Below are 527348 nucleotides of genomic sequence, written 5' to 3'. Positions count from 1 at the left end.
CCTACCACGACTGCCTACTGTCCCCACATTCATACCAAACAGGTCCTGGTCACCCTCCCCCACCCACAATCTCCAGCCCAGGTCCCAGAAATGATGCAAGTCTACATGGAACAGTGCATCTTCCTGATTGGCTTTCCCCAACGTTGACCAATGATGAGGACGATCCGGATTGGTTGAACCTGAGGGACCAGTGAGTTATACGTACCAACCCTTCCCCACCCAGCCCCAGGAGAGTTTGTGCTTCTGGGACTGTAACCAGGGTGGGTGGGAAGGGATGAAGTTCAAATAGATTTTGGTTTGGAGCGGGGGAAGATTTTGGTACTTAATGATTGTTTAATCAACTGTTGGCATTATTTATTATTAAAATTGCAGATATTAAAGGTGAGGATTGTGTCCTCATGTGACAGGTAACCTGGAGAAATGGGAACACTCACTGATGCCTCTTTATTCAGTTTATCATTTTAACACCTGGTCTCCTTTCTTGCAGCGAACATTAGGACGAAAGAAAGGACCCAGGAATCGGAGCTCCTTTAAGGATGGTAAGAACAGAGGGATTGTGAGGATGGCGAGCGTGTGGAAGTGGCCAATCTCGCTCAGAGAGTGGTTTGAACAGATCGGGTTGGTTTCAGGCACACCGCTGTGATTTGAGGGCTATATGGGAGGTATTTGGTTTTGGCGAAGTCATGGTTTCCAAGCAAGTACATCATCCATTCTTCCCCCAGAAGCATCCCACACTCAGCATTGAGACAAGCAGCAGTTAGTCTGATTTTGGTGGTTGAGGGAATCTGTTGCCAAGGACACCGGGGAGAACTCCCTGCTAATCTTCCTGATAACCAAACCATTAGAACCTTGTCTTAATGTCTCAATTTTGTGTAAGGGGGTTGGGGTAGTGGGAAGAAATATATTCCCCCTTTTGGGAGTGTATAGAAAGGGAGATAAGTTCACGTGGTTTTATTTTCGATTGAAAGCTACATGGCTATCCTCTAATTTGAAACGTGTGGAATTGGATGGATCAATGTGTGACATGTGAGGATTGGTTTCAAATCCAAGTGAAATCTTGCTTTACCTTCTGACATCAATCATCCCGAATCTCAGTCTGGCTCCTGGAGTTTGTGAGGCCTGCAGCGTGATACTGTCCCTTAATTGGACTTTAATTGGCAATTGAAGAGGCCACAGAATTGGCTGGTGTGGGAGTTGAAGAAAATCTCAGGTAGTTCCTGTAGGGGGAGCTCCTCCTCAGTTGTCAAAGAGTCAAGGGGACCTTGCTATGTAACTATGTTATTGTCCATCTGACACATACCCCCTGGCATTAGTATCCTTAACCTTGATGAGTACGGAAAAGGTCATTGAAAATAAGTGGTTAGGGTGGCTGTGTTTGGTTCATCCTTTGCTCTGGTAACCTGGTTATTTATGGCTGCTTAGGATCCAGCAGTACCCTTGCTTCCATTTGCTTCTGCTGGTCAATGCGTTGGCTCTCTGGACCGGGGTGGGATGGAGGGTGGATTCTGGCTGTGTCTCTAGGGGAAGAGACTACACTTTCAAAACAAGAAAACACAAAATGACGGTGGAGTTTCATGCATTTCAGACATTTGGTTTGACCAAGAAATAAGACATGTGAGGGTAGAGGAGGGGTAGGAGAGAGTGCTGTGTCAACAATGAGGGTCAGCACCTTCAGGAGAACAGAGAATTGGAACCATGATTGAGAGCTGGTGCCTTCAGGAGAGATAGTTATTTGAATGACTGTAGGGAACGTCAACAGGTTAAACTAGAATGTTTCAGGGACAAATGTCTGGAGTGATGAGCTCACTGGAAGCCCTGGGATTTGTTTATGATTTGCCTCTTGTCCAATGCATTGAGAGGGTTTAATGAGGTAATTTGTAAGACAGAATACTTCAGCCAGTTCCTCGAGCAAACCTGTCACATTCCCCATCAGCACGCCAGCTCTTCACAGAGACCCAAGAACAGGACAGAACCAGAGCGAGGAATTGAGGCCTCTAGTACAGGAGTAAAGTTAGTGGCTTTATTTGAAACAGTTGATCGGATATCTTACCGGTAAGTGATGGATCCCGACCAGCCGACAGAGAATCCAATCCTGGGGGCTTTCCGGCGCCTCTCCCTCTGGCAGGGGGAGGGTTTGTCAATTGGCTTGTTTGAGGACTCGGAAGAGGCCCGCGATAACCAGGATGGTGGAGGGGGGATGAGTAACCTGTGCGAAACCTTCACCTCCTTTCTGAGTAAACTCCTGTCTTCAGATCCGAGGCTATACCAGGAGGTACGGGAGAGAGGCCTGACCAGTATTCACGAATCGGACGATGACCTGCTGGATGACACGAGGCACTTGGAATCCACAGAACCCGATGAGAAGATTGTGGTTCAGACTTACAGACCGGCACAGATGACATGGAGTCAGTTACCGCAGGTGAGTGAGAGTTTGAGAGATTGTTTTATCTTGGTTATTGCAACATGAAGTGTCTGTTAAATTCATAATCGCTACACCATTAAAGTTGAGCATTTCCATGGGGAGCTGTAACCCAGCACACAATCCATGCCAACACTTTCCAACGCAGTGCTGAGGGAGTGGTGCATTGTCTGAAGTGCCATCTTTCTGATCAGGTGTTAAACTGAGGTCTATGTACCCATTTTAAAGATTTTAAAAAGTAATTAATTGGCTGTAAAGTGCTTTGAAATGTCCTGATGCCAAGAAAGACGCTAAGTAAAATACGTGTTTCTTCTTTAGTTCTTTAACCCATTGAGGTACCTACTTATTGACACCTGCTCCTGCTTCCTGTTTTCAGGTAGTAGAACAAGGGATTCTGCAGAAACTGTCTGGCGAGGAGCGCAAGCGGCAAGAGGTACAGACCCGTGTTACACTGCGACATGTGGGACATCAGGGGCTTTCCAACCCAGGAGGACATTGTGGGAAATAGGCTGGAGGGGAAAGGCAAAGTGAAGGGCCCATGGCCCCACTGCTCGGCAGATCCAAACAGAAAGGCCAGGACCCCCAGTGCAGGGCGTATCCAGGGGTGAAGGGTCAGGACCCCAGTGTAGTGCGTATCCAGGGTTGAAGGGCCAGGACCCCCATGTAAGGCGTATCCAGGTGTGAAGGTGTCAGTACCACCCAGTGTAGGGCGTATCCAGGGGCAAAGGACCAGGGACACCCAGTGTAGGTCGTATCCAGGGGTGAAGGGTCGGGACCCCCATGTAGGGCGTATCCAGGGGTGAAGGGTCAGGACTCCCAGTGTAGGGCGTATCCAGGGGTGAAGGGCCAGGACCCCCAGTGTAGGGCGTATCCAGGGGTGAAGGGCCAGGACTCCCAATGTAGGGTGTATCCAGGGGTGAAGGGCCAGGACCCCCAGTGTAGGGCGTATCCAGTGGCAAAGGGCCAGGACCCCCAGTGTAGGGCGTATCCAGGGGTGAAGGGCCAGGACACCCAGTGTAGGGCGTATCCAGGGGTGAATGGTCAGGACCCCCAGTGTAGGGCTTATCCAGGGGTGAGGGGCCAGGACCCCCAGTGTAGGGCGTATCCAGGGGTGAAGGGGCCAGGAACCCCCAGTGTAGGGCATATCCAGGGGTGAAGAGTCAGGACCCCCAGTGTAGGGCGTAACCAGGGGTGAAGGGTCAGGACCCCCAGTGTAGGGCATATCCACGGGTGAAGGGCCAGGACCCCCGGTGTAGGGCATATCCAGGGGTGAAGGGCCAGGACCACCAGTGTAGGGCGTAACCAGGGGTGAAGGATCAGGACCCCCAGTGTAGGGCATATCCAGGGGTGAAGGGTCAGGACCCCCAGTGTAGGGCATATCCAGGGGTGAAGGGTCAGGACCCCCAGTGTAGAGCATATCCAGGGGTGAAGGGTCAGGACCCCCAATGTAAGGCGTATCCAGGGGTGAAGGGTCAGGACTCCCAATGTAGGGCGTATCCAGGGGTGAAGGGTGAGGACTCCCCGTGTAGGGCGTATCCAGGGGTGAAGGGTCAGGACCCCCAGTGTAGAGCATATCCAGGGGTGAAGGGCCAGAAACCCCTTTGCAGGGCGTATCCAGGGGTGAAGGGTCAGGACCCCCAGTGTAGGGCGTATCCAGGGGTGATGGCCCAGAACTCCCAGTGTAGCATATGGTTAACACTGGGAAAAGAAGCAGACGAGCCGGATAATTTGAGAAGCAGTTTGTGATGGCGAATTATTTCGATTTTAAAGGCCTGTCACTTTTGTGAGCAGAAGAGCCGGCCCCCTTAATCCAATCTCATCAGCATATCCTCCTATGCCTTTCTCTGTCATGGTGCTAATCTTGTTTTGCCTTAAATCCTATTCACCGCAAATATTCCTTGCGGCCGTGACTACATTCTGAACATTTTCTGGGTAAAGAAGGTTCCTCTGAATCCCAGAGAAGAGAATTCCAGCTGGCTCAGACGTTCCTTACAGATGTAACTTTAAATGTTTCTGTCACCTTTGTAAATCTGTTCTTCCCCATTTTCACCATTGCTTCTACCTCCATTTTTATTGTAATATGGAGATGGAGACCAGTATGGTGGACAGTGTAGTAAGTGTTTGATACAATTCTCACATAACTTCTCTACTTTTCAATTCAATCCCTCCAGAAATATTTGGAGTTAAAGGGGATTGTTGGAACGTAGCTGAGGGAACAAATCTCTGCATTTCTATTGAGCGTCTGTTGCTTTCAGTAAATCCCTGAAACCAAGTCCCAGAGATTAAAATATCAGAAGAGAGTCGCAGAGATTAAATGATCTGCCAGGCTTCCCACTTCCGGTCATTGCCCAGTAACTCTTACTGGGAATGTGTGGTTTTTTGGTGAAAGGTCTCAAATGTGAGGTTTAATAATAATAATCGCTTATTGTCACAAGTAGGCTTCAAATTAAGTCACCGTGAAAAGCCCCTAGTCGCCACATTCCACCGCCTGTTCGGGAGGCTGGTACGGGAATTGAACCCGCGCTCTAGCCTTAGTCTGCATTACAAGCCAGCTGTTTAGCCCACTGTGCTAACCCAGCCCAAGGTTTCAAGGGTTGAGCATCCACCAGGTACTCTCGGTCTGGACTTGCAAAGGAAAACAAGCCAGTTTGGAAGTAACCAGAGCCGTTAGGGCAGCACGGTAGCATGAAATGAAAATGAAAATCGCTTATTGTCACGAGTAGGCTTCAATGAAGATACTGTGAAAAGCCCCTAGTCGCCACATTCCGGCGCCTGTCCGGGGAGGCTGATACGGGAATCGAACCGTGCTGCTGGCCTGCTTGGTCTGCTTTAAAAGCCAGCGATTTAGCCAAGTGAGCTAAACCAGCCCCTGAGTGAGCTAACCAGCCCCATGGTGGTTAGCATAAATGCTTCACAGCTCCAGGGTCCCAGGTTCAGTTCCTGGCTGGGTCACTGTCTGTGCGGAGTCTGCACGTCCTCCCCGTGTGTGCGTGGGTTTCCTCCGGGTGCTCCGGTTTCCTCCCACAGTCAAAAGATGTGTGGGTTAGGTGGATTGGCCATGCTAAATTGCCCGTAGTGTCCTTAAAAGTAAGGTTGGGGGGTTGTTGGGTTACGGGTATAGGGTGGATACGTGGGTTTGAGTAGGGTGATCATTGCTCGGCACAACATCGAGGGCCGAAGGGCCTGTTCTGTGCTGTACTGTTCTATGTTCTATGTAACCCTAAAGGACTGAGCTGATTGTTGGATGGAAATAGTACACCCTCTTTATTCTTTTCCTTCCTACAGGCCATCTTTGAAATCATTGTATCTGAATACTCTTATCAGCACAGTCTGAATGTCCTCATCGATAAGTTCAAGAACTCGAAGGAACTACAGATGACCATGACCACCACTGAACACCATCATCTCTTCTCCAACATCTGTGACATTCAAGAGGCCAGTAAGAGGTAGGAGAGAGTGTTTGGGGGGGGGGGGGGGGGGGGGGGGGGGGGGGGGTGTTGGTGGGAAGAAGGCTTAGGGGTAGGGAAGGGTAGGATGGAGGGATTAATGGAGGTAATGGGGAGGTGGAGGGAAGTTTGGCAGTGGAGTGAATGGGCCGAGGGTGAGGAAGGCTGGAGTGGAGAGGGTGGAATACCTGTGCTGTTCTGATGATTCTTGTATGGAATGCACAATCTCTCTACAAACTCCAAACACGCAGCGTTTCAAAAAAAACCCAGACCATGGGCGCTTGCTGAGAGTCTGCCAGATCATTAACCCGGGTGTAAACTTGGTCAATCCGAAAGAGCACTCTAACTAGGCCCACTTCCCCGCCTATCCCCACAACGCGTCACCTCACCCAACGGATCTTTGGACACTAAGGAGCAATTTAGCATGGTCAATCCACCAAACTTGCACATCTTTGGACTGTGGGAGGGAAACCGGAGCACCCGGAGGAAATCCACGCAGACACGAGGAGAACGTGCACACTCCTCACAGTCACCTGAGGTTGGAATCAAACCCGGGTTCCTGGCGCTGTGAGGCAGCAGCGCTAACCATTGTGCCACTGTCAAAGTGCAACAATTTGCAGAAAGTAAGTTACTTCTGAAAAAAAAAAAATTGGTTTTAAGTATTAGTGACGTCACATTCAGAGGTAGAATGGGGATGAATGGGTCAGTCATGCCTGGAAGACACACTAAGTGACTGGAATTGAGCTTCTGCACATTGTTTATATATAACTATTCTTCATGCATTGCATTTTACTCGAGAAATAACACGCCTCTGTCGGGAGATTTTGCTGCCTTTTCAGTCATGTGTTCAGACATTCATTGTGAATATTCACCCCAGGAAGTATCATGGACTCCCGGAAATGGCACTGATTGGACGGCTGTTTCTGTCAGTCCTGGTGTCGGCCTTTGACTTGACTATTCCAACATTCCTCACCAGCTTCCCACCTTTTATCCGCCGCCCCCCTCTCCAAACCCGACCACCGTGAACATGAGTTCATCCTAAACTCTGGCTTCCCATCTCCCAACGCTCTCCAAATCCCATTCAGTTATGATTCCCAAGCACGCTGGCTTTTTATCCAGCAATGCCTCCATTTTAAAATGTGCATCCTTGTTATCAATCCATCCATGTTGTTGTCACACCCATTTTTCTTTTACTCTTTGGGGAATATTAGGGGAAGTGGTGGAAGGATTTCCGAGCTGATTGTCAGCTGTTGAACTCGGCTCCTTCTGTGGCCAACAAGTCCTGACGTTGGACTTGAACCCGTAGCTTCTGGTCCAGTGGTAGTGCTGCCACTGCGCCACAAGACATCCTAATCCGCCCATGACCTCTCACCTTCGTATCTCTAATCTCCTCCAACTCCACAGTCCTCCGGGATCTCTCCATTCCTCAAATCCTGGTCTCTTGTGCATCCCCGATTTTAATCACTTCACCACCGGCGGACTGCTTGTGCTCGGAAATTCCCTCACGAAAAAAACTCTCAATCTCATTCTCCTCCTTTATGCCTCCTCATTATCTCTTTCACCAAGTTTTTAGTCATCTCCAATATCATCCTATTTGGCTCAGTGTCAACGTTCGTTTGATTATTGTCCTGTGCGGCAGCTTGGTACATTTTACTACATTATAGGCCAGGGGTGGGCAAACTACGGCCCGCGGGCCGCATGCGGCCCGCCAAAGGTCTTTATGCGGCCCACCAAGATCAAGTCATTAAAAAAAAATAAAAACATTTAAAAATTTTTTTTTTTAAGGTTAATGGGGGGGCTGCTGGGTTACTGGTATAGAGTGGATACGTTGACTTGAGTAGGGTGATCATTGCTCGGCACAACATGTGTTTCATGTGAAGTTTCTACTTTAAAATATTAATTAATAAAAATTAATTGCTTTTTTTTCCTTTAAAAACCTTTTATTTTGGCTATTTTAAATATTAATTATTTAACTTAATATACTATGCGGCCCTTTAAAATTGTGAATTTCTGAATGTGGCCCTTGCACGGAAAAGTTTGCCCACCCCTGTTATAGGCGTTATATAAATGCAGGTCGTTGTTGTTGGTCTGGGCTGTACGACACAGTGTGTGGGAGTTGGTGAAAGGTGAATGATTTTATGCTTTCCGCTAGTAGCTGAAGCGGGCGTGTTGGAACAGTAACACCACCCAAGCTGCTTCACATGTACCAACTCCGTTGATAGCTGGAGCCACGCCAGGACCTAGACGTTCTCAGGTTGCTTGTGTGAAAACGATATTCATTCTCGCTCTCGCTGCTTGGGAGAGGCAAATCAGGAGGTTCACTGAAGCAATGAGCAAGGAAGTTGATTCTGGTGGGGGCCAAGTGTGGCAACTAGCCCTTGCGACGGTCATGTGTGCTCAGGCCCATTACCAGAGCTGCAGGAGGCTGCTTCACTCAGCGGCACATTTACCAGGATCCGATTACAGTGTTGGCCTGGAGCAATAGCGGAGTTCTGGAAAGCTGACAAACTAGGTTTGGCGGGGTTTCACTTGGCATTAGTGTTGTCTGTGAATGTGCTGAGCTGTGTTCTCTCGTTTCCTGGAGGCACCGACTCTTGCCTCATCGGCGTGGAGTGTATTCAGTGACAGCTGCTCTTTCACATATCAGCCCTTCTTTGTGTGAGAGTTTAGACAGTGAGATTGGAAGAATTACACCGAATCTGCAGGCCCAACTGGTCTATACTGGTGTTTATGTTCCGTACGTTCATCTTCCCATTATCACCCATCCAAATCCCTCCATTCCCTTCTCCCTCATTTACATTTCAAACTTCCCCTTAAATGTGTCAATGCTCTCTACATCAGCCATCTCTGTGGCACTTCCACATTTTAAAATTATTTCATGAGTTATGTGTGTCACTGGCTAGGCCAGCATTTATTGCCCATCCCTAATTTTCTCTTGAGAAGGTGGTGCTGAGCCACGGTAGTCCATGTGGTGTAGGTACACCCACAGTGCTGTTAGGGAGGGAGTTCCAGGGTCTTGACCCAGTGATGTGAGGGAACGGTGATGTAGTTCCAAGTCAGGATGATGTATGGCTTGGAGGGGAACTTGCAGGTGGTGGAGTGCCCATGTATCTGCTGCCTTGACCTCCTAGATGGCAGTGGTCTCTGGTTTTGAAGGTGCTGCCTAAGGAACCTTGGTAAGCTGCTGCAATGCACCTTGTAGATGGTGCACACAATTGCTAATGTGCATCAGTGTAGTGGAGGGAGTGAATGATTGTGGAAGGGTGTCAATCAAGTGGGCTGATTTGTCCTGGGTGGTTAGGAACTTCTTGAGTGTTGTTGGAGCTGCACTCATCCAGGCAAGTGGAGAGTGTTCCATCACATTCTGGCTTGTTACCTGGACATTCTGGACAGACTTAGGGGAGCCAGGAGGCGAGTTACTCACCACAGGCCTCCTAGCCTCTGACCTGTTCTTGTAGCCACAGTGTTTATATGGATTATCCAATTCAGTTTGTGGTAGATGGTAACCCCCAGAATGTTGGTAGAGGGGTATTCATTGATGTCTACCACTGAATGTCAAGGGGCGATATTTAGATTTTCTCTTGTTGGAAATGCCTGGCACTTGTGAGGTGCAAAATCTGTCCACGTCTTGCATGTGGGCACTCACTACATTGGTATCTGAGGAATTGTCAATAGTGCTAATCATCAGCAAATGCGACCTTTGACCTTATGATGGAGGGAACGTCATTGTCACTTTCCTCTCTGTTGAAGGAATTCTTCCTTGACCAAAATTTATCTGTTAGTAATCATCTTCTAGTCATGTCCTCTTGTTCTGATTTCACCCACAAGTGGAAACAATCTCTCTACATCCACCCGAGAGAATCTCTTCACGATTTAAAATACCTTGATCAGGTTTCCTTTTCCTAAAGAAATTCCCAGGCTGATCCATCTCTCCTGGTAGTTGAATCCTTTACCTTTCAATAGTGACTATTCTTCCAAGAAAGAGAGTACTGCATTGGAAGGAAAATGCCTATTGGATATCTCACGAATGTGAAAGGCGCTATATAAATGCAACTTTTCTTCCCACTTCCTCGCGATCATTTCTGTACTTGTTCCGTTTTGTACTGTGTAGTACAACTGTCTCCCTCAATACCACACTGCAGCTCTCCCTCAGTATCACACTGCAGCTCTCCCTCAGTATCACACTGCAGCCCTCCCTCAGTACCACACTGCAGCTCCCTCAGTATCACACTGCAGCCCTCCCTCAGTACCACACTGCAGCTCTCCCTCAGTACCACACTGCAGCTCTCCCTCAGTACCACACTGCAGCCCTCCATCAGTACCACACTGCAGCTCTCCCTCAGTACCACACTGCAGCTCTCCCTCAGTACCACACTGCAGCTCTCCCTCAGTACCACACTGCAGCCCTCCCTCAGTACCACACTGCAGCTCCCTCAGTATCACACTGCAGCTCTCCCTCAGTATCACACTGCAGCTCTCCCTCAGTACCACACTGCAGCTCCCTCAGTACCACACTGCAGCTCCCTCAGTACCACACTGCAGCTCCCTCAGTACCACACTGCAGCTCCCTCAGTACACACTGCAGCTCCCTCAGTACCACACTGCAGCTCCCTCAGTATCACACTGCAGCTCTCCCTCAATACCACACTGCAGCTCTCCCTCAGTACCACACTGCAGCTCCCTCAGTATCACACTGCAGCTCCCTCAGTACCACACTGCAGCTCCCTCAGTATCACACTGCAGCTCCCTCAGTACCACACTGCAGCTCCCTCAGTACCACACTGCAGCTCCCTCAGTACCACACTGCAGCTCCCTCAGTACCACACTGCAGCTCCCTCAGTACCACACTGCAGCCCTCCCTCAGTACCACACTGCAGCTCCCTCAGTACCACACTGCAGCTCCCTCAGTACCACACTGCAGGCCTCCCTCAGTACCACACTGCAGCTCCCTCAGTACCACACTGCAGCTCCCTCAGTACACACTGCAGCTCCCCTCAGTACCACACTGCAGCTCTCCCTCAGTACCACACTGCAGCTCTCCCTCAGTACCACACTGCAGCCCCCTCATACCACACTGCAGCTCTCCCTCAGTACCACACTGCAGCCCCCTCAGTACCACACTGCAGCTCCCTCAGACCACACTGCAGCTCCCTCAGTACCACACTGCAGCTCCCTCAGTACACACTGCAGCCCTCCCTCAGTACCACACTGCAGCTCCCTCAGTACCAACTGCAGCTCCCTCAGTACCACACTGCAGCTCCCTCAGTACCACACTGCAGCCCCCTCAGTACCACACTGCAGCCCTCCCTCAGTACCACACTGCAGCCTCCCTCAGTACCACACTGCAGCCCTCCCTCAGTACCCCACTGCAGCTCCCTCAGTACCCCACTGCAGCTCCCCCTCAGTACCACACTGCAGCTCTCCCTCAGTACCACACTGCAGCCCTCCCTCAGTACCACACTGCAGCTCCCTCAGTACCACACTGCAGCTCCCTCAGTACCACACTGCAGCTCCCTCAGTACCACACTGCAGCTCTCCCTCAGTACCACACTGCAGCTCCCTCAGTACCACACTGCAGCTCCTCCCTCGTACCACACTGCAGCTCCCTCAGTACACACTGCAGCTCCCTCAGTACCACACTGCAGCTCCCTCAGTACCCCACTGCAGCTCCCTCAGTATCACACTGCAGCTCCCTCAGTACCACACTGCAGCTCCTCAGTACCACTGCAGCTCCCTCACCACACTGCAGCTCTCCCTCAGTACCACACTGCAGCTCCCTCAGTACCACACTGCAGCTCCCTCAGTACCACACTGCAGCTCTCCCTCAGTACCACACTGCAGCCCTCCCTCAGTACCACACTGCAGCTCCCTCAGTACCACACTGCAGGCCTCCCTCAGTACCACACTGCAGCTCCCTCAGTACCACACTGCAGCTCCCTCAGTACCACACTGCAGCTCTCCTCAGTACCACGCTGCAGCTCCCTCAGTACCACACTGCAGCTCCCTCAGTACCACACTGCAGCTCCCTCAGTACCACACTGCAGCTCCCTCAGTACCACACTGCAGCTCCCTCAGTACCCACTGCAGCTCCCTCAGTACCACACTGCAGCTCCCTCAGTACCACACTGCAGCTCCCTCAGTACCACACTGCAGCTCCCTCAGTACCACACTGCAGCTCTCCCTCAGTACCACACTGCAGCTCCCTCAGTACCACACTGCAGCTCCCTCAGTACCACACTGCAGCTCCCTCAGTACCACACTGCAGCTCTCCCTCAGTACCACACTGCAGCTCTCCCTCAGTACCACACTGCAGCCCTCCCTCAGTACCACACTGCAGCTCCCTCAGTACCACACTGCAGCTCCCTCAGTACCAACACTGCAGCTCCCTCAGTACCACACTGCAGCTCCACTCAGTACCACACTGCAGCCTCCCTCAGTACCACACTGCAGCTCCCTCAGTACCACACTGCAGCTCTCCCTCAGTAACCACACTGCAGCCTCCCTCAGTACACACTTTGCAGCTTCCCTCAGTACCACACTGCAGATCCCCTCAGTACCACATGCAGGCCTACCCCTCAGTACCACACTGCAGCTCCTCCTCAGTATCCACACTGCATGCGCTCCCTCAGTACAACACTGCAGCTCCCTCAGTACCCACTTGGCCAGCTCTCCCTCAGATATCCACACTGCAGCCCTCCTCAGTACCACACTGCAGCTTCCCTCAGTACCACACTGCAGCTCTCCCTCCGTACCACACTGCAGCTACCTCCAGTACCACACTGCCAGCATCTCCACTCAGTACCACACTGCAGCTCCCTCAGTACCACACTGCAGCTCTCCCTCAGTACCACACTGCAGCTCCCTCAGTACCCCACTGCAGCTCCCCTCAGTACCACACTGCAGCTCCCTCAGTACCCCACTGCAGCCCTCCCTCAGTACCACACTGCAGCTCCCTCAGTACCACACTGCAGCTCCCCTCAGTACCACACTGCAGCTCTCCCTCAGTACCACACTGCAGCTCTCCCTCAGTACCACACTGCAGCTCTCCCTCAGTACCACACTGCAGCTCCCTCAGTACCACACTGCAGCTCCCTCAGTACCACACTGCAGCTCTCCCTCAGTACCACACTGCAGCTCCCTCAGTACCACACTGCAGCTCTCCCTCAGTACCACACTGCAGCTCCCCTCAGTATCCACACTGCAGCTCCCTCAGTACCACACTGCAGCTCCCTCAGTACCACACTGCAGCTCCCCTCAGTACCACACTGCAGCTCCCTCAGTACCACACTGCAGCTCTCCCTCAGTACCACACTGCAGCTCCCCCTCAGTACCACACTGCAGCTCCCTCTCAGTACCACACTGCAGCTCCCTCAGTACCACACTGCAGCTCCCTCTCAGTACCGCACTAAAAGTGTCAGCCCAATCCCCTGACCTGGGGCATTGACCAATAACTTCCTCACTTCAAGGCAACTGTGCTGCCCACTGAGCCGCATTTGCAATTTGGTGCTTTATATTGCTGTCAGTCGGTATATGTGACTGTGAGAGACATTAAACGCTGTGTTTTGTGTCTTTCGCTATCTCAAAGGGAACTTTTTGGGAGTGTGCGGTGCGGGGGCCTGACCATCAGGGCAAATTGCTGCAAGTGGGGTAAATATTAGCTATTGGGTCCATAAGGGCAGATAACAGAATCTAATTCAGAGTAGCGTTGCACTCCTCCGTTATTGTGAAGAATAGTGGTTCCTTCGTGCCCTTGGTTAGAGTTACATGACACACAGAAAATGGTCATCTATTTAATCTGAGCAAACTAACTGTTTTCTGAGATTTGAACAGGGTGTCATCAGGATGGCATTTGACCTCGGCCACTGCTTAAAGGGGTGGTGTGCTGATTAAAATTGCTACATTTCTAATTAAAGGGGCAGTCAGTCAGCTGGTGACATCGCCCGATTCCTGTTTAAAGGGGCAGTAAGGTGCTGACAAAATTGGCAGATTTCTAATTAAAGGGGCATGAGCTGGTAAACTGGCCAATATCTAATTAAAGCAGGGGGTGGGCCGGCTGCAGGTGTTGATGTGATGGCTGTTGGGCTTATTTTATTAGCCTGTGAATCAAAAAGCCAATGGATGGATAATATTTAACTGTAACAGGCCCAGCATCAGCTGCTTTCAAGCAATTGAGTGAATGGGGCTCTTGCCTGTCCTAGCTGTTACTGGCAGGTTCTCTGAGACAGAGGGTAATCCCATGAATTTGTTTGTTTTAATCTCTTGGTTGCATGCCGCCTGCTTACTATGCGCTTGCAGGAACCCCCCGTGATGTTGCTCACAAGTCAGAAGATATTCAGTGGTCTTCAAAGTCTCAGATTTAAATTTCTCATCCTTGTGTTCAAATACCACCCCCCCCCCCCCCCCCCCCCCCCCCCCCCAAACCCACCACCAGCCCCTGGGCCTCTCCGTTCCCTGTATATGTTACCTCTTTCAACCCGGCAATCCTCGGAGAATTCAACTCCTCCACCCCCAACGTCGTGTGTATCCCCCACAGTGGCAGCCGTGCCTTCAGCTGCCAAGGCCCTCGGCTGTGAAGTTCCCTCCCTAAACCTCTTCACTGCTCCACCTCCTGTCCTTGAAGATGCTCCTTTGCTCAAGCGCACAGCTGTGATGCACCTTGGGATGATTTGCTATGTTTAAAGGTGCTACATAAATACAAGGTGTTGGTTTAAAAAAAAGCTTGGTGACGACGGCAGCTGGCCTTTGGTTTGATTTGATCCAGTTTAGCTCTTGGAATGTCCTGAAGTCAATGATTGACGTATTGCTGTTGGTGGGAGATGTTTGCACAGACACACAGGCAAACAACACAGAGGGAAAAAGGTGGTTGAGCGGTAAAGAAAGTATAAAATTGAGGGATAAGGATCTTTGATTCAGATGGATGTCTTCCAGTTAGTTTCTTTCTTAAGCTAAGGCCTTCAGTTGGGTACTTTCTTTTCCTTCAGCTTGTGATGATCTTCACTTCAGACTCACAGTGACAGCAGGCAAACCGCAACAGAGAGTGGGAGGATCACAGCTCCTCTTCCTTTGAGGATCTAGAGGATTTATATGGTTCTCTGTGGCAAGGTTGTCTACGTTTTCTACAGATTCCGGATCCTTTCAAGCTTACAGCAAAGATATGCCAGGCATTCACTGGTTTTAGAACAATAAAGTAGTTTCTTCAGCAAGAGAAAGAGAGAGAGAATGCTTTTCTTCTCCTTCCAAGGTCTAATCACTTCTGCTCAGTTCTCTCAGAAAGCATCACGCAAGAACCAATAACTGATGGTTGTCAGGCAGAACACTGTCCCTGGCCAACCCACGAGTTGCCAGCCAACCAATCGAACCAACTTCCTCCAAAACCGGTTCCCTAAGATTCACTCAGTGCCGATGAGTCTGGTTTCTCCTCTCCAAAATAAAACCCGAGGAGCACACTGTCCTGGCAAGCACTCTTCTGCTGAAAGGCAAATTCTGATTATGGGTCACCAGACCAAAATAACAAAACAAAAGAAATGGGAACAAAGAAAATAAACGGGAAGGACTCTTAGACCAGCAAGAAATGACGTCTGTTTCTTATTAAAATTACTCTTTGCTTCTCTTTAGATTTTTTGATGACCTTGAAATGCGACACAAGCAAAACCCAGTTATCCGCGATATCAGTGACATTGTGGAACATCATACATCAAACCGTTTTGATGCTTATGTCATCTACTGCTCAAATGAAATTTACCAGCAAAGAACACTACAGAAGTTACTGTAAGTCCAGAGTGGTCTTTGAAACTCTTAGCATTGTCAACAATGTGTTGGGACTGACAGCGAAGCCCGGGCCTACCTGGTTAGGCTGTGTCGGTGGGTCACTGATCCCGGAGTGTCGGTTAACATTCTTCTCTTGCCTCTTGCAGCAACTCCAACACGCAGTTCAAAGAAACCCTGCAGCAGATTCAGAGTGTACCGGAATGTGGAGGCCTGCCCATCATCTCCTTCCTGATTCTGCCCATGCAGAGGGTGACCCGACTGCCACTCCTCATGGATGTAGGTTGCCAGGCATCTCTCTCAGCCGGTTTGTGTGGGATCACCGGCTGGCGGGTTATTGACGACTAAAATTTATGGCAATTTAAGGCTGACATCTCTACACATAGCTCTCGACGGAGCATAGTTGGGGGTGGGGGGAGTGGGACAATATCTGTGATTCTGTAAATGCTGGCAAGTGGGGTTGGGTAGGCAGGTCAGGGCCTTTCCTGCGTCGGTGCAGACTCGATGGGCCGAAGGGCCTCTTCTGCACTGCGATTCTGAGTCTGTCTGACCTCCGAACCTCTGAGACCGGTAAAAGTTCAGGCCACCTGACAAATGTGAGAGGTTTGAGTGTGTGATGGAGCAGATTGCTCATGAACTGAGAAAGGAGCTTGATGGGCTGAATGATCCCAATCTCATTTCAAGCGCATGTTCAGTGCTCAACACGTTACAAATATACATTATACATGCAGCACAGAAATGGACAATTTGGTTCAACAAGTCCCTGTCCATGTTTATGTGCCACGTCAAGCTCCTCCCACTCCATCAACATATTCATAAAACTAAAAAAAAGGTGCAAACTGGTTGCCTGGATGTGGAATGGTCTCTGAAATGTGAAGGGGTTGTTTTATCGGTTAGCAGAGGGTCGTTTGTGTGGTTGTGTTGAGATTTGCAACATAGGAGACCAGTGGGTTTCGCTGCATCATTGTGAGGCTATGGTGGAACAGTCCATTGTATTCCTCAACAGGACCTGTTCCTTCACTAAAGGTGCCAGAACATGTCCTGGTAAAGTGAAGGGAGCTTCCCGAGAGACTCCCAGACATTTCCTCCCTCAACCAACAGCATAGAAAACACATGATCTCTTTCCTCTCAGTGCTGCTGATGGGATCTTGCTCTGCAATGGCTGCCACGTTTGCCTCCATTTGGCACTTAAATGTAATGCAGAGGATGTCAGGCACTTTGGGATGTTTCCGAGAGATGTCTGGGAGGTGCAGGCTTCAGGATCGTCTCTCTATCTGTTCCTCCCTCGTTGCCATTCGCCTGGGCTAAAACATTGCTCGAAATGGGCAGCATGGTAGCACAGTGGTTAGCACTGTTGCTTCACAGCTCCAGGGTCCCAGGTTTGATTCCCGGCTTGGGTCACTGTCTGTGTGGGTTTCCTCCGGGTGCTCCGGTTTCCTCCCACAGTCCAAATAAGGGGCTGGTTTAGCTCAGAAGGCTAAATCGCTGGCTTATAAAGCAGACCAAGCAGGCCAGCAGCACGGTTCGATTCCCGTACCAGCCTCCCCGGACAGGCGCCGGAATGTGGCGACTAGGGGCTTTTCACAGTAACTTCATTGAAGCCTACTCGTGACAATAAGCAATTTTCATTTCATTTCATTTCAATACGTGTAGGTTGAGTGGATTGGCCATGATAAATTGCCCTTTAGCATCCAGAAAAAAGGTTTTGTGGGGTTACTGGGTCATGGGGATAGGGTGGAGATGTGGGCTTGGGTGGGGTGCTCTTTCCAGGGGCGGGTGCAGACTCGATGGGCCGAATGGCCTCCTTCTGCACTGTAAATTGTATGATTCTATGAAATGGAAGTGAAGTATCGTTCGCCATTGCAGCAATACTTTCCAGAAAAGTCTTTCAGCAAAATTGGAATGTGAATGAACTTGTTTTGTTAACTGTGTGTGTGTATGAGTGTGTTTTGTTCACAATATTGGTTTAAGCATTCGATGATAATTAATGCCATGGTGATGTTTACCTTATAAAGCAACCAATTCATTGCTTTGTTTCGGAACAGCTTTGCAGACTGGGTAATGAACTGGAATCTCCAGCCCCTGAGTTTGACACTCGCACTAGGCCAGCCCCACCATCATTGTCATTACATCGAAACATACGTGGGAAATAGAAGCAGAAGGAGGCCATTCGGCCCTTCAAGCCTGCTCCACCATTCATTGTGATCATGGCTGATCATCAAGTTCAATATTGATCCAGCCCCCACCCCCACCCCTATATCCCTTGAACCCTTTCACCCCAATCGCTGTATCTAATTCCTTCTTGCAGGAGTTGATTCTCGCTGCGCAATGTATTCAAATAGTGTCAGATCAGCCCGGATGAGACTGCTGGCTCTGTCGTGACCACCCACCCAGCCCCTCCCTGGATCTAACCCTTGCCCTGCAGAGGGACTTGCAAACAGTTCTTTTTGACTGCGAGTGTAAGTTAGCTGTGTGATCTGGGTTCTCGTGTCCCAAATCCTGACTAATTGGGAAGGGATCAAGCTGAAACTTTACCCTTTCAAAAGAGAAAGCTGGGACCTATGTTTTTCCCAAAAATATACTTTATTCATAAAATTTAAAGAAGTACATTACAGAACCTTTTGACTTGAAAATTGCATGGAGCACAATGAAATTCAACTTGTCTCCATTCGGCATGGTCCGTTCTGAGGTACCTCAACCCAATTGTATTAATTGTGAGGTCACGGAATGGCCTGACTCTCGATGTCTGGTTGTTGGCTGTACAATGTGACTCCCGTATCTTTCCCTTTGTATTGCTGCGTTTCCACACTAATCTTCTCTCATTTGTCTTTCAGACTATTTGTCAGAAAACAAACCGTTTTCAACTGGAGTACGACGCAGCAACCAGGGCATTGAAAGCCATCAGTAAGGTACAGGACAATATTGTCTAACCGCCCCCTCGTTCCTCTGGACAGGTCAGTATCCATCTTCAGTAGAGGCAGCAGCGAGTGAGGAAGAAGCAACAGTTCATCAGTCCTCCTGTCACATTCTTCCAGCCGCTGCTTTTACCCTAAGCAGCTCTCTCCTCTATCGATTCAGTTTTGAATCTTGCTCGAATCAGGAAGACTCTTCTGATATCTTTAATCTTGCTCATATTCCTGCACCAGATGCAGGTTGTTAGACCAGCAACATCATCCATGTTCCCGTTTATATTTCTCTGCACCTGTGTTCCTCTTCAAGTAGTACTGAGGGAATGCAGCTGTGTCAGAGGGTCAGTACTGAGGGAGTGCTGCTGTGTCAGAGGGTCATTACTGAGGGAGTGCTGCTGTGTCAGAGGGTCAATACTGAGGGAGTGCTGCTGTGTCAGAGGGTCAATACTGAGGGAGTGCCGCACTGTCAGAGGGTCAATACTGAGGGAGTGCCGCACTGTCGGAGGGTCAGTACTGAGGGAGTGCTGCTGTGTCAGAGGGTCAGTACTGAGGGAGTGCTGCTGTGTCAGAGGGTCATTACTGAGAGAGCACCGCACTGTCAGAGGGTCAATACTGAGGGAGTACTGCACTGTCAGAGGGTCAGTACTGAGGGAGTGCCGCACTGTCAGAGGGTCAGTACTGAGGGAGTGCTGCTGTGTCAGAGGGTCAGTGCTGAGGGAGTGCCGCACTGTCAGAGGGTCAGTACTGAGGGAGTGCTGCTGTGTCAGAGGGTCATTACTGAGAGAGCACCGCACTGTCAGAGGGTCAGTACTGAGGGAGTGCCGCACTGTCAGAGGGTCAGTACTGAGGGAGTGCTGCTGTGTCAGAGGGTCAGTGCTGAGGGAGTGCCGCACTGTCAGAGGGTCAGTACTGAGGGAGTGCTGCTGTGTCAGAGGGTCAGTGCTGAGGGAGTGCTGCACTGTCAGAGGGTCAGCACTGAGGGAGTGCTGCACTGTCAGAGGGTCAGTACTGAGGGAATGCAGCTGTGTCAGAGGGTCAGTACTGAGGGAGTGCTGCACTGTCAGAGGGTCAGCACTGAGGGAGTGCTGCACTGTCAGAGGGTCAGTACCGAGGGAGCGCTGCACTGTCAGAGGGTCAGTACTGAGGGAGTGCTGCAGTCAGAGGGTCAGTACTGAGGGAGTGCTGCACTGTCAGAGGGTCAATACTGAGGGAGTGCTGCACTGTCAGAGGGTCAGTACTGAGGGAGTGCTGCACTGTCAGAGGGTCAGTACTGAGGGAGTGCTGCACTGTCAGAGGGTCAATACTGAGGGAGTGCTGCACTGTCAGAGGGTCAGTACAGAGGGAATGCTGCACTCTCAGAGGGTCAATACTGAGGGAATGCAGCTGTGTCAGAGGCTCAGTACTGAGGGAGTGCTACACAGTCAGAGGGTCAGTACTGAGAGGGTGCTGCACTGTCAGAGGGTCAATACTGAGGGAGTGCTGCACTGTCAGAGGGTCAGTACTGAGGGAGCGCTGCACTGTCAGAGGGTCAGTACTGAGGGAGTGCTGCACTGTCAGAGGGTCAGTACTGAGGGAGTGCTGCACTGTCAGAGGGACAGTCCTGAGGGAATGCAGCTGTGTCAGAGGGTCAATACTGAGGGAGTGCTGCCCTGTCAGAGGGTCAGTACTGGGGGAGTGCTGCTGTGTCACGGCAGCACGGTAGCATTGTGTCCAAAATTGCCGTCAGTGTTGGGTGGGGTTACTGGGTTATGGGCATAGGGTGGAGGTGTTGACCTTGGGTAGGGTGCTCTTTCCAAGAGCCGGTGCAGACTCGATGGGCCAAATGGCCTCCTTCTACACTGTAAATTGAGTGTGTCTGTGTGTGTCAGTGGGTCAGTACTGAGGGAGTGCTGCACTGTCAGAGTCAGTACTGAGGGAGTGCTGCTGTGTCAGAGGGTCAGTACTGAGGGAGTACAGCTGTGTCAGAGGGTCAGTACTGAGGGAGTGCTGCACTGTCAGAGGGTCAGTACTGAGGGAGTGCTGCACTGTCAGATGGTCAGTACTGAGGGAGTGCTGCACTGTCAGAGGGTCAGTACTGAGGGAGTGCTGCACTGTCAGATGGTCAGTACTGAGGGAGTGCTTCACTGTCTGAGGGTCAGTACTGAGGGAGTGCTGCACTGTCAGAGGGTCAGTACTGAGGGAGTGCTGCTGTGTCAGAGGGTCAATACTGAGGGGGTGCTGCTGTGTCAGAGGGTCAGTACTGAGGGAGTGCTGCACTGTCTGAGGGTCAATACTGAGGGAGTGCTGCTGTGTCAGAGGGTCAGTACTGAGGGAGTGCTGCACTGTCAGAGGGTCAGTACTGAGGGAGTGCTGCTGTGTCAGAGGGTCAGTACTGTGGGAAGGCTGCACTGTCAGAGGGTCAGTACTGAGGGAGTGCTGCACTGTCAGAGGATCAGTACTGAGGGAGTGCTGCTGTGTCAGAGGGTCAGTACTGAGGGAGTGCTGCACTGTCTGAGGGTCAATACTGAGGGAGTGCTGCTGTGTCAGAGGGTCAGTACTGAGGGAGTGCTGCACTGTCAGAGGGTCAGTACTGAGGGAGTGCTGCACTGTCAGAGGGTCAGTACTGAGGGAATGCAGCTGTGTCACAGGGTCAGTACTGAGGGAGTGCTGCACTGTCAGAGGGTCAATACTGAGGGAGTGCTGCACTGTCAGAGGGTCAGTACTGAGGGAGTGCCGCACTGTCAGAGGGTCAGTACTGAGGGAGTGCCGCACTGTCAGTGGGTCAGTACTGAGGGAGTGCTGCACTGTCAGAGGGTCAGTACTGAGGGAGTGCTGCACTGTCAGAGGGTCAGTACTGAGGGAGTGCTGCACTGTCAGTGGGTCAGTACAGAGGGAGTGCTGCACTGTCAGAGGGTCAGTACTGAGGGAGTGCCGCACTGTCAGTGGGTCAGTACAGAGGGAGTGCTGCACTGTCAGAGGGTCAGTACTGAGGGAGTGCTGCACTGTCAGAGGGTCAGTACTGAGGGAGTGCTGCACTGTCAGAGGGTCAGTACTGAGGGAGTGCTGCACTGTCAGAGAATCAGTACTGAGGGAAGGCTGCACTGTCAGAGTCAGTACTGACGGAAGGCTGCATTGTAGAGCTGCCGGCTTTCGGCAGAGATGTTATACTGCGATCCCATCCTCCCTCGTGTTATAAAGAAATGCAGGAAATTGCCCCAACATTTAGCACTTGACCAATATTATCTGGTAACTATCGCCTTGGATCCCTGCTGTGCATAAATTGATTGTTTTACTGTCGTGTCAAAAGTAGCTGCACTTCATAAAGTATTCAGTTTGCTGTGAAGCTCTCTGATGCACTGAGATGATGAACGTTGGTATATAAATGCAGGTCTTTCTTTGTTTACTCCCCTGGGATCTCATATCTACACTGACTCTGCCTTGCATTTTCTTTAGGAGTGATGTGTGTGGTGTCTGGTGTGGGGAGGGAGGAGCGCTCTGGGGGCAATGCCTTTGAGGGTGAAGCTTGCCTAAATAGGAGCGGGAGAGAGCAGTTTAAAATCGCTTCTCCTCATCACCGTATACAGTCCTGGCCCAGTTTTCCTGGGCTTGCCGCTTGGTATCCATGCATGGTTTGCCCTCTGGTGGAGTTCCTGCTGTGTTACTGGAAGAAGAATCCAGGGAACATGAGTTCAAATCCTCCCGGGCAATCGGAGAATTTGAATTCAATTTTGAAAAAACCCATGGATATTACCATGGGTTTGAATAAAGATGACGGAATCAGTTTGTTTGCGTTAAGACCCAACTGGCTCACTAATGTCCTTTACGGAATAAAACCTGCCATCCTTACCCAATCTGGGACGATATACAATCCATACAACTCCACACAGACTGTCACCCATGGCCGGAATTGAACCTGGGTCCCTGGCGCCGTGAGGCAGCTGTGCTAACCACCGTGACTCCAGTCTATACACATGAATATGATTGTTTCTTAACTGTCTTCTGAAGTGGTCTTGCACATGACTTTACAAGAAGTGTTACAAAGAAGGAGGCAGCTCACTTTCTCACGGGCAATTGGGGATGGACAATAAATGCTGTTTAAGGCAACGCCCACATTCCCAGAATCCTGGTCAACCATGAGAACACTGCTGCACAGTTAACAGAACCAATGAGGGACTTGAAGTGGCACAGGCAAGGCCTCTCACCTAAGGCCTTGACCACCATCAAGGCTTCCGGCAAATAGAACACACACGAAAAGACTCAAAATCAGCTTCTAGAACACGCATAAGCAGACTCAAAATCAGCTTCTAGAACATGCATAAGCAGACTCAAAACAGCTTCTAGAACACGCATGAACAGGCCCAAAACAGCTTCTGGAACACGTACATACAGACTAAAAACAGCTTCTAGAACACTCACGAACAGACTCAAAAAACAGCTTCTCTAACACGCACGAGCAGACTAAAAAAGTTTCTAGAACACACACAGACTCAAAAACAGCTTCTAGAACACGCACGAACAGACTCAAAAAACAGCTTCTCTAACACGCACGAGCAGACTTTTTAAAAAAAAGTTTCTAGAACACACAGACTCAGAAACGGCGTCTAGAACACGCATGAGCAGACTAAAAAACAGCTTCTAGAACACGCACAAACAGACTCAAAAACAGCTTCTAGAACATGCACGAACAGACTCAAAAACAGCTTCCAGAACACACACGAGCAGACTCAAAAAACAGCTTTTAGAACATGCACGAACAGACTCAAAAACAGCTTCCAGAACATGCATGAACAGACTCGAAAACAGCTTCTAGAACACGCACGAACAGATTCAAAAACAGCTTCTTCGCCACTTTTACCAGACTCCTAAACAACCCTCTTATGGACTGGCCTCATTAACATTACACCCCTGTATGCTTCATCCGATGCCGGTGCTTACGTAGTTACATTGTGTACCTTGTGTTGCCCTATTATGTATTTTCTTTTATTCCCTTTTCTTTTCATGTACTTAATGATCTGTTGAGCTGCTCGCAGAAAAGTACTTTGCATTGCACCTCGGTACACGTGACAATAAACAAATCCAATCCAATATTTTCCTGGGGCTTTTTGGAAGGAAAGGAATTCACAATAAGAGTATGTTTCTCCCTTCAGTTAGCAGCCATATGAAGCAGTGGAAGTGGGCCGGAGGGCTGGGAATCAGAGCTCCTCTTGGCGAGCGAGCTAGGAACACCCAAGATGGGGGTGTGCGATAGCTTCGGCCTTAACACCCAAATTCCCCAGAATTCTCCCCTTGCCTGGCATTTATGTCACTGGCTATTGGACCTACCGAACATAATAGTTTATCTCATGTTCAGACTCATTTTTAAAAATTGAAGCCTGATGCTCTCACAAATAGTAAAAACCATAATACTCAGTTTTGTGCCTGGTGTGGTCCTTCAGTCTGCCTTAATTAGTCTGGTGGTATGAACTTATCCAAGGTGTTTTCAACACAGGGGAGTGCAGCTTTAAAACATTTTTATCCTTTCTTCTCCAGGCTTGTCGGCATTTGGCAGGCTCCTGTCACGGTTAAAGAGCCCTTTTAAACTTCAGCCTTTCTGCAGAAAATATTTTGAACAAATTGTTTGAGCTAGCGAGTTGTTTCCCTGAGCTTAGAATCGAATTGATGCTGTTTTTGTTTTTGCCCTGGCTTCTTTTTAAAAACATGTTTTTTCTTTGCGTGCAGTCGCTATGTGCTGGGGTTCTGGATACTGGGTGTGGTCTGTGTCATTCTTCAAGCCACAGTCATTAGAACAATCACACTGCCAGAACTGCCTGATTATTGTGACACATTTAAGAGCCTATTTCAGCCTTTTTGGAGTTTGTTCATTCTTTGGCGATCTGGGTCTCGGTCCTTTGACTCTGCTTTAGATCGGGGCTCGCTGCGTCCCTCCTCTTGCTCTGGTAGAGTCCTTTCATACCAAGCTCATCACCTCCCGTGAGACTGTCTATACTATAATGTGGACGGAACTGTTTACCCAGACCCACATTAATCTTTACAGTCCCAATCACCCTTATACTACACTTTCTTTGCCTTTCTAGCTGGTTAAGACATGCAATGAAGGAGCTCGGAAGATGGAGCGAACAGAACAGATGTTCACGATCCAGACACAACTTGACTTTGGGAAAATCAAGGTAATGTACTCTCGTCAGATTGTGCCTATATTTTGTGTGAATGTTCCCCCTCTCATGCTCACTCACTCATTATTATACTGTCATCCATTCACTTGAACTTTGATTCCTTTCAGTTCCACAATTGCTCACTCCCTGACGGTATTTATTTGGTCATTTTTGTCGTCTCTTGTTTCCGTTTTGTCTCTCCTCTAGTATGTCTCTGTTGCTCCCTCCATTTGGCGATTTGTGATAATTGTTCCTTTAAGGGCAACACAGCAGAGTATGGGTCACCTGACTTGGAGTAGCAATGGGAGCTCAGAATGGGTAATCACCCCAGGGGATGGAGTCCTCCCTTAAGCAGGAGGTATGTAGGGAGCTGGGTTACAGCTAGAAGGCTGCTGCTTTCTTATTAATACATCCTTTTTGTGTTCACAATTGATGTCTGTGAAAGTGCATTGTTACATTTGGCGAAGGTAAAATTATCATTCCACTGCCTCTGGCCCAACTCCTGTTTTAATAGAAGTCTTAAAAGTACTCACCAGAATGCCTCACTTTGGGCGAATTGACTCATTTGTGATGTCAAGATATAGCCAGGCCCAGAGTAATGTGGAATCAGAAATGATGGACAGGTTCAAGGTGCTCAGTGCATTAAAGAAACTGAAAGATGGACTGAATAAAAAAACCCTGTAAAATTAGCGGCAAAGTCAAAATTAAAAAAAAGAAACATACAAAGTAAAACAAAAACAAGACAAGGTGGCCATGCGGAGCTGGCAGCGAGAAGGGCTGTGGCTTCAAATTAAGAAAGACAGAATCTGGATGAAAGGCAAAGAGTTGCTACAGTTAAAAAAAGTTCAAAACTTAAACCAAACGGCTGGCACAAGAAAGCAGTGCTGCAGCTTTAAGAGTTAAAAAAGGAACAGCTCAGAACACTCTGTACCTGCATTGATGCGTCTGTTGCAAAATGTACCAGCAAAGGGAAACCTACTGCTCCAAACAACTCCAGCCTATGTGTGCGGCAAGCAGGATGACTAGGAAGAGGCAATGGAAGACTTCAAGGAAAAGTTAACGGAAGACCGTGGAGGGAGGGCACTGAAAGACTCCCCAATGAGAACAACACTTTGTCGGAGACTGACCTGACCAACAGTGAAGCGAAAAGGGTTTGGCTGAAGTTGAGACAAATTGAAATGAACCTTCTATTTGTGTAACATATCTGTCCAATAAGAACATGATGGATTCTGTTTGGAAGAAACGCAGAAATTAAAGACTTCAAACGAAATTCGGAACTTGACAGCAAACTTGGAAAAGAAATGAAATGAAGTTTAAAAAGGAAAAATTAATGGGACGATGTAAGTAAGCTAAACTCCATGGAAAAACAGCCAGAAAATAAATCCAGTGAAGAGTTGAATCGGGAGAATAAGGGCCAGAAGAAGGGAGGCTTGGCAATGAGAAATTTACTGAAGAGGTAAAAGCATTGAAATTGACAGTGTGAATCAGCAATTCAGATAGAGAAAGAAACTGAGATTGCGGACCAGAACAAGATTGCTGAAATGATCACACTCGTAGAAAAGCACAAGAACCAATATGATAAAATGGTCGATGCAAAAGATGCTGAATTGAAATGCTGGAACGAGAAGAAACTTTATCACACGATCTAAGTGCAGAAACAGACATTCCTTCCTTCAAGTGTGACAGACCAAGCTGGTGAAAGAACTGTCAAGACATCAGACTTTGTTGTATTGTGATGATATGTGTCTGCATGCTTTATCATGTAAGGTACTTGCCAGTATAAGGGTCAATGTACGTAGTCACATGGTGAGAGAACAGTCTAGAACTGAAGTCGGTAAACTGCAAGCCTGCATCGAGCAGCTCCATGCAGGACCATATTTGGAACTGTAGGTAAGTCTAACAGTAAAAGTGTTCACATTTAAACATAAGCCTCTATGCCTTATCAATGTGCCATCAACACTGCAACATAAAAATGCCCATATTAAGTACATAATATGGCATGGTGTCATAATATTAAACTTGGGTAGTGGATCACATTAGATCCCTGGAATTATTGTCTCTGAGACCGGACTCCTGTCGTACCAAGTAGACATGAAGGCATGGATAGTTTGTAAACATAGATCGCTTGAGGAGTAGACCGACACATCAGCCGTCAGTGCTACCATCAAGAAATATTACAGAAGTATTACAGGAAACAGAAAAAACCTCAGAAAAACTCTACCCAGAATTGTCCAACTCATCCATAAAATGTTCATTAAGAATTTAGGACTCAATAACTTAGTTATTGAAGATTGTACAAGGCAGTTAAAGGAGGAGGGATTTGGTGATTTCTGGTGTTTGTTCCTTAAAGGGCAACACAGCAGAGTATGGGTCACCTGGCTTGGGGAAGCAACGGAGACTCAGAGTGGGGAATCGCCCCAGGGGATGGATTCCTCTCTTAGGCAGGAGGCATGTAGGGAGCTAGATGCAGCCATGAGGCAAATGAAGTCTGTGAAAGTGTATCATTACCCTCCTCTTCCCTCTCGCTCACTCCTCTTCTTTCTCACTCACTCCTCTTCCCACTTGCTCCCTCTCTGTCTTTCACCCCAAGTCTTTTTTCCCATTGCCCCATCCCCATCCTATGGAGAGTTTTCGTGAATCTCTCTTGTATTCCAGGGCTTTCCTCTCATCTCCGCTTCAAGGTGGCTGCTGAAAAGTGGCGAGTTGACTGTGTTTGTGGAAGAATCCGGCATCTTTCGCAAAGTGTTTGGGAAGCAAAGTTGCTTCCTCTTCCTCTTCAATGACGTGTTGATTGTCACCCGGAAACGAAGGTATGTTGTCCTTGCTGGTCGTCCCAGAAACGCAGTACTTGTGTGGGAACCAAGAACGATTGTTGGTTATGAGGAGAGGTCAATTGTGTGTGTGCGGGGGGGGGGGGGGGGGGGGGGGGGGTTTGTTAGGGTGGGGGTTGGAGGAGGAGGGGGTTTGTTAGGGTGGGGGAGGGTTGGAAGAGGAGGGGGTTTGTTAGGGTGGGGGGGGGGTGTGGCGGTGATCGCAGCCAAACTCGATGTCGTCGCCATGCACTGTCCCACCTCACCCCCGGAAATCGCGAGATAATAATCCAGAATTGGTCTCGGCTGATGCTTCCCTCTGTAGCCCCCCAGGACTCACTGCAGGGCCTCTCCTGCCGAACAGCTGGACACCTGAAGTATTTGTGATTCCCTTGTGCCTCAGTACTGTATCAGCAGACACATTCGCCAGAAATGGCCTGGGGGGCTGGAGGCTTGGGGGCGGTGGGGGGGGGGGGGGGGGGGGGGGGGGCGGTGGTGGGGTGGGGGGGGGGGGGGCGGTGGGGGGGGGGGGGGGTGGTGGGGTGGGGGGGGGGGGCGGGGGTGGGGGGGGGGGGGACTGAGACCACTGATATCAAAATCCTGGTTAGGATATCAGAGAATGTGCATGTGGCCATCCCTTTTCCCACCAACACATCTGGCAGAGGGTGGGTGGGTCATGTGACACTATGCGCTGGGAGAGGGGTGTCAGGTGACTTTTCCCATAACCCACTGTGGGAAGATTCCATGTGTTGTCATCCCTTGTTCTGTCTGTACGGGTTCCTAGGGTTTGGCAGGGTTGAGAGTCAGATGTTGTGTGTGGTTCAGAGATGTTACCTGGGCCTGTCCTGGAGCTGATGGTTTTGTTCTTTGCTCACAGTGAGGAGAGTTACACGGTGCAGGACTACGCCAAGCTCGACCAGGTGGAGGTGGAAGCAATGGAGAATACCGAGTCACCGCACTCTCCCCCGGGGAAGGCAGTAGGTAGTGGACCCTTCCCTCGGACTGGCTCCAACACGCACCTCTTCAAAATCACCATGAAAAAGAACAGTGCCGGAGAACATGAGCAAATTGTGTTCGCCACAGACTCCGAGTGAGTGGAACCAACCATTTGCCTGGATATGAGTATTCGCATTCGTCCGGCTGACCGCACTGGCATTTCCCTAACGAGTCCCCCCCCCCCCCCAACCACCACCACGCCCACCCTCCTATCCTACAATTTCCACTTTGTTGGCCATCACCCTTAATAGAATACAGTGCCATGGGATATCCCACTCGACCACGATGGAATGAAATGTCGACAGGCTATTCAACCAGGCTGGGCATCAGAGTCAAGTTCAATGCAAATCCTTGCCACCTTCACTGTCTGCAGGTTGACCAACAAAGTTGGGCAGCACGGTAGCACAGTGGTTAGCACGGTTGCTTCACAGCTCCAGGGTCCCTGGTTCAATTCCCGGCTTGGGTCACTGTCTGTGCAGACTCTGTACATTCTCTCTGTGTCTGCGTGGGTTTCCTCCGGATGCTCCGGTTTCCTCCCACAGTCCAAAGATGTGCAGGTTAGGTGGATTGGCTGTGAAAAATTGCCCTAAGTGTCCAATAAAGCTTAGGTGGGGTTACTGGGTTACAGGGATGGGATAGGCTTAAATGGGGTGCTCTTTCCAAGGGCTGATGCAGACTCGATGGGCCAAAGGGCCTCCTTCTACACTGTATTCCTGTGAAAGTACTCTCGGCCAGGAATCCTGTGTATTTCCCTCCTCATATTCCAGGCTATTGTCATTCAGGAGAATGCTGTGCCCGGAACACCTCTGCTGAGATCCTTGGCCTGAGCTCTGGACTTCAAATTGGCCGGTTTGTGCAGCTCAGGGGGGTGCGACCGGCAGTTCCATCTCCCCAAAGATGGGGAGAGGCCGGATTCCTCTTCACCTGACCTCGCAGCACCGCCTCAGAGTGGGCAATGGTGCAGTTGCCCCCGGACAGGCGCCGGAATGTGGCGACTAGGGGCTTTTCACAGTAACTTCATTGAAGCCTACTCCTGACAATAAGCGATTTTCATTTTTCATTTCAGTTGGTAAAGGGAGGTGAATGGCGGCGGTCCCTCGGAGGCACCAACACCAGATTCTTCCTCCAATCTAACCGCGCAGTAGTGCCACCTGGACGGCGGGCAAAGGGAATGTGTCTGTGTGTTCATTAACTTGGGGGCAACGCTCCTTTGTTATTTCTTTGATTCAGCCCCCAAAAATGTATTCTACCACCTTCCCCTGCAATTCATTCCAAACATTGATCAACCTCTTGCTAAAGTTCCGTGTGGTTTTCCCAATTTATTACTGATTTATTTGCTCTTCAATGCACCTTTTCCTGAGGTCATTGGGTCAACCACATATTGTGAACAAGGCAGTCCAGGTTAACTCTGGGAATAACTGTTGTTTTTTGCTGAGATATTCTGTTTCTGACAATCTGCCCATTTTTATTTGGTCCTTTGGAGCTTCCCCACATCAGTTTTTTTTTCATTCAAATTTGCAACCTGTGCCAGTGAGATTTGAGTTCACAACCTTCATTGATTAGGCTGTTACCTGGCTACCGCTCATGCCTATCAGTTTAGTGGAGCTTGGAGTCCAAATGGCCAGAATCTGGTCATTTGGACCACGGAACATGCTTAGAGACATAGAATTTTACAGCACAGAATAAGGCCCTGTGTCGGCCAAAAGCACCTATTCCCCTTTTCCGGCACCTGGTTTTGGGCGCTTGAGCACGTCACGTGCTCGTCTAAATGCTTCTTAACTTGTGAGGGTTGCTGCCTCTACCATCCTTTCAGACAGCGAGTTCCAGATTTTCACCACCCTCAGTGTGAAAAGGTCTGAGTATATTTGGAGCCCCCCGCGTGAGGGGATACTGCAGGGTAATGTTCAGGGAGTGGGTTTAATGTTCCTGTTCTCATCCTACCTCAATCTCTTCAATGCTCTGTTTTGTAACCCTGATCGTTCAGAACTCGTTTCCTCTTTATTGGAGGAGAGACAAATGTTTGTGGAATTAACGGTCACTCAGTACATTTAAAGTTTAGATGTGACCATTCTTCAAACAAATAAATACATGTCCTCCCATTACAATTGGAAAGGGATTAAACCAAATTTTTTGCTTGTGGGAGGTTTAGAGATGGTGGAGATGTTAGTCAGACACCGCCACCTGCTGGATGTCAGAGGTGTTGCAGAAAGTGCCAGTTCTTGGTTGAGTAACCATCACTGGTGAGGTGCCAGGGGCTTTGGGCACGCCACAGTGGTGTTTATGTGTGTGTGGGGTTGGGGTGGTGGTTTGCTAACAATGCCGGGGGTTGCAAAGCAGAGGCGATTGGGGGAGATTGGGCGGAAGTGCATTGCACCCTCCCTGGTGCCATCAGGTTATGGGGTAATGTGAGTACTGATGATATTTTTCTTCACGGCAGGAGTGATCAAGCACGATGGATCAATGCCCTCCAGAAGGACCATGACGATTTAGTCAACAAGGAAGGTATGGACACCAGTGCTTCTACGCGGCAGAAACTTGAAGCTACCGCTTCACGCGCGCAGCCAGACTCCACCTGGGGCCTCGTCAGGCAGAAAAAACACAATCCCGCTCCCCAAACTCTCTAATTCCCTTTTGCATGCTGCCTTGTTCCATCGCTAGTTTCCTTGAGATGCTATGCAGGAAAAATGGAGGTTATTCTGCTTGGAGGGGGATTCAGTACAAAGCAAATGAATCGTTGGCAGATTGTTGCTGTTAATTGAGAGATGAAAGTTCGGTGGAACACCAAGAGGACTCCATGCCTCTCTTTGAATAAGGGTCATTAGATCCACCATTAAGACTTTGATTTAATGTCTCAGTTGAAGTTACAACTCTCGGAGAGCGATGCTCACCCAGTATCAGTGTGGTTAGGACATGGAGTAGGGCTTTGTACCGCCTACATGGGGTCAAGGGTCGCAACCTGACTTGAAATTGTCAAGTGGGTGCCCCCTGTCAGCTAATAACCGAACAGCAGCTATACATGTTGCAGCCCCAGATGTTGCTAACGATATGTGTGAAGTTCTTTCAGGATGGTAGTTTGTGGAAATTGGGGGAATTGTTGGGGGTCGAGGTTTCAGCTGGAATTCACACCACCTGCAGGGCGCAAATGATGGGCCAATGTAATTCTGCAGCATCCATTGTCCCTGTGCTGCCCGTTGGGCCTCAGGCCTGGAGATATGTTTTGTGGGCCGGAAAAGCTGTGGGGTTGGCCGGCTCCCTGAGTAGGGACAGAGAAAGCAGATCGATAGCTGGGTCCATTCCACTCTCCCAGCTGGTGGAGTGGCAGCACCAAGGGATTTGAATGCTTGCACACCTTGAAGAAGAGCAACTTAATACGGGCGTGAAGCTATAATGCAGGTTTGGAATGATCCCCGACGGATTGGCTTCCAGGTTCTTGCTAAACTTAGAGGCTCCTGTTCTGCAAACAACTTAAAAAAGAAACTCATCCTCTTGTCCCACTGTCAATATTTACATCGATAACCGCTCCTGTGAAGGAGGTTTTACTGTATTAAAGGTATTTTAATTCATGCCAGTTTTTGACGTAGGGAATGACTGTGATTCTTTCCTTTCCCCTAGGTCTCCCACAGCTGGAGATTATCAAAGCATATCTGTCCAAGCAGCCAGATGAGTTGTCACTCCAGCAGACAGATGTTGTAGTCGTCCTCCAGAAGGTTGATGGTAGGTCTGAGGCGGCAAAGTCAGCCCCAGAGTAAATTGTCTCTGGCGCGAGTCTCCAGTTTAGGTCCCCAGAGCTATGCGAAGTTGGATGAGCCGAGCAAGGAAGACACCGAGAGGGTCTTGCACTGCAGACAGTGATCTATGTGACTCTGTTGGGAAGCGTATGCTTGCAGCCATTGTTAAAGGATAGGGTTGGGCCAGCTGTGATTCCTCTTTGAACTTTCATTGGCGATGGCTGCTGATACATGTGGAGCCCCAACCCCTCCCTGTTGTAGCTTTCAGAGAGGGTGGGCCAGTATGAATAGAATTAAGAGAATCATACAGCACAGGGGAAGGCCATTAAACTGTCTTCCAGCTCCACGAAAACACTATCAAATTAATTCCATTTCTCTGGTCTTTAAGATGTTGTCATTTTCAAATATTTCCCCAGTTCCCTTCTAAAATCTCTAAAAGAGGATTCTACTTCCAGTGGAACAGCTAACACCCTGTGTGTGCGTTATTTTGAAGAAATTGTTCCTTGCTTTTTGCTATTTTGAGTTTATTCCCTCTGAGTCCAGCTTGTAGAGTAAATGATGTTTAATAAACAGAGTGGTTATTGACACCACTCAGTGAGCTGGAGGTAGGGCCTGAGGCTTTTCATTTACAGGCATCTCTGAACCTGTGACTGAAACTAAAGCAAAGTCGCCCAATTTTAAATCTTGTTTATATCTCCAGCAAATCACAGTGAGTGCAGGATAATTACATATAAATGATGATCTTAAAATCAATCCCAATCACATCTGGCAGTGCGGTCTCCCAGCGAGATTGGGTAATTACCCTGTCAATCACCTCCATTCTGACTTATGGGCTAATTCTGCGCGATCAATATATTTTTCATCCAAGTATTTTTTCTATTAACTTTCTCTCTGTAGAGCGTTCACCAGTCCCAGGTGGGGGGGCAGCTCCACTGATGCCATCTGTCCACTGGTACCTTGGCCAATGGTCCTACCTTCATGCGCAGTGTCGTTTCAGCATTGTGACTGCGGTGGTTAACACAACCCATTCCCGCCCACAGATCTCCGGTGACCATGCACTGTGGGCTTTGCTGAAGTGATTCAATTGGTTTGATCACTCCAGGGGCTAAGATTGGGAGGAGGCTAGAAAGTGGGCATGAGCAAGTGTCGGGCGAGAGCTGGACTGCTCTGTTTCTATGATGCCTCTGTGGCCAAATAGCCTGTGTGAGGTTGAGGTTACTCAGACAGAGTATTGAAGTTTCTGACGCCCGCACTGATATGAATAAATTAGCTGGTTGGCACTTGGGGACAAAATTCTATCCCCTCGTTACCAGCCTCCTGCACCGCCCACCATACCAATGGTCCCATCTGTAGGAGTTTTCACTGCCTGCCTTTGACAACATATCTCCTTCATCCCGATAGGTTGGTACAGGGGAGAGCGGATCCGTGATTGGGAGAGAGGCTGGTTTCCAGAGTCGTGTGCCAGGGAGATAACCAATCGCATTGCGGTACAAAGAAATGTCCAGCGAATGGAGAGGCTACGGATCGAAACTGATGTCTAGTTTTTGCATCAGGACCAACGTTCCATCTGCCAATCCCAGGGCCCTGGCATGATGGAATCTGGATTTTAACAAACTACTGGTTACTGACTTGGCATCCAGCTTTGGCCACTAGAGGATGCAATTGTAGCTGAATGACTCATTGAAATGATCAATGTGCATTTTCGAGAATGTTAGTAAGGGATATTTTTAAAAATGGAAAATGACTGCGATCACAATTGATTAGTATCACTGTCATTAGTCTCTTTGCTGGTGATCGCCCTCTGTGTGTGTGTGTGTGTGTGTGTGTGTGTGTGTGTGTGTGCGGGATGTTTTATATTTTTAAACTCCATATCCATGCAACGGGGGATGAAGGTACAGGGGAAATGCACTGTTACTGACCTTCCCGTGTATGAATTTAACTCTCTATTTGGAGTGAGATTCCAGCCTTGTGCAAGTAGATTCAGTAGCAGCATCCAGCATGGGCGGTTTGAAAACCTTTTTGTACAGTTTGCTGTAGATTGCTGCCCAAGTTGGAATGATTGTGGAGATCCAGTTCCAGCAAACCAAAACATTGATTGTTCACCCCAGTTAAGCAGAGGTCCTGATCTACGTTGAACGTTGAAGGGTAAAATTTGAGCTGTGATTGTTCCCTGTGCACGTTTTCTGTAATGAGAGGAAGTGTGAGCAGGTGTGGCTGTGTGTGTGAGAGAGGGAGATTGTGCAACAGCGAGATTACCACTTTAGCTCAACTCGCGAAGGAATGATTGACCGATTGTATGGACACTCACAAAGATTCTTGATCAAATCTCTCTCTTCACAATAGCGCACAACATCCCATCTTCAGAGTGCTCGGCTTCCATCATAGGTGGTTGGATTTGGGAGGGAAGGTGAGAATTGTAACCTCCAAAACCGCACAGGGAAGCCCCAAACCCTCATGTTCGCTATTCACACCAGCCTGGTGCTCATTATCAGTGAGTGCTCACTCAGCACCAAGGAGGCAGTGCACTGAGTGGAGCTTTGAGACCGAGTGAATCAGTAAATGATGGAGCACAGGCCAATATTGTCAAGTCTGGAGGGCTCGGGCAGCACGGTGGCCTAGTGGTTAGCACAACCGCCTCACGGCGCTGAGGTCCCAGGTTCGATCCCGGCTCTGGATCACTGTCCGTGTGGAGTTTGCACATTCCCCCCGTGTCTGCGTGGGTTTCGCCCCCACAACCCAAAAATGTGCAGAGTAGGTGGATTGGCCACGCTAAATTGCCCCTTAATTGGAAAAAATAATTGGGTAATCTAAATTTTAAAAAAAAGTCTGGAGGGCTCACACTAGGAGATGGGATAGGCACTCCCCCACACTCTCACAATCAGGAAATCAATGGACTCTTCCTTACCAATTGGATCATTCTTGACTGTTGGGCAAAAAGCACTCCCCCCTCCTAACTCTTCCCCAATTGAGATCCAATAATTTTGTGACCAATAAATATTGCTTTCTTTACCTGGGTTTTGCTTATCGCAGTGTCCTTGAGATTAGTCTTTAACTCTTGGAAATAGTGTCCTGTGTGGCTTGACTTGGTATTTCACTGTATCCAGTGCCCTGTGTGACTTGACCCGCTGTTGCACTGTATCCAGTGCCCTGTGTGGCGTGTCCTGCTGTTGCACTGTATCCAGTGCCCTGTGTGGCTTGACCTGCTGTTCAATTGTATCCAGTGCCCTGTGTGGCTTGACCTGGTGTTGCACTGTATCCAGTGCCCTGTGTGGTGTGCCCTGGTGTTGCACTGTATCCAGTGCCCTGTGTTGCTCGCCCTGCTGTTGCACTGTATCTAGTGCCCTGTGTTGCTCGCCCTGCTGTTGTACTGTATCCAGTGCCCTGTGTTGCTCGCCCTGCTGTTGCACTGTATCCAGTGCCCTGTGTTGCTTGCCCTGCTGTTGCACTGTATCCAGTGCCCTGTGTGGTGTGCCCTGGTGTTGCACTGTATCCAGTGCCCTGTGTTGCTTGCCCTGCTGTTGCACTGTATCCAGTGCCCTGTGTTGCTCGCCCTGCTGTTGCACTGTATCCAGTGCCCTGTGTTGCTCACCCTGGTGTTGCACTGTATCCAGTCCCCTGTGTTGCTCTCCCTGGTGTTGCACTGTATCCAGTGTCCTGTGTTGCTCGCCCTGCTGTTGCACTGTATCCAGTGCCCTGTGTGGCATGCCCTGGTGTTGCACTGTATCCAGTGTCCTGTGTTGCTCGCCCTGGTGTCGCACTGTATCCAGGCCCCTGTGTTGCTCGCCCTGGTGTTGCATTGTATCCAGTGCCCTGTGGCTTGACCTGCTGTTGCACTGTATCCAGTTCCCTGTGTTGCTCGCCCTGGTGTTGCACTGTATCCAGTGCCCTGTGTGGCTTGACCTGGTGTTGCACTGTATCCAGTGCCCTGTGTGGCGTGCCCTGGTGTTGCACTGTATCCAGTGCCCTGGTTCTGCACTGTATCCAGTGCCCTGTGTGGTGTGCCCTGGTGTTGCACTGTATCCAGTGCCGTGTGGTGTGCCCTGGTGTTGCACTTTATCCAGTGCCCTGGTTTTGCACTGTATCCAGTGCCCTGTGTGGTGTTCCCTGGTGTTGCACTGTATCCAGTGCCCTGTGTGGCATGCCCTGGTGTTGCACTGTATCCAGTGCCCTGTGTGGCGTGCCCTGGTGTTGCACTGTATCCAGTGCCCTGTGTGGTGTGCCCTGGTAGTGCACTGTATCCAATGCCCTGTGTTGCTCGCCCTGGTGTTGCACTGTATCCAGTGCCCTGTGTTGCTCGCCCTAGTGAGTGTAGGGGCCCCTCCTGCCCAGGCCAAACATGTACGGCTTGAGGAATCACCTGGTTGTGTGCCAGGGTTTCTCTGGATCTTCCGAAATGATGGGGTCAGACAGGAAAATCTCCTCCAACCCCTGTATGTCCGTTCCCCCCAACCCCACCCCCGATCCCCAGAATGTGCTCCTGAGCCGGGTAGAGTAAGAAATTCCTAGGTTTGATTCCCACCCCGTGCTGACATGTTATTGATTTAGGGGGGCAGTTGAGTAGAGACTGCATCAACCTTCCTTGGCATGGGAGGCAGGAGAGCATCAGGTAGGGTCTCGCCGTTGCCCATCGGAATGCCAGCTGTGAATGTGTATGTCGTTATTGGTTAACTTGTGAAAGGCAGAAATTTAAAAGTGGGCTCAGGGCTGAGAAGTGTCGGCTGCTTGTCTATTGATCTGTTCCACTATTGAACTCCCCCTCCCCCCTTGTTGAGATTACCTGCTCGTAACTCACCTCCTGCCATCTGGTGGCCAATGCTGGAATTTGCCAAATGTTTATTAATTAAATGTCACATATTCCTGAGATTAAAAGTTTTAAAATAATGTACAAATAAATCTTTCTTGCGATTTGTTTTGGGTTTTTTCTGGACTTATGCCTGCGGGGTTTCTTCGGCTCTGTGTTAGGGACAGGAGGGCCCATGTGAAATAAAAGCGAGAAAGAATGCATTGCCGTTTACCATCTTGACTCCAGCCAATTTTCAGAAAGTTGAATCACGTTTGCAATTCTGGAAGTGCAGCAGCCAGTGCGGGTAAGGTGCCGTGAACAGCAATGTGCCAATGACCAGAGAATCTGTCCTAAGGGAGGTTTGTTTTAAGGATAAATATTAGGCTGGGACACCAGTGATAACTGCCCAGCTCTCTTTGTAGGTGTCATGGGAATGTTTACATCCACCTCCGAGAGCAGATTTAATGCCTTGTGTGGAAGGTGACGCCCACAGCAGTGCAGGACTCCCTCAGCATTGCGCTGGGATTGTTAGTCAATGTTGGGTGCAGTTGTTCTTGAACCTGCTACCTATTCATTCAGAAGGAATTGTAACATGGAGGGTGGGATAATACTATTGACCGCTGGTAAAGGGCCTTTTGGGTCTTTATCTGGTCTTAATGATAATTGTGTAGATTTGGGCCTCAGTTTTCTTGAAACAGGACTTCCTGGTGGCTGCCAGGGTGTCTGCCCCTGTGTACTTTATATTCCATTAACCTCAGCTCACCTAAAACTCAAATAAAAGCAAAATACTAAGATGCTGGAAATCTGAAATATAAACAGAAAATGCAGGATAAATTCAGCAGGTCTGGCATCATCTGTGGAGAGAAACAGACTTAACGTTTCAGGTCTAAATTACCCTTCTACAGGGCGGTAGGAGGGTCATTTAAACCCGAAACATTAACTATGTTCCTCTCCACAGATACTCCCCGGCCTGCTGAGTTTATCCTGCATTTTCTGCTTTTATCTCCTTCAAAACATCACTGCCTGTGTCCTGACTCTCACTAACTCCTGTTCACCTATCACCCCCCGTGCTCTTTGACCTATATTGGCTCCCGGTCCTGTAACGTCTCGGTTTAAAAGTTCCCATCCTTGTTTTCAAACCCCACCTGACCTCTGTAACCTCCACCCGACCTCTGAAACCTCCAGTCCTAATGCACTTCAATCTCCAGTTCTGACCTCTAGCGCATATCCAATTCTAAGCTTCACCATTGGTGGCTGTGTCTTCAGGCTGCATCTCACCTGAACGCTGGAATTCTCTCCCTCCGCTCCAGGCCATTCTAACACTGCTTGAAACCTACCTCTTCAGCTAAGCTTTTGATCACCTGACCGAATTATCTCCTTATAATAATAATAATAATCTTTATTATTGTCACAATTAGGCTTACATTAACACTGCAATGAAGTTACTGTGAAAATCCCCTGGTCGCCACACTCCGGCGCCTGTTCGGGTACACGGAGGGAGAATTCAGAATGTCCAATTCACCTAACAAGCACGTCTTTCAGGACTTGTGGGAGGAAACTGGATCACCCGGAGAAAACTCATGCAGACACAGGGAGAGCGTGCAGACCGTCCGCACAGACTATGACTTAGTGTCAGGCTTTGCTGGATAATGCTCCTGTGCGGGATGTTGGGATATTTTACTATGTTAAAGGTGTTTGCTTTGATCGGGTGAGGAGGGGTCTTTTCCCTCTGCTTATTTGAACCAAGGATTTTATTTTATGAATGGATAGTCCTGCCAGTGCCATGGATGTTTAAGTATCGTGGCCATAAAATATATCACTGGCGTCCCAGCCTAATATTTATCCTTAAAGCAATCAAAACTGTTTTCTTGCATTTTTAACAAGAGGTTTTTATTGTTCTTAACCTGGTCTATGTAAAATAACAAGAAAAAAACTCTGATTTACACACACACTCTCAAAGTTCCCATACACATAAATAGATTATTGTGAGGGGGGGGGGATTGAGTTGTTCAGAGTCCTGTAAACTTAAAGGAGTATATGAGATTATAGAAAATGTACAGGTAACAAAGGGTTTATGCAATGATGTAGATAACCACTAGATGGAACTAGCTACTGAAGTATATAAAGCAGTGACTCACAGATCTCTGGGAGAGAGCTGGAGAGGAGAGCTAGAGAGTTCAGTACAGTATTAGATAGAGTGTTGAGACTAATGTAGTTGAGTGTAGATTGTAGATTAAATCCTTGTTTACTTTAGGAGTAAGTGGTCGAGCTTAATTTAAGTAGTCTAAATAAATGTTAGCTTTGTTTATGAACATAGCGTTTGTGGTCTTTGTGAACACTACAATATCCATCCTGAGAAGAAGAACCACACAGAACACCACAGGGTACACAGCTCTTACAGGTGACTTGGCAGGTTTCAAGCTAAACTCTGTGGCCCTGCTGTTTTCACTCTGTCGCCCTATTCTTTTTGATATTGAAGCAGTTTAAAAATGTAAATGGATGATTTATCTCTTCGTCTGAAGACAGCAGCACAGGGTTGAGTTCTTTTAAAATCCCCGTCTGTGGCATCGGAATCGTCAAAATCAGCACTCTGCGATCAACTTGCGAATTGGATGGCGAGAGATGGGAAGGAACCCACCCAGAGTCCTGTTCCTGAATCGCTTATGTTGTTCTGCGGAGAAAACAGATGTTTGAAAGACACAAAGGGTGTCATGTGACCTTTTCTATCCAATTGCCCAGTGAGCCAAATATGGTCATGGCTAGAGTATTCCAGTTACCTTGACTACAACATGGCTGGGAATTCCTGAGTATCTTGGTCTTGATGCTTTTCTGAAAGGATAGGAAATGGACCCCCATTAACCTCTTCCAAGGCAATTGTTCCTAGTGTGACTTTCCAGACAGGTTGGCTCCATTTCAGAAGTTTGGAATACAGAAGGCACAGTGAGGAAAATGTGCAGCCATCTTTGAATGTGATCCCAAGTCAACTGGAATGTGGCTTTCGCCTTAACAAAAAAAAAATCAGTGAGGGGTTTCCAGCCAGTAAATTCAAGAACTTTTTTTTATATCAAGCATGGTTTCACAACAGTTCTATGCAAATAGAAGTATTGTTCAAATCTGCTGGTTAAAATAGCATCAATAGAAATGTAAGACAAACACAATAACCACGATTAACAATTGGGGCCATGGGGAAATCCAAGTCCCCTGTATCACTAAGCTGTTAAAAGTTCACCAGGGATTCCCCATTGCTGGATTCAAACAGAAACAAGCCTTGTGAGTTCAGAATCCTTTTATTATAGTGTAGCCTTGTGCACAGGAGTATAAACAGTTTGGCTAGAAAACCACCTGTATACAGCACATCAATATGAATAAAACACAAATGCCCTGATAATTTATTCATATAGTCATAATAGCACCTTTTACATTATTGTTAACATCAATTGTTGCTACTTGTGAGATGGTTAGTTTCATTCTGTGAGAATGCTGCCAATTTTCCTGTCCACTTATGTCAATAAGCAGCAGATTCCCCCGATCCATTGAATCAGAACCCTGATGAACTTGTCCCACCAGCAACTTAGGAAAAAATTTATATGTATCTGTTCACTTCTGTTGCTGGGTGCTACTGGAAAAAGAAGCAAATGTCATTGATTGTAAAGCCACCAACATGTAAACAAATTAATAGCTGCAAGCTGGAGTTATCTCCATGTGGAACACAGGGTTGGCACCTTTGAACTGCTCCAGGGCTGAGCCAATTCTTAAGTTCAAAGTGTGTGTTCCACTCCTAGTGAAAATGTACAAAAGGAGGGGGTAAAACCTCCCCTTTTGTAAACCAGACCTGTGGGCTAGTGGTGTCATGTGGGAGGGACTGCTGTTCAGTGCTCTGACCCCACCCTGAGTCATTTCCCTGGAGAATCCTGTACCTGGGAGGGAGTCCACCATTGCAGCATCTCGATAACAGCAGTTGAGGGGCACGAGTACCCGACTGAAGAATCTCAGATACAGTTTAGAAGCTTTCCTGGCAGAAATTGAGGTAGAGTAGGTCTTTGGGTGAGGAACCTCTTTTTATCTCACTGGGGCCTTTAGCACTGAGCCCGAGGCCAACTACTTGCCAGGCAGTCCCGGGAGACAATTACAGTCAGAGCAGAGGGGTGAGAAATGGGTCAAAGGGCAGGTCTATCACCACCCTGGCCAGAATTTGCATGGGGTGACCAGGGAAAGGGTTGCAGCAGGAGTGGGATGGGTGGAAACACAAATAGCGGGTGCGTTACTGCAGTAGGCCGCAGTTTGCCAGCCACAATCCTGGGTGAAGTGGAACATCCAACTTTTGGTGTACAGACTTTTCACTCCAGAAATTCAGATATGTTTGAAACTTAGCTTGCGTTTAAAGCCAGGCCCAATACCCTTTGCATGGTGGATCTTCCTCACAGGCCTGTCCCAGCTCACAGGCCTGTCCCAGCTCACAGGCCTGTCCCAGCTCACAGGCCTGCCCCAGCTCACAGGCCTGCCCCAGCTCACAGGCCTGCCCCAGCTCACAGGCCTGTCCCAGCTCACCGTCCAACTTTCTCCAGGAGTTTGCCCTGTACGCCAGTGGTGAGCTCTTTGGAGTTCATTTACATAAACCAGAGCCTGAACGTGTGGGATAATTGACGTGGAAGGTGCAAGATTACAAACGTTATCCCGTGCTGACTGGGAGCCATCTTGGAATACTGAGGTGGTAGGTACGTGGAATTATATGGCATTTAGATTTTTAAAATCTTACTATTGCAGTTAAACAGAATAAATATTTTTAAAAACGTAATGTAATACTGCCGTTGTCATGGAATCTAGTCAGGTTAATACGTGATGGTTGATTGCTTTAAAGCTGTTTAAATACTGAACTGACCGTAACACATTATATTACACACTTAATTACTGAGTCAAGTGATATGAAAGCAGGTTGTCATGGAGACAGCCAGCTTCGGTTGTTTCCCAGTGCTGCACCATCCCTGATTCGCTCTCCATTTTATTTTTATTGTTCTTGTGCAGGAGAAAAAAAAAATATCAGTTAGTTTATTTGCAACCACTGGTCTACTGGCTTATATCGACTTAGCTGTCCTCGGAGATTATTTTTAGATTTGACCCTGCCTTCCATTGTGGTCTCCTAATGCCTCCTGAAAGTCAAGTGGTGACTACTCTTAAAGGGCAGGGTCACCAACTCTGGGGGAAGAAAATATAGCACGCTCACCATGGGGGACTGTAAGAGGGGAGAGAGGGGGTGAGGTTAGGGGGCCGAGGGAGCAGGGGAGTAGCTTCAACTGCCGGCAGGAACTCCAACCCTGCCCCCCCCCCCCCCCCCCCCACACCTTCGCCCCCGCCCAAAGAGTGCTCCCTCATGGCTGTATGGACTCCGGATTGCACGTTCTGTCACAGAACCACGCAACGTTGGCAGACACCCAAATAAATCTGGGATAAATGGCATCCTGGGAGGCTCAGAGCCTGGACATGGGATGGAAAGCCAAATTCCTGGCCAGCCCCAGAAAATCCAGGACCATTGGTCACTTGGGCCGATTGTCCGAACAAGGAGTTTTGCAAACATGAATCAAAAGAGCCCAAACTGCAAGGCTTCCAATATGTGCCATGTCCGTGGGAGGAATGACTCCATTGGACAACTGACCAAAAGATGTTACAGATGTTTAAAATTGTTCTTGTGCATTTTTAAGTCAAGGGGCTAATAACAGGGTGTGGTAGGTTGGAGGCCGTAAGAACCATAATTAAGAGAGAGAGTCAAGCTTGAACTCAGCAGAAATGGAACAGTTGAAGCAAGATGTGACAGCAATCTGGGGCTTTAAAAGTCTGTATTGTCTGGGAGTTAAGGCCCTCAGTGTTGAGGTTCCTGGTAAAGAAGGTGCTGGAGGAGACCATCTTTGTTTCAGCATGGACAATTAAGAAGATGGAGGTTGGCACAGGGATGCTGAGATATGGTCAAAGGCAAAGCATAAAGAGAGAGAGAGATGAAGGGAAAAAACAAATGAGGAGACTTTAAGGATATAAGAGCAGTATTGGCCATTTGGCCCCTCGAGCCTGCTCTTTGATCTCAACACATTTCAGCCCAGTCCCCATTTCCTTAGTGTCCACAATCTACCCAAATGTAGCCTTGAATATTCTCAACTGCACATCCTCCGAGGTAGAGAATTCCAAAGATCACAACCCCTGAGTAAATAAATACCTCCTCTCGATCTTAAATAGCTGATACTATGCCCCCTTGTTCCAGACTTTCCAGTCATGAGAAACAGCCTCTCAGAATCTACACCGTCAAGCCCTAGCAGAGTCCTACGTTTAAATAAGATCACCTCTCATTCTTTTAACCATCAGAGAGTTAGAGGTAAATTCGACTCAACCTCCATATAGGCCAGACTTCTCATACCAGGAGTCATCCCAGTGATTTTTCTACTGTAACACCTCCAAGTCAGGACCATCTTCTCTATGATACAGAAGCCAAATCTGTACACACTACTCCAGGTGTGGTCTCAACACAATCCTGTATAATTGTAACAAGACTTGTATACTCCAGCCCCCCCCCCCCCCCCCCCCACTGGCAATAAGGACCAACATTTGCCTACCCAATTACTGGCTGTATTTGGACGTTAACTTTGTTATAGTTCTGATGAAAGGTCACAGACCTGAATTTTTAACGCTATTTCTCGCGCCAGACCTGTTGAATATTTCCAGCATTTTTGTTTTTATTTCAGATTGCCAGCATCTGTGTTTTTTTTTTTGGATTTGCATCAACTTGTGTTTCTTGTGCAAGGACACCCAAATCCCTCGAGACACCAACATTTATGTTTTTCGCAATTTAAAAAAAAATCATATTTTCTGTTCTTCTTATCAGTGAATAACCTCACATTTTCCCACATTATACTCCACCTGCCATCTTCTTGACTATTCAGTTAGCTTGTCTATATCTCTTTGTGTCCTCCTCACAGCTTACTGTCCCACTAACTTGGTATTATCAGCAAACTTAGATGAAGGGACCAAGAGTAATGTATCCAAGTTTAGATAGATTGTAAATAACTGAAGCCCCTTTCCTGATCCTTACAGCAGCCAGAGCAGTAATAGCCTTCCAACTTGAAAATGCCATGTTCACCTCTGCTTTCTAGCTGTTAACCAATTCTCCATCCATGCTAATCATTACCTTCAAATGTCACAAACCCCTTAGTTGGTGTAACAATCTATTATTGGACACCTTATAGAATGCTTTTTAAATATCCATGCCAGGGTGCCATACAACAGAAAGTTTTATTCTTAACTACTTGGTAACCTATCAAACTTTTTTTTTTCTGACAGTTTTATTCAATCACTCGGTTATGGTTCTGTCCAAGCCATGTAATCTCCAACATGATATGCAGGTTAGAGATCAATTACCAGGTCCCAGTCTGCCAGAATCTGGTTAAGTGAAGCAAGAATGTGTGTCATCTACAATTGGTCAGTGATGGGAGGGCAAGGTAGACTGACACTGAAGAGGGATTCAGTCTTGAGCAGATATATGAAGCCGGCTGTAATGGGAATCCCATGTCAAGGGCACATTCCTTCAATGCTATCCCCAGCTTGCCAACCTTCACCCTGAGCATCTGTGCAAACGCGAACACTCATAATCTTCTGTGGTGAGGAGTACGTTGAACTCCTCAATCCTCAGAATCTGCTCCTGAGCTCCTGTTATGGTTACATTGTAGTGAATGAGAACCATTGGTGTCAGATTGCAAATGCCCACCTTATTTTGAAAGGACATGCACTAGTCAATGCACCAGGCCAGCTACCATGTGGTGGGTGGGTTCATGTCTAACTTCCTTGGTCAAATATTTTCTTGCTTAGATACCAGGCTTAATATTCACTGTCTCGCCAAACGAGAACTCGGTCGCAATCTCTAATAATTTTGCCTTCCTGGAATTTGGTTTATAAAAATAAAATATATGTGTATATATAAAAAGGTGAAGTCTTGAAGGTATCAAAAAATGTTTTCAACACCCAGAGTTTGAGCTTGTTCACTGTTCAGGAATTCAGACCTTCGCTGTCTAACGAGGGTCAAAAGCTATGGGTGGGTTTGAATATCTTATAGCAACGCCTGGATCTTGAGCCCAATAGGAGGCTGGATCCTAAAGTCCATCAGCATTTCCACTTTTTACCAAAATAGCGCTGTTCAGAATAATGACGGGGGCTCACGGCCGTTCCTCCGAATCTCCGATTGTAGTTTCACCACTTCATCGTTTTGCTTCCAGCAGTGTCTCTGAAAGGTTGCTTTGACAGGCAGGGAGTAGAACGTGCAGAAGCAGTCTCGTTGGCACTGGTCAGACTGAGGGCCGGCTTCACGCTCGCTTAAGTGACAATAACCCTGATGCTGTGTCCGTTGCCACATTTCCTTGACGTGCAGGTCACAGGTGGTGCGGTGGTTTGGGAGGCCCTCCTGAAACCAGAGAGCACAAGGTGAGGTACGAACATCAGCCCAATTTACATCTGCAGACCAACCCATCTAATGCCTCAATGGAACTTTTCTAATCACTGTGTATTGTACCAAACTAAAGCAACCAGATAGTTAACAGGCATAATCTCTAGCCTCAATTTACAATTTTTTAAGTAGGAACTTGCAATTCAATAGCAACTTACATAATCTCAGGACATCCATAAATCTAATGAAGTACTTTTAAAAGTTTAGTCGTTGTTGTAGCACAGGAAACACGAGCCAATGCGTGCATGGGGCAAGCTCCCACATAGAGCAAGAAATGAGGCCAATAGCCGATAGTCTGTTCTCGTGATGCTGATTGAGGGATAAGTATTGTCCAGGACACCAGGGAGACTTCTCCCACTCTTTAAATGGTGCCGTAGGTTCTTTTACATCCACTTGAGAGGACAGTCGGGGCCTCTTTTGATTTCTCATCTAAAAGATGACACCACTGACAGTGCAGAACTTCCGTGGATTCTAGATTCAGGTCCCTGGAGTGGGACGTGAACCTACAATGCTTGTATTCAGAGGCAAGGTACTAAACCACACCTAACACCTAGTCAGCTTATTGTAGCAGGAGCAGAATTGATCAGTCCTGCGAAGCAGGAAAAATGGCCCTTTAATCACCAATCTTCATTGACCTGATTCTGGAAGGAGCAGCTGACAGATCAATTGTTTTATCACCCAAATAAAGGGTGGGTGTCAGGGTTCAGTGCGACACTGAGTTCAAATCCAGGCACACACAAGAATGATAGTCTTGGAGCTCGGGCTGTTCGGAGAAGATGTCGGAAACCACTTCTTCACAAAAAGGGCAGAGTCAATTTGGAACTCTTCCCACAGAAACCTGTTGTTGAGAGGAGGTGATTCAAATGAAAATTTCAAAGCTGACGTTGATTGTTTTTTTGCTCGGCAAGGGTATTGAAGGTTATGGAAAGTGGGTTGATGGAGTTAAGATCAGCCACAATCTGATTAAATCGAGGGGCTGAATGGAGCTCTCCTATTCCAAGGATGAAGAGTTGGTGAGATGGGTTACCACACCAGGCAGGGTTAAGCTCAGCCCAACATGAAGATTCCTCCCCACGTGCTGTTAAGGATGCCGACAAGTCCCAGATTAATTTCTACCTCTGTCTCAACCAGCAGGCAATTGGTGATGGGAAGAACTTTGATGTAGAATGAAAGGCACCTTTACCTTCCTCGCAGGTAGGCCCAGACCAATCATACAGGCAGGTACAGTGTCCATTCCGAGAGTCACAGCGAGCATTATTGGAACATCTGCAGCTCAAGGAGCAATTGGGGCCATAGCGATTGGCTCGGCAATCTGAGGAGGACAAGTAATCAATTACTTACTAACTGCAGTTTCTGCTGGAATCTCAACTTCTTCAAACCTTTAACACACAGGTGGCCATGTATATGCCGTCCTGTGGGAAGGTCTCTCTTTTTCAGGGTCTTGGCGGCCCCACATCTGCACCCCACTTTCAACCAGTGCACAGGCAATCTTTATATGTTGTTGAGGAGAGATTTGAGATGCCGGGACTATTTCTTCTGAAGAAGTGAAGGCTACTTTAAGAGAAAGTCAATAACTAAGGAAAAGGTGGGCCTATCAGAAGGGATATGATAGCATTGGAAAGGGTGCAGGAGAAATTTACCAGGATGTTGACTAGGCTGGAGCGTTTTAACTATGAAGAGAGATTGGGTTTCTTTCCTTGGAGTAGAGGAGACGAGGGGGGACATGATTGAGATGTATTAAATTATGAGGGGACAGGAAGATGAAAGAAGCATTTTCCTTTGGTGGGTGGAAGGATCAATGACCAGGGGGCATAGATTTAAGGAGCAGGAGGTTTGGAGGGGATGTGAGGAAAATCTTTTTCTCCCAGAGGATGGTGGGAGTTTGGAACTCACTGCCTTAAAGGGTGGTGGAGGCAGAGACCCTCATAACATTTTAAGAAGTATTTAGATGTGCACTTGCGATGCCGAGACAGACAAGGCTCTGGGCCAAATGCTGGAAGATGGCATTAGAATAAGGCGGTTGTTTGTGACCAGTGCAGACGTGATGGGCCAAAGGGCCTTTTCTGTGCTGTCGACCTCTGTGACTCTATGACTTGTTTCCTCTAGCTGAGGAGTCAATTAGCAGGGGGCATAGATTTAATACGATTAGTATAAGGATTAAAGGGGACATGAGGAGAAGCTTTTTCACCCACAGGGTGGTGAGTGCCTGGAATTTACTGCCTAAGATGGGGGTTGAGACTGAAAGGCTCAGCTCATTAACAAAGGGACCTGGAACGGTACCTGGAGTGCTGGAACCTGTAAGGCTATGGACCAGGTGCTGGAAAGTGGGATCAAAATGAACAATTAGTTTATTTTTAAATTTTTGTATAGCGCTGACACAATGGTCTGAATGGCAATTTAAAATGACCACGAGGAGTAAAGAGAGATCAGGACAATTTATTTTATACAGAGCACGGAGTCTGAAATGCTATGACATAGAGAAATGCGTAATACTCACCAATATCACACCTACTGCCAGTTTTCCCTGGGGGACAGAGGCACTGTCCTGTCTCGTGTTCACAGGGTGCACCTCCCTCACAGTCACACTGCTGCTGGCATTGCTCCCCGTATTGTCCCTCCTCGCATCCTACAGCACCCCCAGGAAAACAAAACAAGTCAGATGGCTCAGTCCCTCAATGGCAGGGTGGCTGGCTGCACAGGCTAATTAACTGCAAGGCAGGTCACATGCTCTTCATGTAACCTCAGAATCGCAAACAGTCCTTTAGGGAAGGTAGCACGATTCTCTAGCCCATGTGGAAAGGCAGTTAGCTCCAGTTACCTTGAAGCGAGGCAACATCATCCCATTTTTTGTGAGATATGAATCATAGAGTTTCACAGGGCGCCTCCACAGTTAACATTTGCTTTCCAAGTATCTGAGGTTTCTGTTGGTTATCTTACCAATTTGCCGACGGCATTAAGAACAGCCCTTTCCAAAACTCCAGGTCCACAATAGAGTTTCGGAGAAAGTTGCCTCGTTTCTAAGGCTTGGGCGAAAATGTCTGATCCTACCCACGGCAGGAATCGTCGCGAGTGGGATGGACAACCTTTTTGTTTTTTGGAAATATTTTTATTAAAACTTTTTAACAATTTTAGTACAAAACCTACAAAAACACATTAATAATTAAACAGTAAGCGTAACCCTCCCCTCCCCCTCTTCCCTTACAAAGTAAAACTTAGTTGCTAAGTTATAATAATAATCTTTTTAGTGTCACAGTAGGCTTACATTAGCGCTGCGATGAAATTACTGTGAAAATCCCCTCGCCACCACACTCCAGCGCCAGTTCGGGTACACTGAGGGAGAATTCAGAATGTCCAATTCACCTAACAAGCACGTCTTTCGGGACTTGTAGGAGGAAACTGGAGCACCCGGAGGAAACCCACGCAGAGACGGGGAGAACATGGAGACTCCGCACAGATAGTGACCCAAGCGGGAATCACCCTGGGAGCCTGGAGCTATGAAGCAGCAGTGCTAACCACTATGCTACCGTGCTGCCCCACCCACCCTGTTCCCCTCCCCCCAACAGCCTACAGTGACCAGCTCTTTAAAGTACATTATAAACGGCAACCATCTGCAGTAAAACCCTTCCACCGACACTCTCACGGTAAACTTAACCTTTTTGAGATGTAAAAAGTCCATCAGGTCACCCAGCCATGCCGAGACGGTTGGCGGTGTAATCGACCTCCAGCCCATGGGGATCCACCTCCTTGCCACCAGTGAGGCAAAGGCTAGGACGTCTGCCCCCGCACTCGGCCAGAGCTCCAGCACATCCATAACCCCCAAAATCGCCACCAATGGGCAAGGTTCCAACCCAATATTCAGGATTGCCAGCATAGTACCTCCAGAAGTCCTTCAGCTCTGAGCACGATCAGAACATGTGCGCATGATGTGCTGGGTCCCCCAGACACCGATCGCATCTGTCATCCACACCTTTGACAAAATCAACTCATTCTAGTCTTCATACGATGTGCTCGGAACACCACTTTCAGCTGGATAAGACCAGGCCTCGCACAGGACAGGGTCGAGTTCATCCCCCTCAACACCTCACTCCAAACCTCCTCCTCCAAGAGCAGACCCAGCTCCTCCATCCACTTTACCTTCACACCCTCAACAGAGCCCACCTCCTCCCCCATCATCCGCTGGTGTATACCCGCCATGCTGGCCATCTCCGAACCAGAGCTGGATAAGATCCACTCGAGCAAGATAGGAGGCTGCTTCATTGGAAAGGCTGAAAAGTACTAATTTGCGCAGATAGGGGTCAGCCTAGAGGAGGGAGTCGCCTCCACATTATTAACGTGGATACTACTACCAAGTTAGACGAATATTTCTTTGGTGCCACTGGTAACGGAGCTGATAGCAGCGCTGTTCGGCTTGCTCCCCTCACAGACTCTACTTCCACCCGAACCCAAAGCTCATCCGAATCTCCGGACCACTCTTGCACCTTTTCAGCATTAGCTGCCCAATGATAGTTGTGGTGATATGAGTGGGAGCACTGTCATTGGTGCAGAGCATTGGTTTCCCATTGGCTCTGGCTGGTCATGTGCCTCTCGTCTGATTGGCTGGGACCAGTCATGTGACTGCTCACCAATTGGTCGAGAGGCAAGTAGACCCCGCCTCTGATACCCGCGGGGTATAAGTACCCAGGTTTCCCGGCGGTCGGCCTTTCTCTGTAGTCGACCACCGGGCTAACAACTAGCTGATTAAAGCCACAGTTTGGATCTTCATCGTGTGTCGCGTCCAATTGATGGTATATCAATAGTATTGAAAGTTTGGCAAGGCCAAGCCCCCTAATTGTCTCTCCCTCTGGAATAACGTCCTCCTGATCCTTGGGCTCTTAGCTGCCCAAATAAACCCAGTCACCAGACAGTCAATCTCTCTGAAACAAACCTTGGGTAAGAATATCGGAAGGCACTGGAATAAGAATAAAAATCTTGGTAAGGTGTTCATTTTAACCGATTTCACTCAGCCCGCCAGGGCAGGAATCTCCAGTCTCGGGGTGGGCATGGCCAGAAAAATCCACCCTTGGTTGCTAAGGCTCTGTGGCTGCATGTGGCCCAAAGGTGGACAGTAGCCCGAAGGCCAGGTCATGTGGTCCATTCAACTTTGTTTGGAGGGCAAAGGGGAGGGGCAGCTAACAACGTAATAACATTTTACCGTGGCCATAACCAAAGAATGCTTTGCTAGAACTATTACCTTTTTCACAGTGGTCTCCATGGTAACCAGTTGAACACACGCACTGTCCAGTCACAGGGTCACATTCTCCATTTTTGCAGTCACACAAACGCTGACAGTTTGGTCCGTGAAATCCAGGTGGGCAGACTGGAAACAGATACACGGCAACACTCAGATTAGCCGAGAAAAGACAAAACTAGACATCTCGAGTGCTACAAATGTCGTGCCAGACTGGGTCTCTGCCACCCTCCATCCCTCAGAGTGCCAATCTTGACTTGCTTCAGAAGGTGATTCACTCAGTACATTTTTGGCTGCCAAAGTCACCAAAATAGTGCCATGGCTCAATGGGCTCGGCACTTACTCTGTTATCATCATTGTGGGAGTTGCTGAGGCTGTCCTGGGTTAGGATCAATACAGATTGCTGAAGGCAAAGCTGTTGGTAAACATTACTTTTATTAAACATTCTTCTAACTATATACAGGACAGGGATTAGCACGAGGCTTCACATCGAACTATCCCTCAGTAAATTCTGCTGTCATGTGATCTTACATCACTGATCATGTGGACTGCCTCTTTACATATTTAACAGTGACCCTTCACACACTACATTAAATTTGCTTTTGAGTCAGAATGGCCTGGGTTCAAGCCCCATTCTAGAGACTTGGACACAAATTGTTAATGCAATTTGTGCAGTACTGAAGGAGTGCTACATTGCCGTTTGGAAGAGACATTAAACCAAACCCCATTTGCTCTCTCATGTGGCTGTAAAAGATCCCATGGCACCAATAGAGGGAAAGAACAAGGCAATCTTGCTGGTATCCTGTTCTGTTTTTGCATTGGCAAATGTGTGCCATTCCTTACCAATAAAGCTGGATTCCCAGCCTCAGTATGGGACATGGGACACACGACTCACTCCTCAAACAGAAAGGAGTGTAACTCCTGCCACTGCACTGGAATAGGAAGTCAATGCTGCTGACCTCGAACCCCCCTCACCGCCCTGGTTGCCCTAACCTCTAACTCCCAACCATTCGATACATTACAAGTTGCACTTCTTGACCTCTCTCGTCTCTCCCCGTCAAGGTGACGAGGGCTCAAGTATTGGTACGCAGGGCAGAGAGAGGGTCAACAAGAGGGGCAGCGAGTGGGACGTGAGTGGGGTGGCGAGTGAGGTAGTGATTAGCAGGCATGTAAAACATTGTTCTTCGATAGAGGCAGCTACCCGAGATGTTGTTGCCAGTGACATCGCTAGCACTGTGACTGTATGTGCAGTGAGCTACATTTGCTGCGGCAGCAAACACAGCCTTGTTAAAAATCCTTTCGTTCAATTCCTGGACATTTTGGTTTATAAAGTGAATGCCGAATGTTATTTGTGAGCTGCCAGCGTTGCAAATAAATGAGTAAATCTCCAGTGGATGCAAAACAAAGCAGCAGATGGCGATATTGTACAATTAATGTAACTTTGTGCCCTTGTATAATGAAGGTTATGGTGTAGCAAAGGGTGAAGCCACTAACCCCTCAGTTAACATTGGCCAAGGCTGTGTCCAGAGTCCAGGCTGACTCTTCTTCGACTGCTTCTACTGCACAACTTGCAACCCCCTGCAGAATATAGAATCATTCCAAATCCCCTTGAACTTGGTGTTCCATTTCACAAGTTCTTATACTATCGGATGATACAATGTCCATACCAACTAATCCATTATATCTGTGCCAGCTCATGATGTGTTTGAATAAGTTGAGCTAATTGACAGACATCAGGTCTGCCATACATCCCTTCATTTCCTTCTCACCTATCCACCGCTGACATCTATCCAGCCATTTCCACTGGTATTTTAATTTGCTTAAATTCTGAACCCACCTTCCTTTTGTGAGACCCATTCTTCATCCCCTAAAAGGGGATTCCTCCGGCCAACTTTCACTCCAATTGCACGTTAAAAAAATATTAGCGCAGGTCTTTCCATAGAATATCCTTTCAGTCCCAGCTTCGCTAACCATAGTGTTAATTTAGCACTCTACTCCCAGGCCCCCTTCAGACCAAAACCAACATAGGCCTTGCTCTCCTCAGCTCTTAATTGGTGTTCCTTAGCTCTGTCTCCCACTTTACGTGCCCTCTCAGGATTTCTTCAATTAGGTATTTCTTGCAACAGTCCCCTCCCTCCCAACCCAATTCCACCCTCATCTGGAAGTGTTTGCAATATTCCCGGTTACAAGTACAGTAGTGTGGTGGCTGTGTGATTGGGCAGTAATCTCACTGAGGAAGTTTGGGAATTTGAACTGGTTCACTCAACTCCTTTTACAAAAGGAAACCATCACGCAGTCTGCCCGATGTGTGACGACAGTCGTACAATGGCATGGTTGGCTCTCAACTGCCCTCTGAAGCATAGAATCATAGAATTTACAGTGCGAAGGAGGCCATTTGGCCCATCAAGTCTGCACCGGCCCTTGGAAAGAGCACCTTACTTAAACCCATGTCTCCACCCTATTCCCATAACCCAGTAACCTCACCTAACCTTCTGGTCACTCAGGGGCAATTTATCATGGCCAATCCACTTAACCTGCACATCTTTGGACTGCGGGAGGAAACCGGAGCACCCGGAGGAAACCCACGCAGACACGGCGAGAAAGTACAAACTCCACACAGTCACCTGAAGCCGGAATTGAACCCAGGACCCTGGAGCTGTGAGGCAACAGTGCTAACCACTGTGCTACCATGCCGCCCGCAGTTGTGCAAAGCTACTCAGTTGAAGCAAAGACTTTGCGGTGTTTAAGAAGGAGGAGGCCCACCACTGCCTTCTTCTGAAGAGCAACTGGGAGATGAAAATTAAATGCTTGTCTTGCCAGTGACACCCCACTTGCTCAAGAATGAATAATAAAAAGTCATTTCTGCCCTCGGGATCGCTATCACCCACGGTGCCCAGTGTCCTTTCAGATGTTCCCGTCAACTTACCGTGCTCACAGTTGTGCCCATAGTACCCTCGCGCACACTGGCAGTACCCGGTCACACGGCTGCAGGTCCCATTATTATGGCAGGCACAGTCCAGCTGGCAGTTTGCACCGAATTTCCCAAAGGGGCACTCTGGAAAAGATAAAAGCAAAAAATGGGGAATGCCGAGTCTGTGAATTCTATCTTAATCCAAATCACCAGCAAGAAATATGTTCGACAGAAAGCAAAATACTGCAGATGCTGGAAATATGAAACTAACAGAAAATACTCAGCAGATTAGGCAACATCTTCGGAGAGAGCAACAGTTTAAGTTTCAGATCGGTGGCCTTTAGTCAGAGCTGGAAGATGTTAGGAATGTAACAGTTTATAAGCAAGTACAGAGACAGGGGCTCTAAATTGAAGAGAATGTTGACAAGAAATGCCACAGAAGAACTATTAAAAATAAAATTGGCAACACAATTTACGTGTGTTTGTCTTGCGACCACGGTCTTCATCCAATTTTCTCTCTGTTTCTCATTGTCTCTGCTTCTATCACTGACTCAGTTACTGCCTCTCCTCTCTCTCTCTCTGTCTCTGGCTCTGTCTCTATCTTTTCCTTGCCTTTTTTTCCATCTGTGTCTCACTCTCTGCTTTGTTTTGTGATGAAGCTCACACGTCAGCCGTGGATCAGCTTTCTCACCCGAGTCAGAATTTCATGTGTTCAAGCCCCACTCCAGAAACCTAAGCTCACGCTTTGGGTTGGCGCTCCAGTGCAGTACCAGGAGGGGTGGGGGGTGCTGCAGTGTAGGGGATCCTCCACCAGAGGTGCTGTCCTCGCAGGTTAGCCTTTAGGTGCTGAGTATTCTACTTTTGCACCTCTGATCTCATGCTTAAATTGCTCTTTCTGATGGTTATGTCTGTTCTCTGAATTTTCTTCTCCTCCTACTCACAGTGTTCATTTTTTTTTAGGTAAATCAATTTATTTTTAAAGGAAGAGTTTGGTGCACGATCAATTGCACAAAGACTTGAGTTGGGTACAACTGAGGCTTTATTGCTCTAAGATGTGTGGCCACCCACAGCAGCTGGTGAAATGGCTGCAGCATAGGGTACACACATATTTATACTCCGCCTACTGGGCGGAGCAAGCAGGCAGGGACTACCAACGTACCTGTAGCACAGGTCCTACCATACACCACCTAATAGAGGTGCAACAGTGGTTTACCACAGTGGTTTTATGCATTGGAAACCAAATTTAAATGCCTGTTTGCAGCCAGTGAAAAGCACGGACCTGGAAAATTAACCGCCGACAGAAGAAAAAATCCAAACCAGGTTGCCAAGCCTGGTCGTATTCCTGAAGGTTTCAACATATGACCTCCAACACCCCACCCAATTAAACAACCTATATTCACAATCTTTTTTAATTAACAACTAGTAATTGTTCAAAGAAAATTTAAGAAGTACACAATTCCTTTCACGTCACCGATGATTTTGCTGTTGGGGTGCTCACAGGAGCTCAATTTATAATTACTGGAGTCTCCAGGATAATCCTGGAGGGTTGGCAACCTGAATTAGTGACAAGGAAATCTGCCCTTGAGGTTCTGTACACTGAATGTTATAGTGTTTATTTTCAATTTATAGTTGATTTCAGATCAAGTTTAACCACAAATTTAAAATTCAGTTTTTTGCATACTTCAAGAATCGTCCTCAAATTTACACAGAGCTCTTCCTTTGAGTTCTTTTAGGCTCTTGTTGAATGCATAACGTACTCACCTTGTTCACACCGGGGCCCCGTCCAGCCCAGCCCACAGGAACAGGAGCCGTTGACCCTGTTGCATGATCCTCCATTCCTGCACGTGCAGCTATAACGGCATCCTTCACCAAACCTGCCTTTAGGGCACACTGGACAGACAAGATAGTGGTACCGTTACTAAACAAATTCCAACATCACAGGGTAACAAAGAGCCTGAGACTCGAGCTGCAAACTCATTCAGGTTTCAATTCACTGTCTCAGACCAGGTGCGGCCAGATTGAGTGTTGATGTCACTTTGTGATCAGTTCCATGGATTATCTGGACATTCAAAAGGCTGGTGATTATCTGCTACAATTCCACTTGTGGGAGATGTTTGGACACCACTGTTGTAAGATCACTGTTGACCTTCCCCATTGAACAATAGCCTTGTATACATTTTGCTCCCTCCAAAAGCCGTCCGCATGGAGGCTCACACATGAATAAAACAAGGGAGAGACCAGTTTGCACAATCTGATTCCATGGGTGGCGCTGAATGACACATGTGAGATCCTATGGGTGGACCTGAATGCACACGTATGAACTCATGGTACAGCTGCTGGCACACATATGTAAAACTTTAGATGCAATCTTTAATTCCAAAAATGGCCCAACATCAGTCTGATGTCTAACTGGATATTTGGTCACCCAATCGGGCATGCATTGGAATTACTTGCTCTCCAGTCTGTCAGATATGAAGGGGCGAATGGCAATGGTGCATCATGCAGCCTCTGGATCACAATTTCCTTACCATGCTGACATTGAAAACCAGTCCTGCCCGGTGGGCAAATGCATCTTCCAGTCACGTGGTCACACTTCGCACCTTCCCCACAGGAACAGGTCACGGCACAGTCCATACCATAGTAACCAGCGGGACAGGCTGTAGGCAGAAACCAGATCTAGCTTTAACCTGATGCAACCCAGCTTTTCTCTATGAACCAGAATAGATAGAATCAAGCAGATTGACGGCACAGATAGAGACCATTCAGCCCATCGTGTTCACATCACTCTCTGTAAGAGATATCTACTTCGTCCCATTCACCTCCTCCACATTTTGCTTTTTCAAATATTGATCTACCTCTTATTCAGAACCTGACGTGGATTCTGTTTCCATCGGTGGGCACACAGGATGGATAGAGAGTGGTTTTGTCTTATTGATAATCTTATCAGTTCAGCTGAGGGTTGGACACAGTACAAAGTGATGAATCAGCCCCCTCCCTCCAGTGTAGATCCGTGCCCTGCGATAACGGAGTCCCTGTCATTTTGCTGTTCACTTACTCTGATTGCAGTCGGCTCCGACATACCCAGGTGGACAGACACATGTCCCAGTCACTGTCTCACACTGGCCTCTGTTCAAACAGCGGCATGGTTGGGCGCAGTTGGATCCATACCTCCCATCTGGACAGCCTGGAGAGTTAGAGGAGAAACAGGGCATCACAGGACACTCTAGACATCTGTCCATCCCTGCCAGGAATTCACACTACACTTTGCACACATGACCCCATCACCCCTATTCATTCCAGGCTTCACCCCCGAGAGTTCAATGCTTCTTCGTCATTGTTTCTTCTGGGAATTCAAGACAGAAGTAAAATACCTTTTGCTCAAAGTACTCTGATAAGGAATTCCTTCCCCCAGACCCAAGGCAGCCTGTGTCTCAGGTTAGCCCCGGGGGAAGGGATTTGAAAGAGCCATTTTAAGAGGCCTGCGGCCACCTGCAATGGACAGCCTTAAGCTGCCCAAGGGGAGAACTGGCTAATCCTGAAACATAAGATGGATTTTAAACTGTATTTCACATTATCTGCCCCCAAAGAATCATCGAATTATGCCCCACAGGGGGCCATTCTGCCCATGGTGGCTGTACTAGTTCTTAGAGGGAGTTGTCCAGAGCCATGTAATATAGACATAGACATAGAATTTACAGTGCAGAAGGAGGCCATTTGGCCCATCGAGTCCACACCGGAAAGACCAACCCACCTGATGGAACCATCAATTCACTAGACATGTGCTTTAAGATATGAACAGTGGTTTTAATCTACTTACAACAGAGCCAGCCTGTTCCGCGTTGAACTCTCGATGAACTGAACGACTGGCTCTGAGCATTGGTATTTATACAGCAGTCCAGAGGGAGGAGTCGTGGCGGAGCCAAGGGTGGAGCCCTGTACAAACTCCTAAGCATTCCCAGCGCTACTCCCCCTAGTGGTCGGGCAACGCAACTGCGCTTACAAATGCATGGTCTCATGTATATACAATACAGTGTGAATTACGGAGTTACATTCACCACACCACCCAAAGCCCACACTTCCATCCTATCTCCACAACCCAGTAACCCCACCTAACCTTTTTGAACACTATGGGCAATTTAGTATGGCCAATCCACCTAACCTGCACATCTTTGGACTGTGGGAGGAAACCGGAGCACCCGGAGGAAACCCACGCAGACAGGGGGAGAATGTGCAGACTCTGTACAGACAGTGACCCAAGCCGGGAATCGAACCTGGGACCCTGGAGCTGTGAAGCCATTGTGCTAACCACTATGCTACCATGCTCAAATATGTATCCAATTCCTTTTTGAAAGTTATTATTCGGTCTGCTTCCATCACTCTTCCATGCTTTTCTGGCACCTTGCTCCATGCCAATTGGCTGCCACCATGCCTACATTAGAACACGTCAAAAAAAAAACATGCTTGATTGGCTGCAGCTTAGGGACATCCTGAGGATGTGTAAGATGCTACAAAAATGCAATTTCTTTCCTTTCCTTTATCACTGCTGTTAAGATCAACAGACAGGGGATTGAACTCAGTTCCACACATTTTAATACCGCACCAGATAGTGTATTTACCGACTGACCTACTCAAGAGTTTCTGCTGTTGTCTCTCTCTCTCTCTCTTTATAGTGTATTTTGACTGACACTGAGGATACAATGACCCTGTCCGAATCAAGTAATCAAGTTCAGCAAAACTCACTCAGTTTACAGCTGTCTCCGTGGTAACCAGGCGCGCAGACACATTTCCCGCTGACTGGGTGACATTGCTCGTTCTGAGCAGAACACTGGCATACCTGGTTACAGTTCTGTCCATAAGTACCAGGCAGACAGACTAAGGAAGGAGACAAGGAACAAAAAGTGTGCAAAGTTAACTGGAGCGACGAGCCATCGGATTCCAAAACAGAACTAAAAGCGATAATTGCTGGAAAACTGCAGTAAAGACAGAAGATGCTGGAAAGGCACAGCTCGTTCCATCCAGCAACTGAGAGGGAAAAGACAGGGCGATGATTTTGGCTGGACTTTCAGTCAGAAACCTCAACCATCTAGCTGTTCCTGCAGCCCAATATTCATAATGTAACTGCTGCCAAATGTAACTTTAACTCGGAGTCATCCTTGACCAAGCTTGTGGTCACTTGTCCTTATGTAACCAGGTGTATAACTTTGTCTGATTACGCTTCCGTGAAGACCCTTAGGACATTTACAATAGTAAAGGCAGCAGTGTATAAAAACAAGTTGCACTTGTGCAGAAGATTGTGCGGTGGGTTCAAGTCCTGCTCCATGACCCAATGGTGCATCAGTGCAGCAACGCTGTCTTTCAGGTGAGTCTCTCTGTGTTCCATATTTGAAGATGGGCAGAGAGTTCTCACAGCCTGCGAATCAGCATTGTTTCATTAATGAACGTCACCAAAAACCGATTAACTGGTCATTCATTTCACTGATATTTGTGGGATGTGGTTCATCTTCTTACATAACAGTCACAGCACCTCTAAGCCGTCTAAGGTGAACTGATTTAGGGTATTTCTGAGAGCTGTGATCAATGTCAGCCTCTTTTTTACATTGGTAATGGAACCAGCTGTATTGGGATGTAGGGTCACATCCAGAAGGTTAACCAGTGTTTCTCTTCCAGACGGCTTTATTTCAGTTTTCCCAGCAATTTTTGTAATGGCTCTTTTCCCTATTACGTTCAAGATGAGGGCAAAGGTCACGGAGTACTCACTTTGCTCGCATCCATTGCCCATAAAGCCTGGAGGGCAGCCACATTCACCTGTCACATGGTTGCAGGGAGTGTTGGGGGAACAGTTACACCGCTGCACACAATTGTCGCCATAGAAACCAGGCCAGCATGCTGGAGGAAAAAATAAAATGAGGATTAGAATCAGCGGCAATCCCAATGTTTATTCGTAGACTTTGAGTACATGATAAATGGAGACACCCGATTGTGTGGGGGAAAGTGTACATCAAGATCAGGTGGGCAAAAGATTTTGTCCCATGAAATTTCACATTTATTATACAGTCCAAATACCACAGCGTACCCCAGTCTGAAACAATACCAGTTTCTGAGCAGATTACAATAATAACAAATTACGCACCTAATGTAATGTGTTTGTAAACACTGTCACTCAAACCAGTAAGATAAGATTGAGGGAGCTGGAGAAAAAATTACTTCTGCCTTTCACGTACGTGATTTCAGACAGTTACAGGAACTGAATAAAAGTAAAAGCTCACCCTAGCGGTGTCTCTGGGGGTAGCTTGGAATGATAACCCTTTGTTCGGTGGTCATACTGTAGTTTTGCTTCATCTGACTATCAACTGGAGAACTCCACATGGTATAATGGTGTTTGGTTGTCATGTGTTTATGATGGCAAGGCAGATTTGGGAGATTATTGGACAGGTGTGAACGCAAACACACGAGGCTTGTTTCCTGAATCATTAATAAATGGTTTGTTGTCAAGTGTGTTTACTATGGATCATCTTTAGAAGGTTTGCATTTGTCTTTAACCCTTATAATTCCAGGCCAAAATCTCAATATCTCTATCAACTGTGACAGGGGCCAAATGGGGGCAAGGTGATAAAGTGTCTCCATGCGAGTTACCACTGGAAACCATATTTTCAAGAGTTTGCAAAGACGAGACTGTAAGAAGCATTGATGGGGAAACCTCATGTATACTGATTCTGTTTCAGTTGTTTAAGCTTGATGTTACTTTCATATCTCGCTGGGTCCTTTAGCTTCTGTGTCTTATTTCTGCTATAAATACATTTTACCCAGTAGGTTTAACCTTTTGGCACCAATCAGGCAGGAAGTTGATTTATATAGAATTTACAGTGCAGAAGGAGGCCATTCGGCCCATCGAGTCTGCACCGGCTCGTGGAAGGAGCACCCTGCCCAAGGTCAACACCTCCACCCAATCCCCATAACCCAGTAACCCCACCCAACACTAAGGACAATTTTGGACACTAAGGGCAATTTATCATGGCCAATCCACCTAACCTGCACATCTTTGGACTGTGGGAGGAAACCGGAGCACCCGGAGGAAACCCACGCACACACGGGGAGGATGTGCAGACTCTGCACAGACAGTGACTCAAGCTGGAATCAAACCTGGGACACTGGAGCTGTGAAGCAATTGTGTTATCCACAATGCTACCGTGCTGCCCACGTTTATACTTTTCCACCATTTGTATTTTTCTTTGTTCTTTCAAGGGCACAAGATTTTGGTTTTAGTTGGCACAGGTTTGGAGGGCTGAAGGGCCTGTTCCTGTGCAGTACTTTTCTTTGTTTTCAATATGGTACTCTCCAATTAGTGTTTTACTGCAATTGGCAGTGAATTGCTATCTGGGGCATCCTAACTTGTGCAATACGGAGAACAATGACATTGGTTTTGAGTTATAGGGGCTTCAGTTTGATATTGGAATTTGCCACCTAAATGGGAACATCACCAGTCTAAAGAGTTGGGCAGTGGGGTGGGTGGTGGTGGTGGAAGCTGAACTGCAACAGTAAGAAGTTCAATAGGTACAAGGTCCTGGGAAAGAACTATTGAAGGAAGAGGGGGTAAGGAAGATGTAACAATGGCACATTCCTGATTGTATTGAACATGAGAAATTGTCAGAACAGCAAACAGACATGAAGACAAATGAACCAATCCACCTTTTCCTCAAAACCATTGTCAACCGTGACCCCATATCACTAATATACTGGCCAGGCTTTTACCACAAGGTCATCTGGTAGGCCAGCCTAACCTAAATTATATTGTGAAACGAAGGAAGGGAGGAGTTTTAAAATCAAGGTTGTGAGGCTGAATTTATGAAATTCTGGGACATGGTTCTCACATCAACCATTTCACTGACCTTTCTCACACTGTCTCCCTCTCCATCCCTTAGTGCATTGGCAGCTTCCCGTCACATGATCACACAAGGATCTATGCTCACAGTTGCAATGTTCCTCACAATGCTCTCCGTAGGCACCCTTGGGGCAAGCTGTCACACAGGGAAACAGATAGGGGTTAGAGTCACACCAATAAACAGACAGGCGGAGGTTATATTGGAACACAAAAGTATGGGCCTTAAAATAACACAGTCACTAAATAATTCAGTAAAGAATCCAGGAAAATCTTCTTTAACCACGTGGAAGATTCTACCACATGGAACAGTTGAGGCAAATTGCATATCTGGGAAAGTTAGAAAAGTGCATTAAGGAGAAAGGATTAGGAGAATAGTCTGAAAGGTGAGGAAATGTAGAGTGGGAGGAGGCTTCTGCTGAACAAAAGTATTGGCATGAAACATTCGGACAGTCATTTTTATGTAACTTGGTGTAATGTACAATTTAATGATCTATACTGTGATTGCTGGGCAACCACATAACCAGTAAAATCTGACTGCTATCTGCCTGAGCTATTGGGCATGATCTCTTCCGGGATCTACTCGTCTCGCCATGTTTCGTGAGATCTAATGTGATCTTGCAAGACATCACGATCTGAATCCCACCTATTGTGGGCAGGATCACTGTTTAGCAAATCTACATATTAGAGAGAGACAGCTAGGCTCACCCTAATGTACAGTAACCCAATCTACCCCAGGCGTTGGGATCTAACCCCTTCGTCTTGGAGACCTCGGACTGAAAACCGTTCAGTGCTGGTGTCCACGAATGGGGACCAGACGGAATGGCACTCGTGGGGCTCCCCGAGGAGATTAGAGGTCCCAAGGTGCTACCCAGGCACCCTGGCATTGCTGGTGCCAGCGAGGCACCCTTGCAATGTCAGTGTAGCACCCTGGCAGTGCCATCTGGGAGCTAGCCTGGCACTGCCCAGGTAGCACTGCCAGCTGGGGCACTGCCAGCTGGGACACTGCCAGGGTGACAGCCTGGCACTGCCAAGGTGCCTGGGTAGCACTGCCAGCTGGAAGGGACACTGCCAGGGTGCCAGGCTGGCATTGTCAAGGTGCCCCAGTGGCACTACCACTTATAAGGGATATTGCCATGCTGCCAGGCTGGCAATGCCAAGGTGCCAAGCTGGCATTTTCCTTGTGCCAGGGATCGGGCTGGGTTGCCCTGCGCATGAGTGGTGAGGTGTGGGGGGGTTCCGAGGACCCTGTTATAAGTGAGTGGGGGGTTTGGGGGTAACATTGGGAGATCAAGAGATCGGGATGCCATTTTTAAATGGTATCCTATCCTCCTCCTACACTGAGGAGTTCTGGCGAGTGTAGCTCCTCAGTGTAGGAAACAGGACTAAGTACGGCCTTGGTGGGGAGTTCCTGCTGAGGCACCAAATTGAATCACAGTCCCGACATTTAGCCTGGTGTTCCTCAGCACTGCGGGAACCAGGAAACACCCGGCATAACATGCTCGTCAGGGGGCTCTGCTCCAATTGGGTTAGGTCACGCCCCTTGTTTCTAGAAAATAAAAGACCATGCGGAAATATGATTGAGGTTTTTTAACTTATGAAGTGATTCATTAGGAGGAACGTGAAGAAATCGTTCCATTGTGGGTAAGCCCAGAACAAGGGGCTTAAAAAGAAGATTGTGTCAGACCAAATGGAGAATTGAGGAGGATTTTTTTTCTTATACAGAGAATGGTGAGAATCTGGAATTTATGGCTGTATGAAATGATTGAGGCCGATTGCATTGATGCATCTAAGGGGATACTTGGGAAAAGGGAACAGAGGGATACAGTGTCAGGTAGGAAGAGGTCATCATATTCGAAGAAGGGGAAGACGTCATCATATTCGAAGAAGGTGAAGAATAAGCGTCGGCAAGCACCAAATGGGCTGAATGGCCTGTTTCTGTGCTGCAAATTCTATGTCAGTTAAGTCGAGGTGAGGGGTCGTACCCAGCGTAGGTTTTAAAAGCCCTCAGAAGAAGCAAAGACTACGTGAAGTGAGAGCCCACATAGCTTGGAGGTACTGAAAAAGGTTGAGCAAAGAGTCGGAGAGGGTGCAATAATCTTGATTTCAACACAACGAGATAAAGGCAAGAGGGAGTACAGGAGTGACAAGAGAGGGCAGTCTGGGAACATCTACAGCCACAGCATAAAGAAAGGCAAGGTTTCTACAATTCATGGCGTTATTTATTATGTACTTTCGAGAATTGGATCACATCGTACATTGGGATGGGGGGGGGGAGAGGTTGGGAGGATTGGGGGGAGGGGGACTGTATGTGTGAATAGTGACTATGGGTGATTCCTGATTCCTTTTTGTCATTTGTTTATATTAACATGCGGGCTGATGTTTGGGGTTTGGTGGGAGGATGGGATCGTTATTGATATGGGGATCGACATTACATTTGTTACTGATTATTGTTTATTGTTGGGTGTAAATTTGGGAGAAAATGTGAAAAAGGAGAATAAAATATTTCTTAAAATAAGAAAGGCAAGATTTGTAATTCAATTAATTAATTCTGAAAATAACACCAAGTCCTTCATGAATTCAGAAGATCTGTTTACAAAATGGAAATGTAGTTGTTGAAATTATTGGACTGGGCTACCAACCCAGGGAATGTGAGTTCTAATCTCACGACAGGCGTTTGAGAACTTGAATTCAGTAAAAATGGCCATGTTATAAAAATCCAACTAGTTCACTGTCTCCCTTAGGAAAGGAAACCTTGCATTCGGACCTCGTCCGACTTGCATGTGACTCCAGATCCACATACCGAATCACAGAATTGTTATGGCGCAGAAGAGGGCCATTCAGCCCATCGTGTCTGTAACAATGTGGTTGGCTCTTAACCGCTCTCTGAAGTGGGCTTACAGGTAATCCAAAGTTGTACCAAACTTCTTATGAGGGAAGTGGGGACGGCCAATAAATGCCAGTCTTGCGACCAGTGTTCACAGCCTCAGAATGAATGAAGCAATGATTGGTTGGTGGGACTTTGTATTCAGTTTCGGGCTGTGGGCATCACTGGTTAGGCCAGCATTTATTGCTCACCCCTAACTGTCCTTGAGAAGGTGATGGTGAGCTGCCTTCTTGAACCACGTCAGCCCATGTGAGGTAAGGTATATCCACAGTGTTGTTAGGGAGGCACTGACAAGTCCCCTCGTTGGTTGAAGGAAATATATTTTACTCACAAATTTCACATTTGTCACCTATCCATCCTGGCCGGCAGGTACAGTGACCACTCTGCCGATCGCACAGCCCCCCGTTTAGGCAGTCACACAGTTGTTGGCAGGCGAGCCCATACTTTCCTGGGGCACACTCTGTTGAAATCAAGAGCAGGTTACCATCTATCGATAAGCTAGTCAGCCACTGAAAGCTATAAACACAAATCAGCCCAATACTTAAACCTAGTAAGCAATCATGACATTTACACCCGTCAAGACAAATCAAAGCTTATACGGGGAGAGCAAAAGATCCCTTGGCGCCATTCAAAGATGTGAATATTCTCAGCACCCTGACCAAACAATATCACCATAATCAGATTATCCGGCCATAACTCATTGCAAATTACTGCTACATTATAATTGTAACTACAGTTCATATGAGGAGGTTTTGTGGCGCAGTGATAGTGTCCCCTGACTCTGTGCCAGAGGCTCTGGGTTCAGGTCCCACCCCAGCATTTGATGGCCAAGGAAGATGTGTTCAGAACGCAGCTGAATCTCAACTGCAAATCCTTCCAACACGCCAATGGCAGGAGAGATTCCTAGTCAGCCACGCTTGATGTGGAGAGGAGCCCCTCAAGCTATAAGCCTCTGGCAACGGATTAGTGACCTGTTCCAGGAATTATTAGCGAAAGTCTGCCTCAGCGCACCACTAGGTGCAGGAAATGAATTGGAATTGGAACACTTCATATGCCTGACACTGGCTGTGAATTTCCTTCAGGACTATAAAACTGTAAATCTGTCTTTCCTCTGATATACACACAGAGTATTCAATGATCTTATAAAACTTTTTGAACAGGCAAACAAAAATCAGCAATGCTTGTTAGTTTTCAGTACTTACCCAGCTCGCATGCCACTCCCGCCCACCCTTCTGGGCATGTGCAGTGACCAGTCACGTGATCACATGTTCCACCATTTCGACAGATGCATCTTTGCAAGCACCCGGTGCCATAGAAACCAGCCGAACATGCTGAGAAATGCAAGCAGTGGCAATTAGATCTGGACGTTGTGATTGTTTCCAAGGTTCTGCACACCCAACTAAACACTGGTGAACTCTCAAGACATTCTAAGAACACCACTGGGTCCAGACACAACATTCGAGGAAATGGGTTACTGGAGTATACAGTTAGGCCCCAATACAGGTCGTACTTCATGTACATGTAAATTATGAAATTCTCCCATCGCGGGCAGGGGAGGTCTTTGAGAATTACGTTCGCATCCAGTAGGTTACAGGTGACCAGTGGGGTTTGAGTGTAGCATTGTCAATTCTGCTGGATACTTTCCTGAAGGTTCATCCCACACACACTAGCAGCAAAGAATGGTGAAGGGGAGGAGGAGGCAGGAGCAGGTGAGGATTGAGGAGGAAGAGGCAGGGAAGGCAATGATGGGGAAGCAGGGGAGAGGAAAGTGAGAGGGGAAGAGAAGGGAAGGGGTAAGGAGGAGAGGGAGGGGTAGGGAGACAAAGGGAAGGGGAGAGGAGGAGGGGAGATGTAGGTTCTCAGAGAGGGGTGTCTCTCTGAGAAGCTGTGGAACTTTATAGCTGTTCAGTTGTGGGTGGATCCTGGTCACAGAGCACCTTTCATTGAACCATGAAATCTACAAAAGCTGACACACACGCAGACCAACTTGACACAGACTCCATAACATACAGCCTACAGGAGGCCACTGAGAAAGTCACAGAAAACACACGTTCCCTTTCCTGCACCGTGCCTGTGTTTATTATGACCCATTTCACAAGGTGGTGGCTGGATGGATTTGGTATAAGGCAGGACGTACCTCTCTGGCATGTGGCTCCCATCCAGCCAGGAGCGCAGCTGCACTGCCCGGTCACATGATCACAGCGGGCACCATTTTTGCAATGACAAGACTGGCTGCAGTTCTCCCCGAATGATTGCCCCTGGCACGCTGCACAAACCGGGAAACAACATGAAAGGATAAAAATCTACTCTGAGCGCACAAAATCTTAGCTTAGCTTAACAACAACTCAACCTGCTTTTACACAGCACCTTTAACATAATAACAGATATCACAAAGGCATTTCCCAGGATTGACTACCAAACAAAATTTGACACCAAATCAGAAAGGAGATATTCGGGCAAATGACCAAAGGTTTACTCAGAAGGTAGATTTTAAAAAGAGGCAGAGTTTTAGGAAGAGAACTCCATCACTTAGGGCCTCAGCAACGGAAAGCATAATGGCCAATGGTGGGTGATTCAAACCGGATATATGTCGGTCGAGTTACATGAGGTGGAGCAAAGGTCATGTTACTGGGCTATCAGTAATCCAGAGAATGTCAGTTTGAATGCCACAATGACAGTTTGGCAATTTGAATTCCGTTCTTAAAACCCGGAAATAATAAGGTGGTGTCAGTAAAAGTGAGCATGAATTTGTTGTGAAAACCCAAGTGGTTCACTGATCTCATTTGAAGAAGGAAATCGGACATCCTGATCATCCGATCTGGGCCCGCTAGTGAGTCGCTCCCACATTTGCCGATTCTTAACTGCTCTCTGAAGTGTCCTCCTATTTCTCCAACCTTCCAGGGCAACTGGATCTCCTTCCAATTCCAATATGAGTTTGGAAATAGTTCAGGGATGGGCTGTGGGCGAGGTCAGGGTTCAGCTTGTCAATGATGCCATCGCACTGAAATAACCTGCTGACAATTCACTGCTTCGGCACTTATCTGTAGAATGACAGATTGGAAGGGATATCAGAGTACCTCCAGCACCCTTAGAACTGGATATCAATCAGAATCAGTCCTGAGTGGAGAAAGCTGGAAAAAGACATTGATTTAGGACCAGTCAAATGGTCTAATTAATGACCAGTTCCTGTGTGCCAACCAATCCAATACCACTAGACTCTGATATTATTGGTGCTGAGGATTTGCTTTGTTGGATCGGGAACAACAGCACAACAACCAAGTTGTCAAGAGCGTTGAAATATATTGGGCTGGTTTAGCTCACTTGGCTAAATTACTGGCTTTTAAAGCAGACCAAGCAGGCCAGCAGCACGGTTCGATTCCTGTACCAGCCTCCCCGGACAGGTGCCGGAATGCGGCGACTAGGGGCTTTTCACAGTAACTTCATTGAAGCATACTCGTGACTATAACGATTTTCATTTCATTTCATATTGTGACAGCCAGCATGGCACAATTAAACAGAAAATGTTGACAGAGCAATTATAATGGGAAATGTTGTCGGAAAAGTGTATGTGACAAGAGATCATAGCAACAGAAAGCAAGGTTCATGGATAGCAAGCGCCTTGACCTCAGTAAGATTCTGAATAATATAAAAATGTGAAAACTGTAATTTGGTGAACTCACACTGATTGCAGCTCAGTCCAATCCAGCCTGGAAGGCATGCGCAGGATCCCGTCACATGATTACAGTGTCCACCGTTGTAGCAATCACACATCTGACGACATTCCATGCCATAAAACCCATCTGGGCAAGCTGGGAAATAAGCATTGGTAGATCAGCAAGCTCACTAGCCCATTTGTACCAGTGTCCACAGAAACGTAAGGAACATTTTAACCTAATCCATTAGGTTGAGACATAGAACATAGAACATAGAACAGTACAGCACAGAACAGGCCCTTCGGCCCTCGATGTTGTGCCGAGCAATGATCACCCTACTCAAACCCACGTATCCACCCTATACCCATAACCCAAGAACCCCCCCCCCCCTTAACCTTACTTTTTCGGACACTACGTGCAATTTAGCATGGCCAATCCACCTAACCTGCACATCTTTGGACTGTGGGAGGAAACCGGAGCACCCGGAGGAAACCCACGCACACGTCCTGTGCAGACTCCACACAGACAGTGACTCAGCCGGGAATCAAACCTGGGACCCTGGAGCTGTGAAGCATTTATGCTAACCTTCATGCTACCGTTGTATTTCTAATGGTCCATTCACAAAAGGCATGGTGCGTGCAATAACTTTTCCCTTTTAATTACTTCACCCCTGCAAAGTCTGCATATTTTAATTTGCAATCACTATACCAGAAAAAAAACTATCACAAATGCAACGTACCTCGTTCACAGAACGTTCCAAGCCAGCCTGAGGTACAATTACACGCTCCACTCACGTGGTCACAAGCAGCTCCATTCTCACACTGACACCTGTAGCGGCAGCCTGCTCCGTAATTACCTTCAGGGCACTCTGAGCAAAGGGAGAAAATGAAGGCCTGAGGATTCTGTAACTGGGTTAGGCCTGAGGCACTGGAACTAGGTTTGGAGAGGCCTGAGCAAGGCACTCTAACCATGTTAGATTTAAGCCTGAAGCACTGTAATCAGGTTAAGCTTAGGCCTAGACTCTGTAATTGGGTTAGAACATGCGACTGAGATAATCTAACTGGAGATGCTCTGGGACAGAGGCACCTGTCAAGATATTAGCAGAATTGGTGCACGTTTGTGGGGCCTGACTCCGATTGAGTTTCTGTCCTGAGGCTCATTATAATTCTGCGGGATATGTACCCTGGAGAGGGTGTGGAAGGATGACTGCAAAAGCGTTGGAAAGCATGCCACAGGGCTTGTCACTATCGGAAAAAGTTTTTAAGAGTATGAGTATGCAAAACACTTAAGCTCACTGAGTTAATTGTTCTGTGTTCACTCTTCCAGTGTTCCTACGGGTGACATTAAAGAATTAGTGTTGGATGACATATTTCTTAAAATTTAAATTTTAATGTATCCAACCAGGTATCATTGGAATGTAGATGAGAGATCCCAGCCCCAACGGTTAAAGAGAGATTGGATCTAACATTGTTACCTCGCTTCTCCATCAAGATTCGGTCTTGGCCAGGTTGCGTAACACCTCATGCTGTTTCGAGCCCCACTCCAGAGACCTGAGTACATGTGCAACCTGGCACTGCAGTCCTGGGGGAGCCTTCTGTTGTGGAAGGCGCTGTTTTTATGGATGCAGCGCATTTGTTGTGAAGGGATTAACATGGCACTATGAAAACCAGAGCCGAGAGTTGGGAACATAGGACCAGGAGTGGGCCATTCAGCCCTTTGAGCCTGTCCCGCTATTCAATGAGATCATGGCTGATCTGTGATCTAACTCCATACACCTGCCTTTTATCCCTACCCCTTAACATATTTGCTTATCAAAAATCTATCTCAGATTTAAAATTAACACTGACCTAGCTACAACTGCTATTTGTGGGAGACAGTTCCAAACCTCTACCACCTTTTGAGTGACACAGTAAGAAGTCTTACAACACCAGGTTAAAGTCCAACAGGTTTGTTTCAAATTACTAGCTTTCAGAGCGCAGCTCCTTCCTCAGGTGAATGAAGAGGTATGTTGCAGAAACATATATATAGACAAAGTCAAAGATGCTGGACAATGCTTTGAATGCGAGCATTTGCAGGTAATTAAGCCTTTACAGATCCAGAGATAGGGGTAACCCCAGGTTAAAGAGGTGTGAATTGACTCAAGCCAGGACAGTTGATAGGATTTCTGAATGGTCTCGCCAATGTACCACGCTTCGGGACATCCTTTCCTGCAGCGTATGAGGTAGGCAACGTTGACTGAGCCGCACGAGTATGTACCGCGTACCTGGTGGGTGGTGTTCTCATGTGTAATGGTGGTGTCCATGTCGATGAGTTGGCACGTCTTGCAGAGATTGCCATGGCAGGGTTGTGTGGTGTCGTGATCGCTGTTCTGAAGGCTGGGTAGTTTGTTGCAAACAATGGTTTGTTTGAGGTTCTGTGGTTGTTTGAAGGCATGTAATGGGGGTGTGGGGATGACCTTGGCAAGATGTCACCATGCAGACGCTGCGACAACGGATGAACGGACATCGTGTGACAATCGCCAGGCAGGAATGTTCCCTTCCAGTCGGGGAACACTTCAGCAGTCAAGGGCGTTCAGCCTCTGATCTCCGGGTAAGCGTTCTACAAGGCGGCCTTCAGGATGGGTGACAACGCTAAATCGCTGAGCAGAAACATATAGCCAAGTTCTGCACACATGAGTACGGCCTCAACCAGGACCTTGGATTCATGTTGCATTACATTCATCCCCCACCATCTGGCCTGGGCTTTCAAAATCCTACCAACTGTCCTGGCCTGAGACAATTCACACCTCTTTAACCTGGGGTTATCCCTCTCTCTGGATCTGTAAAGACTTAATTACCTGCAAATGCTCACATTCAAAGCATTGTCTTGCATCTTTGACTTTGTCTATACACATGTTTCTGGAACATACCTCTTCATTCACCTGAGGAAGGAGCAATTCTCCGAAAGCTAGTGTTTGAAACAAACTTGTTGGACTTTAACCTGGTGTTGTAAGACGTCTTACTGTGCTCACCCCAGTCCAACGTCGGCATCTCCACATCATGGCTACCTTTTGAGTGAAGTAGTGCTTCCTAACATCTCCCCTAAACGGTCTCGCCCTAATATTTAGATTATGCCCCCTAGTTTAAGGATCTCCAACCAGTGGAACTGGCTTATCTTTATCTACACTGTGCACAAACAGGCTTTCATATTTGTCTCCAAAACATTAAATGCATTTCCTAAAGCACTTCATTGACTGAGAGTATTTCATTGAGGTGTCCTGAGTCCATGACAGGAGCTATAAAGATTCAAGTTCCTTCCTTCAAACTTGGCATTGTTCTGTACAATGGACCTCAGTTTTCACCCAGATTTCTTTGTGCTCCAGCTCTAGTATCCTGCATGATGAAAACGGGCAATGCTGGAGCCACTCAACAGGTCTCACTGCATTTTCTGTTTTTATTTCAGATTTCCAGCATCCTAATATTTTACTCTCGTGTTAGCATCCTACGTGTTGCTTGACTATCAGAAGCTCCTCTCCCTTCTCTTTGTAAACTGGCAAGACCCCCTGAGTTTGGATCTGACTGGGTCATCTACTGCTAAACCATTAAACCATTTCTAAATAGATGTGTTTCATCAATTGAATTGTAAGTTGCACAGGAGTCTACAACTGCATCTCAATTCCCCATTACATCCCCAAGGTCATCACTTAGAACTAAAAATAAAAACAATCATGCTATGTAGGCAACCTTATTCCACTTGGAGACTGACCTCAGGGCCCCTTCCCTGCACACACAAGGTCCCGATATACCAATATTAATTATTATTTATAGCAGTCATCATTGGAATCCAGTTTTGCAGATGTTTGGAGATATTTATCAGCACTTTGAAAGCTCTAGAGGGTTTTTTAAGAGGACTGTTTAAAGTGCTACAGTTGCAAAGATTTTCATTCGTCTTCCTCTCTCACCACTTGACTTGCTCTTTGTTGAATTTGGCATCAAAAGATGTACCTTTAAGTGCCACAGTGCTGGGCCAAACAAGCTCACTGGGACCGATTGCACATTAAATCTCTGCCAGATGTGAACTATTTTATATCCAAACTATGATTTTGATAAGGAAAACAACCCAACGTCACAGATTGAGTGAGATTAACCGGATCAGGGCAGAACAACATAAACATGACAGCAATTCCAAATTCAGCACAATCACCTAAACTGAAGCAATGCTCAACCGGCTGGAGGTCTTTTCTGTATAAAAAAAAGATGGTAGCCATGATGTGGAGATGCCGGCGTTGGACTGGGGTGAGCACAGTAAGAAGTCGTACAACACCAGGTTAAAGTCCAACAGGTTTGTTTCAAACACTAGCTTTCGGAGCACTGCTCCTTCACCTGAGGAAGGAGCAGTGCTCCGAAAGCTAGTGTTTCAAACAAACCTGTTGGACTTTAACCTGGTGTTGTAGAACGTCTTATTAAAAAAAGGAAAACTAGGAAGGGTCCTGATACGGATCATTAAGTTTGTGTTAGGTTAAGCACACAAAAGAAGGTTTCCACTGGTGGCAAATCCAAAATTAGGGAATTATAAGCATAAGGTGGCTCATGAGATTTCCAGGAAGGAATTCAGGAGAAACCTTGACTCACGGAGAATGGTGAAAATATGGACCTTGCTACCACATGACGTGGTTGAAATGAATAGCAAAGAAGCATATTAAAGGGAAGCTAGATAAGTTCATGACGAGAAAAAAACAGCAGGATACATTGGCCCGCAGTGAGATGAGGTAAGATGCAAAGTAGCTTGTTAAGAGCTCAAACACTGGGACAAATGGCCTGCTTCCGTGCTGTAAAATTAATATAATTCTGCAATGCAATTTCTGGTAAATCTTGGTATGTATTCAGTTTGCTGTATGTAAGGTATTGTTACAGTAACATTTAGACTTATATCTTAAGCTTCTGGGTCCCCTATTTTGGTTCGTTATCAGGGATTTGGGGCATTCAGCTGGAGCCGTGCCAATTGGTAGCCACCTTTGGAGTGTCTGAATTGCCAGGGCTGCAGACAGTGACAAAGTCACTAATAGCCTGGAGGCGAGTTCTGTTTGGGCGATTCGAAGGAATTTCTACACCTGGAGAAGTATAAGTATTTTTTTATTCGTTCATGGGACGTGGGCATCGCAGGCTGTGCCAGCATTTATTGCCCATCCCTAATTGCCCTTGATGGGACAGTTAAGAGTCAACCGTATGTAGGCCAGACCAGGTAAGGATGGCAGATTTCCTTCCCCAAAAGGAAATTTGTAAACCAGATGGGTTTTTATGACAATCGACAATGGTTTCATGGTCATCATTAAACTTTTAATTCCAGATATTTATGAATTCAAATTTCACCATCTGCTGTGGCAGGATTCAAACCTGGATCCTCGGAGCGTTACTCTGGGTTTGTGGTTTACTAGTCCAGCCACAATGCCACAGTGCCCCCGCCTTCCCATATATACCTTGAGGGGGTCGGTGGAAAGGTGGCAGCCTTTCATCTCCTTTTGTGGGGGGTTGGTTACTGTCAGCTGTTAGGAGGAGGGGAGGGGGTTTGTCTTCTTAGTTGGGTGAAGGGTGCGCTAAGGTTTTGTTTTTTTATGAGGGGGAAGGGATTCAGGGGGTTGGGCTGGGTGTAATTTAGGGATAGGATGGAGTTGGGGTTGTATTATTGGGGGGTTTGTTTGTTGTAATGAACAAATAAATGGCTTGAATAAAAATATTTTAAACATTTTTTTAACCACCTCATCACAACATTGAAAGTACCTCAAACAAATAATTACTTTTGGGGTGCAGTGACTATTGTTATTTAGGAAAAATATTTAAATATTCAATGCTATAAGAAAGAAGGAGCTTGCATCTGTTATAACCTCAGGACACCCTGAAGTGATTTACAGCCAAAGAGTTACTGTTGTAATGTAGGGTAATCCAATTTGAAGACAGCAAGGTCCTGGGAAGATTAAGGAGATAAATGATATTGTTGGTGAGGCTGCTTTTATGATGTTGTTGGTTGAGGGATAAACTGTTACTGATAAGTTTCTGCACATTGATTTGCAGGCACACTAACAAGGTCACTGCATGCTCCTTCTGGAGCATGCTCCCAATCAGAGACATCAAAAATCATGGGGGTCTGGATTCCTGGTACTTGCTCTAGTAATGAGATGCTCACTTCTGGGAGGGCAAGTTCACTAAGTGACCACCGGCCTCGCACTTCTAAAAAATACTTACTCTCATCACAGCGCTGAGCAGTAAAACCTGCCTCACAGATGCACTGTCCTGTGATACTATTGCAGCTCCCATCACTGTTCCTGCAATCACAGATGTTCACACAGTCTGGACCCCAGCGGCCGGCATCACAGGCTTGAAAGAAACAATACAAGGATTAATTCCCTGGCCAATACACTGAGGGGATTTGTGGCAGACCCTAATGGTTATTTACTAACCATTTCAAGTACCTTAACATCAGCACTTTGGTGGTTACTATTGACCAGAACCTCAACTGGACTAACCACAGCAATACTGTGGCACAAAAGCAGGGCAAAGGCTGAATATTCTGCTTTCTCTTGGACCCCTTCAAGTCAGGTGTATGATGGAACACTTACCATTCATCTGGATGTGAGAAGCTATATCAATGCTCAAGGTTCTCAATGCCATCCACGAGCAGATTGACTGACTGACGTCCTGCTTCTGGAATCAATATCCACCCTTTTCGCACACAATCTACAGGAACACACTCGAGCTACTTCCATAGCACCTCCCAATCCCATGGTGCCATGGAAACACCATCAACTCTGAGTTCCTCTCACCAAATACTAGCCTGAGACATATAACTTTAGCACAGGGCTAATTCGCTGGCTTTGAAAGCAGACCAAGCAGGCCAGCAGCATGGTTCGATTCCCGTAACAGCCTTCCTGAACAGGTGCTGGAATGTGGCGAATAGGGGCTTTTCACAGTAACTTCATTTGAAGCCTACTCGTGACAATAAGCGATTTTCATTTCATTTTTCATAACACTATTCCTTCCTTATCATTGGGTAAAAATCCTTGAAGTCTCTACCTAACACCTTTGTAGGAGCACCATCATCGCAGAGATTAGAGCAGTTCAAGGAGATGGGTAATTAGGGATGGGCAATAAATAGAGTACCAAAATGGCCTATGGTATATTTTGTAGCTTTGCTGACAGAGCCAACACATTGGTGAGAGGTTGAAATTATCTCCCTTTCCAACCTGTAGTCTCGGCGTAATTTCTAGTGATATGTCTTGGTAAAAATGCACACATTCAAAGACATTTCTCCTTGTTTTCTCTTTTCTATCTTGATGTCCTCCTTCACAATGGACCTTGATCTTTCTCCTTGGTTTCTAAGTAATACTTGAACGTGATGCTTGGGAGCCGATGTTTGGTAAGGGACTGGGAATCTTGGTGAAGTTCAAGTACATTTGATCTATCAATTAAACAGGTTGACCTGGAGCCAAACCTTAAATACTTGTCAATTAGTCCCACCCTTCTTCAATATTGAAGCACAGGGAAGAATTTTCCACTCTGTAGACTAGTGGGGTGGCTGGTGGGAATGTTGTCGTCATTCCTAATGGTTATCAGGTCGGATTAATCCACACGATCTTCCACTTTTCTGCTCATTAATTATATATCATTGAGGATATCACTGAGCTCACCATCTCATGGAGGTTCTTCCAGAAACAACATCGTAATCCTTTACTGGAGTGGGATCAGCAAACATAACAGGCATGCATCCTTCCAAACTGCTCTTTCATTCATTGTGTTCATTGTCAATCTATTTATCTTTATGGAGGGCAAGGTCACCAACAGCAGAAGGGAGAGAGCCAAGCCTGGAAGGGAGACTCCAGTTGGGGACACTCTCCACCCACGATGAGCAGACAGCAGAGTTTGCTGGAAGGGACAGACACCGTTCCTGCCCGGAAGACAAGATTAGCGCCCTCCTTATTAGCCAGTGATGATCCAGTCAGTATACATCGGCCATATGCAGACAGTGACTGTGAGAGACCTAAGATGTTGGGTCCAATGGCGGGGGGAGGGGGGAAGGCATGAATTTGTCTACCCTGCCATTACCTCATGGGGTCAAAGGTCCTGGAACCATATTTAAACAGCATCTGCACAGACATTCACTCAATGCAGTGCAGGTATGTTGTTTCATTCTGGTTCTCAAAGAAGAATTAAACCCTCTGCTCCATGGTTCAGCGAGGCCTCCCTGGGGATTCTCCTCCAAGCCATAAAGGAAAGGTGGGAGTCCTCTTTTCCCCAGATGGGTGCAGGAGGTCCATTAACCTGACCATACCTGCCTGATGGGAGGTGGTCAGGGAGGTCAGTGCCCGTGGCCACCAAAAAAGAACCTGCAGTGCAGGAAAGGGATGAATGATCTGATGCGCTCTGGCAGGGTAAGCGAAACACCTACTCACTCCAAACTCACACACTCATAAGAGCATCAGGGTTAAAGTCCACAGGGATGTCACACACTACGAGGGAAGCAAAGGCCGGAATGTCTGCCTCTTTCTCCTGGATTCCCGGGTCTTCCGACACCCTGAAAATCGTCACCTCTGGACTCAGTGCCACCCTTGTTTTTAACACCGTGGGCATGACATCTGCAAACCCCTGCCAAAATCCCCTAAGCTTCGGACATGCCCAGAACATGTGGACATGGTTCACTGCTCCTCCCGCACATTTTGCACACCTGTCTTCCACCCCAAAGAATCTGCTCATCCGGGCCACTGTCATGTGAGCCCAATGAGCGACCTTGAATTGTATCAGGCTGAGCCTGGCACATGTTGTAGATGCGTTGACTCTACTCAACGTGTCCGCCCATAGACCATCCTCTATCTCTCCTCCCAGCTCCTCCTCCCACTTGCGCTTCAGCTCCTCAGTCTGTGTCTCCTCTGACCCCATAAGTTCCTTGTAAATGTCTGAGACGCTACCTTCTCCTATCCACCCTCTGGAAACTACCCTGTCCTGAATCCCCCTTAGCGGTAGGAGCGGGAAGGTTGACACCTGTTTACATAGGAAGTCCCGTACCTGCAGATACCTGAATTTGTTTCCCCTCGCCAACCCAAACTTCTCCTCCAGCGCCCTCATACTTGGAAAGCTCCCCTCTATAAACATATCCCCCATCCTCTCAATCCCTGCTCTCCGCCATATCCGGAACCCCCCATCCATACTTCCCGGGGCAAACCGGTGATTATTACAGATTGGATTACAGATTACTACACTTTTCTCCCAAGTGTACCTTACAATGGTGTTTATTTAAGACAGTGAGTTTTTGGGAACAGCAGAAGTCACTGCCAGGCACCGTAACCTTTCATGCCTCCCTGCAGTTTGTTTTCATCTCTGCGCTTAAAACTGAACATTACTCTTTTCTCAGTTTGCACTCGCTCCATGCATGACTGTTATATTCTTTGTTATAGCCGCAAAGAGAAAGAATGAGAGGTGGCACACGTCGAGTTTGTATAACATAGTGCAAGGGGTTTGTTTACAGGATGCTGCTCAAACAGGTATAAATGTCAACTCCCCGAAAGTCCACAAAATGCCCCAATGACGCCATTGTGTAACACGCAACATTACACCAGCCAATGGTGTTATTCTGATTCATAACACCCCTCCCTCTTTATTCCTTTAGTGTCTCCAGCATTTTTACTTAATCATTTGAATACAGATCCAACACATTATGCCATAACTAACATGGTTATGTTCCGGATACATATGTCTATTAGTAAGACAATCTCTTGGGTGGACATCTGTCTTGTTTTGGCAGGACATGACGTTCAAGAACTTGGCTCTTGGAGGTATTAGGAGTGTCTTCCTGTACACTGGTCAGTGTTACATCTGGCGACACCAACTGAGGAACTGTCTCTGGTTGTGTGGATGATTCTGTCGCAACTATTCTGCAATTTTGGCAGTTGTCATCCTCAAGTTGGGCAGGTCACTGTCCATACTCTCTGTGGTGAAAACATCTGGTACAGATTCTGTACTCTCACTACGTGCCGATAATAATTGGTCAGTGTGCAAACGCCAAATGCGTTCATAATCAGACCTGTTTTGGCGAATACAATTGCTGGAGTCCATTTTATGTTTGAGGTGTAATTTCTCACAACACGTTCCCCACGGTCAAAAACTGCTTTTGGAATCTTGTTCCCTTCTCGCCACTTACTCTGATGTTGTTGCTTGACTATTTCTGAAGTTGAAGGGGGAGTCATAAGGATGAATTGTGTGCGTAGTTTCCCTTTGAACATCAGTATAGCTGGTGAGCTTTGTGTTTTTGTTGAATGTGCAGTGTTTCTGTATGTCATTAGACATGTTTAAGTAGAGAGCCTTTATCACATGAAACCTTCACTGCATTGCTTGAGCGATTGTATGAAACGTTCAGCTAAGCTGTTGGTAGCTGGATGGTAGGAGGCAGATTTGATATGGCAGGTGCCACACCCCTTCAGGTAGTCCTCAAACCCAGCTGATGTGAACTGAGCACTGTTATCGCTCACGAGTTGTTCAGGTCACCCGAATCTTGGGAATACCTCATGAAGCCTTTCTATGGTCTATTCTGTAGTTGTTGATTTCATGCTGGCAACCTCCAACCACTTCAGATGCGTGTGAACCATGACCAGAAACTTGTAACCTTCGACTAGTCCTGCATGATAGAATTTACATTGCAGAAGGAGGCCATTTGGCCCATCGAGTCTGCATCGGCTCTTGGAAAGAGCACCCAACCCAAGCCCACACCCCCACCCTATCCCCATCCCCATAACCCAGTAACCCCACCCAACACTAAGGGCAATTTTGGGCACTAAGGGCAATTTAGCATGGCCAATCCACCTAACTTGCACATCTTTGGACTGTGGGAGGAAACCGGAGCAGCCAGAGGAAACCCACGCACAGACGGGGAGAACGTGCAGACTCCGCACAGACAGTGACCCAAGCCGGAATCGAACCTGGGACCCTGGAGTTGTGAAGCCATTGTGCTATCTACAATGCTACCGTGATGGTTTTATTGGAAGTGATGCTTTGTCACATCTTCTGAGTGCTCTGCAGGATCTGTGAAGGTAAGACGCTGTCATTGACTGCTGTGTCAATATTGACTGGGATACATCTCTCCCAAATGCCAAAGCAATGCAGCATGCACACTTGGCGCGCTTCCGACGAATGCAGGATCACAATATTTGTAAATAGTCAATGTTCCTACTGAGCCACTGTCTGTGAGGACAATGAGAACATGACGTGTAGTTTTGGTTGCATTCTGTCGAGTAACCCATCACTGCGTCCTGATGTCCAAAAGCAGATTGGGGCTCTGCATTATTCATCCATGAGAGCTGTTGATTGGAGAGATGGTGCTGTCCGAATGTCGCTCCCTCTTGAAGTCATTAAGTGCTAGCCATTGGCACACATTTTTCCTGTTCGCGCCGCCTTACTAAGCGGCTGTCATATTGGCCTGAGTGCATCCATGTGGCATACCAGCTGCTTGAGGGCGACCATGCCCACTGACGTATTGACACCACGGTTGAAAGGACTGCACAATGTGTAGTTACTTAAGGAGATGTGCGAGTGGAGTGTGAATCACATTCCACAGGGGGCAATTTGAAGCTTTCAAGACTGATGTAGATTTATTTTTGTTCGGTAAGGATATCAGGGGATATGGAACAGAGGCAGAAAAATGGACTTGTAATAGAGTTCAGAGTTCAGCTATGATCTAACTGAATGGACTGTTGCTGTTCCTAACAGGTATACCCACCACTTACATATCGCTACGTATTACATTATCTTGGTGGATTCTGTAAACAGCTGCCTATTTGTATCATAGTAGCAACAAACTGCATTTAAATAGAACCTTTAATATTGTGAAATATCCTAAGACACTCATAGGACTGTAATTAGACAAAAAATTGACTGTGATCCAACAAAATGATATATAAGGACAGACGGCCAAATAAATTGGTCAGGAGGTGGGCTTCAAGGAACATATTAAAGGAAGTGAGAGGAGTGGAGAAATTTGGGAAAGGGAATTCCAGAGTTTAGGGGTTAGGTGGCTGAATATATATGGTTCTTACCTCTCCTGCAGTTATGGCCAGTCCATCCTGGAGAACACGTGCAACGCCCTGTCACTGGATGGCAATGACCTTCATTCTCACAAGCACATCGCATCTGACAACCTGGGCCATACTGACCCGTGGAGCACACTGCAGAGAAAAATAAACTCACATTCGATTTCCAGTTCTGCGTTCTCAAAAAAAGTCACAATGAAAATATTACGCTCTTTCCAGAGATTATTTTTGTTACATTTTTGTATCAAACCCAATTGTCATCCAGCACCTGTATTTCTTTGTGTTAAGTTTCCTGGTTTTGGGGTTTTCCTCTAAGTCTTGGCCGGCACTCGCATTTTGATTTGAAGAACTTGAGTTGAGTTTTGGAGGGAAAGAGAAAAACGTCGAGGGAAGGGATCTTGCAGATGGATAAAAGATAAAGAGGAAAACAAACCACCAAATGTCAAAGATCGAAATAAACTCAGATCATGCTGGCAAAACAACAGGTTATTGTACCTCTGCACCAGAAACAAAAACAGAAAATACTGGACAATTTCAGCAGGTCTGACAGCCTCTGTGGAGAGAAAAGGGAGCTGACATTTCAAGTCTGGATGACTCTTTTCATAGAATCATAGAATTTACAGTGCAGAAGGAGGCCATTCGGCCCATCGAGTCTGCACCGGCTCTTGGAAAGAGCACCCCATCCAAACCCACACCTCCACCCTATCCCTACAACCCAGCAACCCCACCCAACACTAAGGGCAATTTTGGACACCAAGGACAATTTAGCATGGCCAACCCACCTAACCTGCACATCGTTTGACTGTGGGAGGAAACCGGAGCACCCGGAGAAAATCCACGCACATACGGGGCGAATGTGCAGACTCTGCACAGACAGTGGCCCAAGCCGGGAATCGAACCTGGGACCCTGGCGCTGTGAAGCAATTGTGCTAACCACTATGCTACCGTGCTGCTTTTCTGTTTTTGTTTCAGATGCCATCATCCGCATTAATTTGCTTTTATCTGCAACAGAAAGATAGTTTGACACTTCATAAGTGACGTGAAGGAACTTTTGGAGTTCATTCTCTTCCCATGCTCCCCATAGTCTTGCTGAGGTGCACCTTCCCTGCCCCCGCCGCCCCCCCCCCCCCCCCCCCCCCCCCCCCCAAAACACCCCGATACCTGAAGGTGAGCAGGCTTGCTGAGATTCCATGGTTACCTCACCTGAATGGTCAATATTCCCCAGTGAGCTAAGGCGGTGAGTCCATTGGTTAATCAGCTGTGGAGCTGAGAAACTCCAATTCATTCCCAGAGATTCTAAGATTTTTTGCGCTGAGATGTTGGATTTACCAACCAAAGGAGGCAACAAGACTAAAGAACAAACCTTTCAAGCATTCCAGGAAATTCATGGACAAAGGATAGGCCCTAAGTGTGGCAATAGGAAATCTGAAACTCCCTCAATGGTTGTCTAGGCTGGAAGCCAATTTAAAGTTTCAAACTGAGATTGCTAGACTTTTGTTGGTCAAAGGGTGACGGAACCAAAGCAATGGAATTAAGCAAAACAGTCAGAAATATAAGTACAAATGGGAATAAACTGCCTTACATTGGAAGCCACGCTGTTGAGGTGTATGGTCCCTATTTGTATGAGGAGTATTAGGGGAGGGCTTAAATCAGAGCTTCTGATGAAGTGAGCTAGATGGTCAGGTGGACATGTTTGACATTAACCAAGCTACATATGGCAGAGTACCTACTGTTCTGACATAATGTCCCCATGAATCCTGATGGACAGGTACATTGTCCAGTCTTCTTATTACAGGTCCCATTATTTTCACAGATGGGGCAAGTCCCCTTGCAGGCGAGGCCCCAGTGACCCTCTTGGCACTCTGTGTGGAGAAATCAGAGGGACACAACAGGTCACAAGATGATGGGAAATTTAATGTCGCTTAAATAACAAACAAATGCAAAAAAAAAATTTCATTCATATTTTTGGAATAGGAATTTCCAACCCTATTGATTGATTGATTTGATTTGACTGGTTGATTGATTTGATTTATTGTCAAATGTACCGAAGTACAGTGAAAAGTATTTTTCTGCGACCGAGCAAACATACACAGTACGTACATAGTAGACAAAAAAAAAATCAACAGAGAAAATTGACAATACTAAAGTTTGATGATTCTGCCTTTTCAATTGAACTTTTCCCTGTTCTCTGGAAGGGATTGATTCAGGCTGTGGGCTCTGGGTCCATGAGTAACCAGGCACCCTCTGGTACCTCAGTACAGTGACCTGGACAGTGAGTACGAGCTGGGCGGGAGATCTTTCCTTGCCAACCTCGGGCTGGTCAGTGTGGATTATGAACTTGAGTCTTGGTGAGGGGCTCTCTCAAGTGACCCAAACACCCGTGCAAAACCGAAAGCCAAATACAGTCCCCAGAACGTATAGCGGCCCCACTGGCATTAACTTCAGTGGGCGATCAAACTAAAAAGGCTAAGTTAACCAGCATATTTTTTAAAGAAACAAAAATTCTCCACTTAACCTCTCCTAATTGTTAGCTGATGTTGAGATAATTGCACTTATACCAGGTGCAAGCAGCTGATTGGAACCACTTGAAGACAAGACCAGCTGAAATCAGCAGAGTCCTTTAAATGGATAAGTACTTATAAAACAGCCAAAACAGCCAGCATGATTATTACGGAATAAGTGGGCCTCCGCCATTGACCCCTATGGTGATGACACATGGTTAGCGACATTTGCTCAACATAGCTGACTGCCCGTTGTACGTGTGGACAGTGCAGGCGGTGGGGACTGTATACATGACACTTACTGGAACAACTGTCGGGAAGAATTTTTATATGGCAGTGCCATTCAGGGATATGTTAGCACAAGTTGCAACATTTATATTGTTTGCAACCGTTTACGATAATTCTGTTCAGGCTAGATTAATGGAGAGGAACACATAAAACAAAATGCTGCTCGTGACCTTTGCCCTCTCACCTTTCTTGCAGCCAGGGCCCATTTTACCCAGAGGGCAGCTGCATCCTCCTGTCACTTTGTCACATGGAGCTCCTCCGCAGTTACACGTCTGCAGACAGTTCACGCCAAACCTGCTGCTGGCACATTCTGTAATCAGGAGGGGGGTGGAGTCAGTTCTCTGGTACAATGTGCCCAAGCGAATGATTTCTGTCTGATGTATTAATCAGTTGAGCTGTTTTATAGGGAAGGATCTAGAATCTGTCCTATTACATTAAAACGCTGTTAGCAGCCATAGCCAGATTTGGCTAATTGGGAATGCAGATGTGGCTAAATTACATTATTGATTAGTAAATAAGGTCCAGTATTGGACACAGTTGTTGGTCATGTGGTATTAGCACGCATATTCATGCGTGTAAATTTAATCTTTTTGTGCATTTGCTGCTAAAATGTTCAGAGGAAAAAGCAGAGCATGTGCGTGCTTTTAATCACGTGTGCTTTACTTTGTGCTTATTATCTACATAGAACATAGAACAGTACAGCACAGAACAGGCCCTTCGGCCCTCGATGTTGTGCCGAGCTTTGTCCGAAACCAAGATCAAGCTATCCCACTCCCTGTCATTCTGGTGTGCTCCATGTGCCTATCCAATAACTGCTTGAAAGTTCCTAAAGTGTCCGACTCCACTATCACAGCAGGCAGTCCATTCCACACCCTAACCACTCTCTGAGTAAAGAACCTACCTCGGACATCCCTCCTATATCTCCCGCCCTGAACCTTATAGTTATGCACCCTTGTAACAGTTACATCCACCCGAGGAAATAGTCACTGAACGTCCACTCTGTCTATCCCCCTCATCATCTTATAAACATCTATTAAGTCGACTCTCATCCTCCGCCGCTCCAAAGAGAAAAGCCCTAGCTCCCTCAATCTTCCCTCATAAGACCTACTTTCCAAACCAGGCAGCATCCTGGTAAATCTCCTTTGCACCCTTTCCAATGCTTCCACATCCTTCCTGTAGTGAGGTGACCAGAACTGCACACAATATTCCAAGTGTGGTCTCACCAGGGTCATGTACAGTTGCAGCATTACCCCACGGCTCTTAAACTCAAGCCCCCTGTTAATAAACGCTAACACACTATAGGCCTTCTTCACGGCTCTATCCACTTGAGTGGCAAGTGTTCGCAGTGTTTATGACGGAGATGAAAAGGCAGGACACCAACAACGACACCCAGTCAATCCGTCTGAACCAGCAGAAAATGGGACATCCACCCAACTACAAGCAGCTCCAATAGCACAAAGAGTGAAAAGCATCCAAGTGAATTCTAGATAGAGAACAGGAGCTGGTCTGGATGTGTGGGAGGGGGATTGGTTCTGGAGGCAGAGCAGGAGTGGGGGTGGGTTTGGCTAGAGAGCAGGACTGGGGGTGGGTCTTTATTTTATTCGTCCTTTTGAAATGACCCTCAAATTTGGTTCCAAGAGGGCTTGATCCCATAGCACCAAACTGTCCAAAGTTTGTCAGCCTCGGAAGGCCTGGGGACGGGAATTCTTCAGGATGGTATGGATGTGAAAAGGAGGAGAGACTTTACACTGATCAGACTGTAGCTCGGGAATGTTTGATACTAATACTGGCCGTCTGAATGGAAAGTGTTCCATTCCCCAGCTTGATATGTGGACATCATAGTGGACAGAAAGATGGAGTGGAAAAAAAAACAGGTGAACCGCTGGGCTTCCATAGTCTTGCCCAAACCTCAAAGAAACTTCAAAGGTAACTTCACAGCAGTGAGGTAAATGAATTCACAGGTGCTAGTGGTTTTAATGAATGCTTCAGTAGATTTCATGTAAAAATGCACTTTAATAAGTTTGAAATTACCAGTCCAAAAAAGGCCTGCTGGGAGGCTCATTGCAACCATAAGGAGACAAAGGAAAGCACAAAGAGGAGCCGACAGATGCATTTCTAGACCTGGCAGGGGATGGCCTTTGGTCTGTGTGACTCCTGCCTGGATCTTCGGCTTTTATCATCTCTTATTAAAAAATAAAAGGCTTACACTTGTGTAGCGCCTTTCACAACCTCAGAATATCCTAAGACGCTTCATAATCAAGTACTGCAGTCACTGTTGTAATATAGGGAAGGGTGGGAACACCGGAGCAGGAAGTTCAGCAGTAAACCTCACATAGTTTGCAACTGTACTACCGTGAGCAGCACGTAGCACGGTAGCACAGTAGGTAGCACTGTGGCTTCACAGCGGCAGGGTCCCAGGTTTGATTCCCGGCTTGGGTCACTGTCTGTGCGGAGTCTGCACATTCTCGCCCTGTCTGCGTGGGTTTCCTCCGGATATTCCGGGTTCCTCCCACAAGTCCCAAAAGATGTGTTGTTAGGTGAATTAGACATTCTAAATTCTCCCTCAGTGCACCTGAACAGGCGTCGGAGTGTGGCGACTAGGGGCTTTCCAAGGTAACTTCATTGCAGTGTTAATGTAAGCCTACTTATGACACTAATAAAGATTATTATTATGTTTGTACTCACGGTAGCATGGTGGTTAGCATCAATGCTTCACAGCTCCAGGGTCCCAGGTTCGATTCCCGGCTGGGTCACTGTCTGTGTGGAGTCTGCACGTCCTCCCCGTGTGTGCGTGGGTTTCCTCCGGGTGCTCCGGTTTCCTCCCACAGTCCAAAGATGTGCGGGTTAGGTGGATTGGCCATGCTAAATTGCCCGTAGTGTAAGGTTAATGGGGGGGATTGTTGGGTTACGGGTATACGGGTTACGTGGGTTTAAGTAGGGTGATCATTGCTCGGCACAACATCGAGGGCCGAAGGGCCTGTTCTGTGCTGTACTGTTCTATGTTCTAACATAGATAGACATAGAACAGTACAGCACAGAACAGGCCCTTCGGCCCTCGATATTGTGCCGAGCAATGATCACCCTACTCAAGTTAACGTATCCACCCTATACCAGTAACCCAACAACCCCCCCATTAACCTTATTTTTTAGGACACTAAGGGCAATTTAGCATGGCCAATCCACCTAACCCGCACATCTTTGGACTGTGGGAGGAAACCGGAGCACCCGGAGGAAACCCACGCACACACGGGGAGGACGTGCAGACTCCGCACAGACAGTGACCCAGCTGGGAATCGAACCTGGGACCCTGGAGCTGTGAAGCATTTATGCTAACCACCATGCTACCGTGCTACCCTCTCCAACCCTCATCTCTGGCAATGATTTGGCAGCTTCATTAAAGTGAATTTTGGCTATCTGTCATTTCACTTTGATTTTGTCACTCACTCCTGGAACTACTTCTGGCTTCAGTAGTTTCTTAGCTATTGGAGGAGTATTATAGGTGTGGCATGATATTAGTCGTCGAACTGGATTACTTTTCATGCCTTCAGTAGGTGCTTCTCTTCACTCTGAGATTACCTTTTACACACGTGTGCTGGATTCCCTCAATCTGTTGATGATCCGTTTGGCAATTTTCACTGCTGCCTCAGTCATTCCACTTGACTGGAGATAGGTGGAGATAGGTGGAGATGATGTGTAGTGCTGAATATCCCAATCATTCATGAAGCACCTGAATTCTTCAGCCGTAACCTGAAGGCCTTTGTTTTTCATCACAATATCAAGCGTGCCATAGCAACTGAAGTGTGCTTTCAGCCATTCTACAATCTCACTGGTGGTCATTGACATCAGCTTGTTTCACTCCCAGTAGTCTGAATAGTAGTCGAAGGGGATGAGATAAGTCAGTTCCACAGAAAGTGAAGAGGTCTACTCCAAGCTTCATCCACGGCCTGCCTGGGATGCTTCAGTCATCTTTAGTTGCAACTTCTTATTCATCTTCAAGTTCATCTGACTTGAGGGTGATAACCTGTTCTTGGGTGAAGATTGATTTGTCAGGTTCATTGTCTGACATCTTGCCAGCAACCATCTTCATAGGTTGGCTTTTTTTCCTTTCAGCAATCCATTTGCAGACAAGGTAATTCAGCTTCTTACATTTAGAGCACTGCTTTCCCCCACACTGGACATCCTTCCTTTTCTTTGGTAATATTTAAACCCAGTACTCCTGCCTTGACCTCTCTGCTGACCCTGCTGCAAATAGTTCTTCCCTATCATCATTGTCTTGTGTTTGGAAAGCCTGAACTGCCTCTCAGGTGCAAAACCTAATCAGTTTTCCCATCAATACTCAGCAGTTGACCATTGACCACTTCAGAGTTCATGCGCATATCGACAGCCTTCCTGAGAGTATGTTTCTCTTCTCTCAGAAGATGTGCGCTCATGATGGGATCTCTTGTTTCTAAGGCAATCCTATCTCTGATCTGTCCATTCCTCAGTTTCTCAAGCTCACAGGATTCAGCTGGATATCTCAGTCCAGCCACATACTGATTAATGTTCTCCCCCTTATCCTGAGCTCTGGTGTTGAACATGGAACATTCATTATCATTAAAATGGGTCATTACGGCTTCCAAATTGTCAAAAGACTGGCTTTTCTGCTCCTCGGTGAAGCCTCGGATGCAATGAAGACTGTCGTACTCTTCCCCAGCACTGATAACATAGTTGCTACTCTTGTTTGTCTGTGTTTTTTGTTTAACTTTGTGGCAATTTCATAGTTTTGACATTGAGACTGGAAGAATTCCCAATTTATTTCCAAATCTCCCTCTATCTCCATAGGAGCAGGTACGGGAATACTCAAAGCCATACTGACTTACCCAGTGACCAATGTCCTGTACAAAGTGTCAGACTGACGTTTTTTATTCTTTGCTGTTTCTTATAGCTGCTGGCTCTCTTACAGCTATCGAAATCCACTCCATTTCAGCTGCACATTCCTGACACCATGTTTAAAGTGGTGGATGAAATGGCCTCTGCTCTAGCTCACGTGTTTATACACCAAGGGTGACCTCGCCGGTTACATGACTATACAAGCTTTTGGCAATGAGTCTTCACTGCCCAGAGGCAGTGACCAAAGACCAATCCTGAACATTTTCAGGAGCAAAACATGCCCAATTTCACCAATTGATTTTGGAGGAGGGCAGTAAAGCCTAAATTTGCATCAAATTCCAATGGATTTACCCTTCAAGATGTGATGAATGTAAGAAATTGTTCTATTTTCTATTTTTTGCAGTTCCTAGTGGTTATATCCTAAGATACCACTCGGTAGGCTCTCAAAGTAACTGCTCTACTTGGAACATGGTCACAGCAGACGACCCCCTGTCCTTAAAGCATCCCTAAGAAAGCAAATATCCCTGTCAACTCATGGGAGTCCCTGGCCCAGACTGACCAAAATGGGGAAGACACCAAACACATCAAAAACCTTTGTCAGGAACATGCAGTAGCAATGTTAAGGCATCAGAGATTTGGGCACAAACCTCCAAACTATTCATCTACTTAATCCTTCGAAAACCTCCTGGATTGTGCATTGGATGTACCTGCCATCTCAGAATTCATCAAACTGGACAGGAAGCAAGTCATCCTGGATCCCAAGGTACTACCTAAGAAGGGGAAGAAGTATGTGTCCCCACTCCAAACACATCAGACCCTATTTTGTTAGTATCTGGGTAGGAGGTTGCCGGTCTTCATGTTTCTTACCAGTGTGGTATTGGATATTAGAGGACTGCAACTGGTCAATCCTCTCTATTTCACTCATCTAACTTCTCAGCTGTTATGGTGGGCCTACATCCTCCACGTTTTCGGGTTATGAAAGAAGTCCAGACAGACTGTTTGCTTGAATATCTGAGAATGAACTTTCTAATTGTATTTTAATGTCTCACTTGGATCGGGGACCAGCATTACAACTTTAGGGATTGCTATCTTCTGACAAAATGACCAGCCATTACTGGCTAAAGTTACCACTATGGGGCAGCACGGTGGCACAGTGGTTAGCATTGCTGCCTACAGCGCTGAGGACCTGGGTTCGAATCCCGGCCCTGGGTCACTGTCTGTGAGGAGTTTGCACATTCTCCCCGTGTCTGCGTAGGTTTCGCCCCCACAACCCAAAAATGTGCAGGTTAGGTGGATTGGCCACGTTAAATTGCCCCTTAATTGGAAAAAATAATTGGGTACTCTAAATATAAAAAAAAAGTTACCACTATAACAGAAAGTCAAGAAGTTTAAACGCAAAACCTTAGCGCAGAACTGAGCTAAAATTCAATGATAACTTTTATTGAAGGAACATCTCCAGCAGGTCCACAAATTATTCTGCCTGTTACAATGAGGCTATGAAGATACATATCTTTATCTCCTCCAGCATCACTGAACAACACAACTTGTGTACCAGTCAGTAAAGTAACATATGGCGACTGATTCAAATTAGGGTTTATTGCTGGCACAGTCTTACTTTAATGAGGGCAAACTCAGCAGTCCATGGCTTGAAAAGAACTTGGTCAGAAAATTAGGTCATGCAGTTTTTGTATGATTTATCTAATGATGTTATGTCTCACAGCCTAGCACCATCTGGGTGTGTGGACAAGCAAAAATATAATGATGGAGTTCATTTCTTCAGACAGATATTCACGTTAAAAACATCTGGGGTCGGAACATAAAAACTGCAAAAGCCAAGTCAGGTGTTTAGGTTTTGCCAAGAATAGTGTTCAACAGTCTCTATTTTCCAAGGCTTTTTTTTAATAAGAGTATTGAGATTCTTGAAGCATTGATGAAAAGTGTTTCCAATGTCAACATTGAGGAAATCTGATGTGTGCGATTTTCAGTCATGCGCCTTATACTAAGGAACTGCCTGACGCCAAAACATAAACAGAGTTAAAGGTTAAAATGTTGACTTCAAATGGGGAAATTTCTCTTTACTCATCATCTTTTTCCTTGGCCTTTCTTCGTTTCACCTTTGTTCTTCTAACTCTGCACTGCGAATGGAAAAAGTGCTGTCACAGCACCCACAGCCATAGTGAAAGTGTTGTATTAAAACAACAGATCCAATAGCTTTACATAATAACAATAACCTTTTATTGTCACAAGTATGAAGTTACTGTGAAAAGCCCCTAGTCGCCACATTCTAGCACCTGTTCGGGTAAGCTGGTACGGGAATTGGACCCGTGCTGCTGGCCTTGTTCTGCATTACAAACCAGCTGTCTAGCCCACTGAGCTAAACCAGCCCATAGGAAGTGTCATTACTGCAATAGTTTCATGCTTTTATCAAAATAAGATTATCTGGGTATTATCACATTGTTGTTTGTGGGAACTTGCTTTGTGCAAATTGGTTGCCATGTTTCCTGTGTTAGAACAACAATTGCACTTCATTAAGTACTTAACTGGCCGCTAAGAATTTTGGGATGTCCTGAGGTTGATGAAAAAAAGCTTTGAATTTGTTTATATCGTTATATAAATGTGCATATTGATGTACCATCGATTGTACGTGAGGCGAGTGATTTACCAAAGTCTGGCTTTAATTGACTAGAACACAACTCTGCGATCGTCTACAGTGGAAAGGGACGATCGTCAGGCAACTGAGCATTTATACCTCGTTAATAGAGGCGTGGTTCACTCAGCCTCTCGGCCAATCGGTCGACCAGGGCCAATGGTAAGCCGACGTTCTGGCCCAATGGCAGACGAGTATGCAGATCATATCACCACACATTATTTTTACTTCTCAACAGCCTCACCAGTAGAACGATCAAATAAATCACTTTCACAAATTCTCTACAACAGTATCTACATGTGTACAGGAGGGGACAGGACAAACAAATAGAATCTCATATGTGAATCTCATGTCTAATGTGGCAGATCTGTGAATATATGTACATAACCTATTCAAAATGTATCACCTGATGAAGGAGCTGCGCTCCGAAAGCTAATGATTCCAAACAAACCTGTTGGACTTTAACATGGTGTTGGAAGACTTCTTACTGTATTCAAAATGTTTGGCAGGATGGTAAAAATTTAGTTTGAGGTTTGAATAAATCAATCCGTCAGGTCCATTCTGGGTTCCATTAGTCGATTGTTGATGTTTAATCATATCTCAGAGACTTTGGCCTTAACTGGCCAGGTCTGTGCAAACATTTGTATCCATGTATTGCTTCCAAGATCGAGCTTTTGTGGCATTGCTCATGGTAGCATGGACCACAACTGTGATAGTTCTTATTCTGACCTATCCCTTTAAGGCAGTTTTGTATGCCGAGCAGTGGTCTGATTGGACAAATCCAGATAATTGTAGCCAATTGTAAGTTCAGGAGATCAATCAGAAATGACTGGAAATATTGGTTTTGGATCAATGTTGCTGGATCAATATTGCTGAGTTTGGGAGTGAGGAGAGGGGCTGTACATTACTACTTGAAGGATTTGGAATGAACATCATAGGAGATCAGCTCTGAGATAGTTCAGTATGTGTTCCTTGATTGGTTTCTGGAAATAAATAGTATTGTCCTTATTCACTGAGACCACATAAATAAATATGTTTATTGTCTTTGTATTAAAGTGACATAATTAAATTAATTCCTGATTATTTCACAGGGGAGATGAACCACTTTTACTTCAAAGCTTTTTTCACCAACATCGCAAAGACCATTGACGCCCAGCTAAGCAGCATTGTCCACTTCCATCCCTACCTCAGTCTTGCAAGTAATTTATCAGGAATTGTTCTGAACTGCTTCTGTACATAGATGGGAAAGCTTTGGAAATCTTGGAGAAATGGCACAACCGGCCAATGGTGCATCTCACCAGGGACTCTGCTGATCTTCTGTCAAAGTTAAGGTAGGAAATCAGGGAACACCTGTGGACATTCTAAACTCACCCTGCAACCCGCCTCCCCCCCGCCCCCCACCAACACCAGCATCTGCCACTGAAACCCTCAACTATCTCTTTGTCGCCTCCCTGCTCAACCATTTCAATCCCCTCCTAACCAGTGTCCCATTCTCCTTTCTTGTTTAAAATTCTGCTGCCCCTATGCTTTCCGACTCTAAATCCCACTTGTCCATTACACTGACCTCCAGTGGCTTCTGCTCACTGAAACACCTAGGGCGGGATTCTGTGATCCTGAGGCGAAGTGTTGATGCCGTCGGAAATACGGCCTCAGGGTCAGCAATTCTGGCACCTACAGGGGGCCAGCACGGCACTGGAGCGGACCATACCGCCCCGACGCAACATGGCGCAGGGCTACAGGGGCCGGCACGGAAGAATGGAGGCCTCCAGCCCGAGAGGTTGGCCCGCCGATCGGTGGGGCCACATCGGAGGCCCCCCCAGGGTCGCCCCCCCCCCCCCCCCCCCCCCCCCCCCCCCCCCCCCCCCGGGGACCCTTCAACGCCAAGGTCCCGTCGGCTGAGAGCAGGTGTGAACAGCGCCGGCGGGACTTGGGTTTTTTGTGATGGCCGCTCGGCCCATCCCGGGCTGGGAATCGGTGGGGGGACCGAGTAGAGTGGCCCCCAACCGGCGCTGCGCCAACCACGCCACGCCAATGGCGCCGCTTCTCCGCTGTGCCGGATCGCGGGGATTCTCCGGTCCGGCCCTGAACTGAGAGAATCCTGCCCCAAAAATTTGAAATCTTCTGTTTAAATCCCTTCATGTCAGATCTCTTCCTATCTTTATCACGTCTTGCAACTCTACAAGCACCACCAGCCGAGAGAATTCTCCATTCACACCGTGTATCACTCCTCCTTCACATCACCATTGCAGCTCCTGCTTTAACTGCTGAGGCCATATATACTGGGAATTCCTCACTAAAACTCTCCCCCTCGCCTTGTGGCAATGCTCACATCAGTCCTAACATCACCTTTGGTAAGATATTGATCTTTTTCCCCCCATGTGTCTCTGTCCTGCGGTCCAGAACGTTTGCCTACAATATAGGTGCAATATAAATACAAGTTGTTGTTATAGTGGTAGGATATTACCCAGCACAAAGTGCCAGATGTTTCAGTTGTGGGTTTATTACAGATAAGTGAAAGAAATATAGGCTCTGAAATTCTGATTGGAGCAAGGACTGAATCCCAATCGAGCTCCATGGGCACAACTAAATGAGTTAGTGAGACTAACTATCTCACTCTAATATGCAGATTTGTCAAAAGCTGATCCTGCCCACAATGGGCAGAATTTATATCACAACGTCTCGCGAGATCGCTTTGGCAAATCCCGGGAGCGGGGTCGCCAGTCTGCGCTGCGGCGAGCTGCTTTTCGGGCGCTGTGAGGCCGTTGGATCGTGCCCACAGTCATTTTTGTTGGAGCTTGGAGAAATTCTCACTGGAAAATCCCACACTTCGGGCGGGATTCTCCGTCCAGTGATGCCGGAATCGAGAATTGCGATCGGGTGGGGAATCGTGTATGAGCCGGCACCGGACGCCCAACAGAAAGCCGTGCACCGCCGCCTCAATGGCGGCATGAAAGTGGTACACGCCCCGTGTTGGCGTGGGCATGCAAATCTGCAGTTAGAATATCATCTAGTAGTCTCCGGCCTCCCGCAGTGCTCCATCTCTGCCAGGCAGAAGTAACGCCAGTGCGGTTCACTTGAGCTCGCTGCTGGGCATCACTAACTCACGGCCGGGTGTAACACGGTGGGAAAATCACACCCCATTTCTTGATGTTTCATATGCAATTAACCTATGTCCCTAATCTTGTTTCTTTTTCCAGTTCACATATTCCTAATGCTGTTTCCATATTGTGAAGCTTAATCTTATATTAAAAATGATTCTAATATGGGCTTTATATTTGTTAAGTTCTGATATTCTTTGCATATATAAATGCATATCACGTAGTTAGTTATAGATCCTCACGCTGATCCTATTCCAACGTTCGTTATATTTGCATCATATCTGTTGTGTTCCAAAATACTTTACTGTTCCATGATTTTAGATTCTTTAGGGACGATTCTCCAGCTGTGTTGCACAAATTGTGCTCTGTCAGGAGAATTGCGGAGAGCTCCAAAACAGGTTTTGCGCCAGGAACAAATCAGTTTCCGATTCTCCTGGCCCGCTCCAGCTCGGGTGATCAGGATCTCGCCCAGAAAGGGTCAGAAACTGATCACAGCTAATTTGCAATAATTTAAATCTTATTAGTGGGATTAACGTTGAATGCAGCGGCCTCCTGCTTTTCTCCCACCACCTCCACAACCCCCCCCCCCCCCCCAAGAGCCTTTAGTGGGAATTCACCTGGGCACGAATTCCTATTAGTCCTTAAAAGCTGGGACCGACGTCATGGACTCAGGGGTGGGGGGGGGGGCAAGGAGGTGATTACCACTCTCCACTTACCTCCAGGGAGCAGAGGGGCACAGCAGCTGCTGGCCAGATACCGTGGGGTGGGGGGTCCTGCAAGGGAGCTGGGGGTTGGGGGACTCGGGCTGGGATAGAGGGAGCCAGGTCGGGGGTTTCTCTTGGGATGAGAATGGCTTTGAATATGTGAAACCTTTGAAGCCTGCGTTCTTTCACGTTAAAAACCTCCATAACAGGGCAGAGCACAGCTGCAGCCTGCCTGTCCTAAAATCCTCTCACAGGACAGAGCCATTCTGCAGCCTGCCTGTCCTAAAATTCTCTCACAGGACAGAGCCATTCTGCAGCCTGTCTGTCCTAAAATCCTCTCACAGGACAGAGCCATTCTGCAGCCTGACTGTCCTAAAATCCTCTCACAGGACAGAGCCATTCTGCAGCCTGACTGTCCTAAAATCCTCTCACAGGACAGAGCCATTCTGCAGCCTGACTGTCCTAAAATCCTCTCACAGGACAGAGGCATTCTGCAGCCTGCGTGTCCTAAAATCCTCTCACAGCACAGAGCCATTCTGCAGCCTGACTGTCCTAAAATCCTCTCACAGGACAGAGCCATTCTGCAGCCTGACTGTCCTAAAATCCTCTCACAGGACAGAGCCATTCTGCAGCCTGACTGTCCTAAAATCCTCTCACAGGACAGAGGCATTCTGCAGCCTGCGTGTCCTAAAATCCTCTCACAGCACAGAGCCATTCTGCAGCCTGACTGTCCTAAAATCCTCTCACGGGACAGAGCCATTCTGCAGCCTGACTGTCCTAAAATCCTCTCACAGGACAGAGCCATTCTGCAGCCTGACTGTCCTAAAATCCTCTCACAGGACAGAGCCATTCTGCAGCTTGTTTCTTGGAGAAATATTTCACTCCTCTTGAAGTTTTCCCTTTGTATTTGGTTGTTTACATTTCATTTCTCTTCCCTTGAAGTTTCAATAGGCTCTGTGGTTTCAATGTTGCAGTTTTCCCTCTTTTATCCCTTTGTACTTGGTTGTTTGCACTCAATTTCACACCCGAGTCACTCTTACAAGTCTCTTGATTGATAGCTGAAGGCTATCTCAAAGGAGGGTTTACCTTTGTTTTTACAGCACTTCACAGTCCATTAACACTGAAGTGCTTCCTCTTTTGACCAAGTATCCTATCTGACCACATTTTTTATATGGTGTTTTTTTCTACTATGAAGTGCTTCCTAGAAAGAGCATGCATACAGCCTGGGAGCATTTTTTTTAGACTGGATCTTTTTCCACCTCTGATGCCTGAACAATATGCCTGAACTGGATGACCTTCATATAGCCACTGTTGAATTCACTGGATAGACGCGTTGACCATGCTGGGGAGGGGGATGATGGGGGAACGTTGGAGGCTTTTTAGCCGCCAGGTCATCAGGGACATAGCTGTGCCAACTTGCCAGTGTCAAGTTGGGTCTGCCAGGGACAGTACCAGGGTTGGCATTGTCATGGGGTAGGGCCTAAAGTGGGAGAGGGGGCGGCGTGTAAGGGAGAACCCTTAAGGTGAACCTTGAAGGAGGAGGCCTTTTGTGACCCCATAGCGGGGTGTCACTCACTTGTGAGGGGGGCATGATGACAGCGGTTGTAGGGGAGAGGAGTGGGTGTTTGTCGGCAAGAAGTGGGGGGGGGGGGGGTGTATTTGCCGACAAAAGGGGTGGGGGGTTTGTAGGATTATTCTGAGTTCGGGGCACCCTTATCTCTGAGGATCCGGCTGTACCAGTATCCTCAGGTCCTTCGGCGTGATTGAAAATAATTTCTAAGTGTGAGTGGGTCCTGACCTGGATCGTGCTGATCCACCTGATGGGAATTACACTTTATCTCCCATTGGAGACCATGGGTGAAATATTTGAGAATTCTCCGCAGCCCCGAGCCGAAATCCCGTTTGATGCGGGGGCGGTTAATTGACATTCACAACCGAATCGCGCATGGCGCAGCTCCGGCGATCCTCCGGGCCCTGGAGAATCGCTCATCCGTGAATCACGCCGCACGGCTGGGGGGGCCATCGCCAGAGGCCCTCCCAGCGATACTCAGCTCCCGGCCGAGTTCCCGACGGCGTGATTCTAACCTCGTATGGCCGGTCGGGGCTCTTGCGCGGCGGCAGCTGCGGACTAGTGGGGGGCGGGGGGGATCCAGCACGGGTTGGGGGTTGGGGGGGGGGGGGGGGGGGGGGGTGTGCCTTATGGTCGGCCAGTGCAGCAATCGGGTCGGCCCGAAGCTGAGGCGTGGGGCTGATCGGGGGGGCACCTTGTTTCTTCGTGATGGTCCGCGGTCCGAGTCCGCCATGGCGCTCGGCGCGGCTGCTGGAGGCCGCCGCCGTGCGCATGCACGAACTCGGAACCAGAAGTGCGGGGGCCTGTATCCTAAGCCAAAGCTGCGCATAGCTCCCCAGGTCCCTGCTAGCCCCCAAAAGGTAAGTGAATCGCTCTTTATTTTTTGCAGGAAACTGGGCAGTGAAACGCCAGCGTTTTTACAGCGGCGTGGGGGCATAGCTCCATTTTTGGAAAATCCAGCCCCATACTTACAAATGTTTTGGGAGAATTGCGCCCTTTATGTTACTTCCATATCTCTGAGCTTAATCACTTTTGCTGCTTCTGTTGCCTAGCACCATACTCTTTCTGTTGCCCCTGCCTCCAATGCCTTTGCCCCACACTTTTCACACAGGACAGTCGTGTTTCCCGGCTCAGTTTGAGGTCACTCTATCTTCCAGCACAGTTAAATAGCTTCTTTCCTGTGCTCACCTCCTCTCTAATTGATGGCAGATGTCTATCTTTGCTTGTTTAGCAAGGCTTTAAGCATTTCCAGACCCTCTCAGTGGCCCACAAACCAAATGTTTCGACAAACTATTTCTGTTATTTCCTGGTCCTCAGCCGGAACAAAGAGATTGGAGCGAGTTGGAAAAAATTCTCCAATTGAACATGTCCAATTTTGTTGATGGAAAGTTTATTATTAACACCAACACAATCCAAGGGCCTGGAAATCTACAATTGCCATGCCTGACCACCACTTGTTTCTCTTGATCCCTTAGATACCATTTGCTTACACATGGGTTGCAAATTTATTTTCTTTGCATATGTGTTGAAGTTAGGGATGACAGCTCAGGGGAGATGATTTCCAATTTGAACCTAATGTCATAATAAAGCTTATTGTAATTGGACTTCGATTGAGTGGAAAATAAAGGCTCCTCTAGATTGTCCATTCTCAGTCTCACGGATCGGAACAAATGTTTGAATAGTGCATTCTCCAGGTTGTCCCATTAAGAAGCCACTCAATGCATTTATTCACAAGACCTCAAAACTTTACCACCTTCCACCCAATTTCACCTTTTTCTTATAACCTACTAACTTTGAAAACCCAAGTTATCACCTAAATACCACTAATCTAGGTTTCTCAATGCAAAATGCCTGGGTGGCGGTAGTACAGTGGTTAACACAGTTGCTTCACAGCACCAGGGTCCCAGGTTCGACTCCCGGCTTGGGCCACTGTCTGTGCGGAGTCTGCACGTTCGCCCCGTGTCTACGTGGGCTTCCTCCAGGTGCTCTGGGTTTCCTCCCAGAAGTCCCGAAAGACGTGGTGTTAGGTGAATTGGACATTCTGAATTCTCCCTCCGTGTACCTGAACAGGTGCCGGAATGTGGCGACTCAGGGCTTTTCACAGTAACTTCATTGCAGTGTTAATGTAAACCTACTTGTGACAATAAAGATTATTATTAGTTAAATGGGATCAGCTCCCATTTCACTGGCCCCCTGAGCGTTTCTTGGCTATTTACATCATGGAATCATAACCAGGCAAGCCGCTCAAGTATAGTATATGTGATACAAGAGATAAAGCTCTCTTTACATCCCTCCATTAAACACATGGATGTCGATACCATAAGGATTAAATAGAGGCTAATAGGCTCTCTACATTGTTATATTCGCCAATAATTTTCCCTCAGACAACATCACTAAAACAGATTATCTGGTAATTATCACACTGCTGTCTGTGGGAACATGTGTAAAGTAGCTGCCACATTTCCAATGTTACAATTGTGACCACACTTCAAAAGTGTGTCATTGGCTACAAAGCATTTAGGATGCCCTGGCATCATGATAGGTGCTATATAAATGCAAGTTCTTTCTTTACTCAAGATTTGCAACATAAACTATTTCCTCTTTCCTGGCCAACCAAGTAATTCTAGGTTCGGGATTTACGCTAAACTGAAAAATCATCTGGCAATAATTAATTGGTGAGGATTTCAATGGAGATTAATTGAATGGATTTAAATGGGAACATGGCTTGTAAATTCCATTCATTTAAATACAGCAGATACTTAGGCAAACAAAAGAGTCTTGTGCTTATTCAATTAAAGACATCCATTGGGGAATGAAGCACAACTATTGGCATCCAGGGTCAGGTAAAGAAATAACAAAACCTGCATTTTAAGGAACACCTTTCACAACCTCGGGACACCCTGAAAGACTTTGAAGCCAATGAATTACTTTTGAAACAGAATCATTGTAGTTGGACAAACTGTGCACAGCAAGTCCCAGCAAAGGTTTTCAATAATCAGTTACCCTGCTTACTGCTGATGTAGGAGAGGACAATGCTGGGCCTGGACACAAGGAAAACCTCCAAATCCACCTGATTAAGCAGATCAAGCTGTGGTTTAATGCCTTATTTAAAAGACCCAGGGTACGATTCAGCAGACAAAAGTTTAAATCTCCCTTTGAGGGTGTTTGGAAGGGTGCTTCTCAGTGGCTGCAGTGTCAAAAATCAGCCCGCTAGCATTGCTGCCTCACGGCGCCGAGGTCCCAGGTTCGATCCCGGCTCTGGGTCACTGTCCATGTGGGGTTTCACATTCTCCCCATATTTGCATGGGTTTCGCCCCCACAAACCCAGGGTGTGTGGATTCGACATGTTAAATTGCCCCTTAATTGGAAAAAAATAATTGTGGGTACACTAAATTTATTTTAAAAAACAACCTGCTATTCAACGGCAATTTTCCGTTTTTATTTGGCCTCGAGGAGTATCTTCTTGCCGAGGCCGCTCTTCGTGAGAATTCCTGCTGGCAAGCTGATCTCGCCGGCAGGAACGACTGTTTGCAAATCGGTGCACCTTTTGATCGGCAGCACCGGTCTTACCCCACCCTTCAGGCCCACCCCTACTTTCTGGACACCCTCGGATCCTCCTGTTATGGGCCAGGGTTTAGAGAACCCCAGAGTGTATCATGGAGTTCACCTGACCTACAACTTTTCATAGATTGTGGTTATGGGGAGCACACGGCCCACTCTACAGGTGTGGTAGAGCAGAAATGGAAAAGTATTTTTTTAAAGCAAAACGATCTTTATTCTATGAACTCAAGTTAACCTTTTTAAACATACAGTGACCATCTTAGCAACCATCAATTCAAATACAACGCCCAAAGAATACAACACTAAGTAATCATTTAAGCTTTCCTTTTAACATCCATAAGACTTAAAACACCTTTTACCAGAAGCACATCAGGTTAAAGTTGCTACAGTTATTAGTTTTAAATCACCCAGGATCGATTTAGTCTTTAGATTACAGAGAGAGATTCATACACCTTCTGGCTGTGACTGCAGCTATCCAGCTCTGAAAACGAAACTAAAACACACCCTTCAGCAAACAGCCTAAAACGAAAGTAAAAAGCTGACAGACAGTGCAGCACAACCACTCTCTGACATCACTGCAGTAATAAACACCCATTTCTTAAAAGTACTCTCATTACAGATACTTATATCTATAAACACCCATTTCTGAAAGGTACTCTCACATGACACTCCAACCATGTTGATGCCCCTGGAAGCACCCCCTCATCAACCGTTCAATTGTCAATGACCGGGACTGGCCCCAACCCCCGGCACTGCCAGCCTGGCATCCTAGCAGTGTACCTGGCTCCCTGGCAGTGGCACCCTCACTCTGGTAGTGCCAGGGGTGGCAGTGCCAAGATGCCCAGGTGCCAGGGGAAGTGCCAGGGCGCTACCCTGCCCTGTCCCCAACCACCCAGGGCTCTCTAATGCCACGTGAGATCCCCAAGATACCATTACGCCTGGTCCTCGTTTGTGTGGGCCAGTACTAAATGGCTCCCTGGTGAGGTCTCGCAGGCCTGGCCATTGATTCTTGGGTGACGGGTGTATCTGGGGGTGGGGTCCATTGATGTATGGTGGAGGGTGAGGGTGGGGAGGGGGGGGGGGGGGGAGGACAGACTTTGAGGTAAGGGGGTTTCTGGTGAGGATTGTCAGGGGGTCTTCCCAGCGGTGAATGCCACAGGGTGGGGGAAGGCATATATGCCGGCGATGAATGTTGGGGTTGGAATGGGGTCAGGTAGCCGCCGATGAATGTGTGTTGGGGAGAGCACCAAGACCTCCGTAATGTGGGCTGGAGCTGTTAAATTGTAGCACTGGTGGGGCACGCTTTGAAAATGACACCCCGATCACTTAGGTGCCAGTTTCCGGCTCTATGAAGACCACCACTCCCCACCAGAGTGATGGCATAAACCGTACTCATTTTCTTTTGGCAAAGAGGTTCAGGATACTGTGAGGAAACTGGAGAGTTACACGCCCGTTTTTGTCTGAGCCTGACACTTTGCCAAATTCATAGAATCATCATAGAATCCTTACAGTGCAGAAGGAGGCCATTTGGCCCATCGAGTCTGCACCAACCCTCTGAAAGAGCACCCCTACCTAGGCCCAACCCCCACCCTATCCTTGTAACCTAGGGACAGTTTAACTTGGTCAATCCACCTAACCTGCACATCTTTGGACTGTGGGAGGAAACCAGAGCACCCGGAGGAAGCCCATGTAGACACGGAAAGAATGTACAAATTGCACAGAATCGCCCGAGGCCGGAATTGAACCCAGGTCCCTGGCACTGTGAGGTAGCAGTGCTAACCACTGAGTTGCCCTACCGCCCCTTGGGAAGATTCTGGGAAGATTCCGCCCATCAGCTCTGCTTCTCTCTCCACTGGTGCTGTCTGACCTGGTGAGTGTTTCCAGAATTTTCTGTTTTTTGTTTGATCACAGTGGAGCATGGGACTGGTAAGGCTCAAGTACAGAAAAATTGGCCTCTCTGCCTGCTCCAGTTCACAGGAACCTTTGCAATGCCACATATCACAATCAAAGATTGACTCAGGCAATTCCATGTTAAAATGAGGATCTGAAGGATTGATACTAATGTACAGGATGATGAAATGAGATCAAGTATAACTTAGTAGGTTCCTACTCTTGTCATGAGTCATTGACAATGGTTTACATTAACACCAGAGTTTCTGGATCATTTCTGAAAGGAAAAACAATATGATTTATCATATTTTGCACCACAATATTTTTATATTTTTCCGATGGCAAAGAGCAAAGCAACAGCTCGGTCAAATACATAGGTGGCAACGCATAGACTTGGCAAGCCTATCTGTGGTTTAAATGCAAAGGCTTTGCTCTGGTTTATTTTTAGAAGGAAAGCTGACATCCCATGGCATTGCTTGCACGAAGTCTGGGTTTCATCAGTGACGTGTAACCTTTAGCTGCTGAAATGGAGATTTGCCAAACCTGGCCTGGCTCTCCAATCCCAATGCATTGGCAGGGATGCTCTGAAATTCAATTAATGGGTTAATTATCGGTGCGTCATCCTGTAGATTGGAAACTCTGGTTCCTGGTAGGTGCAGGTTATCATGCACAGAAATAATGGGGGCAATTTGCAGCCCACAATCGCCATCCGAGAGAAGGAAAACACAGGCTTAAGGGCCGGAGAAACTCAGGAAATGTGATTCTCTTCCGGAGAGGTCACGGTTCCTGGTCTTCCCCGGCCCTCACCTGCGGCAACACAAGATTTATACCCACAAAGGGCCGGAACCTCATTTAACTGGATTTTAATGAATTTCAATATTATTAAAGGCCTATTGTCACATGATTCTCCCCTCACTAAATACTCATGGCGCACCAACTTGGCAGGTTTGGCAAAATGGGAAACAGTCGGGTTGTGCAAAGGTAAGTATAGCCCGGTTGGGCGGGGGGAGACGCTGCCTTTATACAGATATATATATTTCAATTAAGCAAACCAACATCTCTTAAACACCACTCATGGATAAATTCAACAACAAATGTTTCCACTTGATCATATTGGTACAAAGCCTTTTACAGAGGGAGCCCTTGAAGAGCAAACTGAACCCTGTCCGTCCACTTTGTTCAAGGAACAACTAACCTGGCCCTCCTGTTAACTACGCCACTTGCAATCCAAAAGCCCACCATATTCTTGAGACTCATTACAACAGGTTACATTTCTTTTCAAAAATCAATGATTCTCTCCCTTTGTAATCACAGCAAAAATACTAAATAAATACTTTAATATGTGAAACTCTCTCACACCCGTCACACTGGACTGTGCCCTGCCACAGATATGCACTGACCGGTTGGCACAGTGCCAACCTGGCAGTACCAACATGTGTCAGGGGCAGTTCCAGGGGTGGGCCTGAGAGGGAGCCTCATAGCGGGGGGTTCCATTTACGTGCGGTGGGGAGGGAGAGGGGGCATAGGGGCAGAATGCCAGCGATGATTGTTGGGGGGGGTTAATATTAGTTCTGATCAGTAAACCCTACCCACTCATGATTTGCAGTCAGAGAGGCTCAATATCTGAGGAGCCAATAGTTCTGTGTAGCTGGAGAGCTTCGAACCTGTTTTCAGTCTGAGCCTGACGCAATAAAAAAATGTGGTAATATTCCACCCAAAAAAGTGAAAAAACTGATTGGCTTTCAGGAGGAGGAGGCTGGCACTGAACGAACATAGATTTATTTACACCATTTACAAAGGTCTGTAAAAAGCAGCATATCAGTTCCAGTACAATCCTAGCTGGGAGGACTAACCACACCAGGCCCTGTTATAGGCTGCCGGAGAATTAATGTGTGGGGTTGAGGGTCGGGCGCGCGGCCGATCAGGGGGGCTCTTTCTTGGGTCCTGGTCCGCCATGGAGCACAGTGCGGCCACTGGAGGCCGCCGCCATGCGCAAGCGCGGCCTCCAACGAGATTCACTCCGGGTCCCTGCTAGCCCCCTGCAGGGCTATGAATTCATTTCACTTTTTTGCAGGAATTTCAGGAGTCAAACTCCACCGTTTTGACGCCGATGTGGGGGACATAGGGCGGGATTCTCTCAGCCCAGGGCCGGGCCGGAGAATCGCTGTGACTGGCGCGAATCGCGCCACACTGCCCCGACGCGATTTTCCACAGAGTGGACAATCGGCGCCGTTGGGGCGGCACCGGCCGGGGGCCATCTACAGGACCCCCCCCCCGGCAATTCTGCGCCCGGGATGGCCGTACCACAAAACCCGAGTCCCGGCGGCGTCGTTCTAACCTGCTCATAACCGGCGGGACCTTGGCATGGAAGGGTCCGGGGGCGGCCTGTGGGGGGGGGGGGGGGGTCCAACCCCGGGAGGGGCCTCCGCTGTGCCCTGGCCCACGATCGGGGCCCACTGATCGGCGGGCCGACCTCTCGGACTGGGGGCCTCCTTTCTACCGCGCCGGCCTCTGTAGCCCTACGCCATGTCGCGTCGGGGCCAACGCGGAGAAGGGAGCCACTGCGCATGCCCGGACCCCGCAGCGCCCAGTTGACACCGGGATCAGTAGCTGGAGCGCCATGGGTCGCTCCATCCAGTGCCGTGCTGGCCCCCTTTAGGGGCTAGAATGGCTGATCCTGAGGCCATGTTGACGCCATTGGGAAACGCAACGTCGTTTACGATGGCGTCAACACTTAGTGTCAGGATCAGAGAATCCCGCCCATAGTTAAAATAATGGATGGCGGACCAGAGAACAGAGAGGAGAGGTGAGCGAGACCCACCTTTGCAGACGGAGGCCCTGAGACAAGAGGGCCTCAGAGAATTGGACGCGTGGATCAACTGAGTTCATCGGCGCGGGAGTATTAAGAATCTTGGGACGATTATAGTTGGGATAATTTAAAGGGGGTAACTGCTTTTACTGTGCTCGATAATAAATTTGTTTGAATTGTAAACTTGTGTCTGTACCTTGTTCATCTCGCAAATAAGGGCAGCTGGGTAAAGCGTTTGAATAATAAACTGACCGAAATGTCTGAAGTTTTACAGGTAACAGCGCAGCACCCGATAACCGGCACCCGATATAAGTGAAGTTATGAGCGGTACCCAAGAAGGTGAAAGTAGAGTCTACTGACCTCAAAGGGCTCGTCAGGTGCACACAACTATTTATAGTCAGGAAATCGACCACTCTCATTTCCTGCTAGTGGGGAAAACTTAATTCTGGTGAGGTGTTTTTACCTTTTAATGAGCAGACATGACATGCTAATGCAGGGGAAGAGGCTTCCCGATATCGTTCATCAGGAAGCTCGACCTGCCTTTAATTAGCCTTTAAGATCCTGAGAACCTAATGTCAGAGTTCATCCTGACATTGGGAAAATTATTTTTGGCCTCAAGCCAAGTTCCCCCGCCCAGAATGTTTCCCACTGCTGGCGAGACGGGAATATCCTGCCCTTGGAATCGTACCATTTTGATTTAGCCATGCTTGTTTCTTCAGGCCAAAGGATGTTATTTCCTGTGAATCTGCCATTGTGTCACGGTGTTGAAAACACTGATCCTTCATGGGCCTCTCCACTGATCTCTGTAAGGGAGTAACTGTGAGGAAGGTAACGTCTGTTTGAATTATTCTGATAATTTGATCTTGAGATATTGCCTCTCTGTACTGTCAGTATTCTGATTTGCCTAATGGTAAATCATTCCAGTCTGTACACAGTGCAGCCCAGGGGAAACTAACAACAAGTCTCAAGTTCACATTCACTCTTACTATTATTATTTCAGTCTTATTACAACTGCACTGCGTGAGGGTTAATAAAACTCCAAGCCCTTAAAGCCGCTTGGGAAATCAACACCCACTGTCAGCATTAATCACTGTCAGCAAAGCCAGGCAGAGCCTTGTCTTAATGCAGAGTGAAGCTTCCCCATAATGTAGTAGGAATTCCTCTGGGGTGAATCGGTGATTCCCAATTTCTCACTGGGAGTGCAGGTCAGAGGTAAGGCTACAGCACTGAAGCTCTGATTCTCTGGCTTGTTGATCAAGTGAACAGGCTTTTCTGCTGGGAGCAATGCCAGCCATTCGAGTCCCACTCCAGAAACTTGAGCACTTGATTATTTTGTGCAGTGCCGAGAGAGTGCTGCATTGTCAGAGGTGCCTCTTTCAGATGAGACGCTAAACCAAAGCCCCTTTATGCCCTTTCTGGTAGATTAAGATGTCCCAGAGCAGGGGAATTCCCCCAGTATCCTGGGCTAACATTGATCTTTTAACCGTCACCTAAAACAGATTATTTGGTCATCACCTCATTACTGTTAGTTCATGGGAGCTCGCTGACTACAACGTGGCTGCCAACATTGCAACAGTGACTACCCTTTGAAAGTATTTAATTGGCTGTCATGTACTTTGGGACTTCCAGAGGTTCTAAATAGCAATGTACATTAATGCAAGTTCTTTCTGTCTTTTTGGCACAACTTCACCCCACCGTGTAGCGATACGTAACTATATTTTGTTAGATTTTCACCGTTTGGTATTTGGAATGAAAGCATGAAGATGTTCAGACCAAGTGGACGGTGTCATAACAACATCCTTCCCCCATCCTTTCAGAAGGACTTTCCGGATTTTAACATTCCTGTTCCTCCATCAGCCTCTCTGTAGGAGAGATCAGATTTAGCTGTTTTATTGAGTGACCTCATTCCTGCTAAGAAGCAGGATGAGAGTTTTCAAACAGATTTCATGGCAAATACCTTCCTTGCTTATTTCGATTCCATTCCAACAATAATCACAGCTCCTTTAAATACTCCTTTGTTCATCCTAAGCTGCAAATCCCTCTGCCCTTTTTTCTCTTTTATCTTCATTCTCTGAATCAAGATTTATCATTGCATCTCCTCCTCCAATCTATTTTTTCCCAATCTCTCAGGAACGCCGGCTTTCAAAGCCCAAGAATGATGTCACCCAGCCATGTCACTACCTCCTGTATCCCTTACTCTTTTCCACTGGCAAGGAAATAGAGAGGAGATGAGAAGCAATTTATTTACGCAATAAGTTGTTAAAATCCGGAAAGTCCTGTCTGAAAGGATGGGGGAAGGATAATCAGAAATAACTTTTACAAAGGGAATTGGAATAAAGACTTGAAAAGGAAACTCGCACATAGCTCAGGGGAGAGGACAGGGGAGTGGAATTGTTGGAACGTGTCAACATGGGCACATTCGATCGATTGGCCGTCGTCTGTGCTCTTTGAAGAGCATTTCAAACTTGGTGTTGTTACAAGCTTTGACTCACATTTCTCAATTTCTTATTTTCAAAAAGTGAAAAATTAAACATACCTTGACTACAGTTCCTTCCGTGATATCCCTCAGGACATAAAATGGCACACGCTCCAGTCACATGGTCACATGACACACCAACTGAGCAGCTACACTTGGCGTTGCATCCAACTCCATAAAAACCGTGATCACAAGCTTTGGACAAAAGGAAAGGAAAAAAGAAGGAGTGAAACTTAAATCAATTCAAGATGTTATGCACGGATTTCGGAGGGGGCTGGATGGCATTTACTACATTATCTAGGCAGTCCTCCAACCCTTTCTCAAAAAAATCCCAAAAACACGAGATTTAATGTTGCAGCTGGATAGCTAACACTATTTCATGCTGTAATACAAAGTTCTGGGGCGGGATTCTGTGTTTCTGAGCCTAAGTGTTGACGCCGACGCAGAATTCGTGGACTTCCACGGCAGCAAAACTGGTGCCGAACCTGGACCGATTCAGCGACTGTGGAGGGATTAGCACATGCACCACGTGGAGCACAATCAATGCCAATGTAAAACGGTGCAGAATTTGCCGGGTCCATGATTGACACTCGAGAGGCTAACAAGCTGCAACCGCACATACACATTACACTCCCCACACACACTCATCCCAGCCAACAAGATGGCACTGGTTGTGCTGGAGGGCACCTAGTGGGGTGGTGTGGGGGGACACCTATATGGCCCATGGCGCTATGTTCACAGTGGGCTGTCAGTGGCATGTGCAGCTGAATAGCTGACTTGCCAGCTGCGGCAATGGTGTTCCGTGCCCGTCCACCCCGACCCCACAGCCCTCCTCTTTGCCACCCCCGCTACTCCCCCCTGGCCCTGGAAGAAAATCCCCAGCCAGTGGCACAACTATCAACAAACTATGGCCATGTTGGACACTTTTCATGCCACCTCTCGCACCCTCAGCAGCCATGACTCCGGTTTCCCAATTTTTAAAAGCACGAGTGAACCACGCTATCAGTAACTCGTCCCATCGGAGGCGGAGCATCTCGGAGCCCCGGAGAATACCAGGTTGGGCCTGCCAATGACATGCAAAAGGCATTTACTGTGCATGTGTTCCGTGTGGTGATATGCATGTGCACATCAAGAAATATAGTTATCAGTCCAACTCCGACCAGCAGATGACGATAGAGATCCACCATGTGACGAAAGATTTAGCAGTTAGTGGTAAGTCGTACTAGGGGACAGTCACACAAGAAGTAGGTTCAGGAGAATTCACTGAATTCAATCACTAATCATCATCTGCATTATAGTTTGTTAGTTATTTTTCCACGTGTTTGTTAATAAATCATTTAACTGGTTAAAGAACTAGATGTTCTGTGTTGATCTTTACCATGGCCATAACACAGCACATAACATGGTACCAAGAGTGTTGAACAATTAAAGATAATAATGGAGAAGACAGGCCGAAACTGGCTGAAGAAAGAAAAATAAAATTCTTCCGCCTAACTGGTAAACTACAGCCAACTGCAACTCAACAAATGGAAGACTGTGAAGTTAGAGATGGACAGTTTGAAGGCACCCCACCAGCTTCAGGTCACCGGTAATGTCAATGGAAATTGGTGTGTTTTCAAGCAGCAATTCGGACTCTATGTTGCAGCCCTTGGCCTATTGGCAGGGCTTGACAAGAGGTGTATTGCATTGCTGCTCATGGTAGCAGGTCCTCAAGCAATTGACATTTATAATACCTTTGCGTTCGACAGCGAAGTGGAAAGCAAGAGCTTTGATGAAGTTATAAAGTATTTTGATCGCTCCTGCTCCCCAAAGAAAAATAAAACATTCGAGCATTAACTCTTTCGCACGCACATTCAGACGGTGGGAGAATGGTTCGATAGTTTCCTAACCAGCTTGCGGTTAAAGGCGCAGTCGTGCAATTTTAGTACTTTAAAATTGCCTCTGATCTGTGATCAGATGGTGTTTGGCATATTAAATGACAAAATGTGAGAGACTATTAGGGAAGATGAGCTTAATCTGGAAAACTCCGTCAATATCTGTCATGCCTGCGAGCTAGCTACACAGCAATTTGCGAGCTCAATCTGAAACAATATGGCAGCATACACCAGCACCATAAGCACTGTGACGCAGTCAAAAATGAAACGTGCACACCTGGCCCGCCATTTTGTGCCAGCAATGAGGCAATCAACATTTGCCACGGAAATGTCTTGCAAGGTGTGTTACTAGTGTGGCAGAACAAATCACTTTGCTCGGCGATGTCTCTCACGTCCAACAGTTGAACAAACAGGACCGGTCAACTTAGTCAATGAAATTTGCATCGACAACCTGGCTGCTGTGGACATGATTTCAACTGAGGACATGAGTAGCCCGTACAGCCAAATTGGCATATTTTTCCTTCCCATTTACAGCCATCGTGATGCGGATGCGAATACCATAGAAGATAAATGGACGATTCCAATGATGGCTAATGGCATGCTAATCAAATGCAAGTTCGACATGGGAGCAAGGGCCAATCTTATCACTTTGTCAGCGTTAAAAGCACAAAAGATTAAACCGAAAATGGTTCATCAGTCAGTACTACTGAAGGACTTTAATGGTCATCAGATCATGACGTGGGCAGCACGATAGCACAGTGGTTAGCACAGTTGCTTCACAGCTCCAGGGTCACTGTCTGTGTGGATTCTGCACGTTCTCTCCGTGTCTGCGGGGGTTGCCTCCGGGTGCTCCGGTTTCCTCCCACAGTTCAAAGATGTGCAGGTCAGGTGGATTGGCCATGCTAAATTGCCCTTACTAGCCAAAAACGTTAGGTGGGGTTACTGGGATAGGTTAGAAGTGTGGGCTTAAGTGGGGCTCTCTTTCCAAGGGCTGGTGCAGACTAGATGGCCCGAATGGCCTCCTTCTGCACTGTAAATTCTATGGTTCAATGTTTCTATGTGTATGATTACATAATCGTTATGGCTTTATAATAATCTTTACTGTCACAAGTAGGCTTACATTAACACTGCAATGAAGTTACTGTGAAAAGCCCCTAGTCGCCACATTCCGGCGCCTGTTCGGGTACACAGAGGAACAATTCAGAATGTGCAATTCACCTAACAGCGCGTCTTTCGGGATTTGTGGGAGGAAACCGGAGCACCCGGAGGACACCCATGAAGACATGGAGAGGACGTGCAGACTCCGCGCAGACAGTGATCCAAGCCGGGAATCGAACCTGGGACCCTGGAGCTGTGAAGCAACTGTGCTAAACACTATGCTACCCGGTGGTGTCAGAGCATGAATTGCTTATAGGAGTGGAAGTGTTTGAAGTGCCTGGACTCGTTAAGCGGGTGCACACTACAGAAAGCATGGCACCCTGCCAGCCTGCCTCCGTTGCATCTATCAGAAAGGTCTTTCGGGAGATACCTCAAGGCTTTGGCACTGTGCCATTCACATAACGCATACAGTTTAAAAAATATATATGTTTTATTCTCTTCCTTTTTCACATTTTCTCCCAAATTTACACCCAATAATAAACAATAATCAGTAATGAATGTAATGTCGATCCCCATATCAATAACAACGATCCCATCCTCCCACCAAACCCCCAGACATTAGCCCGCATGTTAACATAAACAAATGACAAAAAGGAATCAGGAATCGCTCATAATCACCATTAACACATACAGCCCCCCTCCCCCCAACCCTCCCAGCCCCCCCATTAATGTTCGATGGGATCCAATTCTCGAAAGTGCATAATGAATAATGCCCATGAATTGTAGAACCCCTCCATTCTTCCCCTCAGTTCAAATTTAACCTTTTCAAGCATTAAGAATTCCAGCAGGTCCCCCCGCCACGCCAGGGCACAGGGTGGAGAGGTTGATCTCCACCCTAATAGGATCCGTCTTTGGGCGATCAACGAGGCGAAGGCTACAACATCTGCCTCCGTGCCCGTTTCCAACCCCGGCTGGTCCGATACCCCGACTATGGCCTTCCGAGGGCCATGGTACAGTTTCACGTGCACCACTTTAGAGATTACCCTAAACACCTCCTTCCAGTAATCCTCCAGCTTTGGACAGGACCAAAATATATGAACATGGTTTGCGCCCCCGCCCCCCGCAACGTTCACACACATCTTCTACCCCCTCAAAGAGCTGACTCATCCTCGCCCTGGTAAGGTGTGCTCGAGACATCACCTTCAGCTGTATCAGCCCCAACCTCGCACTCGAGGGGGAGGCGTTCACCCTCCGGAGCACCTCACACTAGAAACCCTCCTCCATATCCTCTCCCAACTCTTCCTCCCACTTTGCCTTGATCCCTTCTACATACCGCATAGTTGAAGGAGAATGCGAAGGCAGTGTACACGCACCGAGACGTGTACCTGCACCACTGAAGGACAAACTGAAGGCTGAGTTGGACAGGATAACCACTCGAAGAATTATCTGACGCATAGAAGAACCCACTGACTGGTTAAGTCTATGGTGTGCGTCACAAAGTAGAATAATGACCTACGGATATGCATGGACCCCGAACATCTGAAACTTAACACCAAGAGAGATTCCGAAGAGAGAGGAAATAGCTTGGAAGATGGCTGGAGTGACAGGTTTCAACAAGTTGGACCCGTCACAAGGCTTCCAGCAGCTCAAGCTGGACAAAGCGAGTACAAAGCTGTGTACGTTTAACACACCCTTTGGGCGCTATTGTTTCCCGAGGATGCAATTCGGCATAATCTCTGCGTCAGAGATTTTCCATCATGCCATGGAGCACATAGTTGAAAGGTTACCAGCTGTCCGAGTCTATGTGGATGACATAATAATCTGGGATCCACACACGATGAGCATGACAGAAGGCTTCTCCGGGTCCTACAAAGGTTAAAGAAAAATGGCCTGAAGCTTAATGAAGCAAAATGTCAAATTGGAGTTGACGGCATCTACTCTTTGGAGACAGGCTCTCTTCACAAGGTGTGCAGCCGGAGAATGAGACGGTAAAGGCTATTTTGACTTGCCACGTCCACAGATAAAAAAGGCACCCTACGGATACTGGGGATGATCAACTTTGTTGGTGTGGTGATAACCACTGTAGATATGCATACTTGCAGTAGAGGGATGTATGGCTGTACCAGTAATACAGGTTCCTCCAGTAAGCCCCTGCCGGCTAGCTCCGCCCACAGGGAGCTTGTGTATAAATATGTGTGAGTCACTCAGACCCTAGTCTACAGTTGCAGCCGGAGGAATAGCATCACACAGCAATAAAGCCTCGATTGAACTTGTCTCTCGTCTTTGAGTGCAATTGTTAGCGCCACAGTTGGCAAGTTTATTCCCAACCTGGCAATCAAAACCTCTCAGCACCGAGATATGATAAAAAAGGACATAGTGTTTCAATGGTCTCCCAGTCATGAGCAGGAGTGGCAATCATTGTGCATCTTGTTGACTACAGTGCCAGTGCTAGCATTTCTTGAACCTGCAAAAAAGACCAGAATTTCAGCTCATGTGTCCAAGGATGGCCTGGGAGCGGTGTTACTGCCAAATGGCCTCTTCTGTTTCTAGCTACTCTGCCCCAGCTATTTTGGAATGGGTACTGATTGTTTTAACAGTAGTCACTGCTGCAATGATCTCAGATTTTAAAATGTGTATTTTTGAAACAGTAAATTTTCACTGGGCAGCACATAAATGATATGCAATGTGTTATCAACAGTCTTCAATTTTCATCCCGATGCATATTACTCCACATTTTATGCTGGTGATTAGAACTGTGGCAATTATAGTACCAATGGAGGCCGTTCAGTCCATTGTATCAGCTGCAGCTCCTTTCTGGCCCAATCAAACATTAATTCCACTGCCCTGTTATCCCCACGTGCCGGACAAATGGCAGAATATCGCTCCACATTCCCCCATTACACAAAGAACATTTCTTGTTCCTACTAAAGGAAGGAACATGGATGTGCCGTGGAGTGTTGCTGACCTTCAAACTCTTAAATAACTTTCTGTACGATTGGGCGCTCACCTTTCTGGCAAGTGTCACCGTGGTAACCGGGTTTGCAAGTGCAGCTTCCATCTTTGCGGTCACATTGCAGCGTGTTGCGCTGTTCACAACGACATTCCTTCGAACAGCCAGGCCCATGTGTCCACTTTGGACACGCTGATAGAACGCGGGAAGAGAACAAAGCAATGGTTAGCTGTGTCTCGTGGTTAAAACAAATACTTTGTTCTTCATGAAGCCCTCATGCGAGTAAAAACATTGCAAGCAAATTCAATTACAGCAGGTTTAAATCAAAATCAACACAACAAGAAGAGAAGTGCTGCCAACGTGAAATGCGGCACGGTGGCACAGTCGTTAGCACGGCTGCCTCGCAGCAGCAGCGACCCGGGTTCAATTCCGACCTTGGGTGACTGCCTGTGAGGAGTTTGCATGTTCTCCTCGTGTCTGCATGGGTTTCCTCTGTGGGCTCCTCCCAAAGTCCAAAGATGAGCAAGTTACGGCCATGCTAAATTGCCCCTTTATATCCAAAGGGTAGGTGGGGAGATGGGGATAGAGTAGGGGTGTGGGCCTAGGTAAGGTGGTCTTTCTGAGGGTCGGTTCAGACGCGATGGGCTGATTGGCCTTCTTCTGCCCTGTAGGGATTCTATGGAGCGATACCATTGTGTCCAGCAATGAACTTAATTTCAATACATTTGGGAGCTTGTGTGTACAGTAGCTGTCAGGTTTCCTACTTTACAACAATGTGAAGGTTTCAAAAGTACCTAATTCATTGTAAAGCGCTTTGGGGTGTCCTACGGTCGTGAAAAGATCCACAGAAAAACAATATTGTCCTTTGTTTCTAGCAGCCTTGATGCTACAATAAACCTCAGCATTTTATTCTGATACTATTCCTCTGTTGGCTTTTACAGTGGGCACCACTGCCTAACGTAATTGCTTGATCATGTCTTGTACAAGGGGCCCCTTGTTGGTGTGGGATGCTCTGTATCATTGCCAAACCAGCTGGCAACCACATTCACCTCAGTAAAACAGCCCTCAGCAAACTCCAATAAACATGACATTCTTCGATCTCAAGGCCCAGCCAACAGAAAGCCAGTTTTGACGTCTCAATAGACCTGCCAACCCAAACCACACTTTACAAGAATGGAAACTTGCCAGGTGCCAAAGAAGCTAGACACAACCAAAACTGACTGGCAATGTAGGCCCCGGGAGATTTCAGCTGTTGCTGAGTAAGTAACGGATTTGTTTGATGCTAAATGAAGTAATGAGGTGTAAGAAGTCAAAGTGATTGCTCAGAAACAAGGCTGAATTGGGAGTTCTGCTTTCGGATCGGAATCCAGGCTACAGCCGTGTATGAACATTGTTTCAGTCCACATCATTCTGTTACTATTGTGTGTCTTAGATGGGGTTGTTCATGATCTAGACTGCTTGAGGCAAGACTGTTAGTAAACGCCACCTTTTGTTGAACATTATACTAACAATGTGTAATACAGACTCAACGCAATGCTTTACATAGAACTATCTCTCTCTATGTTCTGTTATCATGATGTGGAGATGCCGGCGTTGGACTGGGGTGAGCACAGCAGGAAGACTTACAACACCAGGTTAAAGTCCAACAGGTTTGTTTCAAATCACTAGCTTTCGGAGCACTGCTCCTTCCTCAGGTGAATGAAGAGGTATGTTCCAGAAACATATATATAGACAAAGTCAAAGATACTGGACAATGCTTGGAATGCAAGCATTTACAGGTAATTAAGTCTTTACAGACCCAGAGATAGGGGTAACCCCAGGTTAAAGAGGTATGAATTATCTCAAGCCAGGACAGTTGGTAGGATTTCGCAAGCCCAAGCCTGATGGTAGGGGAAGAATCTAATGCGACATGAATCCAAGGTCCCGGTTGAGGCCGTACTCATGTGTGCGGAACTTGGCTATAAGTTTCTGCTCGGCAATTTTGCGTTGTTGCGTGTCCTGAAGGCCGCCTTGGAGAACGCTTACCCGGAGATCAGAGGCTAAATGCCCTTGATTGCCGAAGTGTTCTCCGACTGGAAGGGAACATTCCTGCCTGGTGATTGTCACGGGATGTCCGTTCATTCGTTGTGGCATCGTCTGCATGGTCTCGTCAATGTACCACGCTTCGGGACATCCTTTCCTGCAGCGTATGAGGTAGACAATGTTGGCCGAGTCGCACGAGTATGTACCGCGTACCTGGTGGGTGGTGTTCTCACGTGTAATGGTGGTACCCATGACGATGATTTGACACGTCTTGCAGAGATTGCCATGGTGTGGTTGTGTGGTGTCATGATCGCTGTTCTGAAGGCTGGGTAATTTGCTGCAAACAGTGGTTTGTTTGCGGTTGCGCGGTTGTTTGAAGCCAAGTAGTGGTGGTGTGGGGATGACCGTGGCAAGATGTTCATCTTCATTGATGACGTGTTGAAGGCTGCGAAGAAGATGTCGTAGTTTCTCCACTCAGGGCAAGTGCTGGATGACGAAAGGTACCCTGTCAGTTGTGTCCCGTGACGGGACCATGACACCACACAACCATGCCATGGCAATCTCTGCAAGACATGCCAGATCATCGACATGGGTACCAACATTACACGTCAGAACACAACCCACTAGGTATGCGGTACATACTCGTGCGACTAGGCCAACATTGTCTACCTCATACGCTGCAGGAAAGGATGTTTCGAAACGTGGTACATTGACGAGATCATGCAGACGCTGCGACAACGGATGAACGGACATCCCGCGACAATTACCAGGCAGGAATGTTCCCTTCCAGTCGGGGAACATTTCAGCAGTCAAGGGCATTCAGCTTCTGATCTCCGTGTAAGCGTTCTACAAGGCGGCCTTCAGGATGTGCGACAACGCAGAATCGCAGAGCAGGAACTTATAGCTAAGTTCCGCACGCGTGAGTACGGCCTCAACCGAGACCTGGGATTTATGTCGCATTACATTCTTCCCCTACCAACAGGCCTGGGCTTGCGAAATTCTACCAACTGTCCTGTCTTGAGACAATTCACATCTCTTTAACCTGGGGTTACCCCTATCTCTGGGTCTGTAAAGACTTAATTACCTGAAAATGCTCGCATTCTAAGCATTGTCTGGCATCTTTGACTTTGTCTATATATATGTTTCTGGAACATACCTCTTCATTCACCTGAGGAAGGAGCAGTGGTCCGAAAGCTAGTGATCTGAAATAACCCTGTTGGACTTTAACCTGGTGTTGTAAGACTTCTTACTGTTCTGTTATCATGTGATCTTATGTCACTGATGATGTAGACCATATATTTACATATTTAACTTTAACCCTTTATACTACATTTCTCCCCAAGTCTCTGACTCCAATATATACATTATCTTATATCTCCCCCCATGTCTCTGCCTTGTCCTCTGGGCCATAGAGATGCATATTATGGTGGTTTCACCAATCTCCCTCGTCCTGTTCTCATCTCTCTCGGAGATTGTATATCAGGTTCTCCACGTTCTCTATTTAACTCTGCAGAGTAGCATCTGAATTCTCAGGGGTGATTGGTTCTCCATTCAACTTGCCTTCTTGATCATATGGTGTCACACGACATGAGTGTATGCAGAAGAACATAGAACATAGAACGATACAGCGCAGTACAGGCCCTTCGGCCCTCGATGTTGCACCGACATGGAAAAAAACTAAAGGCCATCTAACCTACACTATGCCCTTATCATCCTCTACACCAGGCTCGATACTGATGGAGGTGATCTGTTTCACAATTTCAGATGGACTGTGTAAATCAATCAGACGCTTGTGGATCCTCATTTGGAAGCGATCCCATGTTTTGGAACCTTCACCACAAGGAGTCTTTCTTGTTGTGATACGCAGAGTCTTGGTGGGCATGCGAACAGGTCCCTTGACCTTCAGATTCTTCTCTTTGGCACCACGAATTAGATCAGCACAAACCTTCTCAAGTGATTTTACATTCCGGCTGGTCAAGGTAATTCTAATTTGGTGAATTGCGACCTCCTGTTCGACCGGTGCTTTGCCAGGATCTTTAAATGCCATGGTAACTTCCTGACATTGAACCGGACATTGAGTCCGTATACTTCTTCCCGTCAGAAGTTCTGATGGAGTCAAAACATTTTGAAGTGGTGTGGAACGGTAGCTCCAACAGTGCTAAGTTGATGTCATCATTCTTTTTCATCAAAGCTTTTATCATTCTTATTCCTTTTTCGGCCTCTCCATGGACTTCAAGGAGCTGAGTGAACAAGTGTGGACAGTCTTCAGTAAATTTCTTGAACCTGTCATTCACAGACTGTGGGCCATTCTCTGAAATGACGTGATCTGGAATGCCAGTTCGGCAAGATTTGAAGTTTGTTTTAGGCCCATTGACCATAATATCTGTGCTCCAATATTCCCATTTGATCCAGTGTAATCTCGCCCAAGAATGCCATGTGATTACCTTTTCTTCTTTAGTTTCTTGGATGGAAAATGACCTTAGTTGTTTTTTCCTTTGATTTTGGTGTCGGGGCTTTTTGCTGCAGCATACCAATTCAAAATGGCCTCCCTGCTTTCAGTCTGCATTTTTGGCGGGGAGTTTTTGCATCAGTGCAGTCTTTTCCCGCCACAACGATAACACTGAATGATGGTGGCTACCACACCCTTTTCACTCTTTCACTGTTGACTTTGGTGCACTGTTACTTCTACGTGCCACAATCTGCACTGTATCAGCTGTTTTTCTCCACACTATTTCTTTTTTGTTTCACATAAAAATGCCTTGCTTTCTGACTTCTTTGTGCCTTCTTAACTGGCGTGAGTTCTCCTACCCCATTGTGCCAGTTATGACTTTTAGAGTAGGCATGAATACTCGTAAAAGATAGATAAGGTCTGTGCAACTGTCAAGTTATTTAAATGCAATGCCCTTTAAATTTGGAAAAATATCAGCCTGCTGTGACTCTGAGTTGATAAAAAAAAATGTTTGTAATTTCAATAACGTTTGGCATGAGCCTGAGGGCTAGCATTATAGTATTATTACTGCTGGAACGCTTATGCAACCTATCATTTTTATAGGGAGCTGTAACTTCACAGTTTGATTGACAGCTCCAAGAGTTTAAGGGATTACCTGCCTTTGGTGTGGGGCTGAGTACAAATATTTATTTTTCTAAAGGATTAAGTACTTATGGGGATATGAATGTTTTAAATGGGCTTTTATCAATTAGAGGGGTTTTTAGATTGTGCAGTTTGTAATAGATGCTTAGAACTTTACTTTATCTCATCTCAACATGGCTTTTAAGGTCTGCCCACAGTGGATACTGGGTGATTGGCATGGAGAATGTAAGGGTAAAGAGTGGTGGTGGGTCATGGGTTGGCTTAGAGGATAGAAGGGATGAATGAGGGTTGGCATGGAAGGTATTAGGAACCATTGGGGGTGGTGGAATATCATGGGTTGGAATAAAGGGTATGAGAGGACATTGGAGGTGGGTAGGGGCATGGGTTGGCACAAGATAGAATGATGGCCATCAGGAGTGAGTGGGGATCTGTAAGGTTTAGAGGGTCTAATTTTCAAACACACAACTGGGATGAAATTCCAGAGCTCCAAGGTGGGCCTTTTCACTTGGCGCTGGTTGCCTCCGAACTCTTTCCAGGGACAGCGTGCCCAACTCTAGCATACAATCCGCCCCTAGGACAAAGTTCCCGTTACTCAAGGCACTTACAGAAATTTCCCAACTGCGCACTTGCCACGGGAGCAAAAATTTAGCCCAACATATCTGCCTGCGGATTGAGTTTGGATTCAACTGGGTAAAAGTCTGCATAACCAGGCAGGCTATTAATTTGCAACAAATTGATCTTTGCCTGAAGTGGCTACTTGAATACCTGGTGTGGAAAGTAAACAACGGGATGCTAGTAAAGGCTTACAAATCAGAAAGTTCAAATATGATAGAGCGTTATTTTCCAAATCACATTTCTCTTCCATTTAAACATGGGGAACTTTGTGCAGGTTACCTGCTCCTGGGATGTGGGGCCTCCCCCACAGCTGGTCCACAAATCACCACCAGAAGGGAACCTAGTAATGAGGTACCCAATACCTGCTCAACACCTTTCACCAACAGCCCCGCCATTTATTTAGTGTGTTGACAGTCTATTCTGGCTATCACTGAGCATTGGCACTGCCAGTCTGCAAAGGGCACAGTCCTCTGGTTAGTTCAGTTAGTGGGCACAATTCATTGATGTGGAACATGATTTGTATCTGTCATCGCCAGGAAAGGTCCGTGGGTCAGAATCTAAGGTTTTGCTTCTGTTTGCTTGAGAAAAATCCAGTTGCAATCTGGCCAGTTGATACGTGCAATAGGGACTGTGATATACCGTAGTGAGTTATGCTGTTGTCCATTTGTGCCTGTTTGTTTGTGTGTATGTGTTTGCGAGTGTCTGTCTGCGTGCACATGTGTGCATACAAGTGTGTGACTATGTGCGCTTGCGAGTGTGCGTGTGTGTGTGTGTCAGTGAGTTGGCAAAGGAAAGGTCAATCATAATGGGTGCTCAATCACTCAGGGGATGGCAGGCACCTGTGCAACATCCACCCCCCACTTTCCAACAAACAAACAGCAGGTTCAAAACTTCCCAACTTACACAGATGGCAGAAGCGCCCGTAGAGACCTGGATCACAGAGACAGGCACCATAGGTGCGATGGCAGCGCCCATTGTTGGCACAATTGCATTTCTTGGTGCAGGTCTTCCCGTACAACCCCTTGGGGCAGCCTAAAAGAGAAGGCAGTCAGTCCTGACCATCAACCAGCTTTACTTCAAAGCAAATTCGGGGCATTTTAACATGAATAAGATCAACCGCACATGGAAGATTTGAGAAACGGGGGGTGGGATACAGACTGTCTGGGCACAGGGTGAGTGTGGGGATGGGGTGTGTAGCCAGTTAGTATGGACTCACAAACATGTGAATACACACACACACACACACACATTCACAAATACCACACCAGGGCAGACAGACATACAAGGCTGCACACACAAAGAAACAGTATTCTTGTAGGGTTTCTAAGCCGCGGAATTGTCCATGGTGTCTCCGGGAATTGAAGGTTATAGAACATAGAACATAGAACAGTACAGCACAGAACAGGCCCTTCGGCCCTCAATGTTGTGCCGAGCCATGATCACCCTACTCAAACCCACGTATCCACCCTATACCCGTAACCCAACAACCCCCCCCTTAACCTTACTTTTATTAGGACACTACGGGCAATTTAGCATGGCCAATCCACCTAACCCGCACATCTTTGGACTGTGGGAGGAAACCGGAGCACCCGGAGGAAACCCACGCACACAGGGGGAGGACATGCAGACTCCACACAGACAGTGACCCAGCCGGGAATCGAACCTGGGACCCTGGAGCTGTGAAGCATTTATGCTAACCACCATGCTACCCTGCTGCCCAGGGTATCTCTCCTGAATGGCCCAGGAGAAAAATCATAGGGGCTTTAAGTAAAAATGTTTTATTCTTTTCGATTCTTTGAACACTTTGGTTTATTACTGCAGTTGTAAAAATATTGCAAATGGAGAAAGCGGCATTTTGACTGACAGTTAAGATTAATCGAATTGGGTAAGAGAGAGATTGTACACTGTCCAATTGGGTGTGAGAAAGGAGCTCGCCCGGAGAGTGAGCCATGTGAGGAATGACGGGGGTTGGGCTGCTTTGAGACAGGAGGCCCTGTGCTGAAACCTCCAGGAATGCACCCAACCAAAGTTGGCAAAGCTTGGGGGTTTCTGTTGCGGCCCCGGGGAGATTAAACACCAGACAAAGTCAGTGTGGCACTTCACCACTGGCCTCACCATGGCTTTTTGTGCAACAATGGAGGTCCATTTCATCACAATATAATGTTCCATCATCTACAAGCCAGCTTACCGTCCTCGCACATCTCACCACTGACTCCCGAAGGGCAGCGACATTTCCCAGTCAGCGGGTCACACTTTGCACCGTTCTTACACTTGCACAGGAAGCTGCAGTTTTTGCCAAATGTTCCCTCCGGGCAAGCTGGAGAAAAGGAAAGAAAAAAGAAAAAGCGAGTAAATTATTTACTGTGAACAATTTGCACCATCGGAGAGAAACATAAAAGCAAAGGCCTGTATGGAGCCAATTTCTTTACAGTCACGGGATGTAGGCGTCGCTGGTAATACCAGCATTTTACTGCCCATGATTAACAATAATAAATGTGCCAACACCAGGTTACAATAGGTCTGTTATATCTGGTTGGCACTTTATAATATAGACTCAGCACGGCCCAGTTGCGGGCACTCTGGTTTCTGAGTCAGAGGTCGTGGGTTGAAGCTTCACTTCAGGACTTGACTGCACAGTCTAGACTTAGTGGAGGACTCTGATAGGCATTAAAGAGACAACAGAAAAATAAATAAAGATCTGCATTTATGTGGTGGGAAGGCAGACAGGTGTATATACTCTTTGTTATTTTGCTGTTGAAATATCAAGCTGGTGACCTTGCCTATAATCGTGTTATCTCACCTGAAAACGCTGCACTAGGAGCTTGAATTTGCTCGAGAGTCTGGAGTGAGACAACTTTCTGACTCAGGTGAGAATGCTTCCAACTGAGGTACAGTGACGTTTGGAAAGCAGCAGTGAGTTCTCCAGGATTCCTGGCCAACATTACTCTCTGAATCATTATAACCAAAACCAGATTACCTGTCCACCTTGTTGCTGAACGTAAAATGACTGCCATGTTTGCTGCTTAATGACAGTCAGGCTCTTCAAAATAACTCCTGAGGTTTCTAATCAGTTCTTCTTCGACCCAATCCAAACACGGAGATTTTTGTACCCTCTAAGTGGCTGCAGAATTGTGACCAATTACTGTCCTTTAATTCTTAGGTTAGGTCGTGCTGCCCCTGATATGAAACTTGAGTGACAAAACTCTTTCTTTCATTCATGGACATGGCGTCAAAACCTGCTCAGATCGATCGGATGAAGGCCGTACTCTCCAGCAGCATTTTGTGTTCTGGAGAGCAAGGTTCTGGCTAAGTGAAAGTTCTCCCTTTCTCGCATTCTCACTCTCTTTCCTTCTCACTCTTTACATTTCACATTCCCCTTCACTCTCCATCATTCTCTCTCTCATTTCAAGGAACATTGGAAAGTCGAGGTTCGTGACTGGATCTGCGACATTCTTTTGGCAGCTTGGTGCAAAGGCAGAAAATAACGTCAAGTTATTCGGATAAGTCATTACAGTTTTATAAGAAGGGTTGGCATTTTGCTGCACTTACAAAAAAAGCATTTCAACCCCTTTCAACCCAGCCCCCAAACCCCATACACCCTGGACTCATAAACCTGAAAATGATGGGGAGGCACAATCACAGCAGGACCTACCCCAGTCCCCGGGTAATGAAATAATATAGAGCAGCAGATAACCTGAGCAGGCGAGTTTCAATATTCACAAAGACCCAATACCAGTCTGTGTCCAGTCATGACAACCTCATGGTGCTGAGGATAAGGTTTAGTCAAAGACACAAAAGCACAGTTTTGAACCAATGAGTTATAGGAAAACTAATAGTTAGAGGTAAGATGTTCAGGCCTCACACCTATTATTACCAGTTGCATAAATGATCAATGAATTCTTGTATTACTGCTGGTTATGAGGGGAATCTGAGTGTTACCATTATTATTAGTCACAACAGTGCAAGTTCAATGGGTTAACATTAGTTATTGGTGGAATCAAAGTTCCAACCACCTCTGTTTTCCCCCTTTTAAAATTCATTTTGTACAGGACGTGAGCATCGCTGACTGGGCCAGCATTTATTTCCCAACTCTAACTGCCCTCCATCACAGAGGGCATTTGAGAGTAAGCCACATTGCTGTGGATCTGGAGTCACATGTAGGCCAGACCAGATAGAAATGGCAGATTTCCTTCCCTAAAAGACCAGATGGATTATTACAACAATCGGAAATGGTTGCATGGACTTTTAATTCCAGTTTCTTTTGAATGCAAATTTCACCACCTGCCATGGTGGGATTCGAACCTAGGTCCCAGAGCATTACCCTGGGTCTCTGGATCATTAGTCCAGTGACAATACCACTACTCCACTGCCTTTTCTCAGCTAGTTTTCATCACCTGCTCATGGGTGGCATCAGGTCCTTGGAACTTCACCCACAATAGCTGGTGATGTGAAACGCTGAGTAAATGCACTCAGCTTCAGGGAACCTTTGTTATAAATGTACATACATTGTATTATACGTATTTAGTGCAGTAAGGGTTAAAAGCCTGGGTTAGTGTGTTTATGACTGCAGTAGTGTATTAAAACATCCTGGTTTTTATGACAGCCAGGCGTTTTGGAGCCAGAGGTGCAATCAAAGCATTGTAGAAGTTTGGGCTGATGGATTTTTACTTAGATTAAGAGGCTTCCCCGTGGAGTAGTTAATTCGAGGCACTGTGTTCAGTTTAGTGAGATGATGTAGTTAATGGGACGAACCAGGGGTTCAGCAGTCAGGTGGAGGTTTTCAAAGTTTTGGTGTTTGACTGGAAGGTGAGGAGAGAAGGTTTCTGAAGAAATGCTGATAAAGGTTCTGCATTATTCTGACAGAGTGTCAGGACTTTTTCTTTCAAGCAGACTCAAAAGTTCTCTCTTTCTTAAAATGGACTTTTCAAAGCATCTCTATTAAGCACGTATTCCTGAGTGCTAACTGTATTTAAAAGTGAATTGGGATCTGAGATGGTTTTGTTGTTTGAATGGGAATAAAGATAGCAGTTAAGGGTTATTGTGTCACTCTATTGATTAGCATTGTTTAAGGGGTAATTATAAGCTATTTTTGTGTGGTGTTAAAGATTTTTAAATACTGTGCTAATAATAATGTTTGTTCTAATACACCATGTCCCTATTTTGTGTGAAATCACTCTTGGAGCGAGGTATGCTTTACTTACAGCCTTACAAATTAAAACAAAATATTAGGGTTTCTGTCCAATACCCTAGCCACTACTTGGGTCTGGTCTGGGATTTTAATACTTTTCCAGATAAGTATGTCAAGGAACCAACTAGAAAAGTCTATTTTAGATTTATTATTGTGCAATGAGAAAGGCTTCATGAATGACCTTGAAGTAAATGAGTCTCTAGAGAATAGTGATCATAATATTATAGAATTTATATTGTGTTTAAAAGTGATTTATTTAAGTCCAAGACTAATGTTTTAAATCAGAACGAAGCAAACTACACAGATCTAGGGTGTAAGTTGGTTAAAATAAATAGGAAAACTAGATTAAAGGATAGAATGATAAAAAAGCAATGAGAAATATTTAAAGGGTTAATTCAGAATTTGCAACAAACGTACATCCCAAAAGAATAAAATCTCCATGTGAAAAGTGATCCTACCATGGCTAATAAAAGAAATTAAGGATAGTGGGTGGGATTTTCTATCAACGGGGTTTCCTGTTGTTCACATCCTCCGCCATTGGGAAGCCCACAGCAGAGGGACGCCGCCAGCAGTATCCTGCTGGTGGGGCCGGCCGGTAAATCCCACCCTCTATTAGAAAAGGCATCTAATATTTTGAAGAAGCCTGTGGATTGAGAGGATGTTAGAATTCAGCAAACAATGATCAAGAAATTGATAAAGACTGGGGGGAAAACAAATGCGAGAATAAACTGGAGAGTCATAAGAACAGATGTAAAAGCGGCTACAGGTGTGTAACTAGGAAGAGATTAGCAAAAGTAAATGAGGGTCCTTTAGAGGCAGAGACAGGATGCACAAGAACACAAGAAATAGGATCAGGAGTAGACCATATTGCCAATCAAGCCTAGGATCAGGAGTAGACCATATTGCCAATCAAGCCTAGGATCAGGAATAGACCATATTACCAATCATGCCTAGGATCAGGAGTAGACCATATTGGCAATCAAGCCTAGGATCAGGAATAGACCATATTACCAATCATGCCTAGGATCAGGAATAGACCATATTGCCAATCAAGCCTAGGATCAGGAGTAGACCATATTGCCAATCAAGCCTAGGATTAGGAGTAGACCATATTGCCAATCAAGCCTAGGATCAGGAGTAGACCATATTGCCAATCAAGCCTAGGATCAGGAGTAGACCATATTGCCAATCAAGCCTAGGATCAGGAGTCGAACATATTGCCAATCAAGCCTAGGATCAGGAGTAGACCATATTGTAAATCAAGCCTAGGATCAGGAGATACCATATTGCCAATCAAGCCTAGGATCAGGAATCGACCAAATTACCAATCAAGCCTAGGATCAGGAGTAGACCATATTACCAATCAAGCCTACGATCAAGAATAGACAACATTGCTGATCAAGCCTAGGATCAGGATGAGACCATATTACCAATCAAGCCTAGGATCAGGAGTAGACCATATTGTCAATCAAGCCTAGGATCAGGAGTAGACCATATCGCCTATCAAGCCTAGGATCAAGAGTAGACCATAATGCCAATCAAGCCTACAATCAAGAGTAGATCATATTGCCAATCATGCCAAGGAATAGGAGTAGACCATATTGCCAATCAAGCCTAGGATCAGGAGTAGACCATATTGCCAATCAAGTCTAGGATTAGGAGTAGACCATATTGCCAATCAAGCCTAGGATTAGGAGTAGACCATATCGCCAATCAAGCCCAGGACCAGGAGTAGAACATATTGCCAATCAAGCCTCGGATCAGGAAAAGACAATATTGCCAATCAAGCCTGCTCCACTACTCAATATGATCATGGTTGATCTTGGACTTTAACTTCATTCTATTGCCTGATACCCACATTCCTGAATTCGAGAGACCAAAAGTCTGTCTATCCCAGCCTTAAATCCTCTGCAGGATGGAGTATCCACAACCCCCTGGGGTAGGGAATTCAAAAGATTCCACATTTTTTGAGTGAAGTAATTTCTCCTCATCTCAGTTCTAAATGATCTGCCCCTTATCTTGCGATTGTGTCCCAGTGGTTAGATTCCCTGGCCAGTGGAAACAATTTCTCAGCGTCCGCCCTATCAACCCCCTTCTGAATTTTGTAGATTTCACTCAGATCCGGAGATCTTTACTCAGCCTATCATAGGAAAATCTTCTCATCCCAGGGACAACTGCGTGAACCTTCGCTCTACCACCTCCAATGAAAATATATCCTTTCTTAAATGTGGAGACCGAAATTGCACACAGCACTCTAGATAAAAGCAAATTACCGGTACTGCGGATGCTGGAATCTGAAACAAAAGAGAAAATGCTGGGAAATCTCAGCAGGTCTGGCAGCATTTGTAGGGAGAGAAAAGGGAGCTAACGTTTCGAGTCCGATGACTCTTTGTCAAAGCTAGCAGAGAAAGTGGGAAATATTTATACTGTGGAGTGAGAATGAAAGATGAGTCATAGCCACAGAAACCCAGGGAAACCGGGTGCCAATGGCCACAGATACCAAGGGGAAAGAGTGTCAATGGCAGTCCCCAGAGAGAACAAAAGATGTGAAAGGTCAAACAGCAGGGAAACTAAGATAGAGGATGAACTGTAGGTGTGGTGGAGGGGGGAGGGGGGAGGGGGGGAGGGGGAGGGGGGAGGGGGAGGGGGGAGGGGGAGGGGGGGGAGGGGGGAGGGGGAGGGGGGAGGGGGAGGGGGGAGGGGGAGGGGGGAGGGGGGGGAGGGGGGAGGGGGAGGGGGGGGGGAGGGGGGGAGGGGGGAGGGGGAGGGGGGAGGGGGGAGGAGGGGGGAGGGGGAGGGGGAGGGGGAGGGGGAGGGGGAGGGGGAGGGGAGGGGGGAGGGGGAGGGGGGAGGGGGGAGGGGGGAGGGGGGAGGGGGGAGGGGGGAGGGGGAGGGGGAGGGGGAGGGGGAGGGGGAGGGGGAGGGGGAGAGGGGTGGAGGGGAGGGGGAGGGGGAGAGGGGTGGAGGGGAGGGGGAGGGGGAGAGGGGTGGAGGGGAGGGGGAGGGGGAGAGGGGTGGAGGGGAGGGGGAGAGGGCTGGAGGGGAGGGGGAGAGGGGTGGAGGGGAGGGGGAGAGGGGAGGGGGAGAGGGGTGGAGGGGGGGGGGGGAAGCAAAGGGGAGAAAGGTGCAGGAAAGGTGGATAAGATCCGGGGGGGGAGTCAATGTATATTAGGAAAGAAAGAAATGGTAAAAGACAATTAAAATGAAATGAAAACAAATGGGTCGAGGTGGGGCTGATCATCTGAAGTTGTTGAATTTGATGTTCAGGCTGGAAGGCCTGAACAGCACTTTAGGCCTCACAGCACTCTCAATGTGTTCTCACTAAAACCCTGTACAACTATAGCAAGCCGTCTTTATTCCTGTACTCCAAAACCGTTGCAATAAAGGCCAAAATGCCATTTAGCATTCTAATTGCTTTCTGCACCTGCATGCTAAGTTTCAGTATTCCGTGTACGAGCACACAAGTCACTTTGAATATCGACACTTAAAACTTTCACACATTTTAGAAAATATTGAGCTCCTCTATCCTTATGAAGTCAGTAAATAATTTTACATTTCCCTACATTATATTCTATCTGCCATCCTGTTGCCCACCTGCTTAACCTATCTATATCTCTTTGAGGTCTTTCTGTATCCCCCGCACAACTCACCTTTCCACCTCGCTTGGTATCATCAGCAAACGTAGATACATTATTCTCTGTCTCTTCATTTAAGGCATTAATATAGATTGTAAATAGTTGAGGCCCCAGATCTGATCCTTGCAGCACTCTACTATTCACTGGCTGCCAACTTGAAAAAGCCCTGTTTATGTCCACTCTCCATTTTCTATCCATTAACCAATGCTAAAATATTACCGTAGCTCATTTATTGTCCATGAACCTTTAGTCTAATTCCACAATTAATCTTACTCAATTCCGTAATTACCTTTGTTTAAGTTTAATTTTCCTGTTTGTGATTCGAGTACGTCACTTTCAAACGACATTACTAACTAACCCTAGTTCATGACATAGTTCTAGACCTAAGATAGCTTTATTGCTGGTCAGTTCCACCACATATTGCTCCAAGAAACCGTCACACAAGCATTTTACAAACTCATCTTCCAGTTAAAGTGGGGCGGTAGTTAAAGAGGGGAAATTAATCTGGATCATTCTGGAGAATTGGCGGGGCCGCCACATCCACCAGTCCAACTCTAACCTGACTGGTCCAGCCCAATGTCTGTAATTTGGTGATACAGAGGGAACCTGAGAATCGGGAACTGGGACTTGGGTCCTGATAGCCGCTTCTCTAAGTGAGTGGGGGCTGAGTTGGGAGATGAGAACACATGAGTGCGCGCAATAGTAATTAAAATGTGTCTGTACAGGTTGTCAAAGTCCTTACAGCTCCCAAATGTCTGAAAATAATCATATGCAGCTCTAAGGTTCAGAAAGTTTGGCAATCCCTGGCTATTTAATAGAAATCGTTTGCTCAATTAATTGACAACTCCATCATCATCAGACCATGGACTAGCAGGATGGTAGAAGGTGAACTAGATGTACCTCGGTCTTTTAAAAAAATATTTTTATTGACATTTTTTCATTATAATTCATTCAAAATAATATAAAATAATTAATTCAAGTTACAACGCATGAAGAACCAAAATTAATTTAAATCCTCCAACATTAAACTAAACCCCTTCACAACTGACTAATTCTTTAAAACAGGAAAGGGATGGCTGCCATTTTAGGTAGAACCCAATTGTGGGCCACCCGGATACCAAGATAACAAAAGCTGCATCTGTCCAGGCAAAAAGGTAACATCCCTGATGCACGATCAATTGCACGAAAGACTCAGATTGGTACAACAGAGGCTTTATTACAGTCAGATGCGTGGCCTCCTACTGCAGCTGGCGAAATGGCTGATCAGGAGGAGGTCACGCATATTTATACGGCTCCTTGTGGGCGGAGCTAGCCGGCAGGGGCTACCGGCGAACCTGTAGTGCAGGTCCTACCGTACATCATCTAATACAAGTGCACAGTGGTTCACCACAATCCCCAGATGGGCTCTCCTCCCAGGGGGTTAACCGGGAAGTATTCGCTCTTATCCAGATTCAACTCATACCCAGAGAAGGAGGACCTCGGTCTTCTATGTGTAGCAATTCCTACATTCCTCTGAAGAGTAACAGGCTGGTATTTCCAGTGTCCGCAAGTGACTCACATATCCCAATGGCTGCGGATGATATGTTTATTCTCTCACAAAAATAGTATCTACTGTACAGTAAATTAGTTGTGGAATTCTAGCTGCAGGGAGTGTGTCTGTGGTGAGTCTGTGGTGGAATGAATTATCCCTCATTTCCAACATCTTCGCTCCAAAGTGATTGCTTGCTGAGTCTCTTGTAAACAGCATTCCTCCCCTTGACTACTTAAACAGCCTGCTGCTCAATTTAACTTCTTTAAAGTAATGCAGGCATTTCATTTTTTAAAAATATAATAAAAGAATGAAGTCCCCTGATGGTCCTGTGAGAGTTATGAGCCTCGCCGATCTGGATGGTCCAATGTCCAATCTTAGTATTTGGAAAGAGTTAACTAAGCTCATTCAGGGCGGCATTACGGATACGCGAATTGGTGTGAGGGCCTTGAAAGTGGTGGGGGGGGGGGGGGGGGGGGGGGGAGAGCGGAAATCAGTCAGGAATTCCACACCTATTGCAATCCAGTGATATTTGCTGGAAACTGCACTTGTGGATGTCACGTAAAGACAGGTTTGGCATTTATTTCCATTTTATTCTATGGTTCAACCTTGCCTTTTCCAGGTCTCTGTCGCTACTTCCAAACTGACCACCTAAAGATTCAAGATTCCGATGGCTGCGATTGGCTTAACCTTAGGTTCTCCCTATGGAAAAGCACCTTTCCTCCACAATGTGAGAAATTCCAATCGTGACCTCACATACCTTGGGCAGCACGGTAGCACAGTGGTTAGCACTGTTGCTTCACAGCGCCAGGGTCCCAGGTTCAATTCCTGGCTTGGCTCACTGTCTGTGTGGAGTCTGCACGTTCCCCCCGTGTCTGCGTGGATTTCCTCCGGGCGCTCCGGTTTTCTCCCACAAGTCCCGAAAGATATGGGGCGCGATTCTCCCAAAACGGGAGAAATCGTAAAGCTGGCGTAAAACCCGGGCGGGTTTTACGGCAGCGCGCCCCTTCCCGACCGGGGACCGATTCTGGTCCCCGGTCGGGGCTAGCAGCCCGACGCCGTAGGCTCCGGCAAGACGGGCTTAACGAAAATCGTTAAGCCCGCTTGCCAGAGTTAGCGCCGGCTGACGCGTCATATGACGTCAGCCGCGCATGCGCAGTTTGGAAGACTCCAACCCGCGCATGCGCGGGTGACGTCATCGCGTTTTTGCGCGAAACCCGCGCATGCGCGGGCCGGGTTGCCCCTCAGCCGCCCCGCGAATGGATACTGCGGGGTGGCGGAAGGACAAGTAGTGCGCGGGCATCGGGCCCGCTGCCCGCGATCGGTGCCCACCGATCGCGGGCCCATGGCACCCTTGGCACGGCCGTGGTATGGCCGTACCAATCGGTGCCATGGTTATTAATAGCGAGTTAGTCACGCCGTTTTTACGAACGGCAAGACCAGGTGTGTTTGCCGTTCGTAAAAACGGCAGAAAGGGCTGGGACTTCGGCCCATCTAACAGCTGAGAATCGCTGCCGGCCGTAAAAAAACGGCGGCAGCGATTCGGGACGGGACTTCGGCGGGGGGGGGGGGGGGGGGGGGAGAATAGCGGGAGGGCGGCAAAAATGTCGGGAAGGCCCTCCCGCTATTCTCCCACCCGTCGTGGGGGGCGGAGAATTTCGCCCATGCTGTTCGGTGAATTGGACATTCTGAATTCTCCCTCTGTGTACTTGAATAGGCACCGGAATGTGGCGACTAGCGGTTTTTCACAGTAACTTCACTGCAGTGTTAATGTAAGCCTACTTGTGACGAATAATTCTTATTGCATATGACAGTCATGCATCATTGCACGCTCCGACTCCCAAGCCCTGCTGAGAAGGCTTTGACCTGAATCTTTCCCAAGGATCTTTTTCTGATAGTGCCACACAAAAGGTTCATTTGTAGCTCCCATGTTTATGAACTGACAAGGTCCACGCATGGTTCAAAAACATACTTTAATACAAATGTTCCGAGTTTAAAATTTACTTACTCTGGTTACACAAGATCCCAGTCCAGCCTTCTGGGCAAATACATCCATCTCGAGCCTCATTGCAAAGGCCACCATTCTTACAGTCCTCACAGATCAAGCTGCAGTCATGTCCAAAGGTACCATCCCAGCACACTGCAAACAATATCCATATAGTTATACAAACAGATCCAATACAGAATTTCAGTGGGATATTATATCATTGCAGTATCCTCCAGGCCCAATACAGAATTCCACCAGAATACTATGGTAACCTGCTATATCCAAAGTATTGTTCTCTCCAAAATGACTCCATGTTACCCCTCCTAAATCATGAGTGGAGCCGGGGGAGGGCGGGCTGGCGCTGCCGAACTTCAGTAATTACTATTGGACAGTGAACATATCCATGATCAGGAAATGAGTGGTGGGGGGAGGGTCGGTATGGGAGCGTGTGGAGGCGGCTTCATGCAAGGGCACCAGTTTGGGGGTGTTGGTAACTGCGCCTCTGCCGTTCCCGCCGGCATGTTACTCCACCAGCCCCATGGTGGTGGCGGCTCTGAGGGTCTGGGGGCAATGGAGGAGGCATGTGGGAGCAGAGGGAGCATCGGTGTGGTATCCAATCTGTAATAATCACCGGTTTGCCCCGGGAAGGATGGATGGAGGGTTTCGGAGATGGCAGAGAGCAGGGACTGAGAGGTTGGAGGTTATGTTTATAGAGGTCAGCTTTCATAGCCTGAGGGAGCTGGAGAAGAAATTTGGATCGGCGAGGGGAAACAAATTTATGTACCTGCAGATATGGGACCTCTTACACAGGTAGGTTTCAACCTCCCCGCTCCTACCATCAAGGGGGATACAGGACAGGGTAGTTTCTAGAGTGTGGGTGGGAGAAGGGAGGGTCTCTGACATTTACAAGGAACTCATGGGGTCAGAGGAGATGCAGACTGAGGAGCCGAAGCGCAAGTGGGAAGAGGAGTTGGGAGGAGAGATAGAGGATGGTCTCTGGGCGGATGCGTTGAGTAGAGTCAACGCGTCCACAACATGTGCCAGGCTCAGCCTGATACAAATCAAGGTCCATCACTGGGCTCACATGACAGTGGCCTAGATGAGCACGTTCTTTGGGGTAGAAGATAGGTGCGCAAGGTGTGCGGGAGGGCCTGCCCAAACATGCCCAAAGTTGAGGGGATTCTGGCAGGGGTTTACGGATGTCATGCCCATGGTGTTAAAAACAAGGGTGGCACTGAGTCTAGAGGTGGCGATTTTCAGAGTGTTGATAGATCCAGGAATCCAAGAGGACAAAGAGGCAGATGTTCTGGCCTTTGCTTCCCTGGTCGCCCGGAGACGGATTCTATTAGCTTGGAGGGACTCAAAGCCCCCGAAGTCGGAGACCTGGCTATCGGACATGGCTAGCTTTCTCTGAATGGAGAAAATCAAGTTCACCTTGAGAGGGTCACTGTTAGGGTTCGCCCGGAGGTGGCAGCCGTTCGTCGACTTATTTGCAGAAAATTAACCGTCAGCAGAGGGGGGGGGGGGGGGGGGGGGGGGGGGGGAACTGGGGGTTAGCTTAGTTTAGAGTAGGGGGTTAGTAAAGGTGGGACCTGTAAGGGAGGATGACGGCTTTTGCACTATGTTTATAAATCCATGTACATTGTTTATTTTGTTGTTGTTCTAAAACCATAAATACCTCAATAAAATGTTTATTAAAAAGATAATCAAACACCTCAAACCCATATCCCCATGTGCATCTGCGTTTAACTTTTCCACATTGTGAAATATGAATCGCCAAATTTCTATTGTTGTTCAGTAAAACACACACCATACCACATTTGCCAGATTTTAGCCCATTCACTTCATCTATCTGTATCCCTTGTAGTCTCCTTATGTCCTCTTTACAACTTACTTTCCTAACTATCTTTGTATGATCAGCAAATTTAGCAACTATTCCTTCAGTCCCTTCATCCCAGTCATTCATATAAATTGTAAAAGGTGGAGGTCCCAGCACTGGTCCCTGCGGCAGACCACTTGTTGCAACTTGCCCACTAGAAATGAGCTATTTATGCCTGCTCTCTGTTCCCTGTTAGCTAGCCAATTTTCTGTCCATGCCAATATGTTACCTACCACACCAGGAGCTTTTATTTTCTGCTATAACTTTAATGTGGTACCTTGCCTTCTGAAAATCTAAGTATAGTACATCCACTATTTCCCCATTATCCACAGCACATGCTACTTCTTCAAAGAACTCCAATAAATTGGTTCAACATGATTTCACTCTCAGAAAATCATGTTGATTTTGTCTAATTACTGTGCCCTGTTATAACATCTTTCATAATAACTTTTAACATTTTCCTCATGACAGATGTTAAGCTAAGTTTCCTGCTTACTGTCTCCCTTGCTTTTTGAATAAAGAGGTGCATTCACTATTTTCCCATCTAATGGAAACTTCCCCAAATCTCGGGAATTTGGGGGAAATTAAAACCAATGCATCAACGATATCATTCGCCACTTCTTTTAAGACCTTAAGATGATGTCCATCAGGACTCAGGGACTTGTCAACCCACAGTTCTTAATGGTCTTGAAGTGGTTCATTCACAAATTACCATCACGGTAAAAAACATTGGAACCTCCAAGCCATGTAGAACTGAGAAGGTTACAAAGAATTAATTGCACTGACGAGTCTCACCAAAACTTTGCGACAGGGTAAATTCCCCTCGTGCTTCCTCTTCCCCGCCTTCTTCATTCTCGTCATCAAACAATTGGGTTAGTTCCTCGCCATGGTAGAATGTCACCTCGGGATAGTGCCTTCCAAAACCAGGCCGGCCATTCAGCGCCTCTACTGGGTCGTCCAGAGCTGAAAAGGGAGAAAGAATCAAGCCACGCAGAATCAAGAGGTTCATTTCAGAGTTATCCTGTCAATCACCATCCCAGCCATCTCCAGGTGGCACAAAACCTAACCTTTCACCTGGCTTGGATTTCACTTTGACTCAACCCTGATCATTTCAACTTAGTGTTGCCAAAGAAAACAAAGAGTGTTCCAGGATTCTCAGCTCGATCTCTCCCGCAAAGAACTTTTAATAAAAAACCAAAGACTCTCGAGGGTAAAATATAGAAATAACGTTGGACGATTTATGCAAAAATAATTAATATTTTACAAATGGCATGGACTATTGCAGTCAACTTCACTCCCAAAGTTCAGAAAATCCTACATGTTATTTTCACAACTCTGAATCACTTTCTATGTCAAACATGAAAACAGTTCTGTCTTGAATGTGTCACCACTATTCTCCAGCCCAATCCCTCTTGCAAATATTCATTACCCGCTATATAAAGCAGTTAAAGCTGTTCACTTTGCTTCTACTGAGTTTGAATGCAAGACACTTTGTAATGTCTGTGCTTATGTTAATGTGGAGCATTTTACTGAAGTTCCATTCATCAAGACCCCTGGTCACTGCAGTTAGATTACCCATTTGAAAGTATTTTAGAATAGCGATTTCCCCCTTTATGACAGAGTTCTGGTGACGCCCAACTTCTCCTTGCACCAGCTAAGATCCCTTATTTTGTGTTGGGGCTCAGAACGTCGACATGGTCAAGAGGGAATTTACCAGTGAAAGGTGGAGAACGTGGGTGGCGAGAAGACCCATGGAAGAACCATAAAGGAGCAACGCCCTCTAAAATTATAAGAGAAGTCTTTGGCCGAGACAAGGGCTTTCAGCAGTGAAGTGTCAGGGAGCAACAAGGAGAAGGGACGTGCATATCACTGCCAACAATTACTTGACGGACTGTGATGAAGGATGACTGTGTCATTCATTAAAAATGGCACCTGGGTTAGATTAAAGGCATTTTCTACACCGACGGCAGGTGCTGAGATTGTAGGCAGGTGTGTCAGGAAAATAGAGGGGAGCATTCTGGTATGGCACCCCGATGTATCCCCACTACTGGGAAACATTCCCAAGGTCAGGCTGGTAACAGGATCGGCTGACCACTCCATCGAGGTGGGCTGCCAATTAGGAAGGTGAAGGCTTCAATTAGGGATGATTTTGCATCATCACCAGAACTTTTCCACGTGTGGAGCCCCCCCCCCAGGCATGCAGAGACTGCCATCTTATTGGAGGCAGCTTCCTTGTGGCAGGCCTGGATTATCGGAGTTGGAGGTCCCATGGCCCAATGACAGGACTGTGTGGGTGATTGGCTGAGTCCAGTCCTCCAAAGAAGCTTTTCCTCTTTTCTGATGTCTCTACCAGCTTCTGGAGTCTTTAGTGTAGCTCTTATGTGTTGGCCGGCAAGAGTGTTTCCAAGTTAAAACATTGTCTTGGCCTCTTGCACCTTCCGTCAGCAGCACTCATCTCTCCTGGTGTGCTGTCGAGGCTCCAAAGCCTCCAGCCCTCTGCTTGGGCAGCACCAGGCATGCCTGCTGTCCTTAATAGGACTCTGACTGCAGAGGCGACAATTAGGAGGTCACCTCCTAGAAGCTTGCGTCGCCAATGTCTCTGCAAAGCATGGAGGAAAATCCCATCCCAAGTGTCAATAAACGTGAATGTATCCAATCTTTAGCACCACTGATTCAGAAATGGTCCAAAACCATATGTCATTCCTTTCTTACATTGCAAGCAAATTAATCTAGTCACGGCCGATTTTAACTGGGATCTCACTCCATATGGAAATGTTTCCAGTATTGTTTTTTAAATTCTGCTTCTGTCCCATGAGAGTTTTGGCTATCTCCCAGTGTAAATCCCTAGCAAATAAAAGTTGATGTGAAGCATGCGAATGGTGGTTAAGGTTGGTCAATTTAATGTGTTGGAGTCCACAATGTATAACCACAGAGAGGCTCTTCAGAATGACAAACATATCTTCAAATAATTCAAATAATAAAGAAAACATGTTCTTGTTATCCATATCCTGGTTAAACATTTATTCTCTTTCCATTGTCCTTAAAAGCATGCCTAAAATATTTGTGTCATAATAGACTTCCGTTCTTGGAATTTGACAAAATGTCTAATTGCGACAAACTGCTGAGGGACTGACAAGAGAAGCAGCTGGACCGAGTTTTATTTCTGTGCGTACTGCTTATTCGGCAGCTTTACTTTGGCAGAGTTTTGCCTGAAGTTGAGAGGGCCATTTCAGTCAAACAAATAAGCGCAATATCATTAATATTCGGCAGGGTCTGAAATGACAGATCGAGTAAAAAGAGGAACATGCGAAGCTGTGCTGGCGACAGTCTTGTACTCTGCAGTGAAAAGCTCCAGCCAAAAACAACTGGAGTCAAGAGAGACGTAAAAAAAATACCCAACACAGCAGAGGTACAGGGCTGAAAACCGATGAGGACAGCGAGGTTAATAGAACTACGGGTAATAGGGAAAATAAACCTTCCACAGGGATTACATATGGAAATAATATGTTGTTCTCTTGTTTAATAAAAGTTACATTGAGGTAGAGATTGCTTAGCAAACAGATTTGAGTGAAATGTGAGCTCTGCTCAGCAATGTTGCCACTGAAGCCGGGCAAGGTGTGAGAGCGCTTGAGCTGGGTTTGGAGGTAAAGGTAAGGAAGAGAATTGGTATTTATGTAGCATTTTCACATCTCCAGGTTGTCCCAAATCACAAATAGACTACTTTTTAAAATAAAGTCAATGTTTGTGGTAACCCTCATGAGGACCAGGGGGGATGGCTGATTGATCTCCCCATGGGATTCATAGCTTACGCATTGCCCAATGAGAGGGTGGAGATCTGCCCAGCTGGAGCTTGTAAGCAGGAACTTTAAATGTAGCTCCAGGACCCGGGCCAACAGTTCCCGATAGTCCTGGGCTGCGACTTCTGTTTTGTGTGCCGTGGTAGGGGCTTTATCTTCAGTTGAAAAAGTCCGTTTGGACTTTCACTCTGCCGCTTCTGGAATTATTACATTGGCGACGAGGATCATGAACGGGATTCTGAACAGCCGTTTCGAAACTCCCTAACGACAACTCTGGTAAGAAACAAAGCATCAACTCTTTCTTCAAGAGTTGGGGGTTGCTGGGGGGGGGGGGGGGGGGGGGGGGTGTTTGCTGGGGGGGGGGGGGGTTGTGTTGTGAATATAAAATGGGGCATATAGGTTGGTCTGGTGGGCTTGGTATTTATAAGTAGAATTGTATAATGTTCAATGAGTTTTGTGTTTTGCTTATAAAATGGAAAATGTCCTGAATAAAATATTTTAAAAAATAAACAAAAACGAAAAGAAAAACCCGGAAATGCACTTGTTTGGGAAGCTTAAGCCTTATAATGCAAATGTGGAGGACTGGCCCCAGAAAGCCGGATGTATGCCGGAGCGTGGTGACTAGGGGATCTTCACAATAACTTCATTGCAGTGTTAATATAAGTCTACTTGTGATAATAATACAAATTATTATTATAAAGTAATCCTTTTGACAGCATGCAGGGCCCTGACATTCAGCATTATTAAGAGTTTAACTAATCCTACAGCTCTGACACTATGAGCTTGTGGATGTAGTGAAGAACCATTATAATCCAAAGCTGTTTGTAATCCTCCAACATTTAACATGGCTGAGAGGACCCCTGGAGAACCCGTGACAGAATTCCTGGCTAGATTAAGAAAGCTGGCCATATACTGCGGGTTTGGTGCATTTCTGACCAAGATGCTACACGGCCGACTCATGTGTGGGATCAATAATGTCGCGATAAGAAAAATTTGTTGGCAGAGCCCACCGTCGACCTCAAAAGGGCAATAGAATTAGCACTATACTTGCAGAAAGCTGAGAAAAATACACAAGAACTCCAAGCGTTCCAGGTTGGGGAGTTGAGGGGGGGGGACCTCTTACAGAAAAGCCAACATTCCCAGCAAAGGCTCCAATGTGCCTCACTCACCCCCAACTCAACATGCAACAAGAACATACTGGCATCTCAAAAGATGGCCAAATAACTCTATAAGTACCAGGGAAGCCTCCCCCGAGAACTACAAGAATCAGCCGCAGGACTACTGTAAGTGTAGCCAAAGGACACAACCCAGGCTGCCAGGATTAGCAGTATACGTGCCATGCAGGCCAGAATCCAAAGCCACAGGAGTAACAGCTGTCTCCAAGCCCTGCCTGCCTACTGCCTTGCTGCTGCCCTCCATCCTGCCCCAGACTGGTTGCCACAGCCTGTGTGCCACACACAGGACCCACAGCACACTAGAGCTATGGTCCCAACAGGTGCCCACCCCCTCATCACTCAGCCCCATTCATGGGCCCTGCCCGCATGCCGCCAAGCATGTGGCCCGCAGTTTATTATTGCAAGCCTACACTGTTCGAAATAAAAGGCATTTATGGATGTAGCCATTCGACCTCACAGAACCAAGATCATCCTGGTTTTGTTGACCCTGCTCTCTTAGATTTCTTCAGAGAAACTTTGGGCGCGATTCTCCCAGAGAAGGAGAAATCGTAAGGCTGGCGTCAAATCCGGGCGGGTTTGACGCCAGCTCCCCCCCTCCCCGACCGGGAACCGATTCGAATTTCGTTAAGCCCGCTTGCCAGAGTTTGCGCCGGCTAACGCGTCACATGACGTCAGCCGCGCATGCGCGGATTGGAAGACTCCAACCCGCGCATGCGCGGATGACGTCATCGCGCATTTGCGCGCAACCCGCGCATGCGCGGGCCGGGATGCCCCTCAGCCGCCCCGCGAAGTGATACAGCGGAGCGGCGGAAGGACAAAGAGTGCGCGGGTATCGGACCCGCTGCCCGCGATTGGTGCCCACCAATCGCGGGCCCATGGCACCCTTGGCACGGCTGTGGTACTGCCGTGCCAATCGGTGCCATGGTTTTCAAAATCGGCACTTTACGGCCGTTTTTACGAACGGCCAGACGAGGTGTGTTTGCCGTTCGTAAAAACAGCCGTAAAGGGCTGGGAACTCGGCCCATCGGCCAGCTGAGAATCGCTGCTGGCCGTAAAAAAACGGCGGCAGTGATTCGTATCGGGAGTCGGGCGGGGGGGGGAGAGAATAGCGGGAGGGTGTCAGACTAGCGTGGCCGTAAAGTTTTACGAACCCCGCTATTCTCCGCACCGTCGTGAGTGCGGAGAATTGCGCCCTTTGACTTCAAAGAATCTACCCAGTTTGCCGCCTCATCTAAAGTCCATCGATGCACATCCTGTTGGATCAACGAAGCCTGATTTGCTTAGCTATTCAATATATAACATTCAGCAATCGGGGAACCCAACAGCATAGACATCCTGAGTGAGGAAGGGATTCTCATGAGCACCCACTATAATTTCAGCAAAAACCCTCGAGGAGAAGCTGCCATTAGTGTTTATGCTTTTTTTCCTGGCTTTTCCCTCATCTCCCGCTAAAACTATGGTGGGAATTTGTGACAAGCCCCACTAGTGACCAAGCTTTCTGCTGCATGGTGGGACACAGAGTGTGGTTAGATGCAGGGGAAAGCTCCCCTTACCTCAGTACACCACAGAATAGCTCCCTCTACAGTAGCAATGTGGCAGTTTTCCCATACCAGCTTTCCTCTGGTATTTTTGAGTGACTTTGCCATTTTAAACCAACTTAGTATTGTGCTGCAGGTCCATACAATCCTCAGTGCAGAATGAGGCCACTTGACCCATCAAATCTGCACCCACCCTCCAAAGGAGCACCCTACCACGGCCAATTCCCTGCCCTATCCCCGGAATCACATTTAACCTGCACATCTTTGCATATTAAAGGGTAATTTAGCATGGCCAATCCACCTAATTTTGGACTGTGGGAGGAAACCAGAGCACCCGGCGGAAACTCACGCAGAAACGGAGAGAACGTACAGGATCCACACAGGCAGTCACCCACAGCTGGAATCGAACCCGGGTCCCCGGTGCTGTGAGGCAGCAGTGCTAACCACTGCGCCAGGGTGCTGCCCCAAGAACACAAGGACCAGGCTTGAGATTCAGCACCCTGATTCAGATCTCGATGTATCCAGCCTTGACCATTTGCTCATCCCCGATTTTAATCACTTCATCATTGGCAGCTGTGCCTTCAACGTTCTAAACTCTGAAATTCCCACCTTAATCCTCTTTACCTTACTCCTTCTTTCAGGCACTTTGTCACCTTTCTTGGAGGGTCTGGAATTTCCCATCGGCTACGTGTCCCTGATTCAGAACCAAAGGGGATCCTGGGCCCAGGTTTGCCGGTAGCTCAGCTGAAGGTGTAATCTTGAAGGAGGCCTTCTCATTGGCTGCCGCTGTACGTGCCATCAATGGGCTCCCAATGCTACAGAGCAAATTAGAGGGTGGCAGTTCTGAGTTTCCTCACTGGGAGAGGTGGATGCTGTGGAGCCAGGTTCAACACTACAAGGGCACTTTCAGAGGCATAAATTTGAATGAAAAATTCTGAAGGTCAATGCTAGTTGGCCCCTTGGAGCAGAGGGCCAACCTCTCTCTCTCGAGAAATTGTTTGGGCCATGGGTATGGCCTTTCCTGTCCATGTCCTATCGTTAGGGGACGGAGTCTCTGGCCCTGAAACACTCCCTCTCTGCTGCAGGTAGTCCCCCTGCATTCAGCTGGTGACCTCTTGGGTCAAAATGCTGGTGTGGCTGCACAATTGCTCCTAAATAGAATCCTAACTATCATAATTGGCAGTCCATCTCCATGTGCATCTGATTCATTTTTTATTTCACCCCTAGGAAGTGGGAATGCATCAGTGAGAAGTCCCAATGCGGCCCGGCACTATTTTACCATTCCCCTTCCTCCCATCCCCAAGCCGGATGTCACCGGGCCAGGAAACGTTAGCCCGCTATCCTTTTATGTAACTCGGTGTCACACGTTGTCTGTAAAGCACTTTGAAAAGTTTCCCTATGTTAAAGATGCATTATAAATTGTTGTTGTTGGAAATCTTGTAGCAATAGTTTAACATCCATTTTGGATCTTCACATGGCCAGACTGAGCTTGGACAGAAGTCACTATCTCATTGAATAGTCAGCATCTATCCCACGGCCACTGTCCCACTATTCACCTGCCTTTGGCAAGCTTCCTAACTCATTTCAAGGTGAGCATAGTAAGAAGTCTTACAACACCAGGTTAAAGTCCAACAGGTTTGTTTCAAACACTAGCTTTCAGAGCACTGCTCCTTCCTCAGGTGACCTCAGGATTCACCTGAGGAAGGAGCAGTGCTCCGAAAGCTGGTGTTTGAAACAAACCTGTTGGATTTTAACCTGGTGTTGTAAGACTTCTTACTGTGCTCACCCTAGTCCAACGCCGGCACCTCCACAACATTTCAAGGTGACCTGGGCTTTGCAAAATGAAACATTGGTAGTTCGGCCGATATGAAATCCTATCTGAGAAACTGTCCATGCCAGACTGAAACATACGTGCACAGCTCTTCCGATCTTCCTCCAGCTTGTGTCCGATATTGCAGAAACACTGGAAGGATCCAGCTGTGTTGTGGCAGGTGTGCTCGCAGATGTCATTTTCTGCGATGCATTCATCAACATCTGAAAAGAAAATGCAAAGAGACGTCAGCGTGGATATCAGAAAAGCTTCCACTCATCACTCGACTAATTTCAAAGCTCTCATTGGAGTAAGAAAGAATCAGCTGCAATGGAAGTGAATATTGATGCACTTCATCAAGACTAAAGTAAACTGCCTGAATTATATCAAATGGTCAGCTTGGTATATCAGTGATTCATCTTGCTAAAAATCTTCAGGCGTTTTTTTAATCACTAATCGTCACTTTTTGATTTATCTTGTCTGCAGTATGGGCCAAGACTCAAGGTTCTTCATCTCGAAAGAACACATTGTAATGGAGTGCACTCAGGGTGGCTTCCTTTCTTGTGAAATAATTCCTCCATTATTGGTGTGACATTCTATGCTCATCCACAAACTGGGATAAAGAATCCCACTTGAACTAAATTAGCTGTTTTTCTCCCATTGCAAAACTGATGGGTAATATCGCAGGATAAAAGCAAATTACTGCGGATGCTGGAATCTGAAACCAAAGAGAAAATGCGAGAAAATCTCAGCAGGTCTGGCAGCATCTGTAGAGAGAGAAAAGAACTAGCGTTTCGAGTCCAGATGACCCTTTGTCAAAGCTCCGTCGGAGACGAAGACAGTCACTAAGGAAGGAAATATGGCTGTGGAAGCGAGTCTTGGTAAATACCTTGTCCAACAGTAAGAGAGAAATGGAAAGCAGTGAAGGTGGATAGTGGGGGAGGGCCATACAGAAATCCTGTCGGAGAGAAGAGCAGTACTTCTTCAGGATAGGCATTCCTGGAAAGCTAATGTTGGACAAAGGGTCATCTGGACTCGAAATATTAGCTCATTTCTCTCCCTACAGATGCTGCCAGACCTGCTGAGATTTTTCAGCATTTTCTCTTTGGTAATATTGAAGGATGGTTCAGATTCATTATGAATCTTACGAGATTTTATTACCAACAGAATGTGCTGGAAATACTTAGTAGATCAGGCAGCAGCTGTAGAGAGAGAAACAGAGTTTCAGGATGAAGAACTTAACAGAACTGTTTTGATGATAAATCACTGACCTGAAACATAGCTCAGAACAGGATGCTGCCGTCAAGCCAAAAAGGCATTCTGCCTATCACATGAATGAGTAATGTGGTATATGAATTTCAGTGCCAGTGTGATGTAGGCCATACACCCAAACAATTGGTGGATTGTATCATACATCTTGTCATTTCCACTGTTTGCAGCGGGCAAGATACAGACCATACCCAACCAGCCCAGGCCTTCACAGTAACTTCATTGCAGTGTTAATGTGAGCCTACTTGTGACACTTATAAAGATTATAATTAAAACTCAAAACACAGTGCCCAACATTAAATGTGATTCCACGATTGGACAACATTTGCTAAATAATGCTCAGTGTGCTAAGAATTATTCTGACAACCAATTTAAGATTGTCAGTTGGGGTCACGGTGTGGCATATCTACCTGTACCGGAAGTTATATATATATATATAAAAGAGGACCCTGCTCTTTGCAGACAAAATAACATATAGACACATTGCACCTTTTCCAGCTGAGCAAAATAAATGACAGCCATTTGCTGATTCACTCCCGAGGGAAATGGCTTGATCGATCAGATCGATCAGATTCAAGTAGCCTGGTTTAAATTTCAAACACTGCTTGGCAGTTAACTGTCAGTCACCATCAACTAGTACATTCTCCATGCCAACGCGACTACAAATCAGGGTATACTTTCCAACCAATCAGCACTCTCTCCACATACGGTATAAATTTGTTGTTTCTCCTCACACTGGTATTCTTGCAAATGGTCCGGATGTGAATGAAACAAAAGAGCTGTGACAAAGGATTTCAGCAATATTCAAGTTCTGTATTACCAAATATCTATTTTTGGGCGTTCTATTGTATTTCAGATCTCTAACATACTTAGTATTTTGCTTTTGTATTCATTGAATTTCAGACAGGTACAGATCCATGATCAAACCTCAGCCTCAGTGCGTTTTAATATGTTCAGGGCGTTCCTGGGAATTAGTCAATATTTGCTCGGGTTCCCGTGAACATGGCAATAGTTAGAGGGAGGTTCTGGGAAGGTGCCAGTATTTGGAGGAAGTTGAGCGAAGATGTCAATATTATCAGGAGGTTCCTTGGAATGTGCCAACCGTGTCTATATTTGTGAGGGGATGCGGTGTGTCCACTAGGGTTGCCAACTGTGATTAAATGTATTGCAGGAGGTTTCATCACATGACTTGCCCTCATGCTCCATCAGCCACTACATCCATTCTTGTGATTCCTTCTTACACCAATAGGAAAGCAAAAAGACTCATTACCAGTATAATTGAATAAAGCTCAACTGGCAGTCAAACAGCCATTTCTCCCCCCCATAACCCCATTTTCAATATTTTTATACCTGGTGAAGTGAAATGTTCCAAGAGAATTTAAAGAAACAATCTTTTTAAATGTCCCAATAATTTTTCTCCAGGTTTGCATGCAGCATTATCCTGGAGAATGACCTTCAATCCCTGGACACTCCAGGCCAATCCTGGAGGATTGGCAACCTTAAGGACCACACAAAAGATTTGACAACCCGCGTTCTCATAAAATGTTAATAACTCGATCCATTTCATCCAGGAACACCAGTGGCTCATTGGCTAATAAGGCCGGGAAACATTGGAAATATTCACTCTCCTCACAGCACTACCTCGGCTGTTGCCTAGTTTAGTTAAAGAAGGAAGAATATGTGATGGAGACTACTCAAAGGAAAGGCAACAAATTCTAAAAATGATTACCAAAACCTTCAAAGGGTTAAAAAGGAAATCATTTCTTATGAAATAAATCTGAGTTTGTCTCAAATCTGACTGAAATTAAAGTGCACAAAGCTTTCACATTACCATGGGACTTGGGAAAGTACATGCATCATTTCAAAGTAAATTTGGGGCAGGATTTTCAATTACCAAATCCAGGGACAAGGAAATAAATCCCTTACCTCCAGTTGGAACTGATTTTGGTGCAGGAACAGCAGCTGGAACCTGCTGTCCCATTAACATTCACATCAACAATTTCTCAAATGCTCGCACAGCTGATTGTTACAAGTTTTCAAAATTGAAATGTTCTATTTTTGTTTTGCTTTGTTGCTTCACAACCACTGACTCCTGTCCAACATCAACAGTCCGATAATCACAGGAGATGGGTCTCAGCAGTGAGCACCGTCCTAGTTTGCCAACTCAGTTAGGTTTAGTAGCAAATTGGGCTGAATACATTCTGCTCTGGAAGAAATGTAATCCTAGATGCATGAAAAATGTAATGGGTGAATTTCCTCTCTTTGGTGAAAATGTCCAGGCAGCTCCAATGTACAGGAAAAGCTATTGCACCGGCAGACCTAAAGTACAGATGCATCTAAACTATAAAACACAGGCAAGCCTATATTACAGCTAAACCTAAAACACAGGGATGTATGAAATACAGATAAAACTAAAGTGAAAGCAACCCTAAATTACGGGCTAACCTAAAGTACAGGCTCACCTAAAGCACAGGCAAACCATAAAACAGGGAAATATAAAGTACAAGCTAACCTATAGGGCAGCACGGTAGCATTGTGGATAGCACAATCCCTTCACAGCTCCAGGGTCCCAGGTTCGATTCCGGCTTGGGTCACCGTCTGTGCGGAGTCTGCACATCCTCCCCGTGTGTGCGTGGGTTTCCTCCGGGTACTCCGGTTTCCTCCCACAGTCCAAAGATGTGCAGGTTAGGTGGAGTGGCCATGCTAAATTTCCCTTAGTGTCCAAAATTGCCCTTCGTGTTGGGTGGGGCTACTGGGTTATGGGGATAGGGTGGAGGTATTGACCTTGGGTAGGATGCTCTTTCCAAGAGCCGGTGCAGACTCGATGGGCCAAATGGCCTCCTTCCGCACTGTAAATTCTATGTATGTAAACACAGGCAAATCTAAATAACAGACACATTGGGCGGGATTCTCCATTGGCTGACGGCAAAATCGCGAAACTCGTTTGGGCGGAGAATAGGTTTCTGCACTAAAATCGTGGCAGGCACCGATTTGACACAATTCTCTATCACCTTGGCTTCCGGTGTGCACCATGGAGTAAGTGGTCACACACAAGGCAGCTCCTGCCCAAGGTTACAGAAAAGAGCTCTTTTTTAAGCAATACGGGGTGGAATTTTGATGTTGGAGGAATACTTTCCCCCAGGAATGGTATGTTTCTTGGTTACCAGACCCGCAGAAACAGTGAAAGATTTGGATGAAGCTACAGCAGAGACAAAAGCCTCTTCCAGCATGCAGGCGGGGGAAGGGCGAGCTTAAAGGCCTCAAGCTGATTTGAGGGCCTTTATGAAAGCTGAATTCTAGCAGCACAGGGAACAACTGTGAAAAGATCTCACAACAGGGCTGGTTTAGCTCACTCGGCTAAATCGCTGGCTTTTACAGCAGACCAAGCAGGCCAGCAGCACGGTTCGATTCCCGTACCAGCCTCCCCGGACAGGCGCCGGAATGTGGCGACTAGGGGCTTTTCACAGTAACTTCATTGAAGCGGACTCGTGACAATAAGCAATTTTCATTTCATCTCATTTTCATTTCATTTCAAAGGCCATTGGAGAAGGGGTGACGGCTGACTTCCGGTGACGGCGGGCGGGAGGCAGCCGCGTGTTGGAGGGCTCCCGTTCGGGAATGGCATTGTCGGGGATTAACGCCCGGTCCTAGGGGCAGCGAAGACGGTGAAGGCCAGGAGAAAGTACAGGGAAGGGATATGTCGAGGTCCAGTAAGAAAACAGCTGTGAAAACAGCTGAAAGTTCGTTGGGGAGTAGAAAGGTCACCGCAGGGTCACCAAGGAAAATGGAGGCTGGAGCACCGGGGCATTGCTTACGGCTGAAGAAATAACTACGGTAATGGCTGCGGAATTCGAAAGGCAGTTTATAAAATACATGGAGACAATGAGGAAGGAGATGAGGGAGGTTTTGAGTTTGCTGGTGGAGGAGGCGATTTCCCCGGTGGCGGTGGCGAGTGCAGTGGCGGAGGTGCGGGAGCAAGGGAGATGCTGAAGGAAGTGGAGGAGACATTATTGCAGCATGGTGATCAACCTACCTCGATGGGGAAGGAGATGCGGAAGGTGCTGGAGGTGAACAAGGCTCTGCGAGGAAAAATGGAAGACCTGGAAAACAGATCCGGGCGACAGAATTTGAGGATTGTGGGGCTGCCCGAAGGAGTTGAAGGGCCGAGACCGACTGAGTATTTTGCTGCGATGCTGGGGGAGGGGGAGGATCCCTCCCGATATGAACTGAATTGGGCTCATCAGTCATGGAGGTCTGTACCAAAGGCGAGTGAGCCGCCAAGGGTAGTGACTCTGTGCTTCCGTAGGTACAGTGTGAAGGAGAAGGTCCTGTGCTGGGCCAAGCAGAAGCGGGTGGTGCAGTGGGCTGGAGCTGGTATATGTGTATACCAGGACTTTACGGTGGAGATGGCAAGGAGGCGGGCTGCTTTCAACCGGGTGAAGAGGGCACTGTACATTAGCAAGGTGCAGTGTGGCATTGTATATCCAGCGAAGCTGAGGGTGACTTACAAGCTCAAGGACTTTTATTTTGGAACGGCGGAAGCAGCGGAGGAGTTTGCGAAGGCAGAAGGACTGTGGCAGAGCTGAGAAATTGAGAAATGGCCACGTGCCGATGTAACCTCATGACTGTATTTTCTTTTTTTTTGTTTGTTTGTTTCACTGCGTGCGGGTGTATGGGCTAAAGGAGCCAGTGTTGTATATATTTGGACAAGGGAAGTGATGGGCCTTTCACTCGAAGTGAGGGCTCTTTGGGGTGTAGGTGGATATGCGGGGTTTGTGCGCTAAAAGGTTTTTTTTTTGGGCTTTCCTAGGGTAGGACAAGGGGGAAAGGGACCTGGGCGGGGGCCTCCACGCTGGCCAGTCTAAGCCGGCCAGTGAACGGGAGTGAGGTGTGGGGAGGGGCTGCGGCCATATATTGACAGGTGGGCCGTTGTTTGGGGTGCTGGGAGAATAGGATCGTTGTTATTGTTAAGGGGATTGATTTTGTATTTGTTACCGTTTACTGTTTGTGGGTGGGGTATAAATTTTGGAGGAAAATGTGAAAATGGAGAATAAAAACATTTATTTTTTTAAAAATTCTCCATCACCTCGACAGCGGCGTCAATGCAGTCCGAAACGCACGTACACTAAGCACCGTTTGCATATCATTATCGGGCCCAACCCAGTATTTTCCACGATGCTCTGCATCCGATGGGCTGAGTTCCCAACAGCGCAGTTCACCCGTGCTTTTCAAAATCGTGAAATTGGCGTGGCAGCTGCTGCGGGAGAGGGGGTACAGAAAGTGTCCAACATCGCCATAGTTTGCTGGCAGCTGTGCTGCTGGCTGGGGGTCTTCTGCCAGGAACGGGGGAGTAACGAGGTGGGCCGTGGGGTCGGAGTGGACTGGCACGGAACATCATTGCCGCAGCCGGAAAGGCAGCCATGCAGTTGCGCACGCGCTAATAGCCCACTGTGAACTTAGAGCCACGAGTCGTGTGGGTGACCCCCCAGGACACCCCACTGGGTGCCCTCTGGCCCCAGCTGACCCATCAGCTGTATGGGCGTGCTCCAGCACAACCAGTGCCATCTTGTTGGCTGGGATGAGTGTGTGTGGGGAGTGTAATGTGTAAATGGGGCTGCTGCTTGTCAGCCTCCCGAGCGTCAATCACGGACCCGGTAAATCACGCACCATTTTTCATCGGAATCGATTGTGTTCCACGTGGCAATGGTGCTAGCCCCTCCACAGTTACTGAATCGATCCATGTTCGGCGCCAGTTTTGCAGTTGTGAAGGTCCATGAATTCTGCAACAGCGGCAACACTTAGTCTCAGAAACGGAGAATCCCGCCCATTAATTTTATCCTTAAGATTAGCAACAAAGTTTTCAACCAGTTGGGAGTTCAACTTGTACTGAGAATAGACTTACAATTATAAAGCATCTTATGATCACAAAACAGGTTCTAATTGATAGATCACTAGTCAGATCTGTTACTGCTCACAATTATTACTCAGGCAGTCTTTGCAAAGAGCTTGCGCACAGTAAAGTCCCACAACCAACAAGAAAATAAATGATCAGATTATCTATTATTGATGGTGCTGGTTGAAAGGAATATTGGTCAGAGAGCACCCTGTTCTTCAAGAGTGCTGTGGAAGTTTTTGCACACACCTGAGCAGACAGGTGAGGCTTAAGTTTAACATCCCATCTGAACAAATGCCATATCCAATAATAATGCACTCCTTCCCTACTGCACTGACAAACCTAGATTGTGTGGAGATTGAACCCCCTGCTACCTGACCCCTAAAATGAGAATCAGCTGAGCCAAGCTAATCTTGGGGCCTTACCAGCGGCTAATTAGACAATATCTGACAGTTCTTGCAAATTGATTTAACCTTAAAATGAGAAAGAGCTCGAGTCAATGGGGAACAGTGAAAGGATAAGTTAGAGGTGGAAATGGTGAAATAAATCTTGGTCTCCACAAAGCGAAGATGCAAGGAGAAGATAGAGTGTGTAAGATGGAAGACTTAGAGGTTACAGAGAGTGTACAGATTAGAACAGATCTGGATGGGTTCCTGCAATTAGAAGACATTTCAAGTTATAGAGAATATTCGGTTTACGGAATAGTGATACTGGCCATCATGGTCATCTGAAGTTTCATCGTTCGCGTTTTAGGAAATATCCTAGAGTTTATTCCTAAACTTCTCTCATGATCATTCCTCTGTTGTATTTACCTCTCTTCCAAGGGTTGTGGGTAGAGGGGAGTTGATGACAGGCATCTGCTGAACCACCTAAAGATGGGTCAGGCTTCATAACCCAAAAGAGTATTTCATTTCCTTTCTCTTACGCTCAACAGAAAGAGGAAGGAAATTACAAGATTGATGATACTGGTATCAATAGGAAAGAAAGTTTGAGAGGGGGCGACTGGAGAGTAAAGTTATCAAAAGACAGTCTTTATCTTGTTGCGTTTGGCTAGAAATACTGCACCTTTACTAGTAGGTATTGAGTTTGAATCCAGCCACATTAGATATATAACTGAACTTTCAATTCTTACCATCACATGTGCAACCATCCAGACTGAGCCGATAGCCTGCATGACAACCACACTCATATCCACCAGGAGTGTTGAAACAGTCCTGTAGACAGCAGCCAGCACCGGCGTCACACTCATCCACATCTGTATGAGAGCAAAATAAACATCAATCTGCTCCTCCGTGAAAATGAGATCTCTCCACACTTGGCATTGTTAGTTCACCAAACCCCTTCCTTCCCATATCTCTCTTTGTCCCTCCAAACATATTCAGCAGCCAGCTCTGAGCAAATTCCGAGACTTGAGACTGTTGATCCGCTAGATAGATCCGCTCATGGTTTGGGGACATCTTGTTCTCAATCAAAACATGCTTTTAAATTCTGATTCGGGTTCAAATAATGGCGTATAATTTAAACAACTTAAAGAAAGAACGTGCATTTATATAGCACCTTTCATGACCTCAGAACATTTTGAAACACTCTACAGCCAATCAGGTGCTTATTTTGGAGATTGGTCTCTGTTGTGATGTATTTAAAAGCTGTACATTGCTTTTATTGGCTGACCCATTGGTAACTTTAATACCAGCCAGGCGAGATAGCTCAATATAAACTGACAGCTAAGTGCTACGTCGGAGAAAAAGGCTGGAATTCTCTGACAGTTGGGAATCTCTGTTCCTGTCGACAGCGCACACCCGCCCGTGGCTTTCCCGGCGGTGGGGTGGCTTCAATGTGAAAGTCCATTGACAGCAGGGGGGAGTAGAGAATCCCCCCCCCCCCCCGCCAGCGAATGGGGCGCCTGGGGAATCGGAGAATCGAACCCAATATATATCCAAGCCAGGAACTTCCTCAGAGTTGCTCCTGTTCTGTGTTGATCTGTGAGGAGTGTAGCAATACATGGTTTACATGAAATAATGCTGGCCGGGTGGGGACATGTTAAGAAACTTCCTGCCTAGGGCAGCACGGTGGCCTAGTGGTTAGCACAACCGCCTCACGGCGCTGAGGTCCCAGGTTCGATCCCGGCTCTGGGTCACTGTCCGTGTGGAGTTTGCACATTCTACCCGTGTCTGCGTGGGTTTCACCCCCACAACCCAAAAATGTGCAGAGTAGGTGGATTGGCCACGCTAAATTGCCCCTTAATTGGAAAAAATAATTGGGTAATCTAAATTTATATTAAAAAAACTTCCTGCCATGCTGTTCTGGCCGAGAATGGAGTTAGTCGCCACTAAGCTTCTAATCCCCACTGATTTTCAGCTCATTGATACTCTGTACATTTCACACCCTGAACATTTACCTGGACTTGGAACCTCTGCAAATCTCGAAACCAAAAGGGGAATTACATAATTCCCCCACACATTTCGCTTGGCATACTAGAAAACTGCCAGGGAAGCATGTAAGGGGATTACAAAGCTGTGTATCGATGGGGTTTATGATTTAGGTGTCACTTGGCATCATTCACATTTGATATTGGTATTGATACATTATTGGTATCTGCATCTGGACAAGTAGGGCACCAGTATTGATACATGAAGGAATTGTTAAAAGATCCCAGCCATTAGGCTTATTAAATATGTCTGTGTCCAATTCTCCTGAGGCCTGGGAACTAACAGCGATGGCCGACGGGGAGATGACCCCCCCCCCTCCCCCCCCCCCCCCCCGCCCCGCACATGTGCTGGGATGATGTCAGCAGCCGCTGACGCTCCCGCGCATGCGTGGACTTTTGCCGGCTGCCGGAGTCCCTTCGGCCCCGGTTGGCGTGGCGCCAAAGGCCTTTCCCGCTGGCCGGCGGAGCGCCAACCACTCCAGCGCGGGCCTAGCCCCTCAATGTGAGGGCTTGGCCCCTAAAGGTGCAGAGGATTCCGCACCTTTGGGGCGGCCCGATGCTGGAGTGGTCCACGCCACTCCATCCCGCCGGGACCCCCTGCCCCGCCGGGTAGGGGAGAATCCAGCTCCGGGGTGCCATTTTCAAAGGCTGCCCAGATCTCAAAGTGGGTTTGAGGGTCCCCCATGCATCCCCACCCACGGACATCATGACCCCCTGCAGACATGTGCAACATTACCTACCCTCGACCCCAGAAGGACTACCTGCCCCCCGTGTGTCCGTGTGAGCCCCTTCACCACCCTGGCATGATGGTGTCCCTGACCCGCACCTGTCCATCCTCGTGTGCATCAGTGCATTTCCACCCCCCCCCCCCCCACCCACCACCATGTGGGCATACTCCACTATGGGGTTGCGGAGGGCATCAATGTGGCCCGTCCCTCTCAATCCCCCTTTTCAGGCCCCCCTTCACCTCTCCATCTCTCATAACCCCTCTTCATACCCCCCCATTTTGTGGGCATGGTCCCCTCAGACCCTGTCCCTTGGCACCCTGGCAGTGCAAACCTGGCATCTGGGCACTATGCCTGGTGCCCCTGCAGTGTCAACCTGGCATCCCCCTCCAATTGCCTCCAACTACCCCCCTCCACCCTCCTCCGGAATGGCCATCATGCCTGGTCTTCATTTGTGGAGTCCAGTACTAATCCACACCAGAGTGAGGCCTTGCCGGCACAGTTGGTTATTGCCTGGAACTACTGGGAGAATGCGGCCTCAAAAAGGCTGTGCCTATTTACATTAGCGTCATGGCTCATTTAAATATAATTATCTAGATCACGGCCAGCAAGGGTTGAGTGTATCGCCATCGGCTCAGTACGTGGCGCAAAACCCGTTTTGCTCCTCTCCCAATATGCACCCGGTTCAATGGGATCAGTGCCGGGGGCTACGGGGTGGAAAAATCATGCCCATTGCGTGCTATTCAATATTTAATTGAGTTGTTGTAAGTTATCGAAATGGTCAGTGCTGATGCCCATGAACATGAACCACCAACAACTAAAGAAATATCACCTTTGTCGAGCCTTACCTATACACGTCTTCTGATCAGCATCCAGGTGAAAGCCTTGATTGCAGCTACATAGCGGACCACTGGATGTGTGGCGACAGTGATGGGAGCAGCCCCCGTTGTTTGATTCACAACTGTTGACGATTTCCATCTCAATTCCTGTAAATGAAGCCGTTGGATACTTTCAGTACTCTCTCTCGCACTTCTTGCATGCTATTTCTATTCTGGGGCCATCCATAGCGACACCAAAGGTAAACTGGCTGATTTGTCCAGGTTGCCTGAACAGGCACAGTATGAACATAAGAACTAGGAGCAGGAGTCGGCCATCTGGCCCCTCGAAACTGCTCCGCCATTCAATGAGATCATGGCTGATCTTTTGTGGACTCAGCTCCACTTTCCGGCTCGAACACCATAACCCTTAATCCCTTTATTCTTCAAAAAACTATCTATCTCTATCTTTAAAACATTTAATGAAGGAGCCTCAACTGCTTCACTGGGCAAGGAATTACATAGATTCACAACCCTTTGGGTGAAGAAGTTCCTCCTAAACTCAAAAACTAAACTGAAAGCAGTACAATACTTATAAAAGAGCAGAGCTTCTCCCGAATTCCTGGCCAATATTTATCCCTCAATCAACATCATCTGAACTGATTATCGAGCCATTATGTCATTAGTATTTGAAGGCCCTAGCTGTGCACAAATTGTCTGCCATGTTTTCCTCCATGATAATAGTAATTGTGGACAAGCTTTCCCTCAGGGGGGTGGGAAACAGAGGTTGGGACTGTGTCTGGGTGCTGAACCCACTCCTGGGGAAAAACAGTCACTTATTGTGACTTACAAAGCAAGGGAATGGTTGCCATTATTCTGGAGACTTCCAGCTTGAATGGAGCCGCAGGTTTTAATGGAAGTCAAGTGAGGGAAGGATCGCTTGAGATGCCATCCCTCCAACATTTTAAAACCTTAAATTAAAAGATGGCCTTTGCAGCTGGGGAGTGCCCCTCTTCAGCGTGCCTGATGGCTGCCCCTGCATTCCTTCCTGGAGTGTTCATCCCCTGGCCTGCCGCTAGGAAACTGCGTCCAGACACCTAAACAGGGCCTCACTGCTCGCAGGAACCTGGAGGTCAAGTGGGAAATCTGTTGGCCTCCCTTAAATGGCATTAATAGGCCTCTAGGGAGCCATAATGGCTACCTCCTGGATGTAGGAGGGTAATCCTGCTGGTCCCTGATCCCACCTCAGCAAAAATGGCCCAAAGTAGGGTTGGAACCGGGAAGTAGCCCGCCAGACAGTGGGGTGATTTTTAGCCCCTGCCTGTCACCATACAAGGCCCTGGCAGGGGCTGAAAAATCAGCCCTATATTACAAATGAATGTGAAGCACCCTGGGCTATCCTGAGGTGCTGAAAGGTGCTACATGAATACAGGTCTGACCTGCTTTCTTTCATTAAACATCCTAAATGGCAGCAGTGTGTCACCATACCTCCCGCACAATGCACTGCTGAAAACTGACCAAACACTGAACTAAATGCCACCCTTTCAGCATATGGGCAAGACAAGTGATAAAAAAATTGGAATCATTTCAGAAACAACTCCAAGAGACAGAAGCACAACATCCCAAAGTGTTTTATGGTCAATAAACTAAGTGTAATCCCCGGTTCCAACCCTACTTTGGGCCATTTTTGCTGAGGTGGGATCAGGGACCAGAAGGACTACCCTCCTGCATCCAGGAGGTAGCTACCATGGCTCCTTAGAGGCCTGTTGAAATGTAGAAAACACGACAGTCAGTTTTCACACTGCAAGGTCCCAACAACAGCGAATGAGATAAAATACAAGATCAAGCTGCCAAATATATGGAACTGTCCTGCAGCTATTGTGCCAATGCATATTTGATCATTTTAAAGCTCCCTCTGTACTTTGCCGCCAGGGCAGGTGGAGTACACATTAGGTACCAGGTAAAGCTCTCTCCACATTGCCCCATCAAACACTCCCAGGTCAGGCACAGTATGGGTTAAATTCAAGGTAAAGTTTCCTTTATGCTGTCTCAGACTTATTTTACACAGGCCCATTAGAGCCAAGAAGTAAAGAGATGTTAAACGCCTTGGCCTGAGCTGGATTCAACCCAGCCACACCAGATAAAAAACACAAGCTGGACTAACTAGTTCTCAATAAAATATATTTACTTGTGCCTTTAGAAGTTGTGATCGCTGCTTTTACTGTGCACCACATCATCCCTTAGTGACTCCTAAATACAGAAATGAGGTTCTACCTTCCATTTATAGAATAGCATTTACAATGTTTCCCTGTGTATACATGGAGGTTGTTACTGTTAACACTTCACCATTTCTGTCCTTCTGTACAGACTCCTTCTGTGAGATCACAGAGGTTTTACACAATAGTATTTATTCCCTTACAGTGAATTCTACTCAGGAGTCCAGAGTTAATGTTAGGAGTATATTAGTGGGATTGGTCTGATAATCCTTCATCCTGACATTTTCCTCACCGCTGCCCCGCCCAGTACCAGTATGAAGGACTCAACAGGTTAACTTACGGTAGCACTGCTTCCCATTGGCACCCAGCTCATAGCCTGCGTTACAGACACAGGAAAATGATCCACGAGCATTGAGGCATCCATGTGAACAATCGGCTAATCCAATCACGCACTCATCAATATCTGGGGAGAGAGAGAGAAATTACTGACCCAGTAATGTACAGTAATAGCAATAGTTCACCATCAGCCCTGTGCTCACTAATCTACACTGACTCCCATTCCAGCAATGCCCCAGTTTTAAAATTCTCATCCTCCTGCTCAAATACATCATGGCCTCCCTATGAATGTAACCCTAAGTTCCAGAACTATTTACTGAAGCCTCTCCAATTCTCTACCACATTGTTCTCCTTTAAGACACTGCTTCAAACCTGCCTTTTTGACGAGGCATTTGGCCACTGACCATTTGAGGTCATTTGGGGGAGATGGTGGTTTGCGGTAAGGTGATACTGGTAATCCAGAGCCCCAGGCTATGCTCTTGGGAACATAAGTTCAAATCGCTCACAGAATTCAATTAATAAACCAGGAGTTGAAAGCTAGTCTCAAAAATAGTGGCCATAAAACTATCATTGACTGTTGTAAAAACCCCATCTGTGTTGTAGTGATCCTCGCCTGAGTGTGTACAGAAGGGGCTGATGGGAAATGGAAGTACCACCAGGGGGCAGCACGGGGACATATAAGAGTGATGCCGAAGGCCCGCCCTCGCTCACTTTGGCCGGAGAGACAGGGGAGCAGGACAGGACGGAAGTTGAGCTCAGGGCTGCAAGTGGTTAGGCCTAGTTGCAGAGCATAGAAAAGCAGTATCTTTACAAGTGCATTCTGGAAGTAAAAGCTAACAAAGTAATTTATTGTGGAGCACAATAAACCATCCTTCAACTGCTAAACGACTTCTAGCATTCTGTTAAGAAACATACATGGTACTAGGCGTGGCTTCTTTGAACAGAAAGAACCAACGCAACCAGCAAAAGCAACAGGCCAGCCGCCCGACTGTGGAAGACTTTGCAGCCTCTCGACTACATAACATGTGTCACCGAATGCCCTTTAGGGAAGGAAATCTGCATGTGACTCCAGACTCATAGCAATGTGATTGACTTCACTGCCTTAGCAAGCCACACTGTTCAAGGGCAATTAGGGATGGGCAACAAATATTGCATTGCCAGTGACACTCAAATCCCATGGAAGAATAACTTGCCCTTATTTGGCTAGGTGTCATATTTACTTTTTGTACCACTCTTGTGAACTCCCTTGGGGTATATTTAAAAGCTCTATATGAATGTAAATAGTTGTAATATGGGTCAGTGTAACACTGGAAGAACATTGAGTGAATGCAACACGGGGCAACTGGACGGGTCGATGACCTGAATGCTCTCCACACATGTCTGAAAATCATGAGCATGTTGCTCCGGAATGCCCCTGATTTCCCCGGAGGTGGACAAGGCTCCCAGCTGGTGACGGACCTTCGGGTCCCACAGGTCTAAGTTATGGGAAACCTATTGGACGTTTTCAAGGAGATTGATCCAGGCTAGTGATTTATGTTGGGAAGTGTTCAACAAATTTGGGGACACCAACAAATTCACACTCTGGGAAAATGCACCCTTTAAACTGTGTAGTTTCCCAAATTTTGTCCCAAGGTGAGTGTGTGTTGCCCATTCTAGTTGCCTTTGTGAATGTGTTGGTGAGCCACTTTCTTCAACTACCGCTGGCTGTATGTGCACTCTCACACTGCTGTCACATAAGGAATTCCAGGATTTGGATCCAGTGATGATGAATATGGGGATATATGTCCAAATCAGGTTGGTGTGAAGGGAGCCTGAAGGTGATTGTGTTCCCATGCATCCGCTGCCCTTGCCATTCTGGATGGTGGGAGCTTGCAGGTATGGGAGGTACTGCTTAACTCACTGGGAAGGAAATGTGTTGCCACTCAGACCTTTCATTTCCAACATGACCTTCTGTGCGAAATTATAAAATGCTGGCCACAAATTGTGTCGCGTCCAATAAAGTGTAAACGTTTCCAGGATGCGTGGCACTTGTTTGCAAATCAGTTGCATCTGTGCATCGGGTTTGTTGGGACATGGTATGTGCCTAGGTTGCACTGTAAAAGAGGGGCCTAGTGCAGATTGTTACCTCCCTCTCATGTTCTGGTGTGACCTTGATGTTTACCTGTGGTGTGGGTTGTAAGAACAAGAAAAAGAACACAAGAAGTAGAAGCAGTGACTCCACCACATGGCCCACTGAGCTTGTTCCACATCTGAATACACTCATAGCTGACCCATTTTCCAACCAGTCCCCATATGCCTCAATTCCCTTGAAAATCAAAAATCAGTCCATGCCAGGGAAAGCCCAATAGAGCATGCTGCAGATGTAAGTAAAAGTGAAAACAAGACTTTTACCTTCGCATCCTTTGACATCATTTGCCAATCTGTATCCTGGGTGACACTCACACTTGGCAACTCCATGGTAGTTGTGGCACTTGTGCATGCAGCCGCCATTCTTATCTGTACATGGATCCTTCACTGTAGAGACAAGTCAGAGCGCAGTTGAAGTAGATTCAATGGTTTATATTACGCATAGTGCTCCTTTTGCACCTCCAGGATGAACGGTGCTTATTTTTGTTAAGTCACAACTTTATTGTCACCATGGACCCTTCCCTCAATGGCCAGTCTTCATGTGTGACCCTGAGCTGGGATTGTCTGAAGGACAAAATGCAGCCTAACGTCACCCAGCAACCAGCCACACCCAAACCCTTCCAGCAGGTGTCCCTAAAGAGCTGTCAAGGCTGAGAACATCTTCTTGCTCATACAGAGGAATCCCCATTAATGTGCTGGTCTGATCAGACCCAAGTCTTAATTTGAGAATGAATAGCAAGTTTGAATTACCAGGCTCCTTGTTGACATATTATTCCCTTACTGGTAGTGAATGTCGTTCACAGAATCAGAGAGGTAGATTTTCTTCAGGGCTCAGGCTTAATGCTATGTGGTCAGCCTTTATCTGAACCATGCGGTCCATAGATCCATGCAAATTATTCCTCAGGCTTCATCAACTCCATGGGCAGTATACCTGAGCCAAGGCCTCAGTATGGGCTGCCTGATTCACCGGCAGTGGTCTTCAGGTAAGTCATGGGAGGGAAGGGGTTTGGGCATTGAAGCAGGTTGTGGGTGGGAGTGGGGGAGGGGAGGGGGCTAAGGTTCCAGGTAAATTTCTCGAAATCAATTGCTCGAAAGCTAATTGCTCGAAGTTCATTGCTCGTAAAATCATTTCTCGAACTATCAATTGATCGAAAGACAGATTGCTCGAAAGCCGACATTCATTCTTTAAACGATCACTAATAAATATTTAAACGTTAATTACCAATTCTTTCAAAGCAATTCACTCTTTAAACGATAACTAATAAATAATTAACCGTTAAACACCACTGCTAAATACTATTAATTCTGAAAACCTCGAACCCTCAAGATGGATATAAGTTTCATAGTGAGCGAAAAAGGGAAGCAGAAATTGTGTTTGGATGGTCACCTATATATTAAGGACAAAGCGGTGAACAATAAGATATATTGGAAATGTGAAATGTCCAAAACAAGAAAATGTTGTGCGCGTGTTATCACAATTGATGATAGTATCACGAAACAAAGTGGGAATCACAACCATGCAGGAGACGCTGCTGGAATTGAAGCTACTAAAGCAATGGAGAAAGTGAAAGAACATGCGATGAATAGTCGAGATACACCGCAATATATTGTATCATGTGCCTCAATAGAGGTAAGTGGTGCTGCAGCTGTGAAGCTCCCTTCAGTAGAAAATATGAAAAGAACCATACGCAATACACGCGCAAGAAAGAATGTTGGACATGCTTTGCCTACTAGTTACCTCGATCTTGATATCCCTGAAGAGTTTACAAAAACCAGCAAAGGAGATTTATTCCTTATTTATGACTCTGGTCCCACAAATGGTCGTATATTAATTTTTGCAACCCAAAAGAATCTCGATATCTTAGTACGTTCGGAGCACTGGTATGCTGATGGAACATTTAAAACTGTGCCCTCGATTTTTGCTCAATTGTATACAATACATGGTGTGAAATCAGGTAATGTTATACCCCTTGTATATGCACTGCTACCTAACAAGACTGAAGAAACGTATAGGAAGTTCCTGATGGCTTTAAAATAAAAAATCCCTATATTCCAGCCATTGACAATAATGATTGATTTTGAAATGGCCATGGTTAAGGCCATAGAACAAGAATTTCCAATGTCTAAATGTCGTGGGTGTTTTTTTCATTTTTGTCAAACCCTTTACAGAAAAATTCAAGGAAGTGGCCTAAAGCTTATATACGACACCAATGCCAAATTTGCTTTTAAAGCTCGTCTCTTATCTGCATTGGCATTTATACCGATACCCAATGTTGTGGCAACATTTGAATCTTTAACTGAAAATGAGATTTTTCCAGATGAACTTCAAGGAGTAGTGGATTACTTTGAAGATACGTGGATTGGTCGGCCGTATAGACGCAACCGTAGACGTACTCCTATATTTAAACATGAAATGTGGAACTGTTTCGATTACGTCAAAGAAGGATTGCCAAAAACGAACAATTCTATTGAGGGATGGCACAACAGTTTCCAACATCAACTAAGTGCTTGTCATCCGTCGATTTGGAAGTTTATAGATGGCTAAAGCGAGAGCAAAGTTTACACGAGTTGCAAATCGAACAATTTGTGGGAGGTGTGAGTACAGCTGTGAGCAGAAAAAAATACCGTGACTGCGCACAACGATTACAGGATATTGTATCAAAATATAACGAAACGGGAAATGTAGAAGAATATTTAAGAAGTGTTGCACACAATATTGCATACTAATGGAGTAGCCAACATATATTGGCAATCCTGAATTTTAACTTTATTTTTTTCTTACTAAAATCTTTTAAACTTTTTATAAATTGTAAAGACTAATAAAATTATGAATTGTAATTGTTGGTTTTTATTAGTTGCTTTTTTATGTAATGAACCTTGTTAATCTTGGGTATACCTTTTTTGAAGTACTGCTTTTCGAGCAATCTATCATTCGATCAATTGATAGTTCGAGAAATAATTTTCGATCAACTGACTTCGAGCAATTAGCTTTCGAGCAATTGATTTCGAGAAATTTACCGGATACCGGGGGCTAATGGGTTCCTCCTGTCTCCACAGGGTGGGATTTTTCTTAAGGAAACAAAAACAATGAGCCCACAGTACACTTTGCTGACAGAGACTAAAAAAAACCAGCTGAAATATTCTGAGAGGAATAGGGCTGGGATTCCTAAAATAGGATCCCTATGGATATAGCAGTGGAACCAATGTCTGTGCAAATTGGGTGCAGGCCATCAAACTGCTACATGTTATGCTTTGCAGCCAGGAAAAGGGTTGAATGCATGTCAAGTTCTCCCTGATAGACACAGGAGACCAGTCATCCCACTGTGCCTGTACTGATTCTCTGAAAGAACTTTCCACTTAGTCCCACACCCCTGTCCTTTCTCTTATTCTTTCACATATGCAAATATTTCTCAACTTTTAAATTCTGCTTCCCCTGATGGTTCTGGCTGAGTATTTTGTGTCCTGACCCCCTGCGTAAAAATATTACTAACCCTCACTAGCAATTGAGCTAGAGCTAAGTGTATGCTACGGGAAACTAGCCAATCCTGACACTGCAGGCCAAACCTGTCCCATCTCTGTTCAAATCCCCTTTTTATTCTCATTTGTAAAAGTAATTTTATTTACTGCAGTTCCATTTTTTCTTGTTCAGGATTTGAATGACTTTGCCCAGTCAGTCCTTAAAAACACTAGACCTTTCCTGCCCCTCTCACAGACGGTTATTAATTTAAGAAGAATATGAAGAATAGTTTATTTGTTCTGTAATTGTATCAGTAATACAATGTTGGAACTTTTACAGCAGAGAAAGATGCCATCTTTTTTCTCGAAAATTTGAATGTAATCCTGCGGCCCATCTCACTCAGCATTTCCCTGTATCTTCTTCTGCCTCAGAAGTTTATCCACTTTAATCTCATTACCAGCTCACTGACTTACTAAAACTCAGGTCCAATGAAACTCCCAAATCCTTTTTGTGGGGCAGCACGGTGGCACAGTGGTCAGCATTGCTGCCTACGGCGCTGAGGACCCGGGTTCGAATCCCGGCCCTGGGTCACTGTCTGTAGAGTTTGCACATTCTCCCCGTGTCTGCGTGGGTTTCGCCCCCACAACCCAAAAGATGTGCAGGATAGGTGGATTGGACACGCTAAATTACCCCTTAATTGGAAAAAATAATTGGGTACTCTAAATTTAAAAAAAAAATTATTTTTGTGTTTTCATATATTTCCCTCTCTGTAACACCGGGCCAAGCACCAGAAGTGAGTTACGAAGAGCTTCTTTGAAACCAGGGCTTAGGAATAGAAATCCTCAGGTTCTGGGGCATTTGGATTGCAGCCTATAATGCCAGATTGCTGGGCATGTCATGCCCTCCTGCACTGTAGTTCTGTGGACAGCCACGTACACGCATCTGAAGCGTCGCCCAAAAAAATATATCCAGTTAAAAGCCACAAATTTGATTCATGGACTTTTATTTGGTGAGGGTATTACATGGAAAATACAACACAGAAGCAGCTCATTCAACTCAACTAATCTGTGCTGGTGTTTATATTCCATACAAATCTCCTCCAATTCCATCTTCCCTATCTCAGCCTTTCAGCATATCTTTCTATCCCTTTTTTCTCTCATGTATTTGTCTATTTTTCTTCCGAAAACATCTAAGCTATTTGTCTCAACCATTTCTTGTAGTAGCAAGTTCCACGTTATACCACTCTCTGACTAAAGGCAGCACAGTGGCACAGTGGTTAGCACTGTTGCCTCACACCACCAGGGACCCGGGTACAATTCCGTGTTCTCTCCGTGCCTGCATGGGTTTCCTCCGGGTGCTCAGGTTTCCTCCCACAGTCCAAAGGTAGATTGGCCATGTTAAGTTGCCCCTCAGCGTCCAAAAGGTTAGGTGGGGTTACAGGGAGAGGGCGAGTACATGGGCCTAGGTAGGGTGCTCTTTCAGGGGGTCGATGCTGATTCAATGGGGCAAATGGCTTCCTTCTGCACTGTAGGGATTCTATAATTTCCCTTATTTCCCTATGGTCTTGTGAATAATTATTTTGGTTTAACAACCTTATTAAGGATTACAGAGCCAAGGGTGCGCATGGAGTTAAAACACAGATCAGCCATGATCTCACTGAATGGTGGAACAGGTTTGAGGGGCTGAATGGCCTGCTTGTGTTTTCATGTCCTACCAGTCAGCTGATAAAGTGACACACGGTATATTCTCCTCTTTTTAATTCTTCCTTGTATTTTCACATCCACTTGTCTGTGAAATTTGCAAGTGTTATCTCTCTATCGCTGACTGGCAAGTGAATGCAAAGAATGTTATGGGGGTTATTTCATAGAATCATAGGGCGGAATTCTCCCACAACTGGCCAGATGGCCCGGCGCCAAGAGCGGCGCAAACCACTCTGGCGTCGGGCCTACCAGAAGGTGCAGAATCCTCCACACTTCCGGGGGCTAGGTCAGCGGCGGAGTGGTTGGCGCTGCGCCAACCGGCAGCGAAGGGCCGGCGCGACTTGGTGCATGCGCAGAACCGCCGGTGTGGTTCCGCGCCTGCGCAGATCAGCCAGTGTGTTTCTGCGCATGCGCAGGGGGGTTCTTCTCCGCGCAAGCCATGGCAGAGCCCTATAGAGGCCGGCGCGGAGGGAAAGAGTGCCTCCATGGCACAGGGCCGCCCACAGATTGGTGGGCATCGATCGCGGGCCAGGCCACCGTGGGGGCTCCCCCCGGGGCCGGATCCCCTCACGTCCCCCCGAGGACTCACCAGCCGGCCTACAAGCCAGGTCCCGCTCGACCGCTCGGCCCATTGGGGCCCAGAGAATTGCCGGGAGGGGGGGGCGCTGACAACGGCCCCCGACCGGCGCGACATTATCCCCGCACCTGCCCGAAAACCAGCAGCGGAGAATTCGGCAGCCGCCATCGGAGCGGCGGGGCGAGATTCACGCCCCCCCCCCCCCCCCCCCCCAGGGATTCTCCGATCCGGCGGTGGGGGGTGTCGGAGAATCCCACTTATAGAATTTACTGTGCAGAAGGAGGCCATTCGGCCCATCAAGTCTGCATTGGCCCTTGGAAAAGCACTCTGCTTAAGACCACGTCTCCACTCTATCCACGTAACCCAACCAAACCTTTTAGGGGCAATTTAGCATGGCTAATCCACCGAATCTGCACATCTTTGGACTGTGGATGGAAACTGGATCACCTGGAGGAAACCCACACAGACACAGGGAGAACGGGCAGACTCCACACAGACAGTCACCCAAAGCCAGAATCGAACTTGGGATCCTGGGGCTGTGATGCAGCAGTGCTAACCACAGTGCCACCGTGCGCCCTATCCCAGCATCCATAGTGATATAGAAAACCTTCTACTGAAACTATGAGATATATTTAATGCCTTCCCATGTGGTGAGTTTGGTGGTGAGATGTCATCTAACCAGGCTGGAGGGTGTTGGGTAGTGACCCCACCACCTTCCCACCTCCACTCCCATGAAGTAGACTTAAGAGCCTCTAACTAGCCAGCAACTCTCGACAGGTTGGACTCTGTCGTCCACCTCTTCCCCGGGGTCCTTGATCCCAAAAGAATGCCTGCCACTTACCTGTCAAGTGCCTGAATGGCACTTAATTCGAACAGCGCTCCCCAAAAGAAGTAGTGTAAAGCCGCTGCTGGCTCTCCAGCGCACGGCCGAGGACCCCGTCACCTCCATTAAATCCAACCCATAAGAACAGAATTTAACATTGACATATTTGCAACTACTTCATTCAAACAATGTTTTGAATGGATTAATGGCATTGTTAGCTTGTGACAAGACTAATTTGAATTGCCCTTTATTTTTTTTGCCACTCTTGAGGTTTGGAATCAGTACAACCTGCAGCGGGGGCAAGAGAGGGCTGGGATCAGGGCTTAAACTTTGCTGTTTGCTTGGCCACTGATGAAAATTGACTAAAACCCCTCGTAATAATATTACTGATAATTAATTAATAAGAAATACCTCCATATCGCAAAATAGAAGCAATTAAAGGGAAACCAAGCATCCATAAACTGGGATATCTGGTTGGCCAAGAAGCAGGTGCAGATCCTAGTGAGGCCTCCTCACATCACATGAGGTTCTGGTGCAAGCCCAGGTACAGAGGCTGGTCCCCTCACTCTCATCACACCCTTCCTATGTGTACTCACATTCACAGTGCTTTGCATCTTCCTTCAGCTGATAGTTGTGTCGACACCTACATTGGTAGTGTGCTATCGACAGTTGAACACAATCATGCTCACAGCCTCCATTACCAATTGAGCATGAGTGGACACCTAGGAAATGAAAGACGCACGGTCAGATACACCTATCTCAAGAAATACAGGGAACATCAAGTTAATCTTGTACATGATACACCAGCGACTATAATCCCCAGCTATTCGTCTTCATTATCCAACAGTTGCCCTGTCTCTTGTCTGATACTTTTTGTTTTTCCTTTTTTTCATTTACCTCTTCTCTTTCCCGTGTCTACTTGTCTGTCTTCATGTCTTGATTCCTTTCAGGAAGCAGTTGCTTGAATACAATTCTGCCGCTGCAGATGACCCACAGTACCTCGTGGATGCCCAGTTTTAACATTCCAGATCTGTTCGAAATCTATCCCATTTAACACAGTGATAGTGTCACACAACGTGATGGGTGTGCGGGGACCATCCCTACCAATAATGTCATGGGCAGATCCATGTGCGGGCTTCTCGGGCATCTCCAATGTTACTTTGTTAAAAAGCTCGAACAGATTAGTTTCAGGCACTTTCCCTTTCACAAAGCCATGTTGGCCCTGCCTGATCAAATCATAATTATCTACATATCCTGCTTGAACCTGCTCATGGGAAATGAGCAATAGCAGCTCCCCCAATTGAACTCTGATTAAAGATCAGTGTTAAGCTCTCAATGGTGTCCTGGTGGATTTGGAACATCAGACAAGAATATCGATTATAAATAACTCGTTTCTCTAACCTAAACTTTCCCATTAATGTTCATGAAGCTTTGATGCCAGTAGAATAAAGAACCCCTGTTGCATAATCGTCTTGCAGTCTGTGTGCTTAAATCACATGTTATACAAACTGCAGAGACTGCAACATACAATTCATGGTCAACATTGCAGTGCAGTGGAGGTCGGAGGTGGGCTTCGAGACATGGTGGGGGTTGTTCAAGACAATGGTTGAGGAACTGTCCGTCGCAGGGGATGGGGAGGGGGGCGAGGGTACGGTAAAAGGGGGAAAATTGTACAAACTGGATTGTGAGGTTGTGGAGTGTTGTTTTACTGTTTTTGGAATAAAAACATTTTTAAAAAAAAACATTGCAATGCAGTATTGAGAGAGTACTGCTCAGTCAGCGGTGCCACCTTTCAGATGAGACATTAAACCACGTTTGAATCGGAGCAATATGTATCTCTCAGCCAACATCAATATAAACGGACTATTTAGTCATTATAACGTTATTGTCTGTGGAAGTATGTTCATAGAATCATAGAATTTACAGTGCAGAACGAGGCCATTCGGCCCATCGAGTGTGCACTGGCCCTTGCAAAGAGCACCTTACATACGCCCACACGTCCACCCTATCCATGTAACCCAGCAACCCCACCTAACCTTTTTGGAAACTATGGGGAATTTAGCATGGCCAATCCATCTAGCCTGCACATCTTTGGATTGTGGGAGGAAACCGGAGCACCCAGAGGAAACCCACACAGACACGGAGAGAACGTGCAGACTCCGCACAGACAGTGATCTAAGCCAGGAATAGAACCTGGGACCCTGGAGCTGTGAAGCAACAGTGATAAGCACTGTGTTACCGTGCCGCTGTCTTTCCTACCTTACAGCAATGGCTACATTTCTAAAGTACTTTATTGACTGTAAAATAATTGGGCACATTTAAATATGATGTAAAGTGCTGAATAAATGCAAGTTCATTGACTTCTGTACTTTCCTGCCCTTTATCTTGAAGTAATAACAGCCAATCTTGATTTCCAAGTGTCTAATATCACATCCCTGTGTAATTTGGGATTTTCCACACAGCATGGAAAATTGCTTTCCCTACACTCTCACTTGGTCGTGGTCTCGAAATGCCGGATGTCTGAATGAATGTTGTTGCCACAGATTCAGCATTCATCTCATTGCTCAGCTTCCACGCCACACACAGAGGCAGGGGGATTTCCACAACTTCCTTCTTCAGACACCGTGCTTTCTCCTTCCCTGGAAACAAAATACCCCACTAAAGTAAACACATTTCCAAGTGGAATCTCATTTGATAAAAGAGCCCCCACTCCTCACGGTGTCTCTCAGTTCATTCTTCGCACCTCTGAGTAATGTCCAAAATGTACAGTGCTGCAATGACTAGGCCTAAACCAGCATTTGCATCTGTGCAACATAATATTGAAATGAGGTATGAGGGGCAGGATTCTTCCCTACCCGGCGGGGCGGGGGGTCCCGGCGCCGAGGAGTGGCTTGAACCACTCCGGCGTCAGGCCGCCCCAAAGGTGCAGAATCCTCCGCACCTCCAGGGGCTAGGCCCGCCCTGGAGTGGTTTGCGCCCCGCCGGCCGGCGGGGAAGGGGCTTGGCGCCACGGTAACGGGCGCCGAAGGGCCTCCGCCGGCCGGCGCGAATTGGCGCATGTGCGGGTGTGCCAGCGTGTGCTGGCGTCATCCCCGCGCTTGTGCAGAGGGCTTCGTTTCCTCACCGGCAATTGCGGACAGCTACTGCCGCCGGTGCGGAAGAATTGAGTGCCCCCACGGCACAGGCCAAGAACCCCAGAGGCCGCCCGCGCTGCCAGGTCCTGCCGATAAGGACCTACTCCAATTTACGCCGGCGGGACAGGCAACAAATGGGCGGCCACTCGGCCCATCGCGGGCCGGAGAATCGCCGGGGGGGGGCTCTGCCAACGGTCCCTGACCGGCGTGGCGCGATTCCCACCCCCGCCAAATCCCCGGCGCCGGAGGATTCGGCAGCCGGCGGGGGCGGGATTCACCCCCCTCCCCCCCCCCCCCCCCCCCCCCCGGCGATTCTGAAGTATTTCACACTCAGGAAGTCTATTTTTGCACAATGGTCTAAAATTGTGACAGTGAATCAACAGCCCATTTTACATCTTTCCCAACTTCAGTGGATATAAAAATCTGGAGAGAAATTAAACTGGCTGCCGATTCGACTGAGATCTGTTTTATCTTATTGTATAAAACAAACATTTCATGCAGAGCAGATTTTTGCTGCTGTTGTTTGACCAGGACACCATGAGGAACTCCCTATGTTCCCTTTTGAATAATGCCGTGCAACTGCTTCTATCTAATTTGGCAGTCAGGTGAAACCTCAGTTTATTGTCTCACAGCTCATTTGAGAGGTGACAGCTGGCTCAGATCTGCATTGATGTGTAAAACCGGGTGCTCCAGTTTCCTCCCACAGTCCAAAGATGTGCAGGTTAGGTGGAGGTGTGGGCTTGAGTAGGGTGCTCTTTCCAAGGGCCGGTGCAGACTCAATGGGCTGAATGGCATTGTAAATTCTACGTTTCTATGATTCTATGAATGGAGCCTAATCTTCTGTAGCCAGTCTCTTCCCAACTGGCTGGGTCTATGTTCTTCCACGACAACCAAAAACAGATTGGCCTCCTGCCCTCTGTAGGCCATTGAAGTATTGGCTGTTCCAAGGATCTTGAAATATTGTCCGGTGTATGTTGAAAGATTGGCTTTAGTACCCTTCAAGCTTAAAGACTGCGTTCCTGCATGAAGGCATTGGAAAGTCTGCACTCACTGCAGTCGCCAAAGTCCCAGTGACAGTCCACCTTCGACTCGGGTCGACGCTCTGACATCTTCCCACTCCTTGGGTTTCAGTCCAGTCCCGAAGACCATGCCTGGTTCTGAGCTGTTGATCCCGCTGCGGATCTCATGGCCATACAACTCCATGCTTGGATAACCTCCCCTTCAGCCACACTTTGGAGTTCGGTGGCACTTTTGTCTGTGCACTCCATCACCTGAGCTATCTCGATCGCTTTTTCCAATGTAATCGGGGTCTCCGCCAGAATCTTCTGGATATTAAGGTTATGAATCCAACAATGTGGCCGAACACACAATACGTCACGAAGCATAGACCCAAACTCACAGTACACAGCAAGCTGGTGAAGTCTGGCTATGACGGCTGAGACAGACTCTGAATTGTCCCTCACTGAAAGTTCAACTTTTAATGTTGGAGTATAATCAAGAGCCTTGGGTTGAAATGTTCTTTAACCAATTCAACTATCTGGTGAAAGGTCTTTGAGTCGAGTGCTTCTGGGGACGTGAGATCCTTATCAAATTATACGTTTGGGGCCTGCAAACTGTCAGAAGTATTACCTTCTGCTTGTCCTCACCTGTGATCTCGTTCGTAGTGAAAAGAAACAGAGCCATTTGATGTGCTGACTCAAATCAGTTCTGTTCCCAGGTCCCCTCGCAAACTCCCTATTGGTTGGGGTTTGCAGGCTCCCATGTAATTGGTCCTGAGCCGGTCACATGGTCCATGGAGCCCACACCCTTAAAGGGGCCACGCTACGCAATCTGTAAATTCTCCTCCAAGCCACACACCATCCTGACATGGAAATCGACCAGAGCCATTTCAAAATAATAGAGGGGCCTAAACAGGCTGAGCAATAGCAAAATTTACCTGGTACTGCAATGCCTCAGGTCTTGTAGGCTTTATTTTTTTGTTCATGGGACGTGACATTGCTGGGTAAGCCAGTATTTATTACCAATCCCTAATTGCCCTCGTTCAGAGGGCATTTAAAAGTCACATGTTGGAAAGCAGACTTCATTCCCTCAAGGAATTAGTGAACCAGATGGGTTTTTAGAACAATCAGCAATGGTTTCATGGTCAGTATTAGATTTTTTATAAATTTCTATTGAATCCAAATGTTACCATCTGCCATGGCGGTGTTCGACATGGATCCCTAAAGCAATATACAGGGTCTCTGGAATACTAGTCCAGTGATAATATCACTGCACCACCACCTCCCCTTAGTAAAGAGATCAAAGATCAAGTTAGCACTTTGTTGGTAGCATAGGAGATGACATTCTGGCCAGACAGGGAGCGAGCAAACACCCCACTGTAAGGATGTCACTGGAGCTAACTAAGTGGGCATAATTGGTTCCTCCCTCAGTGCTAGGCTCTGCGAATAGGCACCCTGGTAACTCAAGCAGCAGCTATCAGGGAGGTCATTGCTGTCATCCCTCCATAATAAATATCACTGGATAGTAAATCCTCAGCCATGCCTGGGAAACCTCGCCAGTGCAACATTTAATACTAGTCCGCACAAACGTGGAGCAGGCGTAATGGCACCTAGGGGGGTCTGCCAGGCCATTGGAGACCCGCAGCTGGTCATGGATAGGGCAGGGTGCCACCCTGGCACTCCTCCTGGCACCCAGGGACTGCCAGAGTGCCAGGCTGGCAGTGCACGGGTGCCCAGGTACCAGGCTGGCACTGCCAAGGGTCCGGCACAGGGCAAGCGCACCAATAAAGGGGGGGGGGGGGGCAGTTACCGGGGGCTTCCCCAAGGTTGGGACGTTGAAGGGGGGGATCAAAAAAACAAGGGGTGGCCTGAAAGTGGGGGAGAGGGGGATGAAGATCGGGGCTCCTGGACAAAATGATGCCCCGATCTGTGAGGAGGGAGTTCCTTCTGGCAAACGTCAGCTGCAGCCGACAAACTCCCCAATAAACTTGCCATTCAGTGGACTTTAACTTCAGCCCGCTGAACCATGCCCTTCATCTCTGTAAATAGTCAGTATTAAATAAATAGTTTAGAACAAAACACCTCCTCTTGCCTCCAGCAAGACCTCATGGCGAGTAAGAAGCCAACAAATCTCGAGATAAACCCACAATAACATAATTATAACGCCGAAACTAGCGTTATGTATTGTACAATGATCCTGTTCTAGGATTTCCCTTTGTGATCACTGGCTGCAGTTAATTCCAGTAGAACACAGCAGCTCAGCAGCATTACTATCTCGGCACTGCGGAGCCACAATGGGAATAAGTGGAGGCAAAACCAGGAACCGTGGATGAGATTCAAGAGAGAAACTGTAATGCATTAAACAATTATTAACCAGCTCAGCTGCCACAGTTTCGATTGGATGTTAACCAGACATGTTTCAAATCTCTCCAAGCATCTGCCACTTGTATTAGAAATCCGTGTCAGTGACAAACAATGCTGCCTCCCATTGAATAAAGACAGATGGGAATTATTTTTTCTTTTCAATCTGTTCCCAGTTTTCTCTCCTCTCCTGAACACACGGATTCTTGGAGGGGCGCAGGAATTAAAAATCGACAAACTACCGGGGATCTGTGGTCTTGCCAAAAGACCTTAAACAGCTTAAGTGTGTCACATGGCAACTGTGGAAAGATCATATAGTAAACTCTCTGATTCGAGGCTGCAGGTGGGGAATTGTAATCCAATGGAGCCCAGATCAGAGTTGGAATTACAACACCGGGCTGGATTCTCTGACCCGCCGTGCCAGATTTCCGTTTCCCCCGGCTGGCGGGAGGCTCCGTTTCGCCGGCTGGTCAATGACGTTTCCCGTTGTGGGGCAACCCCACGCCGTCAGGACACCCCAGGGCCGCCAGCAAAATGGTGAATCCCGACGCCGGAGAATCCAGCCCACAGTCTGTTTCTCATCTCCACTCACTTGGCTACCTACTAAAGACACATGGGGGCTAGATTCTCTGTTTGGTCCCCAAGCCAGCGTGAAAACTGTGGCGTTTTACGCCAGGAAAACTGGTGCAAAATGGCCACCAATTCCCAGCTCCCGGGGGGTTATCAGCCAGGCAGCGTAGAGCTCCCAGTTCCAGATATGACCTGGAGCATTGCCGGGTCCGTGGCCGCGCATGGGCATGGCAGCAGCTCGCAGCGCCTGTGCTGTGCTTCATGGCGGCCCGCATAATTTATGCGGCCCTGCCCGCATAAATAGCCAACCCTTCGGTCGGCTCGCACGTCCAGGACCACCCCCCCCCTCCCCAGTGCCCCCAGCCCTGAATAATGCCCCCCCCCCCCCCCCCGCCCGCGGATCAGCCCTCCCCTGACTGTGGCGGTGCTGGACTGAGTCCGCAGCCACTACGCTGAGTTCCCGACGGGTGGGACCCACGTCGTTGGGAACTCGGCCGGTCGGGGACGGAGTATCACGGGGCCGGGCCTCAGCCAACATCAGGAGGGCATGGATACGATGCGCGCCGTACTCCTAGAGTACGCCACTTTTCAGGGGGCAGAGCATCGCAAAAGCGGTGCTGCCCCCAATTTCGTTGTCATCGGGAATTCTCCGCCCCTTCACCGAACGCAATTTCGGCATCGGGGATCGGAGAATCCAGCCCATGGCATCGGAAGGTTGACCAGAATCTGCCTGGAATATCTGTTTGGGGCTACAATTCACAATCAGCAAGATAGGGTAGAGGCTACTCTCAATAATGTTATTGTATGTGTGTTGTTCCTCGTGTCTTAATAAAGCTCGTAGTCTCAAAGTTGGAGAAGATGCTTTATTGTGAATTCGTTCTCTCTTCAGAGCTTAACTTACGGCTACCTCAAATGCTGCCTGCTTGTGTCTGTGTCCTGCTTTCAGTTCTGCCTTCCGTGAAGTGTGTCATCACTTCCTGTCCCTGTGTATATATAGCTCTCCCGTGCTCCCTCTAGTGCTTGCTCAGTTGTATTGCATCTAGTCAGATCTACAGTCACCACAGTATGAATATTATATTTCTTATGTTCAAATCCCCTGTCCCTCGCTCATTTTAAATACATCAATTCCTCTCCTAAAAGCGAAAAGAGAGTTTGTTAATAGCAAGTTCAAACATTGGTGGCAGTAATTTCTACCCGTGTTGTGGCGGAAGCCGTCACTTATTTTCTTTATTTCTCCCTTCCTTCTGTCTGCAGGTTGTCTCTCACCATCCATTTCCTATCTCCTTTCTGGGAAGGGTGAGGGCAGAGGTGGCAATTCAACTGGTAATTTAATTCTCTGCCCATGTCCATTTGACCTGCCCTTTCTCCAAGTAGAAAGCAATTATTCTCAGCTCTGTGGCCAAGGTTGAGAACTCACTATGAATATTTTGGAGTTTTTACTCAGGTACTTGAAGGAAATTGGGTTTCTACTTGAAGAGGGAAAATAAATTGCAGTGCTACCAGGGTGTAAATGTACATAAGTCATTGAAGGTGACAGGACAGGTTGAGAGAGGGGTTCATAAAGCTTACAACACTCTAGGCTTCATTAATAGGGCATAGAATACAAGAGTAAGAAAGGTATGTTGAACTTGTGCAATACTCTAATTGGACTTCAAATGGAGTGCTGTATCCGGTTCTGGGCACCAGACTTTCGAAAGGCATTGGAGAGTGTGGTGAATGTATAGTACTAGTAATTCACCAGTGTATTAGTATCATGTTCTGCCATTGTGTTACAGCTATGTTATGTTGTTGACCTTGTGGGCTCCACCTATGGGCCATTATGTGGCTTCACCCACAGGGGGATATGTTGGGGCATGTACGGGCTCCGCCCATGGCTCCTTCCCTTGAAAGGAAGTATAAAGAGCAGTTGACCTGTAGGCGGTCCACAGTATTGTACTAGTCGCAGGCTGGCTCTATTCTAAGCTGATTAAAACCTCGGTTTGCTTCTACTCGTGTCTTTGAGTGAATTGATGGTCGCATCAGAGAGATTACAGTGAAGATTCACACAAATGGTTCCTGGGGTAAGGAACTTCTGTTATGAAGGCAGATTGGAAACATTGGGACTGTTTTCCTTGGGGAGGACGGAGCCGAGATTTGATAAAGGTATTCAAAATCGTGAGGGGTCTGGACAGGCTTGATAGGGAGAAACTGGTCCCATTCAGGAAAGAATCGAGAATGAAAGGACACAGATTTAAAATAATTGGCAAAAAATGCGAAAAGTGACATGAGGAAAAACCTTTTCACGCAGCGAATGGTTTAAGTCTGGAATGCACTGCCTCAGAGTGTGGTGAAGACAAATTCAATCAAAGCATTCAAAAGGGAATTAGTCTATAATCTGGAAAGGAAGAATGTGCAGAGTTATGAGGTAAATACAGGGCAATGACACCAGGTGAATTGATCATTCGGAAAGCTGGTACCGATACAATGGGCTGAATGGCTTCCTTCAGTACCATAACAATTCTGTTATTCTATTGGCAAAGACCAAAGGGAGGGGTGGACACTCTTCAAGAAGTTTGTGTAGGCACCATGGGCCGAATAGTGACCTTCTGTGCTGTAAGATTCTATCACACAGGATCATTGCCAAAGTCCACACCCTTAAAAAAGATTTGGCTCCCTTTGGGCCTGTATACAATGTCTCAGATGAAATCCAAGATGGTATGCAAGGGGACCTAAGTCCCTAATAGAAATTCCCCGGGAGGTCTTCCTGCGAGTACTAACAGGGCACATTAAATTTCCTTTTTTAAAGTTTGAAGCACGGCATACACTTCATCTGAAGCCATGGAATTCATGTTCATTTTCTCCGAATCACACAGATGAGTCTTTATCCAATCTTCACCAAAATATGTACTTAACTGTGCCACAACATCTGGCAAGGCTATGGGTATCATTTTGTGATTCATCCTCACAACACCTTCAAATTCCTATTTATCTTAAAATTATAAAATGATACAGTACAGAAGGAGGCCATTCGGTCCATTGTACCTATGGTAGTGTATCTGTATCCATTGTATCTGTGGTAGTGTCTTTCCAATTAATCCTTTTCCCATAGCCCTTAGATTATTTTCCCTTCTTGTTCAAAAGCTGCAATTTTATACCCTGCTCACCATGGGAATCATCGTGGGCAGAACGAGAATTTGACGGACTGTTGAAATGTGGGAATATCAAGTCTTGGGGATATCCCGCCCATGATCTTTCAGTCTTTTGGGACCCCTCTCCCAAAACCACTTTCTTTCACATCTCATTCACTTCCTTCAAAAGTCAATTAAAATCCTACCAAGGATCTCTGTATTTTCCATTCTCCTTCCCTCAAGCTTCCCTGTACCGCTGCTCATTCTTGGTCCATGATATAAACCTACTTTGCTGAGGGAGAGTGTCTGAGATGTTACAGCAAGCATGTAGTAATGGGGTTGTGCCTCATGTTTCCGGCAGAGTGGACAATTTTCTGGCCCCTCCCACAGGAAGTGCAGATATAATCATGAGGCCATTAAATCCATTTAACAAGCCTGTATTTATAGGGTTCTTCCACTTATCAAGTGGAAGTTGGGTCAATAGAGGTCATTGGGATCCTTATTCACCGGAGAGTAAGGAGAGGAGAGGAAAGAGCCCATATTGCCATTCAATCAACATCTCACAGCCAAGCAGGTAATAAATACTGGTCTAGAGACAAGTCTACACAGCAAGTTTGCAAGCATAGTAGACTGAAGACTCTTACACATTGGGGGCAGTTCCTGTATGTATAATCACCAATTGAGCAAAGTACAAGTCTTCAGAGGGCAGGAGGTGGAGTGGGCCAAGGGTGGTGCCTGGGTTGTATGTACTAAAGGAGGGATATAAGTTGCCAAAAGCCAATTGGTGATTCACAAGATAGAGGAACTCAGAGCGGTTAGTGCACAATTAGCATAGACATAGACATAGAACATACAGTGCAGAAGGAGGCCATTCGGCCCATCGAGTCTGCACCGACCCACGTAAACCTTTACTTCCACCCTATCCCCATAACCATATAACCCCTCCTAACTTTTTTGGTCACTAAGGGCAATTTACCATGGCCAATTCCAACTAACCAGCACGTCTTTGGCCTGTGGGAGGAAACCGGAGCACCCGGAGGAAACCCTTGCAGACACGGGGAGAAAGTGCAAACTCCGCACAGTGACCCAGCGGAGAATCAAATCGAACACACAGAGGGATCTGGGAGCGCAGTCCACAGTTCTCTAAAAGTGGTAACACAGGTGGCCAAGGTGATTAAGAAGGCATATGGCAGGCTTACCTTCATCAGCCGGGGCATTGAGTGCAGGAGTTGGGAAATCATGTTGCAGCTGTATAAAACATTGGATTAGACTGCATTTGGAGTATTGCGTGCAGTTCTGGTCACCACTTTATCAATGAGCTTCTGCTCAACTTCTCAACCATGAATGCTGCAAAGCCTACGTTTAATATCCTGAATCCTATGCTTGTATTCAATAGGAATATCAAACTTAATTTGAATACAATCTGGTTTTATCTTCCGAACACAATGAAGACAAATTTTTTTTTTTTTAAATTTAGATTACCCAATTATTTTTTCCAATTAAGGGGCAATTTAGCGTGGCCAATCCACCTACTCTGCACATTTTTGGGTTGTGGGGGTGAAACCCACGCAGACACGGGGAGAATGTGCAAACTCCACACGGACAGTGACCCAGAGCCGGGATCGAACCTGGGACCTCAGCGCCGTGAGGCGGTTGTGCTAACCATTAGGCCACCGTGCTGCCCTACAATGAAGACAAATAAGTCAACTGAAGAAAGTGAGATACAGATCAGAATGCATCAACCATGGCCAGCAATCGAATGGCATCATTGTTATTACTCTCATAATGATGGAGTGCTGTGTATAGTTCTGGCCCCGCGCCTTAGCAAAGATATCCTGCCAGTGGAAGGAGGGCAACACAGATTCAGAATGTTACCAGGGCTTCAAGACAGAGAATAAGAGAGATTCCATCATGTAGACTTTTGTTTCCTGCAATGTAGGTTATGGATGATTTGTTTTAGGATTTTGAAAGAAACTGTTAGAACAGATGGAAAGAAACCTCTTCAACTGGTGGAGGAATCTAGGACAAATAACCATCAACATAAAATAAGATTCAGGCCATTCAGGAAGTAGTTAGGAAACACTTCTTCGCATAAAGGGTGGCAGAAGTGTGGGACTTTCTCCCGCAAAAAGAATAGATGCTCGCACAATTGATCATTTTAAATCTGTAAGTGATAGATTTTATTAGTTGTGGACGTAAAAAGGTGTGGAACCAAGGTGGACAGATCAGGCTCGAGGGATTGAATGATCTACCCGTATTCCCACGTTCATCATTCCCGGGACTTTTGCTGGAGGGGAAATCAAGCTAGCTAGTCAGTAACGCAAGAGCTGTTCAGTAAATTTCCTTAAGACTCAAACCACTGAGATTTCTTTATTGTAATCTTTGCTTAACTCCTGGGCTAAATGATCAAACAAAGTGACAGCTTTTTGTATAATAAAGCTTTTGCTCTAATCTATCACCCATTAGGCATTTTGAATATAGAGCACACTTCCTCCATTATTATATTTAAATCGTGTCGCACCCTCCCCGTCACACATATAAGACTTGCATTGTTGCAGGACAGAGTGACCAGCTCAACATGAGCATCACTGTCATGCCTGCAGAATTGTGTTACACTCTGGGGGTAAAAAACTAGTAACAAAGTATTTGATTCATTTTCCACCATCTGCAGTATTTTGCTTTTTATATTTTTTTATTTAAAAAAAAAATCGAATTAGTCTTGCAGTGGAATCATTGTGCAATCTCTGCTAAAACCTGCATTCAAACCAGACCAGGTCTGGAGGGGTGAAGAGTATAGAGCAATTGGCACAATCCATCCATTCAAATTAACACCAGCTGAATAAATTTGTATACTACATCAAAGACCAACAAAACGGTTCATCCAGAGAAAGCAAATGATCCGCTCTTTTAGATGGTAGAATGACTTAGCTCACTGTCCTGTCACCATTTGGATCTGGGTTCAAACCCCGTGCAAACAGAAAGCAAAACATTGCGGACACTGGAAATCTGAAGTAAAATCAGAAAATTCTGGAAATACTGAGCAGGTCAGGCAGCATCTATGGAGAGACAAACAGAAGGCGTGGTTTCATGGATAAGAAACAGAGTCCCATTTTGGGGGTGTTTCCCAGTGCTTGCAGTGCTGAGAATGACGGCATTATTAAATGGGACTCTGCTTCTTTCCAGGAGCTCGATGAGAAACGCCGGCTGAGGCCCCGCTTAGACCCATTTCCTGCACTAATGAGCTCAGCTCAAATCTCCACTGCCGCCTCCGGACCCCACCAACACCCCAACTTACCAATTGGGGGTCCGCGAGTCCCCCTACACCCCACCTCATAACGGCAGGGCACCCTTGGGCCCCATCCCCGGCATGGGCAAGATACCACCTGGACTGCAAACCTGGAAGCCCCACTACCAGCGCCATCTGTGCACCCAGTCATTGCCAGGGTGGCACTCAGGTGGCATCAGGGGTACCAGGGTACCACCCTGCCCAGAGCCCGACCACGCAGCAGGCCCCAATCGCCTGGGAGACCCTCCAAAGCGACATTATGCCTGGTCCATGAATGTGGAGGCCAGTGCTAAACAGTGCCCGATCGAGGTAACTCCGCTGTAGGCACATTCAAGTGAACCTAACTACTCACCTGAATACTCACCCCAGTGAGGGCGAGTTCCAGATCATGAGATTTATCCGTCCCGGGTTGGGCACGACGAGGTGGTCAGATCGCGGCCAGAGATAATGGGTTTGTGGTCTTTCATCAGAAATGAAAAAACGTTAGGGGCGGGGGGGGGGGGGGGGGGGGGGTGAACACAACCGAAGGGGAGGTCTGTGACTGGGTGGAAGACAAGGGGGGGTAAATGACAGAGGAGTTGGTGACACAGGCCCAAAGAGAGAGGGACAAAAATAGAATGGGACAAATAAAGAAACAAGAAGATGTGCCTACAGGAGGTGTGAATGGCACAATGATAGACAGCTTCAACGCAAAAATAAATACACTAAAACTAAAACCCACAAAGAAAAAGGAAACAAAATGGGCAAAGATTAAGGTCTGAAATAGCTGAAATTGTTAAATTGAGAAGGCTGTAAGGTGCCTAATCATAACATGAATTGCTGTTCCTCGAGCTTTCATCGGGCTTCATTGGAAAATGGCAGTGAGTTGGGGACAGAGAGTCAGCAGAAGACCAAGGTGGAAAATTAAAATGACAGGTGACCAGATTCTCAGGATCAGGTCCACAAGCCTGGCTTGCTTGTCTGACGCCCTGTACTGGATGAGCAGAAATTTCCGTCAACTAAATATTGGGAAGACTGAAGCCATCGGACAGAATCTTGGTGAGGCATCAGGGGTCTTGCCGCTGACTCTTTTCATGAACGTGCACCAAATCACAGGCAGTGGCAAGGCCACTTGTGAATATTCCCCTGGAATAAAGACCCCAGGAGGTAGAAGTCTCACCTATCTAGAGCTGCTGGCCAATTGATTGAGGGACCTCGCACCCGTGCCCTGAGGTGAAAAGCTGGCCACACAGTTTTAGCTGCCTTGCACACCGCATGGCATTGAGACCCTGCCACTGATGGGCTGACGCTCCCCCTCCCCTTAACTGATCATTAAGGGGACAGAAGGGCCTCAATGGCGATGGTAAGAGGCAAGCTTCATTCTAGTGAGGGCACAAAAGCAGCGGGATTCCATCATACCACCGTCCTGTTAAATTAAATGCCGTTCCTACCTCCTAAACTCACAACCAGCATAAGATTCCCCCAATGTCTTCAATCCTCACCTCTTTTGCCATCAATAGGCTGGTTTAGCACACTGGGCTAAATCACTGGCTTTTAAAGAAGACCGAGGCAGGCCAGCAGCACATTTCAATTCCCGTACCAGCCTCCCCAAACAGGTGCCGGAATGTGGCGACTAGGGGCTTTTCACAGTAACTTCATTGAAGCCTACTCATGACAATAAACGATTTTCATTTTCATCAACTTCACCCTTCGTCCTGGGAATTGCCTGAGGCTGAGCTCGACTGTTCATGTCTGAGTCCGCACAATTACCAAAATTATCTATTTCCACCTTTGTAACGTCACCTGACTCAGCCTCTTTTCAGTCTAACTGCTGCCGAAACCTTCATCCATATTTGGTACCTCTAGACTTGACTATTTCAGCACACCCTTAGCTGGCCTCCCACATTCTATCTTCTGTAAACTTCAGGTCATCCAAAGCTTTGCAACCCATGACCTAATATGGACCAAGCTCCATTCATTCATCACCTCTGCAGTCACCAAACTACACTGACTCCCAGTTAGGCACCACGTTGATTTTAAAGTAATCGTCCTTATGTTCAAATCTTACATGGTCTCTCCCCTCCCTTTTTCAGTAATTTCAACCACATAACCGTCCAAGGTATCTGCACACCTCCCAGTCCAGCCACATGAGCAGCCTTGATTTTAATCCCTTCACAGTTGGTGGCCGCACCTTCAGCTGTCAAGGTCCTAAACTCTGAAATTTTCTCCCTAAACCTCTCCACCATTCTTTATTTCTTTGGGACACTCCATAACCTATCTTTTCGACTGGTCTAGTATCTCCTTATTTCTCAAATTTTGTTTGATCACGCTCCCAGAGAAGCATCGTGTGATGTCTACGACATTAAAGGCGTTAAGTAAATATAAGTTATTGTTGTTGTTTAAAGTATGCGGTAAAAAGGAAAGCAGCACCACACTTGTTGAGCTGAAACAAAAGAAAACCGGAATGTGGCTGGCAAAGGAGCAGAACAAGTCAATCTTCAAGAATAGAATGAAAATCCCTTCCAGGAAATAGTTGGATCCTCCCCTGGAAATTGGACATGTCTACGACTGTGAGGGAATAGACTGTCCATTCATGTTGCTGTGACTTTGGATTACAATTGCATACCATAGAGTTTATTAAGATCCCACCTTGGCAGTCAGATGAAATTCCAGTACCTTGCACAAAGAACAAGCATCTGGAGACCCTGGGGAACCTCCAAAGACGCCAGACTGGTGTAGGAAACGTTGCCTGCTCATTCCCAGCTTAGCCCATGGATTGTAGACATCCCAGTCACTCATTGTTGGCATGAGTCACTGACCACTAGGCTACAAATCCCAGATGTACATCATTAGTGTGTCTTTAAAAACAAAACAAGGGCTTGAAATGAGCTGATGTGACAAGGGAGCCTTCCTGATCAAGTTTCAGCCACGCCAAACTATTCAACATGTCGACCTCCTTTTCAATCTTGACTCATATCGTTGAAGCTTCTTTTTTTTAATGAGACATAGTTGTGGGAGAGGTTTCTCATCAGTCTGCTGGAAGTGAGAAATCTCCCACATTTAACTCAGGAGCGGGAAGGGTCCCAGATGGAAAATGTTCCGTTTGCGATGAGTTACCAATTAAACTCATTAATGAGCCAATTGGCATCAATTATCTGAGCCCACTGAAATTTAATTGTGGGTCAGGGGTTAAATGGGAGTAGTGCAAATTTCCCTTGTTTCCTGACAGCTGCCCAGCAAATCCCGTCAGTTTTTGCAGCAACCTATTGGGGTGTCCCTCACTGGAGGCACTCAATGATGGACCGAGTGACCTGCCTTTGGGACGGAGAGTGTGCTGAAAGCCACCCCCTTGCCCTTGTCTCCGTCACCCTGCCTCTGCTCCCATGATCCCCTTCTCCATGACGCCCTTCCCACCCTTGCTCACCTTAACCAAAACTCCCTGGGAAAGGGTCATTGACAGTGCAATCAAGTGACGCTTGCACAGCATTGGGCAGCACGGTAGCATAGTGATTAGCACAATTGCTTTACAGCTCCAAGGTCCTATGTTCGATTCCCGGCTTGGGTCACTGTCTGTGCAGAGTCTGCAGGTTCTCCCTATGTGTGTGTGGGTTTCCTCCGGGTGCTCCGGTTTCCTCCCACAGTCCAAAGATGTGCAGGTTAGGTGGATTGGCCATGCTAAATTGCCCTGAGTGTCCAAAATTGTCCTTTGTGTTAGGTGGGGTTACTGGGTTATGGTGGAGGTGTGGTCTTGGGTGGGGTGAACTTTTCAAGAGCCGGCGCAAAACCGATGGGCTGAATGGCCTCCATCTGCACTGTAAATTCTATGAAATTAACCTGCTCACTGACGCTCAGTTTGGCTTCTGCCAGGTTTACTCAGCTGTGGCCTCATTAGAGTCTTGGTTAAACAAGGACAAACAAGCTGAACCCCAGAGGTGAGGCGAGAATTACATAGAGGCAGCAATCCCATCAACGAGGTATCAAAAAAGAATCAAGGTCAGTGGGGCATGAGGCCACAACTTTAAGTCATGGCCAGAAGGAATTTAACTGCAGCCTCCTGTTGTCGTCAGTAGGGAAATCGGCCAGAGTCTCAGGTTAGGGTCATTGAGGAAATCAGCTGGGATCTTTGGTTGGGGTCAGTGGGGATATCAGCCAGTGTCTCAGGCTGGGGTTAGTGAGGAAACCGGCTAGTGTCTCCAGCTGGGGTTAGTGAGGAGATTTACTGGGGTCTCTGTCTGGGGTCAGTAGGGAAATCGGCAAGAGTCTCAGGTTAGGGTCATTGGGGAAATCAGCTGGGATCTTTGGTTGGGGTCAGTGGGGATATCAGCCGGGGTCTCCGGCTGGGGTTAGTGAGGAGATTTTCTGGTGTCTCTGTCTGGGGTCAGTGGGGAGATCAGACGGGGTCTCCGGCTGGGGTCAGTGGGGAGATCAGACGGGGTCTCCGGCTGGGGTCAGTGGGGAGATCAGACGGGGTCTCCGGCTGGGTCAGTGTGGAAATCAGCCGGGGTCTCTGCTGGGGTCAGTGGGGAAATCAGCCGGGGTCTCTGCTGGCGTCAGTGGGGAAATCAGCTGGCATCTCTGCCAGGGTCAGTGGGGAGATCAGCCGGGGTCTCCGGCTGGGGTCAGTGGGGAGATCAGCTGGGGTCTCCGGCTGGGGTCAGTGGGGAGATCAGCTAGGGTCTCTGCTGGGGTCAGTGGGGAAATCAGCTGGTATCTCTGCCGGGGTCAGTGGGGAGATCAGCCGGGGTCTCCGGCTGGGGTCAGTGGGGAGATCAGCTGGGGTCAATGATAAACTAGGTGAGTGGATTCCCTGCACAAATCTCAGCTGCTTATTTACACAAACGTTAATAACAAGAATAACTGACCATACCTTGCAGACTGGGTTATTTTGTTCCCCATTGTGCTGTGCTCTCATTAAGTGACCTCATGCCTGTGGAAACATAATCACTATCTGAACTCATTCCTGTGGTTTCCGGGATTATTTGGTCCAATTTCAGCACAGCCGCAGGAATTTATTTGTCCTGGAAACAGCATTCTGGATGCTGCCAAATCCGAAAGACGATCGGAAATCTGCGGCCCTGTCAAATGCTGAATTTACCTGAATTTATCATTTATCAGCTGTTATGGGCCAGGGTTTAGAGAACCCCAAAGTGTATCATGGAGTTCACCTGACCCACAACTTTTAATAGATTGTGGTATGGGGAGCACACGGCCCACTCTACAGGTGTGGTACAGCAGAAATGGAAAAGTATTTTTTAAAAGAAAAACAATGTTTGTTCTATGAACTCAAGTTAACCTTTTCAAAACATACAGTGAACATCTCAGCAACCATCAATTCAAATACAACCCCAAAGAATACAACACTAAGCAATCCTTAATAACTTCCCAAACAACATCCAGAAGACAAAAGAAACCCCTTTTAACAGAAGCACATTAGGTTTACATTCACTACTGAGAACATTTATAATTCTGAATTCACCAAGTGATCAAGAGATAGTCTTTTCATGGCAGAGATATCAACAGTACACCTTTTCTGTCTGGCTTCAGCTCCAACACTGGAAACAAAACTAAAACACACCCTGCAGCAAACAGCCTAAAACGAAAATAAAAAGCTGACAGACAGCCCAGCTCCACCCACTGTCTGACATCACTGCAGTAATAAAAAACCATTTCTTAAAGGTACTCTCACTACAGATATTTATATACACACCCATTTATAAACACCCATTTCTTAAAGGTACTCTCACATGACAGAGCCAAACTCTCATTAATTAAACTTTACCTCATAAAGTGGCTGATACTCTCCAACATTAGGTTGGCAAAATATAGCTGATGCAAAGTGGATCATCGATATTCAAGGTTATTTTGTTTTTAAGAAATTAAACAACAAACATGACAGGAAGATTTCCTCTTTGCTTGGTGAGGAGCTAAGGATGGAAACAAAGGCAACGGCCGACAAAGTTCTGCTACCCAGAGTTCTTTATCTTAATGTTACTGCATTATAAAAGGGACAAAGTTGAGTTTCCATTGTGTAGAAACTCGGTCAGATACCAACTGGAACACTTTGTGCCGTTCTGGGTCCCGCGCCTCAGGATCCACATATTGGCCTTGGAGGACGTGTCGCACAGATTCAACAGAATGATACGTGGGATAAAAGGATTAAATTAAGAGAACAGGTGCATAAACCTGGAGGTATATTTTCCAGTGCCGTCGGCCGTGGGGATAATTGCAGGCAGGATGGACAATGTGATGGACCACTGAACGGTCCTTTCACCTGAAGCGGGAATGTATGGTCGCAGGGAAATCCAGACCAGAAAATCCCACCCTCTGTGGGATTTCCTTGAGTACACATGATAGCGGAATGACCCGATCAAGAAGCCTAAAATGTTAACACCACTCAACAAGGTGGATCAAGAGAAACCACTGGGGGAACATAAACTTTCAATTAGAAATAGGTCATTCAGGACGTCCGGTAGCGTTATGGGGAAGACTTGCACGAGGCGGCTCCGGCTGAAGTACTGCACTTTTAACCCTTTTCTTTTAGTTCCAGCAGGATTCTCTTTTGAAAACCCACATACCTAATGGGAGAAGGATCCTATATAGGGGAAATACCCAGAAAGGTCAGGGGAATAAAGACAGAAAGTAGAAGGTCGACGACAGAGTCGGCGATCTCTTGGAGCTGGTCGGCAGAAAAGATGGCGGAGGGGCTCCAGCCACTCCATCAATGGCTGAGATTCTTACGAACACCTGGCGACAGAATTTGACAAACACTGGCGGGTTGTACTGGGGGATCTCCACAAATCAATGGAAAAGGCCTTGTTTCCCATCCGAATGGCTTTGGAGAGAATGAAAGAAATGGTGACGGCCCAAGAAGCCTCGATAAAAGATGGAGGTGGCATTTTCAAGGCACAGTGACTAGATTGCCTCACTGGAAGCGGAGATATCTCTGCTGAAGCAACTAATTGCTGAAGGCCAAGGTGAATGATTTGGTGAATTGTTCCAGCAGGCAAAACATCTGGATTGTAGGGTTTCCAGAGGGGATGGAGGGCCCAATTCCCACGGTGTATTTTGCAGACATGTTCGGGACGTTGATGGGGGAGGGTGGATTCACATCCCCTCCAGAGTTGGATCGTGTCCACCCCACACTCTGGCAGAAAAGTCTTGCCCTGGGGAACAACCGTGTGCAATAATCGCAAAGTCTCATAGCTTCCATGATAAGGAGCAGATCCTGAGATGGGCGAGGGCGCATTGCAACTATAAATGGGAAGGCCACACCATCCGGTTCTTCCGGGATGTGGGAGTTGATCTGGCAAAGAAGAAGGTTGCTTCAACAAAGCCAAGGCTGCCCTGTACAAAAGTGGAGTTTGGTTTGGGGCAGTGTATCCAGTGCAGCTATTTGGAGGGAAAGGACTATTATTTTGATGCGCCGGGAGGGATGGACTCATTTGTAAAGAAACATGGGTCAGGTGTGGTATGATTAAGCTTTTTGGGTTTGGGGATGGGCGTGCTGAATTGTTGACATGTTGGCGTTCCATGTTCATGTTTGCATTTTCCTGTTCTTATTGAAGTTGAATTTGTAACATTTGCGCTTAGCTTTGAGGTTCAGTTTTATTTGGGGTTCTGTTCTAATTGTGATGGAAATATATAGTGCACGATTTTAACTAAAAAAATCAGAGTCCATTCTGGGTGGGAATTGAGGGGTTGTTCCCGGCGCGTGGTATTCGTTTTCTTTCCGGCCCTCGGTGCATATCCTGCACTAAGGAGTTCCGAAGAGCGGAGCTCCTCAGTACTGGAAGAGATGGGGGCGCCATCTCTCAACACTTGACACAATCACCAGACCCTCCCAATGCCCCAACCCACCTGTTGGGGAGTCCTGGAGCCCCCCCCCCCCCCTGCACCCCACCACATACCAGCAGGGCACTCCTGTGCCCAATCCCCAGGGCAGGCAAAATGTCAGCTTGACACCCATCATGGCACTGCCATGACAGCGCCAAGGTGCCCAGATGCACCTGCAGTGCCAGGGTACCAGCCTGGCTAGAGGACGGCCACCTGGAGGGGCCTCTGATCACCTGGGAGATCCCTTAAGAACCGCTTCACCTGATCCCCATTTGTGGGGACTAATCGGCACTTAGCTGGGGACTCCTTGGTGAGACCGATAGATGCCAGATGGTTGTCTGATCTGGCGCCAGCATGGCTAGGTGGGTTTTTAAAATTGCGACGTCTGGCGAGATCTGTTTGAACACACCAGGTGTAACAGCCGCTGGGAATCCCAGGGGAGGCCTCTTGCGGGATCTACCGGCCATGTCCCTCTCTAATTCTCACAGGACATGGCTGGTAAATTGTGCCCATAGTTCCCTGTTGGTGAACAATGTTTCAAAGGGTTTTTATACTTTGTTTTTTTGTGATCCTTTTTCTTGACTCTAGGTGGGAACCGCCCTGCTAACCGAAGAGGTAGCTAGCAGGAGCGGTATCATAGGGTTGACTGCAGATCATTATCTGCAGTCAAGAAGGCAAATGGAATTTTATCCTTCATTGCTAGAGGGATGGAGTTTAAGACTAGGGAGGTTATGTTGCAATTGTATAAGGTGTTAGTGCGGCCACACCTGGAGTATTGTGTTCAGTTTTGGTCTCCTTACTTGAGAAAGGACGTACTGGCACTGGAGGGTGTACAGAGGAGATTCACTAGGTTAATCCCAGAGCTGAAGGGGTTGGATTATGAGGAGAGGTTGAGTAGACTGGGACTGTACTCGTTGGAATTTAGAAGGATGAGGGGGGATCTTATAGAAACATTTAAAATTATGAAGGGAATAGATAGGATAGATGCGGGCAGGTTGTTTCCACTGGCGGGTGACAGCAGAACTAGGGGGCATAGCCTCAAAATAAGGGGAAGTAGATTTAGGACTGAGTTTAGGAGGAACTTCTTCACCCAAAGGGTTGTGAATCTATGGAATTCCTTGCCCAGTGAAACAGTTGAGGCTCCTTCATTACATGTTTTTAAGGTAAAGATAGATAGTTTTTTGAAGAATAACGGGATTAAGGGTTATGGTGTTCGGGCCGGAAAGTGGAGCTGAGTCCACAAAAGATCAGCCATGATCTAATTGAATGGCGGAGCAGGCTCGAGGGGCCAGATGGCCTACTCCTGCTCCTAGTTCTTATGTTCTTATGTTCTTATTATAATGAGCTTAATGTTCTTGTTTTGTTTAGAAGTAGGTTTTAGTTGTTTATGTTTGCCTTGTTGTTATTTGTGTGCAAATTTGAGTATTGTAGTGTCTGAGGGTGAGGACAAGGTGGGGGCAGAGGTGGGGGTTGGGGGTAGTTCGCTGACGGTGACTGCAGGTTTTCCTTTGTTTAGTCTTGTGAGTGGGTCTGGCAGCCATCTTGGTCGGGCTTGGTTGCTGCATCTGTTGGATAATCCCTTTTTGTGTAAATGCTTGACTCCGGATTGAGGGGGGAGCGGCGGAAGGCCCCCAAATTTTTTGGTCACCTGGACTGTCATGTGATTGAATGGCCCAATGAAAAGGTTGAGGGTTTTCTGCAAGAGACTCACTTGCAGGCCAGAGACCACACAAGATGCGAACGATGTGGGCGGGACACGATTTTCATTCGGGCCTTGATGGTAGGGCCCTTGGAGCGGCAATATTAATCAATCAAAGGGTTCAGTTTTCTGCCGCTAAGATCTTGGCTGAACCCAATTGTACACATGTTATCATCTGTCACACTTTGGCGGGCATCTCGGTGGTTCTGGTTAATATCTATTCTCCAAACTGGGACGATATGGATTTTATTAATAAGCTGCCGGCCTCCATTCCTGATTTGGATTCGCATCAGCTTATTTTGGGTGATGACTTAAATAGTGTTTTGGATCTGTCTGTATCATTCCAAGCCCAAATCTCAGACTCCATCAGAAATGGCCAGAGCGTTGTTGTATTTCATGCAGCAGGTGGGGAGAGCATATCCGTGGTGTTCTTTGCACCGAGGTGATAAAGATTTTTCGTTTTTCTCCCATGAGCTCCAGGTATACTTGTGTATCGACGTTTTTGTGGTGGAAGGTCTCGCCTCCCCTTGGTGGTGGAGGCTGGTTACTCAGTGATTGTGATATCAGACAATGCCCCACACTTTGCTAATTTGACATTAGAATCGGGTTCCTCTCAGCGTCAGCCATGGAGATTGGATACGGCATTATTAATGGACAAGAGATTATGTGAATGCATGTCCGCCGCCATTGGGGAATATATTAAATTTAATAAAAGAGAGTCAATCTCACCTTTTACACAGTGGGAAGCCCTGAATGTGGTTATCGGGGCAGGAGATAATTTTGTACAAAGTGCACATGGTAAAGATAGCGAGGGAGGACTGGCAGGAGCTGGTGGACTCCATTTTTTTTTTTTTAAATTTAGATTACCCAATTATTTTTTCCAATTAAGGGGCAATTTAGCGTGGCCAATCCGCCTATCCTGCACATCTTTGGGTTGTGGGGGTGAAACCCACGCAGACACGGGGAGAATGTGCAAACTCCACACGTGACCCAGGGCTTGGATACGAATTAATGAAAATTTTTAACAAACAAATCTTTTTAAAAGCAACTAGGTCGCTCAGGAGCAAAATCAGGAAACATTTTTGCGTACAAAAAAGTAGTGGAAATTTAAAATGATCTCCTGCAAAACATTGTGAATGCTGGAAAATTATTGGACCTTTCAAGCGACAGATTAAGGTGAAGAGTGTCAAGGAGTATGGAGCAAAGGCGGGTAAATAGAATGGGATACAGATCAGCCATGTTCTCATTAACTGGCAGAGCAGGCTCCTGTTTCTATGTTTCTAAATGACATTAAATGCAATGTCAGTAATAAATGTGTTAAAACACTTGTTTGAAACTGAAATTGTAAAGTTTCTTCTCAGGATATGGGGCGAGACTCCGAGGACCACATTTATTGCCTATCCAGCCCGTCTTCACAAGCTGTCGTTAATCCTTCTGGCCATTATCTTCAGAGGGCATTTAACGAGACACATGGAGTTCAGACAGATCAGCGATGACAGTCTTCCTTCTCAAAACGACTCATTTGTTTTTCAAACATTCAAGAACCTTTCTTGGGAAGTTTATCTGTTCCCAGTTCACAAATGACCAGATTGTAATTCAAATTCAACTCGTAATGCGTCTGTAATGGGGAGATTTGACCACACGACCTCTATGTTGCAGACCTAGAACCATAACAAACATACCACTGCACTTCTAAGCAATATTCTTTTTATAGATTTAGAGTACCCGATTCATTTTTTTTTCCAATTAAGGGGCAATTTAGCGTGGCCAATCCACCTAACCTGCACATCTTTGGGCTGTGGGGGCGAAACCCACGCAGACACAGGGAGAATGTGCAAACTCCATACAGGCAGTGACCCAGAGCCGGGATCGAACCTGGGACCTCAGCGCCATGAAGCAGCAGTGCTAACCACTGCGCCACCATGCTGCCCCAACTAAGCAATATTTTAATGGAAGGGTTAAAACAAAAGATTGACACCTTCAATAAACTAACAGGTGGAGGAATGTTATACAAACTGCCAATTTGTTGGCTGATAATACTGCACAGCAGAATTTCACTCCAGGAATCCTCAGCAGTGGAATTGCATCCTCCTTCGGTGTCTGGGCCATGTCTAAACTGAGATCCATCAATACAAAGATACAGTGTTCAAAGACATTGGGCATGATTCGCCGGCCTCATCACACCCAACTTGGTGTCAAGACGAGGCCATTAAATCTCACGAGGAGTGTTTTGCAAGATTTGCAATGTGCAAACTGTCTCACACGGAATCTTGGAAGTCATCGTGATCTGGATCTTGCTCTCCTTGGGCCAGATCCAGATCTGCATATTTAAATGATCCATTCAACTAATTTAAATATGCATTCGCTAAATTCCCCTGAGGCCCAGGAATCACCGGCCGTGCCTGGGAGACTGCACAGGGGCACTAAAACGTGGACCAGTCGTAACGGCACCTGGGGGCCTCTCCAGGCCATTGGAGATCCCGGGGTGTTTGGGCATTGGGCAGGGTGCCACCCTGGCACTCCCTCTGGAACCTGGGCACCTTAGTACTGCTACCCAGTCATCCTGGCAGTACTGCCATGGCTGGCAGGGGCACTGTCTGGGTGCCAGGCTGCCAGTGTCAATGTGCCTGGGTACCAGGATGGCATTGCTAAGGCATGGGGCCTGAGGAGGGTAAGAAGAATGGGGAGGGCTGAAGCGAGGTATGAAGGGACATTTTAAAGGTTGGGGATGATGAGTGGGGGGGTCCTGAAAGGGGGACAAAAAAGGGGGGCCTGGAAAGGGGGCCTTCAGTTACCCCATGGCGGAGAGTACTCACTTAGGGAGGGGGCAGTAATGCCCCTGGATGCAGTGGGTGGCATTTCCCATGACGGGGACCCTCAAGCGTACTTAAGAGATCGGGGCACCCTTTCAAAATGGCTCCCCAATCTCAGAGCAGATGAGATAACCCTAATGTGTTCAACTCCCCACAGCTGAAAATATTTCTAAGTGTGGGCTCCTCTGGGGAGAAACTCCGCAAGGCCCAAAAAAATGACTCACGGTGCGATTTGACCAAAACAAATCAGAGACCATTCTGGGTGGATTAGCAGGATAATTCCCAGTGCTAGCCCTGCTATTTCACAACAGTCTGTTGGTATTTTAGGCCCTGGCGGGAAACGTCCCCCCCCCCCCCCCCCCCCCCCCCCCCCGGAGGCTGCAGGGGGTTGGAGGTTATGTTGGGGGCCGAGGAGATTGAGACTCCATTTTTAAATGGCGTCCAGATCTCTTGCTACACTGAGGAGTTCTGGTGAGAAGAGCTCCTCAACGGGACCATGTGCGACCTCTGCTGCGCATTACCCACTGAGCCCCTTTATTTAACGTGAGTGACGTTTTATGACCATGTGTTTCTCGGCGCTGTGACGGGAAACACGCGGCCAATTTCGCTCGCTATGGGACTTTGTTCCCATTTGGTTAAATCGCACCGTTGAAATTGTTTGGTTGAATAGTGCCCATGATCCCCTGTAGAATGAGATCAACATAAATTATGTGGGGGGCGATTCTCCGAGCCCCGCGCAGGGCTCACCGCAACTGCGTCACAACACCCCGACGCCGGCGCGCGAGTCTCCGAGGTAGAGAGAGTCAGCGCCATTTGCGCCGGCACGTTTGACGCGGCGCCGGCGCTGGAATCGGCAGGGCCGCTGATTGTCCAGCCCAGATGGGCTGAGCGGCTGCGCGGATACAACAGAGTATCACCGGCGCTGTTCACACCGAGTCGCTGCCAGCGGGAACTCTGAGCGAAGGGTTGGTGGGCGGCCTGTGGTGGGCGGGGGGGGGGGGGGGAAGCAATCCTTCACCGGGGGGGGGGGGGGGGGGGGCTCAGATGGGGTCTGGCCCGCGATCGGGGCCCACCAATCGGTGGGCCAGCCTCTCCCCCCGGCTCTACTTTCTGGCGTGGCCGGCCCCTGAACATCAACCTAAGTGCGAATGCGCGGGTTGCCGCGGCACCCATTTGGCACCGGGAAAGGAGGCTGGAGTGCGTGAACTGCTCCAGCACCATACTGGCCCCCTGTGGGGGCCAGAACCGGTCATCCCCGTGCCCGGTTTGCGCCGTCGTGAAACGCTCGGCGTTCACGATGGCGCGAACACTTGGGCTCCATTTGGGAGAATCGCCCCCGTGATGTCTCAGGTTAAAAAAAAGTTGGGTGAGGGGTATTTGGGCAATTCCTGGATTTGGAGGGATGGGTAATGGGCAGAAGAGGGGACATAATCCAAGCTAAAAAGGTTTGAGAAAGTTGAGAAAGGACACATAATGAAATAAAATGTATATAACCCCTTTCACAATTGCAGGACATTCCAAAATGCTTGACATAAAGGAAAGCATTTTTGAAATATACTGACTGGTGTAATGTAGGAAATGAGAGCCAATAAGAGCACAATATGATGCCACAAACAGCAATGTGATACTGACCAGACAACCTGCTTTATAGTCATGTTGGGTTGAGGGTTAAATATTGGCCAGGACACCTGAACACTCCCTGTTCTTATCATACAATCACAAAGCAGAATCCAATCTTCTTCCAATAATGTCACCCTTTTATATCCACCTGAGAGGACCTCAGTTTAATGCCTCACCTGAAGGACGGCACTTCCGACAGCGCAACTCTCCCTCAGTTCTACGCTGAGTGTCTCAACCTAGGTTATATATTCAAGTACCTCGAGAGGGTCGTGCTAATTTTGGCAAATGGAGTGTCGAATAAATCATCGCCTCAGTCACTCAGGGTTCAAACCCAGAGGGAAAAGGCTGGTCAGGATGAATTCCCATCAGCCCCCCTGTGCATTAAACCATGGTAACTTTGGCAGTGGCACAGAATGGCAGATCTGCAGTCGAGTCCCCATTATTACCAGCCCTTTCAGATATTCCCGACTGGCATTTTGACATGAGCAACCCCACACTTCCACCCCTCTAACCCCCCCCCCCCCCCCCCCGCCCCCCCCCCCCCCCCCCCGCCCCCCACCCTCCCCGCGGGAACGATGACCTCTCCGAGGAGTGTCACTGGGAGACACAAACTCAGAATATTCAGACAACATGAGCTCCAATAACCGCAGGACATTCCGATCCGGTACAATTAGTATTCATGGGAACTCAGCCAGAAATCACTCGTAAAATATGTAAGTCAATCATTGCAGTGTGTCTGGGATCGAGCACAATGGTAATGTAACTCAGTTCATTCAGCAGCACAACATCTTCAACCAATGAGGCAAAGAAATCAGTCTTAAACCTGAAAATTATTTTCTGAAATTGTTTTTGCCTATGTCAGACTGAGAATATAAGGTTCGCCTAAAGACTGATCTTAAAGATAAAATATGGCATCTCAACTGACATATGGGAGAACAATGTTTGCCACAGGAGAAGGCGGCAAAAAATGATTCACAACGGTAGCAAAAAGCTTGAAGCAAGTTGTCTCGATCAAGCTGAACAAAGAGAACCTGAAGGATATCAATGAAATATCAGCCCTTGGACCAACCTGATGTCCAATGCCCTACATATGGAAAAACGTTCCTTGTGGAAATCAAGCTTTACAATTATTACAGCTACAATTCTGCATTATTGGAAATGAATTCCAAGCAGTCATCATCAATGATGAACAAACCATAATCATTATCATCACGGAGAACAGGAGGGTGTTGCTTAGTCATTCAAATCAGAAAGGTCGCAGGTTTAATTGCTGACGAATGCTGACTTGGTGGATGGCAGTCAAGATGGACAAAGGAAGGTGAACCTGCTGCTGGTCACTGTTGAGTAAGCCTTCATGAAAGTGCACACACACTGTATGGACACAGATTGTGGTTTGATAATGACGGTCTCCCTGGTCAAATAGCAAACACATAGTGTAAAAACTGAAGAGTGGCTATGGGGAGTCAGGTGAGTGGAAGCATATGGAAGTGAGGGTGGTGGTGGCTGAATTCACACTGTATGAATCAAAAGTACCTGTAGTCACACCACCAGCCATGGCACACTGGAGCTGTTGGTTGACTGAAGGATGAGCAGGGCGTGAGGGAAGAAAAGGAAATAGCGAAAGTCAAAAATAGCTCTCTGGGGATTGAGATGCACCAAGTAAGGCATCAAGTGACTGGAGACGAGAAGCATTTTTTATACACTGCCAGAGATTAGTGCTGGGAGTTAGACCATTCCATTCTGTCTATAACATGGATGTGACAATGAGAACAGGACTTGGGAAAATTTAAGTAATCATTAATCATCAGCCTTTGGCCGTGTCACCCACCTCAGAGTTTCCATAATCAGGGCACTGAACACCGGATATATGAAGGCACACAGCAATTTTCCAAAATGGAGACCATACTTGGTTAATCTCTGGTTGTAACAACGGTTAAATGGGTCTCTCTAACACTTAGGAAGCTGTACAGCACGGTGATGGTGGATCATGCTTCTCACCACCAGTGTCTAGGTGCGGCTGAAAGGTACAATTGGTGCAGCTATTGGGGGAGGGCTTTCACAAGTTGCCTCCTCTCCTTACACACTGACTACCATTGTGCGTCCTTCCCAAACCTGAGAGAGTGCAATAATCTGTACCACCAATATTTAAATTCCACTGCCCTACAGACAAGAGCCTGAACCCTGAGGAATATAATTTAATACTTTAGGCTGTGACAGGAGTTCGCTCCGCTGTTCTTGCCCAGGGCATGCCACATGGCACGCTGTGAGAGATCAGAAAATCACCGCCACACTGCAGCAACTTGATCCTCCGGAGAATTTGCACCCTCTGTATCCCGTTCTCCGCAGCCTGATGTCAGTCTGCACGCTGGATAACAGTGAAACAGAAAATTACAGTGACAGAAGGGGAAAAACACGGTACGTTTTCTGAGCTAATGATTTTGCCCAATTCTCCCCCAATGGCCGAGTAGGCGCGATTCAACCAAACACGCGTCAATTTGGGTGAGTTTGGTGGGGTGTTTCCCGTCTGATTTTTGGGTGAAATCCAGACTGGTATTCACCCACACTTTGCCATTTTCTTTGGGCCTTGGAGAGGTCCAGTCCACATTTAGAAATGTTTTTAGCAGTGGGGATCTGAATTCACCGGCAAGACCGGCTCCTCAGAGATCAGGGCACCATTTTGAAAGGGTGGCCTGATCATTAAGCGAGCTTGAGTGCCCCCCTACACCCCCACCTATGGGCAATGCCACACCCCCTACACACATGGGCATTAGCCCCCCCACACCCCTCAAGTGAGTGCACCTGCCATAGGGTCACTATGGACTCCCCTTTTCAGGCCCCTCTCACCCTCTCTTTTGTGCCTTCCAAGCTTTTAGGACCCCCCATCACCTCCCCCAGCTTTATGAGGCCCCTTCATATACCAGCCTCCTTCATACCCCCATCCTTCATACCTCCCTCACTACCCCCTCTAATGGACACGGCCCCCTCAGACTCCGATCCGGGGCAATGTTAAGCTGGCACCTGGGCAGTGTCCCTGGGACTGGCAACTGGGTGGTCGGGGACAGGGAAGAGTAGTAACCGGCACTGCCTCTGGCACCCTAATAGTGTCAACCCAGCACCCTGGCAGTGCCAGCTTTGACATCAGGTTGACCGGGTGACGCACTATCAATTCCTGCAAAGCCGAGAGTAGTGAATAATCGAGGCTTTATTGAGCAAAGTTGTGTGGCCTCCTGTAGCACACACATTTATACACCGCCTACTGGGCGGAGCCAGCAGGCAGGGATTTACCCATGTACCTCTAGTACAGGAGCCTTACCGTACTCCATCTAATATATATCTAATACAGTTAGTGGTGCCTACCACATTCATCCCCTGTTTAAAAAGGAGTCCGGCGGGGGTGGTGGAAGAATTTCCAAGTTCAGTCTGTCGGGGGCCTTGATCCTCCGCTGTGATCGCCTCGGTCCTGGTGGTGATGTGGGCGCCGACTTGGTCAGCTGTGACTCCTGGAGCGTGTTGTTTTCGTCTTCATCGCCTCCGAGTGGAACCAGTGGGAGGACGGATCCTCCTGGGGCAGGGGCTGTGGTGAGGTGCGCTGGGGGGGAGGGTGAGTGGCGCAGGGGCAACCGGAGTGGGGGGTGTCAGATGGTGGGCCGTGGGTGGGGATCCAGCGGGTGCCAGGTCCCGGAGGGAGACTGTTTCCTGGTGCCCGTCGGGGTGCGCCACGTAGGCGTACTGCGGGTTCGCATGCAGTAGTTGGACTCTTTCGACCAACGGGTCCGACTTATGGGTCCGCACGTGTTTGCGAAGGAGGACAGGTCCAGGAACTGCCAGCCATATTGGGAGTGAGACCCCGGAGGTGGACTTCCTGGGGAACGCAAAGAGGCGTTCATGGGGGGTTTCGTTAGTTGCAATGCAGAGGAGCGATCAGATGGAGTGGAGCGGGAGACCGGGAGATTCTTAGACCATAGGGCCAACAGGACAGCCTACCAGACCATCCTTCTCCCTCTCCACCTGCCCGTTCCCCCGGGGGTTGTAGTTGGTCGTCCTGCTCAAGGCAATGCCCTTGCTGAACAGGAACTGACGCAGCTCATCGCTCATAAAGGAGGATTCCCGGTCGCTGTGGACATAAGCGGGGAAACCGAACACAGGGCGAAGATGCTGTGGAGTGCTTTAAAGACCATGGCAGAAGGCATATCGGGGCATGGGATGGCAAAGGGAAACCGGGAGTACTCTTCGACCACGTTCAGGAAGTACGTGTTTCGGTCGGTGGAGGGGAGGGGCCGTTTGAAGTCCATGCTGAGGCGCTCAAAGGGTTGGGAGGCCTTTACCAGGTGCGCTCGATCTGGCCGGTAGAAGTGCGGTTTGCACTCCGCACAGACCGGGCAGTCTCTGGTGACAGTCCTGACCTCAATGGAGTAGGGCAGGTTGCGGGCCTTTATGAAGTGGAAGAACCACTGAAGTGGGCAGCAGGGTAGCATGGTGGTTAGCATAAATGCTTCACAGCTCCAGGGTCCCAGGTTCGATTCCCGGCTGGGTCACTGTCTGTGTGGAGTCTGCACGTCCTCCCCCTGTGTGCGTGGGTTTCCTCCGGGTGCTCCGGTTTCCTCCCACAGTCCAAAGATGTGCGGGTTAGGTGGATTGGCCATGCTAAATTGCCCATAGTGTCCTAAAAAAAGTAAGGTTAAGAGGGGGGTTGTTGGGTTGCGGGTGTAGGGTGGATACGTGGGTTTGAGTAGGGTGATCATGGCTCGGCACAACATTGAGGGCCGAAGGGCCTGTTCTGTGCTGTACTGTTCTATGTTCTATAACCGGGTGACCCCCGGGTGACAGAGACCATCGTGTAGAGCCCAGAGTCGGTCCACTTGTGCGCTGGCACATGTACCTTGGGATAGGGCATCGGGGGGCACGTTGAGCTTCCCGGGGCAATACAAAATCTCCTAATTATAGGTGGAGAGCTCGATCCTCCACCTCAAGATCTTATCGTTTTTGATCTAGCCCAGCTGTGCAGTTTTGAACATGAAGGCAACCGACCGTTGGTCAGTGAGGAGAGTGAATCTCCTGCCAGGTAATGCCTCCAATGCCGCACAGCTTCAACAGAGGAGTGCCGAATTTCGGAGGCATGGAGGGTGCGGGAAAAGAATGCCACAGGCTTGCCTGCCTGGTTGAGGGTGGCGGCCAGAGCTACGTCTGATGCATCGCTCTCGACCTGAAAAGGGAGGGACTCATCGACCGCGTGCATCATGACCTTGGCGATGTCTGCCTTGATGCGGTTAAAGGCCTGGCGGGCCTCAGCTATAGGGATCTGCATACTGAATGAGTGGGCGGGCCTTGTCCGCATAGTTAGGGACCCACTGGGCATAAGAGGAGAAGAACCCCAGGCATTGTTTCAGGGCCTTGGGGCAGTGGGGGAGGGTGAGTTCTATGAGGGGGCGCATGCGGTTGGGGTCGGGCCCTAGAACTCCATTTTCCACACATAGCCAATTTAAGCTTTGGAGGTGGCATTGGAAGTCCAGACCGAGTAACAGGTTAGCGCAGATGTTGAGGAGGACGTAGACCCGGAAGTTGGTGAACTCTACGCCCTGGACGGTAAGGGTCGCGATGCAGTACCACCAGATTTCCACGGAATGGGATCTGGAGGCCCGGGAGATTTTCTGGGTAACGGGGTGTACTACGAGGGAGTAGCGCCTTACCGTAGTGGGGTGGATGAAGCTTTCCGTGCTCCCGGAGTCAAACAGGCAGACGTCTTGTGCCCATCGATTTTAACTGTTCTCATTGCGGTTGCGAGGTTGTGGGGCCGGGGACTGGTCGAGGGTGATCGAGGCGAGCTGCGGCTGATGCTGGGAGGCCCCGGGCTGGTCAGCGGTGGTGGCAGGCGATGAGCGGCCAGACGAGCTTCCCGATGAGCAGGGGTTCTGACGCGCCGTCCAAAATGGCGCGAAGATGGCAGCGCCCACGGGGCGCAGATGGCGGGCGGCATTAAAGATGGCGCGACCCACGGACCGCACGTGGCCTGAGCAGAAGAAGATGGCGGTGCCCATGGACCGCACGTGGCCTGAGCAGAAGAAGACGGCGGCGCCCACAGGCCGCACGTGGTGGGTGGTGGGTGCAGGAACGCTGGGCCTAGAAACAGCGGCGACCGACCGGACCTGGCACACAGCAGCAAAATGTCCCTTCGTTCTGCAGCCGTTGCAGGTTGCGCTCTGCGCCAGGCAGTGCTGCTGGGGGTGTTTGTTCTGCCCGCAGAAGTAGCATTTGGGTCCACCGGGGTTGGCTGCCGCGCGGCGCAGGCTTGCGGTGAGCTGGGGTCAGTAGCTGGTGATGCCCATGAGGGTGCCGTGCAGTCAGGGACTTCCGACTGGACGTTACGGGAGGCCACTGTTAACGAGTTTGCAAGCTGCCTGGTTCCCGCAAGATCAAGCACACCCCCCTCCAATAGGCGCTGGCGGATGTACGCTGACCCCATGCCCGTAACAAAAGCGTCTCTGATTAAACGTTCTGTATGCTCGACTGCCGAAACTGCCCGGCAGTCACAGTTCCTCCCCAGGATGTGCAGGGCATGCCAGAAATCGTCTAGGGACTCACTGGGGAGCTGCTGTCTCGTGGACAGGAGGTGCCTGGCGTATAGATTGTTGACTGGCCGGACGTAATATCCTTCAGGAGCTCCATTGCTTCAGAGTAAGTGGTCGCATCCTGGATGAGAGGAAAAATGTCAGGGCTCACCCATGAGTAAAGGACCTGGAGCTTCTGTGCGTCCGAGGGTTCTTCAGCGGATGTTTGGAGACAGCTATCGAAGCTGGCTAGCCAGTGGTCAAAAGCGGACATAGCATTGGCTGCTTGGGGCTCAGCTGTAGGTGATCAGGCTTGATGCGAAGTTCCATCGTTTTAAAATCTTTGCTCAATAAATTGATGCTCTATCAATTACTACAAAGCCGAGAGTAGTGAATAATCGAGGCTTTATTGAGCAAAGATGTGTGGCCTCCTGTAGCTGCTACCAGAATGGGAGCAGCTCCGGCGAGCACACACATTTATACGCCGCCTACTGGGCGGAGCCAGCAGGCAAGTATTTACCCATGTATCTCTAGTACAGGAGTCTTACCGTACTACATCTAATATACATCTAATACAGTTAGTGGTGCCTACCACACCAGGCATGGTGAAATGAGCCTATTGCTCCAGACGCCGCAGGTCAGGTGACTCACCTGAGGCTTCACGCCCGATGTGAAGCCTGACATGGGCCTCACCCGCGATTCACCCAGCACGCACCGAACAGTGCCAGGCACAACATGGTGGTAGAATCACGCCTGCCACCCACTCTGGTATTAATCACAATGCGAGGATTGAGATCCCGGCCTGTGCTAAATTAGTTTACCTCACAGACAGCACTAATTTGGAATGTAACAATGACCATGGGTTCAGGAGCGGAAAACAATATAAAGATCCTATTCTGGACTGTTATCCTGTGATGGGCGGCACGGTAGGACAGTGGTTAACACTGCTGCCTCACAGTTCCAGGGTCTCAGGTTTAAGTCCGGCCTCGGGTGACTGTGTGGCATTTGCACATTCTCCCCATGTCTGCCTGGGTTTCCTCCGGGTTCTCCGGTTTCCTCCCACAGTCCAAAGATGTGCAGGTTAGGTGGATTGGCCATGCTAAATTGTCCCTTAGTAGCCAACAGGTTAGGTCAGATTACTGGAGTATGGGGATAGGCTGGAAGCGTGGGCTTGGGGAGGGTGCTCTTTCCAAGGGCTGGTGCAGACCCGATGGGCCGAGTGGTCTCCTTCTGCACAGTAAATTCTATGATTCCTTAGGGGCTGGTTTAGCACAGTGGGCTAAACAGCTGGCTTGTAAAGCAGAACAAGGCCAGCAGCGCGGGTTCAATTCCCGTACCAGCCTCCCCGAACAGGCGCCGGAATGTGGCGACTGGGGGCTTTTCACAGTAACTTCATTTGGACCCTACTTGTGACAATAAGCGATTTTCATTTCATTCCTGTTGGAAACGGTGAACTCCTGGATCTCAGGTGGCCCTGGCGTGATGGCCTTCGTGGCCAAACAGCTATCCTGCACTCGCACTCTGTATATCCATATGAGACATGCACACTGTAATTCAGGTGGAATGACTCCTGTGCCAGAAAACCCAACGACACGCTTGATGCAACAGACCTTTGTACAAAGCATTAAAATTGACCACCATCACCCACCCCATAGTCCGGGATCAGTCAACATCACTAGAAGAGGGAAAGTATGATGAGTTTCCTTAACTGCAGACCCCTGATGTTTCTGCAAATTTCCTGATGCTCTTGCACTCTTGCAGGCAGCCTGCCAGCAACTATTCAGCTCCCATTCCAAGTGCAGGGCCTATGGACCATGAATCTCTTTACAATCGGAAGGTCCCGAGGGTTTGAGTGCGAGAATGTGCTGATCTGCTGTGGGCTGTGGTCTGGTGCCCACCTGTCACGTTGAAGGTGTCTTTTCATCAGTCAAGCACGTCCAGAATGTTCATCACCTGAAGCACTTCAATTACAGGGATCAGCCAATTTCATGCTTCATATCTTCCCAGTCCAAATATTTACAGAGACCAGAGGCCGGGGGGGAGGTGGGGGGACGGTGGAGGGGATGGAGCAAGTGATTTTGTCCAACAATTATTCCTCTTGCACAGAAAACAGAAAGTAAGCGAGCATATTTAAAAGTCAGAAGCAGTAAGAAAGCCACTCAGTCATAGAATCAGGATCCTGCAGTGCAGATGGCCATTCAGCCCATCAAGTCTGCACCAACCCTTCAAAGGACTACCCTACCTAGGCCCAACCCCCTCGCCCTATTCCTGCAACCCCACCATAAGGAGCAATTTGGTATGACCAAACCACCTAACCTACACATCTTTGGACTGTGGGAGGGAACTGGAGCACCGGGAGAAACCCCACCCAGATACGCGGAGTGTGTGTGTGTGCGCAAACTCCACTCAGGCAACTGAGGTCGGGATTGAACCCAGGTCCCTGGTGCTGTGAGGCAGCAGTGCTAACTGCGTCACCGTGACACTCGGGTCATCAGGTTGATCAGAAGATTTCATGAGACTTTGCCCCTCTGACACCATCCGCAAGTGGTCAATTATCCACTCAGCGCTCTTCAGGCGAGGGGCAAACATCATTACGGCATTCCCTCAAACCCACCCACCCCCAACAAAAAGCATAATCAGTGTGGAGCTGACTTCCCCGCAGCCAAAAAACGTACAGATTGGCCGCCAGTACCTGCAGTCCCAGCAGCACCAAAAGAATATTGCTGGGCACTGCCGGGACTCCAAGCAAGCCAAAGAAGGCCCATGGATTCCAGAACCAGGTGGGTCTTGGGAGGGCATAGTTTGGCCAGTTTAGGGAGGTGCAGTGGTGATGAGGGTGGTGTATTTTAGAGAGCACGCACGTTTGAAGAGAGGTTGAGGGTACTATCTGGGAAGCGGGGGGGGGGGGGGGGGGTGCCTCCTGATGCACAAAGGGCCTGCCCACTCTTTCCCCAATGCCCCTGCGATCTGTGTTATGGCACGGGCCACAGATTAATTTGTAAACAAGCTCATTTGACTGATTACTTATTTAAATATGGCGGGCGGGCTGATGATTTTGGCGGCAGCCAAACTCCGCCACCCACCCTTCTCCATATTATGGTGGAGAACCTCCGAAAGAATGATAGTGGGAATGCGCATGAGGCTGGAATTGGAGGAACATAGAGCTGTAGGGCTGAAAATGTTCACAAGGTGAAGGAGTGAAGCTTGCAGTGGGCAACATGACAAAATCAAAGGTTATGAGGACAAGACACGGAGAATGGGCTATACCGTTAAACCTACGCAATGGCAGAAAGACTATTGCTGTGTTGCTGAGCCACGTCAGCAATTACATTTGAAAGCTCATCGGAATCACAGTGGTCCTTCCTTGAAAAGATAATTAGTCTTGAGCAAGTTTATTATTTTAGCGCCTAAACCCTTCAGCCTCTATTTCTGCTTAAATAAGCATCTCCAAATGAGGTCTTTAAGTTTCATTATTCCGTGATTATTTTTCTTCCTTGAGAAATATCATTAGATGCAGACAGACTCCCCCCACGCACCAGTCCCCATTGGTGAGATTACATCGCATCCAAGTGGACTATTAAGAGTAACTGAAGCTGATCACAGCACAACTCTCAGCCAACTTGGCAGACAGCATGCCTGGTTCAGTAACTAATTTCCTCAATACAACAACACGGATACTTTTCCAGCCAGACTCACTCTGTAAAGGGCTGACCAGAGCAATCACACACACCAACTTCAGACCAGGATCAATACACAGACCCAGCTTCAAACCCGGATCAATATACACACACCCAGCTTCAAACCCGGATCAATATACACACACCCAGCTTCACACCCGGATCAATATACACACACCCAGCTTCATACCCGGATCAATATACACATACCCAGCTTCAAACCCGGATCAATATACACACACCCAGCTTCACACCCGGATCAATATACACATACCCAGCTTCAAACCCGGATCAATATACACACCCAGCTTCACACACGGATCAATACACACACCCAGCTTCACACCTGGATCAATATACACGCACCCAGCTTCACACCCGGATCAATATACACACACCCAGCTTCATACCATGATCAATATACACACCCAGCTTCAAACCCGGATCAATATACACAGATCCAGCTTCATACCCGGATCAATATACACACACCCATCTTCACACACGGATCAATACACAGACCCAGCTTCACACCCGGATCAATATACACATACCCAGCTTCAAACCCGGATCAATATACACACACCCAGCTTCAAACCCGGATCAATATACACACACCCAGCTTCAAACCCGGATCAATATACACATACCCAGCTTCACACCCGGATCAATACACACACCCAGCTTCAAACCCGGATCAATATACACACACCCAGCTTCACACCCGGATCAATATACACACACCCATCTTCACACCCGGATAAATATACACATACCCAGCTTCACACCTGGATCAATATACACATACCCAGCTTCACGTCCAGATCAATATACACACACCCATCTTCACACCCGGATCAATATACACACACCCAGCTTCACACACGGATCAATATACACACACCCAGCTTCATACCCGGATAAATATACACATACCCAGCTTCACACCCGGATCAATATACACACACCCATCTTCACACCCGGATAAATATACACATACCCAGCTTCACACCCGGATCAATATACACACACCCATCTTCACACACGGATAAATATACACACACCCAGCTCACACCCGGATCAATATACACACACCCAGCTTCACACCCGGATCAATATACAAACACCCAGCTTCATACCATGATCAATATACACACACCCAGCTTCACACCCGGATCAATATACACACACCCAGCTTCATACCATGATCAATATACACACACCCAGCTTCACACCTGGATCAATATACACACACCCAGCTTCACACCTGGATCAATATACACACCCAGCTTCACACCCGGATCAATATACACAGGCCCAGCTTCACACCCGGATCAATATACACACACCCAGCTTCACACCCGGATCAATATACACACCCAGCTTCACACCCGGATCAATATACACAGACCCAGCTTCACACCCGGATCAATATACACACCCAGCTTCACACCCGGATAAATATACACATACCCAGCTTCATACCATGATCAATATACACACACCCAGCTTCACACACGGATCAATATACACACCCAGCTTCAAACCCGGATCAATATACACACACCCAGCTTCACACCCGGATAAATATACACATACCCAGCTTCAAACCCGGATCAATATACACGTGCCCAGCTTCACACCCAGATCAATACACACACACCCAGCTTCACACCCGGATCAATACACACACACCCAGCTTCAAACCCGGATCAATATACACACCCAGCTTCATACCCGGGTCAATACAAACACCCAGCTACACACCCGGATCAATATACACACACCCAGCTTCACACCCGGATCAATATACACACACCCAGCTTCATACCATGATCATTATACACACACCCAGCTTCACACCCAGATCAATATACACACACCCAGCTTCACACCCGGATCAATATACAAACCCAGCTTCACACCCGGATCAATATACACACACCCAGCTTCACACACGGATCAATACACACACTCAGCTTCACACCCGGATCAATACACACATCCAGCTTCACACCCGGATCAATATACACATACCCAGCTTAACACCCGGATAAATAAACACACCCAGCTTCACACCCGGATCAATATACACACACTCAGCTTCATACCATGATCAATATACACACCCAGCTTCACACCCAGATCAATATACACACCCAGCTTCACACGCGGATCAATATACACACCCAGCTTCATACCATGATCAATATACACACCCAGCTTCACACCCGGATCAATATACACGTGCCCAGCTTCACACCCGGATCAATATACACACACCCAGCTTCACACCCGGATAAATATACATACCCAGCTTCACACCCGGATCAATACGTACACCCAGCTTCACACCCGGATCAATATACACACACCCAGCTTCACACCCGGATCAATATACACACCCAGCTTCACACCCGGATCAATACACACACCCAGCTTCACACCCGGATCAATACACACACCCAGCTTCACACCCGGATCAATACACACACCCAGCTTCACACCCGTATCAATACACACACCCAGCTTCACACCCGGATCAATATACACACACAGCTTCACACCCGGGTCAATATACACACACCCAGCTTCACACCCGGATCAATATACACACCCAGCTTCATACCCGGATCAATATACACACCCAGCTTCACACCCGGATCAATATACACACACCCAGCTTCACACCCGGATCAATATACACACCCAGCTTCACACCCGGATCAATATACACACACCCAGCTTCACACCATGATCAATATACACACACTCAGCTTCACACCCAGATAAATACACACACCCAGCTTCACACCCGGATCAATATACACACACCCAGCTTCACACCCGGGTCAATACACACACCCAGCTTCACATCCGGATCAATATACACACACCCAGCTTCACATCCGGATCAATACACACACCCAGCTTCACACCCAGATCAATATACACACCCAGCTTCACACCCGGATCAATACACACACCCAGCTTCAAACCCGGGTCAATACACACACCCAGCTTCAAACCCGGGTCAATACACACACCCAGCTTCACACCCGGATCAATATACACACACCCAGCTTCAGACCCGGATCAATATACACACCCAGCTTCACACCCGGATCAATATACACACTCAGCTTCACACCCGGATCAATATACACACCCAGCTTCACACCCGGATCAATATACACACTTAGCTTCACACCCGGATCAATATACATACCCAGCTTCACATCATGATCAATACACACATGCCCAGCTTCACACCCGGATTAAGATACACACCCAGCTTCACACCCGGATCAATATACACACATCCAGCTTCACACCCGGATCAATATACACACCCAGCTTCACACCCGGATCAATATACACATACCGAGTGTCCGACCCGGATCAATATACATACACTCAGCTTCACACCTGGATCAATACACACACACCCAGCTTCACACCCGGATCAATATACACACATCCAGCTTCACACCCGGATCAATATACACACCCAGCTTCACACCCGGATCAATATACACATACCGAGTGTCCGACCCGGATCAATATACATACACTCAGCTTCACACCTGGATCAATACACACACACCCAGCTTCACACATGGATCAACATACACACACCTAGCTTCACACCCGGATCAACATACACATCCAGCTTCAGACCTGGATCAATATGCACACACCCAACTTCACATCCGGATCAATATACACACCCGGATCAATACACACACATACCCAGCTTCACACCCAGATCAGTATACACATGCCCAGCTTCACACCCGGATCAATATACACACCCAGCTTCACACCCGGATCAATACACACACCCAGCTTCACACCCGGATCAATATACACACACCCAGCTTCACACCCGGATCAATATACACACCCAACTTCACACCCGGATCAATATACACACACCCAGCTTCACACCCGGATCAATATACACACCCAACTTCACACCCGGATCAATATACACACATCCAGCTTCATACACAGATCAATATACACACACCCAGCTTCACATCCAGATTAATAGACACACACCCAGCTTCAAACCCGGATCAATATACACACACCCAGCTTCACACCCGGATCAATATACACACCCAGCTCACACCCGGATCAATATACACACACCCAGCTTCACACCCGGATCAATATGCACACACCTAGCTTCACACCCGGATCAATATACACACCCAGCTACACACCCGGATCAATATACACACCCAGCTTCACACCCGGATCAATATACACACCCAGCTACACACCCGGATCAATACACACACCCAGCTCATACCCGGATCAATACACACACCCAGCTCACACCCAGCTACACACCCGGATCAATATACACACCCAGCTTCACACCCGGATCAATATACACACCCAGCTTCACATCATGATCAATACACACACACCCAGCTTCACACCCGGATCAATATACACTTACCCAGCTTTAAACCAGGATCAATATACACACACCCAGCTTCAAACCCGGATCAATATACACACCCAGCTTCACACCCGGATCAATATACACACCCAGCTTCACACCCGGGTCAATACACACACCCAGCTTCACACCCGGATCAATATACACATCCAGCTTCACACCCGGATCAATATACACATACCGAGTGTCCGATCCGGATCAATATACATACACTCAGCTTCACACCTGGATCAATACACACACACCCAGCTTCACACATGGATCAATATACACACACCTAGCTTCACATCCGGATCAATATACACACCCAGCTTCAGACCTGGATCAATATACACACACTCAACCTCACATCCGGATCAATATACACACCCGGATCAATACACACACATACCCAGCTTCACACCAGATCAGTATACACATGCCCAGCTTCACACCCGGATCAATATACACACCCAGCTTCACACCCGGATCAATACACACACCCAGCTTCACACCCGGATCAATATACACACACCCAGCTTCACACCCGGATCAATATACACACACCCAGCATCACACCCGGATCAACATACACACACCCAGCTTCACACCCGGATCAATATACACACCCAGCTACACACCCGGATCAATACACACACCCAGCTCACACCCAGATCAATACACACACCCATCTCACACCCGGATCAATACACACACCCAGCTTACACCCGGATCAATATACACACCCAGCTTCGCACCCGGATCAATATACACTTACCCAGCTTTACACCAGGATCAATATACACACACACCCAGCTTCACACGCGGATCAATACACACACCCAGTTTCACACCCGGGTCAATACACACACATCCAGCATCACACCCGGATCAATATACACACCCAGCTTCACGCCCGGATCAATATACATACACCCAGCTTCACACACAGATCAATGAACACACCCAGCTTCACACCCAGATCAATACACATAACGAGCTTCACATCCATATCAATATACATACACCCAGTATCACACCCGGATCAATATACACACCCAGCTTCGCACCCGGATCAATATACACTTACCCAGCTTTACACCAGGATCAATATACACACACACCCAGCTTCACACGCGGATCAATACACACACCCAGTTTCACACCCGGGTCAATACACACACATCCAGCATCACACCCGGATCAATATACACACCCAGCTTCACGCCCGGATCAATATACATACACCCAGCTTCACACACAGATCAATGAACACACCCAGCTTCACACCCAGATCAATACACATAACGAGCTTCACATCCATATCAATATACATACACCCAGTATCACACCCGGATCAATATACACACCCAGCTTCACATCCGGGTCATTACACACACCCAGCTTCACACCCGGATCAATACACACACCCAGCTCACACCCGGATCAATATACACACACCCAGCTTCACACCCGGATCAATACACACACCCAGCTCACACCCGGATCAATATACACACCCAGCTTCACATCATGATCAATACACACATGCCCAGCTTCACACCCGGATTAAGATACACACCCAGCTTCACACCCGGATCAATATACACACATCCAGCTTCACACCCGGATCAATATACACACCCAGCTTCACACCCGGATCAATATACACATACCGAGTGTCCGACCCGGATCAATATACATACACTCAGCTTCACACCTGGATCAATACACACACACCCAGCTTCACACATGGATCAACATACACACACCTAGCTTCACACCCGGATCAACATACACATCCAGCTTCAGACCTGGATCAATATGCACACACCCAACTTCACATCCGGATCAATATACACACCCGGATCAATACACACACATACCCAGCTTCACACCCAGATCAGTATACACATGCCCAGCTTCACACCCGGATCAATATACACACCCAGCTTCACACCCGGATCAATACACACACCCAGCTTCACACCCGGATCAATATACACACACCCAGCTTCACACCCGGATCAATATACACACCCAACTTCACACCCGGATCAATATACACACACCCAGCTTCACACCCGGATCAATATACACACCCAACTTCACACCCGGATCAATATACACACATCCAGCTTCATACACAGATCAATATACACACACCCAGCTTCACATCCAGATTAATAGACACACACCCAGCTTCAAACCCGGATCAATATACACACACCCAGCTTCACACCCGGATCAATATACACACCCAGCTCACACCCGGATCAATATACACACACCCAGCTTCACACCCGGATCAATATGCACACACCTAGCTTCACACCCGGATCAATATACACACCCAGCTACACACCCGGATCAATATACACACCCAGCTTCACACCCGGATCAATATACACACCCAGCTACACACCCGGATCAATACACACACCCAGCTCATACCCGGATCAATACACACACCCAGCTCACACCCAGCTACACACCCGGATCAATATACACACCCAGCTTCACACCCGGATCAATATACACACCCAGCTTCACATCATGATCAATACACACACACCCAGCTTCACACCCGGATCAATATACACTTACCCAGCTTTAAACCAGGATCAATATACACACACCCAGCTTCAAACCCGGATCAATATACACACCCAGCTTCACACCCGGATCAATATACACACCCAGCTTCACACCCGGGTCAATACACACACCCAGCTTCACACCCGGATCAATATACACATCCAGCTTCACACCCGGATCAATATACACATACCGAGTGTCCGATCCGGATCAATATACATACACTCAGCTTCACACCTGGATCAATACACACACACCCAGCTTCACACATGGATCAATATACACACACCTAGCTTCACATCCGGATCAATATACACACCCAGCTTCAGACCTGGATCAATATACACACACTCAACCTCACATCCGGATCAATATACACACCCGGATCAATACACACACATACCCAGCTTCACACCAGATCAGTATACACATGCCCAGCTTCACACCCGGATCAATATACACACCCAGCTTCACACCCGGATCAATACACACACCCAGCTTCACACCCGGATCAATATACACACACCCAGCTTCACACCCGGATCAATATACACACACCCAGCATCACACCCGGATCAACATACACACACCCAGCTTCACACCCGGATCAATATACACACCCAGCTACACACCCGGATCAATACACACACCCAGCTCACACCCAGATCAATACACACACCCATCTCACACCCGGATCAATACACACACCCAGCTTACACCCGGATCAATATACACACCCAGCTTCGCACCCGGATCAATATACACTTACCCAGCTTTACACCAGGATCAATATACACACACACCCAGCTTCACACGCGGATCAATACACACACCCAGTTTCACACCCGGGTCAATACACACACATCCAGCATCACACCCGGATCAATATACACACCCAGCTTCACGCCCGGATCAATATACATACACCCAGCTTCACACACAGATCAATGAACACACCCAGCTTCACACCCAGATCAATACACATAACGAGCTTCACATCCATATCAATATACATACACCCAGTATCACACCCGGATCAATATACACACCCAGCTTCGCACCCGGATCAATATACACTTACCCAGCTTTACACCAGGATCAATATACACACACACCCAGCTTCACACGCGGATCAATACACACACCCAGTTTCACACCCGGGTCAATACACACACATCCAGCATCACACCCGGATCAATATACACACCCAGCTTCACGCCCGGATCAATATACATACACCCAGCTTCACACACAGATCAATGAACACACCCAGCTTCACACCCAGATCAATACACATAACGAGGTTCACATCCATATCAATATACATACACCCAGTATCACACCCGGATCAATATACACACCCAGCTTCACATCCGGGTCATTACACACACCCAGCTTCACACCCGGATCAATACACACACCCAGCTCACACCCGGATCAATATACACACACCCAGCTTCACACCCGGATCAATACACACACCCAGCTCACACCCGGATCAATATACACACCCAGCTTCACATCATGATCAATACACACATGCCCAGCTTCACACCCGGATTAAGATACACACCCAGCTTCACACCCGGATCAATATACACACATCCAGCTTCACACCCGGATCAATATACACACCCAGCTTCACACCCGGATCAATATACACATACCGAGTGTCCGACCCGGATCAATATACATACACTCAGCTTCACACCTGGATCAATACACACACACCCAGCTTCACACATGGATCAACATACACACACCTAGCTTCACACCCGGATCAACATACACATCCAGCTTCAGACCTGGATCAATATGCACACACCCAACTTCACATCCGGATCAATATACACACCCGGATCAATACACACACATACCCAGCTTCACACCCAGATCAGTATACACATGCCCAGCTTCACACCCGGATCAATATACACACCCAGCTTCACACCCGGATCAATACACACACCCAGCTTCACACCCGGATCAATATACACACACCCAGCTTCACACCCGGATCAATATACACACCCAACTTCACACCCGGATCAATATACACACACCCAGCTTCACACCCGGATCAATATACACACCCAACTTCACACCCGGATCAATATACACACATCCAGCTTCATACACAGATCAATATACACACACCCAGCTTCACATCCAGATTAATAGACACACACCCAGCTTCAAACCCGGATCAATATACACACACCCAGCTTCACACCCGGATCAATATACACACCCAGCTCACACCCGGATCAATATACACACACCCAGCTTCACACCCGGATCAATATGCACACACCTAGCTTCACACCCGGATCAATATACACACCCAGCTACACACCCGGATCAATATACACACCCAGCTTCACACCCGGATCAATATACACACCCAGCTACACACCCGGATCAATACACACACCCAGCTCATACCCGGATCAATACACACACCCAGCTCACACCCAGCTACACACCCGGATCAATATACACACCCAGCTTCACACCCGGATCAATATACACACCCAGCTTCACATCATGATCAATACACACACACCCAGCTTCACACCCGGATCAATATACACTTACCCAGCTTTAAACCAGGATCAATATACACACACCCAGCTTCAAACCCGGATCAATATACACACCCAGCTTCACACCCGGATCAATATACACACCCAGCTTCACACCCGGGTCAATACACACACCCAGCTTCACACCCGGATCAATATACACATCCAGCTTCACACCCGGATCAATATACACATACCGAGTGTCCGATCCGGATCAATATACATACACTCAGCTTCACACCTGGATCAATACACACACACCCAGCTTCACACATGGATCAATATACACACACCTAGCTTCACATCCGGATCAATATACACACCCAGCTTCAGACCTGGATCAATATACACACACTCAACCTCACATCCGGATCAATATACACACCCGGATCAATACACACACATACCCAGCTTCACACCAGATCAGTATACACATGCCCAGCTTCACACCCGGATCAATATACACACCCAGCTTCACACCCGGATCAATACACACACCCAGCTTCACACCCGGATCAATATACACACACCCAGCTTCACACCCGGATCAATACACACACCCAGCTTCACACCCGGATCAATATACACACACCCAGCTTCACACCCGGATCAATATACACACCCAACTTCACACCCGGATCAATATACACACACCCAGCTTCACACCCGGATCAATATACACACCCAACTTCACACCCGGATCAATATACACACATCCAGCTTCATACACAGATCAATATACACACACCCAGCTTCACATCCAGATTAATAGACACACACCCAGCTTCAAACCCGGATCAATATACACACACCCAGCTTCACACCCGGATCAATATACACACCCAGCTCACACCCGGATCAATATACACACACCCAGCTTCACACCCGGATCAATATGCACACACCTAGCTTCACACCCGGATCAATATACACACCCAGCTACACACCCGGATCAATATACACACCCAGCTTCACACCCGGATCAATATACACACCCAGCTACACACCCGGATCAATACACACACCCAGCTCATACCCGGATCAATACACACACCCAGCTCACACCCAGCTACACACCCGGATCAATATACACACCCAGCTTCACACCCGGATCAATATACACACCCAGCTTCACATCATGATCAATACACACACACCCAGCTTCACACCCGGATCAATATACACTTACCCAGCTTTAAACCAGGATCAATATACACACACCCAGCTTCAAACCCGGATCAATATACACACCCAGCTTCACACCCGGATCAATATACACACCCAGCTTCACACCCGGGTCAATACACACACCCAGCTTCACACCCGGATCAATATACACATCCAGCTTCACACCCGGATCAATATACACATACCGAGTGTCCGATCCGGATCAATATACATACACTCAGCTTCACACCTGGATCAATACACACACACCCAGCTTCACACATGGATCAATATACACACACCTAGCTTCACATCCGGATCAATATACACACCCAGCTTCAGACCTGGATCAATATACACACACTCAACCTCACATCCGGATCAATATACACACCCGGATCAATACACACACATACCCAGCTTCACACCAGATCAGTATACACATGCCCAGCTTCACACCCGGATCAATATACACACCCAGCTTCACACCCGGATCAATACACACACCCAGCTTCACACCCGGATCAATATACACACACCCAGCTTCACACCCGGATCAATATACACACACCCAGCATCACACCCGGATCAACATACACACACCCAGCTTCACACCCGGATCAATATACACACCCAGCTACACACCCGGATCAATACACACACCCAGCTCACACCCAGATCAATACACACACCCATCTCACACCCGGATCAATACACACACCCAGCTTACACCCGGATCAATATACACACCCAGCTTCGCACCCGGATCAATATACACTTACCCAGCTTTACACCAGGATCAATATACACACACACCCAGCTTCACACGCGGATCAATACACACACCCAGTTTCAGACCCGGGTCAATACACACACATCCAGCATCACACCCGGATCAATATACACACCCAGCTTCACGCCCGGATCAATATACATACACCCAGCTTCACACACAGATCAATGAACACACCCAGCTTCACACCCAGATCAATACACATAACGAGCTTCACATCCATATCAATATACATACACCCAGTATCACACCCGGATCAATATACACACCCAGCTTCACATCCGGGTCATTACACACACCCAGCTTCACACCCGGATCAATACACACACCCAGCTCACACCCGGATCAATATACACACACCCAGCTTCACACCCGGATCAATACACACACCCAGCTCACACCCGGATCAATATACACACACCCAGCTACACACCCGGATCAATATACACACACCCAGCTCACACCCGGATCAATATAATCGATGTAGCCTGTAATTGTGTCAGCATCATTGAATGTTGACACATGTTTGAAAGATAATCATCAACTCTGGGGATATGGGAGGGGAAAGAAGAAATTTTGTTGCCAGTGCTTTTAACATTGATGGCCAAAGAGCGCCAAAGAACACTCCCACCATGGGGCATTGGCATTCTGTTTCTGTAAAGTGCTGCCAGGGGCATGGTTGGCAATTCTGAAGGTAACAGAGACTCAATCCATGTACTCCAGAGGTATCTCAGAACATCACAGTATCATTCTGCTACCCCGCACACAGCCCTCTGCATTTCATCACGCCCCAGCCCCGGCTCTCTCCACTCCATTATCCACCCCCCCCCCCCCACCCCGCCGCTCCATCCTATCGGTCTGCCAAGCGGCCCAGCAGTCAAGGGTGCGATCTTATGAGTGAGGTGCCAAACCAAGACCCCCTCAGGTGGATGTAAAGGAGCCAATGGCACTGTGCCACACTGGGGCTAATTTCAATCTAAGCTGCCCAGCTGGGAGCTGTTTTATGCAATAAAAACAGAAAATGTTGGAAAAACTCAGCAGGTCTGGCAGCATCTACGGGGAGAGAAACACAGTTACTGAGTGGGATTCTCTGTCGGGCGATGCCAGAATCGGGAAACATGATTGGACGGAGGATTTGGACTCAGACGAAAATCAAGGATGGCGGCGGGTACCAAACGGAATGCCACGCTCTGGTCGCTCGGCAGCGGCGTGAATACGCTCTACGCCGCAGGCATGCAAATTGTACAGTAAAGGCCATTGGCATATCATTAAGGGGACTGACCCGGCATTTTCTGGGCCTTCCGTGGTGTTCTGCCTCCGCCAGGAGCCGTTACCGACGGCGTGGTTCACTCGTGGTATTTCAAATCGGGACGCAGGCATCGCAGCTGTTGAGGGTGCGGGAGGGGGTACAAACGGCATCCAACATCGCTGTCGTCTGCTGACAGTTGTGCCGCTGGCCGGGGTGACTCTGCCAGGGCTGAGGATAGTAGGCAGTGGCGTCTCTGAAGTAGGCCATGGGGTCGGGGGGGCCGGGCACAGACTGCCATTGCCTAATAAAGCAGCCATGCGGCTGTGCACAACACTGACTGCCCACTGGGAACTTAGCACCACAGGTGGTATGGGTGCCTCCCCAGACCACCCCCCTAGGTATCCTCTGGCCCCAGCCTTCTTATCAACAGGATGGCTGTCCTCCAGCGCATCCAGTGCTATCATGTGGTCTGGGATGAGGGTCGGCATGCATTGGAATTCCCCGTGGTCCCGCTGCTAGCCCATTAACGGCTCTGGGTCGGGCACCGCTTTTGGCCATGTAGAACACTCACGATTCAATCCCAGCATCAGCACTATTCTCTCAAATGGAGAATTGGCCCCAATGTTTTGAGTGCACAAGACTTCTTCAGAGCTAAGGAGGAGGAATGAGATGGATTTTGTACTGTTTAATCCTATTTTATGCCCTGCCTGATTTTACTTTCTGTTGACTTCAATGAAAATCAGATGGGGTGCAAAAGGGGCAGCCAATCTGATCCTGTCAGTTTCCCACAGGGGGATGACAGGTTAATATTACCCCCTTGAGGAAATAAAACAAGGAATGCAGTGCCATTGATCTCAGTTAAAATTTGTAAAATGCACAATAAACAGATCAGAATCATCTATTTGTATCATTCATATTAGAAATCTGGTACATTGAGCAAGTGTCACACTGAACATCCTGCATTATTTTTCAAAGGAATTAGAGAAACACTCCAGAAACATAAAAGGTACCAGATTGCGAGCAGCGATTAGACTTTCTGGCCGCAAAGGGACACACAGTCAAGCAGAAAAATAGCACAATCCCCATCCTGGGATGTAATATTCCTAAACCTATTATCAATCACACCACACCAGGGGCTGGTTTAGCACAGGGATAAAGCGCTGGCTTTGCAAACAGACCAAGGCAGGCCAGCAACACGGTTCAATTCCCGTACCAGCCTCCCCGAACAGGCGCAGGAATGTGGCGACTAGGGGCTTTTCACAGTAACTTCATTGAAGCCTACTCATGACAATAAGCGATTTTCATTTTCATTTTTTCATTCGTCAGGAGGTATATTTTTATCCTCAGTACCTGGGCTGAAGGAATGGAATGCCCACTCTCGACAGGAGTGTTTTGTTTGAATTTTAAATGGGTCGGGATGTTCCTTTATGTGTAGCAATCTGCTGTCCCAGATTCACCCAGGGGTAAAGCCATATTAAAATGTCTCAAAAACCCTTCATTCAATGAGGTCAACATTAATTTGGTGCGATTATGTGGCAGCCAGTCAGCAGCCTCTTTTACAACGCTTTTGATTACTTTCATCGAGTTCAATCAATTTCGAAGGAAAAACTTGCATTTCTATAGCCTCTTACTTGACCTTAGAATGTTCCAGAACATTACGCAACCAACAAAGTATTATGTGCAATGTGGCTCCGGCCCTAACGTAAGAAACACGGTACAGTTTTCACACATCAAAATCCTACAGACTGCAATGTGACAATGACCAGATAATCTCTCAGACTAATGTTGGGATAAATTTGACCAGGATGCTGGTGAGAATTCCCATAATCTTCTTTGAGAAAGTATAATGGGATTGTTTAGCAGTGAGGACAATCCTCAGATAAGTGTCCCAAGCCAAAGCCAGTGCCTCTGGAAATGCACCATTGAGTACTGTCTCGACTTCGTAATCTGTGGATTGGGGCTTGAACCCAAAGTCTAACCCTGAGAATGTGCGTTCTCCAGTTGCTAAGTCAGAGCTGACACATCAGTCAAAATGTTTTCCAGTAATCACAGGGCAATGCAAAGGGACTCCGTGTTCTACAAGCCTTTGTTTCTCATTAAAACAGCAGCTTTTTTGTTTCCATTTGTGATATCAACTAGGAGTGAAGATCAAACTCAAGGTTAGGCCAAGGAGACTTGACAAAGACGCGACTGAGACAAGTCATCCTAATGGGTTTGGTCCGGATTTCTCCATTTTCAAAAAACCTGGCAACCAGGTTCAATAATGGCCAATGGAGCTGAGATCAACAGTAACGTCTGGCTCAACCTTGCGAGCCAAAGGTTTAAATCTTGGTAGAATTTGAGGTGGGGCTGACCCGCATTGTAGCTGTACATTCACTAATAGATTTTAGCTCAGTATTTTGGAAAGTAAGTAATCGTAAGAATCTAAGTCGAGTGTAATTCAGTCATCACTAATGACAGCATCGTCTGAAACTGGGCAGAAGCATGATTAAGATCCAAAGTTAGCTTTGGCCTGCATTCAAAGCTCCCTGGGCTTACTCCAGTTATATTGTTGCTATATTAAAACCTTGTGTATTTATTCAGCCTCCATTGTATCTTCCAAACATTCCTCCTCAATCACAGCCATTTCTATCACTTGAATAATTGCACTCGATACCAGAGGCAAGAGGTCAATATCGTGTCTGCCAACCCACCAGGATTTGGCCCTCTAAGTGACAGCAGAATGGGATCGGGTTTGGGAAAATATTTCCTTCTCGTGGGTACAATTGAACATGGCACAGCTCCTCTCACTGTGTGCATTATTAAATAGGGGTAACTCTCGATTACTCTTGCCAAGAGTATGTAAGGATTGTGTTTATTCTGCAATAATTCAAACTACATTTAGAAATCAATGTCACAATTTAACTACTGAACTACAAAAACAAAATAATTTAAACTTGTCATCTCAAACGTGGGCACGCGCTAAGAAATACACAGAGGCCGAGATTTTCCTCTCCCCTCTCTCTCCCAAGGCAGCTGATTTTCCCACGGCGGACGAGGCAAGCCACTAGTCGCCAGCAGAGGTCTGGTCCCTCCAATCTGTATGGGCTTTTGCATAGTTCGCCCACCCCCTCACCGGGGAGCCTGCCACGGGGGGTTGACTTCGGCAGTTCCGGAATTTCCCGTCGCTGGGAATCAAGGGCTGGAAAATCCCGCCCGTAGGACTTTACAGCACAGGAACAGACCATCCAGAATAACAGGTTTATGTCAGCTTTTATGTTCCATAAGAGCATTTATACTTGATATCATTTCACCATATCAGCAGACCCTTCTATCTACTCCTTGAGCTAATTCCACAATCCCATTTCCCCAAATGGGAGCCGCACTCGGGCTTTGTGAGTTGGGAAAGTCAGGGCTACACCTTACCTACCAACCTATGACTCCCACTACCTGATTGGGGTGTGGATAAAACCCAATAAATATTCATTAAACATTGATACAGATCACTGAAATTCAGAGGGCATTGGCCAATGTACTAAAGCCTACAATAGAAGGCCAGTGGGAGGCCTACAACACAAGAACACTGAGGTCTACAGGAGGATGAAACAGTGAGGCATTATGGGAATAGTGAGGCCTACAATACAGGAACAGAGTGAGGCTGTAGGATGAGGGAACCGGACAATCACAGTTCATTTACAATCAGAGTTTATATCCAGTTCTGATGAAGGTTTCCGCCATGATTATAGTGATGGAATAGAGAGGCATTGGGAAGCATTCCTGAGGTTGGGGGAATGTTGACACTGCTTTTGGACAGGAGTGGGCAGTACTGCCCCTGGCAGAATGCCAGAGAATCACTGCTAGGTTAATTCAGTCTGTAGATACTCACCAATACAGGTTCGCCCATCAGTGTGAAGTCGGAAGCCTGATTTACACTCGCAGTAATGTGATTCCTGGGTATTTATGCACTTGTGCTGACAACCTCCATTATGGACTTGGCACTCATCCACATCTGCAGAGATTAGAGGAAGGAGATAATTAATCAGAAGTCATTAGAACAGGACTCGTTATTGTGTGTAATATAGAATGCCTTTAATACTGGACAGAGCCAAATTGATAAGCCAATGCCAAATTTGTTCCAGCCGTAGGTCTGTACTAGTCACAAACGAGCACCAGTGGCAGTAGCAAACTTGCAACAGTACCAGTTCTGTACCAGTAGAAAAACTGCACCAGTCCCTGAGCAGTAATAGTGACAAACCTGTACCGGTGACAAACCTGTACCAGTGACAAACCTGTACCGGGGGCAAACCTGTACCAGTGACAAACCTGTACCAGTGAGAAACCTGTACCAGTGACAAACCTGTACCAGTAACAAACCTGTACCAGTAACAAACCTGTCCCAGTGACAAACCTGTACCAGTAACAAACCTGTACCAGTAACAAACCTGTACCAGTGACAAAGCTGTACCAGTGACAAACCTGTACCAGTAACAAACCTGTACCAGTAACAAACCTGTACCAGTGACAAACCTGTACCGGGGCAAACCTGTACCAGTGACAAACCTGTACCAGTGACAAACCTGTACCAGTAACAAACCTGTACCAGTGAGAAACCTGTACCAGTGACAAACCTGTACCAGTAACAAACCTGTACCAGTAACAAACCTGTACCAGTGACAAACCTGTACCAGTGACAAACCTGTACCGGTGACAAACCTGTACCAGTGACAAACCTGTACCAGTGACAAACCTGTACCGGTGACAAACCTGTACCAGTGACAAACCTGTACCAGTGAGAAACCTGTACCAGTGACAAACCTGTACCAGTAACAAACCTGTACCGGGGGCAAACCTGTACCAGAAACAAACCTGTACCAGTGACAAACCTGTACCGGTAACAAACCTGTACCAGTAACAAACCTGTACCAGTAACAAACCTGCACCAGTGACAAACCTGTAACGGTGACAAACCTGTACCGGGCAAACCTGTACCAGTGACAAACCTGTACCAGTAACAAAACTGTACCAGGGACAAACCTGTACCAGAAACAAACCTGTACCGGGGGCAAACCTGTACCAGTGAGAAACCTGTACCAGTGACAAACCTGTACCAGTGACAAACCTGTACCGGTGACAAACCTGTACCAGTGACAAACCTGTACCAGTGAGAAACCTGTACCAGTAACAAACCTGTACCAGTGACAAACCTGTACCGGTGACAAACCTGTACCAGTGACAAACCTGTACCAGTAACAAACCTGTACCAGAAACAAACCTGTACCAGTGAGAAACCTGTACCAGTGACAAACCTGTACCAGTGACAAACCTGTACCAGAAACAAACCTGTACCAGTGAGAAACCTGTACCAGTGACAAACCTGTACCAGTAACAAACCTGTACCAGTGACAAACCTGTACCAGAAACAAACCTGTACCGGGGGCAAACCTGTACCAGTGACAAACCTGTACCAGTGACAAACCTGTACCAGTGAGAAACCTGTGCCAGTGACAAACCTGTACCAGTAACAAACCTGTACCAGTGACAAACCTGTACCAGTGACAAACCTGTACCGGTGACAAACCTGTACCAGTGACAAACCTGTACCAGTGACAAACCTGTACCGGTGACAAACCTGTACCAGTGACAAACCTGTACCAGTGACAAACCTGTACCGGGGGCAAACCTGTACCACTGACAAACCTGTACCAGTAACAAACCTGTACCAGTGACAAACCTGTACCGGTGACAAACCTGTACCAGTAACAAACCTGTACCAGTAACAAACCTGTACCAGTGAGAAACCTGTGCCAGTGACAAACCTGTACCGGTGACAAACCTGTACCAGTGACAAACCTGTACCAGTGACAAACCTGTACCAGTAACAAAACTGTACCGGTGACAAACCTGTACCAGTGACAAACCTGTACCAGTGAGAAACCTGTACCAGTAACAAACCTGTACCAGTGACAAACCTGTACCAGTGACAAACCTGTACCGGTGACAAACCTGTACCGGTGACAAACCTGTACCGGTGACAAACCTGTACCAGTGAGAAACCTGTACCAGTAACAAACCTGTACCAGTAACAAACCTGTACCAGTGAGAAACCTGTGCCAGTGACAAACCTGTACCGGTGACAAACCTGTACCAGTGACAAACCTGTACCAGTAACAAACCTGTACCAGTGAGAAACCTGTACCGGTGACAAACCTGTACCAGTGACAAACCTGTACCGGTGACAAACCTGTACCAGTGACAAACCTGTACCAGTGACAAACCTGTACCGGGGGCAAACCTGTACCACTGACAAACCTGTACCAGTAACAAACCTGTACCAGTGACAAACCTGTACCGGTGACAAACCTGTACCAGTAACAAACCTGTACCAGTAACAAACCTGTACCAGTGAGAAACCTGTGCCAGTGACAAACCTGTACCGGTGACAAACCTGTACCAGTGACAAACCTGTACCAGTGACAAACCTGTACCAGTAACAAAACTGTACCGGTGACAAACCTGTACCAGTGACAAACCTGTACCAGTGAGAAACCTGTACCAGTAACAAACCTGTACCAGTGACAAACCTGTACCAGTGACAAACCTGTACCGGTGACAAACCTGTACCGGTGACAAACCTGTACCGGTGACAAACCTGTACCAGTGAGAAACCTGTACCAGTAACAAACCTGTACCAGTAACAAACCTGTACCAGTGAGAAACCTGTGCCAGTGACAAACCTGTACCGGTGACAAACCTGTACCAGTGACAAACCTGTACCAGTAACAAACCTGTACCAGTGAGAAACCTGTACCGGTGACAAACCTGTACCAGTGACAAACCTGTACCAGTGACAAACCTGTACCAGTGTGAAACCTGTACCAGTGACAAACCTGTACCAGTGACAAACCTGTACCAGTGACAAACCTGTACCAGTAACAAAACTGTACCGGGCAAACCTGTACCAGTGACAAACCTGTACCAGTAACAAAACTGTACCAGTGACAAACCTGTACCGGGGGCAAACCTGTACCAGTAACAAACCTGTACCAGTGACAAACCTGTACCAGTAACAAACCTGTACCAGTGACAAACCTGTACCAGTGACAAAGCTGTACCAGTGACAAACCTGTACCAGTAACAAACCTGTACCAGTGACAAACCTGTACCAGTAACAAACCTGTACCGGTGACAAACCTGTACCGGTGACAAACCTGTACCAGTAACAAAACTGTACCAGTGAGAAACCTGTACCAGTAACAAACCTGTACCGGTGACAAACCTGTACCGGTGACAAACCTGTACCAGTAACAAAACTGTACCAGTGAGAAACCTGTACCAGTAACAAAACTGTACCAGTGAGAAACCTGTACCAGTGCGAAACCTGTACCAGTGACAAACCTGTACCAGTAACAAACCTGTACCAGTGAGAAACCTGTACCAGTGACAAACCTGTACCAGTGACAAACCTGTACCAGTGACAAACCTGTACCGGTGACAAACCTGTACCGGGGGCAAACCTGTACCGGGGGCAAACCTGTACCGGGGGCAAACCTGTACCAGTGACAAACCTGTACCAGTAACAAACCTGTACCAGTAACAAACCTGTACCAGTGAGAAATCTGTACCAGTGAGAAATCTGTACCAGTGACAAACCTGTACCGGTGACAAACCTGTACCGGGGGGAAACCTGTACCAGTAACAAACCTGTACCAGTAACAAACCTGTACCAGTGAGAAATCTGTACCAGTGAGAAATCTGTACCGGTGATAATCTGTACCAGTCACAAACCGGTACCAGTGATAAACCTGTACCGGTGACAAATTGTACCAGTAACAAACCTGCACAAATGAGAAACCTGTACAGGGCGCGCGGCCGATCGAGGGTACTATTTCGGAGGTCCAGCATCGTGGTCTGAGTCTGCCATGAAGCACGGCGCGGCTGCTGGAGGGCGCAGCCTTGCGCATGCGCGGCCTCTGACCCGGAAGTGCGGGGAGGGCCGTATCTGCAGCAGAATCTGCGAGCTTCCCGACGGGTCCCTGCTAGCCTCCTGCAGGGTTAGGAATATGTGTCCTTTTCACGCCGGTGTTTCTGGCGTGAAAGGCCACAGTTTTTACGATGGCGTGGGGGGCTTAGCCCCTGAAACAGAGAATCCAGCCCAGGATGTATGGACAACCTGGCACATTTCTGCGTTAGTTCAAAACTTTAATCAGATTGTTTATCTTCATCAGGAGCACAAAACCTATTTTGAATTTCAATGGGTGTTCGACCAGTGTAAATTAGATCCTCCCATTTTCTTATTTCAGAACAAAGGCAATTAACTGGTAAGGATCTTAGCGAAAGCTTAAAATGAACCCCAGGTGGGAGAAAGGCTGTTGGAATGGCCAATACCGAATATAGAAGCATGATTGGTCAGTTTGAGAGCAGCCATCATTGGGTTTCATACTGTATCAAATGCTTGGAAGCTGCTTAAGTGAAAGTCATCTTGGTCATCATGAGACAGACACCTTGAAGCAAAAACCAATTTTTCAACAGGGAGAAACTGAGGAAGCTTTCTAAAACAACTGGCCAACTGAAAACCCGGCTACCAAGGGTCACCACCTGCAGTACTGTAAAAGTGAAAACAGGAGCCGTCATTCAGTCCCAGGTTCTGCTTGTTAAGTCCACCTGCAAAGGCAAATACCAATCCTTCAACTACAAAAGCCACCACAGCTGTTAACTAAACCTCAAGTTTGGTTAACAGCAGTACGGTAGCACAGTGGTTAGCACAGTTGCGTCACAGCTCCAGGGTTCCAGGTTCGATTCCCAGCTTGGGTCACTGTGCTGAGTCTGCACGGTCTCCCCGTGTCTGCGTGGGTTTCCTCTCGGTGCTCCGGTTTCCTCCCACAGTCTAAAGATGTGCAGATTAGGTGGATTGGCCATAATAATTTGTCCTTAGTGTCCAAACGTTAGGTGGGTTTACAGGGTTACGGGAATGGGGTGGAGGTGTGGGCTTAAGTGAGGAGTTCTTTCCAAGGGCCGGTGCAGACTCGATGGGCCGAATGGCCTCCTTCAGCATTGTAAATTCTATGATTCTATGATTCAACTCCTATACTTTGGAAAGAATTCAAGCAAACGGCTCACAAAAATTTCTAACTGCAGCTGATTTGAAATCTCATCTTCAAACATCTCCCTTTCTTTACCTGCATTTTAAATCTTTGTATCTGTATTTTAGTTGATAACTTTAGCGCTTTTACCTAAATAACTTATAAGTAGTTCAGTAACAAGACTTTCTGCAAGTAATGACCTAAAAGATTCACTGTCAATTCAGTAATCAGTAACAATCAACAGTGACAAATTAAATATTATAAAATGATAGAATGATTCAGCACAACAGGCCATGCAGTCCATTCACTCTGCCTGTGATGGCATTTTAATCTAATTCATCCCACTGCCCTGCTCTTTCCCAATAGCCCCGCAAATTCTTCTCCTTCAAATATTTACTCAACGCTCTTTTGAAAATTAGATCGCACCCCATCACTGATCTGATAATCCTCGACTCCACTATCTCACTTTATCACCAGAACCGTTGATTGCCTTACTGCTTAAAATCTGTCTATCTCAATCAACTCTTGTAAGGCTTTGGTGGACAGTGCATAAGAATTTTTTTATTTAGGGGTAGAATGGTACAGTATTGGGGCTTAAAGGGTTAAATTATAATGCTGCATAAACTTGGCTTGTATTCTGTTGCATATGGAAGAGTGAGGAGCCATCTAATCGAGTTTAAAATATCGAAAGGATTTAACTGGATAGATTCAGAGAACCACCTTCTCCAAGTGAAGGGATAGCAAGAGGCCATTCAGCTCTTCCAGTCAGCTCCGTTACTCAATTTAACCTGTACTTCAACTTCACTTGTCTGCTTTTGAACCATATCCTTTGAAGCCTTCGCCTAACCAAAGTCAAATGATCTCAGTCATTAAAGTTTTAATTGAACCCCAGCTTTCACATTTTGGGGGAGAAATGTACAGAACAGTCTTTGTGTGAAAAACTGCTTTCTGATTTCATCCCTGAGTGACCCAGCACGGATGGTTACTCTCTGCTTCCCCTTTATCCTATCGAACCTTTTGTGCCCTCACTTTCAAATGGCTCACTCCCTGTTTAATATTCTTGCAGTGATGTGCCAGCTGTCTCCAGAGGCTTCATCTTACTTGCCTTGGGCAGATGCAGTCTAAGGTATCGGATTGTAAACTGCAAATTCAGCAGCAATTAGCTCAAAGTGTTCCAATGTGTTCATTCCAAAATAAATGCTCCAGAGGGGAAAGAATTAATGTGACAGCCCCTCCTTCTAGGATTCTTGAAGTACAAGACATGCCAACAGGCACATGGGGCGCAATTCTCCGCACTCACGACGGTGCGGAGAATAACGTGGCTCGTAAAATTTTACGGCCACGCTGTTCCGACGCCCTCCCGCTATTCTCCCCCCCCCCCCACGCCCGACTCCCGATACGAATCGCTGCCGCCGTTTTTTTACGGCCAGCAGCGATTCTCAGCTGATCGATGGGCCGAGTTCCCAGCCCTTTACGGCTGTTTTTACGAACGGCAAACACACCTGGTCTGGCCGTTCGTAAAAACGGCCGTAAACTCTCGATTTTTAAAACCATGGCACCGATTGGCACGGCAGTACCACGGCCGTGCCAAGGGTGCCATGGGCCCGCGATCGGTGCCCACCGATCGCGGGCAGCGGGCCCGATGCCCGCGCACTCTTTGTCCCTCCGCCGCCCCGCTGTATCACTTCGCGGGGCGGCTGAGGGGCATCCCGGCCCGCCCATGCGCGGGTTTCGCGCAAATGCGCGATGACGTCATCCGCGCATGCGCGGGTTGGAGTCTTCCAATCCGCGCATGCGCGGCTGACGTCATATGACGCGTCAGCCGGCGCTAACTCTGGCCAGCGGGCTTAACGAAATTCGTTAAGCCCGCGATGCCGGAGTTTACGGCGTCGGCATGCTAGCCCCGACCGGGGACCAGAATCGGTTCCCGGTCGGGAAGGGGGGGGGCTGGCGTCAAACCCGCCCGGATTTGACGGCAGCCTTACAATTTCTCCCCCTCTGGGAGAATCGCGCCCATGGTGACTAGGTTATTTATCTGGTAGGTGATATGCTTTATATTTGCCAGGAGGGCACTTGCACTATCAGGAAACGTAGTGAGTTTGTCCAAAGAGTTGCTCTTCTCCATTATTTGTCTCCAAGGTCCTGTCAAAGCAAATGCTTTCAAACAGGCAAATAGACTGAATGCTAGAATGGGATAGGTTTTCGTTACTGATATCCACTCCTCCCACTCAGCGGTGGTTTGCAGAGATACTGAATGGAAGCTCAGAGGGTTATTGAAAACAGAGAGCGTATCATCCTCCATCTGCTCTTGTGAATTTCTAACACACAACTTGAGCTCGCAATCTGGCAGCGAACAACCTGATCCTCTCCTCCCTATCTCAACATCTGCCACCAAGTAGACCAAGAGCAACAATGATGTGGAGATGTGCCGTTGGACTGGGGTGGGCACAGTTAGAAGACTTACAACACCAGGTTAAAGTCCAACAGGTTTTTTTGGAATCACGAGCTTTTGGAGCTTGGCTCCTTCATCAGATGAGTGAAGAGGTAGGTTACAAAACACAGCATATATAGACAACACCAATGATGCACGTTGATACTTTGAATGCGAGTCTTGCAGGCAACTAAGTATTTACAGGTCCAGATGGGGCAACTGGAGAGAGGGATAATCACAGGTTAAAGAGGTGTGAATTGTCTCAAGCCAGGACAGTTGGTAGGATTTTGCAAGCCCAGGCCAGATGATGGGGGGTTAAATGGAGTGAGACATGAATCCAAGATACTGGTTCAGGCCGTACAATTGCTTGCGGAACTTGGCTATCAGTTTCTACTCGGTGATTCTGCATTGTCGTGCATCCTGAAGGACGCCTGAGAGAACACTTACCCGATGATGCACGATCAATTGCACAAAGACGAGAGTTGAATACAACTGAGGCTTTATTACACTAAGATGTGTGGCCTCCTACTGGCGAAATGGCTGCTGTACGGGGAGCACACATATTTATACTCCGCCTACTGGGTGGAGCCAGAAGGCAGGGACTACCCCCGTACCTGTAGTACAGGGTCTTACCACACATTTCCTAATATACACATCAGTGGTGACTACCACACCCAAAATCAGAGGCTGAATGCCCTTGACTGCTACAGTGCTCCCCGACTGGAAGGGAACATTCTTGCATGGTGATTGCTGCACAATGTCCATTCATCTGATGTTGCAGAGTCTGCATGGTCTCGCCAATGTACCACTCCTCGTGACATCCTTTTCTGCAATGCATGAGGTAGACAACATTGGCCGAGTCGCACGAGTATGTACCGCGTACCTGGTGGGTGGTGTTCTCACGTGTAATGGTGGTATCCATGTCGATAATCTGGCACGTCTTGCAGAGATTGCCATGGCAGGGTTGTGTGGTGTCGTTGTTCTGAAGGCTGGGTAGTTTGCTGTAAACAATGATCTGTTTGAGGTTGCGCGGTTGTTTGAAGACAAGTAGTGGGGTGTGGGGATGGCCTTGGCAAGATGTTCATCTTCATAAAAGACAAGTTGAAGGCTCCAAAGACGTTGTCGTAGTTTCTCCGCTCCGGGGAAGTCTAGACGACGAAGGGTACTCTGGCCCGGGTTTGTCTTCAGAGCAACAATGTTATAGGAACCAAGTTACTCACCAATCAATTTACTATTCTGGCTTGGATTTACTCTGTACTTGCTATCAAAGTGTTTGATGGGTCTGTGTAGAGGGAGCCCTCGTCTGTACCTAACCTGTGCTGTGCCTGACCTGGGAATGGTCAATGGGACAGTGAAAAGGGAGTTTTACTTTGTGTCTACCCTGTGCCATATCTTCCTGGGAATAGTTCATGGAACAAGTACAGAGGGAACTTTGCGATAAAGCTTGTGCTATTCTTTTACTGAGAGAGTTGAACCCTAACAAAAACTCAAAAATGGAATAATCCAATTTACTGAATTTATGAGGAATACATCCCAGTTTATTTTTTCAAACTCTGACATGGGGCGAAATTCTCTGACCCCCCACAGGGTCGGAGAATCGCCCGGGACCGGCGAAATTCCCGCCCCCGCCGTGGCCGGAATTCTCCGCCACGTGGGAATTGGTGGGGGAGGGAACAGCGCCGCGCCGATCGGCGAGCCCCCTGCAGCAATTCTCCGGCCGGCGATGGGCCGAAGTCCCGCCGCTGAGAGGCCTCTCCCGCCACCGTGGTTTCAACCATCTCTGGTGGCAGCGGGATTGGCGGTGCGAGTGGGCCCCCGGGGTCCTGGGGGGGGGGGAGCGGGGCGATCGGACCCCGGGGGTGCCCCCACGGAGGCCAGCCCCGCGATCGGGGCCCACCAATCGGTGGGCGAGCCAGTGCCGTGGGGGCACTCTTTTTCTTCCGCTGCCACCACGGCCTCCACCATGGCGGAGGCGGAAGAGAACCCCCCTACCGTGCATGCGCCGGTGGTGACGTCAGTGGCCGCTGACGCACCGGCGCATGCGTGAACTGGCGAAGGCCTTTCGGCCAGCCCCGACGCCGGGCGTCAAAGGCTGTTGGCACCGGTTTTGGCGCCAGTCGGCGTGGCGCCAACCACTCCGGCGCGGGCCTAGCCCCCAAAGGTGCGGAGAATACCGCCGGGTAGGGGAGAATCCCGGCCCTGGTTTCATCAACTGTCAGAACATATTTTGTCTGTTTCGAAGATGATAGCCTGTGCTATAAAATGGTTCCACTCACTCTGATTGCATTTCCCAGGTGCTGCTGTATTGAATATAAAAACAACTTGAACGCACCTGAAAGTTGCCACAAGTTAAATCAACGTTTGCCAATCCTCAGTCTGGCCCACACTGGCTCCGAGATTTCCAGCCCAGCTCTGCAATGGATTCATAGCCAGTTTTCCTGATGCTCCCAAATGGGCTGTCTGCAATGTAGCACTGGCTTTCACTCATTCCTTCCTATTAATCCTGAAGTGTTAGCTGCTGCCAATGTGTGAGGGAGGTGAGGTAGGCGTGTGTGGAATTTTGTAAGTCAGCATTTTGAATCGGTTTGTGTTCAGCTGTAGCCTTTAAACAAATTAACAATTCTCAGAGCTATTGAATTGTAAATCATTTTTTAAACCTTTAAAAACAGTATCAGCATTTAAAAGGGGCGCAATATATTTTGATTTCTCCTTCCAACCCCAAAGTATACCAGTGTCTATCAAACTGGCCTTGTGCATGACAAGCATGAGCTCCATGTTCAGAGGTCAGTGCATCTTTTGGCTTTGATTTGAGAGACCGTGGGTCAATGCAGATAGCGGGTAGGTTTAATAGCCTTTCAGAATATTGTATGTGATTGTGACAGACTTAATAAGCCAGTGCTATATTCTACGGTATCACAGTGCAGATGTATTCAACCATGCAATGTAAACATGCACGGCTATTACACTTTTCAGCCTCTACCTCTTGAGAATATTTTGTTTCTCTTGTTCCTTCTTATTGTATTTAAGTTGATCATGCGGTGGCTGCCGAAATATTTTTTGTGACTTAGCTCTCCCCTGTTTGGTAAAGCTGGCCAGTGTTCGTTGGGTAATTAAGACGTAGCTAGGATTTGAGAAACTGAGCTTTGGATGAGCTTAAGTTTACAGAAGATGGAAAGTGAAAGGAAAAACCAGTAAAACCTGGAAACGAAGAGTCGCAGTCAGGGCCCAGGAGAAGCGGGTGGAGACGGTGTCAAACACTGGGGTCTGGGGCTCTGGCTCAGTGTTTTAAATGGTGCCAGTCAGCCTGCCAGTTTAAGCAGATCTTTCAGGTCAGTTTCATTGACAGTAGCTGGGAATAGGAGCTGCTACTGACCTTCCGGCAGATTTGTGGTTCGGAATGTTTTTGAAAAGCCTGCCAAAGTATCCACAAATCTACCTGAAGGTCAGCAACAATTCCTATTCGCAGCTACTGTCAGGTGAGTACTCTCTGTTGTACACCTGGTTGAAAAATGTAATCATTTTAGAGCTAGTTAAATGCTGTCTAGGTGGGGATGCTTGGGGTTGTGTGCTGCGGTGGGGGTTTAGAGCTGTGAGAGTTGGTGGGTGTGGGGGGGTGGGGGGCGAGATGGGTTGGTGAGGGATGGGTGGTGAGTGGGGGAAGTTAGGGGTAGCTGGGTAAATGGGGATAAGGGCTGAGTGGGTAATGTGGGGGCTGGGGTGTGTGGATATAAAGCTGGGCTGGGGGTGGTGGGCTGGGGTGCGGGTCCTAGAGTGAGGTGGGGGGGGGGGTTGGGAAGGTCATTTGGGAAGGTAGCTTTACTGCCACAAAATTAAATACTGCACACTTCCCAAAATTATCTTTTGAATTTAAACCAGCATATAAATAGCAATCTGAATTTTTCTTTGAAATGAAATGAAATGAAAATCACTTATTGTCACGAGTAGGCTTCAATGAAGTTACTGTGAAAAGCCCCTAGTGGCCACATTCCAGCGCCTGTTCGGGGAGGCTGTTACGGGAATCGAACCGTGCTGCTGGCCTGCCTTGGTCTGCTTTCAAAGCCAGCGATGTATCCCTGTGTGCTTTTTCCTTAAAGTAGATGTAATTCTGCTGATGTACTGTGTTGATGTATCAGAGGCTTGAGAATCTTGGGCCTCATCAAAATAAATGTAAGAAAATATAAACCCGGAGTGAGGTAAAACAAGGCGTTGACCCTCTTTTGCCCAATTTATTATTCTTGCAAAGTCAGGGAATTAAATTCTTACTTGTCACATAGAGGTTGCTGAGAGAAATGTTTTACAAATCTCTGCTCCATCTGTGGTTTACCCAAGACAGTCAGTAAATTCAAAGTGTAAAACGCAATGGGCGGGATCCTCCATCGGCGAGATCCTCCGCTTCGCCGGCAGCGCACTCACGCCCACCGATTTCCAGACGGCGTGGTGGGTGGCCACATTGTGAAATCCCATTGGCCAGCTACCGGGATGGAGGATCCCGCTGTCGGCGGGGCCGGTGCAGCGGGGCGGAGAATCAAGCCCAATTTGTTTGACTATTTCTGGTGGAATGGGAAACAATCCAATTCTTGAGTTAAGACCACACTGATTTTGTGCACCATGTATCACTCTTCTCTGAAAAATTCAGAACAATAATTGAATCTGCATTTTTCCTGAGCTGCTGATTGGGGTTAGTGTCATTAGTGTAAAAAGAGTAGATGCCATTTATGTTAAATTGTGCGTTGGTGTCAGATATGTCTGAACAGTAAGGCTGTATTAGCTACAGAATTGAGCTGTTTGAAATGTAGTGATTTATTTGTAACCATTTTCCAAACATCAGTTGATTGCGCTGTGATTAATTATCATTTGCAAGGATGTGAATCATCTGGTTCAGCTTGAGACAGTAATCAGGGGGAGGGATGGAGTCATTAGCAAGTAAATGAAGCTTGTGCCAGGGACCAAAGACAATGGCCATGATTCTTCAGAAAGATTTCTAAGTGTGGTAGCGAGCGGCAACTGGCGTGAGCTTCCGGCGCTCGGCCAAGCAAGGCCGGGAACGCTATTCAACTTTAATTGGTTCACTTAACGAGGCCCCACGGTCTTCACGCCACAAATGAATGCCCGCCAGCCGATTCGCCGGGAGCGCACTTCCCGGATCCCTGCTAACAAGGTCGGACAGCACTTAAACAGCACTTACACAGCCAACCCCACTCAGCTCGCAGCCATGGCGTCGAGAAGGCTGACCCCAAGATTTGGAGACATGGACCTGGGGAGGCTCCTAGATGCGATGGAAGCCAGGAGGGATGTTCTGTTCCCTCAAGGGTCCAGGAGAGTGGGCCACAGGGTAGCCAGTGCTGCCTGGGACAAAGTGGCAGCAGCCGTCAGCTCATGAAGCATGACCAGGGGAACAGGCCTCCAGTGTTGCAAGAAGGTCGATGACCCGCACCGGGCAGCACAGGTGAATTGACACCAGAAAAAACCCAGAGTGCCATTAGATAGCTGTAGTGATCTGTATATCTGCTGGTACGTAAAGGGTTAACAACTGCATCATAGTGCATGACAACCACTAGATGGCAGCACTAGATTCAGGTATATAAATTGAACTCAGAGGATCTTGGATCTCTTCGAACCAGGAGTGACTAGACAGCAGAGTGTTAGATATAGCATAGTTAGCACATGTAGTTAAATATAATTAATACTTCTTCTGATTTACTTTATCATCTGTTATAGTTCTGCAGGAGTGAACAAACTCATTAGTATTTAATTTGTTATTCATTAAATCTATTTTGCTTTAAATTGAAGATTGGTAGTTTCATTGAAATCTAACCATCAGACCATTCTGGGAGTAAAGCAAAGAGTAACATATTACGATGACGTAATATAGCATCGTACCAGGATTTGGCTTCAGTAAACTAGCTAGAGTGATTTCGTTAGATCAGAAAAAGAAGAAAACCGTAGCAGCTATTCGACCGGTGAAACGTCGCAGAAAACAAATCCTTTGAAGAAAACGCCTCAATGGACCACGCACAAGCTCCACGTCGCCTAAGGATAACCGATAATTTGAATGCAAATTGGAAACTGTTTAAACAGCAATTTCAAATATATCTGGATGCTACAGATTTAACTAGCACAAGTGATGCTCGCAAAATTGCATAGCTCTTAACAATGGCAGGACAGCATGCAATCTAATATACAATTCTTTTCAATATTCTGCTGGTCAGAATAAAGCTAAATATGATGTTATTTTAAGTAAATTCGACAACCTCTGTAAGATCAAAACAAATGAGACATTTGAATGCTTCATTTTCCGTAAGAAATTGCAAAAAAACAAGGGAATCGTTTACTAGCTTTGTGACAGAATTAAAACTTTTAGCTCTATTCTATCGTGTAACTTTTCAGCACTGCATGATTCTTTATTTTGTGACCAAATTGTTTTTGGAATAAATTATGAGCACCTCAGAGAAAGACTTTTGAGACAAAAGGTTTTAACACTAGAAAAAGCGATGGAAAATTGCCTCGCACATCAGCAAATTAAGAATCAGTACCAAGAGTATTATATCGTTGAAAAAGGCGTGAACATCCACCACGAGGTTGAGTGTGTAAAAGCGGTGTCGCAATCAAAGAAGATGCAGGTTTCAGATGGCAGCCACCTTGCACGCACGTACTCAAGCCCTGCACATGCGCATTTTGTGAAAAAATGCCAGACGAACAAAAGCCAATCTGCGCATGCGCGATGATGTGTCACAGCGTCAACGTCATGATGTGTTCTAGATGTGGAACTGCCCACTTAAAGAAGAAATGCCCAGCACATGGAAAACAATGCTCTTAATGTGGCAAATTAAATCATTTTGCTGCACAGTCCAGATTTTCACTCACATTTAAACCTACTAAACAAAACTACAGGCAGATTAATGTTTGTAGTGTTCAATCAAAAGAAAAAGAAGAGAATTTTTCATCTGATACTGATAACTACTCACTGGAAAACAGGGGCAGGATTTTCTCAGCCCGGGGCCGGGCCGGAGAATCCCCGTGACCGGTGCGAATCGCGCCATGCCGCCCCGGTACTGGCGTTGTTGGCGCGGTGCCGGTCGGGGGCAGCTCTACGCGGCCAGCCCGCCGAGTCCCGTCGTGCCGTCCACACCAGCTCTCAGCCGGCAGGGAAGTCGGTATGGAAGGGTCGGGGGGCGGCCGGTGAGGGGGAAGGTGGGGTCCTCTGATGTGGCCTGGCCCGCGATAGGGGCCCACCAATCAGCGGGCTGGCCTCTCTGGCTGGCGGCCTCCTTTCTTCCGCGCCGGCCCTAGTCCTGCGTCGTGTTGCGTCGGGGTCGGCGTGATGAAGGAAGCCACTGCGCATGTACGCGTTGGCGCCATTGCCACTGCGCATGTGCGGATCCCGCACCGCCCAGTTCACGCTGGGATCAGCAGCTGGAGCAGCGTGAACTGCTCCAGTGCTGTGACTTACTGATCCTGAGGCTGTGTTGACGCCGTCGCGTTTCTCGACGGCGTTTCCGATGGCGTCAACACTTAGCCTCAGGATCACAGTAATATAGCATTGTACCAGGATTTGGCTTCAGTAAACTAGCTAGAGTGATTTCGTTAGATCAGAAAAAGAAGAAAACCGTAGCAGCTATTCGACTGGGGAATTGCCCACAACTGTGCAGAGATTACAGTCAAGAGACATTGGGGCCGGGATTCTCCGAGCCTGCGCCGGGTCGGAGAATCGCCGGTGACGCCAGAAATTCCCACCACGCCACTCCGACGCCGGGACGCGATTCTCCAGCGACCGGAGAATCGGCGACCGTCGCGCGCACGCAGTCGCCGCGGCATGGGTCGGGGGTCGTGGAAAACAGCCCCTATGGCGATTCACCGCGGTCGACCGGCCGAGTTCCCACCGAGTTTCGCCGGCATGATTCCAACCGGGAGCTCGGACCTGCGGCCGCGGTGGCCATCCTGGTGGGGGTGGCGGGGATCAAACTCCAGGGGGGGGCCTGCACAACAGCCAATCCCGCAATCGGGGGCTACCGATCGGCGGGCGCGCGCGATCTGGAGGGGGCCTACCTCCTTCCACATGGGCCCGCTGTGTCGCTACACCATGGTGTGCGGCGCTGGTGCGGAAACTGGGAAATTTCAGCCCTGTAGGCCTGACCCAACCACCCACTCCATACCCAACCCGACCACGTCCATACGCGTACGCGATCCAATCCAACAACACCCCCATAACCAACTCTCCCCATGCCTAACCCTTCCCCACATCCACACCCCCCCCCGCTGAAGTCTGACTCACTGCACCCCTCACCCCCCGCCCCGCCCCCCGAGGTCCAAGCCACCGCTTGAGTTCTGATATCCTCCCGGCCTGACCGCTAATCGCCGGCCATACATGCAATCTATCCTCCAATCCCTGTCCACTAATCCTAGACTCTTGCCTTCTCCCTGGCCTGTCAAAGGCCTTTATATTCCATGGGCCCTTTACCTGGTTTATAGACATAGACACAGAACATTACAGCACAGAACAGGCCCTTCGGCCCTCGATGTTGTGCCGAACAATGATCACCCTACTCAAACCCACGTATCCACCCTATACCCATAACCCAACAACCCCCCCCCCCCCCCCCCCCCCCCCCCCCCCAACCTTTACTTTTTTTTTTAGGACACTACGGGCAATTTAGCATGGCCAATCCACCTAACCCGCACATCTTTGGACTCTGGGAGGAAACCGGAGCACCCGGAGGAAACCCACGCACACACGGGGAGGACGTGCAGATTCCGCACAGACAGTGACCCAGCCGGGAATCGAACCTGGGACCCTGGAGCTGTGAAGCATTTATGCTAACCACCATGCTACTGTGCTGCCCAAAAGTGAAAATCGTTTATTGTCACAAGTAGGCTTCAAATGAAGTAACTGTGAAAAGCCCCTTGTCGCCACATTCCAGCACCTGTTCAGGGAGGCTGGTACGGGATTCGAACTGTGCTGCTGGCCTGCCTTGGTCTGCTTTCAAAGCCAGCGATTTAGCTAAACCAGCCCCTATAGGGCGGGATTCTCGTCGGCCGGCGGGGCGCAAACCACTCCGGCGCCGGCCTAGCCCCTGAAGGTGCAGAGGATTCCGCATCTTTGGGGCAGGCCGACGCGGAGTGGTTCACGCCACTCCGTCCCGCCGAGAACCCCTGCCCCGCCGGGTACGGGAGAATCCCGCCCCATAAATCATAAACTGTCGAAGTGCTCCATCTTTATTTGTATCCAGTCTGTGTGTGTGCACATGTGTAGGTTTGTATGTGTGAGCATGTGAGACCAAGAGTGCTTTCATTTTGTGGCAAGTGTTTCAGAATAAATACTTCTTTATTTTAAACTCATGAAAGCTTGCTGCCACATTATTTAATTGGAATGCACACTCCAAGGGTAAGAAATATCACGTCCTTTTTCTTGAAAAGGCACTGATAACAGGGAGCAAGAGAGCACATAAATTATGTCTATGACAAGCTGAAGAGAACAGAAATTGAATACCCCAGCCACAGTTACGTGGAATTACATAGAGACTACAGTAAAGGAACAGGCCATTGAGCCCAACAATCAATGCCAGCCATTATGCTCCTAGTTTCCTCCTATTTCACTTAATCTAACCAGTGTCTCAAAGGAACAAAGAACATGTGAGCAAACATAAAAGGCTCTGAATATTTGGGAACATGGCCTCAGGCCTGTACAGTTCTTTCTGTGCAACTGAAGTCAGCTGCCCAAATTGTAATAGAGTATGCCTGGTTAACTAACAGCCCTATTGTCTTTGCCTTCAGCAATGTCGAACCAAAATGTTGGATAGCTCAGAGGAAGGGATATGTACCGCGAGAAACAATAATCCTTGAGAAATGTGTCAATCAACAGGCCCCGATTCAACTTAATAAATATCAGACAGGCGACAGCAGGTGAAGTACATTGATCTCAATCCAAGGACATTGGCTTTTCTAGGAAGGACAGAGTAGCATCACGGTGAATCACACGGTACCTGAAACACACTGCCATTACCAATAGGGAAAGACCTTTATTCAAAACGTCTCATCACCACAAGCTTAATTCGCCCCCAAAACCAGTGAATTGTCTGTCAGAGACCTGTAGGGTAAACCTCAGGAAGCAGTCCTGGGAACAAACCCTTTATCAGCTCCTGTCCTCCGGTTTCTAGTAGCAAATGTGCAGTGCATGTTATAGAAGGACTAATTTTAACTTGCTGAAATTGTGGTTGACAGTGCGATAACATACAATTACATCGAATATACAGCAGAAACAGGCCATTTGGCTGCCAGAGTTTATGCTCACACAAAAAGCCCTCTCACCCTATTAACATATCCTTTAACTATGTTGCTCGGGTGTTAATCCAACGCTATTGCCTCAACCACTCATTGTGGTAACGACATCCGCATTTTCACCGCTTTATTGGAATTGATTAGCAACCACCTTGGGCTGGATTCTCCGTTCCCCCAGCCGCACATTTCTCAGAGGCGCGCCATCCGCAGGTGGCGGGATTCTCCTCAGCTAGTCAATGGGATTTCCCATTTAATCTACTCCACACTGCCGGGAAACTAATGGGCGGGGGTGCACTGCCGGCGGGAAAAGAGAATCGGAGAATTCCAGCTCTTTTACTTATGGATTATAATTCTGATCTCCCCCACGAGTGAAAATATCTTCTCTACATCTACCCAAGGAACCGCTTCAAAATTTTAAAGGCCCCCTTTAGGTCACCCCTTAACCTTCTCTTTGCTCCAGAATGGGCTGAATGTTCCTCTCAGTGAAGAATGGTCAGTCAGATAAAGTATTCTGGGGACACAACGCCTATGAAACTGACTCAGGAGCGACGAGGGAAGCAATTGGATGGAGCAAGTAAGCAGCTCAGTGCCTGAACAGTTAATGTACCTACCCTACAATATCACAAGAATTTGCTTTGCTCAACAATAATAATTCACAAGAAAACAAAGAATGAAGACCAGCTGCGTCTGAATTAAAGAAAAGGGGAGAGGGAAAGCTGTTCCTTATTTACTCTGTAATCACTTTAATAGTTTTAGGGCAAATTGGCTCCTGGGGTAATCAAATTCTGTGTAATACAGTCTGAACAATGTAAGTACAAGGTTTTGTGTAAGAGCTGGGTTTCTAGGATCCCCCCCCCCCCCCCTCCCTCTATCACAGAGGATAATGAATAGACATTTCAGTAACTCTACCCAGGTAAACCACAGGCTAGTTTCACCGAGGAAATCTACGACCAACTCGCTCAGTTATCAATTGTGCCGACATTAATCGGCCCACTATCTGGCCAACAGGCTAATCTCTATTGGGAAAAGTATGAGGCCATCAGCGGGAGCCCATACGTGTGTCATACGCCAGTTGTAAATGCAAGGAAGGAGTTTGTTTCATTGCGATCAGGTCGAGGAAAGCACAAATTTAGGATTAGTTTGTTGGGTAGGGACACGATTGGATTCCAACTAGTGGCAATGCTTTGATTGCCACATCTCTCACCCTAACTGATGCTGTGAGTCTTCACTGACCTTAGATAACCTTACTGAGTTAACTGACATATAATTACAAATTGGAGAAAACAGTACTTCTCAACTCTGAGCCTCGTCCTTTTACTTTTAAAAACATATATTTCCAATTAAGGGGCAAATTAGCGTGGCCAACTCACCTACCCCACGCACCTTCGGGTTGTGGGGGTGAGACTCATGCAGACATGGGGAGAACTGCACACGGACAGTGACCCGGGGCCGAGACCAAATCCGGGTTCTCGGCGCTGTGAGGCAGCAGTGCTAACCACTGCGCCACTGTGCTGCCCTTCCTCTTCATTTTACTGTGTGGGGATGACAGATTGTTCATTTTTCTCAAACCTCCTCACTCATCTTCCCCATCCTGGGGAAGAGCTCAAGGACCTCTTGCCAATGCTACTTCAGAGCCACCAGATGATTAAGAGCAGCAACTCTCCCCTGCAACTCAATGGACAGCTCTCTCATCTCTGGAGCAGAAGTCATGCATTCCCCCCCCCCCCCCCCCCCCCCCCTCCAGAGACTTTAACACAATCTAGACCAGTGTTTTTCAAACTTTTTTTCCAGGGACCCATTTTTACCAACCAGCCAACCTTCGGGACCCAACCCAGCTGATCTTCGCAACCCACGCCGGCCAACCTTCGGGACCCAAGCCAGCCGACCTTCGCAACCCACGCCGGCCGACCTTCGGGACCCAAGCCGGCCGACCTTGGCAACCCACGCCGGCCGACCATCGCAACCCACGCCGGCCGACCTTCGCGACCCACGCCAGCCGACCTGCGCGACCCACCATTTCCTCTTACCTTGTTTGTTGCTGACAAAAATGGAGGAAATGGTTTTGGGTCCCTTTGGCCCCAATGGTCCCTTTGTCCCTTTGGCCCCCCCCGAACTTGGAAAAAAAGAGGCTGCGACCATATTAAAAAAATGCGACCGCACTGCACATGCGTGCCCAATCATCGGCGCGCATGTTCATTGTTTTGCACATGCGCACCGATGATCGGGCACGCATGCACAGTGCAACCAAATTTTAAAAATCTGTTCCTGCCCATTTTGAAGGCCGCTCACAGCCGGCTCCACGACCCTCCCGACACCCACCTGCGACCCACCCGCGGGTCACACCCCCAAGTTTGACAATGCCTGATCCAGACTGACATCCCTAAGTACTGTACTGTTGAAGTTGCTGTTGTTCAGATGTGCCATTAAGCCGAGGTTCTGCCTGCTGTTTCAAGTGTGCATTAAAGATTTACTAAGACACTATTCCAAAGAAGTGCAGGTGATTTTCCTGTTACTGAGTACTGTGTCCCATTCTGGGCATCACACTTTAAGAGGAACTTTGTAGAGGGTGCAGAAGATATTTATTAGAACGCACCAGGGAGAGGGACCACAGTTATGAGATTAAACTGGAGAAACTGGGATTGTTTCTCCATAGAACAGCGCAGAGGGGGTTGGATAGGAGTGTATAAATCATCAATGGTTTAGATGGAGTTAATAGAGATAAACTGTTTCCATGGTTGACAAGTCAATAACCAGAGGACACAGATATAGGCACTTGACAAAAGAACCAGAAGTGACATAAGGAGTGGTTAAGATTCAAAGTGCACAGCCTGTTGGGGTGGTGCGAATAGCTGGGAATAGCTTCAAAAGTAGCTTTCGCAAGAGAACTGGAAAAATACTTGAAGAATAAGGGGAACGGGAGCGGTAGTGCAATTGCCAAATTGTTCTTTGAAAGAGCCCCCACCGACAGGCCTGGGGATCAATCCAGGAAAGCTTGCTGGTTACAAAAGATGTACAGACTGTGGCTGATCTGAGCAACCATCAGCTAAACTTGCTGAAAAAACTCACCGGGCCTTTAGTAATTTGCTGCTGGTCATTGGCACTGCAGTGATTAGAGTTGATTATTTGTGCTGTCAGTCAGAATGTCACTGATTACTGCTCATTAGACTCACAAACTAAGACAATACCTCAAACTTAATCACTTTTCCCTGAAGTATTTGGTTCGTAATCACAAATTCTATGGACCGGGCTGAAAGAATAATTCAGGCGCTGAGCTGTGTAGAGTTAGGGCCAGAGGTTAATATTAGTCAAGGACATGGCAGTAAAAGAAAGGGAATTACGAAGCACCAATTCTATGGGGTAGGCACATTGAAGGCATGATTGGGGCCTCTGAAAGATCGGGCTGTTGAAAACCATGTTGGAAGGAAAATACAGTCACAACCCATCAAACAAAATTTGGCAAACGTTTATTCAAGGTCCCTTTGAAGGCAAACTGAGCACAAGATTGTGGAACGCCATTATGGTTAAAAGAACATTTTAACGGACTTCCGGTGGCAGCTATGAGGGAGTAGGTCGCACATTTGGTGGCTCCCGTATCGGTCGGACTTTTGGACCCTTTCCCCTGACTTTTTTGCGCTTTTGAGCGCGGAACTGGAAAGCAATAATACTCAGGCACAGGACCCATACAGAATTGTATGGACCTGAGAAGCCGGAGGGACCGTAAACAGCAGAAGAAGTGGTCGAGTAAGGGCACAGTGGAGGCTGTGAGAGAGACCAGTATGGCTGGAGTTCACAGCAAGGAGCCGACAGCCCAGCCCACAATGGAGCAGTTGCTGCAGACTATGCAGGAGGGCTTTTTGGCTTTAAAGCGTGACAACTTGGGGCCGCTTCAGAAGTCGATTGATCAGATGGGAAAAAGCTGGATGATCAGGCTGAGAAGCTCCAGCAGTTGGAGAAGTCAGTGGAGGAGCAGGCTGACTTTCAAACGGTGGTGGATGTGGAGATTCGGAGGCTGAGGGACCAGCAGAAAGTGCTTCTGGAAAGGCTGGAGGACCTGGACAACAGATCTCACCGGCAGAACGTGAAAATCATGGGCCTCCCGGAGGGGGCAGACGGGCTAGACGCTGCCACATATGTGGAGGGTATGTTTCAGACGTTGCTGGGGAACGAGGTGTTCCCGCGCCTGCCGGTGGTGGACAGGGCACAGTGCAGATGAGGCAGACGCGACAAGGGGGTCCCCCACGAGCGATGGTGGTACGCTTTCACAGGTACCTGGACAAGGAACGGGTGCTGCAATGGGCAAAGAGCACACAAAGCTGTATTTGGGACAATACCACCCTGCGTGTGTACCAAGATTTGAGCACGGAGGTGGGGTGGCTACAGGCAGGTGAAGGAGATACTGTATAAAAACAAGGTGAAATTCGGGCTGCTTTTTCCGGCGCGACTGTGGGTTACGTATAAGGGTCAGCAGCATTATTTCGAGGAACCCGAAGAGGCGATGGACTTCGTTAAGAAGCAAGGGCTGGCCTTCAGCTGAGGATGTTTGGACTCATGTTAGAGCTTTTAAGTATATGTGGTGACTCCTGGTTTGTGTGCTTTTTGCATGGTTTTCCTGAATGTTTCTTGTTTGGGCTCTTTGCTTAGTTGGAGTTTGGCTGGGGGGGGGGGGGAATAAATAAAGAAAACAGTTAAAAGGGTTGGGTTAAAATGGATGCTTCAAGGGAACTTTGTGCAATCTTTTTTTTTCTCTGTCTGTATGGGTAGGACTGAAGAGTGCCTGTTATTTCTTATCTCTTTTTTTTCTTGTTTAACTTGAATTGTGCTATAGTGGGGGTTGTTTATGACTTGTATCGAGTGTTTTCTTAAGTAGGGCTGATCTGGGGAAGTGGTGTGGAGGGATCGGGGGGGGAGGGGTGACTGGGAACAATGGGTGGGAGACGGGCTGGTGCCGAGGCTGGGAGCCCCAAGCTAGCTGAGTGCAGCTAGTCAACGGGAGCCAAGGTGAGGGGTGTCCATATAGTTAGATTAGAGCAGGGGTTAGGTGATGGGATGGTGTTGCTGGGGGGGGGGGGGGGGGGGGGTGGGGGCGCGGAGTTGTTCTGCTGACAGGGATGGAAACTGGGCATGGCAACAGTGAGGAGGTCATGGGTGGAGCCAGCCAGGAGGCGGGCCAGAGGAAGCGCGACACATGGCTGGGGGCTGGCCAAGGAAAGGGCTGCTGACGTCATCCCGGCGCATGCGCAGGGGAGGGGGTCTCTTCCACCTCCGCCATGGTGAGGACCATGGCGAAGGTGGAAGAAAAAGAGTGCCCCCACAGCACAGGCCCACCCGCCGATCGGTGGGCCCCGATCGTGGGCCAGGCCACTGTGGGGGCACCCCCCGGGGTCAGATCCCCCGCGCACCACCCCAGGACCCCGGCGCCCGCCCACGCCGCCAATCCCAGCCGGTACCAGAGGTGGTTTAATTCACGCCTGCGGGAGAGGCTTGTCAGCGGCGGGACTTCGGCCCATTGCGGGCTGGAGAATCGCCGCAGGGGGCCCGCCGACCGGCGTGGCGCGATTCCCGCCCCCGCCGAATCTCGGGTGGCGGAGAATTTGGGACACGGTGGGGGCGGGATTGACGCCGGCCCCGGGCGATTCTCCGACCCGGCGGGTGGTCAGAGAATCCCGCCCCAGGTTAGGTTAAGGAAGGGCTGGGTCAGTCACGTCTTTCCATCGGGCTTGATTCTCAGACGAGGGGGGTTGCGATCCTGATTAAGAAAAGTGTATAATTTGAGGTGGAGGGCACAGTCGTGGATGGGGGTGGCAGGTTCGTTATGGTGAGTGGTCAGCTCGAAGGGGTGAGAGTAGTCCTGGTCAGTGTGTATGCCCCTAATTGGGACGATTTTATTAGGAGGATGCTAGGGAAGATCCCCGATTTGGACTCGCGTAAGCTGATTATGGGCGGGGTTTTTAATACAGTCCTGGACCCGAGCCTGGACCGGTCATGCTCAAGAACGGGCAGGTTGCCAGCGATGGCAAAGGAACTGAGAGGGTTCATGGAGCAAATGGGGAGAGCAGATCCGTGGAGATTTAGGCGGCCGACGGAGGGGGAGTTCTCATGTTACTCCCACGTCCACAAGGTGTATTCCCAAATTGACTACTTTGTTGTGAGTAGGGACCTGTTGGTTGGAATGGTGGGGGCAAAATATTCGGCAATTACCATATCGGACCATGCCCCACACTGGGTAGACCTGCAGTTTTGTAAGGACAGCTTTCAGCATCCACCATGGAGGCTGGAAGTTGGACTACCCGCGGACGAAGAGGTGTGTGAGAGGCTGAGGAAATGCAGGCAGAATTACCTGCAGGTGAACGATACTGGAGAAGTCTCGGCAGCGGTGCTCTGGGAGGCACTGAAGGCAGTGGTGAGAGGGGCGCTGATTTCAATCCGGGTGTACAGGGACAGGACAGATAGGGCAGAGACGGACCGACTGATTAAGGAAATTCTACGGACGGACAGGAGTTACGCGGAATCCCCGAGGCCAGAGTTACTCAGGAAACGACAGAGGCTGCAGGCCGAATTTGGGGTGCTGACTACAGGCAAGGCTGTAGATCAGTTTAGAAAGGTAAAAGGCACGATTTATGAGCATGGGAAGAAGGCCAGTAGAATGCTTGTGCAGCAACTGAGGAAGAGGGAAGCGGCTAGGGAAATAGGGAGGGTAGTGGATGGGGAAAGTAATCTAGTGGGTGATCCAGCAGGGTTGAACAAGGTCTTTAGGGACTTTTTAGGAAGCTGTACACTTCGGAACCACCTGGGGGACTGGGGTGGGGATGTGGCGATTCTTGGACGGACTGACCTTCCTAAGAGTGGGGAGGGGGGTTGGTGGACGGACTGGGGGCCCTGGTCAGGATCGAAGAGGTATTGGGGGGCCTGAACGTCATGCAGTCGAGTAAAGCCCCGGGGCCGGGCGGGTATCCGGTGGAGTTATACAAAACATTTGCCGGGATAGTGGGGCCGGTGCTGGTCAGGGTCTTTAACGAGGCAAGAGACAGAGGAAGTTTACTCCCGACGATGTCGCAGGCCACCATCTCGCTCATTCTGAAACAGGATAAGGACCCGGAGGCCTGTGGGTCATACAGGCCGATCTCCTTGATCAGCGTGGACGCCAAGTTACTGGCCAAGATTTTGGCGACCAGAATTGAGGACTGTTCCGGATGTAATTCTGGAGGACCAAACCGGGTTTGTAAAGGGGAGGCAGCTGGTGGACAACATAAGAAGGCTGCTAAACGTGATTATGATGCCCCCGGAGAGTAGGGAGGTAGAGATAGTGGTCGCCATGGATGCTGAAAAAGCTTTTGACCGGGTCGAGTGGCATTACCTGTGGGAGGTACTAGGACGGTTCGGGTTCGGGGCGGGGTTCTTCGACTGGGTTAGGCTATTGTATCAGGCCCGGAGGCGAGTGTAAGGATGAACAGGACAACATCGGACTACTTTAGACTGCACCGTGGGACAAGACAGGGCTGCCCTCTCTCCCCAATGCTGTTTGCGCTGGTCATAGAGCCGCTGGCAATTGTACTGAGAGCTTCTAGGGGCTGGAACGGGCTGGTCCGGGGCGGGGGGGGGGGGGGGGGGGGGGGGGGGGGGGCATAGAGTCTCATTATATGCGGACGATCTGCTGTTATATGTATCGGACCCAATGGTGGGGATGGACGGTATTATGGCAACCCTTAGGGAATTTAAACTTCTGAGTTGGGGGGAAGGGAAAGTGAAAGCGACAGGGAGCAGGGAGTTAAATGGCAAGATACGCAGGAGGATAACGTGTAGGCAGGTGGATTTAAGCTTGAGGCAGACTAGGAATGCAACAAAAAGGAAGGATAACTTTGGACATCTTAGGACTTCCAATATCTGTACTGATAAGAAAGTTAACATTAAGGCACTTTACCTGAATGCTCGTAGCATTTGTAACAAAGTAGATGAACTAATGGCACAGATCATCGTGAATGATTATGATGTGGTAGGCATCACAGAGACATGGCTGCAGGGGGTTCAGGACTGGCAGTTAAACATCCAAGGATATACAACCTATCGAAAAGACAGGGAGGTGGGCCGAGGGGGTGGGGTTGCCTTGTTAGTTAAGAACAAAATTAAATCTATGGCACTAAACGACATAGGGTCGGATGATGTGGAGTCTGTGTGGGTAGAATTGAGGAACCACAAAGGCAAAAAAACCATAATGGGAGTTATGTACAGACCGCCTAACAGTGGTCAGGACCAGGGGCGCAACATGTACCGGGAAATAGAAAAGGCATGTCAGAAAGGCAAGGTCACAGTGATCATGGGGGACTTCAATATGCAGGTGGATTGGGTAAATAATGTAGCCAGTGGATCCAAAGAAAAGGAATTCATGGAATGCTTACAAGATGGCTTTTTGGAACAGCTTGTCATGGAGCCCACAAGGGAGCAGGCTATTCTGGACCTAGTGCTATGTAATGAACCAGACTTTATTAAAGATCTTAAAGTAAGGGAACACTTAGGAAGCAGCGATCATAATATGGTTGAGTTCAGTCTGCAGTTTGAAAGAGAGAAGGCAAAATCGGATGTAATGGTGTTACAGTTAAATAAAGGTAATTACGAGGGCATGAGAGAGGAACTGGTGAAAATCAACTGGAAGCAGACCCTAGCAGGGAAGACAGTAGAGCAAAAATGGCAGGAGTTTGTATGCATAATTGAGGACACTGTACAGAGGTTCATCCCCAAGAAAAGAAAGATTATCCAGGGAGGGATTAGACAGCCATGGCTGACAAAGGAGGTCAGGAAATGTATCAAAGAAAAGAGAGATCCTATAAAGTGGCCAAAAGCACCGGGAAATCAGAAGATTGGGAAGGCTACAAAAACAAACAGAGGTTAACAAAAAGACAAATAAGGAAGGAGAGGATCAAATATGAAGGCAGGCTAGCCAGTAATATAAGAAATGATAGTAAAAGTTTCTTTCAATACATAAGAAACAAACGTCAGGCCAAAGTAGACATTGGGCCAATTCAAACTGATTCTGGAAGGCTAGTGATGGGAGATGAGGAAATGGCTGGAGAACTTAATAAGTACTTTGCGTCTGTCTTCACAGTGGAAGACGTTAGTAATATCCCAAAAATTATAAAGGGTCAGGGGGCTGAGTTGAGTATGGTTGCCATTACAAAGAGATGGTGCTAAAAAAGCTAAAAGGTCTTAAAATTGACAAATCTCCTGGCCCCGATGGGCTACATCCTAGAGTTCTGAGGGAGGTGGCTGAAGAAATAGCGGAAGCGTTGGTTGAGATCTTTCAAAAATCACTGGAGTCAGGGAAAGTCCCGGACGATTGGAAGATCGCTGTTGTAACCCCCTTGTTCAAGAAAGGATCAAGACAAAAGATGGAAAATTATAGGCCAATTAGCCTAACCTCGGTTGTTGGTAAAATTCTAGAATCGATCGTTAAGGATGAGATTTCTAATTTCTTGGAAGAGCAGGGTCGGATTAGAACAAGTCAACATGGATTTAGTAAGGGGAGGTCGTGCCTGACGAACCTGTTAGAATTCTTTGAGGAGGTGACAAGTAGGTTAGACCAGGGAAACCCAGTGGATGTGGTCTATCTGGATTTCCAAAAGGCCTTTGATAAGGTGCCACACAGGAGGCTGCTGAGTAAGGTGAGGGCCCATGGTGTTCGAGGTGAGCTACTGGCATGGGTTGAGGATTGGCTGTCTGACAGAAGGCAGAGAGTTGGGATAAAAGGTTCTTTTTCGGAATGGCAGCCGGTGACCAGCGGTGTCCCACAGGGTTCAGTGTTGGGGCCGCAGCTGTTCACCATATATATTAATGATCTGGATGAAGGGACTGGGGGCATTCTAGCGAAGTTTGCTGATGATACGAAGTTAGGTGGTCAGGCAGGTAGTGCTGAGGAAGTGGGGAGGCTGCAGAAGGATCTAGACAGTTTGGGAGAGTGGTGCAGGAAATGGCTGATGCATTTCAACGTGAGAAAATGTGAGGTCTTGCACTTTGGAAAAAAGAATCCAAGCATAGACTACTTTCTAAACGGTGAGAAAATTCATAATGCCAAAGTACAAAGGGATCTGGGAGTGCTAGTCGAGGATTCCCTAAAGGTAAACATGCAGGTTGAATCCGTGATTAAGAAAGCGAATGCTATGTTGTCATTTATCTCAAGAGGGTTGGAATATAAAAGCAGCGATGTGCTACTGAGCCTTTATAAGGCTCTGGTTAGGCCCCATTTGGAGTACTGTGTCCAGTTTTGGGCCCCACATCTCAGGAAGGACATACTGGCACTGGAGAGTGTCCAGCGGAGATTCACACGGATGATCCCTGGAATGGCGGGTCTAGCATATGAGGAACGGCTGGCGTTCCTGGGATTGTATTCATTGGAGTTCAGAAGGTTAAGGGGAGATCTAATAGAAACTTACAAGATAATACATGGCTTAGAAAGGATGGACGCAAAGAAACTGTTTCCGTTAGGCGAGGAGCCGAGGACCCGTGGGCACAGCCTTAGAATTAGAGGGGGTAAATTCAAAACAGAAATGCGGAGACATTTCTTCAGCCAGAGAGTGGTGGGCCTGTGGAATTCATTGCCGCAGAGTGCAGTGGAGGCCGGGACGCTAAATGGCTTCAAGGCAGAGATAGATAAATTCTTGATGTCGCGAGGAATTAAGGGCTATGGGGAGAATGCTGGGAGGTGGAGTTGAAATGCCCATCAGCCATGATTGAATGGCGGAGTGGACTCGATGGGCCGAATGGCCTTACTTCCACTCCTATGTCTTATGGTCTTATGGTCTTAATTTGGCCAGTTCTCAAACTGAACATGGCTAAGAGCGAGTTGTTTGTAATTCAGGCGAGGGGGCAGGAGAGTAGGCTGAAGGGGTTGCCGTTCAGGCTAGTGGGGGAGAGTTTCCAATATCCGGGGATTCAGGTGGCACAGGACTGGGACAGATTGCATAAGCTCAACCTGTCACGACTGGTGGAACGAGTGAGGGAGGAGGTCCGGAGGTGCGATGCGCTCCCGCTGTCATTGGTGGGGAGGGTGCAGACTGTTAAGATGACGATTCTCCCGCGGTTCTTGTTTGTTTTTCAGTATCTCCCCATCTTTATCCCGCGGTCATTCTTTAAAAGGCTGAATAAATTATTCTGGGATTTGTGTGGGCAGGGAAGTCCCGGCGGGTGAAGAGGGTGATGCTTGAAAGGAGCAGAGGAGAAGGGGGGCTGGCGTTGCCGAATTTCTGCAACTATTACTGGGCGGCCAACATAGGAAATGGATGGTGGGTACGGGGTCGGTTTGGGAGCGGATGGAGGCTGTTTCATGCAGGGGCACTAGCAGCCCTGGTCACGGCGCCTCTGCCACTTTCGTCGGCGCGGTACTCCACCAGCCTGATAGTGGTGGCGGCTCTTCGGATCTGGGGCCAGTGGAGGAGGCATGTAGGGGAGGTAAGAGCATCGGTGTGGACCCCAATCTGTGGCAACCACCAATTTGCCCCAAGGAACATGAACAGGGGGTGGCAACTGTGGAGGAGGGCGGGGATTGTGAGGATGGAGGATCTGTTCCTGGAAGGGAGCTTTCCGAGCATGAGGGCGCTGGAGGAGAAGTTAAGCTGGCGAGAGGGAACGACTTTAGATACTTGTAGGTGAGGGATTTTGTACGCAGACTGGTTCCGTCCTTCCCACGTCTCCCGCCGAAGGGGAGGCAGGACAGGGTAGTTTCTAGGGGAGAGGTGGGAGAGGGTAGAGTTTCAGACATCTACAAGGAACTAATGGGAGCTGAGGATACGCAGACCGAAGACCTGAAGCTTAAGTGGGAGGAGGAGGAGCTCGGGGGGGTGGGGGGGGGGGGGGGGGGGGGGGTGCTGGAGGACGGTATTTGGGCAGAAGCCCTGAGCAGAGTAAACACAACTGCAACATGCGCCAGGCTCAGCCTGATCCAGTTTAAGGTCCTGCACTGGGCCCACATGAGGGTGGCCCGGATGAGCAGATTCTTCGGGCTGGAGGACAAGTGTGCTAGATGTGCCGGAGGGCCGGCTAACTATGTACACCTGTTCTGGTCGTGCCTTAAACTCAGGGGGTATTGGCAGGGAGGGATTCGCAGATGTCATGTCCTGGGTATTGAAAACTGGGGTGGTAATGAGCCCGGAGGTGGCAATCGTTGGGGTTTCGGAGGACCCGGGAGTCCAGGAAGAGAGAGAGGCCGACGTTCTGGCTTTGCTTCCCTGGTAGTCTGGCGACGAATACTGTTAGCATGGAGGGACGCAAAGCCCCCGAGGGCTGAGGTGTGGCTATCGGACATGGTGAGCTTTCTTGGCCTAGAGAAAGTCAAGTTCGCCTTGAGAGGTTCGCTACTAGGGTTCGCCCGAAGGTGGCAGCCATTTATTGACTTCTTCACAGAGGAGTAAGCATCGGGGAGGGGGGGGGGGGGGGGGGGGGGGGGAGTAGAGTAGGGGGATATTGAGGCAGGTCCGTGTGTGAACAGAGCTGTGGTTTGCACTTTGTTTAATTTGTAATTTGTGTCTTGACTTCTTTTTTTTTGCACTGTACAATATCACTTTTTCTATATGCCTAAAATACCTCAGTAAAATTGCTTGTTAAAAAAAAAGAACATTTTATCCCTTTGCTTTCTGACAAAGGGAATAGAAAAAGAAATGTTTAGCAATAAGGTTGTGTCCTTTAATCACCGGTTTAAGGAGCAAAAATGACTTGTCGGCCCTACCTGTGGGTCCTGTTCATCTGCTGCCGAGGGCCATAAGCAAAGTGAAAGCTCACCAAAGGTTAGCAGATTCATCATTAGTTAAACACCTGGAATAGCAACACAAGTTACCGACAGGCTGAGCTGCTGACTGTAGCCAAAGTAAGGTGTGCACAGAAGAGCGAACGATAGAAAACAAACTTGTATTTTGTGCTCCTCAAAGCTGTTCTGGTAAAGCCATTGCCAACACCAAAGTTCCTGGAGGTGAGCTGCATGGAGTTACGGTTAACGGTTAATAAAAGTTATGTTACGGTTATGCAAAACTCAGGTTAGAAACCAGCTCATGTACGGCATCCAGTTCTGGCCACTGGATCCCAGGGAGAATAGATTGATGTTGGAGTTGGTCTAACGAAGAGCGGCACAGTAGCACAGTGCTTAGCACTGTTTCTTCTTGGCGCCAGGGACCCAAGTTCGATTCCTGACTTGGGTCACTGTCTGTGTGGAGTTTGCACATTCTCCCCATGTCTGAGTGGGTTTCCTCCGGGTGCTCCAGTTTCGTCCCACAGTCCAAAGATGTGCAGGTTAGATGAATTGGCCATGCTAAATTGTCCCTCAGTGTCCAAAAAGATTAGATGGGGTTACAGGGTTACGGGGATAGGATGGAGTTGTGGGTTTAAGTAGGGTGCTGTTTCCAAGGGTCGGTGCAGACTCGATGGGCCGAATGCCCTCCTTCTGCACTATAAATTCTATGATTCTATGAACATGCTTCCACAGATAAAAACCTGATAACAAATAGTCCGTTTATATTGATGTTGGCTGAGAGATAAATATTGCTCTTATTCAAACAAAGCTTAATATCTACAAGATGGCACCTCTGACTGAGCAGTACTCTCTCAATAGTGCATTGCAATGTTTTTTTAAAAATGCATTTTATTACAAACATGTGTTAGAACCGTAACACATTCAACAACACTCCACAACCTCGCAATCCAGGTTGTACAATTTTCCCCTGTTTACCCTACCCTCCCCACTCCCCATCCCCTGTGATGAAAAGTTCCTCAAACATTGTCATGAACAACCCCCCATCTTGTCTTGAAGCCCTCCTCCGACCCCCACTGTACTGCACTGTGACGATGAATTGTATGTTGCAGCCTCTGCAGTTTGTGTAACATGTGATTTAAGCACACCGACTGCTTGAAGATTATGCAACAGGGGTTCTTTATTCCATTGGCATCAAAGCTGTGTATGTGCAGCCCGCTGCACCTTGTTGGTCCCAAGTACATGCAACCCCAACTAAAGCTAGAGGCACTGAGGAGAATGCGAGAATTCAATTGGTACAATTATCCTTTGCATACCGTGAAATCTCTTCAAAGGTCGTTAGGATTGGGATTCATTTCCTCAAAATCCTATTTTATGAACATGAGTAATTAGGGAAGGCTTTCAGATATGACAGTAAATTAAACACAATAGCACAGCTAAAGACATTTACTCACACAGAGAGCATTCTGGAAGATTCATTTGTCAACATTGTGCCCACTTCTGTAGATGGGAATAAGTGATTAGAAAAAGACACAAGGATTAAGCGAGTGGGCAAAACTATGGCAGATGGAGTTCAATGGAGGAAATGTGAGATAATTTGTTTTGGATTCAAGAAAGATAAATAAGAACCTTTCCTGAAGAGCGACGGATTAGAAATTGCGGGTGAGCCAAGGAATTTGGGTGTCTATGTATGCAAATCACTAAAAACCAGTGCAAAGCCAAGAAAGGTCATCAAAACAATGTTAGCATTCAACTCAAGGGTACTAGAGTGCAAAGGATAGGGAGTTCTGTTTCAGTTGTAGAGACCCTTGGTCAGACCTTAGTTAGTGTATCGCGTTTAGTTTTGAGCACGGCCCCTCAAGAAGGGTATACTGGTCAGGAAACGAGTGTAGTGCACAATCACCAGAACAATACTGGGGCTAAAAGGGTTATTTAAGGACAGACTGCATAAACGTGGCTTATACCCTTGAATGTAGGAGATTGAAGGGAGATCTGGCTGAAATGTGTAAAATTCTATTGTGCAGACATTTCCTCTGGTAGAGGAATCCAGGATAAGGGGGAAGAATATTAAAGGGTAAATATGGATTTGAGGTATAGATCAGCCATGATCACACTGAATAGTCGAATAGTACCTGGGCTTAATTGCTTTTCTAATCAAAGTTTCTGATGAGGACCAAGTTCAGATCAAGTTTTTTTTTACTGGGCTAGGCACCAACGAAATTAAAGACCACCCTTATCACAATTGCGACAGAGCTCTATCCTAATTTATATCAGGATTTGGGGGGAATGGTATCAAACATATCCGTGACTCAGTGACCTGCCTGTATACTCACAACATTCAGTATCTCAAAACCTCAAGGTGCTGATTGTATTGGAGTCATTTACAACCAGTGCAGGTCCTCCCAGTAATTCTCTGTCACCCACAGGATACATATGGGGATTCAAGATGATAACAAATAACAGTTAAAATGTTGGCAGTTTTCCAATGTGTTCATATTGACCCATCAGGAGATGGAGTGAGCTAACCTTTAACAGTCAACTAGGGCAGCACGGTGGCGCAGTGGGTTAGCCCTGTGCCTCACGGCGCCGAGGTCCCAGGTTCGATCCCGGCTCTGGGTCACTGTCCGTGTGGAGTTTGTACATTCTCCCCGTGTTTGCGTGGGTTTCGCCCCCCACAACCCAAAGATGTGCAGGGTAGGTGGATTGGCCACACTAAATTGCCCCTTAATTGGAAAAATGAATTGGGTACTCTAAATTAAAAAAAAAAAAAAAAAAACAGTCAACTAATGGGTCAATAATGATCGAGGTAAAGGGCAGGGAATAAAATATTGGTCACACTATGTTAAAGGAATATTTGGAATCTCCTCCTCTTGCTAACCTGGTGATGGACTTCATTAGACCACTCAGGGAAGAACTGCTTAAAATTCTCCCGTTTTCTAAACCAACTTTTCCTAGCAGAGCTGTGAGAGCTGCCTTCTCGCTCATTACCAATCTCCAACTGCAATCAAATTATCTAAACTAAAACTTAAAACGTCTCCACCTTATAAGATCCAGTTGCTAAGCGACACCAACATGCTTATGCCCTTTTATTTATTCTTCATGCTGTAGCCCTCTCTAAGCACAATAGAAACACAGTTGGAGCTTAACCAACCCCCACACATACAAACATCTTTGTCCAGCATGAATCTAACTATAGGTTTCACTCTTCCAGGCACAGAAAACTGAAATTAAAGACGCTTAAAACTATGCCTTATTTCAAATGTTTACCAATGCAAATATAAATCCCTTAAAACTACCTTTGTTTTCCTAACTGTTAGCCTGGCATTGAGTGGTAGCTGATTAACTGATTGTTAAAGTGAGAGCAAATGAAAATTGAACCCTGTCTTACCCTCACCTTCCGCTGCTAGACCCCCAATAATGTTTATCTTTCCAACTCAATTTGGTAAGAAAAGGTTTTGTGTCACATCTGGGGTGGGATAAATCGGTCTTCTTCACAGTTCTGGCTGGTTCTTTTAGTGTTTTGCATTACTCGTCTTACCCTTCCCGCCGAGGTGGTCTCTCTATCCCTCTCTCGTTCCCTCTGTCTTCCCTCTCTGCTTTTCTCATTTACTGACTTTCTCTCTCACCCTTTTTATCCTTCGTATTCTCCCTCTCTCTCCTTTCTCGCCCTAAATATCAGAGCTTAAAAGCAACTCCATCAAATCTGTCACACGACAACTGTCAAATTGTGGTGCTAACAATTATACTCAAAGACGAGAGACAAGTACAATAGAGGCTTTATTGCTGTGTGATGCTATTCCTCCAGCTGCAACTAAAGACTAGAGTCTGAGTGATTCACACGCATATTTATACACAAGCTCCCTGTGGGCGGAGCTAGCCGGCAGGGGCTTACCGGAAGAACCTGTATTACAGGTACAGCCTTATATCCCCCTACTACAAGTATGCATATCTACAATGGTTATCACCACACAAATCAACCGGCTTGAAGATAGGTTTTCTTTGTGAGAAATGAAGAAGTCAAGAATTTTAAAAAGATTAACCTCATTTGCACCCTAAGCTATCAATATCACACCTATATTCAGGACTCTCCATCCAGACCTTCCCCCTTCACACTCCTCATTCAAACAGTAAAAGAAATTCCAAGATTTCCCTCTTGTGGATTCGCCTTTTCTCTGCTGTTGCACTTGTTCGTCTCTTTCAGAAACACAGAAATTAATGTTTAAAGAAAAAGTGTCCAACTGCCAACAACCATTTCGAACACAGAAGAAAACAAATAAATGCAATCCAAGATTTCAAATGTTTCCCTCCGCTTGCCAAACCTGCTCTGGAGTCAGGAGATTTGCATGTCAAGAGGAACACGTAATAACACTGCGGATAGCGTGTGTTTTTGTTACAATTCCCCTCCAACAACCCCCACCTGAATTGAACTTCACTGTGTATGTGCTGCCATTCTTTTTTTTAAATAAATTTAGAGTACCCAATTAAGTTTTTCCAATTAAGGGGCAATTTAGCCCGGCCAATCCACCTACCCTGCACATCTTTGGGTTGTGTGGGCGAAACCCACGCAAACACGGGGAGAATGTGCAAACTCCACACGGACAGTGACCCAGGGCCGGGATCGAACCTGGGACCTCGGCGCCGTGAGGCAGCAGGGCTAACCCACTGTGCCACCGCGCTGCCCTGTACTTTACATTCTTTACACGTATTGAACAGAGACAAGATACAACCACAAACAGGATGAGACCGTGTAAAACTCAGCTCAGTTTGAATTCATGCTGACAGGTGTCGCTGCAACATCCAGAAAGGTTAAGGTTCAGAGGTCAGACATGGGTGAGCCAACTCTCCTTAAGTTTCCTGAATGGATGATTCCTGTAGTCAATCAAACAGCCTATATTTTGCCATCTCTGATATTTTTATTACCAATAAGTGGAGGTGTCGAAAGAAATTGCACAAATTATTTTAATGTGCCAGTGATGTCTCACGTGGGCTGCTTCAAGCAGTTTAACCTTTAGTTTTGTGCAGCCTCCAGGACGGAGGGTTGGTGACCCCTGGGAAGGAGGGAAATCTGGATTACCCGGAGAGGTTATAACAAAAGTGACTATGGCCAGGTTGAGGATCAGAGGGGTTTACTACTGGCACATATGGCATGTGATTTTAGGAACACAGCTGATGATAACTGCACTGGCATTGGTGGGCACTATAAACACTACACACACTATAGAAGGACAACATACAATTCCCAGGCCCACATGGATCCTTCGGTGTTTCACCATAAGTGGGAAGCACACAATCACAGAATAGAAAATACCCAAACCAAAGCCACAATGTATGGCAGAGCAGGGGACCTGATAAAGAGTTGAGGGGATTGGGAACCACATTGACACCAATAAAGTTGGGAGTAAAAAAATAAAGAGCGAAACAAATTACTCCAAAACAATCTCATGATAGCCTAAAACAATGGGTTGGCTATCATGGGTACAGGGTTTGAATTTCCGAAAGAGCATTATCTTTCCTCTGACCGTTTTGTTTTGCCCCTTAACTGAATTTCTACCTCGAACGTGCACAGCAACACCAGACATCCATTATAAATGGGACTGATTAGAAAATGGGATTAGAAAGTTAAAAGAGCAGGAATCATGGGCTGGATTCTCCATTGCCTGCTGTCGGTAGCAGGTTTCCTGAACCGACGGAGAATCGGGCGTCAGCTGAAAAACGGGATCGGCACCCGTGCTGCTCCGGTCCCCCACCGGCAGCGCGAGCAAGCTACCTGCCCCACGCCAGCGTGAGCAAGCTACCTGCCCCACCGGCAGCGCGAGCAAACTACCTGCCCCACGCCAGCGTGAGCAAGCTACCTGCCCCACCGGCAGCGCGAGCAAGCTACCTGCCCCACCGGCAGCGTGAGCAAGCTACCTGCCCCACGCCAGCGTGAGCAAGCCACCTGCCCCACCGGCAGCGTGAGCAAGCTACTTGCCCCACGCCAGCGTGACCAAGCTACCTGCCCCACCGGCAGCGTGAGCAAGCTACCTGCCCCACGCCAGCGTGACCAAGCTACCTGCCCCACCGGCAGCGCGAGCAAGCTACCTGCCCCACCGGCAGCGCGAGCAAATTGCCTGCCCCACCGGCAGCGCGAGCAAGCTACCTGCCCCACGCCAGCGTGAGCAAGCTACCTGCCCCACGCCAGCGCGAGCAAGCTACCTGCCCCACGCCAGCGCGAGCAAGCTGCCTGCCCCACGCCAGCGTGAGCAAGCTGCCTGCCCCACGCCAGCGCGAGCAAGCTACCTGCCCCACCGACAGCGTGAGCAAGCTACCTGCCCCATGCCAGCGTGAGCAAGCTACCTGCCCCACCGACAGCGCAAGCAAGCTACCTGCCCCACCGGCAGCGCGAGCAAGCTGCCTGCCCCACGCCAGCGTGAGCAAGCTACCTGCCCCACGCCAGCGTGAGCAAGCTACCTGCCCCACGCCAGCGCGAGCAAGCTACCTGCCCCACGCCAGCGCGAGCAAGCTGCCTGCCCCACGCCAGCGTGAGCAAGCTACCTGCCCCACCGGCAGCGTGAGCAAGCTACCTGCCCCACGCCAGCATGAGCAAGCTGCCTGCCCCACGCCAGCGTGAGCAAGCTACCTGCCCCACCGGCAGCGCGAGCAAGCTACCTGCCCCACCGACAGCGCGAGCAAGCTACCTGCCCCATGCCAGCGTGAGCAAGCTACCTGCCCCACCGACAGCGCAAGCAAGCTGCCTGCCCCACGCCAGCGTGACCAAGCTACCTGCCCCACCGGCAGCGCGAGCAAGCTGCCTGCCCCACGCCAGCGTGAGCAAGCTACCTACCCCACGCCAGCCGGAGCAAGCTACCTGCCCCACCGGCAGCGTGAGCAAGCTACCTGCCCCACGCCAGCGTGACCAAGCTACCTGCCCCACCGGCAGCGCGAGCAAGCTACCTGCCCCACCGGCAGCGCGAGCAAATTGCCTGCCCCACCGGCAGCGCGAGCAAGCTACCTGCCCCACGCCAGCGTGAGCAAGCTACCTGCCCCACGCCAGCGCGAGCAAGCTACCTGCCCCACGCCAGCGCGAGCAAGCTGCCTGCCCCACGCCAGCGTGAGCAAGCTGCCTGCCCCACGCCAGCGCGAGCAAGCTACCTGCCCCACCGACAGCGTGAGCAAGCTACCTGCCCCATGCCAGCGTGAGCAAGCTACCTGCCCCACCGACAGCGCAAGCAAGCTACCTGCCCCACCGGCAGCGCGAGCAAGCTGCCTGCCCCACGCCAGCGTGAGCAAGCTACCTGCCCCACGCCAGCGTGAGCAAGCTACCTGCCCCACGCCAGCGCGAGCAAGCTACCTGCCCCACGCCAGCGCGAGCAAGCTGCCTGCCCCACGCCAGCGTGAGCAAGCTACCTGCCCCACCGGCAGCGTGAGCAAGCTACCTGCCCCACGCCAGCATGAGCAAGCTGCCTGCCCCACGCCAGCGTGAGCAAGCTACCTGCCCCACCGGCAGCGCGAGCAAGCTACCTGCCCCACCGACAGCGCGAGCAAGCTACCTGCCCCATGCCAGCGTGAGCAAGCTACCTGCCCCACCGACAGCGCAAGCAAGCTGCCTGCCCCACGCCAGCGTGACCAAGCTACCTGCCCCACCGGCAGCGCGAGCAAGCTGCCTGCCCCACGCCAGCGTGAGCAAGCTACCTACCCCACGCCAGCCGGAGCAAGCTACCTGCCCCACCGGCAGCGCGAGCAAGCTGCCTGCCCCACGCCAGCGCGAGCAAGCTGCCTGCCCCACGCCAGCATGAGCAAGCTACCTGCCCCACCGGCAGCGCGAGCAAGCTACCTGCCCCACGCCAGCGTGAGCAAGCTACCTGCCCCACGCCAGCGTGAGCAAGCTACCTGCCCCACCAGCAGCGTGAGCAAGCTACCTGCCCCACGCCAGCGTGAGCAAGCTACCTGCCCCACCGGCAGCGCGAGCAAGCTACCTGCCCCACGCCAGCGTGAGCAAGCTACCAGCCCCACGCCAGCGTGAGCAAGCTACCTGCCCCACCGGCAGCGCGAGCAAGCTACCTGCCCCACGCCAGCGTGAGCAAGCTACCTGCCCCACGCCAGCGTGACCAAGCTACCTGCCCCGCGCCAGCGTGAGCAAGCTACCTGCCCCGCGCCAGCGTGAGCAAGCTACCTGCCCCGCGCCAGCGTGAGCAAGCTACCTGCCCCACGCCAGCGACACAGTGAAAATGGATCATTTGCGTCCAGTTGTGCCCAACTAACGAGCTGAAAGTCTGATTCTCCAGCTCCCGTGTTCCAGCAATCTCAGCCAGGATTCACACGGGTGTGAATTGGTGCAGGTATTTTCAAACGTGGCCCTGACGGTGGACCATGCGGTGGGTCAAGCGGTCAGTATATGATGGACATGCCCACCAAAGTCGATCAGATGACCCACTTCCTCCCACAAAACATATCCTGCCCCCCCGCCATGCCCCTCCCCCCCCCCCCCTCCCCCCACCACCAGACCCCAACAGAGACCTGGGGCGAAATTCTCCAACCCCCCGAAGGGTCGGAGAATCACCCGGGGCCGGAGTAAATCCCGCCCCCGCAGTGGCCAGAATTCTCCGCCACCCGGGAATTGGTGGGGGTGGGAATCGCCGCCGCACCGATCGGTGTGCCCTCCGCGGTGATTCTCCAGACCGCAATGGGCCTAAGTCCCGCCACTGAGAGGCCAATCCCGCCGACGTGGTTTCAACCACCTCTGGTGACGGCGGGATTGGCGGCGCGAGCGGGCCCCCGGGGTCCTGGAGGGGGGGGGGGGGGGGCGGAAGAGACCCCCCCTACTGCGCATGCACCGATGGTGACATCAGCGGCCGCTGACACACCGGCGCATGCGCGAACCGGCGAAGGCCTTTCGGCCAGCCTGGGCGCCGGGCATCAAAGGCCGTTGGCGCCGGGTTTTGGCGCCAGTCGGCGTGGCACCAACCACTCCGGCACGGGCCTAGCCCCTAAAGGTGCCGAGAATTCCGCACCTTTGGGGAGGCCCGACGCCGGAGTGGTTGGCGCCACTCCGCTATGCCGGGACCCCCCCCCCCCCCCCCCGCCCCCCCGCCAGGTAGGGGAGAATCCCGGCCCTGAAAACTGAACAACAGTCCAGGCAGTAGGGTGAAAAATCATTGCATTTTCACTCACCCTTTCCTAACATCTCTGCGTCAGACAAAATATTTCATAGAATTTACAGTGCAGAAGGAAGCCATTTGGCCCATCGAGTCTGCACCGGCTCTTGGAAAGAGCACCCTACCCAAGATTAACACCCTATCCCCCATAACCCAGTAACCCCACCCAACACTAAGGGAAATTTTGGACACTAAGGGCAATTTATCATGGCCAATCGAACCTAACTAGCACATCTTTGGACTGTGGGAGGAAACCAGAGCACCCGGAGGAAACCCACGCACACACGGGGAGGATGTGCAGACTCCGCACAGACAGTGACCCAAGCTGGAATCGAACCTGGGACCCTGGAGCTGTGAAGCAATTGTGCTATCCACAATGCTACCGTGCTGCCCACAAATGCAAATCTTCCATTCAATTTTACAGAGCAATACATTGTATTAGCCCAGAGACAAGTGCTTGGTGGATTATTTATCTATCTTTCTCTTCATACTTGAATGCATCTCAGTACCTAACCACAATGTTTATAAACACTCTTGCTATGATTGACAGCTCATCACAGCAAAAGGAGCTAAGTTCTTTCTGCTGTGAAAAAGAGGAAGGACGCAATCCATCGGCCACGCTGCACCTGAAAAGCAGCTCGCCATGGCGCAGCGCGTCTGATAAAAGCCGGAAGACCCCACTCCCGGGATGTACCTGACTCACAGTGCCTCGCAAGATCCAACACGATTGCACAAAACGTTGCGATTGTGGGCGGGATCACTTTTTAGCAAATCTGCATATTAGAGCGAGACTAATAGTCTCACTGCAGATTCCTGAGTTACCCAAGGAATTGGGATCTATCCCCTTCACCTCGGTGACTTTGGGCGAACAATGTTCAGCACTGGTCCCCACAAACAGAATGGCCTCCTATCCCTTGGAGGGATAGGAGGCCCCCAGGTACATGCCCTTTGGGAAAGGTGGTAACCGGGCACTGCTGGTGCCACCCAGGCATTCTAGTCCTGCCAGCCTGGCACTGTGGCAGTGCCACCTGGGTGTGAGCCTGGCACTGTCAAGGTAGCCAGGTGGCACTGCCAACTGACAGGGGCACTGCCCTTGCATCGGGGGCCTCAGAGATTGGGATGCCATTTAAAAATGGCGACTCAATCTCTCACTACACTGAGAAGCTGAGAGAGCGGATCTCCTCGGTGTGGGAAATGGGGCTATGTGCAGCCTCGGCCGTATGTTCCCCGCTAAGGCCCCTTATTTAACATGAGTGGCGATGTGTTTGTAGGCGCTGTGAGCACCGGAAACACGTGGCTAAACGCGCTCGCTATGGAACTTTGTTCCCATTTAGTTGAATCTCACCCATAGTCTTTGATGGAGGTCTCTGATGGGGATCTGTGTTTGGGGTCTGATGGGGGTGCTGGGGTGGGTCTGGTGGAGGGTGTCTGATGGGGATCTGTGTTTGGGGTCTGATGGGGGTGATGGGGTGGGTCTGATGGAGGGTGTCTGATGGGGGTCTCTGATGGGGATCTGTGTTTGGGGTCTGATGGGGGTGATGGGGTGGGTCTGATGGAGGGTGTCTGATGGGGATCTGTGTTTGGGGTCTGATGGGGGTGATGGGGTGGACCTGATGGGGGTCTCTGATGGAGGGTGTCTGATGGGGATCTCTGTCTGGGGTCTGATGGGGGTGATGGGTTGGGTCTGATGGAGGGTGTCTGATGGGGATCTCTGATGGGGATCTCTGTCTGGGGTCTGATGGGGGTGATGGGTTGGGTCTGATGGAGGTGTCTGATGGGGGTCTCTGATGGGGATCTCTGTTTGGGGTCTGATGGGGGTGATGGGGTGGGTCTGATGGAGGGTGTCTGATGGGGATCTCTGTTTGGGGTCTGATGGGGGTGATGGGGTGGGTCTGATGGCGGGTGTCTGATTGGGGTGGCTGATTGGGGGGGGGGGGGGGGGGGGGGGGCAGTGCCGAGCCACCCTCATGCATGCGTGCTGTGGGGAGGTGATCTGTTATTCTCGTCGTGGTGGGGAGGAGGATGCTCCCATTTGTGAGCGAAGGAGATGGCAGGATTTGCATGAGGGGGGGAGGCGGCCACCCGCCAGACCTCTGTAGCCACCCACTGAAAATGATGGCCCGATACCAGGATTCCGACAGAATCCCTCGAGCGCTCCTCCATGAATAAATTTGCATGGAAAAGGAGAAGGAATCGAACCGGCGCCGCTCCAAACATCAGCAGAGACCAGGATTGAATCTCCGCTGATGGAGCATATAAGCCTGGATTCTCCGCCGCCGAGATTCTCAGTTTTGCCTGCGCCTGGGGGTTTTCCAACGGCATGGGCTGCCCCACAATGGGCAACCCCATTGACCGGCCGGCAGAACGGAGAATCCCGCCGGCGGGTCGGGGCAGAAATGTGGCGCGGCAGGGCAGAGAATCCAGCTCATAGTCTCCAGAACAGAGAACCCAGCCCATAATAACATCACTCTGGCATCATTACTATGTAGTTCCCACATATTAAAGACCAAAGTCTTCAATTTATACAGCCACAGAGGCCCTAAAGCATTTTATGCCCAATGATGTGCCTTTTAGAGTGTGGTCACTGTTGTAATGTAGAAAACATGCAGCTAATTTGAACACAGCAAGATTCCACAAACCGCAAAGTCCCTCTTCCCCACCCAGATTCAGCTTGTGAGCCACTCAAATGAACCCAACTCTCCTTCAGCATCTTTAACAATCTCAGCGTGCAATTACAAGGAGTCTCTTTTTTATTGTATTTTTGTTCTTGTGATGTGGGCAACACTGACACGGCCATATTTATTGTCCATCTTTTGCTACTTTGAGGGTTTTAATAGTTGACCACATGGTATGGGACTAGAGTCATATGTAGGCCAGACATGGAGGGTTGGCAGGTCCCTGAAAGACATTTTGTGAACCATTTGGGTTTTTAACAGAATGCAACTATTTTATCTGGAGCCAGTCTACAAATCCGCCTAATTAATTAATTCAATTTCCCAACATGTCACAATGGGATTTGAACTCACGACTTTAGGAATGCTAGTTTAATACCAGAATTGCTGTGTTCTGTGTTTCCCAGTGATAGTATTTTGGGGCGTCAGGTGTACCAGTTGATGAGCCTAGTCTTACACCAGGAAAGATCGCACTGGCTGACAGCATCATAGCTGATTCTTGCTGAATGGATTTTGATGAGCCTGGATACTTGGATAGCTGGGTGTCAGGGAAATTTACATTACCCTATCCCCGTTTTTCTCCCCCAGTTGCCCCTCCCATGAAGAGGTGGCATGGTAGCCCAGTGGTTAGCACTGTTGCTTCACAGCACCAGTGGGCTGGGTTCAATTCCTGGCTTGGGTCACTGTCTGCACGTTCTCCCCATGTCTGCGTGGGTTTCCTCTGGATGCTCTGGTTTCCTCACACAGTCCAAAGATGTGCGGGTTAGGTAGATTGGTCATGCTAAATTGCCCGTAGTGTCCAAAAGTTAGGTGGTGTTACAGGGATCGGGTGGAGGTGTGGGATTAGGTAGGGTTCTCTTTCAGGGGCTGGTGTAGACTCGATGGGCCAAATGGCCTCCTTCTGCACTGTAAGTTCTATCATATCTATCGAAGTAACTATTCTGGAGTAATGTCTCAGAGGCATTGGATACCTTTACATTCTTTATGCATGAGTCTGGGCCATTTGATTGCAAGAGGTATCTCAGCGATGTCTGATCCTGCTCCCCAATGTGTTACAGGGAAAGAATGGAGGAAAGGGAGTAGGAGGTGATTTGGAGCAATGGCATGATCAGCCAATAGCCCCTTGTATACAGTAACCACTTTGATCTCTGCACAAACATGTTTCCCACCAAGAATTATTGGATGGTGGAGTGGGCAAGTCTCTCCTTAGCTCAGTGGGCACTGAGGCCAATTCAAGTGCCCTGTAGTCAAACTCAGCTAACATAGCAGAGACCAGGATTGAACCCAAGACCCTCCTATTCTTGTGTCAAACAGCAGCATGCCAGCGGGGCATTTATACACTAAATTATTGAGCTGCTTTGACTCGAGAGAATAAGATTCAATTGTAAATAATACAACCTTTTTTGCAAATGTTTTAAATTCTTAACCAGGTGGGAGTAATGACATTGAAAACACATACTCCTAATAATTGCCTTCTCGTTGACGGGAATTACTCCAACAAAGAACACAGAACAAAGAACAAAAAACAAAGAAAAATACAGCACAGGAACAGGCCCTTTGGCCCTCCAAGCCTGTGCCGACCATGCTCCCCGTCTAAACTAAAATCTTTTGCACTTCCTGGGTCCGTATCCCTCCATTGCCATCCTATTCCTGTATTTGTCAAGATGCCCCTTAAACGTCACTATCGTCCCTGCTTCCACCACCTCCTCCGGCAGCGAGTTCCAGGCACCCACTACCCTCTGTGTAAAAAGCTTGCCTCGTAAATCTCCTCTAAACCTTGCCCCTCGCACCTTAAACCTATGCCCCCGAGTAATTGACCCCTCTACCGTGGGAAAAAGCCTTTGACTATCCATTCTGTATATGCACCTCATAATTTTGTAGACCTCTATCAGGTCGCCCCTCAACCTCCGTCGTTCCAGTGAGAACAAACCGAGTTTATTCAACCTCTCCTCGTAGCTAATGCCCTCCATACCAGGCAACATCCTGGTAAATCTCTTCTGCACCCTCTCTAAAGCCTGCACATCCTTCTGGTAGTGTGGCAACCAGAATTGAACACTATATTCCAGGTGTGGCCTAACTAAGGTTCTATACAGCTGCAACATGACTTGCCAATTTTTATACTCAATGCCCCGGCCAATGACGGCAAGCTTGCCGTATACCTTCTTGACTACCTTCTCCACCTGTGTTGCCCCTTTCAGTGGGACAGTAATAGACATTTAAGCAATGGGGGTTCTGTTGCCCCTGCACCATCCAAAGAGTTTCTCTGTACACTGGTATGAGCATGGCGAAGTGGCCATCAAGCCAGCCTCACACACCACATTAGTTGCAGAATCATGACAGGACACTTCTGACCGTCACCTTCATAGCCTCGGAGAGATAAAAAAAGAAAAGAAAAAAGCCAGGGAAAATAATACACTGGAAATTTCTCTCTGCTCCCCTCACACTCAAAACTAGTTCAGGACATCAACACTGAATTGGTCAGCATTGCATGGACTAATTAGATGTCGACTGTGGTTTAGTGGGTAAAACCCTCACCTCTGAGTCGGAAGGTTGCGAACACAAGTGTCACTCCAGAGACATGAGTACTAAATCTAGGACGACATTCACATTGCAATACTGAAGGGGCACTGCACTGTCAGAGCTACCATCCTTCCAATGAAATGTTAAAGCAGGGTTCTGTAAAGGCAAAAGGTAAAGTTGCCATAGTCCCAGATGACCATAGGCTTTGATGGGGTGGGGGGGAGGGAGCTGACTGGTGGTGGTTTAACCTGAGGATCATAGATCATAGAATTTACAGTGCAGAAGGAGGCCATTCGGCCCATCGAGTCTGCACCGGCTCCTGGAAAGAGCACCCTACCCAAGGTTAACACTTCCACCGTATCCCCATAACCCAGTAACCCCACCTAACACTAAGGGCAATTTTGGACACTAAGGGCAATTTATCATGTCCAATCCACCTAACTTGCACATCTTTGGACTGTGGGAGGAAACCGGAGTACCCGGAGGAAACCCCGCATACACGGGGAGGATGTGCAGACTCTGCACAGACAGTGACCCAAACCGGAATCGAACCTGGGACCCTGGAGCTGTGAAGCGATTGTGCTATCCACAATGCTACAATGCTGCCCACACGGATCACCACACCTCAGGCGAGGGCAAGGTTGAGAAGGTTCAGAATAACCTCAGATGGTATGGGAATTGGACCTGCGCTGCATCACAATCCAACTGTCTAGTCAAGCGAGCTAAAGGTCCTGTCGCACTAAATCAAAAAGCAGAAGCATTTTTCACCAGTGTCCTGGGGCCAATATTTATCCCTCAACCAACATCACTAAAAAACAGGAATCGCACGCTTATTGTGAGATCTTGCTGTGCACAAATTGGCTCAATTTACCTTCATTACAAGAGTGTACAAAAGTACTTTGTAGGCTGCACGGCATTTTGGGATGTCCCAAGGTGGTGAAAGGCGCCACATAAATGCAAGTCGTTTCTTTATATGAAGGAACGGGAAGGAGATTTTGTTGCCTACTTACCCGGAGCCTGCTCCACACGGTGGCTGCTGTAGGATACGAAGCACGAGTAGCAGTTCTTCCTGTGGTAACGGTAGCGGATGGCAGATCCCGACCCGGACACTCGGGCCAAGGTGCAAAGCAGCAAGCACAGCGTGACCCACGGCCCCTGGGCAAGCCTCATGTCCACCTTGGCGACGGAGAGAGCTGAAACAAGTGGAGGGTTTGCCCAGCACTGGGCAGCTTGATGCACTCTTCTCCCGCTAAACCCCCCACCCCTCCCTACTTTCCGCAGAGAGACAGAGAGCTGTCAAGAGGGGAACAGCTGGTTAGGAGCAGCACCAGGAGCAGTGGCTGCCTGTAGTACTGAAGCCGACGAAAAGACTTTCTAACTTTTGCTGCTACTGTCCTCAGTAGAACCTAAGTGAACTGTTGGAAGATCCTCCTCCTGCTTTAACAGTGTCTCAGCTTTGGGCAGGCCTCCCCAGGTAAGGATCCGCCCCCCTGTTTCTGTCAGCAGTCGACAGCTGAACAGAAATAAAACCAGTCACAAAAAAACAAATCGCATTCCTTAAAAATTAAAACAATAAAGGAAAATTCCTGTCTGATGCCTCTCAAGCCACAGGCCATTTGCTCGAAACTGCTTTGAAGCTGAACTGGGATCTCTGCCTGGACTGTTAAGCAAAAAAAAAGAATCTAAAATCTAACTCCGCAACCCAGAGAGGATTCCCACTCGAGCCTGCTCCAAGGGTTTTTCAAAATGTATAATTACTTTTTTTCTGCTGCTTGATGCAATGTTGGCGTGTTCCACAATAACCCACAGCGATGGTTGTCGCTGGCTTTCGTGTTAAAAGGACCCAGCGATTTTTTTTTTTTAACATTCAAAACTGTTAAATAGAAAACAGATGCTCAGTTATTTTTTTGTCTTGATTACCAAATCCAAGAGTCATTCAAACAAGCCAGGATGGTCTCTGGATAGAGAGAACGAGAGAGGGTTAAGGCGGAGAGTGAGAAACAGCGAGAGAGTGTGAGAGAGACAAACAGACACACAGAGAGAGAAAGACCGTGGTAGAGAGACGGAGATGGAGAGACAGAGTCCAGTGGACCAAAGAAAGGGAGGGAGAGACAGAGAGAGCGAGGGAGAGTGGGAGAGAGAGAGAGAAAAATAAACATCGAGACAGAAAAAAACAGAACCAGAAAGAAAGACAGAGGCAGAGAGAGGGAGACAGAGACAAAGGTACAAAGGAGAGAAGAAAGGAGGAAGGGACAATGGCAGAGAGAGAGAGAGAGACAGAGACGGGCAGACAAACAGAAAGAGAAGCAGAGACGGAGAGAGAGAGACTGAGGGAGAGAGAGAGAGAGACAGGCCAGGCAATCGGAGTACATTCAATTCACTGTCGCCATTCATGCCACTGGCCTCATCAAACATCCTCAGAGAACTTTGGTGACTGGCAATGGGCCAAAAGGCTTTGGTTCACTCAGCTAACTCTGTGCCAGCATGCTGTGTTTACTGAGATCTCAGGGCAGTATTCAACACTGACTGTCGGGGTCGTGAGGTCAGAATCGACGATAACTCACTTACGCAACCGTGTTTTGTTTCTATATAAATGGCACATTGTTTACATTTTTTGGAAATCTGTTAAAGTTACAGGCATGTTCCATAAAGAGGCAAAGAAAATTAATTAGTTTGGAAAGCTGTGTAAAAGGGGATTTCACTTTAGAGATTGACGCAGAGCCCTCACACAAAGACCACGGTGGATAACACAAGGAGCAACCAGGAGCAGGAATCACCCACTGCATCTTCATTTCCTTCAGGAGTCACAGAACCAGAGGAGGTGTGAGATTCTCAGGCAGAAATTTGCATGGGATGTTTAGCAAAGGAGTAAGTATGTATACCTCCAATGACTTAGTCAGCTGCTGTATAAAGCCTCACACACCATGGGGGGGGGGGATACAGCAGTCAGAGTTTCCGCTCCTGATCACAATCCAGTGATTTCCAGTGAGTTGAAAAGCAGACAGGTGAGAATAGGATCGCATGCATGTGTCGCCTACCGCAGTTGAATAGCCAACGGCCACTCTGTCTTGCAAAAGGAGGCTAGCATTGGCAACCATGTAATGATACCCCAAGTAATTGGCACCTTCAGGAGGCAAATGAAGAAAATCCAAAGACTTTTAAAACATTGGAACCAAATGGGCACCACACAATTGGACTGATATTAACTTCTAAAACGTCAGTACCGAGGAATGGAACACCCGCACCACATTTCACACATTTGGAAAATATGTATAGTGAGACCAATCACTTACCGAGATTCCACTATGCCAGCCTCTCAATTAGGCCATTGCCAACTACCCCTTCCCCAAGATAAATGGCTGGGAAGGGCCAGAGATGGAAGTAAATTCCCCTCCTAATCTCCAATTTCTTTTTCTATTTATTCATGGGATGTGGGCATCGCTGCCCCCCACCCCTCCCCTCCCCAGCGCAAGTCCCAAATCTCCCCCTCCCCCCAGCCCAAACTCACTTATAAGGGGGTCCTCAGGCACCCCTCTGCACCCACGCAGGGTACCCCTAGACCAGAGTCCCATCATGGGAAAAATACCAGCCTGGCACCTTGGCACTGCCAGGGTGTTGTTCCATCTGGTCCCCGTTTGTAGAGACCAGCACTAAATGGCACTCACCCGAGGTCTCCAAGGCCAGGGGTTTAGACCCCATGTCTTGGGTAGATTTTGGGAGTGCATATTAGAGTGAGACTAGCTGTATCACTATGCTGATTTGCTGAAAAGTGATCTCGCCCACAATGGGCCGGATTCACATCGCGGCATCTCGCGCGATCATGTTAGATACTGCGAGGCGTGGCAAGTCAAATAGATCCGGGAAGAGGGATCACCCGGCATCTATCAGCCGCACCACGCTGCCTTTCGGGCATAACGTGGGCAGTAGATTTCACCCTAAGTCTCTACGTATTACTCAGTCTCCCTCTGGAAATCATGCAACCTGTAAATAACCAGAAAATGTCGCTGTCAGTATTTACTTGTTGCTCTCCATACACCTTGAGGTCGATTGCTCTCAGGCTGTCCCTCATTGATGGTAGGGAGGTGAATTCGGTGATCATGTTGTCACAACAGAGAGAAGCTGTGCTTGAGATCAGGCTCCAACCGCTGGCTGTACTCCTTGTAAGATGGGGGATTTGCCTCATTTGAGGGAACTCCGTACTTAATTCCTGCTCCTTGTAATGTATATAAGACCTCCAGCATAAAATCTGCCAAATATTATTTCCCCAACATGCATCAGAGTCAAAATAAAAGTCTGAAAATAAAATCACTGGTTGACTATTTTGCTAAACTGCAAAGGAATCTAATCTGTTGTACCTCATTAACTCACAGGCTGTGAACCCCATGTATCAAAGATTCCTGGTTTGGTGATACCTGCTTTTATTTGTATGGAGATCATACAGCTTGTTAATGACAATGCCTTGCTGTCAGTGCTGCTCTCTGTATCTTATGCTCTCTTGTTCTCACACTGTCCCTCTCTTTCTTTTTCTCTCCCTCACTTTCTTTTGCTTTCTCTCTCCCTCCACCCCCCCCCCCCCCCCCCCCCCCGGCCCATCTCTGTCACCCCTCTCTCTCTGGGTTGCCTTGTTCAACCAATTTACAACTTGCTTTTGTCTCACTTTCCTTGCTTCGCATCTTACAGTTTCTCTCGGTCTTTATTTGTTTTCCTCTCTAAGGCTTCTCCCCCCCCCCCCCCCCCCCCCGGCCCATCTCTGTCACCCCTCTCTCTCTGGGTTGCCTTGTTCAACCAATTTACAACTTGCTTTTGTCTCACTTTCCTTGCTTCGCATCTTACAGTTTCTCTCGGTCTTTATTTGTTTTCCTCTCTAAGGCTTCTCCCCCCCCCCCCCCCCCCCCCCCCCACCACAATTGTTTCCCGGAGTCTCAGTTTCTCCATGACTCTGGTGGCTCTCAGTCCCCCTCCATCTCCCTCACTCTCCTTCGCTTGCTGTCTCTCTCAATCTCTCTCAGGTTACCTCGAGCAGTGTTTTCTCTGCCTCTGTAATTCTCTGTCAATGTTCCCTCGAAGGCACACGGCTGCGCTGGAACCTGGTAACAGGCCCAAGCACAAGACAGCTCCTTTAGGTCACAGGCAATCCAGGATGTACAAAACAACTGTTTCTTGAAAACTGTGCCGTAAGTCATATCACAGTACTTCGGAATGGATTTTCCTATTGGAACAATGGGATCAATGAGGAGATGGATTCTGATCTAAGGCCCAAAATCAGCCACGGGCACCCACCGGTGTTAAAGGCTCTCAACTCGCACCATGTCAAGTCGTTGAGGCTACTGATGATGCCTGCATGCTTTAGCTCACGTTCCTTGGTTAGTGTGATATAATGAAGCCCTCGATCACCGTCAGTCGCTTGCTTAACCTTGCCAGTGTGAGTGCATATTAGGCGGTGCATTGAGCACTGTCATGACAGGAGTGCTGAAAAAAATCAGGGACGGGATTCACCCTTCTGAGGACTATGTCCCCACGTCCGCCGGTAAACGGGCAAGAATCACTCCGGACATTTTCCTCAAAGGTCCGGGGTGATTCTCCGTTTTCCAGGGGGCTAGCAGGGCCCCGGTGTGCGTCCCGCAGCTCTCGCTACCGTCGGGACCCTGCTAGCCAGACCGCGCGGCCGTGCATGCGCGTGGCAGCCCACCTCGGAGCGGGCGCCGCCGACATGGCGGAGCCACACAGCGGGCCCGCACGGAGGAAGGTAGGTTCTTCCCAGATCGCGATGGCCCACCGCACGGTGGCCCCTGATCACAGGCCACCACTGAGGCCTCCTACGGAGTCAGATACCCCCCGTCCCCCACCAGGTCCGCCACCGGGGACGTGGGTCCCAGCTCTCGCTGGGCAGTACCACATGTAAACCACACTGACAGGAGTTCCGCCGGTGGACCGCAGAGAATCGCCGCGGGGGCCTGTTCCAACAGCCCCCGACTGGCACCGCATCAACCGCGCAAGTGGGACTGGCGGGTCCGCAGAGAATCGCGGAAGCGTCATCGTGCCGGATTTCCGGCATGAACGGCTATTCTCCACCCCCTCACTGGGCGCGATTCTGGCGCGGAAGGTCAGAGAATCCTGCCCCCGACATTGGCTTACAGGTGGATTAACAGAATAAAATAAAAATAAAATACTGTGGCTGCTGGAAATCTGTAATAAAAACAGAAAGTGCTGGATAAACCCAGCAGGTCTGGCAGCATCTCTGGAGGGAAACAGAGCTAACCTTTGTATATCCAGCATGTGGCTTAGAGGGAACATTGATAGAGACTGATAGAGGCAGAGGAAATACTGCTCGAGACCACCTGGGAAAGGCAGCAAGAGAGAGAGAGTGAGGGGGATGGAGGTAGACTGAGAGCTACCAGAGTCATGGAGAGCAGAACAAAACACTGGTTTCCAACCTGGTAAAGGTGGTTTGACAGTTCAGTGGGTGGTCTGACACTGTCCAGTTTTACAGGTGAGTTTCGCACAACATCGATACGTACATATGTACTTGTTGGCGTAGTGTTGTAAAGTCGAAATGGTGCCAATTTAGAAATGACCTAATTGCCGTTCGTCACAAGTTGAATATCATAAAGTGAAGGACTGCCTGTACTGTGCATGCACAGCTGTCTGTGCAAAATAATTCAAAGAGCCCTCGGACTCAAATGAATAGGCAGTGTACGACAAAAAAAATTAGAGGGAACATCACTATCTATGTTTCCTTATCTCCATCTCCCTGGTAAACTCTTGCAGTATCTGTGTCTCTTACACCTTCATTCAGTCTCTCCCTTTCCCTTTAGCTTTTAGTCAGACTTTCAAATATCTGGACATAAATCATTTTTTGCTGCAGATATATTAATTTGACATGAATTAATACCATAACTGTCTGTGATAAAATCCAAATGTAAACTCTGCATTGCCATCACACATTCCATCACACTCAGGAACCATAACCACAAAAGCAAGAATTAGCCTTAAAGGGACGTCTCAATTTTTGAATATTTTACTGCCTTAAAGAGACTTGTTAAACCCCAAAATATTGCAGCTTTACAAGGGCATTCTTAAAACTGAGTATTTAATTTGTCTGTGTTTTACTCAATTAATCCCCCTCCCCTGGATAAAGTGCTGACCCTTGTCCACAGAGGCAGACTGCAGGAACGAGCAACACATTCTGCCATTTAGCAATTAAATCAGCGCGGGTGGGCTCAATGCTACACCAGCTCAGAGCTGCTGTGCGGGTCTCAAAAGTCACCTGTCACATGGATGTCTATGGAGAGGAGAGTTTCATTCACGCAGAAGTCTGATCCAGACAAGGAAAGTGCATTCCACACCTGCAGTCAGCTCTGATTTCCCTCCTGCTAAGTATTAATGGGTAAATATTGAGCTAAATTACACCCAGGTGTTAGCACCGTTGAGCCAGCTCAGAAAGAAGATAAGTATTCATTTAATTTGATCAATGTGAAAATATTGCCTAATGGTGCTCTTTCGTTGGTTTGGAGGTGCAGTTTTGACTGAATCAAATGAATTTGATTTATTCATTGTAAAATGGTTGTGTTCTGACTTTTCAATGGGGAGGAAAACCGGTCTAACCTTGGACCTCCTGTGCTGCACGACTCAGGAACACCCTGGAAGGTGCACTTCCCAATTGGAAGAGATTCTCTCTCTTCATAACAATCATTTTTGGGTGGAACGTTGGGGTGGGTGGGGGGGGGGGGGGGGGGGGGGGTTGTCAGGTAGGTGCCTGGCATAAGTGGAATCCCTTTACTGCGACTATCTTCCAACCAAACTACTGAGACACCCACACTGGGCCAGAGCTTGTGAATCCTACATAGAGCACGCACTCTTCCCTGATAGAATTACTGCACTTACCTAAGGACAGAAAGCTGAGGCACAGGTCAGCTAAGCTAAGGAACTGGATCCTACTAAATACATATGGGCTTTTATTGGAGTTTAATCAACTGGTATATGTTCCACTGCTTGTTGAGCCAGGGCGGTTTGTTAATCAATTTGGCATTTTTCCTGCAGCTAAGACACAAATTTACACTTTTTTATGAGTTCAGTTGCAAAAATTGTCAAGATAGGATTTGAACTCTTACCTGTACCATATCACTAGGCCCACCATACACACCATGGCCGGCATCTCCAGCGCAGCACAAAGTGAATGATCCATCTCGGCCTCCTCCTGACGTCTCCAGCATCACAGATGTCAGTTTCCAGCCAATGTGATTCACTCCGCTTGATATCAAGAAATGATTGAAGGCACTGGATAGTGCCAAGGCTATGGGCCCTGCCAGTATTCTGGCAACAGGGCTGAAGACTTGTGTTCCAGAACTTACCATGCCCCCAGGCAAGCTGTTCCAGTGCAGCTACAACACCGGCGTCTACCCAACAGGGGAAAATTGCCCAAGTATGTCCTGCACACAAAAAAGGGCAAATCCAACATGGCCAATTACCGCTCCATCAGTCTACTCTCCATCATCAGTAAAGTGATGGAAGGCATCTTCCCTATGCTATCAAGACAAGAACCTGCTCACTGGCGCTCAAGTTTCGGTTCTGCCAGGGCTATTCAGTCCCTGACCTCATTACAGCCTTGGTTCAAAACATGGACAAAAAAGCTGAACTCCAGAGGTGAGGGTAAGTGTGACTGTCCTTGGCATCAAGGCAGCATTTGACCGAGTGTGGCATCAAGGAGCCAAAGCAAAACTGGAGTCAATGGGAATCAGGGGGAAAGCTCTCCATTGGTTGGACTCATACCTGGTACGAAGGAAGATGGTTGTGATTGTGGGACTTCCGGGAAATTACTGCAGGAGTTCCTCAGGGCAGTGTCCTTGGCCCAAACATCTTCAGCCGCTTCATCAATGACCTTCCATCCATCATAAGGTCAGAAGAGGAAATATTTGCTGATGATTGCACAATGTTCAGCTCCATTCCCGACTCCTGGTGGATCTCGCACCCTAACAGCACTATGACTGTACTTACACAACAGGGACTGCAGCAGTTCAAGAAGGCAGCTCACCACCACCTTCTCATGGGCAGTTACAGATGGGCATCGATGGTCTTGCCAGCGATGCCCACACCTCATGAATTGATTTTTTAAAAGGTTGTTGAGCATTGCACTGAATTGTCAGTCTAGATTATTGCTTCAATGTATGAAGATTATACAACTTTCTAACTGAGAGGTGAGACAGGTACCCATCCAGCCAAACCGATGTTTACAGCCTTACTCATTCACGGGTTAACAAGATTCAAGCTACCCATCGGTCATTGGCTCTGCCCATGAACACTGCCACTTGCCTAAAGCTCAAGTACAGGGTTACTGATACCATTGATGGTTCACGTGGTTCTATGTCACCCAAAAGATTCTCCCACACCTTCTCCTCTCTCCTCCCACTCATCCGAGGTGGGAGGGCACTGGTGGGTCATTGTTGTTTTGTTAAAGCCGGAATGGAATGACCAGGTGGGGTAACAGGTTTGTTGCATCACACAGACCTCACCAGGGAAACAATTATTGGCATCAAAGTGTTGAACAGACAGGGATTAAGGACCAGGTTGACTCTAAGTCATTTGTAGGACGAGGCCGTTTGATGTGGTCGCTTTGACTTTTGAAAGGTAATTGTTGTCAAATTACAGAGGAGATGTCCGGCTGCAGCCAGTTTTCCTGCACTATTGCCTTCAATTCTCCCTTTGTACACAGGCACCTTACTGCTGGCAAAGGTAGAAATTCCAACTCACACTTCACCTATATGATAACATCGCTGAAATGTCACAGATCAAGAAAGTCGTGTCTTTGATTGCTGGCTTATACTGAGTTAGCTTCACTCAGCCTGGGTGCCACTCAAGGCGTCGCTCAGTATACCACCTGGGGTGCCACAGTAGGGATGGATCTTCCATTCCCTTGTTCAGTGGCTAAGGCAGATTCAGCAATGCTGCTACAGCTTGAACACAGCACAGGCTCACGGGTTAAACTTGGGGCCCCCCCCCAGAGTACATAACTCAGTACCACACTGCCTGGAGTTATAGAGTGAGCCTTTGAGGCAGCAGCGTTCCTCTCGGCCGCTACGGACACACTGGGAATCTGAGAAACTGGGAGCAGTTCACACTGTTTCTATCACATTGCATTGCTTCACAGCATGGCTTTCTGATTCACAAGTAAGGCATTAAAATAAAGCATGCGATCATTGGAACAGAGCAGGCCAGTCAATGTTCCAGATTTGATTCGATTTGATTTGATTTATTATTGTCACATGTATTAGTATACAGTGAAAGGTATTGTTTCTTGCATGCTGTACATATTTCCATTACTCCCAGGTGAAAAAATGCTTCCTGATTTCACTCCTGGACAGCCTAACTCTAATTTAAATATTCAGCGCCTCAGCATGACCATTTGCATTTATAGAGCACCTATAACATAGTTCAATGCCCCCAGCTTGAGCTCTCCACCTCTCTCAGCCATTCCACTGTCTGATTTGACACACAGCCTGTCCAACATCCACGACCGGATGAGCAAAGGTTTATCCAACTGCTTTTGATCTCTGTCACAAACTTTGTTCCCTCGTTGCCGACTCTCTCCTCCTGGCAACTTTCCGAGGCTGGACCGGACCATTCGCAGCCTAGGCATTATATCTGGCTCTCTCTAAACTTCTCCGCTTTTATACCTCTCTCGCCTCTGTCATGTTCTTGTGCTAGGCCAGTAGGAAGGATGCACAGAAGAACTTCTAGTTCTTGACTAGTTAAAGTATTTTATTATAAAATAAATGCATGGTAAAGAGAAATACAATAAATATATTACAAACTGATACATTATCCTAGAGCTACTACAACTGTGATGATCCACTAACACCACTATCTCCTAACTCCTCGAGGTACAAAGTCGCATGGTAGATTTGCACTGCCACCTCTTGGTCGGAGGTTGTCTACATCATCATAAACATGATAGTTTATGCATATCATTACAGTCTCCTTGAAATCATTAATTAAAATCCACCTCTTTGACCAATGATTTGGTCACCTGACCTAATGTCTCCTTGTGTGGCTCAATGTTACACTTTAACATTTCTGGGAGACACCTTGAGAGGTCTTACTATGTTAAAGATGTTGGCCGTGATTCTCCGAGCCCACGTCAGGTCAGAGAATCGCCGGTGACGTGGGAAACTCCCGCCACGCCGCTCCGACGCTGGGAAGCAATTCTCCGGCGACCGAAGATCGCCAATCGCCGATTCTCGGGGTCGCCTGTACCGCAGGAATGAGACTTAACTGGCTTTGAGCCAAGTGACAAAAGGAAGTTGCATAATGGCTGTGAACTCCAACCCAACCCTGTCAACAGGTTAGCTTCAAGAACACAATCTTCTGAAGCTGTGTGCTGCCATCTGCACTATTCTCAGGCTGGGCACAGGAGGAATAGGCTGATCTAAAATTTCATTCAAATAACCCTCCCATGATTGAACAAGAAGCTCGATAACTCTGGCCACACAGCCCATTGTTGGATATTTTATGGATTAGCTTGGTAAACCAGGGATGTCATAGCATTAGCAGGGTTAAGCTAACCTTACTTTCCATTTAGCACCTGACCATGTACAGAGAGCAGCAGGTGTGAAAATAAAAGCATTGCATAAAGTGGATCTTAAAGACTATAATTAGATGTCTGTGCTCAGTTTCTGGGGCCAAACTTTAGGAAAGATGGCATTGCCACTGAGGGTGCAGAGAGATTCACTAAAATTGTTCCAGGGACAAGATGCGTTGGTTAAACGGAGGGACAAAGGCTATTTTCATTCGAACAAATGAGGCTACGTGTGGGAGAATCGCGGGAGGGCCGGGCGACTCACGACACATCCCCCTGGCGCCCCCCCCGCGATTCTCCCACCCCCCGCTCGGAAGAATCGGCGCTCACCGTTATTGACGGCGAGCGGCGATTCTCCGGCCCGGATGGGCCAAGCGGCCTGCCATTACCGACGGGTTCACGACGGCGGCAACCACACCTGGTCGCTGCCGTCGTGAACATGGGCGCCAAATGCTGGTTTGAGGCTTGTGGGGGGCGGAGAGGGGAGTGAGTACCACGGCCGTGCTCGGGAGGGGACTGGCCCGTGATCGGTACCCACTGATCGTCGGGCCGGCGTCTCAAAGTGACACACTCTTTCCCCTCCGCTGCCCCGCAAGATCAAGCCGCCATGTCTTGCGGGGCAGCGGAGGGGAAGACATCAACCGCGCATGCGTGGGTTTGAGCCGTCAGCCGTTGTGACGTCGGCCGCGCATGCGCGGGTTGGAGCCGCCCAACCTGCACATGCGCGGCTGACGTCACTTAGGCGCGGCCATCGCGTCATTCTCGGCGCGCCGCCTTGCCGCAAGCATCAAGGCCCGGCAGCCGAGAGTTACGGAGCGCCGCTCCTAGCCCCCGGGTGGGGGTGAATAAGGTGAGAGGAGCGGCCTCCGAGGCCGTCGTGAAACTCGGCCGAGTTCACGACGGCCTTCCCGATTAATCGCGGGAGCGGAGAATTCCGCCCCAGATGGAGGAGTTGAAAATAACAATGGATTTTGATCTGATAAATCATGAAAAACTATTTCCATTGGTGCCAAAATAGATATTGAGAGAATTATTTTTTTACAAAGAAAGAAGCTTTGATCTGATTCTCCGTTCCTGAGATTATGGGCTGGATTCTCCGATTGCTGAAATCGCATTCGCCGATTGGCCGGAGAATCCGTTTTGACGGCAAAATCAGGGGCGGCGCCTGTTTCTGGATGCTCTGTCCCCTCCAAAATGGCATCAATGGCGAGTACCCAGCACGCCATTGGGACGGCCTCAGGACGTCACCTGAAGACCCTCCCCCGATGCTCCATCACCGATGGGACAACTTCCCAATGGCATGAATCACTTGTGGTCTGAGGTTTGTCAACTTCGTGTGGCGGCTCCACCACAGTCCGGGGGGGGGGGGGAGCCGTTCCAGTGGCCGGGGAGGGCGTTGGTGGGGGCTGGAGAGACTGGAGGGGGGTGGTCCAGGGGTGGCAAGGGAATGTTACAGGGGGGCACTATCTGGCAGGCCGGGTCCGCATGCGGCCGGCGCCATGTTGTACAGCGCGGCCGCCGCAGGTCGCCGCCGTGTGCATGCCCGGCCACGGACCCAGATATTCTCTGTCTGTATCTGCAGGGAAAGCTGGGGGATTTACATGGCATGGCTGCTAGCCCCCCACCGGGTGAGGATTGGTGTGGGAGTGCCGCCGACTTTTTGGTCGTAATGCTAGACACATGCTCCGGACATAGCCTCAAATTCGGAGAATCCAGCCCTATGTGTTGACGCCGGCGCAGAATTTGTGGTGTTCCACGACATCAAAACATGCCGCCGCACCTGGACCGATTCAGCAGCTGTTAAGGGGATAGCATTGGCGCCATGTGGGACGCAATCGATTCCAATGGGAAACAGCGCCGGAATTCGGTGGGTCCGAGATTTACACTCAGGAGACTGACAAGCAGCAGCCGCATATACACATTTCATTCTCCACACATGGAGGGGAGAGTGCTGGGGGGAGAGTGCTGGGGGGAGAGTGCTGGGGGGAGAGGGCTGAGGAGAGTGCTGGGGGGAGTGCTGAGGGGAGAATGCTGGGGCCTGGGGGAGAGGGCTGAGGAGAGAGTGCTGAGGGGAGAGTGCTGAGGGGAGAGTGCTGAGGGGAAAGGGCTGGGGGGAGAGTGCTGGGGGGGAGAGGGCTGGGGCCTGGGGGAGAGGGCTGAGGGGAGAGTGTGAGGGGGAGAATGCTGGGGGGAGAGTGCTGAGGGGAGAGTGCTGGGGCCTGGGGGAGAGTGCTGAGGGGAGAGTGCTGAGGGGAGAGTGTGAGGGGGAGAATGCTGGGGGGAGAGTGCTGAGGGGAGAGTGCTGGGGCCTGGGGGAGAGTGCTGAGGGGAGAGTGCTGGGGCCTGGGGGAGAGTGCTGAGGGGAGAGTGCTGAGGGGAGAGTGCTGGGGGAGAGTGCTGAGGGGAGAGTGCTGAGGGGAGAGTGCTGAGGGGAGAGTGCTGAGGGGAGAGTGCTGAGGGGAGAGTGCTGAGGGGAGAGTGCTGAGGGGGAGTGCTGAGGGGAGAGGGCTGAGGGGAGAGGGCTGAGGGGAGAGGGCTGAGGGGAGAGTGCTGGGGCCTGGGGGAGAGGGCTGAGGGGAGAGTGTTGAGGGGGGAGGGCTGAGGGGGGAGTTCTGAGGGGAGAGTGCTGAGGGGAGAGTGCTGGGGGAGAGTGCTGAGGGGAGAGTGCTGAGGGGAGAGTGCTGAGGGGAGAGTGCTGAGGGGGGAGTGCTGAGTGGAAAGGGCTGAGGGGAGAGTGCTGGGGGAGAGTGCTGAGGGGGGAGTGCTGAGTGGAAAGGGCTGAGGGGAGAGTGCTGGGGGAGAGTGCTGAGGGGGGAGTGCTGAGGGGAGAGGGCTGAGGGGAAAGGGCTGAGGGGAAAGGGCTGAGGGGAGAGTGCTGAGGGGAGAGTGCTGAGGGGAGAGTGCTGAGGGGAGAGTGCTGAGGGGAGAGTACTGAGGGGAGAGTGCTGAGGGGGGAGAGTGCTGAGGGGGGAGTGCTGAGGGGAAAGAGGCCAGATTGGGGGGGGATCTCACTTGGTGGCGCCCCCCCGATCTCGGCATGGGCAATCGCCCGGTCCTCGGGTGCACCAGCTATGTCCAGTGCCCTCTGCTCGTGCACAGTGAGGGGCCGCAGGTCAGGTTCACCCCCTCCGGTTCGGGCACGCTCTTGTTGGTTATGGGCAGTCTTCTCCTGAGGTGGCTGGGGAAATGACAGCATTGTTAGGCGGTCCGATGCATGCGGTTGGATCTATGTTGGCATGTGTGCAGAGGGCACACGGCCAACACGGCTTACATGGGTGGCTGCTATCCCCCTGGGAGGGGGTGAGTGTCACACATGTGCGGGGGTAGGGGGGTTGGTGCCATGGCACACTGCTGGGTACTCACCCTGTCTGCCCTCAGTAGGTCGTTGAGCTTTTTGCGACACTTCGCCAGTCCTGGGTGTCAACGCGATGGCACTGACGGTCGCGCCCACCTCCCTCCACAACCGCCGGGCCACATTGGGTGGGACCCTCTGGCCGGGTCCAGGGTACAGACGCCCCCTCCTCTCCTCAAGGGCGTCTAGGAGCGTCTCCAGGCCGTGGTTGGTGAATCCAGCAACTTGTGTTTGGCAAATGGGGAATGTGATAGAAGCCCCAATGGAGACTTCCACAGGAGCCCACCCCGAGTGAATAGGTTCTGGAGGAGAATTGTGGGTCAGTTCCTCTAAAGCACAAGTAATTATTAAGCAACGGCATTTGCAACTCATAAACATGACTGTGGCCAAATGGTAGGAGAAACTGGGATAGAAACCACAAACCAGAACGGCTTCCCTGAACAGGCAGAATGGGAAACTATGATGGTAATAATAAGTTTGTTACAGCAAGGAGTGTTCTGACCTGGTGTATCTACAAATAATTCACTGATTTGGCCGGACGGATCTTGGCAACTGACAATTGACTATCGAGAATTATATAAGGCAACTCCATTGACTGCACCTACGGTTCCGACTAGCCTCGAGGCCATGATACAACAGACCCTGCAAGGTCGATATTTCACGGTATTAGATATCAGTAATGATTTTTGGTCAATTTCCTTAAAGAGTGAATGCCAGTATAAATTTCCCTTTACCTTTCAGGGCCAACAATACATGTAGAGCCACGTGCCCCAAGAGTTCCAAAATTCACCTTCTATTTTTCACCAAAGACTAACCCAAGGACTCGAACGGGGGATGGTTTAGCACAGTGGGCTAAACAGCTGGCTTGTAATGCAGAACAAGGCCAGCAGCGCGGGTTCAATTCCCGTACCGGCCTCCCCGAACAGGAGCCGGAATGTGCCGACTAGGGGTTTTTCACAGTAACGTCATTGAAGCCTACTTGTGCCAATAAGCGATTATATATACATTTTCCCCGTTCAGTATGTGGATGACCTCCTCCTGCAAACAGATGTGAGGGAGGACCAGCTACAGCTTTGAGCCGAGTTATTAATGCTACTCATCTCCCTGGATCTAAAAGTGAACCCAAAGAAAGTTTAAATCATTAAGCCCCAAGTCACGCATAACTTATGGAATATGGGAAATAGAGGGCAAACATGTCGAAACAATATTGAGATTCCTATTCCGAGAGATGGAATGACCTTTCTAGGATTAGTCGGCTACGGCCGTAACCACATGGATGTCTTTGCCACAAAAGTCGCTCCATTGTTGGGACTCCTCAAGAAGGCCACCTTGTGGCAATGGACGGAACAGCATGCTCAGCCATTGTGCACCTGAAAAAGGTTTTAGCCACAGTCCTAGTTTTAGAGACCTCAGATCCATCACTTCCCTTCGCCCTAGAAGGATTGGCCACTGAGTTAACCATTTTGGCTGTTCTGCTCCAGGAACGACATGACAGGCTCGGTCCAGTCCCATATGTATCCCGACTCCTGCCCCACACGGGACAGGGGTTTTCTGTATGTGAACAGGTATAGCATTTTTCATACATTATCGGATCAAACCCTTTAACTATTCTCACAGAACATAGCCAATTCAACTGTTACAGAATGGATGCATTAAAGATGGGACGGTAAGTCAGAACCATATAGTCTGATGGGCATTAATGCTCCAAGGCCGTAACCTTACAGTTAATAGAACCAGAATCCCTACGTCCCTCACACTCTCACAATGGGGAACAGTATGAACGTCAGGTCTTGACAGCCAATGATCCCATTCGTGCCAAATAAAAGGGCGAAGCCCAAGGCACTGAGGCCCAGACCTTCCCACCCTTAAAAATCCTTGTTGAAAGCTCCTCCGTGGTAGAGGATGCCATTCAGAAGACGGGTTGTGGTATCTATATGGAAGATCTCCCAGGCAAACCGTTAGTAGAACTGGCATTAAAACTAGCAGACAAAATGAGTACCCAGACTGCCGAATTAGCAACAGTAGGTTATGTGGATAGTCATCCAGATGAATTTCCCCCACCAGTGGACATGCACTCAGATAGTACGTCCGTGTGCCGTAGTTTAACAGAATCTCTTCCCCTGTGGGAAGGAAAAGGCTTTGTATCAGCAGAGGGAGAAGCCTTCGCCATCTGCACCACTTTTGAAGTACATTATTCAGTCAACACAGGATTATCCAGGTGAAAGCACATTATATGTCATCACCCGTAGGGAACATTACAGCAGATGAATTGGAAAAACAGGGCGTCCGCGAAGGGGAGCCATGGAAACACCCAATCGGCAAACAAATTGACGCCATCACAGTTAATCAGACAAAGAGGGAGGACTTGGTGAGGACACGCGAGCCAGGTGAGGATTTGAAACAAATCAGAGATGGAGCGTTTCTGACATCTTATCAGAAATGGAAAGCTAAAATAGAGCTAAAGGTCTCATCCTTAAGAATGGAAGATATGTGGTACCGACCCAGGATCAGAACCAGATAATCTATCGATGTTCAGGGACATCAGGGTGTAAATACAACTACAGAAATAATTAGAAGTTTATGTTGGTGGCCCAAATTAGATGGGGATGTAAAGCATGACGTGAAAAATTGTCTGGTTTGTGCCCAAAATAATCCAGACCACTGTGCTGAGAAAGGAGAGCTTAGACACGCCAAGTCGGTAAATGGGACATGGACAAATTTACAAATAGACTATGTGGGCCCCTTGCCACCATGTAAGGGGGGGTTTGAGTGAAGCTTTCCCGACCAGGACAAACACTGCAAAAGTAACAGCCAATGTGCTGGACAGCAGGTGTTCACCAGATGGGGAATTCCCCCGTAGCATTGCCTCAGATCAAGGAACTCATTTCATCACTCAGGTGATGCAGAATGCAATGACCCTATTAGGAATAAACAGAAATTTCACATAGCCCATAGGTTCCACAGAACCTTGAAAAGCATGATTCGGGAAACTTGATTCGGGAAACTGTCCAACAAAATACGCCTACTTGGACTGTGGTTCTGGCTGCTTGTCCTAATAATAGTACAAAATACCGTATCCAGCTCAGCAGGTTTTACTCCCCATGTCGTGAGGAGCAGAGCCCTTAGAGTCATAGATGTTTACAACATGGAAACAGGCCCTTCGGCCCAGCTTGTCCATGACGTCCAGTTTCTATCACTAAGCTAGTCCCACTTGCCCGCATTTGGCCCATATCCCTCTATACCCACCCTGCCTATGTAACTGTCCAACTGTTTTTTAAAGGACAATATTGTACCCGCCTCTACCACTGCCTCTGGCAGCCCGTTCCAGATGCTCACCACCCTCTGTGTGAAGAAATGTCCCCTCTGGTCTCTTTTGTATCTCTCCCCTCTGACCTTAAACCTATGCCCTCTAGTTCTAGACTCCTCTACCTTTGGGAAAAGATGTCGCCTATCTACCTTATCTATGCTCCTCATTATTTTACAGACCTCTATAAGATCACCCCTACGCTTCCTTGTTGGGATTGGATGTGCCAGAGCCAGAATTGGAAGCTGTCGGCCATGAAAAGACTGCGTAACAATTGATGGACAATATTCAAGCTGCCCGTGTGGCCACTACAGTTAAAATGGGACAGAAAAGGGAAGGGCAGCGAAGCATAGTTTGACGGAAAGGTCAAGCTTGTGGAGTATGAGATTGGGAGAAAAAAAGTTATGCTCCAAATTCACCAGGATGTCGTGTTTGGGTGTGGGACTTCCGATTTTCAGTCTTCACCATTTTTGCAATGACGGAGATTCTGCCCCACCGGGGTCAGCGTTTCCAGCATTTTCTGGAGGTTTTTTCTCCAACATCTGCTTATGGGGCTCGGTGTCAGATTTTGTTTAATAATGCTTTTATCAAGCGCTTCTGGACATTGTACTGTGATAGCGGCACAATATAAATGTAAGTTGTTATGTGCTCAACGTGAGGCTGAGTCACAGGCGTCAGGTATCCGATAGGAAATGTGAAAGAGATGTGTGCAGTGTGTTTGCAATAATAATACAATAAGAACATTTAAAGGCGTTTCCTGGTTTAAATGTTGACATTTCATAACCAGTTTCAGCATGTAATTTAGAGTCATTCTCCAAACAATCCGTGTCTGACAATGTATCAATTAGACAATCAGTTAGAGTCAGCTGCATTAGCCAGGAGTCTGCTAGCTAGATGGAATTTGTAAGGAACGTTTCAACTCCTTTGTACAAAATGCTTTCAAATAGCAACAGTCATTTTCTATTCAATTTAATGTTGGACGTCAATGAATTTCTAAAGCAGGTTCAGAAGAAGAAAGTTTAAGGGGCTTAGGCGGTTAATTTATGAGGAGAGGTTACACAAATCATATTTCCTTGAATGTAGAAGACTGAGGGGCGATCCGATCAAGCTGTTTAAAATGTTAGAAGGAGCCAAGAGAGATGGAGAAACTACTTCCTCTGATTAAGGAATCGAGAACGAGCACCATTACTTTAAAAAGTGTTAGGCCATTCGGATACAGAATCAGGAAGCCGTTGGCTGTCCATTAATTTGGGAAACTCCAGGAAGGTGGGTTTCTGCCTCGGCTTTTCATGCGGCAGAACTGACTGATTATTGACCTGCTCGCTGATCTTTGGGCACACACAGGAGGACAGAGCACTCGGTTGTGGGATTCGGAGCGCAGGAAGCACTTTCTCAGAGTGGTGTAATTCTGGAATTCACCCTCTCGAAAGGCTGGGAAACAAATGGAACTTGCAAGACTTAGGCCGATAAGAGTTTTGTTCGGGTAAGGAGATTGAGGGATATGGAACAAAGGTGGATAAATATTTTTTCTCCCAGGTTTTGCTCATAATGGTGCCCCAGGGATTCATCTTTAATTCCTGATTAATGCACAGAGCACGGTGAGGGCCCACAGCCCAGGCAGCTGGCAGTCACCAGCTACACCATGTAGATAACTCAGCTATGCAGCTTCAATATGTTGATAAAAGCAAATTACTGCGGATGCTGGAATCTGAATCAAAAACAGAAAATACTGGACAATCTCATCGAGTCTGACAGCCTCTGTGGAGAGAGACGGGAGCTAGCGTTTCCGAGTCTGGATGACAAACAGCTTTGACAAAGTTGCCCAGACTCGAAACGTTAGCTCCCGTCTCTCTCCATAGATGCAGTCAGACCTGCTGAGATTGTCCAGTATTTTCTGGTTTTGTTTACCATTGAAATGTTTATTTGTTTACCCATCCTCCCATGAAGAGTCCTGGTCTCGGCGGGTAACTTTCCAGCACGGAACATCAAATGGAACAAATCAGGTCCCCCCATTCTCCTCAACCCTCTTAAGGAGCACGTTTCCACGTCATGTCTTTTATAATAACTCAACTATTGCGTCCCCATCCCACTGTCCCCATTCAACCCAAACACTATTCTTTATTTCTAATCATTTGTGAATAAAGCCTGTCAGCAAGATAATGAATTATACCCATTGAAGACCGATGGATTTGGACCTCAGCTGAGGCTTCAGTCAGACGGGCTGATGGTTGGAGTGAAATGTTGGGCACATGCCTGTGTGGGACACAATGATGTGGCCAATCGTGCCCCAGTGTCACATTGACCCCATTTCTTTTCTCAACCAAGTTATCAGTAATAGATCAGCAATGAACCTGTGATGTTTCCCCGAGTGCTGGTGATCTGTCCTTCAATCCCACCATGAGAGTGTAGTTGAACTGATCTTCAAACTAAATGCGGCTGAAGACTTCTCCTTCCACTGACTTATCCTTCTTGAGGCATTGCAGGAATAAGGTCGAGGTTTTCCATATGCGGAGTTGATATTTTCCAGGAATTGAGTGAAGAATTCTTCCAGCACAGAAGGAGGCTATTTGGCCTAATTGTGCCTGCACTGACTCTTCAAAACAAGCATTGTGACTTAGTGCCCTGCTTTTTCCCCGTACCCTTGCATATTGTTTGTATTCAAGTAATCACTTAACGCCCTCTTGAATGCCTCAGTTGAACCTGCCTCCACCACACTTCCAGGCAGTGCACTCCATTGTAAGCTATTGAATGGCGAGCAGGCTCGAGGGGTCAGATGGCCTACTCCTGCTCCTAGTTCTTATGTTCTTATGTAACAGAGAAATCATTCACTGAAGCTTTGTAGAATCCCTATCATGCAGAAGGAGGTCATTTGGCCCATTGAGTCTTTCAAAGAGCACCCTACCTGGGTCCACACCCCCACCCTATCCCCATAACCCCACCTAACCTACACACTTTTGGACACGAAGAGGCAATTGAACATGGGGCAAATCCACCAAACATGCACATCGTTGGGCTGTGGGAGGAAACCAGAGCACCCGGAGGAAACCCACGCAGACACGGGGAGAATGTGCAGACTCCACAGACAGTCACCCAAGGTGGGAATCAGTACCAGCACTGACAGAAAAGTGTGTTCCAAATTGGGACAGAGGAAGTAAAGCCACGTGGGTAGGTGTTTTGTGCCTTGCAGAACTATTTTGAAAGAAATGGTATTCTAGTTATATTTATATTATAGCGAGGGCCTGACGTTGGGGCACAAATCCATTCCCCACTACCAACTCCCTCCTGAGGTCCCAAGTCCTATTCTGGCCTGTCCAGTAAAGGAAACTTTCCAATTCCACCTCAAGTCTGATTTGTATCCATTGCCTCGCCATGACTGTTTACCTGATTCTTGCCTGTCTATAATTACCTGGCTGTACACCTGATTAATGACCTTTCCAAAAAAAGACTTGTTTACAGGGTTCAGCTAATGAAATGAAATGAAAATGAAAATCGCTTATTGTCACGAGTAGGCTTCAAATGAAGTTACTTTGAAAAGCCCCTAGTCGCCACATTCCGGCGCCTGTTCAGGGAGGCTGTTACAGGAATGGTGAGGCTGATTCATTTAAATCCAGTGCCCTCTTGGCCTGTGACAGCAAGAATGTTCATAACTTGAATCAACACAACCAGAAGGATCCACAGATTGTGAGTATCTCAGTATCCATTTCCTTCCTCAGACATGCACAGATTACATTGACACAGTTCCTACACACTCTCGTGCAATCCTGTTCCCACTCTCGCTGAGTCTCTGAATCTCAGTGTTCTGCACTGTCACTAATGTGGCTGCACCACAACTGTGTTTCAGAGAACATCGCTCACCATTTAGTCATCAGCTGTAGACGCCACCCTTTCACCCACGAGCCTACTTTGAAATCCAGACGGATGGATCAATGGTTTCCTCTTTCTTAAGGTTGGAAGAATCCTCCATGTGTGAGATGAGAGCAATATATCTCAATACAGCTCCTGTCCCTGTATTTACTGGGGTTTCCTGGGCATTTATTAATATTTACAGGTGGTCTCTGCGGAGGTGTGTCAGTATACAAAGGGAGTGTCAGCACTTAGAGGGGGTCTCCAGGAGAAACAGTATTTCCCAAGGGTCCGAGGAGTGTCAGTATTTGCAATGAGTTCTGGGAGTTTTAGATTTTACAGGAGGTCCTCAGGAGTATTACTGTTGACAGCTGGCTGCCAGGAGGATGCCAATATTTATTTGTGGCCCCTGGATGTGAGTCATTATTTACAGGTGGCCCCCAGGAGTGTCAGAACTTTTAGCGCTGATGACAGGCTCCAATAGTGTTAGACATACTTTTATTATTTTCACATTAAAATGTAAAACACACATTTCTTGCTAAAATCAGTCAGCTAACCACCCAAGCACACACAGCCTTCCTTAGCAGCACATTCCATGCAGATGAGTAAGGGATCAGCAGTGGATGTGTCATTTAAAACAAAAATCAGAATGAGAAGCTTGACTTTGGGCAACAACATGTGACGAGGATAAGCAGAGATTGCCCTGAAGCGACCCAGGTCTGGTCCAGGGTGCTTTGTCCAATATCTCACCTCTCTCTCTATGGGAAGGGGACTGGGCCCAAAACTAGGCAGTGTACACCTCACACACAAGTTATAGGCAACTTTTCTCTGCCTTGTTTTTGTTACGTTTTCAGGAGATCGGCCTCTGTGCAGTGGTCACTTTTATTTATATAGTTGCCTTGTTATGTTCCATGTGTTGACTTGGTAAACAGGCCTGTATCCTGGTGACTGGGTCAGGTCTTTTGATGATGTGCCTGGCTCCATTTCACAGCTTGTTCAAAACTCTGACCGAGTCATTGCACAAGAACACCGATACCAGTGCAAACTCTATTTAAAAAAAAATTATCAATAATTAATTATACGGTCAACATTCGCTGGCAGGGTCAGCATTTATTGCCCCTCTGTAGTTACCCTCAGAGAATGGTCATGGACCTTCTTAGCCTACTGTTGAACACAACTGAGTAGCTGACTGAACCACTTCAGAGAAAAGCTTGCCAATCTGTTGTAACCCGACCAGAGGCACATCAACATCAGTGTCCCCATGGCCTCACCTGAATGTGACCATTCGGGGAGTAGGAGTTGTATCTAGTAGGTTAAATAAATAAAGAGTTTTTCTAACAGTCATGGCTTCCGCGTGGTCGCTCGCCTGGAGCTTTACACATCCCTCGAGGATTGTCCTGAAATCTCAAGAATTAACGATTAATCCTATGGATGCTGGTTAGAAGAAAACTTGGGAGAAAATCTGAGGGATGTGTAATTTTGAGGGTGTTTCTCTTTTTCTGAACACTTTGAGTTATAAAATATTGAAGATGGGAAAAAAAACTGCTTGACTGGGAAAGGTGATTAAGTGCTGAAAACATCATGAATATGTCGAACACCTATTCAGAGGGCAATTGAGAGTTAAGCATGTCAATGGGGTGTAAGAAATCACCTTATAAATAGCCTTACAAAATCCACAGGGATGTATTGAATATTGTAGGATTAGCTCCCTATCCCTGTTATAAAGAGAGCTGCTACAGCGGCCTGCTGGCCTGACAAACACAGGACATTGTAGGCCTGTTATTGCTACCAAGGACATGTCTCCCGCACAGGCTCTGAAACAAGACATTCCTAAAGCTTGACAAGACGTGGGTCTCATGACCCATATGTAAACTAACTGTCTGAGTAAAGATTATACAGGATGTCTGGCAAGCGACAAGCCCCGCAGGATGACTTTGGCGCCAGAGTGGTAGGCAGCGGAGGGGTTTGCCTTGAGCATCTGTCCTTTGGTGATTGGATAGATGGGGCCAAATAAGTGATTGACATGGTATTTCCCCCAACTTGGAGAAATATATGAACAGATTCTCGGGGGTGGAGGGGGTAGGGGAGTTTGCAGCCTTCTTCAGAGGAGAACTGCTTAACACTTAGAATACTGAGAGCAGAGGAGATCAGCTAAGAAGATTAGCACTCACACCGTGTCATCCATCCATTCATCGTCTAGGGCTGGTAAGACACTCCCACTTGTCATGGCTTGTATATCTTTTCTGTCTATTTAGCCGATGCACCATATTTAAACTGTTGCTTCTTAGTAAGTTGCTTTAAAATCACTTAGGAGTTTGACCCCCTTTATTAGGTAATCTTACAGTGGGCCCAGAGTCACATATAGGTCAGGCTGGGTAAGGACCTTCCTTAAAAGCACATTTGTGAGTTGGCTGGGAATTTATAACAGTCCGATAGCGTCACAGTCACTTTTACTGATCCCAGCTTCTTATTTCCTGATTGTTTTTTTAAACTGATTTCAGAATTGCCAAAGTGCCCTGGTGGGATTTGAATTTACATTCTCTAGATTATTTGTCTGGCCTCTGGATTACTCATATCATATAAAAACAGAAAATGCTCGAAACCCTCGGCAGGCCAGGCAGCATCTGTGTTTTATTAGTTCAGTAACAATGGCACTGCACTACCGTACCTGCAACATTTATCTGACTGAAGCAGGAGGTAGTTGCTCCACAGACAAATTGGGGAGGACCGCAAGGAAGAGAAGGGTCACCCTTTCCCCGAGTTGAAGGAAGATTGGGCCCTCTATTCTGGAAGGAGGCGATGAGAGGGAGAATCTCACCGTTTGTTGGATGATTGAGCTATCACAGTTCAAAAGTTACATTTACCATCAGGCCATAAGGGTCGACAATTTCCTGGAATTATTCAGCCCAAGGAAGTAACCAAAGTTATGGGGCAGGATTCCCGCTCCTGAGAATAAGGGCGGCATTCTCTGCTTTCTGACGCCAAGTTTGTAATCGGCGATCGGGTGGAGAATCCCTTTTTACGACTGAAGTGGGGGCGGTGCCTGGTTTCAGATGCTCCCCTCACCCCCTCCAAAATGGCATCATCGGGGAGTACTCCGCACGCCGTTGGGACAGCCTCAGGGCGCCAGCTGAAGGCCCTCCCCCGATTCTCCGCCCCCAATGGGCCGAGTTCATGCAACGCGGTTCACTTTTGCTTTCAGTTTTCGTGAACCCCGCGTAGCGGCTGCTAGCCCCTCACTGGTCCCGGAATCGGTGAGCGTTCAGCGCCGATTTTGGTGTCGTAAAACGCGACAGGTCCCACGCCGGCGTCGGCACCTAGACGCAGAATCGGAGAATTCCGCCCTGTGTTGTTGTTGGGGCATAATTAATGGACGACAGCAAAACTGCCGCCGAACGTGGATCGATTCAGCAAATGTGAAGGTGCGAGCACCGGCGGCACATGGAACACAATCGATTCCAATGATAAATGGTGCAGGATTCGCCGAGTCCGTGATTGACACACGGGAGGCTTAGAAGCTGCAGCCCCATTTACACATTACACTCCCCACACACACTCATCCCAGCCAACAAGATGGCACTGGTTGTGCTGGAGCGAGTCCATACAGCTGATGAGTCGGCTGGAGCCAGCAGACCCGAGGGAGGTGCCCCGGGGGGACATCTATACGGCCTGGGGCCCTAAGTTCACCGTGGGCTGTTAACGACGTGCGCAGCTGCATGGCTGCCTTTCCGGCTGCGGCAATGGTGTACCATGTCCGTCCACCCCAACCTCACAGCCCACCTCTTGATCACCCCCCCCCGCCCCCCGGCTTCTCCCTCCGGCCCTGGCAGAAGACCCCGGCCAGTGTTACGGCTGTCGGTAAACTATGGCGATGTTGGACACCTTCCGTATCCCCTCTCTCTCTCTCTCTCTCTCTCTCTCTCAGCAGCCACAACAGCAGTTTCACAATTTTTAAAAGCCCAAGTGAACCGCGTCATCGGGAACCAGGAGGCGGAAAATTGTGAAGGCCCTGGTTCGCTAATGATATGCAAACGGTTTTTACGGTATATGCGTTCCGGGCCGCATTGACGCTGTTGAGGTGACAGAGAATTGTGATTTGGCGTCAAATCGGCGCCCGCTGTGATTTTGGGGGCGGAACCTATTCTCCACCCAATCATGTTTTGTGATTTTGGCGTCAGTCAACAGAGAGTCCCGCCCATGGGGTTGGTTTAGGGATGTTCCCTTGAGAATCAGTATCTGACACGTAATGATGAAAAAGAAGGTCAATTCTGGGAGGTTTAACTGGGGCCACAGCGACAATGCTGGAAATAGGCAGTAGGTAGTTCAGTACCTGTGAAAGTACAAGTGTAAACGTGGAATATTAACCTGGTTTGTCAGTCTAAATTAAACTGGCCTGAGGAACATTCCTGCTTTAAGTCGCTCGCCACGATGGCCATGCCTTCAGTTGCCTGGGTCCTAGGCTCTGAAGATGCTTACCGACACATCTCCACATCCCTACCTCCATTTCCTCATTTAAGACACTCTTTAAAAGCTACCTCTTTAGCCTTGCCTTTAGTCATCTGTCAGAATATCTCCTTCTGTGACTCATTGTCAAGTTTTGTTTTATAACTCCCCTTTCAAGCGCCTTGGCGCATTTTATTATGTCAAAAAAAGTTTGTATATGCACATGTTGTTGCTGTTCAGAATCACTGTTAAGAACTGCTGTAGAGTGTTCATTCATAAATCATTTTTATTCAAACCTTCGATGACAAAGAACCTTAAGATCATCATCACAGCTGAGAAAACGAAAACAAGGTGAGGAGATGAGGCTCGTAGAGCTGAACACCGCCAGTGCCTACAAGAATGGGATAGAAGACGAGGTAGGTTGAGGGATAGCGGATAATAACATCAAGCCTAGTTATTAAAAAGCCACTGGAGGAAAGCCAGACTGAAGGAGGTGAGGATTTTCAAGATTTGAGGATCTGGGAGAAAATGGATTAAAGTGGGAGATGCGATAATGGGGTCATTTTCAACTTGTCCATTTGGACAGAAATTCGACGGTTTGGGTTCTTCATCCGTTATCGCGTCCACCCAATTTTTGTTCCATTGACTGTCTAGCTGAGCTTCAATGTGTGGTACTCTCACGTCTCAATCAGCTGGTGTGAGTTCACATCCCAATCCAGAAAATTGAGTGCACAAATCTCGGCTGGCGCACCACTGTCAGGATAGAGGGTGTGATGCAGTTTTGGAGGCGTTACCTTTTTGATCAGATGTTGAACCAATGACCAATCGATCTCTCAGGAAGGACATGAAAGATTGCCTGGTACTATTTCAAAGAAGAACAGGAGAGTTCTGATCGGGGGTGTTGGTTGAGGAAGGAATGTTGGCCAGGATATTAGAACAACGCCCTCTTCTTTGAATAATGTCACAGGATCTTGTATGTCTAACTGAACAAGGGCAGACAGGGTTTTGATCTAGTATTTCATCTAGAAGATGATACCTCTGGCAATGTACCACTCCCTTGGTGTTAGTCTGAATAATCAGCCCACGCTGCGCTGCCATTCTGAAGTGCAGCGCTCCAGTTCAATCAAAGTGAACTTGTTTATTGAACTCTCAACGCCTTGTTTTTGGGTTTAACTATCTGTTTAGGATGTGCGGTGTCGCAGATTCTTTGTTCTCATCTTTCATGCCTGTTATAAATAGCAACTGGGGATGCATTCCCCAGTGGGATTGCAAATTCAGACTTGGGGTGAGGCAGCAATGGCCGTCGTGGAGCTTGGACTGAGTGCTAACAGCTGCCAGATCCATTTAAATCCGCTCCCTTGACTTTATTGTTGGGCGTGCCCTATTGGACTGATCATTGAGGCCTGATTGTTGCAGCAAAAGAATCACGTGAAAGGGTAGGTGTTCATTTTGTTTAAGACCCCCTGTAGTTCAAACAAATCATAAAATCACTACAGTGCAGAAGGAGGCCATTCAGCCCATCGAGTCTGTACTGACCCTCTGAAAGAACGACCTACCTCGGCCAATGCCCCATAACCCCACCTAACCTTTGGACACTCAGGAGCAATTTCTCATGGCCAATCCACCGAACCTGCACATCTTTGCACTGTTGGAGGAAACCGGAGCACCCGGAGGAAATCCACGCACACACGGGAAGAATGTTCAAACTCCACACAGTTACCCAAGGCCGGAATTGAACCCCGGTCCCTGCTGTGAGGCAGCAGTGCTAACCACTCTGCCACCATGCCATCTGGTGCTGATCACATGCCAACCTTCTTTCACCACCACCCCCAGACCCCAACCCTGTTTATTATCACATCACTATGGACTGGATTTTATGTGCCCCCTGCTGGGCATGTTTTTGGTGGAGGAGCATATAAAATAGGGTGCGTGCCAACTGCACCATCTTTCCGCCCATCCCCAAGCTCACACCATAATATGGGGAGTGGTCAGGGCATCAAAATTGGCCTGCATATTTAAATAAATCATCTAGGGTCAAGTGAGCTTCTGAACAAGCCAATTGATCCTGATAACATGCTGTCCACACCATAATAGGTTATATTTGGCAAGAGCAGGAAGGAAGGGGTATACTATCTTTTGGGGGTATCCTTTGTGCATTGGGAGGCAGCTCCCCTAAGAGAGTTGCCCACCTTTCTTCCTACCCGTTTGCTCTGTAAAACACACCACCTCCATCCCACTCACACTGCCCCCTTCCCTAAACTGTCCAAACCCTCCCCACCCAATAGCTCGGACTGACTTTACTCCAGAATCCATGGGCCCTCTTATTGGGATTCTTGCAGTCCCAGCAGTATCCACTAATGTGCCCTTCACGCTGCCAGATTGGCTGGCAGCACCTTAGGACGGGACCTCTTTCCAAATGAGGGTTCCATACTGTACCACTTTAGCCCACCGGTACGATGTTATGGCTGTGGGACTGGCTGCCATGGAGCTACTGGCTCTGCGCCGATCTTACTTCAAGGAGAGTGAGTTGTAATATGCCCCACCGCCCTAATACGCTGCCCTCTATGTGGGGTGGAGGTCTTGTGGCACAGTGATAGTGCCCCTGTCGCCGAGCCAGAAGATCTAGGTTCCTCTCACTCCAGGACTTGATGGCCAAGGAAGGTGCAATCACAACGCAACCAAACAGATATCACCTTGTAAATCCTTCCAACTCACACCAATGGCCGGTGGTAAGAGGGGGAGGGGTTCCTGATCAGCCATGCGAAGGAGCCTCGACCATCACTATTCATAACTCCAGGCTGCAACATGCATGACAAAGTGGATGCTGCCACGGCAATTCCGATTCCATGGGAGGCCGGTTGGCTCAGTTAGTCCAGTGTGGATCAGACTGGTGCCAACAGCACAGGGTTCGATCCCCATTCAGGCTGGGGTGGATTTGGGACTTGTCGCCTTGCTCTACCTGTGGTGGAGTTCATGGCGCTGTGGCTCCAAAACGGCCTTTGGGCAGAGAATTCAAGTGGAAGATATGTGGGGACTTCCTGTGCACAATGGTAACTACATTTTACATTTAAAATACTTAATTGGTTGTATAGCTCTTTGGATGTGGTCAAGAAAAGTGCGATACAAATGGTGTTTGTTCTTTCTTCTTCATCAACAGACACATCCCTCCAGCAGGTTGAAAGTGATCCATGTGAGGCTTAATTACAACACAATGGGGGGATTTTCTAACCGAGTTGTGCCCGATGCACATCCCACTCTGCAGGGAGAGCCCTAAATGGGGTTTGTACTAGGCGCAGAATGGAGTACGATGCTCTTGGCCAGCGGCACCCGATGGAATCTGTAATCTCATTTAAATATGCTCCGCCCATTCAAAGCCGGAATGTCCCGGGATTCTCCGACCCCACCCCATTGGCACAGCCCATGGCTGGTAGGCAACGCTATTGATCTTCACAGATGGAGAGCATTGGAGTCCCCGGGTGGTCAGGGACAGGGCACTGGCAATGTCAGCTGGCATCCTGGCAGTGCAAGGTTGGCACTGCCTGGGTGGCAAGGGGCACTGACAGGGGATATGGGGGCAATGCCAAGTTGCTGGGCCGGAGACACAGCATGGCCATGAAAGGGGGGTTACGGAGCGGGGCGCGAAGAGAGGTCATGAAGAGGGGTCCTTTAGCGAACCCATAGTGGGGTGTCAGTCACTTTGAGGGGGGGAGAGTTATCAACGGCGGGGGACAGGGCCAGATAGCTGCAAGTGAGGGGGTGTCTGCCGGTGAGCAGGAGAGGCCCGTCAGTATGAGGGGGCTTGTCAATAGGAGGGGCCGGTCAGTAGGAGGGGACGGTCGGCATGAGGGGCTGGTCAGTATGAGGGGCCGTTGAGGAGGAGTGGCCAGTCAGTATGAGGGGCCATTGAGGAGGAGGGGCCGGTCAGTATGAGGGGCCGGTCAGTATGAGGGGCCGGTCAGTACGAGGTGCCGGTCAGTATGAGGGGCCGGTCAGTTTGAGGGGCCGGTGAGGAGGAGGGGCTGGTCAGTATGAGGGGCTGGTCAGTATGAGGGGCCGGTCAGTAGGAGGGGCCGGTCAGTATGATGGGCCGGTCAGTATGAGGGGCCAGTCGGTATGAGGGGCCGGTCGGTATGAGGGGCCGGTCAGTGTGAGGGTCCGGTCAGTATGAAGGGCCGGTCAGTCATAGGGCCGGTCAGTCGGAGGCCGGTTAGTGTGAGGAGCCGGTCAGTATGAGGGGCCGGTCAGTAGGAGGGGCCGGTCAGTAGGAGGGGCCAGTCAGTATGTGAGGCCGTTCAGTATGTGGGGCCGGTCAGTAGGAGGGGCCGGTCGGTATGAGGGGCCATCGGTACGAGGGGCCGGTCAGTGTGAGGGTCCGGTCAGTATGAAGGGCCGGTCAGTCATAGGGCCGGTCAGTCGGAGGCCGGTTAGTGTGAGGGGCCGGTCAGTAAGAGGGGCCGGTCTGTAGGAGGGGCCGGTCTGTAGGAGGGGCCGGTCGGTAGGAGGGGCCGGTCAGTAGGAGGGGCCGGTCAGTATGTGGGGCCGGTCAGTATGAGGGGCCGGTCAGTATGAGGGGCCGGTCAGTATGAGGGGCCGGTCAGTAGGAGGGGCCGGTCAGTATGTGGGGCCGGTCAGTATGAGGGGCCGGTCGGTAGGAGGGGCCGGTCAGTATGAGGGGCCGGTCAGTATGAGGGGCCGGTCAGTATGTGGGGTCGGTTAGTATGAGGGGCCGGTCAGTATGAGGGGCTGGTCAGGATGAGGGGCCAGTCGGTATGAGGGGCCGGTCAGTATGAGGGGCCGGTCAGTATGAGGGGCCGGTCAGTATGAGGGGCTGGTCAGGATGAGGGGCCAGTCGGTATGAGGGGCCGGTCAGTATGAGGGGCCGGTCAGTATGAGGGGCCGGTCAGTATGTGGGGCCGGTCAGTATGAGGGGCCGGTCAGTATGAGGGGCCGGTCGGTAGGAGGGGCCGGTCAGTATGAGGGGCCGGTCGGTAGGAGGGGCCGGTCAGTATGAGTGGCCGGTCAGTATGAGGGGCCGGTCAGTAGGAGGGGCCGGTCAGTCATAGGGCCGGTCAGTCGGAGGCCGGTTAGTGTGAGGAGCCGGTCAGTATGAGGGGCCGGTCAGTAGGAGGGGCCAGTCAGTATGTGAGGCCGTTCAGTATGTGGGGCCGGTCAGTAGGAGGGGCCGGTCGGTATGAGGGGCCATCGGTACGAGGGGCCGGTCAGTGTGAGGGTCCGGTCAGTATGAAGGGCCGGTCAGTCATAGGGCCGGTCAGTCGGAGGCCGGTTAGTGTGAGGGGCCGGTCAGTAAGAGGGGCCGGTCTGTAGGAGGGGCCGGTCTGTAGGAGGGGCCGGTCGGTAGGAGGGGCCGGTCAGTAGGAGGGGCCGGTCAGTATGTGGGGCCGGTCAGTATGAGGGGCCGGTCAGTATGTGGGGCCGGTCAGTATGAGGGGCCGGTCAGTATGAGGGGTCGGTCAGTATGAGGGGCCGGTCAGTATGAGGGGCCGGTCAGTAGGAGGGGCCGGTCAGTATGAGTGGCCGGTCAGTAGGAGGGGCCGGTCAGTATGAGGGGTCGGTCAGTATGAGGGGCCGGTCAGTATGAGGGGCCGGTCAGTAGGAGGGGCCGGTCGGTATGAGGGGCCGGTCAGTATGTGGGGCCGGTCTGTAGGAGGGGCCGGTCGGTAGGAGGGGCCGGTCAGTATGAGTGGCCGGTCAGTAGGAGGGGCCGGTCAGTATGAAGGGCCGGTCAGTATGAGGGGCCGGTCGGTAGGAGGGGCCGGTCAGTAGGAGGGGCCGGTCAGTAGGAGGGGTCGGTCAGTATGAGGGGCCGGTCGGTAGGAGGGGCCGGTCAGTATGAGTGGCCGGTCGGTAGGAGGGGCCGGTCAGTATGAGGGGCCGGTCAGTATAAGGGGCCGGTCAGTATGAGGGGCCGGTCAGTATGAGGGGCCGGTCAGTAGGAGGGGTCGGTCAGTATGAGGGGCCGGTCAGTATGAGGGGCCGGTCAGTATGAGGGGCCGGTCAGTATAAGGGGCCGGTCAGTAGGAGGGGCCGGTCAGTATGAGGGGCCGGTCAGTAGGAGGGGCCGGTCAGTATGAGGGGCCGGTCAGTATGAGGGGCCGGTCAGTATGAGGGGCCGGTCAGTATGAGGGGCCGGTCAGTATGAGGGGCCGGTCAGTATGAGGGGCCGGTCAGTATGAGGGGTCGGTCAGTATGAGGGGCCGGTCAGTATGAGGGGGCGGTCAGTATGAAGGGCCGGTCTGTAGGAGGGGCCGGTCAGTATGAGTGGCCAGTCAGTATGAGGGGCCAGTCAGTAGGAGGGGCCGGTCAGTATGAGGGGCCGGTCAGTATGAGGGGGCGGTCAGTATGAAGGGCCGGTCTGTAGGAGGGGCCGGTCAGTATGAGTGGCCAGTCAGTATGAGGGGCCGGTCAGTATGAGGGGCCGGTCAGTATGAGGGGCCAGTCAGTATGAGGGGCCAGTCAGTAGGAGGGGCCGGTCAGTATGAGGGGCCGGTCAGTATGAGGGGGCGGTCAGTATGAAGGGCCGGTCTGTAGGAGGGGCCGGTCAGTATGAGTGGCCAGTCAGTATGAGGGGCCAGTCAGTAGGAGGGGCCGGTCAGTATGAGGGGGCGGTCAGTATGAAGGGCCGGTCTGTAGGAGGGGCCGGTCAGTATGAGTGGCCGGTCAGTATGAGGGGGCGGTCAGTAGGATGGGCCGGTCAGTATGAGGGGCCGGTCAGTAGGAGGGGCCGGTCAGTAGGAGGGGCCGGTCAGTAGGAGGGGCCGGTCTGTAGGAAGGGCCGGTCAGTATGATGGGCCGGTCAGTATGAAGGGCCAGTCAGTATGAGGGGCCGGTCAGTATGAGGGGTCGGTCAGTAGAAGGCGCTGTAGAGTTGTCTGGAGATGGGGGCACCCTTTTCTGGTCATATCACCGTCTTTAGGTCGCCACAAAATCAATTCTAAGGGGGACCGAAACCAGCAGATTAAAAGGTTTAGGTCTCCAGGTCGGGTGACTTTGTATTCTCCCTTCACGACTCCGGAATTTAAAGAAAAAATATTCATTTACAGGATCTGGGCATTGCTGGTTCGGCCAGCATTTATTGTCCATCCCTAGTTGCCCTTCAGAAGGTGGTGGTGAGCTGCCTTCTTGAACCGCTGCAGTCCCTGAGTTGTGGGTACACCCACTGTGCTGTTAGGGAGGGAGTTCCAAGATTTTGCCCCAGCGACAGTGTAGGAACGGCAACATATTTCCTTGTCAGGATGGTGTGTGACTTGAAGGGATAACTTCCAGGTGGTGGGGTTCCCAGCTATCTGCTGTTCTTGTCCTTCCAGATGGTTGTGGTCGTGGGTTTGGAAGGTGCTGTCTAAGGAACCTTGGTGAGTTACTGTAGTGAACCTTGTAGATGGTACACACGGCTGCCATTGTTCGTCAGTGGTGGAGGTTTGAATATTTGTGGAAAGGGAGCAATCAAGCGGGCTGCTTTGTCCTCGATGGAGTTGAGCTTGATTGTTGTTGGAGCTGCACTCATCCAGACGAGTGGAGGGTATTCCTTTTTTTAAATAAGTTTTGAGTACATAATTCTTTTTCCTTTCCAATTAAGGGGTAATTTAGCGTGGCCAATTCACCTACTCTGCAAATCCTTTTGAGTTGTGGAGGTGAGCCCCATACAGACACGGGGAGAATGTGCAAACTCCACACGGACAGTGACCCCGGGCCGGGATCGAACCTGGGTCGTCGGGCACCATGAGGCAACAGTTCTAACCACAGAGCCACCGTGCCACCCTGATGGGGAGTAGTGGGGGTAGCCAGGAGGTGGGCCGTGGAGTCGGGGTGGACGGGCACAGAACACCATTGCTGCAGTCGGCAGCCATGCAGCTGCACACACCACGAACAGTCCACTGTTAACTTAGGGCCACACAGGTCGTATGGGTGCTGATGTGTTATCTGAGTTGGTCTAACATCGACAGCAACTGGATGCAGGGAGACTCGAATCAGGCTTCCGACACAGGATGTGGTCCAACACTGTTTTATTGAACTTGCTGATTGCTGTACATAATCTGCTGTGGGTTGGCACTCTATTAATCTAAACTGATAACCTCAGACTGGCTTGACCAGACTAGCTCTCTGTCACATGGAGAAGGTGCTCATGGCCTTGTGCACTCTAACTATCTCTGTAGCTGTATCCAGTGAGTAGAGGCAGAGTCTTAATGACTCGTGTGTTTTATAGTGGTAGTGTCCTGTCTGGTGATTGGTTGTTCTGTGTCGTGTGTGTTCATTGGTTATTCTGTGTGTCAATCACTGCCTGTCTGCATCTCATTATATCCATGAGTGGATATGAGAACAGGTGCCCCCCCCCCCCCCCCCCCCCCCCAGGGCACCCCCCCCTTGGTCCCCTGTGGCCCCAGCCAACCCATCAGCGGGATGGGTGCACTCCAGCACAACCAGTGCCATCTTGTTGGCTGGCATGAGTGTGTGTGGGAAGTGAAGTGTGTATATGCAGCTGCAGCTTGTCAGCCTCCCGAGTGTCAATCACGGAACCGGCAAATCCTGCACCATTTCTCATTGGAATGGATTGTGTTTCATGTGGCGCCGGTGCTAGACTCCCCACGGTCGCTGAACTGGTCCAGGTGTGGCACCGGTTTTGCTGTCGCGGAAGTCTGCGAATCCTGCCTTCGGCGTGAACACTTATGGTCTCAGGAAGAGAGAATCCCACCCACTGTGTTTATTGACTTTTTGTACCTTCTGGAAGTCTTCAAGCACCTCACTGCCAACAGTTGCTTCAGAAGAGCAGTCACTGTTGCTGGAGAGTAGCCAGTTTATGCACAGCAAGATCCCACATGCAGCTAAGTGAATGAATAAACAGTAATCTTCTTTTGGGTGATGGTTGAGGCAAGAACCTTGGCAAAGACACTGGAGCAACACACTCTTCTTCAAATAATGCCACAGGATCTCCTGCGTCGGAATGAAAAGAGGCAGGCAGAGTCTTGATCTAATGTTTCACCTAGATGATGATACCTCTGGCAGGGTACCCCTCACTTGGTGTTGCACTGAATGATTGGCCCAGACTGTGTGCTCACATCCTCGAGTGGAACTTGAACCTGAAATCTCTGACTCAATCAAAGTACATGACAATCTAGTTTATTAGACTTTCAGCATTGTTTGTTTCAGCTTTAACTACTTGTTTAGAAATGTGCGGTGTAACAAACTATTAGTTCTCACTTTAATGCCCGGTATAAATAGGAAGCCTGGAGGATGCTGAATTACTGGGAGAATAAACCAATGGAGTGGTTCATTAATGAACTTTCTGTATCTCAATCAGAAAAAAAACATGTGTGGAACCAATAGAACATCAGAAATAGAAGCAGGAATCTGTTATTTGGCCCTTTAAGCCCGTGCCGTCATTCAATAAGGTGATGGGTGACTATATACCTCAACTCCGTAGGTGGCATGGTGGCGCAGTGGTTAGCACTGCTGCCTCACGGCGCCGAGGTCCTAGGTTCGATCCCGGTCCTGGGTCACTGTCTGTGTGGAGTTGGCACATTCTCCCCATGTCTGCACAGGTCCCACCCCCACAGCCCAACGATGTGCAGGTTAGTGGAATTGGCCACGCTAAATTGCCCCTTAATTGGAAAAAAGTGAATTGGGTACTCTGAATTTACTTTACAAAAATGTACCCCAACTCCTGCACTATCCAATATCTCCTAATTCCCTCAATACACAAAAAATGATCACTCTCTCTCTGTAATGCATCCACAACTCTCTGAGGTAGTGAATTCCAATGGTTCCCAACATTTTGGGAGAAGAAATTTCACTCATCTTGGTCCTAAATAGCAGCTCTTTATTCAGAGGCTATGTCCACTCGTTTCAAACTCCCCAGCCAGGAGAAACATCCTCCTGGCATTTATCCTGTCAAACCCGCTTAGAATTTTATGGGCAGAATTCTCCACTCCCCACGTGGCGTGGGGGAATCGTGGGAGGGCCTCCGACATTTTTCACGCCCTCCTGACGCCCCCAGCGATCCCCCCCCCCCGGTTTTTACGGCGAATGGCGCTTCTCCGAGCCCGATGGGCTGAGCAGCCGGCTCTTCACGCCCGTTTCAACACGCCAGCAACCACACCTGGTCGCTGCATTTGTGAAACGGGCGCCAGTTGCCTGTTTGGGGCATCTAGGGGCCCGGTTGGCACAGGAGCACCACGACTGTGCTCGGGAGGGGACAGGCCCGCGATCGGTGCCCACCGATCGTCGGGCCAGCGTCCAAAACGGACGCACTCTTTCCCTCTGCCGCCCGGCAAGATCTAACCGCCACGTCTTGCCGGGCGGCTGAGGAGACAGACGGCCACCGCGCATGCGCGGTTCGCACGACTGCGCGATGAAGTCATCCGCGCATGCACGGGTTGGAACCGGCAACCTGCGCATGCGCGGATGACCTCACAAATGCATCATTCTGCGCGTCAATTCCAGCGCGACGAGGTCGCGGCCGGGAACGACGGGGGCCCGCTCCTAGCCCCCCGGGTGGGGGTGAATTAGGTGCGGGGAGCGGGCCCCAAGGCCGTCGTGAACCTCAGCCGATTTCACGACGGCCATCCCGATTTTTATCGGGAGCGGGGAATACCGCCCTATATGTTTCAATTAGATCACCTCTCATTATTCTAAACACCTAGAAACCCAACCACCTTTTGAATCAGACTACCCCCGTCACTGTAGGTAAAGAGCAGGGTTTTTTTCCAGGTGTACTGAGCAATATTTATCCCTTAAGCAACGTCACTGAAACAAATCACTGGGTAACCACTAAACTGTTTGTGGGAACTTGCGCTGTGCAAATTTGCTACTGCGTTTCCTACACCACAACTGTGACTGCTCCTCAAAAAGTAGTTCCTTGATCGTGAAGCACTGACGTCAAAATGCGCTGCAGAAACATGTATTTTCTGTCTTCATTTTCAATCCCTACATTAAACTATCATGTAGAGTTTCAATGATGTTCCAGGAGTTGGATATCCTAACGAGGGGCTGGCATTCTTCCAGATTCATGTCAACCAAGATTCCTTCAACCACAAATATCGCTACTGACACCAGGAATCTGCAAAGAGCCTTCAACTGCTTCCAATTCATTATTCTATTCCTTACGGCTAATTATTTTCAGTTGCATGCATTTAACAAAGTAGGTCCTCTGATAAGCTATGGAAGAGATGAGAGACAGCCGAAGTGACATTTTATTTAGTTGTAAAGAAATTCCACAACTGTGGGAGATTATTTTCCATTTGATCCCTAACCACACTGCCCACATTTGATGGTACTTCTGGCTATACGCCCATTTTCTGAGGCAGACTAGCGGTTTCGTTTCATTTACTGTAGTTGCCTAGTGGTTATTGCCCATTTCCAAAGTGTTCCAGTGGTTACTGACCATTTTCTGAGTTGGCCTTGTGGTTACAGCCTGTTTCCATGGTTACCTAGAGCAGTGATTGAAGAACTCCTTTCAAATGGATGAGTATTCACGGACACCGACCAATCTAAATGATATAACTCATCACACCTTGCATTTTGGCGCCCTTTTTTGAGTTTGAGTACATAAGTACTTTTTAAAACTCCCCTCTCTCGATCAAGGCTGAACTCATCTGGTTCTTAGAATCATAGAATTTACAGTGCAGAAGGAGGCCATTCGGCCCATCATGTCTGCATCAGCCCTTGGAAAGAGCACCCTACTTAAGCCCACACCTCCACCCTATCCCAGTAACCCCACCTAACCTTTTTGGGCACTAAGGGCAATTTATCATGGCCAATCCACCTAACCTGCACATCTTTGGACTGTGGGAAGAAACCGGACCACCCGGAGGAAACCCACGCACACACGGGGAGAAAGTGCAGACTCTGCACAGGCAGTGACCCAAGCCGGGAATCGAACCTGGGGCCCTGGCGCTGTGGAGCAACAGTGTTAACCGCTGTGCCACCATGCCGCCCACTTACAACAAGCCTTGGTAACTGTGGGCATGCTTGGTGGTCTTCCTGTCCCTCTCAGTGCTCCTCTATGTTTTATTCCCTCCAAATTCTGACAGCTGGCTCACTCTGCACCATACGTCTGCTGGCCACAGTTTGATGCCAGTTTGAGAAACACTGGCCTATTAGTTACAGTCCGTTTTTGATGGTTGCTTAGTATTATTTTGTGAACTAAAAATTGTTGGTCATATTCTGACACAGTCTTTAACTATGTGACTTTGATTTATTCGAATCTTCTCATGAACCATAGAATCCCTACAGTGCCGAAGGACACTGTGCGGCCCGTCAAGTCTGCTCCGATCCCCCCCAAAGAGCACCCTAGCATGCCAGGGAGGGGGAGTGCTGGGGTGGGAGGTGCCGGGGGGCAAGGGGGAGTGCCAGGGTTGGGGTGCCGGGGAGGGGGAGTGCCAGGGTGGGGGTGCCGGGGACGGTGGGGGGGTGGGTGACTGGCTGGGTGCCGCTGGCAACAGTGGTGACTTTGCAGCCCATGGCACCTGGCTGCAGAGGGGGCTTTGGGCAATGGTGACATGTCATCTGTCCCCACCCCCTGCAGACCGTTATGTTTCGGCATCATCCAGCGATATTGGCCACTGTGGCGGGAGCTGCTCTTCTGCATATTTCCCTGTGGGAGCTGGAGCAGGAGCGTGCCAGGGAGGCGGCGGAGGCTGCCGCAGAGGAGCGTGCCGCAGAGAGGCAGGTGGCAGCCGCCTAGGCTGGACAGCCGCCCGCCCGACAGGACGAGGAGGAGGAGGAGGAAGAGGAGGTGGTGGTGCCACGGTGACAGAGGCGCCCGATGAGGCCCCATTTGTACTGGCACCGCTCGTCGTACCAGAACCTCATGTACTAGGCATGCAGGAGGAGACTCAGGATGAGCCGGGAACCGTCGCCCAAATCTGCCACCTGATGGCACATCTCGCACCGTGTGGGACACCCTCTCCCGGTAGCCATCAAGGTTACGGTGTCCCTGAACTTCTATGACATGGGGTCGTTCCAGTCACCGAGTGGGGACCTGTCCGGCATCTCCCAGGCATCGGTGCACAGGTGCATCCGTGCAGTGACCTACGCCCTGTATGCCATCGTGGAACGCTATATCCAGTTCCCTGTGGACCAGGCCCGCCAGGATGCCAGGCAGCGGGCTTTGCTGCCGTGGCCAGGATGCCTATTGTACAGGGGGCGATCGATGGGATGCATGTTGCCGTGCGTCCACCGGCGGATAACAGCGCCGTGATCACGAACAGGAAGGGGACCTACTCCATGAACATTCAGGTGGTCTTTGACCACCGCATGAGGATCCTGCATGTCTGCGCCCTGTACCCGGGCAGTGTGCATGACTCATTCGTATTGGCCCAATCGTTCACCCCGCCGTGTTCAAGGGACCCCACCCCCCCCCTCCTCCCCCCCTCCCCCCCCCTCCTCCCCCCCCCCCCCCCCCCCCCCCCCCCCCCCCCCGCCACTCCCCGGCTGAGGGGCTGGTTGCGGGGCGACAAGGGCTACCCGTTTCCGGTCGTGGCTGATGACGCCTGTACGGAGGCCACAGACTGACGTGGAGCACAGCTACAATGATGCCCATGCAGCGACCGGGGGTGTGATCGAGAGGTGCTTTGGGCTGCTGAAGATGCGCTTCAGGTGCTTGGACCACTCTGGAGGGGCCCTCCAGAACCCGTCGGAGAGGGCCGGCCACATTGTTGTGGTTTGCTGCGTCCTGCACAACATCGCCCAGCAGAGGGGTGACGTGCTGGAGGAAGAGGAGGAGTAGGAGCAACACGACGAAGGGCAGGCCTCGCCAGATGAGGAGGATGGGGGCAATGTGCAGGACAGACGGGCTAGACATGGATGGGAGGCTGCCCACCGTTACAGACTGGGCCAGCGGGCATGGGACGGGTTGATAGCCGCATGGTTCACAGACTAGGGGTGTGTGGGAATCGCCGAGTATGGGCACGGACAGCACAGTACGGCTCCAGCCCACCACCCTCACCCCACCTCCCACCAACCGCCCTCACCCCGCCCACCGCCAACCACCCTCACTCCGCCCACCACCAACCGCCCTCACCCCACCCGCATGCACACCACCCCTCCATTGCACATCCACCTGCGGCACAACGGGCCGGGCTCACACGGTCGCCGGTGGAAGTGTGTCTATTGCATGGCGTGGAGGATGATGGCAACTCGCTCTGCGATTAGCTCCTGGCTCTACATCGTTAGACAATATCTGACTCATGGCCACAGTAACACTCTCCACCTGGACCATCCCTGCATGCGACTGTGACACTGCAGCGCACGGTCCCGTACTCTGCCCAGGGGGATGGCGAGGGCGACCGGGGAGGGGGGGGGGGCACACACTCACCTGAGCTCGACGTCCTATCACCCCTCACACACACAAACCTCACCTCACGCCCCACCCCCGAGCATCGGACAGAGCACAAAGGCAGCTTCTGTAGGTGTGGAAGTGATTTTAATGACAAACAGTTCATACATGTGCCCAAGCCCCTATAACTAGTCTGTGCCCTGCACCCGTGCAAACTTACTCAGTGTCTAATTTTTTGGCCTTGCAGGCCCTATGACTATGTCTAGGTGGTTCCCCAGATGGTACAGCAGAACTGGAGGTGGACTCCTGAGATTCCTGCCCTGTGACTAGGGTCCGCTTTGGCAGCCATTTCCTGGGGCAACCCGGCCTAGATGGGCCAGGCTGCAGCTCGGGCGACTGGGATGGCAAGCTGCCTGCTTGTCCTACCCGCTGCCCACCAGATGCACCTGGGACGGAAGGGGGGGGGGGGGGGGGGCGTCCGAGGTGCCGCGGTGTTCCGGGACCTCCCTACAGGGGGACCCAGAACGGGTCCCAGCACCTCCTCCTCCCTCGGGGTGCCCGATGGCCCCCGGGCCTCTCCATGGGTCGGGAATGCGAACGGATCCAGCACCCGACGCACCCTCGGCACCTGGCGCTGCCAGTCCTGGAGGCCTGTGCTGGTATCGACAAGGGTCTGTAGGTTTGCAGCCATGGAGCTCAGGGAGTTGGCCATCCCCGTCTGTGTCTGGGCAACGCCGGCCAGCACCTGGGCAATGGCGCCGATGCCCTCAGCGATGGCCTGCAGAGACTGGGCCATGGCCTGCTGAGACTGGGCCACGGCCTGCAGAGACTGGGCCACGGCCTGCAGAGATTGGGCTATTGCCTGCTGAGACTGGGCCACGGCCTGCTGAGACTGGGCCACGGCCTGCAGAGACTGAGCCATGGCCTGCAGAGACTGGGCCACGGCCTGCTGAGATTGGGCCATGGCCTGCAGAGACTGGGCCATTGCCTGCAGAGACTGAGCCATGGCCTGCTGAGACTGAACCATTGCCTGCTGAGATTGGGCCACGGCCTGCAGAGACTGGGCCACGGCCTGCAGAGACTGGGCCATGGCCTGCAGAGACTGGGCCATGGCCTGCTGAGACTGGGCCACGGCCTGCAGAGACTGGGCCACGGCCTGCAGAGACTGGGCCACGGCCTGCAGAGACTGGGCCATGGCCTGCTGAGACTGGGCCACGGCCTGCAGAGACTGAACCATAGTCTGCAGAGACTGGGCCATTGCCTGCTGAGACTGGGCCATTGCCTGCTGAGACTGGGCCATGGCGTTGAGAGCCTGTGCGATCTGCAGCTGGCTCTGCCCCATGGCTGTCAGTGAGAGGGCAGCCATGTCCTGGACCACGAACACCGCCTGCACGGACAGCCCCAGGCCTTGCATACTGCTCCCCATGTCTGACACCGTCGCACCCATTGCCTCCGTCACAGACGCCTCCCTTGCGGTTTCGGCCCGGATGGCACGCATGACCGGCACCACTCCCAGCTCCTGGACGTGTGTGGAGTCCTCCACCTGCATCTGCAGCTGCCGCAAGCCAGCCGTCATCCCCCTCGATCATCCTTGGGTCCGTGACTGCATCGGGCCTATGGTGGGTGTGGTAACTCCAGGAACCCGGGACCCGTCTGGGCGGCAGATGGTTGCTGGGGCCGGGCGGCCCTCCGACCGTCCGGCCCCTCGGCTGCCCTACCTCCACCTGCTGTACCGAGATGGCTGTGTTGTGCGCACCAGTTAGTGTACCAGACGCCTCTTCGCTAAAGTGCCCAACCGAGGTGAGAGTCTCTGCGATGGTGGAGGGTGTAGGAAATAGCAGTGGCGTAATGCCATGCTCTTCATCCAAGCCGAAGTCCGGGGTCCCCTGGAGTGGTGTGTCCTGTTCATCCGTCCCCTGTGTGTGGGGTTCTGAGGGGTTGTGTCCTGTGTGTCAGTGTCCTGTGTGTCAGTGTCCTGTGTGTCAGTGTCCTGTGTGTCATTGTCCTGTGTGTCAGTGTCCTGTGTGTCAGTGTCCTGTGTGTCAGTGTCCTGTGTGTCAGTGTCCTGTGTGTCAGTGTCCTGGCTGGATGTGCCCTGAGTAGGTGTGTCCTGGCTGGGTGTGTCCTGGGTGGGTGTGTTCCGTATGTGGATCTCCTGGGTGGTTGTGTCCTGTGTGTGGGTGTCCTGTGTGTCAGTGTCCTGTGTGTCAGTGTCCTGGCTGGGTGTGTCCTGGGTGGGTGTGTTCCGTATGTGGATCTCCTGGGTGGTTGTGTCCTGTGTGTGGGTGTCCTGTGTGTCAGTGTCCTGGATGTCAGTGTCCTGGGTCGACTGGGACAGGGTCCTGTTGCTGTGGCTGCCCTTCCCGTCGCTGGGTGTGGCCCTCCGGTGTCGCCGCACTGGCACTAGATGGGGACGGCGTACGCCTGACTCTCCGGGTCTACTCCTGGCTCGTGGGCGCCCTGGTACTGGGTGGGGCGTCGTATGCCTGACGGTCCGGGTCTAACCCTGTCCTGTGGGCGCCCTGGCACGTCCTGGGGGCGGTCGGCATCTGCAGGGATGGGTGGGTCGATGTTTGGTCCTGCAATAAACAATACAGCATGCATGGTTGGACACGCAGACGGGGATGGAGGAAGGGGGATGGGGGAAGGGGAGGAAGGGGGAGAAGGGCGGATGGGGGAGAAGGGCGGATGGGGGAGAAGGGCGGATGGGGGGGGAAGGGCGGATGGGGAAAGGAGGGATGGGGTGGGGGAGGGGGGAAGGGGATGGGGAAAAGGGGGGAATAGGGGGAGGGCGGGAAAGGGGGCAGGCAGTGGGGGGTCTCACTTGGTACTGCGCCCCCGACCTCTGCATCCGCAACCTCCTGGTCCTCGGGTCCGCCTGCAAGGCCCAGGGCCCTCTCTTCATGAATGGTTAGGGGGCGCAATTCAGGTGGACCCGCTCCGGCCCTCTCATGCTCCCGGCTGTTATGAGCGTGCTTCTCCTGGGGAGGGGGGTGGGAGAGGGTGACAGAGATAAAGGGCAACAGTGTTATGCGGACATATAAATGCGGACCAGCGGTTGTGTGTATGTTAGCAGAGGTTCACACCCCATCCTGACACTGCAGCCTGCATGGGTGGGTGCAGCCATGTTGGTTTCAGCTAGGACTGTGCCGCCCATCCTGAGGGGGGGGGGTTACTCCCCCTGGCTGCCTTGACTAGGTCATTGACCTTCTTGTGGCACGGGATGTGTGTCCTGGCTGTTACGGCCATGGCGCTGACAGCCTCTGCCACCTCCCTCCACAGGCGCCGGCTGAGGTGTGGCGTGACTGTGTCCGGGGGGACAGGGCCTCCCTCCTCTGTTCCACTGCGTCCAGGAGCGCCTCGGTGTCCCACTCCCGGAACCTCGGCGCTGCGCGGCAGGTGGCCATTTTGCCGGGTCTCCGGCGGTGGCGTCTTCTGTGCTGCAATACCGCGCGGCATCAATGACGGCGCGCGCGTCTATAACGGGTGACGCCATCGCGATAGGCATCACGCCGCTGCTAGCCACTTGCGGGTCGGAGGTTTCCTGACGTTCCGGGTGGCCCGTTGCCGGGGTGGTTCGCGCCGTTCTTGGCGCCGGCGTTGGGCCATCCCGCCAATTGCGGGAGAATCCCGGCCCCCGACTCTGCCAGAACTATTTATTTTTTGAAGGCAGTCCATTGTTCAGCTGCGGTTTCTCCTGCCAACCTTTCATTCCAGTCTACCCAGACCAGCTCCGTTCTTACCCCATTGAAGTCGGCTCTCCCCCAGTTAATTATTCTTACTCTGGAATGCTCATTGTCCTTTTCTATCATCATCCTAATAATCACTGCCTCCTAAATATTCCCCCACTCATACGAGACACTGAATTTCACTGAAAGTTTTCGGCATATCCTTCGGCATTTCTTCCTTATTTGTTTATTTAACTTCCGCTTAATTATAATCGGCCTCAATCACTCCATGAGGGAGCAAGTCCCACATTTTAACCATTTTTTGGGTGAAGACGTTTCTCCGAAATTATCGGATTTACTGTGATCCTTAGCTTTGTTCTCCCCACAAATAGAACCATCTTCTCTTCATCTAACCTATCCATCTCTTCATTATGTTTAAAGACATCTTTAGCTCATCCCTCTTCCTTACTTGTGTGTGTGTTTATGAGTACATACGTGTGTGTCATTTTGACCAAAACCCCCCAATGAAGTAGCTCAGCACCTTATGGTGCTGTACTGCGCAAAACAGCCCAGAATGTATTTTGTTTTATAAATTTAGAGTACCCAATTATTTTTTTTTCCAATTAAGGGGCGATTTAGCGTGGCCAATCCACCTACCCTGCACATCTTTTGGGTCGTGGGGGTGAAACCCACGCTGACACGGGGAGAATGTGCAAACTCCACACGGACAGTGACCCAGGGCCGGGATTCGAATCCTGGTCCTCAGCGCCGTAGATCCAGTGTGAACCACTGTGTCACCGTGCTGCCCTAGCCCAGAATGTATTGAGTGTGCCTTGTGACTCCTGGGTTTCAGGTGAAGAATGGAGCTGCTCAGCAGCATTAAGATCAAACACTCAGTCTAGACAGGAGTTGTCTAGATACAAACATGGATAATGGCCACTTGGAGGGTAGCCAATGTCCTGTCGAATGCTTTCCAAATGTGGGATGCAGGTTGCAAATAATTGAAATTAATTTGGACATTAAGGTGATGTTATCTGAAGCGTGAACATGGTCAGGCGGTGAAGGATAGGATGGGGGGAGCTGTAGGTAAGGATGGTACACTGCATTCAGGGTTCCCTATCCCTCATGACAGTAGCCGGTAACACAGTGTTGCATAATGACAAGGCGCTGTGTAGAGGGAAATGGGAAAGGTGCAGAGAGAAAAAAGCAACCAGTTAGAAATGTGTGAGTGAGGCAACAGCAGAACTCACACTTAGTCTGGCTCCAGCCCATTCTCTCGGTTTACAGGCTGCTTTGATGTGGCTAAGGCCTGTTGCAATGCTTTTAGTCGACTGCCTGAGGGCAACACTGCCTTGTAATTATCTTGCTGATGCATTGGGAAGACTTTTCTGTAGTAAGTGCCTAATTCATGGTTTGTTCCACATTTTTGTTCACAGCCTGCTCATCAACTCTAATGGCATTCCATGCATTTAGCTCAATGGGGTTAACGATTATTAAGTGTACCCCTAACCCAGCAATCCTCCCATGCTTTAGGATTTGAGTTGAATCACAGAAGTGTTACGGCGCAGAAGGAGGAAGTTCAGTCCATCCATCCTGTCTGCATTGGCTCACCAAATGAGCTTGATCAGTTGGTACCATTCTCCTGCCCTTTCCCTGTACCCTTGCACGCTGTTTCTATTCAAATAATCTTTCACTGCTCTCGTGAATGCCTTGATTGAATCTGCCTCCACCACATTTAAAGGCAGTGCATTCAAGATCCTGATAACCCAGTTGACAATCCTGAGCATTAATGAGGTTACGTTTGTCTGTGTAGGTGAATATTAAAGATCATGAGGTCCTATTCAATAAGGAGCAGGGAGTTTATTCGTGTCCTGGGCAACATTCCTCCTTCAACCAACATAATTAAAAACTGATAAGTCACTCGGAAATAATGGCTGCCTTATTAGTTGGCAGAGTGACAGTCAGTGCATTTTTCATAATTTATTACATGCGAACTGTTATGATGATGGATTATAAAACCCTGGAATTAAATATAGAAATATTTGACTTTAAAAAAGCCCTGAGTTTTATATTTTAAAAATGTACACAGACCATGAAGATGGCTGAAAATGTACAGCTATCCACTGTTAAGAATGGCTGCAAGGGGTTTCTCTAAGGAACATGGAACCCCTCCATGTGCTTCCAGACCGAGGGTACGATTCTCCAAAATGGAGACTAAGTGTTCGCAGCGTCGTGAACGCCGTCGCGTTTCACGGTGGCGCGAAATGGGCACAGGGACAACCGATTCTGGCCGCTCCTGCCTCACTTCCCAGCGCCAAATGGGTGCCGCGCCAACCCGTGCATGTGCACTTGGGCGTGCTGGGGACTTCTTCAGCGCGCCTGCCCCTACGCAACGTGGTGCGAGGGTTCAGGGGCCGGCCGCGCAACAAAGTAGGCCCGAGGGGGGAGAGGCCAGCCCGCTGATCGGTGGGCCCCGATTACGGGCCAGGCCCCATCGGAGGCCCCCCTGGGGATGAAGCCCCCCCCCCCCCCCCCCAGGCCACCCCCTGACCCTTCGCGCGGAGTTCCCGCCGGCAGCGACCAGGGGTGAACGGCGCCGGCGGGACTCTGGCGTTTCCGCACGGCCGCTCGGCCCATCCGGGCTGGAGAATCGGCAGCCTGGCCCCGGACCACGACCGGCGCCGCGCCCAACGCGCCGACGCAAATGGCACCAATTCTCCGCACCTCGGAGCATCGCACGCCAGTGTCGGGGCGGCGTGGCGCGGTTGCGGCAATTCTCCGGCCCGGCGCGGGGCTCAGAGAATCGCGTCCAAGGTACTTGTTAAATTATCCAAAGATTATCATCTCCAGTAAAGACAAAGGAATATAACGACTATCTCATCTCAAAAACCTTGGGTATAATTGCCCAGTCGATAGTGTACATCCGAGGGCTCCAGCTGGAGTATACATAGGAGGAGGTCAAAAGCCTGCTTGCTACCAGCCTGGTCTGTCTGTCTGTTGGTCTGTGCGTGTGTGTTGTAAGAAAAGTGGCTGGATGTTTGCCACACTGGCCCGCTCACAATAGCAGCCCGATAGCGGGATTCAGTTATCCCTTGTATTCCTCGCCCTGCATAAATTTGCATGGCAAGGGCTACAGAATTGCCTCCTGATTTGCGCTCCCAGGGGGATTGTAAATCGGTTGCAATTCCCCTCCGGTGGGAGAACAGTCTCCCAAATGGAGAATCCTGTCCTATATTTCCCGTCGAAATACAGGAATGACTGATGTTTTCAGTCATTGTGAAGGAACATCATCAATGTGCTGGGAAGGTTGAACAAAGTCAATGGAGAAAGCCCAGGACTGAGAACCTTGCCTTTATCATGTTCAAGTATCAATGTTCATTTCAGGCCGACAGGAACACAGCTCATCATAACAAGGAGTCGTAGAACAGATTAAATTAGTGGGTGTTTATTTGCAGAAGTGAACATTCTGGAGAAGTGATTAATACCCATGACCATGCTGTGTAACTACAATTTTTTCAGATGGGCAGGACATTCCCCAAATCACCTGAGTGGGTGGCCCAGGCTGTGCACTGACTGATCTTCCTCCTTGTGGGTATCCAAGGGCACCCGGCTGCCTCCTTGACAGGGAGGGGTAGCTGGAGTGAGCTCGAGAAGCCCCGCTCCCTCTCCAGCATTGACACTGATGGATGCCAACAAGTGCCTCGGCCATGGAGTGCAGCTCCTGCAGCAGTGCAGGACAGAAGTCTTGAACCAAGGTCTCTATGAAGGCCACCACTCTACCACTATTCACTTCAGTGTATTGGCCTGTTGGCACAATCACCTCAGTCCGAAGGTGGATGGATTCCTCCATGAACCTTGCAAACTGAGGAGTGCAGCAGACATCCCTTCCTGACTTTCCCTAATTGCCTTTGGAGCTTCAGCAACTGAGGCATGAACGAGTCCAGAGGCTCATCGTCTTACTGGACTCGGCAGATTTCTGGCCTCCTGCAATCAACTGAGTGCCGACACCCTTGCATGCCCCTGCCTCCACCTGCTGTGGATCAGACAGTGTGAGTGCCGACACCCTTGCATGCCCCTGCCTCCACCTGCTGTGGATCAGACAGTGTGAGTGCCGACACCCTTGCATGCCCCTGCCTCCACCTGCTGTGGATCAGACAGTGTGAGTGCCGACACCCTTGCATGCCCCTGCCTCCACCTGCTGTGGATCAGACAGTGTGAGTGCCGACACCCTTGCATGCCCCTGCCTCCACCTGCTGTGGATCAGACAGTGTGAGTGCCGACACCCTTGCATGCCCCTGCCTCCACCTGCTGTGGATCAGACAGTGTGATGTTCTCTTCAGACTGTGACCCCCGAGGCTACTCGAGAACTAAGTCCCATTGAGGTGAGTGTCTCTACGCTGGCGGAGGGTGTGGGTGAGCGCTGTGATGATTCTTCTATTTCGGGTTCTGTGGATTCAAAGCCCATGCTGCTATTGGGGCTGAAGTCGAGGAGCTGGCTCGTGGACCCCCTCGGCTGCTTACCAGATGTGTCCGTGAAAGAAAATAGGTCATTAATGCATGGCGGGCGTCTGAGAAGCAGGAGACAATACTCACAGACAGATGGAGAGAGTGTAAGTAGGAGGCATGCAAGAGCAGATGGAAAGGATGCCTGGCAAGTGTGGATGGTGAGTAGAACCAGGGAGGTGATGAGGGCACCACTCATAAGTGAAATGAAGTTGTGTGTGGGAGAGTTAGCGATGGTGTTCCTTAAGCTGACATTAAATTGTACAACGATCCCTGTAGGTATGTGATGGGTCTATAAGTTTGTGAGTTGTGAGTGATGTAAAGAGTGACTTACCCTGGCAGAACAGAGCTGATCATTCATAGAATCATAGAATTTACAGTGCAGAAGGAGGCCATTCAGCCCATTGAGTCTGCACCGGCCCTTGGAAAAAGCACCCTACTTAAGCCCACACTTCCACCCTATCCCCGCAACCCAGTAACCCCACCTAACCTTTTTGGACACTAAGGGCAATTTAGCGTGGCCAATCCACCTAACCTGCACATCTTTGGACTGTGGGAGGAAAACGGAGCACCCGGAGGAAACTCACGCAGACATGGGGAGAATGTGCAGACACCGCACAGACAGTGACCCAAGCCGGGAATTGAACCTGGGACCCGGGAGCTGTGAAGCAACTGTGCTAACCACTGTGCTACCGTGCCACCCTCTTGCAACACTGGATGACTGTCCTCTTCTGCAGGGCTTTGGCACTGATCTCCGCCTCCAATGCTGGATTTGGCAGTAGGTGGTAATGACTAAGGGCTTTCCTTGCCCATGATTAACCTGACTTGAGGCCATTAGACATCATTGGGTCCAGAAGCAATGTTAAGGACTCCCAGAATAATTTCCTCCAGAATGCATAAAACTGTGCAGCCACCTTTACCGGTGGTACAGGACAGACCCAGGGATGGTGATGGCAGTGTCTGGGACATTTTGGCACAAGTCCCCAGATGTTAGTAAGGAAGACTTGGCAGCATTGGCAGGGAGTGGTGTACCATTTCTGTTTCCAGCGCCTAATTCAATGTCAGTTTGTCTGTCCGTTTAATTCCTTAAGGGGCTGTTTAGCACAGGGCTAAATCGCTGGCTTTTAAAGCAGACCATGCAGGCCAGCAGCACAGTTCGATTCCCGTCACAGCCTCCCCGAACAGGCGCCGGAATGTGGCGACTAAAGGCTTTTCACAGTAACTTAATTTGAAGCCCACTCGTGACAATAAGCGATTTTCATTCATCTCATTTCTAATTTTTTATAACAGTTTGACTTGCTCGGCAATTTTCACATTTAGCTCAAACTAGGTAATGGCTGTATATTTTTTTTATGACTATCGCAGTACGGCACAATCTATTATTGGAATTTGAATTGTACAATGAAAATAGAATTTAAATATTTCAAATAGTATTCAATATGATAGGATTTGAACCCGTGTCCCATGGGCCTTGGCTTGGGCCTCTGGGTTACTAGTCCAGTGACATACCCACTGCGCCACTGTCTTCTATACCCATTGCATAAAGACCAACACCACAGAGAAACAGAGAACAGGAGACAGATTAAGCAATCAGACACAGAGAAAGGAAAAGGTTCAACCAAGGGAAAGAAACAGAAAGCACGCAGCCAAAAAGAACAAATAACTGAGGCAGAGAGTGAGATGGAAAGAAACGGACAGTGGTTAAGGATGGAGGGGGATTGGAGCATATGCCTTCATTACGTTGAATCTACTGAGAGTGAAGTATTAAAACAGTACTTTTATTGTGTCACACGCGGGTTATATCATGCATTATACAATCTGGGGGCCATGAATGAGTCTTAATTTGAAAAACAGTCTGCTGGGAATAAAAGCCTGACCTGTGTGGTACAAACAGGGCACAGACGCAACAGTCAACACGTGCACAAAGTTACTTTGACAAGAGTGCGGACTGACATTTCTTCAGGGTGATCTCTTCACTGGGCCAGTTAGCGAGCCACTCGTACAATGGGAACGTTGTGTGTTTAATCTTTGGTCCAGTGAAGCAAAATTATTAGATAACACTCGACTGACACTCGCTAAATTCATAAAAGGCAATTGCAGTGTGAGGAGGAAAAGGCCCACACATTTCATTGTCTTACATTTCCTGGCTCCTTGCCAGCGACTTATTTTACCTTGTTAATCAAACCATCATGAAATTAATCTGAGTCTCCTGGCTCCCATACATCAGCGCAGATTACCCACTAAATCCCACAGCAACTCTTGATCTCTGTACAGGGACTACTTTCTTCAGGCTCTGTGTTTATTCAGGGCCCAGTGCAGACATTTGTGTTTTGTTCCCTTACATATTTCAGAGGAATTCAAGAGATGAAAATCTCTTTACATTTCCCTCTTTTGTACACTTTGCTACAAAATCATTAATGTTTCACAACGAGCTATATTTCATTGAAGCATTGCACTGCAAGGGGCAGAGGAAGCATTGAAGCATTGCAATGCAAGGGGCAGTGAAGCATTGAAGCATTGCACTGCAAGGGGCAGTGAAGCATTGAAGCATTGCACTGCAAGAGGCAGAGGAAGCATTGAAGCATTGCACTGCAAGGGGCAGTGAAGCATTGCACTGCAAGGGGCAGTGAAGCATTGAAGCATTGCACTGCAAGAGGCAGAGGAAGCATTGAAGCATTGCACTGCAAGGGGCAGAGGAAGCATTGAAGCATTGCACTGCAAGGGGCAGAGGAAGCATTGAAGCATTGCACTGCAAGGGGCAGTGAAGCATTGAAGCATTGCACTGCAAGGGGCAGTGAAGCATTGAAGCATTACACTGCAAGGGGCAGAGGAAGCATTGAAGCATTGCGCTGCAAGGGGCAGAGGAAGCATTGAAGCATTGCACTGCAAGAGGCAGAGGAAGCATTGAAGCATTGCACTGCAAGGGGTAGTGAAGCATTGAAGCATTGCACTGCAAGAGGCAGAGGAAGCATTGAAGCATTGCACTGCAAGGGGCAGTGAAGCATTGAAGCATTGCACTGCAAGGGGCAGTGAAGCATTGAAGCATTGCACTGCAAGGGGCAGAGGAAGCATTGAAGCATTGCGCTGCAAGGGGCAGAGGAAGCATTGAAGCATTGCACTGCAAGGGGCAGAGGAAGCATTGAAGCATTGCACTGCAAGAGGCAGAGGAAGCATTGAAGCATTGCACTGCAAGGGGCAGTGAAGCATTGCACTGCAAGGGGCAGAGGAAGCATTGCACTGCAAGGGGCAGTGAAGCATTGCGCTGCAAGGGGCAGAGGAAGCATTGAAGCATTGCACTGCAAGGGGCAGAGGAAGCATTGAAGCATTGCACTGCAAGGGGCAGAGGAAGCATTGAAGCATTGCACTGCAAGAGGCAGAGGAAGCATTGAAGCATTGCACTGCAAGGGGCAGAGGAAGCATTGAAGCATTGCACTGCAAGGGGCAGAGGAAGCATTGAAGCATTGCACTGCAAGGGGCAGTGAAGCATTGAAGCATTGCACTGCAAGGGGCAGAGGAAGCATTGAAGCATTGCACTGCAAGGGGCAGAGGAAGCATTGAAGCATTGCACTGCAAGAGGCAGAGGAAGCATTGAAGCATTGCACTGCAAGAGGCAGAGGAAGCATTGAAGCATTGCACTGCAAGGGGCAGAGGAAGCATTGAAGCATTGCACTGCAAGGGGCAGAGGAAGCATTGAAGCATTGCACTGCAAGGGGCAGTGAAGCATTGAAGCATTGCACTGCAAGGGGCAGAGGAAGCATTGAAGCATTGCACTGCAAGGGGCAGAGGAAGCATTGAAGCATTGCACTGCAAGAGGCAGAGGAAGCATTGCACTGCAAGGGGCAGAGGAAGCATTGAAGCATTGCACTGCAAGGGGCAGAGGAAGCATCGAAGCATTGCACTGCAAGGGGCAGTGAAGCATTGCACTGCAAGGGGCAGAGGAAGCATTGAAGAATTGCACTGCAAGGGGCAGTGAAGCATTGAAGCATTGCACTGCAAGAGGCAGAGGAAGCCCGCCCTGCGAGTAAATTACTTTGTTCAGGACTTGTCGGATTTTCAGCATATCTAAAGATGCCCTCATTCCAAGTCATTGAATGCAGTGGCGTCAAATCCCCTAGGATTTCAACAGGGACAGCAGGAGGCCATCGAGTTCCTTCAACTTGCTCTGCCATTCGATTAGAATATGGAAATCTGCCTTTTCCATTTGCCAGTCTTTGCTCCTTATCCCCTGATATTCTTACCTAAGAAGGTTCTACCTTGGCGTTGAACAATTGTGTTCCAATATCCACAGATTTCTGGGAAGAGAATCCCAAATGTCTACTCCCATTCATGTGAAAAAGTGCTTCCTAATTTCCCTCCTAAATATCCTGGATCCAATTTTAGGCTCATGCCCCCCCCCCCCCCCCCCCTCATCCCTGACTCCACCATTAGCTTTTCTCTTCTTACCCTATCAAATCCTATTAGCATTTTAAACAATAAATTAGATCATCCCTTCAGATCCTGAACTCAAGGAAATACAGCCAGGTTTATGCAATTTGCTCTCATAAAGTAATGCTCTAAATCCTGGGTATTAAGCCCCTCGCACCTGTGTGCCACTTGATTAGTGCTTCAATCTATTTATTCGTCTTGGCTTCATATCGTTTGATACCTTAGCTAACAAAAACCTTCGAACTGGAGAGAGTGTAAGTCACAGATACTGGGCTGGATTCTCCAACCGGAGCTCCTCACTGTACAAAATGGGCTCTGTGTGGCCTCGATCGGGCGTTCCCTGTTCCGGCCCCTTATTTAACATGAATTGCATTGAATGGCCATGTGTTTCTCAAACACAGGGCTAAACGTGCTCGCTCGGGGACTTCGTTCCCTTTCGCAATCACGCCTGTTTATGTTTTAATTGATTTTTGTTGAGGGATAAATATTGGTCAGGACACCTGGAAGAACTCCCCTGCTTTTCTTTTTAAATAGTGCCATTAAATCTTTCACATCCTGAAAGGGTTAGAAATTATACAAGCTAAAAATCACACAAGCTGCTCGCTGCTAAATTCTCAAAGGCAGAAAACCAATGATGAGAAACTTGTTGCCGTTCTCCCCGTGTCTGCGTCAGTTTGACCCCCACAACATAAAGACGTGCAGGATAGGTGGATTGGCCACGCTAAATTGCCCCTTCATTGGAAAATTAAAAAAAGAAACCAGTTGCTTTAGCTCAGACTGTGTACAGATACTATTCAAGGACCATTGCTATATTAATCATACGGAGGCTGTAGTTACACAGCTCACACACAAAAAATGCAATTGAACATTAAACAGCTACAACTCATGTGTGTCCACTCAACAAGGAACAGTGGGAAGGGAGTTTGATCTATCTTACTCATGCTTGGAAGTTATTAGATAAATAGAGAAAAATATGTGCTTGGTGATATTATAATTAAGTAGACGTACCCAAATTATGCTTGGTTAATTATACTCGTATGTAATCCTAATTATTAGTTGTAAATGGGCATAGATAATTTTTAAACAAATGTACTCTTTTGTTTACTTGTAGTTACTTGTAAGATAAGCTAAAGGTATGATTGCCACTGTATTGCTTTGTTCCATGAGCTGGCAGATCACATGGTGGATGACTAGCTCCCACGCTATTGCTTGAAATAAATGTCTTCTTTTAAAACTCCAAGAATCTCCCTCTGGTCACTCATGAGTGATAGAGTTGTGGTGAATGTAACTCTGTAATTCACACTGTGATATATATATGAGACCGTACGATTGTAAGCGCAGTTGTGTTGCCCGACCACTAGGGGGAGTAGCTCTGGGAATGCTTCGGAGATTGTACAGGGCTCCACCCTTGGCTCCGCCCACGGCTCCTCCCCCTGGACTGCTGTATAAATATCGATGCCCAGAGCCAGCCAACCAGTTCATCGAGAGTTCAACGTGTAACAGGCTGGCTCTGTAGTAAGTAGATTAAAACCACTGTTCATATCTCAAAGCACGTGTCTAGTGAATTGATGGTCTCATCAATTTAATCTACTTAAGAAACAGTCAGGATCGTCCTTCATGAGCGACGAGTTGCATCAGTACCTGCTCGACAAGGGCATTGCCTCGAGCAGGACCACCAGCTACAACCCCAGGGGGAATGGGCAGGTGGAGAGGGAGAATGCGACGGTCTGGAAGACCGTCCTACTGACCCTCCGGTCCAGGAATCTCCCAGTCTCTCATTGGCAGGATGTCCTCCTAGACACGCTCCACGCTATTAGGTCACTCTTATGCACCGCGACCAACCAGACCCCTCACGAGAGGCTCTTTATCTTTTCCAGGGGCACTACCACGGGGGTCTCACTCCCGGCATGGCTGAAGACATCGGGCCCTGCACTCCTGAGGAAGCACGTCAGGACGCACAAAACTGACCCCCTGGTAGAGATGGTGCGCCCGCTTCACTCAAACCCCCAGTACGCCTTCGTAGAGTTCCCTGACGGCCGTCAGGACACCGTATCCCTCCGGGACTTAGCACTCGCTGGATCCAGAATCCCCACTATTACTGCAGAGGTACCCCCCACTCTACACCCCACCCAGCCGTCCCCTCGCGCTCCTGAGCCCACTAGCTTGCTACATTTGTTTCGCGCACCCGTACCAGCTAACCCCCCACGCCCCCAGTCGAACCAGACGGGTATGGAGCTCGGACGGAATCACCCTGGAGTCCGCCATCGTACCCCAACCCACAACACCCATCCAGCCACCACAAGAGGCTGCAACCCCGGTGCTCCGCAGATCGCAGCGGACGACTCGACCACCGGACAGACTCAATTTATGAACCACCACCCCCGCCGGACTTGATTTTTTTGTAGGGGGTGAATGTGGTGAATGTAACTCTGTAATTCACACTGTGATATATATATACACGAGACCGTACGATTGTAAGCGCAGTTGTGTTGCCCGACCACTAGGGGGAGTAGCTCTGGGAATGCTTCGGAGTTTGTACAGGGCTCCACCCTTGGCTCCGCCCACGGCTCCTCCCCCGGACTGCTGTATAAATATCGATGCCCAGAGCCAGCTGACCAGTTCATCGAGAGTTCAACGTGTAACAGGCTGGCTCTGTAGTAAGGAGATTAAAACCACTGTTCATATCTCAAAGCACGTGTCTAGTGAATTGATGGTCTCATCAAGAGTGACGAACACTATGGCCAAATACCTGTATTCTCTCCCAAAACACACCCACAAATGAGGGCAGACAGGAACAAAGGAGGGCAGAAAGATCACACTTCTGACAGTGCAGCACTCTAGCAGTACTGCACTGAGAGCAACAGCCTAAATGTTGTGCTCAATTAACCTGTATATACCTTGAATTGTTGACACTACAGATCCTAGCATTCTAATTCAGGATTTCAATGTCAAAGAAACACTAAAAAACTCCACACCCACAGAATTCAAAATGGACAACACAACAAAACTGCTTGGATCAGAGAGCAGGAATACCAGAGTTCAAGGCCGACATTCAGCCTTAGGACCGCAGTTTGCATGCTTCTGGAATTGGTTACCATGGGAACACAGCCACCATTTTAAATACCCTGACAGATTATGGCAGTTATACTGCACAGAGACACACACACAACACAAAACACACACACAGGCGCTGCTTTCAATCTTTAAATAAGAGCCTCCATATTAGAATAAATACCAGAAACTGCAAGTAATTACCTACGAGATAACTGCCAACTTAATTACATTTTATTTCTAACCTTTTATATCATTACAGTATGCTACAACTAGGTGGATTTTTATTTGTCTTTTAATAATGATTGCCACAGCAATAAACAATCATTACTTTAAGAAGCAAGTTTACCCAATTACATGTCATTCTTGTTGAATGATCTTCTAAATCTAGCTTCATCTATTAACATTCTTGGCCTTGCTACATTCTCTGTTTTCAACTGGAACTCCCACATCTTTCCAGAGCTCAATCTGCCTCCAATAAATTCAGTTTCATCTTTTGTGCCAAATATTTCTGTTTGCTTAAATTTTGAGAATCCATGTCCGTGCAAGACCTTAATTCAGACCCACATATCTAGTGAACATTTTTTAACCCCTCTCTGGTTTATGCATTGCACTCAAGAATGCATCTGTGGTGGTATGGATATGAGCACTGCCATTGGTGCAGAGCACTGGCTTCCCATTGGCTCTGGCTGGTCATGTGCCTCTCGTCCGATTGGTTGGGACTAGTCATGTGACTGCTCTCCAATTGGTCGAGAGGCAAGTAGGCCCCGCCTCCGAGGTGGGGTATAAGTACCCAGAGTTCCTGGCGGTCGGTCATTCTCTGTAGTCGACCACCGGGCTAACAACTAGCTGATTAAAGCCACAGTTCGGATCCTAAATGTGTCTTGTGTCGAATTGGTGGTACATCAACATCGTAGTGGATGGGGTCTTTCATACTGCTCCTGCTCTCTCCACTGTAGCCTCTCTGCTTTATTAATACTAAGAGTCAGAACAAGAATAGAGCTCCTGTGCCTCCAGTTTCACAAGCAATGCTATAAAAAACGCATCCCCATTTGCTCCCATTTCAAATTGCCAGCTTCCCAAGCCCCGGAAAACCTGGCCGGTCAGTGTTAAATTTAAATCAGGCTTCTGACTGTACTGTGGGAGCCTGGTTTAAACATGATGATAGAGTTTGCTGCTTATGAAGAGCGAGACACATTTACAATGTACGAATGGCAGAACATGGCAGCCTGGGGTGGTGTTTCACAATGTTTAATTTTTAACGCCTACTCTTGCTATCATGAGGTAGTTAATATTGATGATGCTTTAATACCTCCAAGCAACAAACAGCACACTTGTATTTGCTATCTTATTATGACTTCAGGATATCAACAACCTCCATCTTATAGTGCCTTTAATATAGAAAAACATCTCTAAATGCTTTATGGCCAACGGAATGCTTTTGAAGGACAATCTTCTTCCTTCTTCTGTGATAGTCCCTCAAAATGAAGATGACCTGCTTCCACTCCAAATTGATTGGTTCTGAGATAGCTGATAATTCCAATGAATGACCTGTAGATGGCCACATGGGGGATAGGTGGTTCTTGGAGGGTAGTAATTGAGTTGTTTGCAGGTTTGTGAACGCTTTCCATCACCTCGGCCTTTCCTCTGCATGTTCTTGATGAAGTTTCTCAATGTGTTCAATGCCTTCCCAAATAAACCCTCTCTATTTCGATCAGTCTCAGGCCAGTGACACCCATGGTTTGGCATGTTTGTTTGATCTCCCTTCACGGTTGTTTTGAGGACTTGTTTCCTCCATCCTGCTGTAGGTTGAGTTCCAAGGCGAGCAGTTGCCTCAGGAGCCTGGGCCGGGATTCTCCCCTACCCGGCAGGGCGGGGGGTCCAGGCGTAGCGGAGTGGCGCCAACCACTCCAGCATCGGGCCTCCCAAAGGTGCGGAATTCTCCGCACCTTTAGGGGCTAGGCCCGTGCCAGAGTGGTTTCCGCCACGCCGACTGGCGCCAAAACCGGCGCCAATGGCCTTTGGCACCCGCTGCCCAGCATCGGGGCTGGCCAAAAGGCCTTCGCCGGTCCGCGCATGTGCCGGTGCGTCAGCGGCCACTGACGTCACCACCGGCACATGCGCGGTAAGGGGGGTCTCTTCCGCCTCCGCCATGGTGGAGGCCGTGGCGGAGGCGGAAGAAAAAGAGTTCCCCCGCGGCACTGGCCCGCCCGCCGATCGGTGGGCCCTGATCGCGGGCCAGGCCACCGTGGGGGCACCCCCCGGGGTCCGATCGCCCCGCGCCCCCCACCCCCCTCCAGGACCCCGGGGCCCGCTCATGCCGCCAATCCCGCCGGCACCAGAGATGGTTTAAGCCACGTCGGTGGGATTAGGCTGTCAGCGGCGGGACTTCGGCCCATCGCGGGCCGGAGAATCGCTGTGGGGGGGGGGCACGCCGATCGGCGGGGTGTGGTTCCCGCTCCCGCCAATTCCCGGGTGGCGGAGAATTCCGGCCACGGTGGGGGCGGGATTTACGCTGGCCCCGGGCGATTCCCCGACCCTGCGGGGGGTCGGAGAATTCCGCCCCTGGTGTCAGGTATAAGAGTGACATGTTCCACCGGTTTTGAGTGATTAGCCCCTCTGTGCTGGGCATGTTGGCTTGGGAGAGGATGCTCCTGTTGGACCACCTTTCACACCACCCAAACCTGGAGGGTATTGCAAAGACACTGTTGGAGTGCTGCTTCTCCAGGGCTTTGAGGTGACTGCTGTAGGTTGTCCAAATTTCCAAGACATAAAGGAGCATAGGGATGACTGCTGCTTGGAAAACCATGCTGTGAAGGAAATGTACACACAGCAAGGTCCCACACACAGCAAGGTCCCACACACAGCAAGGTCCCACACACAGCAAGGTCCCACACACAGCAAGGTCCCACACACAGCAAGGTCCCACACACAGCAAGGTCCCACACACAGCAAGGTCCCACACACAGCAAGGTCCCACATACAGCAAGGTCCCACACACAGCAAGGTCCCACACACAGCAAGGTCCCACACACAGCAAGGTCCCACACACAGCAAGGTCCCACACACAGCAAGGTCCCACACACAGCAAGGTCCCACACACAGCAAGGTCCCACACACAGCAAGGTCCCACATACAGCAAGGTCCCACACACAGCAAGGTCCCACACACAGCAAGGTCCCACACACAGCAAGGTCCCACACACAGCAAGGTCCCACACACAGCAAGGTCCCACACACAGCAAGGTCCCACACACAGCAAGGTCCCACACACAGCAAGGTCCCACACACAGCAAGGTCCCACACACAGCAAGGTCCCACACACAGCAAGGTCCCACACACAGCAAGGTCCCACACACAGCAAGGTCCCACATACAGCAAGGTCCCACACACAGCAAGGTCCCACACACAGCAAGGTCCCACACACAGCAAGGTCCCACACACAGCAAGGTCCCACACACAGCAAGGTCCCACACATGGCCAGGCAATCCATTTTTACTGAAGTTGTGTGAGCAAGGAGTATGGGTTAAAATAAATCCTGTTCTTCTTCAAATAGTGTCAAGGGATCTTTTATACCTACCTGAATAACAAATAGGTTTAACATCTTATCTAAAAGACAGAGCAGCACTCTCTCCACATCGGAATTCCGGATCGGGCGGAGGATGGTGGTTCGCCAGAAAAGCGGGATCAGCAGCAGGCGCCAAACTCGCTGCGATGCTCTGATGCCCCATTGGTAGCCTCAGCGTGCTACCTACCCTGCACCAGCAGGAGGATGCAAACGGGTGATTTGCAACCAATTTGATACAATTAACGGGCTGGAAGCACGATTCGCCAATCGTCCATTATGCACTAACCCTCACAGCGGAAAATCCACTAAGCGTTGCCCTGACGCAATGGGACCCGAGGTGGGTTGAAGGGGTCAGTGCCTAACTGAGGTGCCCCCCCATTGGAAGGCCCCTGCCCGCACAACACAAATCCTGCCCCCCTCCCTAATGAGAAGTAGAAGTATCCTCCCCCCACCATGGGTAGAACGGGTCACCCCCTCCCCACACGACATGCATGCACAAAGGTGACCTGACCCCCTCCCTCACTGGCCCCCTCCTCCACCCCCATTAGACCCCCCAATCAGATCCACCCATCAGACCCCCCAGAAGAGACTCGCATCAGTCACCCCTGCCTGAAACCGGAAGAACAGTCCAGGCAGTACAGTGAACGATCACTGCATTTTCACTTAACCGTCCCTAACATCTGCTGCCTTGAACAAACATGTTTAAAGAAGCAGCTGTTAGAAGTGTCAGAGGCTTCCTTGAAAGCCAAGTACACTTGAAAGTGCTCCAAGTCCCTTCACAGCCGTTGAAATGCAAAACACCCATTCAATTTCACACAGCAACACATTTCAGGAGCCAGTGATGGACAGTTGTATTAGTCAGGAGACAGGTGCTTGGTGGATTGTTTATCTATCTTTCCCTTCAAGCTTGAATGCATCTCAAGTACCCTGCTTGATGCGAACCACAATGTTCATAAACACCCTAGCTGTGATTGACAGGTCCTCTCAACATCTGAAGCAGTCAAGTGGCCCGCCTCCGGACATCGGTATCGGGCCGTCCATGCACAAATTAGCATGGTGAAGGGGAGGGACCCGCATACCGGGTCCTACTCCTAGCACCAGCGGAGACTAATAGTGATTCTCCCCTGGCAGGACCACTGAAGCTCCAGAAAAGAAAATTCCGGTCAAGAATGGAATTCTAACTAATCCATATCAGTAATGCAAGAGTTTTTCATACAGACTCCCATATCTTTATTGACAACCCTCTGTGTGATCTTCACTTTTATCAACCTTTCGTTTTCTCCCCTCCTCTCCTGAACGAACTGATTCATTTTGGGTTTATCACTCCACAATCATTGGCCACCCTACCCTAACTCATTAAACTGGCCTCCATTCATGTGCATCGGTGTTTGAAAGTGTGTTTCAAATGTTTATTCTGAATGTAACCTTTACTTTCTGTCAGTTATGGTTGAGGTGAGGAACCACCCGGTTGCAATATAAACCTGCCGTGTTTCTGATAATAATTGCTATTGTAAAAACAAACTCCCACCAACGGCAGTATAAACAGCATTAAACACTTGTTATTGCAATATCTCTCACCATTGGAACAATCGGGACTCTCATCTTCAAAAGGGATGAAAGGTACTTGGACCCACGGAGCAGCGAAGGACATCAATAGAAACTAGACAGTCAAGAGCTAAAAGACAAGCCAGAATCCTCTTATCAACAGAAGGATAAAGGAGGACTAAAAAGACGAAACAGAGGAAACTTTGCAATGTTTTGGATTGGATACGGGCCCTGAAAATCCATTAAAAACACGATAACAATCACAAGACTGAACTATCAAGACTGACATATATTTGTGAATACAATGCGTGTTACAAGTAATGGACAGAAGAATAGAATTTTTTTAATCTATTCCTTCAGAAAAATGTTGGCACGAACTCCTGACCAAACCTGTGTGGAAATGTATTGACCGCATATAGAGATAAATAACTGCAGAGGAAAATAGCGTACAACACTGCCAATATTTAAAGAGTATGTATAAATGGCTGAAGCAAACAGTTATGGAGCATGCGATCAGAGGCTGCCATTGAAATGTCATGAAGTGTTATTAATTAATTCCATAAACATTAATAACTTGGTCCAGACTTTTTGGAATCTTCCATTGGCATTCCCTAGATCAAGAACAAAGAACAATGCAGCACAGAAACGGGCTCTTCGGCCCTCCAAGCCTCTGCTGACCATGGTACCTGCCAAAACCAGAACCGTATGCACTTACGAAGCCTGCATCCTTCCATTCCCACCCTATTCAGATCCATGACATACTTTGTCCTGAGAGGAAGCCATGAACAGTTGCAAATTATGTAAGGGGTGTCAAACTGCACACTAAAGTTAAACATTACACACTGGAAGACAGTCAAATATTACATACCAATGCTACAGTGAAATATTTACACCAAATATTACAATCAATCAAACATTGAACAACAATACTACAGTCAATCATTACACACTCGTACTGCAGTCAAATATCTGTCATGATGAAGGAGAAAACCCGACTTATATACATACTGAACTTCAATTCAACCTGTGTTTTTTTTAATGGATACACAAGCCAAAGATGGTTAAGGATGTAAATTCTGAATTCCTGATGGGTGATACGAAGAGAGAGACAGTGAAATCACACCCTGTCTCCAAACAAAGACACATTAAAGCGCAAAACTAACTGCCATATCCTATGGAGATAATGGGAGCTGATTATCATCTCAGTGGGAATGATATCCTGTGGGCAATGTCCCAGACCGGTTTGTGGATTTTCCCCTTACAGGAGTATACAAAGCTGGGATAAAAGCCAGCTGCAAAACTTGGTCAATGTCGACTAGTGCTGAGTATGTGACACAGGAGGAAAGACAGCAGCAAGCAGCAGACTCCTGCAAAGGCGTTTTGCAGGTAACTCTCTTTCTGATTGCTGAAGCAAGCCAAGAGCTGAGAAATAAACAGGGCAACTTCTCAGCTACACCATAGAACACTAGAATCTCAAAACCGGCTGCCAACCTGCTGACAGCAACACTACTAGATTCACGAACCGCAATGGATGCAATGTCCCATCATCTATTCCTCACGGACAAGTCAAAGACTGATTTGCATATTTTTTAAAACTTACTTTTAGTCTCAATTCTCATTTCTACTCTGTGTGATGTATGTGCACGTGTTTATTCATTTTTCACATTTTGTAGCTAATAAACACACTCTTTTAACTCATGAAAACTTGGTTAATTTGGATCCTTTTGAAACATAAATATATTGAGCTGGGCAAAGTTATCCGGAAGGGAAATGATCCTTTTAAAATTGATCTTGTTGCGACCAACCGAGGAGGTTGAATAAAGAAAGGAAGCCAGTTCTTCCCTCTGTGCCAGGGGAATAACAATTTGTGATACTGCATCCAGGAGTTGGGGATCTTCACCTGGGGAACCGGTCATAACACATCACATACCAATATTATAGTCAAACACTACACACTGGTACTACAGTCAAACATCACACACCAATATTATAGTCAAACATTACACACTGGTACTACAGTCAAACATCACACACCAATATTATAGTCAAACACTACACACTGGTACTACAGTCAAACATCACACACCAATATTATAGTCAAACACTACACACTGGTACTACAGTCAAACATCACACGCCAATATTATAGTCACACACTACACACTGGTACTACAGTCAAACATCACACACCAATATTATAGTCAAACACTACACACTGGTACTACAGTACCAAACATCACACACCAATATTATAGTCAAACACTACACACTGGTACTACAGTCACACATCACACACCAATATTATAGTCAAACACTACACACTGGTACTACAGTCAAACATCACACACCAATATTATAGTCAAACATTACACACTGGTACTACAGTCAAACATCACACCAATATTATAGTCAAACACTACACACTGGTACTACAGTCACACATCACACACCAATATTATAGTCAAACACTACACACTGGTACTACAGTCAAACATCACACACCAATATTATAGTCAAACATTACACATTGGGACAACAGTACCAAACATCACACACCAATATTATAGTCAAACACTACACACTGGTACTACAGTCAAACATCACACACCAATATTATAGTCAAACACTACACACTGGTACTACAGTCAAACATCACACACCAATATTATAGTCAAACATTACACATTGGGACTACAGTCAAACATTACACATTGGGACTACAGTCAAACATCACACACCAATATTACAGTCAAACATTGTGCATCGGTACTACAGTCAAACATCACACACCAATATTACAGTCAAACATTATACATTGGTACTACAGTCAAACATCACGTACCAATATTACAGTCAAACATTACACACTATTACTACAGTCAAACCTCACACACCAATATTATAGTCAAACGTTACACACCGGTACTACAGTCAACCATCACACACCAATATTACAGTCAATCATTACACACTGGTACTACAGTTAAACATCACACACCAATATTATAGTCAAACACTACACATTGGGACTACAGTCAAACATCACACACCAATATTATAGTCAAACATTACACACCAGTACTAGTCAAACATCACATACAAATATCACAGTCAAACATTACATACCATTACTACAGTCAAACATCACACACCAATATTACAGTCAAACATTGTGCGTCGGTACTACAGTCAAACATCACACACCAATATTACAGTCAAACATTATACATTGGTACTACAGTCAAACATCACGTACCAATATTACAGTCAAACATTACAAACCGGTACTACAGTCAAACATTACATACCAATATTACAGTCAAACATTACACGCCGGTACTACAGTCAAACATCACATACCAATATTACAGTCAAACATTACATACAAATATTACAGTCAAACATTACACACCAGTACTACAGTCAAACATCACACACCGATATTACAGTTAAACGTTGTGCGTCGGTTCTACAGTCAAACATCACACACCAATATTGCAGTCAAATATTATACACCGGTACTACGGTCAAATATTATATACCAATAATACAGTCAAACATTACACACCAGTGCTAGAGTCAAACATTACGCCAATATTACAGTCAAACATTTCAGGCCAATACTACAGTCAAACCTTAAATGCCAATATTACTGTCAAACATTACACACCAATACTAGTCGCACCAATATTATAGTCAAACTGGTGTGTAATGTTTGACTGATACTACAATTAAACATCACATTGATACTACATTCAATAATTACACACCATCCGAACAGTCAAACATCACACACCAGTACTATTGTCAAAAATCATACATCAGTACTACAGTCAAATCTTACGCACCAATATTACAGTCAAACAATATATACCGGTACTACAGTTAATCATTACACACCAATATTACAGTCAAACTATACCGGTACTACAGTTAATCATTACACACCAATATTACAGTCAAACATGACACACCAGTATTGCAGTCAAACATTACACACCAACACTAGTCAAACATTGCACACTGATATCACAGTGAATTATTAAACACTGGTACTATCGTCAAACATTACACATCAGTACTACAATCAAATATTACACACCAATATTACAGTCAAACATTACATACCGGTGCTATCTTCAATCTTTGCACACCAATACTAGTCATACATTACACACCAATACTCCAGTCAAATATTACGCACTTGTACTACAGTTAAACATCACATGCCAGTATTACAATAAAATATTACACACCAATACTACAGTCAAAAAGATTGGCATGGAACGCAAATTCAAGACTTATAGTTTAATAAGCCCAACACCCACGACACTCACCCTTTTTAATCCCCAACATCCATCTCTGCCCCTCAAATTCTAATCTCTAGCACCCCGTCTCTCCCCCTCAAATTTTAATCTCGAGCACCCATGTCTCCCCCTGACATTCTATTCTCTAGCACGCCTCTCTCCCCCTGACATTGTAATCTCTAGTACCCCTCTCTCCCCATCACATTCTAATATCCAAATATCTCTCCCCTGACATTCTGATCTCCAAAACCCATCTTTCCCCATGTTTTAATCTCCAGCTCCCATCTCCCACTCTGCTTCTCTCTCTCTCTCATGTAACAACTAATGCTTGTGTAGTTTAGGTGCATTGACCTCCATTGCCAATTTCAGTCATCACAACCCCCCACCCTGGGAGCAGGTGCTTGCAAACTCTGTCCCGTAACACTGACCAATGACATTTGCCGTGGAAATTCTGATCAGCCTGAAACAGTCCCAGTCGTGAAATCGGATCAGCAAAGGGAAGGATGTGACTCTGCTATCCAATAAATCTATTTCAGACACAATAGTAAATCCCAGGTTTGGTCTCAGAATAAGTTTCAGACGGTTCCCATCACATTACTCAAACGTTTCAATGCCCGCTGTGCCATAACCCCTACCTTCGCAGGTTTTCCCATCAGCCTTCAGCTTCAAGCCCTCATGACACTTGCAGTAGAAGTTGCCGATGGTGTTACAGCATTGACCTTCACATCCACCATTGTCGTTTCCACATTCATTCACATCTGTGAAACAAAGATGTAATCAATAACATTTAGAGAAAGGCATGTGTCTGCTGCGCATCCCACCCAGTGACCTGGGTCCCCATGTGGGGTGGGGGGGGGGGGGGGGGGGGGGGGGAGTCTGAGGACCCCCCTTATAGGTGAGTTGGGGCTTTGGGGGCGGGTTGAGTGATCGGGACGCCATTTTTCTCCTCCTGCACTGAGGAGTTCTGTTTCCGTGCAGGAAACAGGACAAAGTGTGTCGTTGGCAGGGCATTCCCCGCTGTGGCCCCGGATTGCTGCAAAGTCCCATTAGATAGCACGGTGTTTCTCAGCGCTACGAGCATCGGGAAACACTTGGCCGAACACGCTCGACTCTGTTGCAATTTGGTTAAATCGGGCCTCATATACAACACACGCGGCAGAGATTAGTGCCGAAAATTGTCACTGGCTTCATTCCTCAAGCAGTTATGTAGCCATCTAAGATGGCCACCTGCAAAGGACCATGGGAATTATGGCCAACCCAGGACTCAGACAGACACACAGCCTATGTGTTTCTGAAACACAGGTAACCAGTCCTGACTGAAACCCCCGCCCGTTTACATTTCAATGGCCCATTTTCCCAGGACAATAGAACTCCAATCAAGCAACTGGTACAGCCACAGACTGATCGGCGCCACTCCCTTTACTCAGAAAGCACAACTGCCAAGGTCCATGACCACTAAGGACCCACCCAGCTACCAAGGCACCCGCCCCTTTATTGGCCGAAATCGAAGAGAGTGATCAGAGCCCTGTCGAACTATTGGGTCCAAGGTTAAGGACCGCCCCAAAGAGCGCAAAATCCCAGGGTGATAAAAGAGAGCACAGCCATGTGTTCTGTCCCTCTTGGATCCGGCCTGTGCCTACCCAATTGCAGCAGGAACAGCCAGCCAAGTTCATGACCAACGATCGCTACCTGATGGTTGAGCCCAGCAGAGACAGAGCCACTTTCTTCAAACCAGTCAAGTGAAATCCAGATAAAGGCCTTATCCATTTGCACAGTGCCGGTCACCCAGAAGTTAAGTATAGGTTATTGTAGCTGATAGGTGTAGTTTAACTCGTAGTAGATATTGTGTTTGCATGTTGAGATAACACTTGTGTATGTAAATAAACCATCTTTTGAACTAACTAACTGGTTGTGTGGTCATTTGATCGATATAAGGGAAAGGCTTGTGGTTCACCAAAATAAATAAATAGAGCAACAGTTAGTCGCAGAGCTTTTCAATGTTATAAATGGTTCATATATGTTGTTATAGATTAAATAAATATACAGCACTGCTTGAACAGGCTCCACACGGAAATGGCAGAAAGTAGTATTGATTCATTCAAATTCAAATTAGACAAATTTAAGTTACAATATGTGGATAATGTGAGGCATGGCAGTGGCATGATTGGGACAAATAGGTGACTTTAAACCTATGGATTCCCATCGCTCTCCACCACTGAAGTTTTACTGACCTCATGCCTGGGCCTGCTGTAGGCTTACTGATAAAGAGGTTGATTGGTGCAATCAGTCAACAACTTTTATTATTGTTGCGCTCAGCGACTAACAGGATGGCAGTGGACAAAGGAACTTGGTCCATTGTCATCTGACAGTTGCTATGTATTATGTAGGTGGTTAATGTGTGCGGTGTTTCACAGGCAGTAAGACCTGCACAGATGCCCCAAACAGGTGAGAGGAGACAATGTTCAGTGTGTAGCTGGACCTGGGCCTTCCTCCGTGCTAAGATTGCAGGTGCCAACTGAAGTAAAAATCAGGATTCTACAATTGTCAATGGACGTTATTTGCAGTTGGCACAGGAGAAAGTTAGCAAAAGCACGTGGGACTGGAGGCAACCCTATTGACATCAAGCAGGCATTGGTTAAGAGATAGAAGGCAAAGAGCAGGGTTAATGAATGCATATTCTAATGTCAGGGTGTGAAGAGTGGTGTTCACCTGGGATTTGTACAGGGGCCTCAGCAGTGCATTATATCTATCAATGATGGGCAGCACTGTGGCACAGTGGTCAGTATTGCTGCCTCACTGCGTTGAGGTCACTGTCTGTGTGGAGTTTGCACATTCTCCATGTCTGCATAGGTCTCACCCCCACAACCTAAAGATGTGCAGAGTCAGTGGACTGGCCACAATAAATTGCCCCTTCATTGGAAAAGAAAAGAACTGGATATTATAAATTTATTTTTTCAAATCTGTCAATGACTTGGATGGAAGAATAGAGAACCATATATCCGGGGTACTGCGATGCCTTGCTTTACATCTATTCCAGTGAGGTTCCTCCTCCTGCCCTCTTCCAGGCCCTGGCTTCATTCATCCATTGCCGACAGCATTTTGACGCGCTCAGTTGCCCCACCATAATTGGATCCCCTGCGACTATCATCCATCTTATGCCAAATTCTGTGTGTGGGGAGGTCCGCCCCCCCCCCCCCCTTCCCATCCCCCCCCCCCCCCCCCCCCCCTCCCTCCCCCGTATCAGCACCAACCCTCCCCATTGACCACAGGGTCTCTATTCTCCAACAAGGGGAGATCCCCAAGGAGGAACAGCCTGGCAATGTTGACTAGCCAAGGCTCATTGACGGGGTCCTGGGGGAGGGTGGGTGGGTGTTGTTGCAGGGAACTGCGCCCAACAACGTCAGGAAACGGGGAGATAATTCCAGGAAGGAAAGGGGGAGGAATTTCAAACATCTGTCAGTGCTACATGGCAGCAACACGTTTCCCAAGCGGGGAAATGCTTTTCATATGGCAAGGACCTCGATGGCGCCAGAAATGATCAAACCAAACAGAATAGTCTGCAGACCGACTCCAGTGGCTCACACAAGAATCATTTATATTCCATTTCTCCAGCTGAAACAAAAGGGTTAGTGTCTCCTCAGCTCAATAATCACACAAGGAGACAATATCCAGGAGAATAGAAACCCTGTGGTCAATGGGGAGGGTTGGAGCTGATACTCGGGAGGGACCTCCCCACACACAGAACTTGGCATAAGATGGATGATAGCCGCAGGGGATCCAATTATGGTGGGGCAACTGAGCGCGTCAAAATGCTGTCTGCATTGGATGAATGAAGCCAGGGCCTGGAAGAGGGCAGGAGGAGGAACCTCACTGGAATAGATGTAAAGCAAGGCAGCACAGCTGTCAGTTATTAAGGCAGCCTGTCTGTTTCCTGCTTGTCACTGAAACAGCTCTGTTATAGATCACTGTGCAAGGGGTTGGAATGTGTAACATGGCCCATAATTACCATGTGAAAAACTATATTAATAAACTGATAGCTGGCAGGCTGTATCAAAGACCTGTTTGCGGAATATTGGGAGCGATGGATAATTTGAAGCTGCATCTTGCCAAGCGACCTCAGACAGCCTGACAGCCCTGGATCGGTGCGGAACGCTCTTGCTTCTGAGTCAGAAGGCAGTGACGTCAAGATCCGCACCAACTGATCCCAGTGCAGTACTGAGGGAGTGCTGCAACCTGTCAGAGGGTCAGTCCTGAGGCAGCGCTGCACTGTCAGAGGGTCAGTACTGAGGGAGTGCTGCACTGTCAGAGGGTCAGTACTGAGGGAGTGCTGCACTGTCAGAGGGTCAGTACTGAGGGAGTGCTGCCCTGTCAGAGGGTCAGTACTGAGTGAGTGCTGCACTGTCAGAGGGTCAGTACTGAGTGAGTGCTGCACTGTCAGAGGGTCAGTACTGAGGGAGTGCTGCACTGTCAGAGGGTCAGTACTGAGGGAGTGATGCACTGTCAGAGGGTCAGTACTGAGGGAGTGATGCACTGTCAGAGGGTCAGTCCTGAGGCAGCGCTGCACTGTCAGAGGGTCAGTACTGAGTGAGTGCTGCACTGTCAGAGGGTCAGTACTGGGGGAGTGCTGCACTGTCAGAGGGTCAGTACTGAGGGAGTGATGCACTGTCAGAGGGTCAGTACTGAGGCAGGGCTACTCTGTCAGAGGGTTAGTACTGAGGGAGTGCTGGACTGTCAGAGGTTCAGTACTGAAGGAGTGCTGCACTGTCAGAGGGCCAGTACTGAAGGAGTGCTGCACTGTCAGAGGGTCAGTACTGAAGGAGTGCTGCACTGTAAGAGGGTCAGTACTGAGGGAGTACTGCTCTGTCAGAGGATCAGTACTGAGGGAGTGCTGCACTGTCAGAGGGTCAGTACTGAGGGAGTGCTGGACTGTCAGAGGTTCAGTACTGAAGGAGTGCTGCACTGTCAGAGGGCCAGTACTGAAGGAGTGCTGCACTGTCAGAGGGTCAGTACTGAAGGAGTGCTGCACTGTCAGAGGGTCAGTACTGAGGGAGTGCTGCTCTGTCAGAGGATCAGTACTGAGGGAGTGCTGCACTGTCAGAGGGTCAGTACTGAGCGGAGTGCTGCTCTGTCAGAGGGTCAGTACTGAGGGAATGCTGCACTGTCCAAGGTAACACCTTTTGGAAGAGATATTGAATAGAGGTCTGCTTCCAATATGGCACATATTGGTGTAACGGCGATGTCACAGGATTAATAATCCAGTTGCCTCGGTCAATCTTTTGAGCACATGGGTTCAAATCCTACCACGGCAGCTGGCGGAATTTAAAAAAATTAAATTGGAATATTAGCTAGTCTCAGTAATGGTGAGTGTGAAACGATCATTGATTGTTCTGAAACCCATCTGGTTTATTGATGTCCTTCAGTGAAGGAAACCTATCCTCATTACCTGGGCCGGCCTACATGTGACTCCAGATCTCCATTAATGTGGTTGACTCGTAGCTACCCCCTGAAATAACCTAGCAAGTCATTCAGTTCAAGGGCAATTAGTGACGAGCAATAAATACTGGCTTTGCCAACAATGTCCACATTCCACAAAATAATAAATAAAAAAGAAGACAATTCCATAATTCTTCATTGAAGTAGAGTAGGGAAGTTCTTCCAGACTTCCCACCCACCGTTTGTCCCTCAACCATCTCCAAAAAGAATCTGTTAAGTTATCTCACAGCTACCTATGTGATCTTGCTGTGCGCAAATTGGCTGCCACATTTCCTACAATTGTGACATAGAACATAGAACATTACAGCGCAGTACAGGCCCTTCGGCCCTCGATGTTGCGCCAACCTGTGAAACCGCTCTAAAGCCCATCTACGCTATTCCCTTATCGTCCATATGTCTATCCAATGACCATTTGAATGCCCTTAATGTTGGCGCGTCCACTACTGTTGCAGGCAGGGCATTCCACGCCCATACTACTCTCTGAGTAAAGAACCTACCTCTGACATCTGTCCTATATCTATCTCCCCTCAATTTAAAGCTATGTCCCCTCGTGCTAGACATCTCCATCTGAGGAAAAAGGCTCTCACCGTCCACCCTATCTAATCCTCTGATCATCTTGTATGCCTCAATTAAGTCACCTCTTACCCTTCTCTCTGACGAAAACAGCCTCAAGTCCCTGAGCCTTCCCTCATAAGATCTTCCCATCCATACCAGGCAACATCCTGGTAAATCTCCTCTGCACCCGTTCCAAAGCTTCCACATCCTTCCTATAATGCGGCGATCAGAATTGCACGCAATACTTCAAATGCAGCCGCACCAGAGTTTTGTACAGCTGCAACATGACCTCATGGCTCCGAAACTCAATCCCTCTACCAATAAAAGCTAACACACCGTACGCCTTCTTAACAACCCTCTCAACCTGGGTGGCAACTTTCAGGGATCTATGTACATGGACACCAAAATCTCTCTGCTCATCCACACTACCAAGAATCTTACCATTAGCCCAGTACTCTGTATTCCTATTATTCCTTCCAAAATGAATCACCTCACACTTTTCTGCATTAAACTCCATTTGCCACCTCTCAGCCCAGCTCTGCAGCTTATCAATGTCCCTCTGTAACTTGTAACATCCTTCCGCACTGTCCACAACTCCACCGACTTTAGTGTCATCTGCAAATTTACTCACCTATCCTTCTACGCCCTCCTCCAGGTCATTTATAAAAATGACAAACAGCAACGGCCCCAAAACAGATCCTTGTGGTACACCACTAGTAACTGGACTCCAGGCTGAACATTTCACATCAACCACCACCCTTTGTCTTCTTCCAGCTAGCCAATTTCTGATCCAAACTGCTAAATCACCCTGAATCCCATGCCTCCGTATTTTCTGCAATAGCTTACCTTGCGGAACGTTATCAAACGCTTTACTGAAATCCATATACACCACATCAACTGCTTTACTAGGGGAAGCACGGTGGCGCAGTGAGTAGCACTGCTGCCTCATGGCGCTAAGGTCCCAGGTTCGATCCCGGCTCTGGGTCACTGTCCGTGTGGAGTTTGCACATTCTCCCCGTGTCTGCGTGGGTTTCACCCCCCACAACCCAAAGATGTGCAGGGTAGGTGGATTCGCCATGCTAAATTGCCCCTTAATTGGAAAAAATGAATTAGGTATTGACGATAAGGGAATAGTGTAGAGGGACTTTAGAAGGGTTTCACAGGACAGTGCAACATCGTGGGCCGAAGGGCCTGTACTGCGCTGTAATGTTCTATGTTCTATGTACCCTCGTCCACCTGTTTAGTCACCTTTTCAAAGAACTCAATAAGGTTTGTGAGGCACGACCTACCCTTCACAAAACCGTGTTGACTATCTCTAATCAAATTATTCCTTTCCAGATGATTATACATCCTATCTCTTATAAACCTTTCCAAGACTTTGCCCACAACAGAAGTAAGGCTCACTGGTCTATAGTTACCGGGGTTGTCTCTACTCCCCTTCTTGAACAAGGGGACAACATTTGCTATCCTCCAGTCTTCTGGCACTATTCCTGTAGACAATGATGACATAAAGATCAAAGCCAAAGGCTCAGCAATCTCCTCCCTAGCTTCCCAGAGAATCCTAGGATAAATCCCATCCGGCCCAGGGGACTTATCTATTTTCACACTTTCCAGAATTGCTAACACCTCCGCCTTATGAACCTCAAGCCCTTCTAGTCCAGTATCCTGTATCTCAGTATTCTCCTCGACAACATTGTCTTTTTCCTGTGTGAATACTGACGAAAAATATTCATTTAGCATCTCTCGTATCTCCTCGGACTCCACGCACAACCTCCCACTACTGTCCTTGACTGGCCCTACTTTTACCCTAGTCATTCTTTTATTCCTGACATATCTATAGAAAGCTTTAGGGTTATCCTTGATCCTACTTGCCAAAGACTTCTCATGTCCCCTCCTGGCTCTTCTTAACTCTCTCTTTAGGTCCTTCCATGCTAACTTGTAACTCTCGAGCGCCCTAAACTGAACCTTCACGTCTCATCTTTACATAAGCCTCCTTCTTCCTCTTGACAAGTGATTCAACTACTTTAGTAAACCACGGTTCCCTCGCTCGACCACTTCCTCCCTGCCTGACAGGTACATACTTATCAAGGACACACAGTAGCTGTTCCTTGAACAAGCTCCACATTTCAATTGTGCCCATCCTCTGCAGTTTCCCTCCCCATCCGATGCATCCTAAGTCTTGCCTCATCGCATCATAATTGCCTTTCCCCCAGCAATAACTCTTGCCCTACGGTATATACCTAACCCTTTCCATCGCTAAAGTAAACGTAATTGAATTGTGGTCACTATCACCAAAGTGCTCACCTACCTCCAAATCTAACACCTGTCCTGGTTCATTACCCAGTACCAAGTCCAATATGGCCTCGCCTCTCGTTGGCCTATTTACATACTGTGTCAGGAAACCCTCCTGTACACATTGGACAAAAACTGACCCATCTAAAGTACTCGAACTATAGCGTTTCCAATCAATATTTGGAAAGTTAAAGTCCCCAATAACGACTACCCTGTTACTTTCGCTCCTATCCAGAATCATCTTTGCAATCCCTTCCTCTACATCTCTGGAACTTTTCGGAGGCCGATAGAAAACTCCTAACAGGGTGACCTCTCCTTTCCTGTTTCTAACCTCAGCCCATACTACCTCAGTAGACGAGTCCTCATCAAACGTCCTTTCTGCCACCGTAATACTGTCCTTGACTAACAATGCCACTCCTCCCCCTCTTTTACCACCTTCCCTGAGCTTACTGAAATATCCATACCCCGGCATCTGCAATAACCATTCCTGTCCCTGCTCTATCCATGTCTCCGAAATGGCCACAACATCGAAGTCCCAGGTACCAACCCATGCCGCAAGTTCACCCACCTTATTCCGGATGCTCCTGGCATTGAAGTAGACACACTTTAAACCACCTTCCTGCCTGCTGGTACACTCCTGCAACCTTGAAACCTCACTCATGACCTCACTACACTCAAGCTCCTGTATACTGGAGCTACAATTCAGGTTCCCAACCCCCTGCTGAACTAGTTTAAACCCTCCTGAAGAGCATGAGCAAATTTCCCCTCCCAGGATATTGGTACCCCTCTGGTCCAGGTATAGACCATCCTGTTTGTAGGGGTCCCACCTACCCCAGAATGAGCCCCAATTATCCAGGTATCTGAAACCCTCCCTCCTGCACCATCCCTGTAGCCACGTGTTCAACTGCTCTCTCTCCCTATTCCTCGTCTCACTAGCACGTGGCATGGCTAACAACCCAGAGATAATAACTCTGTTTGTTCTAGATCTAAGTTTCCACCCTAGCTCCCTGAATTCCTGCCTTACATCCCTATCCCTTTTCCTACCTATGTCATTGGTGCCTATGTGGACCACGACTTGGGGCTGCTCCCCCTCCCGCTTAAGAATCCCGAAAACACGATCCGAGACATCGCGATCGATTTTATTAACACAATTCAATGTATTTTATTGGTTATGAAGCACTTTGGGAGATCTGGAGCTGGTGCAAGGTGATATATAAATGCAAGTCTTCTTTCATTCCTCCGATCCACCTTGAAGGTGATTCCGGGGAAAGGATGCAGTCCAGCTTCTAATAGCATTGGCTCTGAACTCAGACACCAGGCTATTCAAGCATGGGAGGCATCACAGCTTTGGCTGACATTGTCCTCACCCAATCTGTGGGCAGTGCACTGTCCTGGTTATGTTACTGAACTAATTCATCCATCGGTTCAAATCCTGCCTTGAAAAATTCTGATCAAGTTATCCGGGAAAAAAAAAAATTGGTCTCAGTAAAAGTGGCCATGAATTTGTTTTACTGTCATAAAAATCCAGCTAATTCACTGACACTTCTTTCAAGAAGGAAATCTGCTGTGCTTACTCACTCTGGCCTATATGTGATTCCAGTCAACATGGTGAACTATGAACTGCTCTCTGAAGTGGCCAAGGAAGCCACTTAGTTGCCCCGGCAATAAATGTCGGCCTTTTCCCAGTGACACCCACATCCTGAGAATGAATAGCAGCAATGACTGGATAGGTTTCCGCGGACGATTGATTTTCTTATCGCCACCACCCTTCGTCCACACTGGGTGGCCAACTGTAATCCCAGGCCTGCAAAGGCCAATTAACTGGGTGATAGACCAGGAATTGAGTCTGGGTTTTTCCTGGGATGTGAGAGCCGGCACAGCACCGGGAGATCTTATCAGCAGATCTGTGGGGCAGCAGGGTAGCATGGTGGTTAGCATAAATGCTTCACAGCTCCAGGGTCCCAGGGTCGATTCCCGGCTGGGTCACTGTCTGTGTGGAGTCTGCACGTCCTCCCCATGTGTGCGTGGGTTTCCTCCGGGTGCTCCGGTTTCCTCCCACAGTCCAAAGATGTGCGGGTTAGGTGGATTGGCCATGCTAAATTGCCCGTAGTGTCCTACAAAAAGTAAGGTTAAGGGGGGGTTGTTGGGTTACGGGTATAGGGTGGATACGTGGGTTTGAGTAGGGTGATCATGGCTCGGCACAACATTGAGGGCCGAAGGGCCTGTCCTGTGCTGTACTGTTCTATGTTCTATCAGAACGAGAAATGGCTCATGTTTCTTTTTAATGCCCCGACTGAACAAAATGACATTTTATTCTTGCAAATGCTCTTGAAAGGGCTGATAATGAAAGGATTAATAGCTAACTGGAGTCACTATAAACCCAGACCTCTCAGTCGACCCTACGCTGAAAGGCTGCCGTACAGGCCTATGTCCAGGGCAAAACGTCATGGTTTCTGGATGCCAGCTAAACCCTGCCGTTTTCCTCATCTCTTCTGTTTCATTATCAGATGTCCCGGTTACAATGTTCAGGTAAGGGATAGAACCAGAGTAGGTCTGACTCCAGTGCTCTATTTCCCAGTTGGAAATTGGAGCTGGACGCCCTCTGGTAAATTTCCTGGGTCAGCCCAGGCCTCTCGGCTGCATTTCATTGTGGTGGGCTGAGGTCCCAGCCCCTGTGACGCTGTGAAGGGCGAGTTGGGAAAGAGAGAGCGGGAGCTGAAAGGTGGAGAAAGAGAGGGAGGAAGGAGAAAATGAGGGAAAGAAAGGGAAGAGTGCAAAGAGGAAAGATGAGAGAGGAACAAGATAGAGGAGGAAGGGAAGCGAGAGAAGGAAAGAGGAGGAATGAGGGAAGGAGAAAGAGGGGAAGGAAAAAAATAAAATTCAGAAGGGCAAGGAGAAAGAGCATGAAGTTGAAAGAGAGGGAAGAAGGGATCAAAAGCGAAAGAGGAAGGAGAGCGAGGGGGTGGGGGAGGAAGGGGTTACATATTGAATTTTCATATCACTGTATTTGGATCAATAGAGAGTCCAACAATGAACTGGTTGATTGTATTTCAAGAGAAAACCGTCCCACAAAGTATTTTTGTGCAGATGGGAGAATCAGAGCGAGCATGCGGTTAAACAGTTCAACCTTGGGAGTTACGCCACTACCTTGAGTATTTCCACTTATTTTTGAAAGCAATGTTCTGTTAAAACATGCCCAGGCGCCCACTTCCTCTGTTTGCAAGTGAACCGACGAGCAGTGAGAGTGGCTCCAGTTGAGCTAAGCGATTTACTATAAGTTATACAAAGTCCATTTCCTAACCCACCGACCAGCAGTGACGCAACTCCAAATTCAGAACCAGGATCAGGGATGAAGTGCAGGATTAGGCCAGGATTTTTTTAAAGAAGGGAATCACAAAGAGGCAGAAGGGAAAAATAGAATTAAGGAGGACAGAAGGCACAGGCACAGGGAAAAAGCAACAAAAAGAGAAATGAAAGTGTGAGCACGAGTGAGAGTGGTTTTGCTGCGAGAGAAACAAGAGAGAAATAAAAATTATTGGGAGCAGGGGAGAGCGGTACAGAAATATAGGGAAGGAGGAAAAGAGAGTGAGGAAAGAAAGTGTATGGAGAAAAAAAAGACGATAAGAGATTGAGCAGAAGACAGGTGGGGAGACAGAATACAACATAAAATCACCAGGAAAAGAAGAAGACAGAGATAAAGACACAAAGAAGGAGACAGAGAGAGGCAGAGGAGCAAAGACAGAAACAAAAAGACAATCCTCTGCCCAGATATAGCTGAGAACATCAAAGGCAGACAGGGTTGTTCAAACAGAACAATGCAGTGTTGGCACATCACATCTCGAGGATATGGTGACCTGTGGTTTTGCAGGCTGGTGTTTGGTTGCAAAGATGCAAGCACTGAAGAATGCGGGGCAAAAGAACAGCCACTAAACCCAACATTTCCTGCATGGGTCCAGTTCACATTGTTTTCAGTGAGTATAACCCTGCCATAAAATTTGCAAGGCTTGCTGTCCCCTAGTGGGAGATGTCAGCCATTACAGTTCAAACACACCAAAATCTTTCAACTATCACTCGGACAGAAATGCACAAAAGCTTTTAACATTGATATAAAACTCTGTTCTTTGCTATTTAAGGGATACATAAACCTGTTTAAAACAGATGGATTAACACACTTTATTAAATTAGTAAAGGGAAGGTTGCAAGTGGGCTTGCAGCAAACAAAAGCTGAATTGTTGAACGGTACGATAACCAGACTACTATGGGCATGGAGAGGTAGTGGAAGATTTTGCTCAGTTATAAGGTGAGAATGTTTGACAAAGAGCAGGACCTAAGCCTTACCAGATCTAACATGCACCTACAATTTCACAAGTATTAAAAACAGTCTGCAAATAAACACAGTAACTTGTATTTATATAGTGGCCTGAATTCTCTACTTCCCGTCACCGGCGACGAGTGTGCGATCGATCGGAGAATAGTGCGGAAAAAATACCATATGCGCCCGGCGCCGATTCCATAGCCATGGTGCCGGATTCTCCGAGCCTCCACGCCGATATCGCGATCGGTGCAGGGGCGGAGATTGGGTGTTTACGCTGAAATCTGGTCCGACGCCACTCCCACAATTCTCCGGAGAATCGCTCCCGATTCGTGAGCTCGCGAAGTACGGGGCGCGGGTAGGGGGCCATTGACAGAGACACCCCCCGCGATTCTCCGAGGAAAACGGGCCGAGTTCCCGACGGCGTGGTTCTAAACACATATCGGCTGTCAGATGGGGAATGATCGATCACCGGGGGGGGGGGGGGGGGGGGGGGGGGGGGGGCCTCATGGCCAGCCCAGTGGGGGCTATCGGGCGTCACGGACCCGCAGGCGCGCATGATCTCGGGGGCCTACATTTCTGGGGCCGCTCCGCTGGCTGAGTCCACCATGACCACAGGGCGGCCGCTGCAGGCCGCTGTCTTGAGCATGCGCGGACACCCGACCGGACATGCGGGGCATCGTATCCGCAGCCAGAGCTGCGAGAAGCACTCCGGGGCCCTGTCAACCCCCTGCATGTAGGGGAATCTCCGCTCGCCGGAACTCCTCAGTGTAGCGAGAGATCGGGCTGCCATTTTAAAATGGCGTCCCGATCCCAGAGGCCCCCATAGCAACCACCAACACCCCCCCTCTCCCGTAAAGCCTCAACACACTATGGGAGGGCACCCCCACCCCCCAAAACATGCATTGGGCAGGGTACCCCCGGCCCAATCACAACCGCACAAAAAATGGCAACATGGCAGTATTTATCTGGCACCCTGGCAGTGCCCCTACCATCTGGCAGTCCAACATGGCACCTGGGCTGACACTGCTAGGGTGCCAGGCTGGCAATGCCAGGGTGACACTCTGCCCAAAGGGCATGCACCTGGGAGCCTCCGATCCCCTGGGAAACCCCCACAAGTGCCATTCCATCTGGTCGCCGTTTGTGGAGACCGATACTGAACAGCACTTACCCAAGGTCTCCAAGGCAAGGGAGATTCATCCCACGCCTTGGGTGACTCAGGAATCAGCACATTAAAATGAGACAAGCTGTCTCGCTTTCATATGCAGATTTGCTAAAAGGTGGTCCTGTCCACAATGGGTATTCACATCGCAGCATCTCGCGAGACCGCATTAGATCACACGAGGCATTGCAAATCCGATAGCTACTAGGAGCGAGGTCAAGGTGCCTGATTGGCATTTTATGTACAACGGTGATCAGGCGGTGGGGGTGCCGTGTGGAAGGGGTGGGGTGAGGGTGTGGGGGGGAGGCCATTACAGTGAGTTGGGGATTTGGGAGGGGTTCAGGGTTTGCGCGATGCCTCAAGATATCAGGATGTCATTTAAAAATGTCATCCTGATGGCTCCCTGCACTGAGGAGTTTTGGTGAGTGGAGCTCCTTCGTGCAGGAAACAGAACTCAGTGTGGCCTCGGCCCTATGTTCTCCGCTGAGGCAACGTATTTAACTGGAGTCACGTTAGATAGCATTGTGTTTCTTGGTGCTGTGAACGCCGGGAAACACGCGACTAAACGTGCTCGCTATGGGACATAGTCGCACCCATGGGGAATGGAAGGCCAGCCATGAACACATTGGAATACATCTGCTATATTCAGCAAACATGTGATGTGGGCATGTAAGTGACCTGTACCACATTATATACATGTACCATTAGACTTGTGTTGTACAGAATGCTTTCCAATTTCTAATTGTTGACCATTGCCTTCGCTCAGAAAATTTTACTGAGATTCAATCAGACAACATTATTTTGGATAGTGTCTCAGGGACCTTTATGGGTCTGCTTTCTGAGTGTGCATCTGGCAGATCCATCAGCTCTTCCAGAGCAGCCTACTGCTGGGCAGCAGAGTTCGACTTTTAATGTGTTCTGGGAGAATGAACAAAATTGCACCCTCAGGATACAGGGGAGGCAAAACCCAAAATCCTTACCATCCCTCCCCACTCATAAATCTACGAGAAAGGTACCACAGGGAGACATACAACATAACAGCAAGTAATTTTAAACATATCACTGCTCTTTTCACTCACCTCCCAGATCGCCCCCCAGACCTAGCATATAACTCAAATACAATTCCTGAAAATCAGTTAAAGTGACAGATTAACACACGGGTAGCCTTTTGGCATTTTTTGATAAAAAACCTTACGGCTCATCAAATCATTTCAGGAGTATTTCAGCTTCAATGCTTTGTCATTTATGGTTGCACATTAAAATTTATTATTGTGTGAAGTCAACCGATACTTTGAAGTGGTGAATCCACACTTTTCACCAATAATTAGCCAGACAAAAACGGAGGGTCACGAGGGTGTCCATCACTGGCCCAGTGATTCCGCATCCCAGGTACACTCATCACCTGAGGGTCTGTGACCATGAACACTTCTCACCCAGAGTTGGCAAGGGGGGGGGGGGGAACACCCAGGTACACCTATCATCCAGTGGTCCTGTCATATTATAACAATCTTTATTCGAGGGTCCTGAGACAATCAATCATCGCTCAGGAGTACTGTGACATCACTTCATGCATCCTGAGTTGATCTGAGAGTTATTCTGATGAGTGCTCATTTGAACGGCAGCACAAGTGGCTAGCACTGTGGCTTCACAGCGCCAGGGTCCCAGGTTCGATTCCCCGCTGGGTGACTCTCTGTGCGGAGTCTGCACATTCTCTCTGTGTCTACGTAGGTTTCCTCCGGGTGCTCCTGCTTCCTCCCACAGTCCGAAGACGTGGATTGGTCATGGTAAATTGCCCTTAGTGACCAAAAAGGTTAGGAGGGGTTATTGAGTTACGGGGATAGGGTGGAAGTGTAGGCTTAAATGGGTCGGTGCAGACTCGATGGGCCGAATGGCCTCCTTCTGCACTGTATGTTCTATGAAGAGAACCAAAACTGACCGCCGCTAATTTATTGAAACCTGTTTCCCCAAATGTTCCGATGAACATGTTCACTGCCATGAAGCAAGCACAACAAAGCCAGCAGTTTGAGGTGGTTGGCCAGACTGATAGCAAGCTAATACTGTCCATTACTACAATACTACAACTTCCCAAACCCTGTTATCTTGATTGCAATAGTAAACCACGTGAGAAATGATCTTTTCAGTGCAGATTCTAACACTTGCATCCAGTGGTCACAAGAGGTCAGCACAGGCTTGAAATTGGAACAGAAAGAGGAGTAACATTTATTTTGACCAACTGTACAGTAACCTGGGCCGGGCAACAAAGATATTGTTTCGGGAACCATTCTGCTGATGCTGATTCTGCAATTTCCCTCTGAATGTAATACTGGGCACAAGATTCATCCACCCAAAATAGCACTGATAACGGGAATAAAGTCAGAAAAGGCGTTCTTTGGTCATTTCCACCTTGAAATCTGAGGCTGTTAAACCACCACGCGGAATTTACAAATGAGCAGGACGGCATTACTGTGAGTTGTGCCAGACAACACAGTGACTGAAAAAAAAATTAACTTAAAATCGTATTTAAACTTCAGGCAGCTCTTCAGGACCAGTTCGCACCCATTCTGCCCCACCATCCATGGGTGTCCGAAACAGTGCCGGAAACACATTCCAAATCCTAGTTTCTGGATTGGGGAAAAGTTATGCTGCCGTGCAGCCAAAGGGAATATCGGACTCGAATGTGGGCTGGATATATTCAGCAGTATCTGCATAGAATGACATAGTAGTTACAGCACTGCAACAGACCATTTGGCCCACAGTTCCATGCTGGTATATATGCTCAATCTGAGCCTCCTCCCATCTCCCTTAACCTCACCCTATCACTGTTTCAAAAGACATTGTTGGACATCATGGATATGAGATTGTTTAAGGAGACTCAGTGAACTAAAGGTAACCCTCTTTCCTCTCTCTTTTTCAATGCTGATAGACCTGCATTAGATGTAATTCTACGTTTGTGCAGCATTTTTAAACAATCCTGAGTGTGCTCAGAATTAAACCGACAACCAATTTAAGATTATCAGTCGAGCTCGTAGGATGATTCACTTATGCGTGCTAGAAGCTACACAGGACCCTATACTTTGCAGACAGAAGAACATGTAGTCACAGTGAGCCTTTTTCAATGCAACAAAATAGGCGGCTGCATTCTCTGGTACTTTTCGCAGGGTAATCCCTTGACCAATCATCTGTCTGATTTGAATTTAAACAAAGCTTGGCAGTTAACTGTCAGTCATCAGTTAACTGGTACATTCTCAGTGGCAACCAATCGGAATCCACTTGCCAAACAATCAGCACTCTTTTCTCATGCAGTATAAATGGTTCTTAATTTATATTTGATAGCCTTGTGAATTGTTCTGATGAGTGCAAGACAAAAAGCTTTGACAACATGGGCAGGATTCTCCGTAGCCAGGCTCCGAAATTGGGAACGGCGATGGGGCAGAGAATAGCTCCTGATGCCAGAATCGGGGCAGGTGCCGGCTTGATGCCGGGTCGCGGTTCTCCGCCCCCTCCAAATCGGCATCATTGGGACACGCACCGCGCGCAGTTGCAACCCCGTTGGTGTATGCTGAGCCGACCCACCCGCGATGCTCTGCCTCTAATGGGCTCAGTTCCCGACGGCGCGAGCCACATGTGGTCCCAACGGTTGGGAGCCTGGCGTGCCGGCAGCGGGGAGAGAGAGAGGCGTGCAGACGGTGACCTGCACCATCACACTCGGCCAAGATTTGTGCCGCTAGCTGGGGTGCTTCTGCCATGGCTGGGGGAGTGGCGGGGGTGTGGCCAGGAGATGGGCCGTAGGGGTGGGTGGGTATGTGGTTCAGCATAGCCGGCGCCATCTTTTCCAGCGCAACCGGTGCATGGGTATAGGAGTACGCGTGGCTGCAGCTTCTTAGCCCTGCGCATTCTCCAAGCATTTTCCACGGATGTTTCACACGGCGCTGGTAGTAGCCCCTTACGGGTACTTGAATCCGTGAGGGCTTTGCGCCGATCTTCCCGTCGTGAAACATCACGGATCCTCCGTTGGCATCGGCACTTAGCCTCAGGAACGGAGGAGAATCCAACCCCATGTCTTTTTTCAGTAATACTCAACTTCTGTACTGCCAAATGACTCTTTGTACTTTTGAAATAGTGTACGTGGGTAAGGAGGGGTTTGAGATGTGGAAGGGTGTTGGGTAAGGAGGGTGAAAAAGCCCTCATGTTAGAGAAGGGTGTGGGCAGGTAGAATTGAGTAATAGGGAGGGTTGCATATTAAGGTCTGGGATCTGTGTAGGGAGGGAGGGAAATGGGTCGGGAGTGGTGCATCTAGACAGTGGTGCTGGTAGGAACTGATGTGAATAGAGAGTGGCGCTGCTAGAAAGTGGTGCAGATAGGGAGGTGCATGAGTAGCACATGGTGCTGAGAGGTAAGGGCAGCGGTCCATAAATTCTAATGCCGAAGTATTGAAAGCAGAGATGTGTGAAAGTTGAAGACAGAATGAGCTGAAACAGAATGAGCTCAAATTGCCCTCAAACATCCCAGCAACTGCATAGCAACCACAATACCCCACCCCACCCCACCTCCTCTGAATTCTGATGTGTCACAAGCCAAGGGTGCCGGTATTAATGAGGTACAAAATCTCAATGTAACAAGGATGCCAAGGATCTGGCCAGTGAGTGATTAAATATTAAAGTTTAGCTCTGCAGGTCTGAAGGGTTAGTTTTGAGGTCAAAGCATTAAATTGAATCTCCTTTCTTCTGAGATTAAAGGTCTGTTTACTGTATCTGGAAACAATGTGAAGCATCTCAAGCTTTGATCTCAGAATGAGAAATATAAATGAAATGGAATAATGTAAACAGTGTCACTTTATTAAGATACTAAAGGAAATGCAAATGAAAGGAGTAATAATCATTGGGACACCTTTCCCCACTCATGCTGTCCAAAACATGGACGATAGCAACAATTACTGTGCCATTAATGTAAAGAAATATCTCATTGTAGTTTCCAGATAGGCACAAGGAAAGCAAGTGTGGCACGGGAGCACAGTGGTTAGCATTGTTGTTTCACAGCACCAGGGTCCCAAGTTCGATTCCCGCTTGGGTCACTGTCTGTGCGGAGTCTGCACCTTCTCCCCATGTTAGATGGGGTTATTGGATTACGGGGATGGGGTGGAAGTGAGGGCTTAAGTGGGTCGGTGCAGACTCGATGGGCCGAATGGCCTCCTTCTGCACTGTATGTTCTATGTCTGCGTGGGTTTCCTTGGTTGCTCCGGTTTCCTCCCAAAAGACGTGCTTGTTTTTTTTTAAAACGCGTTTTATTCAAACTTGTATCAAAATAGTTTACAGCAAATAATAACCCCGAGAAACATTCTTCCCAACAATCAACTATACAGTTCGTACAGATTTTTCTCCTTTTTCACCTCCCCCCTCCCCCCCATCACCCACCCCCCTGCGATGAACAGCTCCTCAAACACGGTCACAAACATCCCTCACCTTTTCTCAAACACCCCTGCTGAGCCTCATGACTCATACTTAATCTTCTCTAACCGCAGAAAGTCATACAGGTCACCCAACCATGCTGCTAACCCCGGTGGCGATGCCGACCGCTACTCCAGCAAAATTCGTTACCATGCAATCAGAGAGGCGGAGGCCAAGACATCGGCCTTCCTCCTCTCCATGAGCTCCGGCTTCTCTGAAACCCTAAATATCGCCACCAAAGGGTCCACCTCCTCCTCCACTATCCTGGCTAAGACCACGAACACTCTCACCCAGCATCTTCCCAATTTTTCACAACCCCAAAAAATGTGCGCATGATTTGCTAGCCCCCCGCCCACACCTCTCACACTCATCTGCTACCCCCTGAAAGAACCCACTCATTCTCGCCCAAGTCATATGCACCCGTGCATCACCTTAAACTGTATCAGGCTCATACCCTTCACAGTGCCTCACTCCATACTCCCCAATTGATCTCCATTCCCAACTCCGCTTCCCATTTCTCCTTGATCGTCACCACCCGCTCGCCTCCCTGCTCCCCCACCACTTATATATATCCCCAATTCTTCCCTCCCCTTCCACATCCAGAAGCAGCAGTCACTCCAGCAGGGTGTATCCCGGCAATCTAGGGAACCCTTTCCAGACCTTTTGTGCAAAGTCCCTAACCTGTAGATACCTGAACTCACTACCCCTCGGCAGCTCTACCCTCTCCCTTTGCTCCTCCAGACTGGCGAACCCTTCCTCCAAATACAAATCCCTCACCTTAACCAGCCCCACTTCCCTCCACCTCCTGTGCACACTATCCATCCCCCCCCCGGCTCAAACCCATAAGTCTTGCACAGCGGCGTTAGCACCAACATCCCTTCCACCCTAAAATGCCTCCTCAGCTGATTCCATATCTTCACCGTGGGCTGCACCACTGGGTTCCCTGAATATCTACTCAGAGCCATTGGCAATGCTGCCGTCACCATAGCCCTCAAACTAGACTCCTTACAAGATTCCTCCTCCATCCTAACCCACAAACAGTCCCATAAAACAGGTGGGGGGATGGGAACATCCATCCCCACATAAACTTTTCACCCCTATAACTCCTTACAATCTCAACATTGAACAGAACCCCCCCCCCCGACAAAAAAGGGCGGAAATCCCCCAATCCCTACACCCACTTCAAACATGCTCCCGACCATTACCTAGTGCCAGCACCCCGGTTCCCAAGCATTGTCCACTCAGTTCTCCCCCAGTTGATGCTCCTTATTGAAGCCTTCGGCCGCTTCTGGGGTCTCGAAATAGTACTCCCGGCCTCCGAACGTCACCCATAATTTCGCCGGGTAGAGCACCCCAAACCTGATCTGCCGCCGGTACAGCACCGCCTTGGCCTTGTTGAAACCTGCCCGCCATTTTGCCAACACGGCTCTAATGTCCTGATAAATCCGAATGTTATTTCCCTCCCAATCGCAGCTACGCTTCTCCCTGGCCCACCGTAGAATTTTCTCTTTCTCCACAAATTTATGGAGTCTCACGATCACCACCCGTGGCGACTCCCCAGCTCTAGGCTTTTGTCTCAGAGACCTATGCGCTCGGTCCACTTCAGGTGCCTTATCTAGCACCCCTTCTGCCACCAGTCCCGCCAGCATCCTCGAGACGCACCTCGTGGCACTCACACCTTCCACTCCTTCAGGCAGGCCCACTATTCGCAGGTTCTGGCTTCGAGGCATTCTCCTGCTCCTCAACATAGAACATAGAACAGTACAGCACAGAACAGGCCCTTCGGCCCTCGATGTTGTGCCGAGCAATGATCACCCAACTTAAACCCACGTAACCCGTATACCCGTAACCCAACAATCCCCCCATTAACCTTACACTACGGGCAATTTAGCATGGCCAATCCACCTAACCCGCACATCTTTGGACTGTGGGAGGAAACCGGAGCACCCGGAGGAAACCCACGCACACACGGGGAGGACGTGCAGACTCCACACAGACAGTGACCCAGCCGGGAATCGAACCTGGGACCCTGGAGCTGTGAAGCATTGATGCTAACCACCATGCTACCGTGAGGCCCCAAACCTTTGCCCTCAGCGTTTTACAAAGGTCTCCTAGGAGCCCCACCTCTGCCTCCAGAGCCACCACACAATCGCTGTGGTCTGAGATCACTCCTTCAATCTCCGGAATCTGTGGCCCCTGCACCTCCAAACATCTCTCCATCCGCTCCAATGTACTCTTCAGGGGTGCCACAGCTTCTGCAATGGCCTTTGCATGATCCTCATGCATTTCTTTCCTCTGTTTATGGAATTCCTCCTTGATAAAAGTCATCAGTTCCCGTATCTGGGGCCTTACAGCTTGCCCCTTCCCCGCCTGCATGCTGGAAGAGACTTTTTGTGAAGCACAAGACTGTTTCAACTTTCCAGCCAAACCTCTCACTGTTTTCTGCTGGGTCCGGTGATCAGCAGACATACCATTCCAGGGGTAAACTACTCCTCTAACATTCACCAACGCCTTTTCATCAAAATTCCACCTGGATCAGGGTAAAAAGAGCCCTTTTCTGTGACTTTGAATAAGAACAGCCCTTTATGTGACCAATCACTCCATGATCACAAGCGGAAGTAAAGACGTGCATGTTAGGCGAATTGGACATTCTGAATTCTCCCTCCATGGACCCGAACAGGTGCCGGATTGTGGCGACTCGGGGCTTCTCACAGCAACTTCATTGCAGTGTTAATGTAAGCCTACTTGTGACAATAAAGATTATTATTAATTGGCGAGCCAGGAAGGAGCAATTAAGAGGGATGAGTGATAGATTGACTGAAGTGGTGAGTTCTAGGAAGGTTTTTAGAGGGTGTGGGTTCCTGAGCGGGAACCTCCATCCCGCCACAGGGCCGGAAGCGTGGTTATCCGTATCGGCAGCCGGCCAATGGGGTTTCCCATTGTGGGCACCTTCATGGCGTCGGGAAAGTGAGAGTGTGAGTGTGCTGCCGGTGAAACGGAGGATCCCGCTGACAGAGAAGCCAGCTCTGTAGACACCTCCAAAGTCTGGCTGGTAGTCGCTGTCTGTACTCGCAAACAACAGCCCGCTCAGGTCCAAATGAGGAACGTTTGGCAAACGACTCAATGAAAGCATAAAAGTACATGTATATAGAAAAAGCCTGAAACTGGCCTGCAATCAACGTCCCCAAGTCTCTTCTGGATCAACATCAATTTATAGGACATGCATTGAGTAGAACAAAGGCAACACCCAGTGTAGTGAGACACTGTTTCCAATTAGAAAGAAATTGAGTGTTACTGTATGGACATGTTGGCTGAGCTCCAACAAGACCAACATATTTATTCTTTAATTCAAACTGAATCCACTTTTCATGTCCGTCTGGTAGAGTTTCTGCTGGGACTAGTTGCGAAAGAAATAACAAGCTACCTTTTAGTTTCTGTTTAATGGCAGTAAGCAAATGGAAAACAGCAATATCTAGTGAGCCCTTCGAACATTTCAACATGCCAGAGGTAGGCCAGTTATTTCATGCCACGGTCAGCCATAGCTTAATTGTTTTTGCTGAGGGAAATTTACAGACTGAGCCAGAGTTAGGTAGGGTGCTCCTTCGGAGGGTCGTACAGACTTGATGGGCTGAATGGCCTCCTTCTGCGCTGCAGGGATTCTAAGATTAAACGCAGCTCCACCTCAGCAGCAGAATAATACATCGGGGGGACCTCTCACAAAAGTAATTAAGTGTGATCTCTGGCGGGAAACAAGGTGCAATTTCCACCAGATGGATCGTCGTGATCCAGATTGCAATCCGCCCACACTTAGAATATTTTTTGGAGCCAGGGAAGATTCCCCTGGCTCACCAAAGCCCCCCCATGCAGCCCCCCCCCCCCCCCCCCCCCACAACCCTCACCCCTTCAGCTCCCCTCAGCTGACGTCTCAGCCCCCTGGCATTGCCAGGCCGGCAGAGGGCAGGGCCAGGTTGGTACTACCAGGGTGCCAGGGGCAGCACTCAAACAGGGCACCTGCTCTTTCCAGGAAGCACATCAAAGGAAACAACCGTTTTTTAAAAAAAACGCCGGTTGGACTTCCAGTGGCAGCCATGAAGTGAGAGGTCGCACATAAAGTGTCTCCTTCCTGGGTATGTGTTTTTTGGCCCTTTTTGCCAATTTAATGGAGGTGCTCAGGCAGAAAGTGGTGCCGTCGGAGAGTTTAGAATCCTCCTCTGGCGTGCGTTGTGTGGAGGCGACAATATGAGGAATAAGCCGAGTAAGGGGTCTGCGTCTGACACAGAAGGCCCTCGTGTCGCAAGAGTAGAGAAAATGGCAGCGATCTCTGTGTCATCGTTATCCTCTCAGTGGACAATTGAGAGGCTGGTGGAATTTCTGGCGGAGGAGTTTAGGAAGCAGAGGCAGGCAGTCACGGACGATCTGACAAAGGTGACTGAGTCAATTCGGGAAGCTCTGCGCAGAGCGGAACAACGGTTGGAGGTACAGGGCGTGACAATTTGGAAGGTGGAGGAGACAATCTCAGATCACGATGATCGGATCTCTTCCTTGGAGGCAGAGGTGGCATTGTTGGCGGATGGGGCAAAAGACATTGAAGGCCAAGGTTAACAACCTGGAGAATCGCTCCAGTCACCAAAATGTGATAATCGTTGGGCTACCGGAGGGCATTAAAGGTACGAATGCCATGGACTATGTGCCAAAGATGTTCGGGAAGCTGGTGGGGGAAGGGGTTTTTTGCAAACCCTCGCGAAGTGGAACGGGCCCACCTGACGTTGCGACAGACGCCCAGGTCCGTGGACCTGCCACGGGAAACCATAGTCTGACTCCACAGCTACTTGGATAAGGAAAAGATCCCCAGTTGGGTTAAGGAAATGCGAGAATGCTTATGGGAAGGCCACACCATCAGAATTTACCAGGACTTTGGGGCAGAACTGGGGCTCAATAAAGCTAAGATGGGACTATATTGGAGGAGAAGAAGGTGCCGCTAGAACGGATCACGGCAAAGTGGGAGGAAGAACTGCAAGAGGGTATGGAGAAGGGGTTCTGGTGTGAGGTGCTCCGAAGGGTGAACGCCTCCACCTCATGTGCGAGGTTGGGGCCGATACAGCTGAAGGTGATGTATAGAGCGCACCTCATAAGGGCGAGGATGAGTCAGCTCTTTGAGGGGGTAGAAGATGTGTGTGAGCGTTGCCGGGGAGGCCCCGCAAACCACGTTCATATGTTTTGGTCCTGTCCAAAGCTGGAGGATTACTGGAAGGAGGTGTTCAGGGTAATCTCTAAAGTGGTGCACATGAAACTGGACCCGGGCCCTCAGAACACCATATTCGGGGTGTCAGACCAGCCGCAGTTGAAACGGGCACGGAGGCAGATGTGTAGCCTTCATCTCGTTGATCACCCGAAGGCAAATCCTGTTAGCGTGGTGATCAACCTCTCCACCCTATGCCCTGGCGTGGCGGGGGGACCTGCTGGAATTCTTAACACTTGAAAAGATCAAATTTGAACTGAGGGGAAGGTTGGAGGGCTTCTACAATTTTTTCTTGTTGTATGTAATCTACATTTTTTTGTTATGTCTTTAATCTTGTATCCGAGTAATGGTTTTTTTGGGGGGGTTTTCATAACATTATTGGAAATGATTGGAAATTTTGCAGGGTGAGGGAGTGGGTGTGGGGGTGGGTTTGTATAAAGTTCAATATTAAACTTGGGTTCGGATAGGTGCGTGTTTGTGGATTTATTGAATGTATAAATTGCATTTTTCCCCATGGGAGGTCACTCTGCGAGCAGAGATGCTACTTAATGGGAGCAAAGTGGGGGAGGGAACCGCTGCTGGTTACCTGGGTGGTGGGCCTTTCGACTGGCCAGGACTAATTTTAGGTACCCGAGGGAACGAGTTGGTCATGATTGGGCCTTGTTGCACAGGTTCAACCTGGCCAGTCTGGTAGAGGGAGTGAAGGCAAATTTGAAGAGATGGTATGCCCCCTGTTATCATTGGTGGGAAGGGTCCAGAATGTTAAAGTGAACGTTCTTCCAAGGTTATGGTTTGTGGAAGAAGATCCTGCCACTTGCCAACGTCTGGCCGCCTCCCGGCCTAGGGAAACACACCAGGGGGAGGCCAAAGAATCTCGCCCCGTGATTCAGAATTTGCCTTCTCACCTATTCCCTTGGCAGAGTCCAGCACATTCAGTGTTTTGCCCTTCTACCTCTGTTCCTTGATTTAAAGCATCATCGTAGGAAAGGGGAAGCAAAGTTACTTCTCACTCAAGAAGGATAATCGCCGGTTTTCTCTTCAACAACTTTCTCCAATCTTCCCTGGCTTCCATTGAAAAGGCTGAGATCTCATTGGTCCACATTTTAACTGATTACTGGAGAAGACAGGTATGGTCTGCCCAGGAACACAACAAGCTTCACCCAGCCTTGTTTTTAGGGATCCAAACGTGGGATCCAATAGCAATGACAATCTCAGCCAGTGCTGAGGACCAGATCTTCATTGAACTGACTCCACCGCCCTCATGTAAAACAATTCACTCTCATAAACTACCTCATTATTGATGAGAATGAAAGAACGTTTCCTCCAGTGAGAGAATCCAGAACTGGGTAGCACTGTTTAAAAATAAGGGCTCGTCCATTTAAAACAGAGATGAGGCGGAATGTTTTCACTCAGAGGGTTGTGAGTCTTTGGAACTCTCTTACTGAAAAGGCGGTGGAAGCAGAATACTTGAATATTTTTTTACGGCAGAGGTGGATACATTCTTGATAAGCAAGGGACTGATAGCTTATTGGGGGTAGAGGGGGCTTACTATCAGGTCAGCCATAACCTTGTTAAATGGCAGAGCACACTCAAAAAGCTGTTTGGCCTCCTCCTGCTTCTTGTTTGTGTATTTGTATGTGAGAACTTGCCTTTATATGGCACCTCAGACCATTCTGAAACCCTGCACAACCGATGAAAGACTTCAGAAGTTTAGTTACTGTTGTTATACTGTTGTTATGTTGTTATGCTGTTGTTATAAGGGTCTCATTTAGCACAGTGGGCTAAATAACTGGCTTGTAATGCAGAACAAGGCCAGCAGCGCGGGTTCAAATCCTGTACCGGCCTCCCCGAACAGGCGCCGGAATGTGGTGACTAGGGGCTTTTCACAGTGACTTCATTGAAGCCTACTTGTGACAATAAATGATTATTATTATTATGCAGGATCTATGGTTGCTATTTTGCACAAAGCCCCACAATGAGGTAATGACCACATAATTCTTTTTAATTATATTGGTTGAGGGATAAAAATTGGTGGCAATTCAGGGGAGACTCCCCAACTCTTCTTCAAATCAGAGGGATTTGTTGCATGTGTTGGAGAGGGCAGAAGGAGCCTCAGTTTGATAGCTCATCTGAAAAAGCGTGCAGGATCTTCCAAGCTCCCCGCGGCACGTTTTGTGACAGCAGAGGTGGCCCAGCATAGGCTGGCGGCGGGTCCTTCTGATCCTGTAGCTGCCCACGGGGTTTCCTGTTCAATGCAACCCCCTGCGACCAGGAAACTGGCTGCAGGGGTCTGCCATCGGTGGGACCGGGAGATCCCTCTGGCGACAACTGCCGGAAAATTCCGGCAGGTGTTGCTGACAGGGACCACGCCATCAGTATCTACTGCAATGATGCCATGAGGACTCTGAAGGTGCAAAACAAATTCAATCTTCCAACGCTGACATCTCTTCATTTGGTGCGTTTACAATTTCCGCTCTGTCCCCTTTGACAAACCAGGTAAAACATGTGGTGTTTGTTGCTTAAATAATGGATCAGGGGCTTTGAGAAAGGTTAGTTCTCAAGGTGCAGTATCCTTTGCAGACTGACATTCTGGAGATTTTACAACGTGACATTCAACTACTGTCTGAAGTCACTCTTTAAATGGGCTTTTCATGTTTTCAATGAGCCATTTGGTGGAGGAAAGCAACTCAACTTAGATTAAAATTTTGTAGAACTGGTTTGTGGAGGTTGGGCAGGGGGGGTTGCGGGGGGAGCAGGGAGCGTGGGCTTTGTGGGGAGGCCAAGAATCGCAGTCTGCTTTGTTCTATGATCTCACTTCTGGACCTTGGCATTCATAAATGTTAGTATGAAACATTTTTAAGACCTTTCCTTGTCTGCTTCAATAAACTAAATACTTGATCTTGAGCTTCAGCCTTCAAGCTCTACTGCACAACACCCACCAGCAAACCCCTTGACTTGGAATGTCGAAGCTATATCGCCCGAGCTTCACTAATGAGCAACATAACCCCAAAGTGCACGGTGAGCCATGTTCGTTTCGTTATCCCACTGGATGGGATATGGAAAGACATTTCTTATCCTCCCGATACCTCTAGTCTCCAGCTATCCCTCTACCAACCATAGGGATAGGAGTACACCATTCAACCCCTTACAGGCAGCACGGTAGCATCATGGTCAGCATAGTTGCTTCACAGCTCCAGGGTCCCAGGTTCAATTCCCCGCTGGGTCACTGTCTGTGCGGAGTCTGCACGTTCTCCCCATATCTGTGTGGGCTTCCTCCGGGTGCTCCGGTTTCCTCCCACAGTCCAAAGATGTGTAGGGTAGGTGGATTGGCCACGCTAAATTGCCCCTTCGTGTCCAAAAAAGGATGGGTGGGGTTACGTGGATAGGGTAGAGGTGTGGGGATAGGTTGGGGATATGGGCTTAGGTAGGTTGCTCTTTTCAGGGGCCGGTGCAGACTCGATGGGCCGAATGGCCTCCTTCTACACTGTAAATTCCATGATTCTATGAAGATTCTTTGGGAGACTCACAATGGGTTTGACACCCGGCATGAATCCCTACAAATAACACCTTTGAAAGATTATTACTATTACTGCATTTATATAGCTCCTTTAACAATGGTTAGATATCCCAAGGCCCTTATTCTGAGCCTGACGGTTTTTTAAAAGTTTACTTTTCCAACAAATGCATCATACTGAATCCCAACCAAAATGTTGTGTTCTCGGAGCGGTTCGCACGTGACTTCAGGAAGAGAATATCTTCAAGTATGTCAGAAATGTACCAATTCATTGCGGGTAAAACCAGCTGCTTATTGGCAGTAACAAAGTCACGATTTCCTCCCGTCCAACAAAACATCTGGGTTGACTTAGCTGATGTAAATCCCCGGCAGAAATTGAAATATGTGAAAAGAGAAAGCTTTGTGGCTACGCACTATCTATGATCAAGTTAAACTCTAAACCCAGCAATACTTTTACACTTCCAGATATTTGACGATGTGACACAGTGTCATTTATATTTTTTAATCACTTGCTATTTGATAAGAAGGTTATGACTGTACATATAACATAGAACATTACAGCGCAGTACAGGCCCTTCGACCCTCGATGTTGCGCCGACCTATGAAACCACTCTAAAGCCCATCTACACTATTCCCTTATCATCCATATGCACCGAGCCCCACACAGGCCCCAGCCCTAGTATTTGTGGAGTTAGTCGATCCAGGAAAGCAGCAAGTGAGCCTTTGGTCCAGTATTCCTGCCTCTCCAACAGAAGGTGCAGTTTTTTCAATACCCTTCTCCTGACAGCCCCAGTGAGATTGCCAACTCTCCAGGAATTGAAGGTTAATCTCAAGGACACGGCAATAAACAACTCAGCTGGACAAAAATCACAGAGGGCACTGGAATAAATTTCTTCTTTCATTTTCTTTGTTCACTTTTGTTTATTCGTTCAAAAAATAAAAGGGGGTGGGGTGGGGGGAAGGCCCCTGATAGTGAAGGATAATCGGATAATCTAGTGTCTACTTGTGCTCTGATTACCCAAAGGAAGACGCGGCTCCACAACAATGGACTGGCTGGCAACCCACAGCGCAGAATAGAGGCAGAGGGGGACTAAAACCTCCAGGAATACGTCCAACCTTAACTCCCAGCCAGTGGGGACCTGGAGTTCTAGCTCTGAATTCTGGGCTGACATCCATTGTTCTCTGCTCCCTCATCTGTCGGGGGAGGGGAGTGCGTTGGGGGTGCTGGCAGCATGAGAGTGGGGAGGGCTGTTGTGCCCATGGTCCCCGCCTGCACAACTTGCACCCTGGGTTAAAATCAGTGGCTGTAACTCAGAGAAAGCCAATGCTGTCCAGGTGAGGACAAGGAAACTAGGGAATGTCTCCCACTGACGGCACACTGCAGAGTCCTCCCATCTGTGGAAACAGGTGCAGGATATTCAAAGAACTGGTCTGAATTCCAAAGTATCTCTCCATTGTTTGGAGAAATTCCTAATTTGGATACCTGCTCTGACTGACTGTCTGGCTCTTAAACTGTGTAAGGTTGTCAGGGTCCTACCAGAGCCAGAGATTCTGTGTGTGATACAATAGATGCTCCTTGTTTTGACAGTCGGGCAAGGCCTAGAAACAAACTGAGGCCCATGAAAACAATGCTGATACATCAGTGGAATTCCAGCAAGCCCGATTCCTGTCTCTTTTGTCAAGTTCCAGACCTTTGGGCCGGGATTCTCCTTTCCAGAGACAAAGTCCTCACGCCGGTGTGAAAACCAGCGCCAACGACTCCGGTGTCAATGGGCCCCCAAGGTGAGGAATTCTCACCTGTCTCGGGGGCTAGTTGGACGCCGGAGGGGTTGGCGCCCTTCCAGCCGGCGGCGAAGGGACTGCGTGAATTCGCGCATGCGCCAAAGAGCCGGCGTGATCTTGCGCATTCGCGGATCCGCCGACGTGTTTTGCCTCATGCACGGTGGGTTCTTTTCTCCGTGCCAGCCATGCAGGAGCCCTACAGTGGCTGGCCCGGAAGGAAGGAGTGCCCCCACGGCACAGGCCCGCCCACAGATCGGTGGGCCCCGATCGCGGGCAAGGCCACCGTGGAGGCCCCTCCCCCAGGTCGGATCCCCCCGTGGCCCCCCGAGGACCGCCCCAGCCAACTTAACTGCCAGGTCCCGCCATGTGGGACCATACGTAACCTACGCCAGCGGGACTGGCCAAAAACAGACAGCCGCACGGCCCATCATGGGCCCGGAGCATCGCCGGGGGGGGGGGCACTGCCAACGACCCCCAGGTCGGATCCCCCCGTGGCCCCCCGAGGACCGCCCCAGCCAACTTAACTGCCAGGTCCCGCCATGTGGGACCATACGTAACCCACGCCAGCGGGACTGGCCAAAAACAGACAGCCGCACGGCCCATCATGGGCCCGGAGCATCGCCGGGGGGGGGCACTGCCAACGACCCCCAACCGGCGTTGCATGAACCCCGCCCCCTCCCGCAAAACCGCGCCGGAGAATGCGGCAGCCAGCTTCGGGGCAGCCCCCCCCGGGATTCTCCGATCCGGCGGGGTGTTGGAGAATCCTGCCCATGGTGATGTCTGACTCAATTCACTCAGGAACACAGCTCGTTATTGAACAGAGTGGGCACGATTTTAATAAAAGGGAACAAAGTCCCATAGCAAGTGCGCTTAGTGTCACTCGCGTCAAATAAGGGGCTTCAGCGGGAAACACTCACTGGAACTCCTCCATATAGCGAGAGGTCCCCCCCATCCAAACTAGCCACAGGGCACCCTAGCCCGATTGCCAGCACACACAAAAAAATGCCAGATTGGCACCGTAGCAATGCCCAACCTGTTACCCTGGCAGTGCCCATTCCAGCTGCAAGTGCCACCTTGGCAGTGCCAAGCTGGCACCCAGGTGTCACTGCCAGGGTGCCATTCTACCACTGCTACGGTGCCTGGGGCTGGAGACTATGAGGGCATCCCTGGTCCTCCTGTCATATCAGACCCTTAAGTGATTTCTGCAGAGAAAAAGAGGAAGTGAGAGCACTTAACTGGCTTTGTTGAAGTGCAAGAGCTGCCAATCATAGCTAGATGTTTATAAACATTACAGTTAGTTTCACAGCAGACTGCTTGAGACCCACCCAAGCGTGAATGGAAATTAGATTAAATACTCCAGATAGCTGGGTGTGTGTAAGCTGTCAATCACAGCCTGGTGAAATCAATCTCACATTGATGTGAATGAAAGCCTTGCAGACCAAAGATTTGACGGGGTTTAATTCCAGCTGATGTGGTTTTTCCTTTCTAGGAATTTGCAGGTGCTGCTTCTTCCACCTGAGCCAGCAGGTGTAACGCACAGGTGAGTTTTAATGCTCTTCTCGGGGGGGGGGGGGGGGTTACAGGCAGGGGTCTCTCTTATGGAGAGGGGGGGCTTCCAAGCAGAGGTCTCTCTTATGGAGGGCTTCCTGACAGAGGTATCACTAATGAGGGGCTTCCAGGCAGGGGCCTCACTAATGAGGGGCTTCCAGGCAGGGGTTTCACTAACGAGGGGCTTCCAGGCATGAGTCTCTCTTATGAATGAAATGAAATGAAATGAAAATCGCTTATTGTCACGAGTAGGCTTCAATGAAGTTACTGTGAAAAGCCCCTAGTCGCCACATTCCGGCGCCTGTCCGGGGAGGCTGGTACGGGAATCGAACCGTGCTGCTGGCCTGCTTTAAAAGCCAGCGATTTAGCTGAGCGAGCTAAACCAGCCCCTGGGGAGGGGTCTTGGGTGAGGGGTCTTATGGGGGAGGGGGGTTCTGATGGGGGTAGGGTCATCCTCATACTGTGGGAGGGTTTGACCCAGAAAATCTCAGGGGGGGGGGGCCTAAATTGCATTACGTGGGAAGGGGCCCAACCGCCAGAACTTGCCACTGAGCCGCCCACTCAAAATGGTGGCCCGATAGCGGGATTCACGATGGAATCCCTCACAATCCCCACCATGCAGAAACTTGCACAGTGAATAGGGATAGTGAATCACCTGTGGATTCCCACTCCCAGCCAGCCCCAACACAAATCAGAGGCAATTCAATTTCAGCAGAAAAACAGTGCACCCCAAATGGTGGATTCCAGCCCATGTTTAACTAATTTAATGATGTTCTTTGAAGCAGTCACTTGTGCTGTGGATGAAGCAAATCTGGTGGATGTACTGTCCTTAGATTGTAGAAGGCATTTGATAAGGTGCCCATAGATAAAGTTGCCATAATCCCAGATGATCATAGGCTGTTTTCCCCTTTAAGGGGGGAGAGCTGACTGGTGGTGGTTTCACCTGAGCATCACCACACCTCAGGCGAGGGGCAAGGTTGAGAAGGCAAGGCCTTCATGAATAACCTCAGTCGGTACAGGAACCCGTGGTACTGGCCTCGCTCTTCATCACAAACCAGCTGTCTAGCCAACTGAGCTAAACCAGCCCCCCCCCCCCCCCCCCAAGGTGCCACAAGGTTATTGCAGAAAATAAAAGTGCATGGTGTAGGGGGGTAACTATTGGCATGGACAGAGATTGGCTAGCTCACAGAAACCTGAGAGTCAGCATAAATGGATTATTTTCTGCTTAGTGGGATGTGACAAGTGGTGTGTCACAGGGATCAGTGCTGGGGCCTCAACTCTTTAGAATTTATATCAATTATTTGGATGAAGGAACAATGGTATGGTTGCTAATTTTTTTGACGACATAAAGGTAGGGAAGTAAGTTCTGAAGAGGATATAATAATAATAATAATCTTTATTAGTGTCACAAGTAGACTTACATTGACACTGCACTGAAGTAACAAGTTACTATGAAAAGTTCCTAGTCTATTCAGGTACACAGAGGCAGAATTCAGAATGTCTAAATTACCTAACAGCATATCTTTCGGGACTTATGGGAGGAAACCGGAGCGCCCGGAGGAAACCCACGCAGACACACGGAGAACATGCAAACTCTGCACAGGCAGTGACCCAAGCCGGGAATCGAACCTGGGACCCTGGCGCTGTGAAGCAACAGTGCTAACCACTGTGCTACCGGGCCGCCCTACAAAAGGTTGCAAATGGATTAAGTAAGGAATGTGGGAAAATGTGTCCATTTTGGCAGGAGGAGTTAAAAAGCAGCACAGTGGTCAGCATTGCTGCCTCACGGCGCTGAGGTCCCAGGTTCGATCCCGGCTCTGGGTCACTGTCCGTGTGGAGTTTGCACATTCTCCCCGTGTCTGCGTGGGTTTCGCCCCCACAGCCCAAAGATGTGCAGGGTAGGTGGATTGGCCACGCCAAATTGCCCCTTAATTGGGAAAAAATGAATTGGGTACTCTAAATTTTTTTTTTAAAAAGCATCTTATCTAAATGGTGAGAGATTACAGAGCTCTGAGATGCCACGGGATATTGGTACTCTAGTTCATTAATCACAAAAGGCTGTTGTTGAGTTCACAGAAGCAGCCACAAGGGAAGCATTAGGAATGAAAGAATTATTTGCAGAAGTATGAAAAGACTGTGTACATGGGCCCCGACAGGGACTAACATGCCCAGCTCAGACTCGGGCAGTGTTTAAATACTCTGATTTCCTCTCCCGCTGATAAGGGGGCCCTGCCCCTCAGCGGGGAAGCTTGACTCACGGGGAGCCTAATCAATCCGGCCCAATGGGTCCCTTGGGGTTCCAACAGTTAGTATGCAGCTGCAGCAAATAATTAGCAAAGCTAATAGAATATTATCGTTAATTGCAAGGGGAATTGAATACAAGAGTAGGGAGGTTATGCTTCAGTTATATAGGCCAATGGTGAGACCACATCTGGAGTATTGTGTCCAGTATTGGCCTCCTTATTTAAGGAAAAATGTAAATGCGTTGGAAACAGTTCAGAGGTTTACTAGGTTAACAACTGGAATGGGCGGGTTGTCCTCTGAGAAAAGGCGAGACAGGCTCGGCTTGGCTGAAGTTTCGAAGAGTAAGTGGTGACTGATTGAAACATAAGGTCCTGAGGGGACTTGATAGAGTGGATGTGGAAAGGATGTTTCCTCTTGTGAGAGATTCTAGAACTAGGGGTCACTCTTTAAAAGTAAGGGGTCACCCATTGAAGGCAGGATGAGGGGGAAATAATTTCTCTCCGAGGGTTGTGAGACTTTCGAATTCTCTTCCTCAAAAGGTGATTGAGGCAGAGGGATGAATTCTGCTCCTCCCCAGCCGCGTGTTTCTCGGCGGCGTGTCGTCGCTGGCAACGGGATTCTCCGTTCCCATCGCTGGCCAATGGGATTTCCCATTGCAGCCAGCCTGCCACCGGGGAACCTGGGGGGGGGGGGTTTGCTCCCGGCGGTGAAGAGAGTCCCAACGGCAGAGACTTCAGCCCTGAGTCTTCAAATATCTTTAAGGCAGAGGTAGGTATTCCTAGATAAGCAAAGGGGTGAAGGGTAGGCAAAAATATGATGTTGTGGTTAAAATTAGACCAGCTATGATTTTATTGAACGGTGGAGCAAGTGGTCTACACCTGTGCCGAATTTGTACGTTTGTGTGTAACCCCAGCCAGCTAAACGGCATACCTGGGCAATAACGTGATCTAATAAAGATCATTAAAATTATAAATTGGCTTGATAGGGCAGATGTTGCCACATGTAGGGGAGACCACAAATAAGGGTCATAAAATAATCACCTAGAAATTAATTAAGTAATTCTGGAGAAATGTGAAATCCACTATAAGACAAATAATTGAGGATAATAACATAGTATTTAAAGGGATGTTAGATGAGTATACCTGGCCTGCGGTGTGTTGGCTGATGTAGCAATAGCGGTGTTACATATGGTTGCAGTACCCCTGGACTAGAAAAGGGAAGATATAAGCCAGAGATCCCACTCTATTTTGTCATATCTTCTGAGAAATGCACCTGTAGAAGAGTCTGATGAAGGCAGGGTTGGATTCGACTTTCACCTCAAAACTATTTTCTGGGATCACGGATGAAGAATGGCCATGAGGGTTAGATACTGGAGGTTACCCACCAGTTGTGTGGCCAGTAACCAGGTCTGGTCAGTGCCCTTTGACCACAGGAAGGAAAAACTGGAGGGAGGGTATGAGTTAAAAAAAATACAGGCAAACATTTGTAAATTCAGCTACATTTTCCAAAATGTTTTGTTTTTACTGAAGGGTCAAGGGGCACAATATTCACTTTCCATATAGCAACTGTCACAACCAATGATCTGCCAGACTTTTTGATGTTGCTCAACAACAACACTCTGCAATCGCTGCCCCTACAGAACATCCCAACCCACATGCTTGACCCGTTTGTCTCTCCCCTAGGACCAATCAATTCGACATGATCGGTAAGTGTTAAATTCCGGGAATCCCTCTAATGTAAACCTATGCCTAGTGGGAGCTCAGTACAGATTTTCTGGAAGGCCCTCAGGCACCTTCACAAAAAGGAGAAAACACGACGGTCTCTGTCCTTCTTCGCCATAGAATAGATCAGAACACAGACATTTGTATCAGGTTAAATTCCAGCTCCTTATAGTTCTGAAAGCTGTCAGAAGGTTCAAGCAAAAGAAATACAAAATCCCTTGTTTGATTCATGGTCAGCAATCAAGCACTTAGCTGGAATACGTAAAGTATCTTTGTTTTGCAAGAGAATTAAAATACTTTTTAGGAAAAAGAAGTACCAAATTTTCTCACTTCATATTCTCAGTTGAGAAGTTCAGGGCAACCTTCCAAAATGGTACCCTAATCTGTGAGGAGCCTTTTTGGCTGGCGATCTTCAGCTCTGCATTGGGGCATCGCTTCTGAAGAGTGCCAGTACCTGGTGGGCTACTGATTGAGCCTGGCCGCGCCCATTCCTTTGATGATACTGCTGGGGTATGTGAGTTTCCAGAGCGGTGGCCCAGATGGGATCCCACATCACCAGAGGCTCTCTGAACATTCACAGGACAGAGTGAGCAGGCAGCAGAGTGAGCAGGCAGCAGGGAGAGCAGGCAGCAGGGTGAGCAGGCAGCAGGGTGAGCAGGCAGCAGGGTGAGCAGGCAGCAGGGAGAGCAGGCAGCAGAGTGAGCAGGCAGCAGGGAGAGCAGGCAGCAGGGTGAGCAGGCAGCAGGGAGAGCAGGCAGCAGGGAGAGCAGGCAGCAGAGTGAGCAGGCAGCAGGGTGAGCAGACAGCAGGGAGAGCAGGCAGCAGGGTGAGCAGGCAGCAGGGAGAGCAGGCAGCAGAGTGAGCAGGCAGCAGGGAGAGCAGGCAGCAGGGTGAGCAGGCAGCAGGGTGAGCAGGCAGCAGAGTGAGCAGGCAGCAGGGTGAGCAGGCAGCAGGGAGAGCAGGCAGCAGGGAGAGCAGGCAGCAGAGTGAGCAGGCAGCAGAATGAGCAGGCAGCAGGGAGAGCAGGCAGCAGGGTGAGCAGGCAGCAGGGTGAGCAGGCAGCAGGGTGAGCAGGCAGCAGGGTGAGCAGGCAGCAGGGTGAGCAGGCAGCAGGGTGAGCAGGCAGCAGGGAGAGCAGGCAGCAGGGAGAGCAGGCAGCAGGGAGAGCAGGCAGCAGGGAGAGCAGGCAGCAGAGTGAGCAGGCAGCAGGGTGAGCAGGCAGCAGGGTGAGCAGGCAGCAGGGTGAGCAGGCAGCAGGGTGAGCAGGCAGCAGGGTGAGCAGGCAGCAGGGTGAGCAGGCAGCAGAGTGAGCAGGCAGCAGAGTGAGCAGGCAGCAGAGTGAGCAGGCAGCAGAGTGAGCAGGCAGCAGGGAGAGCAGGCAGCAGGGAGAGCAGGCAGCAGAGTGTGCAGGCAGCAGGGTGAGCAGGCAGCAGGGTGAGCAGGCAGCAGGGAGAGCAGGCAGCAGGGTGAGCAGGCAGCAGGGAGAGCAGGCAGCAGAGTGAGCAGGCAGCAGAGTGAGCAGGCAGCAGAGTGAGCAGGCAGCAGGGAGAGCAGGCAGCAGAGTGAGCAGGCAGCAGAGTGAGCAGGCAGCAGAGTGAGCAGGCAGCAGAGTGAGCAGGCAGCAGGGAGAGCAGGCAGCAGGGTGAGCAGGCAGCAGGGTGAGCAGGCAGCAGGGTGAGCAGGCAGCAGGGTGAGCAGGCAGCAGGGTGAGCAGGCAGCAAGGTGAGCAGGCAGCAGAGTGAGCAGGCAGCAGAGTGAGCAGGCAGCAGGGAGGGCAGGCAGCAGGGTGAGCAGGCAGCAGAGTGTGCAGAAGGCAGAGTGAGCAGGCAGCAGAGTGAGCAGGCAGCAGAGTGAGCAGGCAGCGGGGAGAGCAGGCAGCAGAGTGAGCAGGCAGCAGAGTGAGCAGGCAGCAGGGAGAGCAGGCAGCAGAGTGAGCAGGCAGCAGAGTGAGCAGGCAGCAGAGTGTGCAGAAGGCAGAGTGAGCAGGCAGCAGATGTACCATCAATTCGACTCAAGACACATTTAGGATCCGAACTGTGGCTTTAATCAGCTAGTTGTTAGCATGGTGGTCGACTACAGAGAATGGCCGACCGCCGGGAATGCTGGGTACTTATACCCCGGCTCAGAGGCAGGGCCTAGTTGCCTCTCGACCAATTGGAGAGAAGTCACATGACTAGTCCCAACCAATCGGACGAGAGGCACATGACCAGTGCTCTGCACCAATGGCAGTGCTCATAGCCATACCACCACATTCACCCCTTGTGGAGAAAGAAGGGGGGGGGGTTGTAAGTGGGAGAGAGGGGGGGGTCTGAGGACTGGTGGTATGAGCAGCGAAAATCGATAGGGGTGAGCTGCCCACTGGCTCGTGGCAAAACAATACTACTACTACTAATAACAACAGAATAACACAAAAATGTCCAAAAAAAAAGTCCCATGGCCGCATAAGATGGAGACGATCAGCCTGTCGGGTGCCCGTGGTGTTCTGGAGGACCGTTGCAGTGGAGCCGGTGATGTCGGGCCGATGGTTGTCCTTGCCACCGGGAGCATTGGTCGTAGATGTGGCTCCGTACCCCGGGCCGGTGGTGGAGAGGCTGTAATGTGGGGAAGAGGGGGCATATGCGCTGGGTCGCGGGGGCGTGGGGGGTGCTGGGGGGAATTGGGATTGGGGGGGGAGGTGTTTGTGTAGGGGGAGAAGGCCGCACACCGGCGGGTGCGAGGTCCCGGAGCGAGACCGTATCCTGCCGACCGTCGGGATACTCCACGTACGCATGTTGCGAGTTTGCGTGGTGTAACTGGACTCGCTCAACCAATGGGTCGGACTTGTGCACCCGCCCATGCTTCCGGAGCAGGATGGGCCCGGGGGTGGCCAGCCAGGTCGGGAGAGGGGATCCTGAGGACGACTTCCTAGGGAAAACAAGAAGACATTCATGAGGTGTTTGATTAGTGGTAGTACAGAGGAGAGACCGGATTAAATGCAGGCCGTCGGGAATGACTTCTTGCCAACAGGGAATAGGGAGATATCTGGATCGTAGGGCCAGCAGGACGGTTTTCCAAATGGTGACATTCTCCCGCTCGACCTGACTGTTACCCCGGGGGTTATAACTGGTCGTCCTGCTAGAGGCTATGCCCCTGCTGAGCAGGAACTGACGCAGTTCGTCACTCATAAAGGAGGACCCGCGGTCGCTGTGGATGTATGCGGGGTAACCGAACAGGGAGAAGATGGATTGGAGGGCCTTTATGACAGTTGTTGTGGTCATGTCGGTACAGGGAATGGCAAAAGGGAATCGAGAGTATTCGTCGATAACACTCAAGAAATAAGTGTTACGGTTGTTGGAGGGGAGGGGACCCTTGAAGTCTATACTGAGACGTTCAAAGGGGCGGGATGCCTTGATCAGATGCGCTCGTTCAGGGCGGTAGAAGTGCGGTTTGCACTCGGCGCAGACGTGGCAGTCCCTAGTGACGGTCCTGACTTCCTCGACGGAGTAGGGCAGGTTGCAGGTCTTAATAAAATGGTAGAAACGGGTGACCCCTGGATGGCAGAGGTCCGTGTGGAGGGAGCGGAGGCGGTCAATCTGCTTGCTGGCGCAGGTACCGCGGGATAGGGTATCGGAAGGCTCGTTGAGCTTCCCAGGACGATACAAGATATCGTAGTTGTACGTGGACAACTCAATCCGCCACCGCAAGATCTTGTCGTTCTTGATCTTGCCCCTCTGTGCATTGTCGAACATGAAAGCTACTGACCATTGGTCTGTGAGGAGGGTAAACCTCCTGCCGGCCAGATAGTGCCTCCAGTATCGCACAGCTTCGACTATGGTCTGTGCCCCCTTTTCCACCGAGGAATGGCGGATTTTGGAAGCGTGGAAGGTTCGTGAAAAGGCCACGGGTCTGCCCGCTTGGTTCAGGGTGGCCGCCAGAGCTACGTCAGACGCGTCATCTCGACCTGGAATGGGAGGGACTCATCGATAGCATGCATCGTGGCCTTTGCGATATCCGCTTTGATGCGGCTAAAGGCCTGGCGGGCCTCCATCGACAGGGGAAAGGAGGTGGACTGGATGAGGGGGCGGGCTTTGTCGGCGTAGTTGGGGACCCACTGGGCGTAGTATGAGAAGAAGCCCAGACAGCGTTTGAGTGATTTGAGGGAGTTGGGGAGGGGAAGTTCCATCAGGGGGCACATGCGTTCGGGATCGGGGCCTATCACTCCGATACGCACTACGTAGCCAAGGATGGCTAGACGGTTGGTGCTAAACACGCACTTATCCTTATTGTAAGTTAAATTAAGGAGTTTTGCGGTATGGAGGAATTTTTGGAGGTTGATGTCGTGGTCCTGCTGGCCGTGGCCGCAGATGGTGACGTTATCGAGATACGGGAAGGTGGCCCGTAAACCGTGCTTGTCGACCATTCGGTCCATCTCCCGTTGGAAGACCGAGACTCCATTTGTGACACCGAATGGACCCCTGAGGAAGTGGTAGAGGCGCCATCTGCCTCAAACGCGGTGTACTCTCGGTCACTCGCGCGGATGGGGAGCTGGTGGTAGGCGGATTTAAGGTCCACCATGGAGAAGACTTTGTACTTCGCGATCCTGTTAACCAGGTCAGAAATACGAGGGAGAGGGTACGCGTCCAGCTGCGTAAACCTGTTGATGGTCTGACTGTAGTCAATGACCATTCGGTTTTTCTCCCCAGTCCGAACTACCAGCACTTGGGCTCGCCAGGGACTGTTGCTGGCCTCAATAATTCCTTCCTTAAGGAGCCTCTGGACCTCAGACCCGATGAAGGTCCGGTCCTGGGCACTGTATCGTCTGCTCCGAGTGGCGACAGGTTTACAATCTGAAGTGAGATTAGCAAACAAAGGGGGGTCCACTTTGAGGGACGCGAGGCTGCAAACAGTAAGAGGGGGAATAGGGCCGCCAAATTGAAAGGTCAAGCTCTGCAGGTTGCACTGGAAGTCCAGGCCCAAGAGTGCCGGAGCGCATAGGCGGGGAAGAATGAGGAGTTTGAAATTTTTTAAAACCCTCCCCTGGACTGTGAGGTCCGCTATGCAGCACCCGGTGATTTCAACGGAATGCGAACCTGAGGCCAATTCAATTTTATGTTTAACTGGGTGGATGGGGAGCGTGCAGCGTCTTACCGTGTCGGGGTAGACGAAACTTTCCGTGCTCCCGGAGTCCAGCAGGCACCTTGTTTTGTGCTGGTCGAGCTTGATGGAAGCCAGTCGTGGTGAGAGTTCCAGATCCTCGTCAGTGGCAAAGTAGTCGCTTGCAGGGCCTTCCGAGTTGGCCCAAGATGGCGGCGCCCAGGACCCGCATGTGGAGTCGGGGTCCCAAGGTGGCGGTGCCCATGGCCCGCACATGGCGTCCGGGGCCCAATACGGCGGCGCGCTTGGGAGCCTCGTGGCGGCTGGGGGCAGTGTCAGCGGCGTCTGCGGGCTGGAGAGGTTGGTGCGCGGCATGGGGCCCTGGGGGGCCCGGGGGGGGAGCGATCCGCGGTCGCTGCGCGCGACAGCAGCGACCAACTTGGTCTGGCAGACTACCGCGTAGTGGCCCTTCTTCCCGCAGCTCTTACACAAAGCAGAGCGGGCCGGGCAGCGCGGGTGCTTTGAGAGGCCACAGAAATAGCAACGGGGCCCCGCTAGTTTGTCGGAGCGACCCGCGGCGCAGGCTTGGGGGGGGGGTCGGGGTCCACGGAGGATGGGGGTGGCGCGTGCCATGAAGTCCAGGGGGTTGCTACGCGGCCGGGGGCGTATGCGCGGGTGTTCAGGTCAGCAACCTCCAGGGAGGTTGCAAGAGTCCGAGCCTCAGCTAGGCTGAGGGTGTTCTTCTCTAGCAATTGATGGCGGATAGAAGGAGACTGCATGCCAGCAACGTAAGCGTCTCTGATTAGGAGTTCCATGTGCTCCGTCGCCGAAACTTGTAGCGTTGGTAATCGGAGAATCCCGCTCCGTGATTTTTCCATTGCGGGATATTCTCTGCCCAATCATAATTCTCACTGCCGGTGTGGCAAAGCAGAGAATTCAGCCCACTACGTAACTCCAAGATCTTTTTTTCTCGACAGCTCCCCAGCCAAGCAAGTGACTGAAGTTTGCCTTTTGTTTGTCTCGGGCATCGCCAAGACATGCGCACGTTCTCCCTAGAGCTGCGAGGGCCTGGTAAAACTCGTCGAGAGACTCACCAGGGAACTGTTGTCTGGTCGTCAGGAGATGCCATGCGTATACTTCGTTGACCGGCCGGAGAAAGTGCCGGGAACGCTGGGTACTTATACCCTGCCTTAGAGGCGGGGCCTACTTGCCTCTCGACCAATTGGAGAGCAGTTACATGACTAGTCCCAACCAATCGGACGAGAGGCACATGACCAGCCAGAGCCAATGGGAAGCCAGTGCTCTGCACCAATGGCAGTGCTCATATCCATACCACCACACAGAGTAAGCAGGCAGCAGAGTGAGCAGGCAGCAGAGTAAGCAGGCAGCAGAGTGAGCAGGCAGCAGAGTAAGCAGGCAGCAGGGAGAGCAGGCAGCAGAGTGAGCAGGCAGCAGAGTAAGCAGGCAGCAGAGTGAGCAGGCAGCAGAGTAAGCAGGCAGCAGAGTGAGCAGGCAGCACATTGAGCAGCCAGGAACCTGTAAGTAGCCTGTAACGGATGTGTTTCAGTAACATACTGCACCAATGGTGGTCTGAGGGAGGCCACGCCGATCCCAAAGGGGACACCCAGAGTCCACGGACTTGGCACCAAGTCATTCCCTGCTACTCCCCCCAGACAGAGAAACCACACCCCAGGAAACCCCACATGTTCTGATAGTCTTTTTACCCTCCCGTAACCAGCGCCGGCCCTAGGGATGCTGGCGCCCCGGGCAAGCTGAACTTCGGCGCCCTTCGGGGGGGGGGGGTCGGGTCGGGTCGGGTCGGGTTGGGGGGGGGGGGGGTCGGGTTGGGGGGGGGGGGGGGTCGGGTCGGGTCGGGGGGGGGGTCGGGTCGGGTCGGGTCAGGTCGGGGGGTGGGTCGGGGGGCGGTCGGGGGGGGGTCGGGTCGGGGGGTCGGGGGGGGTCGGGTCGGGGGGGGGGTCGGGTCGGGGGGGGGTCGGGTCGGGTCGGGGGGGGTCGGGTCGGGTCGGGGGGGGTCGGGTCGGGTCGGGGGGGGGTCGGGACGGGTCGGGGGGGGTTGTGTCGGGCCGGGGGGGGGTCGGGTCGGGTCGGGGGGAGGTCGGGTCGGGTCGGGTCGGGGGGGTCGGGTTGGGTCGGGGGGTCGGGTCAGGGTCGGGGGGGTCAGGTCGGGAGCTGGGGGGGTCGGGTCGGGGGGGTCGGGTCGGGTTGGGTCGGGGGGGGTCGGGTCGGGTCGGGGGGGTCGGGTCGGGGTCGGGGGCGGGGGGGTCGGGTCGGGGGCGGGGGGGTCAGGTCGGGGGCGGGGGGTTGTCGGGTCGGGGGAGGGGGTGGGGGTGGTCGGGTCGGGGGGGTCGGGTCGGGTCGGGGGGGTTTGGGTCGGGGTCGGGGGGGGGTCAGGTCGGGGGCGGGGGGCGGTCGGGTCGGGTCGGGGGCGGGGGGTGGGGGTGGTCTGGTCGGGGGCGGGGGGGGGTCGGGTCGGGGGCGGGGGGGGCCGGAATGACCTGGTATATGATCGGGACTCACCGATCGGCGGGCCGGTCTCTCTGTCGGCAGGTCTCTGACGCCGGTCACGCACTCGTTGATGGCGCCCCCAGCACATGGCGCCCCGGGCGACTGCCCGCGTTGCTGGTACCTTGAGCCGGCCCTGCCCGTAACAACGTAAATATTTGAACCAATTTGTGTCTGCGTGACCTCTGACTAACAGGGGCAGAGCATTGTGGAGGGGTGGAGCATGAAGTGTCCAACCCCCTGATCATATTTAAATCTATGCAAATGACCGTTTTGTATGGACCCACTGGCGCAGGACGCAAACTTTAATAACGCCGCGTGCGAGAGACCGGAGCATGGCGACACAATTGGTGCTGGTCACAAATCATGGGCTGGATTCTCCGATTCTGCGGCTATGTCCTGAGGGTGTGTCTGGTCTTACGGCCAAAACGTCGGCGCTGCCCCTGCACCGATGGTCCATCCGGTGGGAGGCTGGTAGCCACGCCACATAAAGCCTGGCTTTACCTGCCGATAAGGACGCAGAATGGCTGGGTCCATGGCTAAGCCTGCGCACGCCGGAATCCTACAGCGGCCACGCCGTACAACATGGCACCGGCCGAGTGCGGACCCAGCCTGCTAAACACTACCTCCCTGCAACCTCCCTCGCCACCCCCCATCAATTCCCCCCGCCCCCACCGTAGCCTCCCCTGCCAGCGGAACGGCTCCCCCCTCGACTGTGGCGGCGCTGGACACAGTCCGCAGCCACTATGCCAGGTTTACGAAAAGTGAGAGGATACGCGACCGACAGCGCTGGGAAGTCGGCACATCGAGGGCGGAGCATCGAGGGAGGGCCTCAGGAGACGTCCTCGAGTACGCCATTTTTGAGGGGGGCAGAGCATCGGAAAAACGGTGCCACACCCCCAATTTCAGCGTAAAACTAGATTCTCCAGCCAATCGCCGAACGCGATTGCAGTGTTGGTAATCAGAGAATCCCGCTCCGTGACTTTGAGGGATGCGAGGCTGCAAACAGTAAGAGGGGGAATAGGGCCGCCAAATTGAAAGGTCAAGCTCTGCAGGTTGCACTGGAAGTCCAGGCCCAAGAGTGCCGGAGCGCATAGGCGGGGAAGAATGAGGAGTTTGAAATTTTTTAAAACCCTCCCCTGGACTGTGAGGTCCGCTATGCAGCACCCGGTGATTTGAACGGAATGCGAACCTGAGGCCAATTCAATTTTATGTTTAACTGGGTGGATGGGGAGCGTGCAGCGTCTTACCGTGTCGGGGTAGACGAAACTTTCCGTGCTCCCGGAGTCCAGCAGGCACCTTGTTTTGTGCTGGTCGAGCTTGATGGAAGCCAGTCGTGGTGAGAGTTCCAGATCCTCGTCAGTGGCAAAGTAGTCGCTTGCAGGGCCTTCCGAGTTGGCCCAAGATGGCGGCGCCCAGGACCCGCATGTGGAGTCGGGGTCCCAAGGTGGCGGTGCCCATGGCCCGCACATGGCGTCCGGGGCCCAATACGGCGGCGCGCTTGGGAGCCTCGTGGCGGCTGGGGGCAGTGTCAGCGGCGTCTGCGGGCTGGAGAGGTTGGTGCGCGGCGTGGAGCCCTGGGGGGGAGCGATCCGCGGTCGCTGCGCGGGACAGCAGCGACCGACTTGGTCTGGCAGACTACCGCGTAGTGGCCCTTCTTCCCGCAGCTCTTACACAAAGCAGAGCGGGCCGGGCAGCGCGGGTGCTTTGAGAGGCCACAGAAATAGCAACGGGGCCCCGCTAGTTTGTCGTAGCGATACACGGCGCAGGCTTGGGGGGGGGTCGGGGTCCACGGAGGATGGGGGTGGCGCGTGCCATGAAGTCCAGGGGGTTGCTACGCGGCCGGGGGCGTATGCGCGGGTGTTCAGGTCAGCAACCTCCAGGGAGGTTGCAAGAGTCCGAGCCTCAGCTAGGCTGAGGGTGTTCTTCTCTAGCAATCGATGGCGGATAGAAGGAGACTGCATGCCAGCAACGTAAGCGTCTCTGATTAGGAGTTCCATGTGCTCCGTCGCCGAAACTTGTAGCGTTGGTAATCGGAGAATCCCGCTCCGTGATTTTTCCATTGCGGGATATTCTCTGCCCAATCATAATTCTCACTGCCGGTGTGGCAAAGCAGAGAATTCAGCCCACTACGTAACTCCAAGATCTTTTTTTCTCGACAGCTCCCCAGCCAAGCAAGTGACTGAAGTTTGCCTTTTGTTTGTCTCGGGCATCGCCCCACCACCCAACACCACACTTGGCCAAATCTTTTCTCATATTGCTGAATATTGTCCACCTTCAGTGTAAATATATAGAGGTCGGGGAGGGAGGCCGATATCCTGGCCTTCTTCTCCCTGGTGGCTCGGAGACGGATCTTGCTGAGAGGGAGGGACTCAAAACCCCCGAAGCCAGGAGTGTGGGTCAGCGATATAGCCGGGTTTCTCAGTCTGGAGAAAATCAAGCTCGCTCTGAGAGGATCAATACAGGGATTCGCCCGGAGTTGGCAGCCGGTCATCGATTTCTTTAACAAAAATTGAACAGCACACTCCGCCGTGGCGAGCTGCTTTTCCGGCGCAGCGTGATCATTGGACTGCGCCCGAGATAATGATCAACAATCTGTGATGTTGATTGTGTGAAACATATTTGGACAAGTTATTGGGGAGAATGCCCCTTCTCTTCTTCAAAATAGTGGCATGGAATCTTTAACGAGAACGACAGTGGGTGGGATTTAACTAAATGGAAACAAAGTCCCACAGCAACGCTATGGAACGGCACTCAGTTTAGATTGGGAGCCTCAGCAGGAAACATACGAGCGAGGCTACACACAGACTGCAGTGAGGAGCTCCGCTCATCGGCAATATAGACCATCTCCACTACTCCATCCAGGAGTCCATTTCACTGTGTCCCTCATTTTACTGTTTTGAATTTGGTTCGATGCTCTCTCCTTCTCTCACAACTTAATTCAAATTAATATTTGGAATTTAGCGATGTTATATCCGAGCAGGGAGTGCTCATTGACTCAAATGGTAAATTGTTCCATTCTTTACATGTGCAGACATAAATATCCATAGAATAAAGAGGACGTTACAATGTTTATTGTCCCTTACAGTGTTACGTTATAGATAATGTTATAGGGACTACAAGAGGTGTATTGGAAAGAACATGGTCAAAGAACCAAGTTAATTCTAATTAGGCCCATCGATCTCCATGAAATCACAACCAAAATCCAATTCAAATTTTACAGCAACATCCCACAACCTTCTTTCAAGTTTTCAATTTTACAAACAAAGGGTTCCCGGTAGTTTCAAGGCCCAGGTGAGAAACAGCTGTGTTCAAAAGACAATTCTCTGTAAGTGAACCTCGTGAACAACGACAAGGCCTGGGTCAGGGTTCAACTTCAGATCGTTCAAGTTGAAGGGCAATAATTTGGTGAACCACTGCCAGTGCAAATATCCATGGGCCCGACAATTCTGATTGCTAATTGGCTCTCTGGGAATACTAAAAACATACTCAGAACAGCAGAAGTCTGGTTAAAATGGATGAAATCTTCCCTCCTTCCCCCTCTTCCCAAACTCCTGTGCCTTGTGATATGGTGGTGTTAATTATTAAGTAAGACAGTTATTAGTTAAGTCTATTACTAATTAAATCCATTACTAATTAAGTTATTTATGAAGGTTGTTCAAAGGAACTTTTATTGGCACCAATTGAGAGTGACCATCTCAGTCTCTGTCCTTCTCCCTGTCTGGATTTGGGGTTTGACAATAGGAACTGGTCGAAGAAGAAAAGAAAAACAATTACCACCTCGCTGAACTCGATGTTAATCCAGGAATGTAAAGCAATCATCCTTGACAAATTGGTATTTTGTAAACAGGCACCTTGGCCCCTTCAAACAGCATTAAAGCTCGGAGCGCCTGCTTAGAACAGAGAACATAGAATATACAGTGCAGAAGGAGGCCATTCGGCCCATCGAGTCTGCACCGACCCACTTAAGCCCTCACTTCCACCGTAACCCAATAACCCTTCCTAACCTTTTTTGGTCACTAAGGGCAATTTACACAGCTCCAGGTTCCCAGGTTCGATCTGGCTTGGGTCACTGTCTGTGCGGAGTCTGCACATCCTCCCCGTGTGTGCGTGGGTTTCCTCCGGGTGTTCCGGTTTCCTCCCACAGTCCAAAGATGTGCAGGTTAGGTGGATTGGCCATGATAAATTGCCCTTAGTGTCCAAAATTGCCCTTAGTGTTGGGTGGGGTTACTGGGTTATGGGGATAGGGTGGAGGTGTTGAACTTGGGTAGGGTGCTCTTTCCAAGAGCCGGTGCAGACTCAATGGGCCGAATGGCCTCCTTCTGCACTGTAAATTCTATGAAAATTATGGCCAATCCACCTAACCTGCACGTCTTTGGACTGTGGGAGGAAACCGGAGCACCCGGAGGAAACACACGCAGACACAGAGAGAACAGAGACTCCACACAGGCAGTGACCCAGTGGGGAATCGGACCTGGGATCCTGGCACTGTGAAGCCACAGTGCTATCCACTTGTGCTACTGTGCTGCCCATTGCTACCGTGGTTACTGGTTACTATCTTCACACAGAGGGTGGTGAGCATCTGGAACGGGCTGCCAGAGGCAGTGGTAGAGGCGGGCACAATATTGTCCTTTAAAAAGCAGTTAGACAGTTACATGGGCAGGGTGGGTATCAAGGGATATAGTGGATATAGAACCAAATGCGGGCACGTGGGACGAGCTTAGTGATAGAAACTGGGCGGCATGGATAATCTGGGCCGAAGGGCCTGTTTCCGTGCTGTAAACATCTATGACTCTGCTGCTTGATGCATATGTCCAGAGGCCTGATCACTTTATCCTGTGAAAGTTAAACTTGGTGTCTTAATACATTTATCTTATCTTGTGTCTTAAAACATTTATTAATACAAGCTGAACTTGGTGTCTTAATACATTTATCTTTTTATATAAACAAACTATTGTCCTTAGTGACCTAACTCTGGTTTCCCATCTTGCAATGCCATAAGGTTTTATAGTCTTAAACTCCTCTCCTAATCCCTCTATGCCTCCACTTCACTCCATCTCCACCATCTTCTCCAGCACCCATTCCTCTGACTCCACTTCCTAAAGATTACACATGCAAACACCCTAATAGCCTATATTTTACCCAACTGAAGCTTTGTAGGGAAGGCAATTATTTTGCGGTACTTTCGCGACAATCAAAACCAGCCGATGACACACAGAAATGTTGAATCATTCACAGCTCACCTCCACTCCAACCTTTGAAGTCACACCATTAACATGATTTCTATGCACAAGCGATGTGGCATTCTCTCTCAGGCCACACTCCCATGCTCAAGACCAGTGTCAAACACTTCTAACAGGAGTGAGGATTCAGAATTTCTCTCACACTTACAGAACAATCTGCTTCTGATAAAATGTAGTTGAATTCTGACTTTAAAAAGTGTTTATAATAAAAATACTTGCTGAAAGATCACTGCTGATTGGACAGATGCTGAATGTATAATTGTTCTCACAAAAAGGGCTGAATATTTGTGGGTGAAGCAATTAACTCTTTATGGACTGTATTCAGCCAGTGATATTAATTCTCAAGGAGGCAGCCTTCCGTTGGTGGCAATGTGCTTGGCAGTTGCACAAACGATGGCTCCCAACAGGGCACTTCGTTTTTGTCCTTTTTTGCCCAGTTCCTGGCCGATTTTTACGGGGACATTTGTTTAATGTGATGGGATAGGGTTCCCTCATGAAAGTAATGTCCATCAAATACAATACAAGGCAGAAGTCAGGCAAGGGATTGGCGTCAGGCTCAGAAGTTCCTTGAATCTCAGTGATGAGGAACATGGCGGAGGTTTCTCCTGCATCGTTGGCCTCTCCACGTCTGGCTTCTTGATGGACAAAATTAAGAAGCAGCAGCAGGCGGTTGCTGAGGAACTGGAGAAGGCAATGGAAGGGACATTGGCTCTTATTCAGGCAGCCTTGGAGAAGATGAATGGGTGTATAAAATACAAGGTGTGGCGATACAGAAGGGGGAGGTGCACTCGCCATCCACAGTGATCAGATTGTGTCCTTGGAGGGAGAGATGGCATTCTGGCTGAAGAGCGTAAAGCATTGAGGCTGAGGTTGACTATCTGGAGAACTGCTCAAGACGGAAAAAATTAAGAATCATGGGGCTAGCGAAGGGTCTGAAGAACTCAACCTCTACCGGTATATATCTACGGTGTTTGGAAAGTTGGTGGGGGAGAAGGTTTTGCCGTCCTCTCCTGAATTGTACCGGGTCCATTGTTCGCAGGAGCCTAAATCTCGGGAGCCGCCATGGACGATCATCGTCAGGTTTCATAGAGACCTGGACATGAAAGGGCCCTGAGGTGGGCAAAAGACCATCGAGACTTTAGATGGGAGGGCCACATCATCAGAATATACCAGGACGTTGGGGCGAAGCTGGCAAGAAGGTGTGCAGTGTTGAATAAGACATTGTACAGTTCAATGCTGTCCTGCAATGTCCTCCTGCAAGTGTTTCAGTCATGTGGTGGTCTGCTGCACACTCCACAACATAGTCCTCAAGAGAGCCATGGGCCTTCCACATAGTGACGTGGAAGGAACGGTGAGGACACAGCATAAAGGAGTGCAAGTAGAACAGTGGAGACTGAGGATAAAAGAGCGCGAAGAGTGTGGCAGAGACACAGGATAAAAAAGCGCGAGGAGAGTGGCAGAGTCACAGGATAAAAGAGCGTGAGGAGAATGGGAAACAAATGTTTACCGTAAATTGCTGGCTTATTGTTAGGGACGTAATGTGGTTTATCTGTTCTCCAGTTCTCCAAGAAATGTGCGATTAACATTTATCCTGTGCTTGTTAAATCATTATCCATTACAAGGTAAAGTGGATCTCAACATTTATAAGCAAACGGTAGATACTCATTTCGAGTAAGGACTGCAGAGAATTAATTATAGATGTGTGCAAACACAGTGGGCTTGAAGTGAAATATGCTATCCATCACTAAAAGTAAAATGGTGATTTTACTCAAGTTCCACTTTGTGATGAACGAAAACGTAATTAATAAGTAAAATCCATTGCGATTGTCGGAGAGGCTTGTCATTATAAAATATAATATAGCATTATTTCTGGAGAAGGTAAGATGTTCACTCAATTGTTGTGTTAGGAGACGAAAGAACTTATTTTCAGCTCTGTTTCCCCATCTACCATTACTGTCAAGTCCTATTCATCTGGTCCTGTGATGGGAAACTGCAATGGGCAGCAATAGGGGAAGACAGCAAACTCTAAAGTAAAATTCTTTCACTATCTCTCCCTCACCCCTCCAGAAATTCTCGGCTCGGTTTAGTTTACGCTGATGTGCCAGCAACCCCCAGCCTATTGACCTTCAGTTGACCAGCGAGCCTGCAGACTACAGTGGCCAAGCTCAACACCCCATCACTGCCGCAGTTTCAGGTACAGTAGCATTGTCACTATGGCATTTTATGAGTAACCCAAATTTCATGAGTTCAACTCATCACTGGTGGATGAGTGACGGTGAGTGAAGGTATTTAAGGATGTGTGGGTGACTGAGGGTGAGGGTTTGAGGGGGCTGTGTGTGAGAGGGAAGGTTGAGTTTGTGAGGGCTGTGTGTGTGAGTATGTGCGTGGGGGGGGTGAGAGGACAGGGAAAGCGGTGGGTGAGTGAGTGAGGGAGCTGGACACGTACACACCCTCACCCTTTCACACACTAATGGTCACCTTTATCACATTTTTATTATCAATCGATAGTTTTGATATATTTTTGCTCAGCCAGTTGTTTCCTTTCATAAATGAGTTTATTTTTGTGAAATTCATGTTTAATGTTGTGTCACATATTCTCTTTCTGAAATCAGCCCCTAGAGTGAGAAAAAAGCTAAAATATGGCCCCTCATGTGAAAAGGTTGGACAATCCTGATTTAGGACTTCATAGGGAACTGGAGAACAGATAAAACACCCGTAATCATTGCTGGGCCTGAACTGGAGCTCGACAGAGATGTCATCATAAGCTCTCACTTGGGCTCAAAATCACACTTTCTGAAATATCAAAGAAAGTCAGCTGAAAGCCAGGGCAATCTGCTGCAGAGATCTCGTACACATGAAGATCACAGCACAAAGCAAACAAAGCCAACATTAAACTTAGGAAATGATTAGTCCTGCAGCTACAGCCTTCAATGAACATGGCGGAGACCTCTCACCAAATAAACCTTAATTGGAAAACACTGTGTGATCCTCAACAACATGGAGCATAAGGGTCCCAGGTTTGATCCCGCTCGGGGTCTCAGCTCGGGCAGGAGATGGGACACCATTGAGCTTCCTTGAGAAATTCAGCCAATTAGCAGAAGCCCTCCAGCTCTGATGTCCTCTTCAGGTCTCTCACCAATGATGGGATGGATGGCTCACTACACCAGGTATCTCAGGAACGATGCCTTTTCCTGCCATCCCTCAATCCAGACCCACAGTTAGCACTGGTTGTAACACCATTACCTATGAAAGAACTGTTATTCCGTGTAGGGCAGGCACATGGACCTCTTCCTCCTTTTGACAAACCGCTCAGTTTGTGTGGTAAACCACTGTGTTGCATTGTGTTGTGTTGTACATGCCTGGGCTTGTCCCGGATGGCTCCACCTGTGGTTCCTCCCCTTGGGCTCATGTATAAAGGTGGCTAGTCTCCGCCTCCACCCCAGTTCAGGACCAGAGGCCAGGAGGCTAGCTGTTTCGTGTATTAAAGCCTCAGTTACATTCATCACTCATTGTGTGCTTATTGATGGTATATCAGTTTGTAAACTGAATTCTCTTGGCTGCCCAACCAGCCTGTGATGATACAATGTCGCTAATTTAGTGAAAACCCCAAAAACCTTTCTCCATTCATTTCCTTTTTTTCAAACCCCTTCTGTATCCAAAACCTCAATCAAATTCTATGCACTTGCTTCCAGCCAGGCTCAGTTTATGAAGTTATTCATTTTTTTCCTTTCATTCAGCTTTTCTGACTTATCTTCTCACATTTCTTACTTTATTTCATGTTGTTGCACCCCTGTGCCTTGCGGTTTCCATTCATTAGATATTCATTTCTTAACTTCTTTCAATTTTTAACTCTTTCATGCTTGTGTCGATCTCGTGACTTCAGAATTTGCCTTTAATCTTTTGCTCATTCACTTTTTTACTTTACTATTATTGAATTCCTTCTTACCCAATTCAATCCCTTCAATTATTTCCCCGCCACCATTTGCTCCTCTGCCCTGTTGCCCTTCGGCTTCTTTCAAATCCAATTGTCTCTCTACCCTGTACCCATCTTCCTCCTGCCCCTATCCCTCCTCTATCCTATTGCCCTTCTGTCCCATCCCAAAACAATACTCCCTCTGCCCCTACCCTGCCTCATCAGCTGACATCAAATGCCCTTCCATTACAATCCCCTTCTGCCTACATCTTTCCCTTGTCCCTATCACCTCAATCCCATCCCCATCCAGCTCCCATTGTACCCATGGCTCTATCTTGACCCTGTTTCCCCTCCTGCTCCTGCCCCCAGTTCTAACTCATCCCCCCCCCCCCCCCCCCCCCCCCCCCCCCCCCCCCCGCCATGAGGTGATGAATTTTCCACATGCAGGGAGAATAGATTACTGGGTATTGCGTTGAGCTAATTGCAAGGAGCTGATGAGTAATTGTCGGAGTATTTGTCTTCTCTGCCTTTTACTTTTATACTGCTTTGATTTAGAGTTCTCAGCTGAAGTTAAAGGAGTTGCTTTTAAAAAACAACAGTCACTCGTATTGAGAGCAATAAAAGAAAACTCCTTATCTGGACAGTCAAACGATCAATGGGGACATTATCTTGCCAAAAGATTAAAACCACGATGAAACAACTACATATCTCTCTAGACTGTTTCCCACCATTGCTGCAACGCAACGTGGGCTAGAAAAACACGTTCTAACTCTAACCTCATAAACATTACCCTCTTCCTTCAGCTATCTATGGCCCTAAGCTCATGCAATTCTCTCTCTGAACCTCTCAACCTCCTTTAAATCTACCTCTTTGACCAAACTTAGCATTATCTAGCTTAATATTTCCTTCTTTGGATTGGTATTAATTTTTGGCTGATGAAATGCCTGTTTAGTGCCATTTTCCTACATTATTGGTACTGTGTGAATTATTCCTGGGTGCAGGCCAACTAGGCTTCCGAGAGGCAAAATACTGCAGCCGATATTGAATTTTCTTTCAATGAAAGTTGGACCCATCAGAAAGAATTCTCCGCCCATTGGTGGGTTTGTAGTGGAACGGTCCTGAGGACCACTAATGTGAAATTGCCATGAAAGGTAAATTCCTCCCGGAACTTTCTTTAGATATGCATCGCGATCGGCAAGCTGGAAAATCGCCTTTCATTGTTGTACCTCCATTGGGACGGAGCGAAATGTCATTCTGGTGCAGAAATTAAAATGCAACAGTCAATTAAAGAGCAACATCTCTCCTCAGCAAAGTGTAAAAGAAGCATGGCATGGTCAAGGGTGTCAGGAGTAGGAAGGCCACCCCCGCCCCCCATATTTAGTTTCAACATGCAGCTGTTGCTGATGGAACTGAGGGCCCAGAAGGACCATATGATGGGTACTGAGGGCAGAAGGACCAGGCTGTGTGGAGGTAAGTGGCAACGGCAATCAGTGCATCCCCCTCCAATCCAAATACAGTAATGGTATATGGAATTTTTTTTTCTTTTGTGGAATATGGGCGTCGCTGGCATTTGTTCAATTACCTCACAAGAATGACCAAGCTAAGTCAACAGTGTACTACTCGTACACTTTCACTCATTCTCTTGGCCATCCCAGTTTTTCTCTCACAGCGTCTAGGCATCAAAAATTCACTTCTGCAAAGGACAATCTCTATAAACACTCAAGCAACTTCTTCACTGTAACCACCCTCTTGATTCACATTGCTTGTTCGAAGGGCTTTCGTTAGTCTTTGGGGACATTTCCTTTAAAGGGACTTTCTCCGATCATCAGAATGACGGCCTTATCTTCCATGCAGGAAGTAGTCATCAGAAAGTTCAGTCAAACTGGAAAAGGCATTTTTCAAACAGCTCAGAGAGACAAAGAGAAAGAGATGCAGTTCAAATATGTTCACTGGTTTCACAAAGAGGTAGCTAATGGGTTTAATAATTTGGAGTTTAATAGGAACTATATGTTGTGCAAAGAGCAACAGGTCTTTGCATCAAACAGACAAACAGACAGCTGGACAGGAAGGCAATGAGATGGAAAGAAGGGACACAGGGCACCAAAGGGGCAGAAATAAGGGGATGGAGAAATGGAGCAACAGGGGAACAGGGCCTGGAGATATCTACAAAGGGAGTTGGAGGCAGGAAGGTAAGTAAGTGGACAGGTAGGGAGAAAGACAGACGGATAAATAATAAATAATGTGCAATCCTGAGCAAAATTAGTTTTTGTATTATTCGCACCTTTTATGGAAGTTTTGCATTGCAACGTCTGCCCAGACAACTGAGGATTGCAAATGTTTGATTGTCGTCATACAGGAAAAAGAAGTGAAAGGTGAACGGGATTCACATGGACTTTAAACTTGGCTGAGTGTCAGAATTTCAAGCACAAAATCTCAGGAAATGTCAGGAAGACAGGATGAAAGAGCTTGCTGCTTAACCTTTCCCCAATCGGAAAGGGCACAGATTCCATGACACCGTCCCCTCGGTGCCATAAAGATTTTCCACTATCAGATTTTTGTCTCGTTTTATAACCACTTACCTTGCACTGGACTTCTACTTTGCCTCATTCCATAACTCCCCATTATTACAGAAATGAGACATTGAGCAGGGAGGTTATATTGATCAGAGGTGGGGGAGATGAAAATCTCCCCTTTCCTCGGCTCAAATCAAGTTCATAGTGAGTCAAAGGGTCTGGACTGGGTCCAAAGCCCAAGCTCAAGTAGTGGTAAATAATGACAACTAGTGGAATGCACACAGAATGGGAATCTCCTCAGTTTGTATCACATGAGCAGAGTTGGCCTGAGGCAGCAAATGAGAAGCTAAAGAAAGAAGTTCCATTTATATAGCATCTTCCACGACCTCAGCAAAGCACTTCACAACAATTAAGTGAGGTAAAATGTAAAGTTGCCATGGTTCCTTTAAGGGGGAGAACTGACTGTGATGATTTAACCCGAGGATCACCACACCTCAGTCAAGGGACAAGGTTGAGAAGGCAGACCTTCATGAATAACCTCTTTAATAACTTGTTAACAATTAAGTATGTTTGAAACATCGACGCGCCATGGGTGCACGGTCATGCAGAAGCCTACAAGGAACTGCGTAGGCCTTGTTCGGGGATGGGTGATGTGTGTGCATGGCCACCCAAAAATGTTTGAAGAGGCCACACATCAAAAATGGACTGCACAGCAACTAAATTTGAAAGGGAACATTGGTCATTGTTGTAATGTAGAAAATCTCCCCAGTACCACCCTGTGTGTCATTTTTTTCCCACTGCTTGGGCGGGATTCTCTCAGCCCAGGGCTGGGCCGGAGAATCCCTGCAACCGGCGCGAATCGCGCCACGCCGCCCCGACACCGGAACGCGATTCGGAGATTCGGCGCCAGTGGTTGCCGCGCCGCTGGTCGCAGGCCGCTCTGCACGGCCGGGATGGGCCGAGCGGCCATCGTGAAAACGCAGAGTCACGCCGGCGCCGTCCACACCTGCTCTTAGCCGGTGGGAACTCGGCATGGAAGGGTCGGGGGGTGGCCTGTTTGGGGGGGGGGGGGGGTGGTCCGACCCCAGAGGGGGCCTTCGATGTGGCCTGGTCCGCGATCGGGGCCCACCTCTCTGGCTGGGGGGCCTCGTTCTTCCGCGCCAGCCCCTGTAGCCCTGTGGCATGTTGGGTCGGGGCTGGTGCGTTGAAGGAAGGCACTGCGCATGCGCGTGTTGGTGTGGTGCCACTGCGCATGCACTGATCCCGCGGTGGCAAGTTCGCGCCGGGATCAGCAACTGAAGCGGCGTGAACCGCTCCAGTGCCATGCTGTCCCCCTGTAGTGGCCAGAATTAGTCATGGGGTCGGCCTGTTCACACCGTTATGTTTGTTTATTGGCCAAGATACGAGGGAGAAATCCGTTTCTCTGATCTGAAACAGTTCAATGGGATAGTTTACACCCACCTGAAAGGGCAGATTCAGGTTTAATATCTTATATGAAAGTCAGCCCCCTTTGACAGTGCAGCACTCACTCAGTACTGCTCTGGGAGTATCAGCCTGGATTATGTGCTCAAATATCTTGTGTGGAACATTCTTTCCACTTCTGCAATATGCCATATGTGGCCGGTGGCATTGGACTGGACAGGGTTTGGCTGCAATGAACTGCAAGAGTCAAAAATCCCACGGATGTTCACTATCTCCTCACCCACATCAAGAATAGCCATTTGGGTGAGTTGCCAGGGGGCAGATGGTACCTGTGAAGTTGTTTGCTGGCAAAGGGCACCAACTGGAGGAGAGGGGAGAGGAGAAAGCTGGAGAACCCACTGTGGCAGATGACAAAAATAGTTAGTTTGTTTTAATTTTTAAAACAGAACTGGATTGACTTTGTGAAAGTTGGACTCAAAGGATAGAAAGGGGCAATGTTCCTTGCCAACTCTTTGAAGGCAGTGTGCGCTCTTCCAGCATTATTCTGCACTAATTAAATTCTAAATAGATGTTACAAAAAGAAGCACGGGCTTTTTAAACTATTCCTTATGGCACTGTTTTGTTGCTTCAGGCACCTGAAGTGGGTAATCTTGGATCCATATCAAACAATCGCAGATTTCCAGTCACAATATAGACTCGCACACAGAACCAGAGCAAGAAGGAACTTGATCCAAGACTTACTGAAAGGGCCCATCAACGAGGGATTTTATTCAATTTATTGTTGATGTACGGCATATGAAGTATCACAAGCATAATGAAAGTGTAACAAGATTATGGAGTTTTACATTACTTGAAAAACATAATGTGAATTAGGAAATATTTCCTGCACTGTAATATTCCCCCAAATCCCTCTTTTGTTATTAGAAATGCATGTTAAGGATGGTTTCTCTCCTGATTTCAATTGCATACATATTTCATTGGATGTAAAGCGCCTTGGGACATCCTGTGGCTGTGAAAAATGTTATATAGATGGAAAATCACCCTTTCTAAGGGGGCCAGAGAGAAAGTTTTCCCGATTTTTAACCCTAATCGGCCGGTGTTTTCATATGGTTTTCTCCTCCCAGATCAGTTGGTTTTCGGGGGAGTCGGGAATGTGTACGATGTGAGGAATGAACCACTGCAGTTGTGTAGGACAAGGCTGGATACATCGGTGTGTCCATCATTATTCGTATGTGTGCATTTACATTTATAAAGTGCTTTATTACATTGCTCATTTGGCATCTCAAAGCTTCACATATACAATGAGCCACTCTGAGGAGCAATGGGTGTTGTCAAGCAGGTAAATGCAATAACTATTTCCCTCACGCCAAAGATGAAAGACCCCTTCACCTGCTTTTGGCTGAGGGAGAAATATTGAACAAGGTGCCTACTTTTCTACATCATCTACAAGCCAGGGAAAGGCACTTTTGGGAATGCAGCACTCCTTAGTACTGTACCAGACAATCAAATCCATTTACCATTGGTGAAACAATTCACAGACACACAAAGAGCTGAGGCTCACACACAAGTATAACACAAGCCATATAAATACATAACAATAAACCCCACAATAAACCCCACTATATTCCTTTGACCGTGAAGGCGCACATGTTGCTCACCATCTGCACAGACCCCACCAGGTTCACATTACAGAGTATAAGCTGTGTGCAAACTTCAATGTTCAGACTTAAACCATTTCACCTGAATGCTACCCGCCACCCACCCATCTCCTGGAAAAAGTCTGACATTCCTTAATTTTATGCTGTTATCTTTATTGTAATCTCAATGGCCTCCAAATATGTAATTTATTCTCACAAAAAATTCTCCTATTTTATCCCAGCTCTTCCCTTCATGGACTTGCAATGCATTCATCTGGTACATTAGCTCAGTCACTGTCTCTACGGACGCGGAGAAGGCTTTTGACTAGGTAGAGTGGCGGTACCTGGTCGAGGTTTTGGGAATGTTTGGGTTTGGACCAAAGTTTGTGGTGTGGGGGTGTCTGCTGTCGCCGCTGTTGTTCGCGCTGGCGATAGAGCCCTTGGCGATGGCCCTTAGGGGGTCAGTAGAATGGCAGGGGATTGTGAGGGGGAGTCGGGAACACCGGGTGTCTCTGTATGCAGACGACCTGTTGCTGTTCGTATTGGACTCATTGGAGAGTATGGGGAGAATTATGGTCATACTCGAGAGGTTCAGGGCCTTTTTGGGCTATAAGCTGAATGTCAGAAAGAGTGAGGTGTTTCTGGTGAATGCGGTAGGTTGGGGAGCCAAGCTTGGGGTGTTACCATTCAGGGTTTCCAGGGACAGGTTTAAGTATTGGGGATTCAGGTGTTGGAGGAGTGGGCGATGATGAATAAATGAAACCTGACAAAGTTGGTGGAGGAGGTTAGGGAGGACTTTAGGAGATGGGATATGTTACGACTTTGATGGGGAGGGTCCAGGTGGTAAAAATGAACATTCTGCCAAGGTTCCTGTTCGTATTACAGACCCTCCAAATCTTCATTCCGAAGGCCTTTTTCTGGAAACTGGATGTAGCGATTTCAGATTTTATGTGGGCGGGAAAGGTACCTAAGGTGAAGCGGGCCCTGCTACAGAGGCAGAGGCAGGAAGGGGGCTTGGTGTTACCGAATCTGCTGCGCCATTATTGGGCGGCGAATGTGGAGAAGGTGAGGCGGTGGTGGGAAGGAGAGGAGTTGGAGTGGGTTAGGATAGAGGAGGAGTCCTGTAGGGGGTCTAGCCTGGGAGCCATGGTTACGGTGATGCTATCACTGGCACCGAGGAGGTACACGGAGTGCCCAGCGGTACAGTCCACGATTAGGGTGTGGAACCAGTTGGGGACCAGTTGGGGAGACACTTCAGGTTCAAGGGGATGTCGGTGCTGACACTGCTGTGTGGGAACCACAGGTTTAAGCCCGGGAGATGAATGATATGTATAGCTGGTGGAGAGAGATGGGGCTGGTGAGGGTGAGGGATCTGTAAGTCTGGAAGAGCTGTGGGAGAGGGTGGAACTGCCGAAGGGAAGTGAGTTCAGATATATGCAAGTGAGGGACTTTGTGCGGAAGTAACAGAGAGGGTTTCCCAAGCTGCCGGAGTATACCCTGCTGGAACGGTTGCTGCTCCCGGATGTGCAAGGGGAGAGCACGATTGGGGATATACACGGGTGGCTGGGGAAGTGCGGCGGGGGGGGGGGGGGGGGGGGGGGGGGGGTAGCATGGTGGTGAGAATTATGGAGAAATGGGAGGAGGAACTGGGGGGGGGGAGATAGGATAGGGTGTGTGGAGTGAGGTGCTGCATAGAGTGAATTCAACCTCCACGTGTGCGAGGATGAGTTTGATTCAGTTTAAGGTGGTGCATAGGGTTCATATGACTCAGGCGAGGACGAGTGGGTTCTTCCAGGGGGTGGCAGACGAGTGTGAGAAGTGTGAGCGAAGGACCAGCGAATCACACACATGTTCTGGGGCTGTGACAAGTTGGAGAGATATTGGGAGGGGGTATTTGGGACACTATCAAAGAATGTGGGGTAGAGGCCGGGCCCCTATGGTGGAGATTTTTAGGCTGTCGGAAATGCCGGAGTTGATGGAAGGGAGGAAGACTGGCGTTGTGACCTTTGCCTCTCAAGTTGCCCGGCAAAGGATTCTGCTGGAATGATGTTCGACAACGCCACCGGGGATGGCGGCCTGGCTGGGGGGCCTGTTCGTCTTTCTCCGGCTGGAGAAAATGAAGTTTGAATTGAGGGGATCAGCAGAAGGCTTTGAGACACGGTGGGGACTGTTCATGTCAATTTTAGAGGAATTGTTCATCGCGGGGGGGCGGGGTGAAAAGGAGGGGGAAACTTGCACAAACTATGAACTGTGAGATGTGGAGAAAGTTCTTCGATTTATTTATGCTTTTGTACTTTTGAATATGTTTGGAATAAAATACAGTTTTAAAACAAAGCTCAGTCACTCACGCTGTTGCCATTCAGTAGGTAATGGAGTCAAGCTCATGCCAAACACTTGGGCATAATCTAGACCGAGATCCCAGTGCTTTATTGAGGGAGTGCAGCACTGTCATGGGTGCTGACTTTTACGTGATACATTAAACCAAGGCCCCATCTGCCCTCTGAAGTGGACTTAAGAGATCCCATGCCACTATATTTGAAGAAAAGGATGTTCTCCCCTATGTCCTGCCCAATATACCTATCCCTCAAACAACATCATTGAAACATTGAACTCTGTTGTTTGTGGGAGCTACAGCAGTGGCTTCACTTCATAAATTAAAGGCTTTTAAGATCTTCTGAACACCTTGAGGTTCTGAATGATGCTGTCATTCTTTCATACTTTATATGGTTCATTACATATTTATGTTTGAACAATTAATGGCCATAGATCTGATTCGAGGCTGCCATTAACTGGCTCCCGTTCACTAAACAGGCCGACTGGCACAGCCTCTGGAGTTTTGTCGACAGATTTATCAGCAAAAGAAAGGTTTGGTTGAATTCTACAATCAGGCCACGTGGCATTTGCTCCTACCGCGGTATCGAACACGCCATTCAAAGAATATTTTTGGCTTGCAAAGATATTTTTACAGATGCAGCAGGGACAATACTGTTTTGTTCATCGCTGGTGTTTCAGAATCCAAAAACTCTTTCTTTTAAAAAAATATATTCTGGAAAGATTTTTTTCAATCAAAGCTTTCAAAAAAGACGATGGGTTCCTGTTTCATCTTAAAATGGAATGTTACTCAGAGATCGTAATAAAATATTCCCTTTATCCTCATATGATAAATATCATTGCATTTGAAAGTTTAGTATAACTCCCTTGCCAAGAGGAACATTTTAATCCATGTGATGAATGTGGGAATTTCAGATGTATTGTATTATAGGTATTTGGCGCAGTAAGGATTAAACGCCTGGGTTAGTGTGTGTGTGGCTGCTGCAGTCATGTTTTAAAAGAATACTCGTTTTAAAGGCAACAAAGCCTTTGGGAGCCAGGGTGCAATTAAAGCATTGTAAAAGGCTTGGGCAAATGCAGTTTTGTTAGGATTAAGGGGATTCCCTGTGGAGTTAATTAGATTTCAATTTGGTAAGATGATATTGTAACTGGGTGGAACTAAGCTATCAGGTATTTTTCAGAAAGCTGGTCAGTGGAGTTCCAGATGAAGCTGTGAACATAAGTTTACTCTATGCAGTTCAGCTGAAGGTATGTCTGGAGACATATTAGCAGTCTTTCAAAGCATTTCAGACTTGTCTGATTAGAATGTGAGCAGAAGAAGCTTCTGAAGATATATAGCCAGAGTTTCTGCATGGTTCTGACAGGATTCAGAGCTTTTCTTTAAAGCAGTGCCACGAGAACACTCTTTCACAAATAGCATCTCTGTAAAGCAGGTATCCCTGGGACGCTAATGGCATTGTAACAGCAGTTTAAGAGCTGAGATGTTTTTTCTTGTTGTTTGAGTGGGAATAAAGCTAGCAGTTGAGTATTGACTGTGTTGATTAGCTTCAAAGGTGTAATTCTAAGTTATTTTCTTGTGTGATGTTAGATATATTTTAATACTGTTAGTAATAAAGTTTCTTTTAATATACCATATCCCTATTTCACTCTGAAATCACTCCTGGAGTGAGGTATCCTTTCCTCACAGCCCTATAAAATTTAAATAAAATATTGTGGGTTCTGTCCAGTATCCTCGCCACAGTTGGGGTCTGGTCTGGGTTTGTAATACCCACCAGATAATCAAATTGTAAATAGATTACCATGGAAGAACACTGACACAGATAATCATAGAATCCCTACAGTGCAGAAGGAGGCCATTCGGCCCATCGAGTCTGCACCGACGAATTGAAAGGGCACTTTACCTATGTCCACTCCGCCCTATCCCCATAACTTAACCTGCATATCCCTGGACACTAAGGGTCAATTTATCATGGCCAAACCACCTAACCCACACATCTTTGGACTGTGGGAGGTAACCGGAACACCCAGAGGAAACTCAGCCAGACACAGGGAGAACGTACAAATTCCAAACGGACAGTGACCCGTGCGGACAGTGACCCGTGTCCCTGGTGCTGTGCTAACCACTGTGCCACCTTAGTGTAATTAGAACATAATAGCATAAGGAACAGGTGTAGACCACAATAGACCATTGAGCCTACTCTGTCATTCAGTCTTACCAAACGCATACAAAACTCAAGCAAGATTTATTTATTCTTGTACCCCAATCCCTTTACAATAAAGGCCAATATGCCAATTGTCTTCCTAATTGCTGGCTGCACCTGCATGCTAGCTTTATGTGTGCTTGTATCAGCACACCCAAGTCTCTTTGAACTTCAACACTTACAAATTTCTCACCTTTTAAAAGATATTCATTTTTTAAAAATCTTATAACCTCCATCTTGTTGCCCACTCACCTAACCCTTGTCCATATTACTTTGCAGCCTCTCTGTGTCCCTCCCCACAGCTCATCTTTCCACCTAGTTTGGTATCATCTGTTATGTATCTGGGAATACATTCTTGCTGGTTCTTAGTCACGTGATGTGTTGTGACATCATAAGAGTGCGCAGGCTTTGAGCAGAGCAAGGGAGCAATTCAGCGGACTCAAGTTAAATTCCACTGAACAGCAAATTCTTAACGGTGTTTCTTGGTGACTGCCGCGCCGAGGAACGTACCGTTATTCTATGACACTTGGCCATTTTTTTGGCCATGGGAAGATTCTCTCCGCTGAGGCTGCATTTGAGGGATCTGCTCGTTGTAGATTGGCTGCCTTGATCTTCACCCCCCCACCTCCCCCATCCCCATTTTTGTGACCCCTCCTCACCACCCTAACCTTAGGGAGTCCCCCGAGAATCCCCTCCCCTCACCCTCTACCTGACAAGGCCCACCCCCCCAGAGCCCGACCACTGGGAGTGCCATCCTGGCACTGTCAAGGTGCCCAGGTGCCAGCAGAGTGCCAGGGTCCATCCTGCCCTGTCCCCGATATTTGTGTGGACCAATACTAAACGATGCCCTGGTGAGTGAATCCCAGGCACTGGGTCAATTCAGCGACCAGGTATGTAAATGAGCCATACGGCTGATTTAAATATGCAGATCTGGATCTCGCCCAGCCATCTTGATTGTATGAGCCATCCCCTTAATAAACCTCTCATTGTGTTTAATGAAGAATGCAGAGTGTGGGCATCTCCACAACCTTTCTCTTTGCTGCAACAAAGAAATATAACAGTTCACCTCTGTTCATTACCTCCAAAACCTTTCGTCCATTTACTCAATTAACCTTAGCCAGTTCTCCCTACATACCTATGTATTGTGCTATGCTTAAGTTGAAGATTTTTGTTTGTGATTGGACTATGTCACTTTCAAACTTATCGTGGAATTGAATGGTATTGTCATTATTTTCCAGTGGATCTTTTACACCGACATTTCTAATTAGTCCTGCTTCATTACACAATAGTAGATCTAAGGCAGCTTTAGCCCTCAGACAATATATTGCTCCAAGAAACTGTCACAAAAACATTCCACAAACTCATCTTCCAGACAATTCTTGCCAAGTTGACTGTCCCAGTCTGACTGAAGATTAAAGTCATCCACAATTATTACATTTCCTTTCTTCCAGTGTCCAATAATGTCTTGTTTAATGCTCTGCCCAACAGTAAAACTACTTTAGGGGGCCAACAAAATACTCACACCAGTGTTTTCTGACTCTTGCTATTCTTAATTTCCACTCAATCTGATTCTACTTCATAATCTTCAGAAGCCAGATCCTTTCTCACTAACGTCCTTATGTAATCCTTTACTATCAGGGCTACCCCACTTTTTTTGCCAATCTCTCCATCTTTCCGAAATATTGTGTACCCTGGCATATTTATTTCACATCCTTGATCACCTTGTAACCATGTAATGTAATGGAAATTAAATCATAATTATTTACCTCTATTTGTGCCATTAATTCACTTACCTTATTGCAGATGTTTGTGCATTCAGATAATTTCATTTTTGACTTGTATTCCCTGCGATGACCTTATTTGCCAATGTACAATTTTTGTTAAACTCTCTGTCCCTTCCTGTCCCACTCTACTTGTCTTTACTGACATCACTATACTGTTCTGATACCTTAAAGTTTCTTTTTGGATTTCTAAGCCCCTCGGGGGCAGCAGGGTAGCATGGTGGTTAGCATAAATGCTTCACAGCTCCAGGGTCCCAGATTCGATTCCCGGCTGGGTCACTGTCTGTGTGGAGTCTGCACGTCCTCCCCCTGTGTGCGTGGGTTTCCTCCGGGTGCTCCGGTTTCCTCCCACAGTCCAAAGATGTGCGGGTTAGGTGGATTGGCCATGCTAAATTGCCCGTAGTGTCCTAATAAAAGTAAGGTTAAGGGGGGGGTTGTTGGGTTACGGGTATAGGGTGGATACGTGGGTTGAGTAGGGTGATCATGGCTCGGCACAACATTGAGGGCCGAAGGGCCTGTTCTGTGCTGTACTGTTCTATGTTCTATGTTCATCTGAACTCTCAACTTCTCCTTTAAGTTAAGGTCATGTCCATAGCCCTAGTTATGCGATTGGCAAGGACACTGGCCCATGCCAATGGAATAGCTCACTCTTCCGAGTACTGATGCTAGTGTTCCATGAATCAAAACCTCTTTTTCTCACACCATTCTCTGAATTGCCCGTTTAATTCTCGAATCTGTTTAACCTTAAACCTGTGTGATTCAGGTCGCAATCCAGAGATGATTAACTTTGATGCTGTGCAATGTAACAGTTCTGAGATTCTGTGAACTCTAAAATTCTCCCTACCCTAAGCAGTGTGACTGGCTCCTGGATTAAAGTGTACAGGTATCTTTCCCCCTCTCTGATTGCAGTGTCACAGCTCTGCCTCCAGTTCAATGGCTTTGAACTGAAGCTCTCCATCCCACAGACAATTACCGCAGACATTTTTGCCTTGGATCACACTGAAGTCCAGGAGCTCCAAAATTCTACAGTCTTAACACGCCTGCCCTGCCAATTTTATCGTGTTGATTAATTACTTTTCCTTAATTCGTCTATAATTAATAAACCAAACAACTCCTAATTATCTTTAAAACTGCTAGAAGACCATAATGCTACCAATAAAACCTTACAAATATTAAGAAATTACACATTTTTGTGGTTTTAAGAGATTTGAATGCAGTTCTGCAGGGTTACCAGTGGATTTCTGGGATATGTTGGGCAGAGAGGTGGCTGGATTATAGAGATCCGTTAATAAGGTGTATTCCTGATTTCCATCATCCCATCTCTGGTGGCTGTGCCTTCAGTTGTCTTGGACCTAAACTCTGGAATTCTCTCCCTAAACCTTCCCATAAATTCTTTGATGACAGGTAAACCCAACCAGGAGGGAACAAATCTGCAGAAATAATTCCAGTAAACATAGCTTTTGTTCAGAGCACCGGACAGCCTGAATTTCACTGACCTTCAAACGCCTTCTGCTAAATGCCACTAAGTTGGCCGCTGGTCTACATCAGCAGTTTCTATTTTGGAAACCACTGCATTTCTGATAATTTCCCTTTAATGTTGGCAATTTTGGAGATTCTTAACAGCGAAATGGCAGAGCAATTTGATCATTTCCCTCGGGTACAATGTTTTCAGCATGAAGATTACAATCCAATGCTTGTTTAAAAGGTGGCACAATTCTTTAAGAAGGTGGGGAGCTGTAATGGAATTCCAGGGTTTTTGCGAGAAACATCAAACTGCAGCTGGATGTAACAAATTCTTCCGTTGCTTCGCAAACCACAATAAACAGTTCCTGAGTGTTGATGGCTCCATTAGGAAGATTGGATCTGTTTCGTTCCAGCCTACACACACCCTCAATTTCAAAGCTTTGCCCAGCGTGAAGCAACAGCATTCCGAACCACTTGTCTCAACCTTTAAAAATATTTATCCCCTCATTTATTTCTCCGTACGTGCTCCAGTGGGTATCGTTTTTCCACTCCATCGATTCTCACCTACTGTCATTGTCCGGGGAAGGAGGCATTGAGTGAAACAGCTTCCCCTTCTCAGGTCCTTCCTTAATTGGACATGAACTGCTCAGTGATCAATGGGCCTAATGCTGAACAAGTGGCCCCTGAATCTAAAGCTACCTCTATTACCAGCTCTCGTATGGATATAATGTGGTAGTCTGTGTAGAGGTATTACGGTACCTAGTAATGCTGGAACACCATTGGTAGATAATGTATGCTTTCCATTGGTCGAGCCTGTATGGTAGCTCCACCCTGCGAGGCGGGGTATAAGAGCCCGTGCCGCCCCAGCAGCTTCCTTTCTGTACCTGAGCTGCTGGGGGAAACATCTAGCTTATTAAAGCCTTCACTTAGACTACTACCTCGTTTTAGTAGTCATTGATCGTGCATCATATAGCAACAGGGGAAGGCCATCTAGTCTCTCAAGCATGCTCTGACGTTCAATTGGAACATGGCTGATCTGTACCTCAAATCTATTTCCCTGCCTTAGCACCACTTCATTATCCCTGATAACTGATCCAACAAAAGAACTATCAATCTCAGCTTTGAAACTCAATGGCTTTTTGGGAAAGGGAAAATTGAGTATCCCTAATTCGCCAGTGCAGAGAGGGGCTGGTTTAGCACAGTGAGCAGACAGAGTGGCACAGTGGGCTCGGCAGCTGGCTTGTAATGCAGAACAATGCCAGCAGCGCGGGTTCAATTCCTGTACCAGCCTCCCCGAACAGGCGCCGGAATGTGACGACTAGGGGCTTTTCACAGTAACTTCATTTGAAGCCTACTTGTGACAATAAGTGATTTTCATTTCATTTCAGAGATGTTACATTTTTGTGTTGTCATGTACATGCAGCTCTCCCATCTTGAACTGGTTTTCTTTTCTTCTTGAAGTGACTCCCCTTTCAGAGAATGCAAAGTCGTCTTGATTCATCAAGGTTTTCTGAGATTCGCTTCCTTCTCCAATGCTGGAAATACTGGAAGGCATGCTGAATGAGTTTAATCATTTGGTGCAAGGTGACAGGCATCTGGAAGGGGGAAAGGCACTAGATGTCAAGTGTGGTTCAGTGTGTAACACTCGTACCTCTGATTCAGAAGGTTGTGGTTTCAAACCTCATTCTGGGACTTGAGTGTTAAATCTTGCCTGGCATGACGAGTGCAATACGGAGGGAGTGCTGAACTGTTGGGGGTGCTGTCTTTCAGGACTAGATTCTGAAGTTACTGGGCTGGATTCTCCTTTTTTGGAACTACGTCCCAACGCCGGCGTCAAAACGGTGGCGTTTTACCTCTGAAAATCCTGGATTAAAGGGACATGAATTCACAGCCCTGCAGGGGTCTAGCAGGGACCCAGTGTAAATCCCGCTGCGTTTACTGCAGCTACGGGCCCCCGCACTTCCGGGTCAGAGGCCGCACATGCGCACGGCGGCAGCCTCCAGCGGTCGCGCCGTGCTCCATGGCGGATTCGGAACGCGGAGGTAGCTCCATAAAGAAGACCCCTGATCGGCCGCGCGCCCGACCCTCAAACCCCGCACAGTCATTCCCCGGCCGCCTATAAGGCCCCCCCCCCCCCCCCCCCACTCCCCGCCATGGTGGCCGTGGACTGAGTCCGCAGCCGCCACATGAGTATCCCAACCGGCTGGAGCACGTTTGTTCCACGCCGTCGGGACTACGGCAGGTCGGGAGTGGAGAATGTCAGAGCAGGCCTCTGGTAATGGCCCCCCGACGCGCGGTGTACTCCCCGGTGACGGCGCGGTGTACTCCCCGGTGACGGTGTACTCCCCGGTGATGGCGCTTTTCAATGCCCGGAGAATCGGCGAACTGGCGCCGGTCCTGATTTGCGCGTCAAACTGGATTCTCCGCCCCGGCGCTGGCCGCAATTTCAGCATCGGCATGTGGAGAATTCCCAGTCAAAATGGTTGGGAATTCAGGTGCCTTGGTCATCCTGCTTGAAATGTGGCACACACACATTTTTTCCCATTCTGTACCAAGTCCTGAAACACGCTCTCATTCACCTGAATTTAAGGTGCTGTCTTCTAGATGAAACATTAAACGAAGATCCCATCTTCCCTCTCTGGTAGAGGTAAAAGTCACCTTGTCACTATTTGAAGAAGAGTAAGGGAGTTCTTCCCAGTCTCCCAGCCAATATTTAATAACCATCAGCTATAATGCCTGAGCTTGCCAATTATTTAATTGTTGTCTGTGAGCCCTTGCAGCGTTCAAATCAGCTGCTGTATTTCCTATATTACTACAGTGGCTACACTCGAGAAGTATTTTAGTGGCTGTAAAGCATTTTGGGACATCCTGGGTGGGATTCTCCCGTACCCAGCGGGCCGGGGGGGTCCCGGCAGGACGGAGTGGTGTGAGCCACTCCGGCGTCGGCCCGCCCCAAAGATGCGGAATCCTCCGCACCTTCAGGGGCTAGAGCGGCGTCGGAGTGGTTTGCGCACCGCCGGCTGACGTGGAAGGCCTTTGGCGCCACGCCAGCCAGGGCCGAAGGGACTCCACCGGCCGCCAAGAGTCCGCGCATGCGCGGGAGAGTCAGCGGCTGCTGACGTCATCCCCGCGCATGTGTGCGGGGTTCACCTACGCGTCGGCCATCGCGGAGGCTGACACGGCCAACGCGTAGGAAAAGAGTGCCCCCACAGCACAGGCCCGCCAGCGGATCGGTGGGCCCCGATCACGGGCCAAGCCACTGTGGGGCCAGATTGCCCCATGCCCCCCTCCCCAGGACCCCGGAGCCCGCCCACACCGCCAGGTCCCGCCGGTAAGGGACCTAGACTGATCCACGCCGCCGGGACTGGCAAAAAACCAGCGGGATTCAGCCCATCGCGGGCTGGAGAATTCGGGCAACCCTGGGGCCCATTGAGTCGCGTCGGTCCCCGCCATTCTCCAAGGCGGGCGGCGTGATTCACGCCTCGCCGGCTTTTGGAGGGCCGGAGAATTCGGAGGACGGCGGGGGGCGGAATTCACGCCGACCACCGGCGATTCTCCGACCCGGCGGGGGGGGGGTCGGAGAATCCCGCCCCCTCAGTGTGGTGAGATGCCTATGGGAGATATCATAGTTGGATGGTGTGTGACCTCCAACCAGCAGGTGGCAGTACAGAGACACCATGCGGGCTCTAGACCAAGGTCCTGTGCCCTGTGACTCTGATATAAAGGGAGACACATCCAGACATATTGAGAAGAAGATTGAGAGGGTAATAAGACATACATGTGAATGGTCTATGCTAGCTGCAAATTCCAGAGGAGTAGTTAGCAGACACCATGATAACATGCTCTGTATCAGATTGCTATCTTACCACACAAGACTCAATTATAGATTCTGGTTTGGACAAGTCGTAGTGTTTGGTGGATTCCTTCGTAAAGTACAAAGGACAAATACAACACTGATGAAATTAAAGATGCTATATAAATTCAAGACCACTCTTTTCTGAAACTCTTTAGTCACCCATCAGCTATTCATATGTTCTGTTTGCTCAGCTAGCCTTGCTGCCCTTTGCCAGTCACAATAACATTTCCTTTAAGTGTTTCTTTGCCCTGATAATAATTCCTCTTTCAGTGGAAGCTTCTAACCAGCACTAGAAAGAACACTGAGGTTTAAACCGAGTGAGACAGCCCAACATGAAAGGCAGCGGACACATGCCGAGTCACCTGCTTCCCAATAAATAACCCTGCACCTCAAACTCGAATCATGGGGCAGAGGCTTTTGTGAACATTTTAGTGAGTTCTGCTCATTAGTGGCCCCACCCCTCTGCTAACATCAAAGCCTTTAATCCCATCAACACAGCCAGGGTATTTTAGAGCTGCCTTTCACATGGGAAGTTTTGCCTCACGTTTGCAGGAAACACCTTTCACTTAGAAGCACTCTCTCTCTTTCTGTAAATCAGTCAAACCCCAGGAGTAAGTCAATGTGGAAACGAGTGTAAAACTGAAAACGTTATGAGCTGATGATGGATGGAAAATCACACAATTTCCTGATGCGCAATCCCAACAGGCAAAGTTCCCCGATGAGAACTTGCATTCAAAAAATCGGCTTGGCTGCTCAAACAAGTACATTTTGAAGAAATGCATTGTACGTTGTACATGCTTAGAGAGCCTGCCGAGAAATGCAATAAGGCTCCAATTTAAAGAGCCAACAGCCGCAAAACCAAATCGGGAGAATTTAAGGGAGACTCCCATTGCAGGAAGCACTGCATTGGCAGAGCCATCGCTTCAAATTAGGCGTGAAAATCAATGCAACCCAAATAATAGCACTTACAATCGACATTTTTCACGAGATTAAAAATTGCACAGGCTTCAAACCGGACAGGCCGTCTCCTTTCGCCCACATTCCCAAGACATGTTTCTGCCGTACAAACCTCTTCATGGGTACACTCATTTGTGTAATTGAACCAAACTAAATGCAGGCCCTTCTTTCTTATCCCAGCAATTATTTTAGGGGCTGAATAATTATTTTCCCTGAATTACATAAACCCTTTCACCGTTGTATAAGATCATATGCTTACTACGAAGATTCAGAAGGTGGATCTTTTCTCCTGTTCGTAGTATTTGCAAAAGTAGTTAAATGTACTGTAGAGTGGAGATTGGGACAGTCCCAGATTCAATCCGTGATCTGTGCTGTACCAGCTGATTGCAGCATTGATGTTCTGATTGGCGTCCCCAGACGTTGGAGGGTTCCTGCTCCTGATTCCTGTCCGTTGGCTCCTCTGCTGGATCATATACTTGTGTTGGCATGAGGCGATGACAAGATTGGGTTCAAATGTCTCCTGAACTCTCACACTTGTGTAACCTACTGACCCTCTTGTGTGGGCTCACAAATAGCACAGTGGTTAGCACTGTTGCTTCACAGCTCCAGGGTCCAAAGTTCGATTCCCGGCTTAGGTGGGTCACTGTCTGTGCAGAATCTGCCCGTTCTCTCCCTGTCTGCGTGGGTTTCCTCCGGGCGCTCCGGTTTCCTCTCACAAGCCCCGAAAGGCGTGCTTGTTAGGTGAATTGGACATCCTGAATTCTCCCTCTGTGTACCCGAACAGGCGCCGGAGTGCGGCAACTAGGGGCTTTTCACAGTAACATCATTGCAGTGTTAATGGAAGCCTACTTGTGACAATGACAAAGATTATTATTATTAAATGTACAATAGTCCTATGAAAGCTACTGGTGAATCCATCATGTAAATTGGATCGGGGGGGGGGGGGGGGGGGGGGGTGTACTGATGGGCCTTTTGGTCTTCTCTTATCATCTCTAATATTCCCAAATAGGGGCCTTAAGAGGAAGGGTGAAAAGGTGAGGAAAATTCAGGGAGTGAGGAAAATTCAGGGAATTCGAAAGAATTGTATGGAATGGAAGAGCCCTGAATCTGGCCTGAATATTGGGATTGGCTTCCAGTCAATCTGGATGATGCAGAGCCAAATTCCACTCTCAATTTGGGTTTTCCTGATTGTTTCTGGTGTCCAAAGCTGATCTTTGGATCAAAAGTAACACAAAACATTTGGACTCCCTCACGTCAACCGAGTCGGATGCCAAAGATGAGAGCTTTAAATCTTTTCATTCAATGGGGCCTTTCCATGTAATGTGCTCAGTTAATCTATTCAGATTCGTCACAGTTCTTTTTTCATTAAATCTTTTTCCTAACTCTCATATTTTTCTGTTAACCTCTACTTTCTCTCATGAGCATCTAATTCCTCCAATAACTATTCCCTCGTGCCGCTAAGGTTTGCGTGAATAGCTGTAATGTGTAATGAAAGAACACAACTACACACAAGGTAAATCTGTCTGGTCACTAACCCGATAGTGTAACTAAGGCCTTCACACCAACACAATAAGCGATACAGTAATTGGGTTTTTGAACAACAACTTGCATTCATATACTGTCTTTGGGCTTAGTGAAATGGCCTAAGGCAAGTCCATTATTTATTAGGGGATCAAGTCCCTCTCCAAGGCTTGAGTGCAAATATCAAAGCTGACACTCCAGTGCAGTACCAAAGGAGGATGGCACTATCAGAGGTTCCATCTTCTGGACAAGACGTCAAACGACATAAAAGATCCCATGGCACTATTTTGAAGAGCATGGGAGATATCCCTGGTGTCCTGGCCAATATGTATCGCTCAATCAACATCAGGGGCGCCATGGTGGCACAGTGGTTAGCACTGCTGCCTCACAGTGCCAGGGACCCGGGTTCAATTCCGGCCTTGGATGACTGTATGGCGTTTGCACTTTCTCCCCATGTCTGCGTGGGTTTCCTCCGGGTGCTCCGGTTTACTCCCACAGTACAAAGATGTGCGGGTTAGGTGGGTTGGCCATGCTAAATTACTCCTTAGTGTACAAAGATGTGCATGTTAAGTGGGATTGCTGACTCGATGGGCCAAATGGCCCCCCTCTGCACTGTAGGAATTCTACCACACAAAAAAACAGATTATCTTATCACGATTGTTTTCGTTGGAAAGATGGAGGTTGAGGGGGGACCTGATTGAGGTCTACAAAATTATGAGGGGTATGGACAGGGTGGACAGCAACAAGCTTTTCCCAAGAGTGGGGGTGTCAGTTACAAGGGGTCATGATTTCAAGGTGAGAGGGGGAAAGTTTAAGGGAGATGTGCGTGGAAAGTTTTTTTACGCAGAGGGTAGTGGGTGCCTGGAACGCTTTACGAGCGGAGGTGGTAGAGGCGGGCACGATAGCATCATTTAAGAAGCATCTAGACAGGTATATGAATGGGCGGGAACAGAGGGAAGTAGACCTTGGAAAATAGGAGGCAGGTTTAGATAAAGGATCTGGATCGGCGCAGTCTGGGAGGGCTGAAGGGCCTGTTCCTGTGCTGTAATTTTCTTTGTTCTTTGTTCTATTATCACATTTCTGTTTGTAGGAATATGCTGTGTGGATTTCAGACGCTGTATTTCTTATATTGCAACAGTGAACACACTTTAAACAGTATTTCACCAGCTATGAAGGACTTTAAGACGTCTGGTGATGGTGAAAAGCACTCGACAAATTCAGGGGCGGAATTCTCAAAAAAATGACTAAGGGTGCGATTTTCCCAAAAGGGAACAAAGTCCCCTAGCGAGCTTGTTTAGCCACGTGTATCCTGGCACTTGCAGTTGAATAAGGGGCCTGAATAGGGGGCCAAGGCCGCACATAGCCCCGTTTTGTACAGAGGGGCCAAACTTGGCAGTGCCTCCTGGGAGTGCCAGGCTGGCACCCATGTGGCACTGCCAAGGTGCCAGGCTGGCACTGCCAGGGTACACAGATGGCACTAGCAGTGCCAGGGTCACCCCCTGACCAAGGAGCATGCCGCTGGAGGTAACTGATCCCCTGGAAGATCCCCACCAGTACCTTTCCATCTGGTCCCCGTTTGTGGGGACCAGTGTTGAACGGCGCTCGCCTGAGGTCTCTGAGACGAAGGGGATGAATCCCAAAGCCTCAGGTACGTCAACAATCTGACATTAGAGTGATGCTTACTGCCTCGCTCTAATATGCAGATTTGCCAAAAAGTGATCCTGCTCATTGTGGGCGGGATTTACATCGCAACGTCTTGCGAGATTGCGTTGAATCTATGAGCCGTTGCAAACCGGGTAGTTCCTGGGTGTGGGGTCCCCCGGCTTCCAACGGCCACACTGAGCCACGGACAGCTGCTTTTCCGGATTAGCGTGGCCATTGGATTGCATCTATTTGTCATTTCAGGGGGGAAAACGGGTGAGAATTCAGCCAGCTGTCCCGGCACAATTCCCATCGCAATCCACCCACACTTAGTCTTTTTTTTCCAAGCTTGGGGAGATTCCTGCCAGGAAAGAGATGTGCAGGACTTAAAGGCGCGGGCCAGGCTGGCCCCTCGGCGATCGGGGCGCCCTTTTTAAAGGACGCCCCGATCTCCAGAAAACCCAACAGCCAGGTTGGCACTGCCAGGGTGCCGGGGGCAGTGCCTAGACCCTGACCACCCCAGGGGCTCCAATGTCCTCCTAGCCCCTCCCGTCTCTGTTGATGGAGACCAGCAGTGATTCCCGCCAGCCTCATGTTGTGCCGGCCGGGATAGTGAATCCCGGGAGACTCCGACTAAAATCTGAAAATGCATATTTCAGAGCTTGTGCCTCAGCAACTGAAGGCAGTTATGAAAATTGAGCATATCTCCTTATGTTGTTCAGTGTTAAATTTAATTTGATAATGCTCCTGTGAAGTGCCTTGGTATGCAGTGTTTACTATTTTTAAGGCGCAACTTAAATGTTGTTATTATGTGCACTCAACTCCAATTAGTGTTGCCCAACCCCACAAAATCATGCCAAGACTTCACTTAATGTTTTTATTCTGTCTGGGCTGTGCTGCCGCGTTTTCTGTTCTGAACATGTTCCGCTCATTTTCTCAACGATAGGATAGAACCTAAATTAAAAATAAACTAAACATGAACAGTGGTTCCAGTCAATGCAGCAAACTCTGAAGATCAAGTTAGTTCATCAATTCGGCTGGAAATTCCACAGGACAAGATAGAGTGAGAAGCAAAGGGCCTGAAATTTGTTTCTGTGAGGGAAATTTTGGGCTCACACAGGCGGAAAATCCGGACAGAGCGGGAAACCCGATTCTCTCCAGAGAGATCCCATTTTCCCATTTTCTACGCCCCTCGCCTGTGATGTCACAAGGTTCACGCCCACAAATGTCGAGTACCGGATTTTAACGGTTTTTCATGCATTTTGATATAATTAGCCCCCCCCCCCCCCCCCGGATCCCCCAAATTGAATTCAAACCATGCCACATGATGTCATGTTGGCCAGATTTACAACAGGTTTTCAAAAGGCAGATTCAGTCGAGAGGATAGCCCCCCTCCCCCGGGGGCATTAAGATAAGTTTATGCCCGAGACTGCGGGGGTGGTGGAGGGGGATGCTGTCGCCCCAATGACTGTGAAGGGCGGGTGCCCCGATGTTGGCATGGGGGAGGGTGCATTCGCTTCTGCTGTGGTGGGAGGGGAGGGGGGGGGGGTGAGGTCCTGTCGTTTATGTGGGAGGGGTTGACAGCCATTCAGTTTGTGCACTGAACAGGGCATTCTTTAAAGATGGCGCCCCAATCTCTGTGGAGCCGGCCAGGCCGGCTCTATCAGGCCCCGTCCTGTCAGAGAGATGGTGTAAGCCACGCCCACTATTTCTAGTCAGAGGTTCGAGACCTGGAGTATAATCTGCTCTGTCCAGCTGGAGAACCGCACACCAGTTTTCAGTCTGAGCCTGACACGTTGAGAAATTATGGTAAGATTCCACCATAATTTCAAGTTTGCGCTGCAACTAAACATTGTTCTAGCCCCCTGGCTAACATTTGATCAGTCCTCTCACACGATATATTTGTTTTGTCTGTCTATAAAAGTAATATATTTGCATTGTATGGTGCTTAGTTGCTTTTGTGGTGTTGACCTCGGGCTGGAACCTGCAGAGAGTGACACAGGACATGCAGTTCCTGTTGTTCTCACAGGTTGACTGAACTCTACAATTTGTCTCTCCCACCCCTTGTACTTGGAACTCTCACCTCCGGCATCAAACACTGAGGGGGTGATTTTCAGCACACGTTTAAGGTCCAGGGTCACCAACACAGGCGGATAAACCGGAGAGAACTGGAAAACACGATTCTCTCCGGAGAGATCGTGTTTCCCGATTTTATAAGCCCTTCGGCAGTGACGTCACAAGGTTTATGCCCACAAAGAGAAAAAGCCTAATTTTAATGGTTTTGCATGCAATTTAATATATTTATCCAGCCACATCCCCCCCCCCCCCCCCCCCCCCCCCCCCCCCCCCCCCCCAACCACCCCCGGCCACCCACCACATGTTCCCCCGTCACTGAATAGTCAAAGCTCACCAAGGTGGTTTACAACATGTAGTGAAAAATGGGATTCAGTCGAGAGGATTTCCCCATAGGCGCAAAGGTAAGTGCCAACTGGCAATGCCATCCTGTGCCAGGTGATAGTACCAAGGATGGGCCCTCTGGGCAATCCCATGGTTCAGTTTCCCCTATGTGTGTAGAGGAGGGCTGATTCCTGTGAGGAGAGACAGTGCCCCCGAGACTGCGGTGGTTGGGGGAGTTGGCAGTTACCCTGATACCTCCAAGGGAGTTTGGTTGGCCCAATATTGGCGTTGTGGGGGCAGGGGGTCAGCCCCGTCGCTCCTGCTGTCATGGGGGCAGGGGATAGCCCCCGATTCCTGTGAGGGCACTGTAATGTTTACGTGGGGGGAGGCGGGAGAGCTGGGGGCCGTTCAGTTTGTGCGTTGAACAGTGTGCCCTTTGAAGATGGCGGCCGATCTCTGTGGAGCCAGCTTTGTTGGCTGTAGCAGGCCCCACTCCATCAGAGTGGCTGTGCAAACCGCGCCCATTCTTTTTTCCTCAGAGGGGATGAAGATGTGGAGTGAAAACTGGGCTGTCCTGCTGGAGAGCCACACACCAGGTTCTACAGAGCCCAACACTTCGAAAAAACATGGGAAATTACACCGGCTGTTGAAAGAGTCACTTGCTAGCTGGCTAATATATAAACATAAACAACAAAATTAAAGCCCTGAAGGCTCTAAGCAAGGTTTATATTCAAAACATTAATTTGGCTGTTCTCTCCGCTGATGGTGGCCACCTGCAGAGTGTTTCCAACATCTTAGAATCATGGAGTGCAGGAGACCATTCTGTGCCTCCAGCCTCCGCTGACTCTTTGAAAAGTGCTATCCAATCAGTCCCACTCCCATCCTCTTCCCCTTTGCCCTGTAAATGTTTTCCTTTTCACGTTTATATACAACCCCCTTTTGAACGTTACTACTGAATCTGCTCCCGCCACCCTCTCAGACAGTCCACTCCATTTCATTATAACTCACCGTGTAAAAACAAAATCCATCTTGGCTCTGGTTCTTTCCGGTAATATAAAATCCTCTAGTTATTGACCCTTCTCTCAGTGGAAACAGTTTCTCCAAATTTACTCCATCAAAACCAGTAGAAATGTGAATGCGTCTATCAGACCTCCCCTTAATGCTCTCTGCTTAATAGAGAACAACTTACTCTTCCTTATCTCTTTGAAAAGTTCTTGAGCCTTTCTGTTTCTCAACTGGGTGGCAGTGGATGCCAGTCACCAACAGGTTGAGTTGGTCTCATTGGGCTGCCCCTCAATGTGCTTGGCAGACTTCGCACCCGTATTACACTGTACGGTTTCCATGGAAACAATGATAAACCTGCTTTGCTTCAGTGTGGACGTTATGGTGTAACTGGTGATATCAACACCATATTTTAAGATGAAGCTCTCCAATCCATTCCCACTCACATCCTCTGCTATTACATTACTTTATTTTTATACATTTAGAGTACCCAATTCATTGTTTCCAATTAAGGGGCAATTTAGCATGGCCAATCCACCTACCCTGCACATCTTTGAGCTGTGGGGGCAAAACCCACACAAACTCCACACAGACAGTGACCCAGAGCCGGGATCAAACCTGGGACCTTGGCGCCGTGAGGCAGAGTGCTAACCACTGCGTCACCGTGCTATTACATTACCAATAGTTCTTTCAGTCGCTCTTGTGTCCAACATCTGGTACAGATCCACCATTTCACTACCTTAAAGAACCCTTTGACCGCCCCCCCCGCCCCCCCCACCCCGCTCTTCAATAACACTTTCAGCCTTTCCCAATTCAAATTGTCACTTTCCACCCATTTGGATTCCACTAGCTTGTCCCTTCCTCAAATTGTGACACCTTTCTGTACATGAAGAACAACGTCCAATTTTTTAAAAAACATTGATTCTTGGGATGTGACGGCTGTTGGCAAGATCAGAATTCTTGCCCATCCCTTATTGCCTTTGAGCCACGACAAGTGCGTGGTCAACTGGCCCATTTCAGGAGATGGCTAAGAGTCATCCGCTTTGTCTGGAGCCACATGTAATTCAAACCCAGTAGGAATGGCAGAGTTCCCACACTGAAGGGCATTATGAACAAGATGAGTTTTTAACAACAATTCAATAATGAGACTAGCATTTAACTTCAGATATATCAATTGATTGAGGGCGGCATGGTGGCACAGTGGTTAGCACTGCTACCTCATGGCGCTGAGGATCCGTGTTTGATCCCAGTACGGGTCACTGTCCGTGTGGAGTTTGCACATTTTCCCCGTGTTTGCTTGAGTCTCACCCCCACAACCCAAAGATGTGCAGGTTAGGTGGATTGGCCAAGCTAAATTGCCCCTTAATTGGAAAAAAAAAAATAATTGGGTACTCTAAATTTAAAAATTATATATATTAATTAATTGAATTTAAATTCCTCCAGCTGCCATGGAGCAGTTTGAACTCACATTTCTGAAGTATTGGTCCAGGGCTCTGGATTACCAATCCCCTGACATCACTGTTGTAGGCTGCAAATCGGCTGCTATTTACTTCCTTCTTGACTATTCCTACTGGACACAGCTGTGACAGTTGTTGACGTGCTTAGGTCTTAGTTCAGCATTAGCCTCAATCTCTAAGGGTTGTTTTCGCTCTGTGGCATTTATTTTGACAACGTTCAGAAGTCCTACAGTGATCCAATCTCTCTGAAATTTCTAGCATGTATCAGACTCTGCTGGAATCCATCAATCGCATCAAACCGACATTCCATGAGGAAGAACGTCAGCCCTAACTTCATCCTGTGAATTTTATTGTTGGAATCTGGATAGCTTTATGAGTCAGAAGGAAAGTGGGAGTTCAAAAATGTTGCTGCACCTCATGCTGTAATACTCAACTTTGATTGGTGTTCAAATGTTCTGTTAGGTGTAGATATAACTAACAACAATCGGGGTTAGTAAGTCTAACTGTTGAAGCCTCCCAACGATATGTGATGCTGAAACCATCCTCACTACGAAGCCAAAACTCTGTCTTTATCTCTGTAATCTTCTCCAGCCTTACAACCTCCGAGGCCTCAGCAATCTTCTCACTTTAGCCTGTTTAGCATTTCCTAACGACCCTTGCCTAACCGTTACTGGCCATGCCTTCAGTTATCTAGATCCTGGGCGGGATTCTCTGGCCCCCGCGCCGGAATCACGCCCGGCGCGGGGGCGGAGAATAGCCGTTCACGCCGGAAATCCAGCGCGACGACGCTTTCGCAATTCTCCCTGGACCCGACGGCGGTCGGGGGCCGTTGGAAGAGGCCCCCACGGCAATTCTCTGCAGTTGACTGGCCGAGGTGCTGCCGGCGTGGTTCACATCTGGTACCACCCGGCGGGAGCTCGGACCCGCGGCCGCAGTCCTGGTGGGGGGTGGGGGGGAATCTGACTCGGGGGGGGCCTCAGCGGTGGCCAGGCCTATGATCGGGGACCACCGATCGGCGGGCCATCGCGATCGGGGGGGACCAAACGTCCTCCACGCTGGCCCACTGTGTGGGTCCGCCATGTCGGCGGCACCTGCGCCGTGCGCATGCGCGGTCGTACGGTCTGGACAGGAGGGCCACCCCGGCAGCCGGAGCTGCAGGACACACGCCGGGGCTCTGCTAGCCCCGGGAAAACGGGAATCACCCCGGACTTTCGAGGAAAAAGTCCAGAGTGATTCTCGCCCGTTTTCTGACGGACTTAGTCCCCAAAAGGGAGAATCCCGCCCCCTAGTTCTAGAATTACATCCCAAACCCTCCCCCACCTCTCTCTTCGCCTTTAAGGTGTTAATTTAAACTTACCTCTCTGCTATGTCTCCTTCTGTAGCTCAGTCGCTTTTTACTGCACTGAAAGCACTATATAAAGGCAAGTACGTATTGTTGAATTTACAAGCCTCAGTTCAGAAAGTTCTTAATTGGGGTGCATGAAAAGTGTGTCGTAGAATGTTAAAAGACCTAACGGCGATCTGCGTCCCCACTGAGTGAGGCCCACAAAAGGACAAAGGATTGCCTTAAAATTGGTTTGCTGAATATTAGCTCAATGAATGATACACTGATATTTGCATCACCCAATTTCAAGGCAGATGACCTTGCGAAATAAAATCTTACAGCACAAAAGGAGGTAATTTGTTCTATCATCTCTGTGCCAGCTCTTTGAAAGAGTTATCCAATTAGATAACACATCGGACAATGTTTATACATCTTCAGTATTCTTTTTCCTGTCTATTTTCATTGTGAGCTGCATAGATGAATTTATAAGATATAAGGGCCTGCAGCTGAAGGTCCTCGGCTCAGATTTCAGAGTCTGTTCTTACAAAGCAGCATTACATTGGAACAGGCTGACAAGCATCATTCTCCTGCATTTTCTTTACTTACTTTCCCATTTTGCTGGGACTTAAAAAAGAAAACCCAACCAGTTTGACAGAAGATACCTGTCAACTTTCCTCTCACGTAATCAAAAAAAAGGGAATTTCTCCTTTTCTCCCCGAGGAATTGAAAGAGTTTGGAAACTGCAACACTTAGGTGAAAGCCTAATACCCTCACAGTACATTACATACATCACTGTTCTGGAGCACAGTCACACCTTCTGACTGAATTCATGTCAATCACATGGCAGATTCACAATGGACAGGAGCTACCTTGTGAGAGGGTAACCACAAGCGTTCGGAGTGAGGATTTAGTTGAACCCAGTTGCAGTCAACAAAACAGCAACCCCGGGCCAGCGAGAGCTGACCCACCCACCTCAATGACTGAGGAAAAGCATTGGAGGAGGATGGTGTGGGCGGCCATGACAAAGACTGAGGACAGATCTAGAAGGATGAGGAGGGATGCCCACTCTCTTCAACCTGATTCAATTGTTCACTTCAGCCCAAGTGCCCAGCTCCACCTGACTCCCTATTTAAAAACTTAGACCAATTCCGATTCATTCATTATTTGTAGTTGACTTGCTTTCATCTCTCCTCTGTTGCTCCACGTGGGGAAATTCTGACAGCCTCTCCTGTGATGATAGAGTAAGAGTGGCTGAATGATGTTCGAATGTTGTGAGGCTTTAGAATAGAAAGATGTGCAATTTCTATAGCAACTTTCACAACCTCAATACGGTAGCATAGTGGTTCGCACAATAGCTTCACAGCGCCAGGGTCCCATGTTCAATTTCAGGCTTGGGTCATTGTCTGTGCGGAGTCTGCACATTCTCCCCGTGTCTGCGTTTGTTTCCTCCGGGTGCACCGGTTTCCTCCCACAGTCCAAAGATGTGCAGGGGTAGGTGGATTGGCTATGCTAAATTGCCCCTTAGTGTCCAAAAAAGGTACGGTAAGGTGGGGTTACGGGGATAGCGTGGGGATAGGGTAGAGGTATGAGCTTAGGTAGGGTGCTCTTTCCAAGGGCCGGTGCAGACTCAATGGGCCGAATGGCCTCTTTCAGCACTGTAAATTGCGTGAACATCCCAAAGTGATGCAAGTTGAACTTTTGAAACGTAGTCACTGTTGGGAAAATCTGCAGCCAATTTATGCACGGCAAGATCCCACAGACCGCAATGATAAATGAATAGTCAGTTTTTATTGATGTTGATTAAAGGATAAATATCAGCCAGATACCAAGGAGAACTCATCTCCAATCATGTGCTGTGGGATATTTGACGTCCACTGTGGAAACAGACAGGACTTTGCTTTAATGTCTCAGACAGATCAACAGATGACACCTTTGACAGTGCATTGCCCCATGACCTTTTGACTCAGAGGCGAGGGGCATGGTTTAACGGAAATGAAACAGCGTCCGTGTTGAGTGTGTTTCGCCGGGTGTTTCCCGGCACTCGCAGCGCCAAGTCCCCGCTATCTAATCGGACACTGTTTCATTTTGGGACCTCAGCAGGGACCCTGCCAAGAGCCCAGTCACCCAGGGGTCCCTGATCCCCTGGAAGACCCCCCCCCCCCCAGTGTAGGTACATCTGGTTCCATTTGTGATGTCGAGTGCTAACTGGTGCTCACTCAGGGTCTCCGAGGCATGGGGTTAGATCCTGGTTCTTGGGTAACTCCAGCGAGTGCTGTAGTAGCCAGATCTGGATCCCGCCCACAATGAGATCACGATGTCTTGTGAGATCCCGTTAGATCTCGTGAGGCGTGGCGAGCCAGGTAAAGCCTACGAGAGGCCCCTCATGATTTACCAGCCGCATCACGCCTCAGTTCGTCCAAGAGTGCTGAGCCATCATATCAGTCGAGGTTGCAATTTGAACTTGCATGGTGTCACCCTCCAGCCAACTGGACTTGACCAAATTATCTTCCAGCAGCTTTGGTTGAGGCAATGCCACTAGCACTCTCAGGCCCCACAAGCTCCTATCCAATTCTATGATGCCATTCTGTAAACGATAGAAGGGAGAAAGTGTGGTGATATGATTTGGATAGCTGTCTGCCATTGGGGCAGAACACCGGCTTACCATTGACCCTGGTCGGTCATGTGCCTCTCGACCGATTGGTCGAGAGGCTGAGTTAACCACGCCTCCTTGCCGAGGTATAAATAGTCAAACGCCCGGCGGTCGTCCATTTTATTGTAGACAACCGCAGTGCTAAGTTCTAGTTTATTAAAGCCTAACTTTTGTAAAGCAACTCGTCTCTCGTGCAATTGATGGCTCATCAGGAAGCCCTTCCTTTCCGCTCTGCAGCATGAAGTCCTCCTACCCTCGGCTTAGATGAAACAAAAAGGTTATTCTCCTGAGTTCAGTACATCATCAAAAAGGGGAACAAAATTACCTCAATGATAAAAAACAGGCTTATTTAGTTCACATTAACCAAGTGTTTGAAAAACTTATTAAACTGAGTGAAAGTTTTTAGTGTTTGTTTATCGTTGCCTGGTAAAGCCCCAGGATATTTCTACTTCCCCTTGGGGGTGGTATCTTCACTGAGCACAGAAAACATAGGTGGTGTTTACAATACTTTGATCTACAATTGTGTGTATGTTGACACTCGTTTTGAAATTACCACTGGTGATATTATCCTCTCCAACATCCCACAGGTCGGTAAAGGATTTCCATGTCAACCAGTTTAATGAGCAGACCCCTTTAGTTTAAACGTCGTCGTCAAGAGTCAGATCATTTTTTTAAACATTTGTTCTGGGACATGGACATCGCTACCAAGGCCATTAGCCATTGCCTATTTACCCTGGTGAGGTGATGATGAGTCAGAGCTTCAAGACCCAGGACGGTTGTGGTTCTACAAAGTCGTCAGAACTCTGCACATCAGCAACAGTGGCTTCTCGGCCATTGTTTTGAAGCGGTGAATCGGCAACTCCTCCATTAGAGGGTTGGAGGCCAAGGTCCATCATGACTGTGGGACCACACTCCTCAGGGATGCTTAGGCTTGCCAACTCTGACTGCGTGTGTTTCATCACATAGTCTCTCTCTCCAGCTGCCCCACCTCCACACTCACACTACTGGTCACTCGGCATATCTTCAAAACATATTGCCCACCCAGCCACTAGAAAGGGAACAGATCCTTTGTTGTCTGATTTAATGATTCTTTCTTAAAACTATCAAATAAACCATTGAGTATATGTTTTTCTTTAAATGCCCTTGCGCATTTTCTCCAAGGTTTTTACACACACCACTGTCCTGGAGATTAAGCTTAAATTGCAGAAGAGTCCAGGGCAATTCTGGAGAGTTGGCAACCCAAGGCAGTTTTACACATCGCTACGCTGTTGTTAAATCTCATCTGGTTATGATGTGGAGATGCCGGCGTTGGGCTGGGGTGAGCACAGTAAGAAGTCTTACAACACCAGGTTAAAGTCCAACATGTTTGTTTCAAACACTAACTTTCGGAGCACTGCTCATTCACCTGAGGAAGGAGCAGTGCTCCGAAAGCTAGTGTTTGAAACAAGCATGTTGGACTTTAACCTGGTATTGTAAGACTTCTTTCTTTGCTCATCTGGTTAGGTTTATGTCAGTACCAGCACAGTCTCGCTTCTCGTGCTTGCTTTTTGTTTTTAGCCAGCTGACCTGATCAACTCAACCTTTCCAGGGCTCTGCTGATTTTAGTTATTAGATTTGACAGACAGGCCACTGAAAGGGCTCCACATTGACATCAATCCTCTCTCGGCCTTTTTCATTCTCATTTTATTAGATTGCCCCCGCCCTCTCCCCATGGGGGTCAGGGGTCAAAGGCCAGACCCTTTAACCTTCCAAGGAGTTGAATGAGGTGATTAGATAGCAAAGATGCTGTGAAATGTGTTGTAAAAATTGTTTGATGTGATAGATTTTGAAGTGGCTTGCTTCTAAACTATTTCAATATTCAGTGTGAACAAAATGAATGGCATTTACCTCAAAATAGAGAGTGTGAAATAAATGGCACTGGGGTCAGTCTTCAGTAATGCCTGGAAAGGAGTTTGCATTGTACACATAACAGGAATCTGTGCAAAGTTGAGAAATAGTGTGCGATCTAAATTCAGGTGAAGGTTTGGATATATTTCTTTGAAAACAGGACAGGATTTACAGCACTGAACCTGGCCATTCGACCTGGCTGGCATTTAACATTTAAAATGATTCCTGAGCCAAGTAAATAGATTTTAGAAGAGTGGCCAAAGGTTTGGCAAAAGAATTGGGTTTGAGTGAGTGTTGTAATGGAGGAAAGAGAATTGGAGAGGTGGCTGGTTTTAGTGAGGAAATCACAGTCAAGTAAATCCTATTCCAACATCCAAACAACTGGCGAGAGAATAGAAATGCTCATTATACCCTCCTGGCTGACATCCATTAACACAGTTACCAGGTTGGGAATCAACCTTGGGACCTGCTAGGCCTGAGTGGTCCAGTTAGATACCAAATGTTTGCATCATTCAGTGGACCACTGAACGGAGCTCTGCTAGTTTCCTGTTAGTAATTGCATCTATTGAGACTCTTTGGTCCCTAATATCTTCAGCTTTGCTCTGCTTGGCCCTGCGCAGCCATCAATGGTCCCAGTGAAATAGGGTTCTCAACTCTTGGCCATATTCCTGTACTTTTCATTATCTGATCTCCTATCATCCTCAAGATTCCAGCCATTGATCGCATGTCGCATCTACCCTTGCGATGCCCCGTTCCCGCCCCAATGGGAAAGGCAGCAGACCCCCTGATGATTTTTTTACTTTCAGTCAAACAGCCTTCAACCCATTTCCATTTTTTAGTAACTAATTAGCAAAGTTGTTAAAATAAAATGAAGGAAAATGTGTAATTTCTTTCAATTCCTCCATGATTTTTCTTCCATGTTTGCCCACTGCAGTGAAGAGGTGGCAACCTGCGTAGATTCTGGACATTTGGAATTCTCCCTCGGTCTACCCAAACAGGTGCCAGAGTGTGGCGGCTAGGGGATTTTCACAGTAACTTCATTGCAGTGTTAATGCAAGCCTACTTGTGGCAATAATAAAGATTATTATTAATGTGGGTAGTGTAAAATTCATGCCCATGTCAGAGATGGGTAGGAATGAAGAAGGCCTTCCAGCCCATTTGGTCCTATCATTCCACAATACCTCCCTGACCATCTCCCATTACAAAATCTCACTGCTTCTTAAATGATTGTACCTGCCCATCCTGGGAGCAGGTATCAGCTGCATGTGATCCCAAGCTGACAGTCTAATAAATCTAGTGACAAGATTTATTGGTTTGCTCTTTTTACATTAAACATCATTTTGTGGTGTTTCATTTGCAAAATCATCTATATCGGTCCATTTTATAACACCCTGACTTGGGTGTGTTCGCCCCAATGTGTATACATATCACTCGCAGAAGCTCATCTTGACAATGTCAGGTTCACGACAGTGACTTTACTCAAACCACTAATGAACATCACTGTGTAAAATAAATACTTCCCATCTTCATTCTTTGCACCCCTGATCCTGTCCGCTCATAGTTTTCGACTATGGCACAGCTGAAATGATTGTTCCTGGTTTACTTTGAAGGGTTAAGTTTAGGAGTTTGGTTCTCACACTCAAGAATGAAAATAAGGGCTCTGAGGCAGTGGGAAACAGTGAGAACACTTTACGTTCCACACATTCTTGCTTCAGTCAATTCAACATTTCAATTCCTATACAACAGCTGTGTCCCTTCAGATTACAGGAATTACATTTTCTGTCAACCCATCCTCCTCCAACCTAGAGACAAATAACCCCACAAAAATATTTCCCTTCCGCAATTACTAATGCATTCCTGTCATCAGTAGGAGTCTAATATTAATCGCCTTAGGTTCTTGGAGTCGTTGCTGTCATCGTCTCTGATGGAATGTTAACTTTCAGGCGGGTCTGTCCTCTCTATTTAGTGGTTGCCTGCAACTTCTGGATAGAAAATGTTGTGTAACTGTCATGTAAAGGCTAAATGTTTCCTTAGCTAAAGATGGAAAATCATCTAAAGGAGGTGGAGAAGTAAAGGATCTTGTTGCCCCATCTCTCAAATGTTGTGTAGGCAACCATGGCCCGGAAACTGGCTACATGTAGACCATCCTCACTGGAAAAGCCTGAGCTGCAGCCATCTGCAATTCAGTGTCTCCCCAAGGCCAATGACATCAATCCAACATTCAATGGTGGAAAGATGAGGACGTCGAGAAAGATTTATCCATCTTGTCTTGAAACGGAGCCTGCCCATTCATGCTTTTTATTCTGATCACGGCAGGTCCGCAATCATTGAATCACTACAGTGCAGAAGGAGGCCATTCAGTCCATCGAGTCTGCACCGACCCTCTGAAAGAGCTCCCCCACGCCTCCATCCTATCCCCATAACCCTGTAGCCTCACCTAACCTTTTGGACACTGAGGGGCAATTTAGCATGGCCAATCATTTTCTTAAAAGTAAGAGATGGCCAGAGACACAAATAGGAAGTGCACCTACTGTGCAGGATCTCACAACTGAATCTGCCGGAGAGAGCTGCACAGAAGAGTGTAGGGCAGGACAGATCAGAGCTAGTGTCAGCACTGTACAGCGATCTAAGGCCTCTGGTTAACAGCCTACAAAGAGGAAACTTAACTCGGGAACAAAGCAGCATGAAGTTGATTTCTTGGGGTATGGATTTGTCAATTGTGCTAACGCAAATAAGGATGCAAAGTCTATGTGTTATATGCACAGATGTACTGGCAAATGAGGGGAGAAGTTTCAAATTTTGAAAGGGACGTGATTGGTGAAAAATTACTTTTGAGGTTGAGACTCAAGGGTTAGTTATTAACTTACAGCTGACTCCGAAAGAAAAGACTACGCTGCTGTACCTTGCCTGTGACAGCATGTTAAAACATGCCAAAAGCCCATGAGGCTGTCAACACTCTGGAGTAGCATCTCCCAGGTGTATCCTGTGCTGAATAAAACAGCATTGATTTGCTATTTCCCTTCACTACAACTCACATGGGCGAGGTTGGATTTTCCGTCACATAAAGATGAAGACGGCACAAAGGAACAGGCTGAACTCTGTACTGGATATGCGCATTGAGCTCTCCTCCTGTGAACCTGATTGGAGTGAAATCATGAGGACCAAGCAAGCTCTCCTATGCATTAAGGTAAGCGAACATGGCGTGTGTCGCGAAGGTCGCCCAATGTGGGTCGTGAAGTTCGACCGGTGCAAGTCCCAAAGGTCAGCCAGTTGCCAGAAGTAGGTCCCGGGAAAAAGTTTGAAAAACACTGCTCTTAAGTAACAAATAAGTCGTCTTCAAAGATAAAGCTTCCACTATGCGTGGAATGCATATACATGAATGCATGCAAGTTTGTAAGCGATTACATACTTGCATGGATCAGTCAGTATTTACAAAAAAAATAAACTTGTTCAGCTGTGTCAATCTGCCAGTAAGTACTTGTTAGTTTGTCTAGGGTATGTACGATCATCATTTGTTTGTTCACATTACTATGTCCCTATCTCACTGTCTGCATGTTAATGTCTAAGTTAGTCTTTGTATTACTGCTCCTCGCTTTTGGTGCCTGCCTGACTGTACACAACTATGCTAGTTCTTGTCTGTAAATTTCTTTTAAAAACCCATCACGGGGATGACTAGCTAAATGGTCTCCTCCTGTGCCACGTGATTCTGTATTTGTGGATAAATGTATAAACATCCATCTGTATGTATTCTGGTGGAAAGTCATGCACCTGAGACGACAGCTCTGATTATCTCTCTATAAATGCTGCCTGACACCTAATGAGTGTTTCCAGCCTTTTCTTCTTTTATCCCACCTGTGTAGGTGTTTGTTTCTGCATATGTTATGGTGTCTGTGCTGCCTGTATTTGTGTATATTGGTGTTTGCGTCAGTGTGCAGGGCTGAATTTAATTTTCTCCCCTGAGGCAGGTTTGATGGCAGGGGAAGAGAGAATGGACCCTGCCACCTTCCTGACTCTGCCCTGATGAAGCCCATGGCGGTAAGGCCCATGGGCAGCCTTCCCACCTCACTGCTATTTGAGGCCTTTATGTGGGAAATTAATGTCCATTTAAGGGTCTCATCCCACCACCATTATCAAATCCATGGCAGGCGGGTGGATTGCCATCTATAAATCCAAAAATACAACCCCTTTTGGCATTTCTTGCAGCCTTGAGCAGCATGGTGGCGCAGTGGGTTAGCCCTGCTGTCTCACAGCACCGAGGTCCCAGGTTCGATCCCGGCTCTGGGTCACTGTCCATGTGGAGTTTGCACAATCACCCCGTGTCTGCGTGGGTTTCGCCCCCACAACCCAAAGATGTGCAGGCTAGGTGGATTGGCCACGCTAAATTACCCCTTAATTGGAAAAATGAATTGGGTACTCTAAATTTATTTATTTTTTAAATTTCTTGCAACCTTATGTGTGTGTGTGTGTGTGTGTGGGGGGGGGGGGGGGGGAGTTGCTCATTCAAAGGCATTCAGTGCCTCATCGCGGGATCCAGGATCTGAAAGGGGCGGGGGAGATTCCACTGAGAGGTACCCCCTGTGCCCCTGGTGCTGACCCTCCACACTACCCCTGTGGTCGGCGGTTGGCTAGATGGCCAGTGTGGTTCAGATAGGTGCCAACAGCACAGGGTTCGATCCCTGTTCCTGTTGGGGTGGATTTGGGACCTGCCTCCTTGCCCTTCCCAAGGTGGAGATACTGGTGCTGCGGGTCAGGCCTGCCTTTGTCGAGATAACAGAAGAAGAAAAATGTATGTGTGCGTTTTGGACTCTGCCATTGTCTTTATGTCTAAACATGTGAGTATTTATTTGTGTCTATCTGTACGTTTGTCAGCTAGTCTTTCTATGTGTGTTAGTGCATATTGGGCTCTGTCTATGTCTCTAAGTGTTCCGGTGTGTGTATTGGTATCAGTTTACGTGTGTATTGGCATTTGTATGTATTTGGGGGGGGGGGGGGGGGGGGGGGGGGGGGGGTTGTGTCAACAGCGTGTCATTCCCAATGGCATAACTGGAAGTGTGCGCCACCTCTGCTCTCTTGTTTCTCCCCACTTCCCACGCGACTACGCGGATAATCGAAAGTGCAGGTGGCGTGCACAGGACACGCATGCAATTCTGTGGCAGGCAAAGATTTTCGGTGACAAAATCCATCATCGGCTGACAATGCTGCAGCTATGAGTGGGCTATAAAGGAGCCTCCTGGTCAAATAGGGAGGCTCTCCATCACAGCCGAAACATTACTGCCTAATTCCATTGCTTTTAATATAAGACATGAGAGCACAGAGGTGGCATTGTGTAAAGGGTTAACATCAGGAGCACTTGATACTGGTGTAATTACTAATGTAACTATGATACAATGTTATATGATTAAGTAACTGAAATCTGGAGGAAAGCAGATGTAGCGTTACTGAGATGTACATAGGTCTGTAAATAAATAAGAATGTTTTTTTATAAGTAACAATTTCCAGTAGCATCCTTAGGGTAACAGGCAAACTCTAAAGGAACCCCATCTACACCCCAAATTCAATATGGAACACAGTGGCAGTGGGCAGGGCACAAAGACCCAGAAAGACTCCAAGCAAAAACGGCAGACTTGAAGCACCTACAAATCTTTGGAAAGACTCACCTGAGAACGGAACATCATGGGTGCAGCAGCCGTAAGCTGACACAGTCCCAAAGTCCAGACAGCAGAGAGTACAGATCACAACCTGTAAGCCCACCTACTGAAGCAGCAACAGGTCCAGCTTTAGCATCAGCATAGAATCTACATTGCCACCCCCTGAACATTTCAAAAGTGCTGAAGGCTTGGAACAGACCCAATACTTGGACCTTCGGAGGAAGAGATTTTCCAGATGCAGAACAACTTCAGGTGTGCATGTGAAGGAACAAAAGGGTCATGTCAGCACTTTACTCTTTGCAGTAGGGGCTATTGCAGACAACATAATACTGTAGCGAGACAGAGAGCCAATGGGGCTTCAAGCTTGTACGATGGAGTCCTCCAGGAATTTAATGTATACTTCAGTTTTTAAAAAACATAATCATTGAACAAGCAAACTTTAATAAGAGTTCACAAGAGTTATTTTGTCAGGTTAGTGTCTGGTCTTCTACTCGCCAATCTGTGTGGGGCATGGCTACATTTCCAGACTCAGCTAGCCCTCTCTTCTATGCATTGTAACGGACATTGTCCAAATCACTCTCAGCAGGGATAATTAAAATGTTGTAGGTGAAATCAAAACCTTGTAAGGACTCTGCCAGCCAACACCCTGAGATTGACACACATTTGGACAGTAGTTTAGGCTCCTCATTTCCTTACCTTCTCTGACCATTTTTGTGGTGATCTCTACCACTGTATACATGTGTGTGCTTGCATTAGGGGATGTATGACAGTACCTGTATTACAGGTTTGCTAGTAAGCCCCTGTCGGCTAGCTCCGCCCTCAGGGAGCTGTATGAATATTCATAAGTTTTCCTGAGATGCCATTCTACAGCTGCAGCCAGAGGAATAGCATCTCACTGTAATAAAGCCTCTCTTGTACCTTATCGAGTCTTTTGTGTGCAATTGTTAGCGCCACAATTTATTACAGTGAGATTTTCCAACACCATGGACATCAGAATCAAGTCTGATCGCCTGCAGCTGGATCCGCAGTCGCCACACGCCAGGAAAGACTTTAACCACTGGCTGGCTGTTTTCGAGGCCTACATCACCTCAGCGGACCCTGCACCGTCGGAGGCTCAGAAGGTACAACTCCTTTACTCAAGGCTGAGCTCCAGCGTGTTCCCGCTGATTCAGGATGCACCTACTTACGCCCGGGCCATGGAACTGCTCAAAGAGAATTACGCTCAATTGACGAACACTCTGTTTGCGAGACATGTACTCTCCACTCGCGTTCAACAACCGGGTGAGTCGATTGAGGACTTCTGGCGGGCCCTTATCCCTCTAGTACAGGACTGCGACTGCCAGGCCGTCACGGCCGCGGAACATTCGAATCTACTCACGTGGGATGCATTTGTGACGGGTATTGCATTGGGCCCCATCCGGCAACGACTGCTGGAAGGGCCCGCTCTCGATCATGCGGCAACAAAGACCTTAGCGCTCTCAATGACGGCCGCTTCCCGTAATGTGCAATCCTACCCCGCCAGCCACGCGGCCCACCCATCCTACCCCTCGTGGACCCCTCAACCGACCCCCCGGACTGGGGCCGTTCCCGCGCAATATGCCTGCGCTGCTCGCCGCACCACGCACCCTGGGGGTCCCCGCTGCTACTTCTGCAGTCAGCAGAAGCACCCCCGCCAGCGCTGCCCGGCCCACACCGCGACCTGCAAGTCTTGTGGCAAGAAAGGCCACTATGCAGCGGCGTGTCAGTCCCGCGCAGTTGCCGCTATCGTGCCCGAACTCCCCTCCTCGCCGCAGCCGATCATGCAGTAGGCCCTGCCGTCCGCCGACCCTGGGGCCACGTGCGATCAGTGGGCACCGCCATCTTCCTTCCCCGACTCCACGTGCGATCAGTGGGTGCCGCCATCTTACGCCGCCCCCGCCATGTGCGCACCATGGGCGCCGCCATCTTCATCCTCCGACTCCATGTGCATTCCATGGTCGCCGCCATGTTGCCCTGCCCGGGAATCGTGCGCTCCATGGTCGCTGCCATCTTGCCCCGCTCCCACAACGTGCGCTGCATGGGCGCCGCCATCTTCTTCCCCGCAGGTACTCCAGACGCCGCCATTTTGTCCTCCCCTCGGAACTGCCGCTACTCATTGGACTCGTCGGACTCTTCGGTCGATCGCCCGCTACACGCCTCCATGACGCTCGACCAATCCCATCCTTGCAACCTGGCCACCGCTTCTACGACGGTGCTTGTCAACGGCCATGCGACCTCCTGCCTCATCGACTCCAGGAGCACGGACAGCTTCATCCATCCGGACACGGTAAGGCGCTGCTCCCTCGCGGTCCATCCCACCAACCAGCGGATCTCCCTGGCCTCCGGATCCCACTCTGTCCCGATCCGGGGCTTCTGTCTGGTTAAACTCACCGTACAGGGCGTTGAATTCAACCGTTTCCGCCTGTACGTTCTCCCCAACCGCTGTGCGACACTTTTACTGGGCCTAGACTTCCAATATAACCTCCAGAGCCTCACCCTCAAATTCGGCAGACCCCTACCTCCCCTCACCGTTTGCGGCCTCACGACCCTCAAGGTTGACCCTCCCTCCCTCTTTGCCAATCTGACTGCAGATTGCAAGCCCGTCGTCACCAGGAGCAGACGGTACAGCACCCAGGACAAGACCTTCATCAGGTCCGAGGTCCAGCAGCTGCTTTGGGAGGGTATTATCGAGGCCAGCAACAGTCCCTGGAGAGCCCAAGTGGTGGTGGTTAAAACTGGGGAGAAACACAGGATGGTCATGGACTACAGGCAGACCATCAATCAGTACACGCAGCTCGACGGGTACCCCCTCCCTCGCATATCTGACATGGTCAATCAGATTGCACAGTACCGGGTCTTCTCGACAATTGACCTGAAGTCCGCCTACCACCAGCTCCCCATCCATAAATCGGACCGTCCCTACACTGCCTTCGAGGCGGACGGTCGACAGTATCAATTTCTTAGGGTTCCCTTCAGCGTCACTAACGGGGTCTCGGTATTTCAGCGAGAAATGGACCGAATGGTTGACCGGTACGGACTGCGGGCCACGTTTCCGTACTTAGACAATGTCACCATCTGCGGCCATGACCAGCAGGACCACAACGCCAACCTTGCTAAATTTCTCCACACCGCATCTCTCCTCAACCTCACTTATAACAAGGGGAAGTGCGTGTTCCGCACAGACCGCTTAGCCATCTTCGGCTACGTAGTCCAAAACGGACTCCTGGGGCCCGATCCTGACCGCATGCGCCCCCTCATGGAGCTTCCCCTCCCCCACTGTCCCAAGGCTCTCAAACGCTGCCTGGGGTTCTTTTCTTACTACGCCCAGTGGGTCCCACAATACGCAGACAAGGCCCGCCCACTGATCCAGTCCACAGAATTTCCCCTCACGGCCGAGGCACAACAGGCCTTCGCTCGTATTCGCTCGGACATAGCCACGGCCGGGATGCACGCAGTAGACGAGACACTGCCCTTCCAAGTAGAGAGCGACGCTTCAGATGTCGCCCTTGCCGCCCCTCTAAACCAGGCAGGCAGACCCGTGGCATTCTTTTCCCGCACCCTCCATGCCTCCGAAATCCGACACTCCTCTGTTGAAAAGGAGGCCCAGGCAATCGTTGAAGCGATGCGGCACTGGAGGCATTACCTGGCCGGCAGGAGATTCACTCTCCTCACTGACCAACGGTCGGTAGCCTTCATTTTTAACAACACGCTGCGGGGCAAGATCAAAAACGACAAAATCTTGCGGTGGAGAATCGAGTTCTCCACCTATAATTACGAGATCTTGTATCACCCCGGCAAGCTCAACGAGCCCCCAGACGCCCTATCCCGAGGTACATGTGCCAGCGCACACGTGAACCAGCTCCGTGCCTTGCACGAGAGCCTTTGCCATCCGGGGGTCACTCGGTTGTACCATCTGGTCAAAGCCCACAATCTGCCCTACTCCGTCGAGGAAGTACGGACAGTCACCAGAGACTGCCAGGTCTGTGCGGAGTGCAAGCCGCCTGGTGAAAGTGCCCCACCCCTTTGAACGCCTCAGCGTGGATTTCAAAGGGCCCCTCCCCTCCACCGACCGCAACGGTCCGACTCAACCTGTGACGGGCACAGGGTTGCCAGATGGACTCTTGGTTCCTTTCCCCCCCCCCCCTGTAATGATATCACTTCAATGTATTATAGTTTCACGTCACCCCCGCCGGACTCATTTTTTACAGGGGGTAAATGTGGTGATCTCTACCACTGTATATATGTGTGTGCTTGCATTAGGGGATGTATGACAGTACCTGTATTACAGGTTTGCTAGTAAGCCCCTGTCGGCTAGCTCCGCCCTCAGGGAGCTGTATGAATATTCATAAGTTTTCCTGAGATGCCATTCTACAGCTGCAGCCAGAGGAATAGCATCTCACTGTAATAAAGCCTCTCTTGTACCTTATCGAGTCTTTTGTGTGCAATTGTTAGCGCCACAATTTTGACCCCACCTCATCCACCCCCCACCCACTCACCACCACACCCAGATCATCAGGCTATTCCCACTTCACTCCTCCATATCTCTGACCCCGTCCCCTGTGCTCCCCTGGACCCCTCTTCCACTGTTCCATGTCCCCGACCCCACTCCAGATGACCCTCACCACTGATTCACTCTTGCCGATCCTGAGCCTCTCTGCAATCTGCCATTCTCCTGTTTCCCTTCCTTGTGCCACAGAGTTAATCAAAGAAAACTGCTGACCTTACGCACAACTGCACAAAGCGGAATGGTGCATACCAACCTTTAAACAAACTGTGAACTGTGAACTTGCACACCCTTGACTTTATCTTGAAGGTAGAAAACAGCCCTTGAGTGGTCAATAATTAGCCACTTGAGAGCCTCAATTGAGGCAAGAGTGGGAGGTCTAGAATAAGCCTTGCCCATCTAAACATAGAATTCTGGAGAGGTTGGCACAGGTGTGTGTGTGTGTGTACTGGTGCCTGTGTCTATCTGTATGTGGCTGTATTGATGTCGGTCTGTGTTTGTATGTATGTCTGTGTCTACATGTCTGTACAATATTCGGTGTCTAACCAGTATGCCAAGTCTGTTCTATTTCTTGTGATAAGTGAAAGAGTGCTGTACAATTAACTAAACCACAGGAAATAAAACAAAATATTTCCGAAAATATATATTTGTTTTAACTGGGAAATGTGACTTGTGGGAAATTATACTTCAGAGTATAATGATAAAGTTACACAGGATGTTCAGTTATTCAATAAGGGCTAGTTCGTTCATGTAAATGACATCAGGAAGTTACAATGGAATAGGGATTAGCTGTCTTGTACCTTCTCTTGTAGCAACCTCAGCACCACTGAGCTCAGAAGGTGGTAAAATCAGCCAGATACCCAACTCCTGATTATTCTGCAGGAATTCCTGATAGTCCCAGAATACTAGATAACAGATATGTTAAACTAGGAACTAAATTTATACGGGGCTGCTTTTGGCAAGTGTTTAACATGACAAGAACACACGTGACGTGGGTCAGCCTGACTGAGATATGGCTCGTGCACGTTCTTGCCCATAAATTAGACGGTCATAGAATCCTAACTCGAAACACTGTTCACTGGTCACACTTGCTGACCTACCTTGGCTCCCGATTAACCAATGGCCAGATTTTAAAATTGTTTTAAAATCTCTCAATGGTCTTGCTAATTCTGTAACCTCCTCCAGGCCCACAACCATCTGCACTCCTCCAATTCTGTCCTTTAGCACATCCCCGATTTTCAATGCCCACCAATGGCAGCAGTATCTAAGTTCTGGAATTCAACCTCTTTGCCTCTTTATGGCTTTTTCTTCCTTTCAGATGTTTCTTAAAACCTATCTCTTTGACTAAGCTTTAGTTTATCTGCTCTAATGTCTTCATATTATGCTCCATGTCAAATTCTATTTGATAATGATACAGTGAACTGCTTTGGAAGGTTTCTACTTTAAAGACGCTTTTTAAAAAAATATTTTTATTCTCCATTTTCACATTTCCTTCAGAATTTACACCCCACCTACAAGCAGTAAACGGTAACAAATACAAAGTCAATCTCCTTATCAACAACAACGATCCCATCCACCCACCACCCCCAAACAACGGCCCACCTGACAATATCTGCATCAAATAAAACAAACCCTCCCACGGTGGGAAAAGCAAAGGAAAAAAAAAGAAAAAGGAATCAGGAATCGCCTATGGTCACCAGTGGCCTATAGACCCCCCCCCCAACATTCAATTCCATCCAATCCCCGAAAGAAGTACCGTAAATGACACCCATGAACTGTAAACCACCCCCCCCCCCCTCTTCCACTCCTTCGGGTAGACCCACAATCCTCAGATTCTCTCACCTGGATCTGTTTTACAAGTCGTCCATTTTGGCTCACAGACCCTTGTTGATCTCTATCACCTTCCGCATCTCCTTCCCCATTGAGGTAAGTTGATCCCTGTGCTGCGATAATGACTCTTCCACTTCCTTCAGCCCCTCACCTTGCTCCCGCACCTCCGCCACTGTGCTCAATACCGCCGCCTTCACAAGGGCAAATGCCTCCTCCACCAGCACTTTCAATACCGCCCACATCTCCTTCCTCATCGCCTCCATATGTTTTGTGAAACTGCCTTTCGAGTTCCACGGCCATCACCTTAGTCATTTCTTCAGCCGTGGGTAATGCGGCCTCCCCTGGTGCACCAGCCTACACTTTTCTTGCCGTCCGTGCGGTGACCTTTCCACTCCCCGACGGACTTTCAGCTGCTTTATTCACGGCTATTTTTTTACTTATTTATGACATTTCCCTTCACTGTGCCTTCTCCCTGCTTTTGCCGCCTTTGTTGCCCCTAGGACCGGGCGTTAAATCCCGAAAATGCCGTTCCCGAACGGGAGCCCTCCAATGTGCTTCTGCCTCCCGCCCGCCGTCGCCGGAAGTCCCCCTTTAAAGGCACTATTGATGGGGTTTTACAACCCTGTCCGCCGATGGGATCTTTTGGTCCAGGCAAAGGCAGGCCCCTGCGGCAGGATGGGCAAGCCACACAGAACGCCATAGACATTGGTGGGACCAGAAGGTCCCGCCAACAGTCCTATATAAATGCAAGTTGTTGTTACTGTTGAAGGTAATGCAGGAGATAGCAACAGTTCAGAGCTAGTACAAATATGATGGGTGCAGGCAGTGTGCCCTCATGTGTTCTCTCTCATGTATCAGTTGGCAGCATCAATCTTGCCTTTCTAAAACCAGTAGGGTGTAGAAGCAAAAAGGAAGAATGACACAAAGTGAAGAGCTCCAAAGCTTTGAGTCTTCAGAAAAGAACATGTCGGAGTGGGGGAGACTTGATTTTAACCCTGCGCCGGCCAGAGGGCTGGCAACAGGAGGAGATTTAAGATATTTGACAAAAGAACCTGGAAGAGGTGAGGAGGTTTTTTGTTTTTACACAGCGAGTTGGTAGGATCGGGATTGCGCTCACTGAAAGGGTAATGGAAGCAGATTAAATAATGGCTTTCAAAAGGGTATTGAGTGTATACTTGAAAAGGAAAGAATTGCAGGGGTTTGGAGGAAAGGGGGGGGGAGGGAGAGTAGGACTAATTGGAAAACTCTTTCAAAGAACCGGCACAGACACAAGGGCCGAATGGTCGCCTTCTGTGCTGCTTCATTCTTGAACAGATGCCTCATGAGAAATGGCCTTAAGGAATGGCAGAACCCTTGGCTTTGAGTTTGAGTCAGTGAATCTACACAATGGAGGGTGCTGGGGCTCTCTGCCGTCTGTTCGGTGGAGATAATGAAAGACAGCTGGATATACCAGAGTTCAGGACATAGCTGTTGAGGCCTGCCTGTAAGTTAATTATATAGCCACAGGGAGCAGGGGGCTTCAAGCAGAGCTGTAAGAAAGGGGACTCCAAAGCACGAGTCTGAGCTTTCTTGATATAATGCCCGGGTCACATCGGCAATAAGAAAACAGAGCGGTTCAAATTTCTCACACATTCCAGATGTAGGTGAAGATACAAAAAACCATGGCTGGAGACAGTGAACTGGATGTGCACAAACGCTTGGTGTTCCTGAATTCTGAGAACTCAATTCAGATTTTTGTTCCCCTTCTGTTTACTTGTTGACGGGCTGCAATGATGTCACTGCACAGAGGTCAATGCTGCAGTCTCACTAATCCGTGCACGTGAGCGCACGTGACTGAGATCATGGTTTGAGGCTAACTAAAGGTTCCATAAATATAGTGTGAATTGGTTATTGTTGGTTTGCACACCACTCAGATTGCCCATCACAGAAAGATATAATAATCCCCCCCCCCCCCCCCCCCCCCCCCCCCCCCCCCCAACTCCCACCCCCTGAGGTTTTGAACACAATCATAGAATCATAGGATGAGAGTTTTGGATGAGTCATGGTTACACAGGGTGGAAGGTGGAAGCCAGTTAGACTAACGGTGGAAAAGTGCTTGTTTAGAAGGCCTGGGTAGCAGGCATAGATCATCAGCTCTCCAATCTGAGAAACGTGAGCAATAGAGGAAGGAAGAAGGGAACTAAGAATAAACTTCTCTACTGTGTTGAACTGAATTCAAATTCTCAAACTACCCTGGTGAGATTTGATCTCCGCTGTTTTGATTATTATTTCCATTAACATGACCCCTACACTGCTGTAGGGTACTCCGGCAAAATTGAACTTCAGGCCCAGGATACGCCATTTCTTTATTTCTAATTCAGACATCATTCCCCAGCTGAGTGGTCAAGCATTTACTCCAGTCAGAGGCATCTCACAAGAAAATAAGGAGTGAGACTTCCTTCTCCTAAACATACAAATTAGCCTTTGAACTTGGGAGCATTTACACTGGAGAAATCAAAGTGGTTTAATCACATCACACTGGGCTGTGGGGAATTCCTCTTATGAAGGACATAGTGTCAAGGCTTACAAGTCCATAGTCAAGCCCTTTCATTTGGAACTATTGAAGCAAATTTTTACTTAGCCCCTTGAGCACTAACCTGTTAATTTGCAGCATGATTACCCCCACCCACCCAAACGTGTGCTTTACCATGCACAACTGCTTGAAGCAAATGGCAACAAGTTCAAAGAGGAGGACTGTGGTATTTTCAGATGGGTCTATAATCTTGATATTTAGGGCTACATTCACTATGTATTGGAAATAAAGATATGGCATACCCTGAGTATGAATTTCAGGTTCACAAATTTGCTGGGGTACTCATACAGCAGTGTGGGGGTCATGTTAATGAAAATAATAATCAAGGCAGCAGAGTTAAAAACTCACCAGGGTAGTTTGAGAATTTGAATTCAGTTCAATACAGTAGAGAAGTTATATTAAACTTGCATCAAATCTCAGGTCGGCCACACTTGGGAATGGCTGTGTACAATTCTGGCTGCCATATTCTCAAAAGAATACGGAAGTACTGGAGAGGAAGGGCAAGAAAGATTTACATGACAATCCCAGGATTGTGAGGTAGTATCTATCAGGAGAGGATGAAAAGAGAAAAGAGAAGACAGAAGAGTGGCCGAATTAAGTTCTTTAAAATTCTGAAAGCTTTTAATAATGTACACACAAGAACATTTTTTTTGCACTGTGGGGCAAGCAGTTGAGACAACAGCAATATAAAATAGCCACTGTCCAATATCATTATTAAAACTAGCTTTATTAAGAACAGAACATGAACACACAATTACAAGCCCTCTGTAGCCTTATTACAATATACATTTACATGTGCCATCTGACCTGCGACCCCCAGGTCAGGTGATATCATGAAGTCCAGCATGTACCATAATATATGTAATACTGGAGTCCACTACCACAATCACCTTAATATCATGACAGTCACCCAGAAATCAAACGGAAAGCAAAATAAACTTCTTCACGGTGGTGAGAATGGGGAACTGGCTACCACAGGGTGTGGTTGAGACAAATAGTGGATATACCATAAGACCATAAGACCATAAGACATAGGAGTGGAAGTAAGGCCATTCGGCCCATCGAGTCCACTCCGCCATTCAATATACGTTTAAACTAAGGCTAGACAAGCATTTAAGGGAGAAGGGAATAGAGAGAGGAAACTTGAATAGAGCATAAACATCAACATGGACTGGTTGGGTGGTATATACCCTGTTACTTTGCTGTATATTTTCATTCTATATAAGTTTGCAAAAAAATCTGGAAATAAAAATCAATAAAAAAGACCATGAGTGACCATGAAGCTATCAGATAAAAACCCTTCAGGGCTTAAAGGAGCCTCCAACTTTTCCTGTTTCTCATCCCCCAGCACCAGAAACGCCAGAAATGTTGACATGTCCAACTCCCCCCCCACTAAGGGTCCTGACCTAAAACGATTATTATACAAAGCCTCAAATACAGCGTTAACTTTATCTGGGGTGGAAACCAAGCTACCACTCGCGTCCCTACCCTGAAAAATCCCCTGTGAGGATGCCTGCTGCCTCAGCTGATGAGTTAAGAGATGCCCCCCCCCCCCCCCCACCTCAAACACCCCAACTGTCTCACTGCCTTTCCTATAGACAACTGATCAAACTGTGCCTGCAGCGTCTTCCTGATGCCAGAATCTCCGGGTTGCGTCACACGAGTACCTGCAGTCTACCTCCAAGGTATCATCCACCAAACTCTGCCGTTCCACCCTTACCTCCCTCTCCATATGCACCTTATAAGATATCATTTGTGACACCCGGACACTGAATCAGTCCATGTCCAAATGCAGCAAAGGCTAGACAATATCCAGGCTTGGGCAAACATGTGGCAAGTAACATTCACACCACACAAGTGCCAGGCAATGACGATCTTCAACAAGAAAGGATCTAACCATCACCCCTTGAAATTCAATGGCATTACCATTGCTGACTCCCCTACTATTAACTGAAACTGGCCAGAAACTGAATTGGACTACTATACAAATACTGTGACTACCAGAACAGGTTAAAGGCTAGGAATCCTGCAGCAAGTAACTCACCTGCTGATTCCCCAAAACCTATCCACGATCTACAAGGCACAAGTCAGGAGTGTAATGGAATAATCTCCACTTGCCTGGATGAGTGCTGCTTTGACAACATTCAGGAAGTTTGGCACCATCCAGGACAAAGCAGCCCACTTGATTAACACTCCTTCCACAAACATTCAAGCCCTCCACGACCAATGAACAGTGGCAGCCGCGTGTACCATCTACAAAATGCACTGCAAGAACTCACCAAGGTTCCTTCGGCAGCATCTTCCAAATCCATGACCACTACCATCTAGAAGGGCAAGAGCAGCAGATACCTGGGTACACCACCATCAGGAGGTTCCCCTCCAAATCATTCACCATCCTGACTTGGAAATACATCACCATTTCTTCACTGTCGCTGGGTCAAAATCCTGGAACTCCCTCCCTAACAGACACCTCAGGGACTGCAGCGGTTCAAGAAGACAGTTCACCACCACCTTCTCAAGGGCAACTAGGATGGGCAACAAATACTGGTCTCTCCAGTGACGCCCACATCCCTTAAATGAATGAAAAACTAGTGGCCATGCAAGCCACTCAGTTGTAATTGGTTTCACCACTTCATCTGGGCAATGAGAGATGGGCAATAAGTGCCAGCCTTCCAGCAATGGTCACATTCCAAAAGGAATAAAAAACAATAAAACCTCTCATTTTCATAGAAATGGGGACAATCACATCCCTCATGCTGCTCATATTTAGCTGATGGATTTTCCGCAGCCCAGCGCCGATATCGCGTTCTAACCACGTATTGGCCGTCGGGAACCTCGGGTGGCGGCTGCGGACTCAGTCCGTGACCGCCCTGGTGAAGAGCGGGGGGGATCAAGTACCGGGGGGGGGGGGGGGGGGGGGGGGGCCTTATGGGCGGCCAGGCCAGCGATTGGGCGGGTAACATGGAACAGCACGGGTCCGATCATTGGGACCTTCTTTCCTCATCCAGGTCCGCCGGCTGAGTCCGCCATCACGTTCGCCGCAGCCACTTGAGGCCGCCACCGTGCATATGTACGGATTCGAAACCGGACGTACGGAGGGCCCGTATCTGCAGTTGAAGCTGCGAGAAGCACTCCGGGACCTTTCCAGCCCCTTCAGGGTAGGAGAATAGCTGCTAATATTTTTAAGGAATCTCCAGAGTAAAACCCCAGCATTTTTACACTGGCGTGGGGACATAGCCCCATTTTTGGAGAATCCAGCCCCCTATGGGGGACTTACATTGACTGTTAATGCAATAACCTTGACAAAGGCTCCACAAGCAGCAGTCAGCACGCTAAACCATTACAGAATTAGTCAAGGAGATACTGCTCAATGCCAGTTGACAGCTTACAACAAATAACGGATTTCAATCAGGTTACCAGGCTGCAAATTGCAGAATAAGTCACAAGGAAAAAGATCTTTTAGGGAAAGGGAGATAATGCTATTGATTTGATAGTGGGTCAGTCACGGTGGCAGGTTGGATGTGGTGTCAAGTGGGTCACTGACAGCACACTCCAAATATGTAAGATTTAATGTGCCCTACATTAATGATTGGTTTAGTTATAGCCTACTTTATGTTCGTGGCCAATCTTGCCTTATGTTAGTTTAGTTACAGTTCGTCTAACGTTACCGGTTGATTTAGTGTTCCTTGTACTGACATTAGCTTTACTGTTGCACCAAATCCTATTGTTACTTCTCCAGGAAAGACTGTTCTGCTGACCACTACTGAGTTCTTTTTGAATTCTGCTGCACGGTTGGGGTTTAATTCTCAGGAAATGGCTGCAGTCCTTGGGGGGTGGGGAGGGGGTAGTGTTAATCACTCCTCTTTTGTTTCACTGACTAAAGGAAATTGTTTCTGCTTAGGGGGCAATGGTGTTAATGTTATACTGGGGCTACTTCATTCCCAGGGCAAGCAGTGCCATGGCAACAGTGGGTGGCTCACTATAGGCTGAACAGACCTTCTCGTGGCCTGGACTCGCCCGGCTCAGATAATACTGGACTGGGCAAGGGTACAGGTAAAGTTTTTAACAGATGGAGGGACTGAATATAGGCCAGTTATATAGGCTGTTTGAAATGACTAGGGGTGATAGGATAGTTGTTCTGACTATAATGTCTTTGGCAAAGAATCAGCAGGTTATTCCTGTGTTTCTGTAGATAGAATCATAGAATTTACAGAATTTATATTCGGTCTATCGAGTCTGCACCGGCTCTTTGAAAGAGCACCCTACCCAAGCCCACACCCCCACCCTATCCCCACAACCCAGTTGCAATGTCAAACGGCTAGACCCCTTAACAAGCTCTTTTAAGGAGCTTAAGAGGCCTTTAATCGGCAGCAACTGTGTTTCCTGTTCCATTCCCCTTCCAGCTTTTTTAAATTTCAGAACTGTCCCAGGGGTGTTGAGCTCTGAAGATGACCTCTGGGACCACAATTCCTGCCAGCACTGGGTCCCAATCCCATGGCCCCTTGAACAAACTGTTGAGGCTGGGGGGGTCAACTGAAATTTTCAAAAAGTAGCTGAATTTGAAAGATTTTTGCTCAGGGTTAGAAAATCAAGGCAGGCAAATGGAGTTAAGACACAAGTCGGCCACAATCTAAATGAATGATGGAACAGGCTAGACGGTCTAAATGGCTGAGTTCTGTTCCTATTTTTATATTCCAATGACTAACAGCTCAGGGATGAAGATCACTGAGTTGATTGAAACAATCAAGTAACTGCATGGAATACTATCCATCTCTTACGATGGATGGGGAGTGGTTCAAAGTTTTCACCTTAGTTTAAAATTCTGAGTTGCAGTGTTCAGCAAATCCTCCCTCTTCCCCATACTCCCTAAGCCTTGGCAACATAAAACTGTTACAACAAAGGTACAAATCCCACACGTGAAATGGAACAGGCATGTTAAATGGCTACTCACCGTACTGACAACGAGGTCCTTGGAATCCCTCTGGGCAGTGACACAGCTGTGACGTCCCCTCAATGCACTTGCCACCATTAAAGCACACTCCATAACTACAAATAGCTGTAAGACACAGAGAGACCTCCAATTAGGCATAAAACAGCAAATGTGAACAACAGCCATTTCGCATGGAGTTGACCAAAGCAGCTTGGTTTCTGTCAATTACCTGGACATTTCCGTTACAATTTCCACACTTTGGTCACAAATTCAAGATCAGTTTCACTCCGCAATGCTTTATCACACTCTGTTGTCACTCTGCTTCATCTCCACTTTAACCCCTCCCCAGCTGCATTCTTAATTGACCCTGGTGTCTGAGCGTGCTGTCTTCCCACCTGACAGAACTCTCTCATCGCCTCTTCACCTCAGCCTTGACTTCTGTTAGTTTCCTTTCTTGTCCCCCTCCATTTACCATGCAGACTAGTTTCCCCCTCATCCAACCCTAGACCAGATATGCAGTTAACCACCATTTGGCAGTAAATATCTATTGCTGCACATCGCTCCTTGTACCTGCAACACCAGACGAATTGCAGCTTTTAGCTTTTTTCAACAGACTTTCACTCACTGAGTAACTTGGGCGAAGGAGCAATATGCACAATATTCCTCAAATGTAATGGGCCATAATCCAATGCGACCCAAGTGGTCAAGCCCCACAATGCACCACCAGGGCTAATCACTAAAACCCATAATCCAACACCATTGTTCAGGACATAATCAAGGTTGGAAAGAATAGAAAAGATAAACTAAATGACATATCAGGGGTGAAATTCTCCGTCCCCCAGCAGGGTCGGAGAATCGCCTGGGGCCGCCGCAAATCCCGCCCCCGCCGTGGCAGAGATTCTCCGCCACCCGGGAAGTGGTGGGGGCGGGAATCACGCCACTCCGATCGGCGAGGCCCCGGCGGCGATTCTCCGGCCCGGATGGGCCGAAGTCCTGCCGCTGTGAGGCCTCTCCCGCTGCCGAGGTTTGAACCACCTCTGGTGACGGCAGGATCGGCGCCGCGACCGGGCCCCCGGGGTCCTGGGGGGGGCGCGGGGCGATCGGACCCCGGGGGGTGCCCCCGCGGTGGCCAGGCCCGCTATCGGGGCCCCCCGCTCAGACTCCGGGCCAGTGCCCTGGGTGCACTCTTTCTCTTCCGCGGCTGCCACGGCCTCCGCCATGGCGGAAGCGGAAGAGAAACCCACATCGCGCATGCGCCGACCGGCGAAAGCCTTTCGGCCAGACCCGCTGCCGGGTGGCGGGCCGGAAAGGCCGCTGGCGACGGTTTTTTGCGCCAGTCTTCTGGTGCCAACCGCTCCGGCGCAGGGCTAGCCCCCAAAGGTGCGGAGAATTCCCCACCTTTGGGTAGGCCCGACCCCGGAGTGGTTGGCGCCACTCCCCTACGCCGGGACCCCCCGTCACGCCGGGTAGGGGAGAATCCCGCCCCAGGTTTTTATGGTACGTTGAGAAGTTTCTGATGAAAGAAGGAATTAGAAGTGTTTATCAATTATTTATATTTGCCCAGTGATTCAGTGAGGTTAACCATGTACCTTTTGGAATCTGCTCAATTGATTTAGTGAATTGGGGAAACATTTCCTCAGGTTTTTCCTGAAATTGGTCACATGGTTTTCTTCAATCTCTTTTTTATGTCTCCACCCCCAGAAGTTTGCATTTCTAGCAGATGGGGAAGGCTGTGCAGGAGGCAGTCATAACATCTTGTAAGGAAATGGTTCATCTCTGGGTTAATGTTTAATTTTTGGGGCAGCATGGTGGCGCAATGGCTAGCATTGCTGCCTCACTGCGCCGAGGTCCCAGGTTCAATCCCAGCTCTGGGTCACTGTCCGTGTGGAGTTTGCACATTCTCCCCGTGTTTGCGCAGGTGTTGCCCCCACAACCCAAAGCTGTGCAGGCTAGGTGGAATGGCCATGCTAAATTGCCCCTGAATTGGAAAAAATGAATTGGGTACTCTAAATTTTTTTTTTAACTTTCAGTTTTACAAAACAACACACCTCATATTCATATAGCACCTTGACTATAATAAAACATCTTAAGGTGCTTCACAGGAGTGTTATAAAGAAAACGTTAGACTGTTAGCAAAACTTAGCTAGTAAAAGAGATTCCAGTCAGGCAGTCTTTTATATGATAATTGTAGGCCACCAAACTGTCTGTGTTGGCTCAGCCTTGAAAAAGCAAAATTTATGGGAGTTATTCTTGTTAAAAATGAAGTCCAGCTAATTGAATGAGGTAATACCGCCTGCTCCCGCTGTTAAGGTAGGTGGTTTGTTCCACGCCGGCGGGAGAGGGTTGACAGCGGCGGGACTTCAGCCCATCGCGGGCCGGAGAATCGCCGGGGGCGGCCCGCCCACCGGTGCAGCGCGATTCCCGCCCCTGCTGAATCTCTGGTGGCGGAGAATTCGGGACACGGTGGGGGCGGGATTGACGCCGGTCCCCGGCGATTCTCCGACCCGGTGGGGGGGGTCGGAGAATCCCGCCCATGGTGGGTTCTTACATTGCCAGAGTGAGAGAAAAGGTAGAACGGGCGTTGTGTTATAATTGGTTCTTCAGAATATGACAAGCCTTGGGCCAGCTGACCCCATTGAGCTTGAAATGCTGTAAGTTCTGAAGAAACAGCATCAATTCTCTAACAGTCTTAGAGACAGTGCAAACATGGAGGGAGGTGGCAATGCCCTCCATACATCCGTTCTCATGTACAAGTTGGCTGCACCAAGCTTGGCTTTCATAAGCTCACAGACTGTAGATGCTAAAAGGAAGAATGACACAGATGAGGAGCTCAAAAATCATGAAACCCTGGGAAAGTATACACTTGCGTGGGAGTGAGTCTTGATTTTAACACAGCAATAATGTAGTGAGGAAGAAAAACAGTTTCCACTGGCGGAAGTGTCAATAACCAGAGGACACAAGGTGGCACAGTGGCACGATGGTTTCAGAGTGCCAGGGATCTAGGTTTGATTCTGGACCTGAGTGACTGTGTGGAGTTTGCATGTTCTCCCCGTGTCTGCGTGGGTTTCCTCCGGTTGGTAGGCTATGGAATGCACTGCCTGAAGGAATAGTAGAAGGAGACTGGCTAGTAACTTTCAAATGGTAACTGGGATATAACTAGAAAAGGAAAATTATCACTGGGCTACGAGGCAAGAACAGTGGAATGGGACTAATTTGAGAGCTCTTTTAAAGTGCTGCCACTGGAACAATGGGCTAAATAGCCTTCGCTGTGCTGTATGTATCTATGTGGAGAACACGTGGAAGTACAACTAGAAAGAACAAAGGGAAAAGTTAGTCAGGCTGGCTACCATAGTGTTGGAGGCTTAAAGTGAAAGAGAGGCGTCACCTATTGGACGATAATCTTAGTCTTACATTTGCCCAGTACAAGAGTAACTTTGGAAAATCTTCCTCAAGGTCAGCACCTTCCTACCTGCCATTTTAGTGGGAAAAAAAGTCTATATAAACAGTATGTTTCCAATTATAGACCAATCTGCGTTGGCCAAAACATCTTCAATCATATCAAAGACTGCTCGTATTTTTCTCACTTCAGAACTCTTGTGCCCTCACTGCATTCATCTGATTGAATCACCGTCAGTAAATCATTTGGTGGAACTTTGGCTGTTCTTAGCTGCTGCCCCTCTCTGTCTCCATACTATAATGTCAATCACTTGGCTGTTCTTAGCTGCTGCCCCTCTCTGTCTCCATACTATAATGTCAATCACTTGGCTGTTCTTAGCTGCTGCCCCTCTCTCTGTCTCCATACTATAATGTCAATCACTTGGCTGTTCTTAGCTGCTGCCCCTCTCTGTCTCCATACTATAATGTCAATCACTTGGCTGTTCTTAGCTGCTGCCCCTCTCTGTCTCCATACTATAATGTCAATCACTTGGCTGTTCTTAGCTGCTGCCCCTCTCTGTCTCCATACTATAATGTCAATCACTTGGCTGTTCTTAGCTGCTGCCCCTCTCTGTCTCCATACTATAATGTCAATCACTTGGCTGTTCTTAGCTGCTGCCCCTCTCTGTCTCCATACTATAATGTCAATCACTTGGCTGTTCTTAGCTGCTGCCCCTCTCTGTCTCCATACTATAATGTCAATCACTTGGCTGTGTTTGGCACAGTTTCTGGCCTAGTCTTACTTTCCAATAAAACATACAATTTCAATTGAAATAGCAGCACATGGTAAGGCAAAGTAAAATGATATACTGTCAATGGCTACTCCAAACCTCTGGCTTAGAAAACATTAAGGCCAAGACATTATTTCTACAAAGAGAACAGAAGTTGAATTCCACTTTGACACGACGGTTGGTTTTAATTTGATGGTAATAACTTTCTTTTTGTAAATTTAGAGTAGCCAATTATTTTTTTCCCCAATTAAGGGGCAATTTAGTGTAGACAATCCACCTAACCTGTACATCATTGGGTTGTGGGGGTGAAACCCACGCAGACACGGGGAGAATGTTACTTGAGGGTAATAACTGCACCTCTGAGCCAAAGGAGTATAATCATCCCATCAATCACTCCCAGGACAATTATAGCACAGGTTAGATACAGGATAATGCTTCAACCACAATGTACCATCAAGCTCTCTCGCCGCAAGTACAGCACAGGTTGGATACAAACTTAAGTTTGCTCTACATTGTTCTATCAAACACTTTGTGCAGAGATATAGCATGGGTTGGACAGCATGATGCTCCCTCTACACTGTCCCATGAAATCCTCCCAGGACTGATGTTAGGGGAGCGATTCTCCGAAATGGAGAAGAAGTGTTTGCGCCGTTGTGAGCGCCGTCGCGTTTCACCACGGCGCGAAACGGGCACGGGGATGACCGATTCTGTCCCCCACAGGGGGCCAGAACGGCGCTGTAGCGGTTCACACTGCGCCAACCTGTGCATGCGCAGGGGACTTCTTCAGCGCGCCGGCCCCGACTCAACATGGCTTCGGTGTTCAGGGGCCGGTCGCGCAGGAAAGTAGGCCCGGGGGGGGGGGGGGGGGGGGGGGGCCACCCGCCGATCAGTGGTCCCCATCAGAGGCCCCCACCCCCCCCCCCCCCCCCCCCCCGGTGAAGGATCGCTTTTCCCCGCCCCACAGGCCGCCCCCCGACCAGTCACGCAGAGTTCCCGCCGGCAGCAACCAGGGGTGAACAGCTGCAGCAGGACTTTTCCCTATCCGCGTAGCCACTCGGCCCATCCGGACCGGAGAATCGGCGGCCCCACATATTCCAGCGGCGCTTTAAACTCACCAGCGCAAATGGCGACAATTCTCCGCACCTCGGAGAATCGCGCGCCGCCGTCGGGGAGTCGTGGCGCGGTGATTCTCCGGCCCGACGCGGGGCTCGGAGAATCGCCCCCGTAGAGTCAGTATGAGTCAGATACAGAGTAAAACTCCCTTTGCATTATCCCATTCTGGTTCCAACGGTAATATCCCTACATCTGCCTGAACTGACATCATCCAACTCAGTCCAGGGATCAAAGCCAAGGTCTCCTCGATCTGCATTGCTACTACATTAATAAGGTTTCTAAACTTCACAGCAACCTGTTGCATTTTCATTGGTATTTTCAGCCTGCTCTCTAATAAAGGCAAGGGATAATTTTATAACCTTGAGCTCCAGGCAGGTTAGGCCCCTTCTGGCAGCATAGAGTCGGAAAGTTCTCCCAAATCGTGTTCCAATGATGGCATAACTAGGAGGCTGCTCAATTTTCTCATCAAGACAGGTAGCATGCAGCTCATTATCAATCATTGTCCGGCTGTAAAGAATTGGCCCAAATTTCAAAGGCATGTCAATGTACAAGACACATTCCTGAATGAGATGGCAGTCATGCTGTTATCTGAAGCAGATGGTAATCAGTCAGTTGCCATCTTCATGTGGCAACCAAGCCTCCAAGTAGAAATAAATCAATTTTTATACCGCGCATTAAGGTCGCTCATTTGCCCTACATATTTCAACTGGACAGGTATATTGCATAGGCTCACCATATGCCTTGTACAATGGTGGGATATAAGCACACACATAAATAGACATGCAAACACACACACAAATGCGTATGCATGCGCACGTGCACACAAGCACAAATTTAGGCCAAGATTTACCGGACTCCCCCCCCGGTTTTCCAGTGGTGGAGGTGGCCCATCATTGGCTAGCAACAAGACAAGGCAATAGTATTTTCAGTGACTCGCCAGCCATGCCAATGGTGGGCTACCTCCACCGCCAGATAATCCGCCATGGGGAGGGGGGGCTAAATCCCAGCCATAGTCCTGCTCAGACATGTACACACGTAGACAAAAGAGCACAGCCTAACAATGCTTAAACCGTTTTAAATTTAAAAGTAAATTGCATAGGTTTGACATGTATTCTTTTGAGTATAGAAGGTAGAAAGGTGTAAAATGTCATAAGAATTCCATTGGGGAAGTAGGGAAAACTATTTATTTTCAGAAAAGATTCAAGATATAGGGAATGTAATCTTAAAATCAGAGCTATGCCATTCAGGAACAAAATCAGGAAGCACTTTGTTCACACAAAGGGCAGCTAAAAGGGTGTGGGCGACACTAGGTTCGATTCCCACTTGGGTCACTGTCTGTGCAGAGTCTGCACGTTCTCCCCGTATCTGCGTGAGTTTCCTCTGGGTGCTCAGGTTTCCTCCCACAAGTGCCGAAAGACGTGATGTTAGGTAAATTGGGCATTCTGAATTCTCCCTCCGTGTACCCGAGCAGGCGCCGGAATGTGGCAACAAGGGGTTTTTCACAGTAACTTCATTGCATTGTTGATGTTAGCCTACTTGTGACAATAATAAAGATTATTATTATGGATTTGGGAAAATTGATGTTATCAAGACTGGGATAAGATTTTATTGGCTGACGCATCCAGGGATTCGGAGGAAATAAAAGTGTAAATGGAGTTGTGGGGCAGAACAAACTCCACAATTTCCCTGAATGGTGGTCCAGGCTTGAGAGGCTGAATAGGCTCCTCCAGTTACTAATCTCGCTATGCTTATTGTAGCTGTGAATCCCACAGTCCCAGAGGGCCCCTTGCATAAGAGGGCCCCAGCAGAGCTCAAGCTGACTGGGCCACTTGATTAAAACATATTGGAAAATTAAACTGGGCTTCATCATAGGCACAAGCACAGGGGAAGGAATGTGTCTCACCAAATATATTTTGACATGGGTTAATATTCCTCATCCCTGCTCTTCAAGAAGCAAAACACTGCAGCTGCCAGAAACCTGAAACAAAACCCAGAAAATGCTCAACTGGTCAGATAGTTTATATGGAGAAAACAGACAAGTTAGCGCTTCATCCAAAGCTCTTCAAAACATCTGACAGCACCAGCAGGGATCTGCTACCCATACAGCTGTTCAAACCCAATGTTACTGCTTGTACTACTCGACACAACTGTAATTTAGAATAGAAAGCTTGCAGATCAGTATCTGCTATAAACAACTGAACACGTCTCTTGTGCTATATCCGGATATATAGAATCATGGTGGAAACTTTCGTCTGCTATCCTTAGCCCTGCCTGCCCCTTTCCCTGCCCTACCCCTGCCACAGAGGACCTGCTCCCACCCAGCTAATGAAAATGAAAGACATGTCAGTAAAATCCAAACAGAAACACTTCATGCACCAAACGTGAAAGAATGAAACCTTATTTAATGTACAAATCTCAACGTCCTCTTTCTGGTATTTGCTGATCTGACATTCCGCAAACAGGAGAACTCTCATCAATCACGCAACAAACAAATATCCATTCGGCGTCCACAACTCTGGAGCCAACTATTGTCTGTATCAAACACTGGCTGTGGGTTAAAAGTCACTGCAACGTGGCTTAGAAAACAACAGATTTAACATCCGAGGTCTGTGCGTACATTCACTGTTGAAGTCCTTAAGGATAATAACTAAAAACTTCAACAACAAAGGGACACAGTAAACCCTCCTGGTTCCAGCTCAATGGGCAGCATTCTCGCCTCTGAGTCAGAAGGTTGTGGGTGAAAGTCACATTCAACAGATTTGAGCACATTATCTGATCCGGTACTGAGGGAGTGCTGCATTGTTAGAGGTGCCATCAATCAGGTGAGATCTTCATCTGAGGTTTTGTCTGCCCTCACAGACCCAATAAACCATCTGCAGCATTACTCAAAGTAGAGCAGGGGTCCTCTTCAATGTCCTGGCCAATGTTTTATTTCTAAATCAACATAACTATAAACAGATCATGCAGCTATCATCTCATTGCTGATTCTGGGAGCTACTGTGTACAAAATGATTCTTACTTTTCTTACCCTCTGACAGGGACTATGCTTCAAAGGTCCAAATGACCAAATAATGAGATGTTGGCTGAGGGATAAATAATTGCCAGGACACGGAGGAGGAATCCCCTTCCCTTCTTCAAAATGGTACGATTGAATCTTTTACATCTACCTGAGAGGGCAGATTTAACATTTCATCCAAAATGTAATTCCTCGAAAGGTGCAGCACTCTTTCGGTACAGCACTGAGTGAGCTGGATCATGTACTTAAGACTTTGGAGCAGTTTGTGAACCCTCGATCTTCTGACTCAGAAATGTGATCGTGCTATTGACAAGAGCCACAGCTGACAGAGGCAATGTCTGTGAAGGTCAGTGTGTTCCTTAAGCAAACTCCAGGTTGATTTGGCAATGTTGAGAATTTTCCTCATACTGGTTTGATTTTATATGTTATGCAACAGTGGTGTTATCACGGGCAGCACATGTCCCAAATGGCAGAGCTAGACTTACCTGGGGAGACAGGACAAAGACAAGCTAGTGAGGCCTTGATATCCAGAGAAAAGTGATAACTGATAGAGGGAGGGCAAGGCCTTGGCTAGAGACTGCGATCTAAGGGATTTCCCCTGATATATGATTAGGATTAATCTGCCATTTAAAATGTATTTTCCCACTTGCTTGGCTACAGAACTGAATGTCAGAAGTGTTTGCCCAGAGTGCAAAATTTTCAGGAACAGAGGTACCTTTGTTGTCAGAGGATGTCACTCAGCAGGGCCGTGGGGCATTTGCGTGCTCTGGTATGTGACTGTAATCAATTGGATTTATGGCTAGTTTAATGAATTGTACCCTTGGGTTCAATACAGCTGGACAGATTTACTGCAGTGGGCTTAATATAATGGGCATCGAGTGCAGCTTGGGCTCGAAGCAGTAAGGAGATCGGGACTATACCAGCATTAGACTGTTGAAGAGAGAGATTTGTTGAGAATTTGTTTAATTTGTTTCCTTTCCACACTCTCTATTCTGTTGTTCTGCATCCCACCCTACCCTCTCCCCGAGGCGCTGGCTAGTGCAGCAGCACAATCCAGGAACCCCCCCCCCCCCCCCCCCCCCGGCACCTCAACCTCAAGCACTCAGTCCTCCTAATGGTCTGCAACTCACCAATTCCATAATTTACCATGATGGGTACTTAAACCCATTCTATTATACTCATGTGGTCCCACAACCGCTAGGCTCCTGTTGCTATGGTGAGTGCAACAAACCTGCCTGCCCGCACTTGTCATCCATGCACTTTCCAGCAGCGGTCGTGACATGGCACAGGACGTCTGTATGGTTTATGTGGTTACTCTCGCCCAAGGGCACCGTAAAAGCCAATTCTGTCTTGGCCTCAGATAGATTGGCACAGGCTGAGGTCTGGGATGATCTTGGGGTTTGTGTGGTTCACTAGTTCATACATACACTGAGTTACAGAAGGTCTTGAGGTTGAAGGGGGGCGGGGGGGGGGGACCCAGCAATTTGCTCTTGGCCTCCACCAAGGTGATAACACACTGTGTACATTTCCCCAGCCCAGCAAGAGGCAGTGGTTAGATTCACCCATCCCTCTCAGGGTTACAGTTTGGGAGGGATGAAAGGAGTTTGCTCTTGCTCCATCGTGGATTCACTTTTTCTTTTGGCATTTGAGCCCCACATTAACTTTTCAGCACCAAATAAAACATTAAAATATATATTTTTAAAGGTTCATGCAACGGCAGCTGCAAATTAAGGAATTTACTTTGGTTTCTCTGCGTTGGTTTGAATCCACTCTGCAATTTTAATGATAGAAATGTTTGGGAAATCAGTTTCCCAGATGTAGATTGACAGGAAACATATGTGTTTGCAAATCTTCTAAGGACACTGAAATACACAAAAGGAGAACCAGGGATGCTTAAAATTCCACACCTCCACAATCTGTGTTCTGAGACATCTCTGACGTATGTTCCTATAAACCCTTTATGCTACAGCTTTAATGAATTACAGAGTGGCTACAGGTTGCTTTGCTCACTAATAAAGTGACATTTTCCATTGTTATTGCTGCACTGTTGTGATGAGGCCTGGTGCTGTAGTGAATGCTAATCGGTAAGGCGCAAAGTCTGGAATGTGAGGGGGCCTTGTGTCCCGCAGTGGTATTTCTTCTCTGTTTTTAAAGTGGTTTCTGGATGAACACTATGTTCTCCGAGGTGGCATGTGTCAGTGCTGGGAAATAGAACACTTTGCTATTTGCTATTAATGGTCAGTTTCAACATCAAAGGTTGCTGGGGCGGTGATGGAATGGGGTTAGAACTGGAGACTATATAGCTCTGCTGGGTCAGCAATGGCATGGGTTAGAACCGGAATACAGCACTGCTCGGTTAGGGATGGAATGGACTAAACTCACAGTTATGGGTTGGCTCCCCAAACCAGCTAACGATCTAAAACAACCTTCTCTTCATCACCGAAACCTTGATGGTTATCCTCACTGCACTTTCTTTAACCCTTGCTGTACGCCAATCAACTGTGAAACACGAGTGCCAAACATTCCCCACAAATAATCCAAATGTGGGCAGCACAATAGCACAGTGGTTAGCACCGTTGCTTTACAGCTCCAGCTCCAGATTCGATTCCCGGCTTGGCTCCCTGTCTGTGCGGAGTCTGCATGTTCTCCCTGTGTTTGCGTGGGTTTCCTCCGGGTGCTCCGGTTTCCTCCCACAAGTCCCGAAAGACATGCTTTGTTAGGTGAATTGGACATTCTGAATTCTCCCTCCGTGTACCCAAGCAGGCGCCGGAATGTGGCGACTAGGGGATTTTCACAGTAACTTCATTGCAGTGTTAATGTAAGCCTACTTGTGACAACAAAGATTATTATTAACTGGCAGCAAAACCTCACAGCAGCACAAGAAAGCTCTCATTTCAGAGCTGCAGAATCAGCAAGTCAGAGTAAGCAAATTCCAAAGAAATTTGAGAAAATGACATCGGAGTAAATGCACAGGTGGAGGGAGCCACATCACAACGAGGGATGGCAGGGGTATATGACGGGTAAATATTTAATTTAACTAAACTGGAACTTGACCAGAACAAGTAAACAAGTCTGAAATGTATTTCTGGTAAGTTTATTTGGTAGTCCAGAATGCATGACAGGGGCAGCACGGTGGCGCAGTGGTTATTATTGCTGCCTCACGGCACCAAGGTCCCTGGTTCGATCCTGGCTCTGGGTCACTGTCTGTGTGGAGTTTGCACATTCTCCCCATGTCTGCGTGGGTTTCGCCCCCACAACCCAAAGATATGCAGAGTAGGTGGATTGGCCACACTAAATTGCCGCTTAATTGGAAAAAATTAATTGGGTACTCTAAATTTATTTTAAAAATAGAATGCATGACAGGGCACCTCTATCCCATCGAATGCACATTCATACATAGAAACATGAAATGAAAATCGCTTATTGTCAATGTGAGGGGGCACATTGGAAGTTACTTTGAAAAGCCAAATTCCGGCGCCTGTTCGGGGAGGCTGATACGGGAATCAAACCGTGCTGTTGGCCTGCCTTGGTCTGCTTTCAAAGCCAGCGATTTAGCCCCGTGCTAAACCAGGCCCTGCATAGATAGAAATAGAAGCAGGAGGAGGCCATTTGGCCTTTCGAACCTGCTCCGCCATTCATTATGGTCATGGCTGATCATCACGTTCAATACCCTGATCCCACCTTCCCCCCATATCCTTTGGTCCCAAGAGCTATATCTAACTCCTTCTTGGAATTACACAAGGTTTTTGCCTCAATCACTTTTTGTAGTAGTTAATTCCAGAGTCACCACTCTCTGGGTGAAGAACTTTTTCCTCATCTCAGTCCTAAAAGAACAAAGAACAAAGAAAATTACAGCACAGGAACAGGCCCTTCGGCCCTCCCAGCCTTCGCTGATCCAAATCCTTTATCTAAACCTGTTGCCTATTTTCCAAGGTCTACTTCTCTCTGTTCCCCACCCGTTCATATATCTGTCCAGATGCATCTTAAATGATGCTATCGTGCCCGCCTCTACCACCTCCGCTGGCAAAGCATTCCAGGCACCCACCACCCTCTGCGTAAAAAAACTTTCCACACACATCTCCCTTAAACTTTCCCCCTCTCACCTTGAAATCGTGACCCCTTGTAATTGACACCCCCACTCTTGGAAAAAGCTTGTTGCTATCCACCCTGTCCATACCTCTCATAATTTTGTAGACCTCAATCAGGTCTCCCCTCAACCTCCGTCTTTCCAACGAAAACAATCCTAATCTACTCGACCTTTCTTCATAGCTAGCACCCTCCATACCAGGCAACATCCTGGTGAACCTCCTCTGCACCCTCTCTAAAGCATCCTTTACCTCTTATCCTCAAACTATGATCCCTAGTTCTGGTCTTCCCCACCAATGGGAACATTCTTTCTGAATCTACCCTGTCTAATCCTGTTAGAATTTCATAAGTTTCTATGAGATCCTCCCTCACTCTTCTAAACTCCAATGAACATAATCCTAACCGAATTAGTCTCTCCTCATATGACAGTCCTGCCATCCCAGGCATCAGTCTGGTAAACCTTCGCGGCACTCCCTCCTTAGCAAGATCATCCTTCCTCAGATAAGGACACCAACACTGCACACAATGCTTCAGGCATGGCCTCAGCAATGCTCGATACAATTGTAGTAAAACATGCCTATTCCCATGTTAAAATCCTCTCGCTATGAAGGCCAACATACCATTTGCTGCCTTTACTGCCTGCTGTACCTGTGCGCTTACTTTCAGCAACTGATGCATGAGGACACCAAGGTCTCGCTGAATATCCACCTCTCTCCATTTACTCCCATTCAAATAATAATCTGCCTTCCTATTTTTGCTACTGAAGCAGATAATCAAACATTTATCCATGTTATACTGCATCTGCCATGCATATGCCCACTCACTCAGCCTGTCCAAATCCCGCTGAAGAATCTCTGCATCCTCCTCACAGTTCGGTGTCATGTGGAAACTCCGGGATCCTTCCCGTGTCCTGGGCTGTGACAGGTGCAGCTCATCATCAGCTGGAGGAGCTCAAGCCCCAGATTTTGGAGCGTGAACAGCATTTAGCATCACTGTTGTGCATACTGGAAGACTCCCCTTCCAGTGAGAGATTCCTGACCCACAGTGAGAGGTGCCTGACCCACAGTGAGAGATTCCTGACCCACAGTGAGAGGTACCTGACCCACAATGAGAGATACCTGACCTAGAGAGGTACCTGACGCACAGTGAGAGATACCTGACCCACAGTGAGAGATCCCTGGCCCACAGTGAGAGATACCTGAACCACAGAGAGAGGTACCTGACCCACAGTGAGAGATACCTGACCCACAGTGAGAGATCCCTGACCCACAGTGAGAGGTACCTGACCCACAGTGAGAGATACCTGACCCACGGTGAGAGATCCCTGGCCCACAGTGAGAGATACCTGAACCACAGTGAGTGATACCTGACCCACAGAGAGAGGTACCTGACCCACAGTGAGAGATACCTGACCCACAGTGAGAGATACCTGACCCACAGTGAGAGATCCCTGGCCCACAGTGAGAGATATCTGACCCACAGAGAGGTACCTGACCCACAGTGAGAGGTACCTGACGCACAGTGAGAGATACCTGACCCACAATGAGAGATCCCTGACCTACAGTGAGAGGTACCTGACGCACAGTGAGAGATACCTGACCCACAATGAGAGATCCCTGACCCACAGTGAGAGATTCCTGACCCACAGTGAGAGGTATCTGACCCACAGTGAGAGATCCCTGGCCCACAGTGAGAGATACCTGACCTAGAGAGGTACCTGACCCACAGTGAGAGATCCCTGACCCACAGTGAGAGATCCCTGACCCACAGTGAGAGATACCTGACCCACAGAGAGAGTTACCTGACCCACAGTGAGAGGTACCTGACGCACAGCGGAGGTAGTTTTTGCAGTTCTACGGTCTTATTTGACATGAAACATTAACTCTTTTTTTCTTTCCATAAATGCTGCTAAATCTGCTGAGTATATTCAGCACTTTCTGTTTTTATTACCAATGACAGTTACCTGGCGCACAGTGAGAACTGCCTGCACCATTAAAACAGACCACTGAGTGATACACCTAGGTGGAGTTCCTGGGTTACGGGGATAGGCAGGAGACGTGTGTTTAAGTAGGGTGCACTTTCCAAGGGCCGGTGCAGGCTCGATGGGCCAAATGGCCTCCTTCTGCACTGTAAATTCTATGATTCTTTGATTAGAGGCCTACAGCCTGCTGGATGTGTAGATTGACATATCACAGTCATGTGATTTATAATTTTCTAACCTGTGCCTCCAACAGGCTAAGTACTCTGCCACAGGCAAGATGGCATCAACAGTCTGAAAGGATTAAAACTCACCATGCAAATATCAATACAGACATGGTGTTAAAATGCTTCATGTGAAATTCTTTTCTTTGATATTTTAAGAAGGGATGTAACTCATCGTACCAGCTCATAACGTAGTTTAGTCAGCACCAGGGTCTTATTCTAAGATCAGAGGAATTTCCCACTCTTTCATTCTTTAAATGATCACGTCAATTTGTGAGAAGGTAAATTTGACAGCACGCAGGATAGGAAGGGCAACGTAAAGCATGAATGTAACTTTTTCAGTTCTAGTTTTTACATCCTGTAACCTCAGTGCCATGTGTGGCTTGCATGCTTGGTGTGATGTGATAGGACAAACTCACAGCTGTTTGGAGCTCAGGGTACTATGACAGATGCTGGCCATGATCTTTGTTGTGGGAAACTGCTAGTTGAATATATTCAAGGACTGAGCATTCACCGCTCTCTGTGGGTAGAGAATTCCAAAGGTTCACAATCCTTTGTGTGGAGAAATTTCTCCTCATTGCAGCCCTAAATGGCTGACTCCTGATTCGGAGACTCTGATCCCATGTTCCATTTTCCCCAACCAAGGGAAATATTTCCTCTGCATGTATTATATAATGTATATAATGTAACATACATTGATCCTACTACAATACACATCACACATATACATGGCTTGTGTTATTGTCTACAGAACCTCTTACAGACCTGCGTAAAACAGCAGGGACAGGATTTTGGTACAGATTCTTCAAGCTTTAAAACCCAAACAAAATTAAATGGAAATATATCTCCATTTTGCTATTCTCGTTGTAACAAACATTATTTCTTCTCTATCTGCAACAAACACGGGTAAAATGTATTCATTTTAGCAAAAGATCTGTTGAGGACCAATCAATGTTTATTTTATTCATGAGCTGATTTTCCCGCTACCATTGAGGCAAATTGTTTGCACATTGCGTTCTCCTGTTTTTCTCCACAATTACTGTTGCTAATGTGGGAAAGAGAAACAAGGGAGCATGTTTGTTCAGCCCTTTTCACATGGTCTAAGGTACTTTACTTGGCACTCAGTTACTTTTCTTTGTTTTTGTTAAGGTAAAGATATCAGCCAATCTGCGCACAGTAAGATCCTTCAAGCAGCAATGAGACAGCTAACCAGATAATCCAGTTTTGGTGCAGGGATATGGTCGTGTCGTCAGCAAACTTGGAGATGGGGTTGGAACCAAATTTTGCCACGCAGTCGTGTGTGTATAGGGAATATAATAGGACTATCGTGGAGAAGGTGTTGTTTATTCTTACTGATTGTGGTTTATGGGTCAGAAAGTCGAGGATCCAGTTGCAGAGTGAGGATCCATAGAGGGTCGGACCTCGAACAACGATGAGTCAGAATACAGGAGGGAGATAGAGTACAGGAGGGAGTCGAGTGGAGCACTAATGTCCACCAATGTCTCAGTAAATTTGGATTTTGTGCTCTTCCCAGGTGCTCGCTTTAATCTGTCTTGCCCACTGCAGGATTCTCTCATGATACTGATATCGGTGCAGCTTCGCAATGAACTCCCTCGGCTGCTCCCCAGCCTTGGGTTTCGGCCTAAGCGGCCTGTGCGCACTGTCGAGCTCTGAGGTGTTGGGGAAGCTGTCTCTCCCGATTGGGTTGCCGAGCATTTGGGCGACATAGCCCGTCAGGTGTCTGCCCTCGATGCCTTCTGGCAGGCCCACAATCTGTCATCGGGACCTGTTCTTGTCCTCGACCTTCCCCTTTAAGTTCTCTTGGGCAGCCACCAACCTTTTAACTTCTGCTTCCAGGGCGATGATCCTGTCGCTATTGTCCAATGAGGCCTTCTCCAGGTCGTGGGTTGTCCTCTCCTGTGCCTCCGCTTTCTTCCCAGCTCCTCGATTGTCTTTTGCACGGTGACCATTGCCCCTGTCACCTCCACCTTGACCGCCTCCTGGACTTAGATCCTGATTGCCCCTTTCATGAGGAAGGTCTTCCATCCGTCTCCAGCTGGTTGGGGGGGGGGGGGGGGGGGGGGTGTGTGCCTGATGCTCGGGTCGATGGTCTCCCTCTCTCTCAGGTGTCCACGGCCACTTTGCCTCGTGGGTCCGCCTGCTGCTCATGGCCTTTTCCACCACTTCTGGCGTCCCTTCGACTCCTCAAGCTCCTGTTTGCTGGCATTTTTATGCGGTTGCTTCCTTCTCGCCGTCGAGGTAAATTTTCCTTTGAATTTTCAGGCAATGTTCGCCTAAAAGTGCGCATTTGGTTCTGGTCTGGAGGAGAGCCACCTGATGTACATCCGCTCAGAACATCACCCTCAACGGACGTCTACTGCTTTTGAAAGTTAAACAACCCGCTGCCCTACCTGCACTCTGTTAATTCTTCCAAATACATCGACATGAACGCCTGCTGGAGAGTTAAATGGAAGGATTAGCTTATTATGTTGAAGCATAAGGAAACCGGGCCCTCCCATCCTGAAAGTATAGTCCATCACCGTCCATAACTCAGATCCACTGAAACTTCACCAGGTGGGGCCTCAGTGAGAAAGGAATGTTTTGGAAATGATTACATCCTTCGTCTCTGCCTAAAACGGCATTAGGTCACTTGCACATGTTAATAAGGGGGCTTGACACATATTTTAGGGCTCCTCTGTCAAATTGGGTTGCTCTCAGCAGAGCGAGCACAGGACCTGCACCATTGAGGTTTTCCTGTCTTGGATGCAAAGCAAACAGTGGCTGCCACCATTAACAGCACATTAGTGCAATTCTTTCTTCATGTCTTCAGCCTCGGTAAATGCTTAATTTTTAAAAAATGCTCCATTCCTTGTCAGATTTCCATCAGAAGCATCCAATTTAGAAATGTCACAAAGTGAAACAGGTGGTTCTCGGAAGATGACAGATGTTGAACTCATCTCTCGTGAGTTTTGTTAACATATGAATTGAATATACTCAGGAGCTGTGGTTATGGGGTTACTGATGTTGGCTTCTCCGTCAGGATAATGACACCCCAGTGGCTGGCTGTACATTTCTGCATTGATATCTATGTGGAGTAATAATAATCAGATTGAACAACGTGATAACTGGCCCTGAATGAGTTTGCATTTATTTTTTTCCTTAAAATAAATGAATTTTCATGTTGAGTGTGGAGTACGGTAGAGACTGCGATCAGTGAACGCTGCCAGGAGCAGCACTGTGCAGATTTAGGTGCAGGTTAAAAGCTCTGCATTCTTTCTCAAGCTTGACCCCTTTCAATCTGAGAGGAGCGCCCCACCCCATTTTATTGCATCAATGCAACAATTCCCATTTCCCACACCTGGCATTCCTGAGGGCTTGCCAAATTTGGGAGGAAAGATATGCTCCAGCTGCTGTGTGTCGCTATGTTTTCATGACGACACCGTTTGGTCTGCATTTCCATTCTTTCTGAACACATTTCTGCTGCAGCACCACTCTCCCCCCTCCAGACATTCCAAACTAACTGATTGATGTCTTCAGCAGAATTAACACCGAGGAACCTTCAATACAACCCTTCATAGAGTAACATGGCTGGCATTATATTCTACTTCACTGCATCCTCAGCACTCTTTCCCCCTCCCAGTCCAATGCCAAACTGCATTTTCACTCAGTCCAGTGCTGTCGATTTGCACAAACCGAGGGCTGAGGAGCTCAACAGCTGTCTGACAATGAAGACTTTCACCAGCAAACATTGAATTCAGACACAAGAGTGCGGAAGTGGATTTGTGGCGTATTGCGTCTGATCACCCATTCCCAGTTCCCAGAAGATCAGGTTGCTTGGGTAGGAATCAGTAATATGAATAATTTTTAACTCTCAGTATTTAACGCAGACAGTTAACTCGGTGGGGTGAATTGGAATTATTAAACTTTGTGATCAGCCTTATCTGCCATGTGGTCTCACCTGTGGTCCAGTGGGTAACACTGTCACCTATGAGTTGGGAGGTTGTGGGTACAAGTTCCACTCCAAAGACCTGAATACATATCGAACTTGATACTCGAGTTCAGCCCAGAGTGCCGCACTGTCAGAGGTGCCATATTTCGAGTGGTTAGCGCTGCTGCCTCACGGCGCCGAGGTCTCAGGTTCGATCCCGGCTCTGGGTCACTGTCCGTGTGGAGTTTGCACATTCTCCCCGTGTCTGCGTGGGTTTCACCCCCACAACCCAAAGATGTGCAGGGTAGGTGAATTGGCCACGCTAAATTGCCCCTTAATTGGGAAAAATGAATTGGGTACACTAAGTTTATAAAAAAACAAAGAGGTGCCATATTTCGGATGAGACAGGAAACCCAAGCCTCACCTGCCTCTCAGGTCGATATAAAAGATCTTGAAGGACAATTCAACGAAGGTGATTTTCCAGTTTCCTCGCTCATGGGTTGGATTCTCCGTCCTGCTGCACCAGTTTTCTGGCTCAGCACGCCGATGGACTGCTCCGTTTTGCCGGCTGGTCAATGGCAGCCCCATGCCATTGGGAAACCCTCGGGCTGCCAGCAAAATGAAGCATCCCGGCAACAGAGAATCCAGCGCCATATTTATCCTTCAACTGATATCACTGGCACAAATTATCTGGTCAATATCATATGGCTGTTTGTGGGACATTGCTGTGTAAAAAACAGTGTCATGTTTACTGGATTAAAGTAGTTAGTACATTTCAAAAAGTACTTAATTAGCCGTAAAGCGCATTGAACAGTCGGAAGTCATGAGAAAAGCTATATCAGCCGGACCTCTCCAGTCGTTGGGATTCCCTGTTCCCGCTGGCAGTGCACCCCTTCCACAGGTTTCCCAACGGTGTAGGGTGGATTCAATGGGAAATCCCATTGACAAGCGGCAGGAGCAGAGAATCCTGCTGCCAGTGAATGATCGCCGCCAAGAAACGCGTAGTCCATATTTCCAAGTTCTATCGTTAATAAACAAATTTTGTGAAGTTGCTTAAGGTAAAATATTATAATAATCCTTATTGTCACAAATGGGCTTACATTAACACTGCAATGAAGTTACTGTGTCACCACACTCTGGCGCCTGATTGGGGACACAGAGGGAGAACTCAGAATGTCCAATTCACCTAACAACACGTCTTTTGGGACACGTGGGAGAAAACCGGAGCACCCGGAGGAAACCCACGCAGGCACAACAAGAACGTGCAGACTCCGCACAGTCAGTGACCTAAGCCGGGAATCAAACCTGGGACGCTGGTGCAGTGAAGCAACTGTGCTAATCATTGTGATACCATGCTGCCCATAGCCAGGACACTAGAAGAAGATCTATGCTCTTTCCATCCTTTACATTCACCTCAACAGGCAGAATGTTGGCGAGGCCTTAGTTTAACACCTCATACAAACACAGTGCAAGGGTTTGGCACTAACTTCACTTGTGATGCAATCACTATCCTGAGGTGTTCAGCCACGGTGACAATTCAACTGTTGATGTTAAATTACTCAGGTTTCTAATTTTAGCGACTTCATTAACACACCCATGTAAAGTTTCAGCTTTAACTCTCCTTAAAATAAGTCATAGGATATGTAACTATGCCCCTAAGTGGGGTCTTTGATCGCAGGATCATACGAGCAGAAGTAGGTAATTTGGTCCATTAGGTCTGTTCCATCATTCAATAAAATCAATAATCACCTGATTTTGGCCATAATGCCACTTGCCTGCCTATCCCCATAACCTTTGACTCCTTTGATGACTCATTTGGTAAGGCACTGCTCAATATGAAACTGAGTCATACAGCCCAGGGAAGCATCACGTTAGTTGGCTAGTCTCCGATAGTAGTTACTAAAGTGCTTCAGGTCCACAGAGCAAAAGAGAATAATACTGTAATCAACAAGGGTCCTTGCTCCCGGTTCCTATCCAGCAGATCTCTGCTCCTGATTCCTGTCCAATACGTCTCTGATCATGGTCACTATCCAGTGTCCTTCTGTTCCTGGCCCCTATCCATCGTCTCTCTCTTCCCGATCCCTATCCAGTGCACCTCTGTTCCTGGTCCCTATCCAGTGCCCCTCTGTTCCTGGTCCCTATCCAGTGCCCCTCTGTTCCTGGTCCCTATCCAGTGCCCCTCTGTTCCTGGCCCTAAACCTGTGTCTCTCTGTTCCTGGTCCCTATCCAGTGCCCCTGTGTTCCTGGTCCCTATCCAGTGCCCCTGTGTTCCTGGTCCCTATCCAGTGCCCCTGTGTTCCTGGTCCCTATCCAGTGCCCCTCTGTTCCTGGTCCTTATCCAGCCTTCTTCTGTCTCTGGTCTCTATCCAATATCCCTCTGTTCCTGGCCCTAAAACTGTGTCCCTCTGTTCCTGGTTCCTATCCCGTGCCCCTTTGTACCAAGACCCAATCTAGCGCTCCTCAGTTCCCGATCCCTAAGATGTTCATCTTCTCCTGATCTCTATCCAGGGTTACTCTGCAGTAAAATGCCTTGATGTTTGGACACCCCAGGTGAGGACAGTATCAATTCGGATTGTGATGCCCATCCTCGCCACAAAGCCTGCGCATATTCACAATCCAGGATTACATGTGAAGATCTCTGGATTTAAATCCTGGAGAGAGCCATTGTCCATGAAACCCAAAACCCAGCACTGGCCAGTAGGAAAGAAATTTGGGATTGGGGAAAAAACTGCTGAGAAATAAGTAAATAGTTTAAACAGTCAGTATACCCCAGTGACATAATCAGTACACCATACTCAAAACATCTCAGTAAATAGGATTGGGTAAAGTGGACTTATCACTGCTTGTTGCAACATTGTGAACAGATTATATTGATGTGCTCACAATGTCACCATACAGGAGCAAGTTTTCTACAGAGAAGTGATGAATGCACTCTATCAGTTATACTTTGTGTTATTTTAACCTGTGCAAAGTGTGATTTAGAACAAGGGTCTACAAGGGTCTTATGGGTTCACTTAGGAACAGCACCAGTTGCAATGTTTACTTCATGAGATACAACAAGGACAATTTTCATTTATATAGCACCTTTAACAGGCTAAAAAATCCCAAGGTGCTTCACAGAAGCATTATCAAACATAATTTGACACTGAACGACACAAGGGGATATTGGCTATGATTTTGTCGCGTTATTGATGGCAAAACTGTTAGCATTTGCCAACATTAAACCACTCAAACTGACAATAACTTAATTTTTATTTTAGCTTTTATCTTAATCCAATCACAATTATTCATTTCACTATCAGAAAATTGAAATGAGGGCTTCTGGTGGAGACATGTAGAGAGCAGTGGCACACGAGGTACCTCCCGCAAGAGAACCTGGATTTAAGCCCTTTTCGCCTGGTTCCCGGAAGAGATTTGGGGTGGAATTTGGTCTGTTTGATGGGATAAGAATCCCATGTAAAAGGAATGCCCTAGAAATACAAAACCAAGCAACGGAAAAATAAGGAATCGTCATCGGACCTGGGGGCTTCGAAAGTTTTGTCTGCTACAAAAATGGCGGAGACCCCTGCAGCATTGGTGGTCACGCCACTAACCACAGGCATCTGAGCGAGGGAACTCGAGAAACTATGGTGGGAGGTTTCTGAGGATTTCAAGAGAATGATTGAGGGGGCGTGTCCACTATTCGTACGGCCTTGGCAAAAATGGATGAAGTGGTAAAGCCACAGGGATCCTGGGTCACTGTCCATGTGGAATTTACACATTCATTGAATTTACATAGAATTTACAGTGCAGAAGGAGGCCATTTGGCCCATCGAGTCTGCACCGGCTCTTGGAAAGAGCACCCTACCCAAGGTCCACACTTCCATAACCCAGTAACCCCACCCAACACTAAGGGTAATTTTGGACACTAAGGGCAATTTATCATGGCCAATCCACCTGCACATCTTTGGGCTGTGGGAGGAAACCGGAGCACCCGGAGGAAACCCACGCACACACGGGGAGAACGTGCAAATTCCACACAGACAGTGACCCAAGCCGGGAATCGAACCTGGGGCCCTGGAGCTGTGAAGCCATTGTGCTAACCACAATGCTACCTTGCTGCCCCTGGGTCTCCCCATGGGTCTCAGCCCCATAATCCAAAAAGAGTGCAGGGTAGGTGGATTGGCCATTCTAAATTGTCCCTGAATTGGTAAAAAAGAATTGGGTTCTCTAAATTTATTTATTTAAAAAATAAATAAATAGAAAGGCGCAGGGTGCAGAGCTAAAGGAGGAGGAGGTGGCCTTTTCAAAGCAAAGTGATCAGATCACCTCACTGAAAGCGGCGATGGCGTGCGTGGCCGTGGAAACAAGGTATCAAGGGCTCATGTAGACAATTTGGAAAATCGTGCCAGAAGGCAGAACTTGAGGATTGCTGAGTTGCCAGAGGGCCTGGAGGGTCCGAATCCGACAAAATATATGTCACAGATGTTTGTGAAGATGGTGGGGTAGAGGGGAATGGTATCTCCTCCCGAGCTGGATTGGGCCCATGATCGTTGAGGTAGATGCCCCATGCTGGTGAGCCACCGCGAGTGATCATCTCGCACTTGAACAGTTATCAAGAAAAAGGAAAAGGTCCTGTGGTGGGCAAAAGATCATCAATACTCCAGATGGGAGGGCCACGTTGTATAGGATATAGGAGCAGAGTTGGCCAAGAGATATGCGACATTCAACAAGGCCAAGGCCGCCTTGTACAGGAACAATGTTCAACTTGGTGTGCTTTACCCTTTGAGGCTTCTTTTTTTCCTGGAATGGTTAAAGTTGGATTTGGGCAGCGGGCTAGTTGGTGTGATAGTTTTTTGATAAATTTCTTACCCCTGTGTGGGGGCTGTCCTACTAGCTATATAGTTAGTTAACGGGAGAGGAGGGGTGGGGGTATCTGCAGCTCATACTGTGGGGAGGGTTTAAGCATGAGTTTAGGATTTTTTTTTCATTTTCGTTGGGGTTTGAAAGGGAGAGGGGGGGAGAGTAGGAGTCTTTGTTTGCCTGGTTGTTGTTTCCTGGGTTACTTGGGTGTGTTATTGATGGGAGGCGGGGGAGGGGAGGGTTAGTTCTCTGATGGTGGCTGTCAACTTTTCTTTGTTCTGCTTTGATGGGGGATTTGGTGGCCATCTTGGTGGGCCTGGTGTCGGCTCTCTGAGTCGTTGCTGGACTGCCCCACAGGGTGGGAATGGCTGACTCTGGGTCGGGGGGGTAGACGAGCCCCCATTCAGCTGGTCACTTGGAATGTGAGGGGGTTGTTCAGCCCGATAAAAAGCTCTGGGGTGTTTGTACACCTTAAGTGTTTGAATGCTGATGCGGTGCTGTTACAGGAGACCAATTTGCAGATTACAGTTCAGACAAGGTTAGAGAAGGGCAGGTGGGGCAAGTATTTAATTCAGGATTTGACAGCAAAGTCCAAGGGGGAAGCGACTTTGATGAGTAAAAGAGTATTTTTTTAGTGGCTAAGATTTTGGTAGATCCAAACGGAAGGCATGTAATTGTCAGTGGATCGCTAGCGGGTACCCCGGTTGTCTTAGTTAATCTATATGCACCGAACTGGGACGATACAGCTTTTGTCAATACGTTGTTGGGTTCTATTCCTGATCTGGACCCACACCAGCTAATTATGCAGGGGGTGGGGGTATATTGGCTTTATTAGAAGTGAGGACATTTCGCCTTCCATGTCGTGGGAGGCTTTGAAGGTGGTCATTGGGGGAGGAGATAATCTCCTACAGGGCACAGAAAGAGAAAAGTGAAAGGTTGGAGAAGCAGAGGTTGGTGGATCCTATCCTTGAGATGGATTGCCAATACTCACTTGCCCCGCGTCAAAGTTGTTGGCAAGCAGGAAGAATTGGGCTGTTTTGACGGGCAGGGTGGTGTGCCAGATGCAATGCTCGAGGGGGGCTTTTATGAGCATAGGGAGAAGGTCAGTCGCTTGTTAGTGCACCAGCTGAGGAGGCAGGTGGCCTTTTGGGAAATAGTACAGGTGAAGGACTTGAGTGGCAGGTTGGTCTCTGCCCCAGGTAAGGTCAATGGTCAATGAGGCTTTCTAGTCCCTTATAAGTCAGAGCCTCTGGAGGAGGGGTTATCTATGAAGGAAATTTTGGATGGCTTGTCTATCCCAGTTGTAGAACGAGAGAAGGGAGGAGTGGGAGTCTCCATTGAGGCCGGAGAAGTTCATGAAATGCATGGGTTTGATGCAGTTGGGTAAGGATCCAGACCCAGATGGATTCCCGATCGAATTTAATAAGAAATGTGCGGGTCAGCTGGTTCCAGTGTTGTTAGAGATGTTTAACGATTTCATGTCCCGGAGGATCTGTATCGGGTCAACTCCACTTCCTCATGTGGTAGGCTCAGCTTGATTCACTTCAAGGTGGTGCACAGGGCATATCTGACCAGGGCACGGATGAGTGGGTTTTTTCCAGGGGTAGTGGATAGGTGAAAGCGTACGGGGAATCATGTACACATGTTCTGGTCATGTCCTAAGCTTGTGAACATTTGGGTCTCCTTCTTCAGCACCATGTCTCGGAATCTTGGATTGAGTTGGAGCCTTGCCCACTGGTGGCTATCTTTGGGGTCTCGGACTCGCCGGAGCTAGCTGCAGACGGAGAGAAGGCGGATGATCTTGCCTTGCCTCGTTAATAGTCCAAAGGCGAGTTCTGTTTGGGTGGAGGACTCCATTTCCAGTGCTTTGTCTTGCCTGAGTGATTTTATGGATTTTTTTCACTAAGAAAAAGACAAGCATATCATGAGGGGGTCGACCAAAGGGTTCTACTCAACGTGGAAGCCTTTCAGTTCCTTTTTCAGGGAGCTGGGGGGTGGGGGGGGATAAATTAGTAAATTAATTTAACAGACTGACCTGCTCGAAATGACAGCAATTAGACAGAAGGGTTAACAGTAAGCCATCTGGTAAATGTATTACTGGCACAGTTCTATGTTGCATGACAGGGTTATATAATATTCAAGCTACACCATGTTCACAAGCTGACATCCTTCCAAGGCCACTTCCTTCCAATTTTTTTTCACAATGAGGAACCTCAGTGGCCGGAAGCAGAGGACAGCAGCAAGAGATCAGATCTGATCCTTTGGACAGAGTCTTGACGGGAAACCAACCCTTGAGCTGACAAACACCAAAGCAATGTGATACATTGGACAGAGCTCCCTCGAAAGCAGACGGCCATTCCAAATGCCTGGAGCGACCTGTATTAATTTGCGAAAAGCCATTGCTGGATTAACGATATAATGACATCGTCCAGCTTGAGTAAACAACTCAGGCAGAAATCTCCAATTGAGGGTGTGCAGGAACACAGACAAACCCCAAGCTCTCCAGATTTGCAATGTATCAGTCAATACAAACGCAAGCAAACCATAACGGTTTGACCGCAATTTGTCAATCCACTGGCTCAACAGAATGAGACAGACCCTGGTGTGGTTGGTTTGTCTATTTCAATGTTTTCATATCCAATTTCTCAGATTATGGCTTCTTGTGCATTTAAAATTTTTTGCTGCTTCACCATTGGTGATGTGCCTTCAGCAAGCTGGCCCACAAGCTCTGGAATTTCCTCCCAAAAATTCTGCTTCACTATCTTCCTCTTTTCATGTAAAATCTTTCTCTTTGACCAACCATTTGGGGAGTTGTCTCAATATCTCTCCCTGTACTCTATCAAATCTCATTTGGTGGCACCTAGGAGGAGCCTTGGGATATTTTGCTACATTGTAGGCGCCATATAAATGCAAGCTGTTGTTCTACCAATCTACCTGGCTTCAGAAAGGAGAAAGTGAATGAAGCAAGATATGCTGCACTCAAAGCATCAGGCAACAGGAACTTAGACAAATGGGTACAGAAGCTGGAGGTTTATTCCATGCCTGAGATGAGCATGAGGAAATGTGGTTGGGAAGAATGCAACATGCTAAGGTCTGCACACTACCAGAAATTCCCACATTTGATTCAAAACATGCCATGCTCAATGTCCGGGACTCCAGTTTCTATCTGACACTGAAGGGATGTCCATATTACTAAAAAAACATTTTGGAGGTCCTTGGAAGTCCTACACTCATCCCTGGAGCATCTCGACAACAAGGACTTTTACATAAGGCTCATTAATTGACTACAGTTCTGCATTCAATACCATAATCCCAGCCAAGCTCATATAAAAGCTCCAAAACCTAGGACTTGGCTCCTCACTCTGCAACGGGATCCTCGACTTTCGGACCCACAGACCACAATCAGTAAGAATAAACAACAACACCTCCTCGACAATAGTCCTCAATATCGGGGGCCCCGCATGGCTGCGTACTTAGCCCCTACTCTACTCCCTGTACACACACGACTGCATGGCAAAATTTGGTTCCAACTCCATCTACAAGTTTGCTGATGGTACGCCAATAGTGGGCCGGATCTTGAATTACGACGAGTCAGAATACAGAAGGTAGATAGAGAACCTAGTGGAGTGGTGTAGTGACAACAATCTCTCCCTCAATGCCAGCAAAACTAAAGACTTCAGGCAGCAAAGTACTGTATACACCCCTATCAGCATCAACGGGGCCGAGGTGGAGATGGTTCGCAGTTTCAAATTCCTAGGGGTGCACATCTCCAAAAATCTGTCCTAGTCCACTCACGTTGACACTAGCACCAAAAAAGCACAACAGCGCCTATACGTGCTCAGGAAACTAAGGAAATTCAGCATGTCCACATTAACCCTTACCAACTTTTACAGATGCACCATAGAAAGCATCCTATCTGGCTGCATCACAGCCTGGTATGGCAACTGCTCGGCCCAAGATCGCAAGATACTTCAGAGAGTCGTGAACACAGCCCAGTCCATCACACGAACCTGCCTCCCATCCATTGACTCCATCTACTCCTCCCGCTGGGGAAAGCGGCAGCATAATCAAAGACCCCTCCTACCCAGTCACTCACTCTTCCAACTTCTTCCATCGGGCAGGAGATACAGAAGTCTGAGAACACACACGAACAGACTCAAAAACAGTGGATAAAAGCAAATTACTGCGGATGCTGGAATCTGAAACGAAAGGGAAAATGCTGGAAAATCTCAGCAAGTCAGGCAGCATCTGTAGGGAGAGAAATGAGCTAATGTTTTGAGTCCGATGACTCTTTGTCAAAGACTTAAAAACAGCTTCTTGCCTGCTGTTACCAGACTCCTAAACAACCCCCTTATGGACTGACCTCATTAACACTACACTCCTGTATGCTTCATCCGATGCCGGTGCTTACGTAGTTGCATTGTGTACCTTGTGTTGCCCTATAATGTATTTTCTTTTATTCCCTTTTCTTTTCATGTACTTAATGATCTGTTGAGCTGCTTGCAGAAAAATACTTTTCACTGTACCTCGGTACACGTGACAATAAACAAATCCAATCCTTGTTAGGGCTACCATCCGTTACTGGTCCAGGACACAGCATCAGAAAAAAACTGATGGAACTTGCAGAACAGCCAACAATTCTTTAATAGCGGCTGATGCACAATAATAGGAATCCTGAACCCATGGTATTTCCAGTACGCCACTCTCATTACGTGATCTCATCTTTTTGTTCCCAGTCAAATAAAGAAGGAAATAACTTGCATTTCTATTGCACAGTTCATGACCTCAGAGGGTCCGAAAGTACTTTACAACCAATTAAGTACATTTTTGAAGTGTGGTCACTACTGTAATGTAAAAAACATGACAGCCAATTCGTACACAGCAAAGACGCAAAACAGCAATGTAATAATGGCCATTCACAGATGGTTATGCTTTTAGGTGTTGGTTGAGGGATACATATTGCCTGGAGCACCAGTGTCTTCACACAGAAACCCAAGTTAAACAATGTAATTTGTAGTAAAGAAGCCACTTTGTTCTTCAAAATTGCAGTTTGCACAATGAAACCTGGATGACCGAGTTCAGATTAATTGAAGATTACAAAGTGAAGAGGTGCAATTGATCAAAATTATAAGTAGTTGATAAAAATGTGGCCACTCTAATTTTCAGGGGCAATTAGGGACAGGCAATAAAAGCCAGCCTTACCAGTGACACTCATATTACAATAATTCTTTTAAGCATATCTTCACACAGACAAGCACTTCTTTCGTTTTGGGAATAGTGGGGAAGCGGTGGAAGGATCTCCGAGCTGATTAGCAGTCTGTTGAACTGCATTACAAACGTTGCTTCAGTGACCAACAAGCCCCAGCACTGAACTCGAACCCAGAGCTCCTGATCCAGAAGTAAGGACACTGCCACTGTGCCATAAGACCTTCATCTAGTCCAATGATGAATTAGAAACAGATTATATTCCCAGATTATACTTGTTGAGAACATTGTGGATAGATTAACATTCAGGCTCCTGATATTCCACCAATCTCCCACTGTAACTCGAAGGAAGCCTTGAGGAAATGGTTGAAAATGGCTGTTGATGCTGTCACCCGATGCACTCCAAACCACAATGATGGTGAAGCTTATAGTGGTCGGACCATTAGGGCTGAGAATGAATCATAGAATAACATAGCACAGAAGGAGGAATTCAGCCCATTCTGCCAGTACTGGTTTGTTTAAAGTGTTATCCAATTAGCCCCACTCTCCCGCTCTAAATCACGGGCCTGCACCCAAAAAGGTATCAAAGTCCTTCATCTGATGACTTCTAAATGCTACGCCTTATAACCAGTTCCTTTAAGAGCCCACTTAGCACTTACTTTAAACGGGAATGTGGAATTCAACAGCAATTAATCTTTGCCTAGATGCCAATCAGACTTTTGCAATTAAGTCATCCGCTAATTGTTATTTGTTTACGGAAATAGCGATACAAATCTGAACGGCCATTAGTCATCAAAGTATAAATGATGATCAAGCAAATTGGATGGCTGATGGTTACAGTACAAGGGTTTTTACATGACCAATCTTTTGAAAATCATGCCATAATTCCCTCCATTTTCCATCAAGGTTATACTTGTTGACTTGTGGATAGATGAACATTGAGCTCCTGATATTCCGCCATGGGATCCCCAATCTTCTACTGTAACTCGAGGAAAGCCTTGAGGAAATGGTTGAAAATGGCTGTTGATGCTGTTACCTGATGTATTCCACCCATTGTCAGCAGGAATTAGTTGAGGAACTGGTTAGGACCCCTCAGAATTACAGGGTTCAAAATTTAAATCATTAAATTCTGTAATTTTCTTTCTCATATTTCTCCCTCAACAAACACTACAAAAAGAGGGGATCTGGTCATTTGTCCATGGGCAATGAGGTGAATTCTTCCATGTTTGTGCGCAAAAGGACATTGATACGTTGTTGTGGATTTGAAAGAATCCATTGAGGATAATACTGGGATTTGGGGTGCCAGGTTATAATCACAGGCTCACAAATCATAAAATGAAAACTGCACAGCACAGTGGGCCATTTAGCCCACTGTGCTTCTACCCGTGCTTTGAAGGAGCTATCCAATTAATCCCACTCCCTACACTTTCTCTGAAGCCCAACAAACAATTGAATTCAGGTGGTTATCTAATTATCTTTTAGAAGTCTATTTGAACCTACTTCCTCCACTCTTTATCCTAGACAGTAACAGCTCTCAGAGTGAACTTATATTGGTTGAAGAAAAGATTGAGAGGTATATGGTCAATGTTTCTCCTAAATTTTAGTCCTTTGTGCACAGCCTTTGTAGTGTGCAGTTCCTTTAAGATGCTGCATTGCAGCACTTGCACGTGTTAAAGGGTTGTTGGACACTGGTTGTGCACAACCTGTTTGTTTCACTGTGTGGTACATTGTGGATTGTAGCGCAACCACGCGAGTTGCAGGGAACATTCTACACGATCCGGGTTTTTCTAAATGCAATTGATGCAGGCTTAAACAGGCTGCTTGAATTGGACTCAAAATGCACCAAATGTGGGCAAAGATTTAACATTAACAAGGCTGGTGTATAGATTATTTTTCTTCCTTAAAAACAGTAAACGTGCAAAGTAAAAAAGAAATTACATTTATGCAGCACCTTTCCCAACCTCAGATTCCAAGTGCTTTATAGCCAATAAATTACTTCTTGAAGTGTGGTCACTGTTGTAATGCGGTAAATGCAGCAGCCAATTTGCACACATCAAACTCCCACAAACTGCAAGGTGACAAGAAACAAATCACTCGTTTTACTGACATCAATTGAGGAATAAACGTTGGGCGAGACTTTGGGAAGAATTTCCTGCGCTTTGTTATGTTTTTATAATGTTTGGTACAGTATTATGTTTATTTCAATATGAGAATATTTAATGGAGTATTGATATTCAGTACAATATTACATTCTTTCATACCTTACTGTTTAATACAGTATTACTGTATTATGTCTGGTATAATATTATAGTGTTTTTTTAACCATATTATAGAGTTTAATACGATACAGTAATATAATTTTAATACAGTAATAAAGTGTTTGGGATAGTGTTGGTGTTCTGCATGATATACTTGGTGAGGTCTTAAAATATTCCATGGATTATTGTATCATTCACCACATAGTTGAAATGTTCGCAGTTTTCTTAAACTGCTTGGTGCCTTATTGTCTTGTTTGGTAGATCATTAGTGTTAAGTAAGATATATAGCACCTGACATTGTTTCACACTGTTCATTGCAATATTAAAGTGTTAGCACATTGTTAAAATGCTCAATACTGTATTAAAGTGCAGGGTACGTGTTATTGAGAATTGCGTTGTGTCTCAAGCCTCAGGAAGATTAGATCCAGGCCAATTCTGCAGACATGTCTATCAGAGGGCAATTGGAGGGTTGTTGTTTTGCATTTACCTATGGTTCTTTACTCACTTTAAATGATATATAAGTTTACTCTAAAGCACACTTTAAACAATATATGAGTTTAATCAAAAGCAGTGAAATACTTTGCACCCAGATAGATAGAACTTGCATTTACAAAGCACCGATTATATCCCAGAGCATGCCATAGCTAACAAACTGCATCTCAGTGTAGGCATTGGTACTATTACCACAATTACAGCATGGGTTTATATAGAGAATGTGCTTTAACCAGTGCCGACATCTGTTACAGGCAGGGGTGGCATTCTTTCAGCCCTCAAAGAGAAGTTCATCCGTAGAACCGTATATTCCAGAACAGGGACAAGCTATTCTCCGCAACATGTTCTTTTCTTAACCAAATCGAACTGCACTTTTATGCTCATTCTGACAGGCAGCCTCAACAGGCAAAGTTGAGCAAATTTGCTACAGTCCACCAGGGCACCCCCACACTCAATCACTATTCAATGCTGGAAGGAGTGCTTGTGTTTGTGAACACTGGATGAGGACAAGCGTCAGGATTCATTGCCATATTCTCGACACCGACACTCTCTCTAGACTCATTTGAGATATAGAAGGGTAAAATCGTGCAGCCGAAGAGTCAGCGAGTTCAGGAGATGAACTGAAACAATTAGATGCAGAAATAAGCAAAAATTTATGCGTTAATGCCATCCCACCCCACTCCCCTGGTCCAAACGGCTACAGAGAAGCTGCAGCTTCAAAAGGAGAAAATAGCAGAGAAAAGAAAGAGACACGCCAACAGATTCATCATGCATGCAGTACTGTAACAGTAACTGATGCAGAAAGTGTCAGACTGACGCTTGAGGGGTATCACTTCACACTTGAGGGACTAGGGCTGCAGACAGGATTTCAGGAGTCGCCACTCCTGAATGCAATAAAGGCGAACAAGTCTTTGAAAGGCCCAGGCCCAACTTGTCACGGAAGTCAACTACACAATGGCAGCATTCAATCTCGAATGCCTCTCCTAATGAGACCCTGTTGACATACAGAATTTTGAAACCCTCCATCCTATCTGAGGATTTAATCTTTCTTGCACAGTGTAACATCATTCTCTAATAACCCGCAGCTCAAAGTAGATAAAAAAAAAAGCTCATTCACAGCACAGCGGAAGATGGGAATCCAACAAATTGACATTTCTGCACAGGTTCTTTGAAAAGCTTTAAGAGGTTCCTGTTCACGGGGCAGAAATATGCATGCTATGTGAAATAGGGCCTTTTCTTCTTCTGATAAAAGTAATCACAGTCTGTGTTCCCGGTGATAAGCTCTTTGATGGTGTTTTTTGCCATTCGGACACAGAATCACATCAAAAATAAGCCATGACCTGAAAGGGTTGAAACAGTCTCTGGATTTAAAGGGAAAAAAATAGAACTTTCATCAACAATCAATCTTCCTGCTCTCTGGGATGAAGTAACCCTTACAAGGGGTACTTACTTTATTCCTTGGTCGCTCAAACATTCTTCATTTTGAGCGCAGACACTTGAGTCAAATCTGAACTTATTGTCACCAATGTACACCCTTGTCCACATAACGTTCATACACAACCTCACCCATCCACCATCCAAACATATAAACCTCTCAGAAGCATATTGCTGGGTAGCAATCAAATTTTCCCTTTCTCATTCCAATAGCACAGGAGTCAATTACGGATCCATACTGCTTCGTCAGCAGAGCCCAGGTTCCAAACTGGGCCCTGGACAGTGGATTTATCAGAGGAGCTTCTTAATTGTGAAATACACAGAACGTACTGCACTTATCATCATTGCCATGCAGCTCACTGCAGAATAAAGCACAAGGTGTAACCTGTTCATGGAAGTCTTCAGCCACAGGACAACGCAGGGAGCAGTGGTTAGCACTGCTGCCTCACGGCATCGAGGACCCGGGTTCGATCCCCGCCCCGGGTCACAGTCCGTATGGAGTTTGCACATGGGTGTCTGCGTGGGTCTCAACCCCGCAACTTAATTTAATGTGCAGGGTAGGTGGATTGGCCACACTAAATTGCCACTTAATTGGAAAAAAAATTGGGTACTCTAAATTTTTTTTTTAAAGGAAGTCTTCAGCCATTGAAAAATGTCACAGAAGAAAAATGGAGATTATATTAATCTAACCCATTGGATGGGAATCGGGCAAACTCTGGTTGGCCATTCTTTAAACACTACACTGAATCTTATTTTCTACTGAAGTAGTTGAAACAATGCTGTCACCTGGAACAAGTGTTATAGTTTTAGGATGTTACACTGATTTCAATAGAGTGGGGCACGACAGGGTGACCCATTGATTTTAGTGATATTGGGGTGTGATCAATATTCCCTGACTACGTAAACTCATCACATTTTGGTTACATCCTCCTGCCAGTGGTGGCACTGACGTTCCTCCATTTGTGGGGGTCAAAGGCATGATTACAGTGATGAGTTTTACATATATCATTTCCATATAGGCATAGAGATTTCTATGGAAAGTGCTTGCAGAAATAAGGGGCGGGATTCTTCGTCCAGTGGCGCCAAAATTGCGAATTGCGATCGGTCAGAGAATCAGGCATCAGGTGCCCAACGGAACGCCATGCTCCGGTGCCTCGATGGCGGCGTGAGCGCATTCCACAGCCAGCGCCAGCATGCAAAACGTACAGGAGCAATCGTTAACATATCATTAACACGTCCCACCCAGTAGTCTCTGGCCTCCCCGCGATGCCCCACCTCTGTTAGGCGGAAGTGCTGCCAGCGCGGTTCACTTGTGGGCAGGGGGCAAGGGGCACCAGATGGTCCTGCCTCGTCAGAAGGTGACCCTGCAAGGCGAAAGACATGAAGCATAGTGATATTGCGGGTAGACATGGTGTGGGGGAGAGGGCTGACTCATATGCCATATGCCAACTTGGTTGTCCCATACCGACCTCCACCTTTGCGACTGCCCACTCTCCCACCCCCTGATCAGGTCCATCGTCCTCTGCTCCGCGGGGGCGAAGACCCACAGGTCCGGTGCAACCCCCTCCAGTCTTCTCCCACTCCCAGCGGTTGTGGACTGCCTGCTCTTGGGGGAACAAATAATGCACAGTATGAGTCACTTGGGCATGGGCAGCATAGGGGTCCGCAGCTGGTGGCCTGTGTGTGCAGAACACCCGACCATGGCGGGCGGTATGGGTGTTGGCATATTGTACAGAATGGGGTGCAAGTGGATGGCGGGGGGGGGGAAGGGGAGGCCCACAGTGCTGGTGACTCACCTGGGCCGCCCTGAGGAGGTCCTGCAGCTTCTTACGGCACTGTTGTCCGGTCCTCACGATGGGGCCCATGGAATTCACGGCCTCTGCCACCTTCGCCCGAGCCCGGTTGACATCGGTGGATGGCAGCCCCCTTCCCACCCCATGGAACAGGGTGTCCCGCCTCTCCTCCACGGCATCCAGCAATATCTCCAGCTCTGCATCCGCGAACCTCGGAGTCGCTCTCCGGGGTGCCATCTTCTTGGCTGGAATGAGTGTGTGTGGCGGGTGGAGTGCTGAGATGGAGCTCCAGCTTGTCTGGCTCTCCAGTGCCATTCCCGACCGCAGCGAATCACACGTCGACGTGCATTGGAATGCGGCATGGGTGCTGGCCCATTAGCATGTCCTGGATTGCTCGGGCAGTCACCACCCCCTCCCCCAATTGAGACCAGAGACACATTCACTCCCGGCATCAATGCTTACTCTCTCAAACGGAGAATCCACCCCAAGAGTTTCAATATAACATGTAGGTCTTTCTCAATCTGGTACTCATTTTGTTTCTAAACAGGGGACAGCACCTCTTCATGGCCTGGTCTTCACAATGCCCACTGGGCCGCACGGATAGGGAACCAGTTTTAACCGGGCAGGGAGCTGGTGCATGGACATGGCTCTCCCACAGTTCAATTAAGTGCCCATGAGGAAGCCTGATGACAATTACAAGCCCTATTTTCAGGCATGCAACCTCAATCAAACCACAAAATGTAACCACAGAAAGAAAAATCAGCAAATAAAACAGTCAAAACATCAACACAAATTTAAATTCTTTTCCTCTGATATGTTTTTACCTAATGGGATCTGTGAGGAAAGTTAAGCTTGGGAAAATAAAAGACGGTTAATTACAGTGGACTGAATGAAGAAAAGCAAACTCCACAAAAAAGTGCAGCCAAAGCGATGAAAGTAATCTAATTATAATGATGTGGAGTGCAGCCGGTCACTGTAACAGTTCCAGCAAAAATATTTGGTCGGCTACCTCCCTGATTGTATCCCTGGTGTTGAGCAGAAGTATGAGGATCAGGTTGAGTTTATACAGGGTGTCTGGGTCACATCCTCCAGAAACGGGGCAAGGGGTAAACTGGATTCATACTGTTGATTCGGGCACCAGAGCAGCATTGCACAAGCATCAATCCGCCTGTTGGAGCTTGCCTCTTTCCATTAGAAGCATTTATGTAGCACCTTTCAGGAGCTCCATAAGCAGATTACAACCAATGAAGTATTTTTTGAAGGGAAGTCATTGTTGTAATTTATGAAATTCAGTCGTCTATTTGCACATAGCAAGGCCCCACCATCAGCAATAGTGACCAAACAATCTTGTTTTGTTTTAGTGAAGTTAGTTGAGGGGTATATATTGGCCAAGACTCCTTTCTCTTCTTCAAAATAGTGCCATGGTAATTGAGCTCACTGAAAGGGCGTATGGGGCCCCAGTTTAATGAAAGTTGGCATCTCCAACAGTACAGCTCTACCTCAGTACTGCACCGGAGTGTCAGCCTCAATAATGCTTTCCAGTCTCTGGAGTGGAACACAAATGCACAACGTCCTGACTCAGAGGCAAAAGTGCCATTACTATGTGACCCGACCCCCCCCCCCCCCATCAGACCCCCCAACTGAGACCCCCATCAGACCGTCCCAGGCCCCCATCAGACCCTGCCATCAGAGGCCCCCATCAGACCTCCCCAGGCCCCCAGACACCCAACAGAGACCTGAAATCTGAAGAGCAGTCCAGGCAGTAGAGTGAAATATCATTGCATTTTCACCTGCCCTTTCCTAACATCTGCTCCCTCAGACAAAAGTGTTTAAAGCTGCAACTGTTATAAGTGTCAGAGGCTTCTTCGAAGCCCAGTACACTTCAAAGGGCTTGAAATCCCTTGACATCCTTTGAAATACAAATCTTCCATTCAATTTCGCAGAGCATTAGCTAGTGATTGACAGTTTTATTACTCCATTACAGATGCTTGGTGGATTGTTTATTGATCTTTCTCTTTATGCTTGAATGCATCTCCATTACCCTGTTTTGATGCCAACCACAATGTTTATATTCACTCTTGCTATTATTGACAACCCCATGCCATATAAAAGGCAGCTAAGTGCTTTCTCTGTCTCTGTTGTAGATCTGATCAGGAAGTCTCTGTTGGGGGTCTTTGTTAGGGGTCTAATGGACTGGGGGTCTGGTGGGGGACCTTGTGGGGGGTATAATGGAGGGTCTGGGTGGGCCGGATGGGGTGGGGAGCACAGGATTTGCATTGTGGGGCAGTCTTCCAATGGACTTCAGGGGCCACGTTCGTTACACACTGATCCCCTTGACCCACCGCAGGGTCTACATGTCAGGGCCACACTTGACAATACCTGCACCAATCCACGCCCGTGTGAATCCCAGACCCATTTGCATCTTCCCACCAGCACAGGGTGTGTAGCTTGCTGGGGGGGATACTAGAGCATCGGGTTAGGCCGACGCTCTATTCTCATCCGGATCGGGAAACCCACTACCGGTGGCTGGCAGTGGACAATCCACCCAGAAACAGATTAACTGACCCAACCCACCCTCCAGACTCCTTCCTAAGCGGTTTGAATCATCACCTCTGAAGAAGAAGGTGTGAGTTCAAGATCTACTCTAGAGATTTAAAAAAATAGTCTAGACCAACATTACGGTACAGTACTAAGAAAGTGTTGCACTGTTGGAGGTGCCGTCTTTCCAATGAGACATTAAGCCCAGGTCCCATCTGTCAGTTTAGGCAGATTTGAAAGATCTCACATCACTATTTAAGAACAGACAGGGAGTTCTCCAATTGTCCTGACCAACTTTGATCACTCAACCACAACCAATACGCAGCACGGTAGCATGGTGGTTAGCACAATTGCTTCACAGCTCCAGGGTCCCAGGTTCGATTCCCGGCTTGGGTCACTGTCTATGCGGAGTGTGCACGTTCACCCTTGTGTGTACGTAGGTTTCCTCTGGGTGCTCCGGTTTCCTCCCACAGTCCAAAGATGTGCAGGTTAGGTGGATTGGCCATGCTAAATTGCCCTTGGTGTCCAAAATTGCCCTTAGTGTTGGGTGGGGTTATTGGGTTATGGGGATAGGGTGGAGCTGTGGGCTTGGATAGGGTGCTCTTTCAAAGAGCTGGTGCAGACTCGATAGGCCGAATGGCCTCATTCTGCCCTGTAAATTCTATGATCAATAAAATTCTATAATAAGAACTGCCGACGTGAGCATTTTTCTCAGTGGTGTTAGTGGTTAGTGGGACCTGCCGGAATGTGGCGACTAGGGGCTTTTCACAGTAACTTCATACTTGTGACAACAAAAAGGTTATTATTATTATTATTACCGCTGTGCACATATTTGGTTGCTATATTTCCCCACATTTAAACAATGACTTCACTTGAACTGAATTTCATTTGTTGTGAAGAGTTTAGGATGTCCTGAAGTCATGACAGGCTCTTTACAACTTTCTTTCTTCATCTACCCTATCCATCCTAAACTGCCCCTAAAGTTGTGCAATTAAGTTATTGGTTTACATGCTAGTGCATGGTGCACAGGCAAGTACTGCTGTGCACTCTGACCTTGCAAGTAAGCCTCTCTGTTCAGTAATGCAGGTACAGAGGCTGCCAGGGGCAAAATATTTTCTGCATTACAGACAGGAAAGTAATTTCCGATATAAAAAGGAATCCAACTTACTGTGATTCTATCCTATTTCATTTGACCAGAAAAATACCATCAAGTAACATTGTGGGAAAGAAAGGTCACAAATGTAATAAATGCAAACCAGTAACAGTGAACCTGAGCTTAGCCCCAGGTTTAGCGTTTCACACGTTATCAACAGAATTGGTGCAGACCGTAATCCAGCCAGCCAAGCCAGGAACAATTTTGGATGGTGCAGTGGTTAGCACTGCTGTCTCTCAGCACTGAGGACCCGAGTTCGAACCCCACCCCAGTTCACTGCCCGTGTGGAACTTGCACATTCTCCCCGTGTCTGCATGGGTCTCACCCCCACAACACAAAAAGATGCACAGGTTAGGTGGATTGGCCACGCTAAATTGCCCCTTAATTGGAAAAAAATAATCTAAATTTATTTTAAAAAAGGAAAGATCTCGTAAGCAGCCTCGGGGGCTCCCAGATACAGAGGCAGGCTGTTTATAAGGTCTGCTGCTGCAGAATTTCATCCCAGTTGTAATGAAAGTGATTAAAAGGCCCTCTAGCTCTCTACCCTCACATACACTGAGTGCCACCTCAACCAACCACCCCCATGATTCCTCATGCCAAGCTTCATTGCACACCCATACATCCACTAGAGAACTGAAACACCTGAGCCCCAGGGAAAACATGACTGGACTGACAACTCTGCCTCTCGGATCACTTCTGTCAATGGCACAACATTTATTTACACAGAATAAAAAACCTTTCAAGCGCTTACAGTTTCATCTGTTGATATTTTAAATAGCGACAACATTGGAATGGAGTCAAAAGAAGGATTTTTTTTAAAGAAGTGAGGTATTATCGATGAATGACTATTTTTTAATGTTTTTTTCAACACATACTATTGACACTATTAGGTTCATTGGTTCTATACAGTATATAGTGGCCAAATGGGCATGGAAGTGCCATACCTTGGTATGGTGGGGGGGCAAGAGAGGACATTGGAGGTCGCATGGGGGGTGTGAGGAGGACTTTAAAAATTATCTTTAAAAAGATTCCCTCATGCCAACTGTGGTTCTCGATAACTCTGGGTTGCTGTGAACTATAACTGTTTGAAAACCTGGCCCAACTGCATGAAAATTGCAGAGGACTAGGACATGGCTATCCCTGCAATGGGGCCAACCAGGTTGGGAGTGCAAGGTGTGGCTCGCCACCTGAACCAGCCCGCACCCTGCCCGCTTGAAAATCGGAAAACCCAGGAACCTGGGTCGGGAATCCTGGAATTGGGCCCCAACTGCCATTTTCACTCTTTCACAGAACAAATTTGTGCTCCCGCAAATAGCACTGTACTAATGACCAGGTTGTCTGGTTTTAGGTATTGGCTGATGGATAAATATTAGTCAGGACTTCTGCTCTTCTTTAAGTGGTGCCATGGAACTTTTTACACCACCTCAAAAGGGCTGGCGGGGCCTCAGTTTCATAAATGGTGACACCTCCTCCAATGCAGCACCCCCTCAGTGCCGCACTGAACTGTCAACCTGGGTTTTGTGCTCAAGTCTCTAGAGTGGAACTTGAATCCACAACCACCTGCTCAGAGGCAAGAGTGTTACTGACTAATCCACAGCTGACAGCTAATAGTGTTCAGTAGGGACTTATTACGTCGAGATGAGTTAAATGCTCTTTGGAAATATGTAACAGGGGTTTCTATGAATAGTGCTAGCGACACCTAGCGATATACTGCCAAACTGCAGCAACTGTTTTATCCTCAAATTGTCCACGTTAGCTGGGCTGTCCAATTCGAACATCAACTCATTGCAGTGGGACTGCGGCGCTGAGGACCTGGGTTCGAATCCTGGCCCTGGGTCACTGTCCGTGTGGAGTTTGCACATTCTCCCCGTGTCTGCGTGGGTTTCACCCCCACAACCCAAAGATGTGCAGGTTAGGTGGACTGGCCACGCTAAATTGCCCCTTAATTGGAAAAAAAAATTGGGTACTCTAAACTTATTTAAAAAAAGACCATCAATTCATTGCTCAGACGATACGTCAGTGGTGAATCTTTTGCTCTGATGGAACACTGGTGGGATATTCCTCACTACACTTACTTTAACCCACACAGAGTCATTTTATGCGAATACGTTAATCAATCTAATACCACGTGAATTAATCCCCAAGTATCAACAGCGGCGTTTGTTGCCATGGAAACACAGTGATGCCTGTCTCCAGCCATGACAATCTTGAAGCTTCTAGGTGCCATGCTGAAGGTCATCATTGCGTCAGTGCAACAATACTCATGATACCATTAATGAAGCCCAAGGCAAAGCACTGAATGGTCTTTTGGCAGAAACTATTTAATTTCCAAGAGGCAACTTACGGTACAGGCATCCAGCTTCGTTGTTGAGCTGTATCCATCCAGGGCAACACTTGTAGGCAACCTGAAAGTCCATACTGTAAAGTTGTCTGTACGCTGTGTAGTATGCTGTCCTGCAAAGAAAACCAAAGTCAATTATAGACATACTCAGATACCCGCTATCTCCCTACCCCATAACCATGCTGCGCGAGGAGAGAAAGACTTGGATTAGAAAGATGTGCACTTGTATAATGCTTTATTGCATCTCTGAATTATCTCAAAGCGCTTCACATTTTCTTTACTCAGCAAGTTATGAGCTGGAAAGCATTGCCGGAAACGTGGTGGAAAACAAATTCAGTCATAATTTTCAAAAGAGAATTGGATAAAAAGGAAAAGTTTACTTACAGGGATTAATGGAAAGGGCAGGGGAATCAGACTAATAGGAAGCCCCTTCAGAGAACTGATAGGAACAAGGAGCTGAATGGCCATTCTGTATGGTATGATTCTATGATTTTCATAGAGTAATCATAGATCATCGAATTTACAGTGCAGAAGGAGGCCATTTGGCCCATCGGGTCGGCACCGGTCCTTGGAAAGAGCACCCTACTTAAGCCCACATCTCCACCCTATCGCCATAACCCAGTAACCCCACCTAACCATTTTGGACTCTAAGGGCAATTTATCATGGCCAATCCACCAATAACCTGCAGATCTTTGAACTGTGGGAGGAAACCGGAGCACCCAGAGGAAACCCACGTAGACACGGAGAGAAGGTGCAGACTCCACACAGTGACCCAAGCCAGGAATCGAACCTGCGACCCTGGAGCTGTGAAGCAACAGTATCAACCACTGTGCAACCGTGCCGCCCTAAAGGAGATTTTAAATAAACAATTACTGTAAGTACAGTAATCAACTGGTTCCCTAATGTCCTGTCGGGAAAAAAATCTGGCGTTCCCAACCTAGAGTGGCTCATTTCATTGCAGTGTTAGTGTAAGCCTACTTGTGATACTAATAAGGATTATTATTATTAAATATGACTCCAGTCCATTCTTACCTGTCCTTTAAAGTGGTCTAGCAGGCCATTAATATGTATTAAACCGGGACATTGCAATTAACGATGGACGAAATGTGCCAGTGAGGCCCACATTCCCAGAGTGAATAAAATGAAATGTAGGCAAACAGAGCAGCACAAAGCTGCTATTTTGTCCACTTGTAGATTCCACAACACCAACGATAAGGACTGCATATTGTTAGTGGCTGAGGCAGATATATTAGCCAGGAGCTCTCTGCTCTGCTTTGAGTAGTACCGGAGCAAGCCAACACTTCACGGTCTCACTCCCCTCTCCCTCAGAGCCAAAGGTGGAGTCTAGATTCTGTGCTCCTGAACTGGGGTTTGAATTTGCAACCTTTGCCAGCAGAGGTGAGGGTGTTACTAACTGAGCTAAGTTGACTCAGTGAATTTCTCTTGTGTGGAGCTGGATTCTGTTTTCACCCGGCATCCATAAGAATAATTTACTACACTGGTCAGTGGATTGCAATGGTAGCAGAAACCAAAGCCAATTTTCTCCGCCCTAAAAGAGGCAAAATAAAGGTTAACGAGTGTCTCTTCCCCCTGAATTCTCTAACCCGGCCTGTGTGCTTTACAATTCCCACCCTTAAAGTAAAGGTTTCTCACTGCTTTGTCGTGACAATGTGTTAACGCAAGTAAATAGGGACTGTTTGTGTACACACGCTTACACATAGAAACAGGAACAGATGTACACTGTATTGGCCAATGAACTGCCATAAGTGGATACAGGGCTGATTGTTAACCCTCACCCTGCTGAATAAACAAGAGCAAATAACGAAGAACTGAAAATAATGTAAACACTTACAAATCCCCAAGTTTACTCCAAAGAAAGGTCATGGAACCATTATTTATTAAATGTGGACTGTAATGGATAATCAGGCCTTTCTAGAAAGTTCTAGAATCATAGAATGGGTACAGCATAGGAGGAGGCCATTTAGCCTGCTGTGTCCATGCTAGCAGTCTGAAGGAATGAGGGTTAGATGAAGAGTTGAGGCTCATGTGGAGCACAAACATCAATGTAGACCAGTTAAGCTAAATGGCTATGTCAAACTCCAGATTCCTTTGCTCGGTGTACCAGGGAGAACCACCAAGTGAGTTACGAGTCGGGCTGAGTGATTTGGTGCAAAATGGCATCAACTAATAAATCAATGAATTTCTACACTTGGATGCACATTGGATTGCCGTGCACCAAAATTACTGGAAGCAGTGAAAACATCGGTTTCTTTAACAGTGAATTTGACCAGGGCCAATGGATGCACAACTCAAATAAGATCAAAGGACGATTGAAGCAATCAGCATTGAAGGGAACTTTTCAGCTTCCTCCACCCAACGTACTTTCATGGTCACCATTACTGATACAAGCCTTTTTATTTTAAATGTTTTTAATTTATTGAATTTAAATTCCCCCGCTGTCATGGCACCATTTGAACTAATGTCTTTCAATTGTTACCCAAGGCCTCGAGATTGCCTGCCCACTAGAGAAACACTATGCTGCCATACCCGTAATGGAGTGAGAAGACTTCAGCTAGGTGTGATATTTTTGCCTTCAGCAACCCTCCACATTTTTTGTGTTGTGCAGCTTATTTCTTCAAATGCATGGTCCTTTCAATTTTTTTAACGGGAAGGGCAGCACGGTGGCGCAAGTGGTGAGCAAGGTTGCCTCACGGCGCCGAGGTCCCAGGTTCGATCCCGGCTCTGGGTCACTGTCCGTGTGGAGTTTGCACATTCTCCTGTGTTTGCGTGGGTTTCACCCCCACAACTCAAAAGATGTGCAGTGAAGGTGGATTGGCCATGCTAAATTGCCCCTTAATGGGAAAAAATTAATTGGATACTCTAAATGTTAAAATTTTTTTTAATTTTAACGGGGATGTGCACACCCGGCAACTTAAAGCCGTCAATTTGTGTGCAGCCTGCACGGGGGTTCTTGAGTTGCTGACTCACTGTGTAGCTTAGAGGGAATGTTGCCAGTGATCCCCGCTGTAAATCCCCGTGTGTGATGTTAGCAGAATGGTACCACAGTGGTTAGCACTGTTGCTTCATAACACCAGAGTCCCAGGTTCGATTCCTGCTTGGATCATTGTCTGTGCGGAATCTGCACATTCTCCCGTGGCTGCGTGGGTTTCCTCCGGGTGCTCTGGTTTCCTCCCACAAGTTCCGAAAGACGTGCTTGTTAGGTGAATTGGACATTCTGAATTCTCCCTCAGTGTACCCGAACAGGCACCAGAGTGTGGTGGCGACTAGGGGATTTTCACAGTAACTTCATTGCAGTGTTAATGTAAGCCTACTTGTGACACTAATAAAAGATCATTTAAAAAAAGAATCAGTCTTGATTATGATGCTCTACAAAGTTGAACATTTTACTAGCACCTCACTGTTACAGAGCTCTTGCAAATGAAGTCCAATTTGGTGAGGTACAGTGCAGTGGGGGTGAGGCGGGGGGGGTGGAGGGTGGGAGTGGTACTCTATATCTATATAGAGGTCAGTTCATTTAGGGAAAATTCTGAAAAGAAACGTCCTGACCGACCTCTTTTGACAAGGATTTAAAGGGGCAGCACGGTGGCGCAGTGGTTAGCACTGCTGCCTCATGGTGCCGAGGTCCCAGGTTCGATCCCGGCTCTGGGTCACTGCCCGTGTGGAGTTTGCACATTCTCCCCGTGTCTGCGTGGGTTTCGCCCCCACAACCCAAAGATGTGCAAGGTAGGTGGATTGGCCACGCTAAATTGCCCCTTAATTGAAAAAAATGAATTGGGTACTCTAAATTTATATAAAAAACAAGGATTTACAACCATTGTGACATAATAAACAGGTGTGGGCAGAAAACGGAATGGGATTTTTTTTTTCCGTTCATTTCAGCAAACTATTCGCGTGGATTTCAGAGAAAGCTAACTCAACTCATTTCTTGGTTTGAGGAGGTTCTCTCATTAGGAAAGGTTCAGCAAGTTGGACCTATACTCATTGGAATTCAGAAGAATAAGATGTGATGCTTTTAAACCATATAAGATGCGGAGGGGATTTGACTGAGAGGATGCTGAGAGGATGTCTCTACTTGTGTGGAATCCAGAACTAGGGACACAGTTTTTAAAAAAACAGCAGTCTCACATTTAAGATTGAGATGAGGAGATTTGTTTTCCTCTCAGAGGGTCATTAGCCTGTGGAATTCTCTTCCCCAGAGAGCAGTGGAGGTTGGCTCATAGAATCTATTCACGGCTGATTTAGATAGATCGACAAGCAAGTCAAAGGTTATGTTGTGGGTGGGTGTGGGGTAAACAGACAGGAAAGTGAAGGTGAGGCCACAATCAGATCTTGATGAATGGTGAAGCAGGTTCCGGCAGCTGAATGGCTTATTCCTGCTCCTAATCCGTGTGTTCTGGTTATTTGAATGATATCGCTGTGGTTACATACCTCCTCTCATGTCCCACGCACCACTTCTGCCCTCCACACCCTTGTTTCCACACTTTAACCATCCGAGTGAAGGCCTGGACACACGGCTGCCTGTGGCCAATCATCATCACCTCCTTCTCCGCACAAACATTGGGCCTAAATATTAAGAAGTAAACAATGTTTAATTACAGACAGCTCCTCGTACGTACCATCAGAAAAACATGCAACAAGGATCGGCAGGAGTACACCAGTTGGTCCATCAATCCTGCCCGTAGCACATGATGGTTGGTGTATTGTGATTGACACATCTGAACCTTCGAATCTAGAGGTTAAAACACAGAGAAAAGCCCAGGGCCAATAATGGGGATGAAGGAAGCTGGAAAGCTCCTATCCAATTCCCTCAGCCAATCAAAGCCAGTGTAGGAGATTACATAGACGAAGAAGACTTAGCTTCAGCATGATGCAAAAACAGTCCAGTTGCACAGGGCTAAAGAGCTGGCTTTTAAATCAGACCAAGGCAGGCCAGCAGCACGGTTCAATTCCCGTACCAGCCTTCCTGAACAGGCGCCGGAATGTGGCGACTAGGGGCTTTTCACAGTAACTTCATTTGAAGCCTACTTGTGATAATAAGCGATTTTCATTTCATTTTTTCATTTTCTTGCAGGCAATGCAGATACTCAGCACCCAGCACACCAACCAGAAACATATTTCAGAGTTTCACATCTCTCAGGTTGTTTCAGCTCCTTCCCATATATCCTCAGCAGCCCCAAATCCGTCTCCAATTGTCTCAGTAACAGACCATCTAGATCCAAATGTTTCCCTCTCACACAGTGAAGCAAGTTTCACCCCAGTTGGGCAGTAGATTTAAGAAAGATGAATTTTCCTACTGCAGGAGGAACAGGCCGTTCTCATCTTTGCACACGAACGAGCCACATCTCTCAGGGGTTTTCCCACTTGGAGAATAACACCAATCCCATTTTTCCAGGCTAGCAACATGCAAAAGAGTTATTGTTTCCTCTTGCAGGCAATAATTCAGTTAAGTCCTCAGGTGCAAACATGAACTATCTTCCATCCAGGTTCCTTCCTAGGTACAAGAAGGCCAATCTGTACACTTTTCCTCCACTTTCAATCCTTTATCATGTCAAAATCAATTTTACGCTGTCTTTATCTCGAACTGAGTCTGTCAAAACTGTCCAGACTCACCTTGATTTTTCTATCTTCCTGGTCTCTACAGTACTTAAAACACAGGTTTGTGTTACCTCTGCATGACTGCTTGACTTAACCTCAAATTCTCTCCTACCCCTCCAAGCTTGATGGCATCCTAAGCTCAAGGGGCGCAATTCTCCCAAAACGAGAGAAATCGTAAGCGCGCCCCTTCCCGACCGGGAACCGATTCTGGTCCCCGGTCGGGGCTAGCAGCCCGACGCCGCAAGCTCCGGCATCACGGGCTTAACGAATTTTGTTAAGCCCGCTTGCCGGAGTTAGCGCCGGCTGACGCGTCATATGACGTCAGCCGCGCATGCGCGGATTGGAAGACTCCAACCCGCGCATGCGCGGATGATGTCATCGCGTATTTGCGCGAAACCCACGCATGCGCGGGCCGGGATGCCCCTCAGCCGCCCCGCGAATGGATACTGCGGGGCGGCGGAAGGACAAATAGTGCGCCCACCGATCGCGGGCTCATGGCACCCTTGGCACGGCCGTGGTACTGCCGTGCCAATCGGTGCCATGGTTATAAAAAGCGAGTTGTTCCCGCCGTTTTTACGAACGGCCAGACCAGGTCGGTTTGCCGTTCGTAAAAACAGCGTAAAGGGCTGGGACTTCGGCCCATCGAACAGCTGAGAATCGCTGCCGGCCGTAAAAAAACGGCGGCAGCGATTCGTGTCGGGAGTTGGGCGGGGGGGGGGGGGGAGAGAATAGCGGGAGGGCGGGAAAAATGTCGGGAAGGCCCTCCCGCTATTCTCCGACCCGTCGTGGGGGTCGGAGAATTTCGCCCAAGGTCTCATTTCCTCAGTAACAAAAGGGAAATATAGGGCGCAATTCAACCAAAATATTTAAAAGTGTCATTTTGGGCGGGTTTGGTAGGATCTTTCGTGCGGCTGCAACGGCGAGATCACGGCCTCTATTCACCCACACTTAGTTCCAAAAATGAGCCCCCACGTGAATCTCACTCTGGGGGCGAAATTCTCCGCGGACCGACGTGACGCCCATTTCCGGCGGGAAAAAGCGGTGTGCATGACTCCGGCGTCCGGGCCTTCTTTTAAGCCGGCAATCTCCGTTCCCGGAAGGGCCAGCAGCGGACTGACGCGATAGGCGTCAGTTTCTCCAGCTGCGGAAGTGGCGAGTCCCGGAGTTTGTGTGGTGGGGAGAGAGAGCGACCCAGTGGGGTGGGGGGAGAAGAGCGACCCGGCATTGGGGGGGGGGGGGGGGGGGGGGGGTTGGGGGCAGCGGCGTGCAGAGAGGGGGGGCGACGGATGCCCGGGGCCAACGCACCGTCGCCCCCCCCTCTGTACGCCGCTACCCCCTACCCCAACCCCCTCCCCTCACCACCCCTACCCCCTTCACCACCCCTACCCCACTCCAACGCCGCACCCCCCCCACTAACGCCGCACCCCCCCCCACTAACGCCGCACCCCCCCCCCCCCCAACGGAGGAAGGAAGGGGGGGAGGAGGAAGGAAGGGGGGAGGAGGAGAGAGGGGGGGAGGAGGAGAGGGGGGGGTTGTGTGGGTACCGGCGTTGGGGGGGGGGGACCCGACGATGAGGGGGAGTTGCAGAGTTGAGGGTGGGGGGTTGCGGCGTTGCGAGAGATGGGGTCGGCGTTGGAGGGGGGTAGGGGTGGTGGGGAGGGGGGTAGGGGTGGTAGGGAGGGGGGTAGGGGTGGTGGGGAGGGGGGTAGGGGTGGTGGGGAGGGGTGGTGGGGAGGGGGGTAGGGGTGGTGGGGAGGGGGGTGGGTTGGTGGAGAGGGGGTAGGGGTGGTGGGGAGGGGGGTGGGGTGGTGGAGAGGGGGTAGGGGTGGTGGGGAGGGGGGTAGGGGCGTTGGAGGGGAGGTAGGGGTGGTGAGGGGGGGGGTGGGGGTAGGGGGCAGCGGCGTACAGAGGGGGGGGGTGACGGTGCGTTTGGCCCCGGGCATTCCGTCGACCCCCCTCTCTGCACGCTCGCTGCCCGAAACACCCCACCCCCAGATGCCCGCAACCCCCGCCCCCCCCGATGCCGCAACCCAACCCCCCCCGGCTGCCGCAACCCACCACCCCCGGTGGCCTGCACAAAACACAACCCCCCCCCTACCCCGCTGCCGCAACCAACCCCCACCTGATGCCGCGCAAAACCCCCCCCCCCCCCCACCGATGCCGCAACCCCACCACCCACCCCCCCCCCCCCCCCCCGGTGGGCGACGGTGCGTTGGCCCCGGGCATCCGTCGCCCCCCTCTCTGCCGCGCTGCCCCCAACCCCCCCCCGATGCCGCAACCCACCACCCCCCCCCGATGCCGCAACCCACCATCCCCCCCCTGAATGCCGCAACCCCCCCCGATGCCGCAACCCCCCCCCCCCACCCCCGATGCCGCAACCCACCCCCCCCCCCTGGTGGGCGACGGTGCGTTGGCCCCGGGCATCCGTCGCCTCCCCTCTCTGCACGCCGCTGCCCCCAACCCCCCCCGATCTCGCAACCCACCCCCCCCGATGCCGCAACCCCCCCACCGATGCCGCAACCCACACCCCCCCCCGATGCCGCAACCCACACCCCCCCCCGATGCCGCAACCCACCCCCCCCCCCCCCCGACACTGAACGGCGTCAACCATCATCAATGGTTGACAACGTTTTAAAGCAACTGTGATTTTCGCCGACGTGACCCGTGGCCACGTCGGCGGGACTTTGTGAAAACTAAACTAAAAATATAATGACATCCCGCCGGCGCCAGCTGTTTTCAGAGGCTGCCGGCGGGATTTGCACAGCGCCGGTTTTTGGCCGGTCAGAGATTTAAAAACCCTGCGGGAGCGGGAATAACGCCGCTGCCGGCCGATTCTCCGACCCTGCGTGGGGTCGGAGAATCCCGCCCTGGTTGTCCCCCTCGCCGTCTGATTCACCGGACTTCCTCCTCAGCTGCTCACCACGAGCAATGGGGAGCTGCTTTTAAACTCTCCCTCAGCACTCGCGCCCAGTCAAGGAATGAGGATGGCAGTGCGGAGACCTCGCTTTGGGAATGCCGACCTGGCCAGGCTTCCCGATGCAGTGGATGAGAGGCGGGGCACCCTGTTCTCCCGAAGGGGTCAGAGAGCCAGCAGCAGGGTCAGCAATGCTGCCTGGGAGGCTGTGGTGAGTGTGGGCAGCATGGCCAGAAGGACAGCCAACCAATGTCAACAGAAGATGAATGACCTCCAATGAGCTGCAAGGGTAAGTTACCACCTCGTTCATGGCATCAGTCCTGCCTGCCATCCCTCAATTTGCCAACCCCCACCTTCCCTGCCCGAAAATTTGCACTCTCCAAACATTCAATCTTCAAATGTGTTCCTCGGAACCCCAAGGCACCCACCAGCAGAACCCCTTCCTGTCTAGGTTCGGTGCCCACACATGCCACCTGCTACAGACCCCTGACCCATCAAACTTGCGGCTCATAATGCCCTCTCTTTGTCCCTGCAGAAGACGATAGCCATAATAGTAGGGAAAGGGTGAAGACAGGGAGAGGAATCCCAGAGATGAGTCCTCACTCCCTATGAGGAACGGGCTCTGGAGATCACAGGGTTGCCCGAGGAGGGATCGGTGACTGACAGCGAGGTTGGCCTGCGCCAGAGAGGTGAGGATCCACTGCCCCTTCATCCAGATGACCTGTCTGAAACGAGTTGTTTACGTCCCACAAAATGGTCCTTGCCTCTCACTGATCACATGTCCATTGCCTTTTAGGAAAACCATCTAATGAGGTTGGGCCATCTGGAGTTGCCACCCAAGAGACCACCTCGGAGGAGATGTCCGAGGAGAAGACTGGACATCACAGCTATCGTCGCACCCTCCACGGCGCAGACACACACCTCAGTGGGCAGCATTAGTGGACAAGCTTCGGGGCCACAATTGGTAATCACCACACAGTTGCTGATGCACATCAGGTGGAGGCAGGAGCATCCAAGGGGGACATCAGTCGGAGGTCTGCTGGTTCCCAAGACTCAGCTGAGTCCCTGCCAGATGTTGAATCTCTGGACAAGGTTCTCTCAGAGCTGATACAGATGATAGGACACAGCCATGACCTTCAGGAGGGGGGTCAGCAACATTCCAGTGACTGTATGTCCCAACTGGAGGAGTCCCAAATCCTTCAGGTGTAGGAGATGGTGCCAGCAATGCGTGGCACCCAGGCCAACACTGGTAGGGTGGCAGCCGCAGTGGAGAACCTGGAGAACGATGTCTGCTTTTTGAGTGCTGGTGTCCAAGGCATGGCCCAGTCACTGACAACCTTGGCTGAGGCTCTCGGCATCATGTCCCAGTTGCTGGGGGATGTGTCCCATCCCAGATGCAGGTGGACATTGCCGAGGCACTCCAGAGCGTGGCCCAGTCACTGAGGACCATCACTGAGCGCATCGACATCATGGTGCACGGAATGGGAATCTCCAGGAATGGCGTTGCCAGGTGACTCAGAGGCTTCTGGAGCTCACTCCAGCTGCCCCTCCATCCCATGGAGTCACCCACGGCCCTACCACCACCCTCAGGGAGGAGCCAAACCGGGGGCCTTCCACCAAGGAAACTAAGGTGGTCTCCAGGTCTTCTGAATGTTCCCCCTCCCCCTAACACTGGCACATCTCAAGGGCAGCGAACAGAGCAGGGTGGCATGGCAGAGTGGTCCAAGATCAAAAGCCCCTGATGCAGACTCCATCATGAGGATGGGTGTGAGCGTGCTATCAGAAGGAAGACAGGAGTCAGACTTAATCAGATCCTGAGGAGCATCAGATCTTTCTTCACAGCGAGTGATCGTCAATCTCCTGCCTTCTACAGTAACTGGCTGACAGCGCCAACACAGCCCGAAAACACTGGAGTGATGTTACATAGATTCTTGGAGGGGGGAACAGGGTGGTCAGGGAGGTGGTGGTGTGATTGGGGTGGGGGGGGGGGATGGTGGAGGGAGGGGGGTTGTTGAGCTGAGAGACTCAGTCTCATCCTAGGAGAATCTGGAGACAATGAGGGCCTCCCTGGACCTCCTGGCATGTTGGACCCTTGTCACCACCTGTCCTCCATTCTCCGTCTCCTCCTCGGGTCCGTTGCCGATCCCTGGCATGGGCAAGATGCCACCTGAACAGCTTGGCACTACATGGGGGGGGGCACTTCCAGGCTGGCAGTGCCAATGAGCCTGGGTGGCATCAGCAGTGTCAGGGCACCACACTGCCCAGAGGCCGACCAGCCGGGGGCTTCTGATCACCCGGAAGACCCCTCCAAGTGCCGTTAAACAGCGCCGGCTCAGGATCTCCAAGGAGAGGGGATTCAATCCCAGAGATATATTCAAGCGAGGCTAACTACTCAATTGAATATGCAAATATGGGACCCGCTCAATTGTGGGGGGGAGCCAGATTGTGACACCTCACGAGATCCCTTTAGATCTCGCGAGACATAGAGAGCCAGTTAAATCTCACGAGAGGCCTCTTGCGAGATTTACCGGCCACTTTGCATCCCAAATCAGGTGTGGAATGGCCATTAGATTGCGCCCTTTGTATGATAGCATAATGCAAATGATAACAAATCCAGTTTACATCATTCCTGATTTTTATCCCGATTGACTTCACTGGGGTTTGATTTAAAACAGGTATCTGACTAGCTATCACCCATTTTTACACAATTGCACAAAGCCAAGATAAACCCTCTTGGCTCTATTTTTTTCCCTTTATTCATTTTTAAAGTGTGAGCGTCACTGACCAGAATTTGTTACTCATACCGAAATACCCTTGAACTGAATGGCTTGCGAGGCCATTGCAGAAGGCATTCACATTGTTGTGAGTCTGCAGTTACATATAAGCCAGATCATGTGAGGATGGCAGATTTCCTTCCCTGAAGGACATTAGTGAACCAGAGGAATTTTTACAACAATTGATGATAGTTTCGTGGTCACCATTATTGATGCTAGCTTACAATTCCAGATTTATGAATTGAATTTAAATTCCACCAGCAACTAGGTAAGTAAGTGAGGATTTGAATGAATGTCCCTGGAGAATAGCCTGGACCTTTGGATTACTAGCTCAGTGACATTAACACTGCGCCACCATCTTCCCCCATCAACTAAGAAATTCCTGTTGAAAGGTTCACATGTGAATTTTGGATGATGAAGAGGCTGCACTGCCCCATCACAGTCAAATTGCCTGGTGACACTCAGACTTAAAAAGTGGGTCCTTGGCTGAGGAACTGAAAATATAGAACATAGAGTGCAGAAGGAGGCCATACGGCCCATCGAGTCTGCACCGACCTACTTAAGTCCTCACTTCCACGCGAACCCCGTAATCCAATAACCTCTCCTAACCTTTTTGGACACTAAGTGCAATTTATCATGGTCAATCCACCTAACCTGCACTGGGAGGAAACTGGAACACCCGGAGGAAACCCACGCAGACACGGAGAGAACATGCAGACTCCTCACAGACAGTGACTCAGCGGGGAATCGAACCTGGGACCCTGGCGCTGTGAAGCCACGGTGCTAGCCACAATGCTACGGTGCTGTCCGTATGAGCATTAGACATGGAATTGGTGGAATTCAGTCCTTTCAAATGAGGAAGAGAGAAAATTATAGAAACAAATTTTAAAAGATAATTGTATCAAGTTCAGCTCCTTTCTAGAGTTGTGTGATCTCATGCCAGGCAGTTCTACATTAGATTCATCTCAAGTCGCCAATCTATATAATTAAGAGTTCAAGTTGGAATTCCTGAAACGCAGATCCTTACCTGCAGGCTATGGATCTCCCCAACATTGATTAGAAAGGAGACGGAGCATCTGGAAATTGTCTACCTCTGTGCTACAAAAGTTAGAACAAAATTTACTTTGGGCAGGGTTGTACTTGATTTAGGATTGGGAGGAGACTTGTTTGCAGCACAAACTGACATGGATCAATTGGGTCTTTGCTGCGTTTTCAATGTAAAAAGTGTTAACCAATAAAGCCAACATTCCCTCTGACCCCTTTCCCAAAATAAAAGGGGCGGGATTCGGCACTGGTTGACGGCGAAACCGCGAAACGCGACTGGGCGGAGAATAGGTGATGGCACCAAAATCGCTCCGGATGCCGATTTGACGCCAATGCGTAAATCTTTGTCGCCTTGATAGCAGCAACAATGCGTTCCGGAATGCATATACAGTAAACAACGTTTGCATGATATTAGCGGGCCCGACCCAGTATTCTCTGGGGCCTCCATGATTCTCCGCCTCTGACAGGCCGACTTCCGGACGGCACGGTTTACCTGTGCTTTTAAAAATCGTGAAACTGGCATCGTGGCTGATGAGGAAGAGAGAGGAGGTAGGACACAGAGAGGTAGGACACAGAGAGGCAGGACCGTGGGCTGCCAGGCAGGCACTGGCTAGTTTGGCTGGGGTAGGAGGGTCGCTGCCAGGACTGGGGGAGGGGGGGTGGTGACAGGGGTAAGGGCCAAGTGGCTGGGGTGACCCCCCCCCCCCCCCCCACCACCCACAGGACTGAGGCGGTGTCCTGTCATGGACCGCCAGTGCCACAACCTGCAAGGCAGCTATCTTGCTGCGCACCCCCCTGACCACCCACCTTGGCCCCTGGTTCTGCAGACTGACACCGGCCTCGTGTGTACCAGCAGCGCCTGTCATTCGAGGACTTGCCGGATCGGGCATGCCATCGAAGACTCCGGCTGAGCAGGGAGACAGTGTGACATTTTGGGCGGCACAGTAGTTAGCCCTGTTGCTTCACAGCTCCAGAGACCCGGGTTCGATTGTCAGCTTGGGTCACTGTCTGTGCGGAGTCTACACGTTCTCCCCATGTCTGCGTGGGTTTCCTCCGGGTGCTCCGGTTTCCTCCCACAAGTCCCGAAAGACATGCTTTTAGGTGAATTGGACATTCTGAATTCACCCTGCTATCTTGTTGGCTGGGATGGTGTGTGTGGGGAGTGAAGTGTGCATATGCGGCTGGAGCTTGTCAGCTTTCTGAGTGTCAATCACAAAACCGGCGAATCCGGCAACATTTCTCATTGGAATCTATAACCCCTCCACAGTAGCTGAATTGGTCCAGATTTGCTGTCGTGGAACTCCACAAATTCTACACCGGCGTTAACACTTAGTCCCAGAAATGGAGAACCATGCCCAAGGAATCTCAGACAATCCAATAAGTGCCGAGGTCATCGGAATGCTGAGTAAGGAACCCAATGTCACAAGCCAGTTTCAGGTTCTGAGTCAATTTTTGACAGCCTACTTTACCTCACTGGGTGACTGAGGAAAACCTACTGGTGGCTCCCCACCTTTGAGCTTCATGTCTGAACTGAATACGTAAGAAGTCTTACAACACCAGGTTAAAGTCCAACAGGTTTGTTTGGAATCACTAGCTTTCGGAGCACAGCTCCTTTCTCAAGTGAGTGATGAAATCCTTCATCAGAACTCGCCAGCATCACCACATCATGAACTGAATAAGATATCTTAGATGGGATGATTGGGGGGGGGGGGGGCAGAACCAGAGAAATGCGGCAGTATACCGTGTTGTCCTAATATGCACTTGGGAGTTCTGATTAATCCTTTAAGCATCTTTAACAGCCTCCACGGGGAGAACGTGCAAACCCCACATGGACTGTGACCCGGGGACGGGATCGAACCCAGGTCCTCGGCGCCATGAAGCAGCAGTGCTAACCACTGCGCCGCCATTCTGCCCTTTGCCACACATCTTTGACTTTCAAAATCAACCTACATTCCTCCGAGACCTTTGCCAGTCACCTTCTACAATTATCTATTCTAAGCGAGTGGGAACAGCTGGCAGTAAGTTGCTCTCTTCCCTGTCATGGTACAGAAGCACTTGGCCTTCTAGCACAGTTGGATCGGCAACTAACTAAGTGAGATTTTCCCAGAAATCAGCAACGGCCAATAGCAGGCGGGAAAAGTTTTTGTTTAAATAAATTTAGAGTGCCCAATTCATTTTTGCCAATTAAGGGGCAATTCAGTGTGGCCAATCCACCTACCCTGCACATCTTTGGGTTGTGGGGGCGAAACCCACGCAAACACGGGGAGAATGTGCAAACTCCACATGGACAGTGACCCAGAGCTGGGATCGAACCTGGGACCTCAGCGCCGTGAGTCAGCAATGCTAATCACTAGTGCTGCCCTAGCAAGATGGAAAAGTGACGTGACATTGGCACCTTCTCCTCCGTATAGTGTCGCACCAAGGGGCGGGTCCCATGATTTGCCCGTCCCACCAGCAACTTTGTAACTCGGGGATCAGGGTATCATTTTTAAACCAAACACGAAGGAGTTCAACCTGGACTCCGCCCCCCCCCCCCCCCCCCCCCAACACACACACACAGACACACACACACATACCCAATTCCCAGAACTGTCCCCTGTCATTGCCTGGGCACTACCACAGGCACTACCCTCTCCCCCCTGAGCGATACACTCAACTGAGCACCCCTGGGAGGTCTGCTCGCCAGGTGCACCCTTGGGAGACCAGTCTGGTTTCACGCCAATCTGCCTTTATGCTGACATTAAAGGGTTTTCTGATGGGTGGGGAGGGATGATTCAGGCACAGGGGCATGATAATGATAGGTTAATGAATGCAAATGATCTTCCCGATGATGAACGTTGGAAAATGTGCCCCGTCGCTGATGTGGGAAATGGGCAATCGCGTCACACGTTTATGTCAGCGTAAAACACAATTTGGCTGTTCATCCGATATTTTGTGCACCAGTCACTGAACCTGCCCAACGCTATCGGGAACGGAAAATCCCAGTCAATTTCTGAGACATTTAGGGCATGAAATGCCACCTTTCCATCATCCAAGTTTATGATATTGAACATTATATATTTTTTTTAAAGTTACAAAAGTTAACTACAAAAACTCAAGGAATTAGTCTTGGGTAGACATTATCGGACCACTAAATCTCTCATTCAGTGTATATGTGGTGAAAGAATTTGCACAGGTACCACACAGAGCGTGTCTTTGAGTGTTTGAAACATAGAATTGCTCCTCACTGGCAAATATAAAAAGATTTTACTGGTGATTAACTAATTGTAAATGACTTCCAACCTCAAGCACTGACTCCCTCCAACTTAAAAACCACCATTGTCACCACCTCCCTCCGAAAAACTGCACTCAATCATTCTGTTCTCCTTAACTACAATCCTGTTTCCCACCACTATTCCTCTCCAAGGTCTGAACATGTTGCTGTCACTCAGGCCCATGTCTAACTGCCCAGTTTGCATGTGTGGGAGTTGCTTCAGTTCCTCTGTGGTTCTACTGTGCTTAGAGAAGGTTGCATAGAGGCTGATAGATGTAGCAGCTGTTGCTTAGAAACTGAGGGCCATTGAAGGTAGAATGGTTTTCGAGTTTAGTTTTTAGCTATATCTGTTTGAAGGTGAGACATTGGGAGTGAATGGGCGGGATTCTCCCTTCTGGGGACTAAGTCCCCACGCCCGCAGGAAAACGAGCGGGAATCACTCCGGACTTTTTCCTGGAAAGTCCGGGGTGATTCTCCATCTGCAAGGGGGCTAGCAGGGCCCCAGCGTGCGTCCCGCAGCTCCGGCTGCCAACGGGGCCCTGCAGTTAGCCCGCGCGCCCACGCATGCGCACGGCCGCGGGTCTGCGCATGAGCGCGCCGGCCTATTTCGCGCCAGCCCTCGCGCAAGATGGCGGCGCCATAAAGGGCCCGGCGCGGAGGAACATAGGCCCACCCCAGAATGAGCACGCCCGCCGATTGGTAGCCACCGATCGCAGGCCTGGCTACCATTGAGGACCCCCTGGAGTCGGATCCCCCCCCCCCCCCCAACCAGGACAGCCCCCGCAGCCAGAACGGCGAGGTCCTGCCGGGTGGGACCACATGTGAACCACGCCAGCGGGACTCGGCAGAACTCGGCGGGCACTCGGCCCATCGAGCATGGAGAATCGCCGCGGGGGCCGTTTTCAACAGCCCCCGACCGGCGCCGCATCATGCGCGCGCGATTGCCGCCGATTCTCCGGACACCAGAGAATCGCGTGCCAGCGTGGGAGCCTATTTTGGGTCATTCTCGCCCCCACGCCGAGTGCGATTTCAACGTGAAGGGTCGGAGAATCCTGCCCAACTCTGCCAGGAGAAGGTGGACAGGGCAAGGGAGCTGCAAAGAGGTAGAGTTCCCAAAGAACCAGATACAGTCCAGAAAACTATGGAATTGTGACTAAAAGAATGTCTTAAGAAGACTGAAGTTAAGAGAACAGAGAACAAGGTACATTTTAGAGGAGAATTCAAGGTAAAGCAGACATGGTGTTGTGAGTGAAAGAGACAAGTTGCAGTAATCAGAATTAAAGTGGGAAAGCAAATTTTAGAGGTAAAACAAAGGTTGGACGCCACCACAATAGAGTCTTGGAATTGATAGTTAAAGAAATTGTGAACCATTTGTACACCATCAAGACAAAGAAAACCTGAAGGGGAGTTGTGAAATCTAGATACTGGATTAGTTCTGAAAAGTGGAGCCGAAGCTTTGTTTGAAAGAGTAATTTGGAAAACCTGGACTGGATTTTGGAATGCAAACCACTGATGGAAAGTATTGTTGTGAAAGAGGATTTTAAAACGTATTTTTTGAGAGGGGTATTTAGAAACTCTCATGTGACAATCATTTGTGGGGAATTTGAGGAGAAATCCACAGAGGATGGATGGTGGCACAGTGGTGAACACTGTTGCCTCACAACTCCAAGGACCCGATTCAATTCTGGCCTCAGGTGACTGTGTAGAGTTTGCACTTTCTCCCCATGTCTGTGTGGGTTTCCTCCGGGTGCTCTGGTTTCCTCCCACAGTCCAAAGATGTGCAGGTTAGATGGAATGGCCATGATCAATTGCCCCTTACTGTACAAAAGATTAGGTCAGGTGAAGTTACTGAGTTAAGGGGATAGGGTGGGGGCCTGACCCAAAGGGTTGGTGCAGACTCAAAGGGCCGAATGGTCTTCTTCTGCACAACAGTGATTCACTGATTCTATATTCCCTTGGGTTCAGACTGGAGAATGTACTTGACAACAACCAATCTGTGTGCTTCGAGGGACTTTCTGTTACTACGTCCATTGTAGCTTAAGATGCACTTCGTAATCCATGTTTTAGTAATTTGAGGAAGCCAGTGGTAAGAGGACGGAGGTTTATTTAACTATATATAATATTCTGCTCAAGGCAACAACTCGCTCCCACTACAATCCTGCTGGGAGAAGTAACCACACCAGGCGCTGCTTTGGGTGGGTTTTATGTTCGTTCGTAACGAGCTCCAGCTAAGTGTCCTCTGCCCCCTATCTGGGAAGCTTGAACTCCATGAGTCCTACGGGGGAGAATAACAATGGTTTCTCCGTGATCCTCGTGGGGGTTAATACACCTTCCCCCCAAAAGTCCCAAATATCCCCATCAGCTGACAATGGTGGGGCCGTCTACGCCGCTTGGCCCATGGCTGTGCTTCCGCATTCCTCTCTCTGCGCGCATTGGCAATTAGAGTCGGTTGCCACTCCGCTCGTAGCTATTTCGCCTGAAATGCAGTTGCATCTTTCTCGGCCTACCTTCTAACTCAGGCCCAGTGAGAAAGGAGCCATGCAGCAGGTTTCTGAGTTTTTCGGTCAAGGGCGGGAGATTCGAGGGTAAGGAGGCCACACACCTCTTTTGTGGGGTTGAGGGGACAGTCAGAAGGGAGGGGTGGGGTGTTGTCAGGGTGTGGGGTGTAGTCCGGGATTGGGGGCTGCCATGGGGGTGGGGGAGTCTCATGGGGGGGGGGGGGGGGGGTCAGGAGAGTCAGCACTATAATTATCCAGAAGTTAGATGTGGTTTTAATTATTTTGTATTAATTTTAAAGTGCCCAATTTTTATTTCCAATTAAGGGGAATTTAGATTGGCCAACCCACCTACCCTGCATATCTTTGGGTTGTGGGGGTGAGACCTAAGCAGACACATGGATAATGTGCAAACTCCACATGGACAGTGACCCAGGGCCGGGATTGAACCTGGGTCCTCGGTGCCGTGAGTCAGCAATGCTAACCACTATGCCATCGTGCCACCTGGTGTAGTTTTAATTCTTCGAATTCTTTTCTGGATAACTGTTACTGTAATACAGTCACTGAATCCCCCACAGTCAACATCCTGGGGGTTACCATTGATCAAAAACTAAACTGGACTAGTCATATTAATACTGGGGCTACCAGGGCAGATCAATGGCTAGGAATCCTATGGTGAGTAACTCACCACCTGACCCCCCAAAGCCTGTTCGCCATTTACAAGGCACAAGTCAGGAGTGTGATGGAACACTCTCCACTTGCCTGGAAGAGTGAAGTTCTATAAGACCATAAGACTTTGGAGCAGAATTAGGCCACTTGGCCCATCGAGTCAGCTCTGCCATTCAATCATGGCTGATATTTTTCTCATCCCCATTCTCCTGCCTTTTCCCCATAACCCCTGACCCCCTTATTAATCAAGAACCTATCTATCTCTTTCTTAAAGACACTCCAACAACACTCAAGAAGCTCAACACCATCGGGGACAAAGCAGCCCACTTGATTTCTCCCCCTTTCCACAAAAAACATTCAACCCCTCCACCACCGACGAACAGTGGCAGCCGTGTGTACCATCTACAAGATGCACTGCAGTAACTCACCAAGGTTCCTTAGACAGCACCTTCCAAACTCATGACCACAACCATCTAGAAGGACAAGAGCGCCAGATCCCTGGGAAACCCACCACTTGGAGGTTCCCCTCCAAGTCACTCACCATCCTGACTTGGAAATATATCACCGGTCCTTCACTGTCGCTGGGGCAACAACCTGGAACTCCTTTCCTAACAGCACAGTGGGTGTACCCACAACTCAAGGACTGCAGTGGTTCAAGAAGGCAACTCACCACCACCTTCTGAAGGGCAACTAGAGATGGGCAATAAACGTTGGCCTAACCAGCGACGCCCACGTCACATAAATGACATTTTAAATTAAGTTTGCAATTTAAATCAGAATATCAGATTGTTCCCATTGCAGGGCAATTTCCCAACAGAAGTTTGAACTTCCAGGCAATAACCATGCACCCCTTACATCGGGTGGAACTTCTGAAAGGGGAGGGGGGTCACCCAGTGCATTATTTGGGTACCCCCACCTCCCCAAATGACGACGTCCAGCGGAACAGGAATCATATCATTATTCCTGTGACTGTGATTATTGCCTGTTGCCCCCTCCCATCCTCCTTGACCTCTCTGCAGCCTCCTCGTTAAAGGTACCAAATAAATGCGAAATAAACTGGTTGATTTGACCATTGAAATAGCAGACAGAGGAATTTCACACCAACATGTTGATATGCTGATGCTGCGCAGTGTAATCCTGCTGCAGGTGCATTACATGGAGCAACAAGGGTCTAAAATTCTTCATAACAAAAACAATGGGAAAATAACATTTCAGTTAATTCCCAACTAACAAAGCAACTTTAAAATGTATGATTACCGACAGAGCAATTTTGCTTGCAGGTCAGAGTTCCTATTTCACCTTAAAAATGTAATGTCACACTATATAACTGCAACATCATGATTCCTCATTCCTCTCTTGGCAACTTAATCCCGTCCACCCCTGCAGGTGCTGACTCTGACTGGTGTCCCCAGGTTCTAGCCGCAACAAGTGGCCATTCTGTATTTCAATGTGGCAAGATCTCCCTTTCATGGGATGAACCCCCAGAACCCCATTTAGCAGAATACCCTCCCTCAGGCTATTCTATCTGCACATTGAGTTTTACATGGATCTTGGTAAGAAGTCTTACAACACCAGGTTAAAGTCCAACAGGTTTGTTTCAAACACGAGCTTTCGGAGCACTGCTTCTTCCGAAAGCTCGTGTTTGAAACAAACCTATTGGACTTTAACCTGGTGTTGTAAGACTTCTTACTGTGCTCACCCCAGTCCAACGCCGGCATCTCCACATCATGACTTACATGGATCTTGTTAGATTAAGAATGATGTGAAGGTGCAAGGATGGACATGGAGCAGGGGCGGGAAAAAATATTTTTAAAACATTAGTTACACCAAACAATGGTTAGGAGGAAAATATTTTGGGTTCATCTGATGATCAAGTAACATGATTCACACGAGATTTATGTTAGTTACAGTCCCAGTTGACTGTGACAATCGAACATGTTGGTTGCCAAATATCCGCATATTATACATAGTGTGTGTGTTGTATTAAGTTACGCGCCTGACCCGTACAAATATTTTTTTCATAAAACAATAGAATATCAGTTTGAGCTACTGCGATCCAGCCTATTTCAAATCCCCTCCATGGTAGCTCAGGTACGTAAACCAGCCTGCTGCTTAATCGCGCGTACCGCAGTCCAGTTATATATTGCTGCAATTTGCGCACAGTAAGATTCCACAATCCATCATCATGTGATAATGAACGACCCGATTATCTGCTTATTGGTATTGGTTGAGGGTTCAATGTTGGCCAAGTCAATGGGGGTTCTATCCCCTTCTTCTTCGAAATAACCATGAGATCTTTTACATCCACCTGGGCAGATTTCAGTTCAGACAATCGTCCCTTTAGTTCAATAACCAGCCTCCCAGACAGGCGCCGGAATGTGGCGACTAGGGGCTTTTCACAGTAACTTCATTGACGCCTACTCGTGACAGTAAGCGATTTTCATTTCATTTCACTTCATTCTCAAATGTCACTGGGAGCCGTGTTGGCTCTTGTGAAAAGGACGCCAATATTTTACTGAACAATTCTACTACCGATCAAATTGGTGTCAAATCAGATCGTTGAAAATGTTTAAACAAATTAAAATTTAAGAACATCCAATGTTAAAAAGTGTTAAATGTTTGTAACAGGAAATGTATAAAAAAGAAAACGTTTAAGAAAATGATTAGTGATCATCTATTATCACTGACTGAATAGGTGATTGTTTCGCTGGAACTGCTTGGTGCCTGGGACATCACAGAAGTTTATAACAATCCTGTTTACTGCTGGGTTTACTTCTCCTGATCGCTGTCCCTGCAGATGGTGATGTTGGGGGGGGGGGGGGGGGGGGTTGGCTGTGATAAACCATCCACCCTCTAACCTCCTGCCCTCGCTCACGACTGACACATCGAGAATGGTCATTTGGATAAAGTAAAGGGGAGTATTCTGAAGATTCAAATGAGGAACAGCACAAAGTAGTTTTATTTAAAAACAAGCGATACAGAATTACAGACATGACTTTAAAACACGATCTGTGTCGCTTTTTGAGGAGACGCCACAACTATGGGGAAAATGTCACAATTTAGCCGCTACTAAGAAACCTCTCTGTAAGTTTAGTAACTTTCAGCAACACGTAATTGAAGTAGCACTTTGCAGGGCAATGAAGAAAGAGGGGGGGGGGGGGAGAGTGGGATTGACTGAATATCTCTTTCAAAGGTCTGGCATTTGCACAATGGGCCGAATGGCCGCCTTCTGCACTGGATTATTATATGAAGCTATCAAACTGTTGTCCAAAAAGGCGAAGGAGTTAATAGTGAAGTTCACCAGGATCGAACCCATCGCCTCCCCCCTCTCGGCTCTACCTTCTGATCCAATGGGCAGGCAACCAGCGCTCCTGTTCAAAACAAACAGCCACTGTCTGAGTTGCACAGTTGGAAAGAACATTTTTATATCCCAATGACACGACTAAATAGTAACAGGAAAAAAAATCAGGAATCCTCGTTCAAAGCCACTGAGGGTTTGAACGATTGTCATATTTAAAAATCGATACTTACATGTGACTCTGCAGTATTCCTGAGTTGATAGCAGAGGTCAGACTGAGGAACAAGATGCAGACACTTGCAGACACTCGGTCCATTTTATGGCGTACAGTTTGTGGCACTTTGTAGCTTAATTTTAAAAAGGGGCTCTTCAAAAATCCTGATCTCCTCCGTTGGTGAACTTGCAAAATCGCAAAACTTTCCCAAATGACGAGTTTAAAAAGTTCAAAAGTGTGAAGCCCCGCCAGATCGCACAGGCATCTTTTCAGAGGAATTCAAACATTTCTCAACACTTCCTGGAATGCTGATATTCTGTAGCTTTTTTTTTGTTTCCCTTTCATTAAAGATCTCTCCCTGTTTAAAATAAAAATGAAGGAATAAGCTAAGTGGACAGGTTCAATCTCTCAGGTTATTGGTCGGGAGGATATTTAATCTAGCAATGCCTGGCGATGACCAGCCAGGAGAAGGATGCAGCTTCGATTGTTCTCCTGTGGCTTTGCAACAGCTCGTATGGAAAAGGTGTCACGGACACCAATATTCTCACACACTGTTATGTCTAATAGTGCTGGGCTGCACGAGCAGTCACATCACTGCTAAAATACACCCCGTGCTAAAGCCCATCTGACTGGCATCCACCCTGGAGGAGGGGTTACATATCAGACACGCCCCTTCCCTCCCGTCCTGAACCCAATCGGCTTCACCGGGCCATAGGGAGGGACGATTCAGCTTTCAAATCGGTGTAGGTACTGGGTTAGAATGCAATCCAGGCTTAAGACTGACTGGAAATCTGAGTGGCTTAGTCAGGGAATCATGGGCTGGAAGTTAAATCAAAATGCAAAAACATTCAGAGGGGAAAATTTGATTGTGGTGGGTACTCCTTCTCTGCACCCATATTTTGTCTATATCTATCCAATTATTACCACCTTGCATTATCACCTTTGTCATTTAATCATTCCTGCCCTCCTCAGATCCCTTTCTGATATTTCCCTGCACCCTCCATCCCTCCCCAATCCCCCCCCCCCCCCTCCACCCACCCTTTCCCCTAACTCTGTACTCCCTTAAAAATGGCTAATCTCTAACATGGCAGCATGTTAGCACAGTTGCTTCACAGTTCCAGGGTCTCGGAGTCAATTCCCGGCTTGGGTGACTGTGCGGAGTCTCTCCCCATGTTTGTTTGGGTTTCCTCCGGGTGCTCCGGTTTCCTCCCACAGATGTGCAGGTTAGGTGGATTGTCTATGCTAAATTGCCCTTAGTGTCCAAAAAGGTTAGGTGGGGTAACGGGGATAGGGTGCAGGTGTCGGGATAGGGTGGAGGTGTGGGCTTAGGTAGGGTGTTCTTTCCAAGGGCCGGTGCAGACTCGTTGGGCCGAATGGCCTTCTGCACTGTAAATTCTATGATTCTATGAACATCTTCTTGACCTGATGAAAGATCATCAATTTGAAACGTTAGTCCTGTTCTCTCTCGGGAGATGCTGCCTGACCTGCTGAGTGTTTACAGCAACTTTATAGAATCATGGAATGGTTACAGGGCAAAAGGAGGCCATTTGGCCCATTCAGTCCTTGTCAGCTCTCTGCAGGAACAACATACACATTGTCATTGCCCTATCCTTCCCCGTAGCCCTGCAATGTTTTTTCTCTTCAGCTGCTTAGTCAATTCCCTGGCTCGGCCAGTATTAATAGCCTGTCCCTAAATGCCCTTTGGAAGGTGGTGATGAGCTGCCTTCTTGAACTGTTGCAGCCCATGTGGTGTAGGTACATCCACAGTGATGCTTGGAAGGGAGTTCCAGAGTTTTGACACAACAACAACAACAGTTCCAAGTCAGGATGATGTGTGGCTTGGAGGGGACCTTATAGGTGGTGGTGTTCCCATGCATCATCAGGCCTTGTCATTCTAGATAGTAGAGACTGCAGGTTTGGAAGGTACTGTCAAAGGAGTCTTGGTGAGTTGCTGCCTCCAACACTCTCAGGCAATGCAATCCAGACTCTAAACACTTGCTGCATAAAAAAGCTGTCCTGAGAGTGTGTGTTGGAGGCAGCAACTCACCAAGATTCCTTTGACAGCACCTTCTAATGTCCTCATGTTGCAGTTTGTTCTTATCACCTTATATCAGTTTCCTCTGATTCTCGACCGTTTGCAAATTGGAACAGTTTCTCCCTATCCATTCTGTCTAGACCCCTCATGATTTTGAATACCTCCATCAAATCTTCTCTCAATCTTTTCTTCTCGAAGGAGAACAACCCCAGCTTCTCCAATTAACTCTTGTAACTCAAGTCCCTCATTTTATGTTTTTATTCCAGATATCCATCATCTGCAATATTTTGTGTTAGCTTCATTGTGGTTGGCCTTTTTATTGGCTTGTAAGCTAAAAAGAAAAATCAGTTACTAACCAACAACAAATAGCGGAACAGACTGTCTGCTGGGGTAGAAGTGTACACAGATATATCGCTAATCTGCAATGGAGTCACACTTTCCCCTCTTGGTATTGCAAGGAGGAAGAGGTTCACTGCTGTTGTCAACAGAGAAGCCAGCACGGACAAAGGTCTGAAATATGGAAGGAAGGTTCTCTTCCAAAACTCTAGCAGAAACCCTCAGTCACATCATCAGGCTTTCTGCTGCAGACAGATCAATGGGAGATCACAGCCACCTCTAGACTCCTACAGACACTGGCTCATTCTGAGGCCTGGTTCTACAAGATGACAGCTGCCCTCAGGTGCTTCACCCAAGTGGCCATTCCTCATGGGCAAGAAATCAGTGAGCTACTCAACCACAGGAGGAGCACCATTGCAAGATAGATCCTGTCTTCACCAAGTATCCTTGCACAGACCTGTAAACAAACCTTCTTGGACATGGTACAACAATTAAAAACTGACAAGACTAACATTTATATAGTGCTTTTTATTATCTCTGGCTACTGTATCATAAAGTGTTTTACAACCAATTAAATATTTATTAATTTGAAGTGTAATCACAGTTGCAATGTAGAAGTAGGATTTGCTATGATGCCCTCCAGAGGTGAATATCTGTTAACATTCACCATCTGGGCTTACCATTAAGGTGAGGTAACAAAGGCCTCCATGTCTGTGGAAATGTAACTCACTCAGAATCAACACCTACAGTAATTACTCATGTTTATATAGCACCTTTAACACAGTGACACAGCGGTTAGCACTGCTGCATCACAGCTCCTGGGTCCCGGGTTCAAATCCGGCCTCGGGTCACTGTCTGTGTGGAGTTTGCACTTTCTCCCCGTGTCTGTGTGGGTTTCCTCCAACGCTCCAATTTCCTCCTACAGTCCAAAAATGTGCAGGTTGGGTGGATTGTCCATGCTAAATTACCCCTTATTGTCCAAAAGGTTAGGTGTTAGGGGACAGGGTGGAGGCGTGAACATGAATAGGGTGCTCTTTCCAAGGGCTGGTGCAGACTTGATGGGCCTTCTGCACTGGAATTTCTATGATTCTATAATAAAATATCCAAGGCATTTCACAAGTATTATAAAACAAAATATGTCTGAGATGTTAGGTCAGATATCTTAAAGTTTCGTCAAAGAGGTAGATTTTAAGGAGTGCCTTAAAGAAGGAAAGCAAAATAGAAGAGAGATGTAGGGAGGAAATTCCATAGCTTTGAGTCAAGGCAAATGAAGAGTCTTGCTATCAATGTTGAAGTGATTAAAATGGGATGCACAAGAGGCCAGAATTAGAGAAGCACAAAATCTCAAAGGGTTCTTGGGCTGAAGGAGATTACAGAAATAAGAAAAGGCAAAGCCTGGAGGGATTTGAAAACAAGGATAAAGAGTTTAAAACCATGACGTCGCTTGATTGGGAGCCAATTTAGATCAGCGAGCCCAGGGCTGATAAGGGAATTGGACACAGACAGCAGGGTTTTGGATGAGCTCAAATTGGTTGATATTGGATGTGGAAAATCAGCCTGGAGTGCATTGTAATAGTGGAGTCCAGAAGTAACAAATGGAAGAATGAGGGTTTCAGCAAGAGGTGGGCTGTGACAGGGGTGAAGTGAGACAAAGCTATGGAGGTGAAAACGGGATGTCTTAATGCTGGCACAACTATGTGATCAGAAGCTCTTCTTCAGGTTAAATATGACACCAAATTTGCGAATAGTCTGGTTTAATCTAAAACAGTTGCTACGGAAAGGGATGGCGTCAGTAACTGGGGAGACTGAGTTTGAAGTTTGTCTTCTCAATATTTAGTTGGAGGGAATTAATGCTCATCCAGTACTGATTGCTGGATAAGCAGTCTGATAATTTAGCAAAATTGGAGGAGTTGAGGGATGTGGTGGTGAGGTAGAGCAAGGTATCATCAGTGTACATGTGAAAACTAGCACTGTGCTTTCTGATGATGTCCACGAGGAATAGCAAGAAGATGAGAAATAGAAGGAGCCAAGGATGGATCACTGAGGGACACCAGAAGTAACAACCGGAGGGCAGGAATTAAACCATTGACAGAGATACTTTGGCTTATTCCTGCTCCTAATCCATGTATTCTGGTTAGTTGAATGATATCGCTGTGGTTACATACCTCCTCTCATGTCCCACGCACCACTTCTGCCCTCCACACCCTTGTTTCCACACTGGTGGCCAATCATAATCACCTTCCTTTCTGCACAAACATTGGGCCGAAAGAATACGGAGTAAACAATGCTTAATTACAGGCAACTCCTGGTTCGTACTATTTGGCAAACATGCAACAAGGACAGGCAAGAATAGACCAGTTGGTCCATCAAGCCTACCGTAGTATATGATGGTTGGTGTATTGTGATTGACACGTCTGAACCTTCGAATCTAGAGGTGAAAACACAGAGAAAAACCCAGGGCCAACAACGGGGGTGAAGAAACCTGGAAAGCCCCTATCCGATTCCCTCAGCCAATCAAAGCCTGTCCAGGAGATTACATAGGCGAAGGAGACTTAGCTTCAACATGGTGCAATCTCTCCCTTAAAAACCAGTCCAGTTGCCTCTTGTAGGCAATGCAGATACTCAGCACCCAGCACACCAACCAGAAACGCATTTCAGAGTTTCACTTCTCTCAGGTTGTTTTAGCTCCTTCCCATATATCCTCAGCAGCCCCAAATCCGTCTCCAATTGTCTTAGTAACAGACCATCTAGATCCAAATGTTCCCCTCTCACACAATGAAGCAAGTTTCACCCCAGTTGGGCAGTAGATTTAAGAAAGATGAATTTACCAACTGCAGGAGGAACAGGCCGTTCTCATCTTTGCACATGAACGAGCCACATCTCTCAGGGGTTTTCCCACTTGGAGAATAACACCAATCCCATTTTTCCAGGCTAGCAACATGCAAAAGAGTTATTCTTTCCTCCTGCAGGCAATAATTCAGTTAAGTCCTCAGGTGCGTACATGAACTATCTTCCATCCAGGTCAGTGGGAAAGGTTCCTTCCGAGGTACAAAAAGGCCATTCTGTACACTTTTCCTCCACTTTCGATCTTTTATCATGTCAAAATCAACACATTTCACGCTATCTCCATCTCGAACTGAGTCTGTCCATACTCACCTCCCTTGATTTTTCCATCTTCCTGCTCTCTACAGTACTTAAAACACAGGTTTGTGTCACCTAACCATTACTGCTTGACTGAACCTCAATTTCGCTGCTATCCTTTTCAAGCTTGATGGCATCCTAAACTAGAGGTCTCGTCTCCTCGGTAATCAAAGGGAAACACAGACTAATACTTGGGCCTCGCATTTTTTGAGCAGGTTGTCTGATTTTACCCTAATTCATAGAATGGTTGGCAATTTTGTGTTCTCTTGCACTACAATATTCAGAGATTTGAATGGCTCTTGAAGTTCCAAACTACCACAGGACCCGCATGGTAGCACAGTGGTTAGTATTGGAGGTTCATAGCTCCAGGGTCCCAGGTTCAATTCCTGGCTTGGATCACAGTCTTGTGGAGTCTGCACGTTCTCCCCGTGCCTGCGTTGGTTTCCTCTGGGTGCTCCAGTTTCCTCCCACCAAGTCCCGAAAGACGCGCTTGTTAGGTGTATTGGACATTCTGAATTCTCCCTCTGTGTACCCGAACAGGTGCTGGAATGTGGTGACTAGGGGCTTTTCACAGTAACTTCATTGCAGTGTTAATACAAGCCTACTTGTGATGATAAAGATTATTATTATTAAAACAATATCCTGGTCATCAGGAAGCAGAGGGCTAGCAGATAAATAATCTCCTGTCCCGTATCAGCATAGGTGTAATAATACACTATTTTTCAATTTCCATAAAAGCTTCTGATACTGCATAATCACGGCTTCTGAGTTTGCAGTGTCGGTATGTCATTGATACAGAAGCTGGGTGAATGGTTTCAATGTTGTTTAAAGCTGGTTTATTGGAGTTTTAAAAACGTGGGGCAGGATTCTCCGACCCCCCGCCGGGTTGGAGAATCGCCGGGGGGGGGGGGGAATCCCCGCCCGGCTGCCGAATTCTCCGGTGCCGGGGTTTTGGCGGGGGCGGGAATCGCGCCGCGCTGGTCAGGGACCGTTGGCAGCGGCCCCCCCGGCGATTCTCCAGCTCATGATGGGTCGAGAGGCCGCCCGTTTTCGGCGGGTTCGCCGGCGTAAATCACAACAGGTCCTTTCTGGCGGAACCTGGCTACACGGGCGGCCTGCAGTGTCCTCGGGGGGGGCGCAGGGGGATCTGGCCCCGGGAGGTGCCCCCACGGTGGCCTGGCCCGCGATCCGCGGGCGGGCCTGTGCCATGGGGCACTCTTTCCCTCCACAATGGCCGCTGTCAACCTCCACTATGGCCGGTGCGGAGAAGAACCCCGCTGCGCATGCACTGGGATGATGCCAGCACCTGCTGGCACTCCCGCACATGTGCCAACTCGCACCGGCTGGTGGAGGTCCTTCGGCGCCAGTTGGCGTGGCGCCAAGCCCTTCCACGCTGACTGGCGCAGCGCCAAATACTCTGGCGCCAGACTAGCCCCTCCGCACCTTCGGGCGGCCGATGCCGGAGTGGTTCACGCCACTCCGCTCCACCAGTTCGTGGAGAATCCCGCCCATGATTCTTTCATGGGATGTGGGCATTGCTGGCCAGCATTTGTTACCCATCTCTAAATGCTCTTGAACTGAGTGGTTTGCTAGGGTAGTTAAGAGTCAATCGTGTTGCAGTGGATCTGGATTCATGTGTAGGCCAGACCAGGTAAGGATGGCAGATTTCCTTCCCTACAAGAAATTAGTGAACCAGATGGGTTTTTATGGCAACTGATGATAGTTTCATGGTCACTATTACTTTATATTCCCGATTTTATTAATTGAATTTAAATTCCACCAGCTACCATAATGGGATTTGAACCCATGTCCCCCAGAAAATTAGCATTGGCCTCTGGACTACTAGTCCTATGACACTACCACTACACCATTAAAGATGTAACAAATACTGGTAATGTAGAGAGGGTTTGCATTTGTTTTCAGGACAGGGGAATGAGGTCACTGGAATCACATGGCAATTAACTCTTTCCTCATTTCTCTTGCTACAAGGCTTTGAGGTGACTCTCCTCTTCCTCCTAGTACGTCTTTACCTTCCCTCTAGTCTTCATTGCTCAATGGGAATTGCAACATCTGCTGCTCTGTCTCCTGCCTGCCTGGTGGAGGAGTCGTGTAGGATATAGTCCACCAACCTGATGAGGAAGACCCTTTGTGAGCCTATCACATTTCCCCCACATTTTCGAGACAGTTGAACTTCTGCTCCAGCATACCCTGGTGAGCACTATAATGGTCCCCTAACTTTGAAAAGATTTGTGTTGCTCCAGCACTCCTGAGCAATGTTTGTGTGGGATAGCCCTTGTGGCCCACCAGCCACCCTGTCATATTTCTCTAAGGGTCAAATGTTGGGAGGGATAGCTAACTGTGATAGGACAAATGCATCATGGTGGTTGCCAGGGTATCATGCATAAACATGTGATCTAGCTGGCATTAAAGAAGTGGTGACCTTTCATATTCACTAATGCTGTTGCCTGGTGCCCTGATAGTAATGCATGTGCAGTGAATTATGCTTGGGATGCATGGGAAATTGTGGGAGATTACTGAGAGGATATTGGTTGCCTCATTTCCCTTATTACAACAATCCTAATTAGGGGTCATAATTGCACTATGGGACAACAAGTAATTTGTACTTGTGACGCCCCTCCGAGGTGACCAGGGGTGGAGGGTGTTGCACCCAGCAGTCCCATACAATTGTAGAGTGCCTTTTTTGTGGCCTTCTGGAGTCTGTGGACCATATGTATGCAAGTTATTTTAGGCTGCACTCCCTTTTCAGTTTCTTGAAGATACCTTTTGTTGCAATTTTGTTTGCATTTCATCCCCACACTCCTGATCTATGGGCACCCGGTGCAGAGAATGACAGGGTAGGAGGAGGACCCCCTCATGAACCTGCTCCTGGGACTGGCAAAACCTGCCATAAACAGGTCTAGGCAGCGGGTGATCGAGGAGGTCGTCCAACTTGATTGCCTGCCCCTGGCACAGCTTCATTCGTGACCGGGTGTGCCTGGAGAAGGAGCATGTGGCGTCCATGGGTACCATCAAGGCCAACTGTGCCCGGTGTGTTCCACAGGGTCTGGGGTGCTCTATTGACACTTTTATCATATTTCAGTTTAATGTTTTAAGTCTGATTTGTGTTTTATTTTTGTTTATGGCAGTGTCCCTTTAAGGGGCTGCCCCTTTTAATTTGTCCCTCAGTTTGTTTACTCTAGCTCATTTGGTTCAACTAAAATAGTTGAAGGTCCTCCACCTGGTACCTGGACTCACTCAGGAAACTGCTGTTAAGATAGCAGCGAGAGGGGATACACCAGGTATCAAGAGGCAGCAAGTACTCCACCTTGAATTTAACCTGCCATTCACCACATTACCGTTGAACATGGTTGGTTAAAATCCATTTTATTGTGCGAGAAGCATAAGATATGAGATACCCCACAATATAAATGCAAGACTGTCTTTCTTTCTCTTTTCCTTCTTTATTTTTTTTAATTCATCTATGAGATGTGGGTGTCGTTTATTGCCCATCCCTTGTTGCCCTTGAGAAGGTGGTGGTGAGCTGTTGCCTTGAACTGCTGCAGTCTCTGAGGTGCAGGTACATCCACTGTGCTGTTAGGGACAGAATTCCAAGATTTTGAGCAAGGGACAGTGAAGGAACAACGATATTTGTCCAAGTCAGGATGGTGAGTGGCTTGGAGGGGAAACTCCAGTTGGTACTGTTCCCAGTTATCTTCTGCCCTTGCCCTTCTAAATGTTAGTGGTCATGGGTTTGGAAGGTGCTGCCGAAGGAGCCCTGGTGAGTCCCTGTAGTGCATCTTGTTGATCAGGCTTTTTGAAAGTGGGGATCGTGAACCATGGGTTGGTTGCCGATGGGTGAAAAAAGGGCGCACCCTGAAATTAACATTAGCATCCCAAGGAGCGACCTGGTAGCACAGTGGTTAGCACTGTCGCTTCACACGCCAGGTTCGATTCCCGGCTTACGTAACTGTCTGTGTGGAGTCTGCACATTCTCCCCGTGTCTGCGTGGGTTTCCTCCGGGTGCTCTGATTTCCTCCCACTATGTCCAAAGATGTGCAGGTTAGGTGGATTGGCCTTGCTAAATTGCCCTTCGTGTCCAAAAGGGTGGTCTGGGGTTGCTGGGTTGGGGTGGAGGTGCGGGCTTAAGTGAGGTTCACTTTCCAAGGGCCGGTGCAGACTCGATGGGCTGAATGGCCTTCTTCTGCACTCACTGTAAATTCTACGATACTGGATAGGATCAGCAGGATGTCGAACAGAAAGAATGCCACGAAAGTGGCTTTTGTGATGGGAGATACGAGGAAATGCATGGCCCAGGAGTGAGAAGCAGAGTGGACTGGTGGGCCGACAGACATTCCGACAGCAGGCTAGACAGTTAGTTGTTATTTGTAACCATCACACGAGCAAGGGACATTTGATCGTCGTCAATCAATCCGAACTTAAGTCACTGAACTTAACTGAAGTCTTTCAATCAACTAATCTTAAATTGAGTAGCTTTTCAGGATCACCCACAAGGAGACTCAGTTCCCATTTCAGAGAAGCTCGCTCACACCCCCCAGCCTGCAAACCCTCCACATACATAAACTCTCAGTCCTCTCATTGGAAGGAGCGTTTGGGACTGTACTTCATTGGTTGCAAACTACTTTGTGCTCATGTAGTTGTGAAGGTGCTAGCAAAATGCAAATTTAGCATTTTTCCATGATTCGAACATTGACATCAACCTCATGGCTTTCTCTCTACTTTCATAGCTTCAGAGCTTCACAGCACAGGAAGAGGCCTTTAGGCCCATCCATCAAGTGGGTCATGAAGGTTGGCAAAAGTAAGTCACAGGAACACAAGTTTGAAAAACTTTGTTGTTGATGATACACACTGTTGCCACCCTGTGCCGGTGGTGGAGGGATTGAATGTTGGTGGAAGGGGTAACTATCAAGCGGGCTGTTTTGACCTCGATGACTTTGAGCTTCTTCAGTGTTGTTGGAGCTGCATCCATCCAGGCAAGTGGGGAATATTCCATCACACTGGTGCCCTGTAGATGGTGGACAGGCTTTGTGGAGTCAGGACGTGAGTTACTCACCACAGGATTCCTAGCCTCTGACTTGCTCTTGTAGCCACAGTATTGATATGGCTAGTCCAGTTAGGTTTCTGATCAATGGTAACTCCCAGGATGTTGATAATGGAGGATGCAGTGATGGCAATGCCATTGAATGTCAAGGGACGATAATTAACTCCTCTCTTGTTGAAGGTAGTCATTGCCTGGCCCTTATGTGGCACAAATGTTACTTGCCGCGTGTCAGTCCAAGCCTAGATATTGACTAGGTCTTGCTGCGTTCGGACATGGACTGCTTCAGTATCTGAGGAATCTTTAATGGTGCTGAACATTGTGCAATCATCAGCAAACTACACCACCTCTGACCTTATAGATGGAAGGAAGGTCATTGATGAAGCAACTGAAGGTGGTTGGGCCTAGGACATTATCCTGAGGAACTCCTGCAGTATTACCCTGGAACTGAAATGATTGAACTCCAATCACCATAACCATCTTCCAGGTTTGACTCCAAACAGCGGATCATATTCCCCCTGATTCCCATGAACTCCACTTTTGCAAGGACTAGATGCCATACTTGATCAAATGTTGCCTTAATGTCAAGGGCAGTCACTCTCATCTCACCTCTGGAGTTCAGTTCTTTTGTCCATGTTTGAACCAAAGTTGTAATGATGTGAGGAGCTGAGTGACCCTGGCAGACCCAAACTGATCATCAGTGAGCAGGTTATTGCTGAGTAAGTGCCACTTGATAGCGCTGTCATTGACTTCTTCCATAACTTTACTGATGATTGAGAGTAGACTGATAGGGAGGTCATCGGTGGCTTGGATTTGTCCTGTTTCTTGTGCACAGGACACATCTGGGCAATTTTCCAAATTGATGGGGTGATACCTGTATTGTAGCTGCACTAGAACAGCTTGGCTAGGAGTACAGCAAGTTCTGGAGCGCATGCAATCAGTATTATTGCCAGAATATTTACAGGGCCCCTCGCCTTTGCAGTATCCAGTGTCTTCAGCCATTTCTTGATATCACATGGAGTGAATACAATTGGATGAAGACTGGCATCTCTGATGCTTTGGACCTCTGGAGGAGGTCGAGATGTGTCATCCGCTTGGCATTTCTGGATGAAGATTGTTGAAATGTTTCAACCTTTTCTTTTGCGCTGATGTGCGAGGCTCCTCCATCATTGAGGTTGGGGATATTTGGGAAGCCTCCCATCTAATGAGGTATTTAATTGTCCACCATCATTCACGGCTGGATGTGGCAAGACTCCAAGCTTAGATCCGATCCATTGATTGTGGTATTTCTAAGCTCTGTCCAGTACTTGTTGATTATGCTGTTTGACATGCGGTGTTGTAGCTTCACCAGGTTGACACCTCAGTTTTAGGTATGCCTGGTGTTGCTCCTGATATACCCTCCTGCATTCTCTATTGAACCAGGATTGATCCCCTGGCTTTATGGTAATGGTAGCGCGGGGATATGCCGGACCATGAAGATACTGGTTGTGGATGAGTACAACACTGGATAAAAGCAGATTACTGCAGATGCTAGAATCTGAAACCAAAGAGAAAATGCTGGAAAATCTCAGCAGGTCTGGCAGCATCTGTAGGAAAAAAGAGCTAACGTTTTGAGTCCAGATGACCCTTTGGTAAAGCTAAAAGACATAGAAAGTGGTAAATATTTATACTGTGGAGTGAGAGAATGAAAGATGACTCTGTTCCCTTGGTTTTTGGAGTTATGATTCATCTTTCATTCTCTCACTCCATGGTATAAATATTTCCCACTTTCTATGTCTTTTAGCTTTGACAAAGGGTCAACTGGACTTGAAACGTTAGCTCTTTTCTCCCCTTACAGATGCTGCCAGACCTGCTGAGATTTTCCAGCATTTTCTCTTTGGTAATTAAGTACAATGTGGCTGCTGCTGATGGCCCACAGCGCCAGTCTTTGAGTTACTAGATCTATTTGAAGTCGTTCCCATTTAGCACGATGATAGTGCCACACAACATGATGGAGGAGAACTTCAATGTGAAGACAGGACTTTGTCTCCAGAAGGACCGTGCAGCGATCACTCCCACCAATACTGTCATGGGCAGATGCATTTGCGGCATGCTTGCTGGGCTATTTCAGAGGGCATTTGAGAGTCAACCACATTGCTGTGGGTCTGGAGTAAAATGTAGACCAGATGAGGACATTAGTGAACTAGATGGGTTTTTACGACACTCGACAATGGTTTTATGGTCATCATTAAACTTTTACTTCCTGGTGTTTTATCGAATTTAAATTCCGCCATCTGCCGTGTTGGGATCCAAACGGAGTCCCCAGAGCATTACTCTGGGTCTCTGGATTACTCGTCCAGCAACAGTACGATGGTGTCACTGCCTCCCCACTTCTGGTCCAAAATATCTTCTCATACAATGAATTAATTATGGCAATAGCACACCATCACCATGGAGTGTGTTCACTTTAATCTGAATTGGCAGAAATGTTAATAAAAGTAAATGTCTCCAAAAAATGATCTGGTTTAACACCATGCTTACTATCGCAGTTTTCAACAAGAAGGATTTATATTAAAAACACTGAAATCTAGTTTCCGAAATAAAACCTGGAATTGGAACCGGGCCTGGTTCTATTGGCTAAGAAATGCAGAAAGAGGAAATATTGACACAACTTGCATGTGAACTTGCTCCAATTCTCCAACCTAGGACTATATCAGTCTTCTGAAATATATACATTCCTTGTATTAAATATAAAAGACGCGCATCCAGTAAAACTCATACTTCAGACATTACCAGTCTTAAAAAAACAAGAAAGTCAGTTATTTCATACTGGTTTCTTCTGACCTAAGCCAAAAATTCACAAGCACCCGTCAATGTGACAGCTTCCCTCCCCAACAAATAACCTCAATGTAAGGCTAATTTCTTTATCTGGCAAGAACTATACTGCCAGCAAGAGTCTGTTTAATGAAGGAAGCAGATCATTGCGAGTCTCCTAGTTCTTTACAGATGTATTTTTGCTCAGGATTTACCACCCCCTAGTGGTACCCACAAACTGTTGAAAAGCTTTTCAATGTAGTATTAGGGTATACCAGTGCCTTTAACACAACAAGATGAATGTTTAGAACATAAATGGGCCGCCATTAGGTGCTTTTCAACCTCACTGAGCGCTTTCTCACTATACCCTGCAAAATATATCTGCTATATATCCTCCCATGGTAACTTTTAGATGAAAAAGTTTCACTGAACGTCCCCTCTTATTTTTAACATCTTATTGTTTAAATTGCTCTTTTAAGTGGATCTGCATTAGCGGAAAGAGGCAGGGGCTATTGCCTGTGACTCGATCGTATGCTGCCTTCTTCACCCAGAGTTCTGCGCTGTCAAAGGCAGTCTTTTTTCCCCATCTTCTTGGTCAATATTTATCCCCCAACCAACATCAATAGGTCTAGGCCGTTTTCTCGTGAGACCTTGCTGCAGATTTTCTTACATTACAGAGCCTACGCTTCAAAAGAAAACTTAATTTGCTGCAAAGTGCTTTGGGACATCCTGAGGTTGTGAAAGATGGTCAGCCTAGATTTTGTGTTGATACCCCTGGACTGGGGACTTGGACCCTTTGACTTGGGGGCAAGAGGGCTACCAACTGAGCCACTGCTGATTAATTCAGACATAAGAATAGCTGCGATTGATGTTACCAACAATACTAAGGTTAGCATAGGATGTACATGGTGTTCAGTCATGAGGCACGCAGTGGGATGATGGCTGATCTCCAAGTGTGTGGAGTTTGCATGTTTGCAGTGTGGTGAACACACAGTACATTATCTGACCACATCTGACATCAGCTGCAGAGAAATGAAAAAAATGAAACAAATTGTTCAGGGCAAAACTGAGCAATACAAGGTCAGCAAAGTACCAAACTCAATTGCTGATCCTGCCCAGAGGTTGCTGTCCTTACCAAGGGCAATGATAGGGGTCTTTCAGTTGGTTTTGATGGCCCAGATTTGCAGGAAGACAAAGCTCACACACATCTCCTCCTGACTGCTTGCAAGGAGGTCGCACCATCAAGAGAGAAGGGTGAATTTGTAATAATTCTAGAGAATTACAGTCATTTCCGCTTGACCCAATGGATTAATAAAGGTACCTCTGTCATCCTGATCTGAACCATCTTACTGGGGTCAATACCTTTGGATCTCATGTTCCAACTGATCCTGCCCAAAGAATGACCACTGAATAATCCATGGGGACCACTGATTTCTGACTGGCCATCGATAGCTGTGTCTTCAGAGTGCAGGGCTGATTCGGGTCAAGGGAGCTTTTTGATCTCCCTGACCCACGCCAGCTCCCTGAGGTAAGATATGTTGTACTGTGAACACCATCTATACCTTATCAGATGTAAAGATTGGGTGCAAGTTAAGAAAACGACTGCTTATCTCAGCACTGTTGCGAGATGTGAGCTAGCACATGATTACATACAGATCACTAAAATACACGTAGTACCAATTAGTCAGAGGGACAGCAATGAAGGAAGTTCTCACTTAATTATTCAGAGACCATTACAAAGAGCAAATTAACAAAGAACAATACAGCATAGGAAAAGGCCTTTCGGCCCTCCAAGCCTGCGCCGACAGTGGTACCTGCCTAAACTAAAACCGTTTAAACTTACGGAGTCCATATCCTGCCGTACCCACCCTATTCATGTATTTGTCCAGATGCCCCATAAATGCTGCTACCGTACCTTCTCCTACCACCTCCCAGGCAACACATTCCATATATTTACCACCCTCTGTGTAAAAAACTTGCCTCGCACATCTGTTCTAAACTTTTCCCCACGCACTTTAAACCTATGTCCTCAAGTACTTGACTCTCCTACCCTACGAAAGAACATCTGACTATCCACTCTGTCCATGCCACTCATAAAGACTGAGCAGGTATAATGGAACAAAAACTGGGTATGAGGGAGGTATGCAGAAACAAATCTAGTCATTAGGTGTGTTACTGTACATGGCGCAGGTCTGGCCCTTTCCTAATTTCTGCACAGTGGCAATCACCTGAGCCGGTTTCCACTTCGTCTAGAGGTTGAAAATGGACTACGTTTGCAGGGACGTGATGCACAAACCTCTAGATAAAGGGTGGAAAAACTTGGCCAATAACGTCCACTTTTGTGTGGCTGCATCAAGCTGTGTGTAGATCCTCAGTACGCAAACAGCAAGTGTTACTACGTGCTGAGGTTCTACCTGTCCCTGTCGTTGTGAAGGGTGGGTCTGGCACCGTTGCCATTGAATGCTCCAAGTAGTTGGAATGTGCAATACCACCTGTCCCTTATGCAGAGAAACAGCTTTGATCACAAGTCCATCCGGCAGTGGTCTACACATAATATCCTAGAGGCCTTATGGGAAAAGGAGATGGTGGATCCTGTCAAATGGTTCTCTGAGAAGACTGTCAAGGACATTTGGCAGAATGCCGCATCACCAGAACTTTCAAACAAGCACCAGGGCCTAACTTGGCTGGTGGTGAGAATAGCCCTCCCTGTCAGATCCTTCCTACATGCCCGGAATCTCACCCCACCTGAATATTGCCTCGTGGTGCTGTAGTGGGGAAGAGGCCATTGTTCACCTTCTTGCGGAATGTGTCTTTGCAAAATAGATCTGGAGAGAGATGAGGTGGTCATTGTAGACATAGACATAGAACAGTACAGCACAGAACAGGCCCTTCGGCCCTCGATGTTGTGCCGAGCAATGATCACCCTACTCAAACCCACGTATCCACCCTATACCCGTAACCCAACACCCCCCCCCCCCCTTAACCTTACTTTTTAGGACACTACGGGCAATTTAGCATGGCCAATCCACCTAACCCGCACATCTTTGGACTGTGGGAGGAAACCGGAGCACCCGGAGGAAACCCACGCACACACGGGGAGGACGTGCAGACTCCACACAGACAGTGACCCAGCCGGGAATCGAACCTGGGACCCTGGAGCTGTGAAGCATTTATGCTAACCACCATTGTAGGGGTTCATCCTGAGCAGCTCAGTGATGCAATACTCTGTGCTCTAAGGGTTGTTCCTAGGGGCACACACCAGCTGTCGCTGGAAGATCATCAACTCAATTAAACTTGTTGGTCTTCCAATACAAAGAATTGTCCCCGACTGAGTATTGTAGACTGGCACATTCCAAAGCCTATGGTGCTGAAGCTTGTGCAGACACCGCAGAGGCACAATGGGGGAAGGTTGCTGACTAAGATCGTTCAGCCATAGTGAACTGAGGTGGATAGAATTATGTAGAACCCCTGCGGGTCGTATGACTCACAGTGAACATATACACTGAATATTACATGTATCATAATTGTTTAGAAGCACCTCAAGAATGCAACTTGATCAATGTAGACAACTTAAATATCTTTGCGTCATTTGTAATGACCATTTTGGAAAGTCTGTAATGTTTCTTTGACTGTATTGAAGCACTTCAGAGTGCAACATTATCTACATAGAAAACAGGAATATTATTGCACTTTGTGTGATAGCCACTTTAAAATGTTTGTAATGTCCTTTCAGATATTTTACAAATAAAGCAAATTTTTTCAAAAAAAGGGGGTTATGGTGGAGCTGTATAAAATGCTCATTAGGCCATAGCTGGAATACTGTGTGCAGTTCTGGTCACCGCACTATAGGATGGACTTGATTGCACTCAAGAGGGTGCAGAGGATATTCACCAGGATGTTGCCTGGGCTGAAATGTTTCAGCTACGGAAAGAAGCTAGTTAGGCTGGGGTTGTTTTCCTCAGAGCAGAAATTGCTGGGGGGGGGGGGGGGGGGGGGGGGGGGTGTCGTGTTATGTACTCTGGGATAGCACAGGCTGCAACTGGATGCAGCTTTAACCAAAAGATACTCCAGACCTTGAAGTTAGTTCAATCTGACTTATTGAACCAGTAGCACAGTTAACGCAGTTCTCTATGAGTTTGACTCTCTGCTAACCTAAGTGTGGTTACTCTGACTGAACCAGACTAGCTCTTAGCCATGTGCTGGAGGTGTGATACTGTATATACACCCTGACTCACTCTGTAGATGTTCATCAGTGGAAAGAGGCGGAGTGTGAGTGCCTCATGCCTTTTATAGTGAGATACCACCCCTGAGTGTCCTGCCTGCTCATTGGTCATGTCCTGTTCTCTCTGTTCATTAGCTGCCTGTCTGTGTCTGTCTGTACATCATTATCTGCATGTCTGCATATCATGACAGGGGAGACCTGATCGAGGTGTAGAAAATTATGAAGGACATAGATACGGTAGATAGGAAGGAACTTTTCCACTTAGCAGAGATATTAATAACCATGGGCATAGATTTAAAGTAAGGGGCAGGAGATTCAGAGGGAGTTTGAGGAAACACATTTTCACCCAAAGGGTGGTGGGAATCTGGATTGTACTGCCTGAAAGGCTGCAGAGGCGGGAACCCTCTCAACATTTAAATGACCACTTCAAATGCCATAGCAGACAAGCCTATGGACCAAAGTGCTGGAAAATGGGATTAGAATAGATAGGTGCACAAATACAATGGACCAAATGGTCTCTTTCTGTGCTGTAAAATTCTAAGCCTCTAAGTTTCCAGTGAATAACTACATTGCCCAGCTCAACACTGAGCAATTCAAATCTACAAGGACCCAAATTCAATCCTCAGTCTGTACCAAATTACCTGATTTCATCTGAAACAGCAGCAGGGATTCCAGTTAGCCTCAGCACCTTCAGTCCAGAGAGTAAAATTGTCATAGGTTCCCACTCCTGATCGATTCAAGTGAATTCAGTTGGATAATTTGTGTGGGCATCATGGAAGGACAGGATTGCCCACCAGCTGCATTGCTGGCAATAAACCTGTAAAGATGGATTTGAATGAAGAGAGATCTTTGATCTATTTAATCACATTCTCCCAGAAGACCAATTCCATTCTTTAAAGTTGTGGCCTCAATCTCTTGCTCTAGAGGAAGTGCAGATAAGGTTTACCGGACTGATTCCTGGGACTGATGCATTGGGAGAAATTGAATGAGGGGCTGGTTTAGCTCACAAGGCTAAATCGCTGGCTTTTAAAGCAGACCAAGCAGGCCAGCAGCACGGTTCGATTCCCGTACCAGCCTCCCCGGACAGGCGCTGGAATGTGGCGACTGGGGGCTTTTCACAGTAACTTCATTGAAGCCTGCTCGTGACAATAAGTGATTTTCATTTTTTCATTTTCAATTAGGCTTGTATTCATTGAAGGTCAGAAGAATGACGGGGAGGGGGGCAGGGCACCTCATAGAAACCTATAAAATTCTAACAGGAATAGACAGGGTGGATACAGGATGTTCCCTATGGTGGGTGTGTCCAGAACCAGGGGTCACAGTTTAAGAATACAGGGTAGACCATTTAGGATAGAACTGAGGAGAAATCTCTACACCCAGAGAGTGGTGAGCCTGAGAAATTAGTTATCACAGGAAGTATTGGGTGGCACGGTAGCACAGTGGTTAGCACTGTTGCTTCACAGCGTCAGGGTCTCAGGTTCAATTCCTCCTTGGGTCACTGTCTGTGTGGAGTCTGCACGTTCTCCCCGTGTCTGCGTGGGTTTCCTCCGGGTTCTCCAGTTTCCTCCCACAAGTCCCAAAAGACATGCTGTTAGGTGAATTGGACATTCTGAATTCTCTCTCAGTGTACCCAAACAGGCGCCGGAGTGTGGCGACTAGGGGATTTTCACAGTAACTTCATTGCAGAGATAATGTAAGACTACTTGTGACAATAATAAAAATTATTATCATTATTATTAGTTGAGACCAACACATTACATGTTTTCGAGAAGCAGTTAGATATAGTACTTAGGTCGAAGGGGGTCAAAGGATATGGGGGGAAAGAGGGATTAGGCTATTGAGTTGGATTATCAGGCATGATCATAATGAATGATGGAGCAGGCTCGAAGGGCCGAATGGCCTCCTCGTCCTCCCATTTTCTATGTTTCTATCTCAATTCCTACCAATCTTTTTCAGCTGCAGTATGAAGAAAATTATATTTTCTGTCCCAGATTTGCTTTTCAGAATCCTGAAAATGAACACTCTTCACTCCCATGCCTCAACCTATCCAGAAGCACTATTCTGTCTTTAATTCCCACATACTTCTCAATTTCTACTTGTTCTTTTCCAAGTTACACCACCAATCACCAGTTTCTCCAACAGTACTCCACTCACACCCTTCCTACCCAGGCCCTGACTTTGTCTCAGGCTGCCCAGCAATCCTCACCTTGATATCTCTTCCTTCCCAAACCACAGTTCTTCTGCCTGCTGCAATTCTGTGCTCTGTAATCTTTACCTCAGCCAGTCTCCAAACTCCAACCTCTTCCAATCACTGTGCCCACTCCATAAGCAACGTCCATTCTCTCCCCAAACTTTGTACAATCCCCACCCTCACTCCAGGCCCTTTCCAATCTCAGGACCAAAAGCTTCTCCAGTATCACAGCATAGGCACTATTTTCATAGCCATGCAGTGCCTCAGTCTCAATCCCAGTGAATGCCAAACGGATCTCATCTCATCTGGGCATCCCCCACCATCAACAATTTCCTTAGCAACCCACCCCCATTCCCCTTGCCTCAATTCCCTGAGCAACCCACCCCCATTCCCCTTGCCTCAATTCCCTGAGCAACCCATCCCCATTCCCCTTGCCTCAATTCCCTGAGCAACCCACCCCTATTCCCCTTGCCTCAATTCCCTGAGCAACCCACCCCCATTCCCCTTGCCTCAATTCCCTGAGCAACCAACCCCCCAATCTTATTTCTCCCAATTCCTTTAGCAACCCATCCGAAATCTTCTTTCTCCTAATTCCCTGAGCAACCCAACCCCAATCCTTACATCAAGTCCCTTAGCAACCCAACCACATTCCTCTTAACCCAATTCCCTTCGCAAACTACCCCAATCCGCTTGCCTCAGTATCCTTAGCAACCCATCCCCAATCCTCTCTCCTCGCCCGATCTATTCTCTCGGCTCTTGGCCCCGCCCCAAATCTTGATCTTGACATAGGCCCCGCCCCTCTCCCAGCTCCGCCGCCGCTCTCCAGGCTCCGCCCCGCCCGCCGCCACTCCGTCAGCCCCTCTCCCAGGCCCCGCCCCGCCGCCGCTCTCCAGGCTCCGCCCCGCCCGCCGCCGCTCTCCCAGGCCCCGCCCCTCTCCCCGTCGTTCTCCCAGGCCCCGCCCCTCTCCCAGCCCCGCTCCCGCTCTCCAGACCCCGCCCCGCCGCGCCGCCGCTCTCCCAGCTCCGCCCCGGCTCCCAGGCCCCGCCCCACCGCCGCTCTCCCAGGCCCCGCCCCACCGCCGCTCTCCCAGCCTCCAGGCCCCGCCTCGCCGCCGCTCTCCAGGCCCCGCCCCTCTCCCAGGCCCCGCCGCCGCTCTCCCAGCTCCGCCCCGGCTCCCAAGCCCCGCCCCGCCGCCGCTCTCCCAGGCTCCGCCCCTCTCCCAGGCCCCGCCGCCGCTCTCTCAGGCTCCGCCCCGGCCCCCGCCGCCGCTCTCCCAGGCCACGCCCCTCTCCCAGGCCCCGCCTCGCCGCTCTCCCAGCTCCGCCCCGGCTCCCAGGCCCCGCCCCGCCGCCGCTCTCCCAGGCCCCGCCCCGCCGCCGCTCTCCCAGGCCCCGCCCCGCCGCCGCTCTCCCAGGCCCCGCCCCGCCGCTCACCCAGGCCCCGCCCCATCGCCGCTCTCCCAGGCCCCGCCCCGCCGCCGTTCTCCCAGGCCCCGCCCCGCCGCCGCTCTCCCAGGCCCCGCCCCGCCGCTCACCCAGGCCCCGCCCCGCCGCCGCTCTCCCAGCTCCGCCCCGGCTCCCAGGCTCCGCCGCCTCCGTTGGGCCCGCTCTGCTCGGCCGCCATGCTGCAGATGGATGATTCTATGGAGCCTGAGGTGGCCGTGCTCCCCACCGAGGGCATCGCGGGCCCGGGTTTCCCGGCGGGGTCCGCCGCACGAACCGAGCCGCCTCCCTCCCAGCCGGTGGTGGCCGCCGACAGCAGCTCGGAGAGCGCGGCCTCGGCAGCCCGCGGGGCCGAGACTCTGACACCGTTCAGTGTGAAGGATCCCACTCTGCAGGCCAAGATCAAGGATTACTTCGTGTTCAGGGTAAGGGCCGCTGTCCTGATCCAACCCCCCCCCCCCCCCCCCCAAATCAATAACCTTCATAACGACATCTCTTTTATACCTCACTACATACTGGTGTTTATTTTCATATTTATATATCAATTCCATAGATTTTGTTTCTGTAAAGATTAAACTTGTATAAGATATCTAAACATAATAGAATTTACAGTGCAGAAAGAGGCCATTCAGCCCATTGAGTCTACACTGGCCCTTGGAAAGAGCACCCTACTTGAGCCCCACACCTCCACCCTAACCGTGTAACCCCACCTAACCTTTCTGAAAACTAAGGGTAATTGATTATGGCCAATTCACCTAACAGCACATCTTTCGGGACATGTAGGAGAAACCGGAGCACCCGGAGGAAACCCACGCAGACACGGGGAGGACGTGCAGACTCCGCACAGACAGTCACTTAAGTCGGGACTCGAACCTGGGACCCTGGAGCTGTGAAGCAATGATGCTAACCACTGTGCTATCACGCTGTCCGTGATAGAATATCACGCTGTTCGTGATAGAACATAGAACAGTACAGCACAGAACAGGCCCTTCAGCCCTCGATGTTGTGCCGAGCAATGATCACCCTACTCAAACCCACGTATCCACCCTATACCCGTAACCCAACAACCCCCCCCTTAACCTTACTTTTTAGGACACTACGGGCAATTTAGCATGGAGAGGACGTGCAGACTCCACACAGACAGTGACCCAGCCGGGAATCGAACCTGGGACCCTGGAGCTGTGAAGCATTTATGCTAACCACCATGCTACCGCGCTGCCCCACTTACGGTTGATCTTAGATCAACTGTATTCATACTCTCATGTTTATAGCCCCACATTTAAATCTTTGTTTATTGCTATTTATCCATGTCTGAATTTGGATCTGTCTAAAAGCTTTTGGCAAAGAGTAATTCAGACTCGAAATGTCAGCTCCCATCTCTCTCTACAGATGCTGCCAGACCCGCTGAGATTGTCCAAAATTTTCCATATGTCTATATTTGCCTTAACTATTTGTATTTTTTATATATCTACATCATTATTGACTACCGATATCTCCATGTCTAAATCTACTGATCTACATTTATATCCGCAAATGTATGTATAATTCCCGTACCAGCCTCCCCGAACAGGCGCCGGAATGTGGCGACGAGGGGCTTTTCACAGTAACTTCATTTGAAGCCTAGTTGTGACAATAAACAATTTTCATTTCATTTCAATTCTATTTATGTCATATATGTATGGAGAGGGTAAACATTTATTTACCTTTATTTTTGTATATTTTATCCACTGCAGAATTGGCATTTTTTGTCCATTGCTAATTGGCCCAAGGAGGTTATGGGGTCACCTGGTGGCTTGACAGAAGTGAAGGGACTTGTTTGGCCACTTCAGGGATCAACCATTTGTTTTGTGGGACCGGAGTCATGTACAGATCAGACTGAGTAAGGAAAGTTTCCCTCCCTTGGGTTTTGACAATCCGACCACTTCATGGTCAATTTTACTAACGGCAGGTTTTTTATTTCCAGATTTTTAACATGATTTGGAGTTATGCTGAATTATCACCAGTCTGGTAACATAACCATTACATCCCATTTTAATAATCACGCAGTCTTCTAAATCTATCTAAATAACTAATTACTGTCAATATCAGACAGAACCTGTATGTTTCATTATCTGTAAACATCTGACCATATTTATTTAAATCTATATTAATTTGCCTTAATTTCTCTTTATCTATCTATCACATACAATGCACACAATTTCTGAAATGTAAAACCAGACACCAGATTTTGGACAGAAGCTGCTCACTTCACTGTCCGGGAGAGATAGACTCTTCCTCATCTTCTGATATCTATAATGCCCTGTTCAATGTTTGCTTGCCACAGATTTGAAATAAGATGGCCTATTATTTCATATATTTTTAGTACTGGCAGCTACTGTGAAGATTTTTTTAAAAAGGGAGAGATTGTAGCATAGGCTTCTGATGAGTAATCAGTATTGGACTGTGATAACTCAAAGGAAAGATGATACTAAATGCTCTTTTAATTATTAATTGACGTGTTTAAGAGCTTATCGCAGTGTGATCTCCTCCTTTTCGCTTTTATCTTAATCACAGTATTTAGTTTCAGACAGTGAGATTAGGGAATGTGAATACCAGCTGCCCATGGATAGTTTCTCTAACATGTTTGTGACAGTTGGCTGCAAGGTTGGTCTCTCTTTTCTAAGGAACCCCCTTGGACTTAATTGCCATGTAATTAGATCATGGCTGGTCTGTAACTCCACTCACATTTATCTGCCTTTGCTCCATATTCCTTGAAAGACGTATCCAACAAAAATCTTATCAATCTCACTCTTGGAAGCTCCAATTGCGGCAGCCTTTTCCAAGAGAGAGTTCCAGATTTCTACGAACCCTTTCTGTGAAAATATGTGTTCTGAATGTCCCTACTCTATGCCCTCATTCTCGATTATCCCACCAGAGGAGATAGTTTTTCTGTTTCTACCCTGTTGAATCTGTTCAATATTTTTAATCATCCATCGCTCTTCTGCACTCAAGAAAATGCAAGGTAATTCTATGTAACCAGTCCTCGTAATTCAATGCCGCAGGAAAACTGCAGTCACCAAAGCAGTGGTTTAAGTTCTGTATTACAATAAAAATTCAGTTTAAATGTGATTTATATCCGTAAATCAGTGTTAATTTTAATTTATTTGTTTGCAGGATGTGGCCGTTGTTGATAAGACCAGCATTTATTGCTCGTCCTTCGTTATCCTTGAGGAGGTTTCACGAACTGTTGCAGTTCGTGTGGTGAAGACTCACTCACAGTTGTTAGATAGGGAGTTCCAGAATTTTGATTGAGCATCGATGAAGGAAGGACAAACGTATCCGAGTCAGGAAGGTGTGCGACTTGGAGGGGAACTTGTAGACAGTGGTGTTCCCATGCACCTGCTGCCCTGGTCCTACGAGATGTTGGATGTCACAGGCCTGGGAGATAGAAGTCTCGGTGCCTCTGATAAACTCACTGCCAAGCCTGAAAGAGACCCATGCTTTTTACTTTTTCACTGATGTTAACTAGATAAAAAGCCTCTCTGAATTTGTCATTCCATTGCACTGACTGTAAGCAATGTATTGGGACCAAATACAGGCATTGATGAACTGATAGTGACCATTATCGTGGTGGGGGGAGGGAATGTAGTGAACTCCAGGGTCCCAAGTTCGATTCTCGGCTTGGGTCACTGTCTGTGGAGTCTGCACATTCTCCCCGTGTCTGCGTGGGTTTCATCCGGGTGCTCCGGTTTCCTCCCACATGTCCCAAAAGACGTGCTGTTAGGTGAATTGGACATTCTGAATTCTCCCTCTGTGTACCCGAACAGGTTCCGGAATGTGGCAACGAGGGGCTTTTCACGTAACTTCATTGCAGTGTTAATGTAAGTCCACTTGTGACAATAAAGATTATTATTCTGATGTAGGTGGACTTTCAGAAAGCCTGTGTCAAGGTTCTTCACAGGTAACTTGGAGAGGATGGAGGGGTATCGAACTAGTGGTGTGGTAGCAAATTGAATTTAAAAATTAGTTGGGAAACGAGTAGGGGTTAAGGGTGGTTTCTCAGAGTGATTGGAGATGGTTAATGATGCATTTAGAATATTTCTGTTCAGATGATATGAGTGACATCAAATCATTTACATGTAGGGCCAGAGAGAAGAGTGTCCAAATTTGCAGACGATACTCAAGTAAGAAATATAGTAAGTATTCTGAGGATCAAAGAAAGCTGCAATAGTATATTGATAAAATGGTGGAATGGGCACAAATAGGCAAACAGAATTCAACTTGATTAACTGGGGACCTGAGTGGCCGCGGCTGTGATATCCAGTAACTCTTTGTTTTTTCGGCACTAGGAAGTGCTGAGTGTTTTGGCCAAGAGTGGTATCAATCGGTACAGACTTGGAGGGCAGAAGGACGTGTTCTTGCGCTGTATTGTTCTTTGTTCTCGCGTCCAGTCAACGCAGGCACTCATCATATTGTTTCAGACAAATTAAATGGCGTCTGTGGCCAGGTACAAGGGAACCATAGGCGTGATTTAACAAGGAGCCAGAAAACAAAATCACCAGTTATCCTCACTCGTGGACTGACAGTCACCTCTTCTTCTAAGGCCCTTGGCCACTATCATTCTCCTTGTGTCTCTTTGACTTTATTCACAGGCTAACTGGGCTGTTCCTTTGCTGGTCCATTTCATTCCAAGCAGCCATTGCTAGTTGTCAAGACCTTGATGGAAGTTTCTCAAATGCTCTCTGAAATGGAAGACAGTTAGGAATGAGCAGTAAATGCTAGTCCAGCCACAACCCATAAATACATTTTTTCATAAAGTTGGATGGTTGTAGGTTGATCTTGACATCGTATTTTACCACCCAGCATTTAACAGCATGTTAAAATTTGTCTTGGCACAGTTTCTCACCACAAACGTTCTCTCTTCTCTGTAGCCAGGGACCATTGAACGGGCTGTTTCTGATATTCGATCTATCGCCATGCCAACAGAGGATGGAGGTGTGCAGAGTGTGTGGCTGCTAACTGAGTAAGTGATGGAACTTGTGACACTTTCACAGGTGGTATTGCATGCTGCTATATCCATGGTTGTTAGATAGTACTCTTACCAGTATTGTAACATTAAACAGTTCATTCCAACTTCCACTGCTAGTTGTCAAGTTTAGCATTAGACACAGAGTGATGATGTTGAACAAGCTTTTGCGCATTGTATCTTGCAGTTCGAGCGTAAAACCCAGGATCTAGCGAGTGAGGTGGCACCATCTAGTGGAAAAATATCAACACTACTCTCAAATATATACACACACACTGTCTAGTTTGATTTATTTCCATTATATTAAAATAGGATGTTCAATGACATGGTATATTTGCTCACTCAGACCTAATGTTGCTTTGGTGGATTTCACAAGGAGTTGCAATGCAGTGACTTAATGCCAAGTGTCAGCATGTTCATTGGAGGAAGGAACGCCATATCAAATAAGCAAAGCTCAGTTGTGAGCTTCACATTATTGCCATCCTTCAGTTAAGGTGATGACCAAAGGTCCTGCTCGTCTGTTCCAGTGGTTCAGCATGATGTAAAATCCCCAATTTGGACAGAGGGTTTTCCTGCAAGGTTCAGATCTCAGCTGGAACCTTTAAAAAAAAACCCCGGTTGACCAATTCATCGTATTGCTATTTGTACAGCGTTGCTTATTTTTTTTAAAATCTCGAAGCATTGCTGGCATTTATTATCTCCACGTCTGCCAGTATCGGTGTGTTCGTGAATCAGCAAGTGGTAATTGCCTTCGGTCCTTGCCACAAACTGTTGCCAAGTCACCCAATCCATCTCTCTCCTCGGCAGCTGCCTGAAGCTGAAACGGACTGTCTGCGACATCTCTACCTTTCTTTTCTCTTTTTGACAAGCTTTTGGTCACTTGTCCTAATAGCCCCTAATGTAGCTTGGTGTCAAATTGCATTTTATCAGGTTCCTGTAAAGATCCTTGGGATATTTTATTACATTAAGGATGCTAGGTATTGTTGGTGGTGTTTTTTAAAAAATCTCTTTATTGGCATTTTCAAAATTATATACATGGCCATTCGTTTCATTTATTGTACAGTCAAAAAGGCTTTTTCTTGGGATGTTCTATTTACAGTCTGTCGCCATTTGACTCGGCATATAATCCTCCCTAACCGCCCTACCCACCCACCCCGGTGCCCTCCTTGATCGATCCGGGGGGGTGTTCCTTCTCCTCGTTTCAACCCCTCCTTTCTTTTCTCCCCCAGTCGGCTTCGGCCATGTCCATCTTGTGGATTGGGGGGGCTTCCCCTCGCCCCCCCCTCCCCTCCCCCCCCCCCCTCCCCCCCCCCTCCCCCCCCTCCCCCCCCCCCCTCCCCCCCCTCCCCTCCCCTCCCCCCCCTCCCCTCCCCCCCTCCCTCCCCTCCCCCCCTCCCCTCCCCTCCCCCCCTCCCCTCCCCTCCCCCCCCCCCCTCCCCTCCCCTCCCCCCCCCCCTCCCCTCCCCTCCCCCCCCCCCCCACCCCCCCTCCCCTCCTCCCCCTCCTCCCCTCCCCCCATTGTTTCTTTGTCTCTCTCAGGCTTTCTCTCTTTTCTCTCTACCCCCTTCCTCCTCTTCTGGGCTGCGCGTCCCTGACGTTCCTCCTCGTCTTTCTCTCTTTCCTTTTAAACTTTCCAGTTTCACACTCTACTAACTTGCTGGCCTCAAACAGGTTTTGGAACAGGCTGACAAATTGCCCCCATGATGTAAGGAAGCCTTCCTCCGATCATCGGATGGCGTACTTGATCTTCTCCAGGTGGAGAAATTCGGCCAGGTCTGCCAACCAGTCTGCAGCTGTGGGTGGTGCTGCCGATCGCCAGCCGAGCAGGATTCTGTGGCATGCGATTCGGGAAGTGAAAGCTAGAGCGTCGGCCCTCTTCCCCATGTGTAGCTCTGGCTGCTCTGACACGCCAAAGGTTGCCACATTCGGCCATGGCTTCACCCTCACACCAACAACCTTGGACATTGCCTCGGAGAAGGCTGCCCAGACCCAGCAAGTTTGGGACAAGGCCAGAACATGTGGGTGTGGTTGGCTGGGCCCCTCTGGCACTGTTCACATTTGCCCTTCCCCTCCGAGAAGAACATGCACATTCGGGTTCTGGTCAGGTGTGCTCTGTGCATCACTTTGAACTGCATGAGGCTGAGCTTTGTGCAGGAGGAGGTGGAGTTGGCCCTGCTCAGTGCTTCGCTCCAGAGCCCCCCAACCCACTTCTGTCCCCAGTTTGTCCCCCCATTTCCGTCATCCAGTGGTATTCGGGCTCTGTCCAGTAGCTGTCCGTATATTTTCTCGCAGAGCCCCCCTTTACTGTCAGTGTTCATCAGATCCTCTAATAATGTGATTTCCGGGGTCCAGGGGTACCCTACTGTCTCTTTGTGCAGTGTTTTATTTGTAGGTGTCTCATTTCCTGACCTGTCGGTAGTTCCCATTCCTCTGTCAGTTCGTTCAGGATCACTATCTGTTTCCGATGTAGAAGTCCCTGTCAGCATTCCCCCGTCCTGTCTTCATTTTAAAAACGTTGTGTCTAGCATGGCAGGCGGCAATCTGTGGTTACCGCAAATTGGGGTCACGGGGGACATCTTGGTCAGCCCGAAGTGCTGTCTTAATTGGCCCCACGTTTTCAGTGTGGCCGCTACCACTGGGCTGGATGTGTATTTTGCCGAGGGGGATGGGAGTGCTGCCGTGGCTAGGGCTCGGAGGGTTGTCCCCTTGCAGGAGGCCTCCTCCATCCTCACCCACTCCAAGTTGGGTTGGTGCACCCATCCCCTCACTCTCTGCTGTTGCTGCCCAGTGGGAAGTGGGCAGTGCCAGGCCTCCCTTAATTTGCCTCCTTTGTCGTGTTGATTTGGGGACTCTTGGATTCTTGCTCCCCCACACAAATGCCATCATTAAGCTTTCTATGTTTTGGAAGAAGGCCTTGGGGATGAAGATCGGTATGGATCTAAACAGGAAGAGGAACCTCGGCAGCACATTAATTTTGATCGTCTGAACTCTTCCCGCCAGGGAGAGTGGGAGTGTGTCCCACCTTTTGTAGGTCCCTTTTGACTTCCTCCACCAGGCTAGTCAGGTTCCACTTGGGGATCTGTGACCAGTCTCTGGCTATTTGGATCCGCAGGTATCAGAATTTATTTTGGGCTATTTTAAACGGGAGTCCCTCCAGCTCTGCCCCCCCCCCCCCCAATTTGGGTTCACTGGGAATGCCTCACGTTTGCCCAGGTTGAGTTTGTAACCTGAGAAGGTTCCAGGCTTCTCAGGTGGGCAGACTCTGGATCTTTTCCTGGGTTTCCACCTTCCTCCCAGGCCGTCTATCGTGCACTGGAGGGAGGCCATCACTTCCGTGACCACCTCTTTCACCACCAGCTGGAACTCCATTTTAATCGCCTCCCTCATGGCAGTCAATTCCTTTTTTCGGAGACTCTTCCATCCGTCCCCGGTGTCGGCGGCGGGGGGGCACACATCGGGACCTGTCCGATCCTGTTCCGCTGTTCGGGTCGCCAGTCATCCCCTCTCCTGGTTTGCCTGGTCCGTCCGCTCGTGGCTCTTGCCCCTTTCCGCCGCTTCTGCCTTCTCACCGGCTCTTTGAACTGCCGGTTGCCGGCATCTTCCTTTCCCCTCCGTTGCAGTTCGCACCTTCTGGGTTTGGGATAGTTTTGGGATGCTTTTTGGGCCAAAAATCTCAAAACATTCACTATTTTGGGTCCGATTGAGAGGGGAGCCACCTGATGTGCGACCAGCACATCACCACCGCCAGAAGTCTTGGTAGTGGTGTTGAACACATACGTTTTGTTTGTTAGTTGTGAATGAACAAGAAACAATACTGCGTGCTGAAAACAGATAAAATACCAACCCCGTCCTTTTGTTGTGGGGCTTTTCACTAGTTTAAAGTGTACGGTGTCAGCCAGCCCAATAAACTACTGTCATGGTAGCATAGCTGGGATATGTGTACACACACCTGTTTACATGTAATAATGTGTAGACATCAGGTAAGGCAGGCTGTGATTCAGTTACGATGCCCTCCACTGTCTCAAATCCTGCCTGTAGTAATCCACGGGAGGCAGGAGTTCCGTCACCACACCAATATTTATTTACAATAACGATATTACAGGAGCAGCTACAAACAGTGCTTCTAGCAGTCCAGTCAACTTAAGACTGGCTCACAAAGCCTACACAGGTGATTATATGGGCCCCCTCAATGAGCTATCATTGAGGGACCTCATACTCCAATTGGCCAACCAATAAAGCCAATTGTAGTTCATTACACTGCCAATGGTCAGTTTCTACACTTGCGCTTAGTATTGGTGAGGTGCTGGGAGAAAGCTGTATTTCAACAGGACTCGGTGTATTCTAAAGAGGGGAAATAGACCAAATTGTGATTTCTGTTGTGTAAAAAATGTTTTCAATGATTTATTTATACTTTTTTAAAAACATGAATTTTTCCCACCACATTACAGGATTGACCATTGGAACAACGAGAAAGAACGTCTCGTACTGATCACCGAGCGATCCCTGCTCCTCTGTAAATATGACTTCATCAGCCTCATCTGCCGACAGGTTATTCGAATTTCACTCAACGCAGTAGACACCATTTCAATTGGAGAGTTTCTGTTTCCTCCAAAGTCTCTGAACAAGTCAGTACGATAGTGAAATCTTTGATTTATCCAGTGTTTTTGCCCAATTGTATTGCAGCAAATTCAGAAGCGATAGCCTCTTACTTGCCTTTTCCTTTGCAAAAGCGCCCTACTAAACCAGTGTCTTACCAGCCCATACAAACTCTGAGATTAGTCCATCCACCCTCCAAAATATTTTTATTCTTCTGTATTAAGCCACAAATATTACTTCCAAGAGGCATACTGTACTACTGTTAAATGGTGGCATCATTCACCCAGTTTTTTTTTTCCACAGGAGAGAGGGACATGGACTTCGTGTTCAGTGGGACAAGCGGGATAGACCTTCCTTTATTAACCGCTGGAATCCATGGTCAACTGACATGCCATATGCCACCTTCACTGAACACCCTATGGCAAACGTAGATGAGAAGATTGCATCCCTCTGCCAGGTAAGAAGCATTCAGCCTGGTAATAAGTAAGCTTGGGTGTGACATGGCACCTTTGGCACATAATACTACTTCCCACACTAGGCATGTAGTATGGCCTATTGCCTGAACACTAATTTGGCATATAGATCCTAGAGCTCAGCTTGCTATTGATGCTGACTGTTGAATCGATGCTGACTGCAGTGATGGAGAGCGTACATAGAATTTCATAGAGAAATATTACAATTAGCCTTTTGGTTCAACTGGTCCATGTGGGTAAATATGCTTGTGAGGCTCCTCCGTCCCTTAGTTTAACCCTGTCAGTATGTCTTTCTGTTCCTTTCACCCCCTTGTGCTTATCTGATTTCCCCTTAAATGCATTGGCTTCTTGCCATAGTTATCTGCTTCACAACCAAATGAATTCAAGTGGGATCAGTCTGACCAAAATGTTCAATTGTATATTGATCATAGGACACGGGCATGTGCACTTTGACTTAGTATATAGTGTGCCATTGTGCGAGAGTAATCATGAAAATGAAAATCACTTATTGTCACGAGTAGGCTTCAATTAAGTTACTGTGAAAAGCCCCTAGTTGCCACATTCCGGCGCCTGTCCGGGGAGGCTGGTACGGGAATTGAACCTGCTGCTAGCCTGCTTGGTCTGCTTTAAAAGCCAGCGATTTAGCCCTGTGAGCTAAACCAGCCCCATCATAAGGGTACTTCCTCTTTCAGTTCAAGATGAAGTTTTAGTTAACAGGGTTCAGCTGTTGAATTATTTTTCAATGTACACTAGCTCGTCAGTGACCATTCTTGAAATAAGTTGACTTTTGGTGTTTTTCCATACTGTGACAGTATCTCTATTAAATTTCAGTTGGAGAATTTTAAGACCCAATTCATCCAAGCTGTGAAGAAGGCTCACAAAGAGGCACCACTGCCAGGCCGGGCCAACGGAGTGCTGATCCTGGAGCGGCCCCTACTCATCCAGACATATATTGGTCTCATGTCTTTCATTAACAATGAAGCCAAACTGGGCTATTCGATGTCAAGGGGGACAATTGGATTTTAAACTAAAGGTTTTAAGCTTTGTTGTGCCCAGTCAGTAGAATCTTCCTCCTCCTCATATGGTATTTTACATTGCCTCTTCTCCACCGTTTCAATTTCTAGTAATCCAACCTTCAGTTGGGCACTGGGCAGTTTTGATTGCAAATTGTCATGGAGTTGGATATATCAGGCAAGTTTGCATTCTAGCCTCAAAGCACATTCTATATACTGCAGCGTGTGGTACGGTGTCATTTTTAAAAACAAAGTGCTTGACAATGATTGCATACTATTCACAAGAAAATATAGCATTGCAATCTGGAAAATGATGAGCACTGTGTCCTGCTTGTATTGTGGGCCCGTTATCGTTTTTGATGACCTGCTTACTGTGCTTGAGCATTTGTGCTTTGGAAACCTGATGGAAACTGA

At 48.4% G+C, this 527348-nt stretch overlaps 4 protein-coding genes and 1 long non-coding RNA gene across 8 annotated transcripts in view; 3 read left to right on the top strand and 2 right to left on the bottom strand.

Annotated features, from left to right (window-relative positions):
- arhgef16 (Rho guanine nucleotide exchange factor (GEF) 16) overlaps positions 1–34881 on the top strand; it is a 70373-nt gene extending 35492 nt beyond the window's left edge. The window contains exons 4-15 of the mRNA XM_038773341.1: positions 2253–2419; positions 2796–2852; positions 5705–5865; positions 15481–15633; positions 15780–15909; positions 18465–18539; positions 24593–24685; positions 27326–27480; positions 28358–28570; positions 30914–30978; positions 32089–32190; positions 33606–34881. Of these exons, the coding sequence (XP_038629269.1) occupies positions 2253–2419; positions 2796–2852; positions 5705–5865; positions 15481–15633; positions 15780–15909; positions 18465–18539; positions 24593–24685; positions 27326–27480; positions 28358–28570; positions 30914–30978; positions 32089–32190; positions 33606–33745 (1511 nt within the window). The 3' untranslated portion in view covers positions 33746–34881. The remainder of the gene's footprint in view (positions 1–2252; positions 2420–2795; positions 2853–5704; positions 5866–15480; positions 15634–15779; positions 15910–18464; positions 18540–24592; positions 24686–27325; positions 27481–28357; positions 28571–30913; positions 30979–32088; positions 32191–33605) is intronic.
- An 8847-nt stretch (positions 34882–43728) lies between these two features.
- Positions 43729–495212, bottom strand: LOC119979502 (multiple epidermal growth factor-like domains protein 6). Of its 4 annotated transcripts, XM_038821813.1 has the most exons (38): positions 494650–495212; positions 476803–476937; positions 472356–472465; positions 431807–431911; positions 328820–328942; positions 217365–217487; positions 163626–163751; positions 156737–156859; positions 154350–154472; positions 151827–151964; positions 148958–149080; positions 140765–140887; positions 133139–133306; positions 130486–130617; positions 120315–120443; positions 119030–119158; positions 112456–112590; positions 106537–106671; positions 83037–83162; positions 81794–81925; positions 80070–80198; positions 74236–74367; positions 68757–68885; positions 68045–68173; positions 66502–66630; positions 65567–65695; positions 64696–64824; positions 61488–61616; positions 59359–59487; positions 58342–58473; positions 56657–56785; positions 56130–56258; positions 55363–55491; positions 53617–53745; positions 50694–50819; positions 47961–48089; positions 46647–46775; positions 43729–45421 (listed from the first exon to the last, which is right to left on the bottom strand). In XM_038821813.1, exons 1-38 carry the CDS (start codon positions 494730–494732, stop codon positions 45390–45392), a joined length of 4749 nt encoding a protein of 1582 aa, XP_038677741.1. In that variant the 5' UTR covers positions 494733–495212; the 3' UTR covers positions 43729–45389. The 4 variants fall into 4 exon arrangements, with proteins under 4 accessions (XP_038677741.1, XP_038677744.1, XP_038677743.1 ...); XM_038821816.1 differs by lacking the exons at positions 328820–328942; positions 431807–431911; positions 472356–472465; positions 476803–476937; positions 494650–495212 and adding exons at positions 264073–264187; positions 270426–270443; XM_038821815.1 differs by lacking the exons at positions 328820–328942; positions 431807–431911; positions 472356–472465; positions 476803–476937; positions 494650–495212 and adding an exon at positions 264073–264402.
- Positions 116114–116478, bottom strand: LOC119979654 (40S ribosomal protein S20-like). Its single transcript, XM_038822182.1, has one exon. It carries the CDS (start codon positions 116465–116467, stop codon positions 116114–116116), a length of 354 nt encoding a protein of 117 aa, XP_038678110.1. The 5' UTR covers positions 116468–116478.
- On the top strand, positions 271842–281291 carry LOC119979504. The gene is made up of 2 exons (XR_005463745.1): positions 271842–271938; positions 280723–281291. It is a non-coding gene; the product is annotated as an uncharacterized LOC119979504 (long non-coding RNA).
- A 20747-nt stretch (positions 495213–515959) lies between the features above and the next one.
- Positions 515960–527348, top strand: part of tprg1l (tumor protein p63 regulated 1-like) — a 13613-nt gene continuing 2224 nt past the window's right edge. Inside the window, exons 1-5 of the mRNA XM_038821556.1 lie at positions 515960–516272; positions 520758–520849; positions 525301–525477; positions 525752–525905; positions 526753–527348. The exon at positions 526753–527348 is cut by the window's right edge and continues 2224 nt beyond it. Coding sequence (XP_038677484.1) covers positions 516027–516272; positions 520758–520849; positions 525301–525477; positions 525752–525905; positions 526753–526947 — 864 coding nt within the window. The 5' untranslated portion in view covers positions 515960–516026 and the 3' untranslated portion in view covers positions 526948–527348. The remainder of the gene's footprint in view (positions 516273–520757; positions 520850–525300; positions 525478–525751; positions 525906–526752) is intronic.

The sequence above is a fragment of the Scyliorhinus canicula genome, chromosome 16 (assembly GCF_902713615.1).
Source record: "Scyliorhinus canicula chromosome 16, sScyCan1.1, whole genome shotgun sequence".
NCBI lineage: Eukaryota > Metazoa > Chordata > Chondrichthyes > Carcharhiniformes > Scyliorhinidae > Scyliorhinus > Scyliorhinus canicula.
Note: the sequence above shows the minus strand (reverse complement) of the source record. Positions and strands in the feature narration are given on the sequence as shown.

Coding starts and splice junctions, on each gene's coding strand:
- LOC119979654 (XM_038822182.1), bottom strand. CDS start 116,467: ATGGCATTTAAAGATCCTGGCAAAGCACCGGTCGAACAGGAGGTCGCA.
- LOC119979502 (XM_038821813.1), bottom strand. CDS start 494,732: ATGGACCGAGTGTCTGCAAGTGTCTGCATCTTGTTCCTCAGTCTGACC. Junction 81,926..83,036: donor GGGCCCTGGCTGCAAGAAAG/GTGAGAGGGCAA, acceptor TTCTCCACACAG/AGTGCCAAGAGGGTCACTGG. Junction 53,746..55,362: donor GGGGCCCCGGTGTGAACAAG/GTGAGTACGTTA, acceptor TATCTTTTCCAG/AGTGCCCCTTTGGGAAATTC.